Source organism: Pseudopodoces humilis, chromosome 1 (genome assembly GCF_049639895.1).
Source record: "Pseudopodoces humilis isolate 2021_Gansu_Grassland_sample_001 chromosome 1, ASM4963989v1, whole genome shotgun sequence".
Taxonomy (NCBI): Eukaryota; Metazoa; Chordata; class Aves; order Passeriformes; family Paridae; genus Pseudopodoces; species Pseudopodoces humilis.
This window is the reverse complement of record NC_142200.1, coordinates 89,835,302-90,412,017: the sequence shown is the minus strand read 5'-3', so window position 1 is coordinate 90,412,017 and position 576,716 is coordinate 89,835,302. Positions and strand designations below refer to the sequence as shown.

Below are 576,716 nucleotides of genomic sequence, written 5' to 3'. Positions count from 1 at the left end.
GCCTGTGAAGCACACGACTACGATAGGTGCATGGTTTCTCAGCAGTCTGGGGGCTCTGCAGCCACCTAGAGTGGTGCAAGCATGTGTGGGGAGGATGTTGCTCTTGCACTGTTTCACCCCAAAATGGGGCCTGCCTTCCCCTTCTCTCCTTGCTCCAGACCCAAGTCTCATTTGACCCTCTCATCTGAACTAGTCTGACTTGGAAATCTGGAAATAAAAAACAAGGCAAAAAAAGCCCCAGAAAAAAGCAGTTTTCCAACAGCTTGAATCTTTGGCTCTCTTCCTGCAGTTAGGGCACACATACATGCCCTGACAGCACCTCTGGATAGTCCTCTGTCCCATCTGGTGTGGAGAGGGCCATGTCACCTCCTCTAGGGCAGCCAGGTCCCAGAGACAGTGGGACTGTGGCCTTCCTGGGATGTTTTTCCCAAGCTGTGTGCAAGATGGTGACAGGAACACGAGGGCCATGGACAGCAGTACTGCCCTGCTTTCATCAGTGGGACGTGGAAGTGAAGCATTGCTGCTGGCAGTTCTCATCCTCTGCTCTTGACATGAGCATCACCTTCTGGGTGACAAGAAAGGTGGTTTTGGGCTTCTGAACCCTGCACTCTCTGCCAGGAAGCCAGCTGGAGGGTCAGGCATGTGGGGTGCCAGCACCCCAGTGATGGCACCCATTCATCTGCCGGGACATGTGACCCTTCAAAACAAGATCCTAATCTTGCCTGCCTCTTCTGAAATGAGTGCTTGGGCTTATGGATGAGAGGAGCTTGTGGTGAGGTTATTTATAGCTGCAGCAGCTTCTGTGACAGCAAATAGTAACAGTGCAATGTGAAATCGAGCCAAGCAAAAGTATTTTTCATTGAAAAATAGATGACAGCTTGTTTATACTATCGTAGGGGAAAGGATTATGAAAACAAGCAGCGGTGACAGCAGGTTTTCAAAGAGCAATGTCTTGACTTGGGTTGTTGGCCCTCATTTGGGGCACCTGCCAGTACTCCACGACAGCAGGAGTCCAAACTTTTGTCACTGCTGAGCAGTGAGCCCATAGTATACATGGAGTATGCGTAGTATGTATGGAGAGTGGGGTCTCTCAGCGTGGCTGTGCCACTCCAAAGAGCACTTTCAGGAGGCTGTGGTACACACAGAGGGTCTCAGCCTTGTCTCTGACCCAACACAGGCACATCAGCCTCAGTGCTTTCATGCAGCCCATAAGGCTCTCTGCACAAAGGAACATCCCTGTTTCAGGACAATGCTGTTTTCCAGCTGTATTTGTAGGCAGAAGGCTGCTGATCTTGGCCAGCCACCTCTGCACCTCCAGGTACCGTCTACAGAGAGGGCAGAAGCACATCTGCCCTGGCCTTTATCAGCTCCTCTCTTAAACAAGGCTATTTACTCTCTCCTGCCTCTGCGGCATTGGGATACTTCAAGGTTGGTTATCAACACCATGCAGGGGAGCAGCAAGGGTTATCTCATTGCTTTTACATTCCTTGATTTAGCAACCTTCTCTTGATTGGAATTCACAGTCCTGGAAGTTGGCTTAGCAGGCCATTTGATGAGGCATACAACAGTGAGACAGTACCATCCTGGCACTGCTCCCCCTTCCCTCCCTCCCGCACACGAGGCCGTGTGAGAGGGAGCGGGGTTGCTCGCACTCCTGCTGCTGAGTCAGGCACCGACTGCCCCCATGCCTGCGCCCACCCGGCATCACTCACCCACCTTGCACCACCCCATGGAGGTGAGCAGCTTCTGCACCTACAGAAAGGAGAGTAAGGCTGAGCGCTTCTCCATAAGAGGAAAATCTATGCACAGATTTAACAAATCTCCTGTGATATTCAACTGATGCCAAGGAGGGATCTATTTTCTGTTACCTCGTAGGCTTCTGTGCTCGGTACACTCCCGTCAGAGCCCTCCCCAAAGCAGCAGAATGACCTAGACAGCTTTATGCAGTGTGGGAGGAACCAGAGGCCAACTAATTTAACCTGTGCTCCCACCCAAAAAGAATGTCGAGCTGGGGCTGACCCCTTCCCAAACCTTGGAGGGGAAAATCCCACTGAGTCACTGCTGACCCCTGGGAGAGGCAAGGCTGGGGCCTGCGTCAGGCTGCAGAAGGGAAGTATACCTGGATCCTTAGCAAGGAGGGGGTTCCTCTTATTTGGTAGCCTATGTGTGAAGTGATGGCACTTTTCCAGCAGCTATTAAGGGAGTTTACAGAAAGGTGATACAAACTGATGAGGAAGCCTTTTTTTTTTTTTCTTCTCACTGTGGCAGTCATCCTTGTTCCATGAGACACCTTTGAAAATATATTTAGTGTCATACTGCTCTATAAAGCGAGAAAGCATTTATTATCTTCACTTAACAGTCAGGAGCTGGCAGAAGCAAAAGATAGAGTTGTGCTTATATATATATTTTTATTCTTTTTTAAGTGACTATATTTTGGACATCTCCATTTATGAGGGCCTGGCTTCAGTCAGCTGTCCTGTTATAGTTCTCTCCAAAAGGGGAAGGGGAAGGGGAAGGGGAAGGGGAAGGGGAAGGGGAAGGGGAAGGGGAAGGGGAAGGGGAAGGGGAAGGGGAAGGGGAAGGGGAAGGGGAAGGGGAAGGGGAAGGAAGGGGAAGGGGAAGGGAAGGGAAGGGGAAGGGGAAGGGGAAAGGGGAAGGGAAAGAGGAAGGGAAAGGGAAAGGGAAAGGGGAAAGGAAGGGAAAGGGAAAGGGAAAGGGAAAGGGAAAGGGAAAGGGAAAGGGAAAGGGAAAGGGAAAGGGAAAGGGAAAGGGAAAGGGAAAGGGAAAGGGAAAGGGAAAGGGAAAGGGAAAGGGAAAGGGAAAGGGAAAGGGAAAGGGAAAGGGAAAGGATCACACCTGAGGCAGATGGGAGAACTGACACATCTTCCTGTGCTCCTTCATGGTCACTTGCCGTCTGCTTCACAAGGATAATGGACATGACCAAAACCTCTCCATCATTCACTAGTCCCTTGGAGATCTTGTGAGTGTAAGGATTGACCCAGGAGGATTTAATTTCAGGTGTTCAGGGAAGGTCATCATGGCTGTGGATCTCACCAGGCACCACAGCAAATGCTGAGGTCAGTGGGGAAGATACGACAGTGTATCGATGGTGTGGGACAGGCATTCCCAAACTGCAGCTTAGGGAGGTCTCCATCAGGGACCCTCTGCTGGACATTATAGAGGGCCTGAAGGATTGTACAAGTCAGGCTCTCCCCCCTTGCTCCCACATCCAAATTCTCATGAGAGTGACTGGGAACACTGTTCTCCAAATCCCCTCTTGTGTTCTTACAGCAAGTAATATCTGTGAAAGCCAAAGGGGAGCTGTATGTTGAAGATTAAGGGTTCTCCTAAGCCAGTGAGCCTCTCAGACCAGCAGGATTTATGGCATGGTCAGTCACACCCCTGCCAGGCTTTTTGACTCCCAGTTCAAATAACCAGACCCCTACAAACAGCCAGATATCTCCAGGTTTTCATCTAAAATCCAAGGTAAGATTTGAACCTCCAGTTTAGACCCTCTGGGTCTTACTTTGAATGCTCTGCCACTGCATTTCATTTATGGGAGAGGTAGGAAGGTGATACATGCTCCCTGGAACAAAAAGGGTAAAGGATTGTGAGTCATTCAAAGCCAGTGCAGTGCACAATATAAAAGAAGTTTGAAAACCTCCTGACCCCCAGCATTTATTATCCATTAGAGTTTATCATTCATTCCCACTGGGAAAAGCTCTTCTGACATAAAACACTTCTATATTTTGAGTAGACACAAATAAAAAAAACACTTTCCCTGGCCTGAAATTGCTCTTTTTTTTTCTCTGCAATATTACAAGCCTTTATTTTTGAAGAGAGATTTGCCCTCAAAGCAACTGTACTTTCAGTGTTGTCCCTAAAGTAGGTTTCTTTCACTCAATATGACAAAATTCCTAATGCACATGTGCTAATCTTGATCCAGTTCATTATATTATCATTTACATAGACAGATTTCCATGGAAGTGCCATTTTTAGTGTTATGCTCATCTAAGGTAACTCTAGGCTATATTTTCATTCCATCAACTGTCACTAAGTTATCACTTAACCTTATACTCTGTTACAAATTCTAATTGAATATATTTGATCATTTAGTTGTTAATTAAAAAAGGATTTATAATATTCTGTTCCTGGAGACTCTTCACTTTCCATTCTTCTGGCACCCTCTTGTCATGGTTTCAAGACCAATCCTTAGTGGCTGTGAACTTTTTGGTGGATTTTTAACTTCACGTGACAACAAGACCAAGTGAGATGTTGGTTTGAATTATCACCTCACACCTTTATGAAGCTCACAGGACCAGGAAATTCCGTGAACTGAGTTCTGTTTGCAGCTCTGCCAGAAAAAATGCAGCTCAGGTTTCGTTTTATGTGTTCACAGCCTGATAAGTCATTATGGGCCAGGGATAATATAAAATAAAACCACAAAGTGATAAACAGTGGAGTAACATAAGTAACTCTCAAGCAGAAGAAATACGATATATCAAGAGTAAGACCAGCCTAACGAAAGATCCCTGTCATGGGGTTATTTTTTAGTTATTGGTTTAAAACCACGACACTCCCCAATAATGGAAATGACCTGTGAGCTGACCTATAAGCTCCACACGTCTGTGCTCTCCAGAAGTGCAGGAGGGGCCTAGGATCAGCTCCAGTTTCTCGACTCCCAGGTTAACCCACATCATCTGCACAGACAAACCACAGAGGGAAATGAGCCAGGCAACCCTGCCATGATCCTTCTGGCTGATATATGAGCTGGAGGAGTAGCCATTGAGCAGAGCTGAGTGACAATCGTTTTGTTGGTCCCGTTGGAATTGCTGTCATATTTAATATTTATCCCACCTCATAAAGGAATGGAAAAAAAAAACAAATCAACAACCAAAAATTTGAGGATGGGGAAAAGGGAAAGAGATAAGTCAGATCTGCTGAATCAAAATGCTTGGGAGATTTCCAAATGTTTCCCCTAAAGTATTACAAATGGACAAATTTGTTTTACTGTAAATTAATTTGGAATGTGAAACAGGAAGGCATTTCCAAATTGGAAGAGTAATTTTCAACTAAGCCTTTAAATGAGGCATGTGGTGGTTAAAAAAAAAATCTACAATGTTTTCTTTATCCTGTGTTTTCCCTACGATAAGGAGAACTCAACCCTTGTGATAAGGGGGAATTCAGCTGTGTATTTGGGATAGACTTGGTCTTTTCCTGTATCCAGACAATTTTCCAAAGAATTTCCAATGCCAAACACCTTTCAAGAGGTCTTAAAGCCACTGCAGTCTGCTGTCCCTTCACTTGCAGCATCCTGCCCTTTCCTCTCTGACAACATGGGCCAGGTGGGAACTTTCCGTGGCACTTTCCATGGGCTATCTACAGCACTCTAAAGATGAGCCCCTGTGCCTGGCACTGCAGGATGCTTCCAAATCCATGGAGACCAGACCCTACACAGCTGCCTCTCTGACCTGAGAAGTGGCTGTGTTTGCAAAGATTGCTGCAGGAAGCAGCTGGTGTGCACAGAGAAGGGAAGAGGTGCCTTTTGCTTGAAAGAGGATGGGCTGTCCTGTGCCCAGGGTAGGTCTTGGTGCCTGCAGATGACTGATAAAGTCTTTCACATGGTTTGGAAATGGAGAAACAAGACATCCAGATGTGAGGTCAATATCCAACCATTTGCATCTGTGTAGGAGACAAGTAAAGCTGTGGAATCCCTTATTCCTAACAAAAGACTGCACTATTCCTGTGGTGAGAGTACAGAGAGACCCAACCCTGTGGGAGATACTGACTGTGAAAGTAATATGAAAAGCCCAACACCAGTGGCCCTTCTCCCCTAGACCCTTCACTGGATGTGCCACAGTTGTCCTCGCAGAGGACCGTGGGGCTGCACTGCAGCGAGCACCCTGCATGGCTGGCTATTCCCACCCCCAAGCATGCAACCAGATGCAACAGCAACATGCCTTCCTGCAACCTGGCATGTGTCACAAGAGGTTGAGAGGCCTTTGTGCAGCCCCAGTCTGTTGTCAGCTGTTAACATCTAGTTAAAATAAACCAAAATCAGCATCATTTTCATCCTGCTCATGGTAGCAGCAACAAGGCAACAAGTACTAATCCCAGAGCTGTGAACATTTTGTTGTTAGTACCACTGGTGATTATTATTAGAAAGAAGCAAGCAAGATGTTGCTTGTGCTGGGAAGACCCAAGGCAGAAACAGGAGATAAAATACACCAGTGTTTATCCAGTACTGCAGGAAGGGGTTGAGGGGGGAAGAAGATATTTTTGCTTCGTGGTCATGCGAAAGGCAAATTTCACATGGATTTTCAGGCAGACTCATAAATCAGTCCATGTTCCCTCTAAAAGTTCATGGTCTTTCACGAACCTCCCAGTGAACCAGGGCTGAGCTTAGAGACTGTAAAGAAACCTGAAGCCAAGCAAGTTTCAACTAAACTTAAAGTTTGCTGTGAATGTTTTCTCAGGTCTAATTAGTTTGTTTAGGATTTTAGGCAAGTACAACCGTGTCTTTCAGGAGTAAAAAATAAAAAGAAAAAAATGTTCTGAGAAACAAAATACAACACACAAAAAATAACTACCGAAAAAAAATCTTTACAAAAATCTAAATTGTTCTCTGGCTCTGTGTTCATTGTATTATTTGCAAAGGTTTCAGTTAAGGTATGGATTCAGCTTTCATTTTGACACCTGATTTTTATTTGTTCATGATTTTTCCAACTCAGGAAACTCAGTGTGCTGATTTTAGTTGTGGCATGGCCTGCTTGCTTTTGTTCAGAAATGCACAATGGTTTCAGGCCCACATTAATAAAGCAGTTGGAGGAAAATCTTCTCTTTCCTAGTTGAAAAATAAAAATAAAATTATAAACTCACCTCATAAGAAACATTTAAATATGTTAGATCTTGCAAAATATTCCTATGCTTTCCATGTTTGCCGGTGCCCACCTCATCCTTCTGGTCTTATAATTACAGTGGGAGTGCTTTGAAGTGGGAGCTGATTTAAGGGTTTAACTCCATGGTGCTTTAAACACAAAAACAAAGTCTGTGCCCACATCTGAACTTCCAGGGTGGATTGCCATTAGGCTGGAGTTCCAGCAGCATTTAACTGGGCAGGTCTGTAACGTCAGCACAGATGTCCCCAGGTGCAGCCCCACTGCACTGCTGGCCCCGCTGCATAGGGGCAGGTTGCTGCCTGCCTCCCTGGTGCAGCTGAAGCGCCTTTGGGGGGTTTGGGGTAAACCTCAAGGCCAGAAGTTAATGAAGGGCAGGAAGCCGTGTGTGTCTGCAGCTCTGGCACGCCCAGTGCTGTGGTCGGTGCAGTGGGATCACAGGTCCAGCTGCCTGCCTCATCCCTGGCCTCCTTGCAGCCCCAGCACTGAGGAAGCTTGCAGATAAAATATTGAAAGCAGTATCATAATGATAAAATATTTTCCCCCTTTAGCAAAGCACAGACCTTACCACCAACATCCCAAACACACAGCCCTGGTCCCCCCACCTGCTGCTGAGGTGCACACCAGGTTCCAGCTCTGCAGGATGCTGAGCAGGGCATATCGGGACAGAGAGACAAGGGAAATGGGTGATGCACACCCTGTGCTCTTTCACCTGCTGGGACTCTCCAGCCCAGGCTTTCCTCCCACCCATCCTCCCAGCACCACATCGCTTTGGGCGCCAGGTGAGGATGGGGAGGGAGGTGGCCCCTGGCCCTGCTCTCCCGGGAGTCTCTGCTGCCATGGTGCTTTCGCCTGCTGAGTGCGATGATGGGTGGGTTTCCCCACGCCTCCCGCAAAAGTTGTTTTTGAAAAGGCTGCTTTTATTAGCCCAGCCTCTAAAAGCAGAAGTTATCGGGGCATAAATCATCCTGTGACTCGTCAAGCCTGCGAGAGGAGATAAAGGCAAGACAGTTTGGCCAAGCGTTGGGACAGCGAGGGAGGGAAGCGGGGAGGGAGCCAGGGAACCCACCAGTTATGTCATAGGTCAGCGGAAAGGATGCAAAAAAGATCGAGAAGCTCTTTCCAAACTTTCTTGAGGCTGGCTCTGACTGCACGTACCCACTACAGAGCTGGGTGTAATAAACATCGCACTCACAGAGAGCATTACATCACGTACAGGGAAAAGCCAGCAGATGAACTCACACCATAAAACCTTGACTTGGTATCTAGCCAAGCTCAAGCAGACAGCGCCGTTATTACGGAGCTGACAGAGCTCTGCACATTGCTGTGGCTTCACTCTTCCACTTCCCGCCACCTCCTCCAGCACAGCCAGGACTTCCTCAGTCCCCCTCTGTGCTCCTGCAGTCCATGCCGGGCTCCCATAACCAGACACAAAGTGCAAAACAGCAACAGCAAGCCAAACATTTGGCAGATTTTAAAAACATGCTCCTCTATTTCCATCACACTCTCCTCACAGCAGCTCCAGTTTGTTTTTCTAGATTTCCTAGTGAATTCGTCAACTATTAATGGCTCTAAAAGACAGACCAAAATACATAGGCAGAGAGGGTCAGATTCTCTTTTACATTAAGTCTTTCATATCTGTTGGGCAGCATTGAGAGTCATAAAGAGGGGGTAAATTTCATGTAGCACACAAAATCCCTCTTACAGCAAAAGGGGGGTTGAGAGTTAAGTCCTTGGTCTGGTGTTTCTCCACGGAATTTCCCAATAGCTAATAGGGGCAATACTGTACCAGGAAAAACTGGAGTGGGACTCAGATCCCAGCACCCCCAGTCCCTCTTTTCAGAGGCCTTGGTAAGGAGGAGAGGCACAGCAGCCCTTCCTACCAGCCCAGGAAGGTTGCCGCTAGCAAGCCTCAGCCTTACCACAGGTCTGCAGGCACTGCAGCTTTCAGCCTGGTTCAGCCTCAAGATCCTATGGCCCTGTGATATGGCTTTCTCCAGGGGTCTTCTGAAAGCAAAAGAAATATTTGGCTCAGGATGAGCCAAACTCGCCTGCTGGGGCCTTTTCTATCTAATGTCTTCGTTCTGTCAAAATTATACTTGATCGGGTTTCGTTATTGTTGTTTTTAACTTTCACCTCTGCCTCAGCAATTCCATCTGGTAGGTCATATTTCTCACTCTGATTGCTTTTTGGATAAAAACATGCTCACTGGGGCCTGCTTGGAATTAGTTTTTCTTTTTATTTCCACTAACTGCTCAGCTCAACCCCATAGTTTCCCTGACTTAACACAGAAAGGGTCAACCCACCTTTGCCTTCCTGGCACATGCATTGAAGTGCTGGTTCCCATGTGTTACAACAGCCCCATTCCATTTCTAACAATCTCCAAGGGGGAGTCACTTACAGGGACTTGAACTAAAAAGCACAAGTTTCATATCATCTTCTTGCGTGTGCACTAGTGCAGATATTAAATAAGCTACGATAGGAGGAAAAAAATACTGTCTTGGCTATGTCCCCAGGACATTCCTAGAAGACTGATGATGTACATCTGCCTTAACAGTCTGGGTTTGAAATAATTAAAGACCACTATTCTTTCCCTTCCATTAATTTCACTGAGTATCTGGAAACACTTTTTTAATTTAGAATTTTATGCTTGCCTTGTAAGAACACCATCCCAAATAACCTCATTTATACCTCATAATTATAGCAACAATCGTTATACTAAGATATAACAAGAGGCTGAAGCACTACTGGCTACTGCATCACTACTTTTTATGCTCACTGGAACTCTGTTATGTTACACCAGGATGGAACAAAAAGATTCCCCATCTTGACTGCAAAAAAGATCCTCTTTAAGGTTACATCACTGGCTTGCTCTTCATGTGGTTGCAACATTCAAAGGTCTGGAGTCTTTCCAGAGGGTGTACAGGCAGGGCAGCAATGCAAAAACTCTCATTCAGTCATAAAGTCATAAAGATGCAGACATAAAGATGCTTGAAGAAAGGAGGACTTGGGCAACAAACCAGTGAAACAACCAGTCAGCCAGTGGATGGGTTTACTGCACATGATAAACATAGTAGCTTCTTAGAGCTTTTAAGAAGTCAGAGGAAAACAAAACAAAGCAGGAGGTGTTTTAAAGATGTTTTCTTAAAAACAGCTGGTGTGTGACAGCCATGTGTCACGGTGGCAGATCCCAGGGAGCCAAAACTCTCACCTTTATGGGAGAGGGAACAACAGCCAGTGGGACCTGTGCAGCTCTGTATCTCCCTGTGTGATCTGGGACCAAGCAATGCAAAGTTACTGGGCAATAGGCCTGGAGCCCAGCTGAGGTTAAAAGGTATTCTTGTGGAGATCTTAAAAAGATCCCTTTTCTGGTAGGAAACCAGAGAAAAGAGCAGTTTCCCTCTGATTTCTTCTGCTTCTCACCTTGTATTTCTTTCCTCTTTCCTCAGTCTTCTCTGTTATGGATATTCCATATTGACACCACATGGATGGAGGACTAATGCTCTCTGTGGTCCCAAAGGCTGGTAAGGAAGACTGACCCTCAAACTGAGATACAGTCTTGGAGAAACAGCAACACGTCCCTTCAAACACTTAAAACCTTCTAATTGAAAAATATTAACTCTTCTAGACAGGATGCTAGGTGAAAGCAGTTTTTTTTATTTTCAAGTAGTAACCTGAAAAATAGCAATTCCCAACCCATTTTTTATTTTTCTTAACTTTTCTTTCCTTGCTTGTACATGTCAATATTTACAAGCTCTACCATTTCTTGGATTATTTATTTTCCCTGGTCTATTTCACTGAGTGAAAAATCTCTCCAACTCAGGACTTGACAGTTTGTTGCTGATATCCATCTTTATTAACTTCACTGCTGCAAAAACCCAACAACAACTATATATAGTCATAAAAAAACCCCACCTCACCCAGGATGATGCTTAAATCAGGGCGGCAGCGGGGGGAGAAGGCAGGGCAGAATTCTCCAAAAATAGCCAGTGGTTTTCACACATTCATTTTTGTATGGATATCACTGAAAGTCACTTCTCCCTCCACTTCATTAGCAGTCAGTAAACTCACTGACAATCAGCAAGAGAGCTGCTGTCACCACACCTGGGAGGGTGGCAGGGAGGGTGGCTTTTCTCACCTCCCCACATCACACCTTTTTCTGCTGAGGGACAGGACCAAAAGGGCTCAGAGCTACCAGGGCCCCTCTCATCAACCTCAGTCAGCTCTGAAATGCCAGAGCCGGGCAGATAATAACCACCTTTCAGGATCGCTTTTAAATTTCACCTTTGAATGACAATGAACTGCCCACTTTTAAAATATTCCTTGTAATGTGTAACCCAGAATGATGGAAAAGGGTTTTCCTGTTTATTAAATAGCCTGCAGCTCAGGCTCAGCTGCATTTCCCAGCTCATTCCCACCAAAGGGCACTTCAGGATGATATGAACTTCCCACAATGTGTTTTTGGCATTTCCCAGGTGGAAATTGTTGCTCTCTAAGAGGAGATATTGGAACAGCAGGTTGTGCTGGTGGGTCTATCCTCTTCAGCTCAGCATCCACCAGCTTGGCTCAAGCAGAGGATTTGGCAGAGCCTTACTGCCTTTGCACCAAAATGAATCAGAACCCACCCCCGTACTACATCTGCCACTCAAAACGTGGGCAGAGCCATCTTTAATCAATCTGGCTAGATTAAGCCCATCCTTTCACATTTTCCCTGTGTTATCAGAGCCAGAGCACAAGCAAGACAGTCTGGCATGCACAGACCTCTTTACACTGGCTCTTTTCATCTCTCTGTCCAGACTTTACAGAGTAATCTGAAAATAAACAAAGCCTCTAGCCCTGATAGTGACAAAGATAACCTTCCTGCCCTGAGCCACCCCCCAGCCCACAGGGGTGGGTGCAGCTGGGCAGACAGAGAGGTTAGGAGAGGTGGAGGAGAGCTGATTGAAGTCTGCAGACACCCGATCACAATCTCCTCAAGACCTAGTGGGTCACAATGCAGGGACCTGCCAAGCCCCGTAGCGTCACCAAGCACTGCATGCCATGAAGGAGTGGCATCAAACCATTCAGCTGCCTTGATATGGACAGGACTCAAAGACCTGTCTAATCCTAACAGGAGAGACCACCAGATGGTCAGCAAGCTGGGAGACTGTAACATGCTCACAGAAACAGCATGGTAGTATGCTAGCACAGGTCAGCCTTAGCCTTGTGAAAGAGAGCGCTCATTTCTCAGTGTGGACACACCTGAGAGAGGGTTTGATTAAACCACCTGGCATCCTATTAAGTCTTACCTTGTTGCTGCATATTTTCTCTCTTTCCCACTTTTACTTAAGCTTATTTGAAAGCAGACACATGCCTGGAAAGACAAAAGTTTTCTGTGATTCCTGTATTATTCTTTCTTAGCAGCACTGTCTGCACTGTGAGGGACAAAAAGCTAAAGGGTCTGGCTTGCTCCCCAGCAGCATGGCTCATGCAGACTGACAGGTCATAGCACAATGTATGTGTTTCCAAGTTTGGCAGACATTCACTCCAAAGGGGTTTCCAAATTTCCTCTCTAGCCTCCTGTGACAGCCTTGGATTAATTTTGTCTGGAACAGAAGGTTTATTGCCTTTGAGTCATTGTGGTTCGCTTATCTTCTCAGCATCTTGAGCCCAAAGTTCAGGTGGCATTTATCTATCACCCTTCTTATCAATTCACTGTGGAAATACCCTCGTGAGACCTTAGTTCTTTCCACTGACTGTCCATTCCTTCTTATCTGACTTTCTCTTTCAGCTACAGCAATCCTTCCAGGGAGCCCTTTCAACAGAATGACTGAGGCTATGTTGGCTGTAGAAGGTTAACAGTATGGGTGGTGAGATTCACAGCATTCCCACTGCTTCCTCTGAGCATTTCAGGCATGCTAAAGCCAAAATATCAGAACAAAAACTTCCAAGGTTTTGAATAAAATCAAGCTCTATACCCAAGGGCCTGACTGCCCCAGTGGCTTTAGCTCTGGTTTACAGCCAAAGTTTAGAAAAATCTGTTTTCCACTTCCCATTCAGATGCAGCTGAAATCCCACCAGCATGGTCCATCCTGGGAGCAGGCTGTGTCTCCACGCCCTGGGACCTGGCACCAGCCCAGATGGCAGGAGCGCTGTGAGAGAGGCTGTTCTTGTGCAGTTCTCATCACTTTGAGCAGAGGTTAGTTCACAGGACTTGGCACCTTCAGATCCAAGTCCAGGCAATTCAGTTCAGACTTAAATCGGTTGCCTAAACCCAATTTAGATCTAATTGTAAATGTCTCTGGACAGCCCTGGAGAGCGTGGGAGATTTATCCTTTCTCCCTGAGTAAAGCTACTCCAAACATTGCGTTGTCAGGTAGCCCATATGTTTGTTTATTTGCCTGCTCACTTCTTCAGACCTGTTCTGATTAATTCCTTGATGGATAGTTTCGCCTGGCTTCAGCGACAGATCCTTCCCACCAGCAGCACTGCTTGGGGACATCCATAAGCTGCTCAGCCGGATGCGTCACTGCGGGAGGGGGAGGAAGGCAGCGACCTAAAGCTCATCCTCCTTCGAGGCTGTCGAAGGCAGCGTGGGGCTGCGGAGGAATTTTGCGATGAGCTGGGAAGCATCCTCACGCTCCGGCAGGGAGTCATCTCGGCAGCACGCAGGGGGAGGACTGGCTGTGAGTCAGAGCTGCACCGGGCGGACGTGGGACCCTGCCTGGGGACAGCCTCGCTCACAGCCGCGACACCCACAAAAGGAGGGCACTCGCAGGGGCTGAGGATGCAGAGGGTTGTGGTAACTTATTATTTTAAATGGAAGGTTTATTCTGGGGGCTCACTGTTTAATTTCCCATCCTTTATGACTCATTAAGCCACCTCTATTATTTACTTATACCTTTATATTTCAAGGGCAGGTCCAAAAATTATTTGTATCGGTTGAGCACCTTCTGAGGCTGAGCTCTCTCATTTATCTACCTGCTTAGCTAGGGATTTATCTTGTGTTCATATGCATGCCTCCTCCTGAACAGCAGGTTTCTGGGAATTTCCTCACAGACTAGCTCCTGTGTTCTGTGCTTGTCTATAACTATTGCTGCACTAGTAGAAAAGAAAACTTCCACACATCTTGATTAGCATCTTTGTTTAAAAAAACACAACTAGAAAAGGTAAAAAAAGAATAGTAAAAAAATTGTGAAGCTTGGGGAGTGGAAATGTTGCCGTGTGGCAGAAAGAGACCTTGCCCATGCACTGAACAGCTGAGAGCAGAGAAAACTAGCAAACAAATAGTTTTAAAAATCATTAGATTTTTAATCTAAAATAATCTAAGACAAAATGATGGCCAAATAAGACCAGCTAAGCTCCACTTCAACTTACACATTTCCTTCCCACAAAACGATTTGAGAGGAAAGAGGGGGCTTCAGAGAGAGAGATGATGTCCTCTCCCCCTCCCCTCCCCCAGGCACTTAATCAGAGATTTACAAACCAGTAAATCAAAAGGGACTGTGAAATTTCAGCCAGAGAAGCGAACAGCCAGATTAAGTGGATTAGTCTACTGTACAGGAATCCAAGGAATGCAGCCCGCATGTGCTTTTGTTGTGGATTACTCAGCAGCAACATTATGGTTTTACATCTCCCAGAAACATATGGGCATGTGCACTTGTGCAAACCAACAAGAAATAGCAGTCCCCAACACGCTGCTTTGCTGTACCAGCTGTGCTGATTTCAGCAAATACAGCATTTTCCAGGGAAAAGAGGAGAGTGTTCAAACACTTTTTGTTGTATTGGTTGAAAATGAAACAGCAAACAAGCTCCTCCTACCAGAAACAGGCAGATACATCCACTTAGTTCACTGGCAAAGAATAGACATCTCCCTCTAACTACTGACCATCCACCTGTTAATGGTCCAGTGAAATTGTGCAGTTCAGACACTGCAAAACTTTTAGGAAAGTCAGGTCCCGATCAAAACTCAGCATCTCAGACTGGTAAAAGTTCTGGTGTTGTTTTAATTGGGTCCCAAAATATACATGCATTCATAGCCTGAGCAGACTGCAGAAAGGGGGTAGGCAGAAACACAGGGAGGAAGCAGTAAGTGATGGATAAATGAACAAACTATTACTAGCCAGAGTTAACAGTTTGTATTAGCAGTCAGTAATAAATAATTAATATGGCCCTAGGAGATATAAAGCCATGGTATCTCGTGCTTGGCTCTAAATGGAACTCAAGATAACTTTCTTTGAACAGTAATGTGTTCACAGTATGTGGGAATTAACTGCTCTGTGTAATAAGTATTATTGAATTTCCCATCTCTGTGCAGATAAAGGGCAACTGCCACCAAAAAACAGTAATAACAGTAACCAAAGGATAAAAAAAGCAAACAAACCTGCTTTTCATTACATCCTTAAAATGTTATAGGTTGAAATAATCTTAAAAGGGCTTAAAAAACAGCAATTAGATATTTCCATTTCTGTTTTCTAAGACTGCAGCTGAGAAAACGAAAGAGGCCTAAGTGCCATACTGTGCTAGCCTTGCTAATAACTCTCTGTGAAAAATCTCATTAATTCAGTCTGGCTCTTCAGATCAGCCGCTAAGACCTTGTATTGTCAGTCATCCTCTGGCCTTTTCAGGATTTCCACAGCCTAACTAGCAGAGTCTCCATGGAAACCATGCAGTCATGCTTTGCACATCCCCAGAACTTTTTGTTCCTGACAAAGCTTGAAAAATCACATGCAGCATGGAGAGTTTAACACAGTGAACTAAACCCTGACCCACACTTATAAATGATAAACCCCAGCATACTAGCTTTATTATAAATGATTTCCTTACAAGATACTTAGCCAAGCTGGCAAAATGCTAAACCAGATGACATAGGAACGCAGCTCCCAAAGAGAGGAAACAAACAAACCAAAGCAAAACACGGAGTTTTGGGTTAGTTCTTCCTCCTTTGAAAGTACTTGAAGCACGCAGGTGTGGAAACAAGCAGAGAGCAGCAGCGGGACTTTGAAGTTGCCTTTCCTCAATCCCAGCATCCTCACAGCCCTCCCAGGAGGAGTCAGCTCTCTCATGACTGTGCATCACGGTGGTGCTGATTCACTTCTCTGGTCGTGCATCACGGCTAGCAGAGGTGGTGGGAGCTGGGTCTCAGCCCTGTGGCTGCCTGGTGTCCCTGACACCCTGCTTGCACCTGGGATAGCCCAGGCACTGCTCATGCCTCCAGTCCTGGAGCAGGTACTTGGATTGATATAGCAAAACTGATACCAAAGCAGTACTGGTATTGCTGTCAAAATTAGATTCTCTGGCTTGCAAGTGGGAACCAGCAGGCTCAGAGTGCATGCACCTGCCTGATGGAGGCTACAAGGTTGGCAACCTACTCAACAACCTACCTGTCTTCCCCCCAAGCCTTGATGCTCCCCACTGGGCTCTGCCAGGATGATCAGGCACAGTGGTCACTGGTTGAGCTGACCCTACTCGTCTCCACTGATGCATGGAAGGAGCACTCACACCAACATCAGTGCCCAATACAAAATATTGATTACAGCCAGCAGGTCTGGGGCAAACTGCCAGGTATTGTCTCCAGAGATGAATCCATGGAAAGCCCCACTGCATGGTCAGCACCTGCCTGTCACTTGTTCCTTGGCACTGCAAGAACCCCACGGGATTTTATCTCTCTCCTCCCAAGCCCTGCTGCTAGTCCATACTTGGGGAGGCAGTTGCACAAAGATACTCTACATAGGAGGACCAGCAAAAGCCAGAAAGGTCACATGCAGAGAAGGAATCACTGCCGGCCAAACTTACTTTGCCGCAGTAAATTCTCAGCATTGGCGCAGATGAGCAACTGCCTGCTCTGTCTGGGTTTGTGAGAAAAGAGGTGACTCACAGCTGAGGGTCATGCTGTAATCTGGGAGGACTGCCAGGGGAGGGAGAGACACACACTCAGCCTGATCCATGGTGAGCTCACTCCTTTCGTGGGGCGGAAGATGCAATCCACCTCAAGAGGATCAGAGAGTACCAAGTGGGCTGAACCAGTCATTTGGGAGCTGGCAGCCACGCGCTTCCACCCCTGAGTTGCAAATAATGAGTTTAGAATTAGGAAGTCAGCCTCACGTGGGATGGCTCAGGAGGTGTTTGGCACATGCAGTCCTTCCCCTGTGGGATTCAAGAGGTCAGAGAAGTCTTTGTTTCCATGGGGTTCCCCTGGTGTGTCACCACAATGGATGGAACACATTTCCCCACCTTCTCCTCCCCCAGAGAGGAGTGGTACATAACAGGAAGCCCTGGATCTCTGGGGCCTTTCAGAGGATAGATTACAGGCATCAGAGCCAGCGTGGTGTGCGGCATGCAGGCCTGATAGATGTTGGCTGAGCTAGCTAGGACCCTCTGAAGCTGGCCCAGTATGAGACAGCAGAACTTTCCTGCCACTGCTGTTCTTGGGCAAGCAGCACTTGTTGATGCTCTCTCTCAGAGCCATTCACCATCAATGCTAACCATCTGCGTCGCTCACCACCCAAGCAGCTGCTGCTTCGCCACAGAACATGTGAGCAGCTTGGGTACCTGAACAGTGGAAACCACAGTTCCCCACCCTCAGGTGAACATCCTTTCCTGGTGAAGACCTTGCTGTGTCCTGCAGGCTGTTTGCAAGGGTAGAGGAAGCAGATGGTGTTGGGCTGGTTGAGCTTGGAGCAGACCGTTGTCAAACGACAGCCATTGCTTGTGACAGCTTCAGTTCATTTGTTTGATCATGAGGACTGAAAAGATCAGAGATTAGGAGACACTCTTGGATGATGATTTTATGCAAAAGCCTCGATTCCTCCTTGCCATGCTGTGAAATTGTACATGAGTTTGCTTAAAAGCAATAAAACATCTTCCTTGCATCTCTTGCTCCGATTTCCTATTTCCTTTGGTTTTATCTGTATTGTAGTCAGAGACCTTCTGCCAGCCCGGGAGCTGTGGCAGCTTGAAGGCCCTGGGAATTACAGTGGCTGTTTATCTGCTGAATAATAAAAAATAAAATATAATAATAACAAATACATAAATTATATATTATAAATACATAATAAAAAATAATAAAATAATAAAAAAAATAGGGCATCCAACAGTGTAAAATACAGTTGTGACTTAAAGGACCATATTATTAAAATACAATAAGGGAGCCACAGGTGTCCCTTCAAAACTCTGGAAGGTGTGGAGATGTGTAGAGAGCAGAATTTGTTGCCATAATCATTGAGGTGAAGCACGTCCCAGTGAAGAAATGCTGGTCTCTTACCAGTCTCACTTGGCTCCAGTCCCTCCTCCTGCTCTGAGTGTTGCTGTGTCAAGGAAGGCGACACCTGAGCTCAGTAAATACTTCCTGGTCTCATTCTGTGGTGGCTGCAGATGATCGCCAACCCTGGATGGAGCAAGCTCACACAGCCACTTTCTGTCTGCTGCAGTCCTGGAAATGGAATGCAACTCTCCTTCAGCAAGAATACCCAAAATCGTTTTCCCTTTCAGGCAGACAAACAACTTGTCTTTGCCATGTCAGTGGCCCCTCTCCCCCTGCCTGGTACAGAACAGTGATGGTTGACAAACAGGCTTCTGGAAGAAGGTGTTCCCCAGCGGAATTGGTTTTTATTTGCCATTAGCTCAAGGTAGAGTGGAGAAAAGTTGGTTACGGGCAATGCCAACCTGTCCTGGCATAGTCCCCACAACAGGAGGCGGATCATCCAAGGTTGACAATCTTGTTGCCTGCTGCTCTGACTCTTCCATGTGACACATGTGGCATACCAGGTCTACAAAAGTATCTCCAAGTGCAAAATAGGGCATCCAAATCCATATGCCCTGGTTCCACTACTGTGCAACGTGTTTGGAGAAACTGAGGTCCTGAACAAGAGCAACAAACTGTGGCAGACCACCATCCCTGTCAATATCTGGGGATGACAATTCATCATCCTCAGCTGCAGCTCTCTAATTAAGGGCTATTCAAGGTTAAATTGATGAGTACTAAAAGGACAAGGGAAAGCAGGCAACAACTATTCTTTTGCTTTGCTAGGGCAACTGCATTTATTTTCCCGAAACTGCATCCATACTGAAATGGGTTCACCACCTGGAAAAAGGCTGTAGAGCAGCAGTCCTTTGCCTTGGTCAGAGCTAAAGACACTGAGCACTGCAAGGAGATTTCAGTCCCCAAGAAGGGCTAGTGTGGGATGCTTCCTAGTCAGCAATGCAAGATCTACTTTTTGATGAAGTGGCTGGATCTTGACAGCATACCACAGAAAAGATAAAAAACCCTAGAAAGGAGACAGAAAAAGCATTTACCCTATCCAGGAGATTGTTGTTTGCCTAGTCTCAGCTTGCTCCTGCCCACTGCTTTCAGCTTTTTAGGGGACACCTCTCACAAAAAGCCCTTGCTTGTCAGCTTGTCAAACCACTCATCTGTGCTGGAAGTGGCAAAACATGTTCATGCAAAGGGGATGTTTGCCTGTAGTAGCACCTTTCAGAAGGTACCTGCCTGCTGTCCTGGGATACAGGGAAGCTTCTGGCAGGGAGGACCAGTTCCAGAGTTATCACCACTGCTCTCTGCTTCCTTCTGACTCCATGTTCCGGCCATGAAAAAACCTCACTGGGGTCTGCACCAAAATAATGTGATCAATCACATGACTTCAGGAACTTACAAATCAAACTTTCTACATAAAACCATTTTTCTATGAGGTCTTTTATTTTCACGCAGGCCCAGTATGGATTGTGAGAGACCAGGCAAAGGGACACCAGTCACTTCTCAGATGCTTTCTGACTTGGAGCTTCTAGCTCTGTAACAACACCTGTTAAAACTCCTAAATACAGCAGAGATTACACAAAGTCCAGCTGAAAATTACCCTCTTCAGGATCTTTTCAGTAAATTTAAGCCGGGATCAGCCACAAACCCCAGCTCATCAATTTTTGCTATAGAGCTCCTGTGGTTTTGATTTAGCAGTAGGCACTCTACAATATTGCAGAAGCACACCCTGACACTCCCTGTAGATCTGGGCAGGCTATTTACCATTTCTTTGACTTCACTTTCTCCATATTGACAATGTTAATAGCAGATACTTTATCAAGCCTTTCATAAAACATATTTATTGGTAACTCTCATGAAGAGCAATGTTTGATGGCCATCTTCCTCCATTTCTGCCTGGAAGCAATAGGAATTGTCGATTTTCAAGTTAAAGTTTCATCAATGTTTAGATTCTGTGAGAGTTAAATATTATTCTAAATTGAACCAGCAGCTAAGCAAACAGATGATAAGCTTTTAGTGGACTCAGGAGTAGTATAGGAAAAAATCCTCCCATGTACTTTGGCTACAGGTGTGTAATGTTTATTCTCTTCCATTAAGTTGCAACTGAACTTTGCAGTTGGCTCCACAGCATTTCAGTTGCCAAAAGATTTTGTCAGGGGTGCAGTTCGTCTCCTATTTGGCAACACATGGAGCAAATAGATCAATGAAAAACCCACCTCTAGCTGTCTAGCTTTTCACTAGTTTTGTTAGCAGTTAAAGTCAGGATCATACTTGATTTTACAAAGTCCAGTGACAGCCATGCCTGGCCCGTCTCTGTTATGAACAAAGTCAGAATAACTTCTACCATTAAAAGAAAAATTATTTTCCTTCTGTGCCTTAGATACTTCACAGATAGTATCATTAGAGAGGAATGAAGAAAGAAGAAAAACTCTTCATGCTAGCCCCAAGGAGAGCCTTGGGGTCTTATATAACACTTTGAGGCTTGAGATAATTTCCAGGTGCCTTCTGAAATACAAAGAATTGAAAATACGTCACAAGGTGACAGTGGGACGACAGAACTCGTCCATCCCTCTCATATATTGCCCTCCACCTGCCCTTAGCCTCACTAAAGTGCATGTATGAAGGAAGTCTCACCCAGGAGACACGGACACTGCTGGGATACTGTTTAGGGTATATAGAAATCATATTATTATTTTTCAATCACACTGAAAAGATAATTGCTTGTTTCTAAATATGACTAAAAGCATGACTGCTCAAGCATTATGGAGTGAAAATTCAGAAGCCAAGAATTAGTTTGCAGTCATGTAAAAATGTCACTAAAAAACAGCTCTCCTGAGTCTAAGAAATCTATTTGTCTTGTCTCTGTGGAAAGGCTGTAGGCTAGACAAAAATAGCTTTCTGGTAAGTTCCTCTGTAACCATAAAATCCATGTTCCTCCTTCTTCCAGTTGCATTTTCCCTACTCAGTATCAAACTAGGCATTCAGCTGGGAGATGCCGGCATGAATTTGCCAAGGAGAAGCATGGATCCAAGCTGGAAATCAATGCCAAGCATGCTCTGAGGAGGCTATGCATTTTACATCCTGTAACTGGCATGTTGGACTGATGGGTGAAAATTTGGCCTCAGCATTCAGGCTCTCACCTCCTAAGCAAAAGTAACACTTAGAAACTTTGAAGAGATTTCTGGTCTCCAGCCAGAAAAGGCCGTCATCCTAAAGAGGTGGGAGAAGTAAGGAAAAACAAACAAAAGGGAGGGAATCTTGAAAAATCACGTATTTTTGTTGCATTTCACACAGAGCAGGTTTCTTGTGGATTTCAACACCCAGCTGCTTCCAGGAACAGAACAGACATGCACGTGCCTGCAAAGCAAAACACAGCTGGGGAGCTAATTTTAGGCCTACCAGTCTTGGCAATGTCCCTTTAACAAATGAAGAATAAAAGATTTTCATGCATATGTACAAACACCAAATTCTTACAGTTAATTTAGATGGTGGTTGACGCAGTTTGGTCCAGGTACCACCAGGTGTGCCTGTCTCCCTAAAGTATTTTATTTTTACCTGACTTGTAAGATTACCTCCTCCTATTCACAATGCAGCTCTTGTGTCTGAAAAACCCAGTAAAGAATCCCCCAGACAGCAGCTACACCTCTGCAGGGTGGAAGAGCTAGGTTTCACAAGTACTTTCAGGTTAAATTACGCTGACATTCATCCACTGTGGGGCTGCCGAGCTATTAAACTTTTTCCTTTAATTAAAGGAAAAGTTGTCTTCCTCTTTCCTTCAAAGAAGCAAATGCCAACACATTTGAGGAAAGAAATAACAGGCAATATGTTTGCACTTGGGACAGATTTCAGAAAACAAGACCAACAAGTTACAGCCAAGGTTTAGAAAGGCATTATGTTGGTAGTAAGAACTTAAAACTCAAGAGTGCTCTGGATTTTAAACCGTTCACTTGATTCAACCCACACTGGAGATGCTTCAGAAGTTTTATGTTTTGCTTTCTAATTGTAAAACTAACTTTCCTTCAGAATTGGCCAAATGTTCCAGTACCTGGAATCATTAGGTTAGTACCAGGATTCAGAAGAAGAGGAAAACTTCCCTTTTAACACCCACTTATGCCTACCTTCAATTTGTTGGTAGTTCCTGATCCTGTCCGTGCTCTCTTTAATTTCTCAGGGGGAGCACTAATTTTGATTTTCACAATAACCCCCTCTGAACTGGTGGTGTGGGACGTGGCCTCGGGTACCGAAGGGGAGGTTCAGAGCGTTGTGGCTGCAACCTCCCCGCACTCCCCTCTACTGAAGAATGACATCAAAAACATCATGCAAACCCTCCTCACATCACTGAGGTCCTCTCGAAGAGAGACCTCCCCAGCCCCTCCCACATGTATGCTGTCAAAACAAAAATGCAGACTTTATTTTCTCTACTGCCACTTGCCAATTCATCTAGTGTGGGTGACACCCTCTGTTCACAATGGTGAGGGCAAAAAATGAAGATTCATCAGCTTGTACCCAAAACATGGAGCAAGTCCAGTAATCCACCAAGCTGTGGTCAAGGGCACTAAAAGTTACTCAGAAAAGATAATATAGTGTCTTTTGTCGGTGAACACAAATTAAACTAAGAAAGTTACTAGGAAAGGATGGATTTCTGTCCCAAGTGATTCATCTGCATTTTGAGAAAATGGGTAAAATCAAAAGCTGGATGTGCAACTTGACTGTCTGCACTGCTAGTTCCTGTTCAGGCTTGTTCTAAACATATTTATCAGACACTTCTGCAAACTCTTCTCAGACTGCTAGGTAATGACTTGCATGACACTAAAGGTAATCTCAAATATATCTTTCCTTCCCTTTTTATCTTCCTTAACACCAGCGGCATCCATCCCATCATTTTTACGAGGAACAGTCTGGATAATTTATGGAAACAAAAATAGTCTACTGAATTGAAATAAAATGCTTCAATATGTGGCAATAATAATGAATAAAATAAAGTCTGTCATCACACAGACACTGAGTTTTGCAAAAAAAATGTGCCCACACCCTGAGAAATGAAAGTATTAATTTCATACAAAACTGCCTCCTCAACAAATGAGATAAGAGAAGACCCTTTTGCCAGTCCATGTGTTAAAAGATTTCAGGATTAAGCAATGCCTTCATCCTTGTAAAAAGCTATTACCTAACTAATTTCTAATAGACAGCAGCATTTCGCATGATAGCATGTCTTCATCAGGTAAAGCAATGCTTGAAATAGATGCATGCAGAGCAGTTTCACTTCAGCTCTGTTTCCAGCTAAACTAAACTCACAGAAAGTGAAACGATTTCATACTCATTTTCTGTATTTGTGGTTGTTAATCTTGCAATTTCCTAGATGCAGGGAATATTGAAAGTATCTCTTATTATTACCATTATTAACTGAGGTGCAATCTCCCAAACTTGATCCAGCTTGCAATAGACACATTTCCTCTGAAAGGGAGTGCTAACACAGGTATGCATACAAAACTTTCCTGCTAATCAGCTAGTCATAAAGTATTCATCAAATCAGGCAGATTTCAAAATTTAATTCATAAATCTTATTAGCAAATATTTACATTTTTTTAAATATAAAATTTTAAATGAGATCAAGATGATGCAGCATTCCAGAGTCAGTGTGAACAGCTGGCAGCAGAATGAAAACTGCACCAAAACTTCCCGTACCAGTTTAAAACAGAGATCCAAAATTCAGATAAAAAAGTTAAATATGCCAGCTGCTTGGGTTGTTTTTTCTTGATAGCTTGATCTAGGGAGAGAATTTCTAAAACTAGTTGTGATTCATACTAGGATCTCACACCTATTTTGCCCAACAGGATGCAGGGTACTGGCAGAGCTCAGTAAAGAACATATTCTTAAACTCGGGCAGGATGCTGAAAATGCAGTGAAGACTTAGCTAATGTTGAACTTTTTGTTAATGAAAAGGTGTTATATTCACTTGACTGAAATAATATCTCTCAAACCTAAACAAATTCTGCTACATTCTTTGTCTTATTTTTTTTAAGTGCTTATTTTACAATAAAAATGGCAACTTCAAGATGAAAAAATAAACGCTTCATTTCTAAATATATAATAAATGTATAAGTAGGAAACAGTTCAAAACTCTTAAAATGAACATTTTAAAGTTAATATTAGGGGTCATGAGACTGCTTTTCCTTTCCCTTCTCTGTTCTATCAGTAATGCAGCATGTCAGTCCCTTCTGACAGGTAGACTTACAGTCAGATGGAGACAGGCAAGAGCACTGCTCTTACTTCAGACATGTTTGCTCCAAATAATCACTCTCTTAGAGACATTACAAAGTACAGCTTGGTGCCAAATGATGCTGTCATTGTTAATTGTGTCCTTCCCCAAAAGCAGTAACTTTAACCAAGTAACTTTACACAAATACAAACAAAACATGCCCAGCAGGATTCTGACCAAATAACTTCCAGATTTTGCTAATGATATTGTTTTGATGCCTGAGTGCTGGAGTTTTGACCTGTACTTGGAAGAGCACAAGGCTGCACAAAGATATGTAAGAGGAGGAGAGAGATCAGGGGAACTGAACCCTTCCAAAGCCAGACCCAAATGCTCCTTACGGGGGATGCATCCTCAGGCACTTATTTATATCGTACCATATTCTTACCCAAGAATTTGCTTTGGATCCCAACCAAGCAGTTGGAGCAGGGTTTATGAGATGAAATTAAAGGACTCCATATATCCAAAGCAGGGCCCCAAGTGTGAGCCAAGCATAAGCCGGTACTAAGGATGGAACCACAGGTCAGAGGTAAGCGTCGCCCATGTATTCGCACAGATGGGTTATTAACGTCAAGAACCTAATTATGTCAATTTAAATGTCAACATTGTTAATGATGTCACTGCCTGTTATTTTAAGACAAGCACCCAGCTTCTATGACTTGGGAATTTAGGGTTGTATGTCTCTCATTTTGTCTTTGGTCCTAGAAGACAGACGAGACGCCTTTAGCTGCCAAAATTTCTAACTTCCACTTCTGACTTTGGCATCACTCCACGATGAATTTTAATTTATTTCTATATCTATTTGCCAGCCCACTGGAAATCATAAGTTTAGAGGCAACATAAAATTAGTGTCAAATTAATCAACAAGGAAAGCTATACCATTTGTTTTGCTCCCTTCTCTGCTCATTCAGCAAAGGAAGCCATACAGCTTATGATCTGCTGTCTTAGAGGATAACTTCTCCCTGGACCTTATTGCAGAAAGCACTTTGTCACCAGGTAAAAGGGAAAATGTTGTTCTAACTTATAGAAATTCCTAGTGAATTCCAGTCACGTCAGTAGGGATTTCTTTCCCAAATCTGTATTTTTTTTAATGTGCATAATTTTTCCTTTCCCTGTGTTGTGGCTCAACCCTTCTGTTTTTATAACCTGCAGGAAGCATATTTCAAACATATTTATTAGCTTATTAAATCAAATTACCCTTGCTTCTGCTGGACCAAGTTTTATAGAGTGCCCACAAAATTCAAAGAGCCTGTGCTATACTGACAATTTGTAGTCATGGCAGAGACAACTACTCCTTAATATTTTTAAATAGCAACTGCAAATACTTCCATTTACTAAATCAGAAACTACTGGCAAGAATTACTCTAAGTTCTGTGGCTCAAAACTGGAAAAGTAAGCAGTTTTGGGGAAGACAGGCCAAAATGAATAAGTACATTCTTTGAAAGCTCCTAGTAAAATAATGAGCATTGAAACAATTAAAGATACTGACCTGTAACTATTCTTCAAATTTTAAAAGCCATTTGAGTAAATGAGACCATTTAACGTTTCTCTTTCTGCTGATTCTTGTCTGCCTGTGGACTCAAAGAGTTTGGATAAGGAGAAATTTATCTCTTGAGATGCCCACCACTGTGTATGGCAGGAATCAGCTTCTTGTATGATCAGCTGCCTCCAGCCCCAACTACCCTCACAAGGCAGCTTAGCTATCACCCTGTGGTTTTATTTCACCAGTATCAAATGCTTGTGTCATATTAGCCTCCTCAACCTTTAAGCATCCTTTTTTTTTTAAAGTTCAGATGAGTCCAGAACAGCAGATATATTTGCAATGGAAATTGATTTTAAAATTAAAATTTATATGCCGGAAAAGACAGAAAAAATGTGCAGCAAGTCTGGGAAGAGACCTCAAATCCTCAAGGTGCTGTTCAATATTTTATTATAATATACTATTTGTGCCTATATTTGTATATACATTTATATACATGAATATGAAGTCAAAGGATTTTCAGGCGTCCAATACAACAGCAATAGGAAAAGGAAATTTGCTAACACTGCAAATTTTGCACTCAGGTTCAGAATGCCAAGGTGTTTAGGAGAATGATTCCTGAATGCTGGACTTTCGTTAAGCTGATTACAAGCAGGCTCATCAGTCTCAAGATTAGAATTGATTTAAAAAACGCTTACACCTACACAAACTTAGAATTAAGAAGAAATGAGATGCAAACATACAAGTTGTATTTATCTCCAGCAGTAAACCAAGATGATTTGGGAGGTTTCCTCCTGCCTTTTTGCATTTCCCCACAATTTAAGTTTAATATTATTCATTTAAGTGTTGCATGTCTTCCCTGCAGCATGCCTTGCTGCTCAGTAAATAAAGATGGTTAAATAAAATGTTTTGTGAACTTCTGAAAACTGAAAATTTGGGTCTTCAAAGAAACACTTTCTTCTTTTTATTTTTGTCACCCTTTCTGTAATTGTATTTTAGTATTTAGCTCCTTCATAACCCAATCTTAGATTACGTTGATTTAAAAATCCAGCAACTTCATAAAGAGCAGAAACAAAGCCTCGCTTTAGGCCTTGCACGAAAAACAAGGATTTTAATTTCATCCCTGCCTTTACACAGCATTGCATCCATAGAGGAAGTCAAGATATTCCATGCAACACCTGAGTTGCATGGAATATCATAATAACAAGACTTGTGACTGTGTAGGGGGGAGTTGTTGATCCCTCAGAGAGGACCAAAACAAGACATCTGTGTGTGGAGGGCAGCCTGCCTTACACTCTGCTGCCCCACCAGCTGCCCTGGCCAGGCCACTCAATGCCACCAGCCACCACACTCTGCCAAGCTGCCAGCACAGCCAGACCCTGCAGATCTGGGGAAAGCTGAAATTGCTTGCCCCACAAAAAAAAATTACATCAGATCCACTGGTTTAAAATCTTATTCTGAATAAAACATTGGAAGAGAGAGGGCTAAGCTTGTAGGTGGCTGATGCTCAGGTAGCTCGGTGCCCTGTGCTGGGGCAAGGCACTGCAGCAAGAGTGGACATGAAGGCAAAGGCACCCGTGGGCACCCCTGGGGTAAAGGCCAGAGGGAGGAAAACAACTGCATGTGTTCTGTGGTTATTTTTGATGCTTTCCTGCCTTCCTGCCCTTTCCATGCTTGTAAGCTGTTTGCCTGTGCGACGGGTGCCTGGAAAGCAGGGGAAGGTTTCCTCTGACGCCAAGTGCTGGAAACTGGGTGCAGCCGGCACAGGAAGCGAAATTAAAGCTGACACCAGGCAGTCTGGTGTTACAGCCGTCTGCATTCCTATTGATCTGAAGGCTTAGTCTGCATTCTGGCTTTATCAGCCGGTGGCATCACTACTGCCATCTCCTCTCTCTCATCCTTCTAACCTGGAAAATACTTCTGAGGGTGCTGAGAGACACTTATCAAAGACCCACTGCCTGAGAAAAGAACAACATGCCTCAGAAGAAACAGCTGCCTGGCACCTTTGAAGAAAGTTTCATGACACTTTTTCTATTTAATTAAAAAAAAAAAAAATCCCCAATATATACATGATGTTTCGCCTTGCAGATCATTTCAGAACAGCTTCTGACAGTGGTGGATAATAATGAACATCTTATCAAGACATTGCCAGCTCGAGACAGACAATGTGTGTAGGTATACACATAGATCTCAGTCTTGTTAACATCAGAGAGTGAAAGGGATGGTGTGCAGGAAGATTTATTGCAGGGAATTATCCACATACACAAAACAAAGCAAAACAAGACTGAATCTTTCACATGGAGTTTTTTACTCCTAATCGGTTCATAAGCTGGGACTGTTGACCCAAGGAGCAGAGTTGATGAAAGGGTGATCTGCCGAGATTTTGCTCCATTTGATTTAATTATTCCTCTCCTGTAAGTGCCACATACACAAAGAAAGCTACCTCAAGGAATGGAACAAAACAAAACAACAAAACTAAAACTAAAAACAAAAAAACAAAGCTAAAACAAAACAACAAAACAAAATATAAAATAAAATAAACTAAAATAAACTAAACTAAAATAAACTAAAATAAACTAAACTAAACTAAATGAAAATAAAATAAAATAAAATAAAATAAAATAAAATAAAATAAAATAAAATAAAATAAAATAAAATAAAATAAAATAAAATAAAATAAAATAAAATAAAATAAAATAAAATAAAATAAAATAAAATAAAATAAAATAACTGAAAGAACAATGGATTAAAAACCTAATGGCTATGACAAAGTGGACCAAGAGAGAGTGGACCATTTCTCCATGGTGCTATTGTATTTGAGGAAGCATAAATACATCTTCATATGAGGAGTGAAGGTTTAAATAACAGTATCATATTCAAGGAAGAATAAAAACTGTCCTGTACATTCATATGGCACATTGAGGCAAAAAGATACCCTGTTGAAGCTATCTAAACTACCTCACACCCTGCTATAAGGTAAAACAGGAGCAGGCTCTTAAAATTGTGCTCTCACCCACAGCTTTTTACCAGGAGCTCAAAGTGAAGCTGTAATTAAGCTCAAAATACTAGAGCTGCTCTGATCTTGAATATTTAACATTTAAATTCAGAGCAAGAGATCGACTCTGATGCTATCAAGGCTGGCATTTCATGACAGAAGACATGGGACCACAGTTGCCATGCTGCTACTATTCCTAATATTAATCCTTATTAAAGAGAATTGTTTACAAAAAAAGGTAAACCCCAGGTATTTTCTGTGAATCTCACAACTGGTGGGCGGGTTCAGATAACACCAAAAAACAGTCTATGGATCAGTGAGTTTTTATCTAGCCAAATGTAAGCTACTTCATTCATCTCTAATATTTATGATAGGCTTAATCCAGTAAACAGATAAATAGGTAAAAGTGTGCAAAGACCACACAACAGCATGTAGGCAATAAAGACCACACACATACCTTTCTTTCAGACTTAGGGCATTAAGAAAATAAGGATGTGCCAACAAAAATTTAGACTGTTGGACTGAACAAATAAATAGTGGTCATCAGAGTTGAATAATGGACCACAAATCCAAACAAATAGTCAAACTTACCAGGCAAAAGCTCCCACAGTTTATTTTAGCATTACTTTAACATCATTTTCATGCTAACATAATGGGTAAAATTGTAAGTACTTTCCAATCTATGGAAGGGTTTGTCATTGATTTCTCTGGGGCAAGAATTTGACCCTATGATTTATAGGATACAAGATCTACAGCAGCCCTTCATAAACTTGTGTGACACTACTCCAGAGCTGAATAAATACAACTCAAACAGAAGAAGCACAACTGAAACAGACATATATATTAAATATACAAACTCCAAGAAAAAAAGATCTAGCTTTAAGCATAATTTGAATAACTGTGAAAGAGCCATGCAGATATTGGAAAGCCTGGATTCTTCTTTCTGAACCTTTCTGTTAGAAATATGGGGCTAAATCTTGCTGACATGAAAGGTACTTCAATTGTTTTAATAGAAGAAGTTTACTTTGGAAATCAAGACAAAACACTCTTCTTAATTTCGTGTTGAAGTAAAATGGTTTTAAACCTCCGTGAACTCTGTGGGGTTGGTGAGAGATAAATGAGAAAACAAATCAATTACTAGAGAGCTTAAAATCTCATATTCCTCTGTCCATACAGAGACTTTCTCCAAAGGTAAATAAATGGGGAGGAGAAAATCATTGCAACAGTACTATGGCCTATTACTCAGGAAGCCATGTTAGATAATTCCAATGGTAATTTCTGGCCTCATCATTTACAGATAGCAAAATATACTAGAACATATAAACATATCAAATCCTACTGTTATTGCACTATTCCACATCTCTAATTTAACCTTATCTGCCTAAAGTGCTCCTACATTACTGGATATATATAAGTGAGCAATGTGGTATTTGCATAGAGCTTTGTAAATTCAAAAAGCTTTGCAAACAATAATGAAGTAAGCCTCACAAATACTGTGCGCAGGAAGAAGGGAAGTCAGGGATCCCACTTTTACAGGTAAGGAAAGTGGAGCAAACACATGCTTATGGCTGTGCAAATATTCATAAAGGATGACAGAAGTTGCAAATTCACAGTGCAGTACAGCTCACACCAACTGCCCATCCCTCCTCTTAGCATAAAACTCTCAACACAGCACAGCACTACATATTTTACTCAGATGTGCAAAGCGGAAGAGGAGGGGCTAAAACCCTGTGTGACTTAAAAGACTACATACAACAGCAATAATTACTATGAAGTAATAGTGTAGTTATAGTGTAGCACCTGGCCCAGATGTATTATGCCAAATCAAAGTCTATATTTTTTTCAATTAACTAGCAATTTCTAATACTTCACCTCTGGGTTCAGCTAAGCCAAACATGGTACCAAGCCATGTCTTCAGGGCTGGTTCTCAGCTCTTTCTCACAGGAACTCAGATCCTTTGAATCCTCAGGAAGGGTGTTCAAAAACAGATCCATAAGAACCTTGGTAGGTTTGAAGCTTAACTTTACCAATAAAAAACACACTTAAAAACTATCTTTAAGTTATCAGCTGATCATCAGAGAAACCTTATGAAATGAAGAGGTTTACTATTCTAATGAAATAACATTAACTTTCTCTATACAAGTATCAATCATTTTCTCTTAGGTAATTTCTTCCACAGCATTGCCAGCTCTCATGACTTAATCACACACTGCAAAGTATTTGTGTCTTTGCTTTAGCTTTTATGTATCCTTGCTGTTTTACCCTACCATGAGAATGGAAAATGCCCATTTTACAAAATGGTTGCCAACTCCTGAAAGGGCCAATGGGCAAAAAACATGAGCTGGCCTCACTGCCTAAACTGTTTTGCCCTTGCAACTATTGTAAAGGGAAGCAACTCTGTCCTTTGGAAAGAGCATTTATAATTCATGCTGCAATAGTGCCTGGAGGGGGCTTAGCAGATAGGGCTCAGGTTATAGCTGGCACTCCACATCCATGTAATCAAGACATAGATAGATCTCTGCTTAGCAAATAAGCATATGGTTAAATACAACAGAGGAACAAAATAGGTGGTAGTGACACAAGCTTTTGGCTCCTCAGGGTGCTCCCTCACGCCAGCCACCTAAGCCCGATTACTTTGCAGGGTTTATGGTGTTCTGAGAAGAGGCAAGAGGGCTTCAGTGTGAAAGACTGATGTAAGGAAAGGCCAGGAGACTCTGCAGGTTATTATTTGGGGTTCCTTCTGGCCCAAAAGCCAAGATGGGACCTTCACTAAAAGCCTTTGTTGAGGAGGAAAGTTAATGAAAATGTGATATAAGCCAGCCTGCTGAACCAAGCAGCTTGCTCTTGGGCTGCAACAGGAGAAGGAAAATCACCCTAAAAGCATGTAGGGAGGGTGGACCTCTGTTGCTTAAAGATGGAGGGTGCCAAGAGCAGAAACAGGAGCTCCTTGAACGCAGCAGAACAGAAGAGGCTTTTGAGGAAGAGGAAGGATAAGAAACTGGAGGTGTTCTATGTGTGCACATGCACACCTGAGAGTACTTAATGTGAGTTATTGGCATCCTACATGGATAAACTGATCCCGAAAACAATGTTCAACATCACATATTTCAGTTCACTGATATCTCAGAGTGACCGCCTCGCATAACTAACACACATTAACACCTTTGGTTAAGAAATTCAGTGCCATAAGAAAGTCAAAGAGGCCATTTGCCCCATCTGACTCCTATGGGACAACTGCTCTGGAGCCTCTTTCCAGAATGGTTGTGAAGCCTTTGTGAAATTTCATCTGTGCCTGGTTAATACCCATTCATCCTCATGCCAGCACTGTCCATTAACTCTTAGTCCTGCTGCTGTACCCTGTATCTTTAGAGACAAAAATTAGCATTAAATTATCTTTTCATAGACTGAATATGCACAACTCTTCTGCTCGCCTCCTGGGACATAAACTTCCTATTTTCCCAATTGCCCAAGAAGCCTGTCTCTGCTATAGTCTGAGTTCAGCTTTAACCAGTAGAGATGGTCAGAATTAGACAAAGCCTTCTTAAATGGGAGCCCAGTGGAATAATATTCCCCTTTTCCTCCTCTTTGCTGAACATCATCTGTCAGATAAACCTTTGCACTATTTCCTGTTCTTTATTTTTTTCCTGGCCACATCATTTCAGAGGTTCACAGACATTCTGTGATTGACTAACAGGCCAGTCTTGTCCTTCTCCTTCTCTGTCATTTACAACTGATGGATTCCCATTTAACCATAAATTCTTATTAGCCCCTAAGTGACTGCCCATGCCATTACACTCTAACACTCGGTTTCTCAAGATCTCATCTCACGTAGCTGAAGGATATTCCATTACTTCCTTGCCTTAAGAATGCATCCCAAATTTATCATTGGTAAAGGAAGAATACTTAAATAAGTCATAAAATGATTATACACACTTTTATGGATTGAAAAAACAAAAACAAAAGCAAAGAGGAGGTCACAAGAAAGGGGACACACATCATTCAACTACCCATTTTAAACCTTGTAGGCTTCCTGTATCTGCTCTTGCCTTTTAGAGTGTTTGGTGACTTTGTTTCTCTCTCAAGAGCATAAATCCCTTTACTGTGCTCAGCAAATTATTTCTGTGTCAGTTCTGAGAGATCTTTCAGTCAGCCTTTCTGGTCATCCCTTCCATCTCCTCCATCTGTGGAGGAAAAAGAGACAGAGAGCTATTAAATGTTTTGGCCCAGGTTTCCTGAACAGGCAAAGGTTTCCTCTAGGCAAAGGGTGCTAATGTATGAAGACCCTCCTTTCTTTGGAGAGACCCTTTTTCCAGACCTGCTCCACTGAAAGCTGAATGCTCCCCCCACTCTCTTCACCCAACCTGTATTCAGTTTTGGCTCTCAATTAATCATGAGGGGTACCTAGGCTCTAAAGACTCAACAAGAAACAAATCTCCAAGTGTCCTTCAGCCTGGAGGGGGAGGAGGGCGTGAATATTGTGGCAGATTCAAAGGAACAGCTTGAAAACAGCTGGAAAGCTGCGTAAAAAACCCCATACACTGCACACACACAGAGCAGCTGCATAGAGGGTGCCATGCACAATATTAATTATAAGCATGTTATGGAGGACAACATTCAACATTTCCAGTGCAAAGCATTCAGCATAGGAGCAGCCAGTGACACTATTTCACACTCCCCAGTGCACCTCCACTAGGACTTGATTTAACATTATAAGGTTCCAAGTCTGTCAAGCTGTGACAATTTGTATGAGTGAAATTTTGGGTATCTCACTGAAATGCACATTGCAAAAAAACCAAACCCCAACCCCTTCATCACAAGCCTGCCTGATTTCAAAGGCTGCCTTGAAAGATGAATAATAAAGAGTAAGGGAGTGTCCCTAAAACAAATCAAACTTGGCAGAGCTAACTTTGCTTGTAAAATTAATTTTTAGCATCTTCTCTCCAGCGGCCCTGCCTCAGCTGTCTCCCCGTGTGCACAGTTAATGACCTTGTTGAGCAGATAACCAATCTCTGGTTGATTTACAAGGTCTTTTATTGTCTGAACTGTCTATATAATTTTTTTTAATAGAGTTTCAGTTGATATTGCTATAAAACAAGGTTTGTTTTACATATTTAATGAAAAAGTGAAAACAAGCCAATAAAGACACCAAAGGACCAATTTGCCAAACTGTTCTACAGAGACTGAAATATCTTGTACACCAAATATCTGTAAAGAAAATGCACAGGCCCTCAACACTAAATTTTAAGCTTAAAAAAAAAATAAAACCTAATAGTATGCTTAACACCTATTTCATGTCATGAATTGTTGATATTTTTTCCCCCTTATTATCCCTAACTACATTAGAAGGATTTGTTCCATTTCTGTTTCTAAGCAAATGGATATATATATATATATATATAATATTAGCAGGGTAGTGTGAAGATTTTAATTGTGTTCTGCTCCAAGAGCCCTACCTGATGGGAGCACAAAGTGTCAATATTCAAACGAATCCTCCTGAAAGGATGTAACTCAGCACAATATACACCACGCCAGGGAAGCAAGCACTGGGAACTAGGTATTTTAAAGTGATTGATTACACACTGTGCAAGCACAAATGAAGTCAGTGCATAGGGAGTGCATGTATTCTCAGGCACAGTTAAGTCAGGTTTTCTGCTAGCACAAAGTAAAACACACTGGAGCTCAAGGAACCACTTGGTTATTTGTCACAAACCACCTGAAAAGGTGTTATTAAGAAAATAAAAGGCATGTCAGTTCCTGATTCTTCATCAGCTTCCCCTCGGATGGAAGTCCCAGAGGTGGGAGGCAACACAAGATCCCCACCAGCCTGTAAGACCAGAGCTGGGGCTCACCCTCCATGGCAGCCACACACCACGAATTGCTCACCCACGCTATGCACTCTGCCCCAATCCCTCCCAGGCTCTCTGTCATACCTCCACAGGAGCAACACACAAGACACCACATCCCAAACATATCGGATCCTGGCCAAGCATCAAGGACAAGTTTCTGATCATAGGAGCACAGCCAGGGCAGGGTGCTGCAAGCAAGCTGGTAAGACCTTTCAGACAGGTCCTTGGAGCCAGCTTTTTCTCCCTGTCACCTCCGTGTTTTTAAGCTGCTGCACACTGTTGTTGCCTTATGGTGATTATTTTCACTGCCAGCAGAGTCTTTTGCATATTAGCGGCCTTTAATCCATTGCATCAGCCAGCTTAATTGGGGTAGGACGTTCCGATTTCCAACCTCTGTCCTCTGCTCCTTCCCCCCTCTCCCACCCCATGATATTTAAGGGACGTACAAAATCTATAGTGTTTCTACATCTGAATGGAGCATATAAAGGGTATTTGGTCAGATCTGGTTAATTGGGGGTACTTGTGGTTTAGTGGTTAGGAATGGGCCTAATCAGGGATAGAGGAGGAAGGAGAGGAGAAAGGAGGGGAGGGAGAGAGGGGGGCTTCTTTTTTTATGAAAATGTGGACCTCCCTACAGTAATTCCCCTTCAGCTGCTGCCTCACAGATGGACCTTTTAATTGAATTTTCTTACAGGCCTGAGGGAGGGAGTTCATTTCAGGTCAGGTGAGGCAATTGAAGTGAATCTAATAGCTCTAGTTTCTTTTCATTGGGAGCAGGGGGAAGTGTGTTGCTTTGTTTTTTTTCCCCTCTCCCTCCCACCACCCCCACCTTTCAGCTCAGCTAAAAAGTTTCAATTAAAAATTGAAACACACACATGGTGATTTCCAAGGATTTGTTGTCTTCATTTTGGCACAAGTGGCAGCAAGGTCAGCAGTGGGAGAAATTTGAAGCAGTTTGCATCCTGTTCTGGTTTTGTTCCCTACACGAGGAGGAATGCAGCATGTAGAATGTCCACAAAAACGGCACGAAAGCATCCTCTTAACTTGTGCTGGCAAATATAAAAATCATCTTCCAGCTCTAGAAACATGTTGTGAATGAGTTGCCAAATTACACATCCCTGTGCCTTTTCTTATTAGTACCGTGACACTTTTTCAGGCCTCAGCAGGTTTGGTTTTAAACTAGAGAAAATTAAGAGGGAGACATCATAAAGGAAGCCCACTTGGGCACAACTTGCTATGTCTGTATTGTATGTCTGTGAATGTAGTTTATAGCATCAAAAAGTCCTTCCCATGTTGGTTTTCCATCTTCCAGGGATTTCCAGGGCCTAATTAGCCATGCTAGCAAAATGATATTTATTCTGGCATAATATGTCTATATTTGGGTGGGGTTTTTTTACAGAGAAAAGCTGCAGAATTTCCTGGTGTGGGTCATGCCTTTAGCACATCAGACCATCAAGGGTGTAGTCTGTTCTAGCCCAGGGCAGGTACAACTCTACATGGAGCCACAGGCAGAGTAAGGCCAGCAGGTACACCCTGCAAGTTGACCTTGTCCTCTGGGAAAATTGCTACCAGAAGCAGAAGAGCCAGGATGGCTTCCAGGAACCTTGCCAGTAAAGGAGGCAGAATTTTCTCAAAAGGCCATCTGGTCACCTATGGCTGGGGCGGACAGAGAGCAGGATGCCACTCCAGGTCGTCTGCAGGGAATGACAGGGGATCTGCAGTGGGAAGGGTACTGAGGTTCCCTGCATCTGCCAGGACAGAGCCTAGGAGGTCCTAAATGGCTTTCAGGGAAGGAAAGATGGGTGTATTGTGTCAGAGGTCTGGTCAAGGAGCAGTGCCTTCCCTTGGCTGAAAGCCTCTTTCGGTATACCACCAGCCCCAACCTCATATATGTTCCATTAGCCAATGTACAAGGCTTTCAGATCTCCCTTCCTCCTTAGTCTCTGTGGTGTCAGATGGAGGCTGCTGGCCTTTCAAGGTGAAAAGCAGCTTCCCTTTGCTGCTCAGACTAATGCAACTTGAGCCAAGTGTGAAGCGTGGAAGTGAACAGATCTCCTGGACTCGGCACCAGCCCAAAAAGCAAGCACAGTTGTTCCTAAAAGGGGACCGTGTTACCTGCAGCTGTGTTGCTGCAGGGACCAATTCTCCCTCCTTCAACTTCAGACCTCTGGGGAGTGATAAGCCACCTGCAAAACTTTGGGGCTACACGTGGAGTCTCTTAACAAACTCACTCCCACCAGCCTAAAATTCTCTGAACAACACTTTGCACCTTCACTTGAAAACTGAGGGATTCAGCACACTCAGAATGTTTGAAAAATGCCTCTTTAGGGATCGTCTGATGAAAAGATGGTATCCATGTGTTGTTGCTTTGAACCTAAAATAAACAAGGAAATCCAGAAGCACTGGTGGGTTTTATGTATGAGGGAATGAACCTAAGCAAGTATCAACCCACAGAGGAAGGGACCCGTTACTTTACATATATGAGGTGAATAGCACAGGACAAGGGTAAAAAAAGAGAGAGGGGAAATTTAGGTTAGAGATTAGAGAGATCACGTTACTGTGGAGGTAGTGAAACTGTGGAACAGATTGCCCAGGGAGGCTGTGGATGCCCCAAACCAGGCAGTGTTCAAAGACAGATTGGATAAGGCTTTCAGCATCCTGATTTAGTGAAAGGTGTCCCTGCCTATGGCAGTGGGATTTGGGACTAGATGATCTTTAAGGTCCATTCTAAACCTTTGACATTCTATGCTCCTGAGAAAAGCAGAGCATTAAGGCCACAACAGAGCTAACAGAAGAATTGTCGGGGTTACTTCATGGCTTAATCTCACTTTTCCTGAATTGCTTTGACCACAGTTTATAAGTAAAAACAAATAATATCCTGTGTCAACATTCATAAGTTTCAATATTTCAAATATTGCAATGATACTTCATTTCTAAAGGCAACTTCATTTAATTTTAAATTTCCAAATGCTAAAGCTGCAATGAAATTATTTTGAAACTCTTTTGAGGAGGAAGAGGAAAGGGAAGATCTTACTTGGCATAGATCTACTTGCAATATCAAATAGCAAATGTCTGTATCTGAGTAATGCAAATAGCAAATGTGTGTATCTGTGTAAAGGAAATAGCAAATGTCTGTAGCTATGTAAATTTAAGCTAAACCACAGTTTAAAGAAGTTCCTTTTGCAGTTGGGTCTTTCATCTTAAACCATTCTGGGTGTTGTAAGTGCACCTAGCATTTGGCTTCCCCGTGGGCTTTTCCAGCATCATCTCATTCACATGCTACTGTATTTTAATTTTTTTTTTAAGACCAAGCAATGTACATAAGAGCAGCTTGGCCAGTGGGGCCTGGGCACAGATTAAATTTGGGGAGAGGGTCCAAGAGAAGCCTTGGATCTTCCTTATTATTATTCCCTTTATAGAGCCCCATTTAGAGGCCCCAAGTGGAAACAAAGGTAGCAAGCCATCCCAATCCTGCTGCCAGGGAAAAGGAGGGGTGGTTTAATCAACCATCCGTGTAGCACTGTAGCAGAAGGGGCAAAAAAGCGCACATTTAGGACCAGATGCTTCTCCTTTAGATGAAAGGATGATTAAAGCACTTGTGCTGAGAACTGCAGCGATCCCTGTGTTATAAATACAGCAGTGCATGTCTGACCCTGTCCTTTCAAAAGCAGATTCTGTGGCTGTGGTAAGGGTATACAGAGGTGAGAGGGGAAAAAGCAGCAGCGGGTTTTCAACATTCAACTAAAAAGCTCAGCCCACACTGGAAAATATAAATGATTCATTTGCTCCTCTAAGGAAGCTGGCTGTAGTTTCAGAGCATACCATAGGTGCCCTAAAACTTTTCCAACCAGAAAGAAAGGGCACAGATTAAATCCCTGTGTGGGATTGACTATGGCAACATATTTGTATTTGTCTTGAGACACCCACAGTTCCATGCATAACCAGAAAGATTTCTTTAAAATGCAAGGAAGAATTCTGAAAAAGCCACTGCCTATTACAAACAATCAGCTGAATGCTACAGGACAGCTGCTTCTGCATTGTAAAACACATGCAGGACATGATGCTGGGGAGCTATCACAGTTTTTGCTACAAGAGGTGGGTTTTGTCTACAGTACCCCTTCAGCACCTCTAGCAGTGTGAAGCTTTAACATACTGCACTAGAAATGCCTGCTGGACAAATATTGCACATATTCATTCTCTTATAAAATATTATTTAGAGGCATTTTAATGTTAACTTTATATATCAAAAGGTTTTTTACTGCCTGGGCAGCTTTGGGGAAAAAAAAAAAAAAAGAGGACAGATTGATAATAAAAGATGGCATTTCAGTCTTAAAAGGAAACAAAACACAGGCTCAGTTTTCCTTATTGTTCCCCCTATTGTGAAGTATCCACGCCCATGAAACTGCCTGGTACTGATAGAAAGGATTAAGTCTTTATGCATGAGATATTTCACATCTTGCTGGATCCTGAAACAACTACGATATCCAAGTCATTTCAAGCAAAGGAGACAGTAGCAGCGGTTTCTCAAAAAGAGAAAGAGTTCGTAGAAGCAAAACAGAAGGCAAAGCTGTTTCCGGGCACGGCAATCCAGACATAACTGAGAGTACACGATGTGACATGCACTTCACCGATCAGAGACTAACATACCAGTCTGCTCAGTCCGGAAACTCTAAATGCTTCTGTCAAGTGAATTTCCCATATAACAATCTTGTAGAGATGCAAAGAACTAATTATAGGAAACACCTAATAATGGGAAACATAAGCTTTAAAATTGTTAGTAGATAAAAGGCAGGGAGCTACGAGATGGAATCTTTTGCATTGGGCATTCCTTTATTTTGAAATTTCAGTGCGCAGGGATGAGAAAAATGGGTACAGTTTCCCTTTACATGACAGGAACAATAATTGAGTAGGATTATATGTCATCCATGAAAATACTATATTTATGCCTCATTGTAATCCATTCATTGGTTTATGGATCCGAAGTCCCATGGGTAGTGTCTCAAATCCACATAATGTCCCTGAGTAGTGGATTTTGCATTTGGATCTGAGATGTAGCTGGCGGACACAGCAAATGACATGTAGCCAGACAGCTCCCAGGAGAGCACACAGACGGGAATGCCAAACGTGATGGTCGCTCCCCAGCTCAGGTGGGAAACACAACCTTTGGCTCCCCAGCCTGCCAGCTTCAGAGAGGTGCTCTAACAAACAGACCATTTTCTCCACAGTCATCAGAGATTTTACACATCTACCACTTACAAGTGTCAAAAGTGACTGTGATATATCTCCTATGTCATGTGGAGCCATTTCTTCTCCTGACAAAAGATGGCAGAAGCCGGACCCTAATTATATCTCTTGGACTACCTAGAGATATCTCTACAGTCAAATTTCATAAACCTGAGACCCATCATTATTTCTTTCTTTTTACGTTAGGAGTAATCCTGAAGTAGCACGGTAGCATTTGATAACCCTCCCTGTACAAGGTTTCCTGTGTGGCTTTGTACCAGATCTATACTTCTTCTTCCTCCTGGAAATTGAGGGGTTTTCTTTTTCCTGGCAGTGCTTTCCTTAGCTAGCCTTTTGGGTTGTACATTTCCTGAGACAAATATAATTTTTTATTTCATGCCTGCGCCAGACTCAGCCAGGCTCCAGTCTCAGATGAAGCTTTAAGGCACTATCATAACAGCGATTAAAAAAAGTACTTGACAAGACTTTATAGCCACTGCTTCTGTAGATTACATGTGTCTGCTGGTAGAGGCATGTGCACTTTAGTAAAAAGCTTTCCTCATAATTCATTAATTATGTATTTACAAATATCTCAGCTCCCAAACCCTTGAAGTTTCTCAGTCTTTAATGAAGAGGGGAGGAGCAGTTAAAAAAGTTGTCACATTTCCTTAGACATTCATCTCAGACAATGATATTGGGTGTTGGTCCATTATTGAAAGTTACAGTAGACTAATAAAATTCTTCATTCCATGTGCTGGCTTGCTTGTCAATATAAACACAGTCCTATGCTGAAGTTACAGCTGACTGTGAGTAGCCTAAAACTACAATATATCATCAAGCCATAACTATTATGTTACAACTAAACAGAATCAAAAGGAAAACAGCACCCCAGTACTGTATCTTTCTGGAGGGTTTATGCCCAAAGTGTATCTTCACATCAAAACCTCCCCCCCAGTGACAGATATACAGCAATGCTCCTGTCACAGGCAGCAGTATTTCTGCAAACCCCCAGTGCCAGGGCAGAAGCACCAAGGCTCTACCTACCAGATCACTGCAGCCAGACTAGCAAGATGCAGCTGCATGGTTTCCGTGATGGAACACTCGGATCTCAGGCTTCAACTTAAAAATCAAATGAGTCATTTCATATCAGAAGTCTTGACTGTAACATGGTTTCAAAGCACATTAAAACTTGATAATTATTGATAATAATTATCAATAAAAACAAATATCAATATCAATATCAAATATCAATAAGTGTTGATAATATTAATAATTTATAATTATTCCAGCTGCTTGGGTGTCACTACCATGAAGGCCCTAGGATTGATCCAAAGCCTGGGCCTGACCAGTGTCAATAGTAACACAGGTAACCTTCTTCTGACTATCTTTGCTAACCCTTTCATATAAGATCTTTGCCCACCACATCTGACACTTGAGGCCTCCAATTATTTCCCTGGGTATCAGAACCTGCAGAATAAAGCAGATACGTTGCTGTTCTGAAAGAAGTGACCACACAGAAAATGATTCCCCAGTTATGACTGATGACCCAGAAGTTAAACAACATCTCAACTTTCAATTTCCCTTTGCTTTACCTTTCTCTAAAATAACATACTTTACAAGTTTTTACTATATAAGTGGATTTACAATCCTGGAACTTGCATTCCTAGTACACATACACTCCTTTCATTTCATTTGGGACACACGATAGTTAACACATCATCTATTTCAGCCACTACAAAACTTGAAGGATCTAGCCTTTCAAAAGGAGTTTTTTTTACCTCAACAACAGCTATCACTTCTGCAGCAGTATGAGTGAGGCAAGGGTGCAGGTTCTGGTCTCAGAACAGTGCTTAGGAAGAAGATCCCCACATTCCAAGATGCTCACTTGCATCTGGTGCGCCTCATGCACAAAGAATTCCTTAAAGCACCAAGGATGATGTGAAGGAACCCCATATGAGGAGAAGGACCTTTTTGGGAAGACAGAGAAGTTTATTACTAGAATTGCATTGTATGTTTTCTCAAAGTTACATCAGTGCTGGAGTTGCTAAGGAGATCAATAAAGGATAGCAGCCTCTCAGGTACCAACCTGCCTCTTGTAATTATTAATCTACCTAGGAAGCAAGTGAAAGAAATGTTGAAAATCTTACTCATCCAAAATATATATACCAATTGGAGCTAGGGAAATTTTCTGTGTTGCCTTGACCTTGCTGGCCCTCTTTGTTAAAAAAACAAAAATAAAAACAAACCCCAATGAAATTTCATAAAGATTCTATGAAAAGCTATAAATATGAGTGCCTGTGTACCACGCAAACTGAAAAACAAGTGGTACCTCTGGCCTTGCAGGATTTTGAGAATATATTTAGATCTATGTATAATGATATTTGTCTCAACTGATTTCTACAGAGCTATTCTGAACACTAGGAAGAGAAGTGTGAATGACTCAGTTGTGGACATATCCAAATAAGGTACATCCTCACCCCAAATTTTCTCTCAGGTCCAATCACAGCTTCAGTATCTCCACCCTGGACACCAAGCCTTGTGTGTCCTCCCCACTGTGGCCTGGAGGGAGGGCTTCTTTCCCTGTTTGGGTGGGTGATGCCAGCAAGGAGCCAGCACTGCAAGGGTTAAAAAGAGGACTTTTCCACCCAGAAGGCTGAACTGACTCCTTTGAAGCCATTAGTCTATTGTATAAATCCCTCCTAGTTTTGAGGATTACAGAATAAATACATTGTAATGGCTCCATAGGAACCTGGCCCATGGGGTCACCCTGACTTTAGTTTGTGCATTATGTCCCAAGGGACAAAAATCGAAGCACATTAAATGCTTCATGAATGTGAAATGTCCAGAGTTTTAATCTCAGGAGCTTCACAGCCCTGCAGTTTTTCTTGGATGCACCTAAATCCACACTGCAGACTGATTAGAGAGGAGCTGGCTTCAGCTGACACATTCACACCAGGCAAATTCAGAGTTTCAGATTTAGAGCAATAATTGCTCAGTGTGTGTTGGGGTGGGACTTACCTAGTTTCATAATTATAGCAGAGTGCATCCAATAAAGACATATACAATTTATGCAGAAAAAATCCTCTTCATTAAAAGATACTCTTTAAAAAAGTAGGTTGGCCTAATAAGATACTTACAGACCCTTCATAGCTGAATGACACCAAATAACCACAATTTCACTCCACTTGCCTCCAGGTGAGAAAGATATTAATGGAATTTACAAGCAAGGAGAATAACTTATAAATTTATCTAACTCCCTTCAAGACTGTCATCTGACAAATCATCTTAAAGCAACTCTCCATTACTGGGTAAAAACAAAACAAAACAAAACAAACCCAAAAAAACAAGCAAAACCCCCCCAAAAAACCAAAAACTAGAAAGGAAATGCTTTCACTTTCCACCCATTATTGTAGGCAGTGGAAGTACAATTTCTACAGCCTCTCTTACCCTCAGCTCTTCCTCATTCTATTTTTTTTTTTTTTTTTTTTTTGTAAGCTAGCACAGCTTTGTGTCAACTTGAAATTGCCTTTGATAGGTAAATTCTGGCTTATTTATCTACTGCTCAGCATACTCTTATTGTCCTTTTCACTAAATATTTTGGTCAGGTTGTTTTTGGTTGGTTTTTTATGTTTTTTTTTTTACCAAGAGAATTTCCATTCCTAGCAGAGCCAGAGATCCCAGTAGCACTTACTGAAGAATGAAGGAGAAAGGGAATGTAAGAGAATTGAAATGCTGCCATTTAGTATTTGAAATAGTTAATAGCAACTGAAAAATACTGACACTTTCACAGACACACAAACATATGCTACATTATTTGGCTGCTTGCTTTAGGGGCTGTGTTGCATTTGCTAATCTTTTTAATAGAAGTATCCATGAAATTATTGTGATTTTTAAAAACTATTTTTCTTTTATTTTACTTATCCTCTAGAGAATTGTCTGCTGAGCTCTGTCTCATAAATATAAGCCTTTGACATTTTGGAAGAAACAAGCATATATTCTGTTAAATTACATTTGAAAAAAAAAAACCAGAACGCACTTTAAAAGTCGAATTTCACTTTTCATTGTGATATCAGGGCTCTTCTTTACTCCTCCTAAGCTCACTTTTACTTAAGAGAGTTTATAGTTTTAAAGGCACTTTCTGAATTTATTCCCTATGGTTTTGCTAAAGAAAAACAAGTATTTCTTCCCAAGCCAAAGCTTTGCAAAATCATATGGCAGTGGATATTATCAGCCAGCCTGATATCTTATTACAAGAGCATCATAATGTAACCTTATCCCAGTGGGGATGGGAATGTGCTGACACCTCTCTCATCAGCAAAAGGATTCCCCTGCCTTGCCCTGATGAGTTTCAGTCCATCTAATCTCTTTCACTCAAAGATCCCATGAAACAGCAACCTTGCTTGAAAAGAGGAGAAATTCATATAGTTGTGTCCCCATTTCTCGCACACCCAGTGGCACTGGCACGATGCCCATGGGGCCAGGGCTGTGCAAACAGGTGATGGCAGCACCCTCTTGCCAGGCAGCTGCTGCCAGGGGCTGGGGAGAGGCTTTGCAGGTTGTTACCAGGTCTCAGGGTGTATCTCCCCTTGTGAAACGATGGAGAAAAGCCAAAGCAAGAGCCCAGGACTGGAAGCACACACACCCACATTAGTGAGTAGCCCACCTGAGCTTGGCCGTGGTGCTTTCTGGACCTCTGCTACCACCCTTACGTGGCACCGCTTTGAGCTGTGTGCTGTGTATTGCCACAGCTGCTGTGCAACTCAGCTTTGCGACCTGGAGCAATTCTCTTCAGCTATTCCTAAAGCTGGGGTAAGGACCTGGGCTTCCAGAGGTGCTGTGAGCTTTCTGTAAGCATGGATAAGTGCTGAGGACTGCTCCTGTGCTGAACAGTGAGTTCACCACACAGTTCCCTGAGCTCCTGTGGCTGTGGGAATGAGTCAAGCAAAGACTAGAAGCATAAACCTCTCACACTGCAGTGATTTAATCCCAATCCAGCTCCCTGTTTCTCCTCTCCTTGCTATGGACAAGTCCATGTTTATTAAGGGACTCCATTAGTCTTCCCCTGTGACTCCACCTCGCTGCAAAACGTGTTTTTTTTTCCTCCAGGGCTATAGCAGCAGCTGGCACACTATTTCCTTCTGAGGTGTAGCCAAATAAGGGCCTTTTGGAGGGGGATCTGTTTCATCTCTCTTCTCCATATGTTCCTTTCAATTGAGGGGCTTAATACGCTCATTTTCACAGTAGCTATCTAAGTGTTTTTCCTTTTTTGTGTCTATTACTGAAATGAATAAATGTGCACAAGGCAATGAGGCACATGAGTCAGGTCAATATACTAGAGCTTTCTTCCAGGAGTAATTTTCCAGGAGACCTGGAGAGAGGGGGGATTCACCAGGGCTGGACAGAAGTTGGTTGATCCCCTTGTCTGGGGCACAGGGACATTAGTCATGTTTACATGAGACAAGAAAACAGTCTTCCTCTCACAATATATGAGTGCTTTTCCCAAATGGATGCAGCAAGAGGACAGCATTTGTTGAAGTAAAACTACTTCTTTTGGGCTGCGATTTTTTACCAAGATGGCCCTACAGCAAAGCAGATGTAGATAGCTTGGCAAGCACTAAATATGCAAATAGATAACTGGATAATGCTGGAAATTTCAGGGCAGGAACAAACAATAATAAGTGAAGCCTGCAAACGGGTACAGCTGTGCTGTCATGTGTTGTAGCCTGGCCTAGGAGACCTATTACAGCTGAACGTGTTTCAGTATAGCTGGATCCACACTAAGGGACATAATCTGTTTAAAATACACATCACTGCATTCAAATTGCTATGTACCTGTACATCAAGCACAAAAACAAAGGAGCAAGTTGAGGAAATAAGAAATCTGAAAGAAGAGGCAGAGAAGCTGGCAGGGGATAACAAAATATACACTGAGTCTTCCCCTCACCTGCCAGCAGTATAACACCCCAATAACAGTGAACACTTTAGGGAAACATGGAGCAAAATAACTCAGGAAAGCCATCTTCTACTAAGGAACGTGACAGAATGGCACATTGAGACTCTTTGCCTGGGAATTTGGGAAGGCAATATGCCAGTGGCCAGGGAGTGTCAGACCTCAGAAAAAGAAAAAGCTGGCTACCAAGCACCAGAACTAAAGAAGCCTGGGGTGCAAGAGCTGTCATATGAGATATTCCCTGGTGCACAACTCATTCCCTTTTCCTTCCATAACATCAATAACACAGTCTCTCTCCTTCAGTGGAACACCTGTTTACACAACAGCCACAGAAACATCTGATCTGGGAGAGAGTGTTGTGTCAAATTTGGCTGAAATCATTAAGTGGGTTCAAAATTTAGACATGTATAGCAGCGACATTATTTTCTAAGGAATTAAGACAGATAAGAGCAATGAATTAAGAAAGGGCAGTGGAATAAAGAACAAGTAGCAAGGACACTTGAATTTGATGTGAAGCACACAAATCATGGAAGGAGCTTGACGTGGGAACAGGAGCAGATTTCAGAAGGCAAATCTTTGCAGTGATACAGTGATATTTTACCTGGAGGGAATGTGGAAGATGAGGGGGCCAAAGAATGAAGGTATCAATATGAAGACTTGTAGGACTCAGACTGCTGCTGCCCCCAGTGATGTGACAAAAATTAGCAGAGTTAGGTTTTACTTCAGGGAAGGAGGAAGGAAGTGCTCACTAATCTGGCCAAAACTGCTGCAGCCTGTTCTGGCAAGACATTAAGTTTCTCTCTGCCAAATGCCAGGTGTCCTGCTTTTCCGCTGCAGAACTGGGAATCACTAGATCTTTATTTATGGGCAGTACAAACAGATCAGTCAAAACAGCCCAAATAGGGAAAAAGCCCCAATTCATGCCCCGCAGAATTTATAGCCTAGAGAGAGTACACATGAACGCACTTGAAAATATCTGAGGCATGCCAAGATGCATTTCTTACACCATTCAGAACTGACTTCACTGCTCGATTCGCACTCCCTGCAGCATGGCTTGTGAAGAGAAAACAAATGGCATACCAGACCACACAGAGAAGCAATATGGTTACCAGCAAAACATTTATTAACTTAGGGAAAGAAACACAAAGGCTTCTTTTCAAAATTTCACCCTCTCCTTGCTATCCTCTCCTCTCATACACCATTTTCCTTGCCTGGACCTTTATTTACAGCTATCTGCTGCATAAAGTTGTCATTTATTTAAAGCAGCATTTTATAGTTAAATCCCACTCCTACTGTTTAATTCTACTACTACTGTCCTAATTCTCAAAAGCAGGACAATAAATGCACCTCCAGAACAGGCTCTAACAATATCACAGGTTTTGAATTTATCTTCATCAGCAGAGGTCACCTCATCATTCAGAAGAGCTGCATCCAAGCAAAGACAAGGGAACGGTAAATAGAGCCACCCACACCAAAGAACAATAAATTCAGCTTTCTTTGCAGTTCTCTTGCATATTTACCCCTCATAGTTCATATTTTTCATTTATATTCCTGCTGGCTGGACTTTTAATATTTCTCACTCTGACGGTTCTCCAGACTTACTTTTTGCTTTCTATCCAAACCTACCTGTTCCCTCTGTACCTTGTGCTCTCTCATTTCATCCTGTCCGCCTCCATCTCCTTCTCTCTTCCCCCCTCTCTCCAGCTTCACCAGTTCTTTCTGTTCTTCTGGCACAACATCACAGGGTGAAAGCTGGATAATAAACACACATAACACACTAAACCACTACTTAATCAGCATACATGCTGTCAGTACATACACTGACTACCCAGCTATTTCCAGAGATCCCTAAAGAACTAAGGAGGTTTGTGCTATTAATACACTCTGGAAAGAGGGAAAATTCCCACCAGAAGCCTTAAACAACTCCACAGTGCTGTAGCCAACCATCAGTCCCTTCCAGCTTCTACAACAGGGTTTACGTAGTTTTGCAGCTTGTCCAGGTATTACATCCAAGAGGAAGGTCTCAACCCCAGCTCTCTTTGCATGAGAGCAGTCTGGAAGGAGCCTTCACAAACAGCAAGTGTAATGCCAAGGAGAGAGAAGAATAACCAAGGAGACAACGCGCTGCATTGGCTCCTCCGTTTCTCTGGCAGGACTCCCTGGCTTTGCTCAGAATATGACTGACTTTGTTGCTTTCAACATTTTCTTCCATTTCGAAATATTTTACTCATTAGCAATCCTCCTTATGCTCAGAACAGGAGATAGCAATCACGTTCTCCTCTTCCTAGCTGCTAAATGCCTCAATGCCGGCACTTGAAAAGCTGCCCTTTCCACCATGTTTATCTTCCCAAGATTTTTGCTCTTCTTGTTTCATCCTCCCTGTCTGGTGAATCTCACTTGCCCTCAGACATTTGCATACTGTTTTCTAGGCTGATGATTCATATATATAGTCTTTTTCTGCTTTTGTACTTCCCCTCAGCCCTGCCTCTATATAAAACATCTTCCCATCAGTTTTCACTTGACTTCTTCGTTCAATCCTTCCTGCTCCAGCATCCTCCAAATTAACCTTTGACTCCAAAAAAGTCCACAAAGTCTGCCCTTATCCTAAATCCTGATGCTTCTTCAGTCTCAACATCATCTAAAAGCCATCCTTTGAGTTTCATACTCACAAATGTGTCTCTCATTTGGGCTTTCATTTTTTCTAGCTTGCTCCTGAAGAACCATTGTGACTCTTTCACTGGTAGCACCATATTTCAATCCTGACTAAGGACAGCTGCCAGAACTGCTTGATTTGATCCTCTTATAATTCTGTGATAGTTTGGCATTTAGGAAAAAAAGTGGAAAGTTCCCTTCACAGAACTTCACTGCTCACTCCCATAACATAACATAACATAAACATAATCATAAACATTAACATAACATTAACATAACATAACAATCTAGTTTTGAAATCCAAAGTCTTCTGGTTCACACTCTCCTTGGTCATACCTCCTGGCACCCCTTCTCCACCAGCTACTTGAAAGGCAACCATTGCAGTGCACTGTGCTCTGTAAGGTCTCCTAAAATGAGAAGTGTCTATGCTTAAGATTTTCCTGAGAACCTGCCTCTGTCGTGCTCCAGTACAGCAATTGATTTGGTCTGTGTAAGCTGTCCCTTAAAGCCTTCCTTAGCTCTCTCCTGGCATCACCCATCTCATTGTCGTGGTCCTGCTTGTGGCTGCATCTAGCGTTACAATGATCGTGAACACGTTAACACCACCAGCACCTCTAGACAGACATTGCAGTAATGATGCACTGCCCATCAAAACAAAGCCTACAAAAGGCAGGGGCACCTTCCCAAACCTACCACAAGCCAAACAGAAAAGCAATTTCTTACCACATTGAAGACCTCCAAAACCACAGTGAACTCCAAGAGAAACCACTCTATGGATATGACTAAAGACAGGAGAATCCCTTTAGATGAGGACTAACTACCAGCCCAAGGGAGACAGTCACTGTGCAGCAAGAACACCACATTGTGTCAGCTGTCATGCTAAGAAGCCAACCTTCCTTTTCCTCTTCCAGGCTGTTTGCTGGAAGACACGAAAAAGATGTGGAAGAGGTGCATCTTAGAGTATTTGTGATGTTGGCTGGATGTAACTGTGGCAACTGAACTGCATGGCAATCCAAGGACACATAACAAAAAGTCAGGGTCTGCCAATCATTTATTGAGCTTTCCAGTAAAAAAAGGCAAAGGACCCCCCCGCCTTCCTCCCTGCACCATATCTCATGTGAGTGCTCTTGTAAAACAAATCACACAGAAAAACAGGATTTGTAGGATCAGGCTGGCTTGTTTCCAAAACACATACTCAGTGCAGAAAGCTGCAAGAAAAAGAATAGGTACTGAGAGGAACATGATAGATTACTGCCCTGAAAAATCAACAACAGCACTATTTAATGGGGGAAAGCCCTTGTTGAGCTACTTAGGGTAATTTATTGATACTATTTTTATAGGGATAATAAATAGATAAATGTATCCTACTATAACTTAAATAAAACCAGGAACTCCAACCCAAGTGAAACTATCAACAAAAAAACAATGTATCTCAATATTTCACATACCAGCATCTCATTTCAAATATCAGGAAAACCCCACATTATTGACTAATCATTTCTGAAATGCAGTTTCAAAAAAGGAAACAGCATTTTTTCTCTACTGAAATACAAAATAAATCTGCTTGAACTTCTCTTATCACATATTCTTACAAATAGGTAACAAAAAAATTAAGGGGCCTTCATGTTTTATTAAAGAAAACACTTAGGCTGAGAGTTTTCTTTTGGCTTTTTAACAGCCAGGTTTCAATGGAGCAGTAGTTTTTACAGACAACATCAAACCCTCTATAAATGCAATGCCATCAAAGGAAACAATAATAGATGTTGTCTTACAGTTATGTGAACACTATCATTTTGGGGGTGGCACTAAAGCCCCGAGACCCAGACAAATACCTGAAAAGCATTTTAATCAGTGAACTGCTGATGGATAAGTCCCCTCTTCTCTCTTGGCACAATAATCAACACATTGCCTCTCATCTCCCTTCTGATGCTCTCTCTGACAGCAGCACTGTACCTCCAGGACTTGCCTGCCCACAAGCTCAACGTCTTTATCCATCCCCATGGCCTGGCTTTTTCCCAGTGCCCCACAGAGCCACCCCACTCCACACTGCTACTCTGATGGCTCTCACGGACATGTGAGTAAGTTGGCTGTTTAATACTCACCCTCTCTCCCACAAGGAGGGCAATTAGATTAGTTTACTGCAGGCAAAATCAATAGCAAGCATCTGGGGGGCACACGAGCCATTGCTAATTAGAGCTTTTAGACATTATTTGAATAAAATGTATGAGGTTGATCAACCAAGGTGGAAAAAATCCATAATATTCCAAGCCTGCCCTTGGTTTGTCAACTCCACTCGCTTTGGAATTAGAAATGGAATGAAATTCCTGAAGTAAAGGTAAGCTTTTCTAGACTGGGATAGATGCAGGGAGGGGTGGTCTTATTTTTTTGCAGGGAGATGGACTTTTCTGTGTCAGATCAGAGATACAACACTGGCTTCTAGACATTTAACTCAATTTACAAGATATTCAGAAGCTTTTTTGCACGAATCTGATAAAAACCAGAGCCATATATTTTGAGTCTACTTATTCTTAATGAATTATTTTAGTTAGAGACATCTATTTTTAAAAAACATATTTAAAAATTGTAGAATTATATATGCAATGAACCTGCTATAATTCTATGAAAACATTTTACCAAATTAGCCATTTATTTATATTCATTTAAATAGCTGGGTTTTTTTTAAATCTGCTACTACATTTAGCATGTAAATGCCTGTTATGATGCCTACTTCATGCAGTAATTTTCAGGCCATGTAATGAATTTCTTTCATATCTTCAGATTAGGTTGCAATTAGATAATGTGTTCAAATGTGAACAATACATTTTCAGGGTAGCTTTCTTGGAGTACTCATCCATAGAACATTTTGCATGATAGGAGTTTCCTCTGTAGACTATAGGAATTCTCATTTCAGAACAAGATTATTTCTCCATGCAATGAAATATCTTTTTCTCAATATAGTGTTCTTAAGTAGTGATTTAAAGTACTGTAGGAAGATGAGCATAACATCTTAAATATGAACAGGAGATGAGCATGCCATCTATAATGCACTTGAAAAATGTCTTTCTGAATCTTAGAATAATCAGAAACTTACAAAGACAGAAGATTGGTCTTATTTTAGATGTCTAAATAAATAATATTTTTTATATGTAACAAATGCAATTATATCTCTAAGCAGAATTATAGAAAGCGCAAGTCTGCAAACACAACATAAAAAGAGGTTTTTTTACTACAGAGATAGAAGAAGGATTTATGTATTTATTTAATTTTGGTGGCGGAAATATAAGCAACAAAACAACACCCTTTGTTGGACCCAGCTATTCAATTCAGAGATTGATCAAATCAATCTAAATTAGCCAAACACCTCAAAATTTTTTTTCTGAAACTATCTGGATCCAAACACATCCTTACAATATTTGAACTATAGTGTAGTTAGTTTTTAAGTACAGTTTCAGATTCTTAAGTTAATCACGCTTTGATGAGGAAAGAATAGAGGGAGAGGAGAGAGACTGGAGTCCCACTTGAGGCTCTGTGCCCAGTGGATTGACACACCAGCCCCGGGACTGTTCTCCCGTGTTTGGATTAGGATTCAACAGCAACACATTTGTGAATGCACCTTAAATTTTGCTGTAAAACAGCAGAGACCAAACCCTGACACACTGTAACCCTTGTGAATACTGGAAAAGAAAAGCGTTTGAGTGATATGAAGGAGCCTTAAAGGACCCCAAGCTAACACTGCTATGTTTAGCTTAAGTGTGAAAAAGCAATCAGGCAGGCAACAAACTCCCTAATTCACTACAATTCTTTGCAGTTTTGGGTAGGCAGAAGCGGATGCCTGCCAGTGAGTGGGAAGCCTGTCAATGTTAGCTTAAAAAAATATACTGAAAACAGGTTTTGTTTAAACTGAAGGTGTTTTTTCAGATCAGCCTCTGAGATCATACTGAGGTATGGAGCAGTCCTCTCTCTCTCTCACAGGTACCTCATTGTGCTGGCCGGGGGGATACTGCACCTCTACACAAGCAACAGCGGCTTAGGGGCCTTTCGCAGACCAAGGGATGGACTCATAGTCCCAGAGGTGGCTGGAGGTTAGGGAAAGAAACACAGTGCTCCTGTCACATGCCACTCCCCATCTGCTGGGCCATCCCCTGTATCTAGGCACATGCAATTTTTTTCACTAGTATTTAACTGCTAAACTATTTTTCCAATTCCTTTACCTTGCATAGCATCTTTTAGACTGCAGCACCTTTTCAGCCATTTGCAACAGCACTTTTTAGTTGCACCTTCTTTTCTTTACAAAGCAACAAATACTTTTGAACCACAAATGCAAAATTTTGAGATGGTTGAACCCCTTTTTTGCACCTCACATACATCTCATCTCATCAGGATTCAGTACCAGCTACAGGAGATCTCATGTCAGAGGACCATCAGGTTGTTAGCATTACACCGCTAAAAGTGGCATCAGAAATGTAATTTTATTTTAAAAAATGCATTTCCATAAGAAAGCAATAACTCCAGTAATGCACTGTCTGCATATTCCATTTTTATTTCATATTAGCTCTCTGAAATGGTAGAGTACAGTGCTATGATTATTACTATATTTGTGCCCTTTTCTTTGGCTGCATTATACCTAACAGCAGAGCTCTTGGAGAATTTTATTTCCAAAAATTGAAGTACTCAACTGTGTGCTAGTGAAAGGGGTAGAGAGAACCAAATGTTAAAGATCAGAAAACATAACATGTCTGTAACAGTCACACAGGGTTTACTCCCTACTGCAGCATCTTCAGCATTTACCACTAATATACATGATAAAAACCATTTTATTAGAGAACTTTCCTTGTCTTTTGGTAGCTGAACATAGACAATACATACACATAGATTCTGGATTTAATAACCAAGTGAAGCTTTCCATCTTCTAACTAAACTGTTTACTTGTAGGAGGCCACGGTGTCAGGAGCTTCTACTTAGCACTTGGGATCTTGCTTGAAATTTGGAAACTGTGAGCTCCAGGGAACTAAATCTTTTACCTTCAATTCAGTGAAACTCTGCACATGAATTCAGTCACCTCTCAAAACACTGGGTAAGCATTACACAGGAAAACTCACTCGTAACCACTGACAATTCATCAGATAGGTTTTAAATATAACTAAATAGAATTTCTCTAATTCAGTAAGCTATTAAATGCATTTATTTGACAATTAGTATATCATGATAACATAAATCAAAAAGTCCAGAGAAATTCCAAATAACTTATTCCTTTTTTAAAGTCATAGCAAGTATTTTAAAAGATAGCAAAAAATGTCCCACTTTAGTGTTTCACTTGGGTGGAAAACATCCAGAAACAGCTTACTCGTCCTGTAAGATTTTTCACATTGTCAAAACATTTTCATTGATAGGACATTCTGAATTCTGTTTGGTTCAGAAAGAATGTAAATTTAGCTTAATTGGGAAGGGTTGCAGGAATAGCTGTTACACAACTCACATCCAATTGCAAAACTACAGTGATACTAGTTTAAGAATTATAACCCCTGCTCCTCTTTAAAAAACCCAAACCATGCTATTGTCTCTTGCACCCAAAACATTTCAGCTGACAAACAGGCACTTTCTGATGAAAATCAATATGCTAAATATTTTCAGTTATGTTCTTCACAGGTTTACTGTCCATCTTTCCTGAGGGTTTGCAGTGAGAGAGCACTACCTCTGAAATGAGACTACTGAAAAATCCAACCCAAACACATTTACCATCCTCTTTTGTCTTCACTTCTCATCTCTGGTGACCTTAGCTTCCTATTTGAGACAGACATCCCATGAAAACTGGCCTGTAAGCTGGGCCTGGGAGCACGTCTGAAGGGGATTCCCTAAAGATGACCTATATTAGTGTGTGGCAGGTGAAGGCTCTCAGGATATAATGTGCACTAGATGAAGTATAACATTTCAAACGAGCACCCTGTGTTGTGGCTTAAATGTCTACCAAATACTAACAAGCGCAGACTCAACAGAAATACTGAGTTTTATAAGGTTATAATTTTTCTCTTCCCACTAACCTCTGCCACGGGCAATAAATTACTTCTTCCCACTGGTTTTCCCATAGGAAACAGCCACCTTACCACTGCTTTCTTTACTGGCATCCCCTCTGCTCCACAGGTGCCAACCACGTTTTCTCTCAGACATTTTAGCTGATTAACATTTCCAGTTAATCTCAAAGCGACTGCTCTCAACCTGGATTTCTCTTTGATGTCTGCTGCTTCGCTGGTTAAGGCCTGATTAAGAACTTCCATGTGCCAGAGAGCTGCTACTTTCTCCTAAGAGGACCAAGCTGCCCTGAGGAAAGGTCCCAGCTCTCTGACAAACCCTGCCTTGCTCCCGTGCTAAACATCCACCATCAACCCAACATGGGGCTCAGGTGCAAGGAATTAATATATCCCCTAAACCCTGCCATGTGAAATGGCCTTTTTCACAAGATCTTAGGTTGCGTAGAGGCTTTGCTGTAGCTTAATTGCTTGCTGGCTAACTACAAGCAGCTTGATGTCCGGCCACCGGGCCGCTGCTGAAGTGAGCTGAAAGAGCGCGCTTCTCAGCGCGGCTTGGATCGCGTAGTTCAGTCAGTTCCCATCGTCCCTTTGTCCCTCATATGTCTGACATGTGGATGAAACCTTCCCTATTGTGCCTTCTCTTTTCTGGGAGAACAAAGGGGAGCTGACAATGAAGTGGCTGCCAGCCCATTGCCACAGTCCATATATCCACGCAGCTGTCATTACATAGTCAAAGCAGACGTGCTAGCAGGAGAGAACAAGCAGCCTATGTGAGACACAAGTGGGTTTAGCTAAAAAAGATATATCATCATCTACAATGCACATGCTGCTATTAATATGCTATTAAAGGGAGAGAAAAAAAAAAATCCCGACACGTAACCCCATGACCTCAAAAAACTTTGGTAGCAAAGTGCAATTAAAGAGCAGGCTTGGAGGGATTCTCCTTCACGTCCTCTGCCTCCAACTACCCTGAGCAGGCACCTAGCCTCTGCTCTAAAAAAAAAGTGAAAGCACTTGTGTCATTACTTAGGTATGCCTAACACCAGTTTTCCACCGAGGAATTTATCAGTTTGCTAAGGTAGCCAGGACTCCTCCTGTTGAGCGCTGACATGTCACATCAGTGGATTTCTTGTTTACAGAAGTGGCAGATTGTTAATGTGAAGGCAATTTCCTGCATTACAACAAAATCCCATGATATATTTCAGTTGTTGAAAACCCGGAATGAAGCAACAGCTCTGTGATATGGAAATGCCACTGAGAGCTAAATGGTAACTGGAACTAAATTTTATGAAGTAACTAAGCAAAAAAAGAAGGGGGGGAGGGGGGGAAAGCAGCTCTGTGTATGAAATAAGGTTCCCTCTTGAACTACTCCTCACTTCCATCCCAGATGGCGAAGAGTATACAAGCCACGGGTTTGTTGTTCCTGGTTAAAGTAAGGAAAATTCAGGAAAAAAAGGAAATTCACAGGACAGCTGTTCAGGGTCTACCAGGTTAGGGTGAAATCTCAGAGAAACCTCTTGGTAAATTGCTGATATGGCCTTTCAATGCATATAGTTTGTACTGTGTATATGAATGCAAAAAAATAGGGAGGAATATAGATTGTAAGAGGTACTGAGGTCCCCTGGGACTTCTGATGGTGTTGTAAAGCTACTTCCCCACCTTGGAGAAGTCATCTCAGCACTGAGTGCCAGCTTCCACTTGTAAGACGAGAACAGTGATATTTCTCTTTGGATTGGATATCATCTCTTTGGATTGCCTCAACATTTACACAGAGGCTTTAACACCCTGGGCCCCCAGAGATCTGCCTGGAGCCTGGCCAAAGCTAACCCAATCACTCTGGAGCCTCACAGACATCGCACTGGAGGACAGGGGATGGCTGGAATTGTGCATGCTGGACTGCCTAGTCAGCACTGTTCTCTGACCCCCACAACCACCCTGCAGCCCTGGTTGGTTCAAGCAAGCCAAGCTACCTGGCAATCCCCATCCCTTCAGGTGCTTCCCAAACGCTTCATTGCCAGAAACAACAAAAGTTGCTGTGTAAGCTCAGAGAGGGAAACAAAAACACTTCATTAAAATAATTCAGACTGATCCTGAAAATTTCTATATCTGGATGGGCCTTGGCACTGACACAGAAAGAAGTAGAGCAGACCCTTTCAGAGTTCAAGCTGCCTGGTGTGAGCCACTGAGTCTGATTTTGCATCATGCTCCCAGTAAAGAACATAGGATCAAAAAAGATAAAAAATGCACATGAACTGGACACCCAGCTTGTCCAGCCCATTGCTCTAGTCATACCCCTTCCTTTCCCCTACAAAGCTCACTGTGCTCTCTACTGTCTTCACAGACATGATCTGACTGTCTTCACAGAGATGACTCAGAGTCTCTTCCCAGTGGTGCCTCATGGCATCTTAGCTCCTTCCTCCCCATCTATGCTATTTATAAAAAGGCTAAGGGCCTGGGTTTATCACAGCACATGGCCATTCATCTGTAGCTGTTTCTGACATCATCAGCTTCCCTGTGTATACTTCCTTGTTCAAGCATCTGTTCAGGGCAGCGATAACAATGTCAGGCAACTCCACTGTCACTCTGCTGATCTCAGTTTTCAATTGCCAGTGATCTTCCTTGCCATTTCAAAGTCAATGCCCCATGAGCTCTTTGAGATTTTGGGTTGCTTCATCCCCACTCCTTGTGCCTTCAAGTATGAGCCTACCATTGCACCCTCACCCTGCTCAGGGTGAAAGAACTTCCTGCTTAAATCTCCCACATTTCAGGCACCTCTTCTGCAATAGAACTGCATTACTTCTGCTTCTGCCATAGCAAAAAATGTGTTTTCCTGCTTATTTCTAGCACTTCTTGATGTGATTTTATCCCATTTCATTTTTCCCCTAATTATTCTTTACTGATAATACTTCATCTGAAAATTGTTAAGTAAATGTACATCGTGGGAAAGAATATCTTCTTGCAATAATCAAGTTTCTTCTTTGACAATGGAAAGTCCCCTTTAGGTGTTTTTTAGAAAGGGCTTTTCCAAGTTCTCAAAGCAGGTATGAAGTCACTCCCACATCCCTAAAAGGAGGATTTAAAATTGTACTATGGAGATTAGAATCTCAGCTCATGTTTCAGACTTCTTATCAGGTTAAGTCCGTCTTCAAATACAAGCTTCATTTTCCACACTAAACCCCTTTCTTCCCCCTTCCTCCCCCAGGCTCCTGCCACCCCATATTTTTTTTTGTCCAGGATGATCCCCAGTGATATAATATCTTTGTGGTTTCAATAAACCCAAGAAAAGGCTTTCTTTTCTTATTCCAATCTACTTAAGATACACTGAAATAGAAAATGCTTTGTGCAAGAATGTCACACTGCCCTCCTCCAACCTCAGCAAAACACACAAACACTGAGTTGATTTTCCTACCAGTTCTCATGTCTTTCTACAGAGATTTGCTAGCAAAACAAAGGCTGCTTCAGCAGCCTGGAAGCCCCTGAATGGGGACTTCATAGGTTTTGTTTGAAGCATGAAAACTGAAGTGTGATTTTTTTTTTTCCTAACAGTTGCTGAATAATGTGAATTGAAGGTACAAGTACCTGTTTGAGGATGAAGCATGGTAAGAGTGAGTCATTTAGCAGCTTGGACTTCCACTGGGGTCAGTAGGACCAAGACAAAACCCTGAAACACAGACCAGTTGTCAAGAACATTTCATTGTCTACTAAAAAAATGACAGATTGGTTTGAGCCATGCCAATCTATACCAGCATCAGGAATGCTTCTGAGAAGTGTCTTTGGGAGACAGACAGAGCCATTCCTGGTGCTGGCAATCACTCTTGTGCAATTACATGCTAACACAACGCTCATCTGTGTTTCCACATGCAGCTCAGCCAGACTAGGGATTTACCACCACCAAGAGAGAGATCCCACTCCTCTCTGCCCCAATTCCTCTCATCAGCTTTAGCCCCCACCAGAGACCTCTGTGTATGGAGCTCACTTGCCCTGCTGAGGACCACCTTGTCCTGGTAGAACAGCTCACAGGGGTGCCTCAGCTGGTGCAAGGTCAGAGAGGGGCCAGGACATGGAATAGGTGCTGCTATTTACCTATCCACAGTATCCAGCCTCTGGGCATTACATTTGACGACTTCACTCTCTCTCTTACACTGGAGGAGAGACAAATTTTCAGCCATGTGCTGTGGGAGACAGGATTTGACTTTACCTGTAGGTTTTCCCAGAGACAGAGCAAAGGAAGAAGAGAGGGAGAGATGCATTAATGAAGAAGAAAGTTTTTGAAAGCTTCTTCCCTATCTCTGGGAAGAGGACTTGCCTCTACCTAGGTTTATTGGTTTTGAATTTGGGGTTGTTACTGCTGTCATGTTTGGTTTTTATTTGCTAGAGCAACACTTTAAAAGCCCAGAGTCGTACAGATTCAGCAGAGGTCAAACAAATTGTTTGCATTTTTGCTATAAAAGGGGCGTGAGGGAGAGCCAGACAGATGGTAAATTGGCTGCTAGGAAGCAGAGCTTGAGCTTTTTCAATCATGTGTCCCTCTTAACTCACAGCTGGCAAAACTCTCAGTTCTGTGGCAGATCTTTCACTGGGCAGATCAAATCCAGCAGCACAGAAAACAAAACTCACCAGGGGCCACACAGGGTGAGAAATTATTTCCTAATAAAACTACAAAGCCCAGAACAATAACTGGGCAACACTGACATGTATTGTTGGCCTTTATCACAATCTCTTTATAAGCCTGGGTAAAGAACAGAGATGCAGTTGTCCTTTGATGTCCTCGTTCAAAGGACTTTACACCCGCTTCCACCAGTGATAAGCCAGGGAAGGGGGAGAGGAGAGGCTGAAACACAACAGAAAAGGCTTGGCAAATAAATAATTCGCTATTCTTCTGTATTTCTGGAGACACTGCTGTAAAAGATACAATCACAGAAATTGCAAGTCCCATGCCACTCAAGCAGAGCTGCTTATGCCTGCAGTAGCTGCTTCAGAGCCAAGAGCTTCTTGGAAACTCACTTGCAGTTCAACAAGAGAAATGGAGAGGTAAACTTAGCCTTGTTTGTGGGCATCAAGGGTAGCTCCACTTAGCGCCTCCCTAGAAATGGCTTCTTCCTTGTGTTACACCAGCACACAGCTGGGGCTTCCCAAATCCTCTCTAGTGATTCCTTAGCTCCTGATGTCCAGCCTTTTCACAGTGAGCTGTGGGAGAGCTCAACTCTCCCACACTCTATCCACAAACACAGCACCAGCACAGCACTAAACACTTGCCAGACATGGAGCAGAAGCAGCTTATGGACAACACCTGAGCAAATCTCTAGTTTTTCTCCATGGTGGCCCCAAACTTCTGGGGGTTGCTTGAACAGGAAGAGCATGGAACTATCCCCACCAGGTTCACAGTGGGACACATCACTGTGCTTTCTTCTTGCCCTGTGCCCCTGCTATGAGGCAGAAACTTTTGGCAGAGGTGCTAGAGGAGATAATGTTCTAAACAGTTAAATCTAAAGAAGATCCTCTGTCAGAGCCCTAAATTCCATTTTCAGAAGCAATGTAAACACCTAGCAGCCAAGAACCAGATGCTCTTGAAAATTCTGCTTCACATCATGCACTGCAAAAACCTAGCAATTGCAATATGACACACCAAAAGTAACCCGTGATTTGGAGTTTGCTGCTGCTGCAGAGCTAAGAGAAATTCCAGCTTGGCCCCTGCTCTTGTTCACACCGCATTAACTCCATACAATAGGGCATTCAGCTGCATTTAGATCGTGGGGACTTTTTTAGGTAACAAATTAGCTGCCACAATCTGAAGAGTCAAATAGTCAGTCTGATCCCAGGTATTACCACTGTCATTTTATTCCAGACACAAAGAGAGCGTACAACTTAGCAAAGGTCAGATGTGAAGTATGTGCAAGACCTAAAAATTGAACCCATATGTCCCAAGCTCTAACCCTTCAGAGCGAGCCCACCTCTCCTCAGGGAGGATGTTGCCCGCAAAGACGTGGTCACAATGTGTGAAGATGCTTTATTATCACGTCATGGTTGAAACCTGGTTTTGAAAACTGTTCGTAAATAAGGTCAAGTTTCCCAACAACATAGGCCAATCAAACAGATGTCCCGGTTGCTTAAGTGTTTTCAGCATGTCTAGACACCACGTGGTGATTAACACCAGCGGACCATGCTTCCATATGTGCTAGGAAGAGCAGAGCCCAAGATGTGATAGATGTACAGTTGAAGAACTCTGGAAAACACACATGAAGTTAGAGAGAGAACCAAGGGCTTTCTCACATCCTGCAAATAACTGTCTGAGCCTCAGCAGCACCCAATTAAGAAAACAATTAAGACTGAGATAGTCACCAACCACAACTCCTTTGTCAGAGTCATTGTGAGGTGCTGCCAAAACATTAGCCTCCCTTGATTTCAAGCACAGTCTGGTAAATGGCAAAAAGACGATTCCCAAGAGCAGCCACAGCAAGCGCTCCAGCTTCTGCAGGCTTTGGAGCACAATAGTTTGGAAATTGCATTAAAGCCAAGAATGAGGGTTGCAAGCTAAAGCAGTAAAATTTTATACTTCCTAAACAACAGGCAGGAAGGGGAAACTGTGGATCCTGGAGGGGCTGTCAGTGGCAAAGAATGCGCTATCTAGTACTGCTGCAGCAAGCCCTGCTGAGACCCTGCTGGGAACAGCGTGGTTCCCCCTGAAAGCCGGGTACTTCATGCCAGCACTGACAGATATGGCATCAGTTCTGCTTATCCCACGCTCTCCTGCTCCAAGCAGCATCCTGCTCTTGGAAGTCAGTCTCCCTCTTCAGTCAGCCATGAGTCTCACATGGTCAGACATGCACTGCAGATAGTGTTAGCTTTATGATTAGAGCTGTCTGCTGCAAGACACATTTTAAAATTCATGACCTTTCCCATCTGGGTTCAAAACTGAACTGGCCTGAAGATGAAAGACTGGCTTAGACTCCTGCTGTAAGCCGCTTCCCTTCTTTCCTCCCCCCAGTATTTCTCCTTCAGCATTTACTTCCAATTATTTTACAGACTGTCTTCCACTAACTGTGGGTTTAAAAATTGCTAATGAATTGAGATAAATTAAAGTTCATCAGTATCTGAACCAAGCATGTGTTTCAACTTTACAGTCATGCCCGACTATCAAAGGTATCTTCTTTTGTCAGGTAGAAGATGCTCTAGGAAAGCTGCAGCTGGCCAAAAGAGATAGAGCCGAGTTTTGAAGGAAGAAAAACAAGGAGAACGCTTATGTTGCCTGTGAAAGAGGTATTTGCAGAGGGATTGGCTATAATACCAGTAAGATGAAGGAGGGGGGTGGAGGAGGGGAAGAAGAGAGGAGGAAATGCAGAACCAACCACAGCACGCGCATTGGCACTTGCAGAGTCCTGGAGACTTTGCCAATGGAAATTAGAGAGGAATGTGTTTGCTCCTTACCACAATTAGAAGCAACCAAACTGAAAAAAAAATACTCCTCTCAGTGGGATTGTTGTCATGAATTGTATTTTACCACTCTAACACACTCCCACTGCTGGCTTCTTCTCAAGGAAAATCCATGAGAATAAGAATGCATTTTCATAATTTACACTCTGAAAACCAGGGTGTTTCTGCCAGTTCCCAGCAACTGCATGAATCGTGTTTCCTAGTCAGGCTGGCCAGAAAACAACAATTCATTTTGCGAGGCACTTGGGGACCGAAAACAAGGCCTTCCGAACACAAAAAGGGGATTCTCACTAAATCTAAACCACGTGGGACCACTCATCGCCAGCCACCCAGCAGGGAAATGGCTGCACACACCCACCAGCCTATGCAGAGCTGACCAGGCACATGGTTCAGCAATGAGGATGCCCTGAGCCATGGGGAAGCTGCACACCCCCTGGACAGCACTGCTGCTTGCATATTGCTCCTCTCCTTCAATGTCACCTCAGCCCTGGAAGAAGTCCCCAGCCACTGCTGGGATGCCACTTGCCAGCTACCAGCATGTGCCTTCCCAGTGCTGCAGCTCCTCTCCCTTCCCCTCTCATCATCTGCAGGCAGTGCCACACAATAGCCTGGACCCACCCCAGGCACAGCATCTCCAGTGAACACATCCTTGTCTGTCACCTCTTCCTGGGACTATAGTCACTGCATCAGGGTGGGGGGAGCTCAGGGAGGCCGGGCAGGAGCAGTCACAGATGTGGTGCCCTCAGGGCCCCTGAAGTTGCCACTGTTGAGATGATGCAGTGCAGAGCCACACACAGCCCACACTACCAGTAGATGAAGGGTGAAACTGTAGTAAACATCCCTTTCACTGGGTTTACCCACTGCATGAAGGCCATTACACATGCACCTATCATCAGCTTCACCCTCTTCTTTGCTGCTGATGAAGCAAATCTTTACAGACAGCCTCCATTGCCCTTCTTAAAGGTAGCAGAGCCAAACCACCCATGGGTGTGTCTACACAGCCTAGCAAGACGTGTGGCCACCTAAGCTCTCAATCAGTGCTGGGTGGGGGAGAGCAGAAAAATGCCTCCACACTGGCAATGGAGCCATGGAGATTAGAAAGCCATTGTGCTGCTAAGTAATGTGGAGAGAAAACATGGATAGTCACCCCCATGAGAACCCAGGCAGCCAAAAGGTGCCTGGTGCCTGACTTGCATGCTGCTTAGCTGCTCTGAATGCAACAAAGCCTCGCACATGTGTCTCTTGGCCTTGGTCACTGGTATTTGCAGATCCTGAGAGCCTTGGAGGATAACCAACATTTTTTCAGCCCTGGGACTAATAGTTCTTCTTCCCTCTCATGCTTTAAAGCCCAGCCTTCATGATTTGCACTGGTTTCCAGCCCTCCAGAGTTGCCAATAGGACATGCCTGGAGGATGAGAAGCGCAGGGCTTTCATACTACACCGACAAGAGCAAGCCTTTAAGCACAGCTCATTTATTGAAAGTGAACAATGTCTCTAGTCCCTCTTCCCCTCAGAAAAGGACAAGTTCTGCCAGTTGGTGCCAAGGGTGGCACTACCAATGCATAACCTCAAAAAAGACACAGCTGAAAAAGGCAGAGGCTATTTGCGAAGACCCGTGTCTCTTTAGCTCAGCACAACAAGGAAAGGCTGGCAGCATTGCAAATCATTGTGCAGATGCTGCACAATGAGAGATTGATTCACATCAAACCAGGCCATGTGCAAGCCACTTCTTTATCTCAGCTGAGCAAGAGTCCCCTTGTCATTACTTTGCATAATGTGGGATGCAAGAACATCCCACAACATGCAAGAAGCTAACTCTCCTGGGAAACATGGAAGGTAAGGGGTGTAGATTCACTTTGCTGAGTGGAAGTTCATATTTATCACCCTAGATGTCTTGCATCTAGACCAGGGGTGCAGCATTTGATTGATGAACAATCGCCCAGGGATGGGCAGAGGATGGAGATGAAGGTCTCCCTTTGTGTGCACTTCTGTGTGCCTCTTTCTTTTAATGAACAATGATTGGAGTTAATAACAGTGCCTGGTTTTGCTGTCTTGAGCTTCCCACAAGGAAGTTTGAGGTGGTATGGAGAGAAAGACCTAAGTTTCCCAGGATAAGGAGGATCACAGTGGATAAGAGTGGACCACAGACCAAGGGAGCAGTGCATAGAGCTGTGTATCAAAAGAAGAAAAGTAGAAACTGTGATATAAGCCACTGCCAGTCTATTTGACCCTTGGATTCACACATCTGCAAATGGGCAAACTGGGGACATGACAAATGACAGACTAAGGGGCACACTGTGCCTGGTTGCTGGTGCTCCTTAAAACTGGCAATAAAGCCTCTCATTCCCCAAATAAGATGCATCTGAAATAGGCAGGGATAGCTTGCATTGATGTGTGACCCCGACCCTTCAATGTGTGATGGGTAGCAAAGAAACACCCACAAACCCGGCTCTTTCAGTTCCCAAGGCTTCTTTTCAAGCGCCTGTTACTTAAAAAGAGTCTGGATCCCAGGAACAGTGGGAATTCTTCTCTGTTCCTCAGAGCCTCTTGCAGTCCTTGAAGGTAAAAAAAAAAATAAAAAAAAAAAAAAAAAATCAGCCCTTAGATGAAGGGAATGTCCGATTTCTGTCCTGTAAAATACATCCTCTAAATCAGCAGAATGTTCCCATTTTGAGACACATCCAGTTTCTGGCGCTGCTGTGGCCCAGCATTGTCCATTATTATTTTTTGCCTTCCTACTGGTCTACCACAGGGTATGTGTTGTGCTGCTTTTTCCATACAGTGCTGTCTGGTAGAGGACAACCTGCTTGGTTTTCCAGCTGGTGCTACCTTAAAAGTACTCCTCACCTGAGTAAGCCCAGGATCTATCCAAATGATGCTGCTGCAAATGATACCTAGAAAAAAATGCTTTCCTGTGTTCCTCAAGAATGGCTTTGGATTGAAACGTTACCACATCCATAGTTCGGCCTGGGATAATTGAGTTGTTTTGTATCAACATAGCTGCCATTCAAGAGGGAGCTTCCTGACAGAGTGACTCCTCAGAAAGGGGATTTTCCTTCAGGATCTAAGTGAAGAGAAAGTAAATATAGGCAGAGCCCAGCCTGAACTCCAGCCTGAACGTAGCAAGCCTACAGAAGTCCCAGCCCAGAAGTCACCCAAGAGAATGGCAAATGTTGTCATCTCGCATCTACTGAAGAAGAAGAATGTAAACATCTGAAGTCCATGAACTTGGAGCACAAAATTTGGGAAAGGAACAAGACAAGATCAAAAATACAAGGGCTGGACTAAGTGAGATTCAACAAGGCATGCCAATCAGCCAGCGGGGAATACAATAGCAAATCTCTATTGTGACTACAGCTGATACTCAGTTACCCTCAGAACACTTTTTAAACAAATTTGACACAAGATCACCAAGATACTTGTCTCATACGGAGGAGGTGTTTCTAATGTGATCCTAGGTATCTTGCCAGGGTTTTTATCCTAGCAGGAAATGTACATGTTATTCTACTCATTAGGGTTCTGGCTTCTGATATTGGATACACAGGTCTTGAGTTAATAGAGGGCACCTGATGACATACCCTCATTCAGCACTGATGTGAAAGTGAGATACTAGAAATACACTGGTAAAAAGAAAAAAAAAAAAAAAAAACCCCAAAACCAAAATGGTTCAAACACTAACTTGGACTGGCAAAATGACTGGCTTGTATTAGTAAACACAATAAGTTTACATAAAAATCACTATTTGCATCCACTTCTACCTCGGGTGGGCATGGTTCTAAGAATCTGAAAATTTTTCCAATGCAAGTAAAAAAAGAGAAGCCTTATATAACTTAATCTCACACGTCCTTAACCCACTTGCTTTCATGCTGCTATACTAGCAGATAATTCTCTTTTAAAAGGAAAAGGGGGAAAAAAAAATCAAGTCACTAAATGGAGAACAAAGATGACACTGTATAGAGGTTTGAAAATAACTTAAAGAAATTCTGAACTCTGGAAGAGAACTCTATTGTCTGTTAAACTCCACAGGGCAGTTTGAAGGTTCAACAAAGAACTTCAAACTCACAGAATTTACATTCTCTCACAGAATTTGCAGCAATTTTCATAGGCCCTATTTAATTACCATACGTCCCCACTGGTTTCTTCTTCATTATATTCAATAAACAATTTTCAGATGGGATACCAGTATTTCATTGCCCTTTCACAAAATGGCAAATTGATTGTAAATTACATCTGGTTCCCCATCATGGATATTTGATTTTTTAGTATTCACAGTACAAAACACCAAGGAAATTGTTGAATTTGGTCTGAAGGATATCAAACAATGCACAAAATATGGAAGCTCTGAGAAGAAAAACATTTTATACCTCTGTGCATGCCAAAGCACACTGACCTGACAGCCACAGGGCAAATTTCTCCTCCTGTGCAGATGGGATGCACCAGCTGCCTTGTGTACCTTGTTCCCTGTCACTTGAAACAACTACTGCAGGAGCAGCTTTCTGATGCTCTTTGGTTAGAAGTCTTTGCCCTAAGCCCAAAAAGACCACTTCTAAAACCCGAAGACCATCCCACTATCCCCAGCTCCTCAGCAGGAAGCATTTTGGGTCTGAAGCCAACTGGAGTGCCAGTCAACACTAACTGGGGAGGCTGGTGCAGGCACATCCACTGTGAGGCAAATGAACGTGAGCATTTACATCAAGTAGCAAAATACACAAAATTTCACCCACTTCCTGTACAAATCAAGGATTTTAACATTAATTTACTCTAGAACGTAGGAGTAAACATGAAACATTTGCTGTTAGCTCAGCACACATGCATTTTTCAGGTCTATGTTTCTTCCTTTAATGAAAACCTTTAAATTTTCTTTACAGACACACTGTTCATCTGTCTCCTCACCAGAGACTGAGTTTGGGGAAATCTCAAACACCACCAGCATTCTTTCTAGACAGAATATCATCGGTGGCTTTTCCTGTGGTTGTAAGATTTCTCCCAGCATGTGCATTGATCACTCACACAGGCTCGTTTCAGCTCCTCTGTAATGAAGAGTCAGATGCACTCTGTGCTGAGTTAAAAAAAAAAAAAAAAGAGTGGCAGAGAAGAGATTTTCCTTAGTGTAATCTGCTGTGTTTGCCATCACTCGAGCTTGTCAGGTCTTTTTTCCACTCTGCCCTTGCCTCCTCTTCCACCTTTGAGTCTATTAACACCTCTAAGAGGAAGAAAAATGTCCAACTGCTCTCTCAAATTGGAAGACACTTGACAAATACCTTCTGCAGGCAACATTATACTATCTTCACAACCTTCTCAGAAACCAAATGTGTCAAATTCTGCTTGTTTAAAAAAATTCTGCCCTCTCCTAATTTTATTAGCTAAATGTTAGCTCCCAAAGGACTTAATGAAGACCAGGTTATCAGGGTTCCAGAGAGGGGCAAACAGGATTGGGGCACAGCAGAACTTGTTATTAAAAAATGTGCAGGCTGCAGCCTTGTTCACACTCTAGAGTTTTATAATTACAGCAAAGTGAAAATGCAGTGTACATTTGCAAAAGGGTGCTCCAGTTGCAGCCAGTTTCCTGCACAGGATAAGCCACCCTAGCTAGAGACAATCTGTACTGCTGCAACCATTTCCATTTTAGAGCCTTTCACATTTGTCATTGAGGCAGGCATGCTGCTCTCTTCTCTGCACTGCTACCCAGTAAGTGGCTGAAAGCATATGATGAGTGTGGAGCAAGTCCAAGGCAGGCAGAGGGAACTGAGATGGCCAGAGATATGGGGTGATGCCCAGTGCCACTGAGCCAGCCTGCAAAAGCCAGAGATAGCAGAGCCCAGAATTCCTGAGCATTGGTTTGGAGGCACAGTTGGGAAATTCTTGCTCTCAGGACCAGATGGAGGGCCTGCAATGCATCAATAGGATAGCAAAGGGAAAGGACTGGGAAAACTGGAAGGAAGAAATCTCATTTTCTCAGTACACATGGCCAGCATGCGTGGCACCCCATCTCTGGGCCCTGTATGGATGGTACACGTGGGTGTGGTGCTTCACAGCCAGCTGTGCACACCAGGGAGCCTGTGGTGCATCAGGACAGCTGAGCACAAGCTCTGCTCAAACCAGCACTGTGCTTCTCCCTGCTGTACACAACTGCTCTGCCCAAGCTGCATATTTCTGCTCCATTTCCTAAGTTTTAGCTTACGTCTGGCAGATAAAACAGCATCCATCAATCAAACTCAGCAAGGCTGTTATCTGCAAGAGCAATAAGTCTCTCTCCATACTCTCTCATCCAACTGCCTTCTCAGCCAAACCAACTAAGCCAAACTATCCTGGAGCTCTCAGGACAAGCCCATATGCCCAGCATCTGGAGAAGGCGTGCAGAGAGCACAGTCTGTGCCTCGCCAGGGCCATGGTAGCTGTTGGAGGTTATCTTCTCCAGCAGTCTGATCCGGATCCTAATGCAAACCATCAAAACAAGCAGACGGCAGCCACCTCTGGGTTCCTGCAGGAGCTCCCAAAAATCCTAGGAAAACGTGACAAATGCTGTCTGGAGAAGTGTCTATTCCCACTCTTTCCATAGAAAGGATCCCCAAGTGATGCATATCCTGAGATGACAGATAACATTGACTGTTGGAAACTCTCCTGAATGTTACACTACTGGGATCTTAATATTATCCATACTGTCTTGTATAATATACTTAACTGCATCCAGGAAAAAAAAAAAGCAATACTTAGGGAATCTTGCTACTAAAACCTGTCAGAAAAATCATTAAGAGCAGTAAATTATGATAATGAGAGATAATTTTAAAAATGAAGGCCTGAAAATGTCTGCAATTTCATGTTATAATGGAAAAAGTAAGTGAAAATGAAAAATAAGATGTTCATAAACTTAAGTCACAGAAATGAAAGGCCGCATGGAGATTAAATAATAATAGCAATATTCAAAGGAAAAAATACATATGTACACAACAATTTTAGGAGTCACACCTCCTATGAACAGGGTTAGCAAGATGCTTAGGCAAAGCAGGCAATTACCTGCAAAAAGACTCCTGGTGTTGCCCATCCTTCCTTGCCCGTGCCAGCAGGCCAGAGCCAGGGATGCATGGCAGCCCCCAGCCACTGTAGCTGTCTCATGGCTCCCTGTCCATGGCAGTGAGTCCAGGGAGGCCCCACAGCAGGCTCCATTCTTGTCCTGGCTGTGCCCACCTCCCCCTGCCTCCTCCAGGAGCTCCCTATCCAGGCCCTGCTCCCACTCCCGTCCCTCACTGGACACGGAAACATTCAATGTTGTCTTCACAGCTGAGGAGTTTGAGCAATTAACCATTGCTATTTCAGAAATAACATTTGTAGTGTCAGTAGGCCAAAATAAACCATGCCTTCCAAACTGATTTACTGTCTAATTTTTTCTGGAGGAAAAAGGAAAAGCCATGCCAATAGTGCATTACTCAGTGCTGAAACTGCTAGTCTGGTCACCACTAGTCTTGTGCTCTCCCTGTGGATTTGTTACCTTCTAACTTTGACCCCAGCAGCCTATTTAATCTCTACATTTTAACAAACTCACCTTAAAACAGAAATTAGACAAGTCAAAAAAAGGGCTCTGCATTGTGGAGATGAAGGCATGGATTGAGTTAGTACAACTACATAAAATTAATTTTTCACTTCAAAATGAAGGGGGCACTAACTTAGGCAGCTTACACAAAGGACTACGAATAAATACACACACTTAAAACTCCTTGTAAGAGGCAATTCAGACTTGAGTTGGAAAGAAAATGACAGTAAGAAGATCAACATAAAAGGGATTAGGAGAAGTTTGAAGAAGAGGTTTGAAAAAGAAGTGTGATTGGCATGCTGAAGGTGGGCAGATTTTCCAGACACAGAAAACAGCATGGGGAAGACTTCCAGCGCCAAAGGAAACAAGATAAACGGCCTACCAAGCAAAGAAAAGTAAAAATGGGAGCTATGTTTCCAGCAAGATTGATGTCACTGTTGCTCCCACAAAATATGTGCAAGTATTTTGCAACATCTGTTCTCAGAATGTCACATTTCAGCAAGAATGGGTACTGCCCGCACATGTAAGAACCTAAGTGTACATATTTGTATTTTGCATGGGCTCCTTGTGTTGGTGCAACTAGAAACTGATGCTTGAAAATTTGGCCCCGAATAGCTTCACTGGAAGCAGAATGCAGACAGATTTCTATGAATCTCAAAGTGTTTTATTTTTATGACACTATCTTTGCTGAATACAGCAGAAATACCATTACCATGATAAGCTCTATCATGTGGCGTGCCTAACCAACCAACATAAGAAGGAGGGAATCTTTATTTTATAGTGCAGTTAATCCCTGTATTAGCAGACTGTAATACCTATGGAACTGAGTATCAAAATCTTAATCAAATGTAGTAGCAGGACTGCCACTTCTTGAAGCTGCCATTGCATCAAATAGGACTGCTGGCTGGTCAGAAGGGTGGGACAAGAAACCACATGGGGAAAGGAGAAAAGGAGCAGGTAAACAATGTATTTGCACAAAGAGCTCATGGGTCATAGCTATAGAGAAGCCTGAACAGTATCAGAAAAAATGGACTGAATTGGGATTTTGTTGAGCAGAGCAAGAGATCCTTATTCTCATGAGCACCTACCATGCTCTCTCCATAGGATTTCTGCCTCAGCTGGCTGGGAGGCACTGAGCATGAATTAAAAGCTCTTCCATTGCTCCTGTCTTGCCTGTTGCAAAAGGTGGTACTGGGACTGAAGATTACAGTAGGAGAAAGTAGAGCAAGTGCTCACCTGAGGAGATACATCTCCCTGTTGTGGGACTGAGTCTCTTTAGACCATACAGCTTGTAAGACTTCACCAGTGCAGAGCTCACACACTACCACCTCTGAACTTGGCAGAGCCATTCACTGAGCAGCAGCAGCCAAAATGAAACTCAGTGGGCTGCATAAAATGCAGACATAGAAGTAAGGTGATAAACAGAATGTCATCTGGAAAAAAAATTATTATATGTATCTAAACCTTGCATTCTCTTTGACCTTGATCCCGTACTCTTTGCTGTTGCTCGCAACTACAGTGTGAAAGCAGTGCTCTTCCATCTTATGGTTCTACTATGAAAATAAACCCATTAATATTTTTAAAGCATTCAGGATACTGTCATGCTGAATGACAGCAGAAAACCCTCTGAGAAAATTAATAACTCTGTCTTCAGTGCAGTATCTGAATAGGATGTTGGAATTAAGGGATCTGCTACTCCCTCCCCGGCTAAGAAAATGATGAAGAAAAACTACTGAATAGCTGCTTAGTGAATGAGCCAATCCCTGTCAATCCCATGGCCTGGATGAAGCACTATCCTGTGAAGTTCATCTCTAGTGGTGTCCTTTAAGCCTGTGCCATAATGCACCTCTGCAGGGCAGCCAAGTTGCACTGGCAGCTCCTCTCTGGCCGCAGTCCCAGCAGGGACTGGCAGGAGTGGGGTGAAGGTCCATGTGCACCCAGCAATGGGTGAACAACTAGGGAAAATAATGTTCCCACCTCCAACTTTTCCATTCTCTAGGTTAACTTCCAATGTGAGTATCCTTACACTAAATGTACAGCCTTACGTTTACAAGGCAAAACACCAGTGACACAAAACACAAGGAACAAGATAAAGTAATGGAGATAGAAAGGGCTGAGTAGCAAAAGGTAACTCACCTGGCCAGTGGGGAACCACCCAGGAGGTAAAGCCAAGGGCAGGAAGCCTGAGGCACAGATGGGGAAGCTCAGAGGGGCACAGGGGATTGGAAGCAAAGGCAAGGACAGGCTGGGTGGGCCAGTGCTGGGGGAAGGAGATGGCAGAAGAGGTAGCCAACAGAAGCCAAAGGAAACTGCACCCCATGGGAACAAGATATGCAATTCAATCACATTTGAAAAAATAAAAAATAAAAAATTCTCTTAAAAGCCTAAAAGCTGTGACAGGCAGGGAGAGCAAGACCTTTCCTGGACATATTTTTTAAATTACTACCATTAATGTCTGAACCATAAAACTCTACCAATTGATGCTAAAACCCTGTAAGAGAAGGCTGTGAGGGCTGAAATCCAGGTGAGAAGCAGCTAGCAATCTGGCAGAGGTTGTCACAAAGCTAAATCTTTCCCTGGTACTCCTGGGATCCTTGAGCTTCTCTACAAAGCAAAACTTATTTCCCCTGCCTTGTCCTGCAGGCAGTAGTGCAGGCAGCCCTGCCTTGCACTTGGGGCAGGATGCCCAGCCAAGGCTGTCCACAGAAGAAATCAAACACCAGAAATTAGCACCCATCATAAATAAACCACCACAAGCTGAACTGAAAGGAGCTGTGACCCCAAGCCCAAAAGCAGAAAGCCATTGTTGTTTCAAGGGCTAGGTTTTTTTCCTATTGTGAGCATGTTAAAATTTCATATACAGATCTCCCTTTCAAAAATGCCATACTTTCCCTAGCCCTGCACTCTGAGGTGATTGTTGCTATTTGTGAATGACTTGGGAATTAATTAATGTAAAGCCAACTGGCTTATAAATGGTTGGCATTGTGAACAGCCCCAGAATCATGGGGAGTGCAGTTTATGTGGTCAGAGCCACATTCAGTGCAGTATGTCAAGGGAGAAGATTTATTATCACAGTAGGTCCATTTTCCAAAAGTTTGCAAGGGCTGTTTCATAATGAAGGGGCACTGTTCACAGCAGAGTCAGCACCTATTTTTTTCTAGGGTGTATTATAAATCCCAGCTAGGAAAAGAAGGTTGGGGAGAGAGTTATTTAGCACTGAGGGCATGAAATCTTAGCATAGATAAAATATTTACTAGGGAAAGGAAGATAGAAAAGAAAAACAGAAAAAATACCCTTTTAAAGAAAAATTCAAAAGAATACAAATTAGTAAACTTATTTCTAATCTGATGACTAGAGTTAAACTCCCACATTACAGCTAATTAAACTAAATGAGTCTACCAAGCTGAATTAAAACATATAAATATTTTTGGTCACTTGCCTCCCTCAGAAACCATCTTGGATTTAAAAATATCACAGAAAAATAACAAACAGTTTAAAATAATTTAATAATTAGAATAATTGTTGAATAACTTAATAATTAGAAGCAGAAGGAATGAAAGGCATATGTACTTTCATATAGAAAGCCAGCTGAGTATTTTTAACTAAAAACAATCCTGAATACCAAGGTAAAATGGGCAGTGACAGTACCCACCAGAAACCTCGCTGATCTCCAAGGGAAGGAGTGAGATTGTGCCTCAGGCCATATCCTGGGTCGTGTGTGAGGGGCTGGGAAGGGGCCAGAGGCAGTGGCCAGGCATGAGGCTGATCTGTGTTTGCTCTGGCAGAGGGGGACACCAGCAGGCTGATCTGAGCTCTGTGAGAGGCCATTTGGCCCCTCTGAGTGTGTGCCAACACTACTGAAAGGCCCAGTGAGCGCTGATGAGAGAGGCATGGCAGCAGGGCTGGTAGCAGCCTTGCTGTGCCCGTCTCTAGCACTGATGGCAACACAGCCTTGAGCACATTCCCAGTTCCTCTGCCCAGGACATCAGCCTTCCTCCACCCTTCCCTGATGTGTCTCTAACCTTCTCCAGCTCACTTCCTAGGTTCTCTTGCATTCTGCTGCCTGCAGCAATTTGACTACATGTCCTCGGGGCTGGGGGCAGCACAAGGAGACTCCACAGCTGTGACCAGCTGTGACCAGCCTTACCATCTCTGTTCCTCCACCAAGAGGCTGGGGGAGCTCTCTGTGTGCAACAAACCCGCTGAAGAAAACACAGCTGATACCCACATTACCCCTTCTTCCAGTCATCCCATTCCCTTCTCCACCCAGCGTTGCATCCTCCCTGCAACAGGGATTCTGTAAGGCTCAAGGACATCTGTCATGGGGTTTTACCCTGGGATTATAGTCTTGAGTGATACACGGATCAAACAGCTCTTGATGACTGTGTATGCACAAAGGCATTTATAAGAAACATTCTGTGATCTGCCTGACAAATATTGCACCACGAAAATATCTGTAATTAATTCCCCCAGCTAAACTGCATGGGTTACGATTTTCCCACCTCACTATTGTCATGCTTTCTTGAAAAGACAGTAAGAAACTATGATGACAGCAATAAAAAATTATGATGCTGCATGTTCTCTTGCCTCTTACAGCAAAAATCCTAAAGCCATTTAATAATCATCCTGTATTTCTACATATCTGGGAAGAAAATGAAAGGTAAAGTGAAAGAAGCCAGAGAAGTCCCATGAGAGAAACTTGAAAATTCATGCTTTTACCAAACCACAAGTGAGGAACCAGATAGTGTAATGTATATAAATGAGAGCAGCAGCTCTATTTCATGCTAGTTAGACCATCAGATGTAGAGACCATCATTGCCAAGAACTCCCATGTAGTTAGTTTTAAAAAGAAATCTCATATATGATGAAGTAATTTTCTGAAAAGATGTTTTTTGAATCACTTGTCTACTGGGTTTCCATAGAAGCCATCCTGTTCTCAGAGCAGCTTAAGAGTCATGTCAAGATCCTGACACCATTCATGATTGCCAGAAAATTCAGAAATTGAAGATACTGCTCGCTCCCTTGGTCACATCATGTGCTCATACTTGTTTACATTCAAATATTATCTCTCTTTAAAGGAGAACTCTGACAAAAGCTTTCCACCTCTCTCTGATAATGATAAGAAAATAGAGGGGAAAAGGAATAAACACCGTATAGCTGAACAGCATGAAGGGCTTATCTCCTTTTTCAGACACTTTGAATTTTGTGAAATTTCCCTCACATTTCTAACAGGATTAAATGCAGCACTTAAAAGAAGAAAAAACAAACAAACAAAAAAATCTCACACAAAACAAAAAATCAAAACAAACAAACAAAACCCCAAAAAAGTCCTTGCCATACGTATTTGCTTTCTTTGAGCTTCATGACCAACTATAAAACCATACATACCATGCTGATTATTTTTACCAGTGAAAACCATGGGTGACCCTTCTCCCCATCAGTGCAGAAGGGAGGCAAAGGGAAGTGCAATGACAGCCTTCAAAAACCATCAGTTCCTGTGCTGCAAAGTCACCTCACACTAGAGAGAGGAATAGAAATTTTAGCTTCAGTCTGCTCCTAAGGAGCAAGTTCAACCAGCTGCTCTCTTATTAAAAAAAAAAAGGAAAAAGAAAAAAAGCAAGAAAGAGAGGTTTAACTGGAGTATTATCAGAGCTTTAAAGTATTAGGAGCCTGTTCAGCTGTGCCCTTGCTAACAGGTGCCTCCAGCAGTGAAATGCAATTAATATGGAGAGGATTTCTGGGAACATGGGGATGGATAGGTCAGCCAGATAATCCCACATTAAAATTAGTGGGTTGTTTATAGCAAGTAGCACAAAAATATCAGGATAAAAAACCACAACACTCGGGTAGCACTAGGCTTGCTGAAAGGGTTTATAAAAAAATCATTAAGCTTTTCCCACCATAGTGGCACTGACACTTCTGTAAAACCCCGAGAAGGTTCCAACAAAGCCAAAAATGCCCTGCTCCCCAGCATTACATGCTAAAAATCACTCTTTTCCTGCCTTATCCCCTCTCTCCATCACCTTCCTGGGCATCCTGGTCTTTACCCTCTCTCATTTTCTTTGATGTAGTTCTCAAGAGAAGAACATCTGATCCCAGTAATCTCAAAAGAGCAACAACAGTGGGAAGCCTATTAAATCTCATTTTCAGCTTGTTCTGAGAAATTGAGAGGAGGGAGAGGACAAACAAGAGAATCCCAAGCATGGCAGTTGCTGTAAATAAGAGAAAACAGAGGGCACATCAAAAAAGAGAAGAGGTTGTTGAAGGATCAGTGGTCCCAAACTAGAGATTATTAAAGGGGAAAGAGAGAGAGAGACACCCCAGCTGGTTTTCCACAAGCAGCAAATGTTTGTGGTGAAGGAAGCATGAAATAAAACACGGGGCAAAGTCTGCACTAATACAACATGAGGATTTCAAGTGTGAATGCAAAGAGGCCTTTGAGGGCCATCATTACACATCCTGTGCGTTAACACTGAGGTTGGACTAAAGCAGGAATTGGAAACCTGAGGCCTTTCAATTATATTCGGCTCTGGAGGCTCAGAGACACACCTCCATCCCAAGGGCTTGGATACCCTTAGTTCTTATCACAGAAGCTGCAGATTAAACACATTTCCACTTTGAATTCAAACGTGCACAGATACGAGGGAGTACCTTTGGCAAACTAGTTTTATTTTAAAATATTTTTTGGGAAATAACCTTGCTGAGCTAACTAGGTGCATGGGAGACAATATACAAGATTCCTGGGGGTGGAGAGGAGGTTGAAGTAAATTAATCCCTTTATACTGCAGTATTGAATAAACCTATTTACTAAATGTTACCAAACCATGACATTGCTACCAAATTCAGTAAATTCTGCTCTTGAAGTGATGTTTCAGAGAAAGGGTTTTGTGGATTAGAAAAGAACACACAGATTACTTCTGATCTTCAAACTAAGTCTGGAGCTCAGATGACCTACACTTGTGTGGATGAACAGACCTGAGAGGAACATGACTCCATGCACTGCCTTGGCACAAGCTTGAAAAGCCACACGCCTGGGATCCCATCAGTACTTCCTCTCCCCCCAGGGCTGTGGAGGCAGCTGATGAGGCTCAGCAACTTCTAGTAATTAAAGAAACAGGTGGAATAACATCACACTATCACCCAGGAACTTAGCACACTTCTTTTTCTGTTGCCCTCACAGTCAGATGCTTTTCTTTTATTCCCTCCTGTCCTCCCCCCTGCATCCATCATGAAAAATTAATTTCTCTTTACTGGAGTTCACAGGCAGGAGGTGAAGTTAAAAATAAACAACTTACATGAACTCATTTGTACCAGGGAAAAAATCCAATAATTTCAGGCCTTAGTGCATCTGAAATTATGTAATCATGTTCACTAGTGGTGTGGAAATATTTTAGCTGGCAAACAAGGGTGCAGAGCAGACACTGGAAGCTTGAAATAGCAAGTGGCAGACACTCAAATAAAATAACCATAGTGAAATGTGTAAGATTAGAAGGGAAAAGGACACAAACCAGCTATGACTTGACCTTGGTTTCAGTTTACTCCAGATGAAATGACTGAGATACTTATAGCCCTAAGCCTCATCATTTAGTCAGGAATTGCCTGTGATGAAAGCAGTTGGAGGGAAACATTTTTACACACATTTGTCTGCTTTAATTTTTCTCCAGCTGCTGCCTTTCCAAATTTGATCTCCAGACAAAGAGCATTAAGACAGGTGATTTAATTGAAGCTAAACTGAAAATATTCTGGGAGCTAGCACACAAATTTTTATCCAGCTACCTTGGGTGAAGAGACCACTCTATGTCAGAGAACTGGGAAGGGAGGTGATCCTTGGCTCAGAAGACAGGTTGGACACTCTACATCAGTAAGTTACACCATAAGGATAACCCTGCCTTGCCTGCTGCTCGCCACCCACTCCGGTCCCATGCCCACCTCACAAATTTAGGGCTCCCAGGAAGTTCCCAAATGCCAGGATGCAGTGTCACAATCTGTCACAATCTGTTATCTCCATCTCAGGTAGAGCTGCTGAAAAACAAGCTGGTCCTGCACCCCCTCCTCCCTATTCTCTTCACCTGCTTCTCTCCCCCATCATCTCCTCATCACAGCTCCTTAGCAACACCCTACTGACACTGTGTCAGGGAGCCCAAGGCATGGGAAACTGACCCTACGAGGACAGAATAGGTGACTTGGCCAACACAGCCCCCTAAACAAAGGACACAGCAGGAGAGCTGCATAGCGATGGGGGTGGGTGGGGACAGAACCCCCCTCAGATTAGGGCATCTGCACTGTTAACCAGAGCCCTTAATTTTCCATAGGAGATGTCCCCTGTTCACCATGCAGCCACTGTGGTTAGTGCAGAGGCCAGGGCAGGAATATGAACACTGCTTTCATCTGTGTTTTCACCTTCATCTTTATTGTATAAATAAGCACTGAAACTGAGCCAGAAAACAGATAAATCCCTGATCTGAGAGCAAAGCCTACTCAGACTGAGGGCTGCCAGGCTGGTGATTCCCACTCAAGCGAGCCAACAGTGTTACATACACACACCATGCCACGACAAGCCAAGGAGGCACTGGGCAGGAGACAAGGGTCAGCCTCCATCACTTTCATAAACCCAGCATAAGCTCATGTTTCTCTGCCTATTCCTCCTGCCCCTCTGTAGCATCCTCTACTCTCCAGCAAAACTGTCTCCACACCTCGAGGCATTAGGGTATAAGCGAAGCCATGCTTGCTGGCAAGCAAACCTTTCCTGTCGAGAGTCCCTTGGCTCTGGCAACGGCACATTTCTGTTTTGCTGAAAGGTACAAGCCGTGCTGTTTATCCAGTGCTTGGTGGGAGCATGTTTGCATTCTTAAGAGCAGTGGTGCAAGTCACTTTCCCTGGGTATTACCATAAAAAGCTAGGTTCCCCCCAATTGCTTTTCTGTGCTTCACAAGATTGCCACTTTGGGTTTTGTACTGGGGCAGCAGGGGTGAGATTAGCTTCCCAAAGAGAATTAAATCCATAAAAGAGGTAGAGGAGAGCCTGCTGATGCTATTCAGGGTCAGTGGGAAGATACACTCTTCTGCAGACAGAGCTTCAGAGCACGGCCCCCCTAACCTTTATTATTATTCTTTCACTGCCAGGGAATTTAATTGATCAAAGCAACCCAATTCTTGGCACAAGTGCTTGAAGCTGCAAATGTGTTCAGGCCTTGAGCTTACAGCCAGAAACCCCCCAAAGTTGCTAGCAGGTTTTGCACTCTGCTTCTGCAGGGAGCATGTCTCAGCACTGCAGTAAAGAGTGATAGAAAACACTGAGAAAGAAGGAGGGGAAAGGGCTGATTAGACAAGCTCATAAGGATTTGATCTCAAGTGGGCCTGCAAGGCTCAGAAAGTTTGGACAATTGGGATTTTCTCAGCCCTGCAGAGCGGGAAGCCCGAGATGGCATGGAGCACTGTTGTTTCCTCAACAGCACCTCCTGCCTGGCACCATTTTGTCACATTTGTTCTAGCACATGATGGGATGAATCCCCATCTGGGATCCAAGGTCAGAACCACAAACATGGAGAGGATGGCTGCTTCAGCCCTTCACCTGCTTTGGAGACGCTTCTCATGAACAACTCAAAACCTTGGGAGCAGGCACAAAACAAATAAATTGAGAAAAAAAGAATCCCATCTGGAGGGACCCCGAGGACACAGGTCTGTACAGCAGCACTGCCAGGCAAGAAAGCAGATCCTGGGCAGTGCAGCCACTGCAAGGGTTTGATGTGGAGCACTGGCCACCAAACAGCACTTGTTGCCAGTGAGGGCAGACGGCAGCAGCAGTCACTGGTAGCTGGGGCACTGCCACCAACCCGCGCTTGTTTCTCTTTCTGTGTCCCCAGCGCCCACAGCCCTGCCAGGACATCCTGACTGGGCTGCTTTGATTGCTGCTTGGCTGTTGCTGGTATCTATAAAAACCACCCAAATTACAGCTCCCCTTAAAACACCAAGCTAGTTACTAAAACAGCCTGAGATCAAGAGCGTGGACTTGGCACTGACCTAGAAGCAATTGGCAGGGGCAGGCTTTTAAAATTGTCTACCTAAATATGGATTTCTAAGAGAGAAACCAGAAATTAAAAGAGTATAAACTGTTGTCATAAATATTTGAGTAAGAAGCAGCCTGGAACAAGAGTCTTTTGGTCTGTTAGCTGTAAAGATGCCTTGTACATTACCAAAACATCCTCTGTCACTCTCTTTCCCTGTTCGTTCATTGCTCCTGTGGCTTTTTCCAGCCTGACTTTATATAGTCTATGGCATCAGAAAGGAAAGCTGCCTGTGTTTTATGCTCTTCCTAATCTGCAAGAAAAACAAATGTAAATTGCACCTCACATTTGCAGCACTGCAAAAGAAAATGTTAGATTTAAGGCTCTGATATGTACAACAGCAGAATCAGAAAGTATAGTCAGAGTGATTGGATACCAGACAAATTATTTTATATTTCTTTTAAGGTCTGCTAGGGAAAGAGAAAGGCTTGAATATGAAATAGCATTTCCCCTTGACTCACTTAGTATTGTTTTGCATTAAAAAGGGAAAAGCCGCATGGTACAAAGCATGCAGCAAGCTGTGTGAGTGGAGCGTGCGTGTTACAGCAACGCACTCAGCATCAGCGCTTATTTATTAAAATTCTGATACGAGGTGAAACTCAATTTGGTTGATGTCAGCAAGCCTCCTAATGAGGCCTCTTTTTATTTTTTTAATACTTTTATTATGAAAGGGCAGCTTTGTGCCTCCTCTAATCAGCTTGACAAAGGACATATAAAAATGCAAAGAGACATAAATATTACTGTAATTACCAGTGAGAAACACCACAGAAAAATGCAGGAAGTAGCTGCAGATCTATCTGCAGATTTAATGGGTGAATATTGTGGGTTACTTGTTCTGCTCTGGAAAGGAGGGGCATTTTGTAAACCATAAACCACTTTGATCAAAATCTAAAACCAGCCCCAAATTTTCAGCTTTTTCCCCAGACTCAGACACATTCAGAAAGTACCTCTGACTAAGCATGATCTACTTTCCTGTTCACTAGTTTTGCAAACACTGATGTGTCCCAGTTTATGAGCTTTCTGCTAGGCCCACACAGGGGCTTTCTCCTGATGTAGCAGATGAGTAAAACTGCCCTTTGGTTCCAAGCCCAGAGCTCAAACTGCCAACTCTACAAAGAGCTTAGAGGTGGCAGCAGCAACATCAAAGGTAGATGCAAGGGAAGGTATCGCTACAAACCTAGGAGTTGTTATGCAAATTAAATGATGCAATGTAAGGGTATGTTAATGCCCGCATTAAGCCTCTGAACATGCCCAGTGTGAACCTTTTCCAGAAGCCTAAGCAGATTCATTCTCAGCTGGAGGCTTGTATAATTAATAAAGGCACCGTGCCTTCTCTCCTGACCCAAGTGGCTAGGTACCAAACCATTTATAGCTTTATAGGTTAACACCAACATCCAAAAAACGTATTGGCAGCTTGTGCAGATCCTGGCACATTAGTGTGATGTGTTCCCAGCATGAAACACTACTTAATAAGCGGGTCACTGCATTCTGCATTAGCTTCAGTTTCTGAGTGGGTTCAACGTATAGCCCCATGTAGAGCGTATTATGGCAACGACATCTCAAAGGGACAAAGGCATGGATAACTGCAGCGAAGTCCATTTGAAAAAAGTAACCCTGTTCTCACTGGGGATACAGGCATTTTGAAAAGGGCACTGTCAATGTTCAGGCATTCTGGAGCATTCTTCAATCTAACACACTGAAGAATTTCACATGTGTTAGAGTGAAAGGTGGTTGCTCCTTCATGCAGCAGAACTCATATGGATTCAACCCACTCCTGCCACAGTTTCACCAGTAACAGCCCCAGTTTTACCCACATGAACGAGCTGCCCTGCCCATCCTCAGTGCCAGTCCCAGAATAAGCTAGCCCATGGGCTGCTTCTGCACTGCAATAAAGAATTTGAAAGAGTAGGGAAGTGATTTATGACCCTACTAGCCCTTCTTCCAACTGGAGATTGTTTGCTTGACAAGCAAAACTTTCTCTTGCATGAGTGCCCACAGTTGAGTGCAGAGTCAGCCCATTAGTTTTTTGTGAAGATGATCCAGTAGGAACCAAGCTGACTTTGCAGTGTGATGCATCAGAAAGCTCAAAGAATTAATTGCTCAGCTAATTCTGTGCAGAAACCACTGCAGAATACGCACAACATTAAATGCTTGTATTTATGCAGTAACACTTTGGCAAATGGAAATGGCACCTACCAGCACAGCCCAGTGTGCTTGAGTTCCCTGGGCCAGATGAAGTCATCCAGTAAAGAAATGATCTATTGCACATGTAGTGCATTAGAGCTCTTCATTAACAGAGGGACTAATCAATTTATGGAACTCATGAATCAGTAAAGCTATTGCATATAATGATTATTGGCAAATTAACATATCACAGTGTACTGACCCCGATTCATCTCCAGTGTACACCTACCCATCCACAGCCAGTGAGGGGCTCAGCGCAGTTCCCTGCCTTTCCACTGCACTCAGCCTGGCAGGGTCCACTCAACTCAGGGGATGAAAACCACAGCAGTGAGCCTCCAAGGTTTCCACTTTGGTAACCATACATGTGTGTTGATGACAGATGACAGTAAAGTAAAAAAAAATGTTAAATGCATGGAGGAGTACAAGCCTTGGCCCCTGGGCATGAGTTCAAAATCCACTCAAGGGTCACATATCAGAAGACCCAGTGGTGGGGTTCAACTCAAGAGAGAGAAAGAGGTCCCCTGCCAAATTCTGATGCTAGTCTCATTGCCCACTTAATGTTTGCTCCTGTTTTGAAGGTAACATAATCCAGCACATTAATTTGGATTCAGATTTCACCCAACAGGGATCCTAGTGAGGAAGATCTGTTTACACAAAAATCGTAGGGCCAGGGTGCCCACACCCTAATACTCCCTATTGACAATATCAACCAGAGTGGGACACATGGAAAGCCTCCAATGCAATATGAAAGAAAAAGAGAAGGAAAGAGGGAAAGAAAGGGAGAAATGACATTATTCAACCTACACTCAGTCACAGAGCTCAGTAGGCCACACGTATGAAATGATCCTTTATTAACAATCCTGTGGCTTTAAACCAGAGGAGACATGGGCTTTGAAATCCTACAGACAGACAATCGTTCCCTATTTAATTCTACTAGGCTTTTTCACAGAAGCTTTTTACAGTCTAAACTGACATTCTTCTCTCTATTCATTACCACATTCCTGGCCTAAAAACTGTATGACAAGGGAAAGGAAGTGGAAAATTAGGTTACAGTGCAAACAAACATACTGAAAACATTGCACATTTGAAAATAAATTAAGTTTAACTATACTTCCCAAAGGTTAACTTCATAGGTTTCATTATTAGAAAATATCAAAACATTGTTCATTTACTGCAGGGCTCTTCTGCCTGCTGCTTTGTTTCTGGGTCATGCAAGTGTCACGAAGGGTCAGCTCCACATTACTTACAAGCCACGCTTGCTTAACAAAGTAATCCACAATCTTTCCAACACTCATCCACTATTAAGCGCTCGTGCTTAGGGTATCATGGACATCAACAGAGCATTCATAGGTTCACCAAAAGAAGGAAGCTCCTACCACCTGAATCACCGGCTTTCTGAACATACTGGCAAAGGGCAGGACACTCTAGCCTGCCTTAAATCAACATTTCCTTGCTGAAGCCGGAAGAAGCATGCTGCTCTAGGCCAGTGAAAAGCCCATCTTTGACATTGGTCATATTGCTGTTTGCCAAATGAAGGTTTAATCTGAGGTTATAATTGTCTTTGTTAATTCATTGTAGTTTACTTTTGCTCTCAAAACAACAGCCTCACCAATACAAAGAACAAGCAAAATTGCACGACATTATTTCAGGGCTCTGTACATTTTTCTGATCTACAACAGTGAGTCTGGGCTTCTTGCTATGCCTGGAAGCACCCTCAAGCTCTGCATTGATGCCACAGCACTGTGCAGCTGTAGCCCTTCTCTTTTGCTCTGCTTCAGTTTTCATGGGAAAGGAGTACAGGAGTCAGCAACACGTGCACGATTCAGCCAGGTCCTCACTCGGGAAGGTCGGGAGATGACAAACATATCTCCACAGCCATTTTAGAATCTTTGTGTCTCCACTTCCCACACGTTAAATTTACACACAAGCATTTGAGACTATGTGTGCCTTACTGTGGTGAGGGGAAAGTCCATGTTAGCAGTCTGGTTTGAGGCAATGCATCAGACAAGATGACATAATTGGAAAAAAAAGCTCAGTGTTTAGAACTATGCTGGATCTTAATGGGTTTCATCTTTGTGTGCGAGTTAATTGTCAGTCCCCTGTCCTGCTGCCATCACTCCACAGCTTCCTCTTGCTGAAAGCTGTCCAGTCTCTTGACTAGCACGACAAACACGCACGTCTTAATCATCACCATCTTAAATGGACTCTCCACAGTAAATGATAGAAGCACAGCTGCAATATTTACTTTTCTACAATGGAAGTCCCCTAGGGAAAAAAAAGAGGTGGGGATGGGGAAAGGACACTTTCTTTCTTCTGAGCACTCAGTTTAATTACATTCCTAATGGTGAATTTGTGATATCTTATCTTGTGCACAATGAATACTCCATGTAACTCACCAGATTTGATATGACATTAAAAAGAAAGAGTGGCTCACAGTTCAGCAAAGCTGGAGAACTGGATGGCCAAGTTTTTGTTCTGTCAAGCACCACCATTTCATCACCTTGAGGGCATTATTAAACTTGCCAACGCTTTTGCTCCTCTTATTGGTAAGACATTTCCTGGAGAACAGGAAAGGAGGAGGGGAAGAGGCACTAAAACATACTTTCTAAAGACTTGAAAACATTTGTCCATTTTATGACTCTTACTTGTTCTTGCTCTCTCTGTTCTTCCCATTGTGTTTCTCCCCCTTTAGATCTTGTTAACATCACTCCTTTGTTATCATCCTAAATTAGCTGTAATGAAGTCCTTTGAGCTACATGTGCACGCCTTATTTCTTCAGTTTTTGCTTTTCTGAACTGTCCCTATTCACTTTCCTTCACACTAGAGCCTCCCTTCTGCCAATCCACAACATGCTGTCTAATCTGCTTTTCATTTGCTTTTTTTCACCTTTGGTTACTGACTGGCCAATAGTGTACTTTACAAAATAAATTACTTTATAGCCAACTCTCACTGAAAAGTGACAGGAACACTCATGGATAAAGCAGAGCATCTGGAGCAGGAGCCATCTGAAATTTCAGCACCCCAAAACACAAGGACAAAAAGGGGAATCAAAAGGAGATAGCACGAAAAAACCCTGAAGGAGCACTTGTAATTTCTGGCACATGCAAACAAGTCTAAGGGATGTTTATAGCCACAAAGTCGCTGGACTGCAGATCATGTAGCTGTACCACAGCAGCCTGTCTGGCCACCTGACCATCACCCAACTAGACTGGAAGCTGTTTTTATGTAGCATCTTTCGTAATCATGGTATTTCACAGCACTTTACAGAATAACGAGTTGGCATACTACAGCTATTATGCACTTAGCAGTAGTGCACAGGCAACCTTGCACATCTAGAATCAATTTTATTGAAAAGCTGATGGGCAGGGCAGACAGGTTATTCTCTGCCTTTTTGTTATGAGAAGTGACACGGATCTTGAGTTTGCCTCTTGCAAGGCAGTATAAAAACAGGTATTTTATAAATATGTTGGGGGGGTTCAAAGGAAAAAAAGAAAAGGTATGTTTTTACCGAGTGATAGCTTGCTTAAAGTGGGTTACAAGGACTCTGTATCCCAAGAACTGCCTCCTAGTCCCTGTTAGGATGATAGGAATATTTTCATGATTAGCTACTTTGTCAAGCAACATGATTTTCATCATCCTTGAGAATTTTCTTCAAAAAGACACAAAGACAAAAAGTGGAATGATTCAAGTGGAAGGTGAAGATGGCACAGCCCCTGAATGGCAAGTCCCAGAAGCAACAGCAGTTCCCTGCACAGTCTATGATTTGTCTCACCCTATTAGCCACCTTGATGAATATTTACATATTATTCTTTTATGCATGAATGCACAATTGCAGCCGCAGGTAATGGCTCATTGTGTGGTTTATGCTATGAGCTTGTGACACTGGTCTCATCCCCCCTTCTCCACTCTATGCTCAGTGTAGGAGTAAAGCATAGCACCATGCAGGATCCCTTTGGAAAGTGGTTTAGTGGTAAATCACACTCTTTTTCCCTTCCTCTGCAAAGTGCCTGACACAGTGTCTTTGAGCATGAGCACAAATTCTTCTCCTGGAATTGGTCCCGGCCTCACACATCTCCACTGTCTAAGAAATCAGATGAATCACCAGCACCTACACCTTCCTGGCCACTGTCCTGTCCTGGTAAAACTGTGCAGGACCCAACCAGCTGAAACATTTGTTTTGGTTGAAAGTTAACTCACAAAAAACAAAGGAAAACAGAAACCACAGCTTTCAGCATAGGCTCACAGTAGGACCCAGAACCTTATTTTTTTAACCGAAGCTCTTGAACGTGTTTTTTCTTGCTTAAATAAAAGAAGAGATCAGTACTAGCAGCATGCTACTTTTGAATTTCTTTTTATTTTTTTCCCAAATGTAGGCTGTATTTAGAATTTTTCTTATCACACCGTTCCACAGTGGCTTTGTAATTCTCCTTAGTGTTTCCCAGGAGAGTCATAAATACCTTGCAAGACCCCAGCAATGTTTGTAACAGTGATTACTGGGAGGGGACCACAACTGCTAACATTAGATATCCTTTAATATAGAAACAATAGACAGAAGAAAGGCAACATGGCCCAGCAAAAGGGAGTTTGAGGGAGTTACTCCTGTGTCTGTCCCTCTTCCTCTTGCACTTTGTTTAGCTCATCCATTTAAATTTTGACCTCAGCAGAGCAGTTGTCCTCTGTGTCTATGGAGACATAGAGGATGGAGCATGTGGGGGTCCTTCTACAGAACATCAGAAGCCTTTAGCCTGGTACAGTTATGCAGCCAGATGGATGACAAATTTCTAGCCACACTGATAGTCCACTTTTAAAGGATGTGTGCTTCTTCCCAGCTATCCTGGATTTCATGTAAAAAAGGTAACTCTAGCTTACATGTTTACAGTGAAACTTTCAAAACAAATGCAGCAAAGAAAGATGTTGTGACAAGTTACCTGCAAATCTGGAAGATAATAGCTCTCAGAGGTCAAACTACTCTGTTTACCTAAAAGAAGCATTAACTCCTACATCTGATAAGAATATCAATGTCACTATTCAATATGCAATGTATTCTCTTTGCAGAAATACAAAGACAATCCGTTTACCCATTAGTGCAGGGTGTCACATCAATTACTGGGATAGATGCATCAGGGAAACTCAATTGCTCTCATAGATTTTTTCCAAGTGTTAGAGTTGTGTTTCTCTTAACCCCAAAGGGAGGAAGAGCATCCTTTTCTCATTATTTAAAATCTCCTATGCTGCACAAATTCAAAATCACAGCCAACTTTCACAACTCCATGTGTGCAAAATCCCTCAGTAGTGCCAAGTATGTCCTTAAGGGAGCAGCAATCCTTGATGCTCAGTTTCAACACTGTAGGTGTTAAGTCTTTCCATCACCCACCATGGACAGACATTTTCATACAGGTGACAGAGCAGCACCCTCAAAGTCCTTGCTGTTCCCACAGGTCTGCAGTCAATGCAAAAGCTGATCCCTGTTCAGGTCAGGTAGTTTCTCTGTTCATGCATGGAACTACTAGCCCAAGTGAGAGGTGGATACATAGAACAGTAAAATGGTTTGGAGGGGCTGTATTAGGTGTTTTTAATCCTGTTAGCCCTGCTTTATGGTTTGGGAGTTATACTGAAACACCCCAAGGACTTTGACCAAGCCTGCACTCCCTTACTGCCTCTTATGCAGTGTCCTGGATCCATTAAAAACCATTCTTTATTAGCCTCTGGAGTCACAGATGATGGAATGCTGCAAGCAAGGCTAACACTGCTTTTCCAGGATTGGCAGATGTCAGAAACACTTGAAGTCTGGTGAGAAACTTCCATCTCATGGCATTTCTTCAAACCTGGGAGCTCTACATAACTTGTTCAACTTCTTCAAGCACAGCTCAGCTTTCAGGCCCTGACCTTGTCTGGAAAAAGGTACCACAAAGGCAAATATGAGATGTAGAATTTGAGAAGCAGCCAAAATTTTTCAGAGTACGGAAATACTTTGCTCATTCTGAGTTTGCAGCTCGGGCCCGTGTTTTTCTCTGTTTAATACAGTTCACTAAATAAGGGAGGTCATATTTTACAGAAATACTGCAAAAGGACAGAAGGCAAGCTGGACTTGTCAATCTTTTCCATCCTATGAGGACCACTCTCCGGAGAGCTTATTCATATTTCAAAGTACAAGCTGTGATTCCTGAGCTGATTTCAGTCTGTATCATTTCGGTCCCAAGAGTGTTGGCACACTTAACAAAAACACTCCCAGCAGCAAAGCAGCTCTGTTGCTAACACAGCACGTTGTGTATACGAGGCATGCACATGCATGTTAGTCACAGTGTTACACTGCACCCTGGGCCCTTCCGTGCTTTGCTGGTACCGGGCGCACGCCTTTCAATTTTTGACGCTACTAAAGTGATCTGAAAGATGCGGTTTTAGCTCGCCTGTGAGCGCCTCTGCTTGAGGAACAGCTCCTGCTAGGTTCCCCACCCCACACACCCCCAAGCCTTCTTTTTGAGGATCAGGAGGGGTGGAAAGCACATCAGAGACACTGAAATGATATCGTGCCTCTCATCCCACAGTCCAGTGACTCAAGCAATCTCCCAGGAGGCAGGACACCCACCTCCAGTTCCCTCCTCTGCCTCAGAGCCTGGACCACCTTAGATGATCCCATCCCAGAGAACCCAGTAAGGCAGTGGGCATTTGAGGATGCAGATTTGGTGTGAACCACTCAAATTAGTCCCTGTGCTTTAGCAGGGCAGCTGAACAGGGAACAACCATAAAAGGTTCTGCACAGCCCTGGTACTTGTACGTCACCTCGTCAAACATGTTCTCTTAACTCTGAACTTAATTTTACCACCCGTTTATTAATTACTGACTTCCTAATCAAGAGCCAGCAAACAAGGCATTAAATAAACTGAGCAGCAGTACTAAGGCATTTGATAAACTAGAAATAACACATCAAAGGCTACAGTCTCATGGTAATACAAGTTCTAGTTAAAGGCCTCCCCATGCATATATGCCTTGATCTGTTAAGGTTATTAAAACAGCAAGCACAGCTGTATTTTTATTAAAATAATTAGCTCCTTCAGTCTGTTTTGAGTGATGGTCCTCATTTTAGATTCAATTTAAGCTCCATCCTATCCAAAGCAGCATATGATTGCAAATTATCTCTATCACAAATGAAAGTTACAGTGGTATTTAAAACCTAATTATTAACTCAATATTGTAATGGCTTGAGCCTGTAAGGCGCAGAGTTCCTGAAGGCCCCTGTAATTCACAGGCATCAAGGTGTCATACAGCCGCCTACAAAAACCCACAACCATGTCCCATTGCATCAATGTTCCCAGAAAGACCCTGTCTGAAAGCATTTGATGCTTCCTATAGACAGCAGGCAGCCATCGAGCACAAGTTTGTGAACTTGTCTGCAGCAGGGTTAGTTTAAGTAATAATAATATTTATATTCTAAAGACCACTGTTTAAATACACCTCCCACACAATGAGATTTACTATTTTTAGATGGAAGATGTCTGCACATCAGAAAAGTAGCAAAGATCAGAGCAGGGAGGTTGAAGCCAAACCTCCAGATTTATGATTTTACTGGGGCTTGAGAAGGCAATGTTTGATTATTATTATTATTATTATTTAGCTACTTCTATTTCTTAATCATGTTTTACACAGAAATCAGTAGAAATACTGAAACTCAGTCAGTAGAAATACTGAAACTCCAAGAGAACTTCATGAGGTCTGCCACAAGCACTCACTACTGTTGGGCCTGGACTAAATTCCCTAAATACCACATACTGAAAATTAGCCCATCTGTAATATACATAAAACTCTTTGCCTGATGGAAAGGGACCAAATTTAAGTTCCTCCCTGACACAGTGCCTGAAGGGCAACGCTGCATCTTGCTCCACCAGCATGAGTGTGGTGCTACCCTTGGCTCATCACTCAGCCCCAGGCTGGGCTAGCTGGGCCTGGGGCATCACTACCTGGAAGCAGCCCCAGGCCTTCTCCAGCTCTGTCATCCTATCTTTGGTGCAGACATGCCCTATTCTCCCAGGTCAGTACTGCAGCCATGGCCTTGCACAGCAGCAGGAGGCTGTGGTGCTCCAGGTCAGATGGAAGAGCACAGCTGTGAGCTTTTCATGCAGCAGAGCTTGTGCCACTGCCCTGCACAGGCACTGGTCAGAGGTACCTTCCCACACCAGACTCCATCCTCCCTCTACTGGGAAATGCTATTTGCCACTGGTAGCACCATGCCTTGCTTAGTGCAAGCTGCCTCCCAGCCTACAGGGACTGGGCTTCATGCTGGGGGGAAGAAAAAGAACACTTTGGAAGTCCTACTAAGCCCACTTTCTGAATCTGGGACAAGTCATTAATTATTTTATGATTATAATGCCTGAGAGTTAAAGATGACCAAAAAGCCTGCTGAAATCAGAGGGTTTTATCACAGCAGCAAAATGGAGGGGTACTTAGGATGTAATTGCAGTTAGATGTTCTTTGCTCTTCTTCCTGATAGAGTTTTTTCCTAGCTTGTAGGTCACTGACCTTCCCTCATTCTTTGCAGGGACATATGGCCATCACTCTCATGTCTAAAATAAAACTCTGCACACAGGGCCTTAAACAAAAACAAACTTTTCACCTTGAGCACAGCAAGTAATCACTGCTGTCTGAGCACTTTTCACAATTGGCAATTTTTGCACTTTGGCAATTTTACTCTCAGAGTCCAGAAGAAAGTCGTATTTTGGCCTGGATAATATATTGAGAAAGGTAAGATGATTATAAAAATTGCTGTAATGGAAAAAGTGGCAGGTAATGGCATCAAAATGAAGGCACAAATTTCCTGCTTGTAGGACTTAAATAAAGAAAGGAAAATAGGCTTTGCAATGAATATAAGCAATAAGAGACAAAGGCACAAGAAAAGTTCTCTTAAAAAATCTGAACTGAACTTCCAGAATTTTTGACATACTGTTTATATTTACATGCTCATCTAAATTCACCTCAAAAGTGCTCTATACTCTAAGCAGCCTGCCAAGAAATAATAAAAAGAATATATATACTTCGCTCTATTTACTCTTTTCTGCCAGTATTTCACATAAACAGACCATAGGAGGGGGGATGGGGGGAAACACATGCACAAATAAAGTGCTTCAATACTGAGCAATCCTTTAAGGTTTTTGGCTTCAAGATTTTCTTGTAGCTGCCAAAAAAAAAAAAAAACTAAAAAAAAAAAAAAGGCAAAATGTTTTCACTCAAGCAGTACTTAAGTCCTATTTAAACTCCAGTGACCAGCTGCCAGTAAAGGCTCTGTGCTAACACCAAAAGATAGAAGACACACAGAGACTTTTTTACCCCACTAGTCAGCGGTTTTACCCCACTGGTTAGTGTTTCCTCTCATCTGCTTATTTCCCACAGTTTCCTATGCGCCAAGAGAGGTTATATTGCTCCTTCACACTCTAACTGTGCTCAACTTTTACAGATTTCTGCACCCATGAAAACATGCACTGGCGTGCAACTGCATCCCTGTTAGTTATCCCAAGTGAGCCTGCACTGGAACTGATTTATTCCAGCCCCTTTTATGTCATTTCCCTGCAGACAGGCTGCACACAGCCGTGCTGAGAACTGCCATTCTCCTTTGCACAACAGGTCATCAAAACAGCTCCTCAGCTTGTCAGTGGGCACCACACATGTATCATATGCAATGGACTGGACCTGTCAAGTGAGGGAAAATGCTGAAAAAATCAGCTTTCCTTCTATAATACAGCCCTGTCATATAAAACTATTGCTGTGATTATCCTAGAGGCTTGGGACCACGACACATGGGATTTTCCTCTCTATTTTACCACTTGGATCTTCTTGTGGTTATTCGTTCCATATCTCAACAAATGTAAATCCCCAGGAATGAAAAATACTAAGGGACTCATCCCTCTTGAGTTCATGAATGTTTCAGAAATAAAACAACAACCCTGGTGTACAACTTCATAATAAAAAAATACGCTTTCCTTTTGAAGGTTTCTGCATAGAACATGTTAGCAGAAGTACGTTGAGGTAGGCAGGAAACATCGCTTCTGTGATGTGAGACTTCAAAACAGAGAAATATATTCTATTTTTTGAAGTCCTGCTTTGTGTGTGTGTGTGTGTGTGTGTGTGTGTGTGTGTGTGTGTGTGTGTGTGTGTTTCCTCCCTCCTCCCCACTAAGCTGTTGCAGTTCAGTGCTGTCAGCTTTGTTTCATTCATGGGTCCTGGCCCAGCTCTAGAGAACAGGGCTCTTTCTGATAATGCTGGATACTTTTTAAGGAGATGTTAAAAGAGCTCCATCAAGAACACAGTGGTCTAAAAGCTTGCCAAAACTGTGACTGACTTTATAAGCTCTATTAGTGGTCAGCCTCACTAGCAGAGTTTGTAAGCATTGCCAAACTGCTCTGGCTGCAGTTTGACATGCTGTGCTGGCTGCAGCTGATGCAGGCTAAAAAGTGAGTCGTGATTACCCCCCTCCCCCCAGGTTCTCCCCAAGCTTGTCGCTACCTTCCTATCAAAATTTACCCTGCCTCATATCTGACAGTGTGGCTTCACAGGCAATCACTCTCTTGGCCAGCTGTGCTCATACAGGCCAGGTTGAGAAATACCATGGTTAGAAATGTGTCAGCTAACCAACGTCCTATGGCCAGGAGTGGGGCAAGGGCAGCTGCTAAGCTGGCAGGCTGATGAGGCTGCAATCTGGAGCAAGCTGGGGGATCAGGTAAGGTTTGGGGACAGCAAGGAACTCATCAGTGTCCTGTTTCAGGAAGATCTGAAAGGAGAGGGCTCTCCCCTTGGAGTTTTCCAGCAGCTCCATCCAACAGAAAAAGTCTTTGACCTCTGCAAGGGACCCTGCTCTGCTGTTTCCAGCACAATGGCCAAAAATACACAGCCAAAAAGCTTCACACACAAAGGCAAAATCTCTTGTTATGTCCAGGCAATTTTGGACACCAGAAAGCTTACATAAATTTCTATTAATAGCAGTAACAGATTATGTAAAAGGAATAAAAAGCAGCTAATACTAAACTTGGTGCATGGGTCAGTCTGTAGACAAAACATGTTGCTTGCTTGGTGGTAACAGTTCTAGCATAAGCACAAGATATTTAAAGAATGAACCTTAACTATCAGTGCATTTGGGTGGGATTTTTTTTCCTTTTCCCCCTCTAAACATATAGAGCTTCTACACAAATTTTAGCCCTGCTGCTTCCCAAGAAATACAGCTTGAGAGAGAAGGAGAAGCTGTGTATCACCCCACTGGCATGGTCCCAGGCAGCACATGGGTCCTGGGGCACACAGTGCAGACCCCACATCTCTATTTTGACTACAGGATGCACTAGATTGACCGAAGTTGTCCAAAGGCCTCAAGGATATGTTTCTGCCACTGAGAGATCCCTTCCATCCCCTTCTCCCTGAATGGATAGGTTTACAGAATTGGCTCTCAGTCTTAATTGTGACAATGTTTTGATGCAAAAATATTGCCTAGACTGGCCATCTATCTCAACTGTTGGATCCTTAACAAGAAATAAAAAACAAAAATAAAAAAAAAAAATCAAAAAACCCAACCACAACAAAAAAAACAAACAAAAAACAAACCCAAGCAATCATAAAACACAAGGAAAACCCTACATTTAGTGGAAGTTTTCTCCAGTACATCTTCCACTGCCTTCCTCAATGCTGAAAAACTGGAACAGAATAAAAATCCAGCAATCTCTTGCCACTATGGCTCCCCAGAGAGGCTGATGCCTGCCATTGTCAGCAAAAGGCAAAGGTATTATACAGTGAATAAAGATGATTGCTGCATGGAGAAACTCTTCCCCTGAAAGACCCACCTGGGATGTCACCTGGCAGTGAGGCATAACCTGCTTCTATAGGACTCTTCTCAGTGTAGAGCAGCAACAGGACAGTGTAGAGCAGCACCCTACCAGCCAACTCACTCTTCCAGGATCAGCAGCCTCCCTGCTGGGCCAGTTTTGAGTGGACCACCTTTCCCTGGCAGGGAGATCAGCCAGCCATTAGCCCTCCCAGTTCTTCACCAACAGAACAAGGACAACACCTTCCTGGCACACAGGAGAAAGGCATGTGATTTAAGGAGCTGAAACCATGGAAATGCTGAGCCCTATGGTGCCAGAAACCCCACAGATTTGTGGTTCTGGTGCTAGTGATGGTGCCCAAAGTTGGTATGGCATGTATCAGCACACATCAAGTTGCGTCTGGGACGCACTCAGAGACCAAACGTCTGTGAGCTGTGAACTGCTGTCCTCATCTCAAGATGATTCACTCAGATGCTAGAACTTAAAATGTCACTATTGTTAACTCACAGCAGAACACACAAGAAAGACTGGGAAGGGATGGATTAAGAAAGTCTGCATGATTAGCATGAGTCACAGCTCATTTTAGCACCACCGGCAAATAGGCCATGCACCCAGCACTTCATTGCCTTTCAGGAATCTGAACCCCAAGGCAGACAGCCTAAACTCATCCACATAGGGCCTAGGCTTCAATACAAAACCAAAGGAGCCAAGCAGAGCTCATGAGTGTATTCCAAACCCACGGAAGGAGAACTCAAAGTGCCTGAAAACACTTGCACAAGACAGTTTATCTTAAGAAACACGATTTTCCAGCTGTAGCCATCTTCATGGAGGTTTAAGGAGCCTTTGTTCACAAAAGGCTTCATTTCTGCTCCCCTCCAAGTCAGATACTTTTTACAGCCCTGTTTTTGCTGAGCTGATTTCTAACTGGACCGTTCCCAGTGCAGTTACTGCAGTGTACACCCAACTCGAGTCTTCCTTGAACCAAATTTGCATCTTACATCAAAAAAAGAAGGTACAAGCTCAATACCCTCAATAATGGATGGAAGCCGAGTTTGCTAAGCTGACAGTGTGCCAAGCATGCATGGTTTTTCTGGGGAGCAGGCAACACAATGCCTGTTACTTTTTGTTGAGTGTGGGTGAAAATGCAGGGTGGAATCTCTATCAAGTACAATAGAAACCAAGATTTTGTGGCAATGAACAAGGAAGTTATTGCTGTAGGCCAGAGAGCAAAAATTCATACCAGGCAATGGATGCAGAGCAGAGCAAAGTGCATGGTTTGGAGAATATGAACAGAATAAAATAATTTATGTTAACTGCAGGGCACGTCTTATAGATGGGAGCACGTGGACAGGAAAAGTTCTTCATTCTTTTTCAATTCCAGGACTGCTGCAAGAACAATACAATTTTGCTTAACACCACAGCTACATTACCAGAGGGACTGAGAACTTGGAAATCTTAGAAGCAGCACAGCTATTCTCACATTCTGAAAGAGTTACCATGACCATAGGAGACTGTCAGTAAACAAATTTGGGATGGTATCACTAGGCATGTCAAGGATGGAAGAAACTGAGGCAGGAGATGAATGCATTTATCTCTGACTATGCATCTAAGTTATCAAGGCTTCCAAAGTAAAAAGAGCCAGCTTTTCAACATCCTCACTACCTCTTTGTTCAGAAAAAGTCACAGCACTGTTGTTGGAAGTGCGGTTGCCTTTGGTTACCTTTTATTCTAACTCCATCTTCACAGCTAGAACATCTAGTCCATTCCACCTGCCCTGAAATGGTGTGCAGCATTCCTGAAACGCAACATAATGATGGGATGGGACTGAGTCTGCAGGTCCATGGAGACCTGAATCTGTCCAAGACAAGTTTATGGCAGGCTGGTGCTCATCCCACTCACACATTTGCCCTTTCTCCTTCACTAGAGCTGGGGTTATACACTTCAGTGCCAACCCGGCTTGCCACTCACAGCAGCAAACCCTGCTCCCTGAAGCAGCCCACTCTGCAACTAGAGGTGAAACAGTGTGGGTGTTAAGATAGGAGTTAGCTTCTATTAGGTCAATACTTTAGTTGTGGTTCAAGAAGGAGGTGGTTCTGGAGTCAACACTGTAACTCTAAAAAGATACTTCCTAATGAAAAATAAATCTCATATAATAAAGTAATAAATAAATCACACATGCACAGAATCACTGGGTTGGAAGGGACCTTCAAGATCATTGAGTCCAACCCAGCCTTAACACCTCAACTAAACCATGGCACCAAATGGCACATCCAGTCTTTTTTTAAACACAAATCAAAGCATCCACTCAGAAATGGATTCCCCCAAAGTCTTTCCCCATCACTGAAGCATGATGTTGCATATTGCCTCTGCTTTTTGATATGCTGGGAAGAAAGAAAATAGAGAACATTTTGAATATGTTTCCTGTAGAAAGTCATGTAAGCACTGTTGATATCTCTTGCAGATGTGCAAGTTATGTTTGGATACAGATTCCAGTGCCTCACAGCTTTCAGTCATACACACACTGACAAAGCCAGAGTCAAAATAGCTTGTTTTAGTTTCCCACAGCTCCAATGTCGTTCACCCTAACACAGATGATCAGCATTTCTCCGATTCCCAGGCATCAGCAACACTCACAGAGCTGAACACTCCATGTGACAACATAACTTGAGAAGATGGGATTTCCCAAAATCCTGCATGAAGTTTGGGGGCTGCACAGTCTCCATGTGTACCTGTCATCAATTCCTTTATCTTTAGGACAGCATAAATGATCACCAAAAAGTTGCTGTTATCACCCTCTGCGAAGGGCTGTCTTATTTTCTGCTATGCAGAGCATCAACATGAGAGCAGGTGCAGACCAATGTCCCTTGTAAAGAAGATACCACCATCCCCCAGCATCTCTAAAGTTTGTGCACACAATAAGGAGCTGCTGTGCATTGGTAGGGGGTGGGGAAAGGCAGAAGGACATTTATTCCATGTTGTTAAGTCCTATAAAGGCATTGGTTAGGTTTATCAGCAATGGACGGATTTGGGGTAAGGATCATCAGGATAGGAGGATTTAGAGAGTCCCTTATTTCCAGTGTCCTTCCCCCTTTTTATGGTGTCCTTTTCTTTTTTTTCCACAAGTAAATTAAAAATGTTTCTGCAGTATTGCTGACCTCTTTCACACAGGGCATCAAATCTCCAAAGAATCCCTTAAAGCCCAGTCCTTTCCCAGTGCTGTATCCTATTAGTGCACTGACCCTTTGTGCATCCAGCAGAGCTGCTAACCAAAAACGCCTTTGGAATCTGAAAGCTGTGGCACAAAGGCAGCCCTTAGGTTTGAATAGGGCAGAGTGGAGGATTTATTCCTCCTTGGAGTGAGCTCTTCATGGCATGGGGGTTACAGCAGAGCAGGCAAGGAGAGAGTGAGGGCTCTTCAGCAGACATAATTCTCTTATTAAAAAGGAAACAAATTGGAGTCCATGCCAAGGATTTCCTAAAACAGAGCTCTTACCAGCTGACTTTAGTTGAATAAGCAGCCTCAGATGTAGCCAACTTCCCAAGCCTAGATCACCATGGGGGAAAAAGTGTGTTAAAGAAAAAAAATCTGGGTTTGAATATGGATCAGAAGAACAGCAGTCCAGGTGTGCCACAGAAGGGCATCCCATTCAGAATTCAGGAAAGAGAATATTTGAAAAACAAAGCATCTTTCATGTATCAGAGCTACTGTTTTCTGAAACATTTCTTGAACTTAAAAATGGGAACAAAGCACCTAGGAGCTCTATCAAGCTAACTTTTAAGTAAGTTGGCATGAATTGGTATAGAAAACCCTTCCTTCCTTCATGTCTCCAAAAGTTTTAAAAAGGAGAAGGAGATATCTACATGTAGAGGGCAAATAGATATGGTAGATTATCTGGAACAATCTCAAAATATAGCAACTACTCTCATGAGCATAGCTAACCCTCAGGAAGAAAAGTAGAGGATGAAATAGCATCCCTCAGTAATAAATTTGCTCTTACACCCTATCACAAGTCAAAGGCCCTGAGCTGACTTATTTCTACTATTACAGGGGAGGACTGATAAGACAGAGGTACTGAACACACCCCCCACATCCCTAATGCTTGTTTTTCTCTCTACACCCATCTAACCAATGAATTCTTTATGCAAGATATTTTTTTCCTAAGGAAGAAATTTGGGATTGCCATACTGTCATGAACAAAAGATCACAAAAACATAGCTGCATTTAGCACTTCACTTGAAAGTTTTTGTACCTGTAGTTTTGCCACAATCACATTTCCCCTTTGCTCCCCACCAACCATATTTTGTTCACAGATCATATAAGACTTTTAATTTCTCTTATCCTGCAATTCAGACACTTAAGCTAGGAAATAAAGATTTTATGAATACATGTATTACAATAATTTCCATGATCTGCCTTTCCCACTGTTGTCATCACCTTCCTTCAACAGGTAAGCTAGGAAACTCTGCCAAATCTTCAGCCAAGTTACCAGGAGGCTTACAATGATACATCCATCACTGCCACTGGAGTCAAAACAGAAGCCTGTTTTTCTTCCTTTCTCCACCCCAACATTTATTTATGTATTTGACTAACCTACCTGGTTGACTGACTGTTTGTGCCTCAGAAAACAGAGATTTCAGTGTCTGGTCCCTTCCCTTGGTGAAGCCCAGAGGAACCCTGGCTCACCAAATTCCTGAATCACCTTAGGACAAATACCATGAAGCTAATATTGAAAACACAGCACTCAGAAGAGCACTTCAGGTATGGAGGCCTTGAATTTTACTGTAAAATATTTTTTAAATATTAAAAAAAAAAAAAAAAGATTCTTTAATATTTAATCGACTTTGGCAAACAGTGTTTTACCTTCAAAATAAAACTTAAACATGAATGTTTGTTGATATTTGCAGCTATTTGCTCCTATGAGTGCAGGGAAAATGAAACAAAAATACATACTGTAGCCCCTATGTGATCTAAAAATTTACTTATTATTGAAAAGTTAACTGCTTTAAGTGGAGACAGGAAAGCTAGGTAAAATAATATTGAAGATAATAAAGTGAAAATAATTTATGCTTTTCCTCCCTCCCTTCAAAGTATTTCTACTATCACCAAAAAGGGTAATGTAAAAAAACAGACAGAAGGAGAATCAGATATGCCACTACTATTGCAAGCTTAATATCTTCACAGATCAACACAAAAATCTTTCCTTACTGCTTACTTGTTTCTCTCAGCAGCAGACCTTCTGCCTTTACAGCAAGGGCCTGTTTTATCCACAGCTCTGTGCTCACATAAACCTTCTCTTACACAGAAGTGCTGTGCTCCCTTAACTATTCTGGAGTGTTTCAAGCATCAAAAAAAAGCATTTGGACCGTAAGAGGAAGCAACACATTTTCAGTCTCCCTTTCTTTTGGACTCCTATTGCCTACATTAGTCAGCCATGCACATGCAGCATGCAACATTCATATCATTAATAAAATAGTTTGCCCACATCCTTGGAGGCAGAAAAATAAACCTGGAGCATTGATTTCAAGCTTCAGCTGGAGCAGGCACCCAACATCGACTGCACAAAATGAAAGATGAAAGTCAAAGCCTTCGGCAACATGCACGCAGCAGTGTCTCTAGCAGACAGCTCCCACCTGGTTACGTTTGTTACCCCAGAACCACAGGACATCACACATCTCTACTGCTCCGGATTGACAGCTCCAGTTCAACAAAATCAGTACCATACCCAGAGCTGACTTTGCTTACAAGCGCCAATGCTGTCACATCCCTCCCTTCCAGACTCCCCTACTGCTAGCACACCTTCAGCAAACGATACAACTTCACAGCCACTCTGAGGGATCTAAAAAGCTGTAATCACATTCAGCTTGGAGCATAAAGAACTACAGCTAACAAAATTGTCATGGAGATGTTTCACTCAGGACCAATACAAGTGGAATATAACCCTCAAAAGTAATTTTTCTTCCATTCTGTCTTCTTATTATGCAGTTAAATAATTGATGATCTAAACGAAGTAGAGAGCAAGTCCATCTCAAACTTACCTGCTCCTGCACCCTCTCTCTAACAACTCTTCTATTGCAGCTCACCTGCTTGCAGTTAGGTATTTCCTTCATTCCTAGAAAACAGGTGTATGCATTTTTGTTGTCTCAAGGTAAGCAATACACTTGTAGTTAACCTGGTCTGAACATGGAAAGCAGAAAGGCAAAGTGAGGCCTTCACCAACACCCACGTTGGCCTTAGCAGAGGGCTCCCACCTGACTGTATTTGTTACCCCAGAACCACAGGACCCTTTTTGCTTCATTTTCAGTGCAATCAGTTCATTTAGGTCAGCTGCAGAGAGGCAGAACTGACCTCAGGGTAAAACTAGAGAGCTTTGTTGTCCCTGTATCACAAGGCAGGTCATATGCACCAGTTATCTTGGGGTTTAAAAAACCCCATATATATATATATATATATATATATATATGTCCTATGTGTCTTGATTAAGGGCAAAGCGCCTACCTCAGAGCACCCTTTCCTTTCTAGGCTATAGAAAAATAAGGGAAGGAAAAAAGCACAAGCAGAAGCCATAGAAAGGCTGCCAGCAGAGCACCTCAGTGATCAATGCAAGTGAAAAGGATGAGGCAGTTTTCATCACTTTATGGCAGAGCTGGCTGCTGCAATCAGCAGAGCTCTCTTCCGCCCGTCACTGTGAGAGGCCTCATCTTTGACCCCCGTCTGGATAATTATCCCCTCAAACAGCTCACATCAAATGGGACTTATCAGGTGCTCCAGCTGCACTCAGTCACCATCTTGGTGTATGTGTCTTGTGACTCCTTCTGAGGACAAGCAGGCAGAAGACAAAAATAGCTTCCTCATCTTATTTACACAACAATCATGAACACTGTAATAAACAAATAAGCTCTGATGAAGCTGCTTTATAAAATTACTTCAAATTTAAATATTTTATCTTCCACCAAGAAGGATAAACAGAAGTGCTAGCACTATCTTTAAAACAACAACCAAAAGAAAATCATAAATGCTCAATTGTTTATTTCTAATGCATATGTGAATATTGACAATAATCAGAAGCAGGGGAAATATTTTTTTCAAGCTTTTTTTTTCCCCCTTCAGTTCCTACTGAAGTCTCAATTAAACATGTTTCATTCTTTCCCTAGCTGGCAAAACATACGCTTAAGTTCTACTGACGTTACTAAAACTTAGGCAAGGACCTGTTTATCTTTTGATTGAAATGTTACCCTCAAATAGGAGTGCATAACTAAGAGCAAAATTAAAGCTCAAAGAAGGCAAACTGTAACAGAGGTGTGATCCTGAGAGTGAAGTTCACTCTTGAGGGATTTGCTCTCTGGTTTGCCCAGTAAGTCAGACCAATGAGCTCAAGTTCTGCAAGAGAGGCAGTGTACGCTGGAAAACTTCAATTTGGTTCTTATGCTTGATGCAACTTTATCAAGCTTCCACTTCAAGAAACTGATGAGCTTTATGGCCAAGATTTTGGAAACAAGGGATAGAAGTTCTGAACCACCTCTCTGTTCTCATGGGCACCTTGAATTCAGATGACTGACTATGATGGCAAAGATGATTGGCTGTACTTAATTGGTTAAATCTCTTCTGATATTGATGTGTTTGGCACCACGACTGTGGTGAGCAAATTTCTGTAAAAGACAGGGACACTCCTGAGCTGGAGAAACCTCATGCTGCACAGACACAGTGGAAATATCACACCAGCTCGGAAGGAGTATCAATACCTGATTGTTTGCCAGAAGGTAAGCAGACATTAAAGCCATAAAACATCTGAAAGTAGCAGACAAACTTGTGGGAAGATCATCATTTTATTTGTTGGTGCACTATGAATGTCTTAATAAGCCCTGATTTAAAGGAGATCAACCTGTTTCCCTTCCACGATGTACTCTAAAAATGCAAGTGGACTGGCAGAAGACTGTGGAGACTGTGTTCACAACAGCTTTGAGCTTTATGCCAGAGAGCAGACGTGGAAGGTTTATTTTGGTGGAGCTTACATAGAAATCTTCTACAAGAATCAGGTCCTAACAAAGGGTTCAGGTTCACAAATCAGAGAACCACTCATTTCCACTTTGAGTATTTCCTAAAATCTGAAAGACTCAGAAACTGAGCATTGCATTTGCACATTTCTGTGCCAGCACAACACAACATATGCTTGACACATCTAGAAACATTATGGTGCTGCTTCCATTTCCTGCCAACCACTACAACTCTTTCTTCTCTTTCCTGATTTTAGGTTTTGTGAATTGTTTCAGTGAAGGGAGAGGAGGAATAGAAGGGGATTTCAGTACCTGGGAAAAGGAAGTGTTTAGAGGAAAGAGGCAAAGCACGTGTTCTCAGGATCAGTTGGAGGCAGAAAATACCACAGAGCGTGACACAAACTGAGAAAAGATTTTCTACTTGCTTTTCATTTGTTCCCACAACAGATGGGTGCTGGCCTGACTCAAATTCTCCATGAAGTAGCAGTCATTGCATATGCTTCCAGATCCGTGTCAGCCTAGCTGAAAGCAAACGCGCCACTAGCCAAGCAAGAGTGGAAGAATCAGTGTAGTGGCTACAGCCACGATGGTTACGTACCCTCAGAGTCCCAAAAGGTCCTCTCCCATGCTCTTAAAGGCTCAAATTGCTTTCAGTTGTCTCTCCTACAAGAAGCACTGGGGTTTAGGTATATAACAGTGTTGATAAACACTTGGTATGCAGTTTTAGGAAGACCACAAATGGAGGATCCACCCTTCAAACATGTTCAGATTCGGGAGACAGTCAAACATCTGAGATTTGATCCTTATCTAGACAATTTGAACCATCTGAGCACCACCCAAGTCTGCACAAATGGACTGAAGCCCCTAGGGAAACCCTCTTCTCATGAAATTTTGAGTATTTCCAAGCCTGGCTTGGCAAGAAATTAACATGATAGCAGACTCCCCTGTGGTATTTTGGTATTTCTGATTCCAAACACAGACAAAAAAGCAGAGCAACAAAAATGATGTTGTATTGATGTACAAAAATGTTGTATTATCTGAATTGTTAGACATAATTTTTTTATTTTTTTTTCTGATGACAAACTCCCTAATACTTTTGAGCACAGGCCCCTTAATCTTGACCTATGTGATGGCTCAGCTTTACTATCTGCTTTAAAGCCTAACTTCTAGGCATTGGGTTCTGGCTTGTTTTAAAAATAAGGGCATCATATCACAAAGCACCATCTCTTCCCTTCTTAGGAAGAGTTAGCCGAGAACACTGTGAGACCACTGCTCAGTGGGAGGTAACTCTAAGACTGCTATATTTTTACATGACATCCTCTGCCTTTTACTCTATTGGCAAAATAGATCCAGCACGGGTTGGTGGAAAACCATGTACTCTCAAAGGCCAAAGAGGGACTGTCATCCATAAATCTCAGAGCCAGTTTAAACAAAGTAATAAAGAGCATAGCATTGCCTACTGAGGAAATAAAAAAAGGGTGATATTTCTCCCCAAAATATAACAAAGGTGCAGGCAACCCCAGAGATTACCACAATCCTCTTGACTGCCTGTTAGGGAAAAGCCACATTTTGGAAAAGAATGAGGGAGGGTGTGTATTTATATCCAGCAGCTACAGGAACAGAAAAATGGTATTTTACCCAGAGTCTGATCCCTGAAGAGGCCCACAGTGGCAAAAATAGGATAATTGTAAAATAATAGCTCATGGTGTTCTCACACTTTTTTTTCCATGCTGCTAAAAGCAATTCACTCAATCAGCAGTTGGCTATCATCAAAATTCCCTCCTTCATCTCTGTATTCCACTTAGGGAGTAGCAAATATAGGGCACTCAGCTCATAACTTTTGTTTTTTTCAAGCAAGGAAATTCTTATAAAAATGAAATAAGCCTCTGGTTTAATGGCCATCAACTGAGCACAATAGCTATGCTGGGAGCGAGAGATCTTGAAGAAATTCCCTCCATGACTATAGGGCTGATTCTCTCATATTAAATGATCATGGCATGATTCCAGATGCAGAAAAGCCAACTCCTTCAGGATGGTTTGTTCTTGATTTTAGCTAATCCTCCCAGACTACAGAGTATTCTGTAATAAACCAATCAGCAAAGGGGCTCCCAGGGTGCAACACCCCACTTCTCAAAACTTGGATCTGTACCCAGTCATGCAAACTAGTCTAATCCTACATGAAGGCACATGTCTGCGCACCCACTGGTTATTTCCAGAAAGACTTTACCAAGGATGTTCTGGGAAAGCAGTTATCTTCCATCTGCAGTTTCTTTTTTCAGCTGGTCTTGATAATCAGTTGGCTTCCCTGTACCCCTGTTGATCACAGTCAGTATTTCTGCACAATCTATAAGACTGCTGTAACCTGGCATGAGTCTAGACATTTCCTACTTTTTCCACAGACTCCTTGACAAAAGGTCATTCTTCCCAAAATATACTAGGGTGACCCAGCCTCAAAATAATTCAGGACCCAACCATCTCATTAAAAACAAACAAGACTAGTTAAAAATAGAAAGAAAAAGTAATTTTTTTAAAAGTTTTTTTTTGTTATAAACACATCCAGAAAGCACATCTGCTAAACTGAGGTTAGAGAGATTCCGTTTGGACCCAAACATCAAAAAACTTCCTGCAATTACAAGGACCAGGTCTAGTATAGAAGTTGTCATCTCTTCAGACACCCTGTCAATAGGCAGTTTTGTCTTTCTGAAGCTTTATTCTGTCTCATTGAAATAACTTTACTGCTACTATGTTCTCCTGCAGTCTCCATGGGTCAGATATTCCTCCCCTCCTCTCAAACCATTCTGTGACATTATTATGCACAATCAGTGTGTTGTGCTCCATCTCAAAGTCAGCTGAGGTCTTTGAGGATTAAGAAAAGGTGCAAAGTAAATGTTAGATATGTTATTATTACTTTAATTACATGTCCATCTGCTAACAGCTCCCCAGTGAAAGCTTGAATTTAAAACTGGATCCTACCAACTTCCTGCTCCAAGCTGCCCATCACCTTCCAGATGTATGAGGAAATTAACTGAAGCCTGGGAAATGGGGGACAGGGGCGGAATCTTTGACCACACAGCAAATATTAATGCAAAGAAGAAAGGATTCTTTCCAGAAGTAATACCCTGGTTTTCTGTATCCCACATATTTTATCTCTTAATGTACTCCCTCATTCTTTAAAAGCCCCAACAACTGAAACGTGCTTGAAACAAGGGATTCCTGGAGTCATTCGTCCCCCAACAGCTCCAAATACTGCCAGCACAACACACCAGAGCTGTCAACATTTTACCTTTCCTTCCCTATTCCCTCCATGACAGCCCACCAAAATAGGACTGTTTCCGAAAAGCCACTGAAAAAGACCATGCCAATGGAGCAAAAGCCCTAACTTGAGCACCAGCCAATTACCACCTGACCAAGCTGATGTGAATTTCATTTAAGCTAGCTAAGTTTACCCGTAATTTGCAAACATTCTCAATTCATAAATCAGTAATGATTCAGAAGTGATTATTGCAGCATTACATCATTTTCTAAGAACAGCATCACAATGCAGCTGCTTGCTACATCTGTGAGTATTTTATGGATACTATCCACAAGTCAAGGAAAATATTTTCTGCCAGGACCCACCAATTATTAACATGCTGAGAGAGTAAAGGTAAGCAAAACTGAGGCCTGCTTTACCCTTTACCTCTTATGAGTTACATTTCTCTCTTTTACAGCTCTGAGTGAAAGGAGCCTGGCACACCCTTTGAAACAGTTCATTTGAATTTCCATCCCCAAATCCATCCTGTCCAACTTGGCACAGTGCGAAGATTCTCTGCAGAGGTGCAATGCGAGTTGCTGCAAATCAGGACACAGGTGCTTGGCAGGTATCTGCATCCAAAGTTCAGATAACACCTGGCTGTTTGGTCCTGCCTGTAGACAGAATGATGATCCTCTATCTATAATAAGTTTAAGAGAAGCAAAAATGCAGATGCCTAGATAAGAGGCAAAGATTTACAGATGCCACTGTGTCTTGAAACGTTGTAGGAGGCAGAGAAGCAAGCAAGTCTCACGGTGTAGTGAGGAGGCAATCAGCTAACGTAGCTTGCACTATCTCCCTTTTCGTGCTTTTGGATAATTTGGTTTTCCTATCAAACTTCTTGGTAGACTTTGCTAAATGAAACATACGAGGTTTTAAGGATTTTGCTCTAAACCATCATGTGATTTGTATGTCATTTTGAGGTTTATCTATGTAATCCCCTTTGGCGATATTTCTTTCAGAGGTTCTAATACTTCTGGAATATCAAAATCATGCCTGCACTTACGATTACATACAAAGCTGGCATTACACAACTGCAAGGCAGTAGCCAAGAGAAGAATGGAAACTCCCTAAACCAAAGATGATTTTCAAAAAGTAATTCCTTTCAATCACAAGAGATCTGGTGGTATTTCACGTTGCCATTTTTCCACCTGGCCCTTCTGCTTTATGTCTATTCCCTGTGGACTGACACCCATTGTCCACTGCTTGATCCTTGTACCTCTGCCCATATATTTAGGCTGCCATTAACAACACAGAAGAGACTAGCTGGAAGAGACACACTCTGAGGAAAACAAAGCCAGAACATGCCCCTTCTCTGCAGCCAAGTGCACCTGCTGCCAGCACATCTGCTTCCCACCAAGCCGGCAAGTGTCAAGGTTATTCTGGGACCTGCACCTACATGAGATGGTAGCAAAGAGCACCAGGAGTTTGAAATACAGGGAGGACCACATAGCTGAAACCTGCAACTCAGGGACCAGCTAGCACCAGGACAACCCCTGCAGAAAGAGAAGGTAGAAATGTAGTCAAGGACATGAGCCCCCATGAGGTATTAGTCCCTGATACACTGAGGTGGAGAAACCAGACACAAAAAAACACCGTAAGAAGGATGGGGGGGTGACACTACAAGGTCATCCTGTCGGTTTTGGCTGTGCCTTAACTAAGGCAAAGCTTCCAACAAGAAAACATGATTTGCAGGACTTCAGGCTGTCCAAGACCAAACATGGAGCCAGGACTGCCAGGTTTTGTCCCTCTCCCCAGCAGAGAGGTTGCAGGCACCTTGAAAGTTGCCTTTTCCTTGGGAGAACAAACAAAGCTTGCCACCAGAAGCTCATTTGACCCTCCATGATGGGTGACAAGGAGAGTTCAGTATGGAACATCCATCCCCCAGGTATGGGAGGACACCCAGGCTGAGCAGTAGACATCTTCTGCCTTCTGGCAGGCAGAAGGCCTGCTTTTAAAACACCCACACTTTTCTTTTGTTACTCTTTCTATCATTTATTTGCCATGAGGGTAGGGAAGGCTGTGGTCAGGTGCAGCTTTCAGGGAGGAGCTCATCCCTGGTGGGCACTCAGCCTTTGCACAGGGAATGATTTACACCCCGTGGCGAGGAAGGGCTGCTGCTTGGATCCCTATGGCAGCAAGCATTGCTGGGTCCCAGGCACATGCACCCTTCCGCAACACTCCCAATTCTCCACCTGAGCACAGAGGTGCTTAGGGGTACTAGATACCCCCATGCTCTCAAGTGACACAAACTCATCCCCAGCCTCACAGGTACAATTTGAGCTCTGTCTGCCAGCAAGGTCACCACCTAGTAAAACAGAATGAAATACGGATTTGGAGGTTGGAAGGGGAAATGCAGGGAGGCATGCCAGAATTAACAAACAGTACTTAACCACCTCTCCAAACGGAAAAATGGGAATTCCAGGGAAAGTCTAGACTGGTTATTAGGGATGATTTCTTCACCTAGAGGGTTTAGCAAGCACTGGAACAGGTTGCCCAGAATGACCATCCCTGGTATTTAAGAGATGCGTAGATGTGGTGGTTAGGGACATGGTTTAGTGGTGGACACTGCTGGGTTAGCTTTTGGACTCAATGATCTTTGAAGTCGTTTCCAATCAAAGTGATTCTATGATTCTGTGAATTGTGGTAGCTAAAGCTGCAGGGGGCTTTGCCCATTTCTTCCTAGAAGTTTGCTCTGTCTCTTCCATGCCCAGAGAAGTGCCCATGGGCTCCAGAGCACACATGGATATCTGCACAGTGACATAACCTTCACCTACAAGAACACAGCCCTCCCTTGACCTTGAGAATGAGAAACCTTGCTCATTTATGGTCTAACATCCATTCCAGCAACAACGCTACTACTAGAATTATTTATTTAATGGTGAAATCAGAAGAGACTACACTTAGAGAAACAAAGTAATGCAAATCCTGAAACATGAGTACCTTAAACTTTACTAAAGTTCAAGTCTCGGGCCCTTCTGTAAAACTTTACCAGCACATCAAGATACATGACCACCAAGAAAAGTAAAAAGAGAAGATACCTAAGGAATAAAAATGCTCCTTTAGGATCCATCATCAACAGCTTTTCACATCCCTCAAATTTCCCCAAGGGCTACAACCCCAGACAAGACCCTCTCTGCTGTGGGTGGCTGGAATGAACAGTGGAGGCAGCACCTGGCCAGGACCCAACCCTTGGAAAAGAGTTGGGGCATGCTGGTCTCCAGCCACAGCCTGACTCCTCCAGGGAAAGCTCCAATTTTCCAGCAGGTGATATTTTAACAACACAAGTATTTTAAAAGCAAGTGTTCTGCACTGTCACTTACCCAGACACTAAAAACACAGGTTCCCCCACACCTCCCAAAAATATGTCAACAACAAAATAGTCCTGTGAAACCAACAAAACTAGCGCTCTCCATGAAAATATGAACTGCTTTGGATACTGTTTAAACTGTTTAGTTTATATAATTGCATAATGTTACTGGAGCGATTCTGTACGTCAAGATCAGACCACAGTACCTATCTGCTGCTGGATAGTCTGTAAAAAGCAGATTTATAGGTTACTGTTCATAAAAATAAACACTAAGAAATTACTCAAATAAGATCTGTATTTTAGATATTTAAAATTTAGATGCCAACCTAAATAAAACCTTGATCTAGCAAGAATTTATATCCAGTCTGTTGTCTGAATGGTCTTTCTGTTCATCATCTGAGCAGAAGTATGGCTTTGTATTTTTCTTTTGAGGCATAGTCTGAAAACATACAAATCACAGTTCTATCATTGCATCTTGGACCATAACAGTATATAAAATAAAATAGTTTCCATTTGTTCACACTGAAGAAAGCATCCTTTCTTCTTTTTTGCCAGTCTTCACACTCAGATATCAAATGGCTTATATAAGCATCACAGCAGCTGAGTGACTAAGAATTAGGCACTATTTTCCCAAAATACCCTGGCTTTTTTGACACTTCTCATTTTCACTCAGTTGTCTATCAAAGACTTACTTGTGTGGCAAGGAACACCTTTTAATATGCATTCAGAACCAAGATAAACTGACACTCAAGGCAGGTGGATCCACTAGGCTCTACTGCAAGATGAACAGCTAACAGCATAAACCTCTACCAGCTGGCATGTACAAAAAGTAGGTACGTCACACTAACAAGTATCAGTTGAGGTCTTCATCCAGGGAAGCATGCCAGCTACTCACTTATTTATCAAAAAAAATAAGTGTTTTATCATAAAGAGTTATTTATTAAAAAAACCCCACAAGCCTATGTTATTCAAGAAGTAACTGAAAGAGAAACTTTGAGGAATGGTGCTTAATTGTCACAGAATAAGCCTGTAAAAGAAAACCAGTGAAACCCTGGGAAGTCTTGTAAGGACAGGACACAGAAAAACTACTGCACTTGACATGACAGGAAACGAGAGGACAAAATTACTAATACAGCTCCTGAACTCGGCTCTGATCAACCATCACAGGGGAGGTCAGATCATCCTGTAGCCAATAGTGTGCCAGTAACTTCAATTAAATTCCGGTGGAAAAACTTAACATCCGGGCAAAAAAAAAAGTTTCCTTCAGCTATTGTTTCCTTTCCAAAGATCACTCCTTCAGCTAAAAACTCAGGGAAGAGGAAAGAAAGAAAGGGACTGGGTGAATAATGCTCCATGACTAATAGCCGTGGTCTGACCAGTCTGAAACAGCTTCAAGTACCCATGACCTTTCGAAGAGACACAAGTTAGACGCCAACAAAAATGCGTAACACAAACCCTCACACCCCCTTCCTTTTATCAAATGGGCGTCGGGGTGAATAAGCTGACAAAAACAACATGGAAGTAATCTGCTGAGTAATTCTTCTAATATTCCTCTGTGGGTTGGCTCTGAGAGTTTGAGGCACACAGCTACGAAGGCGCTGTGCTGACTGTATTTCAGATGACAAATTCTCATTAATCACACACAAATACTACGCATTGTTCCACAGCTTACACAAATGTTCTCCTGAAGCAGCACTCGAGTCATTAAGAAATCGCTGAGCCCTCCCATATATCTCATTACACAATTGCTCCAAGAGGACGTGACAGCTCTCACCCAACTACTCCAGGCATCCCACTCCCTGATGTCATCCTATGGGACTTCAGTCAGTGCATGCACTCCCCACAACATTTTAAAGGTCTTCAGGATAATTCTGCTTCCAGGGGGTGGCACACCACTTTACTGTTAAGGAGCTGTTTTGTGTGTCTCTTCTGTCAAGCAACACAAATCTGCCCCTAGCTGCAGCATCATTAGATCAAGCTTGGCAAAAGCAGGTAATTGCAATAACAACATCCAACCTTTAACAGGGTCCAATACTTAACAGAGTATTTTAGCGCTTTTCATCAGCAGACTTTAAAGAAGGTCACCTAAACTGTACAGAGGGTGCAGTATCTTCTGTGTCTCTTCCCTTCAGATTGCCAGCCACGTGGGAAGTCCTTCACATCTTTCATATTGCTGTTCCATGAAGACATATTCCACTAAAGCAAGTCCTGTGTAAATGGAAATGTAGTAATTCCAGTGAATATAATTTTTCAGTGAACAATAGACCATAATCCATCATAAAATTATAATTGAAAGGAAGGAAATTATTCTTAGGACAGAGCTCGAGTATTCTTCAACTCACAGAATATACAGCAGTCCTAGTTATTATTCCAAGACTCATCCGTATATTATACCAAGTTTCATCTGTTTTTATCCCAAAATCACTTTTAATACATTGAGCTTGACTTATTAATACCTACATTAAATGATCACAATTACACAAAACACTGTCTTATTACTTGAGTAGACAAGTACGCAATTCTTGTACAAATACTGAATTTTATGGAAACGTTTCTTGAAACAAATGTCAGAAAGCAATATGATGCATACTATAAATAAAAAATATTACGTTGATTGCATTTTGAATCAACAAAATCAAACTGCCAAATTCTCAAATAACTGCATGATCAGGAAAATAATGCACAACATTAACTACAACTAGTTATCAAATGTAACTCAGTAAAATTTCATAAAAAGTGCTCAAAACTCCCAAGTATATAATTTGCTAGATGTAACAACTCACATTTGAATAGATTCCTAAGTATTATTTAACCAGCACTCAAGTAGAGGACATTATCTATCTTGGGGGAAAAGCAGCTTGGGCTAAAGCAAGAACTGTGATGTGATTGCCACTCAAACCTTTGGGGAAAGTCTGGCAGTGCATCCAAAGTTCACTCCTAGCACGTGCTAATGTAAGTCAGAATCCTAAAATCTGGATGTAACAACTGCAAAGTAAGGGAAATTCAGATTTCAGGCCATTCCTATCTAGAGGGAAATTTGTTTATAATTGTGAACAAAACTCTTTACCCTAAAACCGTGGAAAGGCACTATGTGAAATTCATGCAGCTACAGAACTGATTATAAAGCAACAAAGAAGATTTTGGAGGTACAGCCTGAGGGGTGAATACCAGAAGCCAAGACCACTCCAGTCCTTGGGAAAGCTTAAGCAAGAAGCCTACCTAAAATAATAGGATGGCAGCATAACAAACTGTGGGGACCCTATCAATTGCAAACTCGTGGACAGGAATAAGAAGCCATGGATGAGAACAAAAGAGGGGCAATGAAATGAATGTCTTAGGCACTGACAATTCTGAAGATGAGAGGTGACAGGGAAGATTTTGAAGAGAGAAGTAAACAGAGTGGAAGTCACAAACAGGAGAGCTGACAGCCAGAAACTGTTTGGATTTTAAATGAGCTCAGTGGACAGAGAAGGGGAAAGATCATTGAACTGTTACCCATGAATGACAAGAGTGGAAGTGGAGCACTGTGAGAAAGAAGACATCCAGCATATTTGGCAGCAATAGCTTTAGGAGGGTCTTGAATGGGGACACAGTGGTGACTGATCCTTCTTAGTCTCTGACATGTATCAAAGAAGAGGGAGATGGGAATAACTGGAAAATTGTCCATCCTAGCAGGAGAGATGAAGAAGAAAGAAGCACCAGAAAATTCAGCAAAGAAAAGAGAGGAAACACCCTTGGGCATGTGCAGAATTGCTGATGAAGTGTTTACTGATGAGTGGTAAAAGAATCTCATCATGTCAGCTCAGCGAGCTGGGAAAAGCACCTCAAGACTGAAAAGGGGCAGAAGCAGTCCCTAGCACAAAGGCAGCAAAAATGAAAAAGATGCTCACTGCATTCTTCAGACAGCACTTTTAGTACAGTATGGCAAAACTGACTGAGGGGGGGATGTTGCAGAGTCCATAGGGGATACAGAACCAGTTCCTTTTCTCTTGGTCTGCAAAAGATATGTTTCCTTTCCCACCCAGCCCAAAGATCACCTTCCAAACTTAAGATTAAGTCTCTAAATATTTTGGTAGGACATCAGAGATCTAAGAAACAAGAAAACCTAAGAAAACTTGTGCAGTGTGGCTAAAAGCCTTTCTAAGTCCATGGGAAACGTCTTTGCAAACATCAGCTAACAAAAGCTAGCAATGGCCAGAAGCATGTGCAGTGCTCCAGCTGACTCACTATGCAGTGTTTGCTCAAGTAGCTTTTTACACACATATTTCTCAGATAACATTTGCCAGCAAATTTCACACTCCCTGTTTGTCCACTCAGAGTAATTTCAAGGTGATGTCCAGAAGATGTATCTCAAACAGGAAGGCTGAGACCACTAGTTTCAGTTTTCACCACAGGTACTCTAACAGATTTTGCAAAGGAAGATCCAGGAGGAGCCTCCTTCAGCTGCCACCTGGTCATTAGCTACAGCATGACCCTTTGGGTTTTTTGAGGTACATGAAGACTGCCCTGCTCTGGTGCTGCTGGGCCTGTGCTTATTCAGTGGAGGATGCTACTGCTACCGGGATTTGGTAATTCTGAACCTTGCTTATTTAGGACAGGACAGATGGTTTTAAGCAGCCAGTGGGACACAAAGGGGAGGGCTGGAAGGATGAAAAAAGAGCTCTGGTTTCTCTGACAAGAATGCCTAGGTGTTAGCTGCTACATACGAAAACTTGGCTCATGTCAGTTCACTGGGAAGGTCCAACAGCATCAAACAAGATAAGGCATCTGTAACCACAGCCATACTAAAAGGTGCTTGCTGAGGCACCTGAACATGCCACACAAGCTGCACCGACCTGTTGCAGTTGAGTTTTCTTCTATTCTGACCAAGTCTGACGACTTCTCATGGCATCCTACGCTCACCATTGGACAGGAGCCACCTCCATGGCAAGCCAGCAGACCCCACACCTGAGCACCCCACAGGGCTTGCCAGACACCGTGGCACAAGGTGCTCCATCCTCCTCCCTGTCACAGGGGAGCCACACTTTGCTGAGCTAGGGAGAGCAGACACCTTCTCCATATGTAATGAAGCCTCTCAGGCTTATATGCATTAGGGACCCTGTAAGAGGAGCACTGGAAAATGCAAGGTGGTATTGTATTGTATTAATGTCACTTAATGGTAACTGTCAATGATCGTGACGGAATAAATATGGAAAAGGAAATTACTGTAATTGATTGACAGTCTGGAAGCTTCCACATATGATCTAATGAGAGAGACCTCTGAGAAGCTGCTGCAGTAGAGGCTATTAATGCAAATCATATGCACCATGCCTGCTCTCTGAATTATACAATGCCATGTGAATGTCTAATCCGTTTCACCAGGCTTGTCTCTATCTAGAAAGAATATTCTACTGACATGCTGATTAGTATATTAGGGGAGGTTTAGAAGTTCAATGCTAGAGTGGGGCCATCACAGTGCTATTAATTTAGTTCAGAACAAAACAAACAGGTCTGTAAAGCCATCAAAATCACTACATAGGTCTACAAGATAAGTTTGTCACGGCTGATGGGAATTTGCAGGAATTCCTTGCGATACGTGGTAGGAATTAACAAATAGATAAGGAGAGCATCACTTTTCTAGGAAACTACTGTTGAGAACTCAAGAACTGAAGATAAGGCAAAAGGCTTAATATAACTTCATCTATTTTATATTTTTGCATCTGGATTTCCAGAAAGAACACTGTGATAACAGAAAGAGGTGGGAAATTTGGAAGAGGTAGTTGACATATTCATATTGTAGTAGACACACAAGCTGGCATGCAAACATGTTGGAAGGTGGTGTCTGTCCCCCAGGTTTCTGGGCTAATGCCATTGTATTTTCCCTCTAAAAAATATACTTGGATCAAATGCCATTTAGATCAATTCTGGAAATTATTTTGATGGAGTCATCTTGGTCCCTGGAGACCACTTGTCCTTCGTGCAAAGCAATAATACAATTATCGCTACAGTGTCTATTAGAGAGAAGAACAGGTCTGGACCACAAGAGACCTCACACAGTTTAAGCTTGGGGATGTGAAGAAAGATTGCATACAGCCTCCTATGCCCATGCTGGTTATCTTTCCCGTGTTTCCACCAAAGTAAAAATCATTCAGCTTTAACAAGAAATTGAGGGCAGGCACTGTGATCTGTATAGGATTCCTCACTACTTTCTAAAAACAGCCATTTTACAAGACTGTAACCTAAATAATAAAGCAAAAAATTAGCCCTGAGTCATTCACTCTAGCTAAAATGAACACTTAGAGCAACCATTTTGGAAGAATATTCTTCATACAAAAGGTTCTAAAAAGGAGGTGGAGAGCCCATGAATCCAGTGACAAAAGTTTTTTTTTAAAAAAAAGCTGAAGAACAGCTTTATCTCAAGACAACTGCTGTTCTCTTATTATGCCAACGATGTCCTGACCCTGTGAGACACCTTGGCCTGTAATACCCACCTAACACCCAGCAGGATACAGGAAGGATTAAGTTAGGACAACTGCAAGGACAAGAAGGGCCCAGGACAAAGCCAGGCTTTCCAGGTAAACCAGTACTGAAGGCATTTGTCTCAACTCATGTAAGGTCAAGAAGAGCCTGGTCATAACAGGCCCCAAGTCACCTCTGAGCCACATGGAAAAGAGGACAGACGCCATGCAAGTGATCCTGAGGATCCTCTACACTCTCCAGAAGTCCATACTGGATCACTGTTTTCCACCAGTTTGTCTGCAAAGCACAGTAACAATAAATCTCTTTCATGTGAGCGCTAAGATTATTTCATAGAGTTTTTACTTGTGTAGGGACATTACAAAACTTTCCAGGCTTTATGGCACCTGTATATGCCTAGAGACACGTGCTGATGGCAGAGCCAAAGAGATCTTGAAAAAACATACGAGGAACAAGGCAGGGTTTCCTACTTGGCAAGTCAGCACTGGGGCAGCAGGGATCCCTGTGTCACTATTCCATACTCTTATAGGGGAAAGTTGTCCTCAGCCCTCTTGGATTCAGGCATTGTTACTTCATTAGGGCTTTTGCAGTGCCACATGACAGCAAAGTCTCAGCCAGATCAGCTGTGCAAGCACAGCACAAGGCAAGGGAGACCTTGACACAAAAGGCCTGCAAAGACCCCCACAGCCCCTCATTAGAGGACACTCGTTTTCAGATCAGCTCTGAGGATTTGCATTTGGGCAATACAGTTGCAAGGAGATGAAAATCTGCCTTCACCCACACAGGGAGCCCATGGGCAAGGAAAGCTCAGAGCCAAACACCAAACATTTGGGCTCAGCGGGGCCCTGGGTGCAGTGATTGCCACCTTGGACTCAGCAGCATCATGGGTGGCTTCACACCCAACCCTAATGGACTGTAAGACATGTCTTTGCAGGGAAATCTCAAATCTTCTCCCTTGGGATAAATGCATTTGGCAGCCAGTGATTTAAAATCTACAGTGATTTCAGAGAAGAGATAATGTAAGTTCGTAAGCTCTCAAGAAGTCACTACCGTTTCCTGGAAGCTACGCAGCTCCCCAGGAGGATGCAGGCACCCTGGGACCTGCAGACCCACAGCTGGGACAGAAGCATCTACACTGGCACAAAACATTTCCCTGTTTTTTTCCCTTTTCTTTACTGCCTCACCTCAGAGGTTACTTCGGTAAGGGAAAGATTAAAGATGTTTTGATCAGACTTGCCTTACTAGCAGAAAGGATGAACTGTCCATGACATTTTGATGTTTTGAATTTACACCACAGAAATGTATTAATTTTTCTTGTGAGGTTGGATTTGTCTGGGAGGGATGCATGAAGCAAAAATGGGGAGAGATTATGCAGGAAACAGAAGGCTTCTCTAGTCTTTGTGGAGTTTTTTTGCCACCCAGGGGCCAACACTTAGTTTTTTTCAGAGATTGATATTTTCAACCTGTAGAAACACTCTGAGGGAGAAATTGTGTGTGTGCATCTTCAGCATCATGATTTCACTATTTTACTTGCAGAACAGTCTGATTCTCTCTGAGCTCATTCAATGCAAAAAGTTCACTTTTGGGCCAGATAGGCCAGAATGGCAAAACCTGAGCCTGGATTTCAATTGTTCCCAAAAGTGCAGGCACACAAGGTCTCAGACTGTTGTGCAGCAAGTAGACAGCTGTAAATTAACACCTCTGACATTGCAGCATGCTAAGCTTCCACGGGAAAACCAATCCTATACCTTAAACCACGTGGCACACCACTCCACAGAGCCTGGTAATGAAGGAGGACGGTATTAACATTCCAATCAAAACATCCAGGAGGAGGAAAAGGAGAACTGGTGCTTCCAGTGTCAACTCCAATTAGGAGGAAACAGAAGCCACAGATGAGAAATAGGAAGCATCTGTATGTGAAAGCATATTTAGCTTTGAAGCTGGTGTGGGAATATTGGCTTAGTCCTTACTTTCCCCAAGTGTTATGTCATCTCATGTGTAATGTTGACACTTACAAGGATTACTTATTAAATAATTCCTTTACAAACAACAGGGAATAATTCTGGCCTTTGATATAGACAGATTATGATCTCAGATGCTACTATAAAGATCTTATATTTGTCTTAACAGGCTAAGCATATTAAGAATCTGGGAAGAAAATACATGAATGCAAAATATGGAAAGCAAACCAAAGAACAGGAAAATCAGAAAAGCCATGCTGAGCCATAGGTTTCAGTACCTGAGAAAGGGAAATTATTAAGAGATTAAATCAGTCCACACCAGTCTTCAATTAAGTAAAAATAGTGTTCTGTGCCAATCTGGGGAAAAAGCCTTTTTCTTTTATATTAAAAAGTTCCCCATTTTGGGACTGCAAAGGAAAAGGCTTTAAGAACAGCCTGCAGATGTCTAATTAACCTGACACTGCCCTCCGGTCAGGCACAGCCAGCTCCCAATTACCTGCAGGTGCTCTATCCAGGTTGTGGATGAAGTCTGGCAGGATACAGAGACTCCCAGGCCAGCTCTGGATGGGTGCAATGCTCCACATAAAGTGCTATCCTGCTCCTCCTAGTCCTGGGGCACTTTAGACTGTTTCAAACAGCACAGAGCCGGAGTTAATAAGCTTTGTCGGGCCTGAACCGGCTCCCTGAGGAGCTGGCCTGGATACTGCAAAACCAGGAGCACCAGAGGAGCACAGCACGTGGGCACCCATCACCACCTCAGGCTCCCAAGTGCTGTGAGCAGATCAGGGGTCCAGACCAGTGACTTCCCCGGGGCTGTTTGTCTCAGGAGAGCTCATTATTCAGGCAGAGGGATGGAAGAGCACAAGCCCACCAAGCTCAGACCCTCACACCCCAGCCAGGTTGCTGTGTCCTGCATTTTGCAGGGTGCTCAGTAACTTCCCCACCACCTGGGGCTTCCAGAGGATAAAAGCTGGCCATTACCTGTACCCTGAGCGCTGCAAGTCAGATCGCCACTGAAAGAAAGCTTGAATTCCATGCTCAAATCAGGCCTGAAACACAGATGCATTTGCTGTGTCAGGAGAATCTTGACCCAGTATCATGGTCTTTCTCCAGAAATCTTTCTCTATGGAGCCCTGAACGGGCAGAATCAAGGGATTAACAACACACCTTGGCTTCAGGGAAATTGTACTCAGGGTCACCTTGGCACCAACCTTTTCTTTTTTTAAAAACAAAAAAACACCCCAAAAAAACCAACCTAACCTTTCGCTAGGACATTTTTTCAAGCTGTCCCCATCTGAGCATCTGTATGCATTGGGGGAGGGGGGGGGAAATGAATTCTTTAGAAGAAAAGGTGAAATAAAAAAGAAGAAACAGCACTAATTTAATTTGTTTTCTCAAACTGCAAATCCTCGTACTTGTACGTGCTTGAAGCAAATGAGCCATTAAAGCTATGAAAATTCATTCAGGCCCTTCAGTAGCACTTCCTTCAGAGGAATGAGAATAGGAAAAGCCCTTTTCATACTGTCCCATTGTCCCAGCCAGCCCTAGGTGTTCAGCCCTGGAACTCCAACTAGCAGCACAGTATGGGGTTATCCAGGGCAATGAGTGACAAACAATTTAAAACTTTTCCATAAATCTGAAAAACAAAGAGGCTTTTTGTCTCTGCACTGAAAAGAGTAAAGGAGCAGAGCCTCCATCCCCAGAGCCCACTGTACTGGTGTGATCAGAGCAATCAAGCTGATGGTCTGACAGCAGACCTGCAGCAGGCAGCCCTGTTCTTACAGCAAAGAGTAATCACTCAAGAAATCCTTCCCAGTTGGCTGCTACAAAAGGGGACGCCCTTCCCTCTGAACCCCAGTATCCTTCCTGCTTTCAAAAGCATGCTGTTGCTTCTCCTGCTAGTTACACCACCAAGAGACACAGGTCCCTCAAACCCTAAAGGTCACAGCAACATGACTGAGGCAGAATAGGGCACACTATTGGCCTCTTCCTGAGCATTAAGGAACAGCTCTTGCTCTATAATAAAAGAAATCAAGCCAGAAACACTTTTTTAAGCAGTGAGTGGAATAGCAAAGCGAGAACTTTTTTCGAACCTTGAGAGTGGCACAGAAGAGAGAATAGAAACTGAAATGACTGAAAGCCTGCAGAACATTTTATAAAACAGTTATTTTTCCCCCCGACAATGGTACTCTGTCCCTGACATGAATCAAAAATGTCACAAGGCAGTTTGGTGGGGCTGCATGTGAATGCTGGGTATTGAGCTGCAGCAGCTGCAGGCAGACTTTGTGGTTAACCCTGTGAGACTTTCACTGGTACAGCTGGCTTCGATTCTGTCGCCGCATCCAAGCAGCCGCTCCTTCCCACTGCGCTGCTGTTAAAAATAATCACAGCCTTATCAGTGTCTGCATTTCATTCCACCACAAGCATCACAGGACCAGCTCAATGGTGAAGATGTCAAATTAGGAGATACATCTGTATATACATACTACAGAGGCCTTCTGTCTTTTAAAATCTTACATTTGGGCTGTTAGGTTTATAAAATATACAAAGCATAAAGTGACCTGAACTCAGACTTGTGCTGCCTCAGGAAGCATCAGTTTGGTCTCCAAAATCTTCAAGAGGAGAATAAATCATCTTTGCCTAAGGAGCACCATTTCCTATGCTACTGGGAAGCCTTCTTTCTGACACCAGTGCTAAGAGATCTGTTGCCATTCCTTCACAATCCAAAGCACTAAGATGGGCTACCCACTTGCATTTTTATCCCCATGGTATCCAGCTCTACAGGAGGACATTTTTCTTAAAACTTTCAGCATAAGTGATGAAAGCTCTCTGCTTCTGCAATGCCAGCAGTTGAGACCAACACAGCAAGGCAGGAAAGATTGACAAGTGAAAAACAAATATTTTATGTCTCAAGCGTCATGAAAATTTCTGCAGTTTTTCAAGCTATTGTTAGAATCCTAGATTATTTTCAGCTCACCTTATATAGATTTCTCTTCCTTACAGCATGCCTTCCCTGAAGACAAATGGTAAGGAAAACAGAGCTGACAGGAGAGTTGCCATTATCAAGAAACAGAAGCCTAATTTGTCTTAAAAGTTTCAGTTCAAAAATAAATAATATTTTTAAAAGTTACTGTTTAGCAATCTGTAACCAGCTTCAATCACCATATCTTTCCCAATAAATGAGTTTGAACAAAGGTCTTGACTAGTATCTTTAAATACATTCGGAATGGCTCTAGTGACTCTGAAGTAAGGCCCTCGTGGAGAAAAACAAAATATAGCTTTAGTTGATTTTAAAGTCTAATCAAAACAACTCAGCCTAGTGCAGTAAGTTGCATGCACTTCTATGCACAAGTCTTTGCATCGTGATTAGTGTCATTTTAGTTACAGACTACTGCAAAGGCATCGTATTGTACCAGAGGACTCCTGCATGAGATTGCTGTAGGAAAAAAAAAAAAACAAAACTGAAAATCTTGCATTTCATCATGGATTTACATGTGCACAGGGATTTACTTACTGGGTCAACCTATATGCACTTGAATCTGCATAAGCCCACAGCCAGGGTAACTAAGTGGAAGATGTTGACTACCACAGAAGTGTTTTAAAACAAAGGCCTTATGATCCCCAACCTGAGATATTTGCAGGAAGTTCTGCTGGGGTCCTACTTTCCCACTGTGTGAATTCTTCCTTACAGAGCAGGCTTGGCCTTCCATAAGAGGAAGGGTGCAATCCTAATAAATACTGGGTGGCTTTTCACCACTGTATGCATCATAATCCCCTCCCAGCTCTGTCAACCTGCTGACACCTCCCCTCCCACTAAACCCCCTAAAGCACATCCCTGTTCCCTGCAATCCAGCCCTTCAGCAATAACTCTTTCCAGTACAATTATGCAACAGATATCTTTTAGAGCAAGGCACTAGAAGAGACACATCAACTTAAAGCAGAAGGCCTCAGATACAGCCTCCCAAAAAACACCAAGGCATGTGAACATGCATTAGAAACAGCAGCCATCCCCACTTCCTTATCAGAGTTTCTAACAACAGGCAAGAAAAACCAAAAAGGCAAATTCCAATACAATCAAATGGCTTGTAAGCACACCCTGTATGTGCAGGATGGCAAGGCAGACAGGAGAGATCCTGCTTCCCTCCATCACCTTCTGCTCCACCTGACAGCATCTTAGCCTGGAGCATACCTAAGGGCTACAGCACAAACTGCCCACAAGGAAAACAGCAACATGAAAAGTTTCATTGCTTCATTAGGTCACAATTTGTGCTAATCCCCCAAATTCTGCAGGCAAATGTAAGCACCTAGAAAACAGCCTGCCTTTGAAGAGGAGAAGTCATGGCTGGATATATACTGCCTGTCATCCTTTTCCTTTACTTAATCACTACCCCATCCCTCAGCCCCATTTTCTTTACACTAGGAAAGAAAATTACAGCCCCCCTTCCCTAATACTAATGCAAGCCCCTGATAGCAAGCAACATTGTTTTAATAAGCCATGTCCATTTTTAATCACACAGTTGGAATACCAATAAAAAAGAGACAGAGAGAAGAAGAACAGGAGTAAAGAGGACTCAGGACAAAAGCAATCAGAACTAGAAATCAATGCCATTGTAAAATGTGGGATCTGCCCTTGCCAAAAAACACCTGTGATGTCCACCAGGGGGTCCCAACCTGGAGGCAACAAGTAAAATCAAGAAGAGAGGGATGGGCAGGAGAAGTTGAAGTGACAGGGCAGAGCTCCCCAGCAGCTCACTGTCTCCCCAAAACCCTCATCCCTCCATCGCCTGCCAGGCACTGGACTATGCTTTCAGCTCAAGTTGTGAGCACTACCAGAGAATCTGTGATAGATGTAAGAAACCCCTTATTTTTTCCTTCCTGATTTTGACTTGCTTCACAATCCAGGAGTGAGGTTTTGTGCTGCAGGGACCCCTGTCTTTCACAGGAAAGGCATAGTAGAGAGCCTGACTTTCTGTGGGCTGGAAGCCTCCCACAGCATGTGCTGAAGAGGAGGAAGGTTGTTTACCCTTTTATCCTGGCCAAAATCTGCTTTGATTAATAACATCCAGCAGAATAAGCATTCTTCCGTAACTGCAGACAGGCCTCTCCTTTAGCAGGAGATGCCACCCACCACTGCCTGGCCCAGGGGACAGAGGTGACCAGAACCACCTGCCCAGCACCTTGGGTGCACCCCAGAAGCAAAGAAAGCATCCTGGATTGCCCAATAGTTTTGTGGCTATTCTTGAAATTATCCATGCACCCAGAAGTTATCAGGAAGCAAGGGAAGTATCCCAAGAGTGAAAAGCAATCGGGTAACACCTGAGCAGTACTGTTGAAATAAATTATCAGCATTCCCCTCAGTCTCCCCTTTCCTTAGGCACTGGCTCAGAAGTTTCTGCCTATTTCTAAGTTTTTCCAGCTCTGATTTATCCTGTGAAATCAATGAGGCCACTCATACAAGTCAAGGCTAAGCACTCCCAGCTCCACAAAAGTCAGCTGTGAGGCATCACTAGGGGAATTCAAGACAAGCATTATCTTTGCAGAAGTGTGCGTGCTCTAGGTTCACACCCTCCATAAGGACAAGAGGTGCATATTGCATTAACTGACCATCAAATTACCTTAGTAGATGCTGAGAGACATACATGTTCTGTACAAAATTCTACAATTTAGTTCTCACCATGGCATGCACATTAGAGATATTTCAAACATACTATTAAATAAAAACTTACAAATGTTTAATGTAAGTACAACTATTTATCAAATTGCACAGTCTCTGATTTTAAAATCTAATTTCTGCTGTAACATAATATTTTACAAGAGCCCAAGCCTCATAAAGCTTCTCACAAAATCTATCTTGGACAACTGAACACTGCCCAAAATGAAAGCTACATCTCAGTGAAGAGAGGGTTATCCTGTGACAAAGCTGTGCCAAATCTCTGAAGAGTTAACATTCTGCTTTTTGAAAAATTGTTTTGACACACAAGATTTTAGTCACTGCAATCTTTTAACCCTGTTTGACACTGTAGATGATGAACAATCCATTTTTTTTTTACAAATATGTTCTGAAATTTCCCATATTTAGCACACTCTGTACAAAAACAAGTTATTTGACTCAGAAACAGTCTAGACGAATTATGTTCCAAAGGTTTTGTGCTACAAGTTACAGGAAAAATACATTAGCCAATTACGTGTAAAGACTATGCCTGAGAAGCAAGAAGGTCAACTTCAAGTTGTAAAAACGGAAAAAAGAAGAAAAAGTAAGTTGTTCAAACTCACACAATTGCAAAGTTCCGCTTAAGTTTCTTTATGTTAACAGGAATTATCCAAATCCATTGATGCAGCTCAGCAGTATCTGCAGAGATACCAATATCAGTAAAGATGCACCTTGGACCTACTGCAATTTTTCTACACACTTTTGGAGGAAAAGTAGCATGGCCTACATTCAGAGTTCAACTGATGAGCAGTGTTTCTCCTTGGCTATTAGTAAAAACACCAGACTTGGAAGTCTAAATGTGAATATCCATCAATGCATACTCATTTTTATGTCCTGTAGGTACCAAGTGCCTGGCATCATAAAGTTATGGTTGGTAGCCAGGCCTCTTGGACATCATTGCAAGATGGGTGAGGAGCAATTAAGATTGGTCAGAAACCCACTGAAATTAAGTTTTGTTATTGAATTAAAACAACAAAAGAAAAATTAATGGATCTCCATTACAGTGGATTTAAGATTCCACAGGAAATATTTTCTTGAGACTTGCTATATTATTTCGCTTTCACTACAGTTTACCAAATTACAGAGACAGTATGACCAAGAAAAATACCTGCATACAATGAAAATCAACAAGAAAAATCTTCTTTGCTTAAATGGTGCTTAAAAGTCAGGAGAGGGCAAGTAATCCTTTTGTTTCTCACTTCCTCAGACCATAAAAAGCATACATTTGCTTTCTGCCAGTAGTCACACCTCCTTGGACCCTCTTACAATCATGAAGGGAAACCCCAGATCTGTACATCTCTACTCTGTTTCCTAAAACATCACCCACATCAGCGACTGTAAAGAAAAACAAGGGGGAAAAAGAAGGCTTATTTCTTTGCACAGTTCTCACCCCACAGGCCCAGCTGCTCCCCTGGCACAAGCTCTGCCAGTTCATCCTCAGTCCTTCCCCTGGTACCTCACCCACCTAGAAAGGCCTTCCCCCATTCTCAGCTTCTGACAGCCAAGGGGCCTCAGTAGTCTGGGTGCTTCTGAAGGACCACAGCTGGTCCTGCAGCTCCAGCACACTCCCTCAGCTGGGAGACCTTAAGCACAGTATTTTTTTATTGGAATTACCTGATAACTGAATGAGCAAAAAAGCCAGAGTGAAATCTCAAATATTTTGCCACATCCTTCCTACCTCCTGGCCACTCTTGAGAGTTTTTGTTTCTCATTAGAGCAAGCACGTCCTGCCATCCATCCTCCAAGCTGTCCTGCCCTGCTCAGGGCTGACTGAAAGGCAGATGATAGTTCAATGCCCAGCCTGAACTCCTACTGCTGCTCATTTACAAGCTGCTCAGCCTCAGCCTTTCCCCAAAGACCACCGGGTTTATGGTGGCAGCCCAACCACCCCGTGTCCCTCTCTAACAACCACCACACATCCCATTCATTGTCCCACGTCCATTGTCCCACTTCTCCTTCTGCAGAACAGCCACAACTGCACTTTTCATCCCTGAAATGCACCGCACAAATGGGGAGCACAAGTCAAACAAAAGCTACAGCCGCTCTGTTTACTAGGGAGAAAGATCAATGGGCTTCAATGAAAGGACAGGAAGCTGATGTTCTCACTGTAACTTGTTGGTAAAACAGTGAATAGTGCCATCGAGACTGACAAAGGCTCTTTTCTTCTTCCTCTTACTTTTTTTTTTAAATGAAGAATCCAATGGAGAGTGTTATCGTGTAGTTATCAACAGGCCATGAAATGGGTAACATCAGCAAGTGTATTCAACTCCTTTGTTTGCTCTTTGAGAGCCTTAAACAGAAGTCTCAAATTGCACACGGGAAAAAAAAAAAAATCAACCCACGACAGAAAAAAAACAAGAAAAATCACACAAGCAAAAAAGACAAACTGCTAAGATTTTTACAGACCCCAAAAAACCCACCGAACCAAACCACAAACGGGAACACAGATCTGAGGCGTTTGCACCATTTGCTCAGTATCTTTCCCGTGGCCAGTGTGTATAGAGTGTGCCAGTGGATTAGCAAGGAAGAGCACGGCTGACCTAAGAAAACAGCCAACCTTTCCTCATATTCCTACAGGGCCACTGCTGCAGCAAGCCAGCCCTTAGGGTCTAATAGCAGCTATACACCCGGTGTTCACATGGCCCTTCTTTCAGGTACATCTCGAGCACTCCTGGATGCTCGAGGTTTAGTCACCAGCCGCATCTCAGCATTTACTGGACATAAGGAGTGTGTTGTTGTCCTTCTTCAGATAAGGCCCCCCCATTTCTTACCAAGGTTGCTCCAGCAGAGTGTACCATTCTGCAGCTACTCATAGAAGTATTCTTAAACCTCTGGATGTTTTCTGGATGTGAGTTAAATATGACTGATGTCTAAAAGCAGGCTGCTGGGAGAAGGGCAAATGTGTGTGCAAATATCATATTTCTCAGCACCTCTGAACTGCAGGAATCTGTCATACAGCCTAGATGTATGCTTTCTGCTTGTGCATTAAAAACAATACACCTGAATATTTAGGTACATCCTACACATTGTGCCCATGACACGCATCACATGTGTGCATAAATCTGCAGTGCTGGTGAACACTTAAAATGTTATCCACACAACTAATGCCAAGTGTTTTGCAAATATTTTTTGGTCTCCCAGGACTCCCTCACATTATCCTAAATATAAAATTTCAGACTCCAAATTCAAAGCAAAGTTTTGCACAGGGGAAATTGTGATTTTCCTTGAAGGCTCAAAGGAAAATTTAGGATTTATATGAAAGACATGAGGTTAGTTATTAGCAATGTTGTTCTTCAAAGGACTATAGAAACTGAGAGGACTGATGTCATGGGAAAGTCAAGTAATTGGTGAAAATGTTTTCAAAGGTTAACCTTTTCTTTTACTCCTTCTACTTCCCACTGGTTTTGTGCCAGAAGTATGATCCCTTGGACTTACTGCTTGCAGTGTACCTGTTTCCCTACCTAAAGGTTCTCATTCCCATTTTATAGATCGATCTAAAGCTGTCTATCCAGCACCCTGAACACAGCAGCGTATCAGCCAGAGCTGTCCTCCTCTCTGAGCACTCATTGTCTACTGCAAAGCCATCTAGAGCCTTCCAGTTCACACTAACCCCAAGGGGTCCTTAATAGCCAGGTCTACCAGCATCCCTAGGGCATGGTCACTCTTGTTCACACCATGGGAGCACTACTTGATATCCTGAATTTGGATTAAACCAGAAGCATGTGGATCATGTACTGTATGACCTTAACATGAAAATGATGGGACAAGTGCTGTCCTGGCAAGTGCCCCCCACCAGGCTACCCTCTGATGTTGCTTGCAGCTCACTTGTCTTTCACAAGACGTACACAGAGGAAGGGATGCAAAGGGAGGTGCCCACATTCACCTTTGCCCACCTCTGCTTCCTGTGTCAGACCAAAATGGAGCTAAAAGAAAAGGGAAACCATGCTGCTGCTCCTTCAGAATTTGCAGGATGTGTCCATGCAAATAGGAAGCCAGAACTTGGGCCTCTTTCTATTCCTTTTTCTAATGAAAATTGACAGGCCAGTGGCTCCAGTATCGTGACTTGCATCAGGGATAGTGTGTGCAGAGACTCACTCTAAATAAAATACAATAATTTTATTTTACTTGATAAAAGCATTGCTTGTGCTAGCCTTAAATTTCATATTCTCTACATTCCTTAGTGTCATCCCAGTTACACATCACTTCAAATAATGACACAAATCAAAATATTATCTTCCACATATAGTTAAGATGCATTTTGTATCCATACAGAGATAGCATCAAAAATAGCTATCCCTTACCATCTCTGAATGTGAATGCTCCTTCCAGAATAGGAGTTTACTTGACAGGGTCTTCAGCAACAGTTATTACACGTTAAGTGCATATCCTGCCTTAATCCAACAGAACTTTCAGCTTTCTATTGGAGGCATAGCAATTGAATTGATCTTTTATAGAGGGGGACAAATTTAATTTTCCGGCTCCAATTTGGAAAAGAATGCCTATTCAAGACAGCACTTAAGCCTCACAGAAGTCCACAGGACCTAAACACATGTTTACAATTAACCATGTGCTTAAGTGGTGGTCCAAACTGGGTGAATAAATGTGAAGTCAGTAGGTCTGCTTGCATAAGAAAGAATTATCAGTCTGGAAGAGAATTACAGAATTTGGCTATAAGAGGCTGGAGGATTAGCAACAAATGTGTCATTCCTGTAAGTAATTTACTTAAAGCAAAGCCATGGCAGGACTCTTTAAAGTATGCACTCAGATTAATTTGAGGGACAGACTTAAAACTTAATTACCAACCAGGGACAACTGTAAATTTGTAATAATATATGAGAATCACCAACTGATTTTCAAATGAAATCTACAGAACTGAACATCCTGCTCAGATTTAATGAGTTCCAGTCCATTCCATAGCTAGGTTGTGACTTCACACAGAAAACTGACTAAGTAGCAGTGCAGGCCAAAGTAGTAATTATGGCTCCAAAAAAATGAAACCAAAGAGCACGTGTAAGAGTCTCCTAGCCCTTCCAAAATTATTTTTGCAGTAGCAGTTTATGAGAAAAATATGAGAAGCCATCAAGACATCTTATGGGGTTTAAGTTCCCAGGTCTCATTTACTGATAAAGGGTCCTGTAGACTGTCAGACTGTACTCTGAGTACTCTTAAGATACTTAACAGTGAGGATAAATGCCTTTATTGACCATATTTAAAGAAACATATGATTTCCAGGCAAGCTTATCACCTACATCACTTTCTCAGTATTTCTGACACATGAATAGCTGGTGCATCCATTTGATGAAGCTGGCACACTCCTACATTACATAGCAGAGGATAAAGAATTATCCCCAGATGTCACTCCAGTTCTGTAAAATCAATCAGATTTTTAACAATTAAGAACACCTAGACCAAATAACCCTTATTGACAGCGGTTTGATTTGTTTGGTTTTAAATCAGTGTTCCTATTGCAGTTCTAATGCATTACAGTCATAGCTGGCTATGGAATATGACGACCCCACCCAAACTAGACTGATACCACTTTAGCAGTACCAGCAGCTAAAATCAAGAAGAAGAACTTGAAGAGCACACAAATGACTGTAACCCTCTATGGTAATGCAGGGCTTCAGCAGCTCCAGCTCAGCTCACTCCAGGGCAGCTGCATCCCACTGCCCCCATGCCAGAAGCCTGCAAGTCCCCCACAGGACCCCAGGGCAGCAGTGAGAGTAATTGTACCAGGGTATTTGCCTCCTCTTTCTCTTCAAGAGCTGTAGAAACAACAGGCCAGGCATCTGTGCCAGCTTTCCCCTTTGCAGCAGATGACACTGGTCTGCTTGTGCTCACAGAGTTGTGTGTGACTGCTCTAAGGCTTTGCAGGTAATACCCCAGCTCTGGAAGTTACCAATTAATTCACTGCAGCTGCTCTGCCCTCTTCACTTACTAGCAGCTAAGTCTGGTAAATGGGTGGGTTGTTGGGCTAAGGAGTGCAGGACTCTGAGGTGTGAGGAGGGATATGGTATTTCCTCAATTTTTCCTCTACTCGGCTCAAGGTACAACTCTCCAGAGAGTCAACACATAAAAAAATAAATGTTCCTTCAGAAGCATGCCAAGTACCTACATACATGAAGAACAGCATGCACGTGAGCAGGGATGACATGGCTGTCACTGAAGTGATTTACATGTTCCAGAGCCCTGGTAGGGCTGCTGCTGCTACATTCAGCATGTCCATGTGCCTCTGGCTTCCCTGGACAGCCTCCAGCACAGCATCATTCCTGGGACCCTCTGGAACACACTGCTCTCTGCCTGCAGACCCTATCCTGGAAAGGGGCCTTCCCAGCTGTCCTGGGCTCACAGGACAAGACCTCCAGTTATATGAAAAGGTTTTTCTCCCCAGAATTTCAGTCTCACATACAGGAGGATTATTACAGCTGGTCTCAAAAATACAAGAAAACTGAAGCAATTAATAATCTTGGCTTTCAGCAGATCAAGAAATTCATCTATCTAAACAGCAACAATATATACAATAAACAACCTGTTTATGTACTGCCATTTCTTCATGATACTGAGATGCTTCTGAGGTATTGAAGACCTTTTCTCCACTCCACAGGCCCAATCCTCCTGTTAAATCACTCAGCATCATGCCCACCTCAATGATCACATTTCCTTTCCTGAAACAACTTCTAAGGAGCCTTTTGAAAAACATTTCAGCCTCTGTTTCCGCTGACCCATGTGATCATCATTAATGGGTGATCAAAGTCTGAGGCACATCATCTGTTGCTTAATTACTAGCAGTACAGTCTAGGAAAACAGGTCAGTATATCCCTTTGCCCCAGCATGCTCTGCCCAGTGTACGATCATGGAGATGTCATGTCCATCACTGTGGGCTTTGGAACAGGTACAGGAATTTCTCTGGCTGCTTACTACAGAGTTTAGATCAGCACAGAGTCAAAAAGCAAAGACAGAAAGCAAAGAAGGCCTGTGCTTAACCCTAGCTTTGTAATCTGACATGGATACACCCAGTTCAGTATCAGCCTCTCCAGACAACTCCCCAGTTTGCCACACTGCATTCAGGACAAAGCAGAAGTCTGCAAAGAAAGCTCTACGTATAGCCTCCCATTTCTGGGAGTCTTTGCTGTGCCAGGAGTGGACAGAGAGCAGTGTAAACCCCTCAGCTGAAGAGCTGATCCCCACATCAGGGTCAGTTTGCTCACTGGGCATGGGATGCAAGCATGGAGCAGGATGTGAGTGTGGAGCAAGGCTCTGCCCTGCGCCAGGCCAACCTGCAGGCTGCAACAAGCGACAGGCAGCCATCACAGAGGAGCATACGCTCCAAAGCCTCTGGCTGCCTTTGGATACACCAGATGTAGCTGGTCAGCAGGCTGATCAGCAGTATTTGGCACATGGTCTCCCAAAGCTGGAGAGAAACCGCAGAGCAGTGCTGGGAATATATGAGTTGTCAGCACCACAGCAGGAGAGAAAGAGACAGGGATGAATGGAGGCCTCTGAGCTGGTTAAGTCCATGTCTGCAAGCACAACTCCTGCCAGAGAACAGACCAATATGGGCAAGGAGAATGGGGCATGAGGGGTTGGGCAGCTCAGCCAAGGACATGCAGGGAGTCGATGGCACAGCTGGCCCAGGAATAACATGATGGAAGGCATATAAGTATCCTGGGTTTGAGCCCTCTCTCCTTGTCCCCACAAAAACCAGCCCCTGTGGCCATAGCATGCCCTTCCTCAGTTTGTTTTCTCTGATCTTCTTTGTAAGACAGGGCCCTGGCTTCCAAAATGCAGTATCTCTGCTCAGCAGACCCCATGCCCTCATTGCCTGCTGCCTCACAAAACTCCATGTGCCAGAACACCATGCTCGGCATGTCCTGCTGCCACAGAAGTTGCTGCTGTCAGTGCTGTCTGTCACTCAGCACAAGCAGCAATCACTGGTAGGCTTGTGGCAAGCAAGGGAAGGGAAAACAAAGCAGGCTGAAGTGGCAGAGCAAGCCCCTCTGGGAAGATGACTCCTTCTTTCACTGAGATGTGACATGCGGCACTGGCTGCAGCATGTTTTGGAAGTAGCAAAGGCCGTGCCAACATCAGAGGGCCACTCATCACCCCAGAGTGTATTCTTGCAACTAATATTCTCATTATTCTTCCATTTTCCCCCATTTTTTCTTCATTTTTTGATATAACAGATAGCCGACTTCATGACACATGGCATAAAGTGAACCAAGTCACTCCTGCCATGACCTGACACCTCCTAGAGCTCCCCTGTCTGAGATGCTGTCACATCTTCTGAACAGGAATTCAGCCCGTGGACTGTCCCACTTTCCGCTCTTGTGTTATGTAACTCTTCTGTACCCAGAATCTATCTGTAGGTTCTGCTGCAGGTGCACAGGACCAAGCTGTTTTGTTTGGCATCAGCTGAGGAGGGGCAGGCTTGAGATCCAGATTGTCTCCTCTGCCTCCCCTGTAGCATCATTTTGGATGCATCAGTCCTTCTCCAGAAGACAGATGAAGCACTAACACACATTGGACAATATGGTACCTGCAGATCATCCATTAATGCTGGAGCAGGGAAATTCCTTGTCAGGAGATGCTGTAGGCACCAGGGGTTGGTAGGGGTTCAAGAGGCAACCAGGGAAATCCATAGCCAAGACATGCATGGCAAGCTAAGAGTTATGGTTATATTTGTCCTGGGTGAGGCAGTCCTTGAGTCACAAATTGCTGGCCACTGAACTGAAGCTGTGCACAAGTGACACAATCTGCTGGCCAAGTACTCTAGCTGCATCCGTGTGAGCTGTGCAGAGACTGGACACTGAGCTAGGTGGACTGCCTCTCTCTAAGGGATGTAAGGATGTAGGGACTGGGGCCAGCATTTTTCCAGCCTCTTCTTGTTCCACACAGGTGTCTTATCCCCTGGGGGCCCTGGGAAGAAGGGCAACTTTGTAGTGTTGCCAGGGGCCCAGTCCTGCCAGCACAAGGCAGGGGAGAGCGTGCCCCTGCACACACGTTCCTGCTGCACTGTGCCACCGTCTCCCCAGGGCAGCCAGGGATGCAGCTCCCGGAGCCCACTGCCTGCTGGCAGGAGGATAATGTGGATGTGTAACACTAATGACTGGCTGGGGCAATTTATCACAGCTCTTTTGAGGCAGCTCATGTCCCATGAAGACAAAAGAGAGACTCAAGACCAAATTTAGGCCCTGGCCCAAATTTTGAAATAAATAAATGGATGAGAAATAAAGTTTCATCCAAGTAAGTAAAACAAGGGAATGACACAACTCTGCGCATGCACACAGGTGTGTGATCCAGGCAATCCCGCTTTGCTTCAAACCACCACCTCTCACAGGGCATCTTGCTGCCCATCAGGGTTAGGCACATTTGGGGGCTTTAGGATTTGCATCAGCCATTGGGTGTTTTATGAAGCAGAATCAGACAAATTTAAGATGCAGACCTGAGCTATTGACATGGTCATTGCCATGACTCAGGGGGCTGGCAGGCTGAGCAGAGAGGCCAGGGATGGAAAGGACCATAGAGAATATACCTGCCAGACAGCTTTCTTTTGAGTCACTGCTGAACACATTTAACACACTTGGAAGGAGCCCATGTGGCACATAGAAGCTGTTAGAGACATATAGAGCGGTTTTCCAACCTGGTAGCAGGCACAATGCCAGTGCTTTATATAAATTTATTTAGTTAGTTAGGCTGCTTATTTACTTCTCTGTCCCACTTCTGAATAGGATCTTCTTCCAACTAGCCATGTGCAATAACCCTGAAAGTCAGGAAATGGCGTGTTCCCACTCTGCAGACTGACCATGACATCACACCAACCGATAGGAAGCACTCTCTGCCCTGCCAGCACACACAGACCAGCCCACTCAGGCTCATCTGGGCAACAAGGACCTTCCCAGGTCACACACTCACTGCAGCTCTGACCAAGGAGACCTGGCAGTGTTTTGTACAGATGTGCATTTCTATGCTGTGGACAAAAGCAATCGCAGGCTGGATGGCCGCAGCATCACCAGCAAAGGCTCCTGCTTCCCCTCCTGCCCGCAAGAGAAAAGACACAGAGATAGTGAATCTCATTTATCAGTCAACTTGGCTGAAAAATCCCCTGTCCTCCCTGGCGGGGGAGCAGGGGCAAAGACAGCAGTAGACAAGAGGAAAGGAAAGAGGTATATATTTACCTCTTGGGAAAGAGGTATATATGGGTAATGGAAATAGCCTGGAGAGCCTTTCACTGGTGAGGTTATTGTTCTGAACCTGGACCTTATCAAGCATAGTCACCACACAGCACTTATTCATGGCCACGAGTTGGTTGTTAGGCTTTTTAGGTAGCAGCTGTTTGCACTATTAAAAATACCACTGGCAACCCAAGCCATCTTAGCAGAGACACTGAGGATTTAATTGGAAAGGACACCATAAATTTTCTCCTTTTGTCAGTCTAGATGATCTGCCTCGACCAGGCCTAAGGCATATTGATGGAAGAGCTGCTGCCTCCCTACCCTGCATCTAGCGAGTTGAGTCGCTGGAGTGATGAAAGCAATGCATCAGTGATCAGTCTCAGGGAAGTATTTGTTTAAATGGTAAAGGATTCCCAGAAAATGATTAGCTAACATCTGCTGAACTGCTGGCAGCTTGATTTATCTCCCTGTTTAGAAAACTGTATATTTAGGGAAAAAAATAAATAAATTAGAGCCGCTATGTCAAAATATTGGAACTGAGAGCTTTGAGCAGCAAATCCTTGCTAGTGCTTTTTTATAATTATGCTGGCCATTTTTTGGTACAGCTCCTTCCCTAGAAAACCTGGAAGACTAGTCCTCTCAGGAGCCTTGCTGTGGTAACAGTGAGAGTTCATATGTTTTTTCACTAGAGATTCAAGTGAAGTAAGCTTCAGACTCACATCACCTTATCTTTTGCAGTGTCTCCTACTCAGATGTCTATCTGGTCTTCCAGCTCTGGGGCAAGCCTTCACCTTTGGAAAATAAACTGAAAATAGAGAACTAGGGAGTTAGTTTTGGAAGTTTTCCTAATTTTTGCCTCCCCTTATTTTCTCACTTACCAGACAGAAACTTTCATGTTAATCCCAAAATGGCAAAATGCCTCTGAGTCGTGATCAAGTCTCTGTACTAAGGAAGTGGCTCAAGTTTCATTTAAGAGAGTAAAGTTTTGAATTAATAACATTTTCATATGTTATGGCCATAACAAGAGAGCCTGGATCTAAAAGACACTCAGTGCTTGCTGCTGTTTGACTTCAGCAGTCAAAATATAACCATAAATATCACATTTATAACAGACATTTTGCTCTACTAGAAGCTATTCGTCTTTATACAGAATTTTAGAGTCATCCTGCAGTTCTGTCCCACTTAGCTATACTTTCAGTACTTTTTCCCACATAAATATATTACAATCATATATATATTATAATGAAGCACATGTATCTAGTCTGTCTATATCAGACCATGTATATATTTAGTACCTATATTCACACAGTATACATAAATACTGGATTGTTTAGAAATGTAACATATAAATACACTACATTGCATTGCTGTTTCAGTCGTGAGTACACAGAACTGCAGCTGTAGAAATAAGGGGAATAAAAGTCAATATTATGATATGTCATCACTTATTTTTTTTCCTGTTTATCCAATAACTCACAGTGTCAGAAAGGTTATAAGGCATCCTCAGCTGTTAGTGCGAATTCACAAAGCTCCTGCTGAACACACAGACTTCACTTACACTTGTTCTTGCCTTGAATTCTCAGAAATATAGCAGTAAAGGATGTGAGCAAGATGGCTGGGAGTTTTCTCTCTACGGAAGTAGCCCATAGCACCCAGGACCCTGCCTGGACCCAGAGCTTGCCTTAGAAATTAGTAGAATCAATGCAGGACCAACATATCCTCACCTGGTACCCCCTGTTTTCTGGAAAAGCTTCACCAGCCACCTCAGCCCCCAGCCCTGCTCAGCCAACTCTTCCACCAGCACTGTCACCTCAGGACACCTTCCTGCTGCAAAGCACCTCCTGGGGCACCAGCACTACCACAATCCCTCCTTTTCAAGCCCAAAACTTGGGCAGGTACAGAGAAGTTGAATTTTTACCACACATGGCACGGCAAGGGTCACTCTGGGCATCAAGTGCAGATCAGGGACAGGATGGAAAGCTTCCCCCTCTGGTAAATTTGCACACATAGCCTAAAGGCACAGCCTGCATCCCATATGTTTATAGCTGCTCTGCATAGTGACAGTGGAAAGAACGTCTGTGGATATTGCTTCTGACTTAGACAGATCACTCCAGCTAGAGAGGCTGTTTCTGGACTGCATTTGCCTGTGTGTGATGTGGAGAAGCTGAGCCTGATTCCCATGAGAGAAGCTACCCTGTGTTCCCGTGCTACAGGGGCAAGCCCCAGTGTAATGTTTAGAGAACATCTGTCCCGGACACCGAGTTGAAGCTAATCTCAGTCCAGTCTTATTGGTATGTTCTACCTTGGGGCATTTAATGGGTACAACACACCCTAAGGGAAGAAAACAACAAAGAAAAGGCCTTAGTCTTACTGTAAACTAAACCAGACACTAGAGCCAACACTGTTCTTGTGAAGGAGGAACACACCCTTGTGGATGATATAACCATTGAGACAAACACTTTTAGGAAAATAACAACTTTGTGCCAATTCTATTTTTCTGGGTCCTTTCGGGCTTTTTTTCCTTCAGTCATGTCTTGCCTTTCCAAATGCTGAGGACTGCGCTGAGCAACCCAGAGGTGTTTAACACACAGCACTGAGCTCTGCTTTCCAGATGAAGGTGAGGAAATGGGTTGGCTATTATGCAGAGAGCACAGAGACAAAGCAAGAGTCACACTAATGAAGACAGGAAGGATGACAAAGTCAGACTCAGGAAAGTGAATAAAAAGCAGCAGGCTGAAACTCAGCAGCAATTTTATTCTTGTTTATTCTGAAACTGAAATTGGGATTAAAAACATGTTTACACTGAATGACACACCCCCTGCAGCCCAGCAGTGCTCATGTGGAGAACAGATAGCAGGGCAGGGTTAGTCACCAGCAAAGTCAGAAGCTGCAATGGATGGTAGAGTCTCGCAGAGCCTGCTCAAAGCAAACCCCCTCAAAAAAGGGCAGAGGCATCACATCCCAGATTAGGAGCACTCTCTGAGGCTTATCAATAAAATGTAAGAACAGGAAAAAATTGGGACATCCATTTGGGTGTTCAGCTTTTCATTCTGGCCAGCAATATCGTAGGGCAGTGACCAGCAATCCCGGCCATAAAATATGAGCCAAAAAGGAAACTTTTTTTCCTTTCTCCTTTTTTCTCAGCTGAGACACCTACACGGAGAAATCACTTATCTTCCAAACTCCCTCTGCTCCAGCAAGCAAGAGCTGGCAATTCTTCTGTAGGCATTAAGGTCCTGATCTTGCTCCCAGCAAAGTCAAAGGCAAAATTCTCATTGTATAAAGGATCACAACTAATTTCCTGCAAGCTCAGTGAAGTTGTTCCAGTCAGTTCCCAAAACAAGCCAATGCATTTTTAAAACCACAGTTGGGGGTCTACTGTATTACAACGTGACCCCAGAGAGGGTAGAAATTGCTGCGAGGTGAGTGCTCACATCTATTGTTTTAGGCTGCTGACTCAGGCAGACAAAGCTGCTTTGTTTTGTATCTGAAAGGACTTTTTTATTTGTTTCAGGACCACACAGGCTAGAAATGGCTTTGAGTTGTTGGTTTGTGGGTGGAAGGAGGAGTGGGAGGTTTCCTCCTTCAACACAAATTGTGAGGAAAATCAGAGAACATGACAAGTAGCTTTCCAGTGCCTCAGGACAGTGGAAGGCCATCAGGGCCCTTGCCAGGGCTCCCCATGGGCACCAAGGCTGGAAACCAGAGCTCCAGGGTGACAGGTGCAGCTGGCAAACTGTCCCTAGGGCAGCTGGGTAGCGGGAGTGACCTTCTGGAGAAGGTGGGAACCAGATCAGAGAGCACTGCACAGGAAAATGCTGGGGACAGCCAAGTTTGGAGAGGAAGCCGGGGCTGCAGTAGGCGTCGTGCAATTCCTCTGAGCCACTAATAAATGCCAAAGAGGAAGGAAGCTGAGCCAGGATGCTGATGAAGGGCCCCCCTGCTCCCTGGAGGGTGGAAGAGGGTGTCTAATGATGCACCCTTGGTCTGTGAAGGTCTAGAAAGCTGGTGGCTGGTGAGGTCAAAGCCACAGTGTGCCACTGGCACAGCCCACTCCATGCTTTCTCCAAGTCCCCTTGGCACATGGACCACCAGCAATTCCTACTGAAGCAGGGAATGGTGAGTTTTCTACAGGCACAACTGCAAATGTTGAGGGAGCTGATGACAGAGTGCGTTTGACCGGCCCTGAATTAGCCCCCTCTTAAACACACACAGAAATAAAATAAGCCTATCACTTTCCTATCAGCAATTTATGGAACATTAGAGTCTGAATTGGCAAAAGTCCCGCTTTGCTGAGAGCAAGATCCAGCGCTCGCGCAGCACTTTGTGTACAATTACTTTTAATTCGGCTTGGTTACCAGTGAACTATAATATCTGCGAGAATTTTTAAATTGATCATTTTGTCAGTTTTTCTCCTTACACTTGGTCTGCCTTAGACACTTGTCACCAATTTTATTTAATTAGCACCACAATTGTATTAACACTACTTTTTTTTTTTTTAATTTAATTATGCTCCTGCAGTACCCCAGCTTGTTTTGTGCAATTAGCGCTCTACTTTCATACAAATTAATCTCCCTGGAGAACAGCACCGAAAATAGAGAAAAGAAGAGACCTCATTTAATGAAAATAACAACATCAACTGACTATATATGTATATAGCCCTCATATGTTGCCAAACACGCAATTTGAGATTTGTGCCTCCCATACACATGAAATGATCAAGCAGTTTTCTCTGCAGTGAATTGAGTAATTTAATTTTGTCAAGAGCTTTCTGTCCTGGTCATAGCACAGAGAGTTAACTCCGTCTTCTGCTCTATCAGGCAATTTAATCTAAAGAGGACAAGAGGAAGACTGGTTCCTGTGTCTGGTAAACATTTGCTTTATCAGGGAATGTACGAGTGCCTCTAACAGCCCTTTCTCACTTCAACTGCAGCCACAGAGAATCTGAGCTGAATTTAGGGTATTTAAAGCCACAGATTGCTCAGTCTCTGTGATGGTCTTTCCATGCTGAGGTTTTTTTTAGTGTTTTCACTGCCCTCCACATAAATGGTCATAAACCTGAACCCCTAATTTGTATTCCATCTTATACAGGGAACAGCAGACAGCTAATTTCTGATGAGCAGAAGAAGCCAAACAGACCAGCTTCATTCATTATCCATCTTTGTGCCATGGTATCAGAAGTGAGCAAGAAACATGGTCCAGGAGACAGTGTTTTTCCCAGCTATTTGGTTCAAACTTTTTACAAACTCTTATGTTAATTTTCCATTTCCTGCACTTGAAAGTGTTTCATCAAGCAGAAAAGCTTGTGGAGAGCCTGTGTGAGAGAAGAGTACAGAGCCAAAGGGGTGTTCACACACATACACAGTCAAGTGGGTGGAATGGGATGGCATAGGAAATAATTTATCTGGAGTACCACAGCAGAGTATGTGGGGACAGTCTGCAACACCAGTGTAATGAGAAATGGTAAGCATGATGGCAGGTGACAAGCCAGGTAGCACCCATCCAGTACAACTCAAAAGCTATTTCTGAGATCTATGAAAAAATCAGAGAAATTGGACCTAGGGTGGACACTTGAGACCATCACCAAAATCACTAGTAGTAAAATTAAGATATGATGCATTTTTGTATGTTTTCACCAGCTGGGTTTCATAGGAGCTGATGCCCTTGCCACTGCCCTCAAAGACAGAGCAGAGCAGCAAACTCTTCCAGCCCCCCCAAATCTGGCAGGGTGGCAGAGTCACGTCATCTTCAGGCATCCCTCTTAAAGATACCTATTCCTGGAGTCCCAGTTTATGGCATGATGAACTGAGGGCCCATAGAACAATCCAAGCAGGCTTGGCTGAAAGCTTTGTGGTGAAAAAGAGAGGGAGAAATTTGTGCCTGAGTCACGTTCCCTCACACTCCTTTCAGCCCTGAAGCCATGGTGCTTTTCTGCCAGCCTTCAGAGGGATGTGTTTGAGGAATCCCATACTGAGTAGTTGTAAGAGGCCTCTCCTGCAAATGTTATCTGAAGCCACAGAGGAGCTGGAAATAACTGCAGAGAAGGGGAGTTTAGGCAGCTCAGATATTATCCCAAATCCTTTTTGTCTTCTGGAATGGTACTAGAAATTTTGCACAAAGATGCATATACCATTTGATCAGAAATATTATAAAAATACCCTTGCTATTATGGCTTCTTTTGCTTGCTCGAACTGTGATGGAGAACATATACATAGAGAAAAAAAGACACAAATGGAAAGCTAGTAAAAAAAAGTGGGGATGAGTCAATCAGCTACATAGAACTGAGAAGAGATCAGAGTGTAACAATGATTAACAGGAGTATATCAGGGGGTTTGGGTTTTCAAAGCTTACTCTCAGCCAGCTTAAAGTGAAATGTGATGTGCTACAACCTTCTGTTGTGTTTTAGAGCAAAAGATAGTCCTGCTTAACATACATCAGCAAACTACGGGTTCAGTATTTCTTTCCACATTTGCCCTCTTGAAACTTTACACTTTAGACAGTCAAACAGGCCATTTTGAGCATCTGATAAGCCTGCCCTAGCCAAGTCAAATTAGCCATCAAAGAAATGAAAGCCCAGGATTTCTTCTGTATTGTGAGATAACTGGACATTAAAACAGTGCCAGAGTGACACTTTACTTCATTCCATTGCCACTAGCCTGGTTTTGTTGGTTTGACATTTTTTTTTTGTTGTAGGTATATAAGACAGAACAAAATAGTTTATTTGGTGACAGAGGACCTTAAAAAGATAGGGAGAGTTAGAGTCTTGTGGAAAAGCAACCAGAAGTTCAGCATAAGTCCCCCTCACTATCCCATGATACTCGCTGGAGGAGACAGAAGCTGTGAAGAGCTTGGAAAGAGCAAACTTTGAGATATACCAGCACTGTTCATGTGTGGATGAGCTGTGGGCTCTCCAGCACAGTCCTTACATGGGAGTTGCCTTGTGCCTGTGGCGGAGGCAGAGGGGCTGTTGGCTGCCCACCTTGGGCAGAGACCTGCATTTCTGAGCTGTTCCAATGGGCTGCAGAAGCAGGACATGTGTTCATGTGGGAAATCAGGAATGCTTTAAATCCACTTTTTCCTTTGTGTTCCTAGCAGGCTATGCTGCAATTTGACCTTAAATCAGTCTCCAGTCCTTCTGTCTCTGTGATATCCATGATATCTGACATTGGCAGCTTCTCCTGTTTTATAGTGCTGTCCCAGCCTGCCACAGGTTTGCCAGCATGTGTGTGTTAAGAAGGCTTGTGCAGGGCTTTTCTGCTCCTGGCCAAGGTACAAAGAACCCATTCTGTGGGGCCAGTATGAAACGATTCCTGTGTTTCCTACTGCAGCAGTGTTGCCTTTCTAAACCTCATTACCTGGTATGTTTGAGTGGTCCAGTGCAGGGCAGAATGCCTGTGTGACACTGGTAGAGCCAGCATTCCTATGAAAACCTGGCACCTTCAGAGGTTCCCTGGGCAATGACTCTCCACCTTCCCCTATTTACACCCTCAGGGCAGAGCTCACAAGGATGACCATACCAATGCTGCACTCCCTCGGGATGCTTGGTGGAGGAGAGGTGGGATTTCATCCTTCTTCTCTGCTTGCCAAGCTGAGGAGGAGCACATTACCCCTGCATTCCAGGCCGCTTGCTTCCCAGGCCTTCCTGAGGGCACCAGGAGCGCAGAAGGCTCTGGCTAAGCATCGCAGTTAAGCTGCAATTATTCCCAGAGGACAGTCCGTAAGGGCCTCATCTATCCTGGCCATCTGCCTTGGTCCCGGCCAGCACCGCTCTCAGCAGCAGCAGCAGCACAGACACAGCTGTGCCAGGGCACCATCCACACCTTGGGGGTTCGTCCGGCCGGGTCAAGCTGTTGTGTTCGGAATCCCGTGTTGGGGATCCCGGTGTTTGCTACGCATTATCACAGCCCCTTCTTCCCTGACCCTGGCAGGTGTTTGTGCTTCTGATTGCTGGGGAGGCTGTTTCGGATCAAAACTCTGTGACCAGGAGGCTTCTGCCACCCTCACAGGGCTGGCATTCCCCGGCTCAGGCACACGCCTGGGCAATACCTCCAGCTGCAGCGTTCTCCTTAGCACATGAAAGCCCCACTGGCTGAAAACCCCTTGTTAGCACTTGCTGCACAGAGCGGTTGATCACTTCAGCAGCAGAACAAGTTACTCTGGAAATTAATGACACGCTCGTTCAGCTTTGTCCGTTCTATTTGTTAACTAGTTCCTTCTGCAAATAATAAATACGGAGGGGGGGAAGAAAAAAAAAAAACAACCCTATTCTCCAGAACAACCACTGTGAGGAGACAGGATTAGAATGACATCAAGTGGCTTTCAGCGTGACTTTGTGCAGTGTCAGGGTAGACATTCATACTGCAACACAATTATTCAGTCAATCCCACTCCCTGTGAAGTCAATGGATACTGTGCCAGGGACTTCAAAGGAGGAAGGATCATGCCCTCCTGTGCACTTTAGGGCTTTAACAGAGGTTGCTAAAAGCAGGTTTTAAACAAAGTAATCCCATTTACTTTTGAGAGAAGCATGCAGAAACACTAGACTTGCTAGCTGCTAAGGGAATTCCATTTTTTCCCGCTTAATTGTGCTCCTAAGCAAAACAAGAAAGAAAACTAAGATCTTTTTTCTAATCTTCTGCAAAATGAAAATTCAAAAAACCACAAAGCTCAGTTTGGATCAATGAAAACCTTGTTTTCCAGTAACATCAAAACATACTTTTTGGTTTGGATATCTGCTTCGTGAGAGATTATGCTTTGTCACAGACCATGAAAAATGAGAATTTCAGTGATATTTTAGTTAAATGGGACACCAGAGCGGTCCATTCTGTCAAGGTCTGTAAGAAACGTCTGGACCACATTGCAAACTTTTCGTTCTGATGTGTTTTATTTGTAACTGAAATCCAAAATTAATTGATTTTTCATTCCCTGATAGAGAAAAAAAAAATAACCTTTTGAGTAGTTCGAACGATCATCTACAAACTCAGAACTTGCCTTAAGGGAATGTTTATAAAGAATTAATAAATGACCAACAGATACTACAGGTTTGCTAGAGACATGAATATTAGATATTATAAATGCTTATATGCACACAGGTGTTACAGAAATTGAGAGAAGCCCACTGACCTCCTGTCCTCTATCATAATTGATTAACCATATATGAACCCATCTGTTTATCCTGTACTGACCATGGGTCCAGCTCACTCTATTGATAAAACCTGCCCCTCACATAAAGAATGGCCATTTATGTCAGAATTACTTTGCACCAGCACCCAGCATGATATTTCAGATGTGAAGGCCAGCCTCCACAAAGGCTTTCACAGGATCACTGAAAGATATGGATTGGAAGGGACCTTAAAATTCATCTATTTCCAACACCCCATGGCCATGGGGGCCATCCATGGTAATGTGCCCTGTGTGAGGTGCCAAGTGCAGTACCAGGAGATGTTTCTAGCCCTGCTCACTTCGAGCTGGGCATGGCACTGGAGGAGATGACAAATGCAAAAGGGATGGGAGCAGTGGAGAGATTTATACACCACCAGGTCAGGAGGCTGGTAGTTCTCACATTGTCCAACTTAATGTACTGTTTAAAGGCCACTGCTTGAGCTTCATCTGTGAGATGCAGAGCTCTGATGAGAACCTGGGACATAGAAATTTATGTACTTCCAATACAAAGAGCCAGCTCTTCTCAGTCCCCCTTTCAGATACTTCTCTCACAAAAATGGAAACAAAAGACGATTGCAAAGCCTGGGAAGCTGTCAGGGCTCTGCTGTTCGGAACAGCCATTTCCTACCCAGCAAGAAAAAGAGAGCCAGAGAGGGAGGGCAGCAGAGATAACACACAGTGCAATTTACTGCCCCAAATCAACCTCCTCGACCAAAGGCACAACTGTAATCATTGGTGTGAAAATACACTCCCTGCTAACATGTGAATGTGATTTACAGCGTGGTTTCATTCCCAGCAAAAGGGCTTTTGGCAGTCGGGAACACTGGCACATCAGCTCTGGGCTGCAGCACGTGGGGCTGTGTGCAGGTTGGAGGGGCATCTCATAGAAAGAGGGGTGCTCTCTCCTGACACTGCACAGCCACAACATTTTAAAAATGCATCCCACTGAAACACAAATGCAATTGTGATAGTGGCAATGATGGACAGTGCGCTGAAATAGTTTTAATTTTTGAGACATCCCAATGAAGGCTTCTGATTTACAGAAATCTTAAGAAGCTTATTGTATTAGTTCTGTTTCCTCAAAGTTAAGCAAAATCAGCTTTAAATCACTCTTCTCAAGAGAGGAAAATGGAAAGCATAGGTGGTGTATGTTAGAGAAGTTCAGATTTTACCAAAATCAGTTTAAATTAACACTTAAATTTCACCACAAATATCTGCTAGCTGGTTTTAAATGGGGCATATATCAGTTTAAATTGAGGTCTCATAGAGGCTTCCTTCAATTATCACAGAACAAGTTAGTCAAATAGACTGCCATCTATTCTAACAATTGCTAATGTTATTGTTACTTCCCAACAGAGCAAGACATGCCAGGCTCAGAGTTCGATCTGCTGCTGAAGATGTGAGATGTCTAATGTCATCTTCCAAATTTAAGTACCAAAGGCATAAAGGTGGGCGTCTTGAAAAGAGATTGCAATGCATGCAAAGGTTAAAAAAGAGTCCCTGGCCAGATCTAATTCTGCCAGACTTTAGCTTTCCTAACCCAGTCTCTGGCTGCTTTGACAATTTCACTGGAATTCCTTTGTGCTGATTTTCAGGTGCTCTTCTGCTGACCTGTGGTCCCTCTCCAGGTTCTGTGCATCTATTACTGGCACTGGCATCAAACTAAGTAGAGATGGGATGGATTGAGGTTCCCCTGCCCCAAGAACTTTAAAGCCCTCTTCACCAGCTTGGCAAGCCTGTGGCCAAAGTTGCCTTTCCCCTTCCCTGACAGATGGACCCTATCAGCCCTCCGTAGCTCTCTGGTCTAAGAGGCAAACCCCTGGCATCATTCCTGTGAGAATTTGTTGATTCACCAGTTTCAACTCGCCCTTTCAAACTCTTTCCCTTTGACTGGGAGGATCAATGAAAAAACTACCTGTGCTTCAGAGTCCTTTATGTCACAGTACCATGAACTGTCAGAGCTCTTCAGGACATTTCATAGGCAGGTGTCTATACCTTTGCAAAAGTAACATGGCTCAAGTCAGTAAAAATAAAGCCAGTACTCATAGCTTCATTTAACAGAGTGAGGAAAAATTTGCACAGAATAAAACAGGAAGTAAAGGGCAAGGTGGAGTTCCATATCCTAATTCTCACTAGTCCGTACATACGTCTCCATACATTCCCATACAAAGTTCTGTTGTATCCAAATCAGCCCCTACTCTGGCTAGTTGTCTAGCTCTTATTTTCCTACAAAATCATTCTCAATTTTTTTACAATAGGGGAAACTTTTTGATTCAGAAAGACAAAGAAAGGGAAAAAGATCCTTGCCCAAATTCCAAGGTTGCACTTCAAAGAATGGATGGCATGCTTCCAGTCCGAGTGGACACAAATCTTATAAAAATATCTATACAAGCTATTTCCAAATTTTAATTACTGGCTGCTACTGTTATCATTAGTATGGAAATTATTTTACTCCCACAGGTAAGTAACAGCAGTGGCACTGAAGTGCAACATTAAGAGGCATCAAGCTGAATTTGCCAGGAGTGTGCAAGGAGTAGAGCCGCAGCTCCATACCATACCAGATTCTGGTCCATGGCTCCCTATTCAGCTTGTTGCCTTTTTCTAGCTGTTTCCTGCACAAATAGTCATGTGTAATTTACCCTTAAAGTACTTTTATTCTATTGATCCATTTATCATTTGTCTTTCTTCATGAAAATATAAGGTAATTGGGTAATTCACAATCACTATTAGAAACAGGTAATCATACTGAATGGGAGAAATAATGGTTTACTTGATGTTAATATATCATCTGCTACTTCCTCAAATATGTCATAGGAAAAGCTTCAGAGATGCCTAGAGGGTCAAATTCCCTCATCAGTGGCAAAGATCACGAAGAAAACTACTTACATTTAAAAGTCTGGGATGTAGAGGAGGAAATGGTAAGGTTGGGTCACCATCCAGGGTCAGCCGTACTTAAAATGTGGGAGAGCTCAGGCAGATGTGTGCCATGTTGGTTCTCTAGGCAGCTGGCTGGAGAGGGAGGGGGAAGACACCTGTATGGCATGACTGGACTCCATGAAGACCCTGGTGCTTTCCTGCATCATTGGGAAACACCACAAGAATCAAAGAGCCAAACACCAAAGTGAGCACATGCTGACTAGAAGTTAACTGTGGCCATCAGAGACGAGTGGTTAAGTGGACATGTCCGTTTCAAATTAATGAGTCATTTATTAGCTTCTATAGTTCTTTAAAGAAAAGGTTGCAGAAAATGATGGAATTGCCTAAAAAACACCAAAAAATCAAAACAATGTTTTTTTCTTCTGAATGAGACATGTAAAGCAGGCAGGAATAGACAGACAGCTGCTCATGAACAAGAAGCTTCATTGAAGGTCTCAATGGACTCAAGAAAGAAGTGCTGACAAGAGCCCACTGGCGTATTAAATGCGTGCTATTCAAGACACCCAGATTGTTCTTCTTTTGCAGAACATTTAGCTCTTCTAAGGAGCCTTCAAAGAAGAAAGCAGGAAAAAAAATGGACAAAAACCCCCTGCTGGCACGGCTCCTTAAAAATATCCCTTGCACGATGCCAGCCAGCTATGGTGGGCATGGCTGCAATTGGACACCATCTTAACTGTGCTGATCTCCCATGCAGACAGGGAAACCAAATCCTCCTGGTGCTGCTCATGGAAGGAACAGGGCCTCTTCTTCCTGCTCACCAGTAAATTGATGCCTGCTGTTGGGAAGGCAATGGGTGACTTACTAGAGGGTGAACCAGTCGTTTACTCAATCCCGCAGTGCTGCATAGGAGAGCAATGCTGGTGTGTTTATATAAATGAAAGCTGCACTGCCTTGGATTGCTGCCGAAAATGAGGAAGATATTTCCACTCAAACTTTTAGACTAGCTTTCTTTTAATGTTTTAATTCTGTTTGATGACTTAGTCCAGCCTGCAATTTCATGTTCCTGGAGGTACTGTAAAAGTATAAAATAAAAAGACAGGCCCTATCTCAAGGAGTTTACAGTCTAAACACAAGTCAAAACGAGAACAGATGAACAGACTAAGTAGGGAGCACGGCTGAGATTAACCAGGGATAAGATACAATAGAGGAAGAAGTGGGGATAAAAGACTCAGGCCGATGAAACGCATACATAAGTTGGAGGAAGATAAGAAGGTCCTCCAAAGGACATGCTGAAGGAGATTAAAGAGGTAGGAGGAGAGGCAGGAAATGATAGCACCATGGAAGCCAAAGAAGAAGTTTTCCAGAGGAGCAGCACTGACTGTCTCGACTGGGGCACATTTTTCAGTGAAAGTTCAGGGGTATCTTTTGCTGCAAGCCATCAACGGGAAAGGGATTGTTGGTGTTGGGGTTTGGTTTTATTTTACTTTAACAGGGATAGGGCTTGAGAGATTCCCTAGAGCATACTCTCTTTAAAATCCTTTTGGGATTAAATAACTCCAGACACATTTCCCCGAGGGCTGGATCCCCTTTCAGTTTGGCAGGCTGGATAGGCAGCTGCAACCTCTCCCTGCAGAGGGAGAGGATGTTAACTATCTCCCTGCCACAGATTCCATGGCATGCCTGATTTCCCTTAGCCTGGGATCAACCTGAATTTTACTTCTAGGCCATCTTTGTAATGCAGAATGGCAGAGGGGTGTGCCATCACCCTGTGAGAAGACAAGGATCCAGAGGATTTTGGCACATCCAGATAGAAAGCAAGGGATCAAATGGCCAATGGAGCCTGATTTCCAAACGCCAAGATGAATGCTGCAACCATGGCTGCTCCATAGAGAGTCAGGAAGAGAAATAGTGCAAGCAAAGTATGTGTGTAGATGAACATTTCCTTCTGTAATACACACATATTCAGGACATATAAACTGTACTAAACCTCTGGAAAAACGAGGCCTGTTTTCCTGAGATGTGGAAGAGAACAGAGGAATCTTCTCTCCTGCCCTGACAAGACAAAGCAATCATGAGAATGTAAAGCCATACTATCTAATCCAATTTACCCCAAATTGCAACTATCCTGTTTGGGATGCTCTGCTGCATGGCACAGATGCAGTCCATTCCCATGGATTTCACTATATATCTCACCATGAGTCAGTCTGGAGGAAGTGCATTGAAAGCTGAACTTCCCCAGTTCAGAGATCATCAGATTTATTCCTCTATTACAAAAGAAACCTTCTACTTCCTTCAGTGATGAGAAATCCAGTCTAACCCAAGTTAAAATCTCCTCTGTATTGTTTTAGTCTTTCTGTTAGCAGCTTTTACATCTCTTTTCAAGAAGCTCCATTCTTACAACATGCCCACTTACTCAGTTTTGCTATTAAGTGTGTAGCTAACAATGAACCTGTCCAGTACCTGCAAGGAGAAGGGAAACGTGACGAACCAGCAGTAGTGATACATTTCATTCTGCAGGGATGTGATGGGCAGTGGAGCAAGAAATCACCTACCAAAACAGCAAGGGAAAATTGGAAAATGAGCCTTGTGCTCCCTCAACATGATACCTTGAGGGGAGTAGCTGAGATAATAATTTACCCAAGTCACTAAACTTCATTAGTTGAAAAAATAAGTAAACATTGGTAGAATCTGACCAGACCCTGCTCTTTGCTGGTTTCATTTGGAGAGCTCACAGTACTGGAAAACAAAGGAGAAGAAGGCATGTTTTTCTGATCTGAGCTGGAATGTCCCCACATGGGGACTCACATCTTTTTCCATGCTCAAGCCAAGCTCCCATGCAGTGTGTGTGGGAACTCAGCTATCTCTGCTTCCCCTTCACCGCCAAGATGGGGGGAACCATCTGTAAATTTACAAAAAAACTTAAGTGAAGGGAATAAATGTTTCAGCAATACCAGCCATGCTGCGTGAGGCATCACGTGCGCATGGCCCAGCACATCAGTCGTCTGACTGATGTTCCCCTTATGGAATTGGAATGCATGGAAAGTCAGCATGAGCCTTACACATCTGAAGCCATGGGGCTGTAGCTTCCTCCTGGTCTAGCCATTCTGACCAAAAAGGGCTAGGATTCCTTTCCAGGGGGAAGGCTTTCACCAGCCCAGCTGATTCTGTCTGATGTGCATTTTTGGAGTCAGCACACTGAGCCAAGAGGGGGAAAAGCTCTGCATGGGAGAAAGGATGGGCTGCACAGGGTGGTGCAGATGCACTGTGCAGCCTCCATGGCACCCAAAGAGGACAGATGCCCACAGCTCAAGACATCTGGTTTGATGTGTCACAATGTGAGTGCTCAAGGCCACAGTGCAGCCTTACTGCAACAGGGTATGCTCAGCCCTGCACCATGTTACTGAATCCCTGCAAATAGCACAGTCTTGATGGAAATGGCAGATATATCTGTTTATCCTCTGTGGGCACAGAGTAAACCTAATTAAACCTGGAGGCTTCCAAAATGCCATTAAGGCAAATTGGTGAAACATATTAAATTACACTCCCCCCATTTTCCTGTGGTTTTGGCCTCCCCATCTGATGGACAGGATTTTAGAGCACATAAACTGATGGAAAGTTCCTCAGTCTCCAAGGAAAGATGGGAGAACGAGTGGTCTGTTCACATTTTCCCATAAGTATCACAGTAGCAGTCTGTGAGGAAAGAGTTTATTTTAGGAAGAGCTATTTTGAAAACTAAAGTGTCACATCCTGGCTGGCTCTTCTCATGGTGTTACTATAATCATCCAGTTATGACAAGCTTAATACAGAAAAAGCAACCTTTTTTTATTTCTTTCTTTTTTTAGGGAAAAGAAACAATGTAGCTAGCATATTTTTGGACAAAGGCTGTCATTTTATTTCTTTTTTGGTACTCTCTTTACTTTTCCCTGTCATCTAAACCTATTTATAAAGTACCAGACACTAGATCTAGGAACTGTCTGTCCTCTTTGATGCAGAAGTCCATGCTGGCAGCTCTGCCTAGCCCTGCACACTTGAGAGGATTTTCTGAGTCTAACACAGCAAGCGCTTTTTGGGCTGGCACGTGCTCTCCTGAATTCCACTGCGTTCACCCAGCTGGGGCTGGGGCTAGGAAGCCGCAGCTGATGAGAGCTCAACATGTCCACTGCACAGGTTAGCATTTTTCAATGTTGAATGGATGCATCCAAAGATCAAAATCACTCTACAGGTACCTGTCTCCCTCCCCAGGGCGGTGCAACTAGGTGGGCAGATATCTCGCTGTGGAGTCTGAGCTGGAGGATCCAAGTTTCAACTTAGCAGGCGCTGGAACTGGGACATGACCAGGCTGGTTGGCCCTGCCAGTGCCGCATGCAGCATGGGCAGGTCTTACACCTCCCTCCTCTGCTGTGCCCTAGCTCAAGGCCAGAGCAGCTCAGAGAGCAGGACTAAAAGACTGGGTGTTTTAATGAAATAAAATTATTTTCGCAGCTGGAGCTGAAGCACAGTGGCTCATTCTGACTTAAACTGCATTTTCTATGGAGCAGACAGACAAACGAGGCAAACACACATCTTTTCTTGCACTTAAGTAGCCCCTGCTTTGAATTCAAAGAGCATAAGTAGGAAATTGATATACTTTCTAATTTATTGGAGAGAAGATAACTCTCAGAAAACCAAGGAGACTGCTCTCAATTTATGGGAAGCGGACACTTTTAAACACTGAATGAGAGAATGTTGAAAGAGTCCTGCCTATAGAGCTTCATGCATTTAATATTCAGAAGACTCACAGGAGATGCTAAAGTGCCCTCAGCTCAGAAAATTAATAAAATATTATCTCATGAGTGAACTTCAAAAGCTTTGGCAGTTCCATTCATTCCACTTCAGATAAGCAGCCAAAATATTGCAATATCCTGCTAACCTGATGCGAAACATCCAGCTTTCCTTGGCCAGTAACATTAAGCTGGAAATGTGTGAACAATCTTTATGATTAAATATTTAGCCATTTCATCTGCTCTGTGTGTCTCCCTATGCATGGATCCAGTAATTCCTGTTTCTAAAGGTGGATCTAGGGCCCAGATACTCAGTGGGGCTTTGATGCAACAGCAGGGGTCTGAAGACACAGGATTTAAAGATTGCTTTTGGCAAAACTTGCAACTCTGTATTTAAGGGGTGGCCTATCCAGACATCTCTCTCTCTTGGGCTGGAGGACCACAAGGGACTGGTGGATAAAATGACCAATTCCATAAAAGACATAGCAAGAGGACACCATCTAAGCAGAGGACACTTTGGAGAGAGCTTATACTTTGGTGGCTTTGTGTTCCCAGAAGCAGCTTGGGCAGCCTTGAAGCTGGGCTCTCATTTTATTCTCCCTTCATAGTTTTAGGTTGGATTTTTTTGGCTTGTTTTCCTCAGACTCCTCTTGCCAAAATAAATTATGAGTGATGCTAGAATGTAAGCTATTGGTACAGGCTGAACCTTTTGATTTTGAGCCATCATGTGGCCTTGCCCTCAGGCCAATAGAAGCCAAGAAATTGGATTAATATCCACAGCACTGAGGCCTGGTGCTTGCTGAAGACCAAGGTGAAGGGAATAACACTGAGATCATAAATTCATCTGATGCCTGTGGGTGTCAACATATACTAAACTTTCTCTCTTACCTGCCACAGTAGCAACTCACGCAATGAGCAGTGGGACGACACATCTCAACAGCCTACATGAAGGGTGTGTATCAAGAGTAGTGTGGCCAGCAGGACCAGGACAGTGATTGTCCCCCTGTATTTGGCACTGAGGCTACATCTCAAATCCTGTGTTCAGTTTTGGGCCACTCCAGGAAAGCCACTTAAATGCTAGAGTATGTCCAGAGGATGGGAATGGAGATGGTGAAGGGTCAGGAGCACAAGTCTGATGAGGAATGGCTGAGGAATCTGGGGTTGCTTAATCTGGAGGAAAGGAAACTCAGGTATGACCTTATCACTCTCTACAGCTGCCTGAAAGGAGGGTGTAGCCAGGGGTTCAGCCTCTTCTCCCAGGCAACCTGTGACAGGACAAGAGGGCACGGACTCACACTGTGCCAGGGGAGGTTCAGGCTGGACATCAGGAGGACTTTCTTCATGGAAAGGGTTGCTAAACCTTGAAAGGGACTGTCCAGGGAGGTGGTGGAGTCACCATCCCTGGAGGTCTTCAAGAAAACAACAGGGACTTAGTGGTCTGGTTGGCAGGGTGGTGATCAAAGTCTGGTCTTGATGACCTCAAAGGTCTTTTGCAATAAAGGATTCTGTGATCCTGAGATCACCATTGAATGACAGTGTTACTCTGGTAGCATAATCCCAGATAGAGAGAACCTGTGTTCCTTACCTCCTCTACGTCCCGGATGCCACTTCCCAGCAAACATAAGCGATGGCTACTTCTCTCCAATTTTGCTGGAAAAGAATAGAGTCTTAAGCAGAGGTGAACACATTTACAGAAATTCTCCTGTCCATGACTGGATGCTGCTTGGAAACAGAGAGAGATCCATTTCTATGCCACCAGTTCAACAAGAGGCAATAACAGCTGAGAAACAGCATAATCACAGGGCTGTTTGGTTATCATCATGGCATCAGTTGTCTCTGTTAGCACAGATATTCACTTCACCCCAGCCCAGACTGACACTCTCATCAGTGTAGTCTACAGACAGAACAAAAATTAAATCCCTACAGGATCTGACTCTCATCTCTACTGCCAGTCCCTCCACATGAGGAAGGGAGCCCAGAGGAAGCTCTATTAGTCTGTCGATGAACTTAAAGTGATAGTGCTTGCAGGACTGTCAATCCCGCACAAGTAATGAGTTAAATATATATATATATATTTATTTATTTATATTTAATTGCCAATTCATCAGTAATTCCTGACAGATGGAATCCTTGCATTTCAGGTCAACTTGACATCACCAGCACTCAAAGGTCCAAGTGAGCATTGCCAAATTTAATGAGCTGCAGTAACAATGTCTCCACACTCTTGGACTAATTACTAGCTTCTGAAGAGGAAAGGGGGAAGAAGAAGAAAATCCTGTAAACAGATGAAACTTTAATTAACAGCATTTTGAGACATTGCTTATTATGGAGCAAATGCCACTTGAAAGTGAAAATAGCCTCTAGGTAGATAATAGATCTAATGGAAGGTACAGTAGTCAATTTAGTACTAACTTGCTTCATATATACAGCTTTAAGTCTTCAGAATAACCAGACTTCATGGCAACAGTCAGTGCACACTGCGCCTTGTGATGCAAAGTCTCCAAGTCTCTGTTTTCACCAACCATGGACCATCCAGACAGGTCTGGCATGAGGGCAGTCTGCTGCAGGTAGATCCCATCTATCAAATCCAACCAGAGCACACGGTCACTTCAGCTGGTGGCCAATGAGGCGCAGGCCTGGCAACTTGAGTGGTGTATCTTGAATTTCCAATGCAAGATTCTTACATTTAAAAAAAAAAATACTGTTTTCAATAAAAGTAGTGGCTACAGCTTTGGACTTCCAGGTTGAATGTGCATGTTTCATAGATGCCAGTGCAAAAGTTTCATGTTAAATTTGTGAAATTAATAATAGAATTCAGCCTCAAATGAAGCAAATGCAAAACTAATTTCTTCAAATCAACTTGAGCAACTTCTGTTCCTCTCTCTCATACACACACATACGCATACACACACACTCTCATTCACTTATCTAAACAGACATGGAAAAAAACTTAAAAATCCCAGCCTTCAAACCAGTCAAAATATTTTTCCTGTGAACTGAGCAGGAAGAAAAGGAAGAGGTTTGTTGCTATTTCTATTTTCAAATGCTGAGCATTGCTCAGATCTGCCGTGATGAGGGGCCATGTCAAATTGGCTAGATCAGGTAACAGCAGGCTGGAAAAACCTTTCCTTATTCCGTAGAGACCTTCATGAATCTATTCATACCTTGCCCACTTCACTCGCCACAGTAACCACCTTTATAAACCCCACTGATGGGAACTGCAACCACAGCAGCTCAGAGCAGGCTGTCACCTCCCTGCAATAAATTCCAATGATCCGGGAAGTGTAAATCACACCGTTTTGTGCTGGGAGAGTTCAGCTGATATAACAATATTTGCGTGCATTTAGGTGCATTTCCCAGACAGGGACCTACAGAGTGGAATTCAGTGCTCGCTGCCATCCTGTGCAATCTTGCAGGATACAACCAGCCAACCGCTGCCTCCCAGGCAGGAGGCAGGGGATGATAAAACTTGGCATTGTCTGGCTGTACAGAATGCACGCTTGCTGCAAATTGAGCTTGAATATTGCTGGGAGGCGGGGAAGGGGGAAAGGGGGGGAGGAGAGGCATCAGATTTGTTTAGGCATAAGGACATATCTCAATTTACTCCTTGGTTTTCTTCCCACTCCTACCCTGGTAGGCCCATTATTTCCCACTTCAGAATTAGCACGTTTGCCAGCAGAACATAAAGGCAATGACTAAGGAAAGCTGCAGCCTCTGCTCTTAGAGCATTTTCTGCCCTCAGGAAGGGACCTTAGTTGAAGCCATTTGGAAACAAAACAGCAAGTGCTCTGCTGACAGAGTGTGGAAACGCGGGGGGCTCTGTGAATCCGTGTTTCCCAGGATGCTGCCAGGGCACAGGCTGGCAGGGTGAGCGAATTCCACATCCCCAGACCCTGCTCTGCCATGCTCTCCTGCTCACTTTCAACACTGCCTCTCCTAGCACTGCTCTTACTGCCTTAGGGTAGCTCTAGTCATGCATCACAGCCTCTTGCCTCATTGTTTTCCTTGCACAGAACTCTGTCCTTCCAAAGCAGCATGTATTATGTCCCAGCAAGCCCCAAATCAGCAAAATTTCTGTGCTTTGGTAAAGACCCAAGACCACACCTACAAACAGACTAGTCAGAATACAGAAATTTAATAGCCTAATGGAGAGTTCACTTTCACCTCTCCCACCTCCTCCTTCCAACCAAAACTTTTTGGAAGAAGAGGCAACAACTAAGAAAAGAGGCTGGTGGCTACATTTAGCTGGAACAGGATTTGAGATTTTGAGGGAAAACCCCTGGCTGCAAAGCACTTGGCTGATGCAATCTGAGGAAGAAATAGGCTTCTACCTATCAGAAGAGAGATCCTGACATCAGTGGGTATGCAGCAGCCCAGTTACTGAGAGGAGGAGGATCACAGGACCCACAGACAAGATGTACAGTAGGAAAATACACCACAAGGCCTGCCTGTATTGCAGAGGGTACCTTGTTGGTGGCTTCCATGCTGCTGAGCTGCACTCAGCTCACAGGGTACTGTGCCCTCATGGTCATCCTCTGCCTCAGCCTCCAAGCCTCAACCTCCTCTTGAGTAGGTCCTCCTCCTTCACCTACAATTTTCCATGTGACAATATAATGATGACAGCCACCATTCAGTAATGTGTGTCTTGACTCCAAGCTCAGCCCAAACCTCTTGCCCATGCCATACCAGCCCAGATTTGACATATGAACCCAAGGTTTCCTTCACTGCTGGGCTGGTGGCTTTTGTGAGTGTTCATGCCAGTGCTCTTGTGTACATGGGAGCTGGTTCCTTTTCCAGCCATGACAGTCTCTTCCAACACCCTCTACTCTAATTTTGCCCATGACTGACCACCAGAATGGAAGCCTGCATGGCAGCCAGTGGGGTCCAAGCAGCTGGCAGGTTTCCAGGCCTGTGATTGCCATCCTTTGTTACTGGAAACACCCTAATTATTTGGTAATGCACTGCATTAATCTGACAACCACCTAACTTCAAGTCTGTTAGCTTTTTCAAGGCTTTTTTTTCTTTTTAAAAAAATACACAGACTGCAAACACCTTTCCCAAGGCAGCACTCCTTGCTCTGCTCACAGCTGAAGATTCTGCACAAGTAGTGGTTTTGAGTGGAGAGCCGGGCATGGGGCTGGTATCTCCTACAGCTGTTCGAGCAGTTGTATCTACGCTGGGCACTACCTTTCCCTGACCAAGAGCTGGTGGGAAGTAGGGGGATCTGGATGGGGAGATCTGTCAGGTGTCCTGGCAGTCCCTCAAAACACCTGTGCAAAATCTCCACTACTGAGGCACCTTCTCTGCAATGAGAGGAGGTCAAAAACTCACCTGAGAGGAGCACTGAGCCAAGAAGGCAGATTATGTGTCTTAGCAGGTATAAGCAGAGGCACTGGCAAATAACCAGGCAGACTTTAAGCCCAGGGATAATTAAGAGTCCTGTCCTGTAGAAATACCCTAACTTGCAACTTTCCTGTACTTTTTTCTTCCCTGGCTACACTCAGATACAAACTTTACACAGCACAGAAAAACAACACAGCCTTCTCTTATTCTCACCCTTGATCTTTTAAAGCAAAAATAAAATTCAAGTTACTTTCCCTCACCAAAGAGTGAATTAGAGAGATCTCCAATACAACATGTTTCTCCCAATCCTCTGGTACCTGTGAGGCACAGTCCTGCCATCGGGGTTATGTGGTTTAGCAGCTGTTTGCAGAGTTTTCCCCTGGACCATGGTTCATATTTCAAGCACTTCTCAGAGACCATGGGTCTGAGACATGGTTTTGAGTCTTGTCTAGTTAGCTTTTAAGTCTGACTTGCTGTGAAGAAGGGTGACAGAAAAGATGGATCAAACAGATGACCTTAACAAAGGAGGTGCCTGCTCCTCGGTTTACTTCAAATCCTTGAAAGCCTGTTATTGAATGTAAAAAAAAAAAAATTTACTAAAACCCCCAAAAAACACAGTAATAAAAAGCAGCTAATGTATCCAATTTTTCTGGCCAAAAATTAAGGCACTGGAAGGCAGGCTTTTTAATGGCTATCATTCCTCCTGTGTTATTTGAAGATCCCCTTGTAAACGGGAATCCTGGGTCTGTTTTGCCATCTGTTCCCTCCACTCCTGCCTAGGAATCCTGAAAGGGTATTTATTGTATATGCAGGTTCAGTGAGGCCCACTTACTATAAACAAATACTGCATGAAATATGGTGGGGCCAGCTTTTTCTACAGTGCCTGTATTTATGAGGAAACAGTATAAAAACAAATATGTAATCTGGAAATAAACCTGTTAAATGAATAAAAAGTCCTATGGAGCAAAACATAATGATTAGCAGAGCCATTGAGGGAAAGACCTTGTTAAGGGAACACATCTGCTGTCATCCACTTTGCTTTTCCCCCCTGATAAAAAATCCATTTAGAAGCAGCCATCAGAAAATCATGGGGGAAGGGATGGCAAGAAGGAGGAGATGATCCAACCTAAAAGCTACAAAGCCAACCATGGCACTTTTGCTGGTTCTTGAAATGCCTCTTGAGTCCTGCACCCCGCTGTCCACCAAATATAATCTATGTTATTTACAGCATGTAGTTGGTACAGATTACAGTCACTCAGATGAAGGGGGAGAAAAAAGGGAACTAGAAGTAATGATAAAATGAAAAAAAAAAAAAAAAAAAGCAGGAAAGCAATTGAAGGAAAGCATGGTGTGCTGCACAAAGATTCAAATAAGGAACTTGCAGTGCAACGTTTGTGCACACATGCATAGAAAATCATATTTTGCTTTTGATCAATTGCACAGAGCAAAAATACGGGTTATGCAGAAGAGCAGCACAAAATAAACCTGCTATGGAAATGTAACTCAATCATGACCTCTGATTGCCAGCTTCTCCCATGTGCAGCATCGCTGACTCAGAGGCAGGAAGTGCTATTCTAGCTACCTGTTCCTACTCACTCTGTATTTACAGACCTCAAGTAAAATCACAACCTGCTCCACACCCACTTCACCCCACCCTCATAGCCAAAGCCAGCTACAGATTGGCACGGAGTTGCACTTGTTGTCACGCTCCCTCCTCATGGTTTACATTTGCTCCGAGATGTTCTGGGTATTTCCTATCTCAGTTTCTGCTTTCCACTGTGGGTTGCCTCCCCATGGAACGAGTTATTATTACTCCAGTCTCTACCGACAACGCAAACAAAGCAGGTACAAGCTGACGCAACTCTGGAAAGTGCTGTACCAAACACTGATGCAACCCCCCGGAGAGATGCGATTACTCCCCCGGAGTGTGTGGGATGAGGATGCCCTGCTTGCTCTCATCTTGACTCTTGCTTTCGCCTTTGCCTGCCAGCACAAAACCTGGCACCGCTCTGTAACTCACGCCTTCCCAGTCTGCGGCTTGAAGAGCTCTGGTTGTGCCCCTTCGCCAAATGTTCCCAGGTAAAAGCATTACTGACAAGCTGCTCTTCCTTCGTCACGTGTGGGGCTTCACGGTCAAACTGAAGTGTATTGCCTTGCTCTTGTTTTTAGCATCAGGGTTGTTTTGCCTCTCACCCATCAATCAAAGTAAAGCAATAAAACCTTCACCCTTGTAGCAAGGAGGACAACGCCCGAGCACTGACTGAAGAGACAAGAAGCAGAAGATGGACCTATGGCTTCCCTTCCCCATCCAAAGCATGGAATGAGGTGTCACGTAACATAATTTGAGCACTAATTGGCAAAACAGGCATAATAATTTGCTTGAATGTGCACTATGATGCTGATGTATTGTTTGCAAATTATTAACCAGCATTGACTTGCTGTCTTCAGTGTATGTGAGCTGTGCCTAAAAGCTTAATGCATTTATATCACTACAGTAACTACTACTGCTCACTGACACACTTTAGTATTTTTATTGCTTTTTCATAGCTGACATGATTCTGATGGTATGTAATTAAATATTTTACAAAGATAGGGTCTGATCTGAGAACCTTTATGCACATGAATAACCTCATTATATTCAGTGCCTCTACACATGTACCCAAAGCAGTCAAGGCTGGGTTCCTACTGCTACAAAAATAATTTTTTTCCCCTTCTGTATTCCTTTTCTAGGATTTTGATGGAATTAATAATGGGGGGGGGAAAATACCATTAAAACTCCTTTCCCTTAAAACACATTTATTTTGTGCATTGAAACCTTCACCTAGTATTTAAAGTAACTACAAGAACACTGTTGTGGCAGTTATGCTTGGCCAGGGATAGAAAGCAGTAAGAGTTTTTGTTTTATCAGAGACTGAAAGACATAATGCTTTTTGGCTAGCTCATATCTCAGTGTGGTTTCTTGAGACTGATTAAGAGTTTGAAAGGGAGATTTTTTTTCAAGAATTCATGTGCTATAAAATGTGGTAGATTTCAGGTACGAGGGGCTTTGCACAAATGTTTTTTCTCTTTATATTATCTACAAAACATGTCACAATCATATGCTTCCTTCAAATTGATACACATGTGAAATGCTCATGCACCAGTATCTTACAGCCTGGGAATGTCCTGTTCCCCACTGACATATTTACATGTTCACAGGGATGTTTTGCTTGGCTCCAGCAAGAAGCAAATCTGACCCAAAGCTAGACTTGGAGCTGAAGACCCTACTTTGCCATAAAACCAGCTTTTCAAGTTTGGATTCAGATCTTCAGCCTACAGGCAGACTTGTCCCAGCTGCACTGTCATCCTGGCACCTGGTGCAACACATTGCTACTCTTGCAGAATAGCCAAAACAGTCAGGCAGGAGGAAAAAGGCGACGGTGGATCTTGGAATTTGAAGGCTTGGATTCATTTAAGAGACATAAATTAAATATTGCAGCCATAAGCAAAGCACAAGCAAAAAGAGAGTGCATCTGGACCTCTGTGAATCCCATGTAAAATGCAACCCTTAACACAACTTGGCAATACCTCTGCAGCTGAATTAAGGTATTTTTCTGGTTTTCCCACAGCAGGGAATGCAGGAGGTTCTGAACTCAGCCAGCAAGATTCTCTGGTCATTTTATGCACACACCCTTACTTTACTACCTTGTGGACCCCTGAAAAAGCCTCTCTCCCATGTTTGAGCAGAAAGGAAACCAAGTACAAGTTTCTGAAAACAAACAGGCCCTTTAAATTAAGGTCTACTAAATTATTAGCCTTGTATGAAAGCCAATATCTTGCATAGTTACACCTATGTGTAACTATGTAATATATTGGCTAGTCAACTAATCTGTGTCTGGGAAGGATTAACCCTGACCACAGCCCAGCCCAGCCCATCCCAGACAAGGACAGCCAATCTAGCTTTTGGGGAGCTCTGCTGGAAAAGCAACTTTGAGCATCACTGAACTGCAAGCCATGCCAGGAGGTGAAACCTTTTTGGCACACAAACTGTGGGAGACCTTTGGTGTCTGGACAGGAGTATAAAGACCTTTACTGGTCCTGTTCCCACAGCAGGGGTCACACCACAGGTGAATCTCATCACCAGTCCAACCTAAACTCCACTCATGGCAACAATCACAAATGTGTTTTGAGACTCAAACAGAAAGGAAAAGAACAAAGCATTACTTATAAATTATCTGATGCAGCAGTTCCAGCCTGCCAGCTGTACAGTAAGGAAGTATTACCCTGCCCATCGGTTAAGCCCAGGAAGGGGATGCTCCTTTTAAAACTCATCACCCTAGAACATCTCCTCCTCCACCATCAACTGTTCTCCCAGGATCTGTTCAGAAAAACCAAGTCTACCACTCCCCTTCCAGCTTGCCCATCTCTATATTTTGGTCAGTGTGGGAAAACAAGGCTGTCAGACCTGCACCTCCTCTCCTTCCTTCACTTCTGGATAGAGTGCAGGTTTGGTTTTCAAGTCTGCTTCTCTTGGACTAACATGCTCTGCCAAGTTGCCATCAGGGACAAAATCAAGAGCACTGAAATGGCAGGAAAAAGCTGATCCCACACGATACATGGGGGAAAGGCAACACACATCAAGGCCTCTGGAAAACAGACTCCTTCCTGGCTTTCCAGCTATGTGCACATTTATGAGGTTTGAATAAAATTCAGCTGAAGCATGCAGGCCAATGACTGCTTGCCCAAAATGAACTCAATTGCTGGACTTTTGTCCAGCAACAAAAGAGGAAGGGAAGAGTCACCTGATCCCTCTCTGCACTGCCTAGGTTAAGCCCTCTCAGCATCTGAAATGCCTCAAGTAGCATTAACCCTTCTGATGGCACTGCAATGCTGGATGAACTTTTCAAAAACATTTTAAAGCATGATAAAAACACACAGATCAAGACAATCCAGTGACCCCAGCACATGGATGGGTTACAGCCCTTTGACTAGTCAGGAATAGCACTTAAGAGAAGCGGAAGCGGGCAGTTAATGAGACACAAGGTTTGTTTGCCCATGTGCACCTATGAACATGAACATATGGATTTCTTTATGTCTTGACCCCAGAGAAGGGGCATCAGACTTGAAAGCTGCCACCTGGTTTCTGTGATTATTTCTCCATTTAGGGATTAAACAACATCCAAAGCCCTGTGTGTGTATTTTTCTGTGGCAAACAGGGAGGACAGACAGTTGCAAAGTAAGGAGTGGGGTATGAGAAAGAGGATTTCTAGACACCCAGGGGAAAAGAAATAAAGGGATGAGTTTGGGCCTGCCAAACAGCTGGTTAAACTTCAGAGCTCAGTTTAAGACTGTTCTGAGGCTTGTCTACCCACAGCAGAAAAAGCACTTTCTCCTCTGCCTGCCTTTGTTTTTGCACAGTTCCCCCAACACCACAGGCCATAAGCTGCTCCAGGCAGCAAGATCAAGACTTGTCTCTTCACCTGAGTGAAAATGTGTTTATAAACACTGGCTTTGGAGAGAGGTACAGGCGCCTGGTCAGACAAGTGCTCAAATGCTTTCAATATGTTACCATTCCTTTTCTTCAGCTGTTGCTGGCTACTCCCATCCCCCTGGGCCTGTACACGCTGCTAACCCATTGTGGTGCAACCTGTGGTGGGGTTGTTGAGCCCATCTCGGCACGGCGCCAACCCACCACTGCCTTCACCTTGGCTGGGATCTTGAGAAGAGGCGGCAATACCTATTAATCATAAACCCTGTTGATTAAATCCATCTAGCTATTTCACTCAGCTACAAGCAGGGGCAAGGGCTGTCCTGCTAGCAGCTTTGTCCTGCCATGCAGCTGCCTGGCCACGCACATGAAGCCAAGGAAAGAACTGGGTCCTCATCTATGTTTGATTTGCTACTGGTCATGGGATTTCCACCTACATGTCACCCAGTATAACACTGCCAAGTGTGAGTTTTTTCAGGATGACAGGAGAAGCTAAAAACTTCCACCAAGGCCTGAACAAGCCTGTTAAAACCTTCACTGAACAGAGGCAGGGGTGAGTAAGGAAGGGACCCCATTCCTGTACTGCAGACACCCTGCTTCACGCCCTGGGAAGAGGGTATGTCAGGATCTCAAGCACAAGTCCAGAGCTGTTTAGAAAATGAAAACCAAAGCTCCCTTGAACATCTTTGTTTCTATTCTTAACCACAATTTCATTTGCATTGATGTTTCCTGACCAATTTTCTCCTCAAAATAATTGATGGGGAAAAGATCAAGAGATGTAATTAAAAGAGAAACAAACAGAAAACAAAGGGAAGAGGGTAAATGGGCATGTGACTTTGGGTCAGGGAAGGAAGAGGAGCAGGTGGTGGAACTGATGAGGGAGATTTAATGAACTGCAATTGACTTCAAATAACAAAGGAGGAGGAACCTAATCCTACCATTGGTTCTGTACACATATAGACTTATCATAACAAATGGTAATCAATCCATCAGACTTAAATTAAAGATAAGGTGGGCAGGAAGGAAGGAATGGAATTTATTCTCTCCTTCCCATCCCTCCCCCCCCAAAACTAAATCTGTTTGCATGTGTCCATGTCTTTGTTGTCAGAATTAGTGTCTGTTATCTCTCCATTCTCAATGAAAGCAGTCACCTTCCCATTCTTCACTATGCCACTGCGGACAAGCCCCTTTAGAACCTTCCCCAGGAATTCAGGCTCCTGGTTACCCTGATTCTGCAATGTATTTCACTTGACACTGATCAAGGCTCAGCAGCATCAGAAATATGCTTGTAGGACTCTGCCTGTAAACGCTTGCTGAGCTTTAATCAAATGCACATCACAGAAAGTCCTGCGTGACAGAAAGCAGAACCACCAGTCCTCAGACCTGCCAAGAAGAGCCTCATCTGCAATACAAGCATTTTTCCTCTTTTGTATCATTTTGGCCCTCTCTTTTTCATTCTAGTACAAGCTGCAGAAATATTCTGGGGTTTATAGGTTATCTCCTTGTTTCAAGCTGAAGGCAAGTTCACTAGGCTTTCTAAATATATACCCAGGTTTTATGAATCCTCATTAAGTTTTCTGGGATAAAGTTCCTATTTTAAGGTCTGGATCATCCAGAGAGCTGCACAGTTGGACAACCCTTTCCCACACATTCATGCAAACATGTCTTTGCACATGGGGTTTTTTGCAGGATTTGCCCTGCATTTGGCCTGGCAGGAAGTTTCTCCTAAATAAAATGCTTTTAATGTTGTGTCTCCATGGTCAGCAACTGGCACTTGTTTATCCTTGAGCCATAGCAGCAAATGCATGAGCAATTCATGAAGATCACCACTGATACATGTTTAAAAGGGTGAAAGTCTGTAATTTACAGAGTAATATCAGAAGCTAGGAAAAATAATTTTCTGTTCTTGTCATAACCTTCCTATGTAATTTCCCAGCATGTATCCTACTTCAGTATATTCCAGTTATTCCAGAAGGACACTGCCAGTTGAGCTGAGAGGTGGCAGGGAGGAGGTGCTCAGACATGCAGAGTGAGATTTATATTAAGCTGCAGTTTGGGACAAGGGCTGGATGCCCAGGAAAGTCTGGAGCTGGTGGAAGGAAGATGTGGAGCACTTCATTTCCAAAGGCATTTCCAGCACAGCTACTATTTGAACAAAGCTTTTGTCAATTCAAAAAATTCAATCACATCTCCCTAGGAAAGGACAGAGCAGGTACAGATGGACAAGCACTCAATGTTGAGCCCTGACACATCAAATCAGGAAAGGGGGAAGAGGCAAGAAAACAGAAATTTGTGAAACAAATGGCCACCAAAGTCAAATTCTTCTCCCAATTTACAGCTCTGCAAGAGGAGCAGGAGGGACACAACCCAAGCAACACTTTAACTGCAATCTTTCCTATTTCCCCACTGGCTCACGTCCTCTTAACCCACACATTGATGCCCTGACATTCTAGCTTCACAGCACCTCAGGAGCCCCCAACAGAAGCACCACTCGTGTTTCCAAAGCAGACAGGAGCATCCCTCACCCACTTCATGCCAGCAAGCATTCAGCCCTCTCAGTGGGGACCTCCCAGCCTGAGCAGTCCCCCGTGCTGAGCTATTCCTATCCAGCCATCAGGAGAGGGACTCGGCCTGTTGGGTGGGAGTCGTGGGAATTTGGGATACTGAAGGCACACACCAAGGAAACACAAACACTCAGCACAACACCACAGTTATGTCTCGACGATCCTTTGTGGGGTTGTCCATCATTGTTTTTGCTGTCTCAGACCTGGGGACAAGAAACACCAGTGACAGAGAACACTGCCATCTTCACAGAATCAGTTGGAAGGGACCCATAAGGATCATTGAGCCAAACTCTCATCCCTGCACAGCACCATCCCCAAGAGTCACACCATGTGCCTGAGAACATTGTCCAAATGCTCCTTTAACTCTATGAGGCATCTTGTCTTTGTGTTGGGAATAACCAGAGCATGTCGCTGCCAAGCAGCAGGATCATCTGCCATCTTGTTTTTGTTTTGGTGGCCACAGGGGACTGAGTTGAACACCTTTTATGTGTAAATCACCTTCTCTTTTTGTGTACTTCTGTTACTAATGCTGTTGCTGTGTGTTTCTTATTCTGCTGTTGCTTGCTTTCAGTAAATTCTTACCTCAACCCATAGTCTGCCTTTGTCCCTCCCTCAGCGGAGCGAGGCAGGAGGAAAGGGGCAGTGACTTATTTGGGGTTTACTTCCCAGCTGTTTTTTTTTAAACCACCACACCTGTCCTAAGTGACACTGCACCTGGAGCATGGATTTGGGTGTGTTTGGGGCTCTTCAGGTACCATGTGTGCTATCGGAGAGCTGACATGTTATGGCACACCCCATAACCCCCTTCAGCAGGACATGACTGCCAGAGGGCCGCCTGCCCTGCACTGCAGCCTGCCACGTTCTGATCTCATCTTGCCTCCACCAAAGGGGATGGATCACCTCAGCCCACTGAAGTGTCACCACAGAGCATCCCAAGAAGTATCACTTACCACCACGGGCTCTTAAGAAGACAGACATTTTCCAACAAGAGCATAGCACAGCATCACTCCCCTGCTCCCACAGGAATAAACACCAGGGTTCCTGGAGGAGCCATCAGACATGTCCCCACAAACACATTAGTAAGTCACCACCTCACCACCCTCTGCTTTCTTCTGTTGGCAACTACAACTTTACTCAGACTTTTTGCTAAAGGGCTTCTTCTCTTGCTTATTGTTCAATGGGAGCCTGAAGCAAAGAGTGTCAATTGCAAAGGAGGAGGGAGGAGGTCGAAGGGAAGCTTGGTGGTACACAATTCCCCTCTCAGTCTGGCAGTTTTGGGATCTCTCTCGTCTTCTTTTCACCTACAAAAACCTGGCTGCTGGCCACAGCATAATATAGCAACGGGGGAAAAAGAGGAAGAAGGCTTAACTTCTATTTATTTTAGTGCGATCATTAGGATTATGTCAGGGGGAAAAAGCATTAATACATAATCTTTTCCCTGTGCTATACAACACTGGCTGCTTTTAATTTAGAATTAAATTGAAACACTCACTCAGAACAGCTTTGAACAGCAGCCAAGGCCTCTTCTCTCATTGTGTGAGCAGCTGGGTAGCCTTTCCACTCTCTTTTTTTTGGTCCACGGTGCCCTTTTTTGAGACCTTTGCTGAGGGTTGGTCACTGAAGATATTTGTCACCCTTTCTCAAGTACCAATGGTTCTCCTGGCTTGGAGCTGGCACACCAGCCACAGGCAGAGAGGGAGGCCCAAAGCATGTGAGTGAAGGCCCCAGGAGACCAAACTTCAGCAAATGAAGCCACACAGCTACAAGTATTTCACAAATTAAAGCAAGAAGGGACATATCAAAAAGCACACCGAAAAGCACATTTTTAAAGAATGCTAAATAGCAGTGATTTTTTTTTTTTTCTCGACGGCACACATTGTTTTTTATGCTTTGTCACACACGATGGGGCAAGTTCACACAAGGAGGTTTGGAGGTATAAACAGGACAGACAAGGCTGGGTGGGGTAAAGCCAAATTTAGTTAAGTGAACTGGTCATCCCGTTTTGTTCATACAATAAGCCTGCTCCAGAGGGTTCTCACCAAGCTGATGAGAAATGTGCCCTGGTTCATTCCCTGTTCATTTTAGTCTATATAAATACTAGGGGTTTTTTCAGGCTAAAGAATCCAGTGCAGACTCAAGCGCTTTCCTTAATTATTGGTATTCACAGAAAGAAAGAGCAAGTTTAAAGGAGGGGGAGGAAAGAGATTGCCACCCTTTCAGTGCTGCTGTGAAGGGAGCTCTGCTTATCACAACAGGTGCAAAGGCCACTCACAGAAACAGAAGCAGTTCAACACTGAAAGGCTAAGAAATTACTTATTCTCTTTGTCAGCTGCTCATACAAGCAGGGTAAAGGCTACTTGTAAGGAAAGAAAGAGGGTAAAAAGAAGGGTTAATGTTTGTGAAAGAGAGAAAGAAAGAGAGAAAATAAGAAAGAAAAAAATATGAAGTACACAGGCTCGCAGGTTTGCAGGAGACTCTGAAAGATATATTGACCTTAAAAAATATAGATTTAAAAAAAAAAAAAAAGCAGAAACAAAACTACAAGCCCTGATAGAGCAGGAATGAGCAGCACCAGCAGGTTGGGGACTGGGGGAAATTTTAACAGTCTACCACTCCAGCTGAATGGTTAGTGGAACAATGCCGGCTGAAAGCACAGCATTCCTGCCCTTGCGCCCCCGCAGAAAGGGGCTGTGCAGGTCTTTCTGATGGCTCTCTCTAATTACACGTTCTTGTGTATGGCAATTCATGGCCAGTTCTGAGAACGTCCTCATTCCTTGTCAGAAGGGTGGTTTGTATACCACACGTAGAGAGTCAACATATTGGGGAAAAGTTATGTTAAAAAAAAAGAAAGAAAGCTCCTCTGATGAGAAGCCCATAGTTTTCAGGGTTACTGTTATCCCTTGGGTTCTTAACTGGGTTTTATTCCTTCCACACTTTCAAAATAAAGCATCAGATGCAAAGGAAACTGTAATTTCATTTTGTAACGCCCCTCCATTAATCCCTAGATCTCTCTCAAGTGCTGCATAAATTTCATCCTCCCTTCCTGGAGCTCACAGAGGTTGTTTAACACCTGGTGCATCTTATTTTCCAAGACGGATGGTTGTGTTTATTTTAACCTGGCCTGGGATAATGTGCAAACCAGCCATGACTGTTAGATGCTGAGTGTTCCCAGAACCAGATGGTCAAACCTTCCTCTTTTAAGACAACTGACTCAAAACCATAAAAGAAAACACCAAAAATGAAAACAATCATCAACGACAACATCAAAAAACACCCTGTGGTGGGGAATAAAATATTTCAATGTTGGCGCTGTGAGACAGAAAGAAACTCAGAGGGAAGGGAGTGTTTGATTTCCAAATCCTGAAAGTTAAGTGTGCAAAAAAAGAGAACTCGCTCATCAGGAATTTTCCACCAGTGGCAGGTAACAGGAGGAATTCCCCAGCTTAAATATGACAGATGTTCATACCTCTGCTACCCAGAAGCAATAAAAACCCCCTGTGGCTATTCTGACTGCCCTGCTAAATGAACGGCGAGAGAAGAGTTCTAATAAAGCACAGCAATGTGAGCTGCCACTGCCTATACCTGCAGGTTCTCTGGTACCCAATTCTGGCTTCACAATTTACAGTGGAATGCAGAGCACTTCATTTTAGCATCATGAGTAGTCTCTTGCCCTCCTCGTGGTTCTCCTCTCCTTCCCAAGCCTCTTCCATTCACAACTAGTCCTAATTTAATTGGGATCTAAGCCACTGAGGCGGCATTGCTAGCACACACTGCACCTTTTGCACAATCAAACTTGCCTATGGCAGGTTTGAGGCAGTGCAGGGTTTCTGTTCATAAAGCTGCTCCAGCCTAACTCAGCTGAGAAATTCTACACTGGAAGTTAAATCAGTCCAACACCAGGTTTCAAGCAATCCTGTTCATGTACAGCCGACAGGTTTGTTCTGGTTTAACAGAACCAATTCCTCCCCTCCTTGACTGGAAAAAAAGAAAAAAAAATCAAAGTACATTTTCACACTGCTGTAACTAAAATGAAAAAGAATTTTTTTTAAAAAATCCACATCTGGTTATGGGAAGAAACAAACATGGTGACAAGATGCCACAAAACAGCTTGTGAAACTCACGCACAAAGGTGTAAATGTAAAACACAAAGAATCATAGAACATTAAGGAATTAGAAGGGACTTTAAAGATCATCTAGTCATGGGCAGGGACACCTCCCACTAGACCAGGATGCTTAAGGCCTTATCCAACCTGGTGCTGAACACTGCCAAGGGTGGGGCATTCACAGCCTCCCTGGGCAACCTGTACCAGTGCCTCACCATCCTCACAGTAAGGAATTTCTAATCTCTAACCTAAATTTCCCCCCTGTCAATTGGTACCCATTAGTCCTTATCCTATCACTACAGCTTCTGACAAAGAGTCCGTCTTTGGCTTCCCTATAGACCCACTTCAAATACTGGAAGGTTGTTATGGAGTCTCCACAAAACCTTCTCTTGTCCAGGCTGCACAGCCCCAGCATTCTCAGCCTCTCTCTGTAGGGCCATGGCTGGCATGCAGGCTCTCATCCTGGTAGACAAGAGGTAGCTTTTCCTTCTTCCACTGTGTCTCATCTCCCCAGAGGAAAACAGACACACAAACTGCCTAAAGACCCTGAAAAATCAATCATTTCTTGTTAACCATCATAACAAACAGAGAGCTATGCAACAATAAGAAATGCCTGTATGCTTTTCACCAACTACTTTTCCTTAACTTTAGTACTAATATTCTGTAAGTACATGATCCTGACATAAAAAAGACTTTGTGAACATTTCAAGAGAGAGAGAAAGCCCATTTCAAGCATTACAAAGAGAGGAGGGGCTTCAGCCTTTTTCAGAGTTTCTCATGCAATTTTCTACAGTTCTTAAAAATGTAAAGTCACAGTTAAAGGATATGTGCTCTGTAAAATGATAGAATCATTTAGGCTGGAAAGGACTTCAAAGATCAAATCCAACCATTAACCAAGAACTGCTAAGTCTACTGTTAAACCATGTCCTTAAGAATCACATCAACATGTCTTAAATTTCTCCAGGGATGGTGGCCCCACTACATCTCTGGGCAGCCTGTTCTTCCACTCCTGTGTCTATTGCAAATTTAATCTAAATTTAGGACTAGATTTAACAGAAAAGATCACTTACAAGGCTGTTTGTACTTGAGCTAAAATCAGGTTTTGAACTAAGTTAAACTGCAAAGACTAAATGCGCAGCCAGCCAAGGCCTCAATGCCTTACGGCACTAGGTTGTAGGAGACTTTCCAGTCACATCAAAGAGTCTTGTGAAAGGCTGTTAAGACTCACTGCTGCTCACAGTTATGGGGCACCACAGGTAGAAAACCTAAGTTCTGCACTTCCTTCTGCAAGTAAGCATTCATAGATGGTCACAGCAGAAATAATTTCATACCATCACGACATATCTCAAGATGCACTGTCATTTAAAAACAAGTTCCCCCCATGCACATCAGGAGAATAACGCCACACAAAAAATTTAGTAGACCATGCTGCTGAAGATGTAATGTCTGCTCTGGACTGAGGATGTTCTTGAGGTTGGCAAATTCCCCTGGACAACAGGACTATAAGATTCTTGCCACCTCTAAACACTAGCACATCGTAGATGTTTAATGCCATGTGCCTGGTGCACACAGCACTCATTCATCAATGTCCCATATGCTGAAAAACATTTTCTGTGCTAATTCACAATGACGGCTGTTAATCCGCCATCCCTTACAAACCCCAGCAAAATCCACTTAGCTTGGAGTCAGGCATATTTCAGAAAGTATTTGTCCTCTTTGCATTGGGATTGAGAGAAACATACAAGGGAAGGGGTGACAAAAAGACTGGAAGTCTAGTAGGGTTTGTGTAAAACCTCAGAAATCCTGTAAGGACGTGAAAGAAGCCACAAGCTTCTAAGGAGAGCAACTGGTAATTAAAACCTTGATACAGCAAGTCATTTGAGTTTATTTAAATAGGTACTTAAAGATAAACGCAAAGCATTTTGCTCAAACATTTTGAGGAATATGATCCTTAAGGAAGATTAACAAGTCTTTAATAACACTTGTGTTATGAAATGTCATTATAATCAAGTAGTAAATCAATAGTACAGTAGCACATGCTGCAGATCACAAGGGCTGTGCTTTGTGGAACAAAAGAGAGGGCAACCTCTTTATCTCCTATGACAGTGATACATGTTACATATACTTACACCTTTCAAACAGTGACATTTTTGGTTCCTCTAGTCACCCATGAGGCCATCTGTCTACAGGGGAAGGGATAGCAATTTTTTGCTTTGAATTGCACAACCTTCCAAGCAGGTTAAATGCAGGACACATCTCTGCTAAAGGCTACCTACACCAGTGCACTCTCTTGCTTCACATTTCAGCTCCCCTGGCAGCAGCTAAGAGCGGTCAGACCTGGCTCAAGGCTGCTTGGAGTGAGTGCTCAGGGGCAGATGAATCACAGATGCTCCCCTAGCTCAGGGCTGCAAGGGGCCAGCTGTGCCCATGTCAAAGAGACAGAGGGAGGATGCCCAGCCAGGGCCAGTGGAGGGGGGGCGAGGGCAGAAAGACAGGAGCAGAGATTTAGCCTAAACTGGAGCTGTCAGAGCTACATCCTGGTGAGTGAGATAATACATGCATTTCCTCTGCCTGGCCCAGACAGAATTAGCACATCTGGGGCCCACATTTACTGCTGCTTTGGAGCACCTCTGCCATTAACACTAAAAACACATCCTGGAGGACATCAGGGCTTGAGATGAAGGAGGTGAGAGGGGAAATAAGACACCTTGCCTCCCCCTTCACCTTGTTCCTCCCTCCTCCCACATGGCTCCGAAACACTTTGCAACTTGAATGCTGTCAGTCTCCGCATGGAAGAAATGTATTTATAGAAACCCCACTGCTGTGGCTCAATACTTTTATGGGACCAGATGTCAAAGGGCATGAAGTTGATAAAATAAAGCACAGATCAATAAAAAGGGTAAAAATTATCTGCTGCCAGCAGTGAGAATTACTGCTTCTCCAACTTCTGTGGAGCAGTGCCAGTTTACCTCAGTGAGAAGTGGGGTTGGCAAACAGGTACAGACATGAATAATTAGGCTGTATAAGCTGTTCAACCAAGAAGACATCTGACCTTCATAGGAGAGATTTTTCCAGAAAGGGTTACTGCCTTCTTCTTTGAAATACCACGTGGCAGCTGCAGATGACATCATATTTTCTGCCATACTGTTTTATATCAACACATACGAAGCATCCAGGGAAGACTAAGCACTGCTTGAGACTGTAATTGGAGCAATGGTCAACATTATCACAATAAATTACATCATCTAGAGATTTCTTGATCTTATGGTTGTGTTTAAAAATTGGGATATCTTCAAAATATCAGGGTATACGCAGACAGAGAAAAAGCACCAAGGGCTCAGACACCTTTCTGGTAATCAGCCCACAAGAAACACATAGATCTTAGGTACACATGTGAAACCACTTGCTTTCAACTAAAGCCAGCAGCTCAGGAAGATGCCAGGGTATGTAACCAAAGGATCCATAGAACTATATTTTGGCACTATGCAGCAGAGCCGAGGAGAAGTAGGTTAATTAAAATTTGTGTGTCATTTCCATTTCCTCTGCATGTCTACAAGACTGTTTATTCTCACCATCTGAAAGAGATTCTCACCATCTGAAAGAGATATTAATTGCTGCTCTTGGTTTGTGAGAATAAACACTACAAGAGATCAAGTTCCCTAGTGAAGCCTTCTCAGCTTTGCTTTTGAACCCCAATGCAACAACTTGAAAGGGCTGCTTTTATCTTTACAGCAATTGGCTTAGGATGCAAGCATCCAGTTAAGTCCATCACCAGTTGTCCACCAAAATTTTGTTGACAAAGACCATATCCGCATTTGCTGCCATTTTCTATTAGTGACAATGTAGTAAGAAGATTTTGTCCATCTATTTATTTATTTATTTATTTATATTTGTCCATCTATAGGCTATTTGCTTCAAATAATCCCCTTTCTTCAGTGCTTGTGCCAGCACTGTGGTAGTTGAAGTGATCAGAAGCAGGTAGGATCCCAAAACAGTCTCGCATACAACCTGGAGAGACATGCATATCTTATCAATATTTCAGTATTGATACAGCATCAATGCTGATGTGAGGCCTAACAGACTGTGCTGCTGCACAGCTCATGGTGCATCTTGGGGGATCACTTATCCCCTGCCAGGCTAACACCTGTAGCAGAGAGCACACAGTTTGGTGACGATTTCTACCCACATGCCAGACATCACTGGGTGTGCAGTCAGTGCCAGCCCAAAGCTAGCATAGTACCCATGAGTGGTTTGATGTCAGTGTCTGTAGATGTCTTTTTTAAGTCCTAGGTGCTTAGACTTGTAGAGCCTGACAGTATCTATGATGTGGATGTTTCCCCTTTGCCAACATCTCTTCTTCCCAGGCCTTCAAAGCAACTACAGCAAAAAACAATAATGTGTTTCAGCTGGATGGGCAATGTCAGTCCCTCTGACTCTGGGAGAGCTTTGGGAACATGAGGCAAACAAAACTGGATAAAATACAAAACAATGTGCAACCTGCCTATTGTCAGACCTCAATCCACCTTACAATGATGTTGAAGTTCATTGGAGTCTGGATGGAAATAGCAGGGCTGGGGTGTGGGATAATATACCCACAGATATCACTGATCTTGGCAGAGGGCTGATCTGCAGGCCTGTGATGTGCTACTGAAACAAATACCATAGGAAAAATTAGTGTCCATGGCAAAGTGAGATGCTGTAGGGAAATACAATTCTTGTAGGTTTTAATCAGCACAAGGAAGTACTATGTGTGTCCTAATGAACCATCCAGTTGACAGCACCAGAGAGACCATATACAACAGGCCAAAAAAGTTAGGTTACACTATTCATAGACCATTGTATTTCACAGAGATTAAACAAGGAACATATTACAGATCATGTAGCAGCAGGTGATGAAGGAGACTAGATTTCAGAAACAGAAAGAAGGTTAGACAAAAGAAACCGGACTATGCTGCTCATGCAGGACAGAAAAGAAGTGCCAGCAAGTGTGCATCTTAGACAGGTCTTTCAGCTCCTGGAAGAGTTTTGGCAGGGCTGTAGATCAGGCTTACATTATTTTCAAGAATGAAACATCATTACAAACAGTTGGAAGAAGTGCATGAAAAATAAAAAAAATATATTTTTAAAATTCCACTGACACTTGCTTATGAATGTAAAAATTCAAAAGTTGGTAGTGCAGTACCTGTTAGCCATTTGAGTTACATGTGGTGTGGATGAAATGGATTTCAACTAAGCATAAGGAAGAGGAATTATTGTGGTATACTTTCAGCCAAAATTACTAGAAAAGTAACAGAGACTGTAAATAATGAATTTCTAAGGAGAGACAGTGTGAGAATAATTCTCAGTTAATGGTATTTCTTTTGTCTTTCAACCTGAACACTTTAGTTCTCAAGAGATCTAGAGAGATGCAAAAAACCTACCTCTCTTGCAGCATCTGTTTACAAAAGCTGTACCTGCTGCAGAGGCATCACAACCAAACAAATTTGGCTTCAGTGCTAATTTGCTCACACTAAGTGTCACTTGAGACAAAAGCTAGCTAGACCTGGAGTAATAGATGGCAATCTCCATAAATGTATCCAAACTAAATACTTCAGCAACACTGAAAGGCTGTGAAAACTGATGAGAAAACACAGAAGTTAGAGTATCATCTCTGGTGCATTTCTGGGTGAGTCAAGGTGTATTCAGGAGCTTCTCCACATTCTTTGGGGTACCTAGACTACATTTATTTTATGCACAGCCCAAATGTCAAATTGCTGCTTTACAAGTTACCCCTATTTTCTTGCATATATTGCCTTTCTACTTATGCAAAAATAAGCATGTTAGGCTGACTGATGGGGTGGGGAAACAGTACTTTGTACCCACACCTCTGACCCACAAGAAATGAACAAAATTTTTGCCACTGACTTAGAGACAGCGGGAAGACACAGAGAAATAAAGACATTCATTATATTTGGGCACATGTACCTTTGTTACACCAGCAGCATAAATTGTTTGCAAGTCTCCTGGGTCTATTTCTAATACAAACACATATGCCAGCACCATCAAGTGCAACAATGACAATTAAAAAACCCTAATAAATCCTTAGGCTTTTGAGTAAAAGACAGCACATCAGTGATTTACTAATTAATGCATGGACCCCCTTGTGAAATGCTAGGGTGTCTCAAGAAACTCATCATGTATACTTCAGTTTTCCCCAAAAAGTTTTGGCTATATGATACATTAAGAATACATAACACATTTATCCCTACACCTTGCAACTGTGCAACTGCCATTATTGGCATCACAGTAATCGGATTCTAAATCCTATCCATCACTTTTGAAATGACACTCTAATACCAGCACAACAGCTCCAATGCACAGCCTCCCCTGGAGATACTCTAGCCCTTATACAAACAGGTGTTTGGAAAACCCACTTCTGAAAATTCCACTTCACCTCAAGGCAAACTGGTGTTTATTTATTATTATCTTTAGGGTATTACATCTTTAGGGTATTACACATAGTCATACTTTTTCTTTTTTTTTTTTTAACCATGACACCTTTGTCCCATAGAAATGATCATGCTCAGAGTTATCCCAGTCCACAGAAAGGGTGGTGGCCACCTTGAAGCCAAAAGAGACAGGGCTTTTTCAGAGTCCCTTCTCTTAAAATTCCTGATTGATGAGCACAGTTACTTACATGACTGCAAGGCATGATGCAACTAAACATATTTTCCCTCTTGACCAGCGAAACACCTGGGCTTGCCCCTCAGGTATCTGTAGACACAAATCCTACACCCATCAGAGCAGTATTGTATGCATGGCAAAACTCCAACAAAGAGCACCAGGAGCAAGGTTAAATATCAGTCAGGGAGGTGCAACACCAAATAAAAGGTGAGATCCATTGGGAGGAGAAAGATTACAGCAGTGCAGGATCCTGGGGTGCTCCTGTTACACACACATCCTGAGAGCTCGTCTGTGCTTCTGGTTTTAATTAGCATTTGTTAACATATGGAGATATTTACCCAGAAGGAAGGTCGGTGGAGCAGTTAGCAGAAACAGCCTCTCTCCCTTTCCCCCATCCCCTTCCCACTGGGGCACAGGGGCCAGCACTCCAGCTGGTATAAATCTGTGGTACTCTGCTGATTTACACCAGCTGAGCATCTGGCATCAAGACATTTCCGATTGTTTATAAAAAGAAGAGCAATGTGGTGTGCTACTTTATAAATCTCTCTCCTGAGCCAAGGTTGTGGTCCTCACCTGTGTCCTGCTTGGCCATGTTGCCCCAGCCCATCACACCAACACAGCCAGGCCCACTCCTGGCCACAGTCACCTGGAGAAAACAGGTACAGGATCCTATCACACATCAAATCTCTACAAAATTGAGGTAAGACAGAAGAGGTAAAAAATCCCTGCTCCTTCCCCCAGCCACTCAGGGAGGATTAGTTAGCCATTGTTTATAAATTGCCCTGAAGGGGTCAAGTGCAGGAGTGATTGGTGTCAGCTTCTCAGCACTATGTTAACCAAGGGTTACTTTTAATTTCTCTTAATAACTGAACAAATAGGAGCAGGTGTCCAATCTTCAGCTTCCAAGGGCAAGGCTTGGCCCTGTGCTGCCATCCCCTATGATGCAGGAGGCATCACCTGGTTCTAGACAGGTCCTGGCAAGAGGCAACACAGAAAGAACTGTGCAAAGAACACCCACCTCCAGCTCAGCCCCACTGTACCCCACCTCAGTGCTTGCTCAGCTTTCTGGCCCCTTACTTAATGCAGGGAGATGTTTTTCCCCCTGAGCCTGGTGTGTGCAGGGGAAGAAGCATTTGGGCTTGCTCTCCCCAGTTCTCACCACCTCCCATGGATCAAGCCACAGCCATTTCAGTTCCATTCATACCTGCAGTTCTTGTCAGCAGTTTCCCCAGGTACAAGTGGCAGGAAGGTGGGCCATCCCCTTTGCCTTTGCACCAATGTTGTTCCCAATCTTTGCCTTGTTTTATTGAAGAAAATGTTATTCCCTTTATAGCAGCTAAGAAATGTTCTTCAAAATTGTCCAGCACTCACATCTTCAGGCTAATTTGGCTTCTAAATTGACTTGAATTCCTTTTCTTGTCTGTCCTTTATAAGGAAAATCTGAAATTTATACTATACATATTTAATTTATATTTAAAACTGCATTAGTTTCAAATATAGTTTCAGTGAGAAGGAAATTAAAATAAAATTTGATATCACAGAAATATCTTTTCATTGTGGAAATATTTTGCTGATCCACCTGCACTCTTGCGACAAAAATTACTTAAGCCGGGATAACATAAGATCACCCATGTGGCAGCAACCTCTGCCTCTGGAGACAAAAGAAGAGGAATTGTCTTAGGTGATAGCAATGAAAGAACAACAATTTACTTGGCCACAGCAGAAATGGTCAGTCTGCTCTGTGCCACAGCTGACCATGGGGGCAGGAGACAGCTCCTGTCACAGTGGGTGGCAGATCTTGCCATGGGTAAATCTGAGAAAGAATGAGAACCTAACATGCAGCCACCCCATCTTCTCCAAGGCCACCAGAGCAACTTTGTGCAGCTCTCCTGTGGACAGAAAGCCAAGATATCACCTTCCCCCTGGATCCCACGATACTGGGGCAGCTACATTGCCAAGAGTGGCATCATTTGGTGATGCTCACCACATCACTTTATCAGTCTTGCTTCCTCAGAGAGGCAGCAAGGTATTTGGCTTTAAAGCACATGAGAGTGCAGCCACAGCCCTGTGTCTCCTGATGTCCCTGGGAGTTTTGCTGCTGGCTTTAACAACCAGGCAGTGGGGGGGTGGGGGGGGTGTCACTGTGTGGGGCTTGAGCAGCCCCTCTGGAATCACAGCCCTAGACTGCAATTAGTGCTGATTTATTCTGGGTGACTACAGTTCAACACAGACCAGTACTGGTCTGGCTGCCACAATTCATCCTTGAGATTTGCCAGTAAAGGCAGCAATTCTTTTGATCTTCCTAACAGAGAAAATTGGAGAGCATACAATGAGCCTCTCTTTCTTCCCCATTGCTATTTGGATATGACTGCAAGTAGTTTGAGGGGAAGTTCTGCTTAGAGCAGACTGCTCCTCCAGTCCTGCTGGCCACAAAAAGTCAGAGGATTTAAATGTTCCCAACTCCCCCCTAAACATGTCAGACATGTAGGGAAAAAGATCTTGAAATAAGAGCAAGGGTATTGCCTGGGGCAGAAAGGATGGAGTGATAGAGGAACTTGCAGTATCATCTGACTGTAAAGCAACTTCTTTTACATAGATAGCACAGGTCGGTCTAGAAGGAACCAAGAAATTACTGTCTAGGGTGAGCAAAGACCAAATCTGTCTTTCCAGCTCCTTTCACTTGGAGCTGCTTGCTAGTTGCTCCTCTGGTGCAGGTGAGAGAGGACCATGGCTGGGCTGTACTGCACCAGCTCTGGACAAACACAGTAGCAAGTGCTCAGCAGAATACAAAGAACATTGTCTGCAGGAAAGAAGGGCTATCCAGGACATGAATCCTGTACAAAGGATCCACTGAGATAGTGGTCATTTATTCGGGCTCTCCATTGTCCTTGTCCTTTGAGGTGTTTTCTGTGTGTCCCTAAGCACCCATTCAATCTGTAGACAAGAAGTGACCACATGACAATAGTCGCTGTAATGACAACTCTTCTAGACTGAGAGTGAGGGATCACAAGGCCCTTCTGAAGAGGAACAGGTGCAAAGAGAAGCCATCCCAAGCAGGGTCTTAGGCAGCAAGGCTGGAACAGAAGCCACAGGAGTGAGGTGTGAGCTCCTGCAGCAAACACACAGCAAATCAGTCCCATCCTCCCGCCCCCAATATGGTCATGATTACTGAAAAGCAGGGGAATACCAGCCATGACATCTGTACAAACACGCCACAGGAAACCAAATTGCAAAGACATCAGCAATTAAGACCAGACTCTTGTTTTGTTTGTTCAGATATCAATATCCACTAAAGACAGCCCTGATCATGACTGTAATTGGCACAGCAGCAAAGGCTCCCAGGGCAGTGGGGAAGGTGAATAGGCCAGGGTGGGCAAAGAGCAAACCTGATCCCTCTGGGATTCTCCACTGTTTCAAGAACAACTTGTGAACTGTTGTGGAGCAGGGCATAACTAAATTAGTCTGGGGAAGAGAAGTGTCACACAAACATGTCCTGGTCAGTGTCTTTTACTGGCATTTTCACTTGACATTCAAGCCAGGAAGCAGCCAGAGAAAGCATTCAGCTACAAGCTCTTCTCTTTCCTCATGAAAACATCAAATAACCAAAATATTACTTGCAACCAGAACTGTGATAGCTGTTCCTTGTGAGTTATGTGAAGTATAAGGAATACTTTTCCCACCAACAATGATAAAAGATTGTTTTGTTTGTTTGTCCATTTGCCTCAATGTTTAAACATTTATCCTATAGAGGATTTCTTCTTTGGAGGTTAAAATAATGAAAGAGACAAGAATTTTTTGAACAGTTCACCTAATGTGGATCAAATGCTCTGTTCTTGAATCTTGGATGCCAGTTAAACATCATACCTACAGTAAGACGCTCAGTTATAATGCTAATGCTTATTAGCATTTAGCACACATTTAATCAAAAAAAACAGGCCCATGCAAACTACAAATATCATAACTTAAAAAAATCCAGGAGAATCTCTTTTAAAAACCTCCAGGAGACTTCCTTTAATGCTCTGAGTGCCTTGAAGTCATTCACAAATTAACAAGCACATAGTATGAATAAAGTAGCTTAAGAGGTGCATGTGGTCTCACCCTCATGGGGGCAGGGGGGGAAGACTGCCCTGACTTTCTGCATTAGAAGACGATGCAAAAAAGAACAACAACCCAACAACAAGGCTGCAGCACACTTTCCTTCAGGGGTCTTCCACTTTACCAGATATCCTAAAAATAAGGGGGAAATTCTGTTTTTTCTTTTTTCATCCACACAGAAGAAAATCCACCTCTTCTACATACTGTGTGTCTCTATAATGCATCAAGCATTAGCACATACAGTCATGAAACACATTATAAGATTAATAATAACAGTATGTATTTGTTGTTAGAGTGTATTCTTGTGTATCAAGATCTCAAGTAAGTTAATCACTTCAGCAAATATTTAAGAACATCCTGGAAACAATGAGACTTGGGTGCTTTGCCTCACTGGGCCCTCAAGATGTAAATATGAGATTTAATTTTATTAGCTCCCAAAATCAAGAAAATAGTGAGCAAATGCAGAATTCACCAGATTTCATCAGATTCTACTACACTAGAAACATGGACACTCATTGAAACCAGGCACAGTTTAAAATAGAGAAGAAAAACTAGGGGGTTTACACAGCAGGTAATGAATTTCTGGAATATGTCCCTGCCTTGTCTTCTTTCCTGCCTCTCATGAGATAGAAGCAATGCTGCTTATCTGTTAATCTTTCCTAACCTCAGCTATCAGTTTTCCCCAAAGTAAGGAAACTTGCACAGCCAAGGAAGGAAATCTGGAAATCTACCTTCTGCAGAGAGAAATGTGGAAAGCTGAGTCACTTCAAGGACTAAATAAAATACTGAAAAATAGATACAGTAATATTTCTCTCCTGTTTTGGATGCAGGAGAAGGAACCTAAAAATAACAACAACAACAACCCCTAAAACCAGTTTGCTCGAGTTATGATAATTCAGGCATAACATTTACATGAGAACATAAAATACAGCACACAGCTGTAAGTAAAACAATATGTGTGTTCCTGAATAATGGGAAAATAGCTTGCCAATAAGGATATATTCTGAGCAAATGAAAGATGACCTGGAACTGACTCTAGAGTAACAACTTGATTACTTATAAAAATAGGAGGTAGGGGAAGAGAAAAAAGTAGAGGAAGCAGTGGTTGGGAAGAGCTTATGTTATGTGGTATTTGATGTATTTACTTTGAAAAGTTTCCTTTTGATGAATAATAAAAACAATGCTGTAACAGCCATCTTCATGCCAAAAAATAAGATTGGCTAGGGATTTTACAGCTAATGTGGCTCTACTCACCCAGATTCTTCATGTCAGAAGGCCACATTTAAGATCAGATGGTGAAACTGAAGCAAAAGAGATTGAACAAGGAATGACTCGAGGTGAAGGGAGAGAAGAGCATGTGGAATAGCTCCTTGACAGAGAGCTTACTGGCTCTCCAGCCTGCAAATTGTTTCCATGCTGGTGTGCACAGCAACATACTAGTGTGCTTTGGAAGAAACCCAACACGCTTCCCAGCTAATGCATTTCTTTCTTTCAATATCCAAGGTGAGCTTAGTGTTCATAAAAGCAGAAGATTGCCAGGCTTGTTGGCTGAAGCAATCCACCACCACCCCTGAGGCATTTACCCTTCAGGCTCTAGCTCCTGGCAGAGCTGCAGGTGTGTGGAAGAGGAAGAGGGGGGACAATGTAATCCCACGCCAGGTTACTGCTGGGAAAGCTTGATCTGTACACTTGCAAAACATGTGGGAGGAGTGTTGTGAAGTACGGCCCTGTAAAAAGCCATTGGTGAATGGTAGCACATTCCTCTGTATCTACCTAAGTGATTAATGGCAAGACTTCCCCTACCTTGTTTGAGCTCCTCAGCCCTCATCCCTAAGAGACTTCAGGGCTAAGGATGTCTCTGTGACTCCCTGGATTCTTGTCTTTCTGCTGGTGCCAAATGCAATGCTAATTTCTGGAACAGAACTGGTATAAAGCAAGAGAATGAAGTAGAATCAATGCACTTTACACAAGTTTTGAGCTTCTTTAGTGTTAAAAAAACCCTTTTTGTTGGCTTCTTTCAACCTGTACTTGCACACCATGATTTTACCCCTGTGAAATAAACACCACTCTTATCCTTGTCCCTCTTCTCCTTTCCCATATGTGTGACCTTTTCTCGTCACTGGTTCTCTCCACTTCTGGGTCTTTGCCCATATCTCTCTCTATCCTTCTGGGACATTTCGTAAAATTTAAATAGCAGCCTAAAAGTCTTTTTCTTTAGCTGCTGAAGAACACAGTATTGAGGTCAAATGTAATGTATTTCTGCCTAGCTCAAAAGCTGAGGGACTTTCTTAAAAAAAAAAATCACAATTGCTTTCATAGCAAAGAGGGAGAAAACTTCAGGCTTTGTCCTCATTTCCAGCTAATCCAAGCTTACATGAAAGCTCCCTGTGATGCACAAATAAATATTTACTACATGAATTTGAGCAACATTTCCTGCTTTGCAAAAACAAAGTTTGTGTTTGATCTGGGCTTTCTGTCCAGTAGGTTTCTCATATACAGTGCTTGTTACAGCATTCTGACAGGTTTTTTCTTCACTTTCTCAGCAGCACCTGTTCACAGGAAACAGAAGGACCCAGATTTATATACTTAAAGCAGTGTTTTGTTGCTTTACATGAGTGATTCAACAAGGGTCAAGCAGTGAGAAGCAAAGAATGGAAGAGCAAGTATAGAGGCAACACAGAGAAGTGAACCAGATTAATTTTTCCCTTAGAAATACTAGAGAGAGGATTGCTTTCCTTGGAGAACATGTGTTTGTTAACAGAGATGTTGCCATCATTATTGGGATGACTAAAATGTGGAGTGTAACTACTTCATCTTTTATACAGCTCTGTGTCCACGGAGGGGAAAGCTTTTAGAAAGCAATAAGCCAGCAGAAAGTCATAGTTATTAATCTGAGGTATTTTATGTCTTTTCTTCAGCTACATCTATTAGCTGTGCATGTGAATCTTTAAACAAAAGCCTTTCTTATGTCCTCTTCTTACGCACCCCTCCTTTGTTCTTTTATTGGTTTAAACTGTAACTTACCAGGTCAAGAAAATCATTCCCATTTTTACAACAAGTCTCTATAAATAATAAGTCATACAGATGTTAGCAGTAAGAACAAGAAGTAATTATTTGCCAAGGTCTGTCTTTCCTAGCAAAGAAAAAGCAGCCATCAATTGTGTAGGTTTTTTTAATAAAGTGGGTATCATCATGTGCACTGAGGAGAGAAAGGCCTCATCATAAAGAAAACAAATGGGAAAGAACCTGTTGGTACCATGGCTTCAGAAAAGCCATATTTCAGGAGGTTTTTCACCAATAATTACTGTGGTGTGGGGAAAGGGCTCCAAGTTCCATTTGTTCTCAAATCACCAAAGATCCCTTATCATACCCCTTGACATTAGGCTTTTTTGTTTTTTATAGGAGGGTATGGGATTTCCTTATAATTCGTTCCAGAGGTCTGCCGGCACTCCCCTTGAAAGAAGGTAGTTGATGAGAAAAAAGCCCTGAAAGAGAAATACAACTCACATTAAAACACAGATTTTCTTTCCAATCCCTGCATACGCAGGGAAGAGCTGGGTACCCAGTAGCATTCACACAACCTCTGTCCCTGGGAGCAGTGTGCATCAGTCTCCTCAGTGGAGCCCACTCTCTTTGCTGCTATCTTCTTCCCTTTTCCCAACAAGGTTGAAAAGGAACCACCCAGTTTCATGCACTACTCCAATCTTCAGTATCCCAGGGAGCACTCTTCCTTTCCTGAGTCAAAACCTGTTTAAGCCATCTACTCTAATGTGGTTTGCCATTTAGGCTGTGAGCTTTTCTCTTCATTCTGCCCATTGGCCACCTTGGGTGGGATGAGGACCAATGGGAATGGCAAAGTTATGTCAAAGTAGATCTTTGTCTTTGCAAATGTAAGTTTTTTTGGTCTATCAGCTGCCATTTCCTATGCTTCCATGGAATACACAGGTCAGAGAGTTTTCATACAGAAACACCCAGCAGGTCTCTCCAGCATTGCACCATTGCCTTTTTAGTTTTGATTTCTCTTTTTGTTAAATTTTACATCATTTTACAACGCATACCTTGCTGCTACACTGTGGCAAGCTTTCAACTAGTAAGGAAGAAGCTTTTACAACTGCGTTTCTGAAAAGGTTCCAATTTATTTCTCATAAAGATCCTTGGGATAAAAAGCAGATTAACATTCAGAAGTAAGTTAAATGAAAAACTGAGGCTGCTCAGAGAGAGATATTAAAGGCTGATTGACACAAAAGGGTACTTTCTGGCAAACTTCTTGAAGCACTAAAAGAAAAGGGTCAAGAGTCATCTGCTTAAGTAATGATCTCCAAGGCAAAAATATTGGCTGGCCCATCCCATAACTACAATGGACTATTATATGTATGTTCTATAGGCTGAATGCATCAATTATACTCATCATGTGGCTTCTTGAACATGCTTAACTTGCTATTTCCTTTTATTCAATGTGATAGCACATAAATTAATACAAAGGCATACATGAGAGTATTTTATACCTTCTCTCCTCTGTTTTAAATTTTGAGAATCAGTGGTTTCACTATAAATAATTTAGAGGGAAAAACTTTCAGAACTGAGGGGGCTGGTAGGGCATGTCTGTGTCTATGAGCTAAATTCTGTCCACTAACCACACTTAGGCAGGATGGGAAACAGCTTTGCCAATCAATAGAGCATCATAATTCGCCTCGTAACAGGAAATGAGGACTCTGCAGTAATGCAGTTTTAATTTTAATGCAATTTAAAAGAGAAAAACACCCAGTACCAGATGCTCATCAGAAGACCATTAAATGTTATTACTATATGCTATTTCCCTTAGGAACTCTCATGGTTAAAAATCAACAGTAAGAAGCTGCCTATATCCTTTTACAGTGAATCTCTTCAGCTGCAGTTCAGCTGAGAGCTCTGACAGGTCACAAGGTTCATCACAAGTTTGATATTTCTCAAAAGGTAAAATGAGATGAGGACTATGGCAATGTTTTTACAGACCTTCTCACCACAAAACCACTCATGCTCTCCTTCCTTCAGCCTGATAAGAAGTGGCTCAAACAGAGCTTTGTATCCTCTCTTGCTTTTTTCACTGTCATGAAATGTGCATGCGCTGTTTCATTTCTCACCAAGGACCGAGCACTGGCCCATCCACAAACAGATGTCTTTCTGCAGGAAAGCAACAGTATGCCTCAGATGATGGATGGATGGATGGATGGATGGATGGATGGATGGATGGATGGATGGATGGATGGATGGATGGATGGATATCCAAGTGGTTGACACCACTCTCCTCCTTCTCCATTAGAATGCAGAATTCCCTTCTAACACACCACTCTGCTCTCCTGGCATGGAGTCAGTGCTGGAAAACTGGTTGTGTCAATGCTCCAAGATTTAATACAGCAATATACTCCTAGAGTTTCATTCACTGGTAGTTCAATAGTTTTCTTGGAGAAGGAACCAAGGAGATTATCTTGCCTGAAAAGCTGTTGCTAACTAAAATCATGGGAAAACTCGTTACTGGTTTCTCAGAGAGTTAAGTCAATTGTTTATCAAAAGTTAGGAACCTGAGAAATAAGGAAGGGCAGTGAGGACACAAAGCAGCCAAATCCTCATAAAGTTCAGGTGACTTCTCTACTGCAGCTGCTTGGGACCCATCACTCAACTGCAGCAATCCTAGGGACTAACAGTGTTACATGAAGAAAGGATGTAGGTACGTCTCCATGTCACAGGGATGTAAGGATGAATACACTAAAGTTTGGGTGGAGTTCAAAACATAGTGATCCCCAAAAAAAGCCCTACACTGACATAAAATTGTCTGTATATTTTTTAGTTCCACATACTCAAAAAAAAAGGCAATAAGGAGGACCAACACCTCAACTCTGAGTTTAGAGAGATCCTTAATTCACAAATACAGATCTCAAGCTTCAATAAGGACTGGGGGAATAAGCAATCATGAAAAAAAAATCAACAAACCAACCAAACCAAACCAAACAAACCTCACAATTTTTTTTCCTCACCCTTCAAATAAACGTGAAACTCATGGACCCAACAGTCAGCAGTAACTTTCCTCCCATAATTCCTGAGAAATGGAAGAGTAGTATACTGCAGGAAAAGGGAATGTTGAAATCTCTCAATAGTCACAAAAAAAAAAAAAAAAAAAAAAAAGGAGCCAGGCTAGCATAAAAGCTAGACAAAGACAAAGACTCTCTTCTTAGGAACTGGCAGCAACACTGTACACACAGCTCACAAACTGGACAGAGAGAATTGGTTTGCAGTGCTGAAGAAGCATCTGGCACTGCTTTCTATGAGGAGGCTGATGTTCAAGTAGTACTGGCTTCATTTTCACAGCAGACATCTTTAAGTAGTCAGGTAAGTAACCCCAGTGCTGCAGTGAGAATGCTGAGAATCTTCTAGGAAATTAGGCCAAATAGCTACAGCACCTCTGCACTAAGAAGTAATTGAACACTTTGATATGATAATTGATTATAGTGCATTGATTAAAGATGACAAGAAAGCGTACACTCTCCAGATGACTTTCAAATTACAAAGCCACAAACTTCAAAGCTTATTTGGACTCACACAACAAAATAGATTTTGTTATTTACAATGTAAAAAAAATGTACCCTCTTAAATGAGGCAAGAATTTTAAATCAGTAAATGGTGAAATGGCACAACCTGAAATAAGGAAGTAATCAATGCTATAAAATGGCTTCAATCTGTCCTGAGGACTCTAATCATACCCAGATGATAGCATGGGACTGATTGGGTGTCTCTGGCAGCAATTCTTATCAAGGCCTGATTATAACAACGACAATAGGAAAAAGAAAAATTGGTTGTTACAGGGTGGTTAAGAAGGCCTGAAGAAATGTGCAAACAGTTGCTTAGTTTGCTGTAAATCTATGTGGTCTGGTGGATGCAAGTAAAGGCAGCAACTACTGTTGGTCATTTCCAGCCATGCTGAGATGTTTTTCATAAATCCAGCTAAACACACACTGGAGAATAGTTTTACTTCATGGTAAAAGCAAGCCAATTTGCAACCACTTGCAATTTCTACAAACTAGCAAATCATCAGCAAAGCATCTTGACTTGCTTCCTGGATTTAAAAGCTTTTTCAAGCTCTCCTTAATTGCACATTATTTTAATTGCCATGATTCTACCTCTAGAGCTGTAAGGGAATTGTGCAGTTGTTGCCATTGATTTATATTATTATTCCAGACAGGAATCAGGACCGTGTTTTCCTTGCCATAATAAAAAACTTTACAAAGATATGACCCTGTACAGAGAGCTTTATCTACATCTGCATGACCAGAGGCAACAGGTGGCTACAAGAGAGCAACGACAGCAGAAAAATGTTACAGTGCTCAAAGAAAAGCAGTGGGCTCAGTACAAAGTTAAGGCTTCAGTCCCTTCACTGATGCAGCACTACATTTCTGGGCTGAAACCTGATACCAGAGCATGATGCTCACATCCAAAATTTGGAGATTACCCAGCATCTTCTGAAATTTCTTTAAGGTTAATCAAATTTCCCTAGGCAGACCCTGCTTTGCTCAGTTGTTTCACATCGTGTCTGAATAAGCAATCCCTGCAACACAACTTTGGTGCAAACAGGTAAAAACAGGTGTCTAGAGAGAAGCTGAGATTCATTTGTATTGGAAAATCAAAACAAAGCTCAAGATACACAAAGTCATTCAATGCAAGTACAACTGAGAACCTGGAGTTATGCCAGTGCCAAAACTGCACTTTTAATTTTTAATGAAAAATTACTTTCAGGATGAGCACGGAGGAGACCAGTCACAAACCACAGAACTCTGCTTAGCAAAGGTGCAAAACAACCATGTAAGAAGAATTGTGGGTGCAGACGACTGGATCCTACTCACCAAGCTGTCCTGAGGGAAAGCAAGCTTTGCTCCTTCCTTGGGGGAGAAAGTACAGATATTTTGCAACATGTTTATGCCAACTCTGTGAGCTTCAATTTCTTCACTACGCAGTATGCTGCTTCTGAACTAGGTGATAGGTTAAAGGTTTGATTAATGACAAGAGATGAGACAAGACAAAAGAAAATGTTTAGGAAAAGTCCCACTCATCCCACTGGTAACAAACACTATCTTGTCTATTGGGAGTGTACTACTGCTGGTCTATGGTCCCCAGCTGGTCACATCTTTGTTTCAGAGGTCTGACCTGTGAAGCCCCATTCCTCAGACAAGGACACAGCAACCTTCACAATGTCTGATGAATCAGAGGTGTTTGGCTGTGTGGGGAAGCTTGTTCAAAATTAAGGGAAAAGCTGAAACTCATAATCAAAAAAGACAATACAATTTTTAAATGCCTCCCACCACACATATGTGAGAAAAAGACCAGGACTTTATTTAAATTCACATTTCTGGCTTGAGGGCTACAATTGCTGGAACTCACTTTATAAAACTACCTTGTGTGAATGTTATTGAAGAGAAAAACACAGAGTCAGTGTTGTCACTGCATCAAGTATGGGGACAGCTGAAATAACAGGCAATGGAACAGCCATGGGATAATATCAGGTGGTATTCTCCACAGGCCTCAGCTATCCACTGGTGTGCAGCAATATGAGTGAATCCATACTGAAACAACTCACCCTCTTCAAGCACAGAAGGAGCACCACTTGCAACGAGAACCTACTTCTAACTAATCCTTTCTCCCTTCATTCTTGTTTCAACCATACCTTGTGCAACCCAGACTGAAATATTAAGTCAGGAAAGATCTGCACATCAACAAAATACCTGCGAGGCAGCCAGACTGCCCATCAGTCACCACCATTCCCCAGTCTCAGGGAAAGCATTGGTCTCTTCCCTGACATGACTACAAAGATTTACATGGCATGATTATTGGCAGCTTTCAGGCTTTTTGTAGCAATTAATGGCATGAATCATGGAAAGGTTCCTACTTTGCTCACCAAGACAATAAAAAGCACATTGTTGGGAGGGAATCTGTCCCAGGTGCTTTGGGACAGATTTCTAATTCAGGTTAGTTACAAATATACTTCAGTACCTCCTGTGGCATCACCCAGGCTCATACCCCTCTCTGCCTCCTCATACAAACTGACTGCCAGATTCCCACTGAAGATGATGCTGCTGTGCATCCTCCTCCCTAGGAGTCCTATTAGGCTGCAAAGGAATCTTCTTGCCTCTCTCACTCCTGCTTTTACAACCCCATCCCACTGTGGGAGGACCTATGAAGCAATAAATTAATGACCTGCCCACCCCACCCCAAGACCTGGTGAGCCAGTTTTGTTGTTGGGAGGAGAGGCAGAACTGCTTCCTCCTGTCCTGTGCCTCCCTGTGCTGAAAACCCATTATGGTTATGAGGCTGTAAGTCTGTACTGCTTTGCAGGCTGAAGGGGAATTAATGCAGCTGGATTTGGAAGACAAAGAAAACCAGTGTTGTACTATGATCGATTGTCATTGATCTGACGCTAATTAGTTAAAAAAGAAAAAAAAAATAAAAATTGGAATTACATATAATCACTTGATTATTCATTTTAGCTGGTTTCTTGGTGTATTTGACTCCAACTACTACCAAATATTTTTTTACTAAGCACAATGAAAGGTAAGCAACTGAACAAAATTGCCACCTCCTACCTTTGTTCAGCTTAGCACTGCACTTTGCATGAGGAGGTGCTTTGCATGAGAAGCTTTGCATGAGCTTTGGGATTTAGATCCCTAATGTCATCTCGCCTAATGTAAACATATAAAACCCTCTAATCTTTTCTTTAATAAAGCTCCTTACAGATGTCTCAGAACTCATTGTGTCTTGTGAAAGTGAGTCAGTTTCCTGTGTGAAACAAAATTTTAACAGGTCGCAGTGCCCTGTTTTCTATTCTCAGAAAATTTCTGTATGAATGAGTCCTTAAAATGCCTTCTTAACCTGGCCTCTGATGTCCTTTCTTAGGGCTCTTTCTTATCCATTTCCTTTGTACCAGCCCCAACCTTTACAATTCTCCATTGAAACGGACAGTTCTTGGAAATTATATACCTCAGGACAGCATGCCCAGTGGTATTCACAACCCTTTCAGGAGACTGTTGATTATTGCCACATGTAGTCACTGTCTCAAACAGGTATCAGTACCTGAATGAACCCTTCCTGTCTTCACAAAAACATTTTTCTTCCCCAGGTCTCTTAGCTCCCCACTGCCCCACTCAAAGCCTCAGAACTTCAAGATGAAAGAATAAGACAGGAAAAGGGGTGAAACCAGCAACAAGGGTGCTCCAGTAACTGGACCTGCCCTCATTTTCCACACCCAACTCCAGTAAAAGAGGCTTTGCAAGCTCTGCACCATGTGTCTGCTCCACCTCTCAAGGATCTGTAGAAGGTTTTGAGTCCCTGCAGGAACAGAAGCTCTTATAATGGGCATCAACTGATTAGCTAGATTTCACAAATTTCACTGAATATTCTGAGTAGGAAGGGACCCACAAGGATCACTGAGTCCAACTCCAACTCCTGAGTGAATGGTTCATAGAGAGGTGACAATGGTCACAGAACCACAGCTGTAACAACCATCTGAATCAAGCAAGGAAATAGACTAAATTTTTCACAGAGTGGTATAGAGTGGTTAGAAGGGGATGTTCTGCGAAGTTGTAAACTCTGGAAAAAAAGTGAAAGACAAAACTGAAAACAAACCTCAAAAATCTTTCCTTTGAGCTGGAGTTGAACCAGCGACCTAAGGATTACTTTTCAGTGACAGCCTACAGTCCTCCACTCTACCAGCTGAGCTATCAAAGGAAGGTAAAGGAATGCCAAGAATGAGTCAAGACTGCATCAACAATAGCCTTAGGCTCTAATGGGCCTCCATATGTATTGCTTTTCACAACAGAAAAACAGTATCCAAAGAAAGGCACAAAGCTAACTCTCCTGCAAAATTGGATTTTGGTTACAAAACTGCCAATTTTCATTGCCAAATAGTTCACAGCTCTTGTAAGACTGTTGGTGGTGGTAGCGTTAAGGTTGGAGTTCTTCTTGTGACCCATATGAAATCTGTCTACGGCTTGACAAAGAAATTTCCCCACTCTTTGGTGACCTTGCCACATTTCCTAAGATGAACCAGGAATAGAGGGAGACCTCCCCTCCACACAATTCTCCACAACAGTTCTCCAGCCAAATCCAATAACAAAATAGCAAACAAAACAGTTAACACCTCCCCACAGCTTCCACAGTGAATGCAGAGGAACAGAAAAGAAGGCCAGAAAGGAATAACGACTGTTAATCGTATTCCTGTTAAAAGGAATAATGACTGTGGTTTCAATTCAAATCCCACCAACTGCCTCAGTGCATATAAGACCCCTGAACACAGATGAGGTTGCAATGTCTGGCATTGCAACCAGTGGCCTCCCCAGCCCCTGGGCCTGGAAGGCTGAACCCTTTGTGAATCATCTGAGCGCTGCAGCTCACAGCTGTGGCAATTGAAAGCAAGCTGCACTCTTTTTGAATTATAGTGATTCACCAGCATTTGTCTGTCTGAGCAGCAGGGTGGGGCACAAAGCTGTGAGCAGACACCCTGTTTGCCGAAACCATGCCATCCTACTTGTGATGGGAGTGTGTGCAGCAGTGTTACCTCAGTGCCCTAGAGCGTATCCATCCTTAACCCATGCTTACCTCCACCTCCTCCTTGTGACTCAACCCCAAACACGGGGCTGTTGCAGAAAGCAAGTAGCCAGCAGGTTGGGGGAAGTGATTATTCCAACATATTCAGTGCTTATGAGCTTGAACTGGGAACACTATGGCCCACCTTGGCTCCTTGGTGTAAGGCAGGCATGGACATCATGGAGTGAGTCCAGTGCAGGGGCACCAAGATGGTGAGGGGGCTGAAGCTCAGGGTGCAGGAGGGAAGGCAGAGAGAGCTGGGCCCGTTCAGCCTGCAGAAGTGACGGGTGAGGAGGGATCGTCCTGCAGTCTGCAGCTCCCAAATGGGAGAGTTTGGGGAAGGCTCTGCATGGAGGTGCACAGTGAGAGGTGACAGACATAAGCTGCCACCAGAGAAACCTTGTTGAGATATAAGGGGAGAAAAATACCATGAAAGTAAAATTTTTCACTGTTGCAAAGTTTGTCCAGTGGGTTGAATTTCCAGAGCTTGACTGACATACCCTTGAGTAATGTGACCTAATTTTAAAGTCTACCCTGTCTGGAGCAAGAGGCTAGACCAGCTGCTCTTCAGAGGTCTTTAGAAAACAAACACAACAGCCTCCATGTCAGGAGGGTGGCTCCACAGAGCAGATGGACTCACAGCAAAACTATCACCGTGTACATCTCTTTTTGGAAAATACAGACCTTTGTCTTAACAACCAAACTCGTACACACATTTTATTTATTTTCATACTAACAGACATCTTAATGCTCTTTCACTGCTAAAACCAGCACATATCTCGAAACAAACTCAATAAGATGTCTTCCTGGTTATCTTCCTGAGAATCTAGGAAGGTCAGGAAATATTTGACTTATCTGCAAGGTACTGTTGCAGTTTCTCAGAGGCCTAATCCTGGGACCTGTGATGTGTCACGACAGTCACTTACCCACCAGCAACACATCAGCTGATGCTGTAAAGAAAAGCATATGGTAGAGAGAGAAAAGAGAACTGCCGTATGCCTGAAGGGGCAATATCTGCACTCTCCAGGGTCAGATGGCCTAGGTGGAAAGAGGACCCCTATGCAAGAATGTGGGGTTAATCTTGCACTGGAGAAAGAATGGCACAACAGATAACAAGGACCCAAGCTCCTAAATCAGAGCAGATAGCATAGCCCCAGGCATCTAATCTTTTCCAGTTTGCAATCCCCACAGCATTTTCAAGGGGCACTTCAGGCTCCTTTCAAACCAATTTAAGCCCATTGTTGTAAGTCTGCTTTATCTGAGTTACCTCTCACAAACCCCTTAAAAATAATTCACTAGTTCTTACCCACACATTCAAGGACCCCAAAACTGAAAATTAATGCTCTATTAGATGTACTGTCATCTAATCCAAGGTAACAAATACAGACATTTTAGGGCTAGTATCGCCATCTCTTTGCTGTCAGAAGTTGTTACTGGTGAAGATAACCCTAAACAATTTGTACTCTCCTGTAAGAAACCAGTAGTGGTTAAAGTCAAGATAAAAATTCAAATGGATCAGATAAAATGTGGATGCTGTTACTATCTATGCATGAACAAATGGGATGCAGAAACCACAGTGTTGCCTTGACAATAAAAAGCATCGGAGATGTCTTTTTGTGCAACTTGCTAGCAGTGATATATGGGTGATTTGTGAAAGATATTCTAAACTACAAATGTACCCTCCAGGGCAGCTTTTCAAAGTAGATATTCCTAGGAAAAATTAATTAATTTTTTCCTGATTTTTTTTTTTTTTAGCTTGGTAAGCTTTGAATGCTTAACAGAATTAAAATTTGGCATGGAGTTCATGAAAGATCTCTGATTATTTCAATTCTTTTAACTGATTAAATGAAGATACCAAGCTTTGAGAGCTATGTGACTGGAGCCCTGAGCTATATAAAGGGAACAGCTCACCTGTTTCATGTGGTGTAGAATAAGATGAAAGGAAAGGATGTAGCTTGAAAGCAGGATGGAGAACAGCCAGCGGTAAAGCTACTAATAGCTGGACTGTATAATTACACATGGTAATGCTATGTGTTTTGTTAAACTCAGATTAGCATATGATGGTCTCCAGTGTTTTGCATACTTACAGACTGACTTTCTAAGGTGGTCTTAAATGGTTTAAAGGTTTTTGAGTTTGGTTTTGGGGTTTTTTTTTCCAGTGGAAAGATTCTTAAAATCTGGTTTATTCGGAGGGACTTGAAGGAATTGTTTTCTCTTCTTTTGAGGTGGAAATACACACGTGCTATGAATAGGAGCATTAGGCTGCACTCGCAATAAATTTGTGAAATCTTTGTGTTCACTTTATTTCTGTCTGGTGTGTGTTACACATTACTGGTTGCCTGCTGTGGTTTCTGCACCACCAGCTAGGGATCATCTCAGGGAATCTCAATCTGGCAGTTTTGTGCTTCTCCTACTTCCTCCTACAATAAAAGAGGAGGTTTTCCTAAAGCCTACTACTCACAGCAACTTGAATTTAGATTGAAGCATCAGGGAAACAATCATCTCCCTCTGGTCTACCTGTTAAAATTCAAGATAGAAATTTCTTTGGGCCAGGGACTACCTTGGTACTTAAAGGCTGAATAGCAGCTGGCACAACAGACCCACATCCCTGTCTGATGCCCCCAGGCTCTGTTGTAATGTAAATACTATGTAGGACTCCTTAGGCCAGCTTCAGAGACAACTCTAATAATGTCAGTGTGAATGAATGCCAAGGGGCAGGAAAGTGGGAATGAAGAAAGAAAAGAATTGGGAGAGTACATGAAGGTTTCATATAAAGGAAATTTGATTGCATAGCCACAGTGTGGGCTGCATTTCAGAAACACGGAGTTTATAGGACATTGCTTACAGATACCAGTTTTTTGCTGTGCTCAGAGAATCCATTTAATACTTCTGATGCTGCTCTGTTATCGGTAAGACATCCAGAGGGAAGTATCCTTTGGATATTCAGCACCTGAGCTGCGTATGCTGAATTTTGTTATGTAACAACCTTATAGGTCTAGAGAGGTTTTTAATAAAAAGAGAATATAATCTTTACAGAAAAACTTTTAAACGCACAGCAGTTGAAGTCCCAGGGCAGTGCCCAGATTTCAAATCCAGATTGCACAACCCAGTAGGGATGATACAAGTGCCTGAGAGCTCACCCTATCAGCAGGCATGGAAAGAAGTACCCTCCATGTAGCTGTCAAGCTATTCTTCAACACATTAAATGTTTAACCACGTTAAGCCAAGTTACAAAATGCAGCAAGCAGTATTCCTGTCCTCTCTCCCACAAAGAGTTCCAAGTATTGCCTTTCTCCTGGTGAAAGACAAGACTGATAATGTGTGAGCTTTTCTTTGATGATGATCAGCCCAGAAAGTTTTGATACTTGGGTGGCAATTAACCACAGCTGGGACATGACATTACACAGATACAATGTACTAGCTCCTTGCTACTGCAAATTGTGAACCATCCGAGAACCTGACCCCTATGTAGGTTAGCCAGTTAGCTCAGTTTCCACCCAACAAGTACCATGGTGCACTTCACTTGTTTGAGAAGTTTTTCCCTCTGAGAGTTCTTACTGCTTTGCACTAACAGTTATAGAGGCTGTGGCCTCACTGGAAGCTTCAGTGGCAGCAAAACTGCATCACCTGAGGGAGGGCAGTAGTGCAGAGTACAAAAGTGGCACTATTTGGGATGTGGGAGAGCCCCTCCACCTCCTGTGACTGCTTCCCTTCAGGTGGCAGCGGTTCCATCCAGCCACTTCCCTTCCCCTGCTCATCAGGCCTCTCAAAGTATAAAAGCCCTAATGAAAATGAAACATGCCTGTCATATATAACAAGGAAAGGCTCAACTGCTGGCAAAAAAAAAATAGTGTGAAATTATGGTATCAGTGTGAGAAGGAGAGATATGAGCCCTCAGTCCCCAGGAGAGAATTTGAAAGTGCATAATTTTCTCCATTCACAAGTGGCATTTAAGGGGCAGCTTTTGGAAGCTGAGAGGAAAACCCAGAAGAAAAAGAGCACTTACAAGCGGAGTGAATATTTCTGCCCTAAATATTTGGGACCTTTTTTTGATATATAGGCTTGGTCTAGCACTGGGAGATGTGCGTGCACAGCCCTGACGAGTTGGTGTGGTTCCTAATGTTTTTTTCTACTCACAGCTAATGCTTTATCTAGTCCTTCTGAAGACTTAATACCAAATACTTCAGAAAAAAAAGAAAGAAAAAAAAAGACTAGGATACAACCCTTTGCCTGGTTTTTCTCTTCATGGAAGAATTTGGCAGTTCTGGGCAAGGAGAAATGTGGCTGTGGTAGGGGATACTTCTCTCTCACACTCATGAGAAAGTAATTTATTTTTAAAGAGCACTTGAGAACTTTAATATAGCATAACAATATTACCACACATCTTGGTTAAGCAAAGAATTTTTCCAATCTATATTCAGTGCCAGATAGAGTGACTACAAAATGAGTTACTGTACCTTAAATTTCTGGCTTGGCTATAGTGACAAGAACTTAGACAAACTCTGACCATGTCTTCTTGATACAAATGTGCATTACTTGGACATATAAGAATTACCAGCTGCATGAGAGCTCATGTTTCTGGAGGGAGCTGGACTTAAAGGATGAATAACAGGTAAAGGAGTGGAGAACAATGGCCACTCTGGGGCCCAAAACAGTGAAGCAGCAGCATTTAAGCTCTTTTCCAGCTAAACTTTAACACTTCACAGTGCAGCCAGAATATGTTAGACACATGTCTGAGGCATAAATGCTGGCTCAGACCACATGTAAAACTAAGCTCTAAACACAGTTTGACTTTTCCAGGTTATTCTTAATTTCAGAGAACAGCAAATTGGAGGCAATTGCACACACTAATCCTGATGGAGCAGACCATACATTTTATAGCCCATGAGGTTACTGACCTCCTGGACCCTGGCAAACTCTGCTGGGCCATAACAAATCTGGATCCACGAGGATTCAGCAAGCCAGGCAATAGCAGTTTCAAACCTGGGCTTTACCTCAGCCATCAGAAGAAAACCTTTGGTCAGTGTTTTCTGATGCCTCTTTTTCAGGCTTCAGAGTTTCTGAGAAATTATTCCTGAGAACTACTGTGATCTTATAAAAAAGTCTGTTGTGTTCCCACTTCCTTGTCAGGAGTTGGGCTACGAACTATGCCCAGATAATATATGATCTTCTTTTCTGGTATTCCTACCTTTACATAATCAGAGCCAAACATTTCAGATATCACTAAGTATCAAATAAGGAGTAGGGCAATGTTAATATCAAATTTAGTTTCAGGTCAAGACATCCTTTCTGAAAGGGATGAACAAACTTCAAATAGTAAGAACATACACCGAAAGTAATGACTACACCCCTAGAAGCCATATAATCCTTCCCTTTTCTTAGGTTAGGCTTGGATACAGCACCGAGAAAAGTGCTGGGCCAAGAGATCTTATTGCTGCTACTTTATGTGTGTTATTTGTATTGCTACAGGACTCTGGGACCCCAGTGAGAATTAGGGTCCCATTGAAGGAGGCACTATAAAAGCAAACACCACACAGACAGTTCTCTGCCCCTGGGAGCTAATCTTTGGCCATTTCTCTGCAGCATCTGGAGATAGAGCAGGGCATAAGGAAGTGTATTAGGGTATACTGCATGGACTGCAAATAATCTTATTTCTATAACCCTTGTCCTTTCTTACGCTACTGCCTCTCTTCTGTTTGTTAATCTATCTTACCATCTCAGTTGAAATGTAATTTATTTGCTTCTTGGGCAAAACTCTTTGTGTCTTTTCATTTGTTATGTTTATTGTGTTGTTTTGGGTCCTTTTCTTTTGCATGGTTTTGAGCCACAAAAATAATATGAACTATTGAAAACATCAAAGAAAACTTCCTTTCCTCCCTAACAAAATAAATGCATATGATCTATGTAAATGTGCTTCTCTGAAATGGCATGATTTTGTGCCTCTATAGTGCCTAATGTAAGCTTGTGGAACAATGAGCAAGACAACCAGTATGGTAATACAAACAAAGAAGTCTGGTCTACATATACATACACACCAAATACTTCTCTAGATGATATGCAGACAAAGGAGATATACCTGCAAAATAACTCCTACTGGTTAAATACTGAAAAAGCTGCTGGTACACTGCATTGTGATTGATTAGTTGGATTTGCAGGACCCCATAAAGATAAAGTGATGTGACAGAGTCAAGGGAATACAATCTCAGCATCTGCAGGACTTGGAACAAAATGTGGACATTTTCCCACCTCTGTGGTCATTCCTTCCAGGCCAGCCTCATGCCTGCAGCATCTGCCTACAGCCACAGCAGCTTCAGTTGTACCAAGGGACTATTTCTTGGGAAAGGGAGGTTTTGGGGACATAGGCAGTTTCTAACCTTTCCTAGGGAAGAGACTGCCTGGACCGAAGAGGCTGTAAGGCAATTGTTACAGCAGTACAGAATGTCCAACAGCTCTGCCACCATCCATCTCTCCAAAATCTTACATAACTTGTGCACGCCCTGGAAGAGGAAAAGAAAGAGGCATTTGTTGAAAACTTGTTCAAAAGGCTGTGCTGAAGAGCTATAAACACTATGGTGTGTTAGTTTACACAGACTGAGCAAGGAAGAGGGTACAGACAGTTTAATGGTGCAATTCACTCCTGCTTCCCCTCCAGGCCACAGCTGCCATCTCTAAAGACATCGACTCTCACTGCTGGCTTGCAAACCTCAAAGGTGGCAGAGCGTGTGATAGAGTCTCCAAAGGGATGAAGGCTTCCCTCAGATTTCACTCTGCTTCTTCTCACAAGCGGCAGACAAAGGTGGGGTTCGGAGCTTTTGGAGGTGTATTTGCCAGCGCTGCAGACCTTGTCAGTGCGGCCTGTCCCGGCCCGAGCCCTGCACGCCGGCAGAAAGGGGGGTCAGGGGAGCCCCTTCACGTTCCACAGTCAAGGCTGTGAACTATTTGTATTGGATGAGGAATTTCAAGTGGAAACCCTCTGAATGTGTGTGAGTGCCTGTGCAAAGCTGAGCTATGTTTAAAGAAAACAAATGGCTTCTTAGACCTTCTCTGCAAGGTCCTGTTCTAAAACGAGGCATAAGTAACTCTGGTTTCTCCTGCCACTGCAAACTTAAATGGGATCATGGGGTGGGGGGAGGTCCTGAAAGCAGAGAATCAGGAAAACCCATGACAGCAACAGTATGAATAAATTGGCAAGATATGCTGTAAATAGCTCCGATGCTGAACAAAAATAAAACAAAAAAAAATTAGTATTGCAGCCATTTTAAGATTTCTGCTTCCTTCTTCACCCCTGCCACTAAGCAGGCTTCTTCAACATGTGACAAGAAGAATTCAGAGGGATGCTTGCCAAGTGTTTTCTGACCCAAATCCTAGAGGTATCCTCCATCTGCAGCAACAGACAGCTTGCTGTGGTCTGTCATTACCTTCTGTTTGGTTTTCAACACCAGCTACCCTAGTTAATGAAAGAAGATGCAACCACCAAAGAAATTGAACAGACAAACTTTAGCAGCATTTCTGGGAAGCCTAGAGGAAGACTTCTCTAATCATGAATAGGCCAGAATGCAGGACAGTAATGACTGAGGCATGCATATGTAAGTGCATTGCTAATAGCAAACTCACTTATTAGGAAAACAGGTATATAAAACCAGGTGAAGAGGATTTAAGGACAAGAAAGGAAAGGCAGAGCTAATCATTCAGTTTCTGTCACAACATCACACCTACTACTCAGCCTCTATTTGCAGGAAGTAAATGTCATAGCTTGAAAGAGCCAGGCTGTCAGAAATATTTTTTTCCTGCAAGACTGAGACCCAGATACACATCCATAAAGTCCTTCTATGTAAATGTTTGCATGTGGCCCCTCACATCTAAGGTTTGTAGCAATGCATGGTATTTAGCAAAATGCCATTCCCCTAAAGGGCAGCATATTTTTATTCTTATAATTTTGCATGGAAATTAAAATGAGCATATTTGAACATGGGAAAAGAAAACACTTTTCCCCCCAGCTAGGCGCTGCTGCATCGCTGTGCTGCTGCTGCTGCTAATGGTGGCTTGATATTTTTCTCTGCATATTCAGAAACAATTCAAATGTAACAAACGCCCATTTACCTACCACATAAACACGAGGTACTTAAAATGCTTGTCTTTGATAAACCATTCTCCCCTTTGAGGATCCATTAGGCCCAACATGAATGAAGCCTAAAAAGCTACTTAAAGCTTTTGGAGAATTCTCTGGATTTCCAGCTTCACATTTCAGTTACTGCGATGTTTGCATTAAGATGCTTGTCTGAGTTCTGCCCTGCAGGATTCAGAAAAAGAAAAATGTTCCTTTTGTATTGAACACAACCGGTAGGTATTTAGCTATTTTTTGTGTATTATGACAGTACCATCTGGCATTCATCTGCTGGGTACCTCAGGAGAATGTCCCCTTCTTATTTGCCTGTATGATGCTGGCCAAAATGACAGAGTACACCAAAGGTTAACTTCCTGTAATGCCTTAGCTTATCTTCAGTAAGACAGTAGTTCCTTTATATTCCTAACTTTGAATTTCACGTGTTCTCCTGCCTGCCTGGAAAACAGGGTCATAGGAGATTCTTATGGGTCAGACACCTCCTAATGTGAAGCCAGGGGTAATCCTAACAAACTTAGTAACAACAATCTATAAGGCCAGTTGGCGCTGCACATGCAGAAGGAAATGTGAAATTGAAATGGAAACTTGCCCAGTTAGGTTTGCTCTGTTCCACTGAAAAGCTTTGTACAGTGGAAGCATAAACAAACCACTGCTCTTAGAAGTCATGGTTCACCTGCTGACTCAAACACTCATGTCTGTCAACCAGCATGAGAGAGGCCAAGGGGACTATCTGTTTGGGTTTCTCTTTTGGTCTCAGCCTAATTTATCTTGTCAGTTCCAAGATCTCCATTCCTTTCTTGAAAGGACTGAAAAGGAAGTTTGTCTTAGCTCTGCCGTCCAATTATTTGATTATTTTTAAGCACACAAACAAGAACTTATCGTGGACCTGTTCAGATTGCCTAGTTCAGCTCCTGAGTAACTCTTAAAGCTTTTTTCATCCTACCCCTTCCTCAAACGGCAGTTCCTTCATCCCTTTGAGGATATATACTTTAATACTCCCAACCTGCTTCTTGCAAACAGCCTTTTCAAGAGAAACAAGCCAGTCTTGAGCAATTAAGACCTATAGATCTCCCTTCACTTCCTTCAAAGCCATTGTGGAGGTGCAGCTGAAACCCATTAAATTCAATTGAGCCCAAATGGCCCATAAGTCATATGGAAACTTCCTCTGGGCTTTTAACAAAGAGCCTTGCTTTAAATTCCAAATTACAAACAAATTCAGTGTGTTCAGCTTTCACATAAAACATAAAAATTAAAGAAAACATACAGAGGAAAAGTTGCATTCAATCACAGGGAGCATTATAAGAAAGCACAAGCAGCTACTCTTGTTCTGAAGTTATGTTCCTCAGTAAGAAATGTCATATTAATTCATGGCAATATTTTCTTTAGTCTGGACTGGGAGCATGCTTTATTCAGTGTCTGACTAAGAAAAACTGATGGAATTCCTGACCCTATTCTCTCCTCTGACTTTTCCTAACAATGGCTAAAAATAATATATATTCATATATCTACACATAATGTGATGTATATGTATGTATAATTATACTTTATCGCATATAGCTACCAGACTGATCTCAGGTTCCTCTATAATAAATAGATAATAAACATTTATAGACTACATATACTCAACATTAAGTATTGCTTTATTGTGGATCCGTTTTGTATCAAGTTGACAAATTTATTAATGTGGCTTTGTATTAGAACTCAAATCTTCCTAAGATTAGGGATCAATATATGTACTGCAGGATCACAAGTCAGCTAAACACTGAATAGATACAGGCAGATACTGAACTTGAAAATTTTACAGCAAAACTGTTCCATAATATGTCTTTATTCAGACCTCCCATGGGACTAGCATGCTGTAAAAACCTTAAAAGAGCCTCTACTTGAGGGTTAATTTCACCCTAAGGGCTCTAGGAATAACTGGAGGCCCAGATCTTTATAACTTTGTATCAATTAATGTTTTTTACATTCTTTTTAACAAGAACTTGATGAAAAATATCCTGCTCTACCTATTCTATTTGGCACCCAAGTTTCAAGTCATTAGAAGTATCTGAATGATACTTCAAATCAGAAAGTGCTGATTTAAAAAGTTTTAAAAGTGCTGTGGAGTGATATTTTCTGACGGTAATAGCTCTGAGAACGCAGACGCACACATGCTCCCGAAGCACATGAAACTGAAATGAAAAGCAGCAGTGGCTTTTGCTTTCACGGCTAATCAGGACGGTGCCAAGCACTGCTCCAAAACGCTTGGTGTTCAATTCCCGTACAAATCCAACACCTTTGTCAGGGTGGGACAACACTCCCCACAGAGAGGGCCCAGCGGGAGCAGGGCATCCCTGTGTGACGATGGACTCCATCATGACCACCATGGTAGGTTGGTCAGGGCACTGATACATGGCCTCTGCCTCCTCCCCATATCCCTGTGGCACATCCTTTCAGCCAGCTTCATGCAGACCCACTAGCAAGGGCAGTTAAGACTATTACAATTAAACAGAAACTCTGTTTCTGCCATCCCTAGCTCCTTCTCCCGAGCTCCTCATGCTGCTCCCTCTGTAACAGCCCAGTATAACTTCAACTCACTGAACTTAGCAAAAGCAAACACTTCAACAGGGCCTAGTACAACAAGCAAGAGGGATGACAGTGCAAGGAAGGTAGGACTGTGAAATCAGGAGTGGAGATAGGAGAAGCAGGACTGAATTGTGGCAACAATCTGCTTTGTGGACCCACATCTGAAAGGCATCAAGTTTGTTAAATTGGCAAGAGAAAAGGATAGCTGAAACGTGTTTGCCTGCATCTGAGAAAAAAAATAGAAAACAGGTCAGCACAGTATATTTTTATATACATAATGTACTATGTATAGTGCATTATATATATTTTATATATGTAGCAGCTTGACTCTCACCCCACTCCTTTCTCAATATCTCCCAAAATTCATTGGTATTTAAATCTCACTCCTGACACAGTGATAACAGAAACTACAGAATTTCTAAGATGGCTACTGAGGTCCGGGAATATTAAACAGACAACCCATTTCACAACAAGGAATTAAGTAACACTTATTAGGAAAGTTTTAGGGGTAGCAGAGAGTGGAAAGAAGAGGAACGACCAAAAATCTAGAATGAAAACATGATGCTGAGCAACGACACCTGTTTGAAAGAAGTGTCTTCTCTGGTTTTTGTTTTTTTCAGTTGTCCTAAACTGCATATTCCAAAGGAACACTGTAAATCTGAAGAATTGTGGACAGGACATGCTGAATTTTGAGTAAGAGGGAGAAGGAGAGGCGATTCATTCACTCTCTGTTGATTCCACACTGCCAAGCAATAGCAAATTAGGACTGCCTGAGAAACCAAGTGTGCTGAATTCTCCTTTTCTGGTGGATAAAAGTTATCTGATGAAATTCATCCCCATAGCTATAATGGGGTTTCACAACCCAGAAAATGGCAAGAATTAAAGTAATGATAAAATCCCCCCAAAACCATAAGCCAACATTTTAGCCATGTGGAAGGAAATAATTCTGTATGATTCAACTGATGTTTGAAGGAAAAGACGGGCAATCTCAGGATGGGTCTGCAGCATTAAACACACCAACAACACCAAATGCAGAGATGCCTGTAGAGCCAGCACATCCCAATCTCAAGCCCAGCTCTGACCCAGTTTGTCTTGGGCTGGTCCAAATATAGAAAAACACTGGCACCTGTCAGTCGTCAGTCACTGCCAGGATACTTTTCTTTACAAGCTAATTCATGAATGCTTTTCAAAACACTTTTTTTTATTTTTTTTTTTATTTTTTTTTTTCCTGAACAAAACCCATGATTTCTAATTTGAAAGGGGATTTTAAAATGGTTGTGATTCCTGGGGATTCATGGATGTTTCCCGGGGAGTTTCAACACCCTGGACTTTTTTCCCACAACTCCCTGGAAATGCAGTTAAAAGTCTCCCATAGGTCCTTCAGCATGTTTGGACTGGCAGTGCGGGACAATCACCTGGCAGCCTCTATCCCAAAGAACAATCATCTGGCAGCCTCCATCCCAACACCTGCGTGGGGCAGAACCCTTACAGATGCTATCCAAGGCTGTGCCCAAAACTATTCCCCAGCGTGGCTGGGGCCAGCATTAACTTGGACAACAATTACGCATCATTTCCATTTCTGCATGTTGTGAATTTATAGAGAAACAGGATAGGACTGGAGGCCAGCGGAAGAAACTGGGAAGGGGCAGGAGGGATGCTCACTTAGGGAAATTCACCTTAGGAAATTTCTAAACCCTAAAGCACTTTGAGGACACCATTGTTTTTAACCTAAGAACTATTTTGCATTAATCCCGATTTAGCCACTGAGATTTTCACCTCCAAGTGGTTACAGTAAATAATGCACTGGAAAGTCCTGGGTGAGGCTTTCTCATCCACCCACCTCACACAGGACTCACTTCCAAGAGATCTTTAAATGTCAGTCCTTGAGCGATGGGTTTCATACACTGTTGCCTTGCACAATTTGAAGGGAGACCTTCCGTGTTTTGCTTTCCAGCTTTTCTATTCTCCCTGAGCATTGCCTTCAGTGATAAAGCTAAAAAACCCCACCCTTGCTTGTTATCCTCACAATATTTAATTCTGACAGCACATTCAGTATGCTTCATGAAATATGCAACCCTGTGACTAATGAGGTATTTGCACGTAAGGGCCATATTCAGTAAATTGCAGGGCAATAAAAGTAAAGGAAAACCATGAACTGATCAGCCAGCTATTAAAATGATGCAAAGTGTGCCTTATTAAATGTGTTATGCTATACCCAGATGCTGACTAGAACTCAGCCCTTGCTCTCTCAGTAAAGCTTCACCTTAAAAAAACCTATGGGTCTCCATGTCTGTTACCACACATTAGCTTTCTGCTTTTCAAATACTCATGGAAGTTCACCTCTCTGCTGTCTCCCTGCTTTCGACTCATCATGTAAAGGGAGCACTATTTTGATTTTATGTGTGAGATTGAGTTTGCTCCAGCGCTAAGCATCCTATCAGCATATGACCAACTAGCAAATCTGACATTTTTGCCATGATTATCCATGAAAAGTGTTTCCTACCTCTGATTTACAAGAGCCCTATTCATGAGAAATTATTAATAGCTCACTAGTGCTGCCAAAAAGCACATAAATCTAGACATCCTCTATGCTCCTGACATGCCACTCATCTTGTAGATATGTTCAGATCTCTCTCTTCCTCTCTCCCGCTTATCTGTGTCTGATCCCCAATGGGCACACGCTCATGCTGATTAGGAAATACAGTTGCTGACTGGGACAATTTTAGGCTTATATTACTGATGGCACCCAATTAGAGGCTGCAGAAACTAGTGTCCTTCCTGGCTTGTACTAGACAACCATGATTAAGTGTTAAATACCTTCTAAATTAACAGGCAGTATCACCCATGTGTCTGTTACAACTTATCAGGGTTAGAAACCAGCTCCACTGCCAAGTTTTCTCCCTTCACAGTTAAGTCTCCCAGGCTGTACAGTAATAGAGCTGAGAAGAGGGCAAGCTGCAGGCAAGCATACACCTGACTCAGCTGATGCTTAACTTGCTCAACAAGGTTTCACATACTTGGCATTAAGCACCCCACTCAGATGAGATAAATTTAAATAAGCACTGTCTGAACCAGGGCCCTTGGTATCATTCTCCATCCGCTCACCACCCTGGCCTAATAAAAGCTATTTCACAGTTCTTCACCATCCTTCTTCTGAAGATCCTAGAGTGTTTTGCAATTACTAAAAAACAGATCATGCCATGCCTACCCATTTTATTCCATAATTTCAGTGGGGCTGCTAGCACAAGACGACACACGCACACAACACACACAAAAAGTAGCTCATTGTGCCTAGTGTGGGAAGAAACTGTCAAGGTTGCAGTGCTTTCCCTACTGCATCCACTGTGACACAAGCCTTTAATTGTTCAGTCAGGTTCTACTTTACAAATAATACAGAGTACAAAATGCCTTTTCCTCACTGTCTTTGGTGCAGACAGGTTGCAGCTTGCCACTGGGTTTTATTTCCGTATTCACAATGTTCACTGATGTTGCGATCCAGTGCATTTTTAATTTAAGATATTGGCATCACACCTCAGAATCATGCACAGCTCCCACTGACATCTCTGGAAACCCCAGCTATTATCCCAGCTGTAATACTAATAAAAATAAATTATAAAACAGCACGTTCTCTTCTAGCTGTGTTTTAATAATATTACTGGCACCCATGTTCTGTTCAGTTTTTTCCTTCTCAGCTTCCTCATGAAGAATTACTTGTCCAAGCTTACAAGCAGCTATCTCCTTTTGAGTGCACCCACCTTGAATTTTGCCCGATCACACATTTTCAACAGATCCTGTTTTCAGTCTTTGGGCTTTAGTACTTCCCAAACTACTTATCAAGTGAATACCTGGAAAGAATTTCAGCAATGCAAAGGGATGTCTTGTCTAGTTGGACAGTCTTTATAGATGTAAATACTGCTCCATTCTCCATATACCTGATCTCCATGCTATCTGTTCCTTTCCCTAAGTAACAAATGCACTTTCATCAAAGCTTCTCAACTGCTTCTTTAAAGAGAGAAGAGAGGCCTCTGTAATTTTCATTCCTGTGCCAAGGATAATAAAGTTATTCGCGTTGCTTCTCTGGCCAGTGCATCTCAAATCTCTCAGAAGCAGAACATTTTGTCACTCAAAATGATTTGCCATGACCTGGTGGCAGACCTGTATCCTGCCAAGCTGTTTGTGCAGTTCTAGCCACAGGCTACATCCCTGAGAAGGAAGCAGATGATGACATGAACAGGTGTTCACTGCAGCTGTATTTTGTGCAATGCTGTTTGCAAAGTATATAACCACACAAAGTAAAAAAAACAAACAAACAAACAAACAAAAAACCCCCAAACAACAGCAGCCATTTTTGTTGCTCAACATGCCCAAGCCTCCCTGGACAGTGAGTCATAAAAGCCAAAGGGCCCTGACCCTCCCTTGCTCCTAAGCCATGCTCACAGCTTCTTGCCTGATATTTCTTCTGCTGCATTTGGAACAGGTCTCTCAGACTGAGTAGCTGAATTCTGCTCAGCTTTCACTTTGCTTGATTATTGCCTTCCTACAAGCAGCTGAAGACATGTTTAAGTATTTCTATCATTTAGCCTGAAGGAAAACTGTTTAGCACATTTAACATCTCTACCGAGAACCCAGACTTTCCATAGATGTAAGAACCATCTGATGGCAGCCACTAACACTTTCCTGTATAAAAAATAATCTTCTAAAAGAACAGCTACATGCAAAGTAAATAGAGAATTCTTCCATACAACAACATAACTTGATGCATCAAGTGCAAAGGAAGATGTTTAAAACTGTAAGTTACAAATAGTGAAGGGTATTTTTCACTCTCGTTTCTGTGGTGTGGGCAAAGCAGAGCAGGAAGGACAAGGTGTTAATATTATCATCTTCCAAAAGGCACAATCAAGGCAAATGGAAACTGTGATGAAAACCCCATCTACTGCGTACATACCCAGCTCTCAGCTTTCCATATAGCACAAAACCTTTGTTCTTTACAACTGTGCTGAATAACCTACAATTGAATACAACACACACAAACAGACTCATGCCAAAAGCTTTCCATGTGTTTTTTTACACCATCCATATATATATATTTTCTTGGCCATTTCACTGGGAGAACAACACACCAGCTTCTCTAAGGTAACATCCCTTGGTAATGCACGTAGGAAATGTTATCTATTGAGGCTGGCTGCATTATCTAATTAGACATCTCCTGACAGCTCATCTTCACTAAGTTTCATAATTATGTGAGTGAGTGTCAGCAATCCTCACTCAGTAGTTCCACGGGAGCTTTCTCAGTAGACACCATTTATCCTATTTCTTTTACTGTCATTCTTATTTCACCATTTGCAGTACTCAGAATAGTTTTCAGATACCCTTTTTCCACAAAAGATGTTGCTTGTTGCTTTGGAGACTCATACTGAAAGCAGAGCAGAGAGGAATAAATGACATTTGGGGTATTTCATTACAGCCATAGCCTCAAAGGAAGGAGGAAAGAAAGAGAGGTATTTAAAATAACTTTTGGTCCTCTCATTCACAAAAACATACTGACAAATTACATATTTGTATTCTGGCAGTAGACAACACATTTACAAGAGCTCTTCTGACTGTCTCCTTTTGTATAATAAAATGCTCTTACTCAAGGTTCAGGCTGCTTCAAGGATTGTTCAATGCAGACTTATTCTGTGGTTAACAAATGCATGATTTAACCAAGGAATGCCCAGGAGTAAGTGTTGGAATCAACACTCAGCTTGACCTTATCCTCCCTTGGCATGTGCTGTACTGTCACAGACACAAATACAGCTAGAACAACTCTCAGGAAAAAAAAAATAAAAAGAGAAGGAAATTATTTTCATGGATCATTTACCCTAACTTTTTCAAACTCATTTCCTATTTATTTATGAAAATAAGTATAACACAGCATTTAAATTTAAATTTAAATTTAAATTAGTGACATAAAGAACCATGATATACTGAAGCTTCTTATGGTGATGTGGATGTTCTGGATGCTGTTTCGGTCCTTCTCAAATCAAAAGAGCAATCTGTCTGGCTGAAGTTCATGGTGCCACTTTGTGAGTAAAGAAATTAATTGATATCAGTACCCAGTAAGACTTGAAGTGTAGGAAGCAACTTTCTCTGCTGCTCATTTTTCAAGAGCATGTGTTTAAACCTCAAACACTTAATGGTAGCAGTGAATACTCTCATCTGCTTGGCATAGTGAAATGATACCAAATAAATCATGACATGTTTTGGAAGAATTTTATCACTAAATATTATGCACACACAGTCTTGATCCTTACACAGTTTGATAAAAAAAAAGCTCAAATGAGTAACATAAAAGGTTTTTTTTCTCCCTAAGCTAAGAGAATCTTTCATGACCTAAGCTCTATCTTCTTTACTTAAATAAAGAAACTGAAAATCCAAATCTTGATCTTTCTGAATAAATTAATGCTAATTAAGTAAAGAAAGCAAAACTTGGGTGGTTCTAGCACCAGCAGAATCAAAGCACGTCCCATTATTTAGCTAATAGAGGCAATTTTGTTAAACAAACTATACCTTTGTTCTGTAAATATTGGAAGTTAGGCTTTGGACAGATGTTCCCTGCTGTATACAGACATGTTAGGGAAAGGTTAGAGCCCCAGCTGTTGATCATCACTTCTTTGCAGAGGTTACTGCCCCCTCACATTTGTTGGCAGAGCTTGCTTACAGAAACACTCCCGCAGCCACTTGAAGTTAAAGTGAGTGGCACTATTATTTAGACAGTTTAAGCTAACTAGCACGGTTGCTGAAGGAGTTCATGCCTGACTGTACCTTTAAGCTTCCAGTTCACAAGACTGCAAGTTCTCACAACTTCTTGTCAGGGCAGAAGCTTTTCTCACCTTTTTGTGTAGCACCAGAGATCAAATCCCCAGTGCCATGCTTGTATATTTAACCTTAAGTGCCTCCTAATTAAACACTGACAATTGTGTTAAATGTGCTAGCCAGCTACAGTCCTGTTTCTCTATCCTTCTGCTTTGATTAGCTTTCAAATCACTTTTGCAAGTCTGTGCTCTTGGAAACAACAATCAAAATCCGTGTTATTTCACGTGCAAGGGCATCCTGGAGACCTGTTTGACACCTGTAAGGATACCCCATCTCAGGATACACAAAATGCAGCCCTGATGCAGTGATATTGGGACACACCAGGCTATGGGCAAAATACAGTATGTTAGACATGCTATCATGCTCTAGAGAAGCACCTCACCTTTCTCCATTTTCTCCTCTACAAAAGAGTGAAACTTGTGCAGGGTTCTTTGAAATATGAGTGAAAAGTGCTATGTGTTTGTATGTGATAACTGCTATCAAGAATATAGGTCCACTACTCTTTGGCTAGCTAAAAAAAAAAAAATGCACAAATCAAGAATTTCATCAGCAGATAATTAATACTGATATGCAAATAGTTATGATGTTAGTAAAAACAATGTTTATTTCCTGACTCTTAAAAGTAATATGTACTAATGAGTAAATTCCAACATATCACCAATTAAGTAATGCATTAATTTACAACTGTTTTTTGAGGGATTTTTTCTGGTTTTTATTCGTGGCATCCTAGGATATTGATTATGCTGCAGAAAGTATCACTCACAGCACACTATTTATGTGATGGTGTCCATATCCAAGTGAAATTGCTATGTCTAACACCTTTCTCCAAAAAAAAAAAAATTATTTTGCAGACAAAATAGAAGTTATCCATGTCTTTAAAAAGTAATTTTCTGATTCTTTCCTTCAGTGTAGAATTACTTTATTTTCATGCATTTGTCTACCTCCTGTACTGCTTGAGTCACATATAATACCAAGTAGCAAGTACGCCAATAACCATATTAAAAGAACATTACAGATACAAAGTCAATCACTCAAAACTTATAACCTTACAAGATTTCCCAGACAATTGCATTTCAGGCCCCTTGGCGTACACATTGCATGCAGGACTATGGATGATGTGACTATTTTTTCCCAAAGCCATTTCCGCATTCAGTGAACAGACAAGATGCTAATTAATACATACGGGAATGTTCAGAGTTTGTTTTTTTTTTATTCTTACTGTTCTTCATGAAAGACCAGAAATTCAGATATTCACTGAGCTGTACTCAAGACTTGCTACAAAGGCAGACTTCTGAATGCCTGCTGACTTTTCTGTCATGACATCCTTGTACTACTTGACTGTTTTGCAAGCAAGAAATCACCCATATATGATTCTGTGAATGGGATGAGCTTCCCTTCATTTTCACAGGTGAAAAGATCACACCATGAACACCTGGAAAATATATGGTTATTAGGTAGTTTCTATAAATCTCCACAATTGAATAACTTTCCACCACATCCCTTCTATGTTTTAACAGTTCTCAAATTCTTGCATGTGCGCTAGGACATTTGGAAAGCCGGGACCCTGACAAGATTGGGACACATTGCTTCTACCTCCCAAGTACTGAATTCTTTCTCCAAATCATTGGTTATATGTTTATTTTTAAGACAAGTGAAAAAGCAACACATTTCTCTTAAACTTGTTCTCAGGGAAAAAAACGCATACATTTTTTCATAAGCTTTAGATGTTTCTCCAGTTGCCGTCTCCCAGTCTGTATATTTTCAGTCCAAATAATACACATTTGACAAATCTATAAGCAACTGAAAACAGGGTCTTGTGATGAAAAGTGTCAAGCAAGCTTAACTACAGGTGGCATTCAAAGCTTCACCTATAACTGGTATCTCCTAAAATGAGTCTTCTGGTAATCCAGATGAGGCCAGCAGCACAACAGCTCTCTGCATACCTACACAAAAGATTGAGGCTGTGCTAAGACATCTCATTCATTCCTCTGATGATCTGAAACTAACAGGCATCAAGTGATTTTTATCATGCAATCACCGGGCCTCAGCAGAGTACCTGAATACAGCACAGAGGCACAAATGAGCATCCAAAGCACAAATGAGTATCTAAACCCCCTTCTTGACATTCCTACATAGGAACCAGTAAGGTGGTATATTATTACCGCATAAGGAAGCCAGAAAGGAAAACTTCACTTGCACATAAACCACTTCTAGCTAGCCTGGAAGAAATGCATTACCTTGACCCAGACAGTTCTTACCCTGGTGAGTCATGGCTAGCTACATCTGTCCTGATCAGCCAGTAGTCATTACCTGACGTGTCTCCTCATGGTCGACACCATTCCATAAAGGAAAAGACAAGAATGGAAAAGTGTCCCTAATATACTTGGCTCTGTGTCATTGTAAAGAGCACCTTAAAATGTGACTGGCATCTGCATTTCCCTTTGTCTTACTCTGCTAGTGTTTCTAGTGCCAGCTTTTCTCAAGCTGGTTTTTATGTGTGCTTATGGAGTACATGAGTAAATCATTGCTCTATCACAGCTCATTTACCCAACATACTACAACGTATTGTAGTCCCATAAAGGGCTAAGAAATCCTTGATGATTTGAAACTCTGTAGTATACTACCCCATTTAGTAGAAGCACTAAATAATAGTAAAATAAAATCTGTTATTAACTGAATAATTGTTTTATTTCCCCCCATAGAAGTGGAAGGAAGCATATAAACAGTTTGTGTCTTTTTATGGAAATGAAAACTAACACATTCAGCTAACTAGGGGGTGGTTTTCCCCTTTTTTAAATCAGAAAAATATTTTTCAGCACATATTTACGTTTCAAGATTGTCTTGACATCTGTTCTTAAAAAGCACAATGAAAGGCTTTTAACTACAAACACTGATAAAATATGGTAATGCTCTGTTTTTCCCTGCTGCAGAACTGCCAAGTAATAAGGATTTGCATGACTAAGCTTCTATTACGCTGATATATGCAAAACTGAGGAACAATCATTCTTTCTGGTTTGACAACATTTAGAAGGGAAACACTCCTTTTACTCTCCTCTAGGACATGTTGGACCCCAGACAAGATGAACAGCATTATTCAACCAAATCAATTTTTAAATGGACATTTAAAAGCAGAGACACTTGGACAGCAACTTTATTATGTGAGCTAAAGGGCACTAGGGGTTTGACTAACACTTGCAAACATACAGTATTTCATTTGACATGCCTCTACATGTCAAACCAGAATCTCCTTCCTAGAACTTAAACAAATGTTTAGTTAAGCTTCTTGAAACACCTATGCAGAACTCCTGGATCTGTGATCAATATATTGGAAAACAATATCCAGATAATGGACAAAAATGTTAATAAACATTTCCAAACGTAGGCACCAAAAGTTACTTTCACACGAGTAACTTCCATTGGCTAGCTTTCCTTTGGGAGCAGCATCTTCAGGTCCAATTGACTTGAAGTGACTGTCAGGTGCTCAGTTGCCCAGAAGAATATGATTTATTGGTCTAATTTGAAAATATTGCCCTCTTTCAGAATTAAATTTCTCCCTATTTACTCGCTTTCTTCCATTGTACTGTACAGTATATCACAACTTAGATTTCAACAAAAATCACAACAAAGTGCAAATAAAATGTAATTCTGGGCTGAGGTACTCAGGGGTAATGAGGCACCATTTCTTTTCCAGACACCTAAATCCTACCACAACTTTCAGCATACATCTCCTTGAATGGCAATAGACTCAGATGTGTGTATTTCCAACCTATCTAGAGCATCTAGATACCATATACAAATTGAGACATATCCTTACAATTTTTACTAAAACAAAAAAAGATAGTGTATTTCTGAAGATAAAACCGTCAGTTGCAAGATGTCCGGAAGCTGGCTAACAGAGTACAACTATTATGCCATTTCTTACTATAACTATCTCCCAGACAGGGTGAATAGCCTGTGGAAGTCTGTGAGAAAGAAGCATGCTTCCATAGCATGCCTGCATTTGTAAAGATGCAGAAAGAAAGCTAGGATTCAACACACATCAATCTCAGCCTCCTGCAAGGAATTCAGTGGGCTTTGAATGGTACGTCCAGCTTGGCCAGTAATTACAATTTTTAACAACTAGATACTGAAAGTTACCAGAATTGTGATTAAAACAGGAAAGTGGGAAGAAGAGGTCACAATCACAGATGCTGAATAAATCACTGTTGTCACAGCACCTTTGACATTTCTTTGCTGCATTTCTGATAAGCTTTCATTAATGCTAATCACCAGGAGTCATCTTCAGCTTAGTTTTGTACATAATGAAGTATAAATCACTGTGTTACCTGCCTCTTTCCATCTGTTTCCATCTTCCCACTTCCTCCCCCTCGCCAACCTCCCTCACAGAAAACTTTCTGAGCTGTTGGCCAATCCAAATCAGTGATTGCATTTTGTACATACCCATTGATAGCACTGATACTTTCAGAGCAGGACAGGTGGAAATGCCCTCACAAAAAGACAGACTGTTTCCTAGTGTTGGTGGTCACCTGGGACAAGAGAAAGATGAAGATGACATGAGGAATAGAAAACAGATTTAATAACTATACAGTAAGGAAGTAAGCATGTCTTTCTTATGTAACTATATATGTACACACAAAATTAGGATACTTTTCTGCTTACTGTTTTTTTCAGCAACTCCCCAAGTATTATCGTAATGCCAAGAATAATAATTTCCATTAAAACTTATCAGTAGGCAGCAAGTGTCCTGAAGAAGACATACATTTCCTTTTCCTTCTCTTTTTTCCCTTCCAGAACCACTCTCCTCAAGCAGGGAGTCTTTTTTTACTAGGATTTAAGCTGAGAAATGCCACACTTACAATCACAGGGAAATCAGATAAAAAAAGTAAGGAATTAACCCCTGATTTAATTATTTGGAAATACTGTCCTCCTGATTAATGCCTCTTTTGGATTATCTGATGAATACTGTAGTTAACTAACTTTCTTTTGATCCTCCTACTGGGAAATATAGAAAGGATGAGATGGCGGGGGTGGATAATTATGCTCAAGAAGATGAGAGTATCTGATCCATACTAGGAATGCTAAATTCAAGTAGTTCCTTCTCAAGACTCCTACTACAAACTAGAGATGCCAGTGTGAAGCCGTTTAGCCAGTTTCAAATTGGTAGATGTTCTCATGTTCTTGCGACACCTGGCATATGGTGAATGCATTGAGACTTGTAAAAAAAAACAGTGATTCATTGTTAATCATTCAGAAAAGAGCCAGAGATTCATGGTAACCCTGTATTTCTGGAAAAGTACAACTACACCCCAATTTTTTATCTCTTTTATGAGACAGAAACTGCAGGCAGAGTTGAGAACAGAATCTGAATCCTGATCTGTTTTACAGAACTTTGGGAAGTGTATTATACGTGGTGAGCTGTGCAGATTCAAGGAGTGACCTCACAGTTGGGTGATTGGTATTGGAACTTTCAGTGATGGGCTCCGCTTTGCACAAGCAGATTTATTCATGGTTGAGTTGGATCTCTTGCAATGGCTGAATTCTAATCTCCTAGTGTGACATATATACTTTTCACAAAACATACACACTTCATATGTGCCTATTCCAGGAAAATATTGATTTGTCTTTGCATAAGGAATATTTTAAGTAACTTTTTTATCAAAAACTTGCCATTTCACTCTTCGGCCTGTGATTTTCAGTAGTTAAGTCTCAGGGTCTGAATCCTCACTTTGATCTCCAACAGGAAGGCACGTTAATTACTTGTCGTGTTTAAAATCACTGCAGTGCTGCTCCAAGCTTAGCAGGAGAGATGCTCAGATTCAGCAGTGCCTGCTACTTTCTTTGTTCCTGTCTCATCACCTCTGCTTAGCACCAGAAGTGAGCCAAAGTGAAGGCTGACCCCGTGGAAGAAGTGGACCTCACAAAAGATGCAGAAGTTGTAGGCACAGCACATAGAGGGTAAGTGGATTGAGGAGGGAATTGAGCAGGTCTTTGGTGAGTGGAGGATAGTTGGCAGAGAACATGAAGAGGCTGGTATGGGGTGAAGAGCAAGGAAGTAAAAGCATGCAGAGCTGTGTAGTGGGAATCCAAAGTAGGTGAAGGACGAGCCAAAATGTCCATTCTTGGACCTCTGAAGCAGAGAATTTGCCCTGTGCTAAGATGAGTAACACAGACCAGTCCTCCAGGCCCCAGTTTGTTCCCTCTGTCCTGCAAAAGCAGACCCATTTCAGCATCAAATTATCAGTGCAGCCAAGCAACAGCTGCCAGGATGCCCTTGGGAGCAAATGCAATAGCACCTGGGGCTCTCTTCATCAGGTAGCTATCCCTGCAATGGGAAAAAATTAACTCCCAAGAGATTGCATGTCCACATACGGCAGATAGAAAACGTACAGCTAAGCATTATAAAGTCTTGGATCAAGCTGGGTAAACCCTTGTGAATTCCGAGCAAACTGGGGTTTGAAACCATACCTAGCTGGGCCCAGCCTCAATTCTGCTGTAAATCGAAAATGGGGAAGGATCACCAATGGATAAACAACATCATAAATCCTGTTGTTTGGCTCCTCTTTTCATTGCAGCACAATGCATGTGGTGCCCCAGTCACTGAATAGAAATGTATCCAAAAAACGGGCAATAATCTTTAAAATTGTACTCCTCTCTATTCAACAATTACATTAAGAACACACTCAATATGCCAGCAGACAGAGCTTTCTTGAAGCAGATGAGATCTAAGTCTGTTTTCAACAAATTAAAGCATGCCAATAAATTAAGGTATCCTACTGGGGCCAGCTGTAAACTTCATCCAGGCCAGCAAAAGCGCTAATAACCAGGAGTAAATTCAGCCCCTATATGAGGACCACTGCGTGTATTTTTTTGTACTTTGTTAATTACGCAAAATATTGATATTTTTATTCAAACATATCTTCCAAAGGATATAGGAACCACTGGAAAATCAAGAGATAAATGATAGGGGATAGGGAAGATGATAGTGATAGGGAAGAAGCTTACACTTAGATCAGTTAGTTACACTGCACCTCTGGATTCCCTGGAAAATGTAAAAAGCAGGCATGTGAGTTACATGGGGCAAGACAGCAAGGAGCACATAAGGCTGGGTTTGTTCAAAAGTGCTTCCACAAAAGAAACAGCTATATAGCTATCCAGTCCAACTTCACATCTGCTTCCAATTTCATAGTCTTCTGTGTCTTTGATGAAAACCCAATTTTTCCCAAAAGGAATTGCAGCACAGTTGAGTAAAGAAAGGTCTATTGATAAATCTAATGCATCTTTTACAGAGTGTGATGCTTCAGGGGTTTGGTGGTGGGGGAGAGAAGGGTTTTGTCTCATAATGTTTTGCTGCATCTCTAAAGCTCCCTTTACATGTCACCACCTTCTAACCTAAGAGGCAGTCTATTTCAAGCAAGACTAAACTACCTCCCTTTTTTTTATCAAGGTCCCTAGGCATCTTAGACACTTGCCTCCATTTAAGCAGACAGTCTGATAGTTTTTTTTAGCACACATTTTTAAGCAATGTGCAGCAGCACAGGTTCAAATTCACTTGCCATTAGCATGTCTTTTTGACACCCACTCTGAAGAGAGAAGCAAAAAAAAAAAAAAAGAATAACACATCAACAATAAATAATGTTTATTTTATTCTGTTTCTTTCATAGAAGCTCAAGAAAATTCCTTATCCTACTAAGAGCACCACTCAGATAGTTCTTACAGTAATGCTAGCCCTAGCTATGGGCTAGTTCACATTCCAGCTACTTATATTAAGTATTAAACTCTTGGCTCTTTCAAAATTAACAGAAATCAACAGGGACAATAGACACTGCTCATGTTTCAAGGCACACAAAAACTTTGGGGTCTTGTCTGTCATCAGCCCACTATTTTCTGCTCTGCAGCCGTGTTGTCAGAAACAGTCCCCAGGCTACACAGGACACATAGCTTTTCAGGGGGACATGAAGGGTACTATAAATTGCTATCCGACACAATTGAGTCTGAAATCTGACTTGTATAAGGATGCAAAATTCCACTGAAGTCAGGGGGCCTGTGCTTATTAATGTCAAGGCTTCATTTCACCCATTAAAAAGTGAACTGTCAGCTAAGCTATGCTCCGTGAACTCTTGTGGGATTTCCTGCCTTCTTAAGTTACCCGTTTCCAGTCGCTTGGAGTCCAGCTAAATGTACGAATTTAAAATAAATGCATTTTTAGGGACAGAGGATAGTCTGCCTACATTACATGATGCTTTCAATGTAAAAAAAAAAACAACAACAACAACAAAAAACCCACAGAAATAGAATGCATTTAGTGTAAAAGCACACCTATCCTCCTGCCAACCGTGTGTGCAGGAAAGGCAGAGTATTCCTACATGAGACAGGAAGGTCAGGTCAACTACAGGACAAAAGCCTTGATCTGTCCTTTTTTTGCAGAGTCAGTCCCGGGATTGTACCAGTTAACGTGATGCTTAAGACAGACCGAAAAATAAACCCAAATCCAAACCAAATAAAATCCCACCAAAAAAACCCCTCAAAACAAAACAAAAAAACCCCAATATTTTTTACCTCTCCTACAGCCAAGACAAAGGCACGAACGATGCAATAGCACTGCTAATTTACTTAACAAAGTTTCTTATTTCAGCACCTGTCTGGGGGTCTATGGAAGCCTTGGGACTGGCTAATTCACTGAATGATCTTTAATCAGACAGTAATATTAGGTGCTAATAGCTCTGATAAAGGGGCTGTTTAACCCAACTGTTAACACAAAGGCGTGCCTGCCACAACGACTATTTCAACAATGTATTTGTCAGTCATATTAATTAAAACTAATTCCTTGCAGGCCACAGAAAGCACAGAGTAAAACCCGAATGGAAAATGTCTAGATTCTACCATGACAAATCACATTAAAAAAAAAAAAAAAAAAAAAAAAGAAAATTGTCCTAAGGCAATGAAATTTGTCTCAGAAAATATACTCTCTTGGAAATTCTCAAATTGTAAATTCATAGCAAAGCTGAAAAGGCCTTTAATAGAGTCTTCTGAATGTACAACTGTACATCTTTGGCTCTGTCCTGTGACTTCATAGAGGTCATTAAAAGCTCCTTGTAACTCAAACACAAAGCATTGAGCCTTGCTAAAGGTTCTGAGGAGAGAGTCATTTATGTGTCATTTAGACGACTGTCCAAGACTAGAGTGGTTTAAGTGAAGCAGCAGAGTTAAGTTTCCTATATAGGTTAGCAGTATTTTATCTTTTTCTATTTCTAGAGAGCTTAAATAAATAGTAAAAATACATTTATCAGGCTATAAAAGGGTAAATTCTTAACCCTCTGCATACAAATTTCACGCATAAAACTTAAAACTGGTTCATCTGGAAAATCTTAGGATTATATAAATGATGGTTGAGTCCTTAGAAGTGTTTAGTCTGCAGAACAGTGTTTATCTCTCCAAAAGTCACACAATACTAACAGGAATAGGCAACTTAAGGGCTTCAGTATTCAAATGAATCCCAAAGAATATTTTGGTTAAGAGGTAAAATGCATCCAAGTTAACTCCCCAACTCGATTTCTTTTGCAGTCTGTGAATGGAGAGACAGTCACTAAGCAAAATGAGAAGCTGTTATCAATGTGAATGTACAGCCCCAAAGCTATACTCAGGTGTGATAACATGTGCCAGGACCTGTAAGAGCCATAACCTGGGAGGACAGGAGAGTGTTATGAAAAAACACACTCCAGAAATCTGGGCAATGCTCTTCTATTAAAATGGGAGCACTGGATATAAGCTTCCAATATTGATGTGTTAAAGTTTTCTTGCTAGCAGATCAGTGCCAAGTTATGTGTATCCGTCTCCAGGGCAAAGAAGATTAAAAGCCATCTGGACATAATCCTGGGCAATCTGCTCTAGGTGACTTCTTGATCAGGTAGTTTAGACAAGATGACTATCAGAGACTACTTCCAGCCTCAATCTTCCAATCATGAAACTAAAAGAAAAAAAAAAATCTGTTAACACCTACTCAGCTACCTCACTGAGAAGTTAACAGGAAAGGAGTGCTTAGCTTTTTTTGAAGATGATGCTGCAATGTTTCTGGAGCTCCATTCACTTTCAGCAGTTAGTTAAGAATGTAAGAAAGCTTTACTTTACAGGATTTTTCCAAAGCTTTAGCATTATCTTAATGCAGTTTTGTTAAGTGAATTATTTATTAACTTGATACTCTCATTGATTAACATAGGGAACTTCCACAAAAGCAATCAATCTGGCTTCTGAATGCAAATCAATAGCAAGCATTTAAAGGGATATTCTTCCTTTGATGCACATAGGAAACGCCCAGGAAACAATAACAGGAAGTGTGCAAAGGTTTAGCTTGCTAAAAATTGTGCTAGATAAAAACAACTTTTTACTATGTCTATTTTGGTGTCTCTTTGAGCTTTGTTTTTCACCTGATTTACATTATGCATTACTGAAAGTTAGCCTGGACTCTGTTTAAGCTTTCTTGCAGAATATAATTTGTCCTCTGACTGGCATTACCAAGTTCGTCTACAGTTTCTCTGAAAGTACATTTTTTCTGGAATCACCACTCACTTCATAAAACAGAGTATCTGTTACAAGATTTAAACATAATCTATATTCTGAAATAAAATATCCACACAAGACACTGTTTTGCAAATTAGTTTGTCCCATAATGGCTGTGTCAATTAGTTTCACCATTTAGGTATGCTCTATGCTTAGCTGGGCAGAATTTTAAATCTGCATTAACAGAAAGCCAGGCTTTATTGTTTTATTAAGGTTTACAAGCCAATCACTTCCTGGTTCTTAGGAAATTTACAGCCCAATATTCAACGGACTGTAAATTGCTAGATAGACTTACGTTAGCCAGGTACTGGGTTGAACTATTTTATTGTTTGTGAGGCAAATTCATTTTGTCATGGAGTAGATTTTTTCCCAAATAAAATGCATTAAAGCTATTGGAACTTAGAATTTAAAGAATCCTTATCTGTCAATATGGCTGTGCAAATGTTGATGCCTTATGGAAGTAACTTGTGTTAGAAATGTTGTTGTCATACATTAAAAAGAAATAGGATCTTAGAAACTTAAAAAGCATCGCAATATTCCAGAGTACTTTGACTCAAGAGATGTCAAATTACTTGCACTTTTTCTTGATACCAACACAATGCTGGTGAATCATGGCTATAATCATCATAGAATTCACAAAATTCACAGAATGAATTATGTGACCACAATTATCTGTCCTGATAAAACATTTCAAATAACAAAGGACAGACAGCTGCTAATCACCATGGCAGAATGTTTTAGACAAAGGGCATTTCTTTGACAATTACTTGAACTATGGCACTTAAACCGGTGCCCATTTTCTTTGTCCCTTTATCAACATTCCACATCCTGCCCGGATTCTGTATGGAGCCCAGCAATAGCTAGATCGAAAACACTAAATGAAAATCCACTTAATTTAATGCAGTAAGAGTGACTTTGCACGTCAGCTCTGCATCCAGTCATTTATTTTCTCCCAGTATGTAAGACTTTGCTGTTTAGAGGATTTCAGGTATCTCCTCATTTTCCACAACTGTTGTTAATGAATGACCTGCCATCCTCACATAGACATCCGCATCAGTAAATCTGATCACAGATCACATTTTTCAATAAATATATCCATTCCACTGCCCCCACCAAAAAAGGGGTACAACATTGAAGAGGGCCAAAAAGATGATGAGACTGTTAGAATACTTCCTATGAGAAGTGCTTCCTTCCTCCTTCCTAAAGGCTGAGAGAGTTGGGATTGTTCAGGCAGGAGAAGACAAGGCTCCAGAGAGACAATATTGTGGTCTTTCAGTAACAAAAGGAGGCCTATAGGAAAGAATGGGAAAAAGCTTTTTAGCACAGTCTCTTGTGACAGGTCACACTTGGGATAACGTTTTTGAACTGAAAGATTTAGGTTAGAAATAAGGAATATTTTTTTATAATGAGTGTAGTGAAAAACTGGGACAAGTTGCCCAGAGAAGGTGGTGGATGCCCCGTCTCTGGAAACATGGGTAGCCAGGCTGGATGGGGTGCTGAGCAACTGATTCAGTTGAAGATGTCACTGCTTATTGCAGGGGGATTGGACTTCATGACCCTTGAAGGCCCCTTCCATCCCAAACCATTATATGATCTTCTTGGCCAATTAAAATGCACACACACACACACACACACACACACACACACGGACAGAACTTGTTTAAGACAGCATTCATATTCTCTTGGGATCATCAGTGAATTAGCCCTCTCTTTAGACTGGCACAATCCACAGCCCCTTGTTCCCTCCTCTGTGGCACAGAACAGTCTGCTGTCTAAGGCCATCTGAACAATTTTGCTGAACTTTGGCTAGTGAAGAATCTTATTTACCATGCTGACCTTCCTTGTCACCTTATGCTTATGCTATGTACTATTGATCCTAAGCTTTCTAAAGGATTTTCAGAAATTACTTTTGCCCACATAGATAAAGTGTCAGAGGGCAGATTTTCTTTGTACCCTTCTGGAATAAACAGTGTACTTATAATCAACAACAGTTTGCAGAACCCAAACTGAAAGACTGACTCTTGCCCTTTTCTGTCAGTATAAATATTTTCTGGGGATCTCAACCACATCTCTTTGTTTTAATGGTATGTTTCAACCTTGTGGCAGAGATGGAAGTACTCCTCTTTGGCAATTGGAAGTTAGTTTGTTTAGAAAGATCTGTATTTCCTTATGTTTTACAGAGAAAAGCCACAATTTCATGGCAGTGAGTCCTCATTTTAATGGATGTTCTCTTTCAGCCATTATTGACCTGCTAGAAAGTTCTATCTGATGGTGAAGAAGGCTGAGACTCAATGTGGGAAGATGGACACACACTGGGGATTTCCTGTTTGTAACAGGAGCCTCTGTACCACGACTTTAAGATTACAAACTGAAGAAGCTATTAAGGGAAAAAGACCTTCTTTTGGAGTGAACAAAAGTGATGCAAATTTCTCTTACTAAGATTCTCCACATGCTTGTGCATACCACATTACGGCATTACATCCCAGAAATTTATTAGAAGCAAGGAAAAAGGTATACAACTTCTCACAAGCACATATATCCATGAAAAGAAGGAAAAGGAAGAAAACGACTGGACAGCTTACAGTCCTGTTTCTGGATTCTGCAAGCTGGAGCACTGACAGAAATTTTCTAATATAATGATTTCCCATCAAAATATTGTGGACAAAGACTAAGGATGGGAGGCTTCCTGGTTCTTCTGGCTTTACATTATCTTGCCATGTGGGCAACTGGAGGCTGCATTTCATGTGTTAAAATTATGAGGCATGCCAGGTGTGTAAATGGTTCAATTTTTAGGAGTTGCTGCACTGCAAAATGTAACAATGAAGTTATTCCAGAGCGTGTTTTTCCCTAGCTCAAATTAAAAGCCTTTCTCAAAGTCAAGCTTTTCCTTTTTCTTAGTCATTACAACATATGCTGATGCACAATCTTCTCAAAAGAAAAGTTTTACTGACTGCAACAGTTGGAAATTACACCAGTAATTTCATGTTGTGAAAGGAAACACTTCCAATCCCGCCAAATTCCATTGTCTTTGTGACTTCCTGGGCTTTCATCCCTCGGGCTAAGGGAGTCCCAAAGGTTCAGGGGGAGACAAAAGCAAGGTGCTCATGGTCAAGCACTGCCTTTGTGCTAACAACTCTAACAAGTAACAAATGAATGCCTTATCTTAAATCATCGTTTCCTTGGGAGGGTTGGCTGTATGGGTGGCTCCTCTTCCAAGGAGGCCTCAATCAAGTTAAATCAACATAATCTTAGAATTAACATATAATATCTAGGGAAAGACGAGGTGTTTTTACATTATTCCCACACTTCAGTAGATGATTCTGCCTCTCCTAGTAAAAAAAGCCCAGACTCCTACTGTGTAAACGATGGAAGCAGTGCATTCTTGATCTAAGCATACCCATGTACCCATGTACCTGGAACCTATCAGTGAAACAGCAAAAAAGAAGACCGCCTAAGACTGCAGAGGTGAACAAACTGTGGTTTACAGTTTACTGCATGCTTTGGCTATCATTTCAATACATTTTATTCCATCTGCCCCCTTTGATTTCCAAGATGTGATTTTCATATCTCTGTGTATAAATGTGTGTGTTAATAGGTATTATAAACACATAAAGGTTGTGGTGAAAGCTGTCACACTGTTTTTATAAGAGTATATTATGAAAGCCATTGTTTTCTTTTTCACATCCTAGCAAAGAAAAAATATACATACCTATATGGATCAACATCTTAGCACAATTCAGCTGCTCTCTACCAGCCCTTTGTTACTTGTTTCAATGCAAGATAAATTATGAGGTCCTTGTATGTATTTTGAAAAAAAATAATATAAATATTTAACATAAAAATTATACCTACAGTGATACTGCTTGGTAACTGGAGATTTTGATTCTGAAGTTCTCTAGTTATTTCATACTGCAAGATATTTCTGCCAAATGTCAATCCCAACTGTGGCAGTAATTCTGAAAATTTTAGTAATCTGTTGATGAGGAGTCTATTTGTAGCCTAATTTTGTATTCCTGCTGATGACAGTAGATACATTCTCCAAAATACACTGATACATTTTACAGCATTGTTTATTTTATCAGAACGTAAGTGGAAATGAAATATGTGGATAGTTTAGAGATAAATGTACTTATCCCTAAAGAAGGCTGGTTTCTGCTTTAGCACTTTTCTGAGATCTTTGCTTGTTGTAAGGCTCTGTAAGATCAGGGTCTTTGCCCTGCCTCTCCCTTTTCTTTTGCGGTGTGACTGCCTTATACAAAGTGATATTCGTATGCCAGAAGGTAGTATGTTTATGTAGCAGTTACTCAGACCTGACAAGTACTGTAGTGTATTTCTTCTGAAAATTGCCCAAGGTGGGGTTATTTCGCCTGCTTTGACAAATTCTAGGCGCACTATCCGCATTACGCTGTCACATCTACCTTAGGTTCATCAGCATCTTATTACCCATGCTGTTGTTTTCTACTCTAAATATATTATGGAGAAAGCAAGAAAGTACACAAACAAACCTATCTTAGCAATAATTTTAAACACAAAGCCTTAAACAATGACACTGTGCAATAGCCTTGAGTGTTTTTTTCTGTTTGGGGTTGGTTTATTTATTTATTTTTTGTTTAATAGCCGTGTTCTAATTCTTCAGAGAACAGAAAGGGGAGCTTTGAAAAGGTGCTAATAGAGCATGAATTTGCAGCAGCGTAGTTCACAGCTAACTAAGCACACTCCCACTTCAAGCTCCGGCTAGAAAAAAAATGAGGGCAGCACAGAAGTGAATTAAAAATCATGCTAACAGTCCCAGCAACAACCAGGGCAGTAGCAGCTTATAAGATCAGCCTCGTTTGGCAGGGTGCCCGTCATACCATGACCTAAGAGGGCCAGGGCAGGAGGATATCTCATGCCTTGCAAAAAGAGGATGGGGCGGGCTGCCAGGGAGAGAGATGGGAGCAAAACAAACATCTTTTACGCCTACGTTGAGTTAACTTGTTTTACACAACACTGGCAGCAAACTTATAGGTCTTTTCAATGTGTTTGGAAAGTTCTTCTATAATTTATTTTATACTGTAGACAAATATTCTCTCTGGATCAGCTGTCCTACTGGGAGAGATTACTATCGTAATGCCCCTCCTCCTGCCTGGGGGTATTGTCCCCTCAAATCACCCGGAGATGCTCATGTGCCTTCTCCAAATGTAGCCGTGGTTCCATGACAGTCTAATCCGATGTAAGCTGCGGCTGCCACAGTCCCTCCTTCCCCAGCTGCTGCCCTTTCCCGTGCCAGTAAGGATGCTTGTCTGCTCTCATACTGAACTGGTTCAGAGAACACTGAACTAACTTCAAAAAAATCTTAACACTGCCCTGTTAGTTCAGCTCCCTGTGGAGTCAGACAAGCACCAGCACTGGTGCAATACATGGGGTGGGGATATAGATGATTCAAAGCCAGGCTGCAACTGCAACAAAGCTCTGGTTTGGAGCACTTTAGGACATCTTGGAACCGCTCTCCAAGCGGAGCCACCCAATGCCTGCTTTTTAAACTGCTTGCGATAGTCTAGTTCCTTCTGCCTGGCCCAAGGGTGTGAGTGGTCCTAAAAAGAGCTTTCTCTTCAGATCAGAAGGGGTGGGCACCCTCCTCCTGCTATCAGCAGCCCTTTCCTCAGGCACGTAGGGTTTTGGGTGATCCCTGAAGCCCACAGGGAGTTCCTGCATTCCTGTGGCAGGACAGGCACTGAAGAGCAGTCCTCTGTGTGAAGTCAGGAGAAGCTCGCGTCAGGGTCAAAGCCAACCTCTCAAGATCCCCCCAGCCAGGGCACTCTGGGAAGCTGTGATGAACCACCAGGACCCACACCTAATGTGACAGATGATTTGAATGCAGAGATGCCAAGGAAAGGTGGTAGAGACATGCCAAAGTCCCTCTGGATTGAAAATTTATATAACTTCTTCCCTTCCTGAAGTTTACCATTTTTCTTATCAGATTCAGATGAATAAGGCAGTAAGCAAAGTGGTTTCAAACTCCTGACTTTTTGCACACATAATTGCATCTGATGTGTGCATACTGGTGAGGAACATGCAACAGCAAACAAACACATAATTAAGATAGTTTTACTATCTCCAAAGGTCACCTGCTTCTTTACAGTAGTAGCTGTAGAACAGTTTAGAGACAAAACCCTTGAGGGCAAAATCAAGGATACAAAAATTAGCCACTAGAGAGGGAGAATATCCCACAAGATATATTGTGTCTTTAATTTAAAGGTGAGTTTAATTGCCAGCTCTTTTTTGGTCTTCCCTCACCACATTAGTTTGATGAATATTTAGTTCTGCTGTACCCACATACATCTGTGAAGAGTACATTCAACAAAGTATCATGGTGGTAGACAGCACAAACTGAAAATGCTTAGACAGTGGAGAGATGAGGACTATACAAAGTGTGATAAATGAACTTATAAAAATTCGTAGAGATCTAAATAAATATATTTGTAGCGATAATAATATAAAATATAAAGTACAATGTGGCCCACAAGTCCTTCCCAGATCTAGTCGTGAATTCCCACTCGAGAGATAACGATCCTAGCCGGCGCCCATCAATGGAAAAGAATGAACAGGACATGGACCATCAGGCTGACAGGGAAGGGCTCAGACGAGATACTCATCACCGGACCTGAACACCCCGCCTTGCAGGCCACTGTTGGGGAAGCCATCAGGCAGACAAAGGGAAAAAAAAGTCCAGCCGAGATATCCATCAGCTCCAACCCGGATCCAACCATCCCATCCAGATGGCCTGAACCAAAATGAAATCAAGGAACACTCAGAACTTCTTTACATATGAGGAGACTCTGCCCGGACGTCCATTTGACTCTATTCTCCAACGCCAGGAAATCAATTCATCCAACAATCAAGGACCCTTGGTGAATGGTGCCTGCCTGGAATTTGGCCTCAGGACACAAAATCCCTATAAAAACCCCGGACAGTCTACCCTCCTTCGTGGATTTGGGAACACCTATACCTTTGGGTATAGACCCCTGTCCACCCAGCGCTGCGCTGTTTGTTTTATTGTGGTTTTTCCTCATTGTTTATTTTTTTATAAAAATTGTTTTATAATAAATTGTTCTTTTATTTAACCCAAATTTGCCTTTGCATTTATAACAAAAGTCATCAAGAGAGAAAAAGCCCCTAACTTCCAGAAGTGAGAGAGGATGGACTGGGAAAAGACCATGAGCTTCTGAGGAAACAAAGGGAGGAACCAGTTAAATTAGAAGAAAACACTGAAGCCAGCTTTTAGACGCCACACTTGGTACTGGGAAGCATGTCTATACCTAAAACTTCCCAGCCTGTGACATTTTACTTACAGCAGGGCATCTGAATGGGTGAGTGATGTAGCTTGGGAAAGGAGCAGGAGTAACATTGCTCAGATTTCAAATTGCATGATGCAGGAAAATATCTTAATAGTCGGAGGATACTGCTACACTCTGTGGGGGACGGGGAGGGAAGTGAATAGAAAACATACACGGAAGGGAAAGAAGGTAAGTTCAGTAAGGCAAAAATTCTAACCTATATGCTTGCAAAACCATTTACTGGTCTGAAGACACTAGAATTAAACTTTTTAAGTAAGTAAAACTGCTCAGCTTATTGTCTAACACCCACTTGTTTATTGCCAACTGCTTGATTGTCAGATGCCAATTTACACCCTAAATGTATTTGGGTTGAGATCACTGCCCTTTTCCGGAGGTAATCGTGTCCAGCAGAGAACTGTCCCTCAGGTGCAGTTCATTTGTAACACAATGGAGATTTGCATGCTCTGTCTTAAGAGGAGGACTCCAAACTGTAGCAACACTCAGCCAAGAATGTTATCTGTGCCCTCCCCACACCCCTCCCCTCGAAAAAAACCCCATGGATCAAGTTCTGCTTTTTCACTGATTCTGAGGAGAATTCTTCTTCTCTGCCAGTTGCAGATGTGTTCAATTTTTTTTTCCTACATCAGATTATTAATCACTTTAAACAATAAGGAAAGGCTATTCATCCCAAATGGGAAAGATCTCACACACTATGATGATAAAGCATTTCACCCATTTGCGAAAAAAAGGGGAAAACACTACCCACAGAACTGCAACATCACATCATCTGCACTTTGCTGAATGTTCACAGAACAACATTGGAAGTCATTGAAGAGTCAGATAGTGATTTCATCATGTGTCAGGCCTCCCACTAATAAATGATTCATCTTTCTCAGTACTGACACCTCAAAGAAAGGAGAAGAAAGAAATTAATAAACTTTAAAGTGCGAAGTACTCTACTGATATTATACTTCTCAAGTAAACAGAAGCTTATGCACACACAAAGAATGTGTGCATCAATAGAATTTAACCTTCCATTTATCTGAAGTGTACTTTTAATTTTTAAAAGTGAATCTCTCACAGAAAAAAAAAATTAAAAAGATATAATGGAATTCCATGTGTATTATACCACCACAATACAAACTGAACAAACAAATATGAGATTTCACAGGGCACACTACCCAGCTTTGTGTATTGAAACTGGATTTGGGAAGAAATATTTTCTTGTTTATATCTAAATGATTAATAGTACACTATTAATAAAATAAATAATTTTTATTGACAATAAAACTGCCCCAACCTCTGAATTTTTTTACAGTTGTAAAAGAAATTTAATTCCTCTTGAAGGTGATGAGGAACTTACATTTGATTCTAATGAAATGGGACTGGAAGAAAATCTGTCATTTTAACAGGAATTTGCATAATAATTATTTGATGCTTCATAAAGCCAGAACATCTTCCATTGATGACAGCAGCTCTACTGGATGAGCAGGACTAACTAGAAAGCCAAACTTACGTCTCCCAGAAGACATGAACTTAGAGACCCAAACTGGACAATGTACTTAGCAAGATACTACCATTATTGCTTGGCTTGCTATGACACTGAAGTTTGGAAAGTCACACACTGAGTTTCCAGGCTTTTTATTTCTATTTTAACAAAATGCAGTAGATACACAGAACACTCAAATTTCCACATTCTTTGTAAAAAATAAATAGCGTGGGGAATAAAGTGATTCTAAAAGTATCATAGCTGGAAGAAAAAAAAAGCTGTAACATGAATTTAAACCTTATGAAGCATTAAATCTCTCACATGGGAGAGAGACCTAACAAATGACCCCTCTCTAGGAAAAAAGAGACAATTGTAATTCACTATGAAACCATGAGGCACCAACCTACAGAAAACCAGGCTTTGCTAGTTCTGCCACTAATGGAGCTCTTTTGACTGTAGATTTTTTTTTTCCCTCGTCAAAACAGCATTTATTAAAAACAAAACACTTCAATCAGTAAAGTCAAAGCTGGAGTAGCATACAGATACAGAATTTATCCCACTTGAATCCTCTCTCCTGGAGCGGGGAAAAGAATTACAAAGATGATAAAGTTTGGACTTGGAGACCCATTCTCAGCAGAAATAATTAGGCTGGGGACATAAAAAACCCACAGACTCCTAAGGTCTCATGTCCTGCCTAAGAAGGTACTTATTTCTTTGTCTCACTCTGAATATGTATACCAGAGTTAGCAATATGATGAACAGAGCTCTTAAAAGCAGTAATACATAAAAGCAAATTATTCTTTGCTGTTATCCCACCTCTGTTCTGGTAGAATTAATCTGGGCATTCAGGGTAAAGATGATGTCCAGTTTCTCCATCAGTTTGATTTAGCACGACCTCTTCACTGTCAGCAGAGGAATGTAAAAGATGGCAATGAACATTTGTATGTAAGAAAATTTACATGGCTGTGGGGCAGGATGCCTGGATGATCAAAAAGCAAAGAAAATACTAAATACTTAAAACACTTCACCATGAAATCGTTTTCTTCCCTTTCCCCCACCCTCCCCCCATGTTAAATCAGGTAGAAAAGTGTGATAATATTAAGGCTTAATCCAATTTAAATAAATTATTTTCTTGTAAATGTTAAAACAATCATTACATGCATCATTTACCCCCTCTTCTGCCCATAGTCTTAAATTATGCTCCATTATATCCAGATGGAAAAAATATGCAGAAAATGTTTCTTAAATATCAGAAATTTTGTTGTTGATTATACTCAGAGGTAAAAGTCATTAAGGAGTTGTAGCAAAAAAAAAAAATCTTAAAAAGCATGATGGGATTTTGTATAGCAAACTTAATTAAGAAATTTCTTTTCTAGGTAACCAACAATATTTTATTACAAGCTTAAGGTATAAGATCATTATAGCTCTCTGTCGTGCTTGGCAGCAAAGAAAGAACACATGCAAAGAACAATCTTGTTCCTACAATTAATTACAAATGTAGAAATGAGTGATATATCAGGCCCTGTCTACACTGCACAGTCGTGCATTTATAACCATTTCACCATACACAGTTATTAAATTCATGCTTTGCATCTACAGTAGCTAGATACCACATCACAGCCACGGGTAATTATGTTTATTCATGCACAGCTACCACCAGCCAGAACTGTATGTATGTGTCAGTCCATTTTAGCAAAATCTACATCAAATAACCAGTAGTGCAGGTCTCTTCAGCTAGCTTTTTTTCCTTTTGAAGCTGGTAGACTGGAAGCAAGATAGGAGAAGGCAAGCCAGAAAAGAATGGGTGGCAAAGAGCAGGTGGTGACATCCAGCAGGCTTCAGCCACGGCCATTCTGGGTCAGTCGGTGTGGTGACAATCAGCCAACTCAGAATCCCTTAGCAACCCATCCTGTTTATCTCACAAATCCTTACTGTTCCAAAATGGGTCTGCCACAGAGGAGGTGAGAAATTCTCTTCCCACCGGCAACATAAATGTCTGAGAAGGATACTCCCAGGCACTGGGAAGCCCCGGCTGCTGGTGGGGACCTCCAGTGGAAGAGCCCCTGCAGGAAGGCTTTTGCAGCATAGCAACCCACAGCACACGGGACAATGAGCAACGGGACACTGATCAATTCTCCTCAGTAGAGAAGTCCATCCTAAACCTTCCCCTCATAAAATTTCAGTTTATCCAGCTGAGCTACTGGATCACAGTGGGGCGCCAAGTCTGGGTGTCTGACAAGAGCAGAATACAGATAGCTACAGAATAAAGTTCAGAGTGTGTCCATTTCAAGACTGAGCCAAGTCACAAACCAAGCAGAAATCCCTGCTGTGACTACGAGCACTACAGCACCTACACACACTGTAGACACAGATCTAACCACATTGCTCAAGGTTTTTAATACTGATCTCACAGGCAGGATTTAAAAATCACCACTGTTGCTATTCTCTTCCAAGTCCAGTAAAGGATACTTTGCCTTAACCTCAAGCCTTCAGTTCATACTTCTCCCTAGGAACATTTGTTTCACTCGGCTGTCCAAAGTAAGTCCTAGCCAGAAAACTGAATAACACCAGTCTCACTGAGAAGTGTGTCAACAAACCCAAACCACTGCAGCTCTGAGCATGTTAACTCACCAGACACATTACTAGTTTATAGAGGGAATTCCAGTCTTTGACTCACTGGCCCGTAACAGTGTTCCCACGCCATTCCCTCATCCAGACAATCCCTCATCCAGCAAATCCTGAACAGTTTGCTAAGAAAGCCTGAGATTATTTGTGTTACATTCCATGCAGAGAAACTACAACATACAAACATATAATCATATAGCAATGAAATGCTCCAGCTCCAAAAGCCATAAATTCTGTACAAGATTATCTTGGGTTTAAAATTCATCTTCCTGGGTTCACAAGATGAGCCATCTCATATCCCAGATAGGCAAGCTGACATATTACAGCTTATGTAACCAGATGTAAGACACACACTCACTGGAAAGGGCTACTAGGGCTGTTGCCCACACTTTTCGTGACAGCTGCAGGTGCCATATTCTCCTGTCAGGTGATGAGGGAATGGTATAGGAACTCAGTATGACAAACATATTTTTAATTTACTGAAAGTTTCAAAACTTTTAATTAATGAACACAACTGACTGGGTACATGCATGGTGCAAAGCTGGTTAAACTGTCTTGGGTATTAGAGGTAGACTTGGCTTTCTGCATGAATTTACCATCTCAGATTAATTTATCTTCCAAGGGTAAACAATCATGCTTTTTAGTGGTATAAATAAGCATACCCAGACCCCTCTACTTCATCAGCTAGACTGCCAGAGGCACTCTGATTGGCCTGTTCAAAGCCAGCTTTGGTACCCCTTCAATCCGCAATACAGATCCAACCTCTGTTTATGAGAAACTCCACAGGTGGAGCAACTCCCACATCCCTGTCCCCCCTGTACACATGCAGGGAGTGATAACTGCAGCAGATAAATCAGAGTTCAGCTGGAAGAGGGAAGAAAGAATGTGCCAGGATGCTGCCCACAAGGGTCTGCAGAGCTGCCTGATCCTGGGGAAGCAATAACCTGACAGTGCTCTATCCTGCTCTCTTGGCAATACACAGGCTTCAAAAAACATGTTTCTATTGTGACCAGATATTCATTTCAATAAACAAACTTTAATAAAACAAACAATTTAAAAGAAAGGCCAAATCCTCTCACACAGCATTCCTCACAAGCCAATTATGGAGAACCACTCTCCTGGGCCAATGAGCAATCTCTTCCCAGGCCAGGCACTGAGCAGGAATGGAGCCTGCTGCAGCTGCTAGGCAGGAAGGGCTGGGTCCACTGGGGCTTCGAAATAAAACAAACAGCTTGTTTGGCAGATAGCTGTTTCTTCATAGACTGGTCAGCAGGAGGGATCGTGGAAGCTGGCTGGTTGCTGGTGTGCTGCATCCATGTCAGTGAAGAAGGCAAGTATACCAGAATCCCGTAAGAACTACAGTGACATGAGTGACACTTGGTTGGGCTATCCATTCTCTATTGTTGTTGTTGTTGCTGGTATTTTAAACCTAAGTCAGCTTTCACCACAACTCACTGGTACACAATATCCTTAATCTACAAACACTCAAGAATGATAATTCAGCTTTATTACCCATATTCCCTCAGCCCACATTTCATAAAGTAAGCACACTCAAGAAAGAATGATTCTTAAAATAGCCAGGCATGTACATTTCTACCTTCTCTTCAGGAAAGCAGTTCAAAAACATAGGTCCTTGTAACACTTAAAATTGCTAACCTGAGCCTCTTGATAACAGCAGGTGATATCTTAAGAAACAGCTGGGGTTTTATCTTAGCCTCTCACACCAAGTTACTACATACCATCAACCCTGCTTATACAAGCACTGAACTGACAGAAGATATGGCATGAACCAAACAGAGCACAAATTCCATCTCTCATCAACAGAAGACTGAAACTGCACATCCAAAGGCAGCACAATTCAATAAAAACAGAGACCAACACTGGAATTATTACTTTAACTATCACAAACAAGAAGTAAATATACCCCAGTTTTTTGGACAATAAAAGCTATTCCTAAGAACCAGCAAGCTGTTCCTCATACTTTATTTCCTACACTGCCCTTTGCTTAATGTTTTCATGGTGTTGACTCTGTGCATTGTGGAGGCACCTCAAAAACTGGTCAAAAATCAAAAGGAGTTGAGAGCACCCAGCACTTTGTAGGATCAGGACTTTTCTATACTGTTACTAAACACTGAATGGTCTAATAACTCTCCTTATGACTACAACAACTTGCTGCTTCTGCCTTTTCAGTAGGAGCCACACGTGTGTAACTTGATTAGTTATGAACATGGCCTTTTATTAAAAACACAGCTTCTACCATGCTCAAAATTAATTCTACTTGGCTGTAGTTCAAATGATGTTTCAAACATCTGAAATTGACTGTCAGTTACAAGGCAAAATGATGGCTAATTTTTGGCTAGTAAATTGGATGCCAGCAGCACAGACCCTGCCAGCACTGAAACAAAACTCAAGGCCTGATTCACCAGTTTTCCATGCTATTCATCGGCTGGAATCAGTTCTGGGCAAATGAGCTGGGTGTTTCTCCCAACAGGAAATCTGAGTGAGTCCTGTGCTTGGGAGGAGCATCAGTACTGCCTATGAAGATGGGCTTCAGAATTCAACATCTCATCTCAGAGCCCTATGTACTCTCTCTATTTGCAAATTAAGCTCTGGAAGACAGGCTCTGCCCAGACAGCTGATGTGCAGACAGGCAAGGCAGACATGCAAATAACAGATTTATGGAATGGTGCTGCCTGAACCAGGAGTCCTGGAGCCTCTGGTCCACCCTGGAGCACTAAAACCTGTGCTGCCTCTTCCCTTCCTCCCACAAAATCACCAGATTCAACTTCAACAGCAAAACCAGCCTTTGCCCCTTTCCATCTACTCCCTGTTCCCCAGTCCTTCTCCCTTCTCACAACCTAGCTGCTTCTGTACTCATTCCAGTCCCACCCTCCACTTTCTCCTCTCAATTCTTTCCCCATTCCCATGCCACTTTTCCCCAATGGAATACTGGCAAGGCAGTCATCTTTTCCTCCCCTGCTCCAGCACTGTCCCATGTGTCTTTTGTCCCACAGAAAGCATCTCCCCTTGCCCATCAAAATTGTCCTCTGATTACAACTTTGAGATTATTAGTCCCACAAGTCTGATATTCCCCAAGGCTCAAAGTAAGCATCGTAGTCTTCATTAGGCTGAGGGAGAGAAGGGAGGAAGAAAGACTTTCAAATGAGCACAGAGAAGAAAGAAGGAAGAAGGATGGAGTGCTTCTCTCCACCACCTCCCTCTTCCTTTCACTAAGACACCCCTGTTCCCCTTCTTCCTCATAGAACTCTTATCTCCATGTAAAAGCCTCTTACTTCAATTTAATGAAATGAAATTTAAATTACTAACTCAGCTAAAACAGTCAACATTCATGCAAGATTAGAGTTTATGCGGCAACTTGCACTGAAACAAAATCAGAAGTTCATATCAATTTGACAATTTTTGATCAAGCTTGTGTACTTCTGAGGATTTTGTTTAAGTTTCTGTGCCTCAGAGGTTATTGTCCCACAATCCTACATCTCGACAGATGCAGGGCAACTGAGCAAACTGCAGTAAATGCTGAACAATGTGGCAAGGACAAGCAACCTTACATTGCTAGCTGTAGAAAGGAGTGAAATAAAATTAAAAGAAAAGAAAAGCTGACAAAGTACTGAAGTACTAAATTCAATAGAGAAAAGGCAGACAAAGAGCCAAACAGATATTTGTGGTGCTTTTTCTGTGGTGCTTGCACTGAGAACATCATGACAGTCCACAAGTGATACATTTCCATCAGTTCTGTTCACTAAAGGAATGTATTAGTTCCATTTTATACTCTGTAAACTGAGGCAGTCAGAAATTAAGATCTGAGGAGTCTCAAAATCGAAATCTCAAAAATATCTGAAATCCAGGGCTTGCTAGTATTAAGCAGTGCATAATCTATATTCAAAGGATACAGCTTCCAGCTGCCTTTGGTGCAGATGCACATGTGTAGTCCTATGAGAACCCATAAAATGAGGAACAATGCAAGAGCTACAACAGGAACATTTTAGCAACCACAGACATATTTATTTCCCCATCTTTTCTTCTACGTTTTCAAGTGGGAGAACAAAATATCCTGCACACTAGGAGATTTGGATCAAAGAGCTATGATAGTCACAAGTCACAACTCATCACCTACCTGACAACTGTAGCTATTTATGTACAAATTAGTAGTGCTGACCTGGCCACTATTAAAAGATTGATGTAAATGGCTTACCCAGCATCACACTCCTTGGCAGAGTATCAACTTCTCCAAAGCAGTGTTCAGCTGCCTTAGCAATGAGATTATGTCTTCCCTTCTTACACTCACAGGAACACAGGAGGGTAAGAGTTCAACAGACAACACTCTCTCTCCTTCAGCATGTACTCTAATTCATCCCCAGAGCAGACTCACTTAATGCATGAAATAAAACCCAATCATCCTATAGAGGTGGAGGGAAAGGTATGTAATCTATTTTAAGATTATTACAAAGCAATATATATATGTATGGATGGAATTAATATTGCATAAGCATTTTCCCAATTCTGGCATTTTGTAACTTTTGAGTGCTTAACTTAGCCACTTTAATATCCTTTCTGACCATCTGTGTAGTGTCTGCCTGCACGTGCATGTATGGCCGCTTCAAATATCCTAGAGATGCCAGGCACCATGTCTCAATTACCCAGAGGACTTTAAATCACGTGCATGAATCCACCCTCTGTGCATGTGATGCAGAATCCACTACACATGTAGAGCTTCAGTGCATGCTGGAAGCTGCCTGTTTGGAAACCCTTAGACCCAGATGCAGAGGCAACACCTTGCTTGTTCACCAGCTTTCTGTCTTGCATGGTCATTATGTTTGCATTTTACGTAAATACTTAACAAACGCATACATTTATACATATATTTGACAATAGAAAGAGAAGTGGCCAAACTGATTACCAGTAACTGGACCTCTATTTCCCCATGGAACAAATAAAAGGAAGTTCCACTTCCCTCATCCTCAAGGGATTCATTCACAGCAGTAGCTGGTATTAAGTAAGTATTGCAATGCTATTTTTAATATTCTACTCCAATATTACTGTAATGTGTTATGAAGCTTTAAAGACCAAAGCAAAACAATAAGACAGAATATGAACACAGGACAGATAGGATGTAAAGCATGACAGAAAGTGAAAGGGAACCCCAATTAGGAAATGTGGAAACCAGAATGTCGGGTCTAGGCATCAACTCAACTCAGTGGCAAGAGATCTATAGGCAGAGGCCTCTCTCTGATGGTTCCCACATCCTTCTTAGTTGCTAGAAGGAAGTGTTGTCTGCCTGTGGTAAAGTTCCATCTTCTCAAACAGGAAACAAAATATGCTATACATAAATGCTGTCATTGCTTGTCACACAAAAAGCTACTCTGTAGGAATGACAAACCTGGGGGTCCACTTTTAAAGTCTCTCTGCCTACTCCACCAAGCTTCCAATAAGCTATCCAAACGTCAAAAAAACACCGAGAATTCTCCACACATCTCTGCAGATGGCCAACCAGATTCTTAGGGCTAGAAGCAAGTTCTTTATCTAGCAGCACAAAGCTAACCACCCTCTCTCACTCTCATCCTTCTCAATGTAAAAAACATTTTGCTTTTATCCACACACAACATAACATCTCGATATTCAAAACAGCATCACTTTCAATTGTAGAAAACCTGTTCAACAGTAGAGAACTTGTCTTTTCTGAGGCATAATTCAGGTAAATACAAGGCAGTTGAAGAAAAGGTATCCAGAAGTCAAGAAGTTATTTTTATGAACTGGTAAGCAGCCATCTGTCCACAAACAATCACAGCCTGCCCCCAAGACAAGGCTCTTTTACAGCTGAACTTGTCTGGCATCATGCCCTTTGTTTGCGGACTGGTGAATTGTGGTTCAAGAATTCACCCCATGTTCTTTCTGCCTTCCCTGTATTGCTTCTGCCTATTGTTTTATCTGTTCGACCAGTAAGAAGAAATAATAACCAAAAAACTTTAAAAATTAAATATGTTTTCTTATGAGCTATGTAATATTTTTTATTTGTTTTGACCTGTTTTGGGGAGCATCCATAGCAAGAGCTTCCACATTAGCTTACTAAAACTCTTGCCCCAGAATTCTGAGGACACCACAAACCAATCTGCACATATACCTGCCTTCCAAGTGTGAAAGTGCCAAAAGCAGTAGCCCCTAATTAAAATTTATAAAAAAAAGAAGTGCAGTCACAGGCAAGTCGGCCATGATGAATGTTCTTTTTCTATAACCTCAAAGGCATTTTATCTTCATTGAGATGCAAACTAGGCAAATATTATGAAAACTGAAGTAGCTGGAGAGGTACCACCAAGGTTCCTCTTGAATGAAATTTCCTCTCTCTTTTCACTGAATCGTGTGCTGGAAGGTTATATTATATGCTAGAAAGTGACCATGTTTCACCTCTTGCTGAGAGATAATTGCACCTAGGATACTTAGTATGTACAAGTCCAAATGAACAATGCATAAAATGTGTTGTGCTCATGCAAAGAAATAATCCACAATATCCTCACTCCCTCAAAAATCTGATCCCAAACAGACCACACAAACCAAGAAATCCCACTTCCCAACTAAAAAAAAAAACCCAACAAACCCAAACAAATGAAAAAGCCCTGAAGTTTTTTGTACAATAGCATTATACTCAGTCCACAAAGGTTATTGGAAAGGTTGACACTGGACAGTGACTAAAAATTAGTTGCAGAACACATAAATCCAGTTTGGGGGCTCCTTTACAAATGTGTGTAATTCCTGTAAAAGGATTATTTACAATGAAGAAATAAATGAGAAGGAAACAAGAAAAAAAAGGGACAAGGAATCTCTATCATGGTAGTAATTTAGTAGTCATTAGTCAGTAGTCTTTTCTCAAACATCTTTGAGCAGAGTTATAGTTGGAAGTGACCACGATGAAAGTCACAATGAAACTAGGAAAAAAAAAGTGATCAAATGTAATTGCAAGCACTGACAACAGTAGCAGTTAACCTATGATACTAAGTGCTATTGTACCAGCATTTAATTAATTTTCCAAACTAGTCTAGCTTCAGTATTTAAAACGTCAGTCTCCAAAATGTACATAAGCTAGAACTGAAAGGCAAGACCCGTGGCAGATACATGATACCCAGCATGTGCACAATACAATGCTCTGTGTAACAGAACACAAATGTAAATAGAGCCATGGATCTATGGGAAAGGTTTCTGCCACCCTGCCTTGAGAAGAAAATTCATTAGTTTGCACTGACAGTAAGCTCTTGTTCAACACATGGCACAAAAGCCAGTAGCAAACATAGCAACGCCGAGACTTTTAAAAAACACTCAGGAAGTAATCTCCAAAGTAAGGGGCGGGGGAACAGTTGGGTTTGCTACCTTATGTCATTTGAGAAAAGCCAGGTAGGTTTTCTATGAAAACTTTTTACTCAATTGTTGACTGAGAAATACATGAATGGCTATCTTTGTCTCTTCTAGCTTTCCAAAATGCCTCAAGGAGAAACACAGACTCATCATTTCTAATAGAAGAAAAACCAAGAAAAAAGCATTTTCTTCCAAGGATGTCCTAGACCTTTGTGCTACATAAATACCTTAGTAAAAATAAGTGAGGGCAGGAAGTTGAAGAGTCCTACAACAAATGTGCATATTTCCAATTTTAAGGAACAAAAACCTCACTTTAGATTTACTCTTAAGAAGTAATCTATATTTTCCTATTAAAGAGCTAAAGAAAAGGCTTCAAAAGACTAACCTGATCACAATTAGTATTATCATAAAAGCTTGATTTTGGATGAGGTCAAGCACAGATCACTTTGTACACTATTTTTTTATTAAACAAGATTAGGAAAAGAATCCTGAAATAATTAGCAATAAACATGAAGAAGTTAAGGGAGACTAAAAAATTATTACGTAATTTTTTATCATTTAGCATCTTAAGCACTATTTGCATTTTATTTCTAAGTTCGAGGGAGATCACAATGGTCACTTATCTACATAAGTGAGGAAAGATGGTCTCCTGATGAAGACTCAAGGCTAGGTATTAGGGAATGAGGTTCTGGCAAGTTCTGTGTCCTCCTCTTCTGACTTTGAGCACTGCTGCTCAAGTCTTGCACTAAATTTTTTATCCCTATGGGGCAGATATTATATGCTCCAGAAGGGAACTGAACATAAAAACTACATGTGGAAGACACTGTAAAGCCCCTAAAGCATCACCCAAGTGTAAGTTATTAGCATAAAAATATATCAGTTCATAGTTCATGGTGAGTCCTACAGAAAAGCACAAACACACACTTGGTACGGTAATACCTCACACCAGGGATCATTAATGACACTCTTTCCTCCCTGTCCCTAGAGGAGATGTAATAACAGAATCATAAAATGTTAGGGGTTGGAAGAAATCTTAAAGATCACATAGTTACAACCCCTGCTCTCCTGGGAGAGGACAACTCCCACTAGATCAGGATGCTCAAAGGCCTTATCCAACCTGGCTTTGAACAGAATGGAGTCTCCAAGAATTTTTTCTTTTCCAAGCAGAACGGCCCCAAACATTCCCAGCCTGTCTTCGTAGGGAAGGTGCCTTAACAACTTTGTGACCCTCGTCTCCGCTTGCTCCAACACCTTAATCCACCACTAAGGAACTATTGGGCTTTTGAAGACGGACCTTCCACTTCCCAAAATAATTTACTTTTTTTTTTTTTTTTAATTGAAGAAAAAAATACATTTGAAATTAATCGAGAATCGGAACTTCGGGATTTCGCATCGACACCGGCTTTCCAGGAGCCACCGGCGGGTCCAGCGGCAGAGCCCACGGGGGATGGATGGGGCAGCAGGCGCTGGCCAGCCCCGGCACCAGACCCGGGCGAGGACGGGCCGCTGCTCCTGGGAAGCCGCCGGGCTCTCGGCGGGATTTAAAAGCACACATCCATGCGCACAGAAAGGTTATTCCCGGGCGCGCCGGGCCACCGGCCCGGGTCCCCCGGGGCAGGCCCGGCGCGGCCTCGGGACACCTTGGAGACACCGAGCGGGCCCCGCACGGCACAGCCCAGCCCGCAGCGTGTCCCGAGCTGACACCGCCCGCCCGGCATGCAGTCTGTCCGACAGGCGGTCAGTCCGCCCGCCCGTCTGTCTGTCCGGCAGACCCAGACCGCTGTCTCCTAGGCGGGCGCAGCCCGCAGACACGAAGTTTTCGTGCCGCCACTTCCCAGCCCAACCCAGACACATTAATCCCCGCGCTCTCCCTGCAGCCTCCCGCGGCGCCTGCCTGCCTCCCCATTCCCTGTCAGCGATTCCCATAAACTTCCCCTTCGCCCTCCTCCCTCTCCTGTCGTACCTCTCCTCCGCCCTCTGTCCCCCCAGCCTCTACCACCGAGCGCCGCGGAGGGGGGGGGGGGGAAGCTGGGGGAAACAAGCGGGAGGTGGAAACCAACGGGGGTGGGGGGTGGTGTGGTGGTGGTGGTGTTGGGGAAGGACGAGCGTGGCGAAGGGGGTTCCTTGCCCAGGAGCCAATCGGCGGGCGGGCGCGCCGCGCACGCCGGGACGTGTAGTTCTCCGCCGTTCGCCATTTTGTGGCGAGGGAACTACAACTTTCCCCACGAGCAAGGACAATTCTTGGGCCCCGTGCGGCCAAACGTGACTTTCAGGTGCTGCCAGCGCGGCGGGCCCCCCGTGCGTGCCGAAGCCGGGGGAGGCGCAGGGGGCGCAAGGACGGAGCGGAAGGACAGCCCTTGGCAGGCGGGAGGAGAGAGGAGGCTGCAGCGGGGCGGGGAGGGGGGCAGGGCACGGCGACAGAGCGTGCTGCGTTCTTGAGGGATCGTCGTCAAACTCCCCGCTCGGATTTCGGCGTAGGGCCCGCGGCGACCTTGGCTGCCGGCTGGCCACGCTTAAATGCCGAAAGAAGGGAGGTGGGAAGAGGGGTGGGGGTGGGCGAGGGAATCGCATGATGCTCGATCCGCATGGAGTGTTTAGCGAGGCCCTGTTGCATGCGCTGAGCGCGGCGAGGGGGCCGGGCGCTGCGGCTGCTGCCCCGGTTGGGAATTAAAAGCGAGCCCTAGGCGGTGTATGCATGTATGTGTGTGTGCCGTGTGGCCGTGTGTGTATATATATACACACACGCATACATATATATATATATATATATATATATACATACACACACACATATATATACAGGCGCGCGCGCGCGCACAGGCACGCAGACATATATTAACAACAGAGGAGGGGAAAAAAGGAAAAAAAAAAAAAAAAAAAAAAAAAAAAAGAGCCAGGTCCATTTAAAGTTGCTGGCGGAGAGCTGTTCTCATTGGTTAGGGGGGGAGCTGGAGGAGCGGAGACACACACGGTGCGTGCAGCCCTCGCTGCCGCCGCCGCCGCCGCCGCTGCTGCCGCCGGAGCCGCCGCCGCTGCTGGAGTTGTCCCTGCCGCTTTCCCTGCTGCAGCGGCACAAACGTGACTTCCAACGTCCCGATTATTTATCTTCTCCTCCCGGCCCCTTTCCTCCTCCAAGATGTAACTACAGCTCTGACACTAAGGACCTGCAGATCGCTTAGGCGGCTTGAGAAAGAGAAAAGGGGATATCAAGGGCGTCGTTTTTTGTGTTTAGGGGGAAATTTTCCATTATAATGCTTCACTAAAGTGATTTTTTTTTTTTTTTTGTTTCCTTCGCATTCGTCTTTTTTTTTTTTTTTTTTTTCCGTCCCCCATTTCTCGGATTTATTGCTAGGAGAATCACATTGTGAGGAAAGAAAGTCGGATTACAAGATACCACTACAAACAACCCCCTCCCCCCTGGATTTTTTCGGTATTTTTTTTAATTTTTTTTTTTTAAATTGTCTCGGCTTTAATTCATGAAGCAATTGTCCCCTTTTGCAATCAGAATTTGGATACCAGAATGAGCAAAGAAAGACCCAAGAGGAATATAATTCAAAAGAAATACGTAAGTGGTCATAACATATATCGTTTTGACTCCCGGTTTTAGGAAATGGCAGTGAATGTCAAGTTTATAGCTAATCTTGCAGCTCTAAAGGTTTGGGAACAAATGTGATGCTGAATTTGATTTTTCTGTGGTGTGGTGGGGGAGTTTCAGAGGCCCTTTTTAACAGGGAAGCCTGCTATCCAGTTCGGTTATAAAACCAGATTTGTGTAGCGATTCCTCCAGTGAATAAATGTATTGACCTCAAATGACACAATCATAATCTAGTTTTAGATGAAACGCGAGGAGCTCGGGGGGCTGCCGCGATAATGTCACGGAACTGCATTTTCAAGCGATTTTCTTAATTCTGTGTTTTTGCATGCTGAAATAGGTTTGTTGTTGTTTTTTGGTTTTTTTTTTTTTTTTTGGTTGTTTGGTTTTTGTTGTGTATTTTTTTTTTTAAAATGATCTACGTGTGTCTATCCCCGTCTGGTGAAGCGGCGGCGGTGGTTGTTGGAAGCCCTTTAAGTTGAAACCGAGTGTCTGGTTATGGCGAGCTGGTTTCTCTCAGGACCACATCCCCTCTCCTGTGTGCGATCCTCGGCTGCTCTGCCTTGCCATAGACACCGGAGCAGCCGGGGATCGCCTTACGGGCAGCGCGTTCCTCGGGATTGACTGGAATAATGAGGAAAATGGCTCGGTAGTGTTTTAAAAATAATTCATTATGATGGCTCGAAAATTTGGGCTAATCCAGCGGAGCCTGGGCTGTATTTCTGCCTCGCTTTATTCAGCCGCTTAACCAATCCCTTGTAATTGTCTAATCCTTTAAACATATAAATGTGGATGGGTAGTTGGATTTTTGTTCGTGCTCCAGTTACGTTTTGATTGGCACAGGGCAGTTTTTCCTTACGTTTGGAAAAGCGGAGGGGATTATCCATATATGCAGTAGAGCGAATAATGATTTTTATCTCTATGTTAAAAAAAAAAATATTTGGGGGGGTGGGTGTGGGGGCAGATATACAGAAATCCTCGCTTTTGGGCGTGTTTGATGCGAGGCTTTAAAAGTTGTAGTTTATATCGCCTCTTGTCGTCTGCGCCGATTTCTTTCAGCGGAGGGGTGTCCCTTTGCAGGGAGGGTGACCTTCGGGACACTTTGCCTCGGTATTCTATAGAATCGGTAAAAACTGCAGTTGACTCCAGCTGACTGCCGCTATCGATTGCCCGCCCCGCTGCAAAGCTGCCCGGGGGAGGTGGTGGAACGATGTATGTGTGGTTTTGGGGACGGAGGGGGGGCCTGCGCGCTATTTCGGAGCTGTCCCCTTCCTCCTTTCCACCTCCCCCCCCCCCCCGCACCCCCCGAAATTTCCGAATTAAAATACATCCGCATTGCAGAGGAGAGGGGAGCCCGGGGCCGGCGAGTTTAAAGTATGGCATCGAAACGGGAACGGCGGGTTGAAAGTCTGGCGAAACACGCGAGGCGTCCACGTTTCCCAGGCAGGCAGACAAAAGCGGGGTAGGGGGGGGAACGAAACTGCGGTGTTAATAATTACAGGGGAGGGGGGCGAGAGGAAAAGGGGGAGAGATCACCCCAAAGCTCGGCTCCCCCCGGGCTCGCCGGGCCGAACAATGCGGCGCCGCCCCCGCACCGCCGGGCAGGGGCCGAGAGCGCGGCTCCCGGGGGAGGAAGGCAGGAGGGGGACGAGGGCGGACAATGTGCAGGGGTGCTCCGCCGCTCACAACTTCGCGGCGGCGCTTTTATTTAACCCTTCTCCCCTCCCTCCTCTTCCCCCACCCCCCGCCACCCACTCCCCATTTTCGTTTTTTGCAGGGGGCGGCGGTGCCGGCGGGGCGCACTGGCGGCGGCAGCAACAGGTTGCCGGGGCTGTGACGAAGCCCGCGGGCCGCCGGCCCCGCCGCCGCCCGGCCAGGTTTGCCCTGCTCCCCGTGACGTCACAAAGGGACGGGCCTGCGCGCCGCGGAACCTTCAGCGCCCCCCCAGCATTGCGCCCCCCCGCCCCTCCGTGACGTCAGAGCCGAGGCGGGGCGGGGGCGGGAGGAGCCCCCGGGGCAGCGCCCGGCGGCGCCGCGGGGGAGGGGGGCCGGGGCGGGGGGAGGGGGGGGGGCCGGGCCAGGTGAGCAGGTGCGGGGCCGCCCTGCCGCTTTCGGGGTGGGAGGAGAGCGCCGGTCACGTCGCCCTGTGGCGACACGCGTGGTGGCACGTCTCCTGGCCGTGACCTTCGGGCGCTACGGCAGCCCGGCGGAGCGTGCCACCGCCTCCTCCTCCTCCCCGCCGGTGCCAGCACAAGCTTGGCCTGCACCTGGAACAATGGTACCCATGTCGGGCCCTACTGCCCACCATGGATCCCTGGTGCCCCCAGGCCGGAGGTGATGCTCCGCCGTGAGGAGCCAGGGCACAGCCGCTGCACGGGCACCAAGTGGTACTTTTTGGCCGCGCTCCCCTCACGTCACTGGGAGTTGGCACAGAATCATAGAATCACAAAACGGTTTGTGTGGGAAGGGGACCTTGAGGATTACCTAGTTCCAACCCCCTTGTCGTGGTCAGGGACACCCTCCGCTAGATCAGGTTGTTCAGAGTCCCATCCAACCTCGGTTTAAACTGGCCTTGTGTCAGGAGTGGAGTCTGTTCAGGCTGCTGCTGCTTTTTCTTTTCAGCATGTGCGAAATGAGTTCTGAAAATAAGAAGGTGGTGAGAACAATGGAGTAAAGCCTCCGTGTTGCGGGCTGCCGGTGCAGGGCTTGGTTCCTTGCTCCGTAAGTGCTCACAAATGAAAGTTCTCTTGAACTTAGGGAGCGTTATCTTTTGCGATTGGTAACTCAGGAATGAGGAAATCCGTGTATGCATCTTTTTTTCCTGTGGTTTAAAAACGCTATCACCTCATTTTTAAAAGATCCAGGGCTGACTCATACAACTCTTTCTTCTCACTTTAGCCTCCTCCTTCTCAAACATCTTTACATATCAAATATTGCCTTTTGGCTCCAGCCTCAAAACTGACAGCTTTGTAAAGCATCCACCGAGAAACCAGACTGTGTTCAGTATGCGCTTGGAATTAATAGTTCTTGACTCAGAAGCTTTGATGTCTTGAACGTAATTTCACAGGTGCATTTTTCTGACCGTTTTTGTGATGCTTGAATAGCAAATCTTCTGTTCTTGCTGGCTTAGGTCTCAGAGTATCAGACCTGAATTACCGCCTTAAAATACCTGCATGGTTCTGCCACGGTAGCAGATGGTAAAGTATAATTAAAGAGTAATGTCACTACTGTCACCTCGTGTGATTTGTTTCATTATCCTTGCGAAAGTAAAAGTGCTGTAGTCTGCCAAGAGGTGATATGCTTCACCTACGGATGGCCTGGTAAGCCCCTCAGACGGAGGGCCAGCAAGGCCTGGCCCAGATTAGCATGCATCCGAGAGCTGTGCCTGCTGCAGCCTTTGAGACAATACTCTTTTATTTGGGTGTGCTTGGTGTGGGCCCAGGGAGTTTCAGGAGGGATGGTAACTGCACTGCCTTCTGCATCAGGGGTATTTGTGCAGGAGCCTGACCCTGGGCACCCCAGGGTTTCAGCTTGGAGCCGCCTGCCCTGCTGCTTTTCCTGTGAATGGCTGCCATTTCTCCCCCATCCCCACAACTGATGACAGGCTCTTAAGTTTGACCACTTCCTACAAGAAATAGTGTAATAGGCTGCTGGCAGCAGAGATAGTATTCAGTGTAAGTTGCATCTTATTTCACATCACCTTTTGGGGTTTTTTTCTGTTGGGTCTCTTTCACACTTGCAGTAATAATTCTAGTAGCATAGCTGCTCAAATCTTTATTTTCCCTGTATGAAAAACTTACGGATGCTAGCTGCACTCGAGCTACTTTTGGGTTCCTCTTAACCTCCTTCTGGTCTCTTGAGACTACAACATTATGTTGTAAGTGGCTATACGATAAGTAAAAACTAGTAATTAAAATACTTTTTTTCTTTAAGTGAATATTTTGCTATCAACAGATGCTCTGCCCTGAGATACTAATGGACTCCTGCTCACTCTGATGGTCTGCAAGCCAGGAGCAGTAAGATGCTGCCCAGAGTGAATTAGAGTGAATCAAGGCCCCTGTGAAGAGTTTCTAATGTTCATTAAGCACTTTAACCTTCTCTTTTGAGGCCTACTAAGCCAGCATTAAAAACATATTACCCCTTCCTTTTCTGTAGTAATAACTAATGTTATGCATATGCTAAAGTGTGGTATAAACGTCAGCTGATTCTGTAAGGCAGCAGCATTCCCTCCATTTTATTGTTTGATGAAAAAGAAAGAAGTCTAAATTACTTGCCTGAAGCTACATGCTGTAACAGCGGCAGAGTTGGAACTAATCTGTATTTCTGCTGCCTTCTCCAATATTCTATCCTGTAGCTTACAGGCTGTTTCTACAAGGCATGGATGGCATTTGCATTACAAGGAACTACTTTACATAGTTCCAACTTTCTCTAAAATTTTTCCCCTCCCTAGTTATGGTTTGGACTGTTAAATTAATGTTATATTTTTTAACATAATAAAATAAGTATTTCAGTATGGATACTTCTATTTATTTTTTTTTTTGAGAGATGATCATACCCTGTAGCTGATAGAGACCAGTTGATATTGTGATGACTCAGCTGTGGGAGTATTACATAAAGTAGGTCAATTTTTAAATCTTATAGTCTGAAGCTAAAGAGAATCCACGTTAAAATTTATGTTTTGTTTATACACATTACTGTTATTTCCTGGTTTGAACGTAAGTGAAAGCTCTTGAGGAGGCGGGAAATGTTTTTGGGGCTTGATTTGGGGTTTGTTTTTGCCCATTTTTATTGTATTGTGACTGAATTCAATCAACTTGACGGAGGTGAAAGACCAGCTGCTTTCATTTCTAAAGTTTCCAGTTTGCAGCAGTCAACTGAAAGGAAGGCTTTAAAGGCAATTTTAAAGTAGGGAAAGGAAAAGCAGAGACACGTTTATTATTTTTTATTACAAGCACCCAGCTTTTGTGTGATCTAGCAGATGTGGAATTTGCAGAGGAATACATGCTTCTTCGAAATCCAGATTTGCATTTAAAACATTCTGGTTTGTCCCCTTAGTCCTTTGCATGGCTTGCTTCCCAACTATAAATGTAAACCAAGTGTAAATGATGCATTGTTTGCCTTAGTGGGCAGACAGTCTCAAAACAATAGTGCTGATGGATTTGACTGCCTCTGTGTAAGATTAACAGGACATTAAAATTCAAGTCTATTAATGCAAATTTCAGTGTTGCCAAACCTGAACTTCCCATAAGTGTTTCCTGATGCTGATGGCCATTAAATGTCCCTTCCCCACAGGCCAAAACTTCAACTGGCAGTTTTTAACCTGGACTTCAGAGAAAAGGGTAAAATGTACCTGGGGTTTAATGTCCAATTGAATGATGGGTCATGGTACGCATGAACTTTTTATACTTAACCACCATTTTTTATTTAAAGCATTTTTAAGTGGTAGGAAGCCACCAGGAAACTTAAAATCTGAAAATAGCTTGTAAAATTCAGGTCTCGTATGTGAGGATTACTTGGCACTAAAATTCAGATATAGGAAATAATATGCCAAAATCTCTTTGGTGTTTTCTTAGATCTTTGATGGGTTGGTTGTTTTGCTGGCTTATTACTTCTGGGAATATTGGATGCAATCCTTCTTGGTTTTTAACAGGCAGTTTTTATTTGGGAGCTCTTGGTTTTCATTTGGAGAGGTGGGTTTATTTCTTCACTCACAAAAATGTTTCCTCAATGAAGTAGTAGGTAGAAGGTTTAAAACCATTTGCTGTTTCACTTGCTCGGGTTTCACACTTTCCCTTGTGTAATGACATCCTGTTCTGAAGTTGTTCCTTCAGTAATCTGACAGGGGCCTGGTATTTCTAGTGTGGGCTGTGGAAAAGGAATAAACCCTTTAATTATAGCAGTGAGGTTTTGTTTGAAGATGTGCTAGCTCTCCTTCCCTCTGCATGTCCTGTCTTTTTGTCCAACTCTTCCCTGTGCAGATCTGAGGCTGTAAAATGCTGTTCAAGTTGCTCTGCACGGGTGGCCATGATGAGTAGCAAAGCTGAGCAGTGGCTGGGACCGTTGCCGTGCTGAGCACTGGGTCTCCAGGCTCGGGATCAGGGCTCTTTGGTCTGCAAGCAGACGGATGCTGGGAGTGCACCCCATCTGCTCCAGTGCCAAGTTTATTGGCTTAATTTATGCTTCTGCAGAAAGCCCTCCGGAGTGACCGGCCTGGCTGTGCAGGGAAGCAGGGAAAGAGGGCCAGGTGGAAATCATGGTTCCACTGGTACATGTAGGGAAGATGTAAAGCTGCTTCAGCATTTCTACAGCAAATGTCTTATCCTGGAATGATACATCACAAACAATAACCTCTATTTTTATCTGAGGGACAAAAACCTCCTTTGAGTTGGCATAAAAATGGGATAGTGTGATTAAAAATAGACACTGAAAACAAAATGTGAGCGCTAAACTAAGGTCTCTGTATACTTTCTGCATCTAGGTCAGACCTGTGGAGCTGGAGTAATTTCCGGTCAGGTTCAGTTTGGTGCTTGTAGAATTGTTACAGGTGGAATTGGGCATTTTGACACTGCTAAAAGCAGTTCAGCAGAAATGTGATGATGCCCCCAGAAGAGTTCATAATTGCATCACTTGAGGGGCATGATTTAATCCTTTCTAAATGTCTCTCCTCTGTAATCTGCTTCGTCTTTTCTGCATGGCTTCCTGCCATCTCTTCTGCCAGGTTCTTCCCTTGATTTGCTCTGCAAAAAAGGCGCAGCCTTGGATCTGTGACTGAGAAGAAATGCAAATAATAGGAAGCTGAGAAACTGGCCTGCTGCTGTACTCCAGCAGGGTTTGTGGTATTTGAGTCCCTGGTGCTCTGCTTTCAGTTCTTTAAGCTTGCCTTGCTGGTCTGACATCTTTTGGATGACGTGATAGTTGCAGGAGATTAGCGTATTTTGGCATACACATGCTATGATGACTGGCTAACGATATTTACAGCGTTCAAAAATAAACCATGGGAGCTCATTCTGACATAATCTACTAATCTTAGTTTTGCACTTTGATACTGTCTTGTCTGAGCCAAGTTAGGATAACTATATATTGCAAGAAATTCATTTTTAGCTTTGCTTGCAGATGAGTGTTGAGGCAGTGCCTGCTTTTCAATTAAAAATGATGGGAGTGAATTTGGAGAAATTATCAGCTCTTTCAGCTATATGCTTATTCTGTGCCTATTTTTGAAACAGTTTTATGTGAGTGGGCAGAGATACATGCTTCACAATATTTCTGGATTTGTTGTGTACTGGCATTTTGATAAGGTTATTTTTTTTCCTTCACTGCCCGCAAGAACGGGATGGTCTTCTCTGCCCTTTCCCACATTTGTATGTTATGGGAAGGACTTTCTTTTCTCTTTTTGAGGATTCTACGTTATTCTTTTTCTGGATTAAAAAAAAATATCTGTTACTGCTTTGGGTAAACTTTATTCTTGTGCTTGGCATCTTGCTAGTTATGCTGCATTTGGAGGAGTCCAGCTACGACAGTAAGTAATTTGAGGCTCCCAGGTGGCAGGACCCTGGACCTTAACCATTCCATTTAAACATCTGAATAACAATTTTCTGTCCACATTTTTGAATGGCCTGCATGTTTAAGAATTGCAGTGAGGAACTTGGCAATGTAAAGCCTGAGAATCAAATCATTGGCAACGTACAAATATTTTTTCAGGTTGCTGCTATTGAAGTGGACAGAAACCATGAGTCTTGGACAAGAGTCTGTTCAGTCTCTCACTCTTTGAGATACTTATCATTATTTTTATTAGTTGTTATATTTAGCATATATATTCCTGTGCTGTTCTAAAACTGGAAATCTTTATGTTCACAAAGTACGTACCCTAGAAACTGCATTTAGATTTTTATGGTGCTGCAGGCTACCATCTTATGTTTATAGCTTTTTTTTTCCTTTTAGAAGACAGACTGAGGGTGACTTAGGGAAGGGATATGTTTTCTTCTTTCTCGCCTTTTTTATTTTACGGATATTACTTTCAGCCACTTTGTCCTAGAGTTCTTTTTGGTACATCAAAGTTGTTAGCCAAATCTCTCAGCAGCAGCATGCATGTCAAAACCCCCAAAACACAAATTTGCAACCCTGCACATGTGCCAGATGAATTAGTTTCTTAACTCGAGCTGAAAAAACCCCGAAAATCCAACATACTTTTGTTTTGATTTGAGTCCTAGAAAACTTGGTTCAGACTTTAGAATTCATAAAACTCAAAACCAAGTGAAGAGGTTTTCTCTTACTGTTTTTTGACTGGTAACTAAGCTGGTGTTGTACATGGTTAATTTTTGGGTGGTGTTCCAGGTGACCAGCCTTAATTTGAGTGTCTTTCCCGTATGGAAGGCCTATGGACACCTGAGATGTGATTTTCTGATTGATAGTCAAATTTTTTTACCCCGTCTTGACAGGTAGTGATAATGATGATAATTCTTATGGCCAGTTGCCATCTTGCAGACTGGTAAAAACTTGAGATTAAGGCAGCAGTAGCAGAAAGACTGCCTTCTTGTTACAATCTTATTTGGGTGTAGTAGAGCTTTTAATAAATTATTAGAAGTACTACTCCAACTTCTGCTTTATAGCCACAACTAAAAGGGACATTCTCTTTCTGGTCTCAGAAAGCCAATGTTAATTTTTTAGTTGTAGTTCTTCAGCTTATAATGGCAACATAGTAATATCACTTTGTAAGACAAGCAACTGTATGTTACTTAAAAGCTGGACTTAGGGCATGTTTTAGTAACTGTGATTTGTGAATTATTTATAATTTGGAAGAAATAATGGTTATCCTAATGGCAAATGATTTTGAAGCAGCTGTTTCCCCCCCCTCCCCCCCCCCCCCCAAATTTGTGATGCCTTGAATCAGTAAAAACAATGAAATAAGAAGCAACTGTCAAGAGAAGCTGTCCTGTCCTGTTCTACTCTCTTTTTCCTAATCTATGGTTGAACATCCTATGTATAGCGTATGCTTCTTGCCTTCAGTAACAGCATTTTGAATGTGGAGACCAGTGAGGTGCCTGGTGCTGCGTTTCTGTGATTACTCTAAGCCTGCACTGCACTGGAAGTGGTTCAGGCTTCCCTCTGGCTGCTTGTTCCCCTTTTCTTCTGCAGGCTGATATATGCCAGGTGGTAACTCCCACCTCAGATTTGGGCCTTTGCAGGTAAAAACAGAACTGACAAAATGTGATTGATTTTTAATGTGGATTCCTTTAATATTGCAGTTTGTGATGTAGCTGGAAAAATACTTGGCCTTCGGAAAGTGTTACAGGGACACCCAGTGAAGTGGCAAGGGAGGGGTAGGATTGCGTCTGTTAGCAATAGAGCGAGTTTAAATGGGCTGTGAAATTATGACTAAATAGGAGTCAAGATACATGTTTTATTTCATAGCAAGCAAAATTAGCTGTCCTTGTCTGTTTCAAGGGTTGTTCGGATTTAGATTTTGCTGTACTGCCTTACTGCTGGAAGCATGGTGAATATTAAATAACTTTGAAACGAAGTTAGGCCTCACAGGTGAAAATTAAGCTAAAGGTGTTTGTGCCCGTGGTGATGGCAGTGCCATAATCATTTCCAAAGTGCTAAAATCAGTTCAAATAGAATAAAAAATGTACTGCGTTACATGTTATGCTTCCTTAGGTAGGATTTGAACAATTTTATACTTCAACGAGAGAAGTAAAAAGAGGAAGAAAAGAAAATTAGGATAGCTGTGGCACTGGGGGCTAAGTTTCCCCGCTAAATGTGATAGAACTGCTACTCTTTTAGTTCGACAGCCACACATGCCCGTCCCATATGCAAGAACTCCACTGTGGAAGTGAAGCCAGTGTACTGTTTTGTTTTCTACATCTTAGGGTAAGGACCTCCTTACATAAGGGAATTCATCCAGAAATTTCCCATGGCTTTATTTGTTTTATTTTGTACCACTGAATAATAAGTTCAGATAGTTCGTCATGTTAAAACTACTCATGTCTATTGAATGTGCACATGAACTGAAGTGCTGATGTATTTTTGCCCTGGGTTCCCAAGTAGTGTGAGAAGGCCAAACCATGTCAAATCAATAAGCTGCAAAAACCAAGGCTTCCTTTAATTATAGGAACAGCAGGATGTGGCATCACATGCTTTTTTCTCACCATTGAAGCCAGCAGTGGTGACCCTATGAATCATTCCTTCATGGTATGGTGCTTTGGCCATATCAATACAGCCAAAGAGCTGCATGTGAAATAGGGTCACTGAAATTATGAGACTTAAAGAGTAGTTGTTCCTGAGCTCTTTTTTCTTCCACCTTCTCATCTTTAAATGGTCTGGTTTCAGTGCAAGCCTGCAGGATGTTTTAGTGGCACTGTTAAGGGTGCAGCGAGGCACAAGGACCTCTTTGGCTTTGCTGTGGATTAAAAAGATGTGGAATTGGGACCTTCAGTTTCAATCCAGCAAGGCACTGAAGCACGTGCCTGTCTCAAATGTATGAATACTCTTACTGACGTCAATTGAAGTACTTGGAGCTTATGAGTTAAGCACATGCCGAAGTGCTTTTCAGGGCTTGAGATTTGCTGTTCCTGTGTAAGAGTGTGTGCAAGTATTTTCAGGCAGGAATGTTAGTTTTCTAAAAGGGTGATAGCCATTTAATGGTTTTAATGGCTATACTAAATGTAATACTGCCTGGGTTTTTTTTTTGGTTTTTTTTCTGAAATGTTTGATTTTTTTTTCTTTTTCAGCCTCTTAGTATTTTATTTAAATGTAGTAACTGTTATTTTTCTTTCCTTACTCTGCATTATAGTGTGCGTGCCAGCATAGTGCTGGCATTTTTACAGTTCACTCTCCCCTCTGTGCTTGTCTTACACTGCTGTGCTTTTCTCTCTCATTTATGTCTATTTCTAACTGAACTCCTATCCACTTTGTCCCTATCTAAGGAAATCAGCTCTTAAAAAGTTGCTGCCATCTCTTTGCAAAAAAGCAAAGTGAACTATCGCTGCAGGCCAGACAGGGAGATGAGGCAAGGTTCATGCAGCTTGTTTGGGGGGTCAGCTCCATAGGAAACACTTCAGAAGCAGGGGAGGGGTGGGATTGTACTCTTAATACTTGTTTCTCAAGCCTGTGTACAGAATTTGAGTGTTCTTTGTATAGAAAATACTGGCTCTGTGTTTATTTTGCAAAGCCCAACAAACTCTTAGTGTACAAATATTGCGGAGGAAAGTAGAACGTGGCCCTGCTCGTTCTTTTTTACAGTCCTTTTATGAACTTTTGGGAAATCAAATCCTGCTGATGTGAGCATTCAAGAAAAGCTAATTTCATATTTCATGTACATTAAAGGCTTTTATTTATAAACCATTAATATTCATGCTCTTTCAGTCAAGAGCAGCATTTTGTGACACGATTGACCAATCATAAAAACCACTGCATTTGGGAGCAATGCTTCCATTATTGGAAGGGGCTCTACAATCTTCATTTGAGTATGATCTCCCAAAACAGCTAACAATGGTCAGATTTCTTGCAGCCTGGGTGACAGACCAGGTATAATGATTTTCTTGTTAATTATTTTCTTATTATTTATCAGGCATATTTTCTTATATACTTGTTGATTCCTTTTCCTTTCTTGGCATAATTTTATGCCCCTTACTCTTGCAGTCAGGGATGCAGTGAGATTAATTCCCTGTAGGTGTTCTGGAAATTACTGGTTCTCTAATTTGGATGGAGGATAGTGAAGGGGTAAACTATTATTTCCTTTTCTTTATTCTAGCTTTGCTTAGATCCTGCTAATGGTGAGCCTGTTATTTATTCCCTCTGCAGACTGCCCATTTTTTAAGGCATTATAACCACTGCTATTCTCATGCCTGATGACTTGTTCAGGCCATTGCTGTTGGGCTCTGCTTCCTGGCCCAAATGGGACCTGAAGCAGCATTCCTTCACGCATGCCTGTCTGTACCTGCCCTGCTTTCCTCCCTTCAGTAATGTTGAATTGACCATAGGGATTACTTAGCAAAGTGGTCAGAGATACTTTTTTGGTTTTTGGAACATTTTTTTCTGGGTATGCCTTTGTCTCTTACTTTTTTTCTCCTTTTTGTGTCCCTGTTAAGTTTGCATAACCACAAGTAGATAGTACTGACTGACTGAAGGGACTGCCTGGTTATCGGCAATCTCAGAATCTGTCTCCTTCACTTGAGGCCATTTCAGAGGTGCTTCAAATCTTTGTCAGTTTATTGCTTGCACTCTACAAGCATGACTGCAGCTTCGTCTGGGGTTTTGTTGGGAGCCAGGAGTGTGTTCAGCTCTGGAAAGCTAACCTGCCCTCCAGCACAGTTTGTGAAACCAAGGTTAGCATAATGTGAGAAAAACAGCCAGGATATTTATCTGTGGTTGGAGTCCTGCTCATGTGGAGGATGGCTTGCCCTGCGTTCCTGGTTCGGTCCTACCACAGTCCCTGTCTTTAGTCATCTGCTGCTCTTACTTGTGTGTTCTCCCTCAGCATTGTGTTGTGGCCATGTCTTCAGAAGTCAACTACAGCTTGTCTGATGGACATGATAGTGTAGGTAGGAAATGCTTCTTCATCTTTTACAATGGAAGAATATATATGAGCACACTATGCTGTTGCCTTTGGAATAAGACTTTGAAGGTGTCTGTTCAGTCATGCTTTTGAAGGTGTTCCGAAATTGCTCCCAACCATCCTCTGTATAGGTGATTTATCACCATTCTTCTATTCTCATGGAGCAGTAAATCGCATCTTGGCTGAAAGGTTATCCTTTCTTCTTAAAAGATTTCATGGTGCTGTACTGCTTCTTTCTTAATTTCATGCTCTCCAAATGTCCAGGTATTTTTTCCCCACAAGAGAAAACCCAGTATTTTAATCAGGAACCCATGTGTTACAGAGCTGAAGCAACGCAGTGTAGCACTTCTGCTTTAAAAGGTCACTCCTGTGGAAGAATGCCATTAAGCGAGTTCAGCTGGTTTCCAAATTTCCAATCCATTGACTTTCTCTGTGATTAGATCATCTTCAATAAAAGAAAGGATCTGCAGGTGATCTGGGGGATTTAATACATAGTTTAATTTCAACATATGTGAATAATATTAAGCCTGTGCATAAACCAGCCTAGTTAGGGAGAACAAAATAATAGGTGATCTCTTGAGGCAATCCTTTGAAACAAGAAGTAATATCTTATAAATTTTTAAGTATGTAAGAAGGAAGATTGAGTAGCTGTCATTATTTGAGACACAGACTGTAAGAACAATGCTAATACTGGCGGACTGATCTACCATGCAGCTTAGAAAGTAGGACAACATCTAGTAAGAGAAATCTCGGTTATAGTAGACTTCTTATCAGGGCTCCTAATCCTGTCATAGATAAGAGAATATAAAACTGTCAAAACCAGGGTTTTAAAACCTGCATCTCCCAGGTTCCTTGGGTTTGGGGTTGGTTTTTTTTTTTGTTTTCTTTTTTTGTTTGTTTGGTTTTTTTCCTGTTCTGTTTTATGGGTTTTTTTGGGGGTGTTTTTGTTTGTTTGTTTGTTTTCCTTTTTGTAATTTGGTTCAATTGCTCATTCATGCAGGAAGTCCCTAGAGAGAAACCAAGAGAATTCCCTCAATGATGTGGCCTTTAGGTTCTTGCTCTCAAGTTACCCATCTCAAAACTTTGCTTACATTGATGTATTTCATATTTGCTTCATGGCACAGCATGAGAAAGTTCTCTGGAGCAAAGTGTAATGCTATACTGCCTCATTTCATACATTTTTTCAAGTGCCTGGCATGTCTAATGCCTACTGAAGTAAACTTGCAGTTACCATGCTGGCAAGGTTGGTAATCTCACAGCTCTTGCTGTAGAAGATTCATGTGTCTGGCTCTTCCGGGACTACCTGCTTTATTGTCATTTCTGTAAAGTGGTTCTGCCCTCGTTTTCTCAGTACAGCAGGTCTCCTTGTTATTGTCAGTTTTTGACTTTCAGGTGTGGAAGACCAATGCAAATATTACCAGGGCTTAATAACAACCTACCTTTGGATGAGTATTACTGTTGTGATAAAAATGATAGGAGGTTGGTTGCGCATTGATTTATGCTTTTTGGCCAACTTCCAGGATGAAACGAACTTCATTACGCAAGACTTTCAGAACACTGTAGAGTTGTTCATTTATTTCCTTTGACTAGTTATCGAGTTGACAGCTTGCCTTTGCAGGGTCATATGTTCAAAAGCTGCCAATAGGATCTTGCTCCATTTTAGCCAAATGTAGCACAGTCTGAAGTGCATTTCATCCCCAATATACCCCCCTCCTTTTTTTTTTTTTTAACTCCCTTAACTTTTTTACCTTTTGCTCTCCCTTTTCCCTCAGTTACTCCTGCTGAAAATAAAAATTATCTGGGAACAGAGGCAATGCCACAAATAAAAGGAATTAGAGTTTTTGCTGTTCCTTCCAGTAATTTTGGTTTCTCTTAATAAAGACTTTAGTTTCTCTGGTTAGATAGTTCTACACTGCGGAGAAATGCATGCGTTTCAAGAATGGTAAATGGAAGATATTTTTCATCTTGCTATTTTTACTAACCATACTCTTACTACCTCTAAGCTGGCTGCTTATTTCCAGATTGCTTCCTGTGACTTTGTTTTCCTCCTCCTGCTTCATCAGTGCTCTCTTCCCTTTAGGTACCTTTCCTTGGTAAGCCTGTATGAAGTTGGCACTGGGGAGTCTATGCGCTCAGCTGAGTAATCCTGTCGATGAAGACGGGGGAAGACAAACCCTGTGTAATATCTGCCTATGTCCTACTTGAAATCAGAAAGTGTATTTCTATTGTGGGACCCAGAGAAATGGTTTTCTCACACTGAGCATTTGTGAGGAAAGGCATAAATTTTTTTCATGTGAGTAGGGTAGCATCTTGAATTCTTCTAAGTGTTTCATACAACTTAACTTGGGTTTTTCTAATGTCTCTATGCATACCTGAAAAATAGCTGGTTTTGTGCTTCAGTCTTAAAGAAGTGTTCTTAAAAACTAAGTAAGATGAGTTGAATAATCTATTTTATGAAGTAGGCAATTTAATTTTGATTTTTCTTGCCTCTTAAATACAATGTTAAATGCAATGGAAGAATAAAGTTTCAATTTTGAGCAAATATATTCTGTCTGTGAAAAATTTTTCAGTTAATTACTTTCAAATTTTTTCCCGAGTAATTCTTGACTCTTCAGTACATATTTATGTCTTTGTAAAGCGGAAAAATACTAGCTTAGTATTACTACGTGGTGTAGTAAACTGCTTGCTTTAGTCCTGAAACTCTTAAGACTTCTGTTGGATGAAATCACGAATATGTCCGTTTCCTTTAAGTTTTTGTCTCAAATTCCTTCTCGTTCCAAGGCTCATAATTTTGATAGTTATTTTAAATTCATACATATGTTTATACATTTATTTTATAAAAGTTTCTCATATATTTTATAGCTTTAATGTGGATTATTTCTTAATTTTGCCTTGTTTCCTGCTTAAGTGGTATTCTATAATTACCTGATTCACTCTGGTTGTGTGTAAATGAAACTATGAAATTTGTTGTCAATTAGCAATCAATGTGGTATCCATATTTTTAAATGTTATAAATTGCCTATTAAAGCTAATTTTCCAGGGCATCTCTATCTCTGTTCTTAATGTAATGCAGAATATTTTACAATAATGCCTAGGTTAACAATGATAGTCTTGCTGTATTGTGCAAAAAAGGCTTCTGTGCAGACCCAGCTGGGTTTCAGGCTTAATTCATTGCTCTATGGTGGGATCACCACAGCTGCTGTGGGGCCTTTACAAATGCAAAAAAGCTGTCAGTGTTTGTTTCATCAGATGCATAAATGATGAGGCCAAGTTGAGGAATCTATTCCAGCACGCACGGTGTGCATGCTGGAGGCATTATTGTTTATAGAATTAGTGTCTTAATGCTTTAAAATATATGGTGCGTGTTTTACCTTAAAGCAAAAATATTTTAGGAGTAAGATGGTTTAAGGATCCTCTGCAGTTTAGTCCCCACTTCTAACAGCGTTTGCCCTCACTTGTGTAAATGTGCATCTGAATTACTGCACTGTACCTGCCTTCGTCAAGAGTAATTCAGTTCGCCTGTCTTGTGTATCTTTTTTGCTAGTACTTTGATTATCGTAAGGAATCACAATTAAATAACGGCACAGCTTTAACACAGATTTCCCACCCCCCCTTAGCTGTCAGCTGCAGGAGTTGTGCTGTCTCCTATGGTCACCAGAAGTCAGAGTACTTCTTTTGGCTGTCAAGGCTTGAGCGAGGCTCCTTCCAGCCAATTAGCAAGTAACGATGATTGCTTTCAGAGAGGGCTGCTTAAGAATGCAAAGCATGCCTCTGTGCTGGGGCCGAGCACACAGTTCCTCTACCAATTCTCCTTTCCTTTGCTTGCGGCTCCAGAAATGTAACATGAAGTAGGGCTTTTCCTTACATGATGCCAGACTGGCTTTTGGGAGGCAAGGGTGACGGGGTTCAGGTCTTAAATTGTTTTTCTGTGGGAGCACTCATGTGATCTTTCAGTCTTTGTGCAGTCTGTTGGCTGCGTGCGTGAGGTTTCATTAGGGCACGCCACCCTTCCCATATCGTGTAACTCCACCGATAATAGGCATTGCAGGAATTTTAACTAACGCGCCGTTTAAGCCGTTGTCGCTATGATTTTATTAAATGTGCTTGCAGCGTGGAATTTTGCTAATGCTGTAGAGTGATCTGTTATGCAAATTGAATGTAAGAAGGGGCTAGTGGGGATTTGTTGTCTGCATGTTGGAGACCTGTCTTGTGCATTTGGAAATGAAATGAGCTAAACAGTGTCACTGCAGACTGCTGCTGGAATGTTCAGTCAGCCTTTGCCTTCCTAATTGGGGGTGCGATATTGTCACCCCAGAGGCCGAATTTGGGTTTTAGGGAGGGGTGGTGCTGGAAGCATGCTTGCTGCTGGTACATGCTTGCACTATATGAACAACATCAGTGTAGGATACCTTAGGCACAGTCATATACAAATTAGATTATGAGATTTATTCTGGCTGGTCGACATGGTGAGTCAAAGCTGTGTTCTTGCTTAAGCTCTTCTGCCATAATGCAGGCAGATTACTCTGCTGGAGCAAATGATGTTTAGTTCAGTGCACGACTGGTGGTATCCATGTTTGTTGGCTAAATTGTTGGCCTGTGGCTAAAGCATCACTTCTCCAGGTGCGGCGTGTGACAAGGATACTCTTAGGTCCTGCCAGGTGAAGTGGAAGGCAAGGAGTTCAGCTTCCTTTTCCAAGTTTGCTGCTTCACTGAGGCACATGGCTTGCTGTAACCCCAGCAGACATGAGAGAAAGAGTCACCTCCTCCTTGTGCTTCTTGCTGCTCTCACAGCCTCTGCTATCTCTCGGCTCAGGTTCCAAAGGCGACCAGCCTTCTCGTGCCGTTCCAGGGAGCAGGTTGCTTGCAGCTTTGCCTCTGTCAGCACTTTGTAGCCAGAAAAGCAGCAGCAGCCAAAAGAAGCCCCTACCTGGCAGCCAGTGCCCCGCGTCCCTCCCTTCCCCGCACATCATTTACAGTTGCCATAAGCACTGTCATTTATTTCCCATGGAGTCTCTATTTTATTATTTGCTGCTGGCTGAGGGACTGGCAGTGGCGTGGGACGGCTGCCCTGGGGGTGCTGAGCCGGGGTGTAGCGGCGGCAGGTGCTTAGACAGGACCTGGAGGAGCTGTGCCGGCAGTTCTGGCTCTGTCCCCATGGCCCTTAGATCAAGGGAGGAAAGGCAGCGGGCTTTGACTGCAGCTAAAGCATCCTAAACGTAGTGCTTTCTCTCACCAGTAGTGGAAACGCACTGAATGTTTTTTAAGGAGGCAGTTTTAGGCAAAAGCAAAACTTCCTTGCAACTCGTTGCAGTAGTTTTGTCTGTGAAATGTGGATGGAAATATTGAGTGCACCATGGGGCATTTGTACTTCAGGGGCATGGTGCATTTACGAGCTGCCTTTTGTGATGCCTACACAAGAAAGGCTGAGCTGCGAAGCCTCTGGTTTTGCTGTGGGCATGGTGTGGTGGGTGGGCAGCTACTCTTATCCCCCAGCAGTGGAAACAGCGCTTTTGTGAGAGACAGGGAGACCTCTCAGCCAGAAATAGGTGGTGTTGTAGCATCAGGAGGTGAGGTTTGAACCCATCCCTGCACTGAGCAGACCAAAGTCAAGCAGGGATGCGAATTCCTTGCTGTGGGTAACCCTAGTATGAGGCCAGATTCTGTTCTGAGTGCTGCAAGTACTTTGTGGGGAAATGGGAGTCCTGCAAATTTGTCTCCTAAGGTCTTCCTCCCTCCCATTTTCCTCTGACTCTCTGGTGTTCTATAGGTCATGTGGTGGCAGAAAGAAGGAAATTATTAAATTCAAAAGGGGGAAGGAGCAGAATGGGAATGTGACATTTTCCCCTTTTCCCAGGGCAGGCTTGTTAGCAGCCTGCACTGCTTGTTCCAGGAGCAGCTGCTGCTGCATCCCTGTCCACCACAGCATCCTTGCTTCATCTCTTGAGTCCCATCTGATTCTTAAGTTCAAGCTTAGAGATAGAGCTGCTTCATGGGAATATTTTAAAAGTTAAACTAAATTATGTACAGTATAATTTTTCTTTCCATTTTTTCCCCCATGTTTTTTGAAAACAGGCATTGTTGTAGAACCAGGCTTTAGGAAAACGCAAATTTTGAGCCAAATCATCTTTGTGGTTTCCTGTTGCCCTTTGGGTTGCTGGTAACATGCCAAGTCATGTTGGTAAAGAAAACGCGTTAGCAGTTACATAAAAACTTGGATATATTTAGCTGTCCTGAAAAATGCAGTAGTAATGTTTTAGGTGTAATTAGCATTTTTACTATTCTTACTAAGTTTGCTCCCCCTACTCTTATGTGTTAAGCCACTAATGAGGAAGTAATGGAAATTTGGATTCCAGTTTTTTATTTTGACTCATAAATGCACTGGCTTTGGAAATAGTCTTGCAGTGCTAATGGGAATGTTTGCTCTGCCAGTGTCAGGAATGTATTTAATGATAGGAGGCTGTGTTAAGCAATTGTCTCCTTGCTGGTGAATTGGCTCTTGATGGAGACTCAGAAGAGCTTATTTTAATTAGGCTTTGTTGGAAAACATGGCTCAATTTACTAACTGAGGTAGGTGCTACTTGCCTGTGGACTTTTCACAGTGTTAATGCAAAATTCCAGGATACTTGCTTTTTAGGCATGATTATTCTGTACTGTTTGTATGAGAAAAAGACAATTGTTCACTAAGATCATAGTATTTTGTATTAGGAAATTAAAAAATATCAAGGAGCACATGGTTAAAAGCAGTATTTCAGAATGTTCTGCTGGGAAGTTGGATTTTGGATGAGGAATGTGGACGTAATGTGCTGTTAATAACAAAGCAGCAAGGCTTTGGAGGCAACACATTTGCCTTGGTAAAGCAGTGGTGAGCCCTGGAAACCCTGACATGCTCTGTCTGAGGAGGCACGGCTTCTCTCTGGCTTGATACCCAGCCTCGCTGGTGCTGAGCTCTTCCTGTGGCAATTTTAAGGCAGGGGAGAGCTGCTCTCCTGCTTCGGTTGGCAGAAGGCATGTTAATATGTGGCCGCCCCGTCTGTTTTTCTTTTAAATAGCTTAGCTGTCGTTCAAGGCTGAGGGAAGTGCAGAACAAACTCTGAAAATATTTCAGATGCTTTAATTAAAAGTGGTGGAAGTGGAGAATTAGAGCTGCTTCTGTGTTAGGACGGCTTATTCAAACACGCAGCTTAACCAGTCAGACTGCAAGGCGGAAAATGCTAGAGATTGTGTATCTGAATTAAGCAATTTTAATTTGGTCTTTCATCTCTGTCATTACCGAGGGATATCCTGCAGGCTGGTTTAATGAACTCAATCTAGAGGTGTGTAGAGGCACATCTCTTTGCTTGACAGCAGCAAGATGGCATGCTATGACTGGCAGACATATCTTCAGCTTGTGTAATTGTCTGCTCTTGTCATATGATGACAAATGGAGCGATGATCATATTAAACAACAAAAAAGTTCAAAGTAACACGAAGGCTCTGAATAAACTCTTGGAATCAAAGAGATTCTCGCATGACAGCATGTCAGCATGGGTATTTTTAGCCTGAATTAATGCAGCTATAGGAAACTCCCCTCCCCCAGAGAAGTATTACGATGTGAAGTTGAATGTCAGTCAGAATTTTTAGGTTAAATTCTCCACTTCCTACAGGTGTGGGTGCTTGTCTTTTTAGTGCTCAGTCTGTGTTGCACACAGGCAAGGAGAAAAGTGTCTCAGGTCAGGAGTTTAAAAAAATAAATAAAGTAGTAGCTAGAGTTTGTCTGTAGGCTGACAAAGCTGATTTTTTTTTTTGAATGAACGTCTTCCAAATCCAGATGCTATAAAGATGAGATCATGCAGAAAAAAATTCATCAGGAACTGAGCATAGCTAGGAGTTCTGGTAATTATGTTAGAGGGTAATATAAATTCCCTTTTTACCCTTGTATTTATCCAGTTTTTCTTCCCAGCCTGGGAGAAAGCTAATGCACTTCTGTGTGTTAGGGTGTGAGGTTTTAGGTTTTGCAGAAGAAACTCTTTCTGATAAAGTCTGAAGTCAAGTATCATTTTTCCTTTTGTGAATAAGAGGGTTCTGCAGAGGGGAAATACCATTCTGAAAAACCGGGGAAGTTGGTTTAAAACAAAATGCAGTATTAGAGCATTAGGAAACAGGACCTAAGGGGATAGAAGCTTCTCTCTATGGCTCTCTCTATTCTCCTTTCCCCCTCCCCCGCCCCTTTCCCATTAGAACTGTGACTGAACGTAGTTAACCACAGTGGAAAATGAGTGATACAGATTTTCAATTTTATTCAATTCTTGGTGCTTATAGTTTTTCACTTTGGTTGGCATCTCTGTCACAGTTTTAATTAAGATTTCCTTTTTATTTCTTTTTTTTTTCCTTCCCCTTAATCTTTTTTTCTTCTGATAGGGAAAAAAAAAACATTTTCAGCATTTAAAAAAACACATGCTCCCACACATAGCCAGATTAAAACTTTCTCCTCTGAATGCTTTATTCATAAACATCATAGAAAATTGCGTTACTTCTGGATTGCCATTCTTGGTGGTATCCCAGCCCTATAAGCACATTTAAATGCTGTTTTCCAAAAAGGGCTTTTTAACAGCTGCCCTGGAGCTGGGTTTTGTTGCCAGGGTGGATGTGGGCAAGTACAGAGTGCCCAGCCCAGAATTCAGCAGTACTCATGTCAGAATGGGTTTTTCTTTATGTGTAAAAGCCTTTTCCACTTGTCAGTTGAATTGGTAAAGTATCAGGAAAATGCTTTGTCTTTGTGATATCTGAAATATCCTTAGTTTACTTTTGAATTTGAAAATTTTTACCATGGTGGTCCTGTTATGGTTTAATTGTAATGAGAATAGAGCTTTGCACATGTAGGCCTTAGTTCTCAATTTCATAAAGAAAGTAATCTTAGTCAAAAGAGGGCCTATGTAAAAATAGCCCTGTAGAACTCAACAGTTAAACCTTGTGTGAAATATGTAATTTAACAAAATCTCTGTGTGTCAAGTCTATTAACTACATTGACAGAGCTGATTTTTATTAGCTGTTTTATTCTTAATATCATGCAACTTCCACCTCTTGCAGAAACTGCATGTAGCCACTGCTTTGGTATATGTATGAGTAAGGACATATCTGTATAAAGAAAATGTGCAATGTTAGAAAGCTCAGGTATAATTCTGTTCCTAGTTTTGGATGCATTTCCTTTTCCATTTATTATAATGTGCCAGTAGAGTATTTTCCTATACAGATTAGACAGAAAGGAGGAGTATTCTTTTTTGACTACTACTCGTTTAAGCACTGAATAAGCGTGAATCTTAAGAGTTGTTGCATGAAAACCATTTGTATTTGCAGTCTGCAGAGCTGCAGAAAAATCAGTTTTACTCTTTTTGTACTGGTATGTTTAGATATAAGGAGCCACGGAGAGCTGTGTATGCCGCATTGCTGCCAAAGCTTCCTTCCAAGTATAAACGTACCTTAAGAATATGTACTGCCTTAACCCTATTCTCCTTCTAAAAGAGAATAAATTCAGGAGTAGAGTTGATGTAGCTTAAAAAAGGAATAAAGCTAATTGGGCCTATTTGCTTGTTTTATGGCTTGAAAAATAGGCAGTAGATTAATCAGAGGTGCAATTCAACATCTGGACTGTTCATGCAAAGATGACAGGGGAGATGGAGATAGATAGTAGAGGGCTTTAAAGTGTGAAACAGCACAGAAAAGGGAATTAGTTGAGAAATGCAAAGATAGAAGTGACCGAGCCAACACAGTAGTTATAAAAATGATTTCTGTGAAATATTCGGATGGGATTCATCACTGCAGAGTACAAGAATATTGCAGTAATGGGGAAAGAAAAGAGTGAGAGTCTTTCACAAAGCGTTTTGGCACTGAGGAAGATTTGTGTCTCTGTGACATTTTGCAGGAAGAATTGGCAAGATTTGTCCCTGATATGAGCACTAGTGCCTGCAGAGGGGTGTGAAACACTTGATAGCCATATTGTATTTTGAATGACGTTTAGTCAGGCAGCAAGTTGCAGCGTTTTACAAAACTATTCATGCAGTTGTGTGCAGAAAGGTGGGGGCTGGTTCTGTTATGAGTCTCTCCAACAGTAAGGGGAAGAGATTGTCAACTCTTGACACATCTGTCTTCATTTTGACTACAAAAAGTAAATGTTTGGAAGTGATACAGGCAGCATCTTCAGGAATACTAGAAAATAACATGTTTATTGTGGTAAACAGACTCACATCTCGGTGACCATTTCCACGTTGGTTTTAATCTGAGATTCCTTTATATGCAAACTGGGGTGTTACATGTGGTGGATGCTATTTGTTGACTGGCTTGCTAACACGCAGTTAAATGCTTGATTAGCACCAGTCACCAGCAACTCCTGTAATTGCCATGGGTTGAGTAGAATGATTACTTAGAATCTTTAGGTTGAGCAGAATAAATCTGGGCTTAGCTGTGCTGGAAAGGATGCATCTTCTCTGATCATCCTCTCCTTTTCCCTATTTCTGTTACTAATAGAGTGTATGTAAGTGGATCTCGCTGATCCTGAGGCCATCTATGTGGACCAGGGTGGTGTCAATATTTGGTGGAGAATCCATTTTGTAGGCAGCTTTGTTTAATCAGAATCTCAGTAGCTGTATGAAGTAGCAGGATTAGTCCTTGCTGTAGCCTTCAGTGGAGAGGTTGAGTGCCTGGAGGATGTAAGTAGTACAGCCCACATGCCTCTGCTACCTACATCAGTGTCATTTATAGAATTTTGAACTGTATGCTAAGGAAGAATAAAGTGAATGTAAATGTATTATTGCTCCTATTATAACACTTCAGTAGGATAAAAAGACAGAGAAAAACTACAATTGCTCTGATGATAGCCTGCCAGAATAAAAGTTGGCTCAGAAGCAACTGTGGAAATGTAGCTTTTTTCTTAATCCATTTGAGTTAAATGAGAGTGGGGCTAAGCTGAGAAAGTAGTTTCTAAGTAGAGCTGGCTCTGCTGATTTCAGGGTGCTCCAGATCTGCCATTTGCCTGTCCTTTCCATTCCTCCCCTGGTCTTAGCAGAGCTGAGTGGGTCAGGTCAGGGCTCATCAGCAGCAACAGGGTATGTGCTGTGCATGACACTGAAGGGAATAAGTGGTATCTGAACAGGTGTGATTTTGCATTTAAATGTGAAGCTTTCTAGTAGCATGGTGAAATAATTTTAATTTCAAAAATATATGGTGTGAAGAATACAGATTGGCATGGGTGTCTGATTCTTTGGTATCTGACTCTGGCTTTCCTTCTGAGTTCATGGGCACAAGTTCAGCTTACATCTGGTCTTACAGCTAAGACACTCTTCTGCTTTTAGGTCTATATGAATAGAAGAATTGTTTACAGGCTACTTCTGAAATACATGGGGGAAAAAGGACCAGTTTTAGAATTCTAAATTTGAAACACATATAGATGTGACTTAAAATCTTTGCTATTTAGTCTCTTTTGGGATTGGAATAAGAGAAAAGTCTGTAATAAAAGCAAAGGGCTGACTTCAGATTGGAAAGATATTCTTACTGCTTGTGGCTGTGATGATGGCTCTGCTCTCATTGGGCTGGAGGTTTCCTGCTGCTTTTCAGTTCCTATAAAGCATTGTTCCAATGGGCAAGGAAATCTGGGTTAGTCTTGAAAAATGCTTTGTGCCAATTTTCCTATGTCATAGGTATTAAGTAACGGAGGGTGTAGTTGGGTGGAAAAAGTTTCCTCAAGAGGCTGTCTTGTCAGATTTGAAGGTCAATGTGAGACTGTTTGGTTTTGGGTTAAATATTGTGATTGTCCTAGCAAATTCTCTGGTTGCCTCTATTTATTTGTACTTAGCAATCAAAAGACACCTTGGAAATCAACCAGTTACAAACCCAAGTGTCTGATTAGAAACAAGACCCATAGATGTTGCATTGGGATTGACCCAGTCCTGGCTAGAAATAAAGTGCCAACAGAAATTCCAAAGATGCCTTTGATCTTGCATCCATGTTTAAAAATGATGGCTATGATTTCCTAATGTGTAAGCATAGAAAAACTGCAAGAACCACAGGTGTTGTACTCCTGCTCCATTGTAGTTTTGGTGCACCTTTCTGTCTTAATTCCACTCAAAGTTCAGTTAATTGGGAGGTGAGATCTTCATCTGACAGAAACCGCAATTGAATTTTAATGGTCTCTGCTGAGTACATTCCTCATCATTGGATTCTTTGCTTTTAGTTCCCTGTACCAGCTTATATACCCAATGCTGCAACATAATTTTTGAGGGAAGGGAGGAGAGGAATAAGAATGGAAGGGGCAGCTGAGAGATGCAAGTGCATCAAAAAATACCACTTATATTGTGGGATACTGAAGTTGAAGGATACTAAGTAAATATAGAAAATTAGGTCATTTACCTTAGCATCACGGAATGTTGCTGTTCAATATTTAGTTGTACCAGAGAGGATTTTTTAGGGCTGTGCTGTTGTGCTATTAATTTATATCTGCTCCCTCCTAATAAAATGTGTCAGTACCGTTGCATGTTGGTTTGGTTTCCTGCCTTTCTCTTTCTCTTTACAGTGTTCTAGTTGGAGACAAGATTACAGTCTTGGGATCCTCTGTTTTGCACATGTCTGTGCACTGCTCACGAAGAAGCAATCACTGTAACTCATAAATATGTGCACTCATCCTCCAAAGACATATAAAACATATTTGAGCTATAAGGCTATACAAACACAGAGCAATGCTGATGACGACATGCAAACCACAAGGGGGAAGCTTGACTGGCTCGATCTTTTTAGAACCTGGAAATGTTTGCATAGCCTTGCTTGCTTGGCTGCGTTTCTTCCTTCATAGATAGATGGGTAGGTGGGTATCAAAGACTTGAGTGAAAGGCTTTCTTCAGCTGTGTGATATGTTAAATCCTATCCTGTTGTCCATCTTTTTAGCCTAAAGTCTGGTTTTCTAGTTTCCTTCCTTTTGCTTCTTACAGCTGCAAAAGACCCCCAAATGTAATGACCTGAGACCAGAACTCAGAATTTGATTCTTGGTCTGCAGCAGTTCTCCTGTTGGGTCAATGTGTCAGAGGAGCTGTGTAGCCTGTAAGAGATGTCTCTGTATTATGTGGTGCAAGTCACATGAATCTTTATAGTCAGTGCATTCCTGCATCAGAAGCAGTTCAGGGAGTCTTGGATCATGTGTGGAGTGAAGCTGGACATGATATTGGCCAGAAAATCATTGCTGTACTATAAGGAAGATACTGAATGAGTTACTTAAAAATAAAAATAAAAAATAAAAATAAAAAATTAAATGTATTTTCTTTCTTTTTAATTTACTTTCTCAGATTCACTTTCTCAGGACAGAAGAGGAGAAAAGTTGTTTTAGTGTCTTTTATACCTTTTCTTTCTTTTTTGCATGTTAAAACAATTCAGTAATACTTCCAACTGCAAACAGCTTTTTTTTTTTTTTTTCATTTCTTTCTTTCTCCCCCTACCCTCTGCCATGAAAGCAGTAGAAATCTTACTTTGAAAGTATTACTTTCCCTACCTGGTGATTCTGGTCTTCTGGTCTTGATGGAAAAATTGGTTTTTCATAGCCATGATTTTCATTACACAAGTCCAATACAGCAGGAAATATTACTTTAAAAATTTTAGAAATTTGAGATTGTGTATCTTGAATACTGAGGGATGTGGTGGAGCCGAGGTCTAGCCTGTTTTTTGGACAAAATACAGGTTGTTGAGGCAGAATAGGATTTTACTGTGTTGTTTCTACAACCTGTCAGAACTGACATATATGTAGGTGCTAGAATGTTATCAATTAACGTACGATTAAATAGAGGATTTGAGAACATATGTTCTATTATGTGTGATTTCCTGTGGTAAGGATGCCAAAATTCATGTTGCTTACAACAGCCAGATGGAGTTAAGGTTGGTCCTGACTGTGTCTAAGGTATAAGCCTCTGTCTCAGAAAAATAACAACTGTGGATATTTCCAAACTACTGGTGTCTGGCTCTGCAATAGGTAGAAAGAGAGGCTTTAAAAAGAATTCCACCATGTACTGTACAAGTGTTATGGGTTGGCAAAAACTGTTTACTTGGTTTTGTGGCATGTAAAGGCAGGATGATTTTGTTTTCTGTGAGTTTGGAGAAGCATTTGATCTGTTTGTCCTTTCTGAGTCTTGCAGGAAAGTGTGACTGCATCTTTAATTTCCCCTGAGTAACTTGCAGAAATTACTTGTGTAGTGCTCCAGCACTGGAGCTGCCCCTCTAACCCACTTCCTTGCTCTGTCAGGCTATAGCAAGTGTTGTCTCTCTTGGCTTTCCAAAGGAGATGCAGTGGCAGTGATACCTGAACCACAGTTAATTTCACCTCTTTTCTCAGTGACCACAAGGCTTCTTGGGTGATGGACTGGACCTAACTGGGCTGGGCTGTCAGCTGTGGTGTTTCTCTTAATGATATTTCATAGAGTATTTATTATGTTGTTCTGTCCCATCTTGTATTTACGAACAGAGATGAATCGTTGCATACATGCTTCACTTGACAGACCTGTTGAATGTCTTAAAATTGATTGCAGATTCCTTTGGAAATGGTTTTGCTTTCAACCATGTGCATCATGAGCTGGTATGGGGTAAAGACAGCTCATTAATTTTTGTTGAGTATGTTATGTGACTTTTTATTTCTGTAAGTGTTGAAAGGGAGAGCAGAGACAAAATAGGACAAAAATTTGCCAGAACTAGTCAATTCTAGTTGTGAGAAAAGTTATATTGACATTTGCTGTGTGCATTTAACTGTTTTGGTTGACTTTCTGTGGATGAAATTGAGCATTATTTGGGATGTTTCTTTCTGTGAGACCTATACCTTAACAAAACGTCTCCTAGTGGCTCCTAGCACTGCTGAGTACCTGCTCCTTAGTGACAGGACGCTGGGCTCCATCCTTGTCAGGCTTGTACCTAAAAATCTCAGAGCATGGCAGTTCATGCATGCTGCATTTGCAAAATCAGGTTTGGGTTAAAAAAGCCATGTTTCAATGGCTTTGTTAACACTTCGATTTAAAGACAAAAATGTTTAAAAGGAAAATATGCTTTATTGTAACAGCTGGATTTGAAAAAAAAATATTTTACATTGTTCATTTATGTTTTGTTTCTCCCTGTATGTGAAATGTGGACGAAGTTTGGGTGCCAGCCTGTGTTGGGGAAAATTTTGCTTGGTGTCACATCCTGTAAATCCAGTCTAGAGAGTTTCTTAAGCAAATAATGGGTAAATTTAAGCGACTGAAACTGAAATGTGCTTTTGAACTGAGGCCTGTTGATCTTAAAATACAAAGAATTAATTTCACAGTCTCTAAAAAGTACAACATTTGCTCCTCTTTCCAACTTGGCATCTAAATGAAGGTGGTGCAGTCAAAAGAAAGTGGCTACAAATAGATGAAGCATATTGGTTGTGAATCTGCCAAAGGTGGCCAGCTGTATTGCTATTTTCAGCTAATTCTATGCACTTAATCAGAGTTTTTGCTTAAATTAAAGACTAAAGGTATATTTAGTGATCATTAGGCCCTCCTCTGTAGAAGAGCTTGTTCCACAGTTTAATAATGGGGATGACAGAGAAACAGAAGGTAGCCAGCTAACCATTATTGTCTCTTTTTCTATGCTAAAATATACCAGGCTTCTGTGATCGTTAGAGGTTTTAATTTGTACTTTGACATAAATGCCACTTTTGGTAGAGCCACATCATTCAGATTCTTGACCTTTTCACTTTGATGGGATGATTTTGGAAAGAGTGAGCCATAGAGAGCACTGTACAAAAGCTTCTGTGAAAACTCCTGCTACCACATAAGCTAAATTGAGCTAAATACCCTGTAAGTAAACCTTTCAGTCTGGGTTTTCCAACTCTGTCTGGAATGAAGAGTGCCTCAGGTCAAAAGGCTGCTGCCGGTCATGCTCCTAGTTTCTCAAGTTTTTGGAAACTTTGCAAAACTGTTTTTGAGGGGAAAAAAATAAAATGGAAACTAAATATACAGGTTTCTCATCTATATATGCAGTATTTAAACTTTCGCAGAGACTTAGAGGAATTAAAAAGGCAAGCAAAAACAGTGGATTTGGATTTGTAAGGGCTACTAGGAAAATGTACATAGAGCATTTATATATTAAAAAATGTTAAGTCATTAAAAAATAATTAGAGTTAGTCAATAGGCATTCCTGCAGTAATTCCTGTCTGGTTTGTTCTGGTTTTTTTTCCTTGTTTAATGCCTTTATCATCTTCTTGAATTCCCTGAAGGGATACTTTTCCACTGTCCTGAGTCTGGAATGTACCTTGTAGATTTGAGCCCTAGAAACTTTTGGGCGCTGTCAGACACAGTGGGGCACCTTGAAATGCTCTGAAAAAGATTAGTCTTGTGTCAAAGCTAGCAAATTCCTTGTAAGTGTGAGCTAGGCAGCAACACAGCATGTTGGCATCAGTGGGGGTGATTCGTGGCACCCTAACCTGGCAGAATGAACTAACACCTTTCTGGCAGTGCCTTTGCATCATCCCTGATGTTCATCAGTGGATTGGCTGTCCTTAGCATTGGGATCTCCTCTTGACTTCATTCCTGCAAGGGCATGTAAAGAAAGGAAACTACCTCCCCCATGCAGCAGCACAATAAATATCCTAGAAGGTCTCAGTCCATAAACCCTGTTATAATACTGCAATTTACGATTATGTTGTTATTTGTCAAGAAAACCATGAACAAATCTTTTGTAAAGGAATGCGAGGCACTAAACAGGGAAACTCAAAGGCACCGATGCATTTCAGAAGGAATTTTTTAGGAGGTTTGTATTGATCCGCCTTGCACCAGAAGTTGAAATGGGTGATCTGTGGCGTGCTGGAAGCGTGACTGAGAGCGTTTGTGCTCTGCTGATTTATTCTGCAGAGGTGCAGGTTTGGTTAGCATGGCCTTAGTGCTGCAACAGGCTGTTCTGGTGTGCTGCCTTAGGAAGAAGTCTGCAGTCCTCAAGATTGCTCTCTGGACTCAGTGAGGCTGGAGAGATGGCCCATGTGTTGTGGGACAGGACTGTAGGAATCGTTTGACCTCTGAGTGTTTGTGCATTGATGCCCAGTGAGGCTGGCATTTGCTAAATAAACACACATCTCTCACCCACATTTTCGATTATGGATAACATCCCTTGAGGAAACAGAGGCTTTTGACAGCCCTGCCAGGAGAGTTAATGTTGATGGGGTGGTATTGGGTAAACCTTTGCAGAACAGATGTGCTGAACTATTTAAAGTCAGTGAATAAAGTGCATGCATATTCGTTTTAACTAATTGATGTTATTGTATCGTACTAGAATTGAATGTTAGACAGTTTGGCATTCTCTAAGAGTTGGTCAGCAAAGTCTTTTCCTCCCATCAAAAGTATTTTTCCAGTTGGATTGCCCTCTGTTTATTTGTTTGCTTGTGTTTTGATCTTGAAAGACAAAATAGCTGTTTGCGCACAGCAAAATAGCTGGACTTTCTTGAAACGTGTGCTTAGAGGGTGGTGTATCTGTCTCCCTGAAGTATTTCTTGAGGTTGAAGCATACTGATGACAAAACTACTCTTGACCTGGGCCGGGCAGAGTCTGTGTGGAGCCGATGTGGCTCAGGGACGAAAATCCCTCTGCGAGGCAGCACTTGAAGCAAATGGCCGAATAGGAGAAGATGTTTTCTTCCCTTGCTGCAGCAACTGGAAGTGAAAATAATTTTAAACAGCTCCCTTGCCTTTCAAATCTGTGATGTGTCTGCCTTTACTTGGAAGATCTGAGAAAGCAGGCTTTAGAAAACAAAAAGCATTGTTCCCTGTAACGAACCGTCAATTGGTCCGTCATGGTTTTCAGTTGTATCCGTGATTACGCTTGTGAAAGAGATTAAAATAGTTCTCTTTTATTATCAGCAAAGTGAATTCCCCCTGCTGCTCGTTGCTAACAAAGCCTGCCTGGCCCAGCTCTGCTCTGCCTTGGGCTTCCCTTCTGTTCCCCACGTGTTTATTCCTGTTCGGACTGGTGTGTATGTGACAAAATCTGCTCAAATTCGCTATCTTCGTGGTGGGTTTAAATTTGCAGATTTCTCACTTCTTCTAGACTCACTATAATTGTATGGAGAGCTTAAGAAGAATTCTGCTTCTGTGTTTATGAATATTTTTGAACATTCTTCACGTTTGTTAAAGCCACAAAGTATATCAGTGAAGCCATGTTCTGAAATACAATTTATGGGTTTGGATTTTTTTTGTATTTTTTGTTGTTTGTTTTGTTGTTGCTGTTGTTAATGCATTTCTTGTATCTACTCTATGAACACAACTCTGGTCAGGAATGCTTATTGTTTCATATTTGGGTCTGTCGGTTGTCTACAGAAGCTGTTTTTCGTGTGTTGTGGGACAGTAGGTCACTGGGGTTTTATCAAATACCTATTTGTCATCTGCCACCTCTTTTTTATACATGCAAAACAATTTGAAGACAAAATATAGACCCGCTTTTTAAATAATTTTAAAATTACTTCGGCATACTCGCTGCCTATGGTGTAAATTTATTCCCAAACTGCAAAACTGATGTGCGTAGCTTATTGAAAATAAGGACTGTGCACATTTTGCATCACTGATTAATTTGTAATTGATCCAGGAATCCTGCATTTGAACAACCCATTTTGAAGAGATGCTGGCTGCATTTCTCCTACATAGAGCCATAAACTCTCCCAGTCAGGAGAGCCAGCATGATGCTCTCCTTAACTGTGTGCAGTCAGAAAAGTTAAGACAGCATTTAAAATACAGATAGCTTGGTTTGATGCCTTCCTATTTCAAGTTAGGGGCAAATTTTATGAACCATATATAGGGGGCGGAGGAGCCTGCCTGTCCCTGTCCCTACTGGGGCTCAGAGGATTGGTGTTGGGGATGCAACGCTCTCCCAGCTCTTGGTGGAGGTGCTACTCCAGCATGATGTCAGCACCTGGGAGTCTGGCAGTGCCTCCTGTAATTAACAGCACAAGGTCCACTTTCTCCGCTTGGGACAATTTGAGGAAAGGTTAATGCTGCCCAGACCTGTAAACTTATTGCTAATGAACTGTTTGCAGTAACAGGACAAGCAGTTTAAGTGTGTGGGTTCAGCAAACAAAGTGCAGCGGAAAGTTTATGTAATTAGTGTTAATGTTTGGTACAAAACACCCCATTGACAGTATCAGCTGACTTATTACGAGCTATATCTGTTTCATGAATCTAATAAAACATGAACTTTTAAGACAGGGTAGTGAGAATAAGAGGAAGGCATGAAATTAGATTAGAGCCTGTAAACATAAACTGGCTTCTCTGCCCCTCTCCAAAGCAGCATTTGGGCTAGTCTTTTACAGCAAGCATTGGCTTTATATTTGAGCAGTAAGGGCCAGGATACTGTCATTTTGGGGGAGTCCTTCTATCAGTTCCTTAAAGAGAGGAGTGTTTTTTCAGTTTCCTTTACTGAGATCTGGAGTTTCTGACTCAATTGTAGTGAAAGGTTTAACCGAGCTATTACTTAGTTTTATGAAATACCGAGAATCCTGCTCTGGAAGGATAAGCGTTGTTCCGATCTCCTCTGCTTCCGTAACACGTTTCCGTGATATACACTGTGACTGTGTGGTTGCTGTCTCTGTCTCCTTCCTCTTGTATTGGAAGGCAAAAGGTCATCTGTGGAAAGGAGAGGAAAAATTGTAAGTGCTGACTACTGCAGCATTAAGAACCAAACCTTGGCTTGCAGAAGGATGAGGGAAGTCCAGGAGTCCTGAATTGGGTTGATCCTGGGGCAGCTGTGGGTTTGGCAGGGTGAGGGATGGGCTGCAATGTGAACCTGAGCTACATGATGCCGTTCAAGCTGGTGGTGAAAGGGGTGACTTCACTGTGGTGGCAGCTAGGCAGAACTGAGTTGTGGGGAACACTTGTTAATTTCCTGACTCCAGTGGAATTTAAAATCCCTCTTGACACAACAGTTTTTTAAAAAACTGGTGTTTTTTATTTAGAAAGTGAATATAACTTCAGGGAGATCAAGCATATTCCTGAAAGAAATAGAGCAACTACTGAAATCCGGAACATGAAATAAAGCTGATGTTGGGGCACAGGGTTGGTAAGCAGGAAGAAGGGCTAAGGCTGGTTTCTGCACTTGTCTGAGCCTTTAAACAAGGCAAGAATGAACACGCTGTAGTGTTATAGGATGTCTGAAGTTACCTACTGTGAAAGAGCAGATTAGCATGCTGTGGTATTTTGTTTGAGGTTTCAAGAAATTATCATATCCGGATAACAAATCCTTGTATAGAAATACACTGCTGTTTCTTCCTGAGATAGTTTTCTTAATCTTGAGGCATTTTATCCTCCCCAAGATGGAGTTTACTGAAACTGTCTTCATTTAGAAAGTCAAGAAATATATGGTATGATTTTTTTTTTTAAGCAGCCCCATAGTCTGTAAATACGTGATGTTTTCACAACAGGAGGATTGACAGATGACTAACTGGATTTTCCTTTTGCTTTTTACAACATTTCATAAATGCTGAATAATTTCCATAGGATGAATTGTTTTCATGCTGCTGAGTAGTTCAAGTGGAAAATGCCAGTGTCAGTAACCTACCTGGTATGCACAGTGCCTCAAAGTATGTTCAGTTCTATTTAATACAAATACTGTAGGCCAGTCATCATCTTGGCAGTCCTGGCTGTCCCTTCTGCCATGCAAATACCTGCAAACACACTCTTAATTCCCACGACCCCACATGTCTTCAGTGTGGAGCAGGAAGGCACTAAGCTCCACATTTATCCTGACCTTACTCCGAAGTGCTGTGAGAAGGACTTTCCCCTTCAAAACCCAGCATGACCATGTACTTGAGCTGGTATGATGCAAGTTTTCTAAATTTTGCCTATAAATCTATATAAATTTTTTGATTATTTTTTAGTTTTGCTGAAGTTCTTTGTTACATTCTTCAACAGAATGATTCATTGTTTTATTCATGATGCATCTTATATGCAGAAATGTCTTGATTGCATTTCATAAGCCTGCTAAATTGGCCTCACAATGGGAGAGAGTTAGTTTTTCCTCATTAGTGATGCAGACCCTCCCCAGCTGGGGCATTTTTGTTACTACATCAGCAGCAGCATTGCAGTGGCATGGCAGTGCTCTGTGTTACATGTGGAGAACATGCAGAGAAACTTCCATTTTCTCCCCTGCCAATACTTGGCTAGGGGGAATAACAGACTGAGTTTGTTTGCCACATTTTGCTTGTAGTTGCTATCTAACTTTTGTGCTCAGTGCTTTTCTCCTGTGGGTGTAGGTAGTCTTGGGGGATGCTGACAGTCAAAATGCTTCTAGGGAAGGATACCCATAGTAACTGAAGGTGGAAATACAAACAGAAGGCACAGTTGTTGCTTGTCGAACAGCATCCCAGCAGTGTTTTGCAAAGGTAAGGGAAGGGTTTTATAGGCACATGGGTTTTCTAAACGATGAGAAGATTAAATATGTTAAGTTTGGGGTTAGTTTTTTACTTTAATTCCAAAAGCTTACGTTACTGAGTGAAAGTTAAATAAGTTACTGTGTTTTGGAATATTTGGTAAGCATCATATGTGCTGCAGAGCCTCCAGGGTTTTAGAAATAAGCTACTTTCCAGGACCTCTGATGACATCCAGATAATACATGATATTGGCCAGGGGTAAAGCTGCTTCTTTTTAATAAACTGTTGCAAATTTCCACTACTTGCCTTGGAGAAAACCTGTCTTTTGGGAAATAGAAATTTATTTGGGACTTATTCCAAGATAAGGTTATGTTCAAACCTTTTCTTGAGTCTGGAATGAAACACAGACAAGAAGAATATAATTTTAATGAGTACAAGATGCCTGCAAAGTGCTGCTCTGAGTTCATCAGTAAGCGAGCTATCCCGACCCCAAGAGCAGTATTTGGTGGTTTTGGCTCAGCTGAAGGTCTGTGTGGGACCAGCAGGTTTTCTGATGTATAAATGTACTGAAGTGGCTGAGGGTAGGGAGGGTGCATAGGTGAGAGGGAGAGTTGGGCTGCTGTGGGAAAGATGTGATTATTTGATGTATTTTGCTGCTATGAAAATGTGTGATGTAGGTCAGATTAATAAATTGCTTTGGTCCACAGAGATGTCAGTGAGACCAGAGCCAGCGGAGGAGAGGTGGGATGCGTGGCATGACTCTGGGGCTCAGTGGAAGGGGAAGCTAAGAGAGGAGAAGGCTAAGAGCAAGCAGAGGACTGAACCTCCCAGGAGCTTCATCTTGGGGCTTTTTCCAAGACTGACGTTTGCTTGCTTATCAGGTCCCTCAGTTTGAGGGTGCTCACTGGATTTGTTGGACAGCCCATGGTTGTGTCCTTGCATGCCAGCTCTTCCTGAAATCCCTGCTACATCCTGCCGCCTGAGGGGCAGGAAGGGAAAGAATGCCATGGGAGCACTAGCCATTTCCAGTTGTTGGTAAGAAAGGATAAGCAGATTGAGGACGGGAATGGGGGGCAAGTAAAGCAAATTTTTTGTTGTCGCCTGCTCGCATTAATGAGAGGGGTTGTGAGGTGCCTGTGTATGAGCTTAGATTTTGCTAAGCCAACTGATCTGTAAAAGCAGAGAGTAAATCTATTTTCCCCCCACTACTTTAGTAATTGGCAGAAGGCAGAAAGTCATTGTTGACTGAGAATAAACAGATTTCAGGCATTCCTAGACTGAGAAACCTGCTTAGCTTTCTAAAATCGGTCTCCCTGGTGCTCTGCTAAAAGCTTAATTGGCTGACATTTTGTATGTGAGAGATTTGCTCTGCTGGCCTAAATTGAGTTATTTTGTGTAAATGTTTTTGTGGGGTTTATAAAATACTCTCCTCAGAACATACGTGTGTGTAAACTCTGGACTGTTTCTTTTGAAAAAGTAATAACGAGTACTAGATGTTGTGGCTTTGGCATACAGGGGATAATTTAACATGGAATTCAGTTTACACTTCCAGTTAACCTTGTGAGGGATAAATATCTGCTTTTTTCCCCTGCAAAACCAGCTGCTAAGATACAGTCTTCCTGTAATTAAGTTAGAACGATGGCTGTGCGAGTCATGCCAAATATTGGGGATGGATAGCCACTCTTTATTAGTGTTTCTTTCTTAACTGTGTAACTGCTGCAGCTTCATCATAACAGGTACAATACAAGGCTTTGCAAACACTTGAATCCTTTACAAGTTGCCAGGTCTCATTAGGAAGGAGTTAATGTTGTTGCAGGGCCACTTTTGGTGCGTGTCTCTGGCTTCAGCAGTGACCAAACTGTCTCCTCCTCTCTTCCTTACAGTGCTCGAAAGTCATCTCGCACACTTCCTTGCTCTGTTTTTAGTACATTGTAATTAGTATTTTCATTCAAGCTTTAAAATTCCTTGGAGATTTGCCTAGGAGAGGGCTGTGCACTTTTAACCCGACTGCAGAAAAGGGATCTGCATCGTATTAACCGTGAAATTTGCAGGTCAGCTTTGGAATTTCAATATTTGGTGTTTATAACTTGCTGCCTGGTTTGGTCTTTTTCATTTTGCATTAATTTCCACCTCTTGTGCTCCCAAATGTGACTGTGTTTCTCTCCTTTTTTAATATTTTTTTCCCATTGGAATCAAGTGCTTACTCCATCCAAATATTTGATGAACTTTCTTGGCAGGGATCAGCAGAGCTGCAGAATTGCTACTTGGGGCTTTCTTTGTTGGAGACCTGGAATGAGTTTAAACATTAAAGTTTGTTTAGTTTTGGATATGACAAAGGCTCCCCTTGAACCTTTTTTTTTTGCATGCTGTTAGTACAGTAAACATGTGTAGTACAATGAACACCTCCACCCCCAATTTAGGTGTCCAGCAGTCCATGCTGAGGACAGATAAGCCTAATTTCTTAGAGAAACAGGGTATGTACAGTAGCTTTGGTTCTGTCACCCTGCTCTGAAGACATGTCTTCCAGTTCCTTACCAGAAGAGGAATATAGGAGTATTTTCAATAATTTGCTGATTCTATATTTTTCTTTTAATGTAGAAGTGATGCTGAACTGGTGGCCCTGTGAGCAGAAAGGCAGGCAGAGCTCAGCAGTTTTCTCTGTTGCATTGTGTCCATGCCTCAGGCCCACAGGCTGGGAGAGCTGGCAGGGGTGGAGGAAAAATGTCATTGCTGCAGCGAAAGGAGCAGAAGATATTCGGGAGCAAAGGCCATGCAGCCAGGGAAGAACCCCACTCTTGCCGTCCAGCAACCCCAACTCAGTTCTCCCTTTCTATTCCTCTGCTATTAAACTTTGACTGGACTTTATTCAGATGTCAGAGGGATTGAAAACAAAAGGCATGGTTGAAATGTCGAAGACTGAGACTATTTTAGGAAAATGCTAGTGTCTCAGAAATTGTCGAAGGTGCCAGCTGTGTGAAAGAGGGCTAGTTGAGTCAGAGAGGCTGGGCTCTCCGGGGAAGGAGGGTGGAGGAAAGACTCTGGTGCATCATCTGTCAGGGGGAAAGAAGAGCTTTCAGCCAAAGGTTGTTTAGCTGCAGGTTGTGGTTGTGTGTGTATTAAGAAGGTGGCTACAACAGGCACTTCTAATAAACATCTAATGGGGGGTATTCACGCTCTCTGTGTGTTGGTCTCCCATGCCTTCAACTGCATCTCAGCCTTGGAGTGATACAGCCTTGTCCCTGTGGCTCAGTTCTGTCAAGAAATGCTTCAGTGTTGCAATATACAGGAATAAAAGGAATCCTGAACACAGTCCTTCCTTGTCTTCCAGAGGAGCACTAAGGGAACCTCCTGGGAATTTTTGTGGGGTACCAGTTTTTGTGCTTTGCTGTAGAACGGTCCTGTAGTGCCTACCCTGCATGGCAGCCACTTCTGGAGTAGGTGCTCATGAACATTGTGAATTTGTGGATGCTGTCACTTAGATCAGGAAATAACATGTGCCTAAAACAGTTAATTCTTCTGGGGCACATGATGTATTATTCACTCCAAAAGGTTCGTAATTGGAAATACAGTTTTTGGAGTTAAGTTGTATAGTCTGAGCCAGCCTGGTAGCTTGCTTCCGCATAAAAGGGTGAGTCGTGCTCCCTCCTCCTTCCTCATCAACTTCCAGTTGCTGGTTTCTGCTCTGCTCTTTGTATCACCTCAGTCCTTCATCTGTTTGCAGAGCAAACATGATCAATTTGCTGATTTGTTAGACATCCAATCAAAAAAAGTGATGAGGGAGGAGTGGGGATGGAGAGGACTGGCTGGTGAGGGCAGGAGCTTGCACAATCGCATTGTCTAACCACACCCTTGGACAAACACGGGCTCTTGGGCTGCCAGATATCATCCTTTAGCCTTTCAATGTAAAGGCAGCAGAGACCTTCTGAGAAGCAGTGGGCACAAGGGCTGACTGGAAGCAGGGAATGCCAGAGTGAAGCTCTGCCTTGCTTTGACACTGATGTACAGCTGTGTGTGCAAATGTGATTTTACCCAGTTTTCATTTCCAGACTCTTAGTATCAGCAGTGATAGTCTTACAACTTCAGGGACTGGGCATCAAACCTGACAACCTGGATGAGCCAGAGGTGTGAGGGTGAAATCTGTCCCAAATTTACCATTGTTCTGTGGGTGTTAAAAAGGTGAGAAGTATATAATAAATAGTATTAACAACCTTATATAGTAGAGAATGTAATTTATTCTAGAATTGATTAGTTAGATACTTCCCATCAAAACTTGAGTGTTTTATATTATGGAAATAATGCCAAAGTATGAAGGCTAAACTGTTCACCCTGTAAAAAATACAACATTTCGTGTTGTTTCCTAGAGGATATTTTGACAAGGGTTATGTTCAGTGACAGCAAAAAGGAGTAGACAGGGTCATCCTCTGAGCTGATCAGTTGTGAACCTGAGAAAGTGCTGTTGAATCTTTGACAGCCTCTCCATGTCAGGAATGGGTTGACCTAAGTGCAGGCTCGGGAAGAGTCTAAGGGAAGGCTTCAGGACTGCCCTAACTGGTTGCAAATGTGGTGTTACTGTAGTTGTTATAAGGGCTTCCTTTGTACCCAGAAAGTACAGCTTGCATCGGTACGTTTTGATAACGTGCTACTTAAGAAAATGAGTGAGCTGGGATTTTGCCAATGTGAGCAGGCTTTTTTTCTTGATAAGCTCCTAGAAGCAGTAACTGCATAAAAAAGAGAAAAACAGGAAAAGTTTGTAGCAGAAGAAAGCTTTTACTCCATTTGCATGATGTTGAGGAACTTCTAAAAACTATTGTGCAATTTTGGTTTCTTTCATTACTTGACAAAGCTTGCATTGCATTGTCTCGCATTTGAGAGTAGTATAAACCCACTGTAAGTGCTCTGGTGTCCTTTTTATGGGAGGCAGACCCATCAGCTAGGCAGCCTGAGGTTGGTATTTGCAGCAGGGCATCGCTTATTGGGGGAGGGATGGCAACAGTAGAAATTGCAGCATAATTCAGGTGAGCTTAAGTGTGTGGGTCAGAGGTGCCTGTACTTTGGTGCTAAGGGCCCAGCAGGAGTGGACTTTTCCAGATGAGATGTATAGAGACAGCAGTTTACTTGTTACCAGCTGTCTTGGAGGGCTTTCTGGTTGTGATGGTGGTGTGTGGGAATGGTGTGTGCCAGGAGCAGGCTCCTACCACCATAGCAAATTAGCTGGCTTGCAGCCTGCTCCTAGCCCTTTACAAGAGATACCCTGGGGCAAGGGAGCAGCCAAAAAAGTGGGAGATTGAGTTATTCTGGCAGCATGACTTTCCCCTGGCTGGCTGGTACCCCAAGAGATCTGTGGGTGGGTGGGAACTTATTCTGGTACCTGTGTGTGTGTGCTGCAAACTTCTGTAGTTTATGTGCCACCTAAGTCTGATGCTTCCAGCACGTTCACATGTGTAGGTTTGGTGGGGTGGGTGGGCATGGCGAGCTGGGTGGCTCCCCATCACTAAAACAAGGTCTCAGCTTGCCAGAGGGAGGACTCAGTAGGGATAAGGATTAGCTGTGGAGTTCTTGTTTGGTTTAGCATTTTGAAATGAATGGTTTCTGCCAGCTCCTCCCCTCAAAGTGTTCAAAATTTTGTACTTACACAATGTATGCCATGAAAAGATCTTCAAGGGTTTTGCAGACATTTAAATCCTGTCACAAATATTGTCAGGCAAGAATAAGTGTGATTGTGTTTCTCTAAATGAGAAGTCCCGTGTGCGCAGCAACTTGCTGGGAGTTGTACGCAAACAAGGCAAGAACTTTCCTGGACCTGCTTCTTGTTCCTGAGTTTTTCATGCAGGACCTTCTCCTCCAGCCGTCCCTCTTGGCTGGTCCACTTAGACCAGTACTCTTCTGGGCAGAGGCAGCTGGCTGCATGTGCTGGCTTTTGAAATACAAGGTGTTCTCCTTCCTTGCACAGTTGACAAGCCGTGTTGCAAGTAGCAGACCTGTCATGGCAGTCTTGCTATCCCCACCCTGTTCAGCATGCACTGAGATGGAGGATGCTTGGAGGAAATACATTCTGTTCACTCAATGCCGTGTATTAATCATAAGAGGCGATGTCACGGTAGCTAACAAATTAGATGCATCCTCCTTCTACTTCCTCCATGATTCCTGGAATAGCCTCTGAATGGTGTCTTGTCTCAAACTGCGGTAAATCAGCCTGGAACAAAGGCGTTATGAACAGGACTACCCACAGATGTCATGGGAAGAAATGAAAAATTGCAAGGCTTTACTTTTGTGCTATTGTCACAGAACTTCTTTTTCTCTTTTCTTCGTAAATGATTCAAAGCTGTAAGGAGGGTAACATCCTCTTTTTAAAACCTGCTGTCAAAACAGAAAGGAAATGTACAATGCAAACAAAAAACCAAATTCTGTGTAGGTAACAATGACCTAAGTTGTCCACAGTGTGTGGTCCAGAGAGCCAAAGTAGCTTCTGTTTAATTTATAATATGTACGTGCTCTACAGAGTGCATCAAGAAAAAAAGGAAAATAAAAAAAGAAAAAAAAAAGAAAAAAAAACACCCTTCTGGAAGAGGGGGGATTAGAAGCAAACTGACAGACTGTTTATTACGCAGCGTATAACTTACCAAATGGCTTCATTTTTCTTAGTGGTCCAGACTTGTCACTTCCATTTGGCAAACTCCAACGCTGCAAATTCTGAAAGCAGCTATTATTGGCTTCTGCTCGAACTGTGCTCAGCTCATATAAATTTGGTGTCTGATCTTTTATATTGAGATTAATAAATATTTATTTAACCAGACCAAATATCGCCAGGCCTTTCCTACAAAATGTGAATTTGAACACAGTGCAAGATTTTTAGGTAGGCATGTGATTGCTTAAATATGTATAATTTAGCTTCACACATTTATATCTTACCTCAGTATCTCTCTGTTCTGTAGTACTATATGTAAAATGTGTAGCCAAACATATAGGCAGGGACTATTATAAGATAATCGAGTTGAGAATGTGCAAAACTGGGTGGTTTAATATGGAGGGGAAGAGACAAAGTAACTCTTGTTCAGCACAGCCTGTGCCCTTTTCTTAGTTAGGATCATTACTCCGGTATATTAGGTGGACTAAGAGTTTATATTGTATTGTCTGTGTACAACTTGGACAATTCTGCTGAATTGGTCTAAAGAACCTTTTAATTCTAATTCATCCTGTCCTTTTGATTGTTTCTCTACATAGACTAGCCATCACATAGCATAGTGTCATCATTTTACCAAAAAGCATGTGTAAAAAAGACTTTCAGGGTGCTGTTGGAGGGGCATTGTGCTTTTGGGTTGCTCTCGTGCTGTCACTTCCAGTTCTCAGATTTAGGATTGGCTCCAATCATTTTATGTGTGCAGAAGTATGCGGGATGTAACTGGGCTACTACCTGGTAGCCATCTGCAGCCAAGCATGGAGCTTTTTTATCAAGGGTATTTGGTGTGGCAGGCTGGCAAAATGTCCTGTGAGGGACCTGCTGCCCCTGTGGCCAGTCAGTACTGTCTCCTGCAGCCCACCCCAGTGGCCTGTCCAGTCCTTCTCCTCACCAGAGATTTTACCACTGCTTGGTTTAGAAAAAGAAGGTGTGTGTGTGTAGGCAGAGGAACAGGGAAAAATACTCTGCATCTTCAGAGGTCATTGAGTACTGAGCTGCGTTCTGCTTACTGTTTTCTTCTGCCATCCAGTAGCTTGTAATTAACCCTCTGCCCTTTGCCATTAATCTCCTAAGGCTGTTCCACCTCATTCCCAGCCATGTGTTCCTGGTGCTTGTTCATTGGGCAAATGCAGTGTTGGAGATGCTGTTCCTGGAAAGACTGTGTGGAGCACCTCAGCTTGGAGATTGGGAGTGGAGGTTGGGAAGGGAGCACATGCACTCATCCTACCTTTCCCAGGATCCCTTCCAGGAGGTATTACACTTTGTCTCGATGGAGGTTTCAGCAAGTGGTGAATCACATCATTGCTTAATACTTTAAAGATGAAATTTTCTGCTGCCAGTTTTCAGGCAACTGTCAGCGTGGTAGATTGATTCATTTGTCCTGCAGAATGGCTGCAGACATTTATATGATTCTTCCACATGTTACTATCAGAATTAGCAGGGAGATTCAGAGTGTGCTGAGGAAATTAGTAATTTGACATTCTTTTTTATTTCTTGCTTTTAAGATACCTGTCCCATTGCCTGATAAGGGAATTTATCTGTAATACCAGTTCTCTCTGTATTCATAGTTCTCCTCTGTGGTTATCTCCTGTTGCTTGTGAATTTTCAAAGATTTTCCTTTGAAGTACAGGAAAGCTTTTATTTTAAAAATGTTCTGAAGAGCTCAGGAAGGCCGAACCTTATGGTCCACATTCATAGGCTATTAAAACTTGTCCTTTATACCTTATATAGGAAGATTTTATTTTGATCTTCTGCGCACCATTCTCCCGTGTATCTGACGATAAGGGAGTAATATTTAGCTTTTTCCTTTGGTTTTTCCTAAGGGAAAAAAAAGCTAATAAACAACGACAAACAAATAATCCCCAAAACATCAAGTCAAGCAGATCATTCATTCTTTTTGCTTCAGAAAATTGTGTTAGGAGCTTAAATGTGTATTGAAACCACTCAAACATTTTACAGTATTTGGAGGGATATAGAGCCTTCCGTGAAGGCATTCATACTCCCACGCCTTCATCAGTCACCAGTGGAAGGGGAAAAAGAAGCGTGCAGCTGTAGATTAAACTCCTTTCTCCTAGCTCCTGCAGCTTTAGTCCCACAGGATGGGCTGCAGTTCTGCACTCTGTAATCAGCAGGAGCCTTTTAGGGGAGAACAAGACCTCACATTTAGTGTGTACTTAAACACAAATCCACCCTCCAGATTTTCTCGACAAGGTCTCTTTGTGTATTGCAGAGAAACAAAAGGCATAATTTAATTTTTCTGTAGATGCTGCCAGTTTTCTTTTTCTATGCATGCTACCTTGAAGGCAGATTTAGAGGGAAGGCATTTTGGCATCAGTTGGTGTGAGTCAGCGAACCTTTCCATCGATTTACAAGTTCTGACAAAAAACCTGCTTTTCAGACACTGCTTTTGATGCATGCCAGGGCTCTGGTAAAGTAGATTTCTTTCTGTCTGGCCATCTCTGTCATTAGAAGAACCTGTTGGGAGAAAGAGGTTTTTCTGTTGCTTCAGGACAAAATGCAAAACTGGCTTCTTTAATTTGTCCCTGTTGATAACGTAGAAGTTCAAACTGACCCAGAACATTTCTTCCAGTTTTATTTCTTCAGTTCTGGGTGGTGAGCATTGTGTCTTTGCAGAGAGCAGGATTTACATAATCTGGATATTAGGACAGATGTCAAATTTTTTTGAATGTGACTTTAAAGAACGGGAGTAACAGTATGTTCTTTCCTCTGTTTCGGAGCTAAAAATATTTATTGTATCTTGGGGGTTCTTTTTTTTTTTTTTTTTTTTTTAAACAAAATCAGAATATTTAATCTTTTGGTTGGCAGCGCTCCTGGCATAATTGGAGACAATTTGATCAAATGCATGTTCAGTCTAGGTCAGAAAAGAGTTTTGTGCAGCACAACAGCTGTTACCTGCTATTTATTCACTGAATACAGGAGATTGATGTGCTTTATTGGGCCAGCACAGCTCTTGATTACAATGTCCTTTAAGTTACTTTCCACAGAATTTGATTTAAAATATGCATAACTAATGAAAGAGCTCTTGGGACAGGGTATGTATTTAAAATCCCATAATAATTTATGTTTCTGGTTGGAATGAAAGCACCTGGCTTGTTTATTATGACCCATTACTTGCTGCTGTTAAAGACATTCTCCCAGCAGTGGGTGTGGATGTGCAAGATCAGGAAAGCAACTATGGGAGAAGTGGAAAAAAATTTAAATTCTGCCTTTGAGTCCTGATTTCTTTTGCTAATGCTTGTTGCAAAGGAAGACTGCAGTGTGATTGTAGAGGATTTGATTCTGTACAAGTATCTTTACAAGTTTTTGTATGATTTTGAATTTCTGTTAACGAATGTGCTACTAATGGAGAAACCATCTTTTGCTATTAGGAGAAAACTGTATGGATGTTATCCTTTTCTTCTTCCAGTATGAGTAACAGAATTAGGACAGACTTTCACCCCCTTTTTTCCCCTCTATTTCTAGTTGTGCCAACTGGATACATAATCCTTTTAAAATCCCTTTGCACTGGAAATATCCATGTTTTGCAACAATTCAGAAACAAATATCCTTGCTCTTGCACTTTTGTGTCTTGGCAGTAATCCTTAGGAACCAGAGTACGGCCTTTCCACTGCCATGGGGGCAACATTGGTATAGCCAAGCTTGGTATGGAACTCCAGAGCTTTGGAGCAGATGCATTGGCCATTGCTTGGCTGTCTGGCTGCCCAGACAGCCCACTCTTAATTCTACCACTCAAGCTGGAAAATACTTATCTTTTGGGAAAACTACATCTCTTGCCATAAGAGCAACTTACACCCCCATCTCTGATATTTTCTCCCTGTGCAGGTCTAGTGCCTGGGGTGGCAGTAACTGCCCTGGTCAAGGCTGCTCCGCAGTTCTGGTGTCAATTAGAAGTCGTAGGTAACACGCACAGGGTGGATGCAGGGCATGGGGGCAGTGGCCGTGGAAGGAGGTGGTGGTGGGCAGAGCAGGAGTGTGTAGTGTCATGGAGAGATGTGTGGACCTTTTCACGCTGGTTTCTTTTCGCTGCATCACAAATTAGAAAATAATAATTAAAAAAAAGATAGCAACTGTCATACCAAGATGGTGTCATGATCATCCCAAGACAGAGCTGTGCTTTCATTTGCTTTTAGGAGGCCTGGGCCCTCGCTGGTGCAGGTAGATTTGAGGAAAAAGTGTGTGGGTTTGAGAGCTGGATTTGTCTTAGTCTTAATCTTAAAACTTTCTGTTTTTAATTTAAAATGCTCTCAATAATCAGCCTTTTAGGCTTTCTTTCTTGAACTAATGGAAAAAATAAATTGTTAAAGCAAATTTAAAAGAAGGCCACGACCATGCACGTTAGCCAGACACAGTGCTTGCTTCTCTGCTGACTTTAAAAGCAGTGCTTTCCTTTCCCATGGTAGAGCTGGATTTGCAGTAATTGGCTCCAAGTTTCTATTGTATGCCTTTTAATTTTTAAGCAATTTGTTTTCACCACAAGCCTGTTTCTGGAGCAGCTTGCATGGCAGAGTGGGAGACTTTTTTTATGGAAAGGTATGAGCTGTCATTCCTTTCTACATGCTGTGAGGTATGGAAATACAATTATTGGTGTTTACACAGGAGGAAGTGGAAGCACAGAGCCGTTCTGTGTGAGGCTGGCCAGGAGAGCCAGGGCAGGCTTGGATGAGAAACAGCAGCACCCGGTGCCCTTCTCAGGCCCTCGGGAATGGCTTGGCGTGTCACGCTGGGCTGGCTGCCTTGGTGGGGGGATGGAGGCAGGGGGAATACAAAGGTGACTGGGACAGAGCACATTTGGTCAGAAATTACTATTGTTCAGAATCAGTGGCATCATTTATTTAATGCATTATTTCAGTTCAGTCTGGGTCCCATTTTATTTTTGCAAAAGCACTACAGTTTATAGATGTGCGATATTGCATCGTTGCTGCTCCAAACCAAATTTACCTGAACACAAAGGCGTCACCCCTGTTTTAGAAATCTGTGTACATAGGGTTTTTCACGTTCAAACAGTTACTAACTTTAATGCTGAGAAACCTCAGCCTGAAAGGAAACCTTTTTATAGTTGCCATGTGAAGGAATATAAATAGATCTGTAGATTGAAGGGCTCTTTCATCCCCTGTCTGGAGCAGCCAGGACAGCGGCTGCTTGTGCTGTGGAGTTGGTGGGTTTTCAGATTCCTTGGGATCTGCAGAAGCCAATTAAGGGAAAAGTAGTTGGTGTTTTAAAGGACAATGCAGTATGTAAGTTTTCAGATGCCTGCTTCCTTCTTCCCCAGCACTTTTTTTTTCTAGTGTATTTAATGAACAAGTCTTACACTTTCAACAAATTCATCACCATTGTCCTTTTTTGTTTTGCCTTTTTTTTAGTGGAAACTGTGACTCATAAAATATTTTAATCCCTTTTATTGAGCATCATTAAAATGAAGATTCCCCAACAGTGTGTTTTTGATTTAAGAACTCTTCATACTGTGAGTGCTCTCTGCATTGAAGAATTGCATACAATAAGTTGATGAAATTAGAAGTTTTAAGACACTTTAATCTCAACTTTTTCTTATGTAAAATACAATACTTTGTGATTATTAATTCTCTCTGCTTTTACACATGCAGGCACATCTTACTTGACAATATATGAAGCACATTGAACTACTAGTTAAGGTAGAAAAGGGGATGAGAAAAACAAATTACATGTTCAAAAAGTAAGATTGTCTTTTGAAGTGTCCAATGCTTACAAGCAGATGCGACTTAAGATGAGGAAAATGTGTTTCTGGAGGTCCATGGGGATGCTGTTTAGAGCCTCTGCCTAATGTATTCTGGTTAAAAGGGGACAGATGAGCATCCAGCTCTTATATATGTTTGGTAGGTGTGGTGCAGGGATCATGGGCTGGGAGGGGGTCCATGGCTTTGGGCTTTGGTGCCATGTCCCAGCCTTAGGCCAGAAGCCTGCATTGGGCTGGCCCTGCCTTTTGGGCACAGGCTTGTGCCCTCAGTCTTGGGATTCCCTGCTTTGCTAGGAGAGGAGAGCGGTGTGCACATGGCTTGTTAACACCTGCATGCTGTACTTCAGGAAATTTCTTTCACTGATTGTTCCAGGGGACTACTTAGCATGTGCGTATCCTCAATCCTTCCTTCCTTCCCTTATGGGTCATGTCGCTTAACAGTGACAGGCATAATAGTGGCCCTAAATTTTTAAATACAGGTTGTGGAAAAAAACAAAAAGAAAACAAAAAAGAGCCACAAAAAAGGGGAGGGGGAAAGAAGGTGCAAATAAAGCAGATGCTTGCAACATCCTGTGCATTTACCCAACACTTAATTTTGAAAGGTTTTTTTTCCTTACCCATAAATGCCTCTTCCCTGAAAGAGAACTACTTTAAAAGCTGCACACTCACACGTACCGGACACGTCACTGGGAAATGAAGCTAGACCATTAAAAATGCATAGCAGCATAAATCCTTTAAGTTAGTAATTAAAAAATGCCAGGCAATATTTTTTTTCAACCTTTTCATGAGCTACCACTTCATGTGCAGCAAGGTTAAGATGGAGAAATTTTTCTTAATTTCTTTTAAAATTGTATGCGTGGGACTCCTTGGCTCACCATGGCTATAAACTCATAAAGGGTAGAGGTTTCATTTAGAAACCATCCAATTTAAAAGGGAACTGGGCGGGAGGTAGGAAACAATGCTGAGTGGGATGCCTAAATTGCTCAGGATGTTGTAAATAGAGCTGCGGCCTTTTGATCTTGTGAAGGGCCGCAGAGATGCCTTTGCTTTGACCAAAGGATGTTGGAAGCAAGTGGCAAGAAATCACCCACCTTCCATCCTGTTTTCCACGGCTGTTACTTGGCTTAGGGCTGGTGTTATTAAAGAGGTGTAAGGAAGCAGCTCAGACAAGGCTTCCCTTTAGGGTCTTGTTGCCGCTGGAGAATTAGAGCGTGTGTTTGTTTCTGGTCTGTTCAGATGTTTTATGGCAGCCCGTTGTTGCTCACTGCCTGCTCAGGCTGGCTACTGGCTCTCATTACATGTAACATCAGGCTGCTGCTTAGGAAGGAAAAAAGAGATGAAAGCTCCTGCATAAGCGGAGAACCTGAATGAAAAGTTAATATTGGGGAGATTGCCTGTATGTTTTGCAGAGAAGAAAGTAACTTGCATGTAAAGACCTTGTATAGCTGAAGTGGGGAACTCTTATTTGTGCATGCTTTTGTATATATATATAAAATAGCAAAATATAATACATGCACAGGATATTTTTTAAAAGAAATACTTGGAATTTCCTTTTTTTTTTTTTTTTTTTTTTTTTAAATAAGGATTTAGATGGAGGCAATGTTTCAAGGATGTAAATTGGCTGAAGCCTGAGAGACAGGCATCTCTGGCTTTTGGTGAAGAAATTCAGTGGTGAACAAAGAGCACCCTGTCTCAGCATGCTGCTGCCTGCTGTGCACCGAGGAGGCAGAAATGGCTTTCTAATGTGACCCATATATACAGTCTTGCCCTGTGCAGAAACTGTGGCTTCCCCACTCTCGTGGGCCAGTCCTTTCTTCTTCTGCCTCTTGTCCCACTGGAGGAGAGCACCATCAGTAAACAAAAGGACCTTTGCTGCTGGATGGTTACCTTGCCTCATGTCACAGCAGTTTGAAAGCACAGCCTGTGCCTCCTCTGAGGAGCAAAGGCAGCCAGTTTTGCTTGAACCAGCTTCAGCTGGGGACAAGTTACTTCTCAAAATATAATGCTGCAATCATTCAAAGATGCTTTTAATTCTCATGAATCAGAATTGCTGTCTCTTGTCTTATACAGCAAGATGTCATTGCTGGTAGATGGACAATTAGTTGTTTGGATTTTTTTTATATACAAGACGTTTCCTGCATTATTTAGACAACTAGCTCTGGGGGAATTAGTTTATGTAAAACTATCTTTTCCTGTAGAGATAATATCATGTCTTTACAGCAAATATAGTAAACTGGTTTCTTAAACATACCTGGTTATTTACAGATGCAATGCTTCCAAGTATCAAGAAGGTCATGAACTAGAAGACCTGATGCTAACCTGCACTAAATTCCAGTGGAATTTGGGACAGAAAATATGTTCAAGCATTTACTAGAAAGATACATATTGGATGTGAAAATAATAATAGTAATAATAGTAATAATAGTAATAGTAGTAGTAATAAGAATAACAATAATAATAACAACAACAACAACAACAATAATAATAATAATAATAATAATAATAATAATAATAATGGTTTTTGCAAGCTACTGTATTTTAACTTGTCTGGGGTCCATTATGGTGTGGTTCACAAACAAGATGAAACTATGTGGCTAATAACATGAAATGTTTCTTATGTTGATCTAATCAGATGCCTGTCTCGAGCTAGTGGTTTAGATCTTCATCAGAGGAGAGGAGGATGTCGGAAATAAGTCCTTTGGAGTGTTTCTCTCTTGGCAGTTAGCCACAGGAGCTCCATTATTACTTTTCTCCTGGATCAAATGAGGCCAATGGCATGAGCTTCCTGCATGAGATCTTTCTCAGCAGCAGCAGCAGATGGTAACTGTGAACATCTCCATCCTGCTGGTCTGTGTCCTGACAGCAGCACAGGATGCAGTCTAGAACCTTGGAGGGAGGGGTAGGAAAAGTAGACGCATGGCTGTGGGGTCTCTGAGGAAATCAGCAGTTTGATTGTATTTCTCTGCCTTAAGATAAATATTAATACTTTTCAGAAAGTTCTGATGATGGTAAAACAACACTTGCATGAGTGGGAGGCCTGCCCACTTTTGGATTAAGATCACAATAGCAACCACCTGAAATTCAATTTAGTTTTTTACTGCACTACTTTAAGGAAAAAGAATACTGTTTCAATGTTGACTAGAAAATGAATGCATTAAAAGCTGTGCCTCCATGCCTTTATGAAGATATACAAATATAAGGCTTTTTTCTTCTACCTCATGATGAATTTCCATTTCATATTTATGAATCAAAAGGAAATTATTTCAGCCTGTAATCTTAATGATGAATCTGTGTGTAGAATATTCCCTTGAAGCATCTGTAGGAGTTCTCATAGCTCCAGACAGTGTCCTGATGAGGGATCCTGGTCAGATGAATGAGCCACTGTCATCCTTGGCAAATATATTTGTTCAGCTTTAGTAGTGGTGTAATCCATTGACTTCCATCTCTCTAGAATAAACAGCTGAAATGAGAAAACTGTATATTTGATAATGAACTATTGATGGAATAGCTTTAACCCTGCGACCTATCATGCAGTTTCTTCTATGCAGTATAGTAATGTTGTCTTGTCAAGTGAGGAAATAGTCTTATTTAAAAATAATACTCAAATATGCAAATACTTTATGTGATAGTAAACAGTGAATTTCATGCGTATGTCTACAAAGAATTTGATTTGTTGAAGTTTTTTTTGGGGTTTATTGGGCATTTTTGTAGAAGATCCCGATCAAACTTGAGTGAATCAATCCATTGAGTCTTTCCCTCCCAAATTTAAGTGCATTTAATGACAAGAGTGAGTCGAGTGTTTTAACTTTAAAAACCAGAGTCTTTTAATTGCGTGGTTCTTTCTGGAGCTGGGACATACTAATCAGAGTTCTCTCCTCAGCCCTGTCACTGTCTTTTCTAAATGCAGCTGGAGACAGGCATTTTGGATGTGGGCTCCAGCATATCCTCTAAGTTGGTAGAACTTAGAGTTGGTTCCGTCCAGTTAGATTGCGTGAATGGTTTTATTGGCCTTTATTCTTTTTCCTCCCGAAGAGAAATGTGCCCTGATCCAGTGGCTCAGGAGAAAATCCTGGAGTTTCTCTGAAGTTTAACAGATGTGCCCTGGGATGCAGGAGCGGATAGCAAAGAAGAAGCTAGGGTTCAACTGAGAGAATTCCTCAGACCTGGCGCCCACCTTTGCACCTTAGTACACCCTAACAAGACTTTTTTGGGCAGAGGCAAAACTGCTTAGTGGGAATACAGTTTCAACTATTTGCATGGTATTTGTGTGGATGTTTTTAGAATCTTCTGGATCCCAATACGTATTCACTTGTGTGGGGAAATCACAGTTCATTTTAAAATCTGCATTACCTGATCTTGTGGCAGTAGGGGGAAGTTTGGAAAATGTCAGCTCTGGCTGAACAAAAAGGTGGAAAAAACAACACACACACACACACAGAGCAGAGGCCAGAATATTTTCAGGTTTTCAGTCTTCGTGAAATCTGGAGATACATATTAGTTGTGAACCTTGTGCATAGTTAAGGAATCCTTTCAACAGGTGAACTGGTGTAAGGGAATAACACTGGAAAAAGAAAGGCAGAGAAATCCACCAGAGAAGAGAAATGTAGAATAATATCTCTGTGAGGCAATAAAATTACTTCAGTCTTTCAGTACGCTGATGCTGGTGGCTAAAGATAATCTAACACTTGTTGCTGAGGAGTGTAGTTTTCTGATGAGCTGATTTTAAGAAATGAGGATATGAAATACTTAGAGGATATTGTCTTCTGTCTCTGAAAGGAAAGATACCATCTCACTCATATAAGCTGGTTGAAATTTTAATTAAACTTGAGCCAAAAAGCACTGCTGAATAGACGAAAGCAAATTCATTTAGAGACTGAAGAGACTGAGGGTGAGGGATTTCTATGTGAGAAAGATAAGGAAACATTATTTAATATGTTTATGCCATGTCTGGTCGAAGTGTTTCTATGCCAAAATCTTTCAGTAAAAACTGGGTTTCAGTTGGGATGTCCTTTTCAGGGGTGTAGGCTGCAAAAGAGAAGGCGGGGAAGGAACACAGTCGCTACAGGATGGAAAATACTCATGAAGGGGAGAAGAATAATTGTCTCTCCTCCTGTCATGCCTTGTTTTCCTCCTGCTCCTTCAGCTGACTCAGTTGGCAGACGCGCACAAGCAAATGCTCTTTAATTTTTGTTTTGGTAATCCCTCCTCCCCACCCACAGCTTTCTGTCATGGATGGCTCCGGCCTCTGATTGATACTGCAAGGCAGGCTCTGGGAGGGGAGCGCGGCGGCTGGCACTGGCCAGGCTCAGTGGAGCACAGGATGGAGCGTGGTGGCTTTGGGAGCGGCGCCTCCCAGATAGGCGTTAGAGGGATAACTGACAGCGTGCCTGCTCCAGTACAAAGAACAACGTTTAGGCATGGTTGTGATGATGTGTTGAAGTAAACTCTGTTATGAATATGCTGCTACATTCTTGGCAGGGTTACTAAACCATAGTGTGCTTTTTGGTGTGTACGTGGCTTTTTTTTTTTTTTTTTTTTCATATGGGTAAGCAGATTAGTTAATGCCTGCCTTTCATGAGCCTAGGCTTTCATCCTTAATGCTGGGGTTAAACTGCATTCAATCTGTCTATAGCCTGTGAAGGTCACACCACTACCATTTTGATTTCCTCTCCCCATGTTACGAGCCTCCTGCAGGAGCGGGTGCAGAAGGGTCACACAGCCCCAATGTAAAGGCTGAGCCTGACCCCACTCCTGCTCCACTCAAGAGATGCTCTTCTACTCTAAGTGGTTTTTCAGGATTTTTTTTTTCCTCAAAACCACCCTCATCCCTTTCATTGTATTTACCTATATGTCATTAAATACCCAGCTCTAAAGGCACCAACTCAGAAGTCTCTCCTCACTTTTAAGATCTTGTGGCTTCACTTTAACAGGCAGCCAACTCTAACCTAGCATGTCTTGAGTAAAATCGATTGCCCTGAAATAGGCACCTGCTCCAAGGTTTTGTGCTCAGGAGGACATTGCTTCCTTCAGCCTATACATATTTACTTATGCCCAGCATGGACTGGGCTACCTTTCCTCTTCCCTCCCTTGTCACAGCATCGCCGCTGTCTCACCCACTGGCTGCCTGAGCATCTGCCATCTGGTCCTAAAAACCAAAAGAGAGCGGTGTGTTGTTTTAATTATTTTCTACTTGTGTGGTCAGGAGGTTATTTGGTCTGGTGAGCTCTGCTTCAGGCCCTTGCTCTCATTAATACCACCTTGCATACATCCTGCACGAGTACAGGAATGGTTGAGTTATCCACTTGTGTGGCCGGCTCTTGATACGACACAGTGGCTAGTATTTACAATTATAAGAGGAAACTGTTAGATGTGGATTATCCTGTATTTTTCTTCAGTGATGGTAATTACCAACATAAATTTCAATTTAATCCCAGGGCTGAAGTCTTGCTAAAAATTTACACATAAAAATTTCATTATCCAGAAGTAAATTCGGCTAGTTTCGATTTTGGAACTATATTAAAGAGCTTCTTTTCTGATTTGGAGGGATCCTGCTCAAGTTTGGGTTTGTAAAACCCAGTAGGCTTATGAAAAGGTGTAAAACTTGATGGAAGGAGAGAGCAAAAGCTACAAATAAGAAAAAGACTTTTGTCAGCTTCTCGGACAAGGGATCATTTTTCAGTTGAGCAGACAAAGCAAACACTTGCAGCTGAACACTGAAGCTAGAAATGTCTCTGCAAGACGTTCAGCATGACTTTTAAGTTTTTATTCATCCTTGATGGAGTCCTGTGATAAAGGCAACCCATCAGACAGTCACAGGCAGGCAAATTCCTGCTTCCAAATCTAAACAGATAAATGACAGATTCAAGAATACTTTCACTGTAATTATTGATACACACCTCACTGCAGCAGCTTGGTATGGTGCAGAAACAGAGCTGGACAGGGTTTTGTTTCAGTCTGGTTCCCGTTTCTTGATTTCAGAAAAACAAACCCTAAGGGGATATAGCTGGAAGAAAACAGTGGTAATTAGGGGCACTGTGCGCTGAATTTGGCTGGGACTGTTGAAGCTGGCTCTACTTCCAGCTGCTGGTGCAGCAGAGACAGCTCCTTTCGTTCATACTGGGGATTGTGAAAAGACTTGTTGCACCTTGAGAGCAAGTATAGCCGCTCACGTTGTCGCAAGATTAAGCTGACATACCTCCAAGTCACTGCAGGGCTTCTGAGTCACTGTTTAGATGGTATGTTTAGTGAAGGCCCTTTCAAAAGGAATAAATCCTCTGGATGTGTCTGTGAGAGTTCAGTATTGTCAGATTACAATTTGAAATGGTGGGGATTTCTTTTATCTCTGGGGAAACTAAATAGCTCAAATGCCTGGGGCTTCTTTAATGAAGATACCTTACATTTTTATATTTACTTCCATTTTTTATTTAATAGCAGAGTTCTTCTCAAGTATGCTGTTCATATGCCCCATATTCAGAAATGTGGAACGGGGGGAAAAAAGGTGAATGCAATGAAAAGAATGCAACATCTTTACGTGTAAAAAAGAATGTTCTTGACATCATCAACATGTTGCAGAGCCCTTGGATATTTTGTGGTTGATGATAGGACACTAAGGAAATTCAGAGTTCTGCATCTGAGTTAGGCAGCCTGGGTTGTGCAGTGAGATAATACACAGCAACTCCTGTGAGAACGGTGTAATGCACAAATCTGTGTTAAAAGGAAACTCCAAAACATGTTCTCAGTAAATTAACGAGGAGGTTTAGTGTCGGCTTCAGCGTGCATTTCAGAAAAAAACCCCACCCATCCAAAAGTGTTTGTGGTTTCTGAGTTCTCTCACACCGCCTCTGCAGATCCCTGTGATGCAAACCAGGTTTTGGTGAATTAATCTTCCTTCTGTCCATGTGTTCGCCACTTCATTAAGAAACAGCGCACAGCTGGGGGAGAGGGGCTGTGCCTGAGGGGAATGATGAGTAAAGAGGTGGGGGGGTCATGAATAATTGTTATTTCCCATAGAAGAATTCAGGTATGGTTTTAGATGAAAAGGGTATTTTGTGGCATATCTTGAGTTGATATAAGTCATGTATATATCAGTATAATAAGGGTCCTCATCTGTGTTTTTGTTTGTTGGTTCAATCATTTCATTTGGGGTTTGTTTTAGGGCAGTTTTAGGTGAGTTTTTAGTTTGTTGTCTTAAACAGTGCAACTTGAATACATGCTTCCTGTTCTGCAATTTTTCACTGACCTCAGCAGAAGTTGCCTCCTGCCATTTCCCTTTGAAATCGACATAATTGACACATCTTTCTCCGATTTTTTCCCACCAGCTTAATTTTTAACTTTTCCTTTTTTTTCTTTGCAAAAGGCTGCAAGATATGTAAGTTATTTTAAAAAGCATAGGCTATTTTTAAATAGCTTTGGATTGTCTCATTTTGAGAGAACTATTACAACTTGTTTGTGACCTTGTGTATAGGCTCCAGACCTCTGACTTCAATAGCCAGTGCAAGTGTACACTGAAAGGAAAAGTACTTGCAAAGAAATATTTTGAGTATTTCAGAAATTTTCTTATGTATGGTGCTAGATAAATGTTAGATAGAAATTTTTTATGTCCTCAGTAAATTCCGCTTTTAAAATAAAAGTGTTTGATACATCTGACAATACAAATTCTGCATGTTTTGTCTGAAGAAGGCAAATGTTTCCACTTCTCAGGTATTTTGACAGAAAACGATGAAAACAGCAAGGGTTGTCTAATCTTCTTATACATGAGGATATTTAGTATTTCTTGGAATATTGCTCGTTTGTTCTCTTGTGTCTTTCCAGATGGACTAAAAATACTGTTTTGCCTTTTCAACAGTTTGCTACTGGCTGAATAGTGTAGTAGAACAACAGCTGATCTACAGGTTTAGCCTCCAATGAAAGTTGTTGTATTTCAAAAGTAAACATTTTGCTATCCTTAAACCTTACTTTTGAAGTCAGATTTCAACTCTGAATATATTGTAGCAATCGTGGTTAAAATAGTGAAGATTTGAGCATTCAGAAAAGGTAGTAAAGATTACTGATTTTTTTTTTTTTGTTGTGAAACATTTATTTCTTGCTGCCCTGAAGCATCATTGCTAGATGCACTGCGGTCTGAAGTTGTGAATGATAAGCTTGACATGGAACATAGCCCTGAAAATACAAATTTTATAAGGGGAATATTGGCACAAGACAAACTTTATTAATATTTGTGGTCAGTCTGCTCTAGTGTTTAAAATCCCTGGTTTCCATGTTACTTTGTAAATACAGCTTTGCTTAGTTTGCTGGAAGAGTGACCCTTTGTGACTTTCAGATTTGTGCGCACTTCTGCTTTTGCTCAGGCTTTTTTCTCCTAGGGAAACCTTGGGGACATTGTCTAAGATTTGAGATGAGAGGTGTTGGTTTTGCCTTGTCCAGGGTGAATTTGGATGTATAGTAAGACAGCCCTAAAAGAGCTTTTTTTTGAATCTCTTCAATAAGTAGAGAGAGCACTTGCAGGTCAGTCTTGGCGGGTGAGACACTGAAACACCTGACACTCGAATTCATCTCTGTTGAGAAAATATTACATGTTTTGAAAGATAAAGCCTTAGGTGCTGTGTTCTGGTTATAAATATTGTCTGGGGCACAGGCAGAGAGATGGTTTGGCTGTGCTGATCTCCACTGTAAGATTCCTGCACTGCTCCTGGCAGCTCCTGCATTGCAAGGTGCAGAGGCACGGATAGGCCAACTCACTCAAGAGCAAGAAGATGGTATGGGCTCATGCCCAGGGCAGCTAAGGTAATGTCTTTCAGTCTTTATTGGATATGAGTGAATTGACATGCCTGTATTTCTCTGTGCTGTAAGCACACAAGTGAAATGAACTCTTGATGATAAAACACGATTGATGCCAGAATGCTGGGGATACTGTTGTCTTTGCTCTCCCTCAAATATGGTGCTTTCTGTCCTGCTGGAGGATGCCTTCGATGTAAGGTCAAGCCCACATCTTATCTCTAAGTCCTCCTTCCCTTCAGGGTGTCATCAGGCATTCAATTTACAAATCCTCTAAATCTTCTGAGGTGTTTTCCTATGTGTGTTTTAAAAAGTTGACATAATCTCATTGAAGAGCGGCTTCCACTAAGCTGGCACACCTTGTATTTGATTAAATCTTTGCTTCATGCTTGAGGGACAGCTTGGCTCACTTCACAAACCCACTGGTTTGTTTATTCCATGTTGGAGACACAACAGTCAACTAGAGTGATTTCCACACCGTGCCCCCCTGTTCTGATTTATGGATTAGGAGAAAAGGAATTGTATGTGTATGTGCTGGAGAGGGCAGGTTATGCCCTCTGTTTCCAGCTGATGGCAAAAAGTAATTTTGGAAGAGCATTTGGTAACGTCTGCCATTTGACATGTCATCAGTGTTTCTTATTTTTCACTTTTCTTTTTTTTGCCTTTTTACTTAGCCAAGCAGTTTATACCTAGTAATCCTTACTGCATCAGTTCATATCTCAGTATTTACCTGCAGGTACTTCCTTCTGACTGCAAAATGATCTGGCTTCTTTCTTCTGCCCCTCTGTCATGAACTCTGTAGGGGGCTGCATCTCCCCAGCAAGATTTTTTCCCCCCATCTTTCTTGTGACTTGGAGATTTGGCATTTGTCTCTATCTGCATTACCAAGTCCTCTTCAGGGTGCAGTTTTTGTGTTATAGGTCTGGACTTTTATGGGCTAATAAGTGATGGTGTTTACTGCTCTGGTCAGGAGGTGGCCCTGACCAGGGGATGGTGCTTCTCTCACTGACTGGCTGAAACCTGAGGCAGAAACTCTGGACCTTCATTTCTTTCAGTGCAGGAAGTCCATGCTGAACAGTAAAGCCTTCGGCGTCAGTATCCAATTCATACAGCTCAAACTCACTTAAATGTGTTTCGGTTTGTTTTATTTTATATGGACTGCAATGCCACTCCGTTTTGTTGTCCTTTTCAAAGGAACCATCACATGAAGTTTGTGTTTGGCTCACCCCTTCTTCCAATTAGGCAGTGAAAGAACTCCTACGTCTTGTCTTATGGTATTGCAAGAGTAAAACAACTGTGTTTGGTCCCTGCACTGTCTGGTGTAGCTCTGGCCTAGAGGGACTGAAATCCAGGACAACTGCAGTTTTTTATATGTTCTGTGTTTTAATATAGAGGAACGTAACGGAAATACCGTAAAACCAACATGTCTGCTTCTGTGTATTGACTTAATAATTGATTTTTGCAGTGATATCCTTTGAAATTCATATTAGAAATTATTTTTAGCCTCATCCATAAAACTACCTTTTGGAAACTAAAGTTTGACATGCAATTAGAAGGAATTTATTCACCACTGAGTAATTTTAAAATTATGAGTTACGTTTTTGATTCTCATGGCAAGGAACTCTACTTGTTTTGTGTGTCCAGAGTTGGAGAAGTTCAAGTTTAAAATATGGATAGGTAAGATATTTTAATTCCTGCTCTGCTGTTGATAAAAACATTGATAGCAGACTGTAGTTGTGATTCCCCCCCCCATAATCTGAAAGAGAGCCTGTTGAGCTGATAACTGTATGTATATACAGGCATTCGTAGAGAGATGTTTTCAGACAAATGTGCACATGTTTCTTTGTCAGCTTTTCCTCAACAGTTACATGGTTCTGCAACCCATATCCAGCCTTCCAAATTTCTTCCTTTTGACAGGATATCCCTGCAGGATGGGTCAGCTGGAGGAACGCTGCCTGCCCATGTACTCCAGCTCTGGATTTCCCCGTTTACTGCTTTCCTTGTACGATGACAGGTTATGAAAGCCAAGGCCTTGAAAAAAACACTGTTCCCTCTTTGGCAGTGTGGTACTGGGGAATTGACCCAGAAAACATGTGCCTGCTGCTGGAAATATAAAATAAGCAGAGGCAGCATGGAGGTGCTGTATGAGTTGTTTGGAATTTCATTTTGGTTGGTGCGTGGATGGGGGAACCAAAGGGAAGAGGTACAAGGATTGTGGTGTAGGATTTGGGATGCGATATCCTGATTGATACGTGCTAGTTTGAGATCTGCTTCTCTCCTCCTCAATGGCAGTTTGTCCTCCCTCCTGTGTTACATCCAGCGTTTGGCTACAGATAAATATAAGAATATTTTAGTGGAGAGCAGGAGTGCCCCTGTCACCAACAGCCTGCTTTTAGATCAGCTTAAGTGATGCATGAAACCATAACCCTAAGTTTTAGCATCCCTGGAAGCTTTCCTTCCAAAGGTGTTCATGTAAATGAATGAATTAATGGGGGGAGAAAATCCCCAGCTGCAAGCAACAACTGTAAACAAGTGGAGTTTAAGCTTGTTGATTTCTGAAAGGCTGTTCTGTTATCAGTGGGGATGGCTAGTTTGAACAGATGGAGAGGACTTGATAAAAGCTAAGGAGACTCATAAAAGAGAGGTGCAAACAATGAAGAAATAGGGCACATTCTGGTCCCTCTTAAATTTATCCATGAATATTTGGGAATTGGTATATGCTCAGTGACAGGACATAATTGGGCTAATGTTAATTTGACCCAAAGAGCAAAGCTTGTGTGTTGGGGAAGTTCTTTAAAGATGGATTATTTGTATTCACATTTCAGCGAGGTGAGTGTTTTCTACTGATACACTTCAGTAATGTGAGGTTTGTGTTATCTAGAGATCCAGGAGATCCAGTGTAGGAGTTACTGGGGGTTTCATGTCTGATCTGCAGGATGTTGTAGATCTCTTGTTTTTACATTTCACTGATACCATTGCTAGCAAAGGAAGAGCATTTTTGTATGTGTTATTTTTGTGGGATTTCCTCCCCCCCTGTTTTTTTTCTGATCTTGCAAGTGGTGTTTCATTCAACCCTTTAAAGGATGGCTTTTGGGAGTTAAACTTTATGCCTTGTTTTTTGTTCGTCACTCCAATATTGAGCAGATGTTTCTAAGAGTTATTGTCGCTTCTCAGTTATCTCTGACAGAAATAGAGTCTGCTCTACATCAGAGAGTTTAGACTAATGCACATTGATCTTGGCAGGGAGAACACAGGCTCCTTGAGCTCACTAGGCAGTACAGGCCTGCAAATTGTTGTATTAACAAGCCAATTAATTAATAAGCAGGAAATTGATGTAAACCCCGAGGCAGTATGTACTGATACTATATTCTTAGGTTTTGAAATATAGATGTTGCTTTAATACATAACATGAAGCACTCTCCGTGCCGTTAAGGTCCAAGTGGGGAAAAGCTTTTAATATTTCTTTTCAAACCAAACTCCCTTTGACAGTTGTCACTGCCAAAAATCGCTCTCCCTGTGCTTTTTCTCCTCTCCCTGCTTTGCATGTTTTTCCAAGGAAGCAAGTGGAGGAGATAAGATCGTTTACCTGTTAAGTGGAGTGGTGTAATGGGCTGTTTCTCTGCAGTTCAACTACTTGCTGCCGTTTAATAGACTCATAGAGGTTTAATTTTGGTGCTTTACAGATGCAGCACAGGCAGCTGTACAGGCAGCTGCACAGAAGTGTCCAGGTGTGCCGGGGGGCTGAGTGTGTTTAGATCAGTTGCCCTTTGGGAACCAGAGTCCATCCCATGCTGCAGCTGGGACAGACAGAGGGGTTTCTTTCTGGGCTTGAGACATAACAATATTTGGGTGGGAGAAAGCACAAAATACCAGATTTGGGTTTGAGTTCATTTATGTTTCTCATCAGTGACTTTGTACACCCCAGGAATTTGCTGGATTGATCTAATCTGCTTTTCATTCAGTAGCTCAAAGCCTCCTCTGTGCTATTCATTTCTTGATAGGCACTGCACATCTGTAAGAAGTAAAACTCAAGTTGTGCTGCACCTTGAATTAAGATATTTCTCTGTAAACAGCTCATATGCCTCAGGAAACTTTGATCCTCAGCTTTAATGAGGCAAATGTAAATCTCACGTGCTTGAGAAATAAATCACCTGAGTTTATGAATGAGGTTCATTTCTACAGTCTTGTTAACTTGGTTTGAAAGAATTATTTAAAGTTGTGACATTAGCTTTTAGACTGTAGAGGTTGTTATATACCTGTCCAAAGGAAATAAACTTTTGTTTGCAGTTGGCTGGCTTTTTCAGTGTTTTAACCTGTTATCCCAAAATCTTGTATGCCCAATTTAGTCAATTACTTTTCTAAGGAATAAGGTATAATTTTTCTCCGGGAAAGAGTGATGTTCAAATGATTACTTCCGTATTTTTTCTTTCTGAAACCCAACCAAAGTGGCAAGGCAGGAGGAGAGGACTAAGAGTCACCAGCGTGTTGCAACTGCATCTCTAACATCACCTTGCCATCAAACAGTGTTTGCAAGATGGGTTTGGCATTTTTTTTTTCCCTGGAAGATTTAATGTGGAAAGCCACACTCTTGGCACATGCGTCTCTCCAGGCTGACTCTGCCTTCAAAGCACTGCAGAAATGCCACATTCAAAAAGACTTTTTTTCCACCTGGCAGGATATTACTTGCTGTGCTTCCTCCCTTTCTCCGTGGTTGTGGTGGTAAATCACAAAATCTAAATCAAAGGCAGGTTTTGATGCAAGGAAGTGCCCAGTGGTGTGCGAGGGGCTTTGGTGTCTCCCTGAGGTTAGGTGGGCAACATTCATCCGATGTCTTCCCGTCTGCATCCATCCAGCCCCGTGTCTGCTGCTTCCCACTCGTGCCTATGAATTACTTATTAGCCTGCTCTGTGGAACAGAGCATTGCACTGGCCTGGCTTAAAAAGAAGCATTGCAAAGAAAAAAGCCCCTGAGAGCAAGTAGTGTTGAGGTGAGGAGGAGGAAAAAACCCCCTGGCCTGCAGGTGTGCAGAGAGCTAGCTCCTCTGGCATTGCAGTCTGAAGGTGGGCTGGGGTTTCCCCATCTTCCTTCCCAGGCTGTACCTAAAGCAGCGAGACAGGGAAGAGTCATCCTAAATAACTGGGGTTTGAGACTGAAGGTCAGCAGTAGGTGTTGGACCACAGCAGAAACATCTTAAATACAAAGTGGCTTTAAGCATTAATTTTGGAGCCAGCCTAGATGAAAAAGAAGCCAAATTTCTTACTCTGCTGAAATGACGGGGGAACCACCTTGCAGTTAACACCGGTGATAAATGTCGGACTGGTTTGTATTAAAAATGCTTTAATCTGATTTGGCCCCATTAATTTTTAAACTAGCAGAGGAGGTCATTAAATCACAAGTCCCTTTTTTGTTATAAATGCTTGCACCCCCGTGTTCCCTCTGCTTCCACAGACTCTGCTTCTAATTAAAGTGGCAGTGTGGTTCGTGGCTTGTCAAGCAGATTAATGTGTTTTTCAAATCTGGGTTTTTCTTTTTTCCCCCCCTTCCCCTATATTACTTGTCTTCCTAGTGGTTTTTTTGGGAAGGGCGTTGCTACTGCACCTGTATACAAAGCCTACAAAAAGGTTTTGGCTCTTACTGTGCAGGCTTGGATGAAGCATCTAAGAGCCGAGGGTGGGGAGGCGAGGAGCTCAAGAGAAATCTGCTCGTCACAGAATGACACATTCAGTCTCGTTTTCCCTTGCATTTGATGAATTTGAGTGACGCGTGTTCTTTTTCTGATGGCGTGGATGTGTCGTATTCCAAAGTTTCGAAACCTGCAGTCCCTCCTGGTTGTGTCCTCCCTTGGACGGGACCATCCGTGCTTGCCTTCTCGTGGCTGAACTCGAAAGTGGCAGGTCACATCCCATCAGTGATGCGGAATTTGCTGTACCAGGGGCTGAGCTGAACTGGCACCTCGCCAGCAGCCTGAGGGTTGCACTTAATTTGCATATAAATTTACATAGGAGTTTAATTGGAGATAAATGCACATGTTTTTTATTTATAGAGCTCTGCAAGTGTATACACAGATTTACTTTAAAAAAAAAATTAAGCAAAAAAACAACACACCAAGCTCGCCTGCTTTAAAGCTGAGTGGGATTAAGGTTATAAATGGGGGAGGCTCGGACCCCATCGCATCAACAAGCCCCTGACAGCTTGTCGCCCCTTTGGCCAGGGGCTGTTCATCTGTGAGATTCCTGCCAGCCTGTAGCCCCATCTCCACAGTGTGCCTTCCTCCATCGCAGCTTCCACTGAAAAGGCATGGAGGGACTGTCTGCCATAAAGCACGCTTGTTTCAGTAAGGCTCTGGAGTGTGCCCCACTCTCCTTATCTGCAGGCAGCCTGTGCTGTTGCTGGATTCTGTGGACATGCAGTTACAAGCTGTAGCCCAGAAACCAAATAAGTGTCTTCCTTCCTCTCTTATGTGATATACAGCCCCAGTAGGCTCCACGGGCAGCTTGCTGGAAGATAAAATTAATTTTTGAGTAATGCACGTTGGAAGGAATAATCTGAACGAGACATGCACGTTACTGGATTATAAATTAACAGTAACTACTGAAGAAAAAAAGACGTGGGCATCACCCAGCCCGGCTCTCACAAACCTTTCCGTGTTCTGTTACAGCGTGACGATAGTCAGGCAGAAATAAAATAAAACAGCACAGAACAGAATGAAATATAATTATGAAACTTCTCTGTTGTTTTTACAGAATTCGGTGGTCTGACGTCAGCTCTAAAACTGTTTAATTTTGCTCATCTCAGAATACTGACGGAATAAAAAGCTGTCCGGAAATGAATCATGCAATGAATAGAGGGGTAGATTTTTTTTTGATTTGTTTTTTAAAGTAGTTGGGGAGGTGGAATTTAAGAGATTGAGATGAAAAGGTAAAATGCTTGCAAAGTGTAGGCAGGTGGATTTAATGAAGGAATGCGTAAGCCACTTGCGTATGGGTAGAAATTAAATGGCAGAAGTGTGCAACATAATAAGCAGTAGAGAAGTAAATGGAGCGCTGCTGTCTTTAACCTTGCTGTGAATAGGTCTTCCTGCTTCTCTCACGGCTTCAGCAAGACTTCTGACATGATCCTTTAACCAGGGCAGGGGCAAATGCCACGCATGGAGGCATTTAAGTTGAAATGAAAAGGCCGTGTTTGAAATGGTTAAAGGGAATTCTGTTTTTGCAGTGAATAATTAAACTGGGAACTGATTGCCTTCTGTGCTGGAACATCCGTGTCTCTTTACAAATCAGCCTTCATCCCCTGCAATGCATTGTTCATTAAAATAGACAAACAAAAGCTCATAAGGCATGTTAAGCCATTTTTTCTAAATCAGGTTCCCTGTTTTGTTGGGGTTTTGCAGGTTTTTTAAAGCTCTGTTCTTGGATTTTGTGCTGTCTAAAATGGCTGTGATAACTCTGTGATCTTGTGCACTGAGCTGTTAATGGGCAGCAGAAGCTCTCAGTGAGAAATTTAGTATGGCTGAGAGTGTGCAGAGGAAAAGGAGGAAGATGAAAACGAGTCTGAAAATGCAGGTCTACTTAATGCTTAAATGCATAGATTAGAATCTAAGTAATATGAAGGCTTTGACAGTGAAGCACGCCTTTAAATTTTTTTTGAGTTTATGTTTATGGATTTATCAAGTAAATTACCTTAATCTTCATCAGATCACTCTGAAAAATGTTCACTCTCAGACAATCCACATATGCATCTGTAATAAGGACATGCAGATCAGTAACAGTATCAACTCTTAGGCTAAACAGAATTTAATTTACCAGATCAGAGGTAAAAAGAAAGAACAAAGCTACAGCACAAAAACCGATTTAGGCTGATCTTGCCACTCCTTTCAGGTTTCTGATGCAGGACTGATGTGCCTGTGTGGGTTAGAGCAATGCACAATGTCTGATAGCACAGTATAGGGTAGAACCTGCAGAAATCTAATGAGCAAAAACTAAACAAAGCCTTGCCTTCAGGAGAATTTTTATAAGTATAATGAAAGTTCCAGCAGCAGCGTTATGAAATATTTCTCTCTGTCATCATGGCTAGTTTGACTCATGTTTGGCTACAGATACCTCCCTCCCTTGCACTCTTACTTTTCTTTTAAAATCTGTGAAGTACTTTCCCCAGCCCCTTTTTCTGTCAACTTTGAGGGGGGAGCAGGAAGACTTGTTATTTCTAAAGCCACCACTCTGTGTAACCTAATTTAGGAGCACAAAAATTTGCTCTCTGTTGCGTAGCTGGCTGGGGTGCCGAGGAGCTACACAGAGCGAGCCGGGTGAGGAGGGACCAGAGGGCTGGGGGCTGCTCTGGCTCTCCTGAAGCTGAGACTGGGCTGCCTGCTCGCTCCTTTACACGTCTCCAGATGCTAGCCTGGAAATGCAGGATTGCTGGGCAGTGCCCACGTACTCTGTGTGTGTGGTGTGCCATCCCATCTGAGTACAGGTGAGGGATGGCAAGACGCTTGGAAAAAGGATGACCTGTCCTCCTTCTTTGGGATAAGCAGAGGCAAACAATTCCTTTTGGTGAGCCATCTCTCTCTGTGTCTCGATAGATGCCTTCTGTAGGCAGTCGGGGATGGCTGCCTGCCATTCGCCTGCTTGAATTACGATAGAACGGATTTCTTTTTTTTTTTCTTTCTTTAAGATCCCAGATCATCTGAACGCATCATCCAAGATGCTGTATGGTTTTGATTTTCAAAGGTGTTTCTTCTTTGGCTTGTGCAGTGCTGTGGTTTGCTGGCACTGTGAGATGCCCCCGTGCTGTCAGGGCTGGTTTTGTTCTGCTCTGTGAAATATTGACATTCCTGATGCTGGCTTTTGCTGGTGTTAGCACGCATAGAAAAAAATGCCTGATTAAAGGTTTGCCACATGTTGCTCATCTGCGTGAGTTTTCTTTGTTCTGTGACTTTGGGCAATCCTGTGTATCTGGCAGTATTTCTAGTGTGTGAGAATGAGGTCTGTCTGTCTTTCTTGATTCTCTTGGAAATGTGTGTGGTTTCTTTAATGTAGTAATTTTATTGAACAATTTTAAATGCAGTTCATACGTGTATATTATATATGTATACTTGTTAAAAAGAAAAAAAAAAAATAGTAATTCGTTCCAGAAGGGGAAAGAAATAGGAAGAACACATTCAAACCTAAAAGAGCATTTTCCCAAGGGATTTTCATAGCTGTTGAAATAATTCTTTCTTTGTGTTTTCCCTCTGTGTAACATACATTGCCTTCTTTCTTTTAACTCCAAAATGTAAATTGCTGCCATTATGTTCTGTATTCCATAAGATTCTTGAAACGTTTTTCTCAACTTAAATGCTAAGAGCCCCATAGCCTCTAAAGCCTACCAGAAATTGTGACTATTTTCCCCAACTTTTTTAGGCATTTTTTTCAGATGCAGTCATTTTTTGGCTTTATTTGATCTAAGTACATTTTAGCAACATTAACCATGTAGTGAATTTCCCATCACAGAAGCTTACTGAGAATGGATAAATTTGATAATAATTTTTAAAATTACCTATAGTTGCTCCCTGTTACTTGGTGACTTCAGAAGTTGCCTGTTAAAGTTCTTCAGTCTTTTAACCTCTTCAGGCAGAAGTTTTGGTCTTGAAAATTTGTAAAATTCTGCAAAGAACTATTCATCAATCAGTGTTTTGGAAGAAAGATGTAAAGGATCATTCCAATCTGGTATTTTGTCTGTTGGAAAAAAAAAATCCCAAGCCTATGTGCAAAAAAATAAATATTTCTAAGCTTTTCCAGACCTGAGCATCATGTTGCAGCTCTGAGGAAAGTACAGCTGGAGTGATAAGAGAAGCAGCTGTGCTGAAAGGAAAATGAAGTGGAACAGTTCAGCTTCATTAATCAGGGTGAAAGGGTTTTTTTGGACTTGAAAGACACAGTTGACCACTTTCAGGTTGAGTGAAAAGTAGTCATCTACTGAGTATGTCTCTTTGGGAATGGAAAAATAATCTTAAGTATATTTGTCACAGGCAGATGCAATGATGTGAATATTTGAAACAAGTTTTTGTAGAAAACAAAAAAAACACCCCACAAAACTAAAAGTGTAAAAAAATATGTGTGATCCTATGGGGTCCCTTTCAGCTGGATATATTTTATAATTCTGTGATCCCCAAGGTTTTTCTAGTAATAAATTGATTCTATTTGTCCTGCTTGTTTCATGGGCTGCTAAGTAAAGCTAACCCTGTCAGAGAGGGTACATACTGTGGCGCCCCAAATGAGTAACCTTTCTGGTTGGCTGGATCTGGCTGGGGGCCGTAAGCTGTGAATAATTAGATTGTAATAAAAATCTATTTATCACCTTTTCTCTTTCCAACAGATTTAGGCAGTGATGTTAGGTAGATTATTTTGTTCCTTCTGGTGTCAAAAATACAATGTGTCAGTTGCAAATACTGCAGGCTTTTTAAAATGCTCCCTCCATGCAATGATAAGATTTATTTTATTAACAAAAAAATTTAATGTATTTTCTGTTTTACAAATTAGTTATAAAAGCATTTGTAAAAATCAAGACTAACAGTCTTTTCAGAGGAAATATGTTCTATATTGGGATTTTCCCCAGTACATGCTGTGATCTGGCTTGAGGGACAGATAAACATCCATGTGAGAGTCCCAGCTTCCTGGCTGTAACTCAGAGTAGTGCCACTGCTTCCCAGCCTGCCTGTTGGGATCTCTGATGCTCCTGTCCTACACAGTTACACAGTGACCCCCCGCCCTGCCAACAGAAACATTTTGAGTGGAGCTTCCCAGGGACCTTCTTGTGGCATCACGCTGTTGCACAAAGCTCCCAGTGGAAGGTAAAGACATTTTAGGACTGATTTGTACTCTTTCTAATAAAGCAGTGTCTGGAGTTACTGAAGCCTTAGGGGAAATTCAGAATACTTCTGGAAGAGCCAGACTGATTCCAGATGTCTTTCCTTTTAACCCAGAACTCTAGCTGACCATACTTTTCTGGTTACTGCCTTATAATAAACTACCTAATTTGGTGGATTTGTGAAGAAAGGCCTTGAGATGAAATGTATCCTTTTTAGTAATACTTATCTATTTCCAGGAAATAGTCTGATGTAAAGGCCAGACTTAAATTAGAGAAAAAAGTAAGAAGAATAAAGTTGTCTTAGAAATAAAGCGGCATTCTGGCACCAATTTGCTTTAGAAGTGTAGTTTTGGACAAAGTTTCTAAGACTTGGCTTGTGAGACCTAAGAGTATCTCCTGTGGAACAGCTGAATGAGAGGAAGGATACCATAAAGGGAAGTTAGGCCTGAGAAGAAAATGCCAACACTTCTTTTTTTCCCCATGCAGTTCTGGATCAGCTAAACAAAGGGGAAAAACATGCAAGGGACTCCAAAAAGCACTTTCCAACTTCCAGCTCTGGTTTTAATCTTGTGCATCCTTCTGTATTTCCTTGCCAACACCTAGAGGCCTTGTGAGTGCTAAAGCGCACGGGATTTCCAGTGGCAGCAATCATATGTAATGAAGTTCACTTGATGAAATCTCACCGGCCAAGGCAAAAAAAGCTTTAACAGCTTCTCCTGAGCTGAACTCCTCCCTGCCTCTCTTGCTTCCCATGCAGACCTAGGGAAATGCTGCTCTGGGCTGTGAACACCGTACAGCCATATGATAGACATCCTCAGGGATCATTAAGGTGCAGTGTGTCACAATCAGTGTGCTGTCCTGGATAGGTGTGCAGATTCCTTGGAGCTGCCTGGCTGAGGAGAGAGCTGGCCAGGCTGCCTTCTGCAACAACTTCTGAATGCAGCATTTGTAACGGGCTGTTTCCTGACAGTTTGGATACTGGGCAGATAAAATGCATTTGATATCATCTTAATTAATTGCTGCTTTTTAAATTTTTTTAAAGTCAGCTTTATTGTTTCTAAATAGCAAGTGTATAGTAAGAGGAGTATGATTTTTTAACTTTCCCTTCTCATCAGCCTGACTTCCTGCTGAACTACTTAAATATAACCACTGTATCTGCTTCCCCTGACTTCGTGGCAATATTATATATGTTTCTCAGTAAAATGTCCAACAGGTGAAAATCTCTTTGACATCTGCCTTTGACTTCCAAAGAATCTATCATCTTATACTGTGTATTTTTTGGAAGTATATGCCTTCGATTTTAGAAAAGTGAAAAACATCTCCTCCCGCCCCCAGCCATTAAGGTGATTAATGTGTGTGTGGTGCTTGGTGTGTCTGTGAGTTCTTTAATTTTACACCAGGTGTAAGGATTTGCAGATGAAGCGTACCAACACAAAATTAAGTGCTCTCTACTTTATGGACTTCTGTTTTTATCTGTCTGTTCTAGCAGTGCCAATGATCATTTAGCAGTAAGATAGTAGAGGACTGTCATAACCACACTGCAGAATCCCTAAAGAGATTCTCAACTTCCCTCCTCAAAGGCTTCTCCTTTGTTCTTAACCACACTGTTTCCACAGAAAGAAATCTCTTTGCATTGCTATTCACGGGAGCAGGAACATTAATCAGATTTGCAGATATGTGTCTACCTCCATAATTTTTCTTGCCACTCCTGTGGCTCCAGCTCCCCTCTTGCATACCTTGGTGCATCTTGAGCATCTCTCTAGCCCATCTGGTTTTCATGTGCTTGTGAGAAGCAGCGTTCATGCTGCAGCCATTGTACCAGGGCTGGAGTGTCCCCAGTCTGCATGGAACCACAGTTCCAAGCAAGCCCTAGATGGGATCATAAAGAACATTTTCCCAAACAGGAGGTGGATTACAGGGGCTGATTTACAATAATGTTTACATGAGGGGTTGGGCTGTTGTGCCTGCATTTCCAGACTTGGTTGCATTTGTAGTGATGTGTGTCTGTGTAGTAACAAGAAGGTGCAATTTCAGCTCAGGTGGGTGTTGCCCGCTCTAGCTTCAGCCTACCAGCAGAGTTGTAAATATGTGAAAGAAAATTCATGAGGATGCAGCAGCAGGGGTTTGAGCCTGGGTAGACAAATGGAATGTGAGTCTTCTGGGCATGCTGAAAACATGTCATGGTGCTTTGGTTGCTAAAGCTGAAGCTCATGTGGTCACGTCCTTAATGCCACTTCTACTTAAATTTGTTAAAAACCTTTACAAAACCAGACAGACATAGTGAGGATCAATTTCAAAGGTTCTTTTGGTTAGGAGCCTGAGACACTAGTTGTTGGTTGCTTACAGTAAGAGAATTTTTCCATGCATCTGGGTCTGAAGGGAGCTCATTCTGTATAATCGTCTGTATCAAGAGGAGAAATTTACTCAGCTCTCAGCCCCTGCATGGATGTAAGACTCAGTCCTTAGGCTAGATTGTAATGATGGTCTGCATTTTCTTACAAGACAAATACTTTCCAACATGGAAGGAAAAAAAGGTTTGTTACGAACTTCTCTAAGTTCTGTCAGAAGTAGCAGCATGAAATCAGTTTTAGTACTTCCTTGCTAAAAAAAAAAACAACAACCAAACAATGAAGCCCCTGACTTGCTGTTTGGGATCAGCTGAAACAAATGGTTGAGGACTGGAGACAGAAGGAAAGGAGATCTTGGAACAGGTTATATATTACTTCTTCTCTCTGGCCTTGATAGATGCCATCATTTCCCCAGATTTTTTACTTCTCTCTCCAATCACGCTAACCAGTTGATTCCTGATCTTGCTATCCAGCTATCAGTACTGTCCAAGGCTGTTAATGCCTAAGCTGTGCTGTCTACCTGTAACGCTGAATTGAGGGGTGGGGGGGAGGGAGGGGAAAGGCATTTTAAAAATTAATTGAACAATTTTATTCTTAGTAAAAGGATTGGGAAGAGAATTCTGATTTACAGAAATAAAACCTTACATTTCAGCTAGACATGGTGGTTCTTGATTTAAATTCTCATGAAATAATTTAAAAAATCTTTTTTTGTATACTTATGGTGTACCTTTGAAAACAGTAAGCTTTTACAGAATGGAAAAGAGTATTTTTAGGTATCTGGCTCTTTGCTTGCTTGAGTTTTTAGTAAATCGTTTGTGGTGAATTTGCAGTGTTTGTTGTTGAATGTCAAATTGCTAGTACGACTGCTTGAGATGTGCCTCCCCACATTTCCAGTGTTGCGGAAATGAAATCTGTTTGGACCTGTCATAACTGAAAGATGAATCCTGGTTTTGTTACAAAGGCCTTCAGAATTTCCCTAGTGCCTATGGGAAGTGAAAATTTATTGAATTGTGATAGGGGCTGGAAAGCAGGTAATGAGCTCTGCACACCAATTCTGATGTCACTTGTCAGTCTTCTAATAAGTGCACTGAAAGCAACCCCATGTATTGTCCCTTTTGGAGACCACAATTTGATGAAAACCATTTATTTTATATTTCCTTCTAGAAGGTCGTTTTCATCTGTGCCGCACACACGTTGTTCAGTTTTGTGTTACTTGACTTTCTTAGATAATCCTGCCCAGAAATTGTCTTGTCACAACAGCTCTGAAGCATTAAAAAAAGTTATGAAAAGTAATATGAGTGTAATAGTTGACAGCATGGACATCAGTTCCCTTATGTATATTATTTATGAACTCCACCATACAGATGTCCCGGTATTTTTATTTCATTTTCCACTTCATCCAGATTCAAGAATAAGAGGCCCTTCTCAATAACTGACCAGTTTCTTTGGCCTCAGCACTGTGATGCATTTTAAAGTGGATATCATTGTAGTTGTGGATTTTTTTCTGTGTTCAGTTTATTGAGGGCTATCCAAGCATGTGACCTTTTAGATGGACTAAGATGCCTCTAATACTAGCACTTTGTCTATAAAGGTGAGTCAGATCACATGGAACATGCAGGAAACATTTGAGAAAGGAGCACTGGTTTTTAAGCACTTAATTTGTAGGATTAGGTCACCTTACTCATAATTTAGGGTAGTATTTTAAACGTTGTATTCTCTCCTGTTGAGAAGGAAAAGAAAGTTGGACTTTACACAAGCTGAAAGTTAAAAAGGACCAGCCATGAATTGCATTTAGACAAGTATACACCAAAAAGAAGATTAAGTTATTGGAAATTTGTGGCCTCCATTCATAAAATTGTAAGATCTCTGACTTGGTTTGCAGATATTTGCAAGAGTACACTGTTGCAGGTATTGTTTGCAGTTGTGCTATTGGATTATTTTGAGCTAGACCAAGAGTCTGTTCTGCAGGGGCAAGATAATGCTGAGATCAGATGAACTGATGTAATGTCATTGGTTCTGTGAGCTTTCTAGGAATTGCACGCTTTTCCTCCCTTCCCTCCTCCTTCCTAGAGGTGTAATGCTGGTAGATGCCTGCCAAGCCTTTGGAAGAGAATCTGGGAAAATTGTGACAAAAGTGTAAGCTGCTTCAGAGACTTGAATGTTGTTTTCAGTGGAGACTGGAAGTACATGAGCAAAAATCCAGTGTGCTCTGTTAGCAAGGGGGAAAGCTGGTGAAGAGCCTGAGGAGCTGACAGCCAGTGTGAGGTTTTGGACCACGCTGAATGCATGGACCAGCAAGGCAAGGATACCATGAAGGGAAGAGGGCATCATGCTTGGGGAGTAGAGTAGTATGTTGCCATCACCCTTCTACCCTTCACCAGCCGGTTTGTAATTATCAGCAGATGTCCAGGAAATTGCACAAAGGAATAGGATTCACAAAGGTAACTGCTGCTGCAAGTGGTGTAGCTGAACTGAGGAGTGGGAGGAAAGCTGGTGGCCCTTCTTGGCCACTGGGTGCTGTGTGCTGGCCAGCAGCGAGCTCAGTGCGAGGAAGCTGAGCACAGGAGTCCACACGCAGTCAGATCTCATTAATTCAGCTACTCACAAAGCAACTTGTTTGATTTACTCAGATTTATGTCTGTGAACACAGTGAGTAAGCTGAATGTTTTACTTATGTTTCACTTGATGTGGCAGCTGGGGAAGCTCTTCTGAGACCATCATCCTGCCTTTTCCCTGCTAGTGAATGGGAGAGTCCCCCGTGTTTCCAGAGCAGCGCCCAAACCTGATTCTGATAAATGAGTAATTAAACAGCCCCATCTTTATTGCTTGATTGCAGCGGCTGGACCCTGTAAGATGCTTGGCTAAAATGGAGACGGGGTGGTTCCATTTACTAATTGATTTTGCTTTTGATCTCCCTTTATTTTCAGCTATGTGTAGCAATAGAGATAAGAGAGAGAGCAGGGAAAACAAAATAAAAATCAAGTGAAGCCATTTTGTCTCCTCCTTTCTGGGCTGATGTCCCCTGTACTAGTTTGGACTTCTCTGTGGGGTGGCTCTTCTGTGCATAGAGCGTGTTTTTGTGAGCCTCCCTCCCTGACAGCATGTGCCTCAGTGGGATGGGTGCCTAGCCTCTCCTTGCCCCACACGACTGGGCTTGGGAGGGGAGCAGTGTTGGGGTTTGGCTGTGGGATTGGTTTCTAGTGCTCAGACACAATGGCCTTTTTGACATGGTGGCCCTTGGGACCGTTTGCTGCAGAGTTTGTGTGGAGGCACACATTTGTTTGAGGAGTAAGCTCTGTCCCTGAGAGGTGAACTTTCACTGCCCTGGTCCTAAGGTGGTTCGGCACCTGGAGTTACTGTTCATAGCAGAAACACATTTTTTTCTCTCTCTTTCATGTAAGATAATTAACATAAATTTGAGGGGGATGAACCCATTAGAGGTGTTTGAGATGCACTGTCAAGAAAAAAATGCTGAAAACATTTTTTACACGGGTCTCTTTCTTCTCAATATCCTCTGTGTTTAATTTCTTCCCATGCTGGTCTAAGACCACTGCTGTGCCTCCAGCCTTACCATGTTCTGTACTCAATCCCAAGGACAGTTTGGTGGCCTTTTCTAGAAACCTATTTCGATGTCTGTCTTTCCTTCCCTCCCTGGCCAGGAACTCTACAGGATGAACAAACATAAGCAGTCATGCCATCTACCTCCAGCTGTGCCAGTGTCTTTCATGAATTCATCCCACTGCCTGGGTGGCCACTGATTCCCCCTGAGCTTGGCCCCTTTGCCCCGCACCCAGTGTCCGGGGTCCTCTTGTGCAGGTGCCAACACCTGCAGGCGCAGCAGACGGGTCTCTCTCGCTGAGCATCTCCTCCTCACAGTAATTAACGTTTCCAGGATCTTAAAACTGTTTCCTGAATTAAAATAAAATTTACTATGGAACCAGGTCATGGTGCCATCTGCATCATAGATGGTGCTGCATCCTTGAGTGCTTATCCTGGGCCAGCCATGTGTCTAGTAAGGCATGTCTGCAGTGCAAAGAAAAGGCCTAATTTCAGCGCAAGCAGACAAGCATGCATTGCTTCCTGGAAATTCCACGTAAAAACAATTTATTTGTGGGTGAAATTGGACATGGCATTCGGCAGTGGCGTACTGTATGCAACTTTGCAATGTTAAATACTTTGAGGTCTAGGAGTGCTTCATTTTTTAGGTTTAGTTCTGCACACCCAAGACATATGCTGGGGATTTCCCAGCGCTGTGCTGGCCTTTCATCCAGCCTTGCTTTCCTGCTTCCCAATTCTTTTGTCCTATTAACTGTATTTTTCAAATTAGCATTTCATGTTTTTTACCTGACTGAGGCAATATCTATTATTTTTGTACCAGTAACTTTGTTGTTTGTTTGTTTTTCTCCTACTGCCCTTCTCAGTCCTTCTGGAGATGAATTTTGAGCTTTTTGTTTTTTCTGTCCATTTTCCCAGTTCCAGTTTTCAGCTCAGAACCTATTCTGCAGCAGGAATAAGAGGGTTTATTATAGGAAGTATGAGAGCTTTTATGAGAATCTTACCAGATTGCCATCCCTGGCGAGTGTTACAGGCCAGAAACGCAGAGAAAAGGTGCAAATGGAATGATTGCTTTCAAACTTTGTGATTTATGTCTTTTTTATGCTCCTTTTCATTGCCTTGGTCTTGTGTGTATTTTCGGTTGTGAATCCGAATTTTTATCCAATGACGTTTGCTGTAAACTGCACTAGATTGTTTAACTGTTAAGTAATTTTCACAGCATTTTGATTTACTGCCTTTTGAATTTACATTTCAAAACATTTCCAGTCCGTAAATCTCTTTCTACCTTCTCATACTTCTGGCACCATACTTTTTTGGTGAGGTAGCTGGAGCAAAAGGATCTCTAACCTGAGAAGTAAATATTTTCTCATTCCACATTTGAAATGTCCCAGCTTTATTCCTGCATGGTTTGGATTTTTCCCCCTGCTATCCAAGACTGCCTGTAGAAGGTAAACACTGGGGCAGCTAAATGAGATTACAGCATCACTTTGGTAACCTTCCTTAGTGAATGGGCAGTTGATCTGTCCATAATGCAAAGCACTTAATGTACTGAAGTGTCTAAGAAAGCAAGCTACTAGTTCACCACTCAGGGTTCAATTTCCAGATAATAACATTTATTTGAAGGGAAAAAGGAGTTAGTTCTGTGGTGGCAAAGTAGATATTGTCACTCAAAGCACCGTCTTTTTATTAGCCTCAGATTTATATGGTTAAGAAATTGTTGTATTAGTAGCATTTCTTGACTGGTAAGGTGGGAAAAAAAAAAAAAAAGACAGATGTCTGTGTACAGCATGCTTCTTGTTTATTTATCTGTAGTAGGCTGGGGCAAGTGAATTGGCCCACTGTCAGGAGGCTGTGAGTGACAGAGAGCTTCAGCTCTGCTGTCTTGAGACACAGCAGCTTGTGGGCTATACATGTACTTTTTTGTGTGTATGTCTGTCAGTCCTTTCCTGTGCATAGCAGAAGTTAGGGTAAAGGCTTGTGCAAAGTGACACATGCTGAATTTTGTTTTTCTTGAATAAACCGGTTGACAAAAAAACTGTTGCTTTCTGCTGTTTGTTTATATGTGCCTGTGAATTTCTATGGAAGCAAAACTCGTTTCTCCGGAACAGAAATGCACATATGTACTGGATGCACAGCATGGCAGTAACACATACAGAATGCTTGGAGGTACTTACTTTTTCATAGTATGATACTGTTCAGATTTGGAAACTAAAAAAAATTCTTCCAATACATCCATTTCTACTTTGTTCTTCCCAATTTCCATAACACTTTGGATTAAAAATGTCATAAATTTGGTATGAAACTAAAAGCATGTTACTAAGAAAAGAGGATATTCGTAAAAGGAAAAATATTTAATTTATGTTCTTCCCAGGCGTTTTCTTAAACCTGAAGTAAACAAGGTGAAATTGAGTGAATTTCTGTTAAGCAGACTCTGCTTTCGAGTCACGTAGGGAACAGACAATTGATGGCATATTTCCAGCTGGCAGAGCTGTCGAAAGGTAGCATGTAACTTCAACTCCATTTTTTTTCCATTTCAGCAGATGATTGTGCACGTCTAACTAAGTTCATCAGAGAGTAAATATTCCTCTGTATGTAAAATAAAGAATAAATCTGTGAGTTAGATTCAATGAGTAAACAGATTATTAGGTTTTCTTCAATACTGTGAGTGCTTTAGACACTCAGATTTTTCAAAGACGATGTGATTATCAACTTGATATCAACTGTTGGAGCTGATATGAAGTCCCATAAGTTTTCTTTCGCTTTTTAGGGATTTTTGTGGGGGAGAAGGGGAGGGACAGGATAAGGGGTTTGCACAGTATTTCTTTAAACTTGTGTGGAAACCAGGCCATTTAAATCTGTCGTCTTTTTCACTACGTTTTGGTGGCTGTTATTTTTTCCACATAAGGTAGTTTGGGACTAATAATGGTGTTTGCATTTGTTTTTGGTTGCGTGTTGATCATGTTTTGCCAAGCATTAAACTGCTTGTCTCAGTGTTGGCAGCTTCTCATGGCCTTCCCCTCTTGTAAAATAGTGGGAGGTGATAATCTGACCTGAATACATAAGTGACAAACTCTGCTTGCCTCCACGTGTAACTGGTGGCTGAAATCCTGCTTCTCCTGTTTGGTACCCCGGGACTATTTCGGTGCCTGAGGACATTGAAGCATCCTGGGAGTGCCTCAGAGAGCTAAAATGACTGCAGCAGTGCTGTGGATGTAAGGTCAGTGGGCACCAGCAGCTTCCCAGATTTTGAGCAGAGACTCTGTGTTGGGACTATATAGCTCTCAGTGTAGACTGCTGGTTGCATCATGTTTTAAGAGCAAAGTGCGTTTGTGCAATGCTTTCCCTGGAAGCATTGTTGCCTAGTGAAAACGGTTAATGTCAGCCCAAAACAAACCACGTGACTGCCTATGGTTTAGTTTGGTCACACAACAGAGACAGAAAATCATTGAATTGCTCTTTCCTGACAAGTACTCCTTCAATGGAGTTGGTGTAAATTTAGTCAGTTCACTTTGTTGAGTATCGAGAGCAGTGTGATATGTAAATAAAGCTTTATCAGACGAGATAGATTTAAAATTCCACAGTTGGTGAGGAAGCGTTAGCAGTATAATATAATACAAATATTTACACAGTAACTTCTAAGTCTTCAATAAGTGCTTAATATTAGAAATATGTGTTGTGAAAACATTGACTGATTAAGCCGTACCATTGCTGCTACATCTGTATGCAGTGACTTGCAATGGCTAGGATGCAGGAGTCATGGGGAGGAGTAGGTCACCCAGCAATGCAAAGGCATTTAAACAAGTTAAACTTTTTTTGGGGGTGGGTTTTTTTGGTTTTTTTTTTGTTTTGTTTTGGTTTTTTTTGTTTTTTGTTAAATTTAATTAATATTCAGCATGATCTACTCTCCCAAGGCAGACATAGCTCCATCCCCGCGTCCTGTGGGAGCTGCTGCTCTCAAAGGTTGTTGCATTCATGTAACTGGATGTGATCACATGCCCAGGGCATCTGAGGCTGCTCCAGTAGGAAAATCAAGCTACCAAATCTGTGCCTGCCCACAACATGGACTATAGTTACCACTAGTCTGTTCCTCCGCCTTGTATCTGTCATGGCCTTTTGATAAGGAATTGCAGTAGGCTGAAATTAAAGATGGTTAATCTTGTGCCTGCTCACAGTGTCACAGAAATGGTGGTGGGCTCTTAACAGGACTGCTTGTTTTGCAGGGAGCAGAGGCTGGTAGCTGAGGGGGTTCCCTTTTTGGGTGGATATATCTGCCTTGCCCAGTCCATCATTGCATTCAGCCTCCAGTTCCATAATTACTCATGAATGAGCTAACAAAACAGTGGACTGAATAGACTGCAAATTAAAAGTAAACAGAAACACAGCTCCTAAACTTGCTTAGATGATTTTCTGTTGCCACCTTATTTGCCAAGAGACTGCAAGAGCTGATCCACACCTAAAAATACAGGGCTGGTCTTATCTAGTCTTCATTTTTCTCTTTCCTTCTTCTGTCTCTACCCTGTTTTGCCTTTTAAGCACACAGCAAAGCTGAAAGCTGAAGTGGTTTGTTGTGTGCTTAAAGTGTGAAGTTTGGGTTGAGTTTATTGTCAGTACTGTGGATACGGTCAAATCACAGACTTGATCACAAATGGCCTTCATAACCATCACTGTGGTGTTGATAGATATGATTTAGCCATTTCCTGCAATGCTTAGGCAGAAACCTGTTTTTGATGAGCTCTGCTCTGTCTAGACCCCCGTGAAAATTTCATTCCACTAAAACCCTTCTTTTCCACAGAGAAGCAACAGACAGCTTCCATCAAGCCCACAGTCTTTTCCCTTGGGAGGGCTGAAATGATGTGGCTGGTTATGCAGGAAATCCAGCCCACATAATGAAGTGCCCCTCTTTTCCTACAGCAGGCTAATGCAAACAGCTAGCACCTGATGCTCACGATGTGTGGGAAGGTGTGTATCAGCCTGTGCTTCTGGCCACTTCCTGGGCAGCTGCAGTGCTGCCTGGCTCTGTTTTTGGGAGGGCTGGAGGTAGGCATTGCTACATGGTGCCCCCACAGAGCTGTCCCAAAATGTCAACTTTGCATTTGTTCCTGCTGCGGTTGTAGAAGGTTTTCATGTTTCAATCAGTTGTGATGGTAATGTGCAAAGCTAGATTTTACAAGAGAAAGGTGAAGTAGTAGGTGGTTTCATCAGAAGCTGGTGTTGGGGATGTTGCTGTGAATGGTTTAGCAAGCAGGTGATCTATTATGAAAGTCACCTGCAAAGGTCTTTCTCTGAGGTAAGGCTGTAACACTTGCCCATCCCTTAGCTTGATGCAAATGGGGGGTTGGAGAGTTTGCAGAAAAATGATGCAATTCTCGTACTGCTTATGATGTTTTTGCAAGGCTAAGAGCAAATAATCTTGAAATGAGCTGGCAGGTTTATGATTGGGTTTTATGAGCTTTTACAGAGTTTATAATCTGACATTGAACTTGCAGTTTAAGAGGTGAAAGGTTTAAAGGAACACAGTAGCAAAGGTGTACTACTGAATTTCTTCTGAGTGTAATTTTAACATACATCTTAGATGCTTCCTTGATATGTGGCAGGTTTGTTGAAGTATGGCCTGTGCAGTTCATGGTGAGTGTGTTACTGAGTGAAATGGACTCCATCCATGTCACAAAACACAGCCTTTGCCATTTCCATTTAAATCCCAGTCTCAGAAATACTGTACGTTGTCCACACCTGCTTCTTTTCTTTGTTGTTTTTCTGGTACCAGTAAAAATCTAAAGTCCCCTGCAGTCTTTAAACTGGAATTCTTAAATTATGGCCTTCCTCCATGGTACTTTTGGAGAAAATGAGTACTTTTTTTCCCTACTCCTTTTCTTGTGGTTCTGCATCCGCTGCTTTTGATGGATATGTGCTTCAGAGGTCCTGCCTGCAGATGTTTGCATATGTGTACAGCACAAGCCTGTTCTTACTTAACTATCTATTCCTGTTCTCCTGTGTTATCTCATATTGCTCTGCGGGGCTCAGTGAGCAGCAGGTTTGCTGCTGGCTAGCTTTTTGAGGTTTCTCTTATACACAGTACTGTATTTGTCTCCTGGTTCTTTGATTTGTAATGTTTTGCCTTTGATTGCTGCAGAAGGTATAAACAAGCCTGTCAAAAGCCTTGTTTAGCGTGCAGATTCTGTGGGGGTGGCTGGCAGCCTCAGACCCTAAAATAGATCTAGCAATGAACTGAACGGCTTAAAACCCTGGGAATTTAATTCGATCTTTCTTGTTGCCTTAAATATTTGGACTGAATGAGAATTTCTCTAACAGAACAGAAGGTGAATGTGTTGGTGTGTGACTGCAATAGAAGAAGGGTCTGGACCTGCTGTCATTGAGATGCGCCTCTGTAATCAGAGGCTGGGTGGCCACGGGTAGTGGCTTGTCTGCTGTAAGTCACCTTACCTGGGGAAGGGAGTATCCTCTGATGTTACAGCGTCCATGGGGACGGCTGTTCTGAAATGCTGCCCTGGATCCTGTTGTGGGACAGTCATTGTAGGAAACCCTAAAGCAGTCCCTTGTGGTTTTAGCATCTGTTTTATGCTGGCTTTGTGAAGGATGAAAGAAGGAGCTGCAAAATCATGCAGGGGTTCCTTTTTTCCCTCCTCTTTTTCATGTAGCACCATGCAGTTAGTAATATCATAGCTGGGGTTTTCAGTTGTGGTGGTGTGAAGGTAACAATGATTTGGCTTCAACGTGCCGCAACAGCTGCAGAATTCATTGGAGCTTAGAAGCCTGTGAGTTATAGCTGTGATGCCATTTACAGCTTTTATGGAAGAGCTCTTAAATTTGTGAAATGTGTTACTTTTTGAAGTGCATTATATTTGTAATTTGAATTCTTTAAAATCCTGTCTGAGGAGGGAAAAAAATAGCTTTGAAAATTCCCCTCTACCCTCTAAAAACACAGGGAACTCTTACCAGGCGGGGTATCAAGTCTTTTAAATTGAGTGATAGAACACATAGATAGATTTGTAAGTGCTAAAATGTCAATTAGTGCACTTAAAAGCTTAATGGTTGTCTTTGATGTACTTCTAATATCTCCAGCAAAGTTTGACTGTTGCCATTGATCAGGGAGTGGAGGAGGGATGAGGGGGTTGAATGCCAACCCAAACAGGTCTCATGGAGCTTCTGAGTGGTAAAGCAGCATTTTGGTGTTGCTCAGTTTGAAATTCTTGACTTGTTTGCTGATTAATATTTTGGAAGTCAGATGTATTTAATACTGAAGAGTGAGCTTGTAAAACCCTTAGATTGTAGGTGTCCACTGATTATATAACTTATCATTGTGCAGAAAATTTACTGCTATAACTACACTGACCTGAAAATGCATTTAAAGTAGCTTTAGAGTCTCCTCATATGTGCCCTTTAATTGGTGTAGGAGCAAAGAGTATGGGTTTAGTTTCCATCTTCCAGCTTCAATAGGTACTTCCCTCCTAGCTTTAAAGGATATTTTTCCAGTTGGGAACATAAACCAGGACAAAATGATTCTTACAGAAATCTCCTTTTTTGGGTAGTACATCAAGCAAAATCAACATGTTGCACTTTTAGTGCAATATCAGCGTGTCCGTCCTAGGAGCCTGTGTCAGTTCAACTTATTTGGTTCCCCATTAGGCTCAGTAAATTTGATTCAGTCACCTGTATCCTGAGGCTTCCCAGCAATAGGTTCACTATATTTGACTGTCATTACCCCTCCCTGTGTTAAAAGATTGACCAGATTTTTTTTTTTTCTTTAAATCTATTTTTAAACCTGATGATTGTCTGAAACACAGACATCCTGTAGACTGACATGAAAGTGGAAGAAATCAAGTTAAACATTTCTGAGCTAAGACAAGGGACTCCTTGCGTCACCCAGACCTGCCTTGGGCCATGTTTATGCAAACTTGCAGGTCCATCACAGCGCAAGTTACCTTGTGAGCAGAATTTGTCATGCCCCAGATTTGGCAATGCCACACTTTTCAGGGCTGGCCACGGTCCTCTGGCTAGCAGGGCTTTGTTGGCAGAGCTAGTCTTGTAGGCATGAGCTGCTACAGCGCCATCAAAGTGAGTCAGGTGAGCCAGAATTTCCTCTTTGGTTCCCTTACACCAGCAAAACCCATTCCTACAGGAAAGGTTTAAGTGGGGGTGAATACAGGGTCATCCAGCAGGGATATAGTGTCCTTCCGAGATTTTTCAAGGGGACCTCCATCCACAGACTTAAGCCTAGAAGGCATCATGTTCCTGATGGGCACAGCTAAATTAAACAATGTAGCTAAACTACATAGGCTTTGAGCTGGTGTACTTATTTCACAGAGGCAGCCATCTGAATTATGTATTCACAGATGCACATTTTTGCTGAGATTAGATATATATATATATAGATATATACATGTGTGCATATACACACACACTACTCCTAGAGAGCAGACAGATGAGCTGAACTTTTCCTGTGTTATGGGCAAGGCTTCAGCATCTAGGTAACACAGTCCTACGAAAGAAATAGTGTAAGCGCAGACCTCCTGTTGTACATGTGAGAACAGATGCTAAACACATCAATACTTCTTCAGCTTCTTTAAAATATTGATACCGCTGAACAATTTTTCAGATGCTCTGAGACACCAAAAAATTAGATCTCTTTAAATTCCCATCTTAATACTGAAGGCAAATTTATAACGCACCATTTTGTCTTTCTCTCTTCCCTACTACCTATACACTATTTTGGCATGCAAAAGTGGTTAGTATTTTTCAAGTTGAGGATCAGGCGTTCTGGTTGAGGGTGGAAAAAAGTCTTAATATAATTGACAATATGCAGCAGGATTGGATTAGCCATACACATCTGTAGGTCTTACTAATAGACATTTAAACTGCAGAAAATGCTTTTTATTGGACTATATTCATATGACTGCATTCTGGAGCTCAAACACCTTTATAAAAAAGGAACTGAATCAAAATTAAATTAATTAGAAAGAATATATTTGAATTTAATTATCTTGAGCTGCTGAATACTCTTTGCATACTGGGTTTTATGTGTCTATCTGAAGTGTACTTGGTGGAGGTTTTAATTAGAACTGGAGACAGAGTAAGAATATTTGGAATGTGAAATTTATAAATGGCAGTGATTTTCAGCCAGGGCTGTAGACATTTTTTGGAGCTTACTACCTTTCTTGCTTTTCTTTTCCCCCTCTTCTTAAGCTACTTTTATGTTCAAATTAATACCAGATCATGAAAAAGAAGAATTCTTGTTGTGGCTCTTGGTCTTCTGCAGCATGATCAGAGTTGTCAGATCCGCAGCTGCAGGAGATTTTTTTACCTTTGTGTGTTTAATGGCTCATACCACTCTGTTCTTGGACGGTACCATTTAACCGTAAAAGCGCGGGGCTGTGGATGGCACGGGACATGTGGCTGCCTTGACTACTGTCTCAGATGTCGGACATGCCAAGGCTCAAAGAGCTGATTTGGCAGCTGCCCAGCAGATTTTTATAAAGGCTCAGTTGGTGGCCAGAAACCCAGGCTGTCAGAGTCATGTTATGCAATAAATTGTTTTTCAGCAGAAGTTTCTAATCCAATTTCAGCTGTATTTTTTTTTCTCCTTTCTGCTATGTAATCAAAGATAAATATACATTATTTCATGGTGTTTCAGAGAAGTGAAGACATGTAATGTAAATATCACCCATCAGGTTGGTTTGGTTTCTTTTTTCATTCGAGAAAGATTTAGACCAGTTCACCAACACAGGAAATGATGCTTAAATTATTTTGGTTTCTGCCTGGGAGTGATGTATTTGTATGCAGCATACCTTTTCAAAGATCATTCAGTATACCTTTTAGGAGATGTTTCCTTCATTTGAAGAGAGTACCATAAGAATCCATTTCTCAAGTCAGAGCTTTGGCTCAGGCATAAATTGTCTACAAATGATGATCAAACAGAAAATTGTACCTTGTCAGGCTGTGACCTTCCTGAATCATTGCAGGCCCTGCCCCTGTAATAGATACCCTGCCACCCCTTTATATTTCCCTTTCACTTCTCTAAAGTAGATAATTCCTTTTCGAAAAAGTGGGTAAGGGTCATCAGAACACAGTGAGATATTTGGGGCTCTGAGTAGATACATTCCAGCAAGGTTGTTTTCATTCCCTGAATACCATCTGTGATTCTCCCCCTTATCATGGTTGTCATGTTTCACTGTTGTGATGTGCTTGCATCCCTCCAAGTGTGAGTTGCTGTGCAAAGGGACAACCTCATTTTTTTCCTCCGCCCCAGCAATAGTCACCATTTGGTCATGTGGTTAGGAATAAGGAAGCTGATCTGGATGAAGACAGTAATTTTTCTTGTCTCAGGATGAGATTTTTCATTCTTCTGATCAAACTGCTCAAATAGGCACGTAAGGGTTAATACTGGCATTGGGTTTGGAGCAGGTGCATCCGATGTGGGGCCAGGTGAATTAAGCTGGTTATCAAAACCACTCCCTCAGTCTGAATAATTACATTACACCTCCATACCTCTTTATACCAGTACACTATGACCATGTCAGGTCCCAAAGCTCAGATGCTTTTGGTGCAAAATGGTTGTAGATTCCTAATCTGGCTTAAGGAAGTCATAGCTGTGGAGTCAGTGCTATCAATGAGATTGTTCAAGTTGAAGTTGTAATGCAAGTTGATAAATTAAGAAACTTCAGACGTGTCTTTACTCTGTATTTGTTTGGGCTTTGTTTTTTTGTGTGTTTTTTGTTTGGGTTTTTTTGTTTATTTGGGTTTTTTGTTTTTAGTGTTTACCTTGGTGGACCACTACGGGAAACAGTTGACATCTTGTAAGTTTTCACTAGTTTCATACTGAGTAATAGTTTTCTAGAGGTGCAGAAACATCATCAAGGCCTCTAAAGTTTACATAGAAGAAGCAACTAACACATGAACCAACTGTTCTTAAATATTTCATTATTAGGCTTAAGATAAATTTAGGAACTATTTTTTATGCCTCACTTCAGGGAATGACTTGTATTTGGAGATTTTGACTGTAACTCTTCTACCATAATGTATTTTTGCAAGAATGGGTTGAAGCTCACTGGGCTTAAAAGTGCCTGAGGCCTTTAGTGACCCAAAAACCAGAACGTTTCCCATGCTGCTCTTTAGAATTCATCTGAAAGGAGGAAATGCAATCCCTGGTGCAGCAGAAGGCAGTGAAAGAGTGCAGACCAATAGGAGAGTGCAGGGGATGAAAGCTGTAGGAGAAGTGCTAAAGCAAGAAGAGAGATTTTTGTTTTCTTCCACTGTTTCTTTGCTGTGATAGCATTGGTTCTTCAAGTCAGGAGCTGTAATGTAACGAGTTCTTTGGGGGAAGTTTTCTGGAAGTATGAGGGGAAAAAGTAGCTATAATTACCAGATAGACTTAAATGCTAAAACAGAGCCATTAATAAAGGAAATTTCCCCTTTCTTCATGTTAGTTAGCACATTTTTAAAACATGACCTATTTTCCTAAACTAGACAGAACAGATTACATTTTCCAGAAGGCATGAGTCACTCCACTATAAAGTCTCCAAGCTGTATCAATCTTCATCAACTTAAGCCATTCATGAGGTTTTATTTTTTCTCACTGAATATAAGCAGTTTGTTTTAAATGAGAAACTGATACATCCTCTCTGGATAGTTAGACTTGATTAAAAGGTTAAATATTAAATAAGTGTGAACTTTATTCTGAGAGGAAGGGAGTGGAGTGACCTTGATAGTAAGCGAAAGACTACAAGGATATTACTGTGGATATATATAACTAGTTTGCACCATGCTCTGCTTGGCTGTAAGAAGTCCAAGAAGCATGATAACTGCCAGAAGGAGCAAAAAATATTTATTTATGGAGCTTCAGTTGAATATATTACAGTCTGGTTTCAAATTGTTACCCTGGAGCTTCAAACTTTTGCTAGGAGTTTGTGCTGAGAAGAGCTTCTGCTGTCTGGCCGTGGAACACCCCACTAGGTCCTGCAGCTTACTCACAGAGGGTGCTTACAGCGAAGGGCCAGCACTGGGGTTTCCCTCTGCAATGTGCATTTGGGGTGTCGAGGAGGCAGATGGAACTTTGTGATACCACTAAGACCTCTGCTAACGAAGCAGGGGAAGTACCTGTGTGCAAACAGCAGTAAAACTTAGCACTTACTCATGAGGTTCACTTTGTGCCATATACATACCGAGAAATTAGGCTTTGTAAATGAGTAAGGTAATTGCTAGTAAGTGCTAATCACACTTAGCAGCAGTAACTTACCCAAGACTGCACAGAAGGTGAATCTGGGTTTTCCACCAATTCCTCTTTGGTCTGACTTTTAGAGAACAACAGGTATAACTGTTTTCCATTGATAATATACAGCCAAAAGGCAAAAATCTGTTGCAAGTCTCGAATCTAGTAAACAAACATTTCCATCTCGGTCCTTTAGCTGAAAAAGTAATTTGTATGATATATGAAAATGTGTTGTCTGTTTTTCATGCAAAAGATGTTTTTTTTTTTTTTTTAATGTTGCTATAAACACAGTCAAAACCACCCTTTGAAATAGTTCTCCTTCAAAAATATCCTTGAGGAAAGGTTAGAAGTTTGTGGTTTATTTTTCCCATTGCTTCAAAATGACCTTCTTACATCTGCAGGAAAGACTCTCTGGGGGCTGTTGAGCCATGAAAGCATATTCATTTAGGGCATTGGGTGCCACAGTGATTTTAATAGAGTGTTGGATGCAGTGCTGGAAAAAGAAAAAAGAGGGAGTTTGTGTTTTGTTGTTTTGCTTTTTGCAACCTGGCATGAAGAATGAGGTCAGGAGATGCGTGCTTGGGAAAGACCCAAAGAGAGAGCTGGAAACATGCCAGCCACACTGAGTCATAACACACATGCTTATAAGTATCTTTGTACCTTACAAAGTCCTGACTTTTCAAATAAAACCATCACTGCTGTAAAAGTATTTACATAAAAATTAAAGCAAATAACATGGAGTGCTGCATGCATTCTCCCTTGTTCCAGCTTTGTTTTATCCTGTGAACTATGACTCCTGTTTGCTTAAGGCAAGGCTGGGCCAGGCTGAAGAATGCTGTATCTGCAATGAATGAAGGGAGAGTCATGCTGCCGCTGCTGCCCAAAGAGCTCAGCAGCTCTCATGATTTCAGGCTGACATTTCACCTGCCCAGGAGGTGGTGTTAAGTCTGCCCCCTCTCTTCTGCTTTTTAAAAATTAGGATTTGAGTATAATTTTGGAAATAGGAAGGCTGTGTGCAGGCCACATGTGCATACCAGACAGCTGGACTGCCTGGAACAAGCACCTAAGCTGTAGGTGAATGGTGAAAGGTACAGGTGGTGCACATTTTGATTTCTTTGTTATATTCTTGTATGTATATTCTCTCTTATATACACATTATATATCAATGTATATTATATATGTCATTATTGTTATTTATCAATTAAACATGCATTATGGGTACTGAAGTTCAGACATAAATGTGCAATGTATGGTTCCCTGAAATGATATAACCAAGAAGGAGGCATGATATTTTTCAATTTAAAGGAAATCATGCAGTTGTATTTCTTAATTCTGCCTCATAGTTTCCTTGGTTGTTTGCATCTGTTAGTTTTATTCTGAGTTTATAAGATAATCTTCTTGTCATATTGGGAGGCAGAAATAATCTCAGCTAACCTGCGCAGTGAAGATTGTGGGCTTGTGGTGATGAACGTACAGTTTAAGATGTTATTTAGTCCTTTTTTGGGTCTGAGTCAATAATGGACAATCCATTAGTTCCCCATAGGTCGTTTCAATGGCTAATTACTTGCACAGTTGCAGAAATTGTTCTTTAATTCTGTCTTACATTTTTCTGAATCAAGTTCCAGCTGTTGGATGTTATTATACCCCTCTCTGCCAGCCTTGAGAGCCATCTATTAACAAATCTCTACTCCCTGTGGAAATATTTAAAAGCAGCAATTGAGTCAGTCCCTTTGAGCTTGGCTTGGGGGTGGGGGTGACCGGGTGGTGTTGAGAAGTTACATAGATTAAATTCCTCAAGGCTTTCACTTGACCATATTTCTAAGCGGTTGTGTGTGTGTTTTGCTAAAGTGAGATAACTCTTGCAGTTGGTGGTGGAGTGAGTGCAGTGCAGGCACACGAGCACACAACAGCTCTGCCTCCACTGGGGTGATGAGGCAGAGGCGATCTGACCCATGTAATTATGGTTAAATGTGTCGGGAGCGGGAGCTGCGGCTCAGCTGGGCTCTGAGTCAGCTGCTCTCCAGCATGCGACTGCTTTTGTGCCATAGGCTCCAGGGAAGATGAGCTTGGAGATTGTGAAACCTTTTTATTGCTCCTGCAGTGTGGAGTCATGTGAATACAGGTGTTGGCTGCGGCTTAGCCCCTTATTTTGCTGACCTTGGATAGCACACGGTGTAGGAGATCTTGAAGACTTTTTTTCAAGGGAGGTGCTGTGTGCAGGGGAAGCCCACAGCACAGCAGTGCAAGCAGGACAGCAGCTGCAGCCTGGACACAGCTGGGCTAGTGGAGGCTCTGGTGTGAAGAGACTCTCCATGTGCATTTCTGGAGGCAGACTGCTGTTTCACAGGGCAGATGAAGCTAATACTCCTGGAGTTTTACAGCTCCAGGAATTGAGTGTGGTGTGAAGTTGCTTCAGGGGGTGCTGAGGTCTTTGTTCCCACCTTCTGGGGTCCATCTCTTTGCCGGTGGCACTAATGCCCAGACAGCCCCCAGCCTGGTGGGACCACGTCCTGCATGTTGCTGGGGCCTCCAGCTGGCACCAGGAAGACACCTTAGCTGCTGGAAAATTTGCCGTCAGGCGGATGCACGACATGCTTTTGCATCCAGCATATTTCCTGGGGAGATGGAGATTACTCCATGGTCTTCACAGGATGGTGGCCTAGATCAGAGGCCACTGGTGTGTGGTGGGGAGTGCCTTCCCTTCCCCAGGAGGGATTGTGGGGCCCTCCTGCCCTTCCCCAGGAGGGACTGTAGCCAGCTGGTGCCACGGCACAGGTCCTGTGGTCAGCACATGCTGATTTATAGATCAGTCCTATCAGCAGGTTTTACCCTGTCACTACTGAAGCAGCGAAAGCTGCTATGTTCTCATTGCAGTGAGACATTGTGAGAGAGTGGATTTATTTTCTTTTTAATTTTTTTGTTGTTGTTTGGTTGTTTTTTTTTTTTTAATTTTCCTGGGTTTTTGCCAGGGTAAAAGGGCCAGTGAGATCAGGAACCGATGGGTGTTTTTGTGCAGCTTCCAGTGAAGGGAGTGAGTGATGCCCACGGGCCTGTGTCCCTAACATGGGCAGGGTGCTTTTTTATCTGTTCCTAACTGAGCCTGACTCCCTTAAGGATTTAAGTAGTTCCCGTGTAAACAGAAACGCATGATGTCCCATTGGACCCTTCTTGGTGGGAATGTAAATGAGGGCATCCTTGGGCAAGCTTTGTTAAAATTGGGCTGCAGTCCTCCTGTTTAGCATTGCTTCTGGTTAGGACTGAAGCTGTGTTGGCAGCAAAATGGTAAGCCAGGGCTGTTTGTGTAAACCTTTGTTGACAAAATAACTGGATGTACTAGTCCTTCTAAAATGCTTGCTGAGGGGGTTTTTTGGTCTTTTTTTGGTTGCCGTGGGTGTTGGGTTACAAAGTTTGCTTTCTTGGCCCAGAGCTGACTGTATTCTAAAACTCTCTGGGCGTAGCTCAGGCATCTTCAAAGTGTAGTAGCTTGTCCCTTGTGTGAAATGCACATCCTGCTGCCAGAATGCGGGCTGCTTTCACTGCACTCACTGTGTTGGTTTTTTTTGTTGGGATCTTTTTTTCTTCTTTGTTTTGTTTTTTAACCCCTGCCAAATAAATAATTTGTCCTAGAATTTTCTGGGGGGGAGGGTGAAGGATGGAAAAGTTTTTGATCACAATTCAGCAGCTCGATGCCAATGTGTCACTAGAGGAGCAAAGAAAAGGCTATCACTGGCCATCCTAAACGATGCTTATTTTTTTAGAAGTTGGCAGTGTCTGTCTTTTCTTTGGCACGTGGATGGTCTAAGCTCTCCTGCCTCCTGGTGGGGATCTCTGATGGGGCTTGTGGAGTTTCCAGTGTTAGTGACAGTACACTGTGGTACACTTAGCACTTAAGGTCTGCATAGAAATGTTAATCTTTTGCTTTGGCAATGATGTAGCCCCTGAGGAACTGAAGGGCAAGAATATTCAAATAGTGATTTCCAAAGACCCCAAGACAGTTATGGGGCTTATGAAAATATGATGACTTACCTATGTCACTTATGTCTTTATATCAATTTGCTTACTTAATTTATTTGAATGCTGAAGGCTTGAGGGAAATACTTTTCCAGGGAGTTAATCTTTAACTTAACTAAAGCAAGTGGTAAATTTGATGTAGACTAGTGTTCCTTTTGACAAAGCAGCATTTGTCTCCTAAAAATAAAGGTGAAAACATATGCCCCATGAGCCAAATTCTACTTGGCTTTATGCTGAAATAAATTCAGAATAACTTCACCACTATCAATACACAACTTCATTTTAACACTGCTTTTAATGCAAATCACTAAACTGGAAAAAAATATAACCTGAGCGAAGAGGCACAAATGAAGGCCAAAACAGCAACAAGAGAAGTTGGTTCACCAAACTTGCCTCTTCAATTTCTGGAACATTCATTTTAGTGTTTTGTTGGGGTTTTTATTCCCCACCTCTTAATTACCTGGGAGAACACTTCCTGGCTGTGATAAATTTCTCCGTGAGGGATTCATTATAAGGATTTTAACAATTAAGTTTTACCTCCTGCCTAACACCTGGTACATGCCTACTGCTGTTTGCAGAATAAAGGATTAGAGGCACTAATGCTGATTTGATGATAATACTTATTTTTGTTCTCTGTTAGAACTGATCAGGTTGCATTTTCTTGCATAGTATTTTTCTTCAGTTTTGGTGCTTTTTTTTTTTTTTTTTTTTTCCTGAATTAAAAATAATCTATGTAGCCCTAGGCTTTGGGGGTTTGTTTGGTTTTTGTTTCAGGCGCATGCAACTAATGTCTCTTTTCTGTTTCCACCTCCTTTAGGATGACAGTGATGGGATTCCCTGGTCAGAGGAGAGGGTGGTGCGGAAGGTCCTTTATTTATCACTGAAGGAGTTCAAGAATGCACAGAAGCGGCAGCACAGCGATGGCATTAGTGGGAGCCTCAAGGCAGTGAATGGTGAGACACCTCTGGGGTACTGCTGGAAGGACTCAGTCTTTTTTCCATGCTGTAGCAGGGAGGGAGACCAGTGTACCAGTCTGGCATACACTGTGCCCTTTTGATCTGAACAGAGGAACTTGTTTCTGGAGTGCTTGAGATGCCTGGGCTGAAGAATCTATATGTTTCGGTTTCTGGTTAACTGATTTAGGTGGGGATCAGGGCGGAGGGCAGGTGGGAGGATGGGGACAGGCTGCCAATCCAGGGAAAAGGAGCTCTTGTAGTCTGTCTGCTTCCTGATGTGCTTAGTACGTCAGCAGAGAAGGTAACCATTTAGAGGTGGTTGGCTGCAGTTACCTTGGGGAAGTACACCTGGATAGAATTTACATACTGTCATTTAGATGCAAGAAACTGGCTTACTAGCATCTGTGTCTGGAGTGATCCAAGTCCACAGGCAAAGTAGCATAGGATCTCCATACAGAGTTAAAGGGCTGAGAGGACACAAGCGCTGTGACATTGGACTCCCATAGTTTAGTAGTTCACAGGGCATTTGTTTAAAGGTATTAAAAGGAGATTCAGACAAGCTTGGATGACAGGAGCTTGAAAGGAATTGAATTTTATTTCTTTAATGCTCCAGTCAGTTATTATCTGTTGCTTCCCCATTCCCTTAAAGCTTGCTTAAAAAAGCTGGTATCCTGAGAGGTGAATATAAACTGTGTCTCTTTCAGATTCACTTAGACCCTTACTTGAAAAGGCTTTGTCATGCTGGCTTGAGCCTTGAAAGTGATGACTAGCAGGATTCAGATTTCTAGGCAGGCTTACAGTTTTCACTCACAAGAGCTTATTTGTTTCTTTATGGAGGTTTATGGCAGTTCCCTTTAGTCATGTGCATAACTATACATGTGCTAATGCATTGGAGCAGCAGCTGGGTGCTTGCTTGGTAGGTTATTCATATTTATATGTAGCTTGTCTTGTTGACATGGTGAGTCAGATTCCACTGAGTGTTATTGCCGACAAGGCAAAAAACTAGGGGAATGGCTGGATATAACTACAGGCAGCATGATAAAGTCAGTGTATTGAGTAAGAAATTGCAAACTCCTTAATGTGATTAAAGAAGACCTTAGACTTCTGAGTTCAGTAATAATATCAAGTGCTGATCTGATGGGAAGGGGCATCTAGCTTTAAGAGCAAGGCATTTATAAGCTTGGAGGTGTACACAAAACAGCATTGGCTTTTTTCCCTGCAACACCTCTGCATCATTGATCTTCTGTCAAACACAATTTCTCTTTGAAAGTTTCTTATTCCATTGTGGGGGTTTTGTTTAGTCAAAGGAAAAAAGTCCAAAGGCATGAAGCACAGTAATTGTGTGTTAGGAGGCTTTGATGATGTGCCAGGTTACAGGATGACTGAGGTTTTCATGGTGTCTAGTTTCTCCAAAGACAGCTTAGATAAAAAGTGAGTTGGCTGGGAATGCTATGTCAATGCAGGTACCAGACATGGAGTATGCCATTGGCTTCACCTGGCAGCAGCAGAGCTCACATCTTCAGAGCTTTTTTCCTTCACAGAAATAGCTTACCAGTCATTTGAGGGTTGGGCTTTTTTGTTTGAGCCAGAATGATATTCCATGTTGCTCTTTCTGTTTGCTAAATTGTTTTTTAAAAGTCCTGTCTTGGCCCTGCTCTGTTTCAACATCTCTGTCCAAAAGCTTTTTTTTTTTTTGCCATTGATATTTGGAGGAATGTTTCATTATGCAGAGAAAAATAAGCAAAAGGGAGGAGGATTGATATTGTGCAGTGACATCAAGAAGATCAATTTGAATACTACATTAAAAAAAAAAAAAATTAGCCATGTATTTTCAAATCTATGGGTCTCTATGGACTGAGAAAAAAACAGGTCATCCTGAGAAATTACTGAGCTATTTTGAATTCAGGGAAATGTGTAGTATTTTAAGGATGAGTCTCAGATCCCAGATTTCATACTGTTGGGAAGGAAATAATGTTTTCTTGTATGTGTTGTTTGTACAACTTTCAGGCCACATCCTTTGTTTTTTGCATGTTGCTCCAAAGGGTAGCATGGGGTTAAATATAGTTTTATGTGAGTGACCTATTTTTTAATTCCTTTATTTATGTAACTGTTGAAAATCGAATAGGTCACCTTTCAGCACCTGGCAAATACAACAATTTTCAAAACTGGAAAGGAAGGGTGTAAGGGGGATTCAGGCTCTCTGAACTCCCAGCTCTGTGCAGGAGTATAGATTGGTATTGGATATTTCTAGTAGCTGAGGGAACTGCAAACAGCTGAGTAGCAGGATTTCATCTTAGTGCCACCATCTGTAATGCAGAGAGACTTTCTGTGGTCCAGTTTTATAACTGCCATTCCTTAAATTTATGTATTCCTAGACTTGCAATCTGTAAATTGTTTTAGTAAAAAGTATTTCTTTGTAGCAATAGAGGAAGGCAAAAAGGTACACCAGCTCCTTGTAACTTGTGTCTTTAAGAAGTTTTTATGCATTTGGAGCAGATGAAGTTTGATAAACATGCTACAAAAGTTCCTTTGCAGTTAGTGAAACTGCAGCTAAACTTGTATGAAAATGATTGTCAATTGTATTTCATCCGGTGATTTCAGTAGTATCATTAATGATTTGGTAGCTGGAATAATGGTGCCTCTTTGATAGTTTGAAAAGCAAATTAATTTTAAATGTGGAAGATGAATCCATTAACAGAAGTCTTTTCTTTATTATAGTTTCTGCAAGCTCTGATGTGCTGGTGGTGGCACAGAGAAAATTAACTTCTGTGCCTCTCTGAATAATAATAATAATAAAAATATATAAAATAAATAAAAATTGAAATTACTTTTGAATTTTTATGTATGATAATACCTTAGCTGTCTTCTCTGTCTCACTATTAGATCTACTTGTTATCCTGAAAATAACCCTGCCATTTTCAGTTTGTGTCTGAAATCCTATTATTTAAGTGCTTCCAATTAAAGAGAAAGGCAAGTGGGTATATTCTGATTGTCATATTAGTGGTTATATTGCATGTGTGTTTATGTTTACTCTGGATACTTGCAGAATGTAGAACAACAGCCTACAGTATGCCTTTGTTTCCTGCATGTTCCTGTTCAGTCCTTGGGAATATAAAATTTGAAGGAGGTGCTTGTGCTGGTTGTCAAGAAACTCTTTGCAGCCCTAAAAGGTATACTGGAACTCTGATTATGGAAACAAGGTCTTGCGCTGGAAAAACCCAGTGGGACCTCTTTAGTGATTTTGATTACTGCTGCCTGTCATTTGCATTAGGATTTTAAGAACAGGGATTGGTGTTTGGGATAGTGATACCAATTTTCAGAGATCCTTATCTAAAACGAGAACTAAGTCCTTTGGGAAATTGTCTTCTTCTTGTGCAGCTTAAAATGTGAGATAGGGCTATAAAAAAGGCAATGAAAGATGTAATAATGGCTTGCATTCTGTTGATGAGAGTAAATCCAGTACCCTCAAAAGGCTATATCACAAAGCAAACTTTTATGACCTACAATTTTAAGTTCTGTTTTTCAAAATTCGCAGTAAATAAATTTGTGCTGCAGAAGTGTGTTTCTTGAATGGAAAAAGTGACAAAGTTTTCTTATTTGTTTAAGATGGTTAGTTAATCTACAGAGATGACAAACCAGACGTTAGAATTATTCAAGCATATAGTTTGTTTTCACCAGCTATACTTTGTCCTAGAAAGGTGTCATGGCAGTTTCCAAACAGGTTGTCTAGCTTAATCTCACAGCAAGAATAATCTGTTTGGGAAATCAAATTTATGTGAGGGAATGCTTTGTTTCGAGGCATAAATTGAAGTCTCGTTCATTAGGTAAATAAAAAGGTGAGTAAAAAAAAAAAAAAAGAAGTAATTTTGCTATTCTGAGAGATTTCATTTTACATTTAAGGTTGTTAAAGGAACTTGGGTATTTTATGTATGTTCTTTAAATGGAGTGGGAGCTATGTCAGCATGTGGATGGAGGTGATGGTTGGACCGTAAAGTCTCTGGTGCCCCTTTCTCCCATCTCAGAATCATTTTGGTTGGAGAAGACTTCCAGCCTTTGTTTGATCACTACCTTGTTAACTAGACTGCAGCAGTAAGTACTACATCCAGTTGTGTCCTGAAAACCTGCAGGTGTGGGGACTGCACCACTTTGTACTGGTCTGCTTCTGCCCTCAGCCATCCCCACACAAAAGTTCACGTTTCTTTTGTTGGAGAGCTGTTTTTTCCACAATTGATACATCTCCACACTGAGTGGCAGGAGGCTCTGAGACAGTTCTTGGTGGGACTGTGATGCCAGACCCAGTGGCAGCACCAGCCTCTGATTCCTGGATCTGCACGTTCCTTGGCTTCTGCACTGGTTGTTTGTGCCAGCTGAGGCAGGCAGCAGTGCATTCTGAAAATAGCACCTTTTGTCATTGATGCATGTATTTTCAACTATTTTCTGCTCACTGCATGGGGATTTCTGTCCATGCTCCCCAGTGAGCCATGTTGAAAGGATGGTGCCCAGTAATAGGGTGGCATGGGACTGTCTTCATCTGACTTCAGCTTCTTGGTGAAACCTCTTTTCCCTTGCCGTGTAGATGGTACTCCAGGCATGGCAGGAAAATCGCAACAGATGTGGTAGAAATGCCTAAACATTGCTAAGCCGGGTGCTTCAGCTCAGTGCCATGTATTATCTGCCAAAAGCTAACTAAGAGGGGATGGCAGCAGCTGCCAGTTGGGAGCCACGTCTTCCCTTAGACCATGTCTCTTCTCTTCTGACTCCTGCAGATGAAAACATGGCAGCTCTTGGGGAAGTGCTGTTGTTTCAGCTGTGCCTCTGTGTGCCCAGAATGGTGTGGGTCTCCTTCCCTGGCTGGGTCGTTACTCAGCCTCCAATATTGAACAAGAAAGCAGCCCTCTTCGTTCACTGTGATGGTTCAGATACACTGATAACTTCATCTCTCTTATTTCTGAAGGCTGCAATTAAGTACTGCAAGAAGGTTTTATGCTAACGTTTGTCTAGGGAGCTTTTCACTCCATCAGTGATGTGAGATTGCATTTGTTGACAGTGGGTAATGTCTGTCTGTCTCCTAAGCTTTAGTAGAAGATTGTAACTGTGCCAAGGACCCGTGTCTGTAAGTGGATTTTAACAATGCATTTACAGAAACAGAAATACCTCTTTCAACTTTGCAGTATTTTCCCTTTACATTCAGAGTAAACAGCCTTTTTGGCTAGTTTTAAACTGTGATTAAATATAGATGTTTTCAACTAAAAGGTTCAGAAAATAAGGATTTGAGCAAATTTGTCATGGCACTCAACATCACTTTCACTTTGGTGCTTGCTGTCAAGTGAATTTAAAGATTAACAAATAAGTAACAGGATGTTTGAATTGGGCTTCATTGAAAATTTCCAAATCTCTTTTCTTTGTTTTCTAGAATAGAATTAATTTTCAGCCTGTCAGGGACTCGCTTGTTCATTGGCTGACAGAGGTTGTTCTTTGCCTTTTCCATCATCACCATTTATAAAAAAAATTATAAAAAATTATGCCCTCAGTGATGTCAACTGAATTTGATTATGTCCATCCAAATTGTGCTCCTGTCTTAATAAAATTTCAGTGTTTGGCAAGACTGATCGAAAATCTTCTTTCACAGGACACCCATATTCCTTTTCCTCTCATATGTAACAGGGATGGATATTTCTTTAACCTGTGAAGCAGAGAATTTGTATCATTAATTTTCTTAAAACTTATTTCATGACCATTTAAAAAGAGCTTCTGTTGCTCCTGAGTACATTTCTAGGCAAACAAATTCTAAAAATAATCTTGCCTCCTTGCATATGTCTAATCATAGGTAATAGAAAATGAAAATGGCAATGAAGAGTCTGCAGAGGCAAGTGCATTATCTGTAGCAGACTGAGTTATTGTAGGCCTAAAATAAATAAGGTGAGGAAAGGTGGGAAAGAGTTCAGCAGTAGCTGATGGGTGTGGCCCTGCTCCTTTCACCTTGTTCCTTCTGCTGGCTCTGCCATTTGTCTGCCCGTGCAGTTCAGCCAGTCCAGAGTACTGACGTGGCAGAAAACTAGCCCAGGAAAAGAAAAATATTTTAAAAAAGATTTTTTTTTTCTAGTTTAATGAACTGCACACCTTCATTAAGAGGTCAAGTGAGCATCATGTGGTCATTTGGTGGAAATGGGGGACCCCAGAGTACCTTGACTGAAAGTTGGAGGCAGAGGATGTCAGACTCCTCATCCCTTTTGATAGTAGCAAGCTGCTTGACTTGGCACAATCATCTTGTCTAACCACAGCCTTAGGACTGGCACAGTCATCTCATCTAACCACAATCTCAGATGCTAGAAGGGACAACAGTTGCCAGGAATGAGCAAAAAAAAGATTAAACTTAAAAGTTCATTGAAAAGTACTTCGCAAGTATAGGTTTTAGGTTTGTGTTTCTCTCAAAAACAAACAAGACAAAAATCAACCCATTTCCAGCTGGTCTAGGGAAGTGATTGTCCCATTCTACTCTGCACCGCTGCAGCCTCAGCTGGAGTCCTGTGTGTAGCTTTGGATACCACAATACAAGAAATATATAAATACACAAAGATGTTAGAGTCCAAAGGAAGGCTACAAAGATGGTGAAGGGCCTTGAAGGGAAGCAGTATGAGGAGCAGCTGAGGTCACTTGGTCTGTTCAGCCTGGAAAAGAGGAGACTGAGAGGAGACCTCATTGCAGTCTACAACTTCCTCATGAGGGAAATAACAGGAGCAGGCACTGATCTCTTCCCTATGGTGCTCAGTGACAGGATTCAAGGGAATGACCTGAAGACGCGTAAGGGAAGGTTTAGGCTAAATATTTGAAAAAGGTTTTTGACCCAGAGGGTGGTTGGGCACTGAAACAGGCTCCCCAGGGAAGTTATCCCAGCACCAAGCCTGAGAGATTTTAAGAAATGTTTGGACAATGCTCCTAGGAATGGTGTGACTTAGGGATGGTGCTGTGCGAGGCTGAGAGTTGGACTTGATGATCCTTGTGGGTCCCTATTAACTCAGGATATTATATGACTCTGTAAACCACCTTCAGCGCCTTAAAACCACACAAACAAATGTACCAAAAAATCTCCACCCAAAACAAAAAAAACCCAAACTCATCACTTACATAGTGGTGAAATTTGTTGTGTTGACCCTTCATGATACAAAACTTGGCTTTGACACCAACAGAGAAAACAATTTTATTTTCTTTCACTCAGGGTAATTCTGCGTAGCTGCTGCCTTGGGTTTGTTTTCTGTATTAGCAGTCTGGAGAGCACCTTTGAGTGTGGCCAGGCAAACCGTTTCATTCTCTCTGTATCAACTGTAAAATCTCCAGCCTAAGTTTGCACCATGGCATCTTTTTGACTGGTATTTGCATCCAAAAGAGTTGTAAAAAGTTGTAGTGGTTTTACATCACAGGATTGCCGGCTCTGTCAATAATTGTACCTTCTGTCAATTCTAGTTTGCTTATTTTTAGAAATGAGAGTGACGTATCACTAAATCAGTCATCAAAATAGCATACTCCATTTTATTAAGAAAATAGGAATGTAATGGGAAGTAAAATGAGCATTACATGTAAGTGCAGAGAGAAATTTCACTCAAACACACAGACTGTGTAATGCAGTTTACAGCAGTCAGTCCTAAGGAACTGTATTTTCTATTTCTGCTTGGCTTTGAATAAGGCCTTTGCTAATTATTTTTGCACTATAGCTTTGAGCTTTTAGTGCAAGACTACATGTGTGGAGTGCTTTCAGAGTATTAGAGAGAATATGTTTTCAGCCTTCAAGGGCCTTTCTTGTGTCCTAGAACCTCCACAGCAGTTTTTATTTGATGTGGGGGTGTTTTAGAAATTGCTTGCTGTTTGAAAGAGTTTCAGAACTATTTGCTCCAGCAAGACATTTCTTAGGCCATTAGGCTGTGTTTAATTGGAGCAGGTGTCATGTGTGCTGTAAGCCTTATTGTGTCAACGCTGGCAGTAAAGTGGTTTTAGAAGAAAAAGCAGAGATTCTGTAACTACTGATGGGCACAGTAGCCAATTCAGCAAGTTGCCTGACACAGCTGCCAATGTACCATACTCTTCACCTCAAATGCCCTATGTTACCTGTGTTCAGAGGCCTTGACTTGCTAAGAATATGGGATGCCAGTCAAAATGGGTTTGGGGATCCTTGTAGTGATGTGGAGTAAACTGGAAGCACTGGTAGATTGGTGTCACATTATTTTAAGTGTCATTGATCCACATCTGAATGTAGAATTTCTGATGTGAAAAGCAAGAAAATCAGTCACCTTTATAGAGTAATGAAACTCTTCAGGAATTAGTCACATTCATTTCATGGCTCATAACAGCCTGGGAGATTGGTCTGTGCTCAGAGTGCATGCCTCCACATTTCGGTTTGGTTTCATTTGGATATTTTTGATTTAAAATCTGCAAGAAACCATTCTGAAATAACTGCTCTTTTTAAGTAACTGATGATGATGAGAGGTTCATCACATAGCAGATACATTCCAGAGCTTGTGGGTGAATGTCTTCCAAAAAATAAATATAGCCTAGTACGTATACTGTTAAGTCATAGCAGATTGCTTTCCATAGTAATAAATGTGTCTGCATTTTTAAATTTCTGTGTGTGTGTGTCTGACTAGCACAGATTTATTTCAAGCAGTTAAGGTGATGCTGTATTCAGAATTAGTTGAATACATGTTTTCAATAACCTGCCTTTGATGCTCTTTGTTTCCCAATTTAAATGAATTTAATACTGAGGGTGTTTTTGGTCTCACCAAAGGTAAAGATACAGAAGCCTTGGACTTAAGGCAACAAGAAATAACAGTGATAACAAGTTTAACTCGTGTTTTTTCTGATATATCTGAAGGAATTTCTATCTCTGAGACAGCTGAATTTCCACCCTTATCCATCCTGTTTTCTCCCCTTACAAGACTGTTAGTGAGCATTGCAGTCACAGTCAGGACTGTGTGATGTTTCAGATCTGTCCACTAAGAGGCTAACTCATTCCAGATAAGCCCTGAACAGACAACATTCATTTTTTACTTTGCTCAGAATTTCCTGTGCTTTGTTCTGCATCTGTTTGTGAAAGACTGTGTTATCTTTGAAAGCCTTCATCTTGTTTTCTTTATTCAAGCTATACACTAAAATGGAAAAAAAGGAAGAGCTGGAAAGACCCCAGCTGCAGCAATCTCTGCCAAAGATCCCACAGAGGGATGAAGCTGGCAAACTCCTGAAACCTCATCAACTGACTGTTTCTCTCTGGTGCAATTTGGGAAGCCAGGAGATAAGCTACTTTTCCTGCTAAAGGTTGGCAGCCTCAGCCAGCCATTCCGAGTAATGCCTAAAGACTGCACCAGCATTCAATTGCATTTTTTCTCCTCCTTTCATCCCTCACTCAGCTTCAGTAGTGGTTGACCTTAAAAACATTTTAGTTCAGCTTCTTCTTAGTCTTCATGTGCATGTGTGTAAACAGACATGTTAGAGCTAAATGGCATCTTGACATGCTCTCTTCCAGCCAGGTTGTCCCAAAAGCAGGTTCTCCCTAAAATATCTCCCTCAGACAGTGGTGGTTGTCTCTGGTGCTGGTAAAGGTGCAAGTGTTCCGTGGCCTACTGTTTTTTAAAGATGTTCTGCAAGCACCCCAGTGTTTTTAAGTTCTGCCTCCTGTGTATGTGGATGGATTGAAAGAAGCTTAAAAGTGATGAAAATGGCACAGAAGCAGTACAGTTTTTTTACTTTTTTCACAGTGTGGGAAATTTCTTTCTGTTTAGGGTGGAAATGCTGTCACAATGTTAGCAAGAGGGTGCTATGATAGAAGTGTGTACTTTTGTATCTATTTTCTCATTGAGAAAAGGCACCTGGGTTGTACTGCCACATGCGCATACAGGTGTATCAGATGGAGAGGGCTGAAGAGGAATTTCATCCCCTTTTGTTTTTTCCTGACCCCTGCTCCTTGCTGGCATGTTGTGAGATCTAGTTTCAGAGCCTCAGGCTCGCTCTCAGTCTGTGGCTCCATATGCCAGAAGGAAGCAATAAGATTGCATGGAGCTACAAACCTGAGGCTTGGCACAGGAGTGGGCTGGTGCTGGGGAGAGGCATATTCCTGTTACAGTCTGCATGCAGGACTCAATTTCTCTTCCCTCCTCTTGGTTCCTGTGGTCCATCTGTCTAGAAACATGCTATTTCTCTTCCAAGGAGAAGACACCTACTTCTCTCTTTAATGTGACAATCTATTTGAGGGGGCAGTAAGCAAATAACTATGTTTTGCCAAGGTAATAAAATTCGGTGCTTTGTAGAGTAGTTGTTCTGCCTCTTTGCATCTTGGGAGGTCAGTAGCAATTACCTTCAGGTGGAAGTCATGAATAAGGGATAGAAGTTACAGGAATGTGGCTTGAATTCCAAATCTTCTTGAAACAAGGGGCTTTGCTGCTCTTCTCCCCCTCCCCAAAATCAATTGAAGATGGCCTTTTGTGCAACGATGAGGTCTGTGGTTAGGGACTAGTTGTCAAGTTTTATTTAGATGGAAACCTGTCCCAGAAGCTTTACCTCATCTCATTGTCCTGCAGGGATGAACTTCAAATGACAGTTTACATTTGCCTGGAACTGACCTTCTCTAATTGAAATGAACAAGGCTGTCTTATCTAAGTAGATAAACACAGCCCATTTGCAATTGTAGATTTAAATGCACTCTTTCATAGATTACCTTGGAACAGTATGGCGCTGTCCTTGAATATTTAAAGTCTCATTAACAAGAGACCAAAATTGAAGAGTAAATGTTCTTTGTGAAAAAGAGGTTTTTGAGCTGCAAGCTGATGCTGATTTCTGCTAGGCTGGAGGAAGACTGTTTGGTACAAAGTCTCCTTTATGCCAGCATGGAAGGCGCTCCAATAAAACTGGCATGCAAAGTCATGAGGGTTGATTAACATCCACAGCATTACATGGGGTTATATACAAGTACTCTGCTCATAAAGTAGAATAAATGGACCAATAGTTAAGGCACTGCTTAGCAGAGAAAACCACCTTTCTTTCTGTTGTGGATCTAGGCTTCTGCCATTAATAGCCTGGAAAGCAGACTTTTAAGAAATAGTTGACTGATCAGAAAAATGAGTTTAAAACACTTCATCAAACTTGAATATTGGGGTTTATGGGGAAAGCTTTGCAGACTTTCAGTTTCTCTGGCATAGCTGGATATCAAGATGGTGCTGGATTGCCATCTGGCTGGATCAAAACGATAACTGCTCAATAATTTTCTATTTAAAGCCTCTCAATTTTGGACTCAGTGGGGATAGTCTTGTGAAAACTAGATTTGCTGGGAAACTTAGGAAGGGATAGACTCTTGTGAGAAAGAGTCTGCTCTTCAGTCGGCACTTTCAAGAGACAAAGGGCTCAGAAATTTTACCGAGGTTTTAAGAAAATACCTTTCAGGGTTTTTTTCCTGGCTGATGTCCCTCCTGACCTTTGACTAGGTAGGTCTTCAGGCAGCAGGAATGAGAACAGACTGAAGGAGATGGTGTTCTCTATGCTGTTTCCCTTTACTCAGGTTGAAAGCAATGGAAAAGTACTGGTTTGGTGTCCCGCTGTCACGAGAAGTCTTCAGTTCCCTAAAGTGCTGAGGACAGTAGGAGGGATCTCACTGAGCTTTTGGTTGGTGTGTCTGCTTGCTCTAAAGTTGTATTCTGTTCTACAGCTCAAAGGAGAAAGTTCTCAGCCCCAAAGTTTGGGAGCAGGTGGTAGTGGCGATTTCAGCAGGATTTGGGGGAATTCTTGCAGTATGCAGAGGAGTAAGGTGCCCTCTATAGGGGGCAGATTTTGTCCTCATGTGGCCTTTCAAGAGCAGAAGATCATTTGAAGGGTAGCACTACTTAAATAGGTCCCTCTCTAAAACCAGGTGAGGACATACCAAATGAAAATACGACTTCAGCAGAACTAATTTGCTAAGGTGTAAGAAACTCCTGTTTACAAAGTGTGCACATTTCTCTCTGCCCCACCCCAAAGCTTGCAGCTCAACTGACTGAGAAAAAACTGGTGTATGGCCCTCCTGATTGACACCTCTACACAGAACTCATCTGAGAACTTAAAGAAATAGATTGTCTCAGAAACTACAGTGAAGAACAAAGGGAAAGCTGCTGGAACCTCATGGATTGCTAGAGTTTCCCACAGTATACATTTTGCTTCTCAAAATTCAGTAAAGTAGGATTGATATTTAAGTCTACACAAGTTGCAGTTTTGCTGTACTTACTAACCAGCTATGTGCAGCACACGATGCTGAACACATTTGTGCCGTCTCTAAAAACAGAGCATCTCAAACCTGCGTAGGTCCCTGAAACACTGATGCATGGCTTTCTTCAGAATTGCAGAGAAACTGTTTCTGGTCCAAATCTGCTGCCAGTGCCTGTCGTGAGAGATTTTCCTATTTATACCCCTTGTTCTTTGTGAAATATAGGTCAGGATTTTTAGCTTTTGATTGGTTATAGGACAAATAATTTTCCGATACTTCCATGTTAATACCGGACAATTAGGAGTACTCCCTCTCTGTTTATGTGGGCTCTTCATCTTTTGTTGACAACCTTTTCCCTCCCTTTTTATTGGAAGGAGGAAAAGGTGTTTTGCTGTTTCTCAATGTACTTCTCTACAGCTGCTTGTGTTTTATTCTATCTTCGTCCTCTTATTTTCTGGGCTCCCTTTGAAGTGTGAGGGTCGGTTCCTGTGCCACACAATGCCGTGCAGTGCCAGCAGCTCCAGGCTGCTTGCTGCAGGCTCAGTGTTACAGACATGGAGATTTCTTTTCTTTCTTTCCCCCACCCCAACTCCTGGGCCATCCAGTCTAATGTGAGAACAGATTGGCCTTAGTATTTGGAGAAAAGATCTATAATAAGCACTGGGGACATGCTGGTAAAAAGCATCAGCATGGTATACCAGCTCTGTTGGAGAACTGACTGTACATTAATTCTCTAACTTATAATTAGCTATATTAAATTCCAATTTTCTGAAAGGAACCATTATCAAATAACACTCTGTTTGAAATCTCAAAGAAACATAAGGAATGAAAGCTTAGTCCTCTTATGCTTTCATCTTTCAGAAGCAATCCCTATCTCAACATCTTGACCTACATTTTCTTTTTACCCTCTCCAAGAAACATTGTGTGGATTTAATGTCTCAGAAGGGAGGTGAGGTTTTTTTTAATGCGTGTGTATGTGTTGACATATAAAGTTTGGGGAAAACAGTGAGGCCTTCATGTCCCCAATGATTTTTTTTTTTTTTTTAAAGACATGAAAGTGTTTTCCATAGTATCTCTGAGGCAGATTTTAGGTTTAGAAAGCAATTAAATGTAAAAAGTGCAACCTATTCTTTTATGGTCCACTTATATAAATCTTGCTTTTGCCAAAGCCTTTTCTGATTTTACGTGCAGTAGAATAAAAAAATTGGGCTTTCATTCCTTCTTGCATCCTACTCTCCAATTGTATTTAGTCATAAATTTTCTCTTTATGATTAAATGGGATATTTTTTTTATGTTTGTTTGTTTTGTGGAGGGATGGTATGTTTAAAATGTTGTGTTTGTTCCCATTGGTTCTTGCCCTTACTGTGTAGCTTTTTGGTGTTACTAATAAATAGTTCTACACGGGAGTTAGGCTTTAACCTGGGTGGCCTGAACCCAGCAAAGCAAAGCCTGTCAGTGCTGCTTTCCCATTAGATTGGTCCATCTTTCCCTGTTCAAAAGGTATTTCCGATACTCACAGTGTGCTTGATGCCATCTTCTCTTCTCCATCCCACCACATGGGGTTATATCCTGTCTTCTCCAGCTGCAGGATGAATGTTGCTATAGCCTTGCCCCATGTGGGAACAGATAGAATTCTTCTGCCTTCTGTTCAGTGAGGTTTTTATTTTTTTTGTGGGGGTGGGGAGAGGGGGGCTGGTGTCTGTGTGTGTCTGTGCCTCTTTTCACTCTGAACACATAAAGTGCTAAATGCTTGCTAAACATTAACGCTATTTAACAGTCCTTGCAGATTGAGAAACATTGTAGGGTGGGAATGTTCTAACTCCAGGAAGACTTTGTTTGAACTGTTTCAGTTTAATATGTTTCTCCAGCTTTTTATTCAGAGGGTACTGTGAATGTAAGGAGGGATTCCATTTGTCTTTTTTTTTTTTTTTGTCCTCTAGTGTTGTCACATCGTATTGAAACAGAGTTAGGCAGTGTTTTGACTATCAATAATGAACTTTTGGCCCTAGATAAGGTTGGTTTTATTTTATTTTTTTTTTTTTTTAGTGATACAGTGGTGAACTTCAGCATACTCACAGCCTCTTGGGTATATTTTGAAAGCTCATTTACTTCTTTAGCATATATTTCTATGTTGTTCCGTTGCATGTACCTCCCACTCCCTCACTCCCATTTCTCTGATGCTGTACTTAAAACAAGAAGTATGCTAATGAAGGCTAGCCTTCAATTACACCAATGCATGAAAGGAACATTCTGTGTAATGAGTTCTTGGTTGGGGAGGAGGAAACAGCATTCTTAAAAAATTGAAAGATAGTACTTTATCTCCTTTGCTTATTTTGAAAGATAAAGTCATTAAATGCACATCAGTGTATTGTACATTCTTAACTGTATAAGTGTGGGTTGATGCTTATTCCAAGGTTTCTATTAAGTCAGGAAGCAGATAATGCTATTTCACTTCCTCTTCTGATGTCCTGAAACATGAGCAAAAAAAGCTGTTTAATAGCAGCAGAATGTTTTGTGGTGGTGGAATTTAACTCCTCTGGGAGCTGGTGTGTCGGGAAGTCTCCTTAACATTTCAGAAGCCTTCTCTCCAGCATCAGGTTTTCAAGTGGCTGCCCCCCTACCCCAGCTCTCATCTCTTCCCCCTGTGGTTTGCCTGTAGAGCTCACAAAAGGGAGGTGAAAGTAAGGTTAAGCTGCTGGTCTCAAGAGCTGGAAATAGAGATGGAAATTGCTTGGCTTGTGAGGAGCGTTTCCTTAAAGGCTGTTATATAGCACTGACGTTTCCTGTGCTGATGCTTCAGAGATGTGTGTTAATGCTGGCAAGAATCAGTTGTCCCTGCAGTTAAAACAGGAATGGTCTCCACATACAGTCTGTCAGGTGGCCAAAGCTGGCATTATCCAATGCCTTTAATGTTGTGTCACGTTTGCTCTGGCCTGTACTTCATTCCTGCAGTGAGATCCTCAGAGCTCAGCTGATGGCAGGATCCTCCTGCTTTATCCTCTCACCTGCTCTCCAGTCGCTGTAGTGCTGGATCTGGTCTGGGAGGGATGGCATTTCTCCTGTCTTCCAGTTACAGATTTATTTCCTGGCGTGTACTTTTCCATTGCACGTTCCCAGCAGGTAGGCAGCTGCGGTGCATCACAGAGACATCCGCCAACCTCTGCCGCTGCTGTCAGCATCATAGGAATGGGCTGGAATCCCTACCTTAGGCAAGGGTTTAGTGCTCAAATAGAGGTGAAATGTCATCGCTGCCATGCACGCCCGTGGCAGAGCAATTTGTTCGTTTGTGTTGGGCTTTCATATTGCACTTGTGCTTTCAGTTTGCTGCAGTTGGTCTCAGTGTTTTACTGTGATGAGCCTCCTCTTCTCGGCCAATAACTCTGCAAATAGATTACCAGGGACTGAGTGTAGCAGCAGAGCAGTTCTTCATCCTGAGCATGGAGTGTAGTCTTCTGTCCTTTAATTTTAAAAGGTGAGGAAATTATACTACTCACTTGTCTGCCCCTACAAGGGGAAGAAAAAAAAAAAAAAAAGGAAAAAAAAATTCCTTCCCCCGAGAAGGGAAAAATACAGATATGCAACAGATTTAACAGTAAGATAGGTGGATTTTTTTCTTTTTATTTGTATTTTTTTAAGCATTCTGGTTTTGCAGATATGGTTGAAATAGGTTTACTTACTGTATGGTAAAAAAAAAAAAATCTTCCTATGACCACATTGCTGTTTTATGTGTTAGAACCATGTCAAGTGTTTTAAAGAATATATATTTTATAATCAATTTAGCAAGCTAGATGAGAAACTGGTGACAAGGAGGAAGGCATCCTAAATGATCAAAAACTGAGCTTTGGGAGCTTTCCAGGTGGTTGCATTTTCATGGTGCTTTACTATACCTTGTAGATACTTTCTGTGAAGGAAAGTAAATAAATGCTGAGTAGATGTTGCCAAGAGGAATAGTTCTCCCCTGGGAAAAGCAGCTCTGGTTTTCCCCTGAAGAGAGTTCCATTTTCCTATTAGCAGCAAGGCGCCAAATATAATGGATGACATTTAGGGTTATGGACAAAAGACTTTGAAACCAGCGTCTTTAAAAAAAGTGTTTGAGAATTGTTCAGGCAGCTTCCTACCCTCCCTCTTTCTGGGATGTCATAGGACCTTATGCTGGCATGGTTGTCAAGCCTATGTTAAGGCTCTGAACAGGCATGTGAGCACTCAGGCTGGCAGGGAATTTGAGATCTGGCTGCAGGCAGTGCCGGTGCATCCCTGGTGAAACATCCCTAGCGTTGCGGGAGGCAGCCTGCCTCCCAGCCTGAAGTCCAGCTAGACTGCCCTGGCCTCCTGCACCAGGGAAGTGCTGTCTGGCATGTTGCTGAAGAGGCTAGGGTGTTATGTTAGAAGTGTCTGTGACCTATTTTTTTTCTTTTTTTTTTTTGTCAGTGGATATTTAATTGCTGTAAACTCAGCGATCATAATTCAAGTGCTTAGTAGGATGAGATGATATGCCAGAGGGGAAAAAAAAATCCTTGTCAGCAAAAGAGGTTGACAGCTTGACTCCTGGAGCTGACTGATGGATGATCTCAGAGTTATGGAGGGCACATTCCCTAAAAAGTTATTGAAAATGCGGAGCAAAAGTAATTAAAGTGGTTTAATTAAAATATCTGTCATATGTAACTTGAGTTCATGTAGAACACCTAGTATTTAGCTCAATTAATTTTTCCCAGGATAGGATGAAGACTTTCTCCTCTCCTTTTCTTTGGCTGAAAGTTCAGAGTACCTCCAGTGAAGGGAGGGCTGAATCCATACTCCTATTTGCTGACTGCACGTGCCAATCACTGTTGCTGTATCGACAGGCTGTGCGTTCTTGCAGCAAACAGGATCCTTGTTGCTTGTGTCACATTGGAGGAATTTTTTTTTTTTTCTGTCTGGAGGGCTGCCCATGCTCCTGGCAAAAGTCATGAAAGGCAAATCCTCAATGACATGCATTAAAGTATCAAGTGGGACTACTCAATTAGAAGTCTGTCATTCAACGTTTGCTTTTCACAGCTTTTGTCACAGAGGTGCAGAATTAGAGACAATTAAGCAGAGGATAACCTCCCCAAAAGGGCCTTCTGGCAGTTCTCTTGTCTTTTCCCCATCCATTTTCTCAGAGCACACTGCTGTGCTGGAGACTTCCTACTCTTTCACAGAAAATCTGCTGTTTTGTTTACTTTTGAGGTGTGTGTAGAAGCCAAGCCATATATTTATGTCTCTGATAATTTTCTTTAATTTGGTTGACTTGAGAAAGAAGTCATTCAGGCTCTCTGTTCTTGCTGCTTCCCATTTGCAAATGGAGGAAGGCTGTCCCAGTCCATCAGAGGAGTGTGGATGTTACATAAGAGCCATGCTGCATTCATAGCTCCTGCTGCCAGCTCTCCAGGCTTCTCCAAAGACTGCAGCAGAGGGCTGGCCCCTGCCTGCTGCTGCTTTCTTGGGGAAGGTGCTGGCTGTCCAGTTCCAGAAATGGGCTTTTCTTTATCTCCATCAACCCAGATCATAATCCTGGCCTGTTCGTGTGATTCCTCACCACAGATCACTGGGAGCTGTGCTTTGTTAGAGGAAAAGCACGTAGCAAGTGTTCATCAAGATGCTGTTTTGATGTTGTTCTCAGTTTCATGCAGATATGCAGTTTTGAAATTACACAGTCAGTAAGGGTTTCCTAGAAATCCTAACAAATATAGCCAAGCCTCAGTAAGCCTCTGGGTTTTAACAGCACAGTTCTTCTTCCTTTTCAGGCTTACAAGTATTCATTGTTACTGAGACATTGCAAGCCCTTTTATTTCCCTTGTTGTTTTATTTGCAAATTCATACGTTACATTTTCTTCCAATTAGCAGGCTCTTCCTTGCTTCACTCCGTTTTTGCCTTCACCTTCTTTCTTCCTCCTTCTGTTATGCTCTGTGGAGACACAATTGCTAATTTTTACTTTCTAGTGTAGAATAGCTGTTGTCTAGAGACGTGCTCTTGGCATAGTTTTCTTTCTCATGTTACTTAAAATACCATAATGTCTTTTTTTAATTTTCTTTTTCATCTTTACTAATCTGTCGAGTCCCTAGGTGCCAAGGTATGGATATTTTTGAAGTGTGGATTTATTGTTCCTTTGTCCATCCATACCTAGTGGAAGCTTAACTCTGAAACAAGATGAATCTAAAGGCATAGCCCTGTGATGCTGAGGTAGGGGAAAATAACTTGACTGAAAAATGGGACTGCTGTGATATATTACAGTTAAGCTACATCTGTAAAAGTGCTTCATGAGGTGGGACAAAGACCTGAAATAGTTATTAGCTTGCTTTACTTAATTCTTATTTAGCAGTGCAATCCGTGCTCTTTCCCTCACATGGGGGTATTTGTGAGGGACAAGTAAAAGTATTTTGGAAAGAGAGTTAGTAACTTTCCTCCAAGTAGCTCTCCAATGGATAAAACAAAACAGAAAAGATGGAAAGAACAAAAGGAAAAACAAAACATTTTAAAATTAAATTATTTCTTTCAGAGGTATATTGCAGGTTTTCTTTACTCTCTCACATGGGGCATTACCCCACTATTTTTCCATTCAGCTGTAAGATTCCCCAGGAAAGGCAGGATAAACAAGACATGATGGTTTTGGCATAAAAACCAAAGAAGTATTTACTTGTACCTCATGGATAATTTTGTTAATACCTGAGAACTTAGACTTTTCTCTCAGTGGTTATGCTGGTATTTCAGTTGCTGATACCATTGAACTTAATGGAGATAAATTCTATTTTTTGTGGACCTACTTGTGTCTGTAATTCCTAACAAAATGCACATTTAACTCTGTTTCCAAGTTGAATGTGAGAGAAGGTGTCTTATAGGATGGATGTAAATCTAAGGGCACTTTACTCCAGAAATAAACCACTCTGTCCAACACCAAAATCTACGTAAAATCTCACGCCACTGAAGGATGTTAAAAACACTAACCCTATGTTTCATGTCATGGTTACTGCCTGTACCCTTCCCTGTGTTTCACTGGAAGCCGAGCTCTCTACCTTTATTTTACAGTCAAGCTGAGGTGCCTGGAGAGGAGGTGGTCACCTGCTTGGTGATTGCTGCATCTGGACAGAGAACAGGTCCTAACATCCTAACCAAGTCCTGCATCCTAACCAAGCTCTCTTCCTGGTGTTGAAGCTCCTTTTTCTGCTTAAGGCTTCATGCCTTCTCCAGCTACATATCTGAATAACAAAGGTGATCTGTAGCTTGCATTTGGAGTCCTCTTGTTCCTCTGGAGCTTTCTGACTGCAGTCAAAGGAGGCTGTGGGACTGAGGTAGATTGGTGTTGTGTGCATCAAATAGTGTGATTCCTGGACAAAGTACAGGAAGAGTACATGGTGCTCATTTCCCTGGTGCTGAAAGGGTTCATGGTACCATACAATTGACTGTGTTTGTTTGTCAAAACTTAATGATCTTTACACGGCCTGGTACCAACTTGCCAGAAATGCTACTGCTCTCCCTTTATCATACAGCTCCAGGGGCAATTGGCAGGAGCTCGATAGCGCAATGGTACAATATAACACACAGGGAACAGCTGTTAGGGTGCTGATCAACAGGTCTCTTTCCTCCTCTCTGTTGTGCTTCATTCAGAACAGATCTGGCTTTTGGTTTTGGGGACAACTCTTCCTTAAGTTTCCTTTTCCCCAGCCTCCCCTCTGTAAAATCAAGAAAAATATTGGGAAAATCTGAGGGTAGCCATTTGTGATTCTAAGGTATAACTTAGTTGTCTGCATTTGTAGGAAGGGGATTTAAGAGAGATGAGTTTGTTCCCTTGTCTTTTTTTGGGTCGGCATTACTGCTGCTATCTCCTTCACCTGTCAATGAACACCTACCTCACTGCTCAGCCTGTTTGATACTCCTGTTCCATCCCTCATCCAGGCCACACCATCATGGAGCCCAGTCTATGGCCTCCATTCTGCCTTTTGAAGTATAAAGTGCCAGAAGAGGTCATGTGTTTATTTGGAGGAATGAGAGGTTCATTGTATCCTTAAAAATGGAGAAATACCTTTAATCAGAGAGGTGTGTCTCTTGAATACTTTTAAAAAAAAACCCCAAACCTAAAATAACAGAAGTATGGACAATTGGTAGGTGAGGTTTTTCTCTATTTATGCAGTGCAGACACTGGAAGTAGTTTTTTGGGTGCTTTATTGGTTTCTTTTGTTTTAGATTTCTTTCAGATGCATATTTCATAAAGAAATATGAAAGTATGAAGTACTTGAAGTATGTCATATGGCCTGAGGTAGTTTTCTGGCAGATTTAAATTAGCTTCATTTTTGACTGTTGTATTTCTGTTTCTATGAGTTTATTACCACCCCAAGCTCAATCCAAACTCCCCCAGATAAAAACAAAACACCCTAGAAAGTGTTGTATTGAAACAACAGAACAGTTAATTTCAATTCATTCACACTGTTAATGGGTAATGGACTAATATGCAGGACACAAAGTCACAAAATGTCTTTGGTTGCTTAATAGTGGTTTTGGATGGAGCTGTATTGGGAGTAAGGAGCTTCTTTCAACCTGTATTATTTAATCAGTTCCCTTTGGTGATCTGGTCTTTTGACAGGCTGACAAACACATCTTGTGCTGTAATGTCATTCATGCTTGGCTTCCATAGTAATGATGTATATCTACATATAAAAGCACTCTTCTAGTCAGTTATGAAGACTGTACAAGCCATTTGCTAACAGTCTTTGGCATAATGGTACTGCCTTATGCATATGCTCTGTTATGTACCACAATCAACCTAATGTCCAGTGGCTTGTCATCTGAAAAGCCCACGTACTGTTAATTACCATCATGGTGGCAGTACAGAGCATCGTGTGGCATAAACAATGATGGTTTCATGCTGTGGCTTTATCTACAGGCAGAAAATTGTTGTGGTTTTACATTACAAGATTAGATGAAAATAGCCGTTATGACAACTATCCTTAAAAAAGTGGACAGAGAATTAATATCTCTTAACCCTAGAGAAAAATGTGGTTTGTTTTGTTTTTAAATTATGTCACTATCATGAAAACCCCATTCTTTAGTCTCTGAGACAACCAGAGCATGAAAATAGGCCTTATTTTTGAAGCATGTTGTCTGTTTAATATGTAATGTGATACCTTGTCATGCTGTGACAATGTGACAGATGGCATTTGCACTATAAAACTAAATTATCTTTTGTGCATAGCTATACAACAGCTAAATACAGTAACTCTGTACAGTGTGCTGATTAATGCAGACTGCAGATGTTCGAGAGATACCGGTGTGTTTAAACTTAGCATCAAATGATTAATGTATTTATTTAACATGCTTACCAAGATTTTGATAGTGTTTCAGCACATAGTCTAGTGTCTAAAGGATGGTTTTGGTATAAGTCAAATTTAGGATTACAGACAAAGCAACGTGGATTTGTATTGCATTGCAGCTGGTTGTCTGTTACTCAAGAAAAATGGTGAAAACTGTTAATTAATGATGCTGTGCGACTAAACTTTTACATAAAGATATAGCTTACAAGAAACTGTAACACCCTGTAGTTCAAAATTGTTTTGAGTTGGAAATGACCTCTAAGATAATCAAGTTGAACTGTTAACCCAGCACTGCCAAGTCCAGCACTAAACCGTGTTCCAAAGTGTTACATATACACATCTTTTAAATACCTTCAGGGATTCTCCCTCAATCACTTCCCTTGGCAGCCTGTTCCAGTGTTTGACCCTCTCTTCTAGAAATAATTTTTTCCAAATATCTGTGTAAACATCTTGTGGCACAACTTAAGGCTGTTTCCTTTTGTCGTATTGCTTGTTGACTGGGAGAAGAGACTGGTTTCCACCTGGTTACAGCCCCCTTTCAGGCAGTTGTAGAGAGCAATAAGGTCACCCCTGAGCCCCTTTTCTTCACGTTCAACAGCCTCCCTCAGCTGCTCCTCATCAGACTTGTGCCGCAGACCCTTTCCCAGCTCCACTGCCCTGCTCTGGACACGCTCCAGCCCCTCAAAGCCTTCCTTGTGGTGAGGGGCCCAGAACTGAACACAGCACTCGAGGTGTGGCCTCACCAGTGCTGAGTACAGGGGGACAATCACTGCCCTGCTCCTGCTGCCCACACTGTTCCTGACACAGGCCAGGATGTCATTGGCCTTTTTGCCACTTGGGCACAGACTGGCTCTTGTTAAGTCACTGTCGACCAGCACCCCCGGGTTCTTTTCTGCTGGGCAGCTTTCCTGCCTCTCCAGATCCCTTGCAGAGCCTTTCTAGCCTCAGCAGATCAGTGCTTCTGCCCGCTTCGTGTCGTGTGTGGAACTGACTGAGGGTGTCCTCAATCCCCTTGCCCAGGTCACTGATGAAGATGTTAAACAGGACTGGCCCCAGTACTGAGCCCTGGAGAACACCATGGGTGACCAGCTGACAAATGGATGTAACTCCATTTACCACCACCCTCCGGGCCCAGCCATCCAGACAGTTTTAACCTAGCTAACGCCCATCCGAGCCATAAGCAGCCTGTTCCTCCAGCAAAAAGTGTGGGAAATGGTATGAAATACCATATTAAAGTCTAGGTAGGCAATATGTACAAGACTGAAGTAAAACAAGAGGTGTATGTGAGACACTAGTTTATTGTTGGTTTTGATTTCTGTACAGAATGTGTGTGAAACATTCTGTACCTGTGTGAAGCTGGTGGCCAGAGTAAATACTTAAAGAGATGAAGATGGTAACTTTATCCCCCTCTGTATTTTAGGCATAGAGTTCATGTTGGTGGTCTTCCACGGTGTGGTTATGCTCAACAGTTTGTTTGTGTTCAGGTGGTGCTAAACTTCCAGACCATGGTGTGGGACAGTTAATCTTCAGACTTTATAGAACTGCAGCTTAACACTTTGCTTTCTAGCTTTTGTGTCAGCTCTCCTAAGTGGAATGGTGCAGAAAGAAAAAAAAAAAAATCACTAATATTTTAAAACAAATGTTTCCTGTACAATTCCCAAGACTGCACAGCTGAAGTTTGGACAGGCATATTACCCCATAGGGGAACAGAGCTTTAGCTCCATGCCTGTGTAACTACAATCCCTGCTATTTATTACATGCTCTCATAAGGACCATTGTCATCCTAGCATGGTGAGAATGCTGTCTTGAGTAAATTCCTTTTTTGACTTACTGTAACTTGTGTTTGTTTTTCTGCTTACCCTGGAAACTGGACTTTTCTACCAGCCCAGAGCGGTTCAGCTTGCAGGGATCAGGGAGGAATGCAGGGAAAGGGCTGCCAGGGGGGAAGCCAACCCAGAATCTCTTGGCAGTGGGAAGCAAGTTATCCCTGTGTAGTCAGGAAATACCCAGGACCAGAGTTATGTATTTCATATATTATTGAGATCTGCAGGATGGCTCCTCTGGACTGTCTGATGTTATCCCATATAGAAAGCTGTGAATATGGTCATGGTGAAATTGTCTTTGTTTAGGTCATTTAATGGCTTTGATATCTTTGGCTTGTGTTTGCGGGGTGTTGACTGCTGATTTTCCTAACATAATGGCTTTGCGGGTTGCCTCTGACTGTGAGAACTGACTGGAAATACAATTGAATGTATTTTTTTTTCTCCAAGCTGCCTTAGGACTGGGAAGCAGCGAGCTAAAATAGGTGTTGCTCTATTGTAAGAACATGGAAATGTTCATGCTGAGATGCCTTGTTGGCATTAGAGTAAGTGATGTGGAAATAGTGTTTTGGAAACATTGTGAAAGTCTCTTCACCCAACCACTTAGTTAAATAACCATATGATGCTGAAATTTGCTCAGATGCTCTCCTTTGGTTTCCTGATTATTCAGTAACTTTAATAACGAAGAACATACCAGTAATTGCAATCTCATATATTTTTAAAACCAACTAACTCCGAACCCTCCCTTTCATTTTTGCTGTCTTATGTTCCTGCTTGCTGCTCCTCTCTTCCCCATCGGTTTTCTTTCTGTGTATTTCTAGTTAGCATCATGTTTTATTGTACGGTGCATTCCCAGATATTGGGATTTTCATCATATCTTCAGATGCTCCCAAGACCTGTCCTGTGTGTGCTTGTCAGTCATCTCTCCGGATGACCAGAGATGAGTTAGATCATGACTTGAGAAGAACTGTAGATTACTGCTAAAAGTGTGTGTGTATCACCAAAAACATTAAGGTCAGCAAATGTGTACCAATGTAAATTAAGCCCTGCCTGTGCTGGAATAGTTAAGTCTTACTTGCTAGGCTCTTAGGAGAAGCAATCCACTTGAGTCAGCAGAAGCCCTGTATGATAAGCTAATTTAAGCAGATTTAACTATTCTTTACACACTGTTTTTGGGTGAGCAGGGCATTCTGGTTGCTGGAGGAGGCTCTGCAAGACCTCTGCTCAGATAGAAACTTCAGCCGAGAAGCAAAAGGAGTAACAAGCTGCAGTGGGAACAAGAGGGGGGACACACTGTGTGCAGGTTGCAAAGCCATAATATCCGTATTCTGTGGGGATCACCCTAGAGGTTATGGTTCAGCTCTCATAGCAAAGCCCTTCCTGCATGTGAAAAAACAAACAAATTTGTTGCCCCAGACAGATTGGAAAACATTCAGTGTGGAAGGCAAATAAATAGGAGGTGATAGAAGTCTCTGTAATAATGACTAGAATGCAGAAAGGGCTTTTGTGCTTTCTCTGGCTTGTAACAGAGTGCATCAAAAAGTGACATTTGCTGCTTTTTCTTAATACTGCTAAGTGGAAATTTTTTTTTAAACCTTTTTAAGCAGCATGTATCTGAAACAGTGATTTGGTATTGCAGCATTTGTGAAAGTTTAAAAACAAATTCAGCAAAACTGTGAAGTTGACATTTATGTGAGTAAGATACATTTTAGAGAGGATGTTAAGATCTCCATGATTTGGTTTTAAGCTGCCCTTTTTAATTACTAGGAATTAGTAATTGGCCTTTCTCTGAAGGTGTCTAGTCTTGATCAGTTAGAGTCAGAACAGTGTATTTAAGGGATCATAGATGTTATTTGATACGCAAGTTCCTGTATTGTGACTTAATTAAATAATTCATTATTACTGACTTAATTAAGGCAGTGTTTATTCAGTGACTTTGAACTCTTCAGTGTTTCAGTTCTTTTTAAAATTTGGCAGCAAATATGCACTGCTTCTCTGTATATATAAATTATTTCATGTAAGTAATTTTAATATATGAAATCCTACACTGACTTATAATGCAAGTTGCTGTACTTTAAAACTTAATTTTAATGAGGTTTAGTTCTTTTTAAAAAATCTAATTTGACTTTTAAAACAAACACTTTCTATTACAGGATTAAAGTCTCATTTTTATCAACCCTAAATTATTCTGCCTAGTTATTTAGGTCTGGTGGTTGGCCATGAGTCCAGCTGCCAGGGGAGAAGGCAGTGAGAACTGGGACTGAGATGAGCCTAGTGGGCAAGGGGCGGGCAGCCTCTGCCAGCTCTTCAGCAGCTGAGAATGTCATGGGCTTTGACAGGAGCCAGGGCTTGCTGGCATTGTGGTTTAGAGGTTGAAAGGCACAACCATAGAAAAGCAGTAGAGGAACTATTTATCCCTTTGATTTGATTTGGCTCTTGAGGGCTTGCTGATTCCTTGACTGTTGTTGAGTGCTCTCAAGTAGCCTCTCCATGGAGTGGTTCAGCTTTCCAGGCTATGCAAAAGAGGGTTTTGTCACTCAGCTGCTTTTCTCTCTTTATATACATACACAACTGTAGTACTCAGCTTTTAAGAAATATGAATGCGTGCTGCTTCCCTGTGGTGTGGTTGGTTTTGGAGAGTCAGACCCAAATGGGTAGATGCTCCTTAAGTGCACCAGCAGACCTCAAGGTCCTGTCCACTGCACTGGTGCCAACTCATTAATGGTGATAGGAGTGCCTGAGTATCACTTGGCAAAACTGTTGTGTCCCCATCCTGTCCTGGGGCCTCCAGACCTTTCATAACTCCCAATTGATGCACAGCAGTAAAGAATGTGGCTTATTGCAGTTAGAGATAACAGGAATGGCATTTGAAGGAAAAGGTATCTGGGGGCAAGCTGAATGCATTTGATATAAAAATGATTGAGTGGCAATAAACTTCTAACAGCCTGCTTCAGCATGTGCTTTCTCTCCAGTGCTTGGAAGGAGGCTTTGGGTAGTGCCTTTCATCACTTCAGGGTTGATTTTGCAATTATGCTGGTCCTGAAAACCTGTAGAACATGACACCCATTCCCAGTATTTATCAGTATCTCTCATTTGTAGTTTTATGCCTCTTTTAGGGCACTTTTTTTAGTTGGTTCCAGCGGACGATAGCTAACATCAGTTATCGGCAATATTACTGCGTCTTGGAATGGTGCTGTTTATGATGAATAATGGTAGGCAAACCGATACTTTTTTCCTTGAGGAGCACAAATCATGCTTGTCTCCCAAGTGAGCTGATGGTTTGGCAGGGTGAAAGGATGAATAAAAATTGCCTTCCAAGTGCATGCAAGTTGACAGCCTGAAAGGTGATTTTCTTGACTCATATACTTTAGGTTCCTGGGTTTTACATATGGCAAGTCTCCAGAACAAATATTGCTTTTGGAAAACCTAATCAAGTTCTGCCATAGGACTTAAGTTACTGAGTGTCAGGCCTCAAATGATATGCTTGATTTAGACTTCTCTGGAGTTCAAAAATTGTAAATTTTTATCAGCAGTGGTTTCATGGAAAAATGCAAAGTGAAAGTTGAAACTTTTATAAGAATAAATTTAGGCACTAGGGCTTTCAGAGGGGGTGAGTTCCACATAGAAATATAATCTGTTCAGTGTTTTTTTCATGATGCTTTCATTTCCTTGGGAATGCTTTGAAGGGATGCTGTCACCCCACGTCATATTGTGTTTTTACACTACAAACCCTTGTGTAGTATCATGTGCTGATACTGAAATTTGTTTTATTTGTTGGGTCACAGTTTGAGATCCCTTTAATGAAAAGGAAATATCAAAAGGAATTCAACAAAAGGGGAGAGAAAATGTAAATTGGGTCATTTTACTTCTCCCTCATACTCTTATGCTGGCTAGAAGAGACAATTTAATGCAAAAATTTGTGTGTAGTTTCAACTTGTGGTCTGTGGGCTGTGTATTAGGGAAAAAAATTGAGCTACTAGTTCACCGACTGTTCCCCGGAAAAATATCGAAATATGTTTTTGCTTTGTAGGTGGATTTTTTAAAACAGCGTATGCAAAAACTGCAGCATGTGGCCACCACATAGCCCAAGACAAGAGAAATTTGTTGTCATTCAGAATGAATATGAGCAAACTTTGATTGGGAAAAGGAGAGAAAGATGTGATGCAGACATTGAATTGGGCTGTTTAAAAATGGGCAATCAGAGCAATCAGATTGGAATTGGGGAGCTTCAGAGCCCACTGGCAGTAGTAGATCCCGAGGCAGCAGTGAATAAATGGCCTTGTTGGGAAGGAACATTTGGCTTCAGCCGTGGCCAGACTTCCAGGACTTGGAGACAGCAGCTCACTCGGGGAGGTACCTTTGCTCTTGCTTTGGTAGTGCTTGGGTGTCTCTTTGGAGCTGAGCTCGGTTGAATGCTTGGTTATGCAATGAGTAAGTCTTGGTGGTGCTGGATGGTGGTTTTCCTGAAAACAGCCATCTGAAATGGTGTGGCACTGATACAGTGCTGGTGGAAATTCTTGATCTGCAGTTCTTAGTGTTTTCAGTGCACTGCTCTGACCAGCCTCACTGCCTGGCTCATTTTGGAAGGGGCAGCACAGCCCTCCCCTCCCTGCCTTCCCCACCACATTTTCTTTTCTAAGGTGCAATTATTGAGAGACTGAAATGGCTAAGGGAAGGAAGTCCTATCAGGATTTCTCTGAGGAATACACCTGCGAAACAAAGCTTTATTATGCTGTTTCTAAAACTATTTGGGTGGAGAGATGAGAAAGCATTCTCCTGGATAAAATTGCAGCTCCTCTGGTAATAAGGTCTTATATCATCAAGTAAGTAGTGAGCTAATAAAATAGTTTCCTCCCTCTCATCCCAAAGCCTGCTGAAGAATATGTTACTATTTTAATTCTTAAGTATGAGTGCTTTCATTGCCTATCTGCTGTTGTCAGAAAGAGTCATATTATACTGTAATTACTTGGTGGCGTAGAATACAGGAAATTCGTTAAACGTTATGCCTGCAAAGGTCCAATGCTGTCTTCTGTCTGTGTAAGAGTGTGACTGCTGTATTATTGTTACAGGAGAGAAAAGGCACAAAAGGGAAGGCAGCTGTGGCCTGTGTACCTTTGCTGCCTATGTACTTTTTCTGGCAGTCTGGAGTTGCTGTAGATGAGTAACACTTGGCCAGAAGAATTAAAGTCAGGAAATGGATATTTGATGATCATTTCTTTGGGATTTATATAGATAAATGCAAAATACTCTCATCTATGCTAGTCATAAGAATTCTGTAAAACAAGGATGAGTTTGACTAAGCTCTGTCCCTTTTTTGAATGTGACAAGATTGTAATACTATTGCAAACACTCATATTGTAGTTATTTGGGATTAGAGTCTTGGAATTAACCAAATCAGAAACAGGAAGCCTGGCCAATTTTTACTGAAGTACCTCTGTGCAAAATCAATGTTACCAGTCTATCTCTTTGCAAGACAGTTGATTTGGGTATAGGCTCTCTATTGTAAGTGTCACATGGGAATTTTCATAAAATTACTGCAGGTTTTGAATATTGTGTACCCCTTTGTCTTGTTTGCAGGACTTCTCACTAATGGCCAATCTAAAGGATTAGGACCAGGATCAGAGCAGCTGGAGAATGAGAAGGACGATGCGTCGCAAGTGTCCTCAACGAGCAACGATGTTAGTTCTTCAGATTTTGAAGAAGGGCCCTCAAGGAAAAGGTCAGTAGTGAATTACGGTTAAAGTAGAGACTTTCTTCTTTGTCCCTTTTGTCTTAGACTGTTTTTTATGTTATGAGTAGGGTATGGTTGCACCTACTTGCCCTACCATAAAAGGACTTTCCAGCATGGATTCCTTCTATGAACAGCAAAGATACAGCAAACTTTGCTTTATTCATTGGTGTGGATGGTTCTTGTTGCTGTTTTGGAAAGCATGGAAAAGCAGTTGTTATTTTACAATTGATGAATGCTAATTTAAATGCCTTAAGACTCTCTCCTCTTCTGGCTTTTGCCTAAGGCCACGTCTATATGTACGTGTGTGCAATTTCAAGGAAAGCATCACTAAAGTAGTTACTGTTACTGTTGTTATTTTTAGTTTTCCGTGAATTAAACCGTGTAAAGTTAAAAATATAGAAAAGAACAAAACAGATGCTTCTGAGAAGAGGAACTTCATAGTAATGTGGTGTGGTGGCTATCATTTGCAAAGGACTGCTTTGAGATACTGCTGAAGCAAGCTGCCTTCTCTTTCCTAGAAGTCACTGAGTGTGCAAAATGTGGGTTAAAATCATAGACCTCAAGCCAATCAATTACAGAAAATATGCTGAGAATGCAGGCGGCTGGGAGTTGTCCTCTCTGTGAAGTAAGAATGAAAACAGGTTGTCTAAAAAAATGTCTCTTAAAAGAGAGAATCAGAAATGCTTCCTCAACCTTTTTTCCTCTGTCCTCAAACTTTTTTTCCTCTGCACTCCTCACACTGTAGTTCCAAGCCAAAATGAACTGTATAGTTATAATAATAGTAACAGAAGTTATCTTTCAAACAAAAGAAGTATCCCTGTTTTCTGTATGACCTTAGAATTCCACTGAGAAGCCTTATGGGGTGAGGAGACTGGTGCTTTCCTGGACACCCTCCTCTTCCAGTGTTTCCCATCCCTGGTTCCCACAATCTTTTCTGTGTCCCCAAGCCAAAAACTCAGACTCTAACTAATGTGCCCACTTAGCTCATCGACAAATCTGAGTAAAATTTGTTATCTTCAATATTAGTAGAAATTTTGCAAGGCTTATATTGCATCCTGCTGCTGGTCAGAGCAAAGATATTTATATTCTGATTTTGTGCTTTGTAAGATACAAGAAAGGATTGAAAATAATTTCTGCTGAGCTGTTTAGGTGACATCTACTGTTGGTGTAATCACTGGGAGATCATGGTCATTATTTCATGGCCAACCTGTTGCTTGCACATTGTCTTAAAGAATTTCTGCTTCCTTCTACACTTAGTTTGTCCCCTCATTCCTCAGCTGTGCTATCATAATGGCTTGCAGGGTCACACCATGAGTAGCTTCAAGAAGCTGGTTAGGATTAAAAATAATAGCCAGAAGAAGATGAATTAAGGCTTTTTGCCAGGTTTCAACGTTTTTTTAATCTGCGCGAGACTTTTATCTCTTGTTCAGAGTATGATTGTAGGAGCAGCTGCGGGTGCAACCAGGGGCACATCCTCATCCTCTCTTGGGGCTGGCAAGGGGCAGGAGGGCTTGTCCCTTACACTGTACCTGCTCCTGGTGCCCTGCACAGTCCAGCTTCAGAAATTAATAGGATTTCTATATCACCAGTCTCCAGAAACTGCACTTGAGTACTACACTTGAGTACTTCCAAATATTCGGAAGAATGTTTGGTAGGTTCGGGCTGAGGGAATTCAGACCCTTGAGAGGCAGCTACGTGGTTCAGGCAAAATAATAGGGAACTCAGTGCCTTTGGTACTCTTCAGATTAAACCCAACCAAAAAATCCAGCCCAAACACAGACCCAAGATGAAAACTTTTTCTGAATTTCATTTCGTTGAAGGCATAGCATCATTTCACTACTTCTTCAAGCATCATGAGCTATAACAATAGTACTACAGTTGTTTTTCTGTTGCTGTGAAGGAGATTGTTCCTGTTTTGTTTCCACTTACACCCAACAGAGACTATTAACTGTTTTTGCTTCCTCCTTGCAGATGAACCTTTTCTGAGTTCCTTCTCTTAAGCTGTAGTGGAGCATGTTGAGTGTTTTTATATCATCTTCTTGTTTCCTTTTAGGCTTTTTGTTTTATTTAGCTGAATGTACAATGTTTCTTCAATTCAGGTTATCTTGCAGTCCCAGAAAGAGTTGTGTTAGGAATACTGGGCAAACAAAGGACATGCAGGAAGATAATGAGAAGGCAAATGTGACTGAAATGGAAAGTGTGGGTTGACTGCCTCAGCTAACCAAATTTCAAGAAGTTATGTCCTCCAGAGTTTCTCAAAATCAAACTTTTCAGTTGTCTGTTCAGCTGGGTGTATAACTAATGACACTCTTGTAATAAAATACACCTTTAAAGACTGTAGCTTTAGCAGTGTATATGGTGAAAGTGTGCAGATGTAATGTAATACTGCAAATTTTTTTCAGAAACTCATTTAGATACTAGGTTTGATAGAGCAGGATTTTTGAATGCAATGACCTGACATTGTTAGGCTTCAAATGGTTCCAACTAAAGGAAACTTCTTACACAACCAGGTTTGCAATCTGATGGGAAAAACTCCCTTCTTTTTACATGTATCATTTTATATTGCAGTAGTATGCTGGACTGCTAAAAGTCTCCAGCCTGCCTTTTGTGGAGCTGCAGATTTCAGCTGCTGGTGGTGGTGGTGATAAAGAGGAGTACATGTACAGCTTTGCCCCTTCACAGCCTCGAGATAAGTCCAGAAAATGTTAGCCCTTCTTAGAGAGTAAATGGTGTTTGGGGAGGATTGGTAGTGGCAAGCTCAATACTTCAGAATACTTAGATTTGTTTGAGTTTACACTCAAAAGGATGGAAAACATCTGAGCTGTGTGTATTACTAGTGGCCACTTCTGAGGGGAAGCAGCAGGGGAATCCTAAGTAGTAAATATTACTTTCAGCCAGTAAAGTTGGAAAGTGCCAGCATTATTCTAACATGTGGCAAAAGCCAAGCATTCAAATGTTGCACTGAATCTGTTGTTTAATGGGTTGCTGTCTAGTTGCCATGTAAATGAGAGGAGTTGCTGGTTTGTTCAATGGTTTGGGGAGAGATGAACAAAACTGTTGGTATATGGACTTGATAAACTGCCAGATCGGGTAGTCTTCACCTTGTAAAGATTGCACATTTTTTAAAACCTATGAACAAAAGGGTATTGCTGAAGGAGAAGTGTAGCTTCCATGTAGCTGCACGTTTTTGTTGTCAATCTCCAGTTTCCAGCTATGATTCTCCATTGAGAAAATCAATAGGTAACTGGCCAAAGGTGTTTGGTCTCTGTGCTGGATGGTTGTACATTTTAATGGGCAGCTCTAAAGACTGCAACCACTGGCAATTAATAACAGTGTACAGAGACAGCTGTAGGTTTTTCTAGCAACCAGTTTCCCACCTTACCCAGGAAGAGACACACAGAGCAGACTTCATGTGCCAGTATGTTGATCTTTGGTCATAACAGGCTATTATTGCTTGCTTCCTATTACTAATCAGGCAGCTACTCATTTGTATGGCCCCCTTCCCAGAAAATCACACAGGGAATTGTCAAATGAACAAATGCATTTGTCTTTTATTTTGAAGTTGTGTTAATAGAGGGCTGTGTGAGGTGAGAAGAGGTTGACTGATTTTGATAACTGGTAAACTTCAAAGTGGGGATTTTTCAAATTTAATATTAGAATATTCTCTGTGTTAAGGCCAAAAAAATACTGGCTTAGTGTAGGAAAAAAATGGGGTTAGAGAAATTTTTTCTCTTGTAGTAGCAACAGTGTGGATGGACATTGCCCACTGGGCCAAGGGTGTGCGGAGCTCCTGGGAGAAGACTACTTTGTCCAGTTCTTTCGTAGGGAAGGCTGTTGGCTGCAGGAGAAAGGAACAACCCACTGGGGAGCAGTAGCATTTTAAGCTGTCACAGCTAGATTGGCCAGAAATTGCTTATTAGGAACCTTCTGAGGCCTTTAATTAATACAGCAGCTTTCTGCTAACAGTCTCAAGCATGTGACAGTCAGAAGTGTGATTGTGCGCTATAGCAAGGCCAACCCATGGGATGTGCTCCTGCTCTTTGCCTTGTGCTGGCTCCCTGCTGCCTCCTCCTTTTTCCTGTATGTCTTTTTTAAATTTTTATTTTTAGATGCCAGTTTAACTCCCTGAACTGTCTCATTGTGGAGCAACAGGAGGGTTAAAGTTTGTCAAATGAAAAGGTGGGGGTGTGTGTGCAAGGAGGGGGAGACCAGCATGCTGACCTCCCTTGGCTGGTGGCTGCACAGCTGCTAGGCTGGCAGAGCTGTTTTGCACCCTCACCATAAAAAAAAGCCAGTCAAGGGTAGGCAGGCTTTTGCATATTAGGCAAGCTGCTAATTTAAGTGGTTTCTTTTAGTGATACATCCTTTTCAATTTGATTTGCAAAGGATTTTCCTGCAGTAAAGTTGTAAAAGGTTGAGGGGACTTAGGGATAGGGTTTTTTCCCTATTTTTTTTTTCTTTTTCTTTTTGTCAAATTGTTTTTATAGCTAATAATGAACAGTCTCTTTAGCACTAGACTTCGCACCTTTCATGCAAGATGTAAAACAAGGTCAGTCCTGTTCCCACATTTGTAAGTTTGTGAGGGATTTCTTCTTGGTATTGTAGGTGATGGAGAGAGAAGTGTATTATGACTCGGGTATGAAAGCAGGGGACTGCTCGTAATATCAAAGTGCTTTTCCAGGACCTTTTTAGTGAATAGTCTTTTCACTAATTGGAACACTATATAATGTATTTGTGTTCAGCTGTTGCCTGCTACAACACAATGTAAGCCCATTTATCAACCAGGTGCTTCTGTTATTTTTTTCTCGTTTCAGTAGGCAGTGCAAATCTGCACTGGTTGTTTGTGTATGAAGAACTACATTAATCCACAAAAAAACCAAAATGGCAATGAGATTTATGTATAATAATTTTTTTGACACCCCACCCCTGCCCCCCTTCTGGGAATGCTGATATGATTGGAATATATTTTAGTGCTGCACATTTATATTTAAATAACAAGCCTTATAAACAAAGCAATAATAGTCCATTGGAATGGATTTGCAGAGGAGTAGTAAAAAGACAGATCACCTGCTTTATAATGCAAGTCAAGAAGATCATTGTATGTAGTTTGAAAAGGAAGAAATAGGGTGATTAATGTTCTTTCAGTATTTTCATGAGGAACAAACAGAAGTTGTGACATGAATTCTTCTATCCGACATGCAAAGATATAACAAGGTACAATAATCTGGGAACACTTGAACTTTGTGGGTAGGCAGCTATGCAAACAACTTGTTTGACTAGTGATTTAATAATTATCAAGATATGATTTATAGCAAGCTGAGAAGTGTTACACCATGTCCAATTCGAGCTTGCTTGTTCTCACCTGGCACCTTCTTTTCAGAAGTCAGAGTTGCAGGGAAGGGTCTTCATGACCTTGAGTTTGGACTCATTCTCTAAGGGATGAAGGAAGATTCCCAACCAGATGGGATAGGTGCAGTTGTTTCTGTTACTCTGTCTATGGCAAACACTCCTTCAGCTGCCTGACAACCCATCCCTAACTGTGATTCACGTAATTCATGTCTCAACCCTCTGTGTGACAGGTCAGATGTTGATTGCTTCAAGACCAGGGAGAAATGGCTCTAAACTGACATAGGGAATAATTGAAAAAGACACTTTTTTAAAGCAAATTTGTTTTCCAGTGTGAAAGAAATGTTTTTAATGCAAATACATCATTGTTAGTATAAGAGCCTGATATTTGGGCTAACATAACTCTTTGCTACATCTGGTGTGGTCCCATGTGCTGTGCAAAGATAATGATAATAAAAAAGAGAGCTCCAGTCCAATATTTTGAAGTGGAAGTGTTTCCTAATATGCTGACTTTTAAGAATATTGGGGGTGGGTTGTGGTTTTTTTTTTTGTTGGTTTGGTTTGGTTTTTGGATTTGTTGGTTTGGTTGGTTTTTTTTTTTTATAAGTATTTGAGGATTGTATTCATGCTGTATGTTGGTTTGGCATACACTGAACTATAGAAAATCCTGTTCTGTATTTATTCCTGTGGCTGATGTAGACGATGTATAAGTGATAGGAATATATTCTCAACACGTTCCTTGCAGATGACAGCATAAAAGTGGGTTACTGCTGATTCACCAAAACTGACAGCAGTGTGGGTATTAGTTTCTTTACAGGTCAAAACAAGATTCCAGATAAGGGTGTGGGTCTTGAGACTCCCAGATGGATGACGGAGACTTGGAGTTGTATGAATACTGCTCAGAAATAGGTCAATCCATGTCACCAGCATCTCAGTTCGGGATTGTAGGAGTTTTCTAGGTCTGAGCTGAATTTGAGAAGTATAAATTTCCGTATCATAAATATCTCCTCTAGAATCTTCTCAGGTCTCTTTTCATTGGATAGAATAATCACAGGAGTTTTACATATATCACCTGGCCATATGCTGGTATAATGCTTTTCCCTTCTTTTCTTCCATTGTTGTGTCCAGCACAGAATTTCCTGAGGGAAACTAATTGGTTTTTTCTTCTTAACCTGAACATTTGTATATTTCATTTTTTAGCAGTATGTTTATTGTTAAATAATTTGTACAGTAATGGCCATGTCATCATTATGTTTTGATTTTATGCTTTTTTCCTTTGCTTTTCTCTCTTGGTATTTGTTCTTGGCTCTGATTAAATAAACTAAAGCTTAAGGGACCTTTGACTACATGGAAAATTATTTGGAAGTTTCTTATTTTTTTCCAGTTATATTACAGTCTATTTTCTCTGGTAGCATCCTTCTTTCAGCTTTCAGACAAGTTGTCCCCTGAGTTTCATAGTTGTAGTTACTATGGAGATATCTGTCCATTATTTCTCTTTTTCTCCCTTGCTCTCTTCCTTTCCTAGGAGCTCCTGCAGCTGTTATTTATCTTTTCAATAAAGTAGACTTTGTACAGACTTTGTTTCTAATATCTCCTCTATTGCAACATGTCATTTGCCTGTAATGCTTTCACTTTCATGAAATCCTGTAGGTATTTGTTTATAGGGATGAAAAATTTGGGATATGAGTTGAGAGTGAGGAGGTCCCTAGTTAAAAGGGTCACTTCTGGAGCTATTATCTGATTTGATCTTTCTTCACAGCTGAAGAGCTGTTCATTGAAGTCATAATTCTGTTAAATTAATTATGTGGTAACATTTGTTACAAGGACAGCTTTTAGAATTTATTTATTTTAAATGGCAGCTTTTGGAATTTAATATAAACATATTCTGGTGCAAGTTAAAATTTCTCAGGTGAAGAAATGAGAATTTGAGACAACACGTCGTTAGCCTTTTAAGTCAGAGAGACTTTTCTTAGCACCTCATCATAATTTGATAGCTCTTCATATACAGCTTTATATATTCCAGCTTAACAGAGAAATGCGGATGTTTGGGTATTCTGCAACAGATATTTTCTTTTGCATGTGTGCTGTTGTATTTCTAAACCCCTTCACTTGGAGAAGCGTTGTTTTGCTTGGTGTCTCTGGTTTGATATCACTGCTTTGCTGAATGACTTAGATTTGAAATATGCTCTCCAACCAAGAGGTTGTACTACAACTGCCTGTCTGAGCAGACATCCCACCTGGAAAGGCAGTGTAGCTGCACTGCTCTTTTGATGGATGTGTTTCTTATGGTAGCTGCATCTGGAGAGGTTTTTCCCCACTTTCTTTGGAGACATTTTGCCCTAGGCGATTATTACAATGTTACACATTTTTCCTTCAACCTACTGGGCACTGTCACCTGTGGCTTTGCACAATCAGGAGCCTCCTGAGGAGACACTCTTGGTTTACAGCTGCATAAATAACCTGCCTTGGGCTGTTGGTCAGATAATGCAGATCTCTTTGCCACCCATTAAGAGTGTTGGGTTGAAATTGCAGCCTGAAAGCCCACAAGTGATACATAATTAGGACATGTGTGCTTCCCTTGACCCCATGTCTGCTGGCATGGTTTGTCACCTGGCCAAAGCAAAGGCAGGTGGTTTTCTGTGGGGTCAGTGGAACTGGTATTGGACAGATTCCCTGGGCACCACAGGGAGCATAACAGAGGTGACTTCGGGGAAAAAGATGAACAGGAGCAACATCAGTCCCTCTGGGGAGTGGCTGGGTACCCTGATCAACTGAGCCCCCCAGGATAAGACTGCTCTCAGTTTAATTCTAAGCAAGCAAGCAATCTCATCTCCTTTGGCCATTCCTATTGCTCGTGAGGCAAAGGAGAAAATCTGAAACCCTTTGCTTTTTGTCTCCTGTCTCCTCTTTTATTATGGTTTAGATTATTCCTGGCCTGCTGACAATTTGTTCTGCAAGTTGTCAAGCAAAATGTGCATTTTAAAATAAATTACTCTAAAATTTTAATCAACTCTTTTTTTAGAAGGGAGTCTCATGTTTATCTTTTGCATACGTCTAGTTTGCTGTTAAAGTAAGCAGCTGGGACTTTCTTGATTACTTCTATTTTTAGTGGCATCTACTTTACACCTGCACATTGAAAATCATGAGGTTTTCTAACAGAGATTGAGAAATCTTTCAGCCTCCCTGATTCTTAGGTCAGAAGCCTGAGATCAAGCTGGCCCTCTAATTGCAGTGTCTTGGTGTGCATGGACTCCTTATGTTTGTCTTACACTAGGAAAATTGAGCACTATTGATTTCCCTTGGAGGTTAGTTCATCTCACCTGGTTAATTTGTAACAGAACAAGGAGAGAAACTATGTGTGGCACAGTTTCTGTGCACACTTTTACGTCTCTGCACCTCTGAAATCCCTTCATTACCTGAAAATTAAAGTGTTAAGTAATACCTAGGCAAATGTTACCATGCAGTTAAGGTTTGATTTTTACCCATTTTATTTCATTTCCGTTGCATAAAAATCCTGATGTTAAATTCACTTTTGATACATGTGCTATATGCCATCCCAGATTAAGAATATTTAATTGCTTCCAGTTTTCAGATGGACAGCAAAATAAACTTTAAAGGTGAATCAGATGAGAAATGGAAAAAGAGGGGAAATAGCATTTAAGTAAAGGTCACACTCTTCTTATCAGAAAAAAATCAATTGAAGTAATGCAGAAAAAAAATCCACTTAAAAAAAGTTTGGTTTTTCCTTGAAGCTTTTGGTTGCAGGACCCTTCTAAAATGTAAATTCAAACATTGTTTTTCTTTGGGCAGTACAACTCACAGTAACTCTTAAGTAGCCTAGGTACCAGGTAGCCTTGTGTTCAGATTCTTGTGTGGCCTTGCACAGTACTTAATCACTCTATGTCTCTTCCATCTTTGAGTTTAATTGGCAGAGTTTTGAGCAGCTAAAGATTGGAGTAATAGTTGTTTATTGTTTTCAAGGGCAAAGTATAAGTAAATGATATTATTTATATCTGTTTTGAATATGTGTCTGTTTTGGGCTTTATTTATTGCTCTTCCTTTTTCTGCTGTTAAATAAACATAGATATTCATAAATAAACAAAAAATAAATTCTCTCCCTGAAGGAGGGTTTTGAGAGTGGTTTATCAGCACAACTGCATTCAAATCCATTTTTAAATAACAAGAGTTAATTCCTGCATTCACTGAAAGTGCTTATTTATTATTGATTTCAGTGGATTGGACGTTTTCCTAAGATGTCTGCAGGCTGAAGAAAGCTGTAAATTAAGTGCCTGTGGTTTTGACTGCACTTGGAGTAGCCCTTCAAAGAGTCTTGTTTATTTTCCTTTTCAATTATCATACTCTGTGTATGCCTGCTGGAGTTTTATACCACAGAACGAGCCATCAGAAAGTGATGCCATGTATCCTCTGCCGTGCATTTCCCCAGGCTCTTCCCTGGCTTGTGTCATCTTGCTGCCTCTGCTCAAGGGGATCAGTGTGAAGTCTGAGAAATTGTTCATTGACTGGATGGCTGCTGACCTGGCTTTCATACTTATTGGGTGCTTGATTATTTCAGTGGCAGAGAAAGCTTCGTTCAAAGCCTTTTGTTCAGAGTCTGCATTGGAGGTCCTGCGGTGCATCGTTGGCCCCGAAGCTGTAGCTGTGCAGGGTTACTAATTCAGTGGGACTATAAAGAGAATATGCCATTCATAGTAAAAATGGAATAACCTCTCCTTTACACTTTCTTCCAGTTTTTTGGGGTAATTCACTGAAACTATCTCAATATGTTATAAAAAAATAATGCCATCGTATCCTATGCTGTCCTGTGTTCCTCTTATTTCAAGTCATAGAAACTTCTTAATATGGAATTTTACTCCAAATTATTTTCATTATTTTCAGCTTCTTAGTTGCATCTTTTTGAGCACTGGTTCCCAACTCCTTACTTTGAAACTGCTCATTCCAGGGAATTTAGCTGCTTTAGCTGGTGGGTGTGTGGGGGTGTGTGTGATTCCATGGTGTTACCTGCTGTCTGCTTAAGTTCAGGCTTAAGATTGATTGGCTTCTCTTATCAGGTTTTGAGTGCCATTCAAAGCCCTCTGCCACCCTGAGGATGCAGCTGTATGCTAATTTCCCATTTTGAACAAAATGCTCATAGGTCACTACTGAAATACTTGGTCTTGATACAGAGGGAAGAAGTTTCTGGGCTGGGATGGGTGAGAAAGGCAAGGTCTGGGTCTGTTGCTGTTTCTTGTTTCTTCTCAGCTCTGGGAGATGAAGTTTCTTTTCCTGAGACGGAGCTCTAATATTAGAAATGCAGCTCTGTCACATCATTATTTCTAATTTTTAACATGAAAAAGGCAAGTTGAAAGGGAATTTGTTACAACTTCTTGTTACTCTGTCTTCTAAAAGAAAGTGTGAATGTAATCTTCACATACCATATCTTCATATAAAGATTTTTAAAGGCCCTTTGGTCTGAAGCAGTGTTTGACATAAGGACAGGCAACAGCATTTCAGTATCTGGGCAGATTTCCAGACCCTGATACTATGTGTTTGTTCTGACCTATCCTTTCCTCTGGGTGTTCTTTTTCCCCAATACTTCCCCTGGGGACATGCCTTTTAGAGCTTGACATTCCCAGCTTAAAAAGAAAACTGACAAAAACTCCTTAAGTTGAGGCTGGAGGACACACAGACATTCAGAAATATTTTTTCCCTTTTCAAACAGAATATCCTGTTGAGTAAGACACCTTTCTTGAGGGGGGAAAGGGGAAAGCAAAGTTATGGAGAGCACTCTAGCAAGATGCTTCGAGGAATTAGATCAAGAAGGCAGGTGTTGAAGATGTAGGGCACTGTTATTCATGATTCCAGATAAATATAGGAAGAAGAAAGTCTTCTCTTGCCTTCCTGGATACCCCGTACCCTCCCACCTGAGTTACTAATAAGGGTAGCAGAATCCCTCTTTGCTTTTCTCACTCAGGTTCATTTACTTAACATAGTGTGAGGAGTATTTTGCTCTTCTGAGGTAACCTTTTCTGATGGTTTGTTGTTTTTCGTATGAAAAGCACAGAACCCTTTAGTCCTTAAAACAGAAATCCATTTTCTGTTTGTGCTCCTCTCTGTACTTCTTTAGTGATCATTAGTCAGTCCAGGATACATGAATTAGTTGTTGACTTTTCTGCTTTGTTTTCTTCCTTGTTTGTTCCTTACTCTGCTGTTTCTTTGGACCATCCTAACCTTTTCTACTGAAGTGTTTTTCTGCTAGATTTTATTCAACAGAATCCACATGGTTTCCCAATATGAGCTTTAATGAAAACAAATGTTTACAGCGTTTCCCGAGCATTAGATGAGCCTCTATCTTTAATTACGAAGGGCTTGGAGATGGAGGAGGAAACCCACTTACTGGCAACAAAGGGCCCTAGGACTGTTTGTGCTTGGCTCATTCATCTCTCTCTGCTTTGCAGACAAGTGAGACTTTCTGAGCATTTGAATACAGTTTATTCTATCAATTAAAAAAGAACAAAACAAACCTGTCTCTTACATTGCTTAAATACCTATTAAGCCCATGAACAGAATACTAATTTCAGTTGTTCTGTATAATGAGCTCTAAATTTCTGAGTCATGTTGGCCATGGTACCTCTTAACAAGGACGTGGAAAACCTGACAAGAAAAAAGTAATGTCAGTCTCAGTTTCTTAATTATTTTGGTGAGTGTAGAAATGAAAAGCTCCAAAGCATTGTGTCACAGTGGTTATTTTCCAGATTGAATATAACAGGGAGGATTTATGGAGATTTTTCTGCTCTGTTACTGGGGTGGATGAAACACAGAGCAAGAAGGTCTGAGCACTGACAATACTCAATGCCAGCAGCACACCTCATCAGCTGACAAGCCCTTGAAAGTTCTTAAGTGGGATGAGATACAAGATTAGATGGAGTCCTGTGTTCCTTTTCTTTTTGCCCTCGCATCCCTCCATATGAATGCCAGCACATATAAATCATGGTGCTTAGCTGGTGCAGAAAGTGGGTGTCGCAGTGCAGAGCAGTGCTCTACTGGCTCGATGGGAAGGCAGAAGTGATATCTGAGGTGCACGTGTGAGAGTCCTTTACCTCTGGATGGGTGTTCCTTTGAATTCCTGTGGATTTTAATTTGTCAGTGCAGTGATGCTGGGCACTACCTGCATTTCAAAACATAGATGTTACTTGAATGTCATTTATTCTTCCTTTTAATACACCTATAAGTGACTTGGTTCAGCTGCACAGTCCCTGTAGAAGAGGCTGCTGAGTGCACAGTGACAGCTTGTATGCTCCCCGTGCATCACAGAAAGTGCTCTGCTCATTCCTCTGGAAAATGTTGTTGTATAATGCAGCACGGTGCTTTGCCATGCCTGCTGGGGGATCACCCCTCTGTTAGGAGGGTTGTATAGTCAAGTTGGGTGTTATAAGGATAGAATTCAGCATTACTTAATGATATGTGAAATGTAACTTAATGTATTTATCACTGCTTTAAATTTTCTGGCCTCACACAATGAACATCCCACAGTGTGAGCTTCATTTTCTCCTTAGACTGTATTATTTGTATTATTGGCAAATGTGCTCATTTATACTAGGGAGAGAAAAATAAAGGCAGGGAACCTTGAGAAATGCCAGCTAATAAAAAATAAGACAGTTGTGTTTTCTAATAAACAATGAACACAGTAAAACTGGTGATGCTACAGGCATCTTGTGTTATTGATGAAAACAAACTGCTTACTGACATCTGCAGCAACCAGCCCTTAGTGGTGGCATCCCAGAGCCCCCCAGTGCCATGTGTTAGGCAGAATTGCTGGAATTCACAGTGTGAGACTTTCAGGTTTTGAAGGGGTTTGATTTGTTTGGTTTTCCCCTTCAGGCTTTATTTTTTCTTGCAGCTTTATATTTCTTATACAATAGGAAATATAAATAAGATAAATATAATTAATAATATAAATAAGAATAAGGGAATAGCTTCTCTTTTCTTGGAGACGGTGTGAAAAGCTGTAGGTATTTCTTTGGGACAGCTGATTGCTTTAGCCTGTAAACAGTTACAATCCATCAGTACTGCTCATTTCTCATGCTGTAGACTCTTCACTGCTCCTCCTGAAGAATTCCTCCACTCTGCTGCATCCCACCACCTGAAACAGAAACCACACATTTCTGCAGGTTGTGAATGTCCTCTGCTTCATGAGCAAATTCACTTAAGTACCACAGCTTCTGCATCAAGTTGCTCTTAGCATGAGGAAACTTGGGTTTAGCGTATGTAGCTGCTGTAATCCTGCTGTATCATGAAGCTTATTAATTAAATTTTCCTGTTTATACTGCTACTTATACAGTATTTGTAGATAGATAGGGTTGGTTTCTTTTTTCCCCCCAGGAGCTGTTTCTGAGATTCTGTAAATTGAGGTGCCATAGTTTTTATTCATCTTTCTTGTTTAGAAGCATGTAAGTTGATGGAGGGGAAGAGTACCACCTTGTTCTCAAATGATTCTTCTAAATAATGATAAACCCTAACTTTTGGCTTACCTCACTTCTCACGGCATCTGTCTGGACAGGGGAGGTTGATGTTCTGGGTCAGCTGTAGGTATTCCAAAGACTGCCTTGAGCATGATTTTCCTCCATTGAGTGGAATGCAGAACAGTAAAACCTTGCCAAGAAATACTTTTCAATAATTCCCTCTTACCTGCTGAGAGAGGGGTGTAGAGGAAGAGCTGCCCTGTCTTGTTGCTTGTTCACTATGAGCCAGAGAACCTCATGGCCACCGTAGGGGGGATTGACACCACAGATAATCTCTTCTGCATTTGGCTTGTAGGAGATGATAAAGCTCACTGTCTTTCTTCCCCCTCCCCCCCTCCCCCCCTCTCCTTTCTGGTTTTCCCCCCTAAAACCTCCTTTCTTCAGGGAAATGATTGTATGTAATAATTGGCTGCTAAATCCTTCTAAAGGAACTGCTCAGTAAAAGTGAGTGGTCATTACTTTGACACTCCAATGCTGAGGGAATGTGTGAGCTACAACAGCTGCTTTGCTTAGCATCTGCACTTTGACGATTTTGGTTTCTTTTGGATTTAGAAAACCTTCCTTAAAGGGCTAAAGCCTGAAACGGTCTGAAGCTCTTGAGTTCCTTCAGAATTGTTTTGTAGGTATTATGGTGTGTGGCTCACCAATTGTGGTAGCATGGGTTCCTAAATCTGAAGGAATGTTTGGTTTTGATTTTTGATTGCTTTTAAAGCTTTTCTTTACCCTTGGGGAAGGGGAAAGGTATGTAAAATGCAGTTAATTATGGCAGTTTATTATCTCATTAAATTATGAAATACCTTCTGCTAAGCTTATTATAGTAATCTAAAAATCAGCTATTCATATTTCTGATGTTTGTCTCCAATCATGGATTTTCACTGCAGATAACATACATATGTATATGTGCATATGTATGTGTGCATGTATATGCATGTATAAGCATTCAGTAAGTAAAACTTACCTATGTAGTTTAATTTTATTTAGCTTAAAGCATTGTTAACCATATCAGTCGTGTCAGGCTGTCTAAGGTCACTCAATGGCTATGAAGAGAGATACTGTTAGTGACCCAGTTATTTCTAGTGTAGCTTCTGATCTTGCAGATTTATGTAACAATGATGCATGGAAGTACTGGAACAGTTTTGAAGCTGCCTGGCTGTGAGAAGTCCCTTGTGGGTAGGGAGAGAGCCCTGGTGAATGCACAAAAATACAGATTTTAGCATGTTCAGCAAAATTCTTACTTAGATTTTGAGCCCTGTATGAGACCAGGGTTATCTCTGTTTGGTGTGGCTTTAATTCTGCCCATATAGATTCAAAACATGAAGTTGGGAGTCATTACCTTTTCCAAAGTATAGAATTGGAATATTTGGAGATGGAATTGTAGCTTAAATTTTTTCTAAAGGCAAAAATCTCCCCCTGTCTGCAGTAGGAAACCACCACAGAAAATAGCAGGTTGTGGGGTGGGTGGACTGGAATCTGGTATAGCTTTAAAAGGGATTTTAGATTTCTTGATCCAAAATCATTCAAGTCTTAGTGGTGGTGCTTTACTGAGATTTTTAGATGGCTTATGTTAAGATAAATTAAGATGCAGCTTTTAAATTAATGAAGTTAAACTGGCACAAGAGGCTGTATGGACAGGCTGTCTTTTTGATTTATCTGTCAACAAGGCACTGGTTTAACCTACTCTTAACCCATAAAAGTCCATGTGGATTTGAACTGATTTAACAAAAATTAAATTGGGGCAGTCTTGTGTTGCCAGCAAGGCCTCAGGAGAAGCATCTCTAGTTCTGCCTTTTGGCGTTGTCTTCCCTTGGTAATGGTGTGATAAAAGATGCATTTATTTTATTTGTTGACTTTGCTGACTTAATTCTCACCTTCAAGCTATTAAGATTTCCTTAGTGCTAAGGGCAGTCACTCACACAGCCCGTTGTGGTTGCATTTGTTTGTTATTTTGAACAGTATCCCCAAGCTACTGAACCCATATTTAATATAATTTTAAACTAAGAAAATACTTGAGGGGTTTGAGAAATCTTCCACGTATTTGTTTACCTGTGGCTCAGTGGTTGGCTGGGTATGAAAAGGATTGTGTGTTTTGTCAGATTACTGCAGTTTTCTAATCAGGCATGTTGTGGCTGCATTGCCATTCTCTCCTTAGTCATCTGGTCCTCACAGGATTTTCATTTTATTTTTGGTTGACTTCCACTTTTCCTGAACAGCTCTTTGCATTTCCTCACAATGTTTTACTTTCTCTATTGCTCCTAGCCTTATTGCCTTGCTTTCTCTTGCTGCCCAAGTGTTCTTTCCAATTTAATTTCTTTCATTCTTGGTGGAGTTTTGCATGGCACCTTTCAGGTGCCCAGCCTTTGAGAACTATGTGAACTGGTGTTGAGTTCATCAAGTGTTCACTGGCGATCCCAGCTGAAGTAATTGCCAATTTCTTGCTGCTTCGCTGTGGGAGCACTCTTGCCACAACCTTTTGCACTGCCATTGGCAAATTGACCTCAGGCCTTCATCTGATTCAAGCAGGCATGAGTGTGCACATACTGTTTTTCATAGGATTTTATTCCTTCTGCCTGCCCTCTTTTAGTCAATGTCTAATTTCAGCCTGGAAAAGGGATAGAAAAGTGATTTGCCTGAGGACTGCCAGTAAATCAGTGACCAAATATTGGCTTAATGCAGTCAAGGAGGAGAGAAGGTGCTGGGAAGCATCCTAGGATTTTGGGATTTTTCAGACAGATTTACTGTTGTTGCTCCAGTGATTTATCATGGTCAGTGACCACACCTCAGGGACACTTCCAGAGAAGCACAGTGCCAGCCAGTAGACTTTGCCCATGGGGCACTTAGAAAGTGCTCACTACACCTTTATGCAGTATCACTCTCAGTGTAGGCAGCATCTGGAATGCCACCCTCTCCTTTCTATTTTAAATGTTTGTAAGCTGGGGCTTTGCTTGTGATGATACAGGGAAAAGTAGTGGGTGATCTGCTCATGGAGAAAGAAGTGACGGAAATCAGACCTTTTCATTACTTCAAAAAAACTCTTAAAAAAATCCCAAGGCTATTGAATAAAAAAGCCCACCCAAATTTGTCTTCCTTGCTTGTCTTGGTGGCAGCTAGGCTCCTTGTTGCAAAAGGGTTGACAGTGAAAGGAGCCACACTGGCATTGCTGCCAGGCACGTTTTCTGTTAAAATTTTACAGCTCAGTAATTAATGTGTTTCTCAGTCAGTTTAGGGTGGCGAGCTGCTAGTGGAAAAGCCAGTCCTGTCCTTCCCTCTAGTGCATTCGTGCCACCTCTTTTGTGCCAACACCAGCACTTCTGTGCTTTTGAAACCTGACTTGAAAAAGTAAAAAACCCAACCTGTAGATTAATTTTCAGGTAGACTGACTTCCTCAGGGTCTCAGGAGCTCTAGTGCTGGCATAAGCAGGAACGTGTGGCTCGAGGTGAGGGGAAGAACATACACACCTTTTTTCTGAAGCAGCCTGAGATTGGCTGAACCCACTCATTCCGGACGGGAGGATGCAGGTGAGGCAATGCAGCAGTTGTTGCTCCAAAAAGGTGTGGTCCACTCCCTTTGTCCTCCCCCAGCTTGGACTGTGCCCCCCTCCATTACTTCCTGCTCAGAGTGCACAATGGGATGCAAGAACCAGAAGGAACATGACTTTCTCCTTCCACTGTCAGCAAGCACTTTATCTGAGTTGTACTATCAAATATCAGGTGTCCTGCTGCTTACTTACCACTGTGTATCCTAAAAGTAAAATTAAGGAGTGTGTTAGGGGAGAGGCACTGATAAATCTCACTCTCCTGTGAACAAAGTCTTCTCAGAGGGACTGTATTTTTTCACTTCCTGGACAGATGCATGGTGTGTAGGCACAATTAGTGTGTGTCTGTGAGAGTTTTTTACTGTGATTACCTGGTACTGAAATGAGCTCGATATGCACCATATCTTTTTACTGGAGTCTCCAGGGACAGGGCAATGTGACACATGTGACAAGAAACAAGAGAGTATTGAATACTTACTACTGCAGGTAAAGAAAAGAGAGTCTGCAGGGAAGGCTATAGATTGTGGTGGCACAGGAATTGTTACCATAGTTTCCATTCATATCATTAGTTCCCAACTACTTTTTCTGGCATTCAGGAGGAAGAGAAAGACAGCATGCTCTGGCAGTCCAGCCAGCCCCCCCTCACAGGATTTAGCATCTATGTAAAGAAGAGATTTGAGGTGAATGGCCCCTTTCCTTTTCAGGCCAGTTTGACTGGTAGCAGGATGTGGCATGGCTTGAAAAAAGGCATGAACAGAGTTGCTGGGACAATTGACTGCGTCTGCCTGATTGACTTGCAAGAATGGGCTGTTTGACTCCTGGGGAGGAAGCCTGGAGAGGGTCATGGTTTGCTTCCAAGAGAAACTCAATGCAAAAAATTACAATTATGAAGGAAAAGAGAGCAAAAAGTAGAACAGCACCTGCTAAAGTTTGTATTTTATCTTCAGAGTTATATAAGAATAGCATAGGTTTAACATAATGGAATTCAGTATTATATAAGAGTAGCATAGGATTAACATAATGGAGTATACTGATTTTTATTTTATTTTCTTCCCTTGATAGCTCACTTGCATGTTTCCGTTTAGTAATCCTTTCTGGCAAGACAGTGAATGTGACTGATGGGTGTTCTATGCAAAAGTGATCACTTTGCTGCTTATCAGAATAAAGTCTGTGCAGCAGATATAGGATGTCTTGTGTCTTTTTTTTTTTTTTTTCTCACTGTGTGTCTAAACGTTGTAGTTTTTACAAGAGAAATGTTGAGTTCCTGGTAATAACCAGATGGTAAAGGAGCCTTTTAAAGGCTATCCCCTGGGAAGTGCAGTTACATGGTTTCAGGTATGGTTAAATTGCAAGCTACAACCTCTGCAAGAGGTTAAAATGCCCACAATCTACTGACTTTTATCTATCTGCCAGTAGATGGTAAATTTTATTCAGATGTTAGGGATTAATGCATGGCTTAATTGAATAGGAAGTTTCTCAGACATTCAGATGATGGCTAGAATGATCTGTACTCTGTTATTTCTGACATTTTTGCCAGAAGTAATCTGTGGCTTTCTGGCTAGTGCAAGCTGCTTTTAGGGCAAAGGTGAATGATTACTAGACTTGAGGTATGCATGTTTTTCTGAGATTGGAAAACAGGAATGAAATGGTGTGTAAAACAGTTTTTTTTTTTTTTAAAGCATAGTTGCAGAGAAAAGGCTGCTCAAAGTGAAAAGAGAATTTTCCTTCAGTCACATGGCTTTGATCTTGCATCCTCTTGAGTCTTAGCAGCTGGTCAAATTACTAGGGAGGGAGCTGCTGATATGTTTGGTATTATTTGGTGTATCATAGGGAACAAAGAGTAACTCTGAGTTGATCAGAGACCAGGGGTTTAGGTAGTGCCCAGGCATCACATGAGTAAGGAAGTGGAAAGCACTGTCATCTGAACCATGCTGGTTTTGTTTAATGCCTCCTGCTTGGGAACTGGGAAGTGAACAGGTTTTGCAGATGTCCCTCAGATGTCTGAGAACACTGAAAATAATACTAGAAGAATATTGAAGCAGCACAGTGTGTTGTGCTGGAAGTAGTTTTGACCCCTCTGTAATTAAATAGGGGGCAATGCTCAAGTTTTCTCAAGATGGGCAGGTTTTAACATTCTATAGGCTGTCTTCCGTGGAGTGGAAAATCTTTTTGTAGGGATCAAAAATGCTTTTGAAAAGAATCCAAGCCTGCCTTAGATAACAAAGTTAACAAAGTTGTTCACAGTTCCATGCAGACAGCAGCATGGTATTGCAGAGAAGTGAAGTGGGAGACCATTTTATGCCCCTAGGCTTTCCCACACTGGCTTTACCTGAATATCAGAAGACCTGTGAGGGTTGCTTCATTCTTCTACCTTTAGCAAGTGCTGGCAGCAGGATCTTGACAGGTTCCTTGCCAGTAGGTGGAGATCGTGCAAGTGAACTGGAAATTGCATCCTACTTCCAGTGAGGAAGGTGTCTATTAGCATGGAATTCAATCCTGTTTACTTCCAGCACAAGGGACAGGGTTTAATGTGAAAAAATAACTTTGTTCTTGTGGTTTTCTTCTTGAAGACAAGTTTGTAGACATAGTACACACTCAGACATCTGGTAGTGATTATTAAAAGCCAAGCAAATGTAAATGAGTTCCTTAATTATTTTTTCTTTTTTTTTTCCTGCGGTGGTTTTGCATTTTAACTTTCTTGCATGTGGTGATGCTTTTCTCTGTGCAGCAGCACAGCATAAAGTAGCAGACCTGGCCTAGAGCTATTCCTTGGTGATGTTCTTCTTGCTTTCTGGTATGGCATGGTGGTTCTTGCTCAAGCTAAAAAGTAGGAATTTTGGGTCATACTGCTAGAATATAGGGGCAGCCCTCATTTCTGGATGCAGGAACCAGAAATCCTAGTCTCCATGTGCCAAGTGCTTTTGTAGGTAACTGTGCTCAACTGTGCTTGGTAGGCAACTTGCAGAGCACTCTGGTGAAGAGAACCAAGTAGCAGCCCGATATGAGGAATGTTGCAGAAGAGGAATGCCTCCAGAACATGGGTGCAGGAGCAGAAGCAGGCTATGCACAGGTGGGAGCATGGGGAGGAGTCAGAAGTATCTTTTATGGTACTGCTGAAGGTACTGCTGAAGTCAGTGTCAGCTGGTGCTTGGTACTGCCTCACACCAGTGCAGTGACTCCCACCATAGCTTAATCCCAAAGAGACAAGTGTCATAAGCTAGGGTGCAATCTCTGCAGCATGCATAGCCCAAAGAACAGCAGGGAAGGAGATGTATCCAGGACACAGCTCCCTCCAAAATGGACTTCTGGAATACATTCCTCTTTCTTGTTCCTTCTGAATGAGGCTGGTTTTGCATTACTAGCCAACTTTGTAACTTCCGTGGGCATATCTGAGCTGGCGTAGCTGAATGCTGTTGGCTGTGGTGTTGAGGGTGTCAGCAATAACCAGGACTTTGGGAGGAGCATTTGTAGGACTCACAGTCTGCACCGTTGTTGTTAGATTCATTTCCATGTAGACTGATGAATCTGAAGGCCTATCCTGGGTGGCTTTATGCAATGTGCTATATGGTACAGTGTAGACACAGCTGGAGCACAACTTGGAGCAGTCAAAGGTTGAAGTACCAGTGCTTATGTTCTTAGACTAGAAATGAACCTACCCCAGAATGGGAATTTATAAGAACTGTTGCAGGACAAAGGAAGGGTGGCACCACCTGTCTCCAGTATTCAGAAGGATCTCTTCTGCCATCTATTGCCATGTACAGCTCACCACATGTCTGTATGGAGAGGAAAACTTTTTGTCCAATCCCAGGTGTTATAGCCCTGGAGAAAGTAGATTTAAAAGAGTCATTGTCTTTATGATTGTCCAGATCCCATTTACTTATAGAGGCATAAGGCTTTGGTCCTAGATTCACAGACGAGTCTGTAGGACAATTCCTATAGTGTGGTCTGATGATAAAGGCTATAAGAAAACTGCTTCTTGGGAGCTTCATTAAGCTGCCATATCCTCATTTGGTCACACTCTCACTGCTGCTTCTCTCGGATAGCAGCTAATAAACCCTCCTGTACTTGCCACAGCCACTGGCACATGGCATGGGTGGAAGATTTTGAGTATCTGGTGGTCATTAATGTATTTAAATCTAAATCAGCCTTTCTCCAGCTGCTAAAGTCTGAGCTGGCAGCATGCCATTGTAGAGATATTTGAAGGTGGATGTTTGGTTTTGTAATTGTGTTGTGCTGGAGTTGCACCTTGGTAACTCAGAGTTTTGGTTTAGGTACAATGAGAGGCTGTGACCCTGCCTACAGCGCTGCAGTGACGCAAATTGTGTGTGATAAGCACGGACTGTTCTTGCATTGAGTCCAGTTAAAATCAGTTGCAGCAGCAATGTGAGAGGAGACCCATTCCCGCGGAGAAGGGCTGCAACTTTGACTAATTATGCTTTGGGGTTTTTTGGATCGTTTCTTGTTCCGCTTTTCTTCCCTGTATCCTGAAGTCCATGAAGGGCACTCGGGTTCGCACTGGGTAATCCTACTGCTACGTAAGAGTAGTGTCAAAATTCCCTGACCACTGTGGATGTTTCAGGGCAAAAAACCCAGGGCATTTAGTACCCAGCATGATTTAACCCTCTCAAGGCTATGTAGAACACTGAAACACCTGCACTTACTGAATCCACAGGTGAAACCTGAACGCAGTGTTAATTTTTTACAACTTCTTTTATAAACTGTCTATTACTGGCCTCAGTCTAGCAGGCAAGCTCTCCATACCTGTGTCATTGTGACTGCTTATATAGGCAATGTAGAGTATGTACAGGGCTCATTTATGGTGACTGGAGTTGTCCAGATCTTCCTAATGCAGTTAAAGAGATGGGTGATGGTGACAGTGTCCAGCTGCTTTTAAGGACTCCCACTTTGCCCAACACTGTCTTGTGTGTGGTTTTAACAGCCAGCTGTTTCACTTAGTAGGTATGAGTGTCTCTGCTAAACTGCATGATATGAGGTGGGTTTGGAGACTGCAAGTACCTTCTTGTAATCAGCGAGCATTGCCAGGAAAAACAGGCGGTTCCAGAATCAATGATAATTGGAACAGTTTTTAGCAAAAAAAGTTTGTGTCTAGCTGTACTTTGAACTAGTCGTGAAGCATATGGGTTAGCTCAATTATTGTTCATTAAATGCCATTCCCAAACACCTTTCTATTGTTAACAGGGGAGGACATTCTCAGAAACCATTTCCCATTTAAAAAAAAACATACAAAAAAATCTCAAAGGAAAATGTGCATCCATTCATTGTGGCTAAAGTTACAGAGCAAGAAGTGTTTTTTACAGAAACGTGCCTTATTAGGCTCAACAATCAAGGACTGAACGGGCTTAATATTGTGCTTTCATTGGATCACTTGAAAATTTAGGTCTGGTTTAAAATTGTGTTGTTAATTTAGGCTCAGTTTTGATTTACTGGGCCACAGAAAGTAAAAAAGATTGTGTGAATAAAGGTCTTAGTAAAAACAGCTTCTGAAAATCATTGCATTCAAGCTTTCTGGAATGTTCAATTTACTGAAAAGTAGCCCAGTTTCTTTTAATCATATGACAGGATTAAGAATTACATTCTTACCTGGTAGTACAGGTCTAGGTTGTGTCTTGGATTACATTATCTTGCAAATTACTTTGAAGGAGCCAGTATCTGAGAGTGACCCCATGCTTTGCGCCAGTTACCTGCACTTGATCTCTGCATGGATGGGAGCAACCAGGTCTCTTAATGTCTAGTCCCTTCGTGGTACAAACAGGTGTGGGGACACAGATGCTGATGGAACCTCCGTTTTCACCACTGCAGACTTGCTGGCAGTAGCGACAGAGCCGTGCATTATCAAATGGGCAACAGATACCACTGTTATGGGCAGAAAATACTATCCCAGTAGCTTTGGGGCATGTGGGAGAGGAAATGCAGTTCAAAGGACTCCTTTGCATGCCTGCTTTCTTGCTCTTGGTGTGGTGCTGTTGCTTGACCTGACAGCGTAGCTTGGGACACAGTGGTGGCAGAGGTGTGTGAGTATAGCCAGAAACGCTGCTAGTGCCATCAGAGCCAAGACATGCACTCAGGTATGCTCCAGGGACAGCCAACAAGATTTTGAGTTCTGAGAGGAATTTTTTCCCCACCCTATTTTTTCGATTATCCAAATACTAACCCTCACAGTTTGGGGGAAAAAGAATATGTTTCATGTAAGTTTTGGCATTATTGATGTAGACAACTTGTTGAAGTTTGGGGCCCTGTTTACATGAACTGGTGGTCTTCTAGAAGGTCACTGTTGGGAGTGAATGTTGTGGACCTGCTCTGAGGATTGAAAGGGTAAAATGTACCTTAGCCATGCTTCCTGCTGGCACATGTGATGGTGATAAAGATTTCTTCTTGTCCCATGAAGAATGATACCTCCAGGAAAAAGTTTTGCATGTTCATCTTGGGCTTGCCTAGAAGTACCTGCAACATGGTCAACTTTGAGGTGGAAATACACACTTGATAATCATCTGATTTCCAGCAGACACTTGGCTATTAAAGCCTAAATTACTTTTTTAGTTTATTTTTAAATTAGGGCAGAACATTTCTGCAGCCTCTCACTTTCAGGTAAGTTTACCTTACTGAACAGAGCTGCACACAAAAGTGAGCTTTTCTGTACAGATGTGCTGTGCTGCCAGACTGAGTGCCACGTTGTATGGTGTAGTTATACAATTTACATACTTGGTTTATCACCTCAAATGGGACCAAAAGATGGTGGACTTCAGACCTCATTGTGATCGGGGTACAAAGCCAAGCAAATCTCAGAGATAAATATTTCACCATGCCAGTAAAGTGTCATAGCAAGGAAGTAAATACCACAGGTACTCAGCAGAGGGGAAGCTATAATGATGTTAGCATGGAGTGGTCAGAACAAAATCTGTGAGGTAGAGGTCTCAGCCATGCCAGAGCCTTCCCTTAATTGTTAAGTGAAAAGTACATTGCAGTGAGAAGGAAAATAGGAATTAGTCACAAAACTGTACTGCTCAAGCAGCTGCTTCAGCTGTGGTTCTATAGTGTTTGGAAACCTCCTTGTCCTGCAGTTGCCAAGAAAAAAAGGCAAAAGCCAAAGTGGAGTTCAAGAAGCGAATGGCAAAGAGACCAAACAGCAAGGACATATGGTAGCATGTACTAAGCAGGAAGTTTGATGGAAACCTGCAGATTGCTGGAGATTAGAGAGTTCACAGAAAATTGTTTTGCAAATATCTTCTCAACTGAGATGCTTAGGCATGAAAATAGCCTCTCAAACCCAGAATTCTCTATAAATAGATTAGAATGCATGAAAATATATTACTAATCTGATGGTGCATATTTGTTTTTGTGTATGTTTTATAGTACTTGTGCTTTGTTTTCGCTTAGGACTTATGGAGTAATAAACTGAAAAGAGTCAGATTTTTGTACTGATGCACAACGAAGTCTCACATACTGATATTTTAATACTTGATTTGTGGCTAGCACAACATGCAGTGTTATCTAGAATATTAATGTTTACTAAATTTAACACCAACTGCTACTGCTACCCTGAAATGTGCTTTGCAAAGAAAAGACTGCCTTTGTATATTCAGTCTTTTTTCCTACATGTGAGCTATTTGCAAGCTAAAGGAATGGTGCTAGGATATGCTATTTTAAAAGACATTCTGAAGTACTTTTAGTTAACACAAACTAGTGTTTTAATTACAAAGAATGCAATTTGCTTAAAATAATCAACTGAAAAGAAATTCTACTCTAAAAAAGCTTCAAAAAGTTACGTTTTGTGTCAGGAGATAAATATTTCGTAGCCTGGTCTGACCTTTTGCAATCAGGATATTTTTGTTGTGGAGTTTTAGTCTCTGGCTGAAATTTACTTTTTTAGACCTAAACAGTCAGCTCAGTAGAAGAGAAGTATACTTGAAGGAGGTGAGACTTCCTCAGGCTGAGGCTTTTTTGAACTTTCTGTCATAGGTATGTGTTTAAAGTCTCTCAAAAGAAGTAGAAGGAAAATAACATTCTGTTGAGAGAAGGTGGTTTACTGTTTATTTTTAAATAGTCTAGGTATTTCTGGCAGTCTGTTGGGTTTTCGCATGACGTTTAGATGCGGGATTATTTTAAGTTCTTTCCTCATCCTTGTGAAGTTTTTTTCTGTTTGCGTATTTATAAGCCTTACATAGTGCGTACCCTTTCAATGAGGACAAAGTGAGCAATTTATTTTGAGGACGGAAACGGGATTTTTTTTGCTTTTTCTGCTTCTCATGCCAATCTGTCTGTTGTTGCCAAATGCACGCTAAATAGGTCATTCCAGCAGAAATCCTTGCATTAAGAAGCAAAGAGCAAATCCATGTTGGTGGTGTTATGCATTTAAACAATCATGGATTCATTTAGGTTGGAAAAGACCTTTAAGAGCATTGACTCCAACCATTTAACCCAGCACTGCCAAGTCCAGCAGTGTCCTTAAGTGCCACATGCATGTGTCTTTTTAAATGCCTCCAGGGTGGTGACTCAATCACTTTTCTGGGCAGACTATTCCAATGCTTTGAAACCCTTTCTGTGAATAAACTTTTCCTAATAACCAATCTAAACATCCCCTGGCACAACTTGAGACCTTTGCCTCTGCTCCTGTCACTTCTTATGTAGGAGAAGAGACTGTCCTGCACCTGGCTTACACCTTCCTTTCAGGTGGTTGTGGACAGCAGTGAGATTCCCCGAGTCCTCTTTTTTCCAGGCTAAACACCCCCAGCTCTCTCACTCACTTCTCATAGGGCTTGTGCTCCTGATCCTTCACCAGCTCCATTTCCATCTCCACCACCTCAATGTCTTTCTTGTGGTGAGGTGGACAAAACTGAACAGAGGACTTGAGGTGTGGCACCATCAGTGCTGAGAACAGGGGGATGATCAGTGCCCTGGTCCTGCTGGCTACACTGCTTCTCTCTAAATTTTAGATAGGCACCATCATGCACACAGTGTCTTTCTGACCACTTTTTCCACTTCTATTCTTCCTTGTTCAGAAGTTGTACATGAGTACAGCTTGCTGTGCTTTGTTTGTCTGATGTAACTGTAGTGAAGAAGGAGGGTACAGTCCTTCTCTGGCAGCAGCTTCACACTTAGATTGGATTAAGTGTAATGTGAAACCATACCTGAAATAATTGGTTTTATGCTGCTAGAGGTTTTCATGGAGACATACAAGTTTATTAAGGTGCATACATGCCTTCAAAAGGAAACAGTTTTAGTTGCTGCCAATGTTTTGAAAGATGCGTGTTTTTTTCTTTGCTGGCCCACCTTTGAAACTGGTCATGTTTACATAAATCTGAAGCAAGGGCTACTTAATAATGTGTCTTTTGATTTCTAATCTTGATTTCTCATCCGTGTGTGCTGTAGCTACAGAATAGTTTATTTCCTGATTGCAGCTCACTCTCTATGCACTCTCAGGTACTGAAGTAGAAATCCATGCAAGGAACAGTAGTTGCAAAAACATAAAGGATCTTGCAGTCATAAAAGAGTGCTTTCATTTACTAGTGTTCATAAATTGAATCAGTGATATTTACACCCTGTAACTGCTGATGTTTTAATAAAAGATGAATATTTCATAAGGGAGCCGGGTTTTGTGGCACTGGTGAGGTCAAACTAAGCAGATGGAAGTCCAGCAGTCTTCCCCTCTGGTTTGAGAGGAGAAGCATCTTGGACGCATGTGACCATATAGCAACAAGTCTCCACAGCCTCCCTGAGGAAGCAGCAAAAGTTCATGGTTGTAAGTGGAGGGAAAACCTGGAATTTTCTCTGTCCTTGCTGAAATCAAGAGCCCCCATGGGTGGTGAAGAGCCTGTGATGCTGCCAGGCCAGGCTCCGTGCCCTACGGGGATTTTTTTGTCCCGGAAAAGAATGCTAGCAGACAGTGTACTTTCAAAGACAGAACCAAAAGTACTTTTGGTTCCTTAATTCATTTCACATCTACACCAAACTTGCAAAAGTCATTCTCTAATCCTGTTTCAGTGCTCTGGGGACTGATGATAGGGATACTGCAAACTGGCATGGACGATTCTTGCTGCAGAGGGTTAATTTTGAACTGTACAACAGGCTAACCTTTACTTCATGGGGTGAAGCAGTCAGTGATTGCTTATCACTGATCACGTGAGATTTGAGCAGGTACAGAGATGCAAAGTGGGTGGGTTAATATTTTGAACAGCCTGGCTGATCAAGCACATCAATGGGAATAAATTCCTGTGCAGAAAGCCAGGATGCTCGCTAACCTTTATAGTCTGTTTTTTGCTGAAAGAGCATATGTTTTGTGCAGAACAGAAGCCAACACAAAGCGTTTTTCTCTGGCTGCGTGTATGATTTTGGTGATAGAAATGTAGTTGCTCGAAATTAAAATCCCATTCATCCTGCATGGGAGTCCTCAGTCTGATTGAAGAGATGGGGCTTTGCAAAGCAATCTGAGTCATTTTTTGGAGATACAGGCAGATCTATACAAGCACTTCATTCTGGAAAGATAATTGTTCATAGATATGAGGAAGTATATCTGTTAAATAGTCTTTTAGTTCCAGTTCACAAATTATAAGCCCCGTGATAAAAAAATTTGTAAACACCAGGTTATTTTTGCCATGGAGGAGATTAAAAAAAGCAGTAGGAATGGCTGGTATGTTTTGTGGTTCAGGGCAGTGGGGGTTGGATAGTGAGGACAATTTTATGCATAGTTTAGGGGAGAAAACTGCTGAACGTTACTTTTGCTCTCTGTTGTCATTAGGGGACTTGTATATTCATACAAACACTGCTGGGATTTTCAATATTTCTTTTTGCTATCTTAGCGACAAGATTGCAGAAGTTTAAAATACAGTAGCAAAGCTCTTGTTACCCAAGTTCTTAGGGTTAATACCCATGAAAAACAAGAGGTTTGCCAATTAGGTGTTTCATCCCTACTGAATGATAACTGTGCTTTCCTTAAGTCACAACAGTTGAGGCTGCCATGGAGTGACAAGACCTGGGCTTCCCTTCAGTGTTATTTAATGTTTCACTTTGACATTATGTAAATACTCTGCTATTAGGGAATAAAATGACATAAAATTGCATCCTTTCTCAACAAGGTTTAAAGTTCTTTCTGTAGCTTCTCTCCTTTTTGAAGCTGTAATAAAGATCATAATTAGAATCCCAGTTGCTTAAGTGAGAAATTAATGTGTTCTTATATGCTGAGCTGAGCCAGATTCCCAGTGAGACCCCCTCCAGGTATCTGTCCTGCCCCAAAATGCTTTCCCTAATACCAATTTACGTTCTAGACATATTAAAGAAAATCATATTCATTGCTACCTAGCAGTTAATCAGAGCCTTCAGACAGGCTTGAAATAATTTCCAGCCAACTGCCAAAACCACCTGCAGCCGTTCATTTCCCATCGCCATTCCCGGGCATGCTTTAAAAGTAATCAGAGTGTCAGTCCATTGCCCAGTAGTACCAGGACTGAACAAATTCATTCCATGCATGTCCTTCAAACTTAAAAATTTATCCCAAATCCTGCTTAACCCCATGGCTGACCTCCTTGCTTACTGTCTTCTGGGCTGTGGCCAAGCAAACAAAAATCTAAAGGTTTTGATCTGATGTTTTCTCTGTCAAAAATGTCTTTTCCTAAAGTTTTTTTTTTTTTTTTTTTTTAATAACTGGATGCAAATATATATACCTTATCTATTAATATATATTTTACTTTGAAAATAAGATTCTAGCAGATTGGAATAAATTAAAACCTTAATGGGGCTTAAATAAACCTAATTTGTAATTTAATTAAAAACAGAAAGCAATAAGCACTAACACTTAACAAAAAAAAAGACATTTTCATGGTGCAAAATACAGATTTAATTTCCAAATAAGTGAATGGTAGCCTGTAATTGTATCATGTGCAAGAAGACACTCAGAACATATGAAACAGTAGTCACAGATTTTGCAGTCAAGATGTTCCCTTTCTGGTTTTCCAAATAGTAGCAGAAGATACCAATGGGTAAAACAAATAAAATACTGTCTTCATTATTGACCAAGCTGGAGATTTGGTATTGGTGGGAGATGGATTCAGGTATCTCTCTATGTCTCTGTCTCCCTCTCCTAAATGGTGAATTTTTATGTTTTGGCACATCTAGCAAGTTCTGCCTGACATGTTTTTGATGTGCTTTTGTTTCCACAGGCCAAGGCTGCAAGCACAAAGGAAGTTTGCTCAGTCCCAGCCAAACAGTCCCAGCACAACTCCAATAAAGATAGTGGAGCCGTTGTTACCCCCTCCTGCCACTCAGATTTCTGACCTCTCCAAAAGGAAGCCCAAGACAGAAGATTTTCTCACTTTCCTCTGTCTTCGAGGTAGGTGTCTGGCAGCTGCGCTGGGGCACAGTCTCATTCTCAGAGAAGGAGCTGTAGCACTGCACACCACAGCAGCCAGACAAATGTACCGGAGCTGCACTTGAAGGTATTGTGTGCATTTCAGCTCTCAGCAATTTGACTGTATCTGCAGCAGGAGCATTCGAGTTCATGGTTCTGAAGATCATAAAATGAGACTGGTAATAGTGCAAAAATAAAATTCTTTTATGCTTGGCTCTCTGTTACCCTGAATGGGTTTTTGTCTAGCTCTCTTAGGTCCTCCCCATCCTCCTTTGTTTTGTCTGACTGTAAACTGAAGAAGTCCTTAACTTGCCTGAGTACTTGTTCCTGCAAGAGAAAATCTGCTTGGAAATCCCCCTTCTCTACCTACTCACTGTCCTTTATTGTTCAATCTAAGTGAGGCTTTTCATCTGACAGTGGGTGAAGGGCTTGCCATTGTTCTTGTCTGCCTCAGGAGCTGGATTGTTCCTGTGGTGATAATTAAAACAGGTGAGCTCCTCCTCTCAGCAATCCAGCTACAAACGAGGTATCTGAAATTGTGGAGTGAAATACTTTGAACTGCCTCACAGTAACAGGTGCTTGAGCTTGGCTGGAGCTGTGGAGGTATGTCAGGGATCCATGGGCTGTGTGTCTGCAAGCCTGCACATATCAGACTTGGGGGGCCTGAGTGTGAGGTACAGCTCACTGTCTAGATTAAGCTAGAGAAGGAGATGTTATTCAAGTGGTCATTTTTCTTAAGACTTTCCATGGCCCTGTGTCCCATGTCATGTACTGAAGATAGCATTATTCAGTTTAATCCCTCAATTGTCATGTTATCTCTTGCTGTAGGTGTTTCTATAACTGTGTCCCCTGTCTCACTAGTTAGTCCTAAGTGCTTCCTCTGTGCTGGAATGATGCCTCTTGCTGTTGTTTTGGCCCATTACCTGCTGAAAGGGTATGCATTTGTTACAGATAGGGCTTGTCTCCAAAAGTCTTACCTAGTGGGTTGAATCTTTCAGAGCTTGCCTTTGAGTGCCCCTTTCTTAGGTCTCTGTTGCATCTGTGGACAGCAGTGATCAACACCACCCGTAGCTTCCTGCTGAGGCTTTCTCACCTTAATGCAGTGTGATTTGATTTCTTTTTTCTTTTCCTCTGTAAGATTTTAGGCTGCTGGTACTTTCAGACTGGTTGTTAATTTATCTATCTTACTTCACAACCAGTATGGAGCCTCCATCCTGTTGGGACCTCCAGTGAAGTGGGTGGGTGCAGGGGATAGAGGAGGGTGGTTTGCTAGCTTTTGTGTTTGTTTAAAGGATGGAGAGGAGCAGAATCTAATGGAGTTTAAAGTGGCATCATGGTCCTCTGAAATTTAATCTGTGGAAATGTATTTCTAATTTAGTGTGGTGTGAGGTTGATCAGTCTGTTGGCAGCGTGTCACTGCTGTGATCTGGGCCAACTGCCACAGTTGTTGGTGGAAAGAGTCAGATGGGGGTTGTATGTGTGTGTGTGTGTGTGAGCACACATGGCTGCATTCACACACTTGTTTCCACTGCTTGCTAACTAAGCATGTGTTATTTATAGCTTTGAAGGCACTTGCACTTACAGAAAGGCAACCTGTGTGGGGGTGTCACTTATCTCCACTTCTGTTTCCTATTCTCTTAGCACTCTTTTAGTGTTCTGGTTTAACAATGCAAATGGGAAGCACAGGTACTTTAGTCCTATTCCAGTGCTTCATGTTGTTGGGGTTTTTATTTTTTTTTTTTATTTAAATCAGTGGCTGTTTAGCTCTCGCACCTGTAATTTTCTCCTTTGTTATTCATCTGTGGCATAATTGATGTTTTGTACTGTCAATTAAGAACTTGCAATTCATTCCTAATTTCTTCAGTATGCAGGAGTACTGAACATTTCTGACAACACATGTGTTCAGACTGCAAGATCACAATTACAATTATGTTAAAAACCACAAGGGAAAGTCTGCTCTGAGTGCCACACATGGCACATTCTTGGTCTGCTTAAACAGTCTGAAGAAAAGCAGAAAGGGAAAGCTGTCAGCTTTGTGTTTCAGCACCCCCACAAGCTTATTCCTCTATCACCCCACTATAAAATATAACAAGAACCAGTTAAAAAGAGGCAGGAGGATCTTCTTGGACACCTGCTACCTGGATGCTTCTCTGTGGAGGAGTAGGAGAGCGCTGTGGCTTGGAGGGAGGAAGTGGGTTGTTGAGTCTTGAATTAGCATGGTTCTGGCTTTTGTGCCTTCAGGAGGTCCTGTCTGCCTGAGGTTGTGTCCATTTGGCCTCTGGGAATGTTAGCTCCAGTTGGGTGGCTGTCTCTTTTGATGTGTCCATTTCAAAACAAGGAGATGGAAGCTGGTTGTTAATATGCTGGTAGGGTGTTCGTGTAGCAATGTGCTGGTACTCCAGCTCCAGAAAGGTCCCACAAGTAACTTTCCAGGGTATTGGCAGGCTTAGTTTGGTGCTACTCTTCTGGTAGTGCCTAGTGAGCTTGGATAGGGAAGAGCCAGCAAGTTACTAAGACCCTGCAAAGGGAGAACTTGGGATTTTTTTGGAAGGAGTTATTTTGATTTGGAACCTCCATGCTATTATTGAAGCGTTGAGGGTTTCAGAATTGTTTCCATGGTGGGGCAGGTGGTTGTTCTGACTTCTGTCCAGCTGTATGTGTCCAGCCTTGGCTTCTTGTGCTTTCACCATGAAAACAATGTGACATGCAGTTAGTTGTATGGAAATAAGAGCACACTCACAGAGTTGACGTTCAGCACTTCGAAAATATTAAGCATAGTAGCGATAAGTTCCAGGACAGTAAATCCCCATGATTGTTTAATAAAAAAATCAAGTTTGGACTATCTTAGGTCCTTCAGAATGATCTGGTGATATAATCCCTGTATTCACAATCAAAGCCTTTTTTGGGGCAAAGGATTCTTTCCTGGGATTGGTGGGAATGCAGCTCTCTGCCCTTGTCCCACCACACCCAGCAGTGGTGTCAGAAGCACAGCGTAAATTTGTCACACCATAGAATCATGAATCACTAAGGGTGGAAAACACCTTCAAGATCACCAAGTCCAGCCTCTGACTGAATTCCACCGTGAATTCACATGTCCGTGTGTGCTTCCATTTTCTGTTTTTAAACAGAGGGATTTAAACATCCTGTCACCGCTACACTACTCATTGTTCTTGTGGGGTTTATTTTGAGTGGGAGCAGCTTAATTCTGTCAGTGAAGGAGTAATGCTATCATGCTACAGTGTGGAAGAAAGGCCCTTGACATGCATAAGATCCCACAGTTAGGAGAAGTCCCATTTACCTATCCTGCTGTGTGTAAGAAAATGTAATGATTCAAATAATTTTACATCCTCCCCCCCCCATTAGCACCCTGTAATTTCAAAGGGAAATAATTTAACCAAGATGACCTGCGTGGTTTCATTATCCAGAACACTAAGGCTTTAGACATATTTTAATTAGTTTGTTTTTCAAACTCTTGATTTGATAATACACTGTACTAATTACTTCTTAAAAGGTAAGTGGAGCACAATGAAAAAGCTGTAACAGTTGATGAATATCTGAGCAACCTGGAATACATTTCTAGACTGACCAAACTTGGCAAGGCTCTTCTGCTTTCTATTATTCTAAAATTCTCCTTTTAAAACGGTTGGTGTTTTCTTTTAATTTTATTAAATTGTGACCTAGAATTTTCAACACAAGGAGGAGAATAGTACAGATATCTCTGAAGTGTTTGTCTGCAGTGTTCTTATCTTTAAATAGCTTCTTTGAAGGAGCCCATATGCCCTTTGCCAGAGGCATAATTAGTATCTTTCAGCAGCGCGTAGATACGAGCATGTCATCTACGTGTGGTTGTACAACAGTTCTCACTTTTACTGTGTTTTCTGCCTGTGATCATATTGTTCCTAATAGCTCCTGTTACAGTGCATTTAAGTTACCTTTGCTCCCTGTAATTATTTACAGGTTAAAATATTGTGAGTCAAATATCAGGCTAAAGGAGGAAGGAGAAACAACTCCCTGTGAGCAAGAGATCTTTGGCAGAAGGTGATAACAGGAAGGCTATGATTAGGAGAGTACATTTTAAGAAGTTTTCCCATGATCAATTTTCTAATTAAGCTGAGCCTCTGGGAGTTACATGCTAGAGAATTTCAGGGATTCCTAAATAAAAATGGTTTAATTGAGATCTCACAAATTGAGTTTTCAGGCTCTTATATTCTGCAAGACGTGTGATTGTTCTTTTTCTTTGATTGCTATGCTGACTTAATAATCTGATTTTATTACAACTGGGCAAAATCAAAATAGAAAATTTCACTGTAGCATGTTTGTCTGAACCTCACTAACTTCTAACTTTCAGTGCAGTGTGCTCTTAAACAGGTTTTTTATTCTTTTAAACACTTGTATTTGGGTGGTAAAAAGGGCTAGGGGCCTTTGATCTGAGTCTTTTTTGAGTCCTGATAGGAGAGGTTGACTGTCAGTTTATACCTACAGAGATTTTGAATTACAATGGAAGAGTCCCCAGAACCAAAATGTGGGAGTTCTTAAAACGTTAGAAAACAACTGTCTGAAACGTTTGAAAACAACTGTTAATTTGCCTATCTTTCAGCAAGGCAAAAGGTATGTTTGCATGTTGGTTTGGTGTCAGTAGGTTCTGTAGTCAATGTGTGCTGTACTTGGAGAGCTGCTGACTTGTGCTGGTCACATTCTTGAAGCACCAGCCATTGGCACCATGGAGACTTGCTCACCACATCAGAGTAAGCAGATTGAATAGCACAGCAACTTGATTAGGCTGGAAACAAAGCAATGAAATGGAAACAAAGTCCAAAAAGTATGAGCTTCTTTGCAGTCTGGGTTAGTTTTTATAATTCCAAAATAATATTAAAAAATGCAGACACACAATAATTTGTTTGAAATGCTGGAAGAAAATTTTTTTTATTGATTTTGTTACTATATCATTTAGTATCTGAAATTAAAATTTTAGGATGGATTGAAAATTCAGGAATAAACTTTAGGGAGCTGAATTTTAATTGCACAAACCATTTAATAAAAATAAGTTTGCAATTAGTAATTGTAACCTCAAAGTTTCTAAGTTCCTTTTTAAAGTTAGGAGTAACATTGTAGTGTAGAATATAAGTTATTTCTCATATATGCAACCATTTAGGCCACCTATGGAATATGAGCTACTAAGCAGCTCTTGTGGTGGTTTAGGACAAGAGTAATTTAATCAGTGTTGGCAGGGAGAAGTGGTTACACAGGCTCAGAGCATGAAGTACGGGGAGAGGAGAGAGCCTGGTGACCACCACCATGGCATTATTTCTTCCCTGGGGAATGGGGCACTGCTGTAGTGCCAAAATTCCAGGCATCCAGTGGAAGATGCAATTTCGTGCCAGTGTGTGCCTGCTGGGAGATTTAAGAGATGGGAAGAGGTGTTGAAGTAAGAGAGAGTATCCTGTGTGTAGTACTACAGCTGAAAGTTTTTCTTGCTCTTCCAGTTTTTGGGCCCTTTCAGATGTTAACAATTCCAATATCTACCCCTGCAAAAAGCCGCAGGATGTAGTTAACTGGTGGAAATGGGAGACTAATCTTGAGGTTTAGCTCTTGTATTTGCCACAGACTCACTCCGAGTCCCTCTGTGAGCTGCTTAGTTTTTTGTAAAATGAGGATAAATATTTAACTCTGTGTATAGGCGTCATACATACAACATAGCTGGATGTTGATTATGGATCATTATGGATGATTTACTGGCACAAAATCTGAGTGCTGCGATGGCAACAGCAATTCAAAGCCTTGCTGCCCAGGTGGGCAATGTAAAGTATTCTGGCAAGGGCAATTGCTGCCCTTCATCCCAGCCAAAAACTAACCTCTAAGCCTGATGCTCTAACTCATGAATCTACCATAGCTTCAGTGTTACCCAAATTACTGATTTTGTGCTAGGGATGGGACCCAGGGTCTCTTGGGAATGAAACACAGCCTGGTAGCTTTTTGGGAATGTCATCACAGTGGTTTGAAGCTTCCATACTAGTTTTGTTCTTGATGGGAGAGAATGTTAGCTGAGGGTTGAAGTGCATGTGGAAAGAGTTGGTTTTGAGGTTCATTATAAAATCCAGTCAGGCTGGTGGAGTTAAATTGCTCTGGGATTGTCATGTACAAATTGTAGATGTGAGAAGCACTCCTGCTTTTTTTAAATTTTGAGTACTCTGTTACTCTGGAGTGTTTTGCCAAGTTTGGAAAGTAGACCTTTTATTTTTCTTCTGCAGGCTCACACATTTACCCAGCCTTGCTCCGTTTCCCTAGAACAGGAAAAGTTTTCTTCAGCTTTCTGGATTTAGCTGTATGACTTCGAAGAATAGACTGAGAAGAATGTGGGGTTATATTGCTACACTAGTTGATAAATTAGCTGTAACACCAGGAACCTTGTGATTCCTACAATAGCAGCAGAGGGAAGAGTCTGAGCTCAGTTTTATTTCTGTATTTGGGATAGCCTTTTATTCCATCTCACCTAGGGACCAAGGAGCTCCCTCTGGGACCATTCCTGCAGTCAGACAAGTGAAATACAATTTCTCTTTCCCACAGAGTTTATGCGCTTTGTACTACTTTAGCCTGGCTTGGTAAAACAACCATAAGGTGCAGGCATAAATTACATATATTTGCACTTCAGGGATTTAGCGTTGTCCTGTCAAAACATAATAAGTGGGACATATAATAAATGAGAAGCAGGCCCTAAATGTTAAGCATTGAGATGCCAGCACATCAGGATCGTTTGAGAGGCAAGGTTTTTCCACCTGCATACAGCCACAAAATGGGGCTGTGTGTCAGAGGAGAAGCCAAACCTCTGAACGTGGCTCACTGTAGGGCTTGGCAAGCTGTGTGCTTTTTTGGGGCAGGCTGAAGTCCCACATACCTTGACCTGCCCTGTGCTTAAATCATTCTAATGTCTTAAATTGTTTTATGATTTTTCCAAAGCACATCTGGGTTGTGTTTAATTGTTAGGAGATAAAAAACCAAAGGAGCTAGAGAGGGAGTTGGTGTAAATAATTCATGGAGAAGAACCCTCCAATTTTGTAGAAACCACAGCCCAAATTACAGAGAAGGCTTTTGGACTGAGATGATTTTTGTTGTGGTTGTAACATACCAGGGTTTGAATCCTGTCCAGATGGAAACATTTGGTTTGTACTTCAGTAAATACTGCAGAAGCACTGCCAGCTAATTCTGAAGAGTAATGAAATAGTATTTTTGGCAAAGCACATGCACTTTCCATACTTCTGATTCCACTCTTCAGATCCAAATTCAGAGTGTTTTTTTTAACATGTTTAGCTAGTCCAAGACAAAAGTTAATGTAATTTAATGAGAAACAAAATATAACTGTAATTTAGGAGAGAAAACTACACATTTGTCAAGAAAAAAAAAAAGTAATAACCTCACTAGTCAAATAAAATGGCTGAAAAAGAGTATAGTTTATTCTATTCTAATCAGGCACTTGCTGCTGAGTTCAACACATCTGTATGTACAGGCTGCAAAAGCATCAATTCTGCCTACTGTTAGTAGCGAGCCTGAATTTTGCACATGCAAAGGGTGGCATCTTTCCTAGAAAATTGCTAAAAGCAGCACCATTACTTAAACCCCCCATGTTTTACTTCGTACTTATTGTTGTATAAGCACCAAATTATTGTAACAGAGGACATAAAATACATTTGTCATTCTTTCATATGCATTAGGCCACACTTAGTGTGTAGTTGTGGTAATCATTTTTCCTATATAGTTAGGCTTTCTTTTGTGTTGCTCTCACAATAGGAGGGAAGACAAAAATACTCGAGAGAATTTCAGTAAAGAAACTGATGGAAGCAGTTGCCAAACATACTTCAAATCTAATTTTTAAAAGAGCTGACTGTCCTCCCTTTTTGTAATAATTCACAGCTCATTGTAACCTTGATGAGTGATTTTTTAAAAAAATACTCGTCAGTAATGATTTTCTCTAAGTTTGCTACACGCAGTAGTATCTGATCCTAGGAGCTCTCATACTGGTGAGGAGAGGGTACCTGGGTTTGTATTGGTGTCTGAACTTTCTGTGTGGTTTGCAATCCCCTTAGTCAGACATGGAAATGTTTTAGGCTTTCAAATTCTCACTCTGAGGTCCATCTTTGATGATTTGGCCTTGCCCTAGTGTTTTGGTGGAGGGGGAGAAGGCTGGGAAGTTCCCACTAGGTTGCTGCCTGACTTTGGCCATGGCTTTTCTGCTTTCAGCTGTGAGACTTGTTGAGCAGGAAAAGGTGAGTAGCATGTGGCTAGATCAGGGCAGCACGTTGACTGCACTATCAGATGGATGTCTTGTATTGAGCCAGCCTTAACAGCAATGTCCTTTCCACTTTACTGTATTTGTTACTGTTTCATGTCAGTAATCCCTTCCTATCTCCCTTCTCCTGTTGCTCCTGCATCTTGTGTCTGTCTGCAAGCGGGACTCTCACCGCTCACCTTTCTTCAGCCCCAGCACATCCCTTCTGCTCTGCTGCTGCACTTTACAGCCTTTCTCACAGCTTCCTTCCCAGTATGTTGCAATTACCCCATCCAGATCTTTGGTGACAGGATATTCTTTTATGTAAATATTGCTGCAAAACGAATCAGCTGTCTTGGGGGGGAAGGAAAGCATTTAGGAACTGTATGCCTAGACATCATCAGGACCCAATGTAAAATGTGCAGCTCCTATACAAGATTGGAAACATACTGCATTTAATGTTTTGTTTAATAACATAAAGTTATATATTATGCTACACATTCAATAAGAAAAAGTGTGCATAGAAATTTTCCAAATCTTTTCTTGAGAACTTGTAACATTACATTACATTTACAGTATTTATTAATGGACTTTAATTTCCTTAGTCTGGGATTTTAATCTGAATCTGTTCCCTGATCCGATTCACCACATGGCCCCACAAATAAATTACACTGCTACAGTTGAGGAGGTGGCACAGGTATAATAAGAAGAGGCCAGATGGATGTAGATGTTCTGCAGGCCATTTTTGATGCCAGGAAAAATGTCCACCCAGCCACCAACAATCTAGATGGTTCCTTGCATGAAATGTCTTCTAAAGGAGTAGTAAGAAGTCAAATCTAATTTCTGCTGCCATCAGATTTGCTGAGTGAGCGGGCTTTTCAGGCACCTGCTGATGGGGTGGGTGGCAGGGTGCATTTCTCAGGGTGGAGGGCTGCTCATGTGCTTTCCCCAGGCTCTGGAGGGCTGCTCTGCTCTCCTGCTTCCTCTGCTCCAGTGCCCACCATAGCAGCTGCCTGCACGATGCGGGGGCTCCCAGCACAGGAGACTTGTAAAATTCAATACAGCCACGGGTGCTCTCTCTCTCAGATTTTTCTGCTGTTTTCTTGGGGATGGAAAGTGAGGAACTGGGAAATTGTATACTTGGAGTGCTGAGACCTGGCAGGTACCACCTCCCAGGCACAGATGTTGCCCTTTATTTGTACATTGCCACTTTTCTCTTTTGCTTTGAGAATCACACTTGGGTGCTGGGGAGGGCAAGAGGAAGAGGAGGGATGATTGCTCATCTTTATTTATTCTTGCTGCCTGGCTGGGAAATATGAGCAAGAAGGAACCAACATAGCTGCCCTGTGGGTTTCTGTGGCTGGGTGTGTCCAGGAAGAGACAAAGGTGCAGAATAGTGATTAGTGGATTTTACGTATCAAGAAAGCCTCTACAACTGTGTTCTGTGAATGTGTGTGTACAGATGTGTGTGGTGAACCTGCAGTTTTCCTTATTCTCATGCCATTTTAGAGGGCTTTTATCATCTGGCTGTCATACATAAGTCTCAGGGTAAATATCTGTTACACATGGAGTAACCTAAGAGCGACAACTCTCAGTAAAGTCTGTCTATAAGGAAAACCACCATAGTCTTAACTTGAATGAAGACCAGCCAGATTTTTGAGGAAGGGCAGTGTATTTTATTTGACCAACTGATACAGCAGGAAAAAACCTATCAACTCTTGAGCACACATTCTTCAGATTTCCAGTGGTCTTGAATGTTTATAGCTACAGTAACACTTCTTAGTATTGTTTATATAAATCAGTAGCTTTGAATAACAAATAGGGTCCCATTTATTGCTAGAGGTAGGCTGTGGCATCATGTACACATCCCTGTCTGTTCCCAGAGAGAATGAGGGATATTTAAGACAGGAATAATTATTACACAATATTAAAGAAGGTGAGTGATTACGTAGCTCTTCACATTGAGGTTTCATTTGTATGAGTTTCATAATTTTTTCAGCCATGAGAAATCTGAGTATTATTTCCATAAGAGGAGACTTAGGGGGAATTGCTTAGCTCTTTGCTTGGTGTACCAGCAGTGGACATAAACTACTTACGCATTAGGTGTTATTTCATAAACATAATTGACTCTCTTTCAGCTTGAATGAAATAACTATGTACTTACAGGCATGTCTTCCCTTCAGTTTGCTTATAAAGAGAATTTGCAGTGTCTTGATCTTGGCCAGGCTGTTTCAATATTTTAGAAGCAATGTTTTCTCAGCCTTTTGGACATGTTTAGCTACATAGGCTTAAAGTGAAAGTGGTTTTAACCAGTTCAACATATAGTTGTGAACAAATTATTTGAGGCTATTCCAGAAGTGAACTACTATTATAAAAGATGAGGCTAAAAATAGTTCTAATACAAAAATTAAGCAAGAAAACTCAGAGCTTTTAAATTTCTTTCAGAGTCTTCCATCCATAACAATGCTTAAATAGAACAAAAATGTGCAAATCCAGACTTTTTTTTTTTTCCTTTCTTTCTGTTTGGCAAGTCAAGTTTAATAAATATGTAGGAAAAGCTGGTGGGGAGGAGACCCAGACTGAACACCAGCTTTTCTCCAAGGTCTCATATTGCAGAGCATTTAGATCAATAAAGTGAGGGTTAGCAGGACTCTCCTGTGTTATTGGATGTTGCCAGTCTAATTTCTCTGGAAATGTACTTCCCAAACAGTCACAGCTGTCCCAGGAATGCAGTTTAGCCATTGTTGTTTGTAGTTCTCAATTGGAAAGAATTAAAAACTGTCATTCTGACAGGAGATTTATGCACTGAGATTACAGCGACTGAATACCAGAAGTTAGGTGAAGTTTGTGCCTGTTCTCAGACTTGGGTAAGACTCTCCCTCCTTTCTAAACAGACTGACACTGTGCTGTATTTTATTCTCTGCTTAAAGAAAGGAAAAAAAAAAAGTTGCTATTGTAATAACAACATTTGCATTGCAGATGATATATTTTTGTTGGTTGCTGTTTAAAGCAGCTGCCAAAAAAGCTCAGAGGTGTGGAATTCTAAGGAAGATGAAGCTGAAAGAACAGACACTATACCTAGACTCCTATTTTAGTGTCTCAGAAGAATCAATTTTCTATTTCTCTAATTATAATAGGGAGATTTCAGTCTTTGTTTGAATCTAATTTTGAGGGTTCCAAACAGTAAGGTTCTTTTACGCCGTCATGTGTCAATGCACAGTGGTGTCAGATGGCGTCAGACTTCAGATTCTGATAAGAACTGATGCACTTGCATCCAGTTTCTGAATCCATACTACATATTTGGGTAATCTAGATGGAAATAAAAACCCAATTTATTTTTCAGGCAGCACTGTCCTAGAAGTAACTATTTTAGAGTCTTCTAGGTAGTTGCTGTTGAGACTTGAAACTCCCCTACAAGTAGAATTACTGTGCTCTCAGCACCTCTTACCTACTCTGTTTGATTGCTTAGACTGTGCCAGAAAGTTCTGGGCTTGCATTAAAAATGTGAAGATTTTTTGTTTCTCTAAGTTGCTACAGCTTCCATGCTGTGAAATGTGTCAGTAGTCTTAATTTGATCATCAGTCTGTATAACCATGAAAGCTGTGGCATGCAAAAGCCTTTTCCCCTAAGATACCTGTATGTGTCCATACATTTCTGTCTAGGTTGGATGGAATAACGCACAGTTTCAGGGGGAAAGGATCATCATGCCATCAGTGCTGCTGTAGTGTTTCTCCTGGCTCGCCCAGAGCTACCACTCACACCTAGCACAGGATTCTCTGCTCTCTGCTTCCCCCCCGGGGCAGCCACAGTTCCAAAGGGGCTGTTACAGAGGCCAAAAACAAACGTTTTCACAGGTGGGGGCTAAGCCTTCAGTGGGATGGAGGAGAGAATTGGAAGGGTCAGTTTTCAGTAAGAAAAATCATGGATTGAAATAAAGCTAGTTTAATGGGTAAGGGAAAGTAAAGCGAAAGAAAGAATTAATTTGCTACTCACCGTTGGCAGGCAGGTGTTCAGCCATCCCCAGGATGAAGGGTTCCATCACATGAAATGGTCACATGGGAATACAAATGGTCTAACAGCAAATGTCCCCACCTTCTTCCTTTTTCCCCCCAGCTCTTATTGCTGAGAACAGTCCTATGGTCTGGAATATCACTTTGGCCAGTTGTCCTGTCTGTGTCCCCTCTAGCTCCTTGTGCACCCCAGCCTGCTTGCTGGTAGAGCAGCATGAAAAACTGGGGCAAAAAATACCTTGACACGCTGTGCAAGTGCTGCTCAGCAATGGCTAAAACATCCCAGTGTTATGACCGACCCCTGCTTCCAGCACAAATCCAAAACATAGCCCCGTTCCAGCTACTATGAAGAAAATTAACTCCATGCCAATCAAAACCAGTATGTTTAGGAATGGGTGATTCATTGCAGAAACAGCCTATCCTAGTTTTTGTGCCATATTTAGGTAATTCATTCATTCAAAAGTAATTTTTATAGTTAAGAGTATTTTGTACAAACCTGGTGGAAGGAGAAAATATGCAGTCAAAAAATAAGCTTTAGTTAGTTGTTGGCAATGGCAACGACAGCTCAAAACCAAACCAAACACACAATTGCAGTTCTGAAGAACTTGAAGCCAGAAGTGCTTCCTAAGGAAGCACCAGCCAAACAGCCACTACCTTGTGTTGGTCTCTAGCCCAGTCCTTTTGTTTTGTTTAGCTGCAGGAAAAGAATCGAAGTTGCTCCAAGTGTGATGATTATACTTTTTTCACTTTCTTTAAAAGAAATTTTTCTTTGGGAATAACTAGAAGGCTTCTAGGGCACCAGTTCCTCCAGGGGATAGACAGGAGACGTATTTTGAAGTAGAAAGTGATACTGAGCACATGGGAAAGTGCCCGTTAGTTGACAGCAGTATTTGTACATTTAAAAATCATGGGAACATCATGGGAAGTAACCAAGAGATGAGAAGCAACATTTTCAAGAGTGTGCCACACAGGGAATCAGAAGGCCATTCCTCTTTTTTTCTCCTTTGCCAGGAATACTCTAGGCAAATAAACTTTTCAATGTCTTGGCTTTTCTCTTTTATTTCTTACTGCAGAATACCACAAAACATGGTGTACAATATTGTAGAGGTCTGCAAAGTATTGTGAACTTTAAATGCTTTATTGTAATGATAACATAAAAATATCACTGCAGTGTAGACTGATTTCTTATGTTTTTTTTCTTCTGTTTGGAAAAGCTCTAAGCTTCTAGTTGTGTGATAGGATTTTCAGCAAGGCACTTGAGCACACATTTGAAATTAAGCATGTGCATTAGTCCTTTTCTGAATACACAGAGCTATTAATTAGGGCTTGTAGCAAGACTGATTGTCTGAAGTATGAATAGAATGTGCTTGAGGGGGGGAGAACCCTGCTTTTCAAGCACATGTGTATCCTGTTGGTAAAAACTAATAAATAAAACCTCTCTGGTTAGTCATGCACTGGTTTGATCTCCCAGCTCCAAGTCCCACTCTCCCCATGCTGTGTATGACATGAAGTAGGCTATGATCAATATGGTTAGTGCAGTAAGTGAATGTAATGATGCTAATGAGCCATTTCTTTATAATGATCAGGTTCTCCAGCCCTGCCCAGCAACATGGTATATTTTGGAAGCTCTCAGGATGATGAGGATGAAGAAGAGGAGGAGGAGGAGACAGAGGACACAAAAACAGCCACAAACAATGCTTCATCATCATGCCAGTCAACCCCTAGGAAAGGAAAAACGCATAAACATGTACCAAATGGGCAAGGTAGGTCCTAAGTAGTGCTGTTCTCCTGCATCCACTAGTAGAGAAATTTATGAGCTGAATGTGCTCAATCCTTGTCCATTATTCTGGATCTGATTGAAAAAGTGGTGGAGTAAGATGCAGTTTTAGTATCTTGTGTTATAACCTGTTTCTTCTGACAATCTGAACTCTGTGGCAGAATTGCTGCAGGGCTGGAATTATATACACACATAGAGACACATATATATGTATATACTGACATAGGGGTCAGTCTCTTCTCCATGTAACAAGCAATAGGACCAGAGGAAATGGCCTCAAGTTACACCAGGAAAGGTTTAGGTTGGGCATTAAGAATTTCTAATTTCTAAGAACCCTAATTTCTTCACTGGATGGTTTGTCAAGGCTGCTCAGGGAAGTGGTTGAGTCATTATCTCTGAAGGTATTTAAAAGTCATGTAGATGTGGCACTTAGGGATATGCTTTAGTGGTGGACTTAGCTACGTTAGGTTTATGGTTGGATTCAATGATTTTAAAGGTCTTTTCCAACCTAAAAAATCCTGATTCTGTGAGATATATTTATGTATGTGTACACACACACACATGTATAGACACAGTCATGCTCTCTGGCTTTTTTTTTGAGACTTATGTTTAATTTATAATGACTTTGTTTTATCAAAGTTAAATATAAGCACTCATAAGTGTTACCAAAACGTATGCAAGGGGCAACACTTAATTTCTCTCGTGCGGTATTGAGACCACACTTGCAGTAGGTTGATACCACAGTCATGTTGTTGATTGAAAAATTTTATGGAAGAAACTTTTTCAAGTCAGTTATTTCTCTGCAAATCAGCAAAAGATGATTTAATTACACATTAATTAATTGTGTCACAATGTTTTCGTGCCATATCTTGAAAAATGGATCCATGTACATTGCAACATTATCTACCACATAATGGAAGATTTAAAGCTGTGCTGAAAATTTCCTGAGCCTGCTGTAATGCTCCCCTGCCAGCATCATGTGTGATGTGGTTCTTGCTCCAGCAGGAGCTCTTGTTTCATAACTCTCTGCCATCTCTGCCTGACATAATTTCAAAATGTAGCCTATGCTCTCTGTTCCCTTCCTCACTATTAGCTTTCCATGAGAATCTCTCTTTCTGGTGACTGCCCTTTCAGCTCTTCTCCTTTTAGTAGGAAGACTGAGAGGGATGTCTCTTCACAGTGCACTTTTTGGGAGGTGACCTGTGCCTGCTCTTGTTTGTTCTTTCATGCTACCTTGCTCCAAAGAAGAGATTAGTAGATCCCAATTACTTCACTGTGCTGATCCTCATCTTTGCCTTTCAAAAGGGAGTTTTCTATAAAGGCTGCCTTTGTTACATATGCCAAAATTTTTTTCATGACTGCATCTGAATCTAGTTTTATTGCACACCCAAGCTCAAAAACTCATTTTTGTGAATGATTTGTGGATAATTGCAAGGGGATGTTATGCCTAACAGCATTTCAATTGTCATTTCAATTGTGACCAGGAGCTTTAATGCTTTACCAGTCATAGATCAAAACTTGGCACTTAGGATTGATTTCTAAATAACTCCCCCAAAATAAGAAGCACAAAACTCTGCATACGGAAAATGAGGCTGCATGTAACAGAACTGCTCCCATAGAGTTTTAAATGTGATATATCACTGCAAAATGATGCAGAAGGAGCTGATCGTGTTCCTTTAGAATGTCCCAGATGGCAGCCACTTCGAAATTAGCTCAGAACTGGAGACACCTGAAATCTTAATTGGGGGTAAGTAAAGGCAAACATAATGAGCCATATAATGGCTTCATAATCTTTATCAATATAGATCAGAGAGAGTGTAAATGAAGGTGCTGTTTTAATAGAGCTGCAAAAGACCTTTATAAAATACATAGGAGACAATGTGAGATGTTTTGACAAAGGTGAAGAAGCAGGAATTCCCAGAGAAGGCAGCTGCTTCTTCGTCATTGTAATTTCTTTTTTTCTTCTTCTCTCTTTTTTTTTTTTTTTTTTAATTAAAATTTCCTTACCCAGGGGTATTCCCATTCTTCAGTGTCTGCTATGTTGGTTGACAGCCAATAGTATTTTTGTTTCATGTGAATAAAGTAGGTTCTGGTTCATGTGTGTCTGTTTTAAATGAGACCACACACAAAGGCAGACCAGGGACGGGTGCAGCAAATGAACTTAATCTAGCGTGAGAGTCTATTTTTAATGAATTAAAGTCTTTTGTTTTTAATATACAATGTCTAGTCAAGCACTTTGGACCTGAAAATGCTAAGCATTTGCTATGACATACAACAACAAAGGTTCAGAGCTTGATTAATGTCATTAGACAGTGTCAAATGATTGCTTTCTGCTCAATGGGGGCCAAAACAATTTTTCTGGGCAAAGTCATTTGTCAGTATCCTCTTCTGATGTCAGTATGGGGCATTAATAAGGTTGCACACCAAACTGTTTGTTATAACTGAGCCTGTTGAGCCACCTTTTGGAGAGCTAACTCAGTCGAGAACGCCTGGGTGTGAATGGGAAGCACGTATAGCACGTGGCATGAGCTTGCTGCACAAGATGAAGTAATTAGTTCAACTGACTTGTTGCCTTCCAACCTTACTGCTTACACAGATACATATAAAGCATCAAATTGTTACCTGTGCCTTTTCACCCTCCTTTCATAGTGCTGCTGATGTGCTGCACACACATCCAGCTGTAAAAGAGCAAAGTGAGATGTTTGGCAGAAGTGTTTATTCCCTGCATTCATGGGAGTGTGTAAAACAGTGTGCAAGTCTTTCCAGGGAGGTGTTTGGTCTAAACTGCATCTCCCTGCTATTCAGAGAAAATTCCAAGTTGTAGGTAAGAGGGTAGGCTTAGGTCTTTGTCCCTTTAAACCTAATTCTTTGAATTCCTCACAACTAAATAAATCCTAGTTTGATTTCATTCTATGGCACAATGGAAGGTTTTCTCTGCAGGCTCCTGAAGAAAAATGTTTGCAGGTGCCAAGTATTTAGCTAGGCAGGCTGTGATAGAGAGCTGGAAGGCAGAGCTGAGGAGTTGTTGGGTTATCAGCCCCATCTTGGGAGCAAGGGAGGATAGGCATTACTCAACTTGAAAGGGCTTGTGGGCTGATAAAGTGCCTCAGGAGGAGCAGCATACACAGATACAGTTGTGTAGCAACTTTGACATTGCATGCAGCAGGCTACAGTTCCTTTAATAATGGTTGGCTAATTTTCTCAGGAAGAATGATTGGGGAATTAGATATTTCTCACATCAGCACAGCAGCTCAAAGGTGGAGAGGTATGTACATCTGGGCCAGCATACCAGGGAATGTCCTGTTGTCTCTGGATGCCAGAGACAGACAAGTAAGTTCTAATTTACTTTCAGGAAAGCAGAATTAACCATTGTTATTTGTAACCAGACTTCATGAAGAGTGAGTCTGGTGTCCTTAACTGGAGTAAACCAGCTTCAGTGTGCCAGCAAACCTACAGGGTCAGAAATGGTTGCTGGTTCATGCTGTACTTTGTTAACATGATGAGATAAAAACTGCTCTGCATGCCTGTTGCCTGAAATGAGCTGGGGAGAAAATTGTAAAGATGCTTCTGATGCTTTTTTTTTCCTTTTTTTTTTTTTTTTTCTTTTTTTTCTCCTGGGGCTCAAATTTCAAAACCGACCTGGCAGCAGTGCATAGTAAGCAAGCATTGCTAAAAACACTATACTCTTCTTCAGTGCTGTCTTACTCACCAGAAACACAGAAGAACATTTCACTTCTCAATTTGCAATGGATAATTTAGCAGAGTAATTTCCTTACATGTGTAGCAGTACAAAGATGATGCAGGAAAAGATTGCAGATAGATTTTTTTCTTATTTCAGGGTATAGTTCAATGCAGGGTTTGTGTATCTTGGGCTTGAATGGCACATCTTTTATGTATGTTACTGTTTGAGTGTGCTGTGAGAAAATTCTCATTTATGGTTGCAGTTCTTTATTTAGTTTTGGTTTTAACTGAATTTGGTGTTTGTGGGTGGGTACGTGAGACAGAGCCTTAGGCTTGTACATCATTTTTAGTGAAACTAATCCTGAAGAGGTAGACATTTAGAAGAAAAATGTATTTTAAAGAATGAGAAAATTTCAGGCAGAGTGCTGCAATAGTTAATGGGTAGGCAATTATTTTGATGATTTACAGCCTTTTGTTGAAAGACCATGGAACCAGTAATTGTTGCAATAAACATTTTTGCACATTTAATTTTTCTGCAAAAATATGTAACACGAAAATTACCCGGTTTGCAGTAATTTGCATATTTAAATATGCAAATCAGGCACAACACATTTGGGGATTAGCGGATTTTCAGTAGCGAGATGTATGACCTGTGGAGAAGAATAGGGGAGCTGGAAGTTGCTCAAAAAAAAAAAAAAAAAAAAAATTGAATTGTTGTCCTGGTGCGAGACTTGTGATAGCAGACAGACACTTCTTGTATGGACTTGCTGCTTAGTGAGTGACCCTTTTGATGCTGTTTGTGTCGTAATGGTTAGGTGAGAGTAATGAATTTGTGCTCAGACGAGACACTTGGTATTGAATTTTTACACGCGGTGGCGCGGTGTCTCATACCAATAACGCTTCTCCCGGTGGCCCAATATATTCCTGTGCGTGCAGGGCTTGAGCTGTGTTATTGATGGTGTCAAAAGCAAATTCAGTGTTACCTCTCTGCCATGGCTCTCCTGTTTGACTCCTGCTGGCATGCAGCTATGGAGATTTTCGTGCGGTGTTGTCCACTGAGAAATTGAGTGGTGTTGCATTCGGGCTTGGGAAGTGTGGAAACAGCAATACCGTATCTTCATATGATGTGGTGTCAGCCTTTTCTTCTGAAGTACTCCTTTGCTTCTGACTCTGAGTAGGCAGAGCATGTTGGGGGGCTCCAGAAGACAGCTTCTATCCCTGGAAATGACTTATGGAAGTCAGAACATACCCAACATTTTAGGAAAACAATTTGCAGTATTAAAATACTGTGTTTTATGGAAGTAGAAGGTTGTTTTAGTTCCTCTGGGAGGGGAAAAGAATTATTGCCTGGGTCCTTTAACGCCGTTTGAGAGCCACATAAATGTTTTCACAGTGACTTAGAACTGAATTAAAGCCAGAGCAAGAATGTTTTTGTACAGTAATGGATACTCCATGCCAGAAAGTTGATTAATACTGCAGCTCTTCCCAAACATGATCTATGTAACAACATGAAGTTTGCCCTGGAAGAGCTGGCTCGGGTTCACAATATTGGCAAGGTTCCCTTTTCTCCTCTAAAAACAAAACTTCTCCCTTTCACCTCTATCTCCCCTCATTCTTCTGGATGGTTTTATGAATGCGCAATCACTTGCTTTATGCCGCGCAAGCTCTGCAACATGCAGCACATGTGTATGTGTATGGTCCGTGCCTTCATCTCCCAGCCACTGGCACACAGCAAAAGGCTTCAGTACTCTGCAGGCCATATTAAACCTCCCCAGTTATCTCAAGTATATAGCATATCAGGTGCAGGAGCAACCTCCAGGAGGGCTTGGGAAACAAAGCTTTGTCCATGGAGTCAATAGCTGACTGAACCCAGTCCAGTAATTCTGCTGCCTCCACAGTGGAAGCCTGATTATTGTACATATTATAAATTAGCTTCTGAATGGCTGTCTGGCTGTATCCTGTGAAGTGTTTGTGTGCAAATTAATTTGGAGGAATACTTCCGAAAATTGCTGAAAACACATTATGTTTATCGCCCACTGCAGTCTCAATTCCTGTAGTAAATGCTTAGTTAATCTGTAGTAATTGAGCACATCTGTGGCTTTACTAGACCAAAAATTTTTTTAGACATTATTATAGCTGCACCTAATACAGGCACAATTTGAGCAGTTTGTATTGGTTTGTGTAGGGATTCTTTGTCACAGTCTCAAATGAGATACCCCAAAGTCCCAGTACGGGATCCTGGGTGAATATTGGTGCCCAGAGTCCAGTTCCCCTGATGCAGGGAGCGCTGTGATGCATCTGTGGGGATCACGCCTGCCATAAGGTTTTGCTCTGCTGCCATAAATTATATCAGTGGTTTAAAAACCCCCAGTGCTTGTGAGTTTTGAATGTAGTGGTTGCGTTTCTTTGCATTTGATCATCACTGCTAACCAAAAGACCCACAAGTATTTCACTGTGGGACTCTTATTGTTTCAGATAATAATAATAATAGCTTTGGAGGACACAGCATTTTGAGAATAAGCATTCTATTGGATACGAGGATAATGATACCCATTTATTCTGTCTGGAGTGTCTGAAAACTAAAAATTTACTTACACTTTTAATTTTTTGTTAGTAGTGCTTCTTACCTTTAAGAAGAAGCTGTACTGGAAATACAGTGTTGGTTAAGGTAGCATAAAATAATCATAATTAAAAACTACATTTCTGCTTCAGGAGTGCGAGTTTCACTACTAGTGTAGGTTGGACTTGGTTTTTTGTCATTTTACCTTTTAATGAAATTACTGCTTCAAGGGTGAAACCTTTATTGACTACTCTTCAGCAAGGAACTAAAGTGACTGGGAACAGAACATTGGATATTGGAATGTCAGATTTAGAATTTCTAAGACAGGAGATTGTCCTGGAACACGTCTGGGGTTCGTAAAGCACAACCTACACCTTTCCTGATTTTCTGAGTGCATCACAAATATTTAAGAGCTGGCAGACGTTAAGGAGAATGCGATTTGCTTCGTAAGAAGACACAAAAGAATTAGTTAATCATTTCATTGTTTAATCAGATTTGGTCTCAGTAATATTTAATGCAGAGTTTTTGGGGGTTATTGTTTTCTTTCCTTTGAGAAGTGAGTGTTGCTGGCTTATTATCAGTTACTCTTCAAAAATGAGATTTTTGGGGGTGGGGGGGTTTAGCCTTTTTTTGGTGTTACATTTTTTCTTTGAGCCATCTCACTAGCTTTTGGGGCCAGAGTTTAATCCTGTATTGTACTAAATAAATTTATTGTCTAAATAACTTGCTTCAACATTTTTAGTGAGATGGGAGGAAAATCATAGTCTCAGGGATTCCCCCCCTCCCCCCTGCAAATGCTTGGCTTGCGATAGCATTTTGTAATTAATCAAGCTAACATATTGATATTTGTTCACATACTGTGTTTGTGAATTTTTCAATACTTACTACTGCGGGAAGGTTTTGTAGCTGGATATAACGGCAATCTAGGTGTTGGAAGAAACAAATACTGATTTTTATAGAAACTGATACCATCTACTGTTTAACTATAAGACAGCGTGGCAAAAACTGTTTTGCATCTACATATCCCTTTGTTGTGTTTTCAGACTTAAGGTTTTTAAGCTTTTCCTGTGAGACTGAACATTTTTTTCCTCCTGTTTCTCTCTTCCCCTTTTCAAGAATCTTACAAATTAAGACAAAAGATAATTACTCAGAGGGTAAAACTGGCAGGGTTCCCACGACACTTAAATTTAATGAGCTGTTGCATATAAAATATACCTTGTCTCATGTTTGCTTCTTTTTTTTTCTTTTTTTTTTTCAAATTTTTTATTTGGTGAACCAGAGAAGAACACAATTTGGCTTTTTGGCTGTGTGTTCTATTTTAGTAATCTTAGATTTTTAAAGTGGCAGCTGATTACAGAAAATTAATCTCTGATTTGAATGTTTCCGTAGGAGCAGATCGGTATTTACAACTTGTTCCCTTCAAAGGAAGGTGTCACTCTAAATGATAAAATACATATTAACAAAGCAGCCATTGGTTGTTTGTGCTATGTCTTACTAAAAATAAATAGTTGTGCTTTGTGCATCTGTAGCGCCTTCCATCTGATGTGAGAATTCCTTACAAAGGAGGATGAATATATTGTCATGAACTTCCTGAGAGGGGTTGGCAATTATTATCAGTTCCACCACTGGAAATGAGATACAAAGGGTTAGGTGATTTTCACAGACATCACTGAGAAATCCTTGGCTGGCTGGGCAGCACCAGTTGCTCCTGAGCTCAGGAGCGACAGAACCATGGGGAAATTTGTGGTGACTCCACTGCTGACAGCTTTTCTCTCATTCTTACTCCATTTATGCAAGTGGGAAGGAAGAGAGGAGGAAAAGCAATTGCAGTTTGTTTTTTTTTAAGTAACCTGCTTCAACACTTATGACTGACTGAATAGGATAAGGGAACTGAAAATATGGTAAGTGACGTGAAAATCGAATTTGCCAATAGTTTGCTGGCGTTCCAGCTGTGGGAAGGTTTGGAAGTAGAGTCTGCTCAAAAGCAGCTTGGCTGCCCCTCTTCAGTAGGAGATCCCTGTCCAGTGGGATTGTTGGGTTTTTATTATTTTTTTATTACTTACTGCTGCTCCTACCTTTAATACACTACATGTGTAGGGACAGCTAAACTTCACAAATTAGATAAGAAGGTATGTGTTGCAGGAATATCATCTTTAGTGACTAAAAAAGGCTTTCATTTCACAAGAAAACAGTAACTTCATTTATTTAGTTACTATTCCCAAACAGATCGTGTATCTTTTGTGTAATAAATAAGATTTTCACATAGTTGTGCTATTAAGCATTTATGAAGTTTCTTGTTTGCATCCTTTCCTAAACCATGTCGAAGAAAGACAGAGGTAGAAATCAAGAGTAAAAGGCAGGAGGGCATTTGTCATTGTGGATGTTGGATCATAAGCATTGCGAACCTCTGTCAAGTGCTCACTAAAGAGGGGACATCACTGACATGAATTCAGCACACTTTCAATTAACAAGCAGAGAAATGTGATGTGATTTGTTGTTTGTTTGTTTTAGCTTCAGCTTTTCATGTTCCCTGACAACACAAGAGCAGTGACTATTCTTAAATAAATTCAGGAGAGAGACAGGAACAAAACTTGCTTATATAAATTCACATAATACTTATTGTACAAAAAATAAAGGTGTCTGTTCCACACTTTCTTATCCCTTCATTTAAAAGTTACGGTGCTCAGCATAGGTCCCAGTGTTACTTCATGTCACATGTTCCAGATCGGTTTTAATATTTTCCTTTCTTTGCAGAAGTACCTTTTTCTATTTGCAGCTTGTCTGCTATAGGCAAACTGCTGTCAGTTTGATTCAGCAGTTTGGGTATTGACGAAAACAAAACATGCTTTTTCATGGAACGTTTCCTTTCTTCTACATTGGTATAAAAATAAATCTTTTTTCTCTTTAGGTTATGTTTAGAATTCCCTCACTGCGAGAGCAAAAAAAGATAATTAAAACTGTCATAAGTAAAAATCAAACCCAGAATTCTAAATCTAGGTCAGTCAAAACAGTAATATACCTTGTATGTTGTAATTTGGCTATTGAAGATAATGTGTGCTATCAAGCAGAGGAAATACTTTGGTAAATCTGTTCATCTAAAGAAATATGCAAAATAGTGCTATTTCTGTATTGATTTAGCTTTGGATGTAAGAAGGCATTCACTAAATAACCAACACTGAGTGCAGACAAAATTGTGATGTTCTGAATGAAGTGTTTGGTCTGGCATACTTTTCCTTTTCTTGTTTTTCCCTTAATAACCTGATTTTCTCTCTTCTCAGTTTTCAATGGGTCCAGCAAATCATCGAAGGAGAAAGAACCTGCTCAGAAACACAAAAGCAAAGAGGCCACCCCAGGGAAGGAGAGGAACAGCGAACATAAGGCTGAGAGTCGAAAAGACCAGGCTGCTGCTAATCACCACGCTACTACAAACACTGGCTCCTCTACGAAAGGGCTCACGGCTAACAACCACCACACTCTTCACAGATCGGCTCAGGACTTAAGGAAACAGGTAATAATAAGTTGTACTCTACTGTGGACACATGGGAAACAAAAGCTTTTAAGGTTCTAAGCTGCTTTTTCCACTGTTTGGTGTACATTGAACGTGGCAAACCTTAAAAGCTTGCTCTGAAACAGCAGGGAGTTAATTTTCAGTGATTAAAAAAAAAAAAGGAAAAAAGAAAAATATATACCTGGGAAGTCAGTATGATAAAGTAAGTGTGCTTTACAACCCTGTCTTTTAATTATCTGGTATATTCATATGAAAGAGTAAAGTTCCCACTGATGTTTATGAAACCTTTCTGACTGGCACTCTGTGCTGACAGTGCCAATGCTGGCAGCACGTGGAAGAAGGAGCTGGTCTCTGTGATTTATCTCAGGGGCTCACTGGTGCTCTGGAGAACCTGACATACTCCTCATGTGCCTTGGTTTGCACATGGGCAACACAAACCTGAGAGTCTGGGACAAATGTTTCGCCTGATGCATAAAGATGCTCCAAAATACTGTCTCCTTCACAATGGAGGTACCTGATGGGAGACATTTTTATAGTTCCATGTTACTTGGTTGAAAGCTAGCAAAAAGATTCAGCAAGAGATTTGTTTCAACTTAATTTGAATTCGGGTGTGAAACTTCAGCAGACTGGTCTTTCAGTCCTTATTCAGGCTGGGGCTGGGTTAGCAGACCAGGGCAGTGCAGTACAGAAAGCTTGCTGAGTTCAGCCTTTTGGGAATTTTGGGTTTGGATTTTTTGTGGGATGGGGTGCTGTTGATTTGGTTGTTTTTTTCTTTGGTTTGTTTTTTTGTGGGGCTTTTTTCCGCCCTGTTTTTGTTTGTGGGGGTTTTTTTTTGTTGGTTGGTTGGTTGGTTGGAGTTTGGTTTTGTTTTTGTTTTTGTGTTTTCTGCTTGGTTCATTTGTTGCTTTGTTGTTGATTGGTTGGTTGTTTCACAGTGATGAATTCTCAACAGGCTGATTGGAGACAGTATTTACTTGCCAACACCTAAAGGTTTTTCTTCTAAGTAGGCTGACCTGGTTCTCAATGGAGCTGGAATTGCCATCTTGTAGAGGGCTATCAAGGCCTTTAAATGTTACCTCTGAATCACAGGCTTGGAAATTAAAAATAGGAAAAGAAAAAGCAGTGATGATCTTGCTGAGGAAATCTTTAATGCTGTGTGTTTCAGTGGTGGTTTAAGTTCTCCTGAAATGCCTCCACTGATTTTGTATTATCTTCTAAATCAGATTTGAGATCCTGAAGGCTATTCACAGTCTGTCTGTACCTCTGTAAGACTTCAGTTCTTTTTTCCACCATGGCAGTTTGCCTTTATCTAGGCATCAGTGTGAATGGCTGCCTTTTTGGATTTTTTTTTTTGTGATTACCAGTATTTTATGATTCTTGCTGTGACATGCTCTGTCATGAGCTCATGGTGTTTAACAAGTTTCTCAAAACATAAGAATGCAGTTCTTAATTCTTTTAACCTATTGAAACAGTTGTGTGAAATGCTTACAAGTTGTATCATCAGAGTTGGATTGGTTAAAACTTTTGTGAAAGTCAACTGCTGCTACTTCTGAAGGTAGTTCTGAAAGGAAAAAGACAAGTGTAGAACAGTTTTGTCTGCAATCCAAGTGGTTTTGCTTCCTAGAGTATTAAGTGTTTTTGATTATGTGACACACACAATGGAGAAAAATTTAAAGCAATGCAGTACAACCAGCAGTCACACCACATGGACACATCAGCAAGGGTCTCCCCAGGCTTCAGAAAATGAGGGGTTTGAGTCAAGATGATGTGGATGTGGGTTTTCTTTTTTCTTTTTTTTCTTTTTTTCTTTTCTTCCTAAAAAATGGTTAGGCACCTACATTTTCTTCTGCAACGCCCACAGTGCCATAAGTATTTTCTTACACATTTTAATGAAAATGTGACTCTTAACTAATTAAAAGTGGATTATATGTTTTGCCTGACAGAAAGCATTAGTTCTGTACAAAACCGTAGACTTACCAGTTATGGGACATTGCTAAATTTCTTGCTGGTCCTGAGTCTTTGACTTTTTCAGTATTTAACAAAATGAGAATTTTTTCCCAGGGTGCCAGCCACATGTTCTTCCTCCTTCCACTATATTTTTGCTTCTTGACCACTGCATTTGCATGGTTTATTTATGTGTGGTTTTAAGTCTTAAAGAAAATAAAGGCAGAAACACTAGAAATTACCAGAGATTTTCTGTTGTCCTATCTGTTTCTGTTTTTCTGTCTTTCTTCTTCTGGTGTGTCCTTGCACTTGTCACAGGCTCCTTATCTCTTTTGCTTTCTCCTTTGCCATCTTCCAAAGTCTTCCTACTTTAAAGGGTTGTGAGCAGAGGAAATGTGGTTCAATGGGGCCCTCTCTTGGCCTAATATGGTAATTTACCTCTGCACAACTCCTACAAGTACAGAACTATTTTTATGAATGGATTGAAGATCAGTTGCATAACTTGGATTTGTTTGGCACTAAAACTGTTGTCAGTGTTGCTAATGTTGCTCTTATCACCGTGGTTGCTATCTAGGAGGTTATTTATTTTTTGTGTAGGGTTTTGGAGGCTGAATCCTAGGTGCTATGCAGAGGTGTGTACGTAGACAACAATCTAACAAACCCATTGCCGCAAGACTGTGCTTGCCACTTTTTTTTTTTTTTAATAAAGACAAAATTTAAAATCTTTCATACCATGTTTTACTGCAGGGCAAGTGTTCAGTTAAGGAGAGAAAAGAGTGGTCTGAAGACGATTATATGTCAGTGTCCTAAACTGAGAACATAGCTGAAAAGCAGAGATAAGATTATTTATATCCCTAGTTTCACCTTTGGCTCAAGACTTTCATGTAACGCTGATGTCAGTCACTTTATTCCTACTAGGTGCTCACCTAGTTGATGAATGAAAGGCTGTGGATGTTGTCCCTCTGGACTTCAATAAAGCCTTTGACACAACCTTCCACACAATTCTTTCAGAGAAACAGGCTGCTCATGGCTTGGATGGGTGTTAGCTAGGTTAAACACTGTCTGGATGGCTCATGGTGGTAAATGGAGTTACATCCATTTGTCAGCTGGTCACCCATGGTGTTCTCCAGGGCTCAGTACTGGGGCCAGTCCTGTTTAACATCTTCATCAGTGACCTGGGCAAGGGGATTGAGGACACCCTCAGTCAGTTCCACACACGACACGAAGCGGGCAGAAGCACTGATCTGCTGAGGCTAGAAAGGCTCTGCAAGGGATCTGGAGAGGCAGGAAAGCTGCCCAGCAGAAAAGAACCCGGGGGTGCTGGTCGACAGTGACTTAACAAGAGCCAGTCTGTGCCCAAGTGGCAAAAAGGCCAATGACATCCTGGCCTGTGTCAGGAACAGTGTGGGCAGCAGGAGCAGGGCAGTGATTGTCCCCCTGTACTCAGCACTGGTGAGGCCACACCTCGAGTGCTGTGTTCAGTTCTGGGCCCCTCACCACAAGACACTGAGGTGCTGGAGAAGGTCCAGAGAAGGGCAGTGGAGGTGGGGAAGGGTCTGGGGCACAAGTCTGATGGGGAGCAGCTGAGGGAGCTGGGGGCGTTGAACCTCGAGAAAAAGAGGCTCAGGAAGCATCTTATTGCTCTACAACTGCCTGAAGGGAGGCTGTAGCCAGGTGGGGCTCAACCTCTTCCTCTGGATAACAAGAAATAGGACCAGAGAAAACTGCCTCAAGTTGCACCAGGCTAAGTTTAGATTGGGTATTAGAAAAGATTTCTTTGCTGAAAATGTGGGGTCAGGTACTAGAACGGCCTGCCCAGGGATGTGATTGAGTCACCATCCCTGGAGGTATCAAAGAGATCTGTTGGCATGACACTTACGGACATGATTTAGAGGTGGACTTGGCAGTGCTAGGTTAATGGTTGGACTCCATGGTAAGTTTGAATAAAAATTCAAAATACTGTGCTTACCATCTGGGATTGGAGGTTGCATCTTAAAGCTGATGGTGCTCATGACATGTTTTGCTTTGAATAGGAGAAGCTGTGAGGATATTGCCTTTTTCCATGAGCACTTTACTGTGTTCTGTTCTCAGCCCCTGTGCCACAAGCTCTTGCTGCAGAAATGCCTGGGTGGCTCTTCAGACTTCTGGTCACAACTTCCTCAGAAAAAGATCATCAGCAGGCTGGAGTGACAAGGTGCCTCCATGCAGCCTGACTGCTCACACTGAGGTTTTTTCTTGATTATACCTGGCAGCACAGTAATACAGCTATAGCCTCCTGAAACCTTCTGAAAACCTTCTGTAGAGGTGATTCCACAATGTCCATTGACAGCTTCTTCCAGTGTTTTCCTTTTCTACTAATGAGCAAGTTTTCCTAGTTGTATCTCAGATCATCGTAGACTTCTAAAGGGAATTTTTCCTCCTACTTTTCCCAGTGAACATGGAAAGAACATTTACTGTCTCTTTCCAGAAGAACTCCTTATGCATCAGAAGATTGTTACAGAGCTATCCCATAGTGATCTCTTTCACAGTAAGACCAGATCCCATGGCTTTTCATCAAGAGTCTTATTTTCCAAATACCTGAGCACTTTGTGTTTTTTTAGACTTGCTCCTCTATCAAAATTTTTCTCATAAAATTTTTCCTTAGGGAAAGTGTGTGCTCTTACCCTTTGTTTTTAACATCCTAATTAATAGGTCTCAGAAAGGGATTTGTGTGCTTTGTATTGCCATTGCTGCAGTCCCCAAATGTTATTCTTCCCCTGCATGTATATGATTTGTGCCTCCTAAATATAGCACTTCCTCTTAGTGTAGAAATGTTCTGAAATAGGTTCTTCAGAAGTGCCTTTGATTTTTATCTTGTCCTGTGAGTGATTACAGCCTCCTCCTTCCAGGTGTGTTTCACTGTCAGATTTTACAATCATGAAAAATACTTGGTAGAACCAAGGCAAAGCCAAGTACCTGCAGAAAGACACATGAAATGCCCTCCCAGAACAATAGTGAGCTATAACAATGAAAACTTTGAGGATGTCTTTATTTAGTCCCTTGTGAAGCCACTTGGGAGTAATAATGTCGAGATGTGTCTCAGGAGTTTGATGGAACGTCCCAGGGGACAGTGTCTGGTATCCTGATGAAGCAGAGGTGCTTCTTTACCTTCTCAGCCAGGTGTCTGTCATAAGATGACTAAATTTGTTTGATTTGCTATTTTGGCAAAACCCTGGGTGGATTTTGTTGTTTTTTTAATATTATTTTATAATCATTTGTGTGTTTTCAAATTAACTGTTTGATGATTTGTTGTACACTTATTTTAGGATTTGAAATTAGGTAGACTCTGTCTGCTCCTAGCTTATTTCCAGGTATCTTTTACCTGACTGAGGTTGCTATCCTAGCCTTTTTGCTGAAATGGATTATGTTCTGTATCCAATAAATATTCAGTCAGTGGCACTTCTGGTGAAGGTTAATGCAAAAGAAGCAGGAACACTTTAGTCAGGCTGTTTGTTATCCTTCCTTGTGTGGTGCTTTATCTCATCCATTGTTTGTTATCTTGTATTTTTAACGTATTTATATTATTTTTTTTCTAATTTAGTCTCTTGCTAACTGCAGTTTCTTTAGCTCCTTGGTCTTTTGGATTTTAATATGTGCTTTTTCTTTTCCTATATAGTTGTCCTTAGTCACATAATTGTGTTACCACTTTTTACTGTGATCATTTTCTAATTTTCCAGTCATTAGAGAACTTCATGAACAGCCATAATAGCCTGTGCTTTATGCCTTTCCTCTGAGAGGAAATTGCTTTGGTTTTGATTTTTTCAGGTAGATTTTTCTTCTGTTTTGTTTCTGGTTGGGTGGTTTTGTTGGCTTTTTGTTTGTTTGTTTGTTTTTTGTTGTTTTTTGAAGTCTGTTGTCCTTTCTCTACTGTCGTCACATCTTAGAAATGAAAACCCATTTTATGATCATTGTCACCCAAATTACCTTCCCCTCCCAGTTCTCAATCAATTCTTCTCTATTAGTCTAGGTGAAATCTGTAATCGATGTTCCTAGCTATTTATAAATCCAGGGATGTTCAGCGCTTGTTGTGACTGCTGCAAGAGGCAACGTCTCAGCAGCTCTCTACCCATGTTTGTTCTGCAGCATGAAAAAGTGCTGTGAAAGTTAAATCCAGGCCTTCAATTCAAGTATGGAGTACTGCTTAAATTTCAAGGGAAATGGGTAAATGCATTTCTGTTTGTAATTGTTTGCTTTCCATATGATACCTCATACATCTTTGAAAAGCTCAAGGTAAAAACTCATGTCATCAGTTAACTGGATTTTCCTTAAGTGTTTCTACCTTTCAAGCACAGGAAGGACAAGAATATGGATGTTTTTTAAAAGATCATTATTCCTGCTCCAGTTTCTGGAGTGCAGAGGAGAAAATGTCCATAAACGTGTGTGTGTGCAGAATCCTCAGGTTCCAATTCCCCTTCCACAAATCACTGCATGCAAGACCATAGCACAGCATTTTAAGCAGTCTCTATTTGATCCCTGTACCATCTTTATTATATAAGTGACTGCAGTTCTTGCATTTATTTGAGAGACGCTTCCATGCTTAATGATTTGGCAAGAATTTCAAAATCCCACAGGAGAAAGTGTTACAACTCTCCAGGAAATGGTGTTACTCACCTGAGTGCTGAGAAGGGGTGTGATTGTACTGTATGCTTTCACTTTGAGCTCTTTTAGCAATGTTTCTGACTTTTGGATGTGCTTTTCTGTGCTTACAGTCATTTAAGGAGGTGAGATGACAACGTATAAAGTTGTGTAAATGCTGAAATTTGTTTCAGTTTTGAACTTGAGCTTTGTTTTTTTAGTAGTGGAGTTTAGCTTTGGCAGTGCTGAGCTGTCTCAATTCCCTTTGTAGATGGGGGTTGCTTTGGGTCCTTAACACATCTTTCAGTTAAAATACAAATTCTAGTCTCATAACTGTGTTTAAATGTCGAACAGAAAGCAGCAGAGTCCAGCAATTCTAAGCTGCATTGACACAATATGATCTAATAGAATCTGTGTCAGCAAAATTGCACATATACCAAACTTAAGAAAAAAATTACATTGGACTACGGTATGCATTTTTTAATTTCAAATTATCAACTTCAGCAACAACATGCTGCCCAAAATGTAATATGTATGACAGACTGGATCCTTCATGGCCATGCTGATCTGTTTGGTGCATAATGTGTGCCACATCTCTTTTTATATGTATGCATGGATAGAAGGTAAATTGATTTGAATCTCGGTGTGTTCTTTGCAAGTGTGCAGATTCCAGTTAGAGTAGATAATATATGCTGCCTATTTTGCCTGCTAAGAAGTAGTGAAATGTGTGTGCATGTAAAGGAGGGTTGGGTGGGGGGGAGAGAGAGAGTGTCTGGAAGGCCAGAAAAAGAGGTAATAAAGGTTTTAGTTTGTAAATCAGATAGTGTGTGTTTCTGGTAGACAAGGGAGGGGGTAGTGCAGGCAAGGGACCTCAATCTTCCTAATGCCAGAGGCTTTGTAACCTCTGAAGGCAAGACTGGGGGCTTTCTGGTAAGTCAAAAGAACTCCAAATTTTTATTTTATTTTATTATTAGAAATGCCTAGTCTCCTCTCTTGCCTGCGTGCAAACCATTATATGAAGAGTGTATGACGGAGCCAGGAGTCGGGACTGGAGACACTATGGCTGTCCAGCAAATGGGAAATCGGGACTGAGTGGTCACATTATTAATTTACTTTTCTGTTTTGTGTTTCCTTCCTTCTGCCCCTCGTACAACACTCCTGGCATTTCAGGTTTCTAAAGTCAACGGGGTCACTCGAATGTCATCTCCGAGTGCAAATGCAGCCAGTGCCAAAAAGATGAGAGAAGTCAGACCTTCACCGTCCAAAACTGTGAAGTACACTGCAACAGTGACAAAGGGAACTGTCACATACACCAAAGCCAAGAAAGAACTGGTCAAGGAAACCAAACTAAATCACCACAAACCCAGTTCACCTGTCAACCACACAATCTCAGGGAAAATAGAAAGTAGCAATGCAAAAACCCGCAAACAGGTGCTATCCCTTGGAGCATCCAAGTCTAACAATACCGCTGTTAATGGTGTAAAAGTCAATGGCAAGTTGAACCAAAAGACATGCACTAAGGAGGTGGGGAGACAGTTAAGGGAGGGGCTGCGCAATTCGAAGAGGAGGCTGGAAGAGACGAGTCACATAGACAAGATACAGTCGCCCACCAAGAGAATGAAAGGGGCCGTCACCTTGGCAGAAGCTGCCAGCAAAAAGGCAGCAGTAGAAAAGCCTTTGCTGAATGGACACCTTAGAAAGGAAGTGCCAGAGAAGAGTTTGGAAAGAAATAGGCCGAAAAGAGCCACTGCTGGAAAGAGTACGCCAGGGAAACAAGCACATGGCAAAACTGAAAATGCCTCCTGTGAAAATCGTTCTACCTCTCAAGCGGAGTCCTTGCACAAGCCACAAGACTCAATGGGAAAGCACGAAAAGGGCAGTAGTAAGTCTGGGTGGGGGATGCTGGGGGAGATTCCCATCCTTAGGCCCTCCACCAAGGAATTTCATGACCCACTGATATACATTGAGTCAGTCCGAGCTCAGGTAGAGAAGTATGGGATGTGCAGGGTGATTCCTCCTTCAGACTGGAGACCTGAGTGCAAGCTAAATGATGAAATGCGGTTTGTGACACAGATTCAGCACATACACAAGCTAGGCAGGCGCTGGGGACCCAACGTGCAGCGGCTGGCCTGTATCAAGAAGCACCTCAAATCTCAGGGCATTACCATGGATGAACTCCCACTCATAGGTAAGGGCTGCGATTCCTTGGCCTTTTGCCGCTGCTTCTCGGTGTCCATGTACAACTTTATGCTCCGTTTGTCTTTATGCTTAACCAAACCCCTGTTCAATCAACACTGCAGAGCTCTGAATCTCTCTCTTTTCTTTGGCCAGGCATGATGCAGGCAGGTTGTCAGAGATTTCAGAATCTTCTTCTTTCTCTGCTGTTTACTTATGTGGGTAGTGTGACTGTGTATATTGATAGCCTTGTTTTAAAGGTCGTCTCAGAATATTTTCGAACCTTTCCAAAGATGTTTTCGTAACAGGTTGCAATGCTGCCAGGCTTTAATACATTTTTCTCCCCGCCTCTTCCTTTAAAAACATTTAACCAAAGGGGAAAGAAAATACCTCAGAACTGACTTGTGTTTGGGTACTCAGACACTTAAAATCACAAATTTGCAGTGACCTGCTGACATTTAACAACCATTAAGTGTCAAGAATAGGCAGTAAAATGTAGTTGATTGCAAAATGGAGGTTTCATTATTTCTCCCAGCAGGTGTCTGCCAGGGCTAATGCCTGAGTGAGAATCACTTATTTAACAGAATTCTTGGTTTATGGTCTGCTGTCAGATATGACACATGACAAAAATGTGACAATAGTTAGTAAAAACGTGACATCAGCAGCATACAAATGAACTGTTGAATGAGCTGCCTCCATCTCTACTGCTTTTGCAGCCACCGCATAGTAAGAAACCTGTGGTTTTGATTTTTGTTAGTTCTTCCCTTTGTTTTCGAGGTGTTTTGAGTCATGAGCTCACAGGACCTGCATGCAACTCGAGGCTAGAGTTTTGCCTTTGAGGCATTATCCGGCCCGAGGCAGCTCTCGGCGCTGGTTGGATTAAAGGACACGCTTTTCTGTTTAAACGATTCACAACACTTCCTTCCCCCCGCCTCCTCCTTTTTAAACTTTATTTTATATCACATATGGTATGTGGGGAGAAAATGCATAAAAGCATACAAAATGATTGCAGACTTTATGGTGAACTGATGCAGGGCACAGCAGAGAATTAACAAAATTTTAAGAAGGAGGAAACGAGGGGTTAGCGCTTTGTTGCAATAACCGTGCAAAAACGTTCAAGGAAATCTGAAAATTAAAATCACTCAAGCAGCAATAAGTGAACATTTTGTATGCCTAATGTATGCAATGGTTGTATGCTAATAGAAAAGAATAATGAATTACATTTACATTGGCAAGAGAGAGAAGAAAATGTGCAAGACAGCTCGATTAACACTCCTGGAACGATGTTAACTTTTTAATGAAATACCTTAACTCGGCATTAAGATGGCATTACTGTTAATTATTTGTAATATTTAAGCACCTAAGAGCCTAATGAATAGGCAAGGATTCTATTCTGCTGGGTGCCATATAACCAGAGCAAACAAATTGTCTCTTAAAAATTTGCATCCTATGTATCCTTTCTGCAGTTAATTTCCCACCTATCCTGTGTTTAAAATCAAAACAAAATGTAGAAAAGGAGCAGGAGATCATCAGTGCACAAAGAGGAAAAATCTGTTGGTTCTATCAGGAAACTTATAATCTGTGCTGATAAATGCACACTTATTTAAGTATACCTGCATACATAGCCCTTCTCTCTGGGCTAAATCACATTTCCATTGAAGTAAGTGGGACTTCTGCCAATGGCTCATTTAGTGCCAGCATTTGGTATTAAATGCATACCTGAAGATTTAAGATTTTCTTAAAAATGAGCTTGCTCACTAAGCAATTTAAAAGTATTCCTAACTTAGGAAAATAAAGACAATTAAAAAAAAAATAAACACTGCCTCTGTATAACATGCTGGATCTCCTATTTAAGCCATTTTGCTGTAGGTGCTTTTAAAGAGTTTAGAACTCTTTTGCTGTTGTTGTTTTCCCTTTTTTTTTTTTTTCCTTCAGTCTTTCAAGGAAAGTTTAAGCAGCAAGCTTAGGTCGATCCTGGAAAACATCAGTCTGAGATACAAATGCTTCCAAAAGTTATGACTGTGTGAAATGGAATTATAATTGAGAGCATTTTGCAAACCTTAGCTTTAGGCTCTGGTTGAATGAAGTGCTACTCGAGCTCTAATATTGCAGAGTGATTGTGAGTGGTCATTCCACGATGCGGGAGAAAATTGAATTTTCAACAGTGCTGAAACTAGGACCTTAAAGTGGGTGTGTGCTGGAGAAAACACGTCATGGTAAATCTGGGCCACACTTCTCTCCAGGTTAGGAGTATGTTACCCAACTTCATGTAGACTGCTGAATCTGTTGGTATGGAAAGCTATCTTGAGTTACACCTTCAGCTAATTTGTGGCCTGCACCTAGAAACCACTGACCAAAAAAGGAACAGAAGCCATCTTGGAAGTTACTTTTTTACTGCATTATGTATGGAAGATTAAAAAGGAAAGAACGAAAACTTTCCAAACTAATTTTGTCTTTTTCTCCCAATGGTGTTTACTTTTTCTCAGCTTCAAGACCTTTTTGAAATCTTCCCCACCCCATTCCCAAATGGGAATTTGGGAATATTTGGGACTCCCAAATAGGATAAATCTGCTACCTTGTGGTTTCGTCTCCACCCTTATCATATTCTACTCAAAGCCTTATGCTTGGTTTTGTCTGCAGCCAAACACCTTTGCCTTGTGCTGTGTGGGCAGTATAAATGTCAGCAGCCTCTGGTGCTGCTCTGCCTCAGAGCCATTGGGACAGCCATTGTCCCAAAATGTTGCACACAGGTTTACACTTCTGAGCTTCCCTCATCACTGGATTTACACAAGTGGTGGAAGAGGGGAAAGCAGAGGGAAGGAGGAACACTGGAATCAGCACTGAAGCATCTGAGATGCAGCACAGGGTAGTTTGAGAAAAGTAATCCTGCTTGTGCTAGCAGGCAAAATGATAAGAGTTAAGATGATGTAGCTGTGCATCCTGCAGTAAATATTTACCATAATGCTGCTTCTTGCCCTCCTCTGTTGCAGTGGCATTTCTGAGTGCTTGGAAATGGCTATGGCATAATGGCTCTTTACTTTCCTCAAAGAAAAAGGCAAAGGGGAGACAGTGTGGCGGCAGAGATGTTGACGCTGGTTTTGTATTAATTCTCTTTTTTCCTTGAACAGCGCCCTGTTGAATTGTAGGTGGTCTTTGGGCTGTTTCTTCACTCTTCCCACTGATGATTTATTTCTGTGCTTTCAGAGTATTAATGATGTTTCTTTTATTGTTCCTCATCCATTTGGCTGCTACTTATGCTGCAGTTTGTATAATCCATTTTTTTCTTTCTTTTTTTTTTTTTTCCTGATTTTTCTTTTTTTATTTGAGTGGAGTGTGAAATGTGCTAGTCATCTTAAAACATACAAAAGCAGAATGAAGTATAAAATATGGATGGCCTCAGACTGGAAGAATAATGTGTCTGGAACCTTTTATGCAGTTGCAGGCTCCAACCCCAAACAACCCCTTGCCTCCCTTTGGTTTTTATATGGATTTTATTACTTGTAGTGAAATCAATAATGTTACTGTGCTCCTTTTAAATACTAACTTCATTCAAGGTGTTGTGCAGATATTAGATAATTGTTATTTCACCTCCAGAAAGGATAGGTATATGTCTTTCTGATGGCCAGTGCCCCAGCTTGACACTGTTTTTTTTATTCCTGGTATGAACCAGATGTGGGACTGGTGGGGGGGGCGGGGAGTGTGGGCTTTTGCAGAGCTGGGCAACTCTCACCTGCCCAGCTGCTGGGTAATAACCAGGTCACAGATGCACTTCAAGGAGATAGCTTGAGGTGCTCTGAGCAGAGAAGGACACAAAACTCAAGGAAGAGAGCAAACTGAATCATAGGGAGGGCTGTTGCAAGTAGTAGAATACAGCCTGTGAATGAATTAAGCTGGCAAAAACAGTGGTGCATGCCTCTCTTTAGCAGGAGGCATATAAGAGAGGGACAATTCTGCTCTGGTGCCCAGGTGCCTGGAGCTGTCATGTCCCCTGTGTGCCCAGCCTGGTAGCTTATTTGATGTGAGCTGCCCACAGCTTTTCTAACCTGCTCCTGTGTTTCCCCTTCCCTTCCTTTGCTGCCTGGCACATTTGGACCCCAGGAGGCTGCGAGCTCGACCTGGCCTGCTTCGTCCAGCTGATCAACGAGATGGGGGGGATGCAGCAAGTGACTGACCTCAAGAAATGGAACAAGCTGGCAGACATGCTGCGCATCCCCAAAACTGCACAGGACAGGCTGGCCAAGCTACAAGAAGCCTACTGCCAGTACTTGCTCTCCTATGACTCCCTCTCCCCCGAGGAGCACAAGAAACTGGAGAAGGAGGTCTTGCTGGAAAAGGAAATCCTGGAGAAGAGGAAAGGACCTTTGGAGGGACATTCAGAGAATGCCTACAAGTTCCATTCCTTGCCCCGGTTTGAGCCCAAAAATGGACTCATCAATGGCGTGGTTCACAAAAATGGCTTCCGCAACAAGTTAAAAGAGGTCGATGTCCCACTGAAGACGGGCAGGCGGCGGCTCTTTGCTCAGGAAAAGGAGACCACGAAGGAGGACGAGGAGGAGGAGGAGGAGGATGGAGTTCTTAGCGACTTACACAAGTGTATATACAAGGTAATGAGGCTGGCTCTGCCCGGTCAGTTTTGTGGAGCCAATGATGCTGTTGTGTGGGTGGTGTCTGGGTGCACACCCAGCTGTCTGAGGGGAGCTGATGAGTTGCAGTGACATCCCCAAGGCAGCAGTTATCATGGCCAGGCAGTCTGGTGGCTTTATCCTGATAGGCCTGGCTCTTGCAGGATGTCTGGAAAAGCTGGGAGGCATTATTGTCATAACAAGATGCACTGGGTTCTGCCCCCCTTCATCTCCTTGTGAGAGGTTCCCTGAATATCTCTGCCCAATTATCCTTGCAGACACAGATTGTATTTTCATTTTCTAGTGACATTTAAAGTAATGTTCTGCTTTCTCATTCCTGCTCCTTGCAAATCTCTTGTTGAGTGAAGTAGTGCTGCACATCAAAACGAACATCACTAGAAATACTACTACATTTAGAAAGGGCAAATTGAAATGCAAACAATATTTTCATCCACGATGCCAGACTTTGCTCAGCACTAAAGAGTCACGTGGATGCTTAGTCCTCCACATATCAAGTATATCCATTTACAAAGGAATGCTGACTCTTTCACTGTATTTTATTTGGCAGTCTCCTTCTCTGGAGCAGGACTTGGCACTGCAACTCACAGTGCAATTTTGAGTTGTGTTGAATGGCATAGCCGCACTCTGAGAGAAATACAGCATTGAGCGTCTGTGCCCAGTAAAGAAATATGCTGTTCTTCCCCTTCCAATCTCACTTCCATCACCAGGAAATGAAGCCAGATAGCCCAAAATTACTTATTGTTAAGCTATTTAGGGACTGCATGAGCTCATGACTTGGGCGTTAAAAGCTTGCTTCAGTTTTTTTTTGTGGCCTGTTATGATTTGTCAGCCCAAAAATTCTTTTTCTTGGGGACTCTGGCCTCAGTCCCACCTTTGAAAAGCAATCTCTTTGCCATGCTGCCCTTGGAGAGAAGCTTATTTAATGACAGCACCTTTTGTGAATAGTGAAGTGTCATTTCTGTTCTTAATATCCTGTGCTTAATGATGGTTAAATGAAAAATTTGATACACCTTACCCTGACTGCTGAATGAACAACCTCCAACTTAGTGGGGGAATGCTTTTTTCTTCTTTTCCAGTGCAAGTCCCACTTCAAAGTTCAGTAGATACAAAGTCACTCAAAAAGCAATAATGGGATTTATGAGAAGTATCCCAATCGGATTTAGGAAGTAAAAAAAACAAAAAGCAAGCAAAGTGTAGCTGGTATAACCAGTCTGAGTCTGCTGAGTACCAGGCCTTTACCCCAAAAGGCAGAGATCTCCCAGAATTTCTGCTTGTTCACCAAAAAAACGCACTAGCCGTACTCACAGCATCAGACCCTGTCTGAGTCAGACAATTCCAGGTAGAAATCCTTTTGTCCTGAGCATGGAGGCTGTTAGAGAGGAGCATCACTGAGCCCATGGGCCGGGGCTCTCCCCACCCACCAAAGCAGCTGCAGCACATGGAGCCACTCAGAGAATGCCTTGGGTTGTCCACTGTGGGACCAGCAGCTTCCCAGACACTGGGGATTGCCTGTTTTGATCCCATGCCACGTTCTCTGTAGTGCAGAGACTGGGAGCTGCTGTCACAGGTGATGGGCTGGGGAGAAGGCAGGGGGAAGCAAATCTCTGGTGGATTTCTGGAGAAATCCCTGCTGTGGAGCACCCTGTGGGATGCCTGCTCAGCCTGAGTGCAAAGAGAGGAATGAAACTTCACTTTCACAGCAGTCAGTGTAAAGCCTTGTAGGAGGACTAATGCATTAATACTGCTTATGTCACTTAGAGCAAGCCTCCAGACACAGAAATTATGCATCAGGCTTGATGCACCATGGAAGCCCACAAGAGGTAAAATTGCTGTAGTTCATCACTAGACTTTAAAAGACTGAGGGAAGGTGTTGCTGGCATCAGTTGTAAGCAGAGAGTGCTTTGTGGCATTTAATGAAACAAATGAAACTTTTAATCCTGTGTGTGTGGATGGGGGAGTGTTCTTTACCTAATAAGGTATTCCTGAGAAAATTCGAATTTCATTAACAGAACCTGCCCTCCTGTTACAGTTTCCAGAGATGATGGGATTGTAATGGTTCCTTTTTAAAGCACATTGCTACTGTGATTTCTAATTAAAAACACACATAAACCGAAACAAAACAAAAACCCATCTCTGTGAAAGATGCCTAGGTCAGTATCTTGAGGGCTGGAGGGAGCACATGGTAATCATATGGCTGTAGTCCAGTTTAGGCCATAAAGTCTGTTCTTCAGACTGTGAAGAGGCCATACATTTAGGGTTTCTCACAGTAATTTCTGCAGTCATCACATGCTTGAGCCGTTTTTAGCAAGAGACATCCAGTCTTCCAGAAGCAGTTACCACCCTATCACATGTCAAGGTTAGAGTAAATCTCCTTTGTGTTAGGCTGACTTTCTGCCAGGACTCCCGAATTATTTTCAGTGTCTCTCCTTCCAAGGCTGTGAGGCCTGCTGTGCTTTTAAATGCGTGCTGCAGGCTGCTGTGCTTGCTTGCTTTGCTCTTCAGTAAGTGGCTTTTCTACCTGATGATTAAAATATTGTCATTTCTAAGTGTGTGAAGTAAACTGCTGACATCAAAGCAGGCTCTGATGCAAGACTTTCACTCTTCTTTCCCCAGTTTTAGCTCTGAAAATATTTTAAAAATCTTTTACAGTGCTGACTGAAAGCAGCATTTGTGTTTCCATACAGAACACAAACTGAAGGCATATAGCAGACTCGTTAGAGGGACACACAGAAGAAATCACAGTGCGAGTTTTGCCAGCCCTCCCATAAAACCATCGTGGAAATCCTATGCTGAGCTCTCTTTGCCCAGGGAGGGACTTGGCATTTTCTTACTCCATTTAATAGCAGCCCCTCCTTCCCACCTGTGGCTATTGTGGAATATCTGGTTCCATCTCATATTTATGTTTGCTTTAATGTCTTTAACATTCATAGCATTGCAGCGTCCTTCTCTGTGCCTTCCCTCCAGGCTTGGTGGTGGTGGTGATGGTCCCCCTAGGTTGGCTCTCATGGCCCCTGAATCAGACTTGAGAAGAATCAGGGGAGGAAATAGGAATTTCTTTTCTTAGACCTTCCTCTTGTCTCTGCTTTGTAGCTTGAAGCACCTAAGACAGTTGTTGAACTGCTGAGATATTTTTCAGGGTGTTGGAGAGTGTATTTTGCTCCTCAGCAATTCATTTTGTGTTCTGGTTAGAATGCTCCATTAAATTTTAAATTATTTTCTGTGTTGGCATTAGAAATTGTTACAAGATTCCTCAGATTAAAGGCAACAACCAAACAACACAAACAGACAACAGAAAAAACCTTCAGCCATTTTTTTACAGTTTTTAGGAGACTAAGAAAAGATACCAAATTCTTGGTAGAGGAAGAAACGGGTATATGCAATTTTAAAGGGTTAAACTATTCCAGTTTTCCACTTTCTTTTTAATTGCTTGCTGTATACTTCTGTTTTCTTTCTTGTCTATTTGAAAAATGGAAAGACATGGCTAATCTTGGAAGATGAGGCCTTAATTTTGTTTTTCTGCATAAGATGAGAGGAAGAAGCAAGTAACAGAAAGGAGGCAGCTGCTGCAGTGTTGGCTTGCCCCTGGTGCAGGCTGCGCCCGAGCGCGGTGACTTGGTGCGGGCCCCGCGCTTTACGAGAGGTTTTGTTGTAAAAGGCTGCCTCAATAAACCATTCACGAGGGCATTAAAAGATGAAGGAAATTGCTTATTGGATCACAGAGAATCCAGCTCTGAAGTTTATGGGAATCAGAGTGCCCCAGGCCCTGGGCATTTCACAAACTTTTTTTTGCTAAAGCTAATTATGCAGCATTCAATTTAAGAAGTGACAACGTTAAAACCGTAAGAGCAGAGTGATAGACTTGGCCTCTGGGGGAAAGCTGCTTTTATAGTTCTTTCTAGTTTACTCTTGGACATAGTTATTAAATAAATTAAACACAAGAAAAGGCTGAGGTGGTTTGGCAGATTTGTTTCATAATTGAAAAACTAGAACGGTAACAGTCCAAATAATAAAACTCATTTATGCAGAGTTTGTAAATCTGTGGTTGCTCAGATGAGCGGTCAGGGGGCAGAGTGGGAAGGAGCAGTGGATCTGGTGAGGGGGCAAAGAGCTTTTGTACTCCACTGCCTGCAGCTGTGCCCTCAGACCTTGTGGTGCCTGCCAGCTCTCAGCGTGCAGCTTCCCAGCATCTTCCTTCTGCCCTGGAGCAGAGGCAACAGAGGTGTTCCTGTCTGGGCACACCACGATGTCGGGGCTGAAAGGAAGCAAGCGGTTTCTCGCGCTCTTGCCTTCAAAGCCATCAGACAATGCTTCCCAAAGCATCTGGTAGTGTAGGTGTGCAGGAAAGCAGGTGCATGGAAACTTTGTGGTAGCTCCAGCAGAAAACCGAGTCAGAGCCTCTTCTTGTCCAGCTCCTGCAGCAGTGCCAAGAAAGAATGCACTTATTCAGCAATTCTACTGTGTTTTACTTTTCCTAACCTTATAATAACAGGTCTTGGTTCCTTGGCATTTGAACTGCTTTTATTGAGTGGAGCATAACTAGTTTTTGAAAGCAAGTGATTACAGTAATCCTGTAATCCTGGCAAACTCTGCTTTTTGTGACCCTCTTCCACCACATACAACATTTGATGCTGAGCATTTCTGTGAATTCTCTAAGTCTTTTTTGCCTGCTCCTTGTACATAAAGATCATGGCCACGTGGTCCCTGGATTATGTACTGGATTTGACTGGCTGCCTACTGGGGTCTTTGCAACTTGTCATAGGAAGCTGGGCCTTGTCCATCCTCTGTATTTATCAAACACTGAGTGTTGTGCTGGACAAAGCAGTGTTCCTTCTGGGAACATTCAGTTGGCCTTTTTTCATGGTGAGTTTGGGAAGTTCATGTGATTGAATTTCTGTATCTTTTGAGGTATTTTCTCTCAGCAACAAAATGAGCTTTTGACCCATACCTCTTCTGGTGACTTTGTCCTCTTTCCCTGTGTTGTCATCTGGGATCGAGCCTGTAAGGAAAAGGGTGAAGACATGGGGGAATGTAGGCGTGCTTTTTCATTTTCACTTTTAACTTTATCTTCTTTTTCCACAGGGTAGGTCTGTTTCTTTAACAACCTTCTACCGAACAGCAAGAAACATCATGAACATGTGCTTCACAAAGGAGCCTACAGTAGCTGAAGTAGAGGTGAGGCCAGCTCAAGGGGTGGTAAGGGTTTTTATTTCAGGACACTGAGTATGGGGATTCAGGATAGTTGACTTTCAAGAATTTCTGTAATCAGTTTAAGGCTATCTAGTTTGGATTTTTGAAAAAATGATCAAATAGACATGGTGCTGATTCTTCCTTTTTTAAAGTTCTTGGAACATTTTTAATAAAGGTGTTGATGAACTGAGGAAGAGAAAGAATTCTTAATCTGACATGTGCTGAAACACAGAAACCAAGGGGATCTAAATTTTGCCTGCCTTATTGTGACTTTTAATTATTTATATTCTTATTTTTAAGCAATATTTTATGTTGAATTGCATTGAGGTCATGAAAACCTTGTAAATTTCTGGGGTTTATATTTTAATGAGAGATACCTTGTTCAGCGAATTAAAAATGCATTACTGCTTTCTCTTACTACAGCAAGAATACTGGCGGATAGTGGAACAGAAAGATTGCCATGTAGCAGTGCATTGTGGAAAAGTAGATACCAACACCCACGGGAGTGGTTTTCCTGTGGGAAAATCTGAACCATTTTCAAGGTAAGAGCTCCAAATCCATCCTCTTTGTTGCCTCACTCAGCAGCAGAGCACAGCAGGGCAGCTTGGCACTGGGAGTGTTGGCACTGGGAATGTGCACTGACTGTGTCTCCCTCTGTGTCACCCCTCAAACAGGCATGGGTGGAACCTCACAGTCCTTCCTAATAATACAGGATCCATCCTGCGACATCTTGGTGCTGTGCCTGGTAAGCCAAGTCCCTTCTCTGGGTTTTAAGCCGGTGTCAGTGTCCTCTGAATGTGATGCTGTGGGCACCAAATGCTTCTCCCTCTTCCAGGACCTCTGGTCCTCAGCTGACTGAGCAGACGTGCAGTTGGATGTACCAGGTGGTATTTAAAGGGGGGGAGGCAGCCATGCACATAAAGGATTAGTGAACAGTTGAGACCCTACTCCTGGGAGGAGCTGGTTGTACCTGCAGTATCCCTTGCTGTTCTTGCCAGGCTATCAGTGTTCTTTTGTGTCAGGACAGAGCTGTGCAGCTTCTACACTTGCAAAATGTAGTCTGTAGCACTGGGAAAAGCAGCACACACATTTTTAAATGAATTCACACAAATTCTCCAGCTGCCTATACACGATTGCAGGTTACTGGTAAGAAACATTGAAAGCACAGGGGAATCTCCTGGTAAGATCAGGTGTTGAGCCTGAACAAACCAGCTGGGAAACAGGATACCTGTTGAAAAGTTACGTGGATGCTTGACAGCATGAAGCAACCTCTGATCGGTGGCAGTGAGCTTGAATTATGGGTATTTGTAAATTCTCCTAAGAATAAAAGTTTTATACAGCTATTAGAAAACAAACAAGTTCAAGGGCAGTGCAGTTGGCTGGTAGATATTTTCTTAGTGGAAAATGCTGAATTTGTTAAATTACTCGCTGTGAATTATTCACTCTGATAGGAAGACATAACTTCAAGGGTCAGGTTACAGGGAAAATAGGATTTTTTATTTAAATCCCCTCTCAAACTGTCTTTCACTGAACAAACTGAACTTACTCAAAACTCATTTTTCAATCTCTTTGTTTTAGGAGTGACAATTCCTTGGCTAAATATTGGCATGGTCTTTTCTACCTCATGCTGGTCTCGAGACCAAAATCACCTTCCATACATTGACTACTTACACACTGGTGCTGATTGCATTTGGTAAGTATTCCTGTTGTTTTTCTTCACGTTTCCTGCAGTGTCTGCCTGTAGGCTAGTGTTAGTAGTAGCTTGTGTAGTAATTTTGCATGAGGGAATCTCACCTAGAAGGGCCAGTGTGTGTGTTGGGGTGGGGTGTTGGGTTTGTGTGTGTGTCTGGTTTCCCAGTTGTAATGGGAAAATGTGGTATAAACTTAGGAAATTAAAACCCATTCCTGGAAGAAATGTTTCATTTGGTTTTCCATGGTCTGTTTTGGTTGTCTTTATGTCCCCATGGTGGCAGTGGCATAATGAGCTGCTCTTTATGCACATGCAAAGTGTGTTCTTACACGTTTCTCAGACGCTGCTGATGTCAAGGGTGCTGATCCAGCTGTCACTGGGAAAGCACATGGCCCAACAAAAAGGATTTGAAATTTGGAGAAAACCATTAAAGCACGATCTCCTCTCTCTAAATGTGTTAGGCTTAAGAAATGTTCTGTATGTGATCCTCTCAAGGGGTAAAGGTAACTGCTGGATTCTGCTGCAGACCTGCAGTTTCTGACATGGGCATTTCATGGCTCTTCTCCCTGTTCCGTGAATCAGGAATCTGTAATCTTTTATAATAGTTTATTATCAGGACAAATTGCTGAGCAAGCTGCGTTGTCCTCAACCTTAGGTGAGTCTGTTTCTCTCTAAAACATTAATCCAGTCTTAAATGACAGGAAATTCCAAGCAAAAGGTATTCAGGAATCCCCTAATTAAGTTCTGAGGCCACTCTTCATACTGTGTGACTCTTGGGATTGAACAGTCTTGCATGCAGACAGCTCAAATTTTAGGAAAGACTAATATTCCTGTTTTTCAAATCCAATAAGAATAAAAGTAAAGAAGCCTTTTGCTTTATCTTGATGGACTTAAACAGATGAGTACATAGCTTAAGGCGTGTTTGTGATAGCCTTGATGAAACAGGGATAGTAGGCAGGAATAACTGATAAGCAGGAAGTGGAACTCCTTTGTCTGTTGAAGGTATTCTTCAGCAAGGCTGCCAGCCTGAAGTGTCAGGCTAGTATTCATTAGCTCATTACAACTTCTAATAGTGCAGTAAAGCACCCAGCTGTGTTAGGAGAAGATGAATTTAATATCTGCAGGTCTGGCGCAGTTCCTGGAGTAGCCCTGACAGCATGGCCTTCAGTCGCTACTTCGGAGACAGCAAAGCAGCCACTGGGCTCCAAACCTCTCCTCCGTCTTGCCAAGTCCATCCACCACCCAGAAATCTTCTTCTCCAAGGACAGATCCCTGTGCTACTCAAACCACTTTGCTTACCTGAAGATCACTCAGATCACTCTCTAATCTCTCAGGTTTTACCTCATGGAGATTAAACAGGGGAGAACTCAATTTGCATGCAGGGCAGAGGTCAGTGACCTAACCTTTTTATTCTGGAGGGATCCTCAGTGCCCATTAAAAGACAGAAAGAAATCTTGTTCTTCCAAGGCATTCAGAAGTCTTTACTGGCTGCTCACTTCCCATTTTTATAGGTACATCAGGAATTGCAGATGAGTGCAATTGCAGCATACACCAATTGCAAAGGATCTCATTCCCCATGGTCCTGCCCCAGGCACTTTGCCATGCACTTCTGTGCTGCCCCTCCTCTTCACACATTCTTTCCAAGCATTTTCCTGTGCCTGTCTTGCGAGGGACTGCATGCTTGAATCTTCTGTCTGTTCCAGCCATATTTTCTGACTCTAAAGGAGAAGAGTGGGTTCTGTCATGATCTGGGTTCAAATTTAAATATTTTCATCCCTGTTTCAAATCTGTTATTATAGTGTAACTAGGGTGATAACTCCTCACATGGGGAGATGTACTGAAGGTGTCACTGTTAGCAACTAAGTATTTGAGACATGGCATACATTTAAAATTGCTGTTGGGACCTGGTCCTTACTTTTCAAGATGAAGTTCTACTTCACCTCTCTATCACCCTAGGAGTTCTTAGGAAGGTCCTGACCATTGTCAATATACACGTAAGGAGTTGGTCTTTGTACACCTGGGCAAACAGCTCAATAAAACTCTTATTGTGGCTGCAATTAGCTATATGAGCAGATAATGTCATGTCTTCTGCCTCTTGGCTTGAAGGTCAACACAAATCAAAGTCATCATCAGTACAGTGAACAGTGATGAGGTGTTCAGATCATAGGAAGTGCAGATCTGCCTTCTGCAGACTCTTCAGTCAGGGTGACTCCATGTGATGTACACAGAATTGGTGCACGTTATAAGCAAGTACCCTGACAAGGTGTGTAAGGCCAGCAGAACACTTCATGAAGTTGCTGGAGAGATCGTATGAATGGCAGGAAGACTGTACCAGTTCCCCAAAATTTTTCCAGCTTCATTCTCTTGTTCCAAGTTTGGAAAAACAACTCTGTGTGTGTGTTTCTGGTGTGGGGGCAGATGGGCTCCAGGTTGAGGTCTCATTGCCTAAAGAGAAGGGTTAAGTCATGATAAAGCTGGAGAAGCTTTTTTACTTGCCTGAGCATCACCCCTCGGATAGGCGGCGGGCAAGAGCAGTGAGCAGCTGTGACCATATCGCCTCCCTGCATCCAGAAAAAACAGCAGTTCTCTGGATGTGTGGCTCTAAGACTCAAGACTCCCATGTCACTTGTCATTCTGCTGAGGGAGCAGTGCTGGCAGTGAGCACAAGAGGACAGCTGCTTCCTTGGCTTCTAAGGAGAGAAGGATGTGCAACTTGGCAGATTCCCAGCAGAATCTGAAACCTCTCCTGCCACTTTGGCTGCTCTTAGTCAGGTGTTCTGTTACAAGGGAGAGGAGGGATGTGGGATTTGTTCAGTAAGCATGGCAAGAAGGTCTTAGGCAACTTCATGCACTAACAGTAGGGGGAATTTGTGGTTTCTTGACTGTTGCAAACAGAAAATGCTATTAAATGTGAAGGTCCTTTGGTTGATGCACAGATGATAAATACAGCCTTTTATGGTAAAGATAGCAACATATATTGGTGCTGACAAGGTGCAAACCTCTGCCCCTAATTGGTTTGGTGTTGTTAAAATGAACATCAACCTATTGCTGGTTTCTGTCCTCTGACTTTACAGAGGACTGAGTTTCCACATTTCTGTTTTGGGGATTTTGTGTCTTTTGATACTTGCTGAACACGATCAGACTGAGTCTGAATAAACAACTTCCCTTCAATCCCTCAGTGTTTTACCAAAAGAACTGTGTGTGAAAACCTGTGTTGAATTTCTTTCTTCTAATCAATGTGCTGGTCTGAATTGCCTGTTACTGTGTAGCTGTGGACCATAATTTACTCCACAGTAAATCTTTCTCTTTTCCTCTGACAAAACAACAGGTATTGCATTCCTGCTGCGGAGGAGAACAAACTTGATGATGTGGTACATACCCTGCTGCAAGCCAATGGCACTCCAGGGCTGGAAATGCTTGAAAGTAATGTAATGGTAGGTTAACACTGGGAGAAGTGCTCCCATTTGAGAACCCAAGGCTAATCAGGAGGCTGGTTGGTTGGGCATTTATTTTGGTTTTGTCTTACACTGCAGTGTTTGCAGTATTTACCCACATGGTATTTTTCTAACAAGGCTGTTATTATGTATTAATATAAAAACAGACATGAAAGTGCAATAAATGTCCATTTTTAATACTGTCCGTAATGTATTTAGCCTCACAAAGGGAGTGGATTTAATCAATTCATCTGCTATTTTATGACATTTTACGATGCCAGCATGGATAGGAGAAACCTAATACTTAAGTATTTTTGCCTGTTTATCTTTTGGATAACAATTTCTTTTAGTACATTTAAGTATAAATTGGGGAGCCCATAACAAAAACCCTCCCTTGGTTACCCACGTTAACATCTCACAGAAGTGCAGTAGCACAGTGGTTCAGTGCCAAGTCGGAAAAGATTGGATGGAAAGCTAAATGATCTGCATTGCTTTCTGTAGAAGCAGACAGTGTTCTGTCCTTGGGCATGTGAGTTTGAACTGTTGGTTTGAGGAGAGGCACTTCTGCAATTGTCACTCCAAATGATGGGGTTTGGCACGTGCGGAGTGGGAGAGGGAAAGCGACCGGAGCGGAGCTGTTGGCAGAGCACAAGCTTTGCTCCACGAGCAGTAGCAGGTGGCAGCACACAGCCAGGAAGAGGACCAGAGAACTGTAGAAGAAAGTTCTGACTGATTGTTTTTCTTTCTCTTTTTTTTATTTCCCTCTGTCTTTCCAGATCTCCCCAGAGATCTTGTGTAAGGAGGGGATCAGGGTGCACCGTACTGTACAGCAGAGCGGGCAGTTTGTTGTCTGTTTTCCTGGATCCTTTGTGTCCAAAGTATGTTGTGGCTATAGTGTTTCCGAATCGGTGCACTTTGCTACCACCCAGTGGACAAGTATGGGCTTTAAAACAGCCAAGGTAAGTTGAGAAAAGGAGTTAAAATGGATTCACGGCCCTGCCATCTAAAAGGACAGCAGACATTCCAGGATTGGTAGCATTATGAGAGTAGTGCACCTACATCTGTTTTTCTGGAGTACTAAATAAATAAAAAAAAAAGAAAAGAAAAAAGTTCTGCAAGGCATAAAATGATCCAGTGTTTTCAGAAAAGTGACTGAGTTGTTACACATCTATAAAAAAATTCAGAAGATTGTTACGCCTGCAGACCAGTTTGCAAGGAAGCTTTTCAAAAATCCGTTCAGAGCTAATGATTATACATTGTATTATGCTTACTAATTTTTTTTAAGTGATGTTTTCTAGAACCATTAGAATCTCAGGTGCAAATATCTGAATAACTGTGCTTGTTAGTTCCAGTGGTAGGCAGAGTCAGTTAATACTTACAGCTGTATTGCTTATTCTTCTCTGCCCCTTCATTCAGGAAAAACTGTTGATCAGGGCAATTTCAATTTTACTCAACTTGAAAATCCTTAGGTTCACTGACCAGCCCATCCAATAATAGATGTAAATAAATAACCTTCCCATTCCCTTTTCACACAACTGGCTGAGGCAGGTTGCCTGCAGAAACAGGTGACTTGTCCAGTCATCATGATCCTGGCTACATTTCTGTGTTCTTGGAAAAAGAATAAACATCACTAATTGTGTGCCCAACCTTCTGAAATACACTCTGGGCTACAGATACTATTTTGGTAGTGTTTTATAGCTAAGCCATTAGTAAATTATCCTTTACAGCTTCAGACCAAGTTACTAAGTAATTACCTATAATATGTCCACAGTTAGGGATTGCTTCTTTAGGGTAAATGGAATTCTTCCAGCCTGGTTATATTAACTGTATATTAACTCAGTTTGAAATAAAAGGTTATTTTTATTATATATTTATTTTGGGGGAAGGTGGGAATTGTGTATATCTATAAGTAAGGCATAAGAATCCTGAGCTAACCTTTCCTGTCTGAAAATACATGATTATATTAACTCCATGTGCTGTATTTATCGCTCTACTGAACACTTGTTTGATATTGTGGAAATGCTACTCCTGTATGAGACAGAAATCACTATGCAGCAATTAAACAGCTCTTGGTGCCTCAAATTTTGAAGAACAGTTTCTTTTGATTAATTTTTAAGAGCTTTGCACTGGGTAAATATAAACTGACTGAAAATCCAGGAGATTACAGTCTATGATAACCTACCTTGGAAATTGAAGTCACAGCTCTCACAAACTTTACAAGAACCACAGATAACATGTTTATATCAAAACAACTTTTGAACCATCTACTGTGTTGTTCTTTTATTTCTCTCTTTTTTTTTCTTTTTCCCTTCCCTTTCTGTCCTCAAACTGTCTTACGTTTTTAATTCCCTTTAATTTTGGAAATTATTCTTTGGTTCCTCCACTTTGACAAGGCACTTTGCCATCTTTGCCACAACGCTGGCCAGGATAGTGCTTTCCAGAGGTGGTGAGAGGTTCTGTGAAATGGGCAAGATTCCCCTTTTGGACTGTTAAATGATCCCTCTGATAAACAACTGTATCTTCTGTCTGTTAGTTCTCCACAGCAATACTGACAGTTTTTAGCGTTTGATAAATTCACTTTGTTTTCATCCTGTGATACTGTGACCTGATTTTTTTATAGTGACTATCTTTATATTACTAAAATGATGTTGTTTCATTTCTGTATTGAATGGCTGCTCAGTCTCCTTTAATACATGGAAAAATGAAATTCTGCATCTGAAATGGCATTGATTTCAGTCTTACAAATACTTCAGAAAAATTTTTGGAATAAAGGAGTTTATATAAACACCTGTGTAAAGGGACAGTCAGGTTTAACCTAGACCATACTTGGAACAAGGTTGCTGTTTTTTAAAAAGCACCCTAAGAGCTCTTGACATTTTAAGGCAAGGATGAGAAGAAGATTTAGAGTTATGGTGGAAGAGTGTGTGTTTGGAATGGCAAAGGGATAACTCCATAGCTTCAAATAAGGCACTGGGCAAAGTCAGTGAAACTCATTTAGGAAACTGAAGTACAGAGAATGTTGAACTAAATGAAGGCTCTCTGGGTTAGATGTTTGGAAATAAGAGGGAATGTCTGTTTTTAAAGGAAGGCTTTGATGCTCTAGGGCCTACCAGAAACTGGGTGGGAAGAGACTCAGCTGGTACTGTAGTACAAGAGGAAGAAGTACATAGGAAAGATGGAGTTAATCTTCCAGTTGAAGCAGCACTGCTGCACACAGAGGAGAGTTTACAGTCCATAAGCCAGGTTTAACTCTGTTACCAGTGACTGAATCCCTGTGCACTGATCTCCCTGATAGGAAAACTGTGGTATTAGCACAGTATGTGCTCCATGTATAGTACTCCATGGCCATCCAAGGAAGATGATGGCAGGGGCTGGGCAGATATTTCCCCACCTCCAGTTTTAATTGGGGTGAGGAACATACTTTAAAATGCCACAGGTGTCCCACTCCTTGGCTCCTGTCACAGAGCTGTCCCACCCTGAGCACATGTGGCTCCTTCAGATGAAACCAAAGGGAAAGTGGTCCTACAGAGGTCTACCTGATGTCCTCAGTAGAAAAAAAGCTGTGCTTTGGTGGAGAGCAGAGATTAAGAATCTTGGAAGAGCAGTAAAATAGAAATGAACTATTGCTGTGGAAGAAGTAAATGTACAAAAATATGAGAACAGGGCAAGCACCATGGTGTCTTTTGCAGCAAGGTCATGGCCTCCAGCCCTTGAAACTTTTGGAAGTAGGTAAGGACAAGAGTTGCATCTGACAGAATCTGTGAGCATTATTTTTAGGAGAAAAGGCTCTTAAATTGAGAGGTGAAGTTCACACACCAAAAAAATAACTGATATAAATAAAACAGAGTACAGGTCAGTTTTTATCATGAAGGGAGGAGGTCTCTTTCTGCACTCCTCAGGAGTTTGTAACGGCACAGTTTCATGTATCCATAAATAACTTAAGGGAAGTTATTAGCAAAACAAATCCTTTGTGCTGAGGATATTAATGGTAATGCCAGTAACAATTTAAGCTATGAAGTGTTGTAGAAAGATTTCATGATACTGAGTGGTCCAATTGAGAAAACGTTAGATGAAGTTCAGTGTTGATAAATGCTAAATTTAAATTTAAAAACATAATCCTAATGTGACAGATACAGAGACGGGCTCTGAATGATGGGCTCTTGCTTCTGAGAAAAGAGGTCTTTGGATTCCTATGGAGCTGTCAGTCAAGTGCTGTGGAGTGGCATAACAAAAATACATTGAATGTTAAGAATTACAAGGAGATAGATAACAAAGATAAACAAGATAACAAAGCAGAAACTGCTCTGGCACTGTGTAGTCTCGGTGGTTTGCACAATTCAGAGCCCTTAATTGCAGAACTAGAAAAAGCACAGCAGAGATCAATGGTTAAAATTATTAATTAGCCTCTGCATTAAATACGAGAGCACTACTCAGCCTGGAAAATGAATGACCAAGAGATGTATGAGAGCAAGAGAGATCACAAGTGTCAGGATGATGATAATTGTAATGTGAATGTTCACTGACTTTCCTGACATTGAAAAATGTGTCACTAAAAGAAATAATCAGGCAGCAGTAAAAGACTGTTGTAAAATACTTACCTGTGTATTTCAGTACTGTATGGAAGAGAAAAATCTACATAGGTTCAGAAAATGAGATAAATGCATAGGTACAGCAAGGGTGTCCCTGAGCTGTCACCCAGCTGGAGCCAACCTAGCTTTCTTCTGCAGCCACCCACTGTGGCCTTTTATCCTGTGCAGGGTTTTATCCTGGATCGGAGTCTGTGCTTGTGTACACAGCCTAAGACTAAGTAAACCTAACATGGAAAAATTTTCCCATACCACTCCTAAACAGTGCAGCTGTTCCAACCCCAGGCAGGGTCTAACAGAGCAAACAGCTTCTGAACACTTTTCTTACCTTTAAACCTTTTTTGAACCCTTTTTGGTCAGCAAAGGCTACTATTCCATTTTATGTGATAGTTGTCACTTGAATGCAGGCAATTGGTGCTGTTAAAAATGATTAATTTTTTGATATATTGGTTATGAAAAAAGAAATACCCAGAGCATGTAATTATACAGAATACAATACAGAACAGGGTGAAAATTAAGATAAGAAATAAAATCTTTGAGGTTGTGTGTGCTGAGTAGATCTTTGGCAGGTTTAACCACTAACCAGAAATGTCACCCTCACATTACAGTCCAGTGTTAGCTCATTTGACTTCTCTGACTCTACATAAACCAGAACAGACCCCTCCACGTACTGGGAAGATGCTGCACTTCTCCCACCTGGACATTAATTTAAGGGACTTGTCTACTTAAGAATTATCAAAAGGGTTTCAGCTATCAAAATAGTTTGGTTTGTATTCAGTGAAAAACATAACTTTCAAAACTTTCACAGAGAGGAACCAGTAACAGGCAGAACTGAACCCCCTTCTTTTGTCTCTTTTCCCTGACATCTGCCTGTTCTGCTAGGTTTTTGTATGTTTTAAAAGATGCGAAATAACACCAGTCCTGGGTTTCAAGCAGGTCATATGTTACATATGTATACATTACATATCTTACACTGTTTGTACTCTGAGCCATCCAGAATTAATGAACTTGAGTGATGGTGTTGGTCCTCTTGGCCTCCACAGGGAAAATTAATTTTTAGGGAGAGAATTTTGAGGTGCTTGGAACATAAACACTTTGTTTAAGTGGGACTGTGGAAAGATTTTACTTGTGGTTGTTTTAAAAGGCTATTTTTTGCTTCAGTTTATTAGTATCAATAATACTAGTTAATTAACTTTGAATTAATTCTTGGTAAATTATTTTTTTTTTCAAATTTGCTTGGGACTTAACATGGCAATTTCCCCCTGTCCCAGGAAATGAAGCGGCGCCGTATAGCTAAACCATTTTCAATGGAAAAGTTGCTTTATCAGATTGCAACAGCAGAAGCAAAAAAAGAAAATGGACCGACTCTGAGTACAATATCATCGCTCCTTGGAGAGCTCAGGTAACGAATTGGGGGCTTGCTTACCTCTTTTGTTTTCATTGACAGACTCCAGAGGTGGATGACGTAAGTAACCCCTTCAGACACCCTACTTATCCAAGCAAAAGCCCAGCAGATGTACCTAAAGACAGGCACACATAGAAGAAGCAGCTTCCTTGGCTGTAGCTGATGTGACAGTGCCCACGGTTAGGATGTCTTAACTCTTAAGAATTCCCTACTTTAGACACCTTAAAAAAACTGAAACTGCACTTTGCACTGGGTTTTTGTTAATTCTTGGTGCTGAGAGTTCCTGATGCATTATGTGAGCTATGTGGTGCCAAGTGGTCAAACACTTTCCTTGAGTTTTTCGACCTCTTGGCATTAGTAGTCACTGTAAATCTATGTCTGTAATGGATTTTGCACCAGGAACCCTTGTCTTCAGTATCAAGACTCTTGTATTACAGGTGCAAAAGGTCCTTTTAATACAGGAAGTTGTCTTGGCTTTAAATAGTGAGTAAGAGAGCAGTCGTGCATGCATGGTAACACATCTGGTGTTAGAACTCCAACGTTCCAAAGAGTAAAAGCTTCACACTCCTTTTTCTCTCCAGTATTAAGGACAGATGTTCAGGGTTTCTATTAAGATAGGTGAGAAAAGAAAATCTAATGTTGCCTGGCTTCCTGTGTAATGATCTTCTCTTTTGTTCCCTACCATGTAGTTGCTACCTATCTTTCAAGTTTGTGACAACTGATACTCGAGATGTCAAGAAAGTTTTGATGAATGGAGTCTACAAACTGTATTTAACTAACTAGCATGTTCATTTGGAAAATTTCCAGTGACATATTGAAGGGGAAAACAGCCCATGTGTTGTTTAGTGTTCAGAAAGAAATGAAAAGAGGTGTGCTGACTGTTTTACCTGCAGGTGGCTCCCCTATGGGAATAACCACTTTCAAGTGCCTTTTTTTTCCCCTTGAAGAGGAAGTCTGCAAGTACGAAAGGCAAAACAAATGTTGGTGCTTGCTCTTAGACCATCACATCGACCTTTATCAGAGTGGTTCTCAAACTTGTTCTTATGCATAGGTTGGAATTCACTGGAGGACATGGATCCTTCCTGTGGCTGCTTATAGGAAACAAAAGCCCAAACAACAAAATCTAAAAACTTGGAACACTGTACCATATTTTTTTTTCTTTGTTTTGTTTTCCTTGTTTGTTGTGTCTCTTGCTGCCTCTTCTCCTGATCTGCCTTTGTTGCTCAGTTTGCCCGTGCCATTTGCTTAGCTTGGCTCTCCACTCATCTTCAGCTGTGTCTGGTGGTGCACTTTTTTATCCTCCCCTTCCATCTGCTCAGCTCACTCCACACTTGCTGTCTTCCACTCAGCTCCAACCCAACCTGCTCTCCTAAAGCTGTAGAGTTCAGCACAGGAGGTATTGTCCGCCTTAGAGATGCAGTGGGTGAAGGGCAACCGGAGGGCTCGGTGGTTGTCCTTAATTGACATCTCCTTCTTTCTCCCTGGGTGTACAGCAACATCTTCGTCTTTTGGCACAACCACTTGCCCTGCTCCCCCTTTCCTGCCTGAAGCACCTTATGGCAGCAGGTCCTTGGTTCATCTCTGCCTCCTGATGAAGGGGCTGTTACTCCTGACAGCAACGGCTCCTCTTCCTCAAGGTGGCTTTTGGCAACTTCAGGAATGACAGTCATGTTAGCCACAGCTCCCGACTCTCCACATGGCTCGAGCAACCATCGATCTCCAGAAGTCCTCGGCAGTCCCCACTTCTCCTCTGTGGAGCAGTTTGAGAACCATTGGCTTGATACAGTGGTCGCTGTTAAAATCCGGAGATAGCTTTTGCAATTAGGCAGCGTTTCCCAGGCGCCGGCTGTGCCTGCCGTGCTTAGGGAATGGCACCAGCCTCCGACAACACTCAGGGCTTTACTGTGTGGAGCTCAGGTTTCAGTAATGAGCGTGGTAAAGGGGTGACTGTGTGTGGCTCTGTAGTGGCTGGAGGCAGTGCCAGTGTCTAATTGTGCCCCCGTTCACAGGGACACGGAGCTGAGGCAGCGGCGGCAGCTGTACGAGGCCGGTCTCCACTCCTCGGCGCGCTATGGCAGCCACGACAGCAGCAGCACCGGCGTGGATGGCAAGAAAAAGCCTCGAAAGTGGTTGCAGTTAGAAACGTCAGAGAGGAGGTGTCAGATCTGTCAGCACCTCTGCTATCTTTCCATGGTGGGTACAACCCCTGGCCATTCCTGGGGTACTATCCCCCTTCTCTAGCATTCCAGGGATCTATAGGCATTTGAGAGACATGGCCACAGAGCCATGTCCTGCACTCCATGCAAGACACAAAGGTGTTGATACAGCTTTTACTGCCTTGGCCAGAAGACCATAGTGGCAGCTGGCTTCCCAGCCTGCCAGAAGGGATGAACCAATGCCCTCAGACACCTGTGAGATGTTTGCACTGCACTAGGAGGGCTAACAAAGACACTTGCAGGTTGCCAGCAGCAGTAAGTTGTGGCAGACTAGGTCTCAGGATGAGCTACAGCTCAGACATGCCATGAGCCTCAGGCATGCAGCCACAGCCCGAGATGAGACAATGTCTCTGCAAGCCAAATTGCAAGGGAGATGTATCCTATCCATCAAGCTATTTGCCAGCCTGTCCAAAAATTGCCCATAAACTTTCTCTCTTTTAAGAGGGAATTGCCTACTGGCTTTTGAAGGTGTGCTGACCACTGCGGTGACGCTTCCAGGCTAAGAGCTGTATGCAGAACCCCTACAAACACAGCAACGTCATTAAAGATACCAGAAGCCCCTCCCACTACCTTATATACCACTTACTCCCCAGAACAGGTATTGAAATAAACATAATGCAGTGCATGTAAGTCCATACTTAGTCCTCTTGGTTTGGGAGTTCTTTTTCTCTGTCATCTTTTGGGGATTTTTTTGGTTATAGATATTAGGTTTTTAAGGGAAATTAAATGTAACTGCATATAATCAGATGTAGCTGTTTTCCTCCCTAGGACAGAATATGCTAAGTTTATACATGTCTTTAGATTACTTTTTAAGTAGAATTAGTTTGAAGTAACCTTAAAATAAGTTTATTTGAAAAAAACCCAAATGCTAACCAGAACCGCTTAATTCTGGTCCATTTGCTCTGGAGTAAGTTTAATCATGGGAAGGGTTTTTCCATGTCACTCTTTTACAGTAGTTGTAATAACAACTAATATAAATAATATACAGTAAAAAAAAAACCAACTTGGTTATTAAATTCCAAGCTGAGTGTACATGTCTGGCAAGCAGCCAGCTGAGCAAATATGACCTCTGCTGAACAAGACAGTAGTTGAGGATCCTGTGGCTAAGCTGATTACATCCTTCAAGACAGCATTTTAAGTAATGGGAAACTACTGCTTTCAGGAGATCTTTAGGACTACATAGGAGATGCTAATAAATGCATGTACTATGCTTTATAGTATATAAATTTATATATTAAATATAAACTATAATGATTTAACCCTCATTACTACTGGTGGGTTTTTTTCTTTTTTGTTTGTTTTTTAAAATTATATATATTTGCCAACATTAGCACTCTAAAAGAGATAGGTTCTTTCTACTTATTACACATCCTGAGTGATTTCACAATGTGCTTTACATCTCCTTCCACTACTTTGCAGTAAAATCCAGGTGTAGTAATTCAGGCCATGATTGAATACTGTGTGAAGAACATAGCTATGGTTTGGAGTTTAACTGCACTCTTTTCCCTCCACCTCTGCTCTTTTATGTAGGTTGTACAGGAGAATGAAAATGTTGTCTTCTGCTTGGAGTGTGCCCTGAGGCACGTGGAGAAGCAGAAGTCGTGCCGGGGGCTGAAGATGATGTACCGCTATGATGAGGTGAGCGTGACACCGCCTGGGGCTGGGTACCCAACATTTGTGAGGACGCTTAACTCCGCCTTTGTCCTACTGAGGCCTCAGGAAAATGGTCTTGGGTTTGGGGGTTGTTTTGGATTTGTTTTTGATGTGGGAAGAATTTGCTCTATTATGATTTAAGTTAAAAGAAAAACAGCTAAGGGAACATGATGATACAGATGAAACCTGAAGCATAAATTGCATGAGTATGTGCCACAGAATGTAAGAAGCCACTTAATGCTTTGAGATGGAACATGAGCCTTTGTTTTCACTGGTTATGTTATGGTAACTTCTGTACTTTGGAGTACCTTCCCTCTGTTGGTAACTGGAAGTTCAGCAGACTTATTCCAGTCCAGCATGAGCATCCTTTAGGACAGACTTGCAGCACATGCAGATGAGAGGTGCAGTAGTGGCTCCAAGCAAATGTGGTGATAAATAATCCCAGAACTCAAGATGGGGATTTAGGATTGTGCCTGGGTTCTGGGCTGAGGCTCCATGTCTTTACCTGTGAGGGGACTCTGCCCCAAAAGTAAATAGCAGAGCAGTGGGAGAAATGACATGTTAGCTCTTGGAAAGCAGCACTGGGTACAAGCAGCTTTTTAAGATGGGCTTCCCAGCATTTCTGAGCACTCCAGTGCTGTCCTGTTTAAGTGACTGAAGGAAGAACAGATGCTAACTTGTGTTTTGTTTTTCCTGCTTCCTGAACAGGAACAAATAATCAGTCTTGTCAATCAAATCTGTGGAAAAGTATCTGGTAAAAATGGCAGCATTGAGAACTGTATCAGCAAGCCTACACCAAAAAGAGGACCTCGTAAGAGAGCGACAGTGGACGTGCCATCATCTAGGCTTTCATCCTCCAGTTCATCCAAAAGTGCTTCAAGTTAATCCTGAAGATGCCAACACTCTCATTTTGTCAATTTATATATATTTTTTGTAATTATTATACCATAGTTTGGAGTACTTGCTGTAGAATACAAGCTGTCTTTGCACTAGCTCTAAAGAAGATTTTCTTCTGGTTTTAGAGAACTAATTTTGTTTTAGCATTAAACTGTTGGAATTTTTTTTTTTTTTGTACTTAGAATAGATAGATACAGCAGTCTGATTTTTTTAAACTGCCGTATGTTCACTGTTTTAAAACCGGCAAGGGGCTGATAAAATATTAATTTGTATTGTCCCTATGGCTGAAAAAATAAAAAAGCCTTTTTGGTAACTGTGATAAAAAGGCTTTTAACCCATTTTTTGAATAGGTTAAAGTTTGATGTGTTTTATAATTTGTTCTCCAGTCATGTGAGCAGATTTTTCTAGAGAGAAAAGGGATAGGAGACAAAAACTTGAAAGAAATTGCTTTACTTTGGCTGTCTTTTATTCTGTCACAGCAAGATAAGTTTTGTAATTTTTTAAATTGGAGAATACACACTTTCTTTGGGAGGTTATGGCAGCTGAAGATGGACTTTGTTTCCTAACTGTAGGCAAAAGGAGGAGATTTGGAGTATGTTCTCTTTTACCAGCACATCACTATGCATCTGTTTTGAGGGGGAAAAATGAAAACTTTAAAAAAACTTAAAAAAAAAAAAAACTTTAAAAAAAGAAAAAAAAAAGAGGAAAAAAGACTGCCTGCCTTGAGGAGTTATGTGAGGGAAAACTGTGCCTGATTTCATTAGGAAATCCATTCTGTTATTTTTTGGTGCTGTTGGCTACTTTATCAAAAACCCTTCAATAGCATCCTTTAAAAAAAAAAAAAAAAGACAAAAAAAGAAAAAAGTGATTGAAGCCATAAGTGCTTCTTTTGTCATAGACGTGCAATCTTTCTAACATTCCATTTCCATTCCACTGCTGTTTTTCACACCTTTACACAGTCAAGCATTAATTTTTGTTTTGAATTTGTTTCATTATATGATCACATTTAGAGCCACTAGCAAGTCTGCATATTTCTTTTGAATGTGAAAATGCATTTGCTTTCATCTTGTCTGTTTTTTCTCTTCATGTTGTAACAAAAAAAAATCACACCTTTTGTACATATGCCTGTAAATTTTTTTAAATACTTGAGCCTTTTCTTGGGGTGGGGGGAGGGATGGCAAAGAGACAAGATGAAGAAAAGCCTTACGTTTCACTTTCTTCATCGGTTGGATTGGATGCTTACAGGGTTTTTCTTGTAACATTTATAAGTGCTGCTTACATCACTGAACAACAACAAAAAATAATAATGGAGTAGCTGTTGCCCTTTTCTGGTTGTGTGTACAGTATGTGTGGAATAAAAAAGGGAAAATGTTTTCACAAACTGTTTTGTTTCGTAATTGAATTCAACAATACCGTAGCTACCCATATTGCACTGAGCTTGCCAGTGGTGACTGTCAGGAAAGTCCTATAATACAATTTGTTGGTTGTTGTTGCAGAAGACTGAACTGTTTTGGAATATTTAACAATAACATAAACAGAGTCAAGTGTTTTCAAATGTGGTTGTCTGGTTTTTATGGCCTTGCTGTGTACTTTTCCCTCTTGACAGTAAACTTCTGACTATGGCTTACAGTTTGACATTTAATTTATTAGCGCTGCTCTGCTCTCTTTCCTTGTAAGGGAAGACTTCATGTTGTTTATTGCCAGTTTTTTGTTTACTTTCCAGGTTTGTACTACGAGGTTTAATAAAAAAAACAAAACTTTTTTGGACATTTTGTCTGTCTTCTGGAAAGCAAGAGAGTAAAGAAAGCTCCTTCAAGATAAATTTCTTTCAACAGCTGCCTTGTTGAATAGTAAATCTCTAATTGTAGGTAGGGAGCTTCCAGCTTTCATTTCCCAGACAGGGGTCAGGGAACGCTTTATCAGCTAACAGGAGAATCCTTAAGGAAACTGGCCCACTGCCCAGCTGGCAAGCAGCAAGGAGATACCTCTTTCCCAGCCTTTGGCTTTGTCAGGGCTGGTCTTTGGAATAAATCTACATCACAGCTCATCCTTTTACTTACGCTATTTCTGATTACATTCCTTCCCTCTGTGCAGAAAGAGCAGGAGCCAGGAGCCTTCTCAAAGGAGAGCAGATCCCTGAAAATAGAGCATGAGACTTGACAAGCAACAGGCGTTAGACATGGTCAGACCTCGAGTTCAGAGAAATGACTGCAGAAAAAAACAGGAATGAGATGATGCCTACAGGTCCTGAGGTTTCTAAAATACACGCACTTAATTAATTATTAGGTTTATCTCCCTAGTGTAGTCAGATGTTATCATGGAAAAGCACATTACATTGGTGCTTCTAATAACCATTCTTTTTTCCTGAGTTAGGGGCTCCTCTGTTCACTCTGTCATGGATAAAATACCTGGGTAATCAAGTAAAAGACATGGTTGGGATAGAAATTCTTTATTTTATCATCTTGTAAGAGGAGTAAGTACACAATGCTAAGATACCTGCTCCACAAGGAGTGCAACATTTCCATATGCCTCTCTCCTCCTTCTCGGGTTCTTATTTTTTCCTTAACACCTATAACTAAGTTGGTCCTGAATAAGAAGTGTGAGAACAGTAGACACTGCTGCATTAGTAGACAAAGGCAGGAGGCAGACAGTAGGTAGTAAAGAGTAGAAAATAACTTTTCATTTTGGTTTGAATCCTAAATCTTCAGTTGCAGCAGCTGAAAACATGCAAGGAACAATTTGGGTTCAGTATTACACATCAACTCTTAAGTACTTCCAATCAGCCATTTAAAGGTTAGTGGTCAAAGTAACTTCTACCTTTCCCCTTAAATTCTCTTATACATAGTATATACAACAGTTTTACTGCTCCCCTGAGCCCCAAGACTACTGTTAAAGTGTGTGTGCTTTAGGCGTAATTTTTTTCTTTAAAAACCAACCTCCACATGACTGGCAATTTTGTAAAAAGGCAGTATTACTAAGTAAAAAGATCTGGCTGTTATGCTTGGTTAGCAAATTGTTACACAGGCAAGCTCTTCATTCACTTGTTCATTCATTCAGAAGTCATTCTTAAAGGATATGGTTTTAAGATTCAAATAGTTTGAGAGTCACTTTCATCACTGCCATCTGAAGCACCCTTTCTCTCAGTTACAGCAGCAAGGGCAGTGTCCACTTGAACCTCCTCTTCGTCAGACTGAACCACAGGGGACTCTCCTTCGCTCGCGTCCTGGCTGGCAGAGTCGGTGCAGGTCGAGGACAGGGAACAGAGTTTCTGCCGTAACTCAGACTGGCTCGGCACCTGGAGACTGATCTCATTCACGTAGGTGTTGGAGTCGGGCCCTGAGAGGTGGGAAAAAAACAACAGTCAAGCTCTGGCTCAGCAAGGGGATTGAGAAGTCAATAGATTATCAGCTCAGCGCTGGTTAAGGAGTCACTTTCAGGTTGCTTTCCCTCTTTTGCAAGGCATCAAGAGGAAAAGCCCCCCCAGTAAACTCAATGCAACAGAGCTACACAGATTGGAAATCTGAAGCCAAACAAACAACGAGGAAGCAGGAAATGACATAATCAGTTTTAATGAAGATGCAAAAGCAAAGCAAATACAATTCAGCATGAAAGCAGTCCTTCGGTACAGCTATACCACAGCTCAAGTGCACAGGAGAGGGATTTTAAGATTCTGCATCCTCCATATCCTGTGCAAAAAAGACTTGTAAGGAAGTTCAGTGTAACACTGTTTGCTTGCAGTTTGAGTTCAGGTTTCAAAATTAGATTTTCTTCCCTGAATGGCTGCTGACAGCAAAAAAGTTAAAATGAGGAAACACCTAAACTTTCAATGTGATCTGCCAAAGAAAACCCTTTTTTCCTTCTCTCCTTTACCTAAAAAAGTGTTTCTCCATAGTCGGAGCACCCAGCTTCATCTGGTAACTTTAGTGAGAAAATTCTCTTTAAAAATTCACTAAGAAGTTTTTTAGAAGGGTCAGAGGGATATGAGCACACCTTACCTCTGCTCAACTGTTTGCAAAGCAGTTCAAACCACGTTATCTATGCCTGCTCCTCGAATACCTGAGTTATATTTTAACACTAGAAATTTTGGAAAACCTGCCTTACATGGTATACACCAGCACACATCAGATCAATTGACTCAACACAGAGGAGTTTTCAGGAGTGATAGAGCTTACTCAATTTTGCACTTTAACTCACTGTCATGAAATGTTGGAAAGCCAATGTCCACAAGCTGGCAATGTTTATAGCAAGGCAAATTTGAAAATATTTCAATGTCTTGAGCTGATTCTCATTTTTACTAGTTATTTTAATAACTTACCTGTATTTTGTGGTGTTCAGCCCAATTGTCAAACAAACCTTGCCTTGTCAACCCTTTGCTTTGACAGCAAAATGAAGAGTTACCTTTTAAGTCATCTCATTTTTCTAAGAATAAAGATTATTGCATATTTGGGTTGATGCTGGGGTGCCAGGTTCTTAAAGCAAGTACAAAAATCCCTTAATCAGAGGGAAATAAAATGTTGGGAACCACAAGAGCAAGATTCATGAGACTTACAGTGCAGTAAGGTTGCAGTGCTGGAACATTATTAAAGCACAGATACATTATATTGCAGTATGTCCACATATAGACACTGTACATATATGCTGCAATATTTAGATTACAGTATAAAACAAAGAATGTATTTTTTTCAAAAGCTAATGCATTTATCTACTTGGTTAAAAAAGTAGTTTCTACACTTCCTTAGATAATCCAGCTGACATTGTTTGCTATTAAGACATGAAGCTTCTTGGTCCAACATCTTTGCCAAACAGCCAGCAAGGGGAAAACAGTCCTAGATTCTGCAATTACTGGCAAGCTCAAATGATGATCAGCTTTAATAATGCACAAAGTGGATGCATATGCAAAACCACCCATCTCAATTCAGTTTTTGCAATGAAACACAAAAATCTAAACTTCTAGTAGTCAAATGTGCCTTGACCATTTACCACAAGCTTTTCATGTTCACAGCAGGTGTTAATCACCTTTACACAGGGAGTACTATAAGTTCTTCCATAAAAATATTTCAATCTGTATTTTCAGAAGAAATCAAAAGGACCTTTAAAGGAACTTCATCATCTCCTGCAAGAAAAATAATTTTGGCTCTTTTGAGGAAAGGCATTTTAGCACTTAAGTTTTTAACTAGGAAAACACTTCCATGGCAGATGAAAGATCCAGTATTGAGATACTAATTCTCAGTGTATATGTAAACTGCTGGGTTGAACCTTGTCTCTCAGTATCTCTCACCGAAGATCTTGCATTATACAACTGGTCCAAATTTGAAAAGCAACGTTCTGGACAAATTCTAAGCAATCAGTATGGAAAATAAAAGCCTAATTACTGCAAGATTTCTGTTGATGTTTGCCAAAACATCCTCTATTAACTCTATATTGGGAAAAACACCCCTCAAGCCAGTATGTAACACAACACCCAGTCAGACTGTGATAAACACAACAGGGAGCTGCAGTAAGAAAAATGAGATTGTCTGGAAATACCACATAGTTTTGCAGCAGCTCCCTTGTACAGCAACTAAATGCTAATGTTCTGAGAAGCACTAAGGAAGAACAGTCACTCTGCACCAAGTGTGATGTTTTATGGGATAGCATCACCCATTACAAATGAGAGCAGTTCAGGTGGTTTATCACTGTCTCTAAGCAGGCTGTCACTACAAGTACCATACCCAGCATGGGAGACAGCACATTATTGTCTTCGCTTCCTGAGTTTAAAAAGACGTCGAGTGCTTCCTGGTCAGACATGTCCATTAGGTCCATCTGCTCCAGCATGTCCACATTCACCTCCATGGAAGACATACTTCCAATCGGTTCTGCAGGAGAAACAGCGCAATGAGCGAACTGACAATCAGCTACAGGAGATCATTACCTACCAAGGCTCCAGAGGCTGCTGTAATTGTCTGCATTGGCAATAATTAAACTTAGGAATGGAAGGAGCCCAACCACAGGAGCTGCTCAGCAGCAACCTCAGCCCAAATCCAAGAGCACTCTGTGCAATCTTTGTTGTGAAACTAACACCCATTACTGCTTTTGTAAACCAAAACATTTTTAGCAGCGGTATTTATAGCAATAACCTCAGAAATAAGCTGAGATGGGACTCAGGCACTAAGATTGAAACTTTCCATTTTGGAACACTCCTTTTCAATTTTCTCAACCAAAACTCTTCTTAGAGCAAAACAAACACATTTAAGCACACAGTCAGTAAATGTCAATATACAAGGGACTTAGAAATTCAGAAACCAGGATTAATGTTAACAGAGAGCAGCTGTTCTCTCAGTTAATCTAAGAAAATACAGTAGTCTGTAAAACCCAGGCTCGTGCTCAGTATCTTCTCTCAGCATGGATATTTCACATCATTAATCACTCGAGCAAATTACTTCTTACTGTCAATACTGACAATTTTCAAGGGAAGTAAATACTTGGATGAGCATCTTCCTTGAAGAGCAAAACATGCCAACAGGAAACAAGTAAGTTCAGGGCCACTCAGACTGAAGTCCAGCTGCTGCATAGTACTGAATTGTGGCAATGAGCAGTTTACTTGTTTATCTAAATTTAAACAATTACATTATTGAAAGCCTTCATAGGTGAACTGAGATGAAATTCTGTAATTTGATTGGGGGATTTTTTGTTTTTCAAATATCCTATAGCTCTGCAATTTTACATGTACTGCAGGTTCAAATCTTCCATTAAAACAGTTTATTTGATACACTTGGGTTCCACATTATCCTAAAAAGCTGAAGTTCCAAATTTTAGGCACCCAACACTCTAACAGAGCTGTGTCCAGTACCAGCCCACGACAATGTCCATGTTTAGTCTAAAAGACAATATACTACAGAAAGCAGGAGACTCAAACTGAGTTCCTCCCCTGACCATTAATTTAGATTTACATATCCCACCTCTCCTTAGCCACTCATGCAGAGCATCTTGCAGATGAGTATTTATAGCACTCATGCAGAGAAATGGAAAGCTTGGATTGTATTCCCCGCTCTGACATTACAAATGATAGCAGAACTGCACTTGGAGCAGGGACAGAATATCTACATTTTTTTCTGCCATATGAATGCATAATTGCCCACTGGCTTCCTTCCTGGTCCAACAATCCCTGCATTTTGGCCTAACAGATGGAAACCTCCCACACAGAATTCCCTGTAATCTCTGGAATTCTTGTGCTTTAACCAGTCTGGAGATGCCAGACTTGTGTCATTTCATAGTAAGGAGGGCACTTCATGTGACCTCCTGTGTCCTGATCACACCCAGTGGGAATAGCTGCCACCTGGGAACTGCTCAGAAATGCAGAGCTTTCCTCTGCGCTGTTTTCTGAGGCATCTCCTTGCCAAATGACAATCCCAGGCCTTGGAACTCCAGTGAACAAAGCAGCTGTCTCCATCCATATTTTTTACACAGATGCACTCTTCAGCTGCAGAGAAAAATGCTGTTCCAGATCCAGTTCAGAGCTCTGCATTTCCTCTGACAAGGAGCAGAGTGTGACTAATCTTCTAAGGTATCCAGTATCCATGGGACAAAAAGTTTGTTTAAAAGGCTTATCTGAAGTTCCAGTTCTGAGGAAGAATTTGGACATTTTTGCTGTGCTTCCCTCTGTAAGCACTGCTGACTCTGCCCACTCAACAATGCTCTCCAAGTTGTGAGTTTGTGCAAAAGGTATTTTACAACTTGCCTCTCCTCTCTGCTATCTGCAAGTATCCTGTGGAAAGGTATTGCTCCATATCCTGCTGGAAGGCTTCCTCAAAGAACTTCTGGCGCTCCTTTAGCTTCATCTGCTGGTTGTGCTCCATGTCCAAAACCTTCTGTGCATGTTCAGCATCGAGTTCAGCTGAGCAAAAAACAAACAGACAAATCAAATATTGCAGGTGTATCCCCCCACTCAGAATTTAAAACCTACAGAACCAGTTCAACAAATTCTGACAGACTGTTACTACAGGCTGTTAACACAGTCTGCAATAGAAGGAGGTCTCTGTGCTTTGCAACCGTTATTTTAAAGGACAGGAGTACCATATTAGGCAGCATAACTTTCACATGAAAGTGACGTCATAACTATTTATCTTGAGGCAAGGTGCTAATTTCCTGAGCTGTATAAACAGGAACACCTGAGAGCACTGTCCATCAACATCTCAGATTTCAGAATTCTGCCAAAAAACCTCAGGCAATGATGCTTCTGCAGTCACATGCACCTACTGCACACAAAAGCACTTTCCATTTGAATATTGCTGCATATTTCCACCACATTGCAAGTGGCAAGATACATATATGTACTTATATGTACATACATATAAATACACATTATATAATGTGTGTGTGGGTGTGTGGGGGTGTGTGCCTGAGATTCTGGCTTTGCCAACCTCCAGACAGAATGGAACAATTCCTTGAAGAATGCTACATGTACAAAGGAAAATTTTAGAAATATTAGACAAAGGAAATATTAGACAGAATTAGGAAATGTGAGACAGAATATCATTAGAGGAACTCCTTCCCCTCTGTTTTAATCTGCACTGGACAGAGGAGAAAAGAATTGTGCTGTTTATTGCAGAATAACATCTTCTAGAATAAAAATATGTAGTTGCTATTGCTAAGTACTGACTGCAGCCAGACTGTTAGAATATGCTTCAGAAAAATTGCTTTTTAGGAGGAATATATAACCTGGAACCCTTTTCCCAGAGTTCTCTGTTCACTCTTCTGGTCTCATGAATGCTCTGCTTACAATAAAAAAGGAATTTTCCAGCTGAGCTACTGATGGAAGGGATGGGGGTGGTAAGAAGAGCTGCTGGTCTGTTCTGTTCTGCCCATTAGGGAAAGCTCCAACAAATACCACTGGGTGAAAAATGTCCAAGTTTTCACATGCCAGACAGACACAGCTGGAATATGGCATCCACATGGATAAATGCTGAGGGAGCATAAGGTTTTCTAGGACAAGCATTGTGTCAGTTTTCCAGGAAACATGTTATGTTAATGATATTCTACAACATGGGCATTCATTAAAAGCACTTCCTATTATGGAGATTATTGCTCAAATGCAGAACATGTTTTATTAAAGCAGGCAAAACATCAGAGAGCAATTAATTCACTCTGTTGCCTGCATCAAGGTCACAGATCATACACAGAAGCAACTGAACTGTGGTAGATGCCAAAAGAAGCCAGGAAACTGGACTGACACACCAGATATTCATTAAAACATCAGTAAATAAGCAAAAATCTTTCTTAAGGAGATTTCAGAAGTAAAACGTCAGTGTATACAAAGGAAAGCGTATTCCCTGCAGGCAACATGTCTTTATTATCAGTTACACTGTGGTGTACGATGACTCTGTGTCCCCTGGAGCAACTCCTTTACTGCAGTCCTGGATGATGAGCAATTATTAATAACATTGTATATGATGCAGAAATGCTATTCAATTGTAATAATAAAAGCCAGCGGCTCTCACTGACAATGGGAATTTTCTGTCTCTCCCATAATATATTCTGACAGTTTTGCACTCTAGATTGGTAATTCAGGATATTTTTAACCCCAAACCAGAGATGGCATCCAAGTGACATGAGACTGATACAATCTCTTTATTGACATTGAACTCTTTGTTTTTAACTTTTGACTGAAATGTTCTGAAAACTGTTGAAATTGTCACTGGCCAGAGCTGAATGGCAACAGCTGCCTGCTGTGCTGGCATGTTCCACAGGAAACTGTAAACACATGAGCTGAAGAGTTGTCATGGACTTGTTCTCCAAAGTCAGAGAGAGAGTTAACATCTAGAACCTTGCTGCACAATTTCACGCCCTGCCAGGTGTAGTAAGAGGTGCTTGGCTAAACAAAACCAAACTGCTGCATTTGGGGTTTCTGTTTGTTGTCAGAAATGCTTAGGATATGGGGGGGAAGCCAACAGTCAAACATGTAACCAAAGAAAACAGGTGTACTGTTTCGTTCACACAGCTACTCAGAATTACATTTTCCATAAGCCAAGTGTAGTTTATAAAACACTGAATAGAGACAGAACCAAAGGAGTTCCAATAAAGACAAAAGTATCATCCATATGCCATCATACACTGCTCATATGAATTTCTCCCAGGATGCAAACTGAGACTTGGCACACTCAAAATACTATTTTATTTTTCATTTCACCCTAAAATTGTACTTTTCAATTAGCAATGGCACCTATTTCTCTATCACACTGCTGTTCATTAAAAAGAAAAAAAGACAGACTACACAGAAAATGCTAATGCACAATTAGACACAGACATACAGGAGTTGCCACGATCACCCAAATAAAAGATGACTAATTCCCCACCAGCTATGACTTTTAAGAGAACAGACACTAAAAGCAGGCAAATTTTTTCCTAAAAGAATGAACACTTGAGCGCTGAGGCAAAGCCCTCTGCACCACACCCAGGAACAGCCCCACAGCTCATCTGGCTCACCTCGGAGTACAACCCACAGTCTGACTCCCCTGCCCCGTATCTTCAGTGTTTGAACCAGACACCAGGAGAATCCAAACTCCAAAGGAACAAATGACAACAGCTTGTAACTATCCACCTCAAGTGTAGAGGACACCACTTCCTGATACCACTCCTAGGCCTGGCTGACCCTTCCCACAAATAAAATTCTGCTGCAGTACCTGAAGTTTCTATCCAAGCAACAAAGTGACCATCTCATGCTTTAATCTAAAATATTTTCCAGCTATGCACAACAGATTTCCCAAATAAGCTGGAAGAATGACTGAAAAAAATAGAAAAAAAATTTTAAAAAAAATCAACAACTGAAAACACTGGCTGTTTACATGGCTAGCTCATCCCTTAGACCCAGCATGAAAGACGTCAGGTTGGATGGATGTCCAACCATGGACAGATGGATGACCTTTTGGTGCTTTCATACACAACCATTTTACTTCCCTTCAATTAATTTATTATGTAACTTTATATCTCATGTGAAGTAGAACCCATAAATGCATCTGGTCTAAAGAGAGAAAGACACAGAGAACACAATAAAAATGCCCCTTTTTCCTTCCTCTACAATTCATTTGCTTTCTGTAGACTCATCCAATCAGACCATAAAATGCATGCACACATTCTTTGTGTGCTTTTTTGCTTTTGCTACAGATATCAAAGTTTCAAGCAGCCCTTCACTGAACTCACTGCTGGCTTTTGATGCTCCTCCTGTGCTGGCAGAGTCTGAAACTGGACACGGCACAAAGACACGCTGGGTAGAGGGTAACCCCTTCCCTTGAACTCCTGGCCACGTTCCCGTTCACACGGCCTAGGGTGCTGTGACTTCCCTGCTGCCAGATGTGCTGCAGGCTGGCACTCAGCTCACTGCCCTGGGACCCCCAGGGCTTTTCCACGGAGCCGGGGTCATCTCCAAGCTCTGTGCCAGAGCCCTCTCTCTCCTCCTCTGGGACAGAGCTGTGGCCTCTGGTCCCAGCCCCCAGGCAGGGAATGACCCACGAAGCACCACCCTCGCAGACCCAGCCAGTGATTTGTCCACCTTGCTGCCCATCCATCCAGACTGTAACATCATCATCACTTGGCTGTGGGAACATGGTGTGAGATTGTCAAAACCTATCAGTGGGCTGGCTACTCACCAAACAACCAAAATCCTTCAAAAATCAGAACAATAAAATCATGAAAGCAGACAATAGAAGGCAGACAGCCAAGCAGCTTTTTGAGTGCATTATGACTTAGCAACTTATAATGCAAACTGCCTCGTTACAGACCTTTTCAACTAAAAATATCAAAGCAAGACAAGACACCGGGGAGTGCTTCAAAGGATGCAGTTTCCCTCAAAAATGTTTAAATTATTCTTGACATAATTTAGAATACATGTTGATGCTATAAAGGAAGATGTGCAGAGCACTCTTGCACTATAGTTTGCTGACAGGTAGGGAGAGTGTGTTGGCAAAACTTGGGGGAAAAAATGTAGCATAAGTGATCTAGTGCAGAGTCCCTTCTTCCACAGAAGAGTGAAAGGAAAACAAGTGAAAACTAAAAGTCCTAGGTGTTTTTAAACTCTTATTTAATAGTCTCTTCACAAAGCAATTTGTATTTATTAAAGATATATTGAAATAATTACAATCAAAAAAATTAAGTCCTGATTCACTAGAATGTGAAGTCAGGATTTTGCCCAATGACAGAAAGATCATCTGTGTTTGAAAAAAATAAACACTGTTCCAGATGAGATTTACTGTCTGACAACTCTCAAAAACCTGCATTTCCATGAAGTAATGTTTTACTCAAATGAAGATTATCAAAAAAATCTGTCATTAAAAATGGCAGTACATACTTCTTGATAATATCTAACTAGGGTTTTTATAGATTGCATCAGAGTATGAAAACTCCAAGTAGCCCACAAACAAATATAGTCAAGGAGAAAAGCAGAGGTTTTACCAGTGCAGAGAGATTATTTTTCACATTTCCCAGCACGCAGTTTCATCAGGTTGGCTTACCTTAAAAATTGTCTTTAAACAAAAAAAACCCACAAACAGCACACACAAAAAAACCCAAACCCAAAAAAACCCCCAAAAAACCCCAAAGAAAGAGCTTACTTCAAATCCTTGGAATACAAAGGACAAGTTTAAATAAATATCACAACAAACCACAGAAAATAGGTGCCTGTGTACACCAGGATTCCAGTTAATTCCAGTTATTAACACAGCACCTGGAGGAAGAGGCAGCTTCTGACCAATGTGACAGGAAACAGCTTGAGAATATGTTTCCACAGAACCCCAAACTTTATCTGGCTATCAGGAAATCATCATAGTTAAGAGACACTAAAAATATGCTCCACCAAAGAGCAAATGCGCAAATGGAGTTCTAAAAATGTAAATACATCTAGGATTAAAAAAAAAAAAAAAAAGAAAATAACATTTGTGATTAAAAATACGCCGGGCTGAGGGGACTGCTCTGCAGGGTGGCCCACAGCATCATAATAGAGTCTCATTTTAGAACTAGAATTGCTGTGGTTCAGAAAAAATTTTTACCTAGTTCATTTGTCACTAAAAACATCCCAAAGCCTGAGTGCATTTGCCTATTTCACAAATTTTTTTTAAAATTAAGGACATATTTTAATACCTGCAAATGTAGTAAGCATTACTACAACTTTAGAATAGTTTTAATTAGTTTTAACTATAGTCAAAATTACCATGAATATACTGTTCTATGGCAGATTAAGGGTGGGGTTTTTCCACACTTGCTTCATGTCAAATCATGGAAATGTTACAGCAAAAGCTTTGGAGGGGGATTCTCTCCTTCAGGAACATGCCTGACTGCCCCTGGGTTAACAAGTCTGCAGTTTACCATCTTCCTGGTTCAATGCTCTTCATGGTCACTGATGTTCAATGACAGTATGTGTCTTTCTAGAAGACAGAATTTAGCAACGTGACTTCAGTGGGATGTGAGTATCACAAGCCTTCCTCAGCTTACACCAGGACAGGCTCTGTTAGCAAGAGGGTCTTCTACCTCCCTGATTTATCCTTTAGTTAGATTCCTACCCAAGTAAAAGAGAACAAAAAGCTGAACCTCCTTAGGGCAGAAAGTAACAAAAAAAAAAAAAAAAGAAAAAGGACAAAAAAAAAAAAAAAGAAAAGGCAAGTATCTGAGTTCACACACTTGATTCCTGCCTCCCTATAAACCCACCATTTAGAGGATATAAGAACAACAATTCAGTTAGTGAGCTGCAAAATTTGTATTTCCACTATAAATAAACCTGACAATGTCATATGTACTTTCAGTACATATAAGTTTATTTGTGAAGATGATCTGGTGGTAAAATTTAGCCACACACTTCCGAAAAATCCCACTATTACAGAAATTGTACCTGAAAACAACTTAAATGATACAGCACAATTCTACTGTCATGAAGTCCAGTATTTAATGCATATGCTCTCCAATTACTGTTTTTTCAGTCTTACCTCAAAAAATACTAATTTTCAAATGGAAATACTAATCGATAGCAAACCTAAACCCAAAGTACCTAGAATACAAACCACGGCACTGCAGTATTCTATTCGTGTTTCCAAAGGTCCATGAAACTGTCCCAAATCAGATTAATAATATCCCATCGCCCAGGTACAAATTGATCTATTGAACAATTTAATGACCATTTTCCATTACAAAAAGATAACCACTCTTGCTTTGGAATTAGAAGGTTTTCAAAGACAGGCAAGTAGTTTCTGCTACTACAAGAATAGTGCCAATCTTAACCTTTGCACAGCTGTGAGGTATTTGCCTTCTAGATCAAATTATGTGCATGTGCAGACACGTAAATTAATGATGAGATACTGTTCTGCTGTCACAACACATTGTGCACAGGTTGAAAACACAGGTTCCACTGCATGGCAAATCAGTTGGCAGGTATCAGCTTTTACTTGTCCTTAACAATAACACCCAGCTCCAAACTCCTGCTGCAGTGGAACTACTCTTCACACAAACTACAACCACTTCAGACACGCAGACCAACACCATTCAGTGTTTCTGAACTAAATCTTGCCTCAAAAAGTGAAGGCAAAATAATTTTTGCCTTCTTTTCTAATAACTAAAACAAAATAAGGCTCTTCCTCCATGAACTGCTTTCAGAATAACCAGTTTTCTGACTGAACATGCAATTTCTACCTCTCTCTTCAGAGGGAGGGGTAGATCCTGTAAAACAGTCCAAGAGGCCTTCAGAGCCAAAAGGAATGAGCTGCAGATTTATGGTCTCAATACAGTTCAATCTAACCTCACTTACTTTACATTGACAGTGAAATATTTTAGACCTGAGGAGGGATTTTGGTTTTTTGGAAGACATATTTTAGTACAAGTCTTAGGTTAACATGACCAATAACTGCTAAACCAGAACAGGAAAAATATTTTAAAAAAGAAAAAAAGAAAAACCTACCTTTTACAAAACAATCACAGAACTAGTTGAAAGAGAATTTGATTTTTTCACATGCTTGGTAAAGCATTCCGTATTCATTATATAGACTATATTTCGTATCAGATCATAGAAACATCTCACAGAATGAATTCTAGATAAAATGACTGAGCTGGAAGGGACCTCAGACATCATCTTGTTCCAACCCTCTGCCATGACCTTCCACTAGACCAGGTTACTCAGAGCTCCATCTAACCTGACCTTGAAACACTTCCAAGGAATAGGCATTTGCAACTTCCCTGGGCAACATGTTCCAGTGTCTGACCACCCTTGCAATAAAGAATTTTTCCCTAATATCGAATCTAAATCTATTCTCTTTCAGTTTGAATCCATTGCTCCTTGTCCTGTCACTACATGCTCTTGTAAAAAGTCACTCCTCATCTTTCTCACCTCATCTTTCCTGTAGGCTCCCTTCAGGTACTGCAAGGCCACAGTTGTGTCATCTCAAAAGCCTTTTCCTTTCCAGGCTGAACAATCCCAATTCTATCTATCATATCACTATGGGAAGTACTCCATCCCTCTAATCTTGGTGGCCTCCTCTGGACTTGCAATTTCTTTCTTCCTTTCTTTCTAATTTAAGCTGATTAACAGGTGAGAAACTGTACAATTAAAATTAAATATTCATATAGTCAGAACTGCAGGTTCACCAGTGAAATAACACTCCCACAGGTAGAAGAAGCCTTATTTATTTGTTTATGCCAAAATTTCATATGTAGAAATATTTTAAAAATACCATAAGCAAATCATTGTATCAGCAGCACACACAATGTGCTTGAAATACTTATTTTTCCGTGACAACTCAGTCTATTTCCTATTCAATTTCTGTCAAAACAATTTTTTCAATGCAAGCAAAAAAAATTTGCTATTCATTCATGCAATTAATGCTGAGCTTATTTCTTAGAAAAAGAATCATTAGATTACAAATCCAGTTCAGTTCAACACTGTTTGGTTAACGCCCCAAATTAATCACACTACAGATTTTCTTTAGAAATCCTAGTGATGAGCAAACACTTTTGTTTGATATCATTAGTGAAACAATATCTGAAATAGCATTCCCTCTAACAAACCCACATCCAGGAGCATCCAAATGCGAGGGGACTAATTTGCTAACAGGCAGCTATTAGAGATGTGTTACCAGATGAGGAATTTTAAATTACACACAGTCCTCCATATTTGTTACACACAGTATGAGTTATGACAGACCAAATTATTGTAAAAATCCATATTTATTCTCAAATGCAAAGCAAAAATGCCATCATTCTTTTTAAAAAAGGAACAGGTACCAGTGCTATTTACTAGTGAAGTCAATTTGCAACATTAGCAATGACATGTCTTTTCCATACTTTTTGTAACACTGTAAGACAGTTCTCTTCAAGCTACATTATAACAGTCTCTTATAAAAGTGTTTTTCAATTAATGGGTTGCTTTTAAATTAGCCAATTGGACATTAATAATTACATAAGCAAAATAAAAGGAAGACAACCAAAACAAAAATTGTACTACATTTCAAACAGAACAATCTGGCCGCACATGAAGTCATATTTTCAGAATATATGACTATATTTTCACAGTTAAAATTCCTCATTTTCTGCTATGGAAAGGCCTTATATAGAAAAAAGCAGGGCATCTGATGCTAAATGCAGAAATACACACTGTGTTTTTTCCACTGAACATTTTTATCTTTAAAATTAAAATGTGAAAAACAGTTTAGTTAGCACATGGGCTGTGATTCAGAGGTAAGGCAATATTCAGTGTGTCAGTTCTCAAGAAAGGACATTGAGTTTTAAATTTTTAATGAAACCTTTTAGGGTTTCTCCCATGCATCTTGTTTTCATATACTCACAGCCATCCACTTGCTTCTTCATTTTTTACAGAACATTAAATGGTTTGTAGCTCAGAAATAACAGATCATAACAAAAAAGTAGCCCTGGCAGAACTTCCAACTTGTGAAATATTAGCTGTCATTAAATAGGTCAATTGAAAGAATAAAATTCTTTTGATAAACTTGAAAAATATTTGAGATAAATCATTTGAAGGGAAAAAAAAAGTCTTGAAAGATTATCTGCTCCCACTGGCTTGCTGACTTATTTCTGTGCTATCTTCCAAACCATTCAAACTTGCAACATGGAAGGTAGACTAAAGGTCATCTTTATCTACAGTGTCAAAGCCCTTCCATATTTTTACTGGCAATTCAAAACAGTTTCTGCAACTTTGACATGTCTATTTGCTTTCCAAAGGATTTAAGGACAAACATTGAGGAGCAAACCATACAACATGGGCACGTGGAAAGAAAACCAAAACCCTTCCTTCTTCACAGTCTGTAAAATACGACAGGAAAGTGTATGGCTGGGTTCACTTTCTTTTGCTCAGCCCTAAGGAATGTCTCATGCTCTAAATCTTCCAGGATTTCATGTGATAGCCAGCATTTGCTACTAGTAAGAAGGGAAGCCACTAGGTCCCAACATACCGGTGGTTTTAAAATTTTGCCTCTGACATGCAAGTATTACCATGCTTTGTCTTTAAAGACAACCAGACTAAACTAGTGCATCCATGCTGGCAAAGTCAAGGCAGACCACCATTCAACCAAACAATAAATCTGATTTTTTGGTACTAGATTAAACTGGCACTGCCACACTAAGAAAGCACTGGTGGCTGGGAACAAAAACAATTCTTCTAGACCCAACAGTTCCAAAAAAGAAACTCTTCAGGAGGTGTGTGTTTGACTGTTTTTATAGAGGATCAGCCATCATCTGTCCTCCTGAAGGTGGCACAGAACTGACACTGGATGTAAAACCAGCAGCCGCCACATTGCCAGGTCCAGCTAAAGCCACAACAGCAACTGTGTTCACTCATAACTATTTTTGCTGATTAGTCATTAATTCATCAATGGCAGCATTAGGCATGAGTTAACAGTGTAATTTTAAACTCATGCTTATTCTGGTTTAGCTTACAGTAACAGATAAATTGATTATAAAATTTGCTATTCAAATCAAACTGATTAAAACAATGACATCATTAATATTTCAAGTACTGGAGTAGCTTAGTTTAAAGGTAGTACAAAACCTAGCAGGTCTTTTCTCTTTGTGTGCCATATCTAAGATCTTAACATCATTAGTTTAATAGATGATTTTAAATAAATAATTTAATACATAGAAATTAACAGACTAATGGAAATAATTAGAGCAATTTATTAGCATTAAATACATCTAGACAAGTTCCACTGGTTAACGTAACTAACCAGGTCACCTGCACCCTCAAAGAAAGAGTACAATTGATAGCTGAGACTTTTGTCTTATTTAATGTTCAGTTTTATACCTGCTTTTCATTGGAAGGAATTGTTACCAGTAAAATAGGACAAAAATTCCTAGGTCTCTCAGTTGCTTAACCCAACACCTCAATGAATATATGCAAGAGAGACATCCATGCAGCAAGGGAGAGGGTGGAGCAGATGGGTGATGTTACTAATGCTTCAGTGGAGCATTAAACATGAGAAATATGAAAGGAAAGGAGATACAAAGGAAGAGAAATGAGGATGGGGCAGAGGGAGAGGGCAGCTGCCAGATTGCCCAAAAGAGATAACAAATGAGATACGACCCTTCATCCTGGATTTCTCCAGCCTGGTAGAGATTAAACAAGTTGCAGGGAGAAAAACAATACTAACTGGGAGGAAGAAATTTAAAACACAGGCAGAGAAGGCTTTGTCTTATTGAAACCAAACACCACAAACAAAAAGCCAGCACAATAAAATTTTCCCTACTGAAGCTACTCTGACAGAAAAAATCCCAAGAGGCTGAAGGAACAATTGCATTTGAGTGAGGAAGCACATCCTGCTTTGTGACCATGAGTGACTAAACCCTATGCCTACAGTGAAAACGACCTGACAGATGACACCTAGGATACAGTATCTTATTTGAGCAAACAAAGAATATCCACCTAAAGGATGCACAGACATCAAAGTGACAGTGAGGAGCGAATAAAAAGCAGAAATTCAGGAAGCTGATAAAAGCATGTACAAGGGGGAAGGGAAAAGAGAAGGGGACTGAGAGAGACTGACTGAAGAGGGAAGTCAGTGTAACTAGGACTGTGAAACCTCTAAAATACACTTCCTATGAGATGATTCTTTTCAATATACACAGCTGTAGGAAATCTCTCCCGCAGCTTTTCCTCCCCTCACCTTCTTTTTTTCCAGCACAGGAATGCCACACAAGTCTTCAGCATCTCCTGCCAGACCTAGGGACAGCAAGCACTGACTTGTGCCTGTGCTGCAATCCAATATAAAATGAGAAATTAATTTCCTCAACATCTGTATCAATCAACTTCTGCCATTTGTAAGCACCTTAAAAACATTCATCTTTAGGCCAGCTAAAAATACTGAACACTTAATTTATAATATTTTCCTTAACTCCTGAATATGTATAAGGCCTTGTTAACCTAATTTTTGATTTTGTTCTTCAGAGTAATTCAGCACTAATTAGTCACAAGTACTGTAAACCTCCCAATATGCATGCGCATTTCCTCCACAGGGCAAATATGAAGCTGATCGCTGAAAAAGTTAAATTTCCTAACCCTCTCTTTTTCCAAACAGCACCTCTCTACATTCTCTATAGCAACAAAGATCATACATTGTATCTCTACAACAGATGCAGCCACCCATACCTGGACCAATTCAAAGAGCCCTACTGCATAGTGATTCCAAAACAGGAAGTGGAAATGCTAATTTTTAAAGTATTAGGATAAACTATAAGAAGAAGTGTAATGATGCTACTCAGTGTCCAATTTTTCCTCCTTGACATCTAAGCTTGAAATCTGCTGCTTGAAATCTGAACATCAACTAATTTTAGAGGAGGGTATCATTAGAACACAATATGACCTTTATTAAATATGAATTATTTGTTCACAACACATTTGGCATGACAGTGGGAAAACATTGCCTTCAGGCCACCATTATATATGCCCTGTTTCCTTCTCTTTTTTCCTGTCATCCTACATCTGCTTTGTCAGCCCCAACAGTGTCCAACTTCCATGGCAAAAGAGATTTGCTGCCTCCTTTTAGAGCAACCAAAAGTATTTTTATTCATTACTAAGGCAGAAATAAAACTACGACTTCTAAGACCTAAGCTTTCAACCGCTTTAGGTAGAATATTTCTCATCTTCTCACTGCTGCTGTAGATTACAACAGATGACACCACATTTGATTTCACTGGCTTCATGCAGGGAAAATTTCGTTCACAGTCATGAAGACCAAAATTTATTTTTTAAGTAAAAGATAAAGTTTAATGGAAGTAGGTTACAAGCAATATTAGAAGGTCTAAACATTTGATGCCCAGAGACTTTGGAATGCCTTTTAAAACACAAATGAGACAGGCAAAGTGGGATAAGCAAAGAGACTTGAAAGAAAAAACTCCTCGCAAGACTAACACTAAAACTATCTAGTCTGTTCTGGGGCTTGGGTAACAACAAAACCAATGGAACACAACAAAAAAAGACTGTGAGATCTTCCAAGACCAGGGACAAACATACCAGGGACAGCATCTGGAAAATCACCTCAAGATCAGTTCCTAAACATACCTAAAATTATAAACAAAGCTTGAGATGGGGGTGGGAATGAACCAAGAACATTCCTGTGCTGTTGGAACATGTACTTTCTCTCTAGGATGGAATGAATACTACACAAAGGTGTTCAGCAAGCACTGAACTTCAACCTACTGTTGTTCTCTTATAAATGATTAAATCTGTTTCTAACAGTGACTATCCAAATCTAATGAGAACTGAAGCATGCATAAGGAATCAAAGTAACATCATTATTATAATTTCATGCTCTATAAAACTGTATTGGTTAAAAAGCCTCCTATTTTGAAACATCCTTGCTGATACAATTCATTCTAAATTATTTTTCAGCTGTGCCTTACCTATTAAAGAAATTCCCTCAACAATACATGTGTTTCTATATACATTAAACAGTGGCTGCATCAGAGACCGATTTAACCATAATAAGTCTAAAGTCTTGGTCAAGAAGGAAGAAAATAAAGCTCTGACACTTGATAATATTGTTACTCTGTTTTTGAAATAAGACTGGTAAATACAGAATCAAAGAATTGTTAAGGTTGGAAAAGACCTCTAAGATCCTCAGGTCCAACTATCAACCCAACTCCACCACCATGTTCACCATTAAACCGAGTCCTCAAATGCCATATCCACGTTTCTGAGTGCTTCCAGGGATACATTCACAAATATGTGGATGATGACTCAACCACTTCCCTGGGCAACTTCCCATGCTTGACAACCCTTTCCACAGAGAAACTTTTCCTAACATCCAATTTAAATCTCCCTTGGTACAACTTGAGGCCATTTCCTTTTCTCTTGTCACTTGTTATCTGGCAGTAGAAACTGACTTCACCCCACCACAACCTCCTTTCAGGCAGTTGTGGGGAGCAATAAGGTCTCCCCAGTCCTCTTTTTTTCCAGGCTAAATACAAACGCATTGTACCCAATATATTACAAATAATTTCATATACAAATATAAAAATACTGAAGGGCTGGAATAAATTGCATTTTGATGAAGAAGTTTGCAAGGTAGCAGTTTCCATTTACTATTCGAAATAGGTCAGACATTATATACTTGCATACTGCTATTATAATCCATTTTTAAAAGTGAAAACAGTAATCACATCAGCAGCTATTCAAGTCTGATGGCCTGCTTTTTCTAACACCTGTCTAATGCTTTCTGAATAGCAAACTGAATGAGGATACTCAACCTAGGGAAAAAAACCACAATAAAAATTACTGAAATAAAAATATTTCATTTTATAAAAGCATGAATATAGAAAATAAAACAAGAAATGTTATTCTTAAACCCACAAGTTAAAATGAAGAACATAAATTTACAGTGAGGCAGCCTATAATAATATAGATCACATTTGATGGTTTTCTATTCGGAAAGACCCCATTTCAAAGTCCCATTTACATTCCATGTTAACTTCTGCTTTAAATAGTCTTTAAAAGCCCTAAACAGTCAACCATATTTCACCCTTCACTTTTATGAACCTATAGGAACAGACCTGACAGATTTGAGAGCAAGGCAGCAGCCAACTAGTTAAATCAGCAGTACTGGAAGCATAACGTTCACCCACTGAGTCACCAAGGTTATATAAACTGACACAGCAAATTAATACCACTGCTTCCCTGCCTCCCAAAATACAAACCACTCATCTACTCAGCCATTACAAATGATATCTGTGTTTCAGTGCTAGGAGAACAACTATCAGAGCCCAGAAACTGAGCTGTCTGCTCATTCAAGAACAGATCTGGAGGTCAGATCCAAGGTGTGTCAGCACAACGATGTGCCATCGGCACCTGCAGTGCCCCTCCTCCGCCCATCTGAGGATGAACACAGAAGTCAAGACTTTGCAGATCACTCCAGGATATTTGTGGAGTGATGAAAATCCTGTAGGAAATTAGTTCTCAGGTGCTTCACAGACTGGACTGCACATACCCAAGTGGTAGTACAGCAAAAGAACACTATGAAGTAGCACAACTATAAAATATGGAAGAGCTATGACTGTAAGTTCTCTGAAAAATACTTCTCTAGGTACATGCACTTTTTGACATGCAGAATTTAACAGTCTGTATAAACTTGGAGCCTCCTGAAGTGTAAGACTCTTAAGAGAAACAAAATAGTTGTTCAATATAGCCTTAAAAAAGTGATAGCACAAAGAATTCTTAAAATAGAAGCTTGCAAAGCGCATTATATTGTCAGAGCAAATCTGTCTCCATCCCGCCAGAGATGCTGGCGCGGTGATCCGCATGTAACTCCACCTATCTTTTAAGGCAAAAACTGTCCTAGTACCACTGCTTGTGGGCTTTAATGCAAAGTTCTGGCAATCATCCAGGACTCCAGAAGGGAGGGAATGCAGCTTTTCAAATTTTCTTTTTAGGTCATGACATAAGAGATCACACTGATGGCCACTAATGCTCCATTTACAAATGCAGGGGGAAGTCAGCAACTTGTGCTTAAAGAAAAAGGAAGGCACTTCTAAAAAAAATGCTACATTCTATAGAAACTTCGTGCTCACACAAATTATCAAACACTTTCCACAGAGTTCAGTAGAACATAAACCAGAAAATAGCATGTGAACCAGCGAATTTTTGTCCATGGCAAATAGGCAATAACAAACAGTGATGCTTTTAAACTGAAGTTTTAAGAGGAATGAAGAAAAGCCCAAACATTTTTATAAAATTTTATCCTGTCCCCTATGCTTAGAATATGAAAAAGTATACATGTTCATCACCAAAATGACCAGACTAAGTTTGAGGTCTGCTCACTTTTAGTAAGTGGTATTTGGAGCTTTTATCTTTCGTGAGGAAATTCCAATTGTTTTGGTGCTTGAGATGTGGTTAAGTCTTCAGGCAATGATAAAATCAAATCCTTCCCCACACTTTTCTCAGACTGCCCTTTTAAGCAAAGTTAATGATTCCATACAATTTTTTGGCTTTATACAGAACTCTTTACAGAAGCGTTCGCCAGCAAGACAGATGCCATATTGCCTTCTATATCAAAATAGCAGCTAAGAATGATAAGTGAGGACATCACTGGAACATGGATCCAATTAGCAGAATATGGCAAAATTGACATTTATATAACAAAGTTTCAGGTTAGTCATCAATGACTAAATTTGTAGCACAGAGCTATTAATTCTCACCCTCTGTAGACAGAAGAGCAGCAGATTACAAGAATCAGAAAACCAACAGATTTTTTTCCCCGAACAGACTTCAGCAGAATCACAGAATGGTTGGGGTTGGAAGGGACCCCTGGAGATCATCTGGTCCAACCCCTTGTCAAGGCAGGGTTACCTAGAACACATGATACAGGAACACATCCAGGTGTTTCTGGAATGTCTCCAGAGAGGGGAACTCCACAGCCTCCCTGGTCAGCCTGTTCAGAAGAGAGAACCTCTAATTATCTTTGTGTCCATCCACTGGAGCTTCTCCAGGAGCTGCTTGTCTTTCTTGTATGGAGGAGCCCAGACAGGACACAGCACTCCAGGTGTGTTGCTGCTCAAAACACCTGTGTTCCTCTTCCCCAGCAACTCAACAATTACGGTAGAGAAGGAAACAACTGATGCCAGACAAAATAAAACGCTGAGCAGTATCACAACATAGGCAGAAAAAATTTTCATGCTTACTGGATTTAAGAAAGCCTCTTTGCTAAATTAATACTAGAACAGTTTACACAATTAACAATTAACTGGAGGCATAATAATTACTACAAAACAACCTCCCCAGCTCCCTCCAGTCCAACACACCCTGGCCTTTCAGGAATTTTTCTTTTTCCTGATGCTAACTCCTTCAATAAGTTTACCTGTCTCCATGTCCCCTGTTCTGTCAAGCAAGCCAAGCTCTCCTAGCATCTTGTGAGATAAGCTCTCCTTTTAACTCAATTGTTTCTCTAACATCTCATTTGCAGCTGTTTACTGGAATTCTCATGATTGATCTGTCCCTGGATGTTATTTACGCTGTTCGCAGTAGAATTAATCCTAATAGTTCATTTCTCAAAAGAGACTTCATAACTGAGATTGTTCTCCTCCTAAATCATTCTCATTCAATAACCTGTCACTTGCCAAACTTTTTTGGTTTGCTGTTTATTATTTCTGTCTGTGCTAGATAAAACCATTTCTGTTTTCTCTGCTGTTCTAGAGTTAGTCCACAAGTCCTTCACATAACAAATTAGTTTTCACTTCATGGATTTTATTAAACTGAAAAATCACTAATATGCAGGAGAAAACTAAATTGGTACAAAAGCACCCTGAACTCTATACAGGGACAGAGCATGAGAAAGAGAGACAGAAGTTTCTCTGCCAGACTTCCTCCCATCCTGCAACTAGTGGACATTTTCATGCCCGTTATGGCTTCCCAAATGTGCTGAAAATCAAAGACTTGGCTTTCTAGTCTGTCAGCTTTCCTACAGCTTTGCATCGGAAACGCACTCAATTGTAATAAGAAACAGATACTACATGACTGGCAGCACAAGCCTCTAAATATGTACCAATAAGCCAAAAGGAAAAAAATACATATGTCATCCAAACCCATAATGTTTATAGACTTCTTTCAGTCACAGTTTTGTGGAGACAGAAGCTGAAGCCACAGGCCCTCCTGAGGAGCCTGCTCTCCATCAAGAGAGCACCTGAGAGTAACCACATAGACAATGGTATTCTTTAAAATAAAGGTAAATCTTTAAAATAAAGGCTTAGGACATTGTGTCAGTGAAACTGTAATTCCCACATCACTGGTGACTTGAGAACCCTGAGCCTATCAAGTACCACCAGTATAATTTCCTACCCTTGTGAATGCAACAAGGTAACTGAAAATAAATTGTGTGGTGTTCAGTGTTGTCTTCTCCATGAGGCGTGGGCTTCCAGTTTAATGTTCAATAACCAGAGAGAATAAATCTATAAGGATTTAAGATTAAGATCAAGGGAAAACCCTCCTGAGCCAACGGAAACACTGGTGTGCAAGGTCTGGAGTGATTACATAATCATCTAATTAAGATAGAAACTTATTCCTATAAATGGCACCATTCCCGTTTGATTTAAAATGAGACACAGCCAACTACGTTTTGATCAAGTCTCATTTATGCAACATCAAAATAGCACTAGCTGCCTTCTACATAAAAGGAAGAAAAGGGCTGAGTGACATCTCCAAAAGATTCTTATTTCACCCTAATTCACAGAGTAACCCAAGTGATTAAAAATGAAACAATGTGTACGTCAAAACTGCCTCTTAACCTCTTTTGGCCTTAACTCACACACTCTACTAGAAATATGCAATTTAGAAATATTATGTACATGTAAAAATGTGTTGCTGATTTTTAAAAATAGCTCACATTTAAATATCTATTTTTATTGCACAATATTTCACCTGTAAAAGTAGATACATCCCAAAAAAGGACGCCACACAAGCTACAATACTGAAGACTTACGTTTGTACAGTTTCAGCTCCACTGCCTTGATACAATTTCACATGACATACCTAACACTCAAATAAAATGGGCAGAATAGTTTACCAGAATATCCACATTTTTGTTCCATTTACTGAAAGGAGAAGAGAAGCATTCAGAATTCCTACATGCTCACATGCCCACCTTGGCCATCTACACACATCATTAGAACCTGCGCAGAACAAGTAGTTTAATAACACACTGCTGGGAAAGGCGGGGCTCAGACTTATGTAAGAAAATGCTATAAAGAAGCAATGATTTCTACTGCAGCTTTTAAAACAATTCTACTATTTTTGAACACTGTAAGAACCAGAACAGTATCAGATTTAGAGTACCACTACAAAAAGAAACGGCATCATGTGGAGAAACATAAAAAGTGTATAATCTATTGCTGTACATTTATTTAGTTACAAATCAAACTGATGAAATGCCTGCACTTATACTTACATTTCTAACATAAAATAGAAGCAGCATGCCAAAAGAAAGAATACTGTCATTATAAAAGTGGTCCAGAAGTCATTTGCACCACGATGAAGTCACAGGCAGCAAGAGCTTACAGCATTTGGTCTTTCAGTACCCCAAGAAGTACTACAGCTGGTCTTGTTAGAGAGTTTAAAAGTAGGAATAGGAGTATTTTTTTAACCTGTTATTAACTGTAGACCACATAGGTGGTGAGCAAAGAGACTATCAAAAAATATGTTTTGCATTACTTTTTTTTTTTTTTCCTATCACAAAGCTAGAGATGAAAATGTGATTAAAAAAATTTGGATAATCCTGCTTACCATAGAGGTATTAACCATTGCAATATTAATGCTCATACTAAGGCTTCTACTTTCTGCTAACTCTTCCCAGAAGTACTTGGGAGTAATATTGCTAAGGCTTACATTTCAAACTGTTCTCCTATTTAATATTCTAACCCTTATATAATTCCAGGGTTAGCCCCTACCCCACACATAAAACAGCTGTTTTACTGTCCAAGATATGATGGTAAATAAGGAAGAAAAGAAGTACTTGCAGCTGTGCCCCTTTGCCCATACTTCCACTGCAATTTCAGGAAACAAGAACAAGAGGGACAACTTGCACAAAGTAGTTCAGAATACAAAATGGATTATACAAGCAGTATATATATATATTGCTTGCAACACTACACAATTTTGAGTGCACAGTGGGCACACCACATTTAGCAGAACAGAGGGTAAATTTTGCCATCTTTAAGTAAACAATCAACTGATCTGACCAGACTTATGGAATACAAGTATTTTTACAAATTAAGCATTTCTAATCAACACAAATGTCAAGAGTTCTCCCATATCAGATAAATTGCTTAAAACAAAATATTCAACTTTACATAATTATTTAACAGAAATATCAACTTTAGTGGTCAAAATTACAACTCACAGGTAGAGCCTTGATAAAGGCATGCTCCAACAGGTTATTAAAATAGCAAATAGTTAGATTTACTCTTATTTTTTGGTCCTGGACATCCACTGAAAAAAAATCCACATGAATTGTAACAAAAAAACCAACTCTTCCAGTGGTTATGTAAAAGAATATAAAAGGAATCAGAGTCGAAATCTACGTTTTATTTCTACTTTAATTAGTGCACAGTTATAAACACCATTACTTACAAATTAACAGTATAAAAATATTATTGGTTACATGATTAAGAACATTTTTTCATACAATAAAGGGGGCTTATATGGATGTAAATAAATGCTTCATTAAAAATATACCTTTAAAATTTACTCAGTTTTATTTATCTAAAGGAAATTAGCATGACTATCCATGCTAACATACACTGCTCTATATTTTTATTCTTGGTTTTATCTTCAGATAATAATTCTGTGTCTCCTCTCATCCTCTGGTGTCACCCCACCCTTAGACATGCCTGCTTGAATTTCAGCTAACAAGATATCTGTGTATTTGAATTCTTCTACTAATTCTGATTACTATTACCCTGATAATAATGCAAAGCAACAGACAAAAGCACAGCAATAAACAAAAGCCCTAAAAAAATAGACATTAACTCACCATTTCTTTCAAATTTGCTAAATCAAGTTGATAATTAACCTGTCATTTACAGCACACCCTTTGCAAATCCGGCAACAGTGATAACTGAGGAAATTAATTAAGCTAACTTTAATTTCATTTTGCATTTTACATTTTACATTAGCTTGGCAAGTTAAGGTGACAAATAAAAAAGATGATAATGAAGTTCCACCTACGTGAATTCTTCTGAGTATTCTCAGTGCCTCCCGGAGATGACATGGCAGTAAGAAATAAGCAAGTAAAAAGAAACCCGGCACTGGTCAAGTGAAAGCTCCAGTTACCAAGCAGCCCCAGCGATGTGCATCTTCACCGATGCAGAACAAAGACCTTTGCCAGAAGGCTGCTTTTTCAAAGCAGTGGTACCGCGACGGGCAGTTTCCAAAGGGCCACTCGCACGCAGATGCAGCTGCACACACATGGATACTTCAACTCAGCGCCTCCCCAGAACCTGAGCACAAGCTCCCAGCAGCTGGGCTCCACCAGAAATGCAGGCATGTATTTGGGAAGATACCACATGCTGCTGAACCAAGGGGTGCTGCGGAGACTGCAATCTTCCCAGCGGGATATAATCTGATGACACGCAGCTACAGCATGTGTTTATTTGGCAGAGAGCTGGAAGTGTGTGAAAATGATTCAGGAGCAAGGGGAAAGGTACAGAAGGGTTCTGAATTCTATTTTTTATTAGGCACTGCTCACAAGGCTCACCCCTTAAAGTGCCTTTCCTTAACATGGCTTAGCTCAGATACCCCACAAACCAGATTACATACTATTCTTACTTCACACATAAAATATTAAAAGCCTTGGATGTGATTTTTTGAAATAAATTAGAACAGTATTCTCTAATGAAAACTGATTTTTCTGTATTACATAGCCAAACAACATTTTCATCAAAAGCTAAAAAAAAAACAACCCAAAACAGGTTATGCAGTTGAAAAAAAAAAAATACAGCAATAGCATATGACTGAGAATCTTTGGCTCTAGTGATGCTGCAGTTACACAACAGTGCATTTATGTTCAAAAACTGTAAGGCATTCCTCAGAATTTGGAACACTGGCACACGTTGCCTCTTCAGTTTAGGAGGGTGCACAGTGCTGCCAGAAACGAGGATAGCCATAGCAATTCCTTTCTTTTACTTAAAAAGATCACATTTTGCAAACCTTCTCTGTGATAATTATGAAAACACAGAGCAGGGACAAAAGGCAATTATATAACAAATACTTCTCCAACCGACATCATTAAAAGTAAAAATACCCGGAATGTTTGGCCTACAAAACTCAGGTTTATTTAACTGGTGAAAATAACACCAAAAATATCTATGTGAAAGATTAAAAGAATTATAATAATCATGAGATAATCCTGCCTTCAGTCCAGACTTTGGTAATTAAAGGATGAATTCAAGTTAGAGTTGTAGACAGAACTGGCTTCTATTTTTTTCCCCATCAGTCATTTAAGCATTAGAGACAATTAAAATATTACACATTTAAATATTTTCTCTTCTATATAAAGTGAGTATGACAGGACTTATGTTCCCATGAAATTGTTTCGTATTATCTACACAGTTTGCTATTCAGCCTGGCAATGGCTAAAGAAAATCCCTATTGTTACCCTGGCCAACTCCACTCCTCAAAACCAGGATTCTGCAAGGCTGATACCAGCATAAACTTCTACCACAGCCAACAGGAGCTGCACCTGCACACACATGAGATGTCTTATTTTAAGCTTCAGTGATGCCAAAGTTGCTGTGATACATCTAACCTTTGAAAGGGCTTTTGACTTAGAGAACTACTAGATTACAAAGAGTACAGGAATCAAGGAAAAAAGAGAGAACTACATAAACGCATCACTATTAGAATTTGTTGGGAGGATAAACCAGCCCCCTCAAAATGCAACGCAAAGGCAAGATGAGAAGGCATGCAGGTGTCTCATGAAATAAAATCCACAAGATTCTCTAAAACTATATGTAGGTGAAGTAGAATTTAATAGAAAGGAGGGTTCCTGCTCTTCACTCTTACCCAGTCAGAATTAGCACTAAAAAAACCTGATAAACACAAGGTTTCAGAAGTATCAGTAACACCAGCACTCTACGGGTTATGCTAATTCATTGTCTGAATAGTACTTTCAGATGACAGCCATCACCCAAAATCCTGAAATCTAGTTGAGCATGAAGGCTACAAACTATTGAATCTGCACTATTGAATCTGCAACATAAAAAGTTATATTATAGCCAAACACACAACAAACAAAAAAATAAGTAAGTAAAAAGGCATTTAAAGCATTAAACCAGAAGTGGTTTGGGATAGAAGTGAGAAAGCCAAAACTTATCTTTGATCAGCCAAACTACAACAGCATACACTATTTTTTCCAAGGAAATCTGACTATCTAGTTCACCCATAAATAATCTGGTTCCTCTATAGCAGCCTTTTGAGACTTCCTTTAGAAACCCTACTCCCTATTTACAGCTTTGAAAATTCAGGCCTTTTCCCAATATATAACCACCTTAGTAATGAATGCCATTTTATCACTAAGATCCACTCAAGGCTGTATTGACACTACAAAAAAAATCCCTGTTTTCACCTCACCAGCTGAAAACTAATAAAAAGTGAGCAAAATGAAAATAATTCCTCATTATATCAAATTATTAGGAGCTGGAGTTTTTCAGCCTGGAGAAGAGCTGACTTCAGAGATCTCATTGTGTCCTTAAGGAGGATTATAAAAAGGAGGCAGAGGGATTTTTTTTTTTTTTTTTTTTTTCATGGGCAGGTAGTGACAGGACAAGGGGCAATTGATTTAAAATGAAAGTGCAGGTTTAGATTAGATGTTAGGAAGAAATTCTTTACTCAGTGGTGGTGAGCTACTGTCACAGGTGGCCCAGAGAGGTTGTGGATGCCTCATCCCTGGAAGTGTTCAAGGCCAGGTTGGATGGGGCTCTGAGCAACCCGGTCTAGTGAGTGGCACCCCAGCCATGGCAGGGGGGCTGGAATAAGATAATCTTTAAGGTCCCTTTCAGCCCAACCCATTATATATTGAGTTAGTTGACAATGCAGGCCTCCTTTGAGCAAAGCACAATGGAAATCTGCCTTCTGATGTAGTAATCAAAGGCAGAATTGTAGATAATCTTGCTTCTACAGCTGAAATATGCCAAACCACCCCTTTTTTGCCTCTTCCATTGAAATGTAAATTCAATTTCTTGTATAGAAAATAGTCTGTCCTGAAGACTTGATGCTTATTAACATATTAGATAAATTTCTTTCCAGTCACCTGCAAAAGAAATGTGTGCACAAGATATCCATTGTAGTTTGCTTCACTCCCAGTCTCAATACTTAATCCAGAAAATGTTTTGCTGCCTTGGCAAAGGCAGCTAATACATTTTCAATTACACCTGCTGCTCAATTTGTGTTGCCAATTGAGAACAAAGTCACATTCAGAGGGTCAGCGAGAGGCAACCAATTGCTTTTGTGTATTACCCCAGAAAACTGAAAACTTCCACTGTTCCTGGGTATGTATTCATAGACAGGACAAGTTCTCAAAGTATGCCATTAAGTTTAATAACTCTGCCAAACAGAATCAGACGTGTGCAACTCGGCACCATCCACCTGTGTGCCACAGAAATGTACATTTGAAAGTTCATACATACATTTCAGTGCTGGTAATATCTGCCCAGATGTATAAAGATTCAATTATTTACCAGGGAGGACCAGTGAAAGACCAAGAGTGAACCTTAAACTCTTCTCTTTAAAAGGATTTTAAAATAAAAAGCCTTTTTAAAAGGCTTGATTTTAAGGTCATACCATTTCAAGGAAGGCAAAAAAAGAAGCAAAAATAGAAGATACAAAAAGCTATATACAGACCTAGAAACTGTAAAAACATGTCCTATGAGTTAAATAGATGCAAGAGTCTGCATCTGTTTTTATGAAAACATAAAAACTAAATCAAAAGCAAGGTAGCTATAAGGACACTTCAGAATCTTGTTTCCTCTTCCATCTGTCTCATCCTATTACACTAAAATGGAAGACTTAAGTAATTAAACTTATTTGCCTTTCACTCAAGATTTGACCAGAGGTGCCAAAGTCTCAAATCTTTCTGTTCCCAAGAGAACAGTTATCATGTATAAGAGTCTTGGTGAATTCTTGCCACAAACAACACAGAGCATCCAAAGTTGCAAGGCTCAGGTCCTTCCATAGGAAGGATGGGAAAAAAGCTAGTAAAACACAGTATTAACTAGCAATCTATCTGGATGTTTTCATAGCAAAACAATGAGAAAAACCCCTGATATCTGAATACAAACCTGAAATTTTAATTCCATTTTAGCTTTATTACAAAAGAACTAAGAAGTTATTTCCTAACTGTTTTCCGGTATGACAAAGCAAGAGTTGTCTGTGCTACAAGGTTTAAATATTGAAGTTTTGGACCACACAAATGCTGAAGTACTCCAACTCCATGTGGCTGGAATTAATTTCTACCACAATGTCATCTTACTCTTGCTCAGAAGAAACAAGATTATGTGCTCAAAATGACAGCTCAGCTTGAAGAGCAACTACGTCATTGAATGTATGAGCTTTGTGAACCATGAGCTTTAAAGACCTCCACTGCATATTACTCATGCATCTGGAAGGCAATGTGAAGAATAGGAAAAAGGAGTTTTATTTTCACAGCCATCAGAACATAGCACGATAACGAGGATCCCTAGACTGGATGAAAAAAAAAATATCAGTTTGACATACTATTTGTTAAAGCGAGTAGATTTTAAAAAATGGAGAACAAAGAGATGGAGACAACAGACTGCTCCAAATATTGTGTGCTCTTAGAAGAGGGAACACCAAAAGTCAGGAAATTAAAGTAAAAATAAACATATTTAAGCTCCAAATAAAAGGACTGGAAAACTGCAATTTCAACAGCAGCATCTTAGATGCATGAATAGGGATGACAAAATCTGCATATCAAATGTGACCCTTGAAGGCAAAAGCAAGAAAAAGCACCTCTACTTTACAGGTCAATTTCTCAAGGAATATTTTGATAAAGCTCTTAAAACTTAGCTGGCCTTGTTTGAGAGAGATCACATATTCAAAAGGCTGTAAACATATTCTATCGTATTGTAAACAGAGGTGCTGAAAATGGTCATACGACCTGTTTCCCTGAGCTTGAATGAAACTAATCCCGTTAAAGCTTAGAAATATGCATGACTCAGTAGCCAAAGCCATGTGCATATTTGCCCATGCAAAGTTGCTGCCACCTTTCATTGTCCAAAAGTGCTGTGTTGCTGATCGCTAAACAGCCTCTAGTGCTTTAGTTTCTTTTCCAGAAATGAACTCAAAACATTGCATCCTGAACTTGTAATAAAAAGGAACTTTTACAAACAATTCTAAAATTTATCATGTATATAGTTCCTATTTGGATAAATTAGAAGGAAACAGCATATGCTACTACTATTGTGCAATTCTACTGCTTTTAAAACTTCTATTTTTTTCCCTACTCTGTCACTGCTGATTACCTACCCCAATATCTGCTCCACTCTTCCATCTTCTAATGAGATTAACAGTATATTGTAACTATTTACTACACAATCCTGGCTGCTCTGGACCTAAAGGAATGTTAACTCAAAAAAGAAAAAAATTAATTAAAAAATGGTACCATGTGCCTAGAAGAATGATGGAATGATCTGAAATCTCAGTGCACTCCTAAATGCACTAGGTTTCAAATATCAGGAGCAAATAACCACATTTGTGCTATCTAATTTCCAGTTTCTCAGCTGTAAAATGAAAATGATACCTTCCTAAATGATGCAAGAACACAACCCATCAAATACTAAAATCAAAACCACACACAAATACCAACTAAAATAAACTCTACCATTGCAAGAAATTGCCAAGATTCAGAACAGAACACTTTTTTTTAGCATCTTTATGAGTCTCAGCAGAGACAGGACAGCACAGAGCATAAACCAGTTCCTACAAGCAGTTCTCCCAAGACTGAAATTGGTGCACACTAGGAAGAAACTTGCAGGCTACTCCATATGGCATACCAATGTTTCCATTCATAAATCCATCATCTTTTATAGTAAAGACCTCTGAAAGATAAAGTACTAAAAAAAGATAAGGAACTGGACAACCTTTGAGACGTTCTGTCCTCACACACTTCAGGTACACAAATGCCAGTGCTGCAGCAGTGTCAACAAACATCACACACTCATTCCCTGCCTACTTCAGAGATGTTTAACACAAAAAAGCAGGAAAGCTTCTAACCTTCACTTTCTCAGCATCACAGATTTTAAGTAATAATCAACTTCAATTACTCTGTAACAGAAAACCCTTGTGGTTGAAAGAAGAGAGACTGGAAAGGTTTGTCCTGCCCCTGCACACTGCGGGTGCAGCAAACAACAAAGGAGAATGTCTGGCCCTGTAAAAATAAGTCTTAAAGCAAAAAAGAAGAATAGTAAAATCTATTCCTCACAATGAAATAGAGTACAATCTGCAATACCAACATGAAAATGGCAGAAACAAATTCTAAAACACTGACAAATACAAACAATATTAATAATTTCTTAAAGTAGTATTGTATTTTTATTTCATGCTTCTTAAAGGTACTAACACCAATGAGCAAGAGAATTAGAGGATTCTCAACACTTTTCAATGCTGCAAACTGGCATATATACATTCCTTATTAAGGCACCTTCTGGATGACAGCTGCTGTCTTCAAAGAATATACTTAAAAGTCCAATGAATTACCACTTTGTACCTTGGCACACACAGTGGGAAGTTTTAAATGAAACCAGAGACAATTCTATCTCTTGGTTGCGTAGATTTTGCTTCAATATTAAAATAAATAAATACTAGTTATATACAAGGGCACTTAAAATGTTTTTAAGGTTACAGACACTTGAATATTTCATGAATTTACACACTACACCTGTGCACCTATTTGTATTTACACATCTACGAAATTCCAGGGAAGTAAAATTTTAAAACAGATCTGAGAGGTCTGTGGAGCTACCTAGTGGCATTGTGAGTCACATCTGCAATCTCATGGTCAGTGCCAACATAAAATGTGCATTTTCTTCTGTATTCATTGGGCAATTGATGGGATGCATCACAGAATTCCAGCTTCTACCACTGCACTATTTTGAATCTCAGACTGGACCATTCAGTTTCTTAATTCTGGTAAAACTTACTTTCTATGCTGAGAAAGTCATAAGAACTCATCACTGGTGAATGTGAGAGTTGCATCTGGACACTGAAAAAAGTGCATACAACTCTCTTTTAACCCTTCTAGCAAATGTCTTGAAGGAATATTTTTGTGGTACTTTAATTCCTGCATATTCAGAGAGAATGATCTTGTATCTTTATGGAAGATATTTTTATGCGAGACATTTACCATCCTTATATTCTGGAAGCTATTACATTTTAGCATATGGTATTCAAATTCACAAATAACAAGTTACTATTATAAAAAATGTAATTTTGGGTTTTTCCATTGGAACAGATTTTAATGTACAATGATTTCAAGTGCAAATGCATTAAAAGATGCAAGTGTATAGGAAGGTATTTTAAACAGTTCCTCTTTCCTAGACCCTGCACTGGGTATTTCATGAACAGAATGTTGAGAAAGACATTTCACTCTGGACAATTATGCAAAGATAAATTAGTTGAGGACATAGTCTATACTTGCAATATTAAAATGTAAAGAACCATCTACTCAACATGTTTCAGTTGGAACCAAATTTTACTGGTTTCTTCTGCTTTTTAGATTACAGTGTTAGGCTGTTAACTTAGGACACACTGCTCACCCTTGCTGCTGCCTTTTCCTTCCTCTGTGACAGGATTCCTATGGACATCCACTGAGTTATCTCAGTGTGCTTCATCAACTGGAAGTGAAGTCAAACAAGTGACAGATCATTTTTGCCAAAATCTAGTGAGCTCTAGAAGCAGCTCAAAACAGAAAACTCAAGTAGGAGCCCTGAGTTAGATTGGGCAAAGCTGTCCTACAACCAAAACATCTGCCATTATGTAATCCTTCACAACTGGGAATCTCCTGCTCTCCCTATGATATGATAATGATACTAATGGAAAGTCTAAAAGGCCAGAAAAAGACTGACTGAAGCCAATATAATGAATACCTCTACTTCACAATCTGGGTTAACAACAAAAATTCCAAGATTTGAGAACTTAGTAAATCAGAAATAACATTTCCTCCAAGCACGGATTTTCAATTGTGCACCTGGATTTTTAGTAGTCTAATCCAAATTTCCTGGGGAATGTCAGGCAAAACACTGAAAGTTGTTACACTGAATCTATTGTTTACTTTAAACCTCCTTCTTGTCATCTTCTAGAAAGTAATTAGACTTGCTTGACAAGACCATTCTTGAAATTGTCTAAGCTATGACTCCCCTTCTCCTCTGTCAGGTATGAGCTTGTCCACCAGTTTACTATACAAAAACACACACAAATTAGGCTGACAGAAGTTTAATATCCATTTTCCATGATTCATCCCTCTATGCTTATCTAGCCTTCTCTTAGCTACCAAGACAAGTCTTTCATAACCAGTACTGGAAATCTGTATGCCTCTGTATCCATTACAGAACCAGTTGCTTAGTTTGGTATAAATTTCAAGGTCAAGACACAGCTAGCATGTTCCTCTTCCATCAAAATGATTGTCTTTGTAAAATACTTACTGTCAAATAACGTTAAAGTCTCTATTAAAATAACAAGGGGCCTAGAGAGAAATTACTTTGGAAACCACTCTCCTGGCTTCCAGGAACTCACTTAAAACACCTGATCAATACAAACAAAAAACCGAGGATTCACTGTTCTCACAAGCACCAGGTACTACAATTAGCTGCCTTGCTTTGGATCAGAAGGAGTCTGGCCTTATCTTCAGTTTTGTATTGAGTTGCTCTATGTTGAAAGCTGTCAAATCAATCAACAAAAGGGTTGGTTCAGTAAGTTACAGAAAAAGTGACATTTTACATAATCTGTGTTGCTTATATTTTACTGTAACTGTTATTTTCCTTTTGTAGCATCACAAAGATGAGATAGTAATGAACTGAAAAGGCAAAGGAATGCAGCTGAGAGAAATTTCCATCCCTCCTTTCAATTTCAAGAGACAACTGACTGACATAAGTCAGTGCACCTGATTTCATTCTCACAAATACGAGTCACAAACCCACAGTCACATCCTATCCAAAGGAAGAGATAATAGCAATTCTCAAACTGATCAAACATTAACATCAGTAGGAAGAGTAAGCCCCAGTTCAGCATTTACTGAAAATGGGACTGTGTCCTATCCATGTACCAGAGACAAAGCAATAGCACATGACAGAGTTTCCAGCCATTACATCATATATTGGACAAATATTTGTATATATCATCGAGTCTCTCCAACAAGCTGAGCTACAAAAAATAAATTTGCATAATACTGTGAAAATTCTCTGGAAACAGCCAGACAAAAATCTAACATATAACAGCCTGCAACATGCGCCAAAAATATATCCGTGATAAAAAAGACATCAACTAGTTGAAGACAAAGCCCTTATCCATAAAAACTGAACACCAAAGGAAAGGCTTGAATTAGATAACAGAATCTCTGAAACCTAGATAAGACAACAAAATATCTGTGTTTTGTTTCTCTACCCTTAGGAATCTTCCAAAGAAAACAGTAGCAAGAACAGGCAAAATAAAAAATACACAGCTTGCTGGGTCAATATAAAATTTACACTGTCAAATGTAGAAGGGAAAAAGTTCCTTCCCTAGTTTCACTTAATACACAAATTACCATAACTCTTACAAACACTTAAGTAGAAAATAAAAATAGAATTTACCTTTGAATGTCTCCAGTTCCTTCCTGTTGGAGAAGAGCAGAATTAAAAAAATAATTAGAAATACCATATGTAGAACTTCAGGATTTATTTTACAGGCTTTAAGACTTACTAAAAGACAAAAAGAAAATAATTTGATTGCCACCATATATAATATTACTACATGTGTTTATCTAAAGCAAACAAAATCAACCTGTTCATAAATTATGCCACCACCTCTTTATAAACATATACAATTATACAAATATTACACATTTATATCTAGCTACATAATTTCCAGATACACTGCTCCAAAAAATAAGATTTCTTAAGGCTTTAGTTACTAAAGCATCCTTTGCCTAGCAGAGATTTACCAATTTACAGCACAGCGAATAACAATTTGTGTCCCATTTTCATCAATGCTATTCAAAAACATTTTGGCAACACTGAAGGAGAAAAAATTGACAACATCACTCAGTTAAAACAGAGAGACAGGCAAAGAGACATACAGTGACATTCCTCAGAGGACAGGATTTTCAAGTATGTTATATCCCAGATAACCCAGAGTATTCATGTACCAAAAAGCTAAAAATTGAAGTTAATATTTTTTTTGCCTTCATACCAGACCACTTTCCACTTTTAGTAGTTATGCAATTGTGAATGCAGAGGCCATAAAACAAAGACGTATTTTCTCTGTTTTAAAGAAATTGCAAAATGCTCCAACTGTCATTACTACAAGGTAGTGATTCATCATGAATTTAAAGGCTTAAGAGGAACCAATGTAATAACTGAGATAAGGCAGAATGCTGGCCTTACAAAACACTCATATCAAACATTTTTTCAGTCTAAGCCTTGCAAAATGCCTCATTAAATTCTGAATTTTGAAGCAAAAGTGACCGTAAGAAAAACAAAGAGTGAATTCAGAGCTGTTCAGATAAATTCTGGACAGCTATTCTCTATCCACAGACTAAAGGACTCTTCAGTCATCTACCAGAGACACTGTTTCACAATAAAGATGCTATACCATAATAACTCCTTCTACCCCTTAACAGATGACACAATTCAGCATCTATTCTTGCATCAGAACAGACAAAACGTGCTCAAAGCTGAAACAATTTATTCTTTAAGCAGGACAAAGTATTCTAAAAGAAGAAAAGGAATGCATTTACCTCCACATTTTCCGAGAACATTCCACTTTTGTCACCAAATGTTAAATACAAGTTTTTGAAAGAATGGGTGCTTTACCAGGAAATAAGCTAGAGTGTGATTCACAGTAAAGAATTCTATTAGTTGCAACTTCCTGTGAGTATCTATTTCCTTTCCTGCTTCTCCTCCATCCCTTTCCCAAGCTAATTTCTCCCTTTTATACCAGAGAAAAAAGCTACTTTACAATACCTGCGATTTGCAGGTTCATACCCCAAAAAAATTTTTCCTATGCTGTATACTCTATTCAGAGTTGCAAAATTCTTAAACACTCTCATAATAAGTTGCCCTTCTTATTTTTTAATAATGGCACAGTAGTTGAGGAAACAACAATCACAGGAAATGCTTCTTTTCCATGGACTGAAACAAAACCATACCAGAGGAAACATCTTGTGAAAGTAAGAGGTGAAAAACTACATTACTTGCATCTAAAATCAGGAGATTTTATGACGTGTCTACAATTGGAGAGACAAAACAATTACTGCCATGGTGTTGAAAGAGGTTAGTAAACAAGATGGTAGCACAGTAACCAATCACTCATTTTGTCTAAACACCCAGATTTTTTCTTTTCAAAATCCATCAATATTTTTAGGGTTGAGATGCACTAAGCTGTTGTCCCTATATCCATACACATAATTACATTCATTAAGAAAACCAGAAATGGATATTTGACCAAAACTTTTTCCCTCTGAAAAATTAAAAGTACCTATTATTAGCATACAGTAAAAATACAGATTTGAAATTTAAGGATCTTTATTTCCTAGTCTCCTCATACCAATTCAGACCCAAAGACAGAAGATTTATATTTTACACATCATGAATTAATCGTATCTTGAGGTTTCTCACTAGACTTTCACTGAAACTTCTATTTAGAAATACATACTAAAGTACATGCTTACTGAAACCATGTTCAGCATCATGGAGGATTTGTTTTTATTACTATTAATTAAGTAAAACGATCCAAATAAAAACTTAGAAGTTTGAAAATTTTAATCCTTAATCTCATTTATCAGCAGCTTTGGTAGGAACATAACACTAAACTGAGAAGTGGAAAGGAAACAGACTTGTGATAACATTGGAAAAACAGATGGCTTAAGAGTATATCAGTACATTTTTCAGGTGGGTAATTAAGACCTGGCACACAGATGTACAGAGAAAAAGGTATAATAGAGTATTACATTTCTTCCCTTTACAAGTAAATAAATGTTTTTGTATTTACTGATAAACTACTTCCTATGTCTTCTCTAAGAGTCTAAAGACAAAAAGTCATCTGCAGAATACACTGACCTCACATTAAGGATTAAGCTTCATATTCAGAACACAGACAATGTAAAGAAACTAAAGAAACAGTGAGAGTCATTAAAATGAAAAAGATTAAATTTAAAGCAGTGTTGGAAAAGCAGCCTTCAAAGCAAGGTTGAAAGACAAGCAGGAGGAAACATATAAGGCAATTGAAAGCACTTTATAGGGAAATGCTCCCAAATTTTATTTAAAGAGTTTTCATCCAAAAGAACATTCATGCACTTCACAAATGGATGAGATAACCCTTTCTGCCACTATTAGAAGGAAAACATGCCTGCCTTGCCTCTGACCTTGCTACACATGAAGGCTCTTGAAGCCCAGTGTGAGTTGCTCAGCATCTGTCCAGGATTAAAGGAGCTCCCATGCTGAGTCTGACCACTGACCAATACAACTACCTGGCATTTGACTATATGCTCTTCAGCTACTAAATTTTAGGTTACTGACAAACCTGGCTAGTTACTCATATAAGAATACATTTTACCTTTTCATAGTTTACAGTAAGCTTTCAGAAGAAAGGACTGAATTAGGAAGCACATTATAATATAAATAGCTCTTTTCAGTGAAAGATGAAGTTCAGCACCTCTGAGCAAGTAAAAAAGGCTAAAATAACAAGCTAAAGTCTAACATAATCGGACTATAAAGGCATGGAGACACTTCAAAAGTAATCTCATTTTTGTGTAGAGCAATTTGCAAATCCCAGATTCTTTCCTGAGAGGCAAGAGGGTGTACAGGCTCCACCGACTCTTATGTCCATGAAAACTATTTGGCCACACATATAAACAATAATGTTAATCCCTGCCTTTCCAGTTGCTTGTTTTCATAAAATAGAGAGGGGATTGAGGGATGGGTGCTTAATTACTCTGTGCAATTCTATACATGTCTAACTCAGTTACCAGTTTTTAAGACACCTGTAATGTTCTAATTATGATGCTGTCGTGGTCTCAACTTCTTCATTTACAGAAAAGTTGAGATTCAGGGTTTGTGGTGAGAATATATAATGGTGGAGACAATCAGGTGAAGCAAACCATCTACAATATATGACTTGTCCCACAGGGTAACTGGCATGACCAGTTAGAGTTGCAATCCAGCTAGAAGGGAGATACAAATTTCCAAGGACCTTCTCATTCCCCTCAGGCTTTTCATTGCTGTCCTAGTTTAGGGCAAATTAGGGAGGAAAACTCCAAATGGGGATTTCCTCAGGGAAATGCCCCCTCCCCACCAACTGATCCGGAAAAGGGGAAAAAAGAAAAAAACAAAAGTTCTTGGAGAGAAGTGGAAAAAGCTGTTTATTTAACAGAAAGTGAATAATATTAAATAATAAAACTTCTTGCTGTTCGATGGGATGGCAAGTCTAGGAAGAAAAAGTCCTTTTCATGTGGTGTAGCTCGGCTCGCTCAGTCCCTTATCAGTTCTTTCGGCGCTGGAAAGTGCCGAGGCCCAGGCCCCGGTGGGCCACAGGCCTGAGCTCCCGGGGTTTGGCTGGGTGTTCAGTCCAGAGCAGGTTTGCACAGATCCAAGAAAAGGAAAAAAAACAAAGGTCCAGGGAACTCCTCTGCCTCAGCTAGCTAAAACTAACTAAAAGCCAGAGAGAAGCTCTGTCCCGCTGTCTGTCCGTGCTGCAGACACCACAGTCCAGGAGCGAGATGTGTGGGAGTGATGTTTTTAACACAAACTGCGCACTTCTTCTTCCCCCTCTCTTGCTCTCAAAGCCAGTCTTAAAGGTGAAGAACTTAATATATAACATAAACCAGACGATTGGGGATACCAGTATCATAAAGTCACCCCAGGACAATTGCATTGTTAGATTAACCCTATACTAGCCACTGAGCAGATGAGATGGACAGTAGGAAGACTGTGCTGGTATCACTGACAAACAAAAATAAATCTAGGAATCAGAATATGGGAGGACTAGGAGGCATAACTATCCTGCTTTAAGTTACTGAGATCAAAGGGAATTTAATTTCTTCAGCAACAGTATGAAAAAAACCTCAGGTTCTACTGTATCTTGCAAATGGCTGGAACATTAAGATCAATTTCCCAGGTGTAGCTAAACACCAAGAATCCAGTTAAATACCTAAGAGACTACAGAAGCACCACATGCCTTCCAAAGATGCCACCAGCCAGAATTGATGATAAAATTGTGTTTTATCTTCAAGAGAATAGGCAGATAAGAAAGCAACAAAGTCCTAAGTAAATGACAGGAATAATTTTATAACACAAGCTCTAAAAGTAACAGTCAGTAAATTCCAACTACTAGACTCATATAGAAACAAAAGACAATATCAAGACACAATCCAACCCAGGAACTAAGAAATGCTGCATTTCCTGTGCTATGTCTGGTACAGTTAAGTTTTCAAAATTCTATACTAAAAAAAGAAAAAATCCTTCTATAGCCTGACTCAAGTTTTAGTAAACTAAAAAGCCATGAGATCTCTCCTCTGGGACTTTGCTCTGGTTGTCATCAAAACTAAAAGCCAAAAAACTGAGAACTCAAAACCTCTGTCACTTGTATGGTGTGCAGAAGTAATAATGTACTTTTTTTTTTATTTATTTTTTTGTACTTAGGATTAGCACTTCTCTCAATCCTGACACAAAACTGTTTTCCCCATCCTTGAGATTGGTTGAACACCCCTTGGAAATACTTAGGCCAATTACTACTTAGAAATACACTTGAGACTGAAGCAATGAAAAGCCTGTAAGTATTGAAGAATTAGTAAAAGCCAACACTATTACTAAACTACTGTTGGAATTGAACCACAGGCAAGGGTTTCTATTCATCTGACAAAACACTGAAGACAGGTCAGGATTCTTCATCATCAAAAGTGACATTTTATCCCCTAAAAGAGAAGAGCAGAGAACTAAGGCATTTCAATAATTTTGCAATGGAGATTTTTTTTTGTTTCCATACTCATGCAGATACAGAAGTAGCTGAAATATGTTTTCCAGCAAAACTTCAATGTTAACTTCCTTCCAGAAGATGGAACTGATCCCAGCAATTTTTTGCAACAGAAATTGCAAACATTAACCGGTAATCAAGTTAATAAATACAACCAAAAGCACTCAGCAGTTTCAGGGTACAGTGAAAGCATTTCTGCTTCAATGTTTCAAAAAAACAACAATAAATCTTAAGAACAAGGGGAGTCAACTTTCAGGCACTATCATTCAAAAGGACAGTAAAAAATAAGAGAGACAGCCTTAAAATCATAAGAAAATGGTAGAAGTGAAATCATTAAAGGCAGGTTTTGTTCTCTGCTAAGAGACTGACACAGGTCACTTATCATTAGAACCATTCCAAACTGGAATCTGAAATGTGGAAAAAATGCTTAGCTCCCTCTAAAAGCTCATGCCTTCAGAGGTAGTATTTTGCACAGGACACAGTTTTTAATGCTTTTGCTTTCATTCTGCTGTTATCCAAAAGCCTAACTGTTTTTACATTTTTTAAAAACTTTTCTCTTAGCATGCAATGTCATTGGATCACTAAAACATGTATCAACACTGTTTGCTTTTATCATACAACCAAAATTTTAAGAACCAAAATTTAAAGCTGAAATTTGAGAATAGAAAATTAAGAGAAGCTACAGTTTGAGAAACTAGAAGGAATGTAAGAGAAGGTGAAGTTTAAGAGAAGGTACAAACAATCCACCATCAAAGGCCACCTCCACAATCAACTCTACCATTTATTTTCTAGAAAGAAAAGCAGTTCCTGCAAACCTGTTTTTATAAACAGCCACACAAGAAACTGCAGATCTTCTTTTAACCTGGCCATCAATTTCCCCATAAGCATTAAAAAGAAGAGAAATTACAGTATTCAAAAACTGGCCAAGCTTTATTCAGTAAGTGACATATGTTAAAACCCTAATTCACAGAAGGAAGTAAAAAGAGCTTGTGACTCCATGTGCAATGTTCACCTAAAATGCTGAATGTAGTTCCATGAAGCATGAACACAACTGTGCCAGAGAGAAGTTGTATCTCTTCAGGCATCTTCAACATGTCCCTTTGATGTAGGAATGTAAAATCTCCCTCACAGAAGCGTTGTCAATGAATGCATTTAATACATTGTTTTTAACTACTTTTAAATGAATTGGTTTTTAATGTAGGTGGAAAGGAGTTATTAAAGATCTCAGGAAATAATCCATAGCAAAGAAACACAGAATTTATCAGGAGGCACAGCACAGAGAATGAATTTTAGTGCAGTAAAGACAAGTACCTAAGCCCTGTTCTTCTGCCACTAGCCACAATGAATTAATTACCCATATAAATAATGCATTTTTAAGAGTGGGAGAGTACAAAATGATGATTAAGGCAGTCCTAAACCATCTGTTCCTATTATTGGTACAGTAAGTCTGGACAAAGAATGCCTGGTATTAACAGCTCTACAGGATTTGCAGATTATGCCCACTAACAAGCACCACATAAAGGTAGAGACAAATTATGCAGGATTGACATAATGTTTTAACATTTTCTAGATAACTTATTAAAAGGTGCTGTAGGATACAGAGGATCCAACACAAACATTCAGTCATTAATACAGGTCACAAAAGCCAAAGAAAAAGTCTTTTATTTGCCTATTTGAAAGAAAACAAGACCCTAAGGAGAAGGTAAGCAGCAAATCTCTTCGTTACAATGTCATTGTCTCTCTGTATCAAGCAAAGATCACCAGAGAAAGGGCAAAATTAAATCAACTTAAAAGTGACATAAATTATATTGTACATTCACACTTTGCATATAAGAGAAAAAAACTGCCAAAACCCCTGCGATCTTCAAATCTGCTGTGTATTCAGTCTTGCTCAATGTTTCCAAATACTGGGAAATCACTGATGGGAGAAAAATTCACTAATAATGAAGCAGCATTCTCCTTTGGGCTTGGTGTACGCAGAATACTGTAATGCAAGAATCCTTGCAAACAAAAGGAAGTTCAGAGCCTTCAAACTATAAAAAAAAGGAAGCAAAATTATCCACGAAACTCTTCCAAAGCTTGTGCAAGTCTCTGCAGGATCAATAGGCATTCTCATTCTATGTGTCTGCCCAAAGAAGTGCAGTAACTGATGGCCATAAAATTAATTCCAGCCAGTTATCACCATGAAAACACTTGCTGCTGATTGTGCTGTATACAAACTCATGAGACAGGATAGAAAACATCTTTGCAATGTGAGTACAGAAACGTATACAATGCCTAATGAAAACTCAAAGCCAGTCACCCGCTGCAATCTGCCATGAAAATTGTCCTGAAGATAACCTAAGTTCTGCATCTAATCTTGAAAAATGTTTATTTAGGAACCCAGTTACACAGAGGTACAGCAGCTCCAAACCTATACCACTATGAGACTGATCAAAAAGCATATGACATGAAAATTTACACTGGTAAAAACTTTGATGAGAACTACTGAACATGTAGCTGAGGTCTCAGAAACAATTCATGCTATGCTTAATGTTAGAAGGAAAAATATAAAACATACTTGCTCAAAATATTTGCATCAAAGGGGCATATATACTTTTTTACAAATAAAAAGTAAATTTCATAAATTACATGTAAAGCTTGAAAGGCATATGAAGGTAAAATTTAAATGTATCACTGCCAGGTGGGAGGGAGTCATCACTGAGGGTGCTGTACAGTACAGAGTACTGTTCCAGCCTATTGCTTAAGGAATGCTATGGATCTAAACAAGATCTACAGATATGGAAGATTTTTTTGTATTTACTTTTCTAATGTTTATATTGTTCAGGCCTAAGACAAGCCACTGTATCTACATCCAACACCCCTTACTGTTCCTTTTGTTCCCAAAGCAATTAAAAAGAGGGATAAAGTCTACAGAAGAAACCAAAAGTAACTAAGACATTTTCTCACACATATCTCTAATCTACACAATGCAGTTGCCATAAATTTTATGTCCTTCTGAATGAGAAAGTAAATCAAACATTCTCATCCCCTAGAAGCACCTAAAGCACCATAATGGCAATGCATCCAACAAGAACTATGACAACCTGTCCAACTCCTCACCTACTGCACTAATTACAAAAGCATGCGGTTACACTTAATTTGACCACAATTAAACTTCTAAAATTCAAAAATTAGGAATAAATGCAAATTTTAAGAACTTATTTTCTCTTCAAGTAAAGTAATTGTTTAAATAACACAAAAAATGAAAAACAAGAGTCCCACCAAGGTTTGGATTTTACATTTATTTCTCTTCCATGTCTGTTCTCAAAGCTGACAGACTGAAAAATAGAGAGGGTTCTTAAAAAAGACATCCTAAAAAATTATCATTCAGACAATTATGTTTTAAGTCAAATAATATACAGGAAAATCTATTCACCCATTTCCAGTGACAAGGACCCTGCTATTCCAAATGTATTCCTACAAACTGCTGCATTTGGGCAGCTCCTTTTAATTGACAAAACAATCAGGAGCTGCTATTTTTCAAAATGTGGTGATCTCTGAAATGGATACAAATGGTACCAAGAGCTTCATAGGAAGTACAGCTTCAGGTCAGAATCATTTTATCTTACCACAAGGCTGCCATTCAGGGCACATAAAAAGATGACGCAAAAGTGAGCTCCTGACAGTGCTTCCTAAAGGACACTGCACTTGAGAAAGCTATAACTGCCACATGAGACTAAAGAGACACAAAGTTTTCTGCAATCAGAAAATCAGGATGAAGGAAAGGGAAGAAGAATTGTGGTCAACTGAAAAAGGACAGGAAACAAAATGACATGGTTTAATGTCAACATACATCCAAACAATTGCAGGGAGACTAATCAGAGAAAACAAGAGTGGAATCTAGACTTCATACAACACTACTGGTACACTGATCAATGGATTTAAACATAAAAAAGAGAATATTAAAATTCCAGAAATAAGCTCACAAAAATAACCCCAAACCAATCCCCCCAAATATGAGGCTTTGAACTTGGAAAATATCCTGGATTGATTAATCTGCTTTGAAATTAGTACTCAAGACAATGACAAAAGGCAAAAAATTGATTTGTTTGAACTGAAATAAAGTTGCTCTATTTAATAGGGAGACCTATTTCTTAAAATAAGTTCCCATAGTTACCATAAGCTGCATTTCATAGCTTTAATGTTGACCTAAAGCACCTTCTTCTAAGTCTTTCATATAGGATTTTTTCAAAAGATTTGAAATACATTAGCTTCTAGCCTAAGCTCCAGAGTGACTTTATAATGAAATTATGGTTTTTTTACATGCTCAAAATAACCTGAGTTTCTAGAGTTAATATCCATCTCAGCTTTCATCCCTGTATTGTCCAAAAACATGAAATACTTTTTTTTTTCCAAACACAAAACCACTCACTCCCAGAAAATAATTTCTACGCTAAAGAGAGCATAGACTCCTGACCCGCCCCCCCCCATACTTGATTCTTTCAGCTGGTGTCACAGTGAAAACCCCAAGCACTAAAGAGAAGACGACAGGATACGAGTTCCAAACATACATCACAAATCACACTCACGTCAAGTTAACTGGCTGCTTCGCTCTTCAAGTGCCTACACTGCCAAGTGTCCTTCCTGTAATGATCTAGCAGTTAATTTCTTACCTAAATAAATACAGTGGTATTTATGATCAACCAGAAATTATCTGCATTTTTCCTGTTTTGCCTAGGTCTGACCAAATGTAATCAGCTTATAATTACACTAAGTAGCTTGCTTAGCATTCTATTTATAAAACTGATTAGATGCTGCTAAGCAGAGCAGGCAATGTTTTAACACTTTATTTTGATGTTGAAAGTAGTGGCAAGGGGTAAGGGAGGAAGGATGGCAGAGAGAACAAAAACAACTCAGAAAACTGTAGAAAGATAATTATACAGGACCAAATCTGTTGCTTTATACACATTTTAAACTTGTGTTATTTGGTTAAATAGCACATACTTAGAATTTTGGAATTATTACTCTTAAATATTTAATTATTCAAGTAGGTCTGAACAAGTGAATATTCAGCCATACTGTCTGCTGTTGACTTTTCCTGGAGAAAGAATATGGAATTGCCCTGACTTGGGAAAGAGAAAATCCAGGCTGCAGGAAAATTACAGATTATTGTTGAGGCCCTGGCCTGAGGTTAAGACAACTGAACAGGATGTGAAAAACTAAAATGACATGAAATAAGAAGTTGCCAGATGTGACAGATAACATAGTAAGATACTGACATAAGCCACAGATAGTACCATAAAGGATGACTGGATTTCACAGGTGTTTAAAGGGAAGTTAGGTGAGAAACAGACAAATTTCACAGCAAACTAAAGGGGGAGCTTTAAGATAGCAAAAGGTTCTACCATTTGTGAGGTAGAACCTGCAACACCAGCACTCCTTAGTAACTGGAGCTGTAACCATTGAAGGGTAAGTTTCCCCAAATAACAAAAGTGTACCAATAGGGAAAAAGTATTCAGGGGTGAAAAGGTCTTTTGGGAGGAGTCTGTGATTTAAAAAAAAAAAAAATTAAAAAAAAGAGAGGTACAAGAATGGCAAGAAGGGTTAAGAAGAACAACACAGAAAAGCTAAGCAAAATGTGGCCAGTGCTGTCTGGCACAGTCCTGCCCTTGATCACCACATCCTTATCAGAACTGTGAGACAGACCAGTTGTTCTGACCTTAACACATGTATCAAACTTGCTTCCACAATCAAGGAGGCAAGGAGGGTGCCAGGCTGCTTCCCCTGGCTGACAGCAGGAGTCCTGCCTCGACAGATCAAGTAACCTGGTTATTCCCCATGTCAGTCAGTCAACATCCACATCTACCCACCCCTCCCTAATAGGCTGTCAGGCACTTATCTTTGACAAACTGCTTCAATTCAACTCCTCATTTCCTAATTTATATAATGAATGTAATACTGTTTTTCTTATCTCCTTATATTAGGTTATTTTTGGCACTAGTAGTAACAAAAATCAAAAAAGTCAACCGCTTAAGTTATTTAAGTGCTTAATATTTTTCTCCTTTTACTTTGTCTTTTAGGTAAACTGAAACTCATGAGGCGAAAGTTCTGAATTTTCACACATAGTGCTGTAAGTTGAACTTAGATTCCAAGAATTAATGCCCTGCTTTTACAAGTAAGAGAATGGCAGGAGATTAATACCTTTCATACAGAGTGAAAAGTACTTATAGGATTGGATACTGATAGAACTGAAAGGAAGATAGAGGAAAATTCAGTTCCTAGCCTGACAGCTACATGGGGGAAAAAAAAAAATGGAATCCATAAGCCAGGGCAGGGGATTTAGAGAAACAACAGTTTACCTGTGCTTATTAACAACAGCCCTTATTCCAATTCTTTGCAGAGAATAATAAACATGACTTCATCTTAACAACGTCATGATAATTTTCCAAACACATGTAGTCTTCGTTTATCACTAAGACATTCAATGAATCTACTACAAATTTGTTAACTAGAAAAGGCTTATATTGTATGCTAATTCATAGCAATTGTTTTATTTACCTTTTTGTTTTCTTGTAGTTTTCCAGCTGTAATGTCTGCATACATTTGTATCTTTCCAATTCACACTGCTCACATAGTTCCTCAAGACACAACAGATGATTCTCCATTTCCTCAAAGTTTGCCTCTAGCTGGGCTGTAAGAAAGTCTTGTATGAATATCAAATTGCATCAATAGACAGAAAACTCACCTGAACAGAAACAGGATTTCGTAAAGGTAAATAATTAACATGGTAATAATTAAACACATATAAATGGCTCCAAAAGACAAGTCTCAGCCCAAATCCCACAGTAAAGAGTGGCAGCAGAGCCACATTAAAGTGAGATCTATCTGAGGTTCCCTTGCAGTAAGATGCTGAACCACTCTATTTGTCCCAGCATTGTGGTGTCACAGGCTCCTGGCCTGTATTTGAGGAAGAGAAGCATTCAGGACTCATACTTTTCCTTCTTGAGCAGACTGTCAGTTTAGCGCTTCCTACATGGTCCCAATCCAAGGAATAAAGCTGTGCTGGTCAAAGCCAGGGCAAATCTTAATTTATTCAAATGAAGCAAAAATAAAGCATATGAGGAGAATTTTAACTTCCACATGATGTCATGGTAATATAAAAGAACATATTTATGTCTCTGAAGACAGACCCTTTACTGATAGCTAAACATAAAGATTTGCCTATTTTACATACACATGTAAATTTTACATTTAAATCTACCTATTTTACATACACATCTCTTAATCTCATCTTTAAACATAATTGCGCAGTCTCAACTTCATACAGATCTTGTCTATGACAAGTCTTGAGATAACTGATCTCATCTCATAGCTCACATTGCTTTGAGTAGAAATTTGGACTAGACAATTCCTGAGGTCCCTCCTCACCTGAATTAAGTCATGTGAACCTTGTATCAAAGGATCACTCTCCCTGAGAGTGATTAATGCTAAGTTTCATGTTTCTCCTCAGGATTCTACCATAGAAAAACTATTTTCCCAAACCCTAACCAGCTGGTCTGTCTGGGATGAAACTGTGTGAATTACAGGAATATTATTCATCTTTTTTCCAGGACTTCTCCTGTACCAGAGAGAAGGTAAACTGCAGGAGCAAGAATAATACACATTTTTACAAACAAATAGCAGCCAGAGTTATTGTATTTCAGATGCTTAAAAGAAGGAAACAGTAAGCTGAAGGCATCAGTCAAATCCTCCATTCTGGCCTGGCCATTCTACTTGAAGCCTATCTTGGACAGTACATAATTTCAACTTCCTTAGCCATTGCTCCATTATGAATAGCCATCCTTGTGGTTCCCCTAAAAAAACAAAAGTCAGCAAATTTCCTAAGCAAACTTCCTAGGATGCATGTTCATATGTTCAGCTTCACTTAACACCATTTTTTAGTCCTTAAGAAGGAAGATCCACAACAGTAGGAAAGAGAAACATGAATCATATAATCAGCAAATATTTCCCTAAATTATTTTTCTGTATACAGATCACTGAGAGGAGGGGAAAAGGACTGGCAAAAAAAAAAATAAAAAAAGAAAAGCAGTTGGCAATTAACACAGAAACAAGTTTGAGGGGGAAAAATTGGTTTTAGTTCTACATACTGTGATGGAGAACATTCATTGTTTACCACACACTCAATTTTCTCTCACAAAATCCAGATGTATTCAAAGTGTAATATCATGATTACAATTATGATTGGTAGGCCCTTTTTCTTTAATAAACAGACTTCTCTGAGTGCATTAAAATCCAAATACCTCTATTGTGCTAACTTGCTTTTCAGAATAATTGTTCCCTTATTAATCTGCAAAATTCTCAAACACAGCAGGACTGAAGATAATTTACTAAGGTACCTATCAAGCACTGTTTTTTCCACTTAAAAGACTCTCACCACCTGCTTTGCTGTATTTTCTGTTGAAATAATATTAAAAAACAACAACAAAGGAAAGGAAAATAAAGAGGATGAAGAAAAGTGAATTCTAGAGAGCAACTGATTCCTAGCACTTGCATTTGAGCAGCCTCTAGTGGGAACTGCAGAAAACACTGTGCTCCTGAAGAGCAGGAATGGACACTAGAGATCTCTCCAGAAGGCAACAATCCTGCTTTACTGAAACAGAGGTTTCTGAAGTTTTTTCCCTTTCTGAAGTGAAAGAAAAATTGCTTTTCATAAAAAAAAAAAATAAAATTGAAGACAAGCTCTGTTGCAGCAGCTCCAGCTCCAGATGAAAATTAGCATCTTTTTCCCAAAAGAGAACTGTCCATACAAAGACAGTGCCAAACAAAACTACAGATTTAATCAATTTGAAACCTAGGCTGTAAAAAAACCCATCTCCTCTAAGTATTTTTTAGATTTTAAAAAATATATTTACCTTTAGATTATGAATTTTCATGTATAGCAATATGACATACTTGGTAGAAATAGTATTTTTTATTAGATAGCTTAAAAAAAAACAACTTGTTCTTTGGGTCACATCACTCTAATTATAGCAGTTTGGGCTGTATTTCTTACATTATCACAAGTATAATAACATTATTTGAAATTTTAATTCTTAGTTTTAATTCTTTTGAAGTATGTTTAAGGTTTGGTTAGATGACATTTCATTGCATTGCATTATCTTCCATCAGCACACACTGTTTTCCTTAGTTTACTAGCAATCAGGTATTAAAGTATTTACCTAGAACTCAAAAAAACGCACATTTTTTTTATACAGGAGACACTTTCTTTCTAAAGTGTACCAAATTTAAATTTACCATATAATTTTTCTAACTGAAACTTATGTTTTCTGCAGTTCTGTATAAGTACAAAATTCATTTGACTAGCTAAATCACTACTGTATGTCAGAAAATAGGTTTCCACTAACTTTAGATGTAGTTTTCCTGCACTGTCCCAGCCACTCGAACAACAGAAACCATGCAGGAGTATGAAAGACATTTCTACAAAGCTCATTTATTTTCTGACTAAAAGGCAAAAAGCAGAAAGGATGGAGAAGCGATTACATCAAAGATGTTCCCTCTACCTCTAGGCCACACAGAGATTACTAAAAGCTTAAAAATGAGCAGTGAAAGACATATATGAACAGGAAGAGTTCAAGTCAGCTGCATCAAAAAAAAAAAAAAAAAAAGAAAAAACTTTATTTAATTACAGTTCTACTAGTGCTCAATTTTTATCTGCTTTCACAGACAAGACCTTAAACCCAGCCAGTATTATACCACTTACATGATGCTAAAGCAGCTTTTTTGCTAAAACTACACAGCAAGTACATCAGGATCCTTTTCCTTGCATGTTCAATCTTCAGTCAATTCCAAGTCTACAGCACCAAATTGTATGCCTTTCATACATATATATCTCTAGCTAATACAACAACTCCCTCTGCTGAAGTGTTGTGCCCTGGAGCCTATGGAGAAAAATTCCTTGTTGAACATAGCTGTCCTTACACAGTATTATTCAAATTCCCTGGTTTTATATAAATATTCCCAACATTTTCCCTGATTTTCCCAGTAAAAGATAAATGCAAATTCTGAAAAAAATTAGACTGAATTTTGCAAAGCTAAAGAATGGCAATTTTCATACTTGATACTCAATCGGAAATAAAAAAGACTGACTTTTTATTCAAGATATAAACAAGGATACTTTTCCTAAGCAGGGCAAAAGGTTCTTTTTCCCCCAATGAATTTTCACACCCCCCCAGCCTTTACTTCAAAAAAGCCCTCTAAATACTAAGAGGCAAAGGCTTTTAGCTCTGTGCCTACATACCCAGCCTTATTTTTCCTCTCAGTCCCACCAGTAAAACATTTTCAACCCATGTTGGACCTGTCACCAAGATCAGTCTTTCTGAAACCAGTATCAAGTTAATTCTTAAGATTTGATCTTAAAAAAAAAAAAGGGAGAAAAACTGGATATACACACAATGCTTGTGTGTACTGATTTGCCAAAACCAAAACAGATGTTTGAGCAAAATGCCACATTTCATACTAAGTATTCCAGATACCAGCAAGCAGATATTTTCTACATCTTATATAAAAACTGGCTTAAGTGATGATTCCAATTTTGCACCTTGAATGGGCAGTAATTGCCCTTTTCACTTTTACATGAGAGTAATTTTTTCTTCAAAGTCCTCAGTAGCAGATACAAGACATTGCATAATACAATAAATTTATCAAATGAAGACACAGACTTTCTACTTCAAGTGAGGGATGACTGATAATGTGAATACCTAAGCTAAAGAACTTTATAAAGTTGCTAACGAAAACATGTCTTGTAATACATAGCAGAAGCTGAAGAATCTGTACATGAGTCATACCAATTTTAAGTAGGTCACTAAAAAGGTTCATTTCCATTATCTGAGATTTCTTTTACCGAAAGCAGCCAGGTTCCCCTATCTACTTTCAAATGAAAGCATTAACAGATTGATTAGAAGCATATCATGTCAGAAGAAACAACTGTTTTACTGAAATTATGAAGGTGAGCCAAATTACATCTTGGGTGCATAACCCTTTGTGATTCTATTTTAACCTTTTTTTTTTTACAGAATGTTTCACTCATTTTGAAAATTTACACTCAGAGTAATAGTCATCTCTTGAAAAACTGAATATAGTTTATATTTATATGAAGCAGTAAGTTAAGAGTTATAAAAAATAAGAACAGTGAGCAGAATATTGCAGTAAATTTCTGTTAAATCACCTCCAGAAAGCTAGATGCTGAATTTGATACAAATTATAACTATCTCATCAAATATACTCCATAAAAATTATTAGAAGAAAAAAATAATACACAAAACTATTTAAAAAAACAGTTGCTAGGAGAAACTAGTAAGAAACTTCAGATGAATTGCTTAAAATCTGACACAAAAGGTAAAGCTAGAAGGTTTGGTTCAATCTCAGAACCTTAGCACTACACTCAAAATCCATTAGCTTCCCTGAGCAGGCTGCTGAATGCTTCCTTAAACCCTACTTTTGCAGTATCAAAAATATCTAGAGACATACCCTTCCAAGAAATTCTACAATCAGAGTGAGATTAATTCTAGTTCATGAAACTGTATTAGGAATCAGAAAGTAGCCCAAATTCATCAGGATTTACAGCATTTGCAGATGTGAACTATAAAGGCAATTCCATTAGCTTGCTATTATACTGTTTATCTTTGGGCTACCAGTGGACTGCACAATAATATTAAACCCAGTATTTTAATAAATCACTATTTGAACTTCTATTTCCTTGGAGAAAAAAAAAATTTCAAACAGCCAATATTAAATGGTTAGCACAATGATAAAGCCTTATTAAACAAGATGGTATAAGAAAGTTGTGATAAAAAGTAGAACACATGCCTTGGTTCAGAAACAAATAGCAAAGTTATTACCAGCCTACCTAGGAACAAAAGCTGATTTGTGCATGTCCACTGACTATAGCAGAATGAGAAATTAGCCCCTGAAGACAGAAAAGAGCCCTCCTTTTCTTCACATCATGTCAGCACATAAATCCAGCCCACCCCACAAAAAAACAGAGCTGCAATCACATGAGGAATTTCTGCCTACTTCCTAGCTGCTGTAAGAAAGAGAAATGCAGGCACAGTCACTGGAGAACTTAGCTACCTAAAATCCATGTGCAAACAGCAGTTTTTTTAAGCTTTAATTTCATGCACCCATATAGATTTTCATGGAAGCATCAAGAGATGTACTGTGGACAGAGAGCACTGCTGCTTGTCAAATGCTGCCTGCCCATTTCAAGGCTCAGCAATAGCAGAGATTTTCAGAGATGAGAATCCCCAACACATTTTTTCCTAATTTAATTTTCAACAATGGATCAAAAGTTTTGTATGAGAGGTTCCAGAATTAGTCCACCAAAGCATTCATCTTTTCAATAAAATGAACAGGTTAAGCTTTAGTAAAGTTTTAAACATTGCAACACACCTTACAAACATGATGTGTTTGCTAACCTTAATAGGCAGCATTAATATTCACCTATAGAAAAGCTGGGTATCACTACAGAGTATCTTAACCTTGTACATTAATTCAAAGTATGGAAGTTACCTTTGGAACCAACAACTGCTCAAAGCCAAAGGTTTCTGCCTTGAAAGTGTCCCTAGCCAGGTAAATTTCCCCCTGTCCCACCCCAAATAATAAGTTTAAACATTATTATGTAAAATTACATCGACTCCAAAAAAGCAGCTATATACACGACTGTACATACTATCAAAAATCTTAACAATTTAATAAGACTTCAAGAGCAGCATTTTTCACCTGTCCAAACATTTGTCAATATTTTTTTTTCCCCCAAATAGCAACACATACAAAATTTTAACTGCTGGGAGAGCAACAACTGCTATTTGTTGGTCTTTTAAAATAACAGTTTGTTCAAGAACTACGGTTTTACCACAGAAAGCAAAATTAAATTTTATAATCACAACATTCACAACAGCTGAGCTTCAGTCTAATCCTGTGTACTGATCTGAATGCTTGCTATATCTATAAGAACTTACCTAGGCTTGCTGTGAGGCATTCTAGATCTGCTAAAAACCCCGGTATTTGCTGAAGCTGATCCTGCAGTTCCACCAGACTGTTCCTTTTCTTCTCCCAATGAGCAGAAAGCATCACAACTTCACTATCAACCAGCTGCAACAAACAGGTCTTTAATTGCAAATTTATGTTCCTGTTTATGAGCATCTTGACTAATTTTTATAATTAATACATTTGGAAGTATAAGGTCAGCACAGCAACCCTACAGCACTGCTGCTTGTGTACTCCTCAAGTAAATACACAACATGCTCAAAAAATTCCCTGTAGTATGGAATATTTGTATAGAAATGCATTGACCAAATATATGACAAAAAGTTATTTCTCAATATACTAATCAATGCAGGAAGTATTTTATGGATGTTATTAACTGTAAACAAGATATATCTGAAATTTTGGCAGAAGTGTTGCACTGGTGCACAATAACAACATCGCAGTGCTGCAATTTTGGGCATATTTAGATCAATAGTTTATTGTTGCCAGTCATACCAATTTCATCGTAACAATAAAAATGAAAATTCTGCACATGTAAAGTAGTCTAGAAAGTAAAGTAAAAGGAATGAGATTTTAGAAGAAGTTGGCCTTATAACATTACTGCTCTTCTGCTTTTGTGATGAACTGCAGTGTACCAAGTGTCTTCTGAGATTACACAGTTTTTATTTTCCCCTTTTATTAAAAAAGTAAACAGAACCCTGCAAGCAATACATACACTGAGTTGTGTTTAAAGTAAATATCTGAGTTAAATGGAAAATTTAAGTATTTTTGGAAGTTTTTCATTCCCATTTTTCCCAAGCAGCCATAACATGTGAGATTAGGTTATATTAGTTTAATATATGTGAAACCTCACATTGTTTCCAAAACTACAACTTTTAAAGCAAACTATGGCAAATATTATAAATTTGTGACCACATCATTTAAGAGATTTTCTAGAAATAAAAGAACATTATGAGCAGTAAAACATGCCAAACTGGCCAGGAGAACTCCATCTCCAATACCTGAAGGTTGAAATGCAGGGAAAAGAAGGGCCATACCATTAGGCAAGAGAAAGAACGTAACAGACTTTCTTTCTTTCTTACCGTAAATACACAGTGAGTTATTTATCCATTACAAAAAGATAGAGAAGTTTCTAAGTAAAGAGAAGAGCCAGGAAGGATGCACCCAGACAAAATTAAGGTTTCAGCCAGGACAGAAAACTGATTACACTGTCTGCCCCTTAAACATGGCTTGAAACTGAAAGTCTGGTGTTGAGTAACGCATTGGTAACGCTTACTGGAAGTTTCACTTCCCTTCATTCCACACATAAACCACACCAGTTGTCACTTTGCTTCCAGGGCAGGAATAGTGAATGAAATTAGAAGAAAGCACAAACACTTCCCAAATCTTTTCAGCTGGGCAAGCCAATCTTGTGTCTTGTGGACTAGGAGTGGGCAGCAGTGTCAGGGCTACAGCCCCACCATGGTACAAACCGCTAAGGTGCCTTCTGTACTTTCCAAGCCACCCCGCAACTGCTTTTAAAGAGCTACAGCAGTGACACACAACATCATCTTTACAACTGTTTACATTGCATCACTTTATTTATTGTTTACATTACTGTAAGAGTGAACAAAGCTGTGTGGATGTTTACCTGCGGGCCAAGGTTAACCCTGTAGGCTGATACTAAAAATTTTAGTTTAAAATTATTTACACATTTTAAAATATTTCATGCATGGCATTGTTATTTTTTCTTACCTCTCCAGCTTTTGCACAATCTTTGGCTCCTTTATGAAGGGCAGCCCAAGCATCTTCATATCTGAAGAGAAGAAAAATTACTATTCTTACTGTGCTCTCCTTACAAAGGAATTCATGGATGTCACTTTGCTTATATTTACAGGTACTACCAGAAATTACAGCTTAAAAAAACAACTGTGTAGTTCTTTCCAGTACTTACTTGTTCTGCCAAGACAAATATGCAGTGAGAAATAATGTCTTTTAAAGAAAAAGTGATTCATGTTTTTTAACCTGCTAACTGATGTTAAAAGCTAAATGGACCCAGGAATACTTACAAGACAACCCACCACCTTAAACATCACTTGGAACTCAGTGTAATTATGAAAATGAAAAAAAATAACAAGATTGTAATCATACATATATCCCTTCCAATTAAAAAAAAAAAAAAGACAGAAGGAAATTATATCAAATATATCAAAGTTATGAAACCACAGACTGGGGCTCAGTGCTGGCCTCCTTCACCCCTCTGCATTAGGACATGGACTGAAGTCAACTTTCAAATGCGGCATTTCCTCCAGGACTTCAGTTTCATTAACATGACAGTACTTCAGGATTGGGCAAGCTTTAAATACATTTATCATTTGGTAACCACTCCCACACTGCTAAATGCAGAACAACCAAAAACCTATTAGCAACACTTTGATTTTCTTCTCTAATCTCTTTCTTTAGAAGTTAGATTTTTTCAATCTAATATAGGAAGCAAGCACAAAGAAAAGGAAGGTCATACCTGCTTAGTAGTTCCAGTCCAGCAGAAAACTCTGGCAAACACTGAACAGTTCTATAAAACAGATTGCAAATGTACAAAATTGTTAAAGAATAGAAGGCTCTTATAAAATAATGTGTGCACACACATCTGCACCTGGCAGATATGCTGAGCAATGAAATGTTTCCTCCCTGTTCCTACTTTCAAAAAAACTTTTCCAATTTTGGTTTAAAATTCATTACACAGTGTATCTGACAAGAATATTCCAAAGCTAGGATTGCTTTTTTCCCTTGTTGTTTTATGATAACCTATTCTTACCTCTTTTCAACCGTGTCCATTAAAAAAGTTTTATTAAATAATTTCTAAGTACAGTTAACAAAGATACAGGATGAACATTACTTTAACCTAAAAAATGGCACAGGAATATTCTGAAAAAAAAAACCTACTACACAAGTTCATGTCCCTCAATACAGATATTGCACTTAATATGTTCTGCACTAAAAATAAATACTAAAGTAAATAACCTTTGGCAATTTAATGCTTTAATGATCTCCTATGCAATGCATACACTTCCATCAATAACAGCTTGAAGTATAAAGAAATTTTATTATAAGTTATAGAAAACTAACAATGCATTACTTCTAAGGATGCAAAGATCTTGATTGTCTCTTGTAAGATCACCCAAATAGACTGTTCTGCACTATCATCCAAACAATTTAAATAGGAAAAAAAAAAAGGAAAAATAACTACCATAAATGAAACCTTCTTGTCCTTAAGGCAAGGGAAAAGTGACAGAATCAGTGAAGTGGAAAGGGACCTCAGGAAGTTTCTATTGCAATCCCCTGTTAAAATCAGCTATGAGAGCAAAGTAGTTTCCCCAGGAAACTTTTCTCAGCTTTTCCTGTCTGATCATCTCATTTCAATTTATGCTTATCACCTTTTGTGAACCCACCACATACCAGTTTCCTCAATAACCACTTCAATTGTAATGACAGGCTGCTGACAGGTCTCCCAGAAGTCACCTATTCTCCAGGCTGAACAACTGCCCATCTCAGCCTTTCTTCACACACAGAGTTCCTGCCCAAACCATTCTGGTGGCCCTTCACTAAATTCTTCAAGAATATTAACGTCTTTCTCAAACCGGGGACCCAAAATGGACAGGATAGTTAGTGGTCTAAGGTGTGTTGAATGCAGGGGACAATCACCTTCCTCAGTCCCACTGTCTGGGTATTGTTTGCAGCCCCATTAGCTGTTGGCCTTCCCTGCTGCAAGGCATATCCCTGGGTCACATTCAGCCTGCTGTCTGCCAAGAACTCCAGAGTGTTTTTAGCAAAGCTACGTCCCAGATAGTCTGCCACGGCAATACTTTCTTCCCAGGGAAACATGGATTTGTATCTCTTGATTTTCACAATGTATCTCTTGGTACACATGGTCCGATGGGCTTTCACGGATTGAGTACCTTCAATCTGTCTTCATTCACTCCTGGTCAGTCTCCTTTACCCCTTTCACTAAGCACAAGGCACTGAAGCCACAAAGGCATTAAATAACTCACCAGCCTCTACATTTGCTGTAATTCACCCCATTCATCACCAATACCATGTTTTCTTTCAGCTTCTTACTACCAACTAATTGCAGGGTTAGCAGCTCTTCCTGTCCTTGACATCTCTTTAAATGTCAATTCCAGGTGACATCTGGCTATCCCAGCATGCCAAAGAGGTTATAAAGAGGCATCAAGAAGTTATCCTTGACACCCTCCCAGGGCACTTCCTGATTGCATACTGATGGGTTGTCCTTTCAGGAGCTGGAAGCTAAAGGTCCCCAAGAGAATGGGGGTTTAACGATACAGAGGATTCCTCAAGCTGTTGGGAGAGAACATCATTCTCTCCCTGGTCAGTGGCAAACTCCCATTGCAACACCACCCATCCCTTACTGGCCTCTCCTTGGCTCCCATCCATATGACCTCAGCCATCCTTACAATCAAGCCAAGCTGTGTTTGTCCCTGAACTTTATCAGCAAAGCAGAAGCCACCCCAGCATTCCCATTTCTGATGCTTCAACTGTTTTACCCAGTGCTTTTCTCAAAAAGGATGGCTGTTTATAACAGCACTGGAGAAGAATCAAAATATTATGGACTGGAAACACACAGAGAAGGCAGATATCTAAAACAGTTTCATTGAGACCTTCACCCATTCTTAGTTTAGTCTCCATGCCTTGTCCATACAATTAGTCCTCTGTTAAAAAAAAATATTATATCCAAAACATCAAGATTCAGAACTTAGGACAGTTTATTTCAGATGCTTTTTATTTAGCACTTAGCTTGTTTGTAAACTAATTTATGTCTACATAGCATGTTTTAATAAGAACATACTTTACACTAAAGCATATCTGGGCTGATTTTAAGAAGTAACTCTCACAGATGTCCTTTACAGACATAAAATAGTCTTTGCCTGTAGCTTTCACAGGCTGAAAGAATGGACAAAGAACTAAAAAAATAAACCACCCCAAAACAATGAAAGAAAGGAAACCAAATCAGCACAATTCCCAAAACTTCTTGAAACAGAAAACTGAAGTATTTCACTACACACATTTTCCACAATAAAATAAAAAAGCTCCTACTTCTGTTTTTACACTAAAAAAAAAAAAAAAAAAAAAAAGAGTTACAATTTTAGGACATGAGATCCACAGGGATTGTAAACAATTACATTTGAGTGTACTGCAACCTGAATCTTTTATGAGGTACTACAATAACACTGCATATTCATTTAATTTAAATAGTAATTTATAAACTGATTGACAGCCATTAGAAATTATTTAGGCCTATCAATGAAGGCTGTATTAAGTAAATCATTTGCTTTGGTTAAGCTTTTCTGTTGTCAAAATAGCATTTTGTAAAATCATATGCAAATGTTCTTGCAATTGGCTCATATATAGGAGCCACTTCAATTTTTTCCTTAACAAGAATATCTTATATTAATGCTATATATTAAGACATTCAGAAGTACCTTTGCCTGCTTTTCTTTGCATCTCTTGATTTGTCACCCAAAGTCTTCAACCTACAAATCAAAACAAAAATCCATCAGACATTTACAACACCAAAAACAGAGAATGAATTGAACACATAATGTGTTAATTCCAGTCTATTACAGTTAATTTTGTTTCAGCTTGTTTCACAAATAAATGTGATAATTAGTTTTGTGGAGACCCTCATATGAATTTCCACTGACACTGCTAAATCTTGAGATTCTCTTGTAGAAGTGCATCAGCCAATTCAGGATAAAAAGTTTAATGGGAGTTATATATATATACATATACATATATATATATATATATTATTGTATACAAGCCATCCACATCTTCATACAATTTCCTTCGCAGACAGGAATTAAAGACCTGCACAGAAATAACCAATCCAGCCCAAGGAATGCTATTTACAGGAAGGCTCTCATGGCAAGGAAGAGCATGACAGTCACACATACACATGCACCCACTTGCCAGAAGTCTGCCAACCCAAAACCAGCACAAGCATAACTTCTGTCAGCTTTCAGAACCTCCAGCAGCATCACCACAGTGCACTGCTACTGAGTGTATCTGAGGCTTGTTTCACACACAGTCCATTTCAAACTGACTTGCCCCTCAAAAACAAAAAAAGTATCTTGCTCCTCAAACGCAAAAAAACAAACCCCAAAGCCTCCAAACCAATCAAACAATCCTCCCCCACAACTCTTTCCACTCTCTTTCAGACAACATGTATATGTTAGCCAAATTAACACAGTACAGTGAGAACTAAACCTCACTGGCTATTCCCTGACCACCATAGCAATATTTCTAGGCCCTTTGTGATCAAAGTCCAGGACAGTAAAAGTCAGGAAGAAATAAATGACACAGACATAAGCAAGATGGAAATGAACTACAAGAGTCAAAGATACACTCCAGACATGACAGAAAGATCTGCAGTCCTGAGTGACCCAGGGACTGAGAAACAACCCAATATGCAGACAGATATGCAGGCTGCTTTGAGGGGTAGTCAAATCACTCCCCCGGTCTTGACCACTATTTTCCAGGAACTCAAAGAAACATCAAAGCTCTACAGCACACCAGGTGGTTTACAATTTGAGAAAAGACATGCTAAGGCAGGTCTCCACCCCCTCTCAGAGGGCTGTTTATACCAGCCAAGCCAAGCAGCAACAACCACAGCACACTGAGGAAGAAGCCCACTGCTGAAGGAAGCTGTGTAATTTGCCCTTCTCTGCTGCCATGCTCCCCAGTATGCAGCCTGGCCTGAAACAGCAGAACTCTTCTGCATCCCTTTTGGTTGTTTTTCCTCATCCTGAAAAAGCTTGCTAACAGGTGAATGGGTCAAAATTTAGATACCTTGCTCACAGGAAACACAGAATTAGACAGCAGACACAACTGAGCATGGAAGGAGGCCACAGAAATGGCAAATAACTCTAAACTGCTCTCTTTAAACCACACAACCCAGATTTAAGCTTTCTCAGCAATACATACATGTTCCCATATTCCTTGGGAAGTGATATTACTTTCTTATAAGCCCTGGAAAACCTTCCCCCTCACAATTTCATGAAATTCAACTTGTTCTACTTTGTAAGCATTTATGTGTAGTCAACAAGTTGGCAACAATTTGACACCAAAAATACTTTCTTTGAGTTCTGAGAATTAGAGAGTTTTAAGCTAAAGTTTCAACATCACCAAATTACTTCTATTACCACTTTGGTGGGGTGCAGAATAGAGTAATTCAGAACACCAAGAAATTAGGTTACATGGTGTAGGAAGGAAGAAGGGGCAAACCAGGACAACTTGTGTTCTGGCTACATGGGGACACTAAAGGAAAAAAAAAATAAAAAATGCCTTCCACAGCCTCTGCCACTGTGGTTCTCAGATACAGGTTCCCAATGGCAAAAAAAAAAAAAGAGGTTACACCACAGATGAAAATATCACTTAAAGACAGGGCACTGGAACAAGGGCACTTCAATGGAGCTGCTGAACACAAAGATGGACATTATGAAATCGGGGACTATTCTCAGAACAAAACATTGCAACATTAGGAAGAAAGCAAAATACATGGAATTTGTGTTTTCAGCTCCACTGCAGCAAATATGGAAAACACAGAGTTAAATGACCATCAGATCTGGCATGTTATGACCTTTCTGTTGTCCTCTTTCACCATTGAAAAACACCCTTTTCAAGAGCCTTACACTGTACTGAGTTATCAACTCCTCTAAGAAGCAAAAGAGAAAGACAGAAATAAAACAATGCTTTCGTTTGTATTTTTAAGACAGTTTAATATCTAGTTGCTGTTTGGTAAGATGAGACAGATAATACATAAGCAATTTATCTGTTTGACTGGCAGCCTCTTCTATCAGTTTCTCTTGACAATCATACACTGGTATAAGTAATGATAAACTGCTTATTTTAAGTTTCTGAAGGTACACAGACACTCCTCCCTATACATAAATATTTACCATAGGGATATTATAAGGCAGCCTTAACACTGCCAAAGACCATACAATTTTTAAAAGTAATTGATTACAACACGATACTCCCCTGAGGCTCATCATGAGCCAACAGCTCTGGAGCACAGGCATGACCTTGTCCTCCGGCCACTGCCGGCTCCCAGTGACAAGCACTTGGGCCACCTGCTTCTACTAAAAACAGCATCGACACAGGGCCTACCCAAATAAACCCTGGGAGGCAACATAGGAAGAATATCTTCCTACTTTTCAGTGCAAGCGCGGGGCTGTTCCATCCGCTTATCCTGCGCTTCTTTTCCCCAAGTGACAGTAACTCATCCTCCAAGGAAGAGCAAGTTTCTCCACACACCAAGCGGCGCCCAGAAATGCTCTTTAAGGGATTACGCTGATCCATGAAACCTTAAAGGTCGGTAACTTCATGAAAAATTCAAGCGCGTTAATTGACCCCATTCACATCTCCTCTCACAACAGCGCTCTGTCTGTCCCTCTCTTCTCTCTCTCTCTCTCTCCTCCTGACCGCAGCTGCTTCCCGGGCACGGCGGCTCCTCCTCCTGCTCCCCAGAGCTGCCCGCGGCACCCCAGGGCTCGCCAGCCCGCCATCAGCCGCCCAGCCCAGGCGGGAACAAGGGGGCATTCGGGACCCTGGAGCCGCCTTCCCAGCCAGTCCCCGCACTCAGGAGGGCATCCCGGGTGACAGAGCAGCCCCGGCAGCAGCTCCTGTCTGCGCAATCTCCTCCTCTTCCTCCCTCCCTGTGCCAGTCCACGCCTCCCCCGGCCCCCGGTCACCTGCTTTCCCCCCCTGCCCCGGCCGGGCTGCGGGACGCCGGCCCTCTCCCGCTCCCCCCGCCAGTCCCGCGGTGCCGTAGGCGATACCCACCCTGCGGTGAGGTCCTGCTGGACGCTCAGCAGCCGCTCCCGCAGCGTCTCCAGCATCTTCCCGGCTGCGAAGGCCAGCGCCGGAGGGAGGGGCGCGGGCGGGGCTCGGCTGAGCTCCCGCCCCCGGTGTCACCTCCCCTCAGCCCGCCCCGTTCCTTCCGCCCCTCCCGGCTCCCAGTGCGGCCTGGCGGAGTTGGGAGCGGGGGGGTTGGCTGAGGGCAGCCGATCCCCTCGTTCTGTGTCCCCCGTTGTGCGAGAGTAGAACGGCGCTTAAAACGGTGTCAAGGAGAGATCTTGTGCAGCGTGGGAATCCCTGAACTTGCAGCTTTATAGAGGTTATTTTAAAGACCACAGGAAAGCCCCTTGGCAGGTTGGGGCCCTCACCAGAGTGATTTTGACTTAAGCGATGGTAGCGTGGGAGTGACCTCCTTAGCAATACAAAGCTGAGCAAGGGACTGGAGCATCTCTTTTTCGAGGAAAGGCTGGGGGAGCTGGGCCTGTTCAGCCTTGAGAAGATGCAGCTGAGGGCAGAGTATATAAATGTCTGTAAGTGTCTGAAGGGAGGGTTCCAAGAGGACACACCCGGGCTCTTCTCAGTGGTTCCCAGCGATAGCACGAGAGGCAAAGGGCATAAACGGATGCCCATGAAGTTCCACCTGAATTTGAGGAAGAACTTGACTGTGTGGGTGACCAAGCACTGGAACGGGCTTGGTCACCCACAGAGAGGTTGTGGTTTCCCTATTTGGAGATATTCAGTATCCATCTGGATGCAAAACAGTGCCACGTGCTCTAGGATGACCCTGCTTGAGCAGGGAGGTTGGACCAGGTGCCCCACTGGCACCAATTCCAATCTGACCTATCCTGTGCACTCAGGGAATCAGGCTCTGTGATAAAATATTTAAAGTATGGAAATCAAAATCACTGCGTGTCCCTGGGTTTGCCAGGTTCTTGGAGTAAGGGATAGATGATGACCTTTCAAAGTCCTTACAAAGCAGGTGGCTGAATTGTTTGTCTGTGTCCCACCACTATTTTCTTTGGAGATGGCTGGACTTCTATAGACACTAGTGATTCTTACCATGACCTGAAAGAAAAAAGGCTGTTCTTACAAATAGTAAATAATGCAGCGAAATGTTTAAATAAAATTTCTATGTACTGTCTGCTCACATGATAACTGCTAGGAGTTATCCAGCAAATCTTTAGACAATTTAAGTGGAATCAAGACCTTTTCAGAACAATTGGCCAGTCTTCCTGGATGGCTATATTTGCAGTTACAGTAACAGGAAGACAGTCACACACCCCGTCTGTTTTCAGTTAATATTTGACTCACATGGACCTAGGGTTTCAATGGATCTGGGAAATCTCAGACTTCCATTTAATTGAGACTTCAACTTTTACTAAAAGCTGAGATTTCACAGTCAAAACATTTTATTTTCTAACCAATTCCATTTTGGTTGAAAGTTCCAAAAAAATTAAAAGAAGAGCACTAAAATAATTTGTTAGAAGGAGAATGTATGCAGAAGGCAACTGCTGGATGTGTAATTTGATACTGCAGGAAGTATATTCAGGAGTGGTTGGAGGTATTTTGAATCAACTGGAAAATGATACTTGTGTGCTTTTAGAAGAGTATATGACCTACAGATTGTTTCTGATTTGGCTTATGGAAAAAAAAAAAAGCATTGCTCTGTGGCATAAGTGCCAATTAAAAGCCAAATGCCTGCTAAAAGAAAAATGGTTGGGTTGATATTTCAAACATTGAAATTGATGTAGCTTGCCTTATCTTGAGGCCAGAAAGACAACTTTCATGGCAGACTGAATATAAAGTTCTGTAAAAAAAATATTTGACACTTAGAAGGTATTTTTCTCATGCTTGATCTTACGACAATATCTGAAAATAGAGACTTCCCACTTGCCTGGTAGTTAATTCTTCAGACAAGGAGGGATAGGCCTTGAATCCAGTGTTTTCTGATGTATTCACAGACACACATTACAAATGCTGACAAAAGCTGTGCAATCTGGCCTTATGTAATATATGGTGTCACAAGAATTAAAGTGTTCAGAAGACAAGGGAGTGGTTTTAACTTTTAATTTTTAGCTTTCCTTCCAGAAATCATATGAATTTCTTCAATGTTACATATTTTCGATTTTCTTGTTTTTGTCACTGTCAATAAGCACTGTTAGACTCCATTGCTTCTTTTACAGTTAGAAAAACTATTAATAAACTTCTGTACAGTTTTGTTTCCCATGTCTGTGTGGAATTTGGGTGAAGAAATGTGTTGAGATAGTATTAGCAGTCACTAATTCTAGAAGTACAAGACTGCAAGAAACTTCTAAAAGCACATGCCCTGCTCAAGGGCTGTGATGAATTATAAATACACTGTGTAAACTTTTGTTTAACTGCTTCTTAAGAATTTAAAATTAAGGAGATTCTGCAAGCTCCTTATCAGCTCACATGTTTAGCTTGATCTTTTTTTGTTTGTTTGTTTCTAGAGTGAATAGGCCTGGTTTCTTTTTTTTTTCTCCTTGTAGTCACTTTCCAAATTTCTTATATGTGTTGGTCTGATCTGGACATTCCCCAGTTTGTCCAGAAAGTGCAGAGTTATAGCATTTCCATCACTAAAGCTGAATTACATGGCTTCATTTTGAACACAAGTTACATATTTATACTAATTTATTAGTATTTATGTACCACAGCAATTAATTTAACAGACAGCTCTGAGACAGGAACAGATCTTTCAGGTGTTAATTGAGCACAGTGCCACCTAAAATTCTGCCAGGGGCTTTGGGGCAAGTCTTCTAGAGAGAAAATTAATGCTAAGTAACTCTTTTGTATCAATGACCTGTTCTGCTCATTATTTGATATTAATTTTGACCTGAATTTGAGTGAGGACTTCCTAGTGTATTCTTCTGCTTCTCTGATACAAGCACATGTAATATCTTCTGCAAATTTGCTGTAACTGGCTATACTGGTTTGTAGAAAAAATGCATAGGCATTCTGTACCTTGCACATCTGTAAACAGTGATATAAACCAGTAGCAATAAATCTTTAGAGCAAAAAGCACAGAAGTGTATTTGATTGTATAGCCCTTGTGTCAAATGAAGATTTCTTTTCTTTTCTAGATCAGCCTCCCTTAGATGCATAAATTAGGCTACATTTCTTTAACAGATTATGCAGCACAAAGTCATCCCTAGTCGTGCCTTTCCATAATTCCACCTTTTCCTAGGCTTTAGTGACCCCCATTTAGATTGACTGTAGATTAAGACTGCTCTGAAAGAGTGATACTGCAGACACCAGGCTCATACCAAGCTTTTCAGTGAAAGATGATTTTAAATACTTTCCCATTATGCTGATATGACATGAAATGTAGTTTGTTTAGGTATGTTTATGTCTTGATCTCTTCTTTTGAGTGCAGTTAGCTTGATAACCTCCAATATGACATTCTCAAACTGACTAGAAATAGTGAACAAAACTCTCTGCCCTTTCAGAATCTCTCAGGTTTGTGGAAGTAATTTTTGTCTTCTACTTAAGTCCTGTTGATAGTATGGTTTAAGAATCTTTATATTTTGGGTGCAAATTTAAGACTTTTTGGTTTTAATAATCTGTAGAATATGGTTAAAACTCAACTACTGGATATTATACCTCTTCAATTCTATACATATTTTGTTTAGCTAGCTGGATCTGTACTGATACAAAGTTTAAATATTGTTAGAAATACCTGAGACAAACTTTAATTCTAAAAATCTGCCACTACCATTATACTTGATAAAGACTTTAATGAAGATGTGTTTGAAGCTCTGATTCAATATTTATTGCAGGAATTCCACTGCATGCTGAAAAGAAAGATTGGCATCTATCAAAAAGTTTTATATGCCCAAAGCTTCAGCAGGGTTACATTATATCAGCGGAAACTAAATTTAAACACTACATCCTAAGAACTATCTGTCACAGTCTCACTTATCCTGAGGCTTCATTACCATTTCTAGCAGCTACTAAGAGCTTCCTTTTCCAAATTAACCTTTATAGCTTTTTAGTAAGAGTTAACTTATGCTCTTACCTGTACTAACTCATGGGGGTTTAGCTATGTAATAGTCTTTGCAGCTGACATGAAGTTTTTACATTATATGAATAGAGAATACTTCTTTATCTCAATAAAGGAAGTTGTGAAGGAGGGGTATTTTTTTGGGTGTGTGGTTGGGATTTTAACTTTTTCCCCCCTGTAAGTAGTAGAAGAAGAAATTGACAGTAATCATTACCAATCCTAAAGAGAACTGGAAGAATATTTTCTGCATACCAAGTAAAAATATTCTTAATTCAGTTCACACAAGAACAGGTATGAGACTTAATCTCTATGTAAATATAGGTTCAAAGACCTGGTTTAGATGTTAACTTTTTAATGGACTACTTTTTTGACAGCATGAAGGTGAATTAAAATTCTCAAATAATAACTCATATCTTGCTTCAGTTTCCCTGTTTCTATGAAATAAACTGGGGGGGGGGGGTAGGGGGGGCACATTGTAGTGATAGATTAAAGCAATGGTGAAATTCCTTGGTCCTCATCTCCCATTCTCCTTACATTGTATCTAGTGAATGAAGACACAATGAATTCCTGCCTTTCTGAACTGTTGGGAAAAACTGAGGGTGCAGGGAATCAGTGGCTAAGCAGAGTTATGAAACTGAACAGGAATTAGGATCATCCTTCTGCAGGACTTTAATTACTGTTGAAGAGAGGACAAGAGCCCATACCTTGGGACAGACAGTTCCAAAGGCAGCCTAAAATTATACCTGACTGGATGAGGTGGCAAAACACATCCTGATGTGATGGAAGTGATCATCTCACCATGGCTGCTGTAACTCTCCTTTCCTAATTCAGTGGGATGACTTTGTATTTTCTTAATCTTCAGTCACAGCTGTGTGCAGTCACAGATGTTGGTAAAATTTTTGCTGTCACCACTAAAACTGGCAGACCCAAAAACTATTTAGAAAGCAGGATATGGGCTCCTGTTATCTTTCTCCTCATCTTCTTTCCTCCCTTCACATTATTCCTAGTCTTTAATATTTTTACTGTGTGAGATTGTGAGCTCTAGGTGCTTCTCCACCAGTGAGCTTGCAAGTGGGTTGGGCCTGAAACTAATTTCAACTCTTAGTGAAGTTTTCTGTAACTTCATTTTCATGTACTTTTGCTATGAAAGTATTGGAATAGGTCAGCAGTGGTCCCAGATTACTTCAGTTCCTTTTGTTTCTTCCTAAACTAGTTGATTTGACTTTGACATTGTGTAAAAGACCACAAAGCAGGATTTTCTTCTAACAAAAGAACAACTAATAGGAAGGCTACCTTAAAAATGAGGTCTTTATTTTAAAGTTTATAACTTGGATTCTCTCAGTATCTTGAAACCTCTGTACAACTAAATTCTTCAAACTTAATAATACAGCATTTTCCAAAAAGAAAATGAGAATCATAACTTCAGCTGGTGAATGTAGTTCAGAGTGTGCTGATTTTGAGAAAAGGAAAAAACACTCAGCAAACCAGCCAGTTCCACTAGAGGGCACGGCTGTGTATAGAAAAGCAGAATAGAGATGTGATAGTATTTATTTCTCTGCAAGGGCATGTATCTCAGAGGAGCAGAATTTAACTGATGTTATATTAAGTACAGTTCATGGCTTATTTCATCTCAGAAGGACATTTTAAAAACCACCACTGGTTTGAGTGGCACCAAGCTCAAGCGTGTAGTGGCCAGCTGGAATTTGACAGTCACAAGGTTGTTTACATAAGCTGCTTTCTCCAGGTTAAGCTGGGTGGGGAGATCTGTGTAATGCTATTTCACTCGGTATTTTAAGGACTGTGTAGACAATCCTCATGAACCAAAGCAAAAGGCAGGGTCTCGTGTCCCTGCCTCTTAGCAGAATACTAGTTTATGCCATTTCCAATGACTCTCACACTGGCACTTTTGTGGAAATGGTCTGAGGGGCTGCACTTGGTAGCAACTGGCTTAAGAAAACATACTTGTGTAGGCTGCTCAGCTTGTGTAACTAACCTTGACCCTGATGTCAAGGAAATTAAAAAGATGTATTAAGCATGAATGAATGCCATACAATGGTATTTGGAGTAGTATTAAGTAGTTACATTGTGTCTGTTATTTTTATTGCACTTGTGAGTAATTTTGCTAGAGTAGGCACTGTATCCTATAATTAGATGTTTCCCATGGCTATAAAGCATAATTGGTTGGTTTGAGGAAAAAGTCATGTGTTTTCGGTGTCACTGCAGAGCCAGAAAATGCTGGTGTGGCTATAGGATATAGTACCCAGGGGCACTGGGGTTTGAAATAATCTTAGCAGAACCTGTGTGTTTTGGAACTGTTCTGGGAGGGACCCCCTTCCATTGCTATGTTCCCAATCTGCACTAAGAAGCTCTACTGGAGTCTCTGTGCTGGTGTAAGGGAGGCACAGAAATTCTGAAGGCAGAGAAGGGGCTGCAAATGTGTAGGAAACTGCTGCGAGTGGGTGGCATGTGTCGAGAAGCACAAGGGGCATTTAGTCAAATAAAATATACGTTTCCCCAGTGCTTACTGCTCTGTTTAAGTTCTTCTGTGTTACTTCAAATTTTCCATTAATGTGACCAATTGCTGTTGCCCTGGATGTCAGAAGGATGGTTTGAGGGAAGTGGAATGATACCCAGACAGAGATTCTTGAAGGACAAGCATATTATGTGTCAGTTTTATTGATCAGAGGCAATTAGCTCAGCCAAACCCAATTAGGACACTGTTTTAGTTTTAGGCACACAGACATTAATCACTCATTATCCAAGTGAACTCTAAAGGGAATTACAACAGACTAACAGAATAAAATGGCTGTCCCTTTGCTGTTAATGGAGGACTTTTCTAGATTTGTATTTGATAATACACTGCTTATTTCACTGACTTCCTCTTACATTAAATCTGCTCTTGTTTTTTGCACTTTTTTCCATCAACAAGATCTTAATCATCTGTCATTCTGGCCTTTCTAGTGACAAATATCATCCCATGAGTGATTTTAATGGATTTTTCCCCCCTTTATTTTTTTCCCTGTTAACTCCTCCCCTTGGTTGCTGCTCTTGCTTAAGGCAATTTTTGTTGAAGCCTTCTGGCTGACTGCCTAGCATTTGGCTAATAACTCTGTGCAATTGTCAACTTCATACTGTTTCAGCATTTGAAATCAAATTCTCTTTTCTCATTTTATATGGGTCTGCTGTTTACTAGTTAATTATGCATAGAATTTAATCCACTTATGCTGTAAGTAGCCTGAAGACAGAGCTGGGTTTTTTTATCATCATGTTGTATTTTATTTATTGAGCATAATTCAGTTTGAATGAAATGAAATTAAATAGTCAGAATGGTTCTTGTACTTCTGCAGAACTTTCTTATCACAGTACATTTTGTCAGTTTGATTTATTTTATCTGTCTATTTACAGTTGTTGTGACAACCCAGAGTTGCTTTACTAGCTACAGTAAAAGTATCTCATCCTCCTGGAAAGTACGCCATATTTCAAATTACATAGCTTCAGGCTGGACCTGAGAATTGTACAGGCGAGTTTTGATTTAAAGTGTTATCTGCTGGCTCTCTCTCAGTTTTCTTTTCCATTCTTTTCAGGGATACTTTTCACTTGGAAAGTAGCTATCATTGCTGAGTATCAAGGTCCATTAGACATAGACAAGTATTGTTCATATGAAAAACACTGAGACAAAGACACCAAATGCTCATATTTAGGTTCCTGATTTATGGCATGGGCTTTTGAGATGATTAAAAGTGGGATGTGCCTGTTGTGCAACGTCTGAAAATAAAAACATTTTAGTGCCAAATTTAAGCCACTTCATTTAGTCATTTTGACCTGTATAACCCAGCACACAAAAATGGAAATACTGGATTGGACCTGTATGTTGATGCTCAACTGCTGTGAGATATAGTATTGGCTTTCTTCATTGTATGGACTTTCCAGGAATGAGAGAGTGTGAGGTTAATGTTGTTCAGACCAAGGCTCTGTAATGGAATACATGGGAGGCTTGAAGAGCCTTCAGCAAAATATGTGTACTAAAGTGAGAAAGAGGAAATACATGTCCTTGAGAGATGCATCTGAAACCTTGCCTTTTCCCAGTAGCAGAATAAGGGAACTAGGTAACATATGAGAATATTATTTTTATTCTCAGAAGAGTTATAAATATCATTCATAACCAGAAAGCTTTCCTAGTATATATATTTTTTATAAGATAGTCAAAGGCCTTCAAATGTGTCATACTTCCTTTCTTTTGAGAAATGACAATAAAAATAAACCTAGAGTATTTCCAGCATGGCCTTGCAACAAGGAATTTTACTTCTTTCAGAAATTATTTAAGTTCTTTCAGTACAATGTATTGTTTCAGTAGTTCATGTATTCAACTTCTAACTTTTTAACATTAATTTTGCTATATTATTGTTTACATAGCAGTAATATTAATGTCTAGTAGCCAAACATACAGTTGTTCTCATAGAGCCATTCAGCATGGTTTTATTGTATATATGCATTGTGTACTCAAGCAGTATGACAGGGAGATACAAGAACTCTGAACTGCTCTCAAGTTTTAAACTGAAAACTGTTTTCACTCCAAAGATATGTATTCAAGATCTAGCTTTAAGTCTAGCTTAGAGCCCTTTGCTCTTCCATCTCTGAATCTCTGTTAGCTTCATAAAATACCATGTTTTTATTTATTCTTTTCCTAACTATATCCTGCATCCCATAGCTTCCACTAGGAAATTGTTTTTACTGAGTAAGCAGTAAACAGATCTAAATGCTGCTGTTCATATTGGCACTGTCTGTACATATTAAAGACTGCTCACATTTGCCTTGAAGTTGCAAAATCACCCTATGTGTTTAAACAGTATGTTGAACAGGAAGAAAAAATATTTTATGTATATAACTGCAAGTGGTGGGTCCTGAGCCAACCATGTGCCCTTGTGGCAAAGGAGGTTAATGGAACCCTGTGCTCCACTAGGAGGATGCACTGTGGGTAGTCACAGCAGATCAAAGGAGGTGATCTATCCCCTCTTTTTAGGAGTTGGTGAGGCCACACCTGGAGTGCTGTGTCCAGTTCTCCCCAGCACAAGGGAGATATGGCCTTAGGGGATAGAGTCCAGTGAACACCCACAGAGATGATCAGGGAGCTGGGGAATCCTTCCAGTGGAGAAAGGCTGAGAGAGCTGGGATTGTTTCACCTAGAAAAGATAAGGTTCATGGAAGATGTTATCAAGATCTTATCAGGTATTAAATACCTGAAGGGAGAGTGAGAAGAGGCAGGCTCTTTTCACTGGTGCCCAGTGACAGGACCAAAGACAGCAGGCACAAACTGAAACACGTGAGGTTCCCTCTGAACATCAGGAAACACTTTTTCACTGTGAGAGTGACCAAACACTGGCAAAGGTTGCCCAGAAAGGCGTTGGACTCTCCTTCCTTGGAGATACTCAAAAGCCATCTGGACATGGTACTGGGCAACTGGCTCTAGGTGACCCTTCTTGGGTAGGGGGGCTTGGGCTAGATGGACTCCAGAGGTCCCTGCCAAAACCAGCCCTTCTGTGATTCACTGATCTCTGTATAATCTTGTTTTCTTAAAATACCGTACTAAGTTTTCAGTTTATGACTGTTTATTGATTCACTGGTACTTCCTTTTTACTCATACATACAACTTTTGGAAGTAACTGTACACTTAAGGGACAGAAAGCAGAGGTTTCCCTAGATTTTATGAGGAAGGCTGAGCTAAAATGGTGATTCTTTGATTCTTGCTGTAATGACTTTACTGTATTGCTTTAATCAGCCAGTGATATGTTTTTTGCTTCCAATTAATCATCAGTGTCTAGGAGTGATTCAGTAATTTCAAATTAGCTCATTTGATACTGAGAGTTCTGAAGATGTTTTCTGAATATCGGTAAATGAAGATTCAAATATATACAAACACAGAGGATTTAAATATTCAGCAGTTACTTATGGAATTGTTGTATAACTATAAATCAGGTCCCATCAAAATTCTTAGCCTTATATATTTATGTTAGTCCAGCAAAACATTTCAGCATGAGGTTCCCTGCACTTTTTTTACTACGACAAGTCTAAATATGACTAGGAAAAAGAAATGTAATATACATAATGTTTTATGTATGTAGGTATACACGTGTGCCTTTATGACTTCATGTAATGGCTGTAATATTTTCATTTTTGAAGTAACAGAGGAAAATATTAGATATCTAATCTGTATCAGACAATTTTATTTTTTTACAAAAGTTATTTTAAAATAACTTTTTAAAGACTGTTCAATGTCTTCAAATTATCAGTTAGGCTGAAGAACAGACATTGAAAAATGAAAAGCAATCCAGCTTTTTTTAACTAAAATTTAATGATTTCATTGAGTTCATATGATTTCAGTTTACATACAGGTATTGATGATTCCTTTAGTCCATTCTGTCATTACCAAAGTAAGAATGCATCGTCTTCATTCTCCTGTTAGGAAATCTTTTTCAACAGCTCTCACTTTACATTTTCTTTGTACTATCGAAGAGAACAACCTGGGTTTTATGCTATTCAAAAACGAAACATAGGCTCTTATAGAATGCATCTTATTATAACTGTATCATCACATAAAGAAATACAGACTAAAAGGCAGAATCCATATGTCTTTCACATCAGAGATTCATACATTCCTTTATTCAAGAAAAAAAATCTGCAGTTTTAAGATACCAAAGTTAAGTTGTTCTGTGAACAGTGGAACTAATGAAGTTTTTAAAACTATTTTTGTCTCCCACATTCCTTAGTCCTTCCCATTCTCAGTGCTCAAGTAATTCTTCCAGCTCCCTCTCATGTCTTTTGCCAGTTTGGCTGAGAATGTGGCAACATATGCCGCTGCTGAAATAAGCGTGTGCCGATTGCCTGTTCATTATATCCATGGTGATTGGCCAACTGGCTGAACTGCAGCTGGCTTTTCCTTACTGGGAGCACTAATTTCGATCCATCTCCAGCAATCACTTTTCACTAAATGTATGGGAATTTGCTGTCTTTGAGAACTGTGTATTTCTCTGAAGTCTGAAATGCTCTGTGGAGTTACAGGTTTAGGAAGGGGAGGCCTTGCAGTACAGTGTCTTGTGATCTTCCTTCTTCACTTCCTTGGCAAAACAGGTCTAGAGTTACTGTCCCATAATATTTGCATCTCAGAAAAAAGATAATCTCAAAGTCCCTCAAAGTTAATAAAATTATCAGAATTGTTAGATCTACCTAAATTAATCAAGGCAACAGAATGTCTTTTAATTTTGTAGTGTTCTTAGAGGGAGAACCATTTGCAGGAGTTTACATGAGTGTAATTTAATGGAATTTTTTTAGGTTTTAAAAGTTTTTAAATAGTATTGTGCTGTACCTTCCAGATGAAGTGAAAGATGACTCCTGATGCAGGAAAGCAAAATGCTCAGATTATAAAATGACAGCTATATCTCTGAAAGGACTTTTGCAGTCTCATGAGGTTAAAAACATAGGTGAATGATCAGATCTGCTGATACACAGGCACAAGGCAAACTCTCCCATTTTTCTGAACAGAACTCTTTTCTTTAAGGATGCTATGACCTGAAATGTCAAAGCAGTACACATTTCTGTCTAAGGCCAGCTTGCATCTAGCGAGCCTTTACATCTGTAACACAGGATTATTATTTTCACAGTACAGCATCTGTGTTAAGTGATTTCAAGGCCCTACATTCCAGATATTGCAGAATTATTTCTCACTGCCTCAGTGACCTGGAAGTCCAAAGCTTGCAGACTTTAGACGTGGGAGTCCTCCTCATCTTCCCTGGAGCATGGGAGCTACTTAACAGAAATTCATCAGCCTGTAGAGTCTGACAGGTGAACAAGGTTCCTGCTGAACAATTTCAGTGAATAGATGCATTCTTCCATCAATTATCTTCTGTCAAATTCACATTTATCATTTGAAACCTGTTTTTCAAGAATTTTTCAAGCCAGCACTTCCAAAAAGAAAGAGAGGACTTGTATATGAATATTCCTTAATTTGCTTATTTGTCGTGGTACCTTCTTTTAAGAAATGAGTTTTTAATTTTCTCCTCTTCATACATCTTACAGCTTGGTTACGTTCATTCCATTTATCAACTGTTAAAAGCTATTTGATATGAGAAACAATGCTCTCAAATGAAAAAATTTACTTTATTGCCTATAAATTGTAGCAGTGATCTATGGCATACTGAAACAGGACTCCCTGTTGATAGTGAGAAAATTACACTTTGTCTTGTCTAAAGACTGCTTTAATCAAAGCAATATTAAGGTGCAGTAACTATTACAAAAGCTTTTCAGAAACACATTGGAGTTGAAGTAAGAGATTCCTGCTGATTTTTGGGATTAAAGAGGTTTAATCATGTGTTTCTGTGGTGGGTTAATTGTAGCTAAGGACCAAATTTCTATCCAGCTTCTCTCTTACTCCCCACTCCTCAGCAGGACAGAGGGAGAAAACAAGAAGGGCAACAGGCACAGGAAAGTTCATGTGTCAAGATAAAGACAGGAAGATTACTTATCATTTACTGTTATGGGCAAAATAGACTTGGTGAAAATTAATTTAATTTATTCCAAATTAAAATATATTTGGCTAGTGGGACAGAAATGTTACAACACCTTTTGTCCCCCTTTTCCCATGCTGAGCTTCATTCCCATGTACCAAACTCCTTTGCCCTGTCCTAGAGGGGCACAGGTAAGGATGCGTGTGTGCATTACAGCCCATATACAGTTATTTCTCTTTGCCATTCATCAAATCATGGAATCATAGAGTAGTTTGGGCTAGAAAGGACCTTTAGAAGTCAAATGGTCCAATTACCATGCAATGAGCAGGGACATCTTCAACTTCAAATTGCTCAGAGCCCCATCCAACCTGACATTGAGTATTTCCATCTGCCACCTCTCTGGGCAACGTGTCTCACCATCCTCACAGTAAAGAATTTCTTCTGTGTACTTAATCTAGTTTAGTTTAAAATCATTACCTTTTGTACTGTCCCAACAGGGCCTGCTAAAAACTTTACACCAAACACAGTTTCTTATTCTCTTCCTTCCTCTAATACTAAAATACTGGTAAATTGAACAATATATAAGAATAGTAATTTATCAGAATAATCTCAGTGTTATACAGGATACTGGCAAGACTCAGTTTTTAGCATGAAAAGTTGACACTCACAACTGACATAAAGAGGATTTCTAGTTCCTGATCTCTCCTTCTCTGTGGAGAAGAACTTAGCGTGAGATTAGTTTTCAAAGATGGAACCCAATCACAAGCTGTGATCAGTTCCCTGCTCTACCAGTTCATGTCTTTAGCAAGTTTAAAACCAGCTGATTAGTCACTATGTAAGTGATCCCTTTCCCACAGACTCAAAGAATTCTTTGAGGAGTTCAGGGAGATTATACTCTTACAGTCACAGTCATAGCTGTCTTCTAGGAGAACTGTGATAGCAAAAACTCAGACCAGTGCCTGCTTCTCAGAGATTTGATAAACTGTACTTGTTCTCCCAGCTCACTTTACTGTTTGACACTGGTCATATCCTGGTTTTGTACATGCAGTGGGAGCTTATGTGCTTCCAAACCTCCCAGCTTACTACAGGTTGCAGGAAAAGGCTGTGGGCTTTCTGGGCAGAGATGAGCTGTTCAGAGTACCATTGCAGTAGTGGCACCTAAAAAACCACAAGCTCTGGTTATCCAGGCCACCCCATGACATAATTGACATAATCCTGACTTTCCTGCTTAACACAAAAAAGAACAGCTGAAAAGAAACTTGAGGCCAGATAGGTAGTGATTAACTGAACCTAAACTTTCTATCTTAATGAAGAAACAATCTGACTGTCATCCAAAACTAAATTATTCACTCTTCTTTTGAAAAATGTGTGATTTGAAATGCCTATTTTTAATGAAATTCATCTTTGTTAATAAGATCTATAATTACAAAGCAGGAAGGCATAACGAGATTGGCTGATTCTAATGCAGGGAGCATAGATGAGTATTTCTAATCCCCCAGAGGATGAATCTCTCTGGTGATGGTGCTAGCATGCTTAGAACTGCTAAACTGCTGTTTCTAAACATCTTCATTTTGAAAGAATTGTGTTTCAAGAGATTAAATTAGTTTGGAATGCTCAGCAGCTTTTATTGTAGCTGCCATTTGCTTTTTGTCTTAATTTCTGTCTCTAGCAGAAGTATCACAATCTAGAAACAGAGACTCTCAGTGGAATATCTGTGGTACAACTCCACTTCTGTGGCTGTAATCTGTGGACCAAATCCCACACATATTTAATGCTGCCACTATTTCAATTTGTTTCAATATGGTGTTTTATCCGAATAAGAAAGGCATTGCTACATCTCCTGGTCTGATGGGTGACCTGAAGCAAATTTTTCATTTCTCTCTGTCTTAATATGTGTGAAGTTGAGATGATGTTGCAGATCTTCAGTCTCTTTCACTTAGGATTCCCAGAATGTATCCCAGGTGCTTTGAGCTGAAGATTGGGAAAAAGAGCAATGTTTTGTGCAGTGGATGTTGTCCTCAGCTCTGAACTGATGTCTAGCTGATGGGAAGCTGGCAAACTACTTCTCTCACCCTGCTCTTTAAGGTAGATACCCCTTGCAAATCCTCTTCCTTGCCCATCTCCTTAGCAACGTGCTAACATTCAAATGAGAATGTAGTATCTATAGCTTATCTAAGGGTTGCTTTCTTTCCTAATCTAAGCACTGCCTAATTTATTCTCCCTTCCTCCTTATTGCTGCGTGGAGGTCTTTGCATTTTAATGTTAAAAAAAGTTGTCCATGAAGTTTTGAAGGGCTGACTGGTACGATGACGAACTAAAACAGATGGCTGTACTTGCTTAGTGGAAGATGCCAAGTACACAGCATGTAGAACTCCACGATCAGTGGACTTCTCAGTAAGCAGAATTTGGAAAGGCTGTCAGCCCCAGGTTGGGGAGAGGTTAATTATATCAGACCCCACAGTGTAAGGTTGTGTCTCAGGGTAGCAGATCAAAGAAATCAGAAATATAATGTATTTCCATGTTTTATCTGTCACCACCTGCTAAAGTTGAGACTGCTCAGGTAGCTTCAAGAAAGCAACCTCAAAGCAAGCAAACTCAGGAACTGCTGCAAAAGGAAAGAATATCTGGGACACTGTCTCTCTCCATTCTAAAGGCACAGGGTGAAGTGCATTCCTCCCCCAGGTATGTTATCTATATGTCTGCTGATTCCTGTGGGCTTAGCAAGTAGATGCTGAATGATCAATTAGTGTGGACAGTTCAGAGCAGGACCACACTATCAGAGGTTGTACAAAGGTGACACAATAGACTTTTTAGCTGATCTCACACAAAACAGAAAACAAAAAAGAAAGGATGAGAAGGAAGTAGTACATTTGCTACAAGCCAAGGTGTGGCTGCAGATGATGTGGCACTTTTACAATACAAAGAGAATTTTTCAATTAAACATCCAGGTTAGATTATCCTAGGAGGATTATAAAAAGGAAGATGAGAGTGAAGAGAGAGAACAATATTAGGAGGTGGGAGAAAAATATAAAATGTGTGAAGTAAGTATGTTACAAAGAAAGGATCTTCTTCAAACCATTCAGCAGTATACAGGAATATCTCTACTGCAACATCTCCTGAGGGTGTTTCCTATTTCAATCTGAGGAGGAACTTGTACAGCTAAATGTGAAAGAGGATAGGATCAGAAAAGAGAACATGATTATAACCCAGGTATTAATGACAGAACAAAAGGAATGTTTCAGTCCCATAAAAAATTAGAGGAATAAGAAGGAAAATAATATTAAACATACTTTCTGTTTCAGATACAAAGAGATATAAAGAGTTCACAAGGTTATTACAGTGGTTTTCTGTTAGTCTCATATAGAAACAAAGGCTGCAGTGTGTTTGCATCTCTGACTAGAAACATAGAATTATAAAATCATAGAATCCAACAGTATTCTGAGTTGGAATGCAAGGATTGTCAAAGTCCAGCTCCTGGATTAGAAACCTGAAAATCCACAGACATGGAGTAAATAATAGACACAGACAAAATAAGCACTCTTAAACTAGAAGACCTAAAAAAAAGAACTTCATGTGGGGATTGGAAGAGCATCTAAATAAATGTTTATTTTTAGTTTGTATGATGTATCCTTTCTGAACTCATGAATACTTCTGATTTAAAGGCAGGTATAGCACTGTTTCAAAATCTTGACCATTATATTGAGAGAGTAACCTTCTTAGAGAGTTTGCCAACTTGAAATTTTAGGCAGTGCAAGATCATGTGAAGGTTTGGCTAGTACACTTTTCTTCACATGTCATTGTAAATAGTGCTCTTTGGACTCCTTTATTCCACATCACGTATTTTTTCTTTCCTTACTTTGTTGGAGTTACAGAGGGAGAGAAGCTATCAAGGGAAAATAGAAAACAGCACTCCAAATTTCATAAAATTGTCTTAGAAGCTGTGAACACTTTCACTTCTAATTTTACCCACATGATTATTTTTAGAAAGTTCAAAGGATCTATTTTTACATGAATAAGGAAGGCAGTGATTAGCCTTTTAATATGGAGTTTATCTCATGTTTTAAGTCAATTTTCCTAGCTCCTAATAATCAATAATGTTTTTTCATTGTCTCTGTGGAGAGATGGATACCATCCACTTGTTTAATCTAGACTAATGTTTTTCCCTACCGTAGAGCAATTGTAAAGCAAAATAGTTTTAGAAGCCTATTGTCAATTGGACGCTATCATTTAATGGCAATAGAAAAAAGCAACAAAAATTTAATATATTTGAAATGACTGGGATCTTAGCAGTTTTAAAATGACAGCTGGGTATATTCTAAACTACAAGTGTGGGAATCAAGTCTCTTTCTCTTGCAAGATTTCATTGTCCCTTACAGATTTCTTTTGAAAAAGGAACAGGAGTCAAGTTCATGGAAATACTTCTGTGTATGTGGTGTTTCACTGGATATGTGAGCTGCAATACAGAATTCCAAGCTGTGTAGATTTACATGGCAATGAGACAACTGATCCAAGCTGAAAATAATTACTTGGATCTTTTAGCCTTGCAAAACAGAAGAACTAGAAATATTACAACCTGCTGAACTTTTAGACAAAGAGGTTAGAAATACAATGTCCTGCTAAATTCTCTTGCAAAGAGACCATGAAAGTAACAATCAGGAAGAGGAGCTTTAAACAAAATACTAAAATAGTGAAACACCTTTCCTGCACAGCACAGCATGAGGCTGAAGTGCCTGACCTGGCTCTGAGCAGCTGCTGTGTTCTCTCAGAGTATAGGCAGAGAACAACAGTCCAGGAATATTTCTGGAGTGCATTGGCCTGAGCGGTGCAAGGCATTCAGAAGACTCTAGTGGCTACTTTCACCTCTAAGTCGATGATCTCTTTATGCCATAACATCACATTGTGTGCACACAAGTTCTAAGGAAAGCAGTATTTCTACACTGTAATTTCTCTTGGGGGAAGTAGTAAGAACATGTACAATCAAGTTGATTTTACTTCACGTGTTTGCCAAGTCAATGTTTGTGTTTTGATTTAATTGCTAAATTGCATTGGATTTAGCTAAAATAGTGAGGACAAAGGATTGTTCTAGGGAAAAATTATCTTTTTCTCATTCTACTAAAAACACACATGCTATTTCTAGAAGTTTCTAGAATCTAATACTTACAAAGTTATTATCCTCTTTGAAAAGTTCAGAAGTTTCATTTTGGTTGCTTTATATATTTAACAGTATTTTGCACTAGTCAGGTTTTTCCTTTTCTGCCATCCGTGCACCAAAGAAACTGCTTTTGGGTGGCTTCACACCAGTGGGCTGTTTGTGACACAAAGCAATATTATATCTGCTTCAGAGAAGATGATGTTGCTATTGACAGTGTATTAGGGATTCCTTCCTTTTATTTTACCTACCTCTTCTCCCCTACCTCATTCCTCCACATTTTTTTTTTCACTTATTTTGTCCTGGTTTTAATTAATTTCTTTCTAGAAAGTACATTCCTTTTTTCAGATTTCATCACTAAAAGCAGTTGTCAAACCTGATCTTGAAGCTTTTAACAACAAAGATTCTGTGTGTCTTCAAAACTGCAAGGTGTTTGATATAAAAGGAGGAAGGGATAATAGCGCATTTTTTGAGAGAAGTAAATATGAAGAAGTATGCCCATGGTAGTCAGTCTGGGAGGAGATGTTGGACTGTTTTGGTACTTCTGAGTCTCCCATTTCATGTCTACTTCAGCTTTTATATCAACTGTTAAAGTTGGGAAAAGTATGGGCAAAGTTCTTGAAACAAACACAGCATCACTAGAAAAAATGGTTCAAATGTCCTAGAAGGATTCTTTAGACAACAAAATTTCTGTTGGTGGAAGCTCGTGAATACACACAGTGATCTTTAAAGAATAGCAGCTCCACTGATTGAACTAAATCATGTTATGTTAATATCCATGGTACTAGGGATAGAGTACTACATCCAAAGCCTCAAAGTGTTCAATGAGAACTGATTATTCTTCCTTTTACAAGAGAAATATGTTTCTTTTGTAATAAGATACAAATCCTGATTTCCATGGGTTTATTCCATCTTTTATTTTATTACAGTTTACAAAATTGTCCAGAGTTTCTTATAGATTAAGATTCCAAGCATCATTTTCTGCATAAGATGATTCTACTCAGCTGGCTTTGCCTCTGTGTCAAAATTTTCTGACAAAATGTTACATGTCAAAGAGCTTTGAAAAGTCAAGAGACTAAAGATGTTTTGTAATCTCTTCATGTGTGTAAAATGTATTTGATGAAATCAAATAAAGCTACTTTTTAAAATTCTTTCTAGCCCAAGTAAAAGTTTCACCATCTGTTGCAGCTTCACAAAATTTTCATAAAATATCCATGATGACAAATTACTCCATATACATAATGGACTTGTGATTTCTTTCTCTGAACTTGTCTTTTTAGAGCTCCTAAATGAGTTACTAAGCTTGCTACAAAATAAAGGGTGAAACGTAAAATGTAAAAATAAAGGGTAGTGAAATTTAAATTCAAAAAACCCACTTAAGTCTACCTTTTCATGAGTGACATTAGTCTTTAAAATGCAATACAGTGAGCACTACAATTTTTTAAATTACTTCCCCTCTGTAGGGGTTTATTAACTAATTATATATTAATATTAGCAGGATGAGCAAGTTTTATGTAGTTTTCTAACTTCCTGAAGATACATTTGATTGACATAATTGGGCTTTTGGTTACAGAGCAGCATCTGCTTCCCATCTCAATTATATCAGTGTAAATCCAGAGAAATGTATGTTTTTTCAGTTTAGACACTTGCCTGTGAAAATGTTCCATAATCTAGAAACACTTTAACGTTTAATTTTAGTCCAGAACAAGTAAGAGCTTTTACTAATGTTATTATGTGAAAGGTACTTCTTGTTAAAAGGTAATAGGCAAACAAAAGAGAAATGAAGAAAAAATGTCATTGGCTTTTGAGAAGTGTAAAATACTGTACAAAGTATTACATAGGAGTAGAATGGGGATGAAGGTATGGGGTAAAACACAGCTATATATTTCTTTTTCAAAGTTCTTTTTATCAGGGTGTGTACACTGAAGCAGTGTTTTACTGTCATTCTACCTTTCTTTTCCCTCATTGCAGCTCATAATTTTAAAAACAAGATCAGTCTGGCGAGAATGCATATTTAACATGAAGCAAAAAATGGAGATAGAATAAAATACAATATTGAGATCGGTGATTTTGTTGGCTGACTTCCTACATCAGTCCTTAGAGAACACCTTTACAAGATTTAGTCTTACATCCGGATGTTGTTGCATTTTAATTCAGTTTAGCATGCCAATTCAAATGCCCTTTAACAACACTTCGACAAATACTGTATTTATAATGCAGTTTGCTCTCTTTGAGGTTTTCCCTACATATAATAATTTGATACATTGGCTGAAAGCTGCATTTATTTCAGAAACTAAAAAATGGCTACAATCTTCAATTTATTTTTGGAAAAGTACTTGTTTGATGATTTCATGAAAGGCATTTCTCCTGTCTTCTTGCCAGAGGCAGGCAAAGTTTATGCAAATGGTAATTTGAATGTTGGCTGTGATTTAATAACAGGGGGATGGTCTCAACTTAGAGTGAAATAACTGGAAGGCATTAGTAATATAACGATCTATAAAAAAATGCCAGTTATTACTGTGTTCTTGCCCGTAGGAATTAAATGTGGTTAATATTTTATGGATAGAATTACTCTTTATTCTGCCCATCATAACTAGAAAACACCAACAAATCTCAGTAATCTAACAATTATAGTTTTAAACAGATAACCTGGCTTTGGGGTCTAGAAAATACTTCCCACTTGGTGTACAATCATCTTCAGACATTGTATGTCTGTCTGTCTGCCTGTCTCAGACAGTCCTTCTGAGTCTCCAAAAAATGAAGGAAAAGCCAACTGTCAACATACAAGCCTTTACCGAAGTGCCTGCCAGGGCAGCTTTTTCTAAGTTTGGCTTTATGCTGCAAGGGAAGATATGGATGTGTTTTCCCCACAGCTATGGAATTGTGTTAATGACACAGTTCTGAAGTTCTCTTTAGGTGTCAATGATGAGAGCAAAATCCTGCCCTAAAACTAAACAAGATCTTCCTTACTTTTCAAGCATCAAAAATTAGATGTTAAAATGCAGCTAGCTGAATTGCCAGAATAACTAGAAATTACTTATCTATGCAAGAAAACTTATTTTAAAGTCTTTCGAATGTTTTTCTAATGCTCTCTTTCCTTAAAATCAGCACAAAATAAAGTTTCTGCAAATACCCACTCTGTTTAACAACATGATCAAGGCAATAATTAATTAAGAATAATTAGGCCAACCCAAGGCATAGTAGAGACACGTGTTCACTGATTAGAAAGTGAACTTTTTTATTCAGGACATTGGGTATCTGCTTGCTGGGAGGAATGGATAGATCTCATAAATGCATAAGTGATTATTTCTGTAGCATCACAAAGTATCACCATGTTACTGTGATCAAACATCACATGGTTGTATGTATTCCTGAAGGATATTGGCTATATATTTTTCTAAACTAAGTGGCACAATGTAATATCACACCTCCTTCCAGAGAGTAAAGTGGCATTAAAGTGGGCTGCTTTATTGAGAGGTTATTACTCAGCAGTTGTTTATGTTTGTTTCTGGTTCAGGTTTGAATGGTCCAGTTGGTCCAATCATTTTCTGGCCTTATCAACAAAGCAGCAAAACTACAAAGCTTTCCCATATTGGCTGGGATTAATGGAGATGAAACCCAAATCCTGTCTATGCCTTCTGGGTCAAATTTGAGATTGTACATAACAATTCAAGTTATTCCAGCCACCAGTGAGCATTGGCCCTTGGAACCAGGTTACAGATAAACCAGATGCACATACTGCAGGATGTCAAGTCTCAGCACCCACCACTTGGCTGTTTAGATCTGCTCTTGCTGCTCCTCACTGTTGGCTAATGTGTCATGTTTTTGACTCTTCACACCAGATTTGTGGAGAAAAGGGCTTATGGACAGCAGTGTAGTGGTAAATCTGCAGCCATGTGTTATAAGGTGGGCAGTGTAGTAATAGCTTCCCAGTATTACATTGCCAGTGGACCTGTATAAAAAAAAAAATCAGCTGGCTGAAGGAAATGCAAAGCAGGACTGCATTTTTTCCAGTCTGCTCCATTTGTTCCTAGACAATGTTTCTTGTGAATTATGACATGGATTGTTTTGTCCAGATGCAGGTTCTTCTGTTATTTTCTATGATCAAGCAGTTCATTGAACTCTTTTGTCACAGTGGCAGATTGTGTTGTGAAGTTCTTTTAGGGTAATATCAGAATCATCTTGCCATATGATCTCCCTCTGATGCTGTGCTTGCTTGTATCCTAAATGCCCACACATAATAGCCTTTTCCTGCTGGCTGTAATAATAAGAAACTCCCTTGTTATGAGATATTGCAATTGTTTTGTTCATGCCATCAGCTTTACTCCCTTTTCCACACACCCATCATAAAATACTGTGTTTACTTTTTTAAAGTATGTGTCAGTAGAATTCTTTGAGGTTTTTTCCCCAGAGACTAAGGTCTGCAGCACTAAAATTTCCAGGATCTTGTGAGTCTTATCTTCAGTGTAATTTGTTTGCCATGTAACCTAAATAGTGTTCCTGATATGCTTGCAGGAATCTGAACATTTCTGTGCTCATTTTAGGGGAGCCAAGAGCATAGCTCTGAGGTTTCAATATAATTTAGATTCAGGTTTTATGTGACTGATTTTTCTTTCAACTGAGGTATTTCTAATTTCACAGAGCAGAGAATCAGGCCTTGAAGCTAGGGACTGCCTCCAAATACACTGCTTTATGTTGTAGAAACCATAGAAGATATGTAGTAAATACAGCACCAAAGTGCAGAAGTTTTATGATAGAGCTGCAATGCAGTATAATTCCTTCAATGTGGTTTTTACTTTACTTCTACTTTTTGTTTGTGATAGAACAGAACTGTGTACTGCTCTTCTTAATTGCATAGACAGTATCTGTGGTCTATCTCTCTTGCCTAAGCAAATTCCATAGTAGTGTGTTATCTCTATTTATGTCAATTTGCACCACTCTGACAATGTTAGGGATCTAAGATAGTTTAAACAAATATATAAATATTTGAGCATTAAAATTCTGGTCTGTGCAGGTGTAGTAACTCTTATGCATATAAATTAGTTGTAGTAATACACTTTGTTGATGTCATCATCATGGCCTCTTAAATAAGGCCTTACATGTCTTCTGATAAAGAACTTGTTTTGTTCTTAAAATAAAGGAACAGTGGAGAAATATCTGCACCTAATTTTCCCTGGTCTATTCTCTAACTGCTGTTTTGATTCCTTGATATCACTGTTTCTCTAAATCAGGTTTTTCATAGTATGGCACATGAACTTGCTGCTGCTGCTAAGAAAGCATTGGGACTGCACTGACCATTTCACAGTCGGGTGATTATTTATCACTGTCAAGAACTCTGGGAGAAATGGCATCTGATATAGAAAGGAGTATCCAGTCTCTGTTACTTGGATGACAGGCGTGTCTTCCAGAAATTCTTACATTTCTCAATAATATGGGATGGTCTTTAAGAGTCATGTGCTTGCATGTTGTGAATGTACCAGTTTCCACTGGGAAGGTTGCCAGTGGTTACTCATGGCAGATTTTGGCTGACACCTTAGTCAGAGCCTGAGCTATGTCCTCTCATACCTCCTCTTTGCAGGGTCCTGTATCTGTCCTGTGAGTGGAGGCTACCCCAGGCACCTTCCCCATCCTCCCTGCTCAGAACAGGGATTACCTGGCTTCTCCAGTACTACTATCCCATGTTCGTTCCCAATATTTTCCCTTGTGCATCACCCTTTATAAGCCAGTTTCCCTATCTGTTTTCTCTGACCCTTCTAAACCATGAAACAAACCACATGCACATCTGTGCAGTCAATGCAGTTTCCTAAGGATAAGACCTATTTCATCCCAGTGACTTCAGCAAGTGTATTTCAAAATGCTTTCAGAGGAACTTTTTAGATCTGACTTGAAGTCTGGTTTTGTATAATGAGTTATCTCAGGCATTCTCCTATCCTACACAGAGTATGTGTGTGTATATGAGTATGTTGTGGCAGGAACATGCTCCTGCAGTGACTTCCAGGAATTAGTTGTCACACATGAAGTTGTCCAGCACTCAGCAGCTGTGTCTGTATCCTGTATGTCAAAAGGTTTAATGGGCAGTTATCAGCAGCCTGTTACTGCCAGTGACAATCCTCTGTTAAACAACAAGTGGTTTGTTATGGTGAAAGCATCCTCTAGGAATTTGTATTTGTCTGGTGACTGTTACTTAGCCAAACCAGTCGCATGTGTTATTGTTCGTTGCAATGCTAGGTGTCTCTGTAAAGCAACATAATTTAAGATGAAATGTTGTAACCTAATGAAACTCCAGCAGTATTTGTTTTTCAACAAATTCTTTCACATTACAATTAGAAGCAATATGTGTCAAAATATGTAAGGTTCTGAAAGCACATTGTCAGTTTATTGATAAAGCCAATGATTCAAATGTACCCTGCTGTAATGGCAGTACACATGAAAACTGAAATAATTTAGAAGTTGGAAGTCTTGTATATGGCACTCTTGTATATACATAACACAGAGTCTTCTGGTGTGAGTGAACCTCACCTGGGGGGACAAAGCTAGTCTCACCAGCCTTTCCTGGTGAGAGATAAATATAGAATCACAGAATGGTTGAGATCAGGGGAATCTGGTCCAGCATCCCCACTCAAGTAGGACTAATGCCACTTGCACAGAGCTATATCCTTGTGGCTTTTGAATATTTCCAAGGAAGGAGAGCCCACAACTTCCCTGGCAGCCTGTGCCAGTTTCTAGCACACGGTGGAGACTGTCACAACAGGAGTATGATGCAAGAAAAAAGTCTTTTAAATACTTACAAAAACTCCCTCAGCTCTGTAGAAACAGTTCCAATTGCTTGCTTGAAACACTGGAGAAAATGCCTCTTTTTAAAGTAATGATTTTTGTAACTTTGACTTGTAACTTTTGGCAGTGTGGAGAGGGTACCAAATTAAACTTCAGTCCTACCAGATGAGCCCTATTTCTGCAAAACCATTGCTTGTCATTGATGGGGAAGTATTTTATTCTAGCTGAAATGTGTTTCTAATTTTTGTACCTGTGCAAATGCCTTTTGTGCCTTTTGAAGATTTTTGTATTATCTCACAGGGAATATTCTTTGGGCAAACTTGTTAAATTTAACAGTAATCCGATCGATAGGAAAACTGCAACAACTGCACTGTGAAAAAAATAATTATTTTATAAAGAAAGGAAGATTAATATTTTTTAGGGATAATGTGAATCTTTATTCAGCAAATTAGTCAATAATATGTGTGGTTCTTCCCAGTACATCAAAGCCTCACTTGCTTTCCTCTTCCTAGGTAACTGCAGGAAAATAGACACCGCTATGAAACAGGCCAAATGCACATCCCTGTAGCTGGTGTAGTTTCCTAAGGGTAAGACCCATTTCATCCTAAGGACTTTAGCAAGTGATATCTGCTAAAGAACTGGAAAATGTTCTTTCCTCTCAACTAGCAGAACAGAATGACTCTGATGTCTATAATTCCAGCTGCTCTCATCACCAATCCACTTAGAAGAGGAATCCTGCATCTGTGATGGTGGATTAAATTCTTTTATCTGTGCCATGACTTTGAGGAGGGCTTGTGCTCCCAAATCATCTAAAGTGCAGTTACAAATGCCACATCACTCACACAACACTGCTGAAGGGAACTCTGTTCCCAAACAACCTTATTTTCCATTTTGGTTTTGGAGTGAAACAGTAAATCACAGCAGCTGGTATAGAATGATCATTGACAAAATAATTACCAGATATTTGAAAGGTCTGATTTTTGGTGGTTTATTTTTTTCTTTTTTTTTTTTCCTTTTTTCTTTTTTTTCTTTTTTTCTTTTTTCCCTCCCCCAGAAGATGTGAAGAACCTGGGGAATTTTTTTATTTATTTACCACAGAGTATGTTTCAGCACTGATTTGACAAAGTGTATCAGGCATACCTGTATATGTGGGCTTCTGCCCCTGGTTTCCTTGTGAAATAAATCATACCATTTTATTTCTGTGTCTCAGTTTTTCAGCTCTGTGTGGATCATTTATATAATGCTGTGGTGTTTGACATGAATAGCAGTTTTCTTTCTCCTGTTAAATTGAGGTTAACAGTACTGCCATTTATGCTGTAAATTATAGTCCCTTCTGTAGCATTTTTGTGTGCCTAGAACAGATGGGAGCTTGCTTTCAAAACTCTTACAAATTGTTTGTTTACATTATGTTTCCATCCCTTTATCTCAGTAATAGTAGTACTTCCAGAATTTCATTTTTATGCTGCAGACTGTTTCCACCCCTCCTCTCCCTGTTTCTGAGAAACTGTTAGGCTGAGATGAGTAGTCTGAAGGTATGTGCTAAAAAGGTGGGACACTGTACCATTTTGGAAGAGTATTAAAGAATCTTCAGAGTGTTCTCCAGTGTATAGGAACTTGGAATTGTATAACATGCACAGATACATGCACTTGGTATAACCCATTGCTACAGGAATAGAATCGTGGTGTTCTTGTTTCTCCTTTCTCTTGTTTCACCGCTTTCTTCCCCCATTCCATTAGGAGTGTGGTTTAATGCACCCATCTGCTCTGCATTCACTCATTCTCATGACCCAAGTACAAAAAGTTAGAAACAGTGAAGTAGCAAATTCTCAGCCAATAAAAGATCTGAGGAAGTGCAATGACTTTTCAAAAGTACCTTCTGGTCTAAATATTATGAGATTGTTCGCATTCTTTATTTTTGACTTCCTGATTGTGTCGATGGGTGTTTATTTGGAGGACCAAGGGCAGATGTCCTCTAGCATGTTTTGTCTTTCTGTTTGGAAAATCCCTGCCATCTTTGTTCATATGCTTGCTTTCCTATTCTTCTCTCCTGTTTTAGTCACTGCCATAAGGAAGTGAAGAGAAAGCTTGCTTTTCACTTGCCATTCACAACATGGAAACCAGATGAAGAGAGTACTTGCAAAATTAGTCCATAACCAACAGCTTTCCCTGAGCTAAAATATATTTTGAACCATTCTGAAGGGTAGAAGAAATGTGAAATTGTCTCACCATTTTCCAGCCTCTCTGGCCATTGGATTTTTTTAAGCTCCAAAAGCTGGTAAAGTCTAAACTATATAGCTGTCTGCCTGCAGGAAATTCAACAATCACTTAATTGTTTTGTCTTCTGAAAACAAAACCATGAAAAACAAACAAGTGCCTTTCTAAAGAGTTCCAGCTCTCTTCATGAACATGTATTGCATCCAAATAAATCAAACTACACTGAAATGCCTTCTGGCTTATGATATATTGCGTGATAATATGATAGATTTGCAAGCAGAAGACAAACACATGATGGTGTGAATGATAAAAGGTGGGCCTGCTAGGTCTTCAACAGAGATAATCCTGCTTAGTGGAATGGCTGTCTCTCTGTTGAGCTCTTCCAGACACCAACAGTCTGTATTTGTCAGTGTCCATAGGGCTATGTTGATCAATACTCTCTGTGAGCCACAGCTCTCCGAGCAGGGATGTGGAATCATGCATCTCTGGGAGTGAGGGTAGGAGTAGATGGGAGAATAGAACTGAAATGGCAAGCAAAAATTATTCTTTTGAGCTCACCTTTTAAAAGTTGTGTCCCTGGAAATGGTAATTGATGCCAGTGAATTGAGAGAACTTAAAACTAAAACCAAACACGAGCACTAGAAACACAGCGTGGGCATTTTGCAAGTACTAACAGAGAATCCTCATCTAGAAGACCTGTTCTGAACTTCATTATGTATGCAAACATGCACAGAGCCTTGTTAGACCTTGTTAAATCAGTCTCTTAGTCTTTCTTATATAAAAGAAAAGACTTCAGGGTAAAGATACTCCCAGCAAATACACATAGTTCCTATAAAAATAAAAAATAAAAGTGAATTCATGTGGTTTAAGTTCTGTGTACATTTCTGGTATGGACTCTGTGGCAAAACTGTATAACTTTGCCTCAAATTTTCTGTGGTATCTCAGAAAACCATGATCTAGAAATGTGAATTCTCTTTGCTATTCAAATCTGTATTGAATTACGGACTCCAGTTTGTATACTAAGCATTAATTGCACATATTACAGCTTCACCTTTATGGATGTGGGCTGGGAATGCCAGGATAAATTTATATGCTCTGCAGAAGGCCATCAGTGAGTTTCTTAGGCCTTGAAGATTAATTATTCAAATGAGAGTAGACAAAATATGAGATATTGCTATGGCAAAACAGTTTTTGAAGTCTGTATTTTACATGGCCAAGAATCATCATGAAAGAAAGCTGTGAGAAAGGGTCAAGGAGGCTACCTGATTTAAGGGTGGGAAATTCATGATTGAAAAGGCCTTCTATAATAGGAGTTGGATCCTGAGGAATAACTGCTTGGGAAGACAATGGAGACACAGAGAATTTAACTTTCTGCAGAACAGAGTTTCCCCACTTTTACTTATTTACCACTGCTCAGTGATTCATGTCTGTACATCATCTTTTTTTCTAATGAGCAGAAAAAAGTGGGCTCAGATTTAATGAGAAGGACAAGGCTATGGTTCTTAACTCAGGTGGACAGTTGCCTTGCTAGGCACTGGCTGGAACAGCTCCTGTTCATTGGGAGCCTTCAAACTTGCTCTGCTCTCCTTCCTCAAGCTCCCAAAGACAGGGACCTGCTTTCTCACACTGTGCAAGCCGTACTCCTCTCCCTGCTTCCTCAAGTCTTATTCACATGCAGATTGTAGAAACATAATTCTTATGTGTTTCTATGACAATAAATATTGTCTTTAGAAGAAAATGAGCAAAACAAAACAAGTTCTTGTCAGTTACCAAATAGATTTTTCCCACAGTTGTAGTAGGCACGTTCTCCCAGCCCACAGCTGCAGGTGGTTTTGCTGTACCCAGTCCTGTGTGTGCTTTGAGCTACTGTGGTATGAAACACTGCTAAATGCATAGTTATTTTTACCTGAAAGGAACATAACATAAAAAGACGAACTTTGTGTGATGGTAATGTGTGTTACATATTTGATAGAAACTCAAACGTTGTGTGTATGGCTGAGCAACCTCATCTAGTGGAAGCTGTCCCTTCAAAAGCAGGGGACTTGAAATGAGATGGTCTTTAAGGTCCCCTCCAACCCTGCCCATTTTATGACTCTGAGACTCTGTTACTAAACAGGAGAGAAAGCCATTTTTAAAGTTCTTTTAAAATTTTTATATTATAAGAAGGACATCATTGCCATCCAGTAGAGAGAAAGGAGGTGTGTAGGAATGTGTTCATAAAATAGGGTCTCACATTTTCAGGTTATTGACCAAAAGTTAGTAGAGAAACTGTTTGCTGCCACAGACTCACATAATTCACGTGTCAACCACAGCAATGGATTATATGGTAAACTAAGATTAGAAGAAAAACAAATATGTTTCTCTCTTTTGTCTAAAGCATTTCTAAAAAGCTGATCTAAAAGCATTATCTAAATCATAACTATCTAATTTATCTAAAGCAAGGTGAGTAGGGATTATTTTCTTTCATTTTAAGAAACATTTACAGTAGTCTTCAGGACCTGTTAGGTTTTCTTCTCTTGCCAATCATTTCTCCACACTGCACATACATTGATGTCTGCTTTTCCTTTTCCTTGCTTTTTTTCTCAGCTTATTGTCTCCATAAAGTATGCTGTGGCCTGGTTTCTTTTTTTTTCCTGCTTTGATTTTCTTATCTTCCCTCTCCTGCTTCCTTCTCTGAGAATGTATTCCTGAAAGATTACTGCCAGGGAGTATGACCTAGAATAGTAGTATTTAGTTTATCAGTTACTATGCTACAGGCATGATTAAATCCAGTAAAATATAAATGCAGTTATCCAAAATTTTTGTAATCCTTAAACTTTCTATGAAAAAATTAAATTGGATTAATTAATTCAAAAACTAGTGAGTAAAATTCTATTCCCATGTCAATCTGAGTGTGGGCAAAAGCAATGTGTACACTTTTTCTTGGATGGTACTTTCATAGTCTGTGCAATTTACTGACATATTGGGATTGACCATGAATTTGTCAGTCCGCAGCAGGTACCAGTGGCTCCCTAAGGGATACAACTAATCTTTTCCATCTTTAGCTTTGAATTGTCATTTGATTTTTGTCCTTCGATTGTCTCTGCAAAGACACCACTTTTGAGGCTGTCAGGTGTTCAGTAGGAATTGGAGTTGCACCTACAGTAAATTTACCAGTAGTTCATTAAATTAAGCAGAGAGCCCATTTAATAACTTCACAAATCTTGCTTATTTAACTTGGTAAAAATATCTTGCTTTTACATGAAATTAGTTCTACCCTTCACATGATCCAAATGCTTGAAAAAATACAAAAGAAAATGTGGTATGCTTTAAAGCAGTTGATTCATTAATTCTATTGTACAGTCATGATATGCAGTCTTTCTTTTCAGCTCATAATTTTCATATAGGTAACACTGATTTATTGGCAGACCACAGGATTACTATTGTGCTCTGTTTACAGAAAATGTCATAAATAATACAGTCTGAAATGTCCCTCACACATACAGAGGACTATAAATTACAGAAAGTCTTTGTGTAAGGGCATTCTACAGTGAGCTAATTAAGGCATTCAGGCATAAAGCTGATAACACAATGAAAAAAAAATTAAAATATACAGCATAGTGAGAAAATCTATGCTTTTGATTGAGATTTGGAAAGAGAGAATGAATTGATGTAGCAGAGAGAAAGAGGCAATCTGTTTCAGATGGCAGGTTACAGATGAGAAGGTGTTTACAGCAAGCACAGTAAGTGTGAAGGAACAGAAAGAAGCCTGGCTCTAAACTGCAAAAGAAACAGAAGAAGGAAAAGAATTGTGTTGAACTAGACAAAATCCATGGGTCTGGATAGTAAGAGCAAGAGAAGGGATCTGTCTGGATCATGTACTGCATGAAAAGCTGAGCTGAGCCAGACTTGAAGAATCAAAGTAGTAGTGAATAAAAGAATAGAAGATGAGGTAAGTCTGCAAAGGGGCTATTGCAAAAGAGTGACATTCAAAGGTGTGCTTGTGGGGCAATGATATGCAGGTTCGTGCACTGGAAATTGAATCCTGTCTTGGCTTGTGCTATTGCACATCAACAGCAAAAGGCTGACCCAGTCTATCCTTTCAAATATCCTTCTAACCACACAGGCAACTGGGTAGAATATTTTCTTATTGCTCAGGAACATGCTGGCTGGGGAGACTGACCAGGACAGAACTTACTGTATGTAAGGTGCAATTGTCTGTCAGTAATAATCATGCTGTAGGTAGAGAGGCAGAGAGCCCTGCTCTGCCATTGTTCTCTTCCTTCCTCACACTGGATGCTGCACTTGCAGCATGCAGTGGAACACTTCTTCACCACTGGTGCAGTGAAGTGCCTCCAGAAGCATCTGGATGGGTGCAGTGATGTCTATTCTATCTCTTAGACTGTCTCCCAAGAAAGTACTAGGATTAAGAGCTGGGATACCTGGAAGAGGGAGGTAGTAAATTGCAAGATTCAGGATTTTCACTAAGAGAGTGAAAGTTCTCCCCAACAGATCAGCAGAGTAGTTGCACACCAAACTAAGTCACAGCATGATCACAGAATCATAGAATAATAGATTGAGTTGGAAGGGACTTCTGAGATCATCTAATTCCAACCCTCCTGCCATGGGCAGGGACATCTCCCACTAGATCAGGTTGCTCAAAGCCCTGTCCAGCCTGACCCTGAACACTTCCAGCAATGCGGCATTTGCAACTTCTCTGGGTAACCTGTTCCAGTGCCTCACCATCCTCATAGTATATAGTTTCTTCCTCATATCTAATATAAACCCACTCCCCTTCGGTTTGAAGTCACTGCACCTGGTCTGAACCTGCTTTTGTGAGTAATCTCTCTCCATCTTTCTCATAGACTCCATAGAGGCTGCAATCCTCTTTTCCAGGCTGAACAATCCAAATTCTCTCAGTATTTCCTCATAAGAGAGATGCTCCACCCCTCTAGACAACAGGGTGGCTCCCTCTGGACTCTGTCCAGCAGGTCCATGTCCTTCCTGTGCTGGGACCCCAGAGCTGGATGCAGCACTGCAGGTGGGGTCTCACCAGAGACCAGAGGGGCAGAATCCCCTCCCTCACCCTGTTGGCCACGCTGTTTTTGATGCAGCCCAGGATCCAATCAGCTTCCTGGGCTGGAAATGCACACTGCTGACTCATGTCCAGCCTCTCACCCAACACTGTGTTTTTAGGCAATATATTTGCAGAGGTTGATTCCTGCAGGGCAGTAAAGGAATTAACATTGTCTGAAAATATTCTATCTTTATGTTTATGAAGCTTTAGCAAAGAAAGTTATGATTCTTTTCAAGAAGAACGACTTAATCGATGTTAAAAAAAAAAAAAGAAAAAGAAAAAGAAAACCACAAACTGAAAGTTCCTGTTAGCATAGCCACATGGACTGGAACAGATTTCCATAGAAGTGTGTTATTTCTGGATGTGAGCACTGTGTCTTTGAATAAAATGTTGAAAAACAATATGGGTATGCTACTTGTGCACATTTCCAGAAAGATAAAGCTGGTTACAAACAAATTAGCTCAAATAATAAGTAGTTAAAAATTTTAATGCAATAAGAGAAGGCAAGCAGAATCAGTCAATTACAAAAAAATTAACGTAGACACATAAGAAGTCATTTATGTCATGTTCTCTCAGGAAGTCAAAACCTCTTCATTTGTAATGGAATGAGGCTCTACATGAGCACAACTCCTAGTCTGATCCCAGTTTGGCTTTTTTTTCCCTAAAGATCTCATTTACAGCACTTTTTTCAACATTTTTTTTCAACAATTCTTTAAATTTTAAATTCAGAAAAATTTTATTACTGGATGTCTCAGTATTTTTTTCCTTAACTGCAGTGAACACATAAAAAAGAGAAGGGTCATTGTAACACAGATTAATTAGAATATTTTTTCAGTGGTGGTCTTGCTTATAAATAAAGAAATAAATAAAAGAAGATTGCAGTGCAAAAGTCAGAAGAATAAAAATGTACCACTGGCACCTGTTCTTTCTGAGAACTGCAGGTTTCCCTTACACTAGGGACTCATGGCAACAAGGGAGGTAGAAAAACAACTTCCATTTGCAAACTTTTCAGAACTCCTAAAAGCAAAAAAACTGTAAATCAAATCTTTTTCATATTTCCTGCAACAGCCAGCGGTCTCTGTTTGCCTATAAACTCATAAATGGAGCAGTAGGAGAATAGTTCTTTCAAGTACTACCACCTTGCTAGACAGTAAAAGCACTTCACTGTTCAGTTTCCCATAATAAATATTCATGCTTTTATGGGTGCCTGTATCTGAAAAACCTGGTGAGGTATGCACTCAGCCCTTTTTCTTATGAAAAATGTTTTGGAGGTTGGCAGATGAGTAGTTGTGGCTTCTATCAGCCTGACACCTTGTGAAGCTGGTGGCTAAAGAATAGATCCATGAAGTTATCATCCTGCACACTTGGAATTTTGTAGTAAAATTGGCTGGCAGATCCACTTAACTTAAGCAGAGGTTTTCTTCAGGTACATCTACCATTATGAGATTTTTTTGTACATCATCTGATCCATGAGATCAGTGGAAGCCTTTGCATTGAAATTGTGCATAAGCTTTGGGTGAGGCAGAGTCAATCAACATTTATATATATAGAAAACTTCACAGACTTACATGTGATGGAGAATATTGATGTGGAAAACAAAGATTATCAGTTTGGATAGAGGCTAGAAACAGTATGCTCCTTAGCAGTGAATGTGCTGTGGGTTTTCAACACTTAAGAGTTCTATAATAGGCTCAAAATTTAACTGCTCGTTGATTATATGCTGCACTTTAAACAGCAAACAAACATTAGAATGAGAAAATATGCTCTGTAAGTAGGCACTAGTGACTTTCTCACTGAGGCTGCTTCTGTGCAGCAGAAGGAAAGAAAAGCTAAGCTTTTGTTTTAATAACTATTTGAAGATTTTGATCATTCATTTGATGAAAATTTCCTGCTATGCAGCTCATATTATTTTTCTTTTCATCCTTGTTTGCCTGACAGATGAATTTGGAGCCAAACAAAAGCTGAAGAAAAAAACCTGAAATATTGCAATTCTGACTAGCAGGGTCAATTACACTGTCTTGATCTGAAGAACTGAGAAAGTTACATGAAAAAATGTTGTGGGTGTGAGAAGGTGTACATGATAAGGATCCCATCCTGTGTACTTCCATAAATTGCTTCCCTCCATGGGACCAGGCATGTGAGTCTCTGCATAGATACACTAACATTTCCAGGAAGTCTCTCTAACTTGTTCTTTCAGATAGAAGTGACACATATTTGGGCAAGACACTGCATTAATAGTGCCAGTGGCATCAGTCATCCTGTGGGAGAGTGACGGCACTGCAGGAGACAAAAAAACCTGTGCAGCTGAAAGCACAGCCCTGTTCAGACTATTCATACATACAGCTTTGCATGATATATGCCTCTGGGATGAGAAAAGATAGAGTCATGGATGTTGTACTGTCCTGAGGGACCCCAGGAATTAAGTTGAATCAGCAAGATTTAAGTAGGAAGCCAAACCTGCTGCAGTAGTTTGTCATCTAATCTTTAACTGAGGTTTACTCTTTGTACATGTAACTTTGTGGTATCTATTTACAGAAACAAAACTTGTTTGCTGGCTCTCCTCTACCATCCTCTCTTAGCAGGCTGAGTGCTTCCATAGCATTAGCCTGCTGCAGTGATGAGTATATCTTCTCCATTCTCTTCTGCAAGGAAGAAGATTTTTGTGTATGCTCTGCATGTACATTTTTGGGTGGCTGGCTGTAAAGGGAAAAAACACCAAATATCTGCATGCTTATAAATAGTTTTTCTTTACTTCTCTTGTTTTCCAGCTCCCTGAGGTGGGTCCTCTTATGCAATGGTGGCAGGGGTAATTCAGTGTCACTTCTTTGCCTAGGGAGGTAGCACACCTGGCCCAAGCTGGATTGCTACTGGTCATTGAGGCAACACAGGTGTCTCTTGTCGATATGCAGATCTTTTGCTCTGGGCTTTTCCTGTTACGTGTGGTATCACCTCATATTAAGTATTAAGTTTTATACTTAATAGGGGATGGTTCTCAGAAAAAGAGGGGATTTCGAAGGTACAGCAACTCCCACAACAGGTAAAGCAGTGAATGCTCATTAATAAGACACAACTTGCAAGGTCATAATGACAATAGAAACGGCAGTGAGAATGTCCTGGGTCAGTGCTTTATGTACATATGGTTCAAATTCATGCAAGGAATCCTATTAGAGCTTTAAAATAATTTTCTTTGCCTCAGCAAGTTTTTGTGCTCATTTAAACCCCTGGTTTATCATTATGAAGTGTATTAACATTCCCATGTTTGGTGCTTATTTCTATCCTGAGAGAAATAAACAAATAATACTTTGCAAATGGGTTTCTGGGGAAAGGAGGATAAGCGGCAGCAGGGTATCATTTGCACTTGGAGCTGATTGCTTTAAAAAGCTTCTCTAGGGTTCGAAAGGTTAAAAAACAGACTTGGTGAACATGTGCATTTTACTTATATTTTCCTTTTTCTGCTCAGAATGGATTTACAGAGCAGTCTTTTGACAGGCATGAGGCAGTGCCAGTTACTCAAGTCTTGGATGAAAGAGGAGAAAGCACTAAGTCATATTTGCACAGTAATTCTGTGAGACTGCTAGCCTCAAGTGTAGGCTGCTCCCTGCTGCTGCTACTATATATACCCCATGAAAGACTGGTTTAAAGCAATGAAACCACAGTGGGAAAAGATGTGCCCCTTCTCCACAAGTATTTGGAAACAAATAAGCAGCTTTTGAAACAGTAATATCTCCCCTGGCAAAAGATGGGCATGCAACTACTCACAGCAAAGCTTCATGTAAGGCCATTTAGAAATGGGTATTACAGGAGTGAATGGAGCTCAGAGGGTGTTGTTTGAGTGAAAAGGTAAGTGGATGTAATGGAAGAAGAAAGTGGGAATTCCTTGGGAGTGTGATCCTGAACCAAGAACATTGTGCTGTGGGGCCTTGGAATGGTGAAAAGAGATGTCTCTTCCTGTGCAGTGGTGTATTCAGGAAACAGAACTTTTTAAATAAGGAAGAACACACCAGGGATATTTTGTTCCAGGTCTGATTTATTCTCCTGAAGTAACTAATGTCAAATATGGAAATGCTTTTCATTTCAATGAACAGTGAGATTCAGAAATTATTTTGTGCTTTCCTCCTGGACATTTACTGCCCCTGGATACAGTTAGAATTCAGACTTAATTTCTCCTAATCACCTTCTGTCACTTGCAATTCTTTTTGGAAAAGTAAATATTGATTTTTGTAATGCAGGGACAGTCAGTTGAGAACTTAGACAAAGACCATCACATTTCATATGATGTAATCCGCTTTTCAAGCAGAAAGACTAGTGTATAATTTGACAGTGTTTTAATACTGAAATTAAATGAATATGCAAATGTTGAAAACTGCTCAGTCAAATCAGTTCTTAATATCTTGGAGCCTGTTTCTTGGGATTTAAATAGAAGTGGTTTGGCTTTTCAAATAGCTCAATACTTGCATCACCCCTTGGCTTAATAAGCACATCTTCTGTGGCACAATCACAGCACAACTCATTTATAAATCTATCATGATAACATCCATGGAATTTGCTTGTTATAAAAATGTGTTGTGGCAGCAGGTGATGGAAAGGTTATAAAAAAAGTATAATAGCTAGGGATTTGAGTCATTGTCAGGTTTTAAACTAAAATTGCCTTGTAGGAGGTACAGTAATTCTGCACAAAGACTGTGCAATTTATAAATGGAAACTTTTACACTACAGCACTTTCTCCATGCATGATTAGGATTCTTTAGAAGAAAAAAAGTCAGAATGGCGCAATGCTAACACTTTTGAGTAATGCATGATTGATGATCTCCTAAAGGCAGTGAGAGAGAAAATTACCTCCTTCTCTCATTTAAGGACACTATTAGAAGACTCAATGAGTTCAAAGCTCAGGAAATTACGTTAAGAGGACTGAATCAGGCTTTAAAAAAATTAGGATGAGTTATTTTCTCAGCAGTTCCAGGCTAGGATTTCTTTTAATGCACTGTAAAAGAAGAATACTTAGAATACTTAAGAAGAAGTCTTACATGGTTCTCTTAAAAAGTATCTGTCACCACTTTTGTGATTTATTCGCATAGGTACAATTCTCTTCATGTACTAAATGTGCTGCAATCTGCAACCACTCAAATTAATACATTTTAAATGCTATGTATGTCCTAGTAAATCAGAGCAGGAAGTAAAGGGATTCTTCTTTGGCTGGGTAGGTAATGTGGTACGCTGGGAAAGAACAGAACGAGATAACACCATTCAAAACACCAGTGTTTTTTCCTGCAGGGTTTGAGAGTGAGACTGTCTGTCAGCTAGCAATGTACACTTCTACTGCTAGAGACAGGAGAAAGGGGACTGGTGCTAAAGAGATCTATGGATATTTTTTTCTTTTTTTTTTTTTTCTTTTTTTGCCTTGCACCTTCTGTAATTAACCATCTCATGGCATTGCTGTAGTTTCTGTCAAGAACCAGTGAGAGGTGTGCTGCAGCTGATCAGAGGAACATGAAACTGGGTCTGTCCTGTCAGAATCCTGCTGGGGCATGGCAGCTTCTTTTTAACTAGTTTCAGAAGATAACAAGATTTACACAGTGTCCCTCTCTGTGTCTGTCTGATCTGAGCCTACTGACTTTAGCAGAAGGTGTCTGAATGATTAAGAATTTGGAAGAGGTAGTTGTCTCAAATGCATTATGCTCTATACAGTTTCCAGCAGGCAGAGTAGAGGTAGCTTGAGCAGCCTTGTAAAAGGAGTGCCCACTGTAACAGGAACTCTACCCTTATGAGTCACAGGGGAGTCGATATAAGACAGTCTGTATGTTGCAGGCACCTCAGCTGGGAAGATTGTCAGCTGGAACTGACCCTACGTGAGGTGTTAGCAAATCCAGTCACAAGAGACATCCTTATGAAGTTAGGTTTCATAGTTGTTGTCACTTGATTTTTGTAAGAATACAATTATCTGTTCTTCTGATGGACAAAATGCAAGATCCTGATTCCAAACATGGCATGTTTTAACACAGACTTTAAATAAAGGGGACATTTTACTACCTACAAAATGCAAAATAAGTTTTGTGTCAGATTCTAACCAAAATCCCCTATGGGAGTGGCCTCCAAGAATGACACTTACCCTTAACTTAGATCAGCATTCGTGAATGTTATGCTGCATTGTATGTAGGTTCAAAGCAGAAATACCTTTTTTATTTAAAGTGGATCACAGTGTAACGTCCCTCTGTCCTATCACAGTGTCTTAATGTGGGTTTTTAGATGTATCTTCATAGATGTATCTTAAGGGGGCCTTATATTAAATAAGGAGAGTGAGTTCTTACACAGGCAGGTAGTGTTAGGACAAGGGGGAGTGGTTTCAAACTAAAAGAAGAGAGATTTAGATTAGATATTAGGAACCAATTCTTTACTGTGAGAGTGATGAGGCACCAGAAGAGGTTGCACAGAGAAATTATGGATGCCCCATTCCTGGAAGTGTTCAAGGCCAGGCTGGATGGGACTCTGAGCAGTTCAGTCTGGTGGAAGGTGTCCCTGCCCATGGCACAGGGGTTGGAGATGATCTTTAAGGTCCATTCCAAGCCATTCTGTGATTCCATGATTCTCTGATTAATGATAGACCATGTAATTTATTTCTGTCTCTACCAGCTTTTAGGGGCTAAAAGCAACATTTGAGAGGCAAAGGAAGTAAATAAAACATTATTTTCATGTTGCCTTTTAAGCAACTTAATACCTCTCCCCTTATTTGGCTTAACATTTTCCCTTTGAGCTCTTGAGATTAATTCACCAACTCAGACAAATTATCTGCATTTTAATAGTCACTTAGAAATGACATGGGAATCAATTCTCTGCAGTCTTGGTCAAGACTAATGCTTTCCTAACACCACAGCATTGTAAAATAATATGGATTTCAGTGAGTTTCTTGAATCTACCAGATGGGGTTAACATTCCTGTTTTCCCTTTGCTATAAGGAAATAGATGCGTTTTTCTAAACACAAAAAGTATCCACTCTTTTTCAGACTGTCAATATCAAGATCTGTAAAAGCAATAAATAAAAAAAGAATAACAATAATGTATCTGTGTTAAAATTGCTCTCTTAATACTTTGCATCAATTGCTCTCATAAAATAGGAGTAGCCTCACAGCTACCATCGCAGGACAGAAACTACCCTTCATTGCAAGTGCAGCAGACAGGAAAATGGCATTGGCTGTGTCTAGATTAACTGAGCCACAGGCAGTTCTCAGCTCGTGTATACTAAGCTGCTAGACATTTTGTGATATCTCCATGAGAGACCCAGACAAATTTCCTATCTTCCTTCAGATTTGTGTTTATTTGTGAAGGGTCACGTTTGCTGCCTGAATGAAGCCTGCTGGTGGGGCAGTCCAGGAGCATGTTTTTGATAAACAATTTAAATTTAAACAGTATCTACATACCTTCACATAGTTGAACAAGCCAGTAAAAGCATTATGCTTCCACATGAAAAGGCTCACTGAAAATTTGGTTTAAAAAGCTTAACACAAACCATTAAAGTGCTGGCTTCATCATAATTAAAAACTAATCAGGCCCATCACTGCCGAAACATCAGCTTCTCTTGTTTGTATACTGAGTACATCATTAATTTATTTAAATGTCAGCAACAGACTTCATCAAGGTTCCCTACACTTCATCCTACATCTCTATACATGATGTGAAGTTATTGCTGCCAACCATCTTAGTTGATTCAGCACAGTATAATTCACACATGGCCTTGCACATATCCTTTAAAACCTTTGAGGCTTGAGTGTCACAGACCATTCACTATGCTGGTGGCTTAACCCTTCTATACCAGGAGTGCTTTTTCAGGACATTTACTGGGTTTTTTTCTTTACTTTTTTTTCCCCTTTTGTGACATAAAAAGCATCCTGTAAAAGGCCAGGATTATCGCCAGGTGTGTGTGCATGTGGCTGGGAGAGAAAGAGGATAGTTGCATCCATGTCTAAAGTGAAAAAGCAGTTTTCTTCCAACATTGCATGCACACAATTTAGTGGGTAACTCTCATTTGCTTATCTTTCCTGCCTACTGAGACTGAGAACAGCATTCTCTTCTGTTCTACCACATCTTTCTTCCCTTGCTTCCTAGATGATCTGAAATTTCATGAGTGTCTGATGGCTGTTTTTTTTGAAAGGAATTTTTTGACACAACTACATTTTAGATAAAAGATGCAGATCATACAATTAGCATGAGAAGAAAAAAAGTCCCCAAAAGCATCAGGTCCTTAAAAATGTAGGAAATTGAGAGTTAATATTAACATTAACTTCTGCATAATGAGATGTGCTTGATGTGTTAATGCATTAGCCTTTCACTCTGGAAACCTGTATTCAAAACCAGAATCAAGCAGAAATTAATTTGGTAACCTGATATAATTATATTTTGAGCATTAATTCACCTTATACAAGTCACAGCACAGCCTGATCTGCCTGGATGCTAAAGAGCAGGAGACTGAAACAGCATAGAACACAGCCTGCTCTCTTCTGAGCACCTACAGGGCAGTCAGGTCCTGTTGGTCCAGTGCTTTCCCTTCAGTAAAGTTGTTGCTGCTGTAGGTTTTCCCATTGTTCAGCTGACTTCTGTGCTACCAGTATATATGAGTTGAAAATATGTCCCTATGGTTTTGCAATGTAAAAGTAATAGTCTGTTACTTAGATTTCATTTAATTAAGACACAAAGAAAAGTCATCTTAGCTAATTATTTTGAGATTACATGCTCTGAAAGAGAGGGATAGAGAAGCACACTGCTTCAGTGGCCAAAAATAAATAAGCTGTGAAAAGAGGAGCCTTATTAAGGTTGCCATTTCTCAGCACTGTGCTCCATTACATTATGTCAAAATCAAATTGCATTAGGCTAGCAGAGCACCAGCCAACATGCACATTCAATCAGGGCTTTCTAAAGCACACTCCCATTTTATTATGTGCATTGTAGGCAGTACTTAAATATTAACTGAGCACAAATTCCACTTAGAAGCATTTTAAAAATAACCCTTGATGCATTCTTTTTCACGCTTTTAACAGCCTGAGGCTTTGGGTAAGGAGAGGAGACAGCTACCCAAAGTGCTCAATTTCTCAACTACTCTGAACAAGTAAGAATCAGCAAGAATTCAGTACTCCTTATTGCTCAAGTCCTTAAAATATGAAGACATTGGGATGGTTAAATGTAAGGAGGTAATTCAGGTTCAGACCTTCAGATAGAAGTATTTTAGATTGATTTTTTTTAAAATCCCAAACACAGATATTTTAGTCTGCATGGTAGCAGTGTACATATATGTGTTTGTGAGCTAAGGATTAATAGTTCTCCTTTTCATATATAATCTCTCTGAAAATATGTCTGCATACTTGTGCAAGTGTACAAGTTGTAAGAGGTATTCCTGTATTGGATTAATACTTGCCAGCCTGACTGTCAGAGCATCACTTATCTTGGATCTGCTGTAAACTGGAGCCATGGCAATGTGAGCTTGTTTTTCTTTCACTGGTGAATCTTTTGAGTTATGTTTTGTTCTTAGTCACTAAGGTGAATTGTGTGCCCCCAGGTGAGGCTACTCTGAAAGTGTGTCATGTATTCCAGCCTCTCACCATGCCTGAAACACCTGCACACTTGCCTAAAATTAAACATCCTATTAACACTTTGGCAGTGGAAGTGTTTGGTGCCCATATTTAGACTTCTGCACATACACACTGGTTTCCCATCCTGAGCAAAGAAGTAATCAGCATCTGCCACAGCTGTGCTCCTAGTCAGTAAAATTCCCAAATGCCCCATGTGTATATGTTGTATTTGGCGTGCTTGTGGCACTCTGGCACCCATCCTTGTATCACAAAACAGAGATCCATATTCTTCCCTCCCACCTTGTAGTGGGGGATCCTTCCTGCAAGGTCAGACTCCCTCTTGGTAGCTGGCAGTTTAGGCAGCTCAGTGGCACGGCTCTAACATGGGAAGTGAGAGGTGTTCCAAACTCTTACACAATGCAGGCTTTTACTGTGGAGTTGAAGGTTTAGATCCTGGCACTGAAGGAGAGCTGCACACCAGAGATCTCATTTCCTGAGAAAGGTCAAGGACTTACAGGCAATCAGGAGACACACACTGTGTCCCACTATGAGACAAGTAAGTTTTGTGAAGAACTAAGCCTAAGAAGAGGGATGAAGTACTTAAACATGGAGCTCTAAGACAGACACCTGACCTGAAAGAGAATGAGAGTTCACATGCAACTCAAAAAGTGCATCCTTCTGATGCCTCATCTTTTCTCTTCAGTGTGCTGCAGTTGTGTTTCCAATATTAATAGTACCTATGGTATTCTGTGTTTCACCTTCAGCCTTAAGACATCCCTCCCATAAAAAAGCTACAAAACTTTGCTTCATCTACAAGTGGCTCATGTCATCTTTATAAACTATAACCCACCTCTTGCAACAGGCCAATGCAATGATGAAGCTGTAAGCCAACAGAAAGCACATCATAGCCCTTTCAGCAAGTTCCTTTTTCTCATCATGCCTTTGTGTGGGAAGCTGTGGTGCAGCAGTGTGGAATATCATGCAGAAATTACATGTTCCCTATCTTGCCTTCCAAACTGCTTTTTTTTTTTTTTTTTTTGTCTTGAATTTTTAAAAGGGGTGTTGGAGCTGCCTCCTCCTGAAGTGATGACATTGCTGTGGTCAAAGAGCAACCATTAGTTCATGTCAGTCTAATGCCAGACACTGCTAGAAGTTAAAATCCAGCCTTCCTCTAATGTCAGTTTACTCTGAAGCACACGAGCATCTGTAATAAGGAAACATTTTCACATGAAACATTTTCCTATGAATCTTGGCATTTCACTTCTTTACACTTCAATTATTCTTGACTAAGAAATGCAACAGGAGGATTCCAGAGGCTACCCAGTGGGTATAAACAACAGCCTTTATAAAAGCAAAGATGATAAATAGGCAGGTTGATAAGAGCTGGATATCTGTCAATTTAAAGGGCATTCAGCAAGTGAACTTTTAATTGAGATGAAGAATTGTGGCACAATGTATTCCATTTATTACTTTTCATTAACTTTCATGTGACCTATTTCTCTATCTCTTGACAGGTTCATCCTTCTGAGAACTTCACAGACAAAATGATATTTTCTTTTTCTGTCTGCTCAACTGTAATCTCAGTTTGAAGCATTGCTTAGCATTCACTGCTAAAAGAAATAATGCCAAAGGCATTAAACAGTGCCTCATACTCCTCCTTCTGTTGTTTAATTTTCCACCTATTTTTTAACCTTACTTGTCTTATAGTCTGGAAAAAAGTATTTGGTAAGCAATCTTCATGGTTTTCTTCCTTGGCCAATTAAAATGAGACAAATGTTGTGCTGTTGTTAATCTCATGAAAGAACAGGAAACAAGAAATGCTAGAAACTATGGTTAACCTTAGTCCTTAAAAAAATTATAGGCATATGTTAAAGAAGTGATTAGTATCACTTGATGAATCATAGTCACCAACTTTTGCATTCATAAGAGTATTTTTATCTACAGTTTCTCTCTGTGTTTACTTGATTCCTACTATAAAGGCAACACAAATGTAATTTCAGTGGTTTTGAGTGTAAATACAGATTTCTCATAGGTCTTACTATGTCGTTGCTGAATTTCATTTTCCTGAAGTGAGTGGGGATTCTGATATGAATTCTGCCTGGTGAAAGTCCCTTCCAGTTTCAGCTAAATAGTGGTTACTCTGTACCTCCATTTTAAAAACTCTAAATTATTTCAAGTCCTGCTTTAAAAAATAGTGATAAAATTACAGAGTTTATCAGCGTGTTAGTTCCTGGGGGCACTAGCATCCAGATAAAATTAGTTGAGACAACTAAAATCTAACTAGTCAGCATCAGGAAAAAAGATCTATATATCCATGAGGAAAGGGAGAAAACAAAGGTCTTTCCTTTCTAACCCATGTGCCCAAATCCAATATTGAAGGTGCTTATGAACAGTGTAATTTTAAGAGCTAGTTTTGAAGAAGCAGGGAGTAAATATTTTTAGATGTTCATACTAGTTTACAGAATTTACAGGATATGTTACATCCACATAAGATATATTTCTTCTATGAAATAAGTATCTGTTAAGAAAAAAAAGTCATTAGAATGCTCTAAAAATATTGCAAAAATATTTGAAGCATGCAAAATTAAAATGATCATTCATGTATAGGAATATAGTAATTATTTACTGCTGAGAGTGATACCTGGAAAGTATAAATGCAGATTTTTCTAAGCATGAAAATAATTTCTAGCGTATGATCAATTAAGAGAGTTGTCTGATTGCATTCAACTTGCTTAAATAATTTATAATTTGTTTAAAACATTTGTTTAATTTAATTCAGTAAAACTTACTTAAATCTGCTCCGGTGTCCCATCCAGAAAATAGCACACCTAACTTTAGGCATCATCCCTTCTATATGAACCTGAGATTGCTGTAAATTTTTGTCCAGATGCTCATTAAGAGACAAACAGGCTGCTTACCTTGGGTTGGATAGTTTCCAAGAGCTAACATGAGGATTAACACTGGTATGTCAAATACTGGAGGGTGAATTCCCAGCCTCCAACATGCTCTGCATGAAAGATTATCTGCATTGTCTGTAACCTTTTAATCTGCAGCCCAGGAAGTTATCAATTTAAATTCCTGTATTGAAATAAGCCAACAAATACTGAAATTTGCTTGCTATCTGATTTATGCTTATATTTACTTAGCCTTTGTTTCCTGAAAATCCCCTTTTCTTTCCCCAGTCATATAATATGGCAGCTCTTGAGGGCAAAAAATCACATGCGATTTTCTTACTCCAACAGCTTTGCTTGGTTTTTGTTGCAGGATTACTTCTTTCATCCTGCATTGTAAAAGGAGTATGTCTGAATGCTAACGTTTTGATTTATCAAGAAGAGGGTCAGAGCCTAATGGGTTAGTTCCTGTCTCCACACTAGAGCAAATGGTGTGGGTAAGGTGTCATTGGAAGGTCACACACAGGACCTTCATTTCTCATAAGAGGTTAGAAGTGCTGTGGGAATGAAGCACCTTTGAATGCTCAAGAAGTATATGCTTCTTGCCCCTGAGCTGCCGTGCAGCAGGAAGCAAATGGGAGCTTGATTTGCTGCATTGTCAAGGCTGAGAGACTGGTACTAAGAATGATCCTGTGGGAAGAAGCTGGGGGTCCCTTAAAACAGCAAACTCTTCATTTTTCAGGAAAACACAGATTCGAGTTAAATGATTTCTCATGGATATTTTTGCTCCTCTGTGGCCTGTAACCCCTTCCCTGAGAGGGCAACATCTACAACATCCTATTAGATCATACCTAGATCTAAATGTTATTCAGAAAATTAAAGAGGAAGCATGGACTGTGATGTGTGTTTTGGGGCTGCTTGCTTGTCAGATACTAGGATACATGTGGGAGATAATTGGGGTGGTGGCTAAAAAAGATGGTGATGGAAGCACTGCTGAAGGTGACTGCATTATACCAAAAATTCTTTTTTTAGTTTGCTGTCTAGAGACTTTGCTAAATGCCACTGGTCTCAAACATGAAAGCAGAAGATACTGCTTTATCAAGGTTGTTGCTTAATCCTTTCTAAATGGCAAAAAAAGAGCACAGCCTTTTCTTCTAGAATAAAAGTCTGAGCAGACATTTATGCAAGTTTTATTACTGAGTTTCTTATTTAATAATTTGTTAACTCCAAGGCAAACAAAACTGAAGTGGGATCATAGAGGCATAGAACCCCAAATGTTAGTTCATAGTGATATATATACATTGTGTCATTGCACACATTGATAAGTGTTACACATGCATTGTTCCCTCTGTTTGGCTTGTGTTCTATACAGATTGGAATATAATTTCTCCGATAATTCAAGTTACTACTTATTGTGCTCATTATTGAAACTTATTTAGCTATACTTAAACATCTACTGAAATTAAGAAGTAAGGTATGAGACAAATTGAAATTTACTGCTAATTCATTTTTAAGAGAACTACCTAACATAATCTCAAAGTAAACGCTTATAGTGGAGCAGTAGCAATGTGATTAGATAACTAGTGAGTTCCCTTTTGCTATCATTAACATATGTGTAATTAAAGAACAAAATTTCGTCTCCCACCTTCTCCAATTAACTTATAGGGTTGAATACCCATGGCTTGAAAGCACCTTTGAAAATCAGGTCTTCTTCACAAGAGTCCTACAAATGCTTGCATTTTCCCACTACCTCTCACACATTTCCTACTCCAGGTACCATCTGTGGCTATCACACTATGTCAACAATGCGCGTTTTCTCACCAGGTGTGAAAAGCATTGCTATTCATGTTCGTTATTTTCTTAATTACATCTTGCCCTTCTTGTTGCTCTGCCTCTGGTATCTTCGATATTAATCACTTCATAGTCACTTGTGCCAATGTGAACTTGTCTATCAACCTCACTATCATCAACAAACAAAAATTCACTGCTTATGTATTTTAAAGCAGACTGTCTTGCTGGCTTTTCACTATGACATTGTTTTTTTCAAATGTCTGTGAACTAATCTCAATCTTTGTTCTTTTCCTCTTCTCAGACATCTTTTTCTGTATTAACCTGTCCAGTAGGGAAAAATCAACAATATTATTTATAAGCTCACTTGTAGTCTCTCTGCAGCAACTTTTATTTAATCTCCGGACTCATGTTATTAAACTTGTATCACATTTTCTCCTTTTGGAAATAACAGTACTTCCCTCTGTTAGTCACTGAAATATTGCTAGGAAGCCTTCATTTTGTACTCTTTTCCCGTAGCAGAGCAATTCCAAGATGGTTAAATTTAGGAAAAAAGCAGAAAGAGCCTTTTATGAGCTACCTAAGCTGTTGCAGTTTGGTGACAGCATTAGAAGTAGGCAGAGGTGACAGGATGACTCATTTCATTATACTGAGTACTGATGCAGCACTGGAGAGATGAGATCTACCTATTAAACCGAATCGTCTGGAGTCTGCTTTTAGGGTAGGAGTGTTGGTTTCTTATCTTTACTGCCCCCAGGAGGCTTGAAATTATTCAGAGCAGAGAGAGTGTTTACCTGGCAGTTCTCACACAAGCATGTCAATCTTTGGCAGAAAAGGACCTGGGGGTGCAGGTTGACAGCTGGCCAAAGAAGGGCCAGCTGTGCCCACGTGTCCAAAAAGGCCAATGACATCCTGGCCTGGATCAGCAATAGTCTGGCCAGCAGGAGCAGGGCAGTGCTTGTCCCCCTGTACTCAGCACTGGTGAGATCACACCTCCAATCCTGTGCTCAGTTCTGGGCCACTCACTTCAAGAAGAACATTGAGGGACTGGAGCGTGTCCAGAGAAGGGCAACGGAGCTGGGGAAGGGTCTGGGGTACAAGACCTGTGAGAAGCAGCTGAGGGAGCTGGGGGTGTTTAGCCTGGAGAAAAGGAGGCTCTGTGGGGACCTTATGCCATTCTAAAGCCACCTGAAAGGAGGGTGTAGTAAGCTGGGGGTCTCTTCTCCCTGGTAACAAGTGACAGAGAGGAAATGGCCTCATGTTGTGCAAGGGGATGTTTAGATTAGATACCAGGAAAAATTTCATCATGGAAAGGGTGATCAAGCATAGGAATAAGATGCCCAGGGGAATGGTGGAGTCACCATCTGTGGAGATATGTAAAGGACATGTAGATCTGGCACTTGGGGACACTGGACAAGTCCAGTGGTGGACTTGGCAGTGCTGAGTTAATGGCTGGGCTCAATGATCTTAGATTTTCCAACCTTAAAAATTTTTAGATTTTTCAACCTTAAAAATGTTATGGTTCTATACTCCTATTACTGTGTTAGCATTAGTAAACAATACTCAAGGCATTGCTAAGGACTATCATTCCTCTAGCTTTTCTTTTGCTGCTCAGCTTTTAACAGAATGTATTTTATCAGCTTTCTGGAAACTTTCTATACCTAACAGTATGCTGCAATATTCCTGCTAGGTCAAGAAGAGAGCATTGCACTTCAAGGATAAATGAAGACTTAGAAGTCTATTGGGGGATAGCAATGAGAATAAGCACAAGTCTACAACACATGACCTTCAAAGAAAGACCAAGTGAATTGGTATTGCTGAGAGCAAAAAACAGAAGACTGAACACAATTGAATTAACAGTCTTCAAGAGCATAAAAGGCTGCTTCAGAAAGAAAAGGGATGATCTATTCTCTGTCCATGGTGATTAAGTAAAGGAATACTGAGCTAAAGCTGCAGCAAGATTTGCTGCTCTAAGTCCTAGTGTGAACTTGGCATACATAAGAAATCAATTATCACCTTCTCTCTACTGGCTCAGCCATTCTAGACAGGTTCTTTAGTGTCTGTAGGCTGGTTCTGTGAAACACATTACTATAGCAGTAATTTTTTATGATTTTGATTTTGAAGATTCTTTGGCCTTTTAATCCAGTTTTGGCCCTGTTTTATTAGGTGTCCTATAAACACAAAAATGGTCCTTGCCCTGAAGTGACAAGTCAGAGTATAAAAAAGCACTATGTTTGATGTTTTGCTTTGTGGTAGGACTTAAAGAATACCAGGTGTAACTTAAGCTCCGCTGTGCAAGACAGAGTGAACAGACCTGACCAGCACAGGGTATTACAGCTAATACAGGCCTTCTGCTCTGTAATGTTGTACAACAAGGTCTCTTCAGCTTCTCAAGCAGCCATTGCTCATGATGGGGCAGTGTAGTTGCAGTAGTTGGTGATCCTATTTTAGGCTTTGTTTTACATAAAGTGTTAAATTAAGTCATCTTTTACTTTGGAGAGCCCTGTGAAAAATAGATTGGTTACAACATAATCCATGCAACAAGAATAGGTCTCCACTCTTTTGCTACTCAGAATGAAAAAGATGTGAAATTTAAAACTACACAAACCCACTCATAACTTTAGTAGCTTCTTCAGAGTCTTCTCACCATTTCTTGACATCTGCTTGGTTATATTTCAGCAGTGTTGAAGACCCACAGTGAAAATTGTTTGCCTTTGTTTAAAGGGAGACAATTTAATCAGGATAAGTCTTTTTTTTTTTTTGTAAAGAATGAATTTTACTATATAGATGATTGAACAGGGTTAGCAGGTGCTTCAGCTAAGAAATTGAGTGAAGAATGGTAAGTCATCATTGTTAAGATATTAAAACAAAAATTACTGTTTTCATGTTTTCTACTTATACAGCATCTCTCATCTAAGTCTTGTAATGCTGAAAAAATATTCTAGAAGTCCTGCAAGAGTACAGAGACCCCAAATATATTCTTATACTTGAAGAGAACTTGCAAAGACAGAGCAGAAAGAAATTCTTACTCATTATTTTATCAGTGAGGAACACAAGGTCCAGTAAGAAGTTTTTTTTTCTTGTATTCTTAAACTCCAATTTTTCTGACTTTTCTTTCAGAATGATGGTTGCTGTTATACTACTTTATGAAACTCTATCTAAAGCATATATCATTCTTTCTATCCAGCTTGGTAGAGAAGATTTGAAATTTGCTATATAACTGTAGAGAAATAAAATAATTTATTTCCAAAGTCAAGTGTATTTACCATGAGAAGAACTACTTGCTTAAAGTTTGGTATTAGAAAATATAAAAAAGTCTTTGAACTATGGACTAAAATTTCTTCCCCATTGCAGGCTCTTATTATCTAATACACTCCCAAATGATTCCTGCTCCAGAACAATCTGTCTTGAAAGTAAGTTTCAAGGATACTTTTGCAAAATATGGTCGCATTTAAATTCTGCAGACCCTGAAAATCATGGGTTGTATTTACGATACATATGTTGTATGCAAAAGATTGAGTGAGGAAATAATAGGCTTTCTGCTTCATTTATTCTGAGAAAGCAACTCATTTCTGCTGTAAATCTGTTTTTGTATGACTGATGTTTAAATTGACTAGTGCTCAAAGAGAAATACATGTCATTTGCTCATGATATTAACTCAGTTTGACTTTAGAATGAAGTGAATGCTTGATTTTTAACTGCAACAAACAAGTGCTTAATGAGCAAAAGAATGAAAATAAAATCTGTGTTTCTAGATTTCAAGTTTGAGCTGGTTTGACTGCAGTTGCTATGAAAGTGATGACTCAACTTTGAAGATTTTTAGTTTGTCTTTGCACTTATAAGGTGTCCATACTGATGTAGATGATTTTGTCAAGAGCCTTTACTCTAGGATAGAAACTGCATTTATTCCATTTGCAGATAACACAGTGCTGGGAGAGACCACAAAGAACTAATAGGGAAGATGAGAATTTAGAGAGGTCATGACAAAACACTGAGTGACATGAAAGTGTGGGACGTGTTTGAGTAAGGATGAATAAAGGTTCTGTTCTTACACAAGAAGAATCAGCAACACAAGCACAGGATAGATCTGAACATTAGTAACAGCTCTGCAGAAAAGGAGCTGGCAGATAAAGTAGATCACACGCTGAACATGAGGCAACAGTTGCAAAAAAAGGAAAATGCTCTAGTACAGTGTACAAGGAGCCTGCCTGGGAAGGCACATCAGCTGCTCTTTCTGATCTATTCCACACTCAGGGCCTAGGAGGTGGAATAAGACCCCTACTGAGATTGCTTTTGGTTCTCCTCTGTGATTCAGGATGTCCTTGTACCTGAATGGTTTTTTTGGTTTTTCATTATAATGGTATATATATGTTATGGCAAACATTTTCAAATGTAGGTATTTAATCTGAGGCATGTACGTTCTCATCAGCCACACACGTGGTTTAATTCTCACAGCTTGATTTTAAGTTTTGCACATGCTATAGGTAGAGAAGAACAAAAATACCAACATGACTGCAGCAGATGTCCCAATTCAGATTCCTGAGACCTTAAATTAAGCAGTGATAAAATAATCTGCTACTAATACCTAATAGTTAAGATTGGCTTAAAATCTGAAGCATGCAGTTTAGTGTTTCTTCCAGCTTCTGTATTAATAGCAATAACTTAAAATCCAGATGGTATTCTTATCCTTTTAAATGTGCAGTCACTTCTTGTGTCATTTTCTGAACTGTGGCCACAGTCTCCAGAGTTCAATTGCACGTGGTGTGAAAAATAATTCTGTATGATCTTTTTAGAAGTGTCCAGAAGAACTGGTGAATATTTTTGCAGTGGTTGTTAACATTGACAATCTTAACAAAACTGTCCAGCTCTCATGAAAATCTCTCAAGTGCAGACTGAATTTTCTGGAAACAAGCAGCCCCACCTCATAGGAGCCAGTAAGCCAGAGGCTAACACAGTTATCTAAATTAACACTGAAGGAAAACCTGGGTTTTGTAATTCCCAGGTGTATTTCATAATTGCTGGCAGTCCACTTAAAAACCAACAGCAGATGTTCCACAGTGCAATGCATATTCATTGTGGTGGAGATGGCATTTGATGGCATTCTACATCATGGCATCTGAGGAACTGGGTTAGAGTATGTGAGGTGAAGGCTTGGGTCTTTGCTGTAGGCCACATGCTAAAAATGAATTTTCTGTTTGATAGGTGAACACCTGAGTGTTTAATAGCTTAGTATTTCTAGATGGCTTTCTCTGTTAAGTGTTGCCCTCTTTGTCCTGTCAGAGGAATTATGAAACATGAAATCACGTAAGAAATTTTTTTTGGCTTTCGGAACAAAATATTGTTTTTAAAATCAATAAATGCAATTGTTTTGCCTGTCAGTGGTAGGATATGGTACACCACTCCAGATAATGCAGCGCACTTTGTTTTATGTTAAGTTTCTGTACTGTTGTTCATTCCCTATTCCCATTTCTCTGTCTTTTTTTCCTTTTTTTTCCCCCTCCTCTCTAGCCTTTCCTTGTATGAAGATGGGAAGCCACCATTTTCCATTCAACCTGTCAGCAAGTCTCATTCTCAAAGGCTTGAGTTGGCTGGTGTCAGCAGGGTAAGCACTTCACCTCCCCCCACCCTCTCATACATATTAGTCTGCATTTAGCAGAACTGGAGTTCATTTCCCACCTTGCCATCTACCAGAGGTATTTTTCCCTTTTGTTTCTGTCCTGTGTTGGTACAAGGATGCCACTACAAGCAGCTATTGAAGAGACGTTCTGGCTTTCCCCCCAGCCTCAACTCCCTTCTCATATAAGAACATAAGCAGGTTTTAAGAGATAAATGTCATTTGTCTTTTCTCTTGAGAGGCTGGGGAAAGCACTCCTGTGATCTGTTGAGCAGCTGAGATATAAAGGTGCAGTACAGCTGGAGGGAAGTGGTGTGAGTGTTCTCATCACCTGACCTGCAATTCTCAGCACCCAACACATGCCTAACACATTGAGCTCTGCTGACAGGCTGTCTCCCTTTCAAATGGAAAAATACGACCCCACTCATGAGAACTGCTCTCTGAAAATCCAACCTTAGAGCAATGAAATCCCTCTTGTTCTCCTCCAGGTCTTTTCTCAAAGGGGTATTAAAACCTCTGTGCTAAAACAGTTTTGGAAAGGTTCTGCTTTCAGAATGCACTACCTTTTCTCCTGTGCCTGACTACTTTCATTAAAGTGTCAGACAGGTTGGGAAAAGCCACTTGTGCAGTCAGAAGAGGGGTAAATCTCAACCAAATGGTTTGGTCTGGCTCAAGCTTATGACAGATGCTGTAGCAACACTCATTAATCTGATGTTATTGGCTGTCCTCTGCTAGAATTATGTGGTTCATACCATCATCCCTTGTCACTGGAGAGTTCAGAAGAATGCTTTATCATTTTGTAAGACATTAACATAAGCCTATTAAAATGCAAAAGCATCACATTAATATGGGGTAAATCACCTAGTCTGGAGCCTTTAAGGCGGGCTGTGAATTATTCAATACCATGATAGATTTAGCCAGCACCACACAGCAAGCCTCTGATTAGCCCCAGGATAAATTCTGAGAGGTCATTAAGATCAATATATTCCTTTAAATATACCTTCTGTGTGTGAGTGTATGTGAAAGTGAAAAAACAAGAAAAAAGTAAAACTGAAGTCTTTCAAAAGGCAATCAAAGAGATCTCAGTCTTACAGGTTGTAATAAAACATGGCTGATACCAGACCTAGCTGAGATAGCCTGGAGGCAAAACCACCTCTTGTGTTGTCCTGCTTACAGCAACAATTAGGAGAACGGCGTTTTCAGTAAGAAACATGGGCATGAACCCCTGATAGCTGGGTGTCAGAGACAGTTTGTCAAATACCAGGTAAATAAAAAAACCTGATTCCAGTGGAGCTGCTTCAAACAAAATGGAAAGCAAACACACTTTCAGCGATATCCAACCATGCACATAAATCTCATGCACATGAATCTGTTTGGTATTTGTAGAGGAAGAAAACCCTTACAAACAAAGTAAACCTATATAGGGTATTTGTATGCTCATTTGATTGTTTTTTTGGTTTTTTTTCTTTTTAACCACAGATTATGTCAAGTGCTGTCTTTCAGTCTCTAATTAGAAATATCACCAGCTAGGGTGAGTCTTTATCCCTGTTAATCTGACCAGGAGGTGCATCATGAATAATTTTGTCTGTATACTGCCTGTCCTCTTTGTTTCTAGCACAGAAAGGAGTGTTGTACCTACAAATGTCTTTGATCAGGTACAGGACCTTCTTGCTTCTGCATGTGTAATCAACATCTGCTATTAATGCTCCTCTGAGAGCTGGTAAATGGGTAGCATGTGTAATTTCTTCATTAGCATACCTGTTTACTCCCAACTGTGCTTTGAAGTAGATTGGGGCAGGCTTCCCACATGGAAAATGCTGTTCCTAGACTGGATCCACCACAGTGGTAAGTACCAACCTTACGAAACTAACGTAACCTAGGGTTGTTTATATATGTTTTGAATAATGTCCAGCATCAAAGAGGAATGTATAGACTCTCTTAAAAGAGCTCGAGAGCATGCTCTTAGCATTTTTCATTGGAGGTTATCACATGCAGATCCACTGCAGAGTGCTCAAATTCCATTTAGGATGGTATTTGTGCACTGCTCAGTTCAGTGCACGGAGGTGAGATCCTTGCCACAGCTCCTTTCCTGCCCTCCCACATGTAAAAGTGTAGTGTATTGGTAATTCATATGTTGATTTTTAAAGTGCTGGTGGACTGAATGCATGTAATACTTCCACACAGACTTCCTGTGGCAGCTTTAAGTCCAAGTATAGTAAAAGGTCACAACAAATAGAGTATAAAGAAAGGCTATTCTTTGGCTCTAACCCACACCTCTGACACGTCTTTCCAAAAGAATTAGGGAAGACAGTGGACTGCTAAGCTACCAGGCAAAACTTAATACTTACCGTTTTGAAATGGGTTTCACATAAACACCTATTTTCTTATGTTTTCTTCTCACTCTGCTCACTTTCAGAGCTTTACAGCAAAGCACATTTCTCAACAGAGCTCCTCCTCCAAAACATTTGTATCTTTTTTTTTGTGTTATTGCTCAAAATTTTCTAGTACCCACTAAGCTCCCTGGGATGCTTTTCCTTGAAAATTCCTTACCTTCGCTGACACTGTCTGCATCTGTGACAGTGTCATCAAACTTGCAAGAAGGCAGCCCTGAAAGATTTTCAGCTAGTTTCTAACTGTGCTCCTGAGACATTGGAACAACATGACTGGGTTTTTATGGTGTAAATTACAGAACTGACATGAAAACAGATGAGTTTATTAAAACAGAGAGAATCACTGATGACATTTAAGTCTAATTAAGTCGGGCTACCCAGCTTAATGATTTTGTTCCCGAGGAGGTAACTGTTTGGGAATTCATAATGTTTAACACAGATCTTCCGAAATAGGGTATTGTACCTAGGGGTGCCATTATCAGGGTCTGTAATAGCAAATGGTTTCACTTAAATGCTGTGCCAAGGAAAATCTATTCCAGCCATTTGATAATCCTATCCCAAAATGTAGTCATGGTTGAACAAACAGCAGGGGGTGAGAGCAGGGCAAAGGATGTTCAAAATGGGGTTAAGATGGTTAAAGCAAAAAAGGTAGTTGTCATCCTCATCTATGAGAGTGCCTTATAGTTTTATGTTAAAAAAATACAGAAGTGAATAATTAATTTTGGTCTCAATACCAAAAGTACCCCAAATTAGGGGAAAGCTGCTAAATGCTGACTCCCACAGTGGTGTACTCCACACATTTCAAAATAAAAGATCCTGTTAAATGCTCATGAGTGCCCCAGTTGACTTTTTTTAGTTCGCTACTGGGCTGAAGCATTTCTGTCTCTATGCAGCCAAGACACACTTGTAATTAATTTTGATTTGCAGTCTTTGCCTACAGCTTAATAGTTCAAGGATATTTTGTTGTGTAAACTAGATAATGCTCCTCTGACATAACTGCTGTTGTACAGACAACCTTCCTGAAAATTAAGCCTTAGACTCCTTCCTTCATCACTAAGATGACTGCCTGCTTGCTCTTGAAGCACTTGAATAGAAAATTATGTTTATTTCTTCAGCAGAGTGTGTTTGAACAGCCCCGTTATCACTGATGGCAACAAAACTCAAAGGGGCTAGTACAAGCCTGTATGCTCATCTGCACCTTCTGGGACTTCCAGAAGCTTCATCTTCGTCTACATACTGGAGGGATAGATTGCATATGGAGCTTTGTTTTTCCCCTGCTACTCTGCAAAGACAAAGACACAACTTGATAACAACAAGAACCTTGACCCAGGTCCTCTGCGGGTAGCTCTGTACTTTGAGGGTTTGTTTTCTAATTTTTTGTGTGGGTTTTGCTGATGACACTAAATGTAGGAGAACTATAGATCTTGGTATTTTAAATAGCTTTTGATGACTGCACAGAGCAAGAACTCTGTAATGTGTAATGTAACTGTAATGTGCCTCTCATCAAAGGGTACCCTTTGCAAATCTTTGGCTTACTGAAGTTCTTCATTGAGTCCTCTTGGTAAACATATAGCAGGTGTTATGAAGGCTCTGAAATGCTCTCTGGCAATGCTGTCTTCTAACTGCAGATTTCTATGTAGGGTGATTGGGCACTTTTGGGGTCCTCAGTTCAAATATTTTAAATCTTTCATAAGGACTGCAGACAGTTACAATTCAGAGTTACAATTACGTGGATGAAACACATACGAATTTTTGCATACCATTTTATTAGCAAGGTTATCCTCTTTCCTATTTTGATTTGAACAGCATCACTGACTCAATTTACTCCTTATTACTACAGCTGCATTGCAAGAAGCAGTAGGCACTGGACTCCAAAACATCAAGTGATGTTGTAAAGTACTCAGTACTTTACAAATATTAGGTTCTTATTAGGCGATAGTGACCTATGGACAAAACAAAACAAAAAAATTAATCCAAAATCTGAGAAACAAACAACACAATCCCACATGCAGATAAATAAATAATTACTAAACCTAGATTCATTTCACTGCATCTGCAGTATGTGAATACAGCTATCACATTTCTTGCTTTGTGGAGAGTTGCTGTCTGTTGTGTCCTTGCTTCACTGTAAAGTTGCACTGGATCTGCCAAAGCATATATGCAATATTAAACACCACATGCAATGGATTCGTGCACAGCAAATGTTATATAAACTGTTGAGATAATTTTAAGTCCTAATTTATGTCACTGCACAAATCTCTGTTTCTCCAGCTAACTTAACAACTCACACAGTTCATTTATTATTTCAACTGGGAACTTAGGAACTACAGTCCTTTTCTAAAGTCAGCAGGGCATTCTTAAATGGACCTTGCTCGGAAGAATGGACATTTATTTGATTGCAGTGCATATCATTTCCATATTATATTGCCTGTAAAAGCTGTTCCACTGCTAGATTTTGTCCCACACAGAGAAACATAAAATAAAGGGTAATCTGGCTTGATAGGCCAGGAGAGAGGTAGAGCCATGAGTGGCTAGTATAGAAATAGCCAAGCTTGTTTACACAGACAGCTATTCTGGCCAACTGCCAGCAGTCCAAGCACTACACTTGATTTATATAGATATTTGCACAGCCTTGCAATCCAGAATAAATTTTGCTGATATTACCAAATTTGCTGTGAGTGGAAATAAAAGTATGAATACCACAGCAATAAGAAGCTACATATTATTTGTTTTCCTTTCCTTGTAGATACAGCAGCTGTTTGGTCTTTTATTGGAAGTGCTTAGCACACATTTCCCTTAACATCCAGCAAGCTGGGTGCCTTGGACACTACTTGTCTGTGTGGCTCTGAAGGGTATATAAGATCCTGTGATCTAGCTTCTTCCTTTCTTTTTCATGCAAGTTCTGTTCTCATTTTCTAAAAGCACAATTTTAAGAAAGAAGTTGAAGTACTCTTCAGGATTCATCACGCTGCAGAGGCTAGCCTGGTAGTCATGTTCAGAAAAATCATATGATAATACAGGATGTCTCCAGTCCAACCTCCTGCTCAAAGCAGGGCCAGCTGAGGGATCAGGACAGATTGCTCAGGGATTTAACAAGCTGAATGTTGGAAAACTCCAAGGCTGACGACTGCAAAACCTTTGTGACCAGCATGTTACCCATTTTTCCTATGGGGAAAATAGCTTTTCCTTACAGCCAGTCTGGAGCTCTCTTGTTTCAGTTTATGCCTGTGCTTCTTTTAATCCTCATTTTCTGCTGTTAGTTGTTACTCTTGAACCCTTTTTCCTAAACAGCCTGGGAAATCTTGTTTGAGAGGACTGAGGCAAAGAAGACATTGGTTAATTCAGCCATGTTTGGGCATGCTGTCATATACCCTATGTAACAATGGTTCCACAGTTTCACTGTTTGGTTTTTTTATACTAAGGGTTCTTGTCACCCTTAATACCCCTTACAGGTGTCAACTTTGAGTAAGCTTTAGCTTTGCCAGTGTTGTCCTTGCACGCCCAGAAAATATTTCTAAATTCATTCTCCATAGCCTGTCCCTGCTTCTACCTTGTATATACTGCCATTTCACATTGAAGCTTCATCTCAAGTTCCCTGCTTAGCAAGTCTCATGAAGAATGTGCTTGTCTTCCTGCATTTCAGCAGAGATCATTCATGTGTTCAAAGGACGGTATTCTTGGAGGTCTACCAAATTCACAGAGATCCTTGGCCCTTGAGAGCTGCCTCCCACCAGAACCCACACAGGGTCCCCTGAATAAACTGAAATCTGCTCACCTGAGTTCTCTGTTGCTGTCCTCCCTCACACTTGTCAGGATCTTGAACTTCACTATTCCATGGCCACTACTGCCAAAGCTACTCATGATTTCCATATCTCCAGCCCGTTCCTATTTGTTAGTGGTAACCAGATCCAGCTGTATTCCACCTTTGGTTAGCCCATGCTACATCAGTATCCAAAAGGTGCCTTTGGTTGCACAGACTCATTTTGTTCTGAGACGGCATCCCACTGTTCTGTTGTTTGTAGTCAACTTACAGGCAACTGAAGCACTCAGGTTTACTGGAATGGGTTTTTGCCTTTTTTCTTTGTTTTCTGAGAGACTTTAGAGTTACAGTGCTCTGATGTAATTTTGCGGTAGTTGGGTAGGTACTCAGATCAGTACAACTGTGCACTAGTGAATCCTGACAGACCTAAAATCTGTAACCAGCTGTACACAGCAGTCTCCTCTATTTGGATGCATTACTGACCACCTTAATCCCAGGACACAGATGCAGCCCCCATGCTGCCAGTAGTCATGCTGGTTAGATCCAAAGGTGAAAACTGGAAGCTTGGAGGAACATTATGAGGTTTTTCCAACTTTGAAAATGGCAGTATGATTTTCATCCAGAGAGAACATTCTCTGATTCTATCATTTATCAAAGATGCCATCCTTTGCTATTGCTTGCGGTGTCCTCTCTGGATAAGAAAATGCTCTGAGTAACCCCTGAACTCAATGGCAGTAGAGAGCCCTTTTACAAATTCTTGGCATTATCTGTGGAAGAAGGTGGGCCTCCTAAACATAGGCAAAGAGTTTTAGAACTTTCTACACCCACCAACAGGCTTCCCTGACTTTCCAACGGCTCATGCACCTTTACCTACAAGAAATTACATGTGGAATTTTAATTCTCTTTAATTGGGAAAAGCAGAAATAAGTTACTACAGAGTGTTGCTTGAAAAATGTTTTTTTAATGACAAAGATACAATGGATGTGTCATCTTTAATATAAAATCAAAAGAAATTCCCTTCTTCTTCTGTGAAAGTGGAGAAAAAAGGTGATATTGTTTGAAGTCATACTTGAAGCAACTTATGTAAATTAAATAAATATGACCCCCTTCTTCCTTTTAATGTTCATTCATCTACTTGATCTTGCCTCTCATATATTTCCTTTAAACATTCCTTGGCAGCCTTCAGGTCAAGCACGCAGATTTGGAGGGCCCTCCATGATTAAAGCATATATGTCTTGTACAGTCCAGTGTCTGTCAGGCATTTGGGGAAATCACTAGCTTTTGTTAAGAATGTACAGCAAAGTGCATGCTCTTCAGTAAAGGTTATACACCTGTGTTTTGGTATGTCCTATTGCCCCTATTTTAAGAAGAAAGAACAAAAAGTTTATGCTCAAAACTAACTAAGTTGCACAAAGTGAGAATGTTATCTGTGAAAAGAAAGAGGGGAAAGTGTGGCGTAATAAAAAGATCTAACTCTTAATCTTGAAATGCATATTCATTTTTTCAAGCCACTTTCCAGTAATTTTTTTTTTTCCTTCTCTAACTGCTCTGAGGAAAAGTAGTATTTATCCTTTCCTGATAATCAGAGAAGCAAGTAGTTCTGCCCAGGGACAAAAAGAGTTCATTTCTCTTGTGTTTCGAAGGCAAGTGCACGCTCACTTTGCTCACACTGCAACAACCTAGCAGTTGTACAGATTCAGTAGTGGGGCACTGAACTCAGGGTATGTCCTGCTGAGAAACTAATGGCTTCTACTTGGCTTGGAGCAAGAAGAGTGAGCTTCTATTTGCTTGCAGAATGCCATGTAGAAATTAACAGTCAGATGAAAACTGTGGGGTTTATTATGGTCGTCAGACTACTCCTAGGGTTGATCTGAACTGTATCCTCTGATGTGAAACAATTTATCTGCAAACCTTCTCTCTCCCACCTTCTTTTCAGGCAAACTAATAATTTGAGAATAAAGGAAGTAGTAGAACACTTGCTGGTAAAGTTAATATAACCTTCCTCTTTTCTGAAAGCAAATCCCAATGTCCTGTCTCAGTTCATTCTCTGTCAGACTTAACCTTGGAGTTGCTGAAGTAAGAGAATTCTATAAAGGACTAGGATAAATGCTGATAAAACTGGCAGTTTTGGAGAGAAAAAGGAGCAATTGCCCATTATTTTGGGGACTAAAGTATAAATACTTTCTTTACTCTCCACAGTGATAGTCTCATTAAAATTGAGTCACTTGACTACATGTAAGTACTGCATGTGGTCTATTTCTAGAATAATGGAGAGCTCAGATGTCCATCTCATCCTTAGGATCTTATATACAGATTAATCTATGTTTTAACAAATGCTTTCTAAATAGTATGGAATGCCCCTGGGGGAAGAAGGAAGAGAAAGAAAATCTTAAGAAGAGAGGAAACTCTTGCACGCTTAATTACATTTATGTAATATTTCTCTATGTCAGCCACATTATATGGGGAGAGAAGGAACTGAAAGCTACTACATAGAGGGATATTCCCTTTTAATTTACAGATTCCTTAAAATTTCTCACAGAAGTTACATATCCTGCACAGCAAATCTGAACGTACTGATTCTTGCTTTTACAGACTCCTTAAAAGTAATTCATGTATCCTCTGGGGTCCAGGAACCACAAGCTGAAGTATCCGAGACTATAATTACCAGATTCCTCAGTTGTTGATTTCAGCCAAAGTGGCATCTGCTAGGTACTGCCCTGTAGATTACTTCAAAGAGGCCTTTTACATCATCAATTGTGAAGTAAATCTAAAAAATGCATGAACTTGTCTTTTGATTACATGTAATACTGATGCTTATTTCCTTTGAGCAAGTGCTGACTCTTGTCAAAGTCTGCAAAATGGAAAGGAAGAGACAAACCATGCAGCCTCTCAGCTATGATGCCAGAAAACAATATATTTAGTCTTATCTCTGGTAAATACAGCTTTTAGGCTGCCTTATTTTTGACTACTTTCCCCTTTTACTGTTTCAAATTCATAGTTGTATTTACATGGCATCTTCTTTACCAAGAAGCCAGAACATGTTTGAACATCAGAGATGTCATCCTTTGCCAGAAAGTCATCTGAATATAGGTGCCTAATTGTGTCTTAGCTGACTGCTCATTATCAAAATTTTCAGTGGTCACCAGCCACTGCTCTTTCAGTGCTCCTTGTGTGTTTGTTCTCCTTTCTTTGTCCATTCAGGTACACCTTATAAGTTATGGACATGTCTAGTGTCCCTGCAGCTCCTGGTCTCCTTATCACCTGCTCCTCTTATTTCACAAGTGCTCAATTAACTATTTAGGTTCCATTTTGTAATTTTCTCCTTTGTACTTGAGTGATGTTCATGCAACCACAGGTCGCATCTTGCTTCTGTTTCTTCCACCACAGAATGTCTTGAAAGGGCATTCAGGAGCCAGAGGGACTGCCTGTACTGAATTATTTCCAAGAGACTTTTCAAATCTTTCTCAAGCAGAAGTCCCATTGCTCCCATCAAGTCCCTGTTTGAGATTTTAATTTCTTTCCCTAAGCTGCCTTGTCGTTGTTCTTCCTCCAAATGTTTCTGACTTTAACAATAAGATGGAAAGGCTCTGTCACAAGCTTTCCCCATCAACTTACCTTATTTTCTCCTAATAGCTTTTGTTCCTGGTCTGTTTCTTGCCTTTTTCCTTCCTCAGTGATGCGTGACAGCATGACTGAACTACTTCCTTCCCTTCCTTCATCCATCTGGTGGCTCCTTCTATTCATGTCCTAAACACATTTTAAAGTTCTATATCCTTAAACATTTATAGGTAATGTCATTATAATCCTACTCTCTTTCATCTTGAGTCCCATGCATTTGATGATAACCTCTAACCTTTTCCCACCTTCTACACACCCTCATTATTCCCTACTGCTGTGTCAGAAATGCAGTTCCTACAACAACCTTCTGCCTGACAATCAAAACATGTTTTTACTTCATTGAATCTTGTGGCTCCCTCTTTCAAGACGAAATGCTTCATCTCAACACCTCACCAAGCCAAATCTCTGTCTTTGGTTCCTTTTGTGTAGTCATCATTGCCAACCCCATTGCGCTGTTCACTTTTCTTCATTCTTGGTGGCTGCTGTTATCTCCCAGCATGTGGGTACCTCTTTTTTCTCATTCAAATTCTTCCTCAAAGCACATTTTATCCGTCACTGTCACTAGCCTGTCTTCACCTTTCTGGTAGTATTTACAGGCCCTTTAATGATAAGAGCAAAAGTGGAAAGCCAAACCAAACCCAACAGGAACATTGTAAGTTGTCGCTTTCTCTGCATCTTCAGAAGAGTCTTTTGACATCTGTTGTTCTTCAGGATAAAGTAGGACAGTGTTTGTCTTGTAGAGCACCAAAAACACTACTGGTGCCTAATAAATGTTGTTAATAACTGTAACTGGTCCTTTCTTCTGAGCAGTCATTTGGAATTGTTTACGTACAGGGGTTGTATAATCAGGCTGCTGTCTCAAGGGGCCTGCTGCCAATATCTCCATCTCCCTTGTGAGCAGCAGAGCATGACTGTGTGTTAATAAAGAGTCTTGCAATGTTTGAGATTTCATCTCCTTGCTAACGAGAAAAATACAAAGTAAATGTATGTAAGAGATCCTTGTCTGAAGTGAAGACAAGATGACATTCCCATGCAGTTCTAAAATTCTCTTTAGACTCTTTTTATTGTGTAAGGAGCTGCTGTGACAGTACACAGTCATTGTGGATGAGAAACAAAGGGGTCACTTATGTGGGACATGAATACTCTTTCCTGAGGTATCATACTGTCAGTGGGAACCAGAGTTACTCACTTGATGCCTGAAGAAGTGGGAGTCTTCTACCAACTTCAGCAGAAGGGGAATTTGGTCTGCACTTCCCATTTCAAAAGCTGCTCAAGAAAAACCTTAAGATGTTTGAAAAATGTGGCTCTGCTGCTGAACAAAATAGATTGCAGAGAGTGGCCAAAGAGCTAAGTGGCTTTCATAATTGCGTGTTCAGCTGCAAGAGAGACCAGATCATTCAGTGGTTTTTCTCTCTCAGCATAAACTGGGAATTTGGTGAATGGCTTATATAAAGACTAAGTCCTTGTTTTGTGTCTGAATTTCATGGCAGAAAAATGTCTGCCCATGCTTCAACTCTATGTGGAATTTTAAAAGGTTTGCAAATAGCTTTCCCCACATCAGATTGTGGTATGTAACAGCAGCAGCTCCCAGGTGCAGTTCAGAACAGGAGTGTAATAGCAATGTAACAACTTATTACAGTGGAATATGGACACAATAGGATCAAATGAACTTCCACCAAGGAGAAAACACTTATAAAATGTCACTTGAGCTACACTAAAATCTTTGTTCTTTTGTAAGAATACCGTTATATTACAAAGCTCCCTGCATCTCAAACAAAGAGTTCTCTCTCCAGCTGGTGGGGGTTTTTGTGTTGGTTTTCTGGTTGTTGTTTTGTTGTTGTTGCTGTTGTTGTAATGTTTTTGGTTGTTTTGGGGTTTTTTTGGGGGGGGTTTTGGGTGGTTTTTTTTGTTTGTTTTTTTGGGTAGAGAGGGGGATGAGTGAGAGAAGTGGTTGGTTGAAGTTTCTTTTTCCCCTGAGGACTGTTACCAGCTATTCATACACTTGAGCTTATAAAGAAAGCTCATTTTTCCACAATGTGCATTCTCTGTTCCCAAAGATTTAAAACAGAACAGTGCCAGAAACATTAGAAGCCTTCTTTCTGTGAAACTGCACTTTTTGTTTAGCAAAACAGACTTCTGAACAGATTAGGAGTACATTTACTGTTTTAAAAGCAGAGAATATCTCATCTGAATGTGACTCCACCACGCTGCTGTTGTGGTCACTTGTAGCAAAGGAAAATATTCAGTTTTAGTGGCACTTCTTTACCCATTCCATACAAATCTGAACAGCCATACAGAGTGTGGGGAAGCCCTTAGCATTCAGCTTGTTGATGCTGTCTGCAGTTCATGTTGGCGGGGTTCCCAGGAGAGGTTTTCTATCTGAAGGTTATCACTGCTTTGATCATATATGGAATATCTTGTTTCAAAGTGAGGGACAACCCCAAACTTCTGTGTAACTTCTAATGGTAACGACTGCTCCACTATCAAATCAAGAAAATAATTTTTTTTTTGCAGTGATTTTTTTTACTCTGTAAAGCAAGTGTTACACTGCTACTTAGGTCTGCAACTGAGTTTTCTTGTCTGTTGCACATGAAACCTCTGGAGACATTGAACATGCGCCTTTGCCAATAGGTATTAGCATGCTTTGCTTCCCTCTCTTAGGCAACTCCTTCCATTAGATCTTAATACTTTAGGCAAGAGAGAGAAAGCAAGAGAGACAGTGAGAGAGAGCAAATTCCTCTTGAATAACACAGTTTGTTTACAAACCTTCCACAGCCTGAACTAAGCCAACGGGAGGTCTCTAAATTAGCTATTGGAAAAGCATTTCAGGAGGGTTTGTGTGCTGGAATGGAATTGATAATAAAAGTTGCTTGTCTGTACCCTGTGAGCTGATTAGCTCAGGAAGAGTACACACAGTGTTACAATTAGCATTCAAAGCCTATTCATCTGTACACTGGCACAGAGAACAGTCTCTGTGGGAGGCTTAACTGGGAGAATTATTCCTTCTTCTATGCTGTTTATAGTTAGTTGAGCTTTAAAGGATCCAAGGCCTTTAAAGAGGCTTGGTCTTCAGAAAATCATTGAAGATGCTAGAAGCTGAGGTGCTTAGGAATTGTCAGGTCTCAGAGGGCCTGCTATATTGCTCTCTATCAAGCCTGGCATTTTGCACTACAGAAATATTGTTAATCAGTAACACATCTAAAATAATGTCAGTACTCAGGATTCAGTAGCCAAGACAATCGAATGTGTTATATGTGACAATTCTTTCTGCAGTGTTGCAGTTGCTAATACAGATGTGAAAAACTACAAGAAACTGAGTAAGTTAGTGGTCCTATAGCAGTATAGATATGCCTGTTTTTTCAGATATAATAATAGGCCCTGCATTTAAAGAAGAAATTAAAATTTAAATAAATGGGGCTGAAATAAATGGAGCGCCACAAGTATGTGATTTCCTAACATGAGGTGTTGCATTAACAGCACTCTTGCTTGCAGGTTTATCCAAACAAGGCCAAAGTCTGAGCTTCCTTCTGACCCTTCTGTAACTGTCAATACCAGCAAAGACTGACAGAAACCCAAAGGATACTTACACTGCTCCCACACAACCAAATGCTGCACTGGGACTCCCAGACTCCCCTATCCCTGAGT

At 41.1% G+C, this 576,716-nt stretch overlaps 2 protein-coding genes and 1 non-coding gene across 5 annotated transcripts; 1 reads left to right on the top strand and 2 right to left on the bottom strand.

Annotated features, from left to right (window-relative positions):
• Positions 1 to 188,137: 188,137 nt before the first annotated feature.
• On the bottom strand, positions 188,138 to 188,227 carry TRNAY-GUA (transfer RNA tyrosine (anticodon GUA)). The gene is given in 2 exon segments: positions 188,138 to 188,173; positions 188,191 to 188,227. It is a non-coding gene; the product is annotated as a tRNA-Tyr (tRNA).
• Positions 188,228 to 238,929: 50,702 nt separating this feature from the next.
• JARID2 (jumonji and AT-rich interaction domain containing 2) lies at positions 238,930 to 448,066 on the top strand. Of its 3 annotated transcripts, none has more exons than XM_005525263.3 (18): positions 238,930 to 239,541; positions 329,465 to 329,600; positions 358,536 to 358,677; positions 388,258 to 388,427; positions 402,302 to 402,478; positions 412,012 to 412,241; positions 419,970 to 420,987; positions 425,073 to 425,578; positions 430,697 to 430,789; positions 431,228 to 431,346; positions 431,479 to 431,549; positions 432,383 to 432,497; positions 435,823 to 435,928; positions 436,705 to 436,887; positions 441,786 to 441,916; positions 443,929 to 444,112; positions 445,666 to 445,773; positions 446,497 to 448,066. In XM_005525263.3, the coding sequence occupies exons 1-18, from the start codon at positions 239,497 to 239,499 to the stop codon at positions 446,671 to 446,673; spliced, it is 3,711 nt and encodes a 1,236-aa protein (XP_005525320.1). In that variant the 5' UTR covers positions 238,930 to 239,496; the 3' UTR covers positions 446,674 to 448,066. The 3 variants fall into 3 exon arrangements, with proteins under 3 accessions (XP_005525320.1, XP_087914579.1, XP_087914583.1); XM_088058457.1 differs by lacking the exon at positions 238,930 to 239,541 and adding an exon at positions 317,429 to 317,450; XM_088058453.1 differs by lacking the exons at positions 445,666 to 445,773; positions 446,497 to 448,066 and adding an exon at positions 444,578 to 444,695.
• A 1,052-nt stretch (positions 448,067 to 449,118) lies between these two features.
• Positions 449,119 to 511,837, bottom strand: DTNBP1 (dystrobrevin binding protein 1). Its single transcript, XM_005525264.2, has 10 exons — positions 511,730 to 511,837; positions 508,366 to 508,416; positions 505,389 to 505,439; positions 504,623 to 504,683; positions 502,861 to 502,993; positions 496,403 to 496,535; positions 484,486 to 484,508; positions 454,403 to 454,558; positions 452,397 to 452,540; positions 449,119 to 450,021 (listed from the first exon to the last, which is right to left on the bottom strand). The coding sequence occupies exons 1-10, from the start codon at positions 511,783 to 511,785 to the stop codon at positions 449,774 to 449,776; spliced, it is 1,056 nt and encodes a 351-aa protein (XP_005525321.1). The 5' UTR covers positions 511,786 to 511,837; the 3' UTR covers positions 449,119 to 449,773.
• Positions 511,838 to 576,716: the final 64,879 nt, after the last annotated feature.

Excerpts from the sequence above, each read along its gene's own strand:
- JARID2 (XM_005525263.3), top strand. The coding sequence starts at position 239,497 with ATGAGCAAAGAAAGACCCAAGAGGAATATAATTCAAAAGAAATAC. Across the intron at positions 388,428-402,301 it reads CACTTTCCTCTGTCTTCGAG|GTTCTCCAGCCCTGCCCAGC; the intron begins GTAGGTGTCTGG and ends TATAATGATCAG. Across the intron at positions 431,550-432,382 it reads ACATCTTGGTGCTGTGCCTG|GAGTGACAATTCCTTGGCTA; the intron begins GTAAGCCAAGTC and ends TCTTTGTTTTAG.
- DTNBP1 (XM_005525264.2), bottom strand. The coding sequence starts at position 511,785 with ATGCTGGAGACGCTGCGGGAGCGGCTGCTGAGCGTCCAGCAGGACCTC. Across the intron at positions 504,684-505,388 it reads GGACTGGAACTACTAAGCAG|ATATGAAGATGCTTGGGCTG; the intron begins GTATGACCTTCC and ends TCTTCTCTTCAG. Across the intron at positions 452,541-454,402 it reads GCAGATAGCAGAGAGGAGAG|AACCGATTGGAAGTATGTCT; the intron begins GCAAGTTGTAAA and ends TTTCTCCTGCAG.